General features: G+C 44.5%; 1 protein-coding gene across 1 annotated transcript; it reads left to right on the forward strand.

Moving 5' to 3' along the window:
- The first annotated feature begins 77,953 nt into the window (after positions 1–77,953).
- On the forward strand, positions 77,954–350,434 carry LOC144781362 (cholesterol 24-hydroxylase-like). Its single transcript, XM_078660153.1, has 15 exons — positions 77,954–78,154; positions 119,724–119,801; positions 131,928–132,009; positions 134,856–134,926; positions 167,978–168,064; positions 170,644–170,782; positions 181,798–181,908; positions 205,584–205,740; positions 210,756–210,818; positions 258,083–258,155; positions 260,564–260,648; positions 267,555–267,665; positions 279,988–280,076; positions 310,132–310,198; positions 349,488–350,434. Exons 1-15 carry the CDS (start codon positions 78,018–78,020, stop codon positions 349,644–349,646), a joined length of 1,509 nt encoding a protein of 502 aa, XP_078516279.1. The 5' UTR covers positions 77,954–78,017; the 3' UTR covers positions 349,647–350,434.
- Positions 350,435–421,296: the final 70,862 nt, after the last annotated feature.

Consider the following 421,296-nt stretch of genomic DNA (forward strand, 5'->3'; position numbering starts at 1 on the left):
ACACAAATCAAGCGGGAGTCCCCAGGATAGGTATCTCACCAGCGGTCCCCAAGCATATTCAAACTTTTTAAAATCATCCCTAAAGCTATCCCTCATCCTTTCAAGTATGATTACCTGCCATAGAGCTGCATGCCACTGTGTCAAAGCTGGTGCCTCCTTTCTCCTCTATGCTGCTGCTATTGCCTTTTTTACAGTACCCAGGCAGAGCCATAATATGTCTTTGTCACTCATTGTTTGTTACTTCAGGCTATAGGCCCGTAGACCCAGGAGAGCAAAATCCAGGGTGTCTTTGATTTGCGCCAAAATCTCTGCCCAGAATGCCGGATTGTTGGGCAATCCCACCAAATGTGGCGAAAGTCACATAGAAACACGCAGCCTCTCTAAGAAAGGTCTGAAGTGGTGGGAAAGATTTTCTTTCATTTTGGGGGGTATAAATATCAGTTGTATAGCATTTTATAGTGGGCCTTGCGAAGGCTAAGAGAATGACTGTGCTTCAGGATGTTTTTTCAGATAGTCTTCACTGTCTGTCAGTAATTTCTCGGCCCAGGTTGCGTTCCCAGAAGGCAGCGTGGCATGGCGGTTGAGTAGGTAGTGTATGGAACAGTAAAGAGTAAAGGAAAGAGATGGTCCCTTTGGCTGACCCTGCCCCTCTCACAAAGCGCTCTATTGGTGTGGGGTCCCTAGTTGCCTTTTCCTTTACCTCCGGCTGTAATGCGCAATGTCTCAGCTGTAGGTAGTGGAAGAGTTCAGTGCTTGGAAGATTGAATATTGGAGAGGGCGTGACAGCCCCCCTCATCAGAGGGACCAGACTGTAGTGTATTGGGGTGTATGGAGAAGAGTATGTAGTCCAGTTGTGTGGCTTGCTTACCTCATCCCAGGTCTTATGAGTTGCACTTGTAGACGTACTTAAGTAAGCAATATGGTGGCGGTCCGATCTCGGTTTCCCCAGGACTTCCCAAATATCCCTGCCTACGATTACCCTATCTCTGTGAAGCTAGTGCTTATCCGATTCCCGCAGGGACTAGTCTACAATGACTCTCAATTGTGCAGCCTTTTAGTAAAGTTGAAAATGGTAGTGCAAGCACCCTCTTGTCTTTTGGTTGCCATAACAATTTAAAGTGTAATCAGGCTCTCTTATTTTGCCAAAGTAATTGGGTTATCATGGTTCTGTGGGTCAGCAAATAGGTCCCATCAAGCTCTATGGTTAGGCTGTGGAAGAGGTGGAGAACGTTCTGCGGCACCGTCATCTTTATAGCATGTATTCTGCTGAGCCAGGATAGGTATAGTGGAGCCCATCTTTGAAGTCAAACCTCAGCTAACGCAAGATTGGGGGAAAGTTAGCCTGGTACATTTAACAGAAGGTAAAAATCTCCTTAATTTTCTGTTGGATGCCAGAAAATAATTTGTCGAATGTTCACTAGATGAATTACCAGGGGAGTTCCATCTCATTTCTCTTAATGAGCACTTTCCTAATGCTATCCATGCCTCATGCAAATTTGTTCACAGCTGTGCTCTGAATCCCATAGACTGATTTTAATATAGTACAAAGAAAGGAAAATAATAATAGTGCCATACAAACATATATTTTAACTTACAGTAAGAGGGAGCTGAATTTTGAACTTGATCCTTCTGTTTAATACCCTTAGCGATTATGCACTAAATTTTCAAGCATTCAAAAATTCCTAAGATACACTCCTAACAGTGCGATGTCAATACCTTACAGTTATTTGTTATGGAAAATTTCAGCTCATGGTATTCATATACTAGCTGATAAATACACAACTGCTGTCAGGCATTTAGAAACCAGGATATGAAATATTTGGAACTCAAGATAAATGAAAAATAACAATGAAAGGCTTGGTTCAAACTGCAATTGTGCTACATTACTGAAAATGTTGTGGAGAAATCTAAAGACATATGTTTTGTCTTAAATGCCTAGTCTCTATTCTCTTGCGGTTGCATTTCTATTTCCGTATTGAGGCACAAGGACAGATTATTATTTGTTTGAAATAATTCAAGTCATTGATAAGTTCATTTGCATTTAGGTTTTTATAATAATGTAGCGATGTGTATTAATTATAATATATTTGTATATGGTAATTCATATAGTCATATATTTATTTGACATTTTTATGCTTAGAAAGTGGCATAATAGATTTAACATTAGCATGCACATGAATTCTCACGTTCTTTCTATCACATGTCATGAACAAGTTGGTTTATTTTTCAAAATAAATGGATCTAATGATATAAATTGATTGTACAGAGTTATCATGGGGAGAAATCAGATCTTTAATTCTAGGGTAAGCAAAAAAGCACCGTATTTCTCCGTGAAACTCTACCAAGGCCATTGTTTTATTTCAATCTATCTACAGAGACAAAATGTAGCCTTGTGCTGGAGACAAGTGGCGGACCAGAAAATAAAGGAAGCTCAGTTGCACATGTCTAATAACAATATCAGAATATTGCACTTTCACAGATCCACAAACTTTTAATGATAGTGCTTCTGGTACAATTTTGAGTAGTGAGTAGTGAGTGGTGAGTAGTGAGTGCAGAGTAGTGAGTAGTGAGTGCAGAGTAGTGAGTAGTGAGTGCAGAGTAGTGAGTGCAGAGTAGTGAGTAGTGAGTGCAGAGTAGTGAGTGCAGAGTGCAGAGTAGTGAGTAGTGAGTGCAGAGTAGTGAGTAGTGAGTGCAGAGTAGTGAGTGCAGAGTGCAGAGTAGTGAGTGCAGAGTAGTGAGTGCAGAGTGCAGAGTAGTGAGTAGTGAGTGCAGAGTAGTGAGTAGTGAGTGCAGAGTAGTGAGTGCAGAGTAGTGAGTAGTGAGTGCAGAGTAGTGAGTGCAGAGTAGTGAGTAGTGAGTGCAGAGTAGTGAGTAGTGAGTGCAGAGTAGTGAGTGCAGAGTGCAGAGTAGTGAGTAGTGAGTGCAGAGTAGTGAGTGCAGAGTGTAGAGTAGTGAGTGCAGAGTAGTGAGTGCAGAGTAGTGAGTGCAGAGTAGTGAGTAGTGAGTGCAGAGTAGTGAGTAGTGAGTGCAGAGTAGTGAGTGCAGAGTAGCGAGTGCAGAGTGCAGAGTAGTGAGTAGTGAGTAGTGAGTGGAGAGTGCGGGGTAGTGAGTAGTGAGTAGTGAGTGGAGAGTGCAGAGTAGTGAGTGCAGAGTAGTGAGTGCAGAGTAGTGAGTGCAGAGTAGTGATTTCAGAGTAGTGAGTAGTGAGTGCGGAGTAGTGAGTAGTGAGTGCAGAGTAGTGAGTAGTGAGTGCAGAGTAGTGAGTGCAGAGTGCAGAGTAGTGAGTGCAGAGTAGTGAGTGCAGAGTAGTGAGTAGTGAGTGCAGAGTAGTGAGTAGTGAGTGTAGAGTAGTGAGTAGGGAGTGCAGAGTAGTGAGTGCAGAGTAGTGAGTGCAGAGTAGTGAGTGCAGAGTAGTGAGTAGTGAGTAGTAAGTAGTGAGTGCAGAGTAGTGAGTAGTGAGTGCAGAGTAGTGAGTAGTGCGTGCAGAGTAGTGAGTAGTGAGTGCAGAGTAGTGAGTAGTGAGTGCAGAGTATTGAGTGCAGAGTAGTGAGTGCAGAGTAGTGAGTGCAGAGTAGTGAGTAGTGAGTAGTGAGTAGTGAGTGGTGAGTGGAGAGTGCAGAGTAGTGAGTGCAGAGTGCAGAGTAGTGAGTGCAGAGTAGTGAGTAGTGAGTGCAGAGTAGTGAGTAGTGAGTGCAGAGTAGTGAGTAGTGAGTGCAGAGTAGTGAGTAGTGAGTGCAGAGTAGTGAGTGCAGAGTAGTGAGTAGTGAGTGCAGAGTAGTGAGTAGTGAGTGCAGAGTAGTGAGTAGTGAGTGCAGAGTAGTGAGTAGTGAGTAGTGAGTGCAGAGTAGTGAGTAGTGAGTAGTGAGTAGTGAGTGCAGAGTAATGAGTAGTGAGTAGTGAGTGCAGAGTCGTGAGTAGTGAGTGCAGAGTAGTGAGTAGTGAGTGCAGAGTAGTGAGTGCAGAGTAGTGAGTGCAGAGTAGTGAGTAGTGAGTGCAGAGTAGTGAGTAGTGAGTGCAGAGTAGTGAGTAGTGAGTGCAGAGTAGTGAGTGCAGAGTAGTGAGTAGTGAGTGCAGAGTAGTGAGTAGTGAGTGCAGAGTAGTGAGTAGTGAGTGCAGAGTAGTGAGTGCAGGTGCAGAGCAGTGAGTGCAGGTGCAGAGTGAGTGTGCAGAGCAGTGAGTGCAGGTGCAGAGCAGTGAGTGCAGGTGCAGAGCGGTGTGTGCTGTTGAGTGCAGAGTGCTGTGTATTGGCAATGTAAATGACAATGCCATTTATTTATGATTTAAAAAAAAAAAAGAAATGTCATGAGCAATGCCAATAGCTCTACCTTTAATGATGCCGAGACCATTGCATTGTAAATGCTTGTTATCTGTGCATGTGGCAACTCGCTTCCACTTTAAGGAGGGATTAGCTAGCCCTTTGCAGGTGGGTGCAGTGAGTGACTGCACTGGCCTGCAAGGTGATGTTTGGGGTGCCCAGAGGACCCCTTTCCTCCCTCCAGAGGGCTGCCATCTGGGGCGCACTGACAGTATGCCACCTTTTTGTGTCACACTGTCAGTGTGCCTCCTGACAGCTTCTTTGCCTTTGGGGGCGCATCCATAATACAGCGCAGGTGAAGAGGTAAAGAGAGTCCCTCATTTGCATGGGACCATGCCCCCCTGCAAATGAGGAAACGCCCTCTTGAGATACGGCTACATGTGCACCAGCGCTATGTGTATCACAGAAGGGGCGGTACAGCTGTCTGCGGCCCCTTCTGTAATGCGAAAGTGCCCTAGGGGCGCATAAAGAGGGCAAAAAGGCTCATTGCAGCCCGGGGCATTTTCTACAATACGGCTGGGGTATGAAACTTCCTTTCAGTAGGTCAAATGTAAACTCCACAATTGAGCAGATTTCTCTGTGTGCATTATTATATCTTGCTTTCATCAGACCCCTGGGCGCTTTCTGTAATACAGCCCCAGCTTGGCTCTTGTCTGCAATACTACTGTTATGCTGTGATAATTGGGCACAAGTGGAAGCATCAGATATTGGGAGATTTTCTAAGAAGAGTCCAGCTCTGAATAGCGTTAAACCGGACTGCCTACTGGCCACTAGTTTATTTCGCTTCTTTATAGCACATTTAACTTACTATGTTGCTTTGGCTAAGTCTTATTGCCCAAAGGTAGGATGTGAGCATGTGGGTTGCCTCCTTTTTGCAGACGATTTTGGGCTGAATGAACTCAAACCTATCGCACTGCAAAGGAAAATAGACTGATGACAAAAATGTTACCTGTCCAATAAATTACTATTATTAAAAACAATCATGTGACTATGGGAGGAAGAAGCGGAGCTCCCATTGGTAGTTAAATAATAAAAAGGTGGGATTTTTTGATAATTACATATGGGTATGTCAGTCACAACCACTTTGTCTCGGTCTCTGCAGTTTAAACAATTAAAATCAAAGACCTTTGTTGAGCTCACAGGCTTATTTAACTATCGATTTGGTGGGCTATCCAAAAACCACAACGTTTGAGGGAAAACTCACTGCAATGGCTTACATGGGAGTGAAATCCTACTTTTGAATAGTAAAATATACTACTCTGCTATTCAAGAGGTGATTGAACATTGGATGCTGGGCTTACTATTATGTGAAATGGTACATGCAATAAGATTAGAGCTAGAGATGTTTTATTTGTCAGCTTACAAGTGAACACATTTCTTATAAAAATGAATGAGTGCTAATACCACAAGACGATCAGTACTTTGTTTAGATGTAATTATATAATGTGAAAATAAATGATCTAAGTCTCTTATTTTAAGGATAGATAAATTAGCTCAAGATGGAAATATTGTTAGAGGCTTAGGCCATAATATAACATAATTGGTGCTAAATCAATTGTTCGTGTCTATAACGGAGGAAGATCAACTTTCAATATTTAGAGAGTAAAAAGTCAATACCCTCACTAGCAAATATTGGGGGTTTAACAAGAATACAGGTTACAGTAATGAATGACTGTCTCTTCGGATTAGAAAGAAACTGTTATGGAGGAGAATGGCGATTCTCCAATTAGCGTACAGAAAGAATCGTGATTGCATTAAATACAACGGAGGCTAACATCATGCATAAACCTTTTATTGCATCAACCTTGTATTGCTGTTCCAAAATGCAGCCCTTTAAAGAACATCAACTTATCAAAAACAAACATTCCAAGTTGGAATTTTCAAAAGAATATATAAGACCATGTCACATAAGCACATTCTTTCTTAGGCTGCAACGAAACATAAGATGCTCCTTAGGTTTGACAGAAAAATATTCTTACTCCAAAGAATTATCTGAAAAAAAGAAAACAAAGTGAACTGAAAGTCTCAATAAAGTAAACAACCATTTCAATCTGTAAAGTAATCAAATTAACATATAATAACATAAACCAAGTCAACAAAATCAAGTTAATACAATTTCAAAATCAACAAATTGGGTGAGGTGGGTGAGATAATGTTAACCTCCATTGTCTGCTATTTGACGAATCGCCATTTCATTACAAGGCTGGTTATTATGCTTAAAGCTCTCTAGCACCAGACTGCTCACATGCTCCAATGGTTTTAAATACATTTTTGCAAAAGTGCTAGCACTTAACAAGGCTGACACCTTTAGAATCTCATCAAGTGTACAACCTGCCCAAAAGACTTTACTAGCCATCGCACCCCAGGAGGACTGAGTGTCGAGTTTGGATGAGTGAATTCCAGACGCTGACATCACTGCTCTTGCCCACAGTGAAACTGTAGCTGTTAATACAGCCTCATACGGTTTCACATAGGAAATGAGTAATGGATCATCTCCATCTGCTCTGAATTCCAACATTCTTTGCTCATAAACTCTCTTGCAACTCACAACGTACAGTGTCTTATAGTCATTGAAAAATGGTAGAAATGTTTTTCGGACATGGTTTTGGTCCTCTTCCAAATATCAAAATGGACTCCATCTGGAGAATAAAATGTATTGCGAAACTCTAGAGCCCAAAAAAGTCAAAAACATGATTAACATTCCATAAAGGGTCAGAGTGAGCCCTAGATGACCATTTAAGCCTTATTCCCTTCATCACTTTGCGGACCAAAGGATCACTGCCAATAGCAAAATTGTTCACAGAGGAATGTCCTGCTGAGACACCTGATCTGTTACAAAATAAGTGTTCTAAAGGACAAATCTGAATTGAGCAGCAGTTGTACTGCAGGAGCCTCCACTGGATCCAAATTCCACTCCAAGCAACAACCACACTACTTTCTCCAAACTCCTCTGCACCGTGCCCATGACTCGTCCAATAGGTTCTTAGCCTTTGGAAAATCCCCAAACAAGAAGGGTCATTTTGCCCTCTAGCACTAAAGGGTGCTTCTCTCCTTAATGTCCTACTAAAAGGACTGGACTCACTGATATCAAACAGGGAATTTCTACTGCTAGGTCCATTACCCCAAGGAACCATACTTGCGAGGTCAAAAACACAGTGACTAGAACAATGCTGCATCTTTCTCGTCGAACCTTTAACAACACTCAGTGATTCAGAGCAAACAGAGTGAACACATAATATCCCCCCCCCCCAAAGTTTGCACAACCTTTCTTGGGTCTGGTCTCCAGCTGTAATACCTCTGTACCTTAAATGTCAATCTGCTGGCAGACAGATCTACATGACAGGGACCCCACAAGTCCTGAATCTTCTTGAAAACCACTGGAATTAGCTTCCAGTTGCTGAAATCCTTCAAGTTCCTCAAGTTTCAATCTGCCCTCTGGTTCTGCTTACCTGATATCAATTCTGTTTTTAAAACTATTTTTTATTCCCTGGCTACATCTGCTAGTTGTTTTGATCTTGCTCCCCTTAGACGATTGATGCATGATGCAGATGTGAAACATTGTTCCTTCCTGGACCATCTCCCTCCAGTTTCTATATCCCTCAAATGTGCCCCACAAACAAGGTTGCTGGCATCTAATTCTACAACAAATTCTGGATGGCTTCTGAATATTACTTTGTCGTTATAGCTCTCTAGATTGTTCATCCACCACTCTAGATCCTCTCGAGCTTCCTGGGACAGGGAAATTACATCAGCATACCACAGACTCATCCTCAAACCCAGGGATGTTAGTCTATGGAGAGTGTGTAATGAGATGAACTCAGAGAAATGGTTTGAATGGAGGAAGATAATAGTCCAACCACACTTGCTAGATCCCGCAAAGTCACTACTTCCTTTGATAAGACATGACCTACCTCCTTCTTTGTCAATTTGTTCTGAGGGAGACAAAACTGGGCCATATTTGTATCTACCTGAAAACCCAGAAATTCCACATTTTGTGTTGAAGTCATGATAGATTTTTCGATGTTGATGATGGACCCTAAGTCCTTTAGGAGATCCCTTGTCCACCTCATGTGTTACAACAACTCATTTTGATCCTGAAACATCGCAAATATATCATCTAGGTAGATTATAAAATGCACTCCTCTCAAGAAAACAACCTCAGCGCACAGTACCTTGGTGAAACACCAAGGAGCTGATGACAGACTAAAGTGAGGACAGGAAAACTGATACAAAATACCGTTCCATCTGAACAGTAAGTATTTCTGCGAACTTACATCCACAGGGACAGTGAAGTAAGTGTCTTTCAGGTCTAACTTCACCAACCAGTCTTTCTGCTGTAAAACATCTCATAAAAGATGGATTCCCTCCACCTTGAAGTGCCTGTACACTAAAAACATGTTTAATTGCTTCCAATTTTTTTACAGGTCACCAACCTCAGTCTTTTTTCTTGACCAGGAAAACAGCGCTTACAAAACCCTTCTCAGAATAACTTCGGAGATTGCCCTTTTGTGTATCATTTGGGTAACTTCTGCATCTACCAATACCCGCTAATCTTTGTCTAAAGAGAACTCCCATGGCTGAATGCTTTGGTAAGGAATTTCCCAAAACTCTATCTTGAAACGACCTGCAGTTTCTAAAACACATGAATTGTTTGTTATGATTGACCAATTTCTGAGGAAAAAACGTAACATCCCCCAACTTTCTTTGGGAAGAACAAATCAAATGGTTGAATCTTACCTTGCTCTCCTGAGCCTTAAGATATATCCTTGATTTCACAGGAACGAGGGGATCGTCCTCTGTACAGGAAGAAACCCGTGTTGGAATGAAAGTTCCTTCCATAGCCCAGTGGCTATTTATAGTAGAACTGAGACCTTTGCGACCCTCAGCGTTTGATTGGCTGCTCCACTGCTGTTAGTCTGTGCACGGCAGGGAACTAATGTTACGGTTCTCGCTTTGGTTTCTAACTTTGCTTTTTTAATATTCTTTACTCACCTGTGGGATTCTGAGGGGGTGACTCTGCTCATCTCCTCCAGCCAAGATTCCTGCCGCTCTCCTTGATTTGCGGGGTCCGTCTGTGCGAGCGGACCCGCTATCTTGGAGTTAGCGGTCTAGCTTTTTTTATGCTTCTCATGCCAGGGCTCTATATAATTTGACGCTGGCGTGAGCGCGCAACAGATGCGAGCTGCGGGTGTTGCCGAAGGCCCGCCAAAGGCAAGCCCTTCTGCGCCACGCTGCCCGTTTTGGCGCTGATTTGGGGTCTTGCACTATAAGTTATTTTAGTGATGAGCTTTATCATATTGGTGGGCTGGGTAGAGATAAGGGGGTTCTCTGGTTTGCTGAGTCTGCCACTCCTATAGTAGACTTTTAAGACAAAGGTCTTTTGACTTGTGGGCTTTTAAATGTTAGGTCTCTGCCTAAGCATAGTGTGGAAATTCAGCTGATGTTGGAACTACACGAGCTTGATGTTCTGTTTATGACAGAGACTTGGACCTACTCAGGTTGTGAGGTTGACCCCGGTTGGGCTTGTCCGCCCGGCTACAAAATCTATCATTAACCAAGACTGAGTGGGAGGGGGGTGGGGTTGGGGTGATCTATAAAGACACTATGAAGCTGATGAGTATTGACATTGATGTGGTTGCAGGATTTGAATTACTTGGCGTTGCCATTAAAAACGACCATGGTCTTATTTTAACGGGGATTATTTGTTACAGACCTCCTGGGGCTTTTAGTGTGCATCAGCAGCAATCACTGTTGGATACTTTCACTAATATGGCAGCCACGCACCGTAAACTAGTGATTCTGGGTGATTTCAATCTGTGGTTAAATGGTTCCCTTGACTCTGGCTTTTATAATGTGCTTCACTCATGTGAAAGCCTTGGCCTCTTTCAGCAGGTGTCCAAGGCCGCTCATAAAGGTGGGCACCTTCTTGATTTAATTTTTTCAGAAGCCCATCTTCTTTATATTGGGGAAACTATGCCCATGGAGTGGACTGACAATTTCCTGATCAAATTATTTGTAAATTCCATCACCCACAACACTCAGGCAGCCCGCTCTACTACTGAATACATTAGTAGAGACTGGAAGGCTCTTCTACGGAAGAGGGGCCTTGTTCCTATGTTCCAGGTTGAGGATTGCTTCTCTTTAGATAAGCAAGTTAAGGGGAATTATGCCTCTCTTTGCCTGAAAATTACCTCAGTCTTGGACTCTTTGGTCCCTTTGAAAAATCATAGATGTAGGGGTAGACCCTCGGCCCCTTGGTTTAACGATAATCTGAAAAATGTGAAATTAGCGTGCAAGCAGGCTGAGAGGAGGTGGAGACGAGGTTATAAGGATAAGGACAAGCACACGTGGAAATCTAAAATTGAGGGCTATAAGAAGGAGATTATAAGGACCAAGGCAGAGTATTTTTCTTCCATGATTCTTAATGCCTCCAATAGCTCCAGAGGTATCTTTAACATTTTGAACAGTCTCACTAGCCCAGACTGCTCTAAGAATGTAATACCCCCCTCTCAAGAACTCTGTGAGAACCTGGCTAGGTTCTTCCGTGATAAAATTAAATCTATTATTGATGACTTGGTGGTGGGGGGACCATCTGCAACCAGTGGCTGTAGCTTCTGAGACGATGGACATTGACGATCCCGTGGAGAGTGGCTCAGAGGATGGTGGTGTCACCCCTGAATGTCTGGCCATTAACTATTTATCTGAGTTCATGCCTCTGGCAGCAGAAGACTTCAGTAGGATGGCACGGGGTATTCCCTCTGGCTCTCCTCTTGACCCTCTACCACATAAAATCTGGAAGGAGTTTGAGGTAGAGTTGTTTCCAACACTCCGTTTGGTTTGTAACCAGTCTCTTGCCAATGGAGTGGTTCCGTCTCAATGGAAGCAAGCACAGAAGACACCTCTGCTTAAGAAGCCCTCCCTTGATCCAGAGTGCTCTAAGAATTATAGGCCTATCTCCGTATTGCCTTTTCCGGCTAAAATTGTGGAACGAGTGGTTAGTAGCACTCTTCCTAGGCACTTGGAGCAACATAACTTACTGGAGGAGGTTCAGTCTGGCTTCCGGCCATCCCATGGTACCGAGACGGCCTTGGTCACCGTCATGGACGAATATCGGAGTCTGGCAGACAGGGGTCAGGCAGCTGTGCTGATTCTGCTCGACCTGTTTTCCGCCTTCGATACGGTCAACCATGGGATCCTGCTGAGAAGACTGAGAGAGGTGAGGGTGATTGGCTGTGCTTTGCGTGGTTCCAGTCTGTTTTACTGGGCAGACAGCAAGCGGTGTCCTTCCCTCCCTTTCAATCTGCCTTTACCAATATTTTGCATGGTGTGCCACAGGGCTCGGCAATCAGCCCTATCTTATTTAATATCTATCTGAAACCACTGATTGCTGTCATCAAAGCACATAATATTAACATCGTAAATTATGCTGATGACACGTAGCTGATTCTCTCCTTTGAGGGAGATCAGTCGACATCAGTGGAAGTGTTTCACAATTACCTGCACGACGCGGCGTGTTGGTTGAAGGAAAACTCGCTACAATTTAATGCGGGTAAGACTGAGGTGATTTTCTGCTCAGCGGACAGCATTCCTCATGCCCTGCCCAGTAACTTCTGGCCTATTGACACCTCGACCGCTGTTCGGCCAGTTAAAACGGTCCGTAACCTGGGCATTATGTTTGATAATAAACTTACTATGGAAGCCCAGGTCACAAAAATGGCGGCCTGCTGTTTTGCCATTATTAGATTATTGCGGAAAATCTTTCCTCTGCTGCCCCCTCAGGCGCGTGCGCTAGTGGCGAGCAGTACGATTCTCAGCAGACTAGATTATTGTAATGCCATGTTGCTTGACTTTCCGAAGTTTCTTCTGGACAGACTGCCGATAATTCAATCAGCGGCGGCCAAGTTAGCTCTGGGGTTGCCCAGAAGGTCTTCTTCCTCCCCGGCCCTGGCAGAGTTGCACTTGCTCCCGTTGAGACAGAGAGTTCAGTTTAATCTCTCTATCTTGCTTTTAAAATCCTTCACGGCCTGGGACCTGAGCTCATGCGGAGAAAGTTTGAATGGTATGTTCCTACGAAAAGTCTCTGCTCCTCCTCGGCGAGATTGGCGAAGGTACCAAGGTTTAGGAAAGTCAGGTCAGGTGGTAGATCCTTTGATGTGGCAGCTGCCAAACTTTGGAATGAACTCCCGTGGGAGATTAGACAAATCAGGGCCCTCCTTCCGTTTAGAAGGAGTTTGAAAACCTGGCTGTTCCCCAAGACATAGTTGGTTTTCAGAGTCGGGCACATTCTTATTCTGTACTTTGAGTTGCTTAGCTCCAGGATGCCTGTAAGGTGATAGTGCGCTCCATAAATTAAATAAATAAATAAGCTGGCAGCCAGTCCCCTCCTCTCAGCCCTTCCAAAAATTATTGCATTAAACATGTCCTGCACACTGAATTGGGCTCTGCTAAAAACAGTAAACGTGCCCACGTACTTATTTTTATTTAAACAGTTTTTATTGAGTTTCATCAACAGTGCAGTAACATTTTTGCCACTTTAAGTTACTTCATATATTACAAGCTCTTCAATAAAATATACTATTTCTGCTATGTTGTCAATGCAATCTGTTAAGAGTCTTCGAAGATTGTAACTATAACTATAACCTACCCTCCCCCTCTCCCTTCCCCCTTGAGTCGATGTTGTGAAGGCTTATGTGTGGTGTACTTGAATAGTATGGAAATCATCCATGTTAAGTGTGTTCTGAGGGCAGCGCAATGTTAAACTATTATGGTAGTCTGCTAGTTCGAGTTCGTATGGGGTCTGCATGGGTAGCTTGACTAGTGGCGGTGTGCCCATGGTGGAGAGCGCTCATTCCAGTTCCGCAGGGGCTCCAGGTCTTGAAATTTACTGGTGACTTTGGTCTTTGACGTTTCGGGGGACCATCCTAACAAGCATTGGGCTGGGGAGTAAGGGAGCTGCTTGACAATAAGCTCATCTACTGCATGCAGAACTCCCTCCCAATATTCGCAGGCCCAGAACATGTGTAGGATATGTGCTCTTTCTTTGCCGCATGTGGGAAAGCCTCTCCTTCTATTTGGAAGTCGCTGCCTATGCATTCGGGGGTCAGGTAGGACTTGTGCAGGACATAGTAATTTATCAATTCAAAGTACACATTTCTGGATATCCTAGGCACCTTGACAGGTATGTTGTCCAAATCCTTCATTAGGATCGGGGTAGCCAGATCCGTTTCCCACTGGAGGCATAGTTTCTACAGTGGGCGTTGCCCATCTGTCTGGAGCGCTCTTTACAGGCAGAAACCGCCTTAACGAGGCCTGTCGATAGGGCCATATAATAACAGATCTGTTGCGGTGGGGGTTACATAGTTCCCACACGCCATTGCTTGCGGATTGCTGCTGTGAGAGCTCTATTTAATAAGAAACGCCCATAAGGCAATCCAAATTCCTCAAATGGCAGCAGCTCTGTGTCTCCCATCCTTGTCGCCTCAGCTTCCATTCACGGCTCTAAGTCCGCCAGATGCCCCCATGTGGGAGTCCCTTCAACATGTCTAGTGGGATATTCGTGGAGTATGGAACTCTGATCCTCATTCTTTGCAACCCCCAATGCCAGCATTTGACCTGCACTTTAAATTAAAACGTGGACATGACTTGCCCTGGGATTTTACAAAGCTTTTGCCAAAGAGCAACCCATTCGGGTCACAAGGGGCTTCTTTGTTGGCTAGGTCACGCACTTTAGGATTCATTCTCATGAGGATGGCCTTTCTCATCTTTGCTATTAGGCCGGCTTTGGCATTTCCAAGCAGGCATAACGCCAGCTGGCTCCAAACTCCCAGCAGTTCAACGTCTACTGGCATATCTCTGTATTTTTCCTCTTCTGTCATGTCTAAAATCCTGGCTAACGGACTCAAAACATCCAATAACTTGTCCTGGCACTGCTTAAGGCAGCGCTCCAGCACTTTTCTTGGGTCCTTTCCCAATTTGAAAAGAAATGTTTTTAATTCAGGATCCAGGTTGGAGGTAGTTCCTGATTCATTATTCAGGAATGGTCTCAGACATTCAGCCATCATAAGATTGCAAGTCTTATGCCAAATGGGGTTGCACAGCTCAAAAAGTGCAATAGGCCAGTGCAGATGGAAAAGTAACTTCTTTATTTGAAAATATTTCCTTTAAAAGACATTACCTTGGGACAATCCAGCCAACGTGTTTCATTCCCATATAGGGAACTTCCTCAGGGTAAACAAAGTATCATGTGTAACGGTATAAATCGAAGAATGTATCTGCCAAAGTTGATGCAGATCGTAGTCTAAAAATGGTAGCCAGTCACAAAGAGCGATATACTCCTATTTAGTCCTGTTTGGGATAGAAAGGAATTCCAATCCGTAGCTCAGGCAGAAGAACAGGATCCAACCATAATCAGTTGATCCCACCAGTAGAAGTCAATGACCTGGAGGTAGCTGTAGTGATCACCCAGGCCACTCCAGGGTGGGAAGACGTATTAAGTCGATATGGTGAAGATGCAACACAAGTCAAAGAACAGAAGGTAAATATGATGATCACCCAGGCCACTCCAGGGTTGGAAAACGTATCGGGTCAATATGGTGACGATGAGGCACAGATCAAAATGGAAAATATCTCTTACGGGTTCATCTAGTCATCATTGAGTTATCACAAGAAGGTGAATTTCCTTAAGATCAAGTGTATTGCATCATGGCCCATAAATATAATAACTAAGTACGCAGAATTCCTATCAAGCTCCACATCCGGAAAGATACTGTCTGTCTTCCTCCTAACCGAAGATTGCAAGTCTCCTTACCTATAGATTTCTGCATCCAAACTTTCATAAAAGTAGTCACGTGGTCCATTAGCCAGCAGTCTGAGCCTCGAGAGTGTGTAATGAGGTCGGGTTTAAACATATCCGCACCCAGTGGGCCTTTAATAGCCTTCAAGGTTGAAGGTTGTTCTTGGTCTTCATCGAGAAAATCAGTCTCCAAGGTCTCTTGTGGGTCAAATACATATTCGTTCATCTGATCTAATACTTTGTCAGATATATTGTCATTATTATTAACCTTGGGCAAAGCACTACGCTACGCTCGCGTAGTTTGGGAAGTTTGTGCTACTTCGCACCACGCGATCTGCACGTAGCATAGTGCAAACACGCATAGTGCAGCGGTCATTGTTTGCTTGTTCGTGGTCCTTAACGTCAAGTTGGTGACCGCGAGCAAGCAAAATGACATTCCGGCGAGACTTTTTCCTCGTTCGCGATCAGCAACATCTGGTTGCTGATCGCGAGCGTGGAAAATAAACCTCCCGGCGAGAGTCTCAACGCGGGGAGTTCAGGTTTCTCATTGCGAGTGGTAGCGTATGCTCGCGACCGCTCGCGATGAGAAACTACCAGTCCGCGTTGAGAAAGCTGCCGCTCGAATAAAAATCTACTCTAGCGGCAGAAAACTACAGCTCATAATGTGCAAGATGCCGTTTTCAATGATTGCACTGTGCCGCACTGTGCAATCATTCAAAATGGCATCTTGCACAGTGCAAACAGAGTACTACGCAATTTGCGTAGTGCAACGCGGGGCTCGCGTAGTGCACTTTGCGTAGCTTTGCGTAGCGCTACTTCACAAACTACGCCCACCCCTAATTATTATTAGTATTGGTAATGGCGGAGAATTTACCATATTTTGTGCTATTAACCCTTTAAGTGCTGCCGTCGGCCAACGGTCGTCACGGGCACTACCTCCCCAGTGCTGCGTGCGACCATTGGACGTCCATTCAGCACTGGATAATGGACAGCGCAGCACTTGGAGGTATATTTACGAAGCTCCTAAGGTGTTAAGGGCACACATTCTATTTGTAAGAAACAATAAGTGTGGTGCACAGCAGGTTTGTAATGTTGCTAATTATGTGGTTAATTTGGGTTCCTTCATGTAAGGGTGCTCCTGCTGGTGGCGTAGCCGTCCGTTTGCGCCGATAAGGTTAAGTATTAACAAAGTGGGCACACAACTTGTGTGCTCATCCCAGCGGTGGGCACTCCCTGCGGTTCGTCATACAAGACAGACTCCTCTCAGTTTACAATTGGTTTATTTGTAATTCATTTGAAGTTAACAAATGTAGATTTAGTTCATCGCATTCACTTCAAAATTCAATCCATATGGTTCAAATGCTTTCACCATTTAGATGATGTTAACAGTGGTGCTCCAATGCATTTCGGGCAGGGGTCGCCCTTTCTCAAGGAGCCCTGGAAATAAGAACGGCAATCATTTGCTTCATAGCTCATCATAGTGACGGTTTACACAATGGAATCAATGTTTACACAAAAACGGTACAGTCTAAATTAACCTAATTAAACATGCTTAAATGTAGTGTGACAATGTACACTGGTGGAACCAGAAATATCAAGCGAACGAATTTAATGTGCCTAGTGTGCTCGAGTGACGTCTCACAAGGCGAATCAATCAACGTGATTTACAACGGGTGTTTACAGGAATGTGAAGGGTTGGGGAATTCGTGATCGTGCAAAAAGCAAAAACTCAACGAAAAAAGGGGCTCACGTGATCTTGAATTGAACTTCAATGTTCACGGAAGCTGCAATAAAGGATAATACCAGGGTAAGTCAAAGTGATGTGGGTTATCGAGTAAAATGGCGCGGGTTAGCATACGAGCAGGGTATTGACTTACTGAAGCTTGTTTAGCGGGTACGTGAAGTCTCCATCGGTGATCATGGTCAGCTTAACGCGACTAACGCGAAGCGTGGGGATGTTGTTATAATGCGGCTGCGTTTTCATAAACAGAGACGAAGGACTAATGCATGTTAGTCAGGCTTCTGCAAGCGCCATTAACATAAACGGTGGCACACATTCTATTTGTGCCACATCGGACACCCATCTCTCTTGCGCCAAATTGGTCGCTCCTGCTTGTTGCGCTGCCATGGACACCACAGTCTGTTGTAGCGCTAAGACTAACCTGTATCAAGTCGACTATGGACTCCTCCCTTACCGGGTGTTTTGATGGTTTTTTTTAGACCTTGCCTCCCTTTTTGGTAAATACAGCAGGATCCTCCTCAGATCGTGAGAAAAAAATCCTCTTCAGAGGGAGAATCTCTTTTCCTTTTTGCTAAAAACAGCTTCTACTGCCTCTTTGATGGAAAATTCAAGTTCCCTGTCAAAATATCTCTCGAATATATCCTCACTATAGGTACAGGAAGGGGGGGCCCTGTGATGGTGAACCATTTGCCATACTATCAAAAATAAGTCCCCCTACTTGGAAAAAAAAAGCTCCTTGAGTGAGAAAAAACAAAAAACCTTCTTCGCCCTTTTTACATTTTTTTAAATGATTTTCTATATGATAAATAAAGCACTTCAGGAGATACAATATTTAGTTAGTGTCCCTTCGCGTCCAACAGGCAACATTTTCACATTTGCATTGACATAGCAACACTATGCGCAAGCTAACATATTGTATAAATCAGTATTAGCCCAAGAGAAAATGGCAGCCAATTGCAGAGTCCTCTTTCTATTGGTAGTGAGAACTCTGCAGTGTTGTGTGGCCAGGCAGCTGAAGAGCAAGCGGGACGGCGTTTGAAGGTAGACTCGTTCCCCTCTCTCTTCAGTTATTGGGAGGGGTGTATTCCTTCAGTCCCTCCGGCTCCAAATACCCCCAGATTGGATTGAGAGTGCGATACCCACAAGTCTTTCAAATAGATGCCACAGGCTACTGGAAGTGTGTCAGCAGCCCACGAGCTGTGTTCCAGGGCCTGGACATATCCTCAGAGGCTGCTACATGCCGAAAACCGCTACATTCATCTGCAGAGACATTTAGAGGTCCAGGCTTGGAAAAATAAATTAGGAAAAAAAGGTGGGAAATGAATAAGCAGGACAGAAATAAATAAACTCAATCATAAATTGAAGTGGTCAGATTTAGAACACCTACCTACCAAATAAGTAAAAGACTATATAAATGCTTGATAAATAGATGCAAAAGTAAAACCTTAGTGCTTATCTTTGTCAGGAGAAACTGATAAAAGAGGAATGTGTTTATGTGACATGGACTTATATATTCTTTTAAAAATTCCAACTTTGAATGTTTATGATATGTTAATTTTCTTTAAAGGGCTGCATTTTGGGGAGGCAATCAAAGGTTTATGCAATAAAAGGTTTATGCATAATGGAAGCCTCTGGTCCTACAAGGGAATTGGGGTTCAGTCAGGTTGTTCCTTATTAGGCTTTGATGTACTGTTACAAAGGTAAGTATTCATATGCCTGAAGAGGGAACTATACAAGGATACATCATCTACTGGACTGTTCATGGCTAATTCCTTCACAACATTTTGATTTGCATCTAATGTTTTCAAAATACGGGGGTTGAAATCATAAAGATTTTGTTGCCCTTTGAGACAGTCAGGAATTTTAGATAGCACCCTTGCACTTGGTAAACATCTTTGTAATATGGGGATTTAAAACAAAAAGTGTATCAGACTTGTCACATCTTACCCATGTGTGAGTCAGAAAATGTAATGTATTACGGATTTGTATTCTTTGTTCAGACTTTTTTATAATGCCTAATATGTTAGCCTTCTTCGATTTTTATGTTGGAAAAGAGATCTGCGGCAAAGGATAGCACATGATTTGTCCATGACCGCAAATTATTGGAATTCGGCAAGCTGGGATTATAGCACTGATTTACTCTTATTAGTATTCTTTCCCAAAGACAGATACAGATATTGCCTCTGGGTTGTTCTTTTTCAATCAATCAATCATTTTCCTGTTTATATTCTGAAATTAAGTAGATAAAAGTTAAAATCAATGAATGTAAACAGTGATATGACATAGAATGTACATTTCTATTGAAGTACTACTTGGATTGTATATTCTTCTTTTCAGCAGTACTCATTTTATGAACTAAAAAATGATAAAAGGCTAGTTTGTACTTGCTAGGATTCCATTCTTCCATCCTTCCATTCCAATCCCTAAAGAAATATTTTGAGGAGTGGTTCTACCCACTGAGCTATTAGACCTCCTAGTATGTACCACTGGATTATGTTTGTTTATAGTGCACATAGGAAAGGGGGAAGGGTGGATTGTCATAATGTATGTGTCCGATTTATTTCTATACCTATTTTCTGGATTAACATGTGAATCACTAAAATGATCAAAGTATGTGAAGTCTGGGAAGAGGGGCTGTCACCCAAAAATCTCGCCCAGCTGGTACACCAAAGGGTGTGGACAAATTGTTTACTAGGAGCCATAAAGAAGGGCAGCCAAACAGCAATACCTTCCGCTAGGAAGTGTTATAAGACTACTCTGGCTAATGGTTAAAAGAGATGGGAATCAAAACAGTGGCCAGAACTGACAAACACTCTTGACAACAAGGACATAAAGGCCTTTTGGAAGTTAGTGGTAGCAATTGATACTCATCTAGAAGCAGTAGTCCAGCCAGATAAATGGGTTTCCCACTTTGGGGCCTTTTACAGTGAGTGGTACCAAGATAAGATCCAGGCCGAGAAGAAGGAGATGGATTCTGCAGTAGAGTGCGCTTCCCCAATTCCTAGTGAAAGGGATGAGGCTAACAAGTGATGGAGCAGAGGTTTTCCTCCTACAAATATTCCACAATTTAGAAAGAAAATGATCTGTGACCCTACTCTAAATGTGTGTCAAGTTCCACATTTCTGGAACATTACAAAATGTAATTCTGATTTAGATACTGCATTGTAAAAGCATTCAGAGTGCTAGAAAAAGCTCATGCTATATTCTATGATTACCTTCAAAATAGATGTGAAATGTAATACATTTAATGCCATTTATTTAAGGGTTAAATTATATGATAATAATAACAACAGAGAGATTCAATATGCAAAAAGTTGTGTTTCACATGTTAGAGATAAATAGTATTTCATGTGTAACGTGTGCACTGGAAATGACAAAAGAAAAGTAGGTGCTACATAGGTATTAGTTAAAGCTGTTTTCTGTGAATCTTTCTTCAAATGCACCTTTGAATGTGTGCCTTAATGATATATATGCATAGAAAACGTATATATTCTATCTGTGTGAAAAAGTGACATTTTCTAAATTTAATGAGTATCCCATCTTGCATGAATTAATTACGAATTGATTGAAATGTTCAATTATACATTTATGTGCAAGATTAATACTTTGTGCTATGCAATGCAAGATTCATATTTTAGTATTGTTAAGTGAATTGTATTTCATGTTGGCCTCAATTGTTGCTTCTTTTCCTCTTTCCTTTTCGTAAAGTTGCCACTTGTGCTCTAACTTTTAAGTGCTTCCTTTGATATTTGTAGCACAGTTTGACCAAACTTGTAACAAAAACTGTTACATGCTGGAACAGATTCTTGGAAATTGTCGGAAATATTGAAGCATGATCTCGCTTACTTTCTGAGTATCTTATTGTTCATATGACTAAGCTTACAATGGGTTTCTTAAATCTTTCCGGATTGTATACTTTTACCAGATACATTATCCTCATTCTATTGAAGCCGACCAATGGGACAGTGTGGTCTGATATTCCTGATCATGTTAAGGGGTGTCTCCCTGGAACCCATGGAGCATAATTGCTCAAACTTTGGAACTGAACTTGGTTTGCTTGCTCACCCATTTTTCAGCATTGAGACTGATGGCTTGAACAGCTAAAGAAAACACAAACTGTGACGTAATACAGCGATCTGCTGCCAACTGGTATGCTAGCATAGTGGGACCGTTACGGCTGAAAGGGTTTGCGTCCTGCTGCTGTGACTTTGGCGTTACAGTGATGGACTAAGACAGATTTTCTGTCTTTAACGAACTGGAATTGGTCACCTGGAACTATCTGAACTTTCCCAAGGGTTTGTATGAGGCTCAACTGATTTCCTTTTGATCCATATACTATGGTTATTCTAAATCTCTTTTTTTTAAAACTTTATTTATGTCTTTTATCAATCATGATACAAAACAGAAAGAAAAATGATAAATGTACAAGTCATCGATGTCCATCATAGAAAGCAATCAAGGTGTTACAGGTCAACAGGCATACTACAGTGTCGCATTACATACAATAATTGGGTACATCAGAGAGATATTATGAATCTCATTCCGCGGGAGTAACAGAAAACCCCAGCAGGGTGTTATCACAGAATGCATTTATAACATATCAAGTCACCAGGGCAGCAAAACAAAAACAGTACACATCCACTGAACATAGTGTCCATGACTTACATTGGACTTGCCTCCCGCTAGGAAAGTGAGGAGCGCATTATTTAACTGTACATAGCAAGCCTCTAGGCGCCAGTGCCAGTACCCACGTTCCAAGTCCTTGGCAGCTACCTCGGAACGCTATCTGTCTCATCCTGCAAAACCCTCTCAACCAACGACCCCCTCGAGGTCAAGTCTGCAGTACTCAGGAGGTAGCTCTGCAAGGGCCCCCATATGTCTCTGGGTCTACACGCCAGGGGCTGCATGTCAGCACACACCACATGTTGTTCCTAACAGTACATGACATCACTCAACCAGACCTTAAACTTCGGGGCTCTTCCCCTACCCCAACGGCATGCCAATCGTCTTTTCGCTAACAATATTGCAATGTCTAGAAATTTCCTGCACTATTTGGGCATCGGCAGTGTATACCCCATTAACATAGTTAACGGATCTCTGTTCAAAGTCGTGTCCAGCATAGTCTGAAGTGCTGCATGCACCTGAGTCCAATATTCCCATACCCCAGGACATTCCCATGCCAGATGTAGAAACCCAGCACCACTTGCCCAACATCTGTCGCATCTATCATTATCAGACAACTGGAATCTAAATTTCCTAGCAGGTGTGTAATATAGTCTCTGCAATATCTTATAGTGAATGATCTTAAGCCTACAGCTAGCTGATATAGTAGCTGTCATACCACAGCAATAGCCCAATTGTTCATTAGTAACCGCCACACCAATATCCTCTCCCCAATGCACTCGGCCCGTCCCCTCAACTGCCTGTCGCTGCACCCTGATGCTTCTATAGATACTAGAGACCAAGTGTCTTCCGTCCATGGAGCCCAGCATAGCATGTAACGGTGACAGATTCTCCGGTTCTAGGGCATACTCTGGCAGCACCTCCTTCAGTCCCTGCCTCAGTCTTATATAGTAGAAGACCTCCAGAGGTGTAGGTCGGAAAGTACCAAAGAGGAGGTCTTGGGAACGAAATTGCCCTGCCTGAAACAGTTCCCCCCAGGTTTTCATCCCAAGATGACGACACAGATCCTGGAACCCCTTTTCCTGGAATAATACAATGCTGGGGTGATATGACAGGGGCATTCTCTGCGAGTACAACAGGGTAACCCCCAGTACCTTCGCCACTCGCCTCCAAGCGTCCACAGTGCATGTGACTGTTGTGGGCGGCATGTCCAATGCAGTAACAGGGCCATGTATAAGACCTTTCAGGGGGAGGGGGTAAGCTATCCAATCCTCAGCCGCTATCTGAGTCATATAAGGCGTGGGTGCAATCCAATGGTACGCATAATGCGCCTGCGCACTCATGTAGTATATCTCAAAGTCCGGGATGTCAAAACCTCCTTTTTCATATGGCTGCGCCATTATGGACCATTTGAGCCTCGACTGCCTTCCACCCCACATCAGTCAAATTAGTTCGGACTTCAATGTTTTAAAGAAGAACACGCCTGGATAATAGGGTATGTTCATGAATAGATATAAAAAATGCGGCAATATCATCATCTTTATAAGCGATGCTCTGCCCGCCGTGGACAGGGGCATAGAAATCCAGCGTGTAACACTGGAAGTCAAATTGGTAATTGCTGTGCCATAATTGTACAGAGCGTCTACTCCCTATCCCTAGTCACCCGGATTCCGAGGTATCGAAGATCCGAGTGACACCATTCAAGGGGATAGTCTAGTGAGAACTCCTGGACTGCAGTCGTGAGCGGGAAAAGTTGTGATTTACCCCAGTTGATTTGCACTCCTGACAGTCTGCCGAAGACTATAAATTCTCATAAAAGAGGGTTCAAATTGTGTTGCGGTCAGTGGCATAGAGCGTTATATCGTCCGTGTATAATGAGATCCCTATCTGGCGTTGGAAACATTTGAAAGCACTATCTTTATGCAGCTGCCTGGTTCGGCACTCCAGTGGCTCTATTGCTATGGCAAAAACGAAGGGGGAGAGTGGACACCCCTGTCTGGTGCCCCGTGTTATGGGGAGCGGATTGGATAAACAACTATTGATAAGAACCCAGGCAGTGGGTTGGGTATAGATCAATTGAATCCAGGAGATAAATAATTGAGGAAACCCAATGTGCTGCAGAATTGCAATTAAATAAGGCCATTCGACCGAATCAAAGGCCTTGGAGGCGTCAAGAAATATCGCAGCTACCGGAAAATCCGGGGCAATAGTCTGCATGAGAGAGAACAGTGTTCGTAGATTGTGGCTGGTAGACCTGCCAGGGACGAATCCGGCCTGATCCGGGAGTATAATCTTCGTCATTAGCAATGATAGTCTGGTAGCCAGTATTTTGGCCAATATTTTTGCGTCGCAGTTAATGAGCGATAGGGGCCGATAAGAATCACAGGTAGGAGGGTCTTTCCCGGGTTTCAGTAATGATGTTATTACAACTTCGCGCATCGATCGGGGCAGCACTCCCACCTCAAGCGATTCTTCAAATACTTCACGCAACACCGGGACCATTATGTCTATGTAGCATTTGTAGAATTCTGCAGGCAGCCCGTCTAGCCCCAGCGCTTTCACATTTTTGAGTGACATTATTGCCTCCCTGATTTCATCCAACTCCAGTGGAGCACTGAGGAATGTTCTATGTACATCGCTCAGCCAGCACAGCGCAATATCTTTTAAGAAGTCATCCAGCCCTTCCACCCCTCTGTTCTGCGTGGTGTATAAATGGGTATAGTGTTCCACAAATAGTTCTAGTATGCCCTTGTTGTCCTGGCACAGCCCCTCGTTTATGGGGCCTATTTCTAAGATGTTTGTACCAAACCGTGGATTCCAGGCCGCTCTCCCTCGCAATATCGCCGCGCAATCCAGTGCCGCCCACGAAATGTAGCCTCTCTCTCAGCCTCTGCTTCGTAATCCGATAATTTAGTTCTGAAATCGGCACTAACCGTACTGCCCTCCCCTCTTACCATACGCGCCTCCAAACCCTGCAAGTCTCGCTCCAAGGCAGGAATCGTACGTTGGATATCACGTAATACCCCAAAGCTTTTAGAGATGCAGTATCCTCGTACCGTGACTTTGAATGCCTCCCACACTACCTCAACACTATCTACTGATCCTTTATTACATGGAAAAAAAGCTGCAATCTCATCACCTAGCTCTGTTTTGAACACTGCATCTAATAATGCATTAGGTTGGAACCGCCACGGCGGTCTGGGCATATCGCATCCGGGGACGCGCATCTGTAGCAGAACAGGGCAGTGATCGGAATACGTCCTGGCTAGGTGCACAGTGTTTAGGATATTCGGGCTAAGCCCTCGAGAAACAAGACAATAGTTAAGGCGGGCCCATGTACCAGTTTAAGAAGTAAATTGTGTGCCCTCCTTCTGCATAGGGTGGATGAAGCGCCACGCATCTATCAGACCTCCTTCTTGTGTAATACCCTGTAGGGCAGTGATTCCCAAACTTTTTTGTCCTGTGACTCCCTTGACCTAATCGGCAGTTGGCCATGGCTCCCCACCATTTTTTTGCCGGTGGGCGGGTGGGGGGGGGGAATGTAAGCCCGACTTCGGGAGTACTTCCTGATGTCTTCCTTAAAGTAATTGGGACGCAACGATGGTTGGAATGCTTGAATTATTAATCTCATCCACTGTCAATCACTTTGGCGGCATCCCAATCCATCATTTTTTTCCCCAACAGAGTGCCTGGTCCCAAACCCTTATTTATGCCAGCTGCTGCTTTCAGTAGCTTTTGGTACTGAGACCCGCTCTGAGAAAATGTAACATTGAGTTTTGTCTGTCGTAATCAGTATCACCATTATTATTTTTGCACTAAAAAGGAGGGCTCCTTATGAGTGGCTTCACCGACCCAGAGTTACGCATGCTGGTGCAGGACTATGCGTCCCAGTACCTGAGTAAAGGCTTCGCGCAGACCTATGCAGAGAAAGCTATGTGCCTGGCTTTAGAACTCATTCACTGCTAGCAAGGGAGGAGCTGGAGTGAACCAGGGCAGGCAGCTACATGGAGTGCAAAAATAATCTGTCAAACGTTGTGTGCATGCATATGTGTGTTTGAAAGTGAGCGAGAGACAGGAGTGAGTGACTGCTATTGTGACTTAGAACGAGTGAGACTGAGAATGAGGGCAAGTGAGTGAAAGTGATAGTGCATTCCACTGAATGAGTGTGAGAATGGAGGTGAGAAAGAGTGTGAGTAAGTGAGTTTAAAATGAGCATGAGTGAGAGCGTGTTTGTAAGTGTGCTGTAGAGCTTGCGAGTATGGTGCTGACCCCGGCATATGTGGCGTCAACTTTCGTTGTGTTTCAAGCCGCTGCTACTTTAATGGTGATGTGCACTTTGCTGTGGGTGGTCAGGTGGCACACCTTTCAGTGGGTGGTCAGATGGTGTACTTTGCAGTGGGTGGTCAGGTGGTGCACCTTGCAGTGGGTGGTTAGGTGGCACACCTTGCTGTGGGTGGTCAGGTGCTGCACCTTGCAGTGGGTAGTCAGGTGGCACACCTTAGTGTGGGTGGTCCGGTGGCACACCTTGCAGTGGGTGGTCAGGGGAGGTGGGTGCTCAGTCCTCCAGCCTGCACCCTGTGCTTCTCTGGAAAGGATCCCCATTTACCAGAGGATCACAGAGCTCGTTGAGGTAGAGCCATGACCTCAGTGATGGAAGCCCCCGCCTACAGGGCCTTGAAATCTAACAAATCAGCTTTGGGTGATGATGCAGAATGATGTGGCGAGTGCGCCCTCTATGTGCCACAAAGGCTGTTACACTAGAGCTGCAGGAAATGCTTGGCTGCCAGCAGCGGCACAAATGCAATGTAAAAGTCTTATATTAACCCACAGTGCCCCAGTAGGCAGCCACCGGGTTATCTGAAGCACCGCATCATTGTACACCATGTCCTGGAATGCTGAAGTCACCTGAGAGGTGATGTCTGATCCCACCTCAGATCAGAAGGAAAGACGTCAGGGAGAGCCAGCCCCTTCCCCACCCCCAGACATTACCTACACGATGGCCCTCCCTTCCTACAGATTTACGACCCCCCAATCAGTGTCCCCCTTTCAGGAGGGAGCTAAAGGCGGTGCTCTTCTAACAAACAGGCTCATGTCCTCCACAGCGCCTGGGCGTCCGTGTTGGTCTTTAGTGCTCTATATTCTTTTCGAAGACTTTCTCTCTCACACTTCCTGTTTTTGTCCTGATCTCTCTGTTTTTCTGTGTCGTTGTCTCTCTCTCTGTCACTCTTACCTATCTCTTGGTGCCTTTTTCTTTCTATTTTCTATCTCTCTCCTTATTTACTCTCTCTCTCACAATCTCACTTTATGTGTGTGTCTCACTCCCACACACTTCCTTTTTTTTTGTCTTTTCTCTTCCCTCCCTCTTCTCGACTGGGTTCCATTCAGTCTGAGGCTGGTGCGCGCTCTATTGGCATTTCCTATTATCACACGGATTGCCAAAGTGTTCTAAGTGTTATGGATTCCTCTCTGCCTCTCCTCTATTTTAGTCTTCTCTCTCCCTCCGGTGCCCCCTCCTCTTTCTGCCCCTTCCTGGCTCTTAACTCTTCATTACTTTTATCTGAAAATGTAAAGTTTTGGAAGTTTCTCCCAAGCAGTGGCAGACCCCTCCTACCTCCCGACCCCTCCTGCCTGAGCCTTCCAGCCATACCTCCAACAGGCGCTCCCTCCATGTACTCACTCATGCTCGCCCGCACAACACCCATTGGACTGAAAGGGCTTCAGGGCCATAGTTGCCATGGTTTCAGATTGCTTATGTGTGACATTTTCATAACTTCTGTGTAATTATGAGTGACATTTAACGTCTATGAGTGACACTTTCTCACGAGCAAAGTCAAGCAATGAAGACGAGGAAAACATAAATATTAGCAATTAAACCCATTTGAGCAAAAGGAAGCCCCAAAATATCTTGATACTGCTTCAAAACCCTTGAAATGGAAGGATAAGATACTGATATAAACCTATTATATGGCCAGAAAATATAAAAGTAAATCAATCACCATAAAACGTCTCACATCCCCATTTATAGCACCCCAGCAAGTAAGCATTTGCTACAGGTATGAAAAGAACAGAGGGTAGATATTTTGTTCTTCCCGCGGGTACAAAAAAATCACCTAAAGCTGGTAAATATTTGTTTTATCTGTACATACTTCAAAGAACAAATATAAATAAAAAGCACTTTTAAAGCGCTGATCCATGGCTAATACTTAAAAGTAAACAAGTACAAAAATGGCAAATTACAAATTAATAAATCCGATTTTGTTTTTAGTTCTATTTGGTATCACATTTAAGCATTTGCAGACTCTTAAAATCATCAAGTACACTTATCCTGGAAAGGTGTCAACACTAGGCATGGTGCTTAACTCACCTGACTGCTGCCATTCTAGCGCTTGGGAGTGTGTCTCAAAGCTGAGCGCTTCGCCAGCTAGCTTTATGTAAACACAGCTGCGGTGTGTAAATAAAGGTACGTGGGACGAGGTCTCTGTTGGTCTATGCTGGAGTAGAGTGTTATAATAAAGGATTTTGTTGTCCTTTACCAGATGCACATTTTTACTAATTACTAGCAGCCCGCCCCGACGTTGTCCGGGGGCAATGAGGCTTCATGGCCAACCGCCCGCCCAGGCCCCCGGCCCCCGCCCGCCCCGACATTGTCCGTGCATGCCCATGCACGGACACGGACCAGATGGACCTGTACGCGAATATGCGCATCTACGTCAATGCATTGTTTGTTATTGCTTTTTTTCTGCTGCTGCACAGCATCGGGAAAAAGCATTTCTGTTTGCCTACGCTGCACAGAATACAAATTCATATGGCATCTCACACTAACGTAGCACGCAATACAGGCGGTTAGTCTCCTATTAACTGTACACCATTTATAATCACATATATATTTCATTTGTGTGTCTCAATAATTGTGCTCACATGCTGGTTTGTTGTATTCAGGGATGGACACGGACCAGATGGAAGCAGGGCCAACCGCCCGCCCCCCTCCAGCCCGACTCCCTCCCGCCCCGACTCCCTCCCGCCTCGACATTTATATTTCATTTGTGTGTCTCAATAATTGTGCTCACATGCTGGTTTGTTGTTGTATTCAGGGACGGACACGGACCAGATGGAAGCAGGGCCAACCGCCCGCCCCTCTCCCACCCTGACTCCCTCCCGCCCCCCTCCCGCCCCGACTCCCTCCCGCCCCGACTCCCTCCCGCCTCGACATTTTCCGTGTCCCTTTGCCTTACCTGAGCCGCTGTTCCTCCCCGCGCTCCTCACTTCACCGCCGCTCCATGTCCGCCGCTCGTCATCACGCACGTTGCGGCCAGCGCTACGTCGCAGCCATCGCTACGTCGCGGCCGGCGCTACTTTCAGGGGACTACTTTTTTTTAAGTTAAATTTTTTAATTTACGTTTCATTTTTATTTTTTATAGCCTATGTCCATCTGCACACCCTGCCAATTTCAACGATGTATCGGGTGTATGGATTGGCGCTGTGGTTCCCGAGTTTACCTGGCTCAAAGGTTTGTGTTCTCTCTTTATAATAGTAGTATAGATATAGATAAATAAAACGTGTTTAACTTGAGCAGTAATTCGCTCTGTTCCGTTGTATTTATTCCTGGATTGCTTTCTGGGGCCTTCTGAAATTGTAGACACGTACATCCTCACGTGCAGCCATTTTCAATGTATTTGAAGATGATGTATAAAGTATTAATTTGCAGTTAAGAGCACAACAAGACTGAAGCTAAGTGCAGATTGAATGTGGCACAATTTTTCCACAGCTGTCCTGGTATTTATAGAAATTCGAGCCCCCATGTAAGTGCAGTCATTTTTTTTGGCACTGTTTTCTTCTTCTGCTCACTTTCGTATAATTTTTATGACCTTAAGCACATAGGCAAATTTCTGAACTGATTTATGAAGATAATGTGTGTAGCATATTTGATATGAGGAATGAGCAGGTTGGCTTTGAGATTTTTCCCCCCATTTATTATCTGCAGCAGCGCTGGTCTAAGCAGAGCTCACACATGAGGGGAAACGAGCACTATATGGGGAGACGAGCTGCGGGAAGCAGCTTTGAAAATGAAAGAATCCCAGAAAGTGCTGATAGCCTCCAGCCCCTTTATTGCCCTTGAGCACAGGATGCATACCGTCCCTCACCAGTACCGCGATGTATGTCTGCACCGGCGGGGCGCGCCTTGAAAACCATCCTTCTTGCAGTCCTGGGAACAAAGCTGCCCGGCCGGAACGTCCTGTAGAAAACCAACTTCTGGCATCCCCTCGGCCGCCCCTCCACCCGTGAGTGGACTGTGGTGTAACATGAAAGCCTGCAGTACACCTTAGCATGGGGCTTTAGACAGGCTCAGGCCTGAGCCACCGCGGGCCGTGGCAATAATCAAGTTGGCCCCCAAGCACGCCTCCAGTGAAAGCAGTCCAGGTCCCCCTCCTCTCCGTGTGCTGTGTGCCAGCCCGGGCTCAGACGGCTCCCGGGCACACACACAGCCGCACCCGAGCACTTCACAGGTCTTTAAAAGACCTTGTGCATGTTAATGAGGCTTTGATGTTGTTTCACCCCAAGAGGCCCTGCAGCTCCACTCTCCATTTTGCTTAAATCTCACCCCCCCCCCGAAATTTGGCTTTATTTGCGCCTTTGCCTCCAACCACAAGTTACACAGCATTAAACTGTGTCCAAGCCATGCCCGCCGAATGACGGACGGCTGAGGGCCGTTGGTAGCAATTTCCCACAGCGTGCGCGCGGCGCCCCTGGCACCTCATTACGGCGCACCGGGGTGCCGCGGCGCACAGTTTGGGAATCGCTGCTGTAGGGTATCCCTGGAACTTGTATTAGATTGTGCATTACCATCAGCTCGATCCAGGCTGGGCACCATAGCCACATTAAAATCCCCCCCCCCATACAGTATGCATGGATCCAATATTCACAACATGACCCCACAAGGACATAAAAAACTCTGGTGTATCTATGTTGCGGGCATAACAGTTCACAATAGTAATAGTTTCAGTACCTAGCCTACCCCATACAATGGCGTATCTTCCTGCATTATCCGTCATGTCACCCAGAACCTGGAATTGTACAGTATAGCCGCGCCCCTGGCATAAGTAGAATACGACGAAAACAGCTGTATAGTTCCCCATCTATTAGCAAAGGTGGTTTGAGCATGTGGAGGCAAATGCGTCTCTTGTAGTAAGGCAATATGTACTTGGTGACGCTCCAGATATGCTAATATCTTCCGGCCCTTTCTAGCATCTGTCAAACCTCTGATGTTCCAGGACAGTATCGTAACAGAGGAATTATTCCCATTCACCGCCATCTTGCATCGTGCACAGCATCTACCCAACCTGTAGCATCATTTGCCTCCCATCAGTAACATAGACATTTGGATCTCAATGTACCATATTTATCAGCCAATAACAACCATCCCCAATCTTACCACCCCCCTCCCACTGAAGCATCCCAATCATGCCAGTCATTCTCTGCCCCTCCCCCACCCACCCATCAAAATGCCCAAACCATAAAGTAGCAGGGGGACGCCCATGGGGGTCTACTCTCTAAATGGTGCACCTGAACCTTGCTATAAGTCAAGGGTCCGTCTACTCTCAACAGTCCCCAGGACCAGCAAGGGTGTCCGGTATGAGGTATCCATTACTTTACATTCTACTTACTCTAAACTTTGCAATTATTATAGCAATAAAATACTGAACAAACCCAATGCAACAATCAGTGGTATACATTACAGTGGTCTGCATGTCTAATCCACACAAGTCCATTGCGTGTCCTTACTCCATCAGCGACGCCACTGTCTATTTGGCTCTGCGGCACCAGGTCATTCCACGTCCGATAGTGGCATCTGTTCAGTTTCATTCTGGTCTGCAGGGGCAGTTTTCTGTTTTTTCAGCTCTTTAAGGAACGTTTCCGCCGATTGTGGGGCGTCATGTGAAAACTTTGTTTACCCTGATGGGTAATCCTTAGCCGCGCTGGGTATAGGAGGGCATAATCCATTTGTTCCTGGCGTAGTTTCTGCTTTACTCCGTTGATTTTTTTGCGTTCCTCCTGCACCCGAGCTGTAAAATCCGGAAAGATTGGTGAACGACACTCCGAAGTAGTTAAGTTGTCTCTTGTCCCTCGCCACCTTCAAGACAACGTCACAGTCCTGATAATTTAACAGACGGGCTATGATGGGGCGAGGATTCGCCCCAGGGGGTGGACGTGGTCCCAGCGATCTATGCGCCCTCTCCACTATGAATTGGGCAGATATAGCCCCCTCATCAGTGACCGCCATGAGCAGTTTTTCCACATACTGCTCAAGTCGCCCCGTGTTTGCACTATCGGGTATCTCTAAAATGCGGATGTTGTTGCGGTGACTTCTGGCTTCAATGTCCTCATTCTTGGCATCTATTATTCGCAATAGTTTGTCCATTTGGGTCAGCGCCACTTTGAGTTGCTCCGTGGTGTCTTCAGAGTCTGATATCCTTTGCTCTGCCTCTTTGATCCTAGTCTCGTGACTGTCCAGCTTATGGGTGATGCCTTCTATACGGGTCGTCAGCGTGTCCACCTTTGATGCTATGGTCACAAATCCCTGCCTCATTTCTGTAAGAATGGCCTTCAAGTCATTGCTGGCGCTCGGGCTTTTACCAGGCATTGTCTCCTCCTCAGCAGGCCCCTCTTCTGCTGGTGTTTTCTTGGGAGTTCTTTTGGCCTCAAATGTAAGGCGTGGTTGGCGGGAATCTAGGCGGCCCATGTTGCTCCTGTAACGTCAATCCACAGCAATATATCCCTATGCCACAGACCAAACGCGTACAAACAGAGACGGCACCTCAGGTATCTCTGCCGCCCGTCAGTACAGAGCTCTCAAGTACCTTTCCCGTGGTACTTGCGAAGGGTGTGGCGCGCTTAAAGGGGACTCAAATGAGGAATATCACTACCTGGAGTATAAGAACTCTCAACCAATCATTGGGACATCCGCAGTGTTCCGCTGATTTGTCTCCTCACCTGACCCAGCTCTATCCTGCCGTCTTCGGGACCTCAATCAGGGCACAGCGCAAGCAGCGACCAGGCCTCCCAAACACACCCAGCTATAGAGTCCACACCTATGCGGCCATATGCGGCTGTCGTACCTCTTGCAGGGCCCTTTTGGCTGCCGTATGATGTATCATATGCCCCCCAGCCGGACCATGGTCTCCAAATATGTGGTCCCAAGTGCGCAAGCCATTCAATTCCAGAGCCTCTCAGAAGTCCATTGCGCTGCGTCTCGTGCCACAGGTATATGCACTGCTAGGTAGTAGGCACGGGAGTAAGGTCCCCCGGGCCGTGCCCTTCAGGGATCCTTAGCCCTCACTCAATATCCGCCTGTATTCACAATGCGCCATGCCAGGTGCAGGGGCAGCAGTCAATCACCCGACCCAGGCTCCACACACGTTCCAGGGCAGTTTGCCATATGTACGCCGGTGCACAGCACACCCAAGGCAACAGAGGACCCTCTCTCCCAGTCCCAGCGCTCCGCCGGTATTTCAATGGCAGGGAATATGCACCATGGCCGCCGCCAGATGACCGCACTGCTTCACACGTGGCAGCTTCCCATAGCTTTACCGCATTGTCAGCCTCCAGGCAATCCGCCGAGCAAACAAGGCGCCAGTACCGCTGTCCAGTCACCGCCACCACCTGCTGCCGACAAGATCTCTCCCACAGTAGCGGCAGCGCTCAGATTTCCGTGCGGCCTGCACGCCACTTGGGGACCACAGTGCTCCCGTAGCGGCCGCCTCCCGCCTCAAGCACCAGGCCAGCTCCGGGCTGCCACTGCCGCACCAACTTCTAGCTGCACAGAGAGCTTCAGCAGGATCCGCCGCCAGCAAACCTCCTCCGCCAGCAGCTCCAGCCGTTCCGCCGTCGTTACCCACTTATCTCTGCTTATAACAGGAATGTATTCTCAGGATAATTGAATTATAGGCGACCGGACTGCGTGAGCCCCACGAAGCTTCGGTCATTCCGCTAGTGCGCCACCTATCGCCCCCATGGTTATTCTAAATCTCTGTCAGCTGAGGAAGATTTATACCCAGGGCACGAGTCGGGGTACCACGCGGGTGGACGGCATCCCCCCACTTATTTTCCAGGGTGGACGCCGTCCACCCTGCTCAATCAAAACGTCGTCCCGATCCAGACTTTCCTTCGTCCCCGGCCTCGCCTGCCCGCCTCAGCCGGATATGTACGAAAACAGACTCTCCCAATATTGCACCTCACTGCCAGCTTTATTAGCCCATCATCCCCTAATGCTGTGGTTCCCAAAGTGTGCGCCGCGGTACCCCGGTGCGCCGTGATGAGAAGCCAGGGGTGCCGCAGCGCCGAGCAGGATGTGGGGGAGCTTGAAAGAAATGCCACCTTCTGTTGCATCGCACATGCTTCAAAACATTGGCACAGAGCGCCCTCTCTCCACCTGCCCGCCCCCATTCCTGCAATCACAGGCTGCTAGAAGCGCAAGAGCAGCCCCACCCCGCCCATTGTCACTTTGTATGGGGCTGATTGCCACATACAGAATGTCAATGGGCCAGTTTGGGATGTTACAGCATGTGGTGAGCCGCTTCCTGCGGGTAGCGCCGCCGGCAACATTAACAGCTGGTCAAGGGCATTCCCAAAAATCTCACCAGAAGTATGCTGCTTGCCACAGGGTCAGGAGTCTCTCTCTCTCTCCTTTTGGCATATGTTGAAAGCTAACACGATGTGCAACATTTGAAAATGAACGGAGGGTGTAATGTGTTTCAAATAAAAGTTCGATTATTTTAAGACTGTTTTTTCACACATTTTTGTCTAAAATAAAAAAAAATGAGCAGTGAAGGCTCTTGCAGGGCTGTTAATCGGTGAGTCGAGTTCCCAAGAGGTATGTTAGTCCCTTCTCTCCAGCCTGCTTGCTCAAATCAGAGGCGGACACCCCGCAACTGGCTGTGCATAAAAGGCAAGAACCACCCGCTTAATTACTGGAAAGGTGAGGAAGCATGCACCACTCCACTGTAACTTTTGGGATTCATAGCCCTTGCACAAGAATCCACAGACACCCCCCCGGAAATGTTTCTTTTGTGACTGCTTTTTTAAACATGTTTGTGCACTTCGGTATATTCAACACAATATTCACCATAATATGATGCAATCGTTTTTCAGTGAACAAGTGTAAAAGTGTTGGGTACCCTAATCTCATGCTGCTGTATCAGCCTTCCATCTTCACTAGATCGATAACATTATGATAATTAATTTGTCTAACAATACATATCAGGTATGACACCTGACAAATGTACATTTCTTATTGTCTTACAGGCTGGATGGGTGAAAGGGTAAATGGTTGGATGGATGAGTGAATGGATGGGTGGGTGGAAGAGTGGATGGATGAGTGAAAGGATGCTTGGGTGAAATGGTACACGGTTGGATGGATGAGTGAGTGAATGGATGGATGAAGGGATGGATGACTGAAAGGATGGATGGAAAGATAGACGATGGATAGGTTTTCAAATAGTTGAAAAGGTTTGGATATGGAGGGGCACACAGTTGGAAGGACAGAATGAATGGTGAAAGACTGCATGATGGATAAAAGAATTAATAGATGACAATGTACATTTGGAATGGTGGATATCAGGGGTTTGATGGAAGGATGAATGGTTAGATCATTGGACAAGAGAGCTCTTCTGGGGATGGTTGTGATCAGTGGCGTCACAAGGGGGGTGCGGGAGGTGCGGGCCGCACCGGGTGTCACCAGCAGAGGGATGACACCAAAATGAACTCCTCGCTATTTATTTACTGTTCATGTAACACCGTCCGTATTGTCCCATGCTGTTTATAGTGCAGGGAAATGGACGGATGCCAGAATCTTCCTTTTCCCAGTTATGCGAGCGCACCGGCTTTGTCAGGAGGGGCTTGAGTATAAAATGAGCTCCGCCCTTGACCTTCTGCTCGCTATTCTTTTTGCTCGGAGATGCGATCTTGGTCGTGTTCATGTTCCGAGTGCATGTGGGTGTTTGGGGAACACCACATTCAGTGAACACAAAGTCAAGATTGGCCCAATCTCTAATGGTAAGAACTTTCAGAGTTTCGTAAAAAGTCACATTTGCAGTTAATTTTTGGAACCTTTTGAATCATCCGTGTATATATGTTGCGAGACTTGTCCTGCATTACTGCAGATGTTAATATGAGAAGCACTGAAAAGACCATTTGATTTCTTTGGACAGCGCTATGATGGGCCAAACGCAGGTAGGTCACAGAGTGTGCAGGATGGCAGGAGGAACGAAAAAAGGCCTCACCCTGTTTGCCACGCCTGACCTAGACAATGGATGTTCAGTTGAATCATACAAAAGTATTAAAAAAAGGCTCCGATACTCAGCACATCGAAGCGGGGTAGGAGCGGGGTAGGCGCAAATTTGTGTGCACAAATTCAAAGCGCATTTCATGAGTTTATTTCAGTCACTTTGAGAAGAGCCACAAACTGTGGGAGAAACCATGGGGGGGGAGAAGGCGACGAGGAAAGGGTTAAAAGAGCAGCAGGCAGGGGAGGGAGGTGCAGGCGGAGGGGGTGGATGGTGCAAGCAGAGAAGGAGATGATGCAGGCTGAGAGGGAGACGGTGCAGCCAGAGGGAGAGATGGTGCAAGGGGATGAGATGGTGCAGGCAGGGGATGAGATGGTGCAGGCAGGGGATGAGATGGTGCAGGCAGGGGGTGAGATGGTGCAGGCAGGGGGTGAGATGGTGCAGGCAGAGGGGAGACGGAGTAGGCAGAGGGCAGATGTTGCAGGCAGAGGGGAGATGGTGCAGGCAGAGGGGAGATGGTGCAGGCAGAGGGGAGATGGTGCAGGCAGAGGGGAGATGGTGCAGGCAGAGGGAGAGATGGTGCAGACAGAGGGAGAGATGGTGCAGGCAGAGTGGAAATGGTGCAGGCAGAGTGCAAATGGTGCAGGCAGAGGGAGAGATGGTGCAGGCAGAGGGAGAGATGGTGCAGGCATGGGATGAGATGGTGCAGGCAGGGGGTGAGACGGAACAGGCAGAGGGGAGACGGAACAGGCAGAGGGCAGATGTTGCAGGCAGAGGGCAGATGTTGCAGGCAGAGGGCAGATGTTGCAGGCAGAGGGGAGATGGTGCAGGCAGAGGGGAGATGGTGCAGGCAGAGGGGAGATGGTGTGGACAGAGGGAGAGATGGTGCAGACAGAGGGAGAGATGGTGCAGGCAGGGGATGAGATGGTGCAGGCGGAGGGGAGACGGAGCAGGCAGAGGGCAGATGTTGCAGGCAGAGGGGAGATGGTGCAGGCAGAGGGAGAGATGGTGCAGACAGAGGGAGAGATGGTGCAGCCAGAGGGAGAGAGGGTGCAGGCAGAGTGGAAATGGTGCAGGTAGAGTGGAAATGGTGCAGGCAGAGGGAGAGCTGGTGCAGGCAGAGGGAGAGCTGGTGCAGGCAGAGGGAGAGCTGGTGCATGCAGAGGGAGAGCTGGTGCAGGCGGAGTGGGAGGGGGAGATGGTGCAGGCTGAGGGAGAGATTGTGCAGGCAGAGGGAGAGATGGTGCAGGCAGAGGGAGAGATGGTGCAGGCGGAGGGAGAGATGGTGCAGGCGGAGGGAGAGATGGGAGCCATCCTATTCAACAGATCTCCCTGCCTTGCATTTGTCCTGCTCACACCTGTCATGATGTCACTTCCTGTCGTGATGTCACTTCCTGTTGTGATGTCACTTCCTGTCGTGATGTCACTTCCTGTTGTGATGTCACTTCCTGTTGTGATGTCACTTTCTGTCGTGATGTCACTTCCTGTGACCACGCCTAACTTGGAGAGTCCCCCCACTTCTTTTTTTAGGACTTGTGCCCTGTTTATACCGTCATTACTGGATCTTGCACAGTTATTGCTTTATTAAACCAAATATAGTCTAATTTAAGATTGTATGCTACTTAAATGTTTCTTTACCCTTGAATGGAAACTAAAGCTTTGAGATTCAAACTAAACTCTGCTGATTCTGACTCGTTATTTACTTGTGGGTAAAATCTTTGATTGATATCGTTTTAGTCTATGTATTGACTTACTTAAACATTGAATGATATAAATTTGAGTGCAGCAATTATCAGATCTGGTCCTCATTTGGTAATTGCACATACTCCGAGTATCCAGTCCCTTTCAGCACAAAACAAGAACCATCGGAGGACCAACTCACTATGTTGCTAGCCAAAGGTTAAATGAATAAAATCAAATCCAGTATTTTAATAAAATGTTCTGGGCTCAGTGCGCAAATGCTACGACACAAGCTTCACCCTAATTGAAACGGCGCATGCCCAAAAGCAGATGAAGAAAGAAAAGGCTCCTGGGCTGGATGGCATCCCCAGAGACCTGTTTCTACCACAACCTGCAGTTTGGGTCCCATACCTCAATGCCTTGAGTATTGCCATCATGAGGGGCAAGAATATTCTTCCATCCTCGCTTGGTGCTGCCATTATTCCGATCTACAGAAAGGGGAGTAGAGACATGCCAGCCAACTATAGACCTATACGCTAAGTAGATAATTGCCCAAAAATCTTTTGTAGGCAGGTCTTGCCAGGAATACAAACATGGCTATCTTATAATAATATCCTAGAGGATACTCAGGCAGACGTTAGGAAAAATGTTAGCACCCTCAACCAGGTCTTTTGCTTCAAGGTGGTATGCTGGAAGTATGTTACTTTGAAGAGGGATCATCTGTATTTTGCTCTTATAGATCTGAGGTCAGCATTTGATCTCGTCCCAAGGGACAACCTATGTGGGGTGCTGGATGCCTATGGGGCCCCAGAGATCTTCTTTGGATATTGATAGTCCTTCACACTAAAGATTTACCAAAGGTGAGGTGAAACATAGGAGGAAACTTCACGGACAGGATTCCTATCAGACAGAGAGTAAAGCAGAGATGTGTACTTGCACCTTAACTTTTTAGTTTTTATTAATGGGGCATTACATTGATATCTGAATGTAAGCATGAAGCACCCAAGAGTGCAGGAGCACCCGTTACGCTCTTAATGTTCTAGAGCCCCTATTGGCTTACAGACAGAACTGGACTCCTTTACTGCTTTTTGCAAAAATAGGGGCATAGAACTAAACTCATCAAAATCTAAATACATGAAAATAAACCCAAATCTGTCCTTCAAAGGCAGGATGACTATTAAGGGTGCCCCGATAAAACAGGTTAACATTTTGACTATTGAGGAGTAAATTTGACAGAATGGGGTCCACAAATGAGGAAGAGAAAAACTGCTCTCAAACAGAGAGCACTGCTTATTGGTAGAAGGCACAAGACCACCTTATTAGGTGCGGTGTCATCTGCCCATAAAATATATAGAGCCTTGGCAGTGGCAACCACCATTTATGGGGCAGAGATATGGGGATATCTCGAAGCAACTGCCCAAACACTAGAAGAGAATACATTTAGCAGATGTCTCCTTAATTTACTTCTGAATACTCCCTCATTCCCCTGAAGTTGGATCAAGCACTAAATTGCATACATATGAGTCCTCTTTAAAAGCACTGATGTACTCGGTACAGCTTTGGTCAACCCCGGAGCTGACTCCCTTTAGGTAATCTTTAGTAGTACTAATCACCTGTGATGGTCAAATTTGTACCCCATGGTTAAAACATGCTAAGAAGCAGTGTGAAATTGTGAAACTGGGGAAACAATGGAACTCCCAAACAGAAATTGCTAAAGGTGCTGCTCAGAGATTGAAAAAAGCCCATTGGAAAAATGTTATGCTATGGATCTGGCATGGTTATAAAGAAGGGAGCTTAACCTGGCAGTTTCTGAGCCATAACTGTTTTCCTAACTTTGAATCAGATATGGACAGAATGTATCCCCTCTAAGCAAAGCGCTAGTATGTACAGTTTAAATATAATGCTCTACCTTTAAGATCATTTTCATCTAAATGGGACAAATCAGGCTGTTCGTCATTCCATTGTCCTATGGCCCCCAGGCAAAGGAAACGGAAGACCATTTTTTTCTTCTTCTGCTCCACATACACATTGCCTCATAAGAAATGGCTTACTGCAGTGTGTAAGCTGGAGGGTGTGAGGCACTACTGGGAGGCATTAAGAATTTTGAAAAGTGACCTGAAACAATTATGTTTGCTGTTGCATGTATGTTTTTACAGTGTGCATGAAAAATGAGATCCAAAGGGCTGCACCCAGGGAACCTCTAACTACATATGATATGAGCAGGTACACATTGTACAACTGTACAGTATATAACCGTTGTGTACTAGAGGAATTACCCAGACAATTGTAGAGAACTTGATTTTTTAATTCAGAATAACTGTAAATAGGAGGAAAATGCTAATAAGCGTGCTTTTACTGCCATATATTTGCTTTTAAATTAGGGATATTGGTGTTTTAATTCGACAATTATCATTTTATTTCGAATTATTACCTTTTTAATTTTAGATGGAAACCCTTAGAATAATCATGAGGGTTTTTATGCCATAGGGTTTTAAATTGCATAATTTTTTTTAATCGCCTATAGATGGTCTTACTCGATGATGTATATTTTTTAAAAATTGTCTTTTTATGTGACTGATGTTATACTTTTAGGGCTTTCAAGCTGAAATAAAGTACATGATGATGATGATCACAGCATACAGCCATGATACTGTGGACAATATACACACACCATGCAAACACCATTCCATGGTAGAGACTTGACATTCACAGACGTAGTACAGGCCGCACTAAAACACAACAGGGTGACAAAGGCAGATTGCTCTAAAACATTAAGGCAGTATTCAGTGCCATAACGAGGAGGCGCAATGGAGGCTTCAGCAGCCCCGGTGGCCCAATTCAGATGGAAATTCAGCACAGAAGGTCTGTGAGATATGGGAGACTCAGGGATCCTGATTACATATTACAGGGGAGGCCCATTATATTGTGTTACACCACTATGTCCCATGAATATACATAGGCCTTGGACTGAATGGTAGGGCCCTGAATAGTGGATCTTCCCTGTGCCATGGGGGCCTGTTTACGCCGCTGGCAGTATTGAAGAGTGCTTCAGCTTTTAAATTGCTCTGTAGGTTGGACGCCTGGTAGAAAGAAAAGTGTGCAGACTGCAACTATAACAGATCTGGTCTGGAGGGCAGATTGAACAAGAGGAATGAACAAGCACTGGCAAAGTCAATAGATTTTGCTAATGTGGAATCTATTGGCTTTGTCATTTTTTTTATACATGTTGCACATGTTCCATGGATTGGGCTGACTAGAAATGCCAACATAAACCATCCCGTAATAGTTTTACTACTTCTTCCAAATGTATTATGAGCTGAAAATAGTAGAGTTTTTATATCTTAGCATTGTAACGAATTACCATTTGACGAGCGTCTGGTTGAGGTATGAATATGGCACTTCAATTTTACTTTGCATGTGTTACATTCTCACGACTTTTGATTTTAATGAATCAAACTCATTTTAGAAAAGTGTCCAAATAAAACAACGATTGAAATGTTAGTGCGCACACCTTACAGATGATAAAGCAAATAAATTACAATAAAATGTATTTGTTTAGTAGTTGTATGTGTAATAATGGTAAAACTCATTGCTGAAGACACGCATTCAAAAAGTGGTAATTTGCAATAGGCAGTCATAGGTATTCTTGTAGGTTAAAGAAAAACTATGAAACAAGTTTTGTTTAAACAGAAGCAAACCTAACATTGCTTAAATGTGTAGGCGAATTAGAAGATTGACCTTAAATTTACAAGCTTGGAAATGTTGTCATAACTGCAGAATATTCTGGTTTAACAAATGTATTACTTTATAGGCAACATTTTTATTCTTGAATGCGCTGAACTTCCTCTTTTCTTATGTTTCTTATGTTTTGTATAATGTCTGAATCAACAACTTGTGAGTTTTTATAAAATGATTCATAATTAAAGGAATGCTTTACCTAACAGTGATTTTGCCTTTTTTGGTTAGTAGTTCATTGTTCTCGTAGTGATACAAATTGAGATGTAGAAGGCCGATATGTGTTTAAAGGCCTATAGGAACCAAGGGGCACATGCATCATGGGATTTTGTGATCGCAAACAAAGCGATACGCAAAAATCGGCCGTTTGGAATCACAAAATGGCCTTTTGCGATGCATGAACATTTTTGGGGATGCGCAATTTCGGTAATCGTGATTGCATTTAGGTAATCACAATTTGCAATTCCTTAAATCCAATTCTAGAAGCACTTTGAAATAGCGATTTTGCTATGTGGGGCCGCAAATTACCCAAAAAGTAAACTGGTCGGTAATTTGTTCATGTTACACACACACATGCCCTTGGGGCATGAGTGTGCGCAACATGGGTGCACAGTACAATTTCAGGGGTGCAACAGGGTGTCCTTTTGGCACCGTTGCCCCCTTGAAATTGCATGCGCAATTTGCGAGTACCTATTTACGCATGCAATTCCCATTCATTCCTATGGGGCTGTAGGCCCATAGGAATGAATGGGAAGCCATTCCTTAATTGCGACATGCAATTTGCGACTCGCATTTAAGGAATTTTTAGGAATCGTAATTTGTGTAGCGATTCCTAAATGCATAGGCTTTTGCGATTCCTTAATTGCGATTCCTTAATAATCACAATTGAGGAATCGCAAAAGCCTACCTTGATGCATGTGCCCCAAGTCTAATATTTCCAGAATCTAACTCCGCAAGACTGTCTATACAGGGATTTGACATGTATTTGACTTGTATTTTCTTACTTTTATATTAGTGCGTTTTCATAGGTAGATGCAATGCTTTTTCCCTTTTCCCTTGCCAGAGTCTTGATGGTGTAGCTGCACCTGTGACCGTCTCCTTTTTGCCTCACCTAAGCATGGGCGTAAAATCCGTTACGCTCGCGGATTTTTCGTATTTTCGGAGAATCCGCAATCCGCGAACTCTCGCGGATGCGGCGAGAATATGCAAAATCCGCACGAAGCGGATTTTTTGTTTGTGTTCGCACTGCTCGCGCTGCTCGCGGTCCGCGGCGCGGGCAGGAACAATCTCGCACTAGCGAAAGTACAAAAATTAGTAAAGGAAGTGGCCCAGTCTCCAACTTCCTGTTCCTGTCCAGCAAGCTCCTCCCATAGGGGTGGGGTGAAGGAAGTGCCCCAGTCTCCAACTTCCTGTTCCTGTCCAGTAAGCTCCTCCATTTCCTGGCCACTTTGATTTCGATCTTGACTGGGAAGGATTACTTTTTGTGGTTGCTGCTGGATATTTGGATTTGAGGCCTTTTGGATTACTTTTGGATTCGAAATTTGATTTCACAAAGAAGTAAGTTGATGTTGTTTGTTTGTGGTGATTTTTGTGTGTGTTGCTTTTTTTTCGACTTTTTGGGGGGAAAATCTGCAAGTTCGCGAGCTGAGGATGTTTTTGCTTGTGTTCGCACTGCTCGTGTCCCGCGCAGCAACAATCTCGCACTCGCGAAATTGTAAAAATTACAATTCTGCTGCACATGAATAGAAAACCACCAGGCTTATTTATGGGTGCATGCATGATACAACTGTTTTGTTGATTTTTTTTTTTAACATGATTCTGGCCAGGGCATGGATGGCATTGGATTGTGCTGATTTTTGAGTGTTTTAGGACTTTTTGGGGTGGTGTTGGGGGCTTGCTATGTGGGTGGGGGCCATTTTATTGTCTGGTCCCGTGTGGGTGGGGGTCTAGGGGCCATTTGTAAGCCAGTTTGTGTGCTTTGTGCCATAGGCCTGCACCCACTGTGCTCTGATGTCATCCATTATGCCCAGGGGGGCCCAGAATCGGTCTGTTCGCAGTTTTTGCGGGTTTTTGCCACGTTCGCACCGTGAAGCAACAATCTCGCACTCGCGAAATTGTAAAAATTGCAATTTTGCACCGGAAAACCACCAGCAGGCAGCATAAGCCTTCTGAAAATGGATGGATGGCATTGGATTGTGGTGATTTGATTTGTGTTGTGTTTTTTGACTTTTTGGAGTAGGGGTTGGGTGCTGGCTATGTTGGTGGTGGCCATTTTGAGGCATGGTCCTGGCCATGTGGATGGGGGGGTCAAGCGGCCATTTTGAAGGCAGGCAGTGAGCTTTGAGACATAGGCCTGCACCCATTGTGCCTTGCTTTCACCCATTGTGCCCAGGCGGAGTCAGGGGTACATGAAAGTACAACCCTCTGTGTGTTTGCTCTCTTGGATCAATGTTAAATTCCTGTTTCCCAAAAATTTAGCAAATCCTAATTTTGAAATTTCCATATTGTGTGGTGGTGTGCAGTGTGCACGTGTGTATTCATAAATGCCTACTTGCAAACTGTTTATTCAAGCGCTACATATGCAACATTTATATTTACTGATGTTCCTCTGTCTTCGTTTGCGTTTAGGTGCACAAAACTCCGCATCATCGTTGAGCATCAGTGCCAGGAAGAAGTGCTGCTGCGGCCTGTTGTTCCGACATCTGAAGAAAATGGCTCCAAAAAGAGGTGCCCGTAGGTCCTCTTGCAATAAAGATGTCTCTACTAAGGAGAAGAAGAAGCAAGTGGCACCACTTACCAAGGAGACTGGTGGCTCAACCAATACATTTTTTGGGCAACAACAACAAAAAAAACAAAGGCCCACCATGAGTGCTGCACAGGTAGCCTGTTTAGTTGTTGAATCACCAACGACCAGTGATGTTGGTTCCTCGCAAGAAAGTAGCAGCACACCATCAACACAGGTTGTAACTCATCTCACAAGTACTATTCAACAACCAAAGCCGCAACAACAACTGCATGGGCTACTAGTACAAGCAGAAGTACATGCGCAAGGAGCTGTCCAAGAAGGAGCTGTCCGAGAAGGAGCTGTCCGAGAAGGAGCTGTCCGAGAAGGAGCTGTCCGAGAAGGAGCTGTCCGAGAAGGAGAAGGCCGAGAAGGAGAAGGCCGAGAAGGAGCTGGCCGAGAAGGAGAAGGCCGAGAAGGAGAAGGCCGAGAAGGAGAAGGCCGAGAAGGAGAAGGCCGAGAAGGAGAAGGCCGAGAAGGAGAGGTCCATGGAGACTTGCAAGTAGAGGTCAGAGAAGATGCCCATGTAGCGGCGCATGGAGCGGTGCAAGTGCCCACAATGGTTGTTCTTCCAGAAGTAGGGGCACAGGAGGAAATTGACTTTGGAGCCGGGGTATCATGTCAGGAAGACGAAGCCACTCCTCCTGATGATTCATTTTCTCCCAGCTCCCCAGCAAGGAAAAGATCAAGGAGGGTGTGTAGAAGTTCCTCTTCAAGCCCCGCTCCATCAGATGATGATCTGGATCTAGATTGGCAACCATCTCTGACGTCTGAGAGGGAGGCACACCATGAGCTGCGAAAGGTATCACATGTTAAAAGGAAGGGCCCCGGAAAGCTCATACTTATGGATCCGAACGTCCGACTTGATGAAGTGGTGCATTCTGATGTTGTTGAAGAGGATGACAGCAATGATCTATTCATCACACATGTCAGTCCAGCCACACCGGCCATGCAGCAGACAGACATTTACACCCTATCCCGACGTCATGCTGAGCGTGACCCTGGCGACGTGCCACTGGTAGCACCACCAACGCAGTCAAGTAGTACCACAAGTTCAACAAAACCTACAGCTCCCATATTTTCTCTCCAGAGGGGGACTCCATCCAGCTCGACTCCCTCAAGTAAGGTTGCTGCAATAATTGCACAACCCAGTAGATGTCTGCAAGGCTCATCCACCACTGCTTCATCTGGCATTGGCAGCAGTATCACCTCGTGCGGCAAAACCAGAAGTTTCCAGTCCCCAGTTTGGAACTTTTTTAGTGTCCATGAAAAATATGATAACATAGCCGTTTGTTGCATTTGTAAGACTAGCGTTAGCCGTGGTAAGACTGGTACCAACTATGGAACCGGAGGCCAGATAGGTCATCTTGAAAGAAAGCACGCTGTCGAATGGTTTCCGCACCTAGCAAACGTCAAGGGAAAGCGATCCCAAAGGGCAAGTGGCCAAAATATACCCATAGTAGGTGTTTCATCTGAAGATGATGGGGAGGTAGAAGAAGCGTCAGACATGTGTCCGGTTGCACCCAGTACCCCTGGCAGCACCACACCCTCCGTAACACATAGCAGGCACACTGAGAGTCTGGGAGACACACCAATGCGGAAAATGTCAACACTGATCAGAAGTGGGTCGAAGAAGGCATCAGCATCATCCCGTAAATTTGTCCAGCGCACCATTTCAGCCATGTTCTCCTCAGATGCGCAATTTCAACGCAACCACCCAACTGTATGCCTCTATAACACTAAGCTGGCAAAAATGCTAGCGGTGGACCTTCTCCCTTTTTCGTTTGTCGAAGGTGTGGGTTTCCTTGAACTCGTGGCAACATTGGCCCCTAAATGGAAGGTTCCTAGCCGGTACTATTTTGCCAGGGTTGCTGTTCCAGCACTACACAAAGAGGTGCTTGAGTTGGTGGGGGCAGCTTTGCAGAAGAGTGCTGTTCACACTATACACCTGACAACAGACATGTGGACCAGTTGCCAAGCCCTTGATTACATGTGCATCACTGCACACTGGGTCTCTTTTTCAGGGGTTATAAAACAGATAAATGCAGGTGGTGACTTGATCGAGACTTTTAAGGGTGCTCGTAAACATGCAACATTAGCCATGTTTGGCATGGAGAAAAGTCATACTGCAGTCAACATTTTGGCTGACTTTAACAAAAAGGTCTTGCAATGGCTGCGCCCAAGACATTGCAAGGTTGGTTATGTTTCTACAGATAATGGCAGTAATGTAGTTAAGGCCATGGCGGACGGTTTCTATTTCAGAGTGCCGTGTTTGGCGCACTGTATCAACCTTGTTGTGCAAAATTTTTTGAAAAAAGAACTTGCAGTCGACAAAACACTGACCATCTGCAGAAGAATATGCACACATTTCAACCATTCTTTTAAGGCCCGGAAGGAGCTGAGGCGCAAGCAAAATGAACGTAGAATGCCAGTGAAAGCACTTATCCAGGAGGTGGCAACACGTTGAAACTCAACCTTCTACATGCTTGAGCGTCTGCATGAGCTGTTTCCAGTAGTCAATGAGTATTTCTACAACCTGGGTGGTGATACGACAGAAATGATGCTAGCGGTGGAGCAATGGCAGCTAGTTAAAAGCCTGACAGACATGCTTCGGCCTTTTGAGGTCTTCACGCGTGACGTCAGCAGGGAGGACTGTTCTTTGAGCAAAGCTATCCCACTGTTGCTGAAGCTCGAGCACCAAGTCAAGGTGGTGTCTTCACAATTAGAGGACGTTGGAAAGAACGAAGCACATGAGTTGGCGCAGAGATTATTACAACGCCTAGTTAGCAATGAACGGCTTGTAAATATCAAGAAACAACAGCACTACATTTGTGCTACTATTCTGGATCCACGTTACAAAAAGCCATTGTTTGGCAAAGTAATAATTCCTTTTGAAACATCGGATGTTACAGAGTACAAAGGTTGGCTAGCTCAGTCAGCCATTCGTTTTGAAAGAGAGCGGAAGGAAACTGTAGGAGAAGACAGTACTACTAGTGAATCAGCAGGCCATCAGGCGTCCCAAAAAAGCCCTTCTGCATCTGTGCCTGTGGCAGAAGTGAGTGACTTTCCCTCTGAGCCGTTAACCACACCAGCAACCGTATCATCTGCACCAGGCGCATGCGATATGTCAGAAGCGAGTTGGCTAACTCAGCTAGGGTTTCCTGGTCCTAGAAAAGACACAGAAGTGCAAAGTACAGGAATCCGGGAGGACATTCTTTCAATGGTGCAGGCCTATCTGGATGACTCAACAGAGGTCAATATTACTGAGGACCCATTGGCGTATTGGCATGGGAAAAGAAAAATATGGCGAGAGCTCACCAACCTGGCTATCAATTACTTGTCTTGCCCACTCGCAAGCGTGTCCTCAGAACGTGTTTTTAGTTCTGCTGGTGGCATTGTGACTTCCAAAAGGTCCCGCCTCTTGCCCGCAAATGTGGAGCGGCTCACCTTGATAAAGATGAACCAGCACTTCATACCACCAGATTACAGAGTACGAGAATGCACGCAGGAAGAAGAGGACACCGCCCTACCTGAGGAAAGTTCTCCTCAGTTACCAGAAGTAACCCCGACTGATGATTTAGCAGAGTATGAGGACGAGTTCTGCTTCCCTGACAGCGAGTTCTGAAAATGACTCAATCATTCATTAATTGTAAATAGTCCTCCTTATTCACTTTTATTCCTGTGTGTCTGTCTTTCTTTAGCAAGTGCTTCATCACATTCCCAACAAAACTGTAATCAACCAATAAAACAACAAGCCCAGCAACAGAACTGTCTTGATTTTGATGCCGCAGCATTCCTCAGGTTCACAACAGTTAGTTGACAAGAACTCAGTCCTGGTCGTCTATCCTGAGTCCTCCTCCTCCTCCAGACTCACCCTATCCATTACCCATAATGCTGATGCCTGGATTCTGCACAATGAAGAAACTTACTTAACGTTGATGAGTCCCCCACTGTGAATTCCAGGTGGAGCCAGCCCTCAAACACAAATTACAGGTAAGATAAGCGTTTGGATGGGAGGTAGTATAATGGAGTATTCGGAGAGGCGAGAGAGTGACAGTGGTACTAGCAGCAAAGTCCTAGGGCTCAAGAATTATCAAACTCTGTGACAGGCATTTACTTAGGAAAACATTTGGCCTATTGCACGTGAACGTGTAGGCGTTATTATTGCTCGCTTGCCTGTCTCAGGGGTGCTGTCTGTGGCGCTTCTAGGTTTTAGGGTTGTGTGAGCACCGCTGCCACATTTCTAATGTTGATTGCTTTTGATTTGCAGAAAATCCACGCCGGGAAACTCCAGTTGTGGCCCTGCTGCAGAACGCTTTAGGACTCTGTGAATTCCAGGTGGAGCCAGCCCTCAAACACAAATTACAGGTAAGATAAGCGTTTGGATGGGAGGTAGTATAATGGAGTATTCGGAGAGGCGAGAGAGTGACAGTGGTACTAGCAGCAAAGTCCTAGGGCTCAAGAATTATCAAACTCTGTGACAGGCATTTACTTAGGAAAACATTTGGCCTATTGCACGTGAACGTGTAGGCGTTTTTATTGCTTGCTTGCCTGTCTCAGGGGTGCTGTCTGTGGGGCTTCTAGGTTTCAGGGTTGTGTGAGCACCGCTGCCACATTTCTAATGTTGATTGCTTTTGATTTGCAGAAAATCCACGCCGGGAAACTCCAGTTGTGGCCCTGCTGCAGAACGCTTTAGGACTCTGTGAATTCCAGGTGGAGCCAGCCCTCAAACACAAATTACAGGTAAGATAAGCGTTTGGATGGGAGGTAGTATAATGGAGTATTCGGAGAGGCGAGAGAGTGACAGTGGTACTAGCAGCAAAGTCCTAGGGCTCAAGAATTATCAAACTCTGTGACAGGCATTTACTTAGGAAAACATTTGGCCTATTGCACGTGAACGTGTAGGCGTTATTATTGCTCGCTTGCCTGTCTCAGGGGTGCTGTCTGTGGGGCTTCTAGGTTTTAGGGTTGTGTGAGCACCGCTGCCACATTTCTAATGTTGATTGCTTTTGATTTGCAGAAAATCCACGCCGGGAAACTCCAGTTGTGGCCCTGCTGCAGAACGCTTTAGGAGTGGGACTCTGTGAATTCCAGGTGGAGCCAGCCCTCAAACACAAATTACAGGTAAGATAAGCGTTTGGATGGGAGGTAGTATAATGGAGTATTCGGAGAGGCGAGAGAGTGACAGTGGTACTAGCAGCAAAGTCCTAGGGCTCAAGAATTATCAAACTCTGTGACAGGCATTTACTTTGGAAAACATTTGGCCTATTGCACGTGAACCAACACGATGACAGTGTTCAGTTAAATGAAATTACTGCAAAACCACCACCCACCCAGCTCAAAAGTAGTAAAAAAAACAGGTATGCTCAGATAAAGTTTGAAAAAGTATATTTATATCCCTAACAAAATAATCTCCCGCAAGACCCTCCCTAACCCCAACAAATAAATAGTCCTCAAAAGTCCCCAAAAAACCCAACTCCCAATTCCCACCCCCCAAAAGTCTCAAAAAAAGGGGCAAGGGACACTCTAGGGATGCAAGCTGTTAAGTTTGGCCTCCAGGGCATCATGCTTTAGGGCCAGGGCATCATACTTTTCTTGGAGGATGGCTTGATCTAGGCGGAGGCCCTCCACCACATTCTGATATTTGTGCCATTTCTGGACCTCCGCCTCTAGGTCGGACACTCTGCGGAGTGCACGGCGCAAGCGACCTTTAACAGTGCTGCGAGGTGCAGCTTTTGCTGCTCGGCGGTGGCGTCTTCCGGCACGGCTCCGGTTCGCTTGAGCACTGTGCTTACCGGCAGAACGTGGGGTAACAGAGGAGGATGTAGATGATGTTAGGTTTGATGCACTGGAGTGCGTGTCGTCCCCCTCCAGTTCCACCAGTCGCCGATATTCGGCAACAGTTGCTTCCAGCCTCCGTTGCCGGGCCAGTACAGCCAGCATACTCCTCGTTGGTTTGGAGGTTTTAGTATTGCCAACTATATGAAGAAAGAAAGACATAATCTGTAACCAATGCTCTTTAAGAATATGATTAACACAAAATGATTCAGCAGGAAGTTGTGTCACAGTACAACTAGCAACTAGCCAGGGCAGTACAAAACTATTCAGGCCAGTATCATGGGCGTCCGCAGGGAGGGGCGCTTGAATCACCATTTCCCTTCCCACAACTCACTTGTATCCTTGGTTTGGTGCTCTTTCATATGAAAGAGATCTGGCAGAAGTGAGTGATTTTTCCTCTGAGCCGTTAACCACACCAGCAACCGTATCATCTGCACCAGGCCCAGGCGATATGTCTGTTTCCCTCCCTCTCTCTCTCTCTCTCTCTCTGTCTCCCTCTTTCTGTCTCCCTTTGTCTCCCTCTACCTCGCTGTCTCTCTCTCTCTGTCTCCCTCCCTCACCCTCCCTCTGGCTCCCTCCCTCTCTCTCTCTCCTTCTGTCTTCCTCTCTCTCTGTCTCTGCCTCTATCTGTCTGTCGGTCCCAGCCTGCTGTAATTACCATATTGTAATTTGTCACTGGGCCACCACTGAATACACATCATATCCTATCTAAGAGTCAGATAGTACCTCCATGATCCAGCTTACCTGTACTCGCCACCGCCACCGTCTCCTTCCTCACAGTCTGTACTTCTTGCTCTTGGTCCGACTCCTCTAGCGCCGCCTCCTCCCCAGATTGACCCTCGGACTCCGAGTCAATGATGACCACCACATCCGAGCTGGCCCCGCCACCAGATGTTCCACCTACAAAGTAGATTTAAGAATGTTAGATTACACCACTCCACTAGTATTTGGTCTATGAATGAAAAAATGTGAAAACAACAGAAAAATTAATTGACTGTCTACTCTAGTCTAAAGTAAAAATGTCCCTCCTTCCAGGGAAAGCTGTTGTCTTGCTTCATTTTTTTGTCACAATTGTTGAATGCTTGCTTAATTTTAACACACACTATTTTTCTCTGAACAGACAGAAACTGGACTTCTAAGGACAAGAGGAACATCAACTTGAAACCAGGTGAAAGCTCGGCTCGACCACAAGAAATGTGTACCAATCCAGTACTCATCAACTCAGCACCAAGCACTTTTCCATTTCCAACTAACTTTATTTTAATATATGTGTTTACTTAAACTTTTAATAAAGCTTTTAAACTTGAATTGACTCTGTGGTTTTTAGTCCTCCAGAGAGTCCAGACTAGAGTGACTGAGCGAAAAGTTTTGCAATTTTTGCAAGGAGGAATCTGTGCTGCTGACACTACCAGGTTTATTTATACAGTGTGCCAAACACGCCACTCTGAAATATTATTACTCTGGTCTTTGGTGTCCATAGTTCGGTTTGTGGAGAATTGTCCCTGCAACAGTAGGATTATTGATTTTGCTCCTATCTAAACACTATTTCGAAACAATTAAATTAGGAATGCTTGGACAACAATAGGTCCTCTATATTTAAATGAAAACTTACTGGGGCCAGCAAAGGAGCACTCCCCGCCCTGGCCTGCATCCTCCTCCTTTGGAGCCACTGCTGCATCAGATTTTTCGGTCCGCTTGCCCCTGGGCGGACCTGACGTACAACATGAAAGAAATAACAGAAAACATTGATGATTGCTGCTTGCCGATGTCCTTGTCAACCAAATCAAACATTTAGAAAGAACAAGAACCTACTATTTCATCCAAAAAGAGGGCTACAAAGGAAGGACTGCACCTGAGCCTCTACTCTAGGGGCAGATTTACAAGCCCCTTGCAGCTCTTTTGCTCCATTCTTGCGTCAATTTTGTGACGCAGCGCCACAACAAGAGAGGCGCCATGGTGTGGCGTATATTAACAACGTGACGCATATGGGAGATGCATCCCATTCTAAAACCCTGCGCCATTAGGGAGCATTCCATCGCAAGGGAGGGCGTTCCTGCGCAGGAACGCATGCTAAAAGTGGTTATGGGGAATATATAAAATTTCAATCAGTCATTTAGGACAATGATGCGTCACTGAAACCCTGCGCCTGCATGAAGCAGACTTACGGCTTGACGCAGCATTGCTGGAGCTGCGCCATCGTTGCAACGCAACTCCATCAATGAGCCGCCTTTACGGCACCGATGCGTAATGCTTCGGTGACGTTTTGGGACCATGGTGTGCCGCATTGTAAATACGGCGCACCATGGGTGGTGCTGGCGTGCCGCACACTTTGCAGGGATGCGCAGGTAATTGCTAATCTGACACTTAGGGGCATACTTACGAGTTCTGAGCTGGACACCTCCAGATGTGCACCAGAACAAATGCGTAACGCAAAACTAACCTTGCGTCACGGCAGATGCGCCGCTATTACAATGCGGCAAACCCTGGCGCAAGGGTAGGCAGATGCGTGACGCATCTCGTGACGAAATAGGGGCGCATCTCTAGAGTCGCGTCGCGGGCGCGATGCAACTATAGCAGTGCTCAGGGCTGCCCAATAATACTCAACATACCGCATCAGTCCTTACGCCTGCTTCAAGCAAGCAGGCATAAAGAATTGACGTAGCAGCGTCGCGGAAGTGCCTGCGTTAAATCTTGTAGATTTCACGCAGGCACTTTTGCGAGGCACACATCTGCCTGACCGGCACCCCCCACCCCCCACCCCCCCTGCGTGGGAACGCACCCATTGTGGCGCAGGCCCAGGCCTTCACGTGGCGCATCTCCTTAGATGCATCACGTTGTACATGACTCGCAGGGATGCGCCACGTTTACGTCGCTGTGCGTCAGGTAAGGCAGTGTAAACGTGGAACAAGGGGCTTGTAAATCTGCCCCTTTGTGTCTAGCATTACGCAGTTCTGTAAAATACACTCATACATTACTCAGCCCAATTAAATGAACACAAAATAGAAAACAAATAAGCAGTGGCACCGGCACAGAGAAGGAGAACAGTGCACCTGAAATGCACAGAAGATTTTGAAATAGTAATTTACCTCTCCTATCAATGTAATCACCAGCAGCATTATTGCTCTTTGTAAAAAAGTTAAAGCAAACATTTGCAATATAACACAGCCACATAGAGCAGGAGAAAAAACAGAGTAGTGAGTAATGAAAAAATTGCTACTACTACTCACCAAGCCCGGGGACCTCCACTCCCAGCACGTCTAGCAGGTCACGCTCTCGGTCCAGGATGTCGGTCCAGCGGTGGGTGACTTGATTGTAGGTGCGCTGGACCCCCGTGATCTTAAAAAGGGCCCGGCACACCTGCCCCCACCGCTTCCGTCGCTCCTGGCTGTTGGTGTAACCAGCAGCGATCCTGCCGCCTGCCGCGATGGTCCTGGGGAGACGGCGCTGCACATAAAAAACAAGTGCGCCCACCTCCTCAGGGCTGAAGATCTCCATCGGGCACCACCATTTCCGCCCTCAAGCGACCACACGGGAGCCGGGCACGGGCTGCGGTGCCCGTCTTGGGCAGCTTGACAGCTGTCTTGACCATGTTCTGGGCAGGTGTTAGCAGTAAAGAAGAGAAAAAATGAAAAAGAATAAGAGTAGGGAAGAAGGAAATAAAAGTTTAAAAAAGTAGTTCAAAAGTAAACAAAAGTAGCCTAAAACACAAAAATATAGATCTAGAAAAATAGAGGGATAGAAAATAAGTTAAATAGATCAACAAAATATTAAAACAAGCAAAGGATGGCAGAGATATACAGAGGATAGAAACACCATACCCAGACACATAGGAATGAATGAAAAACAAGATGGCGGCCCGATCACGTGCGCGAACTCGTGCGAACTTGTATTCGCAAGGCGCGAGTCGCGCGAGATTACACATAGCGGGCGGAAACGGAAATACGTCACGCAAACAAAATGGCGGCGCCCATACTCAACCTTGAGGTAACTCGCACGAGTTCGCGGCCTCCACGGGCCAGTTCGCACTACGACGCGCCCCGCGAATAGGGCGAAATTACCGAAAAACGAGTTTTGCAAAAGCAAAACGAACGAGCAGGTGCAAAAGTTCGAGCTCATCATTTGTAACCATTTACCTGTAGTGCTTCCTGAAGGGGCCCTCCAGAATCCGGTTGCCTACTTGCAACTATTGTGTGACCCTGCTCTGACAGTCACAGAATAGTTACAAGTATGCCATTGCATCCTGTTAAAAAAAATTATTTACATTGCATTTGCAACAAAAAGGAAAGGGAGCAGACAAGCAGGTGCCAGCCTTCATTAATGTCAGTTGGGGCAGGGCAGGTGTTGTTGTTTGCAAAACTTAAAGCACTTAGCAGGTGTTTGTTCACTCAGTGGTCAATCAGAGGGTGTTGTGATGACACTGAGGGTGGCATGGGTGTGCCAGCCAGAGGGTGGCATGGGTGAACCAGAGTGCCAGTGTTGACAGAGGATGGCAGTGCTTTGCTTTGCCCCAATAATGTACACTGGTGAACTAGAGGGTGATGTGATGACACAGAGGGTGACATGGGTGAGCCAGAGGGTGGCATGGGTGACCAAAGAGAGTGCCAGTGGTGACAGAGGGTGGCAGTGATGAAGAAATCTTAGCAAACAGGCTGGGCACGTAGAAACAACAAGTTCGCAAAACTGGCGACCCGACAAGTAAGTTCGCAATTTGCGAAATTGTACAAAACCCTCGCGAACTTGCAGAAACCCGTGCGAACACACACCCCCCCAAAAAATACGCAAATCCGCGAGAATTCGCGGATTTCGCGTATTTTCACAATCCGCGAATACGCAAATCCGCAAATTCGCGGATTGCGAATCCGCAAAATCCGCCCATGCTTAGTCTCACCTTGCTATTTGATGTGACACATTGCTATTGCAACTGTATGCCGATTTACTTGGATTTATTGAGACTCGGCTGAGAATTATTAACTGCTCTTTATGGGAAGTTCACCTGCTGTAATGTTGCGTTGAAGCTTTATGCTCCTCCGATCTCACTCTTTTCTGTTAGAATCTGAACTCTTCGTGGGTTCTACAAGTCTAAATTTCTGATCCTGATCTTTAGAATAAGTAAAAACTCCTTTATTAAAAAAGCTTAAGCAATATTTGGTGCTTTATCCTAACCATTCGTTTTGATGAGATTTCAGTATTTTTATACGATTTATGGATAAATGCAAATAAAGACAAAATAAAGAAAATAACTTTACTAATCTCTTAAATTGAAAAAAAGGTTTTAAAAACATATCCAAACTCTTATTATTGTATGAACTTAAAACTATTAATGTAATTTTAGTTTGAGATGTCTGATTTGCTCCTTGACTCCTAATACTACATTCAAAGATCCATCATGAAAGAGAATAAGAACCTAGCGTGGAAAACAGGGCTTAAACATGTGGATGCTGGAAAAATGTGTGATAGTCCTTTTATATTTTACTTAAATAATAATGTTGAGGGCCCAGTCTGCACTATCACCAACGTGGATACATTGTAAGCGAGGCTGCACAGAACGACGCACTGACCCCTGAGCTCCTTTTCTGCAACATGCTATCTAGAAATGATTAACTATGGCTGGCAACTGAACTAACAAATAATCTAGATTGTCAAAATCTAATCTTGGACGCTTGACTGCTTGTTCAGGGGATAATTTGGAAACCAACCCAGACCTCTGCCTCAGTCGGTGGAGGGGTGATGAGCCTTCGTGGAGGGCATTGATGGGAGATCGTAGCATAGGACCTGGACTAGCAAGGTGTGAAAGCAACCTGTAGCACTGCACACAGACCGCTCTAACATTTTATGGCGAGAGCAGTGTTCTGCTCGATTTTCCCGGCCCTCTTTTGAGGGAAGGTGATTGAAGGTGACTTCAGTCTCTTATCATTCCAGTGCGAGGGTTAGAGTCGTGAATAGAGCCTATTTACAAGGCACTTTGATATAATTCTGTATTCTCCTCCTTAGATTAGGGTTTATACACATATGCTAGGGGATAGATTCGTTAGTACTAGGGATAATACGTCCTTTTGTTAGGGTATTATTATACTTTCCATGGAGTTATGCTGAATTCGGGCCTGGTAGGCCTCAAACGGGAGAAACTCCATCTTTCTTTCTGCTCCGGCAGCTTGGGATGCTTCTAGGTCAAATGTAATGTTTTAGTTATGAGGTGTTGTTCGCCTGGAGAGAACCGGTTCAGGCCGGCCCTTGTCGAAGGATTGTATTTTTCTTCATGCCGAAGACACAACACCAGGCTGGCCGGCTGGGAACGTGTCCTTGGTACGGGGAGGTACAAGAATTTGGTGGGCGGCAGGTTACTGGCCGGAATTTTCCATGAAGAAACACGCTTCTATATTAGAGAAAGCCCGAGGCAGTTAGTGAGTTAGTCCGTAGGCGGCATCTAGCCGCTAGCAGCAAAGCTATTAATTATTCCAGGGAAGACAGGCGCTGTTCCAAAGACGGAGAAGAATCGAGAAGCAGATACTCTCTTAGCAGAACAGCCAGGGAGAGAGAGAGTAGCCGATGAGAGGAAGGTTCCAGTGACTTGGAGAAGGGTGAAGGGAACAGCGCATAGCGGTGCAGACGTGTATCCGTGATTGCGGAGGTGTGACTTCAAGACGAGCCAAGGCACAGACGAGAAGGGAACCTAGATGACTGCTAAATGCAGACTTCATATTAATAAGGTGATGTCGACCCTTTCTTATTAGAGTGCACAATCTAATCTTTCACTTTTCTTTGCAGGTTATGTGTTGTAGTGTGGTGTTATATGATTGTTTATTGTATTGAGAAATAAAGTACCCCAGTTCTTAGTGAACCGACATGTGCTTCGTATTCTTGTATGAAAAGGTAACCTGTTCTTCTAGTCAGATGCTACTATGTGAACAGATGCTAACCCTGATCAGGTAAGTGGTAACTGAATAAGGGAGAGAGGAGCCCTTGAATTAGAGAATAAGGTGTACATTATCCAAATTGGCAACCATTGTGTGATCTATAATATTGTAGTTCTATACCTCTGATGAATAGTGAGACTGATCCCTTTATGTAATGGTAATCATAGGATAAACTGCCGCTGGGTAGAGAGGTCTGAGTTCGTCTGGGACCGCGAGGCCGCCGATTGCTGATGCTGCCGTCTGGGTAGGAAGTCTGGGTTCGTATGGGACCGCGAGATCGCCGATAAACTGCCGCTGGGTAGAGAGGTCTGGGTTCGTCTGGGACCGCGAGGCCGCCGATTGCTGATGCTGCCGTCTGGGTAGGAAGTCTGGGTTCGTATGGGACCGCGAGATCGCCGATAAACTGCCGCTGGGTAGAGAGGTCTGGGTTCGTCTGGGACCGCGAGGCCGCCGATTGCTGATGCTGCCGTCTGGGTAGGAAGTCTGGGTTCGTATGGGACCGCGAGATCGCCGATAAACTGCCGCTGGGTAGAGAGGTCTGGGTTCGTCTGGGACCGCGAGGCCGCCGATTGCTGATGCTGCCGTCTGGGTAGGAAGTCTGGGTTCGTATGGGACCGGGAGATTGCCGATAAACTGCCGCTGGGTAGAGAGGTCTGGGTTCGTATGGGACCGCGAGATCGCCGATTGCTGATGCTGCCGTCTGGGTAGGGGAGTCTGGGTTCATCTGGGACCGCGAGGCCGCCGATTGATTGACATTATAGGAAGTCTGGGTATGTATTTTAGGAATTCCCTGTCCTTAGGTGGTAGATGTATGTTGTTACCTGTTGTAAATAGGCCCTAGGGAAGGGGAGGTGGTAACGTTCTGGCTGAGTTGGTAATGCTCTGATGAGCTGGTCCTATCTAATCTGAGAATTCAGACAGAACATTTGGCGTCACGAACCGTTTACGAAACCTGTGTGCGCTGTGGTTGTTTTTATCTTGTTAGGTTTGTACTCGGCGCGTACGTGGTTTCTTTTGTATATTATTTGTATATGATTGTGTGTATTATTTTTGTCTTTTCAAGATGTTTTTGAGAAAGTCGAAATCTGTTTTTAAGTTGCCTGTTGATATTCCCGGCTGGGATTCAACGCCTTATGAGGCCTTGGCCCGTGAGTGGGCTGATTCTACTGGTTTGAGTGAGAATTGGAATTCTTGTCTGGAGCTGGCGGAGCCGGCTGATGTGATTTCCTGTTTGCAAAAGGCGCCGGTAGTGAAGGGTGAGGAGCTTCCTATTTTAGGGCGCAGGGGTTGGATTGTTTTATCTGCGTACAGGCTTGTACATGAGAGGTTGTTAAAATTGCAGAAGCAGAATGTGGAAATGGAAGTGAAGTTTGTTGAGATTCAAAATGCTCATATTTTGTTGCGGTGTCAAAATAAATTGCTTGCCGACAAACTTGAAACGTATCAGACTATCGCCGAAAGGGCGGCTGTTCGGATTGCACGATATAAATACAAGAATCGTCGTGGTCGAGTTTCTAAACGGAAAGTGCGTCTGATCGTGGCGAAAGCCGGACTGGATTGGAATCCTGATGAATGGGATGGTAATATCTGAAACTTGAGTGATTCTCGTTCCTCGGATGAGGAGTCTGCCAACCGCGAGTCTTCTCGCTCCGGACGTGCTTTTAAATCTGCTTCTTGTGCCACAGATGTTGCGTCCCGCGACTGCGATCGCTCTTTGCATTGTGTTGATGCTTCTCATACGGATTGTTCCTCTAAATCTACTGATCGGGCTCCTTGTGATGCTCTTCCTGCGGTCTCTGTGCATCCTGTTTTTCGTAGGAAGTTGCAGCAGGCTCCCGGTAATCCGAACGGTATTGCTTTAGACTGTTTGGAGGATTTTACTCAACAAGAAATTAGTGACATTTTGCAACGATTTCGACAGCGGGCAGGTGAGGCCTTGCTTACATGGATGGTGCGCCTTTATGAACTGGGCGCTGCTGGCATTATGTTGGATGCTGGAGATGCTTTGAAGTTTTGTTCCTTGAGTACGGATTTTACTGTACAAGATCATTTCCGTAATTATAATGGTGGTGGTCAACTCAGTTTGCTTCAGTTGGCGACTGAGGGTTGTAATCATAAGTACCCTACTGAATCTGACTGGCCTGTGAATGACAAGCCGTGGTATACATTGCGCGATGCTGCACAACGTCTCAAAGAGGAGGTGATGAAAACTGCGATTTTTCTGAGTACTGCTGACAGATTGCTTGATGGTTTGTTGACGTCTTCTGTGCGGAATCGTATTATTCGTTCTTCCCCGGTTGCTTATAAACAAGTCATGATGACTTTATTGATTAATCAGACTGGTAACGCATTGTCTATGGTACTGGAATCTGTACGCCAGCTCGGTGAGTTGGGTGATTGGTTTAAACCTGAACGACAGTCCCGGCCTGATACTCGTACTCCTGGAGACAATAAGCTTACTAGACGTGACATGTTTTTTGCACTTTTGGCTGATGGTATGAAGAAGGAGGATATTGATGGTGAACCTACTAATCGTTTGTGGGACTTGTTTCGCAAGCGCGGTTTAGACCGAAAGGAGGGTGCCCGACGTGTGCGGATGAATGAGTGCGATCGTGAATATTCTGATGACAGCGGTGATGACAACCGTCGTGTGCATTCTGATCGTCGTGATGATCGACGATATGTACGTGATGCGTCCCCTCGACGTGGAAGAGAGAGAGAGCGAGAGGGGGAGAGAGAAAGGGGGAGAGATGATCATGTTAACAGCAGACGTAGAGATGAAAGGGATCAGTCCCCTGAGTTGAGGAGGAGGGAGGATCGACACAGATTTTCCGATCGAAATTCGCAGTACAATACAGAGGACAGGAATCCATTTCGTAATAGAGATGGATATGAACATGATATATTGATACCTGAGAAACGTGAGAACATTTATTCTGATTTGTCTTGGCTGACAGAACGCAGTAAAAATGACTAGGAAGTAGGTCAAGCTCCTGTACACAGATGGGCTCACCGAGACAATAGACCCTATGTAGATATTGAAATTTTTTGGAGACATCGCAATATCCAAAGGGCCCGAGCATTGGTAGATGCAGGAGCGGAGGCCACTCTTATTCATGGAAAATCAAAGAAATTTAAAGGCCAATTTTTTACAATTACTGGTTTAGGTGGAAAGGAAACTCCCGCAGTACAAACTACACTTGAAATGAGAATAGGCAGAATTCCTAGAAAAGAATATTCTGTATTAGTCGTGCCACTCTTAGAATACATAATTGGAATTGACATTTTGAAAGGAATGACTTTGCATTTGGATGATGGATGTTATCAATTTGGAACTAAACATTATACATCATCCAGACCTGTACGGGTTGGTCGTTTAAGAATGCCCCCCATAAAGATTCCCCAGACGACAAAAGTGGTTTGTCAGAAGCAGTATCGTATTCCAGGTGGTCATGAAGAGATTAGTACCACTATTCAGGATTTGGTGGATGCAGGAGTTATAACTCCGGTTACTTCTGCTTGGAATAATCCCGTTTGGCCCATGCGTAAGAGTGATAATTCTTGGCGCATGACTGTTGATTATCGAGAATTGAATAGGTACACACCCTCTTTGACTGTTGCAGTACCGGATATTATTACTTTAATTGAAAGAATCCAAAAGCATCCAGGTACATGGTATGCGTCCATTGATATTGCTAATGCTTTCTTTTCAATCCCGATTGCCCCTGAATGTCAGGAACAATTCAGTTTTACATGGAACGGACGTCAAATGACGTTTAGAAGTCTTCCCCAGGGCTATGTGCATAGTCCTACGATATGTCACCGGCTGGTGGCAGAGCACTTGGCTGAGGTACCTGTACATCCGCAAATTCAGATATGTCATTATATTGATGATGTTTTGATTCAAGGTGAAACACAAGATGAAGTTCAGACCCAATTAGATAAAATCCTTGAGTGTCTGCGTGAAAAAGGTTGGGAAATCAACCCGGATAAGTTACAAGGTCCATCCCAGACTGTAAAATTTTTGGGCATTAATTGGCATGCAGGTCACAGAGAAGTGATCCCACAGGTAAAACAGAAGATTCTTGATTTTGCAGTTCCGAGGAGTAGGAAAGAAGCCCAAAGCTTCATCGGCTTGTTTGGTTTTTGGCGCCAGCATATTCCACATTTGAGTCAAATATTGGCCCCTTTGTATCGAGTCACTCGTAAAAAGAATGCGTTTGAATGGGGTAAACCACAGCAAGATGCGTTTAGTTTGGCAAAAGAAGCGATTCAGTATGCCTTGGATTTATGGCCTGTGTGCGATGGTGATGTGGATTTGAATGTGTCTGTACAAGGCCTTTATGCAAATTGGAGTTTGTGGCAGAAACAAGGCAGAAGTAAAGTACCGTTAGGTTTTGGGACCAAAAAGTTACCTGATGCTGGTGAGCGTTATACACCTTTTGAGAAACAGTTGCTTGCATGTTACTGGGCTCTGGTGGATACCGAGCAATTAACTTTGGGACATGATGTGGTTCTGCGACCTGAAATTCCTATCATGCAGTGGGTTTTGAGTTCGCCGAAAACTCACCGAATTGGACACGCTCAGGAGGCGAGTGTGATTAAGTGGAAATGGTACATACAAGACAGGGCACGTGTGGGACCAAAAGGAGTTGCATCCTTGCATGAGCAGGTGGCGCGGGCGCCATCGGTTGAGACTGAGAGTGAATGTTCCGTACCTTTAGTACTGGAATCCTGTTAAGTGGGGTAAACCATTTGATGATTTGTCCGCGGAGGACAGAAACCATGTTTGGTTTACGGATGGTTCGGCAAAGTTCATAGGAACAAAACGGCATTGGAAGGCAGTGTCCTATAATCCGATCATACAAAAATTGCTGAGTACAACTGGTGAGGGAAAGAGCAGCCAATTCGCTGAACTTTATGCTGTTTATCAAGTTCTGAAACAAGAGTTACCTGGCACATGTCATATTTTTACTGATTCTTGGTCTACTGCCAATGGATTGGCAGTTTGGTTACCGACTTGGCATTCTCATAATTGGGAATTGCATTCAAAAGAACTGTGGGGAAAAGAATTATGGCAAGAGATTTGGGAAATGCTCCCACAGAGTACTGTTACAATCTTTCATGTGGATGCTCATACCCCGATAGACTCCCTTGACAAATTCTTTCATAATATTGCAGATGAAAAATCTAAAATTGCTGAGGCACTGGTGGACATGCAAGATTCTGATATGGCAGGATTGGCGAAATGGGCCCACCAGAAAGCAGGACATTATGGAGAGAAAGCCACTAGCAGGTGGGCCGCTGATCGAGGAATTTATATTCCTTTAGATTTAATCAAAGACATTATTTTGCATTGCCCCATTTGTCAGCATGCTAGACAGCGGAAAGTGCCTCAAATTGTTAAAGGTCATTTACATCGCGGAAAATTGCCCGCTCAAATTTGGCAAATTGATTATATTGGTCCACTTCCTATGAGTAAGAATTGTCAATACATTTGCACCATTGTTGATACATACAGTGGCCTGTTAGTGGCCTTTCCCTGTAAACAAGCTACCCAAGTGAATACCATTAAAACATTGGAATTGATTATGCTTTATTATGGTGTCCCATTCCAAATTCAATCTGATAATGCATCCCATTTTCGTGGAAGATTGGTGCAGGAATTTTGTGTGGAAAATAATATTGAATGGGTGTTTCATATACCATATTATCCGCAGGCCTCGGGCCTGATTGAAAGATTGAACGGTTTGCTGAAAAATCAATTGCGAAAATTGACTGATGACAAGTATAAGAATTGGAGAGATTATTTGTTTCAAGCACTGTTAATTCTGAATAATCGCCCCTTTCTAAATGCTGAATCTCCATTAATGCGTTTGTTTCCTCCGAATGTTGATGCAAAGCCCAATTCTATTGGTGACACTGTGATGTACTGGGAAATTACCCCCGGAGCACTGGCTCCATGCAGAGCGACTCCAGGGTCGGCAGGTTTAGACCAGCATGCCATGAATGATACTATTATAAAAAGTAAAGATCGAGTCATCATTGAAACTGGTGTTGGTGTCTGTATACCAACTGGAAATTTTGGATTAATCGCCCCTAGATCGGGACTGGCTGTAAAAGGCATTCAAGTACTCAGAGGAGTCATTGACAGTGACTATCAGGGAGAGATTAAGGTGCTCCTGCTGAATAGCAGTGAGGTTGATTTATCAATACACCAAACTGACCGAATTGCTCAATTGTTGATAATGCCTGTTTTCAGTGGTGAGATTACAAAAGGCACTGCCCCAACGTTGCTAACTGTACGAGGACAAAAAGGATTTGGTTCCATGGATAATCCTGGAGCTAGAGTATGGGTGCAATCGCCTAAGAATCCCCCTGAACAAGCTGAGATTATTGCAACCGGTCATGATAATACTGTTCTAGTCATGAGACCAGGGAAAGATAGCTGGGAAGCTGTCCCGGCTGACAAATGTTATCTACGAGAATGAATAATGCCTGTATTTGATTTTCTTTCAGATCATTCTCTGGACTGTTGCTGCAGGATGTGTCGGCGTTGGACTCCTTTTGGACTGCTACGACGAGGGAGGAGGGAACCCGTCGACCCGGGCTGATCTGAGAACCCGAGTACCGCGTTCCTTTGCTGCATGGGATTCATCCTCGAACTTTTAGACTACTTTAGCCAAACGGGTGACTAAAACCCCGCACTTTTGCTTGACACCGATGCGTTCGGTAACTGACATTCTAGCGACTTGTTTAGTTGCTGTCCCTGCTTCATTAGAGACTTTGGCCCATGTCTTCAATATATCGAATGCCCGTCTTAATGTTATTCTGGGAGATTTTGCTACGCATGAATATTGCCCTTTATGTACTGTGTTGTCAGATCCGACACCCCCGATCCAGTCCCAGATAATCACTTATAATATCACGCAGGGTGATTTATGTTTTTTCCTTACTTGCGATCCCAGTGCTATTTCTGAATGTGTGCGTTTAAAATTGAAAGGTACTACTTCATTTACAGCTCACGAACGAACTTTGTGCTTCCGAAGATCACCGAAATTATGTACTTCTGTTCAAAATAATATGACTTGTAAGAGTTTGGTAGTTACCCCCAGTCATTATCGTACAATGTTGCTACCTTCTGGATGGCTTTTCTCTTGTGGTAATACATCCTGGCCATATATTCCTGCGAACATTTCCGGAGGCCCTTGTGCCATTAACAGACTGAGCTTGTTGATGTTTTCATCGCATCCTAATGCCAATTCTTGTGTGATTCGTGATACTATGATGTTACATGAAGACTGTGATTCGTCTTTGCATTTATATTCCAAATCTGAATACCTTAGTTTAGCTATCTCGATTGTTGGTGTTCCTGCCTTGGCGGTCTATAATGCCAAGTCCATTGGGAAAATGGCCTGCTGGATGGTGAAATCCATTAATCATACTTCTACAATCCTGTCTGATATGCTATTAGACGCCCAGGGTGAACGTAGAGCTATCTTGCAAAACCGGGCTGCTATTGATTATCTTTTGCTTAAACATGGACATGATTGTTCTGATTTTGAGGGTCTTTGTTGTTTTAACCTGTCTGACCATGCGAAATCCATTCAGGCTCATATTGACAAACTTCATGACTTGACGGAAGAGGTTAGAAAACACATTGACCAGGGCTGGTTTGACTGGCTCTTTAATTGGTTACCTGATTTACATATGTTACGTCAAATATTAGGGGGTATTATGATTACTATTAGCATTTTGATAGCTATCTGTTGCTTTATTCAGTGTGTTCCTTCTCTACTTCAATACTGCAAACTTGGTACGAGACATAGATCAGTTAGTTTTGTTTCATATTACTCTTCCACAGATGTTAGTTCTGTTTAATGAATAAATAATAGACTGAAGTCAAGGGTGAAATGTTCTGCTCGATTTTCCCGGCCCTCTTTTGAGGGAAGGTGATTGAAGGTGACTTCAGTCTCTTATCATTCCAGTGCGAGGGTTAGAGTCGTGAATAGAGCCTATTTACAAGGCACTTTGATATAATTCTGTATTCTCCTCCTTAGATTAGGGCTTATACACATATGCTAGGGGATAGATTCGTTAGTACTAGGGATAATCCGTCCTTTTGTTAGGGTATTATTATACTTTCCATGGAGTTATGCTGAATTCGGGCCTGGTAGGCCTCAAACGGGAGAAACTCCATCTTTCTTTCTGCTCCGGCAGCTTGGGATGCTTCTAGGTCAAATGTAATGTTTTAGTTATGAGGTGTTGTTCGCCTGGAGAGAACCGGTTCAGGCCGGCCCTTGTCGAAGGATTGTATTTTTCTTCATGCCGAAGACACAACACCAGGCTGGCCGGCTGGGAACGTGTCCTTAGTACGGGGAGGTACAAGAATTTGGTGGGCGGCAGGTTACTGGCCGGAATTTTCCATGAAGAAACACGCTTCTATATTAGAGAAAGCCCGAGGCAGTTAGTGAGTTAGTCCGTAGGCGGCATCTAGCCGCTATCTAGCCGCTAGCAGCAAAGCTATTAATTATTCCAGGGAAGACAGGCGCCGTTCCAAAGACGGAGAAGAATCGAGAAGCAGATACTCTCTTAGCAGAACAGCCAGGGAGAGAGAGAGTAGCCGATGAGAGGAAGGTTCCAGTGACTTGGAGAAGGGTGAAGGGAACAGCGCATAGCGGTGCAGACGTGTATCCGTGATTGCGGAGGTGTGACTTCAAGACGAGCCAAGGCACAGACGAGAAGGGAACCTAGATGACTGCTGAGTGCAGACTTCATATTAATAAGGTGATGTCGACCCTTTCTTATTAGAGTGCACAATCTAATCTTTCACTTTTCTTTGCAGGTTATGTGTTGTAGTGTGGTGTTATATGATTGTTTATTGTATTGAGAAATAAAGTACCCCAGTTCTTAGTGAACCGACATGTGCTTCGTATTCTTGTATGAAAAGGTAACCTGTTCTTCTAGTCAGATGCTACTATGTGAACAGATGCTAACCCTGATCAGGTAAGTGGTAACTGAATAAGGGAGAGAGGAGCCCTTGAATTAGAGAATAAGGTGTACATTATCCAAATTGGCAACCATTGTGTGATCTATAATATTGTAGTTCTATACCTCTGATGAATAGTGAGACTGATCCCTTTATGTAATGGTAATCATAGGATAAACTGCCGCTGGGTAGAGAGGTCTGGGTTCGTCTGGGACCGCGAGGCCGCCGATTGCTGATGCTGCCGTCTGGGTAGGAAGTCTGGGTTCGTATGGGACCGCGAGATTGCCGATAAACTGCCGCTGGGTAGAGAGGTCTGGGTTCGTCTGGGACCGCGAGGCCGCCGATTGCTGATGCTGCCGTCTGGGTAGGAAGTCTGGGTTCGTATGGGACCGCGAGATCGCCGATAAACTGCCGCTGGGTAGAGAGGTCTGGGTTCGTCTGGGACCGCGAGGCCGCCGATTGCTGATGCTGCCGTCTGGGTAGGAAGTCTGGGTTCGTATGGGACCGCGAGATCGCCGATAAACTGCCGCTGGGTAGAGAGGTCTGGGTTCGTCTGGGACCGCGAGGCCGCCGATTGCTGATGCTGTCGTCTGGGTAGGAAGTCTGGGTTCGTATGGGACCGCGAGATCGCAGATAAACTGCCGCTGGGTAGAGAGGTCTGGGTTCGTATGGGACCGCGAGATCGCCGATTGCTGATGCTGCCGTCTGGGTAGGGGAGTCTGGGTTCGTCTGGGACCGCGAGGCCGCCGATTGATTGACATTATAGGAAGTCTGGGTATGTATTTTAGGAATTCCCTGTCCTTAGGTGGTAGATGTATGTTGTTACCTGTTGTAAATAGGCCCTAGGGAAGGGTAGGTGGTAACGTTCTGGCTGAGTTGGTAATGCTCTGATGAGCTGGTCCTATCTAATCTGAGAAACCAGACAGAACAAGCAGGCACTGGAGAGATGAGCCAAGGGGTCCTTACACAAGTAAGTGACCAACACATAATTAGAGGACATATGTCCGCATATCCGTATGGTCTGGGACTACCGACCACCCCCTCCCTGTCATGTAAAACACCACATCAACCCCTAAAGTAATTAGCCATGCAAGGATTTTTCTTTGGAAGGCAGGGGGTCTCACGACCCCCCGGCCGTATTTATTAAAATATGAAAACAAATTAAAAGTGTTAAAATAAACATTATTTACACAATCATTAGCATGCAAAATTCTGACATTAGATTTACAGCAATGTAGACAGGTATGAAGGGCTAACCTTAACAAATGTCTAATACAGCGTGTTCCTAACCAAATCTAACATCCTGCGTATGAATTTTGCATCCTAACATTTTTGGGCCTATGGCAAGGTCGTTAACCGGTGTCAGATCCTTATTGTCCAGCTACGCCCTCACGTATGAGTGCGCATGCGCAACAGGGCCCGGTTACCGGGAGAGTACGTCCCTCTCCTGGTTACCCCGTATGCTCCGTGAATTCCATTAAACCAAAAAGGAGGGCCCTTTCACTCACGCCATTTGACAATGTCATAGTGTATGTGCGGGGTGGCTAACAGCCCAAGGAAAGCGTGACTCCCTCCCCCGCACCCTTCCAACCAAGCGGATATCCTGCCCCTGAAGTTCTAGGAGAGACCATTGGCCCCTCCCCCTGGGCGACCCCATTCGAGAAGGGTGCCGCCCCCTAACGACCTTAAATTGCTGCTCACCGATCATGGCCTTACCGCCTGCCTGGGATTACAATAAATACGACAAATAAGATACCTGTGAAAGGGGAAAAAGGCCTAAGGACAAAACCAAGTATACACACTTAAAGCACACGAGATTGTTCACATTTCAATAATACCGCCTGTAAAAGGGGGGAAAAAGGCCTAAGGAAGAAAATCACACCAACATATTTACAGTGTCATAGTACCATCAACAGTAACACCAACTATCGTTCAAACAGAACTTCTGCTTTAAGGACTGGTGGGTGGGAAAATTATTCAGCCCCTCGCTGAAGGGGCACGGAGCGAGCCTGGAGAGCGCGGGTGCAAGAGGGCGCCTTCCGCGCTCCCCAGGTCTTTTAAACACCTTGGCCACCCCCCCTCAACCCAGAAGCAATCTTACTGCTTCCGGGTCAACGGTGGGGGCCTTCACCAATCGGTGGTGGGGCGCCCCCCAGCCGCATCATAAGGACGCGGCGAGAAAGGGGGGGCACGCCCCACCACCGAGGATACAGGGGAGGGGGGAAGCCAGGCCTCGCCATACGTGCGTGGGGGCCGAGCAGCCCTCCCTTTCCTTATGGTCTGGGACTACCGACCACCCCCTCCCTGTCATGTAAAACACCACATCAACCCCTAAAGTAATTAGCCATGCGAGGATTTTTCTTTGGAAGGCAGAGGGTCTCACGACACCCCGGCCGTATTTATTAAAATTTAAAAACAAATTAAAAGTGTTAAAATAAACATTATTTACACAATCATTAGCATGCAAAATTCTGACATTAGATTTACAGCAATGTAGACAGGTATGAAGGGCTAACCTTAACAAATGTCTAATACAGCGTGTGCCTAACCGAATCTAACATCCTACGTAAAAATTTTGCATCCTAACATTTTTGGGCCTACGGCAAGGTCGTTAACCGGTGTCAGATCCTTATTGTCCAGCTACGCCCTCACGTATGAGTGCGCATGCGCAACAGGGCAGGGTTACCGGGAGAGTACGTCCCTCTCCTGGTTACCCCGTACGCTCCGTGAACTCCATTAAACCAAAAAGGAGGGCCCTTTCACTCACGCCATTTGAAGACGTCATAGTGTATGTGCGGGGTGGCTAACAGCCCAAGGAAAGCGTGACTCCCTCCCCCGCACCCTTCCAACCAAGCGGATATCCTGCCCCTGAAGTTCTAGGAGAGACCATTGGCCCCTCCCCCTGGGCGACCCCATTCGAGAATGGTGCCGCCCTCTAAGGACCTTAAATTGCTTCTCACCGATCATGACCTTACCGCCACAGGCCAGCATAGTTGACGACTATCTGGCCCCCACCCAAATTACTACACTGAAAGGTCATACCTATCTCGCAAAACCCTCTAACCATGCCAATATGTTCTTCGTTAGTGACTCATTGCCTGCCTCAGTCAGGTGGACCCCATCCTGTAAGTAGAAATTATCCCCCCAGATGCACCCTTGTGGAATACTCTGCGAATGAGGTGTTCGGAACAGTTTCTCTATCTTGTTGTTGATCCTCTTTACCGAGTGATTCAAAGCCCTAACTGAATCTCCCCCCTCCACTGCAGTCTAGATATCAACTGAGACCATACAATGGTGCAACCCGGGAGCAACTTCGCCATTCAACCCGCTGCAGAGATAATATCTTCTAACAGGACCCTTCTGCCCAGCGTTACTAAATCGTTTCTCCCCAGGTGTAAGATAACAACTGAGGGCGGTGGGGCGTGCTTGTTGAGTAATTCTGAAAAGAAACCCCTAAGCTGACTAAGGCAGAGCCCCCCTTCACCATGAAAGGAAACCTTGAAACCCCCATGCTCCGCCCTCAGTCTACATTCGCCTGAAAGGAAAACTGGTTTAGCACGTTTAACATAGGAATGACCAACAACCCATACTACATGAGTCCTCGTTCTCTCTTCTTGCGTTCGCCTTGTTGATGATGTATGCTGTTGATGACCCGGTACCAGTTTCCGCTCTGTGTCACAGGCTCGAGAAACTGAAAGATAAACAGACAACAAGGCAGGAGTCAGACCTTACAACATGTGCAGCCGCACATAACGCTTATAGGCGTTGGAAGACCATCTCCCAATCCTCTTTACACTGTTGGCATGCAACCCTCTCGCTGTTGCTTCAGTGGCCGCCCCTATTCAGAATGAATGTGTCACAAAATGTTTGTGGTTCAAACCCGCCTTGCTGATTGCCATTGCCAACACTCGTTTGAACTGAAACCTGGTCAATGGGGTACCATCTGCATGTATTAACAATGTTCCCATTGAAACGCCCACCTGTTGCCTGATGAATGCCTCTACATGTGCCACTGGGCAACACGGATTGGTCGGCGCCCGGTATAATACCAAGCTATCCCCCCGGGCCTCCTGGTCAGATTTTGATTTCCATATGTTTACCCATATTGACTCACCCCTTATCTTAGTGTCGTCCAGCTGGAGACCACCTAACGTGTCCAGTTTGTTGTTAGCCACCAGTTCACTTACCCGCAATGCCCCATAAAAAGCCAGGGAAAATGCGGCTTTAAATAGGAGTACCTCCCCTGGGGAGCTACACGTGTCAGACAAGGAATACAATACCACTGCCAAACATTCCAAACCTATTGGTTGTCTGGAATCGGCGCTGCTTGTTTGTAGGCGCCGCCACCCCCTCAATGCCTTCCGCACTATAAAACTGTTTGTGGGATCCTTGGCACCTTTTAGCTGTGCAAAGAAAGAGACGGCCGCTTTGTGTCTGCTAGCTGTGGCCGCTGAGCGCCCCTCTCTGTGCAATGTGTCCATGTACGAGGCCTCCCCTCCAGCTCCCACTTAGCCTCCCAGTCCTATCCCAAAAAACAACAATAAGACATAAACGCCCCTTTGTAGGCTGTCCTGGTCCTGGGTGCTTGGCTGGCTGCCACGAGGTTCTATAGTTGGGGGCACCAATTTGCCAAAGTGTTGTTGGGAAGTGTGCTGGTGTAGCCTCTGCAGATGGAAGGTGTTTTCTGAATACCTGCATCTTAAAGCGAGAGAGTGCGTCAGCTGCGTTGTTCAAGACCCCTGGGACATGTCTGGCCCTAAACTGTACATTCAACTTCAAGCATCTTAGCACAATCTCCTTCATGAGGCGAAGTATAAACTTACACCGCGACGCCTGCTAATTGATACATTCCACTACAGTCATGTTGTCTGACCAGAAGATCACAGATTGGTTGGACAATTGTTCAGGCCAGACCGTTAGTGCAACCCATATTGGAAAGAGCTCCAAGAACCCGATGTTCGCTGTCAAGCCGCCTTCCTCCCACCACTCCGGCCACCGTTGTGCCACCCACTTGTTGCCAAGTATGGCACCAAAACCCACACTGCCAGCCGCGTCAGTCCATAGACCTAACTCGGCCGACGTTGTGGCGGGGCCGCACCACACCACTCTACCGTTAAAATCCTCCAGGAATGCCATCCATATTCGCATGTCCTGGCGAACCTCAACTGACAGTCTAATTTGATGGTGTTTGTCCTGCAGGCCCTTCATGGCCTGCGCAATTGAGCGGGAAAAGGGGTGTGCCATAGGTATAACTCTTAGTGCGAATTCAGCTGTCCCACAGTCTGCTGCAGCTGCTGTAGCGTGACTTTCTCTTTGACCAAACATTGCTGTAGGGCAGCTCTGAACTTCATGATCTTTTCTTTGGGTAACCTGAAACAACCTTCTACTGAGTCCAATTCAATGCCTAGGAATTCCAAACATGTTGATGGTCCCACCATTTTTCCTGGTGCCGGCGGGACTCCAAAAGCCCGCATGAGCACGCAAAATTCCTGCAATGCCCAGGCACACTCCTGTGAACCCGCTGCCCCCAGCAAAAGAAAGTCATCCAGGTAGTGCATTACATGCTGATGCCCTGTTGCTTGCCTCTTAACCCATGTCCTAACTATCACCTTGACGCCATTAATATCTGTCTATAAGTTGTGTGTACTGTTTTTTTTATCACTTTTTGTAATAATGAAATAATTCTTTTTTGATATGACTGTTTATATACCAAGAAAAATATATAAAAAATATATACTTTATTCTAAACATGACCAAACTATAAAATAAAATAATACTCAACTTGAAATGATGTGTTGTTACATATGTCATGTTTATGTCACATTTGATTGAAATGAACTAGTGGGCGTTTCCCTACAAATGTATTTATTTATTTGTTTGTATAGTTTACTTGACTTAGCTATAGACCTTTATCTACAAAATCGCCTCATAACCCATTCCAGGAAAGAACTGAAAGTCTCAAAGTAGGCACATGACAGAGCAACCCAAAGGCATATACATATCTAGGCTCTAATCCAATTAATCAGTGTCTCCTCCACCCTGAACTTAGCCAATTGAGACCGCCATTCGCTAGGAAACATCCAATCTTTTTGTGACTTAACATACTCCATCTCTCTGTTATCAATTAGCAATGAAAATATGTTCACATATTTGCCCGCCCAAATCAGCTCCTTCACCCCTTGTGACATATGTTGTGCCAGGCTCTCCCTCCTGGAGGGTATTGTACCTTCACCTAACACCGGCAAAGCAACCTCCTTACCATTTTCAGGGACTCGCGTTGGTTCTAAGCTCTTGTCTTTCCCCGCATCGCTTGCTGAACCTGTTGTTTGGGGAGAAATAGGTGCGCTTGGCACTCCACCACTACCCCTAGCCACCATGGTCTTCGCTACCATTCTTTGGGCCTCCGCCGAGGGATCAGCCGCGGAGGGTAAAATCCCCCCAATCCCCAACCAGGGGAGTACTGCCGCTATCTGTGCCGCCAGTTCAGGGGGCACTTGACCAACCCCAAAGGGCTCACTGACCGGGGAGGGTGATGCTATTAAGTGCCCTGTGGATGGCGTCTGGTGTACCCCTGGGACTCCTGGAAATACTGCTGGTATCACAGGTGGCACTAAGTTTGGGGGCGCCGGCGGCGTGGCTGGAGCCAGTGCCATTGGTATACTTATCGGGGTTGGCGGAGTTGGTGGGGGCCCTTCGGTAATGCGGGCACTCTGTCGGGGACCGTCCCGGGTGACCCCCCTACTACCTGTGACTTGGGGGCCCGAGCATAGCTCTTCTTGGCTCTGCCCCGCTTAGGCAACGCATCTAGTTCCCCCCTGGGTTGCGGGGGCACTATCACCCGCTTGGGTCTGCCTGATGGCCCTGCTTGAGCCTCAAACTTCTGACTCATCTCCGCCACGGTCCTCCCCAACTGATCCACTTTCCCTAATCTCCTGTCCATCACTGACATTCTGCTCATCATGGTCTGAAACATGAGCTCCATGCGGTTAATTTTTGCACTCCGCCTACTAGACATTCTTTCTCTGTGATTCACAAACCTACATTGCACAAAAAGACACACTTATGGGCACGATGTGCCTTGTACCTGTACCAACGTTGGAGGCTCACAGGCTGGCCGTAAGCACCACGCGACTGTGACCGCAACACACCAGCTAGCCTGGGTGCTTGGGCGAGCGCACTCTAGCTCGGCGGCCCGACAGAAGCAGTGAAATGCAGGCCTGCCCGTGTCCTCGGATCGCAACATCCACCGTACACTCTCCGGCAGCTCCGTCCGCAGCGCCCTCTGAATGTATGCCTACGATGAGAGAAAAGTTAAAAAACAATCCTGGCTCGAAGAGACATTGACCCTTGCAGTTGTAAGACCTCCAAACTTAGTTCTTATCAAGATTCAAAATCAATGTAATCTTAATCACCCCTATCACTGCCCATTCCAATAGGCCCTGGGCATTAAAGTTTTAACAAAACAGCCTTTTAAATACCTACTGCAATTTAATAAAAAAAAAACTGTTGTAAACCTAGTTGACTTAAAAATTCAAAAGGCAACTGGGAGTCGTTCAGCTATGGTCTCCCATCCAAGTACTAACCAGATCCGACCCTGCTTCGCTCAGCAATGTCACACAAGCTCACAACACTTCCAAGTGCAGCCCTAAAACAGTTGCTGCGTGAAAAATTACCTCCTATAGCTTTAAATGTGGGCTAACCGGGAGCAATCAACACTGGTCTCCCATCCAAGTACTAACCAGGGTCGACCCTGCTTCGCATGCTGTGTGCCTTGTTAAACGATCTCAAAATCTTGTCTGCGAGACTCGGAAATCGTTTTGCCAGCGCTCCGAAGTGCTAATAAACCCCCAGCGTGCCTAAAATACCTGCGGATTTTTGTAGCCCTTTACAAATATGCCCGCTCCTTCCACGCCGCGAATGCCATGTGCAGACTCACACGGCCCAGGTTGCAACTGCCGAACACGGTGACTCTCCCCCATATGCCGCGCTCGTGAAATGCCCAGCTTCCTGGTGAGGAGCTCAGAAATGCCGCCTCCGTCCAGAGTCAATGCTAGAATACAAAAGAGAGAAAAATTATTCAGCCCTCGTTGAAGGGGCACTGCGGGTGCAAGAGCGCGCCTCCCACGCTCCCCAGGCCTTTTAAACACCTCAGTCCACCCCCCCCCCCTTAACCCGGAAGCACTCTTACTGCTTCCCGGTCAATGGGGGGGCCTGCACCAATCGGTGGTGGGGCGCCCCCCAGCCGCGTCGTAGGGACGCGGCGAGAAAGGGGGGGGCACGCCCCACCACCGAGGATATGGGGGAGGGGGGAAGCCGGGCCCCGCCATACTTGCGTGGGGGCCAAGCAGTGCGTGAGGGCAGTGTGGAGGGTTTCACTTCCAGAGGTGGTATCTTATGAGAAGACACATTTCTCAGAGTGGTTGCCATCGAAGCTGGGGAACCGGGTTCGAGTCTCGCCTACAGCGCTCAACATCCTGTGATTCTGGGCAAATCACTTAATCTCCCCGTGCCTAACAAAAATGAATGTGTCCTGTAACGAAACTGGTGCTATGTAAAGCGATCTGATACCCGATGTTTCGGGTCTAGTGCGTGCTATATAAAAGTCAAAAAAAAAAAAAAAACAAGAGCCACCCCTTTTTGACAGAGGCCTTTCATGCATGATGTGTCGAGGAGAACTTCAGTACATGGCCCTGCCTTTAAACTATGCTGCAGGTTCAAGCGGTAAATGATGCACACATTTTCTACCAGATTTTGAGTAGATTTAGCTAGCAACAATTGTTCATTTTTCACAAGTTTTGACCTTGCATTGATTTAATCATGAACAGAGGAAAATGAATGGAGTATAGCATATGGTAGAATCCGTCTACCTTGATTAGTTAAGTAATTACAATATTAATTGATGATGCAAGGAAGGTAGCCCGAGAATCTAATCATTTTTACTCACTTCAGCTGAAATTAGTTATATATTTATTCATCATTACAATAATATTTATAAAATAGCATACCAATATATATTTACAATACAAGAGCTGTAATTAGTACGTATGTTAAGAAGGAAAAAACTGTGACGTTTGTGACCCCAGGGAAGTGACCATAACCAACGCTCATTCGAACAGTGACTTAAAAAATTCAAACAACAGGTTATTGGAGTAAATGGATGTCTTTAATGGATCTGATTCACTATTCCAGACCAAGGACCAGATTTTTTCTCGCACTTTAAGACTATCCTTAGCAGTTGCCAACGATGTTATAACCCCACTGAGGATATGAGGGTCTCTTCATGCACAGATTTCCTGGGGGTGCAAAAGCATTTATTAAAATTAGTAGGGTATAGAGGGTGGTGTGTGAGGGCTACTTGAAAGAAATTTAACTGGGCTTACTTTGGAGCACATATGCTCCAGAGGCAAGCATAGAGTCTAGTGTAGCAATATTTATTCTTTAATTCAATTGATACCTGAGGAACAGGAGTGGAGGAATGATAAACCAACCACTGTTGTATTTATAATCTACGGTGATTTAGTGTATCAAAAAAACTCACCCTGTCTTTCAATAATACAAGGGTTTCAGGGTTGAAGTATTTTCTTCTTTAGTTCAATACCTGGGGAGGAGGTCGAGTGAAGGGGTTTAACCCCTTCCGTGCTCCCGTCGGCCGTTTGCCGACAGGAGCACGCCCTCCCCAGTGCTGCGCACGACCAACGGCCAACGCAGCCCCGCCCAACTAATAGAACGCCCATACCGCGGCGGAAAAAACACTGCGGTTAAGGCGTTAATAGAGCAGTGCAGTCTGATTAGATATTCATGGTGACTGAGGGGGTTGGTAACTCACCATGTGGAACAATGGAACATCCATATCAATGACCACCAGTGGGTATAGATAATGTCTTCCTAATAAATTAATCTCAAATCGATCATAGAGACAGAATTGGATTACATCATGTCAGATGTGACTCAATTTAAACAGCCCGAAGGTGCAGAGTGGCGCAACAAGGGACTCACTGTTTTCATGGTAGTGCTGCGGCTCGTGAAAGGGTAATTTCGAGGAGGCATAAATGTGGCAGTTAACCGGATCTTACCCTTCCTGCACATAAACAATCATTTAAAAATTACAAGTTGCAACTTCTATGTGTGTTGCACAAAGTAGCACACATAGAAGTTACAAATTGCCATTATGGATTGTTTATTTACATGAACAGACACCTTTCTGCACATAAACAATCATTCCCTGCAACGCAGGCACCCTTGCGCCATGGTGCAAGAGTGCCTGATGGTAGGCAGCTAGATTTATACGCCAGCACTTGGGGAAACGCAAGGGTGCGCCGCATTCTTGTTAATTCTGCGCATCTTTGCGTTTTTAAACTGACAGTGTGGGGATTTAGCCATTTTGGAGTTACACCGCTAGTTTATTTAAAGTTTGACCCACAAAACCTCAAATGGCGCCCAGATACTGAGAGAGGTTTGGGCCCTTAAAACAGAGCAAATGTGCTGCACACATGGAACTAAAGAAACATTTAGGAAAATATCCTGTACCTTCTTTCTCGCTGTTCTACTCTCTGCCCAGCGGCATCACTAGCAGGGTGCGGGGGGTGCAGACCACACCCCGTGACACCTTCACATGGGGTGACACCAATCTGGTTACGCTGTGTAACACAGCTCTGCAGACTCGCCTCTGCTCTGCTGTGCAACCGACCGGCCCTGATGCTCGGCGTGCCTTTTTCATTGGCCCTGAGCTGTCTGCCGGGTTGCCTGGGGGGAGTGAGCACTTGGTTAGAGGAGAGAGCTGGGAGAAAGAGGGGTGTCCACAGCTGGGAAGGGTGTTGGAGCACAGTTATGGAGCGTAGCTAGGGAGGTGCTTGTCTTGTCTGTACTGAAGAATAGGCGATAATCACAAACGCCAATAGTTTATGTAATTAATAATGAGGAGTAAAGAAGCATTGTTCATTTTAGGAGAGTTGGTATGTCCGAGAAGCTTGGTTGCCTCTTACAGGGAGAGTTTTACTAGCAGGTATCACTTTGCAGTAGGGGCATTAACCGACGGAGCTATCCCACAGCGGTAGAATGTTCTCGCATTGGGAGCACCTGGGAGCCCAGCCTCCCAGATAGACAGTTAGCAGCATTCTCAAAGAGGTGCTTTAACCCACTGAACTATCCTACTGCAGTATAGTTTACTCGCCTCTCCTGCACCAGGATCTCTAGAGCAGGTGCACTAACCCCTGAGCTATCATTCATCATTAGAATGTCTTAGTCATTGGGTAACCATTGGTGCGGAATTTCCATGTCCCCAGAACCACTGCAGTCTACTTGCACTCGGCAGCAGGTGCATTTACCAACTGAACTGTGCTCGTCAGTGGCCAGTATACAGACCCGGTACCCCAGGCATCAATACTTTTCACAGGCATTTCCTGCATGTTCATTAACCCACTAATCTATCAACGCCATGGATAGGTCTAGGAGCTTTCACCCCAAGCATTATGTTTCGCAAGCCCCCATGTTGTTCAGCAGCTCTCTGAGCATCATGCCCCTGCCATATACTGTATGGAAAGAGGTGTGGCGCCGCGGCCAGGGCGACTGACTCCGGAATCTGGGGATCACGGTTCGATCCCCAGCACCGGCGGCAGATTAGCCCAGCACCATGTGACTCTGGGCAATAGCTTGCTTAATCTTCCTGACGGCCCCCAGCGCCTAGAGACCCTTACGGGTGATTGTGCGCTTTACAAATGTGGATTTACTTTACTGTGCAGCAGGTGCACGAACCCCATGAGCTGCCATGTTCCCTGCCATGAGTTACCCGCACCGGGTGACACCAACCCTAGTGACGCCACTGTCTCTGCCCCAACATGAGACACACACAGTCGTCCAGTCCACATAAATCTTTCCACGCATACACATCCATGGACATCCATCTCTGTCTATGCACTCTCATTCATCCAAGCAGAGTCAATCTCATATTCATTTACTCAATCATCCAAACATACAATTAATAAAGCATTGCCTCAATTTATAAGCCAAACCTATTGTATTTGTCGTTTCTTGATTTTTTAATAAAGAACTTTAGAGATTAATGCTCGGTCTTCCCCTGTAGTAATGATGGAATCTGAATCAGTTTGGTAATTTGTTCATAATCAATCACACCTATACTGATTTCATTGTAAAGTGCGACTTTTTTTCATCACGTTTTAATTGGACGGCATCCCGACCTTCCCCCTGCCTCCACCCAATCGTTTAGCTGGTTTACCCAGGTTCCATTTCTCGTTTCAGAATTTAAAGCGATAGCCCTTCCTGAGTCTGTTTTCCCTCGCCATAGTTAAAGAACCACCAGCCGGGTTGAGAACATGGATGCATGGAGCGTTATTTCGTGGCTGTTGCTCACTGTCCTGGCCGTGGCAGTCCTCGCCTTCCTGGTTTTCTGCTGTTTTGTGAAATACTCGCACATGAGGTTTGATCACATCCCAGGACCCCCGAGGGAGAGGTGAGCCCAGCAGCAAGCTTTCTAATCTTTTCTTTCTAGCAAACTGCCCGGGTGTTCGAAAGACAAACCGGCCGTGACTGGGTGACAGCAATGATTGTACTTTCTGTGACAAACTACTGTTTTTGGATTTCTCTTTTTTCCCTTTAGTAAATACTGTCAGAGAGTACTAAAACAAGCAAAAGTGCATTGTTTTGTTGAAGTAAAAGCCGCCCATTACTTAAATTCACTGCCCAGACGTAACACTAGTCATAACAGTGACCTGCTCATTTAGAAAACAAGTAATTTGAAGCTTTGAGTGTGCTGCCCTCTAGCGTCACTTCAATGTCATAAGTTATGGAAGTGGATATTCTCCAATTTTATGTGCAGCCCAACCTTTTATTGTATAGTGTTAACTTTTTTACATCTGGGTTTTGACAGTGCAGCTGTAAAACTTGCCTATTGCTAGCAATTTCATTAAGTTGTCGCACAATGGCAGATTTCCTGCTCTGTGTTGCCTTAAGGGGAAACACAGTCCAGACTGTAGCAGGGGCAACAACACAGAAAGGCCAGGTAGGTTTCCACTGTATGTTTATTACAGCAACACGTAGTAATATCGACGGAGCGCACTCATACCGGACATACTTAGCAAGAACATGCACAGCTCCATCTCTACTAGATTGAACGCACCTCTCTGCACGTTTGATAGGAGGCAGCACGATCATTTTCTAACAGTGATGGGGGCCCCACAACTCTGCATATTAGCCAAGAAGGGATCACGCTCGCATTCCTGTAGTGAAGTGGTCTGTGCTTCCCAAGCTAGTTAATTTTAAGTATGACGTGAATTAGTTGGACTTGTGAAACAGCTACTGCCTGTCTCCATGTTGGGCACATGTTATGTTATGTTACTTTGGTTTATATAGCGCCAACTCACCAACAGGTCTCGAGGCGCTCTAGACCAAAGGAACCACACCATATTCTTACCAGCAGAAAAGATGAAGTAGTGTACAGATTAACATTTAGATCCAAAGACCTCCCTAAACAGGATAGTTTTCAACTGCTTTCTAAAGCAAAGAAGATTGGACTCTTTGCGCAAGAAAACTGGCAACTTATTCCACAACAGTGGAGTAAGTATAGAGAAGGACCTTCCACCTTTTGTAGCCATTTTAAAGCGAGGACAGGTCAGCAGCTGAGCATCAGACGATCTTAAAGATAGTTTCGGATTGTAAGGCATCAAACGATCCTTTATATAGACAGGTGCCTGCCCATATATTGCCTTATGTGCAATGCACAGGCTTTTGAATTCCACCCTCTGTTTCACAGGGAGCCAGTGAAGCTTAAACAATAGAGGGGACGCATGAGATCTTCTAGGAAGCTTGAAGATTAAACGTGCAGCGTCGTTCAAAACAACCTGCAATCTATTTATCAAATTCTTTGGTAGGCCTAAATAAAAGACATTGCCATAGTCCAATCTTGATAATATTGTGGCGGAAACCACAGTCCGAAGCATAGATTCGGATAGAAGAGGGACTAATCTACGTAATTGCCTGATTAGGCCAATGCAGGTTCCTACGACGGCTGAAATCTGGGCAGTCATTGACAATTCTTTGTCAATTTTTATACCCAGACTTTTAACATTTGGCACTGGTGTTGGAGTGGGCCCAAGTTCTTTTGGCCAAAACAGATCACCCCACGGTGATATGCCAGTTGACACCACCAGAACCTCCGTCTTCTCGGGGTTGATTTTCAGCAGGTTATTGGTCATCCAGCTGACTGTATACCTAAGAACCTCCTGCACATGTAACTGTGCTCCTTTAGAGTTCTCAATACTAAATAGCAATTGGGTGTCGTCAGCGTAATTAAACACCCGACAACCCATGTGTACTAAGGACTCAACAAGGGGTTGCAGGTAGAGGTTAAAGAGCAGCGGTGATAACGCAGAGCCCTGCGCGACCCCACAATCCACATTGCCCACCTCAGAGATCTCCTCTCCCAGTTGGATCCTCTGCCGCCTCCCTGTCAAAAAGGACTCTAGCCATTTATAAGCTGTGTCCTTTATTCCAAACCCAGCCAGTCTGTCCAGGAGCAGATCATGGCTGACAGTATCGAATGCCGCTGATAGATCTAAGATATCAGGGCACTTGGTTTCCTACTGTCAGCCATGTCCCTGAGCTCATCCAACACCGAGAGCATCACCAACTCGGTGCTGTGATGTGCCCGAAAGCCTGCTTGACGCCCCTGGAGAAGATTGTGTGACTCCAGGAAAGCAGACATCGACTGTAGCACATGCTGTTCCAAAACTTTGGACAGAAATGGCAGCTGAGAAATCGGTCGATAGTTTTTTAAATTTGCTGGTTCAGCTCCTGTTTTTTTTTTTTTTTTTTTTTTAAAGAACCTTTATTGTTTCAGCAAGGAAATACAAACATGGGCCTACAACCAATCCGGCCGGCCGCTATTCAAGTCGGAAATAGAGCAATACATTATAGAAAAAGACAGCGGCACAGAAATCAAGGTCTGATGATCGTCCAGGATATAACATATGTGTAAATTTACAATGTGAGACTAAGGATACAAGAAGGTTCATTTTACAATAAAGAAAAATAAAATTAGACTCAATGCCGTACAATCATACACGCTCCTACGATAGCGAACAAAAAGCAGAAAACCCGCCAGCAGTGCACATGCATTCGAAGTAATGGGGGTAGGGCCTTTGGGGCAGGATAGTTATAAAAAACACATACAGTTCGTTGCGAGCTATGCCCCGTCCCTCAAAGCGAAACACACTGTAGGAAACATAGAAGACGATGACATCGAAAAGAGAGGACAAAGGGCCATAAAGACAAAGAAAGGACAAATAAACAATCCCATCCCCCTACCCTCCACCCTGCACCCCTGCAGAAGGTTACGGCCTACCCCCCCCCCCCCCCCCCCACCCCCCCCCCAGCAGCCTGCCTGTCGCCCTAATTAAGAAACCCGAAATATAGAGAAGAACAGAGAAAAAAGAAGAAAAAAATGTTGGAGAAGGACCATCGACCCGGCCACCAGGCCCCTCCCCACCACCGCGTGCAATAGTCGTCTAACAGCAATGGTAGAAGGACTATGAAAATTAGTAACCATTTATAGCACAATCAATTATATCCCCGCTGAGTGTTCCTGAAATCACCGTCAAACAACAATAAGTCCCACCATGTCCCAAACTGATCACCCCTGGCCTTTTCTATCCATAGTACCAACGTATGTCTCGCTCTCAATCGGCATACAAAATAGCATGAAGGGTCCAAATGTTCCAGGAGGATTGGGAAGTGTCGTTGCTCCATGGGACGTTAGCCACCAGAACCCCGCCGAAGACGCATGGCGGGAATCTGTCTGTATCAATATCAACAGCGAGAACAACCTCCAGTCCGAACACAGTTTCGCCAGCCATGGAAAAAGAATCACACAGTGCGGCGAGCACTGAAACACCTCCGGGGCAGCCCAAAACACGGATCGAGGTCGTTCTATCACTCGCCAAGCAGACAAGGGCCCCAAGGGCCGGGAAACCTACGGGTAGCTGTGCGCTCTATAAAATCAGATATAATAATAATAATAAGGAGTCAATCACACGTGCAACAGGCGTATCCACAGCAATATCATGAACCAAGTCCATCAGCGACTCTACGGACTTAAACGTAGCGGAGGCATTCGTCAGTAACACAGAGGCGGGCAGATCGGCGCCTACACGAGATTGAACCAAGCCTACGTGGAACGGCGGAGCAACAATGGCGGCCATCCTTCTTCCCAGTTCCCGGGCCTCCCGGATCAGGGTAATTTGCAGGGTTGTTAATGCAGCCAGTACATCTCTGGACGTTGGCCCTTTCTCATGTTGCCAACCCCCGGGACTCTCTTGTACAGCGGTTTCTCTGCCCGGATGAGGGGTGCGGAAAATGGTGCCATCCGCCATCTTAGCCGTTACGGCCTCCTCCTTCTCCATCTCACCGCAGGACCGGGCCCCACACCAGGATGCAACAGGATTCACAGGAGGACCCCAAAAATCAAAGCAGGTATCTCAACGGAGGGTCACCAAAGGGCTAAACAAAATCTCTGCCGCTCCCCGGGAGTCACCCGTCGGTCCCGGGAGAAGTTGTTAATGCCCTGGCATCACACCGAGGGGGGGTCGGGCATCATGGTTTCCCTCCGGTCCTGCTGTATCGCACTTCCCGCAGAGCAATCTGCTATTCGGAGGAGGTCGGCACTGTCGCCTTTGGCCAGCAGATCTCAGGTTCCCTCCGACCGACTCCCCAGAGGCCGCTGTTGTTGCAGTCGCGGCCGGATACTCTCCTCACTCGAGATCCCGGTCCCGGCACAGTGAAGGCCGCCAAACAGTCGGGGACATATCTTCGGGTCTACCGCATGGAGAAGCCTACGGAGCAGACGGTAAGTGAACGGTGTCCTTCGCCTACTTAGATATGCAGTTATTGCGCAGGATAATTGCCAGGATATATGTGCGGGGTGAGAGGGCTCACGGAGCCGAGCGTTTATGCAGCCATCCCGGTCGCCCTCTTGGCTCCTCCTCGCTCCTGGTTTTTTTAACAGGGGTCGGACCCGGGCTTCTTTAAGCCTCATTGGGAGATAGCCCATCTGCAGTGAGCTATTTAAGAAGGAGACAATATGGTCTGCCAAGATAGATAGTGCTACCTGGAAAATACTTGGGGGACACGGATCCGCCGGTGATCCTGATTTTATAGAGGACATAAGATGTTCAAGCTTAGTAGAATCCAGCTCTGGAAAGGTCGAAATAATGCAGTCCTGAGGCATTTCGGCGTTCTGCCGTGGGATAAACCCACTTACAGTATTGCTCTTAATTTCAGAGAGGATACTCTCTACTTTCTCTAAGAAGTAATGTTGGAAAGTATTACACTCAATCTTTGTATCCGCATTTACCGGTTTCTTTGTCAATTCTGACAAGATATTAAAAGTTTCCTTCTGCACATTATGTGCACGCTTAATGCGGATATCAAAATATTCAGGTTTAGCTACCAACATACATTTCTTATATGCTTTTAATGAGGTTTTATATTGCTCCCTGTCAATTTCATCCTTTGATTTCCTCCATCTCCTTTCCACGCCACCAAGCTTTTTTTTATATACTCTCAGACAAGGAGTGTACCAGGGTGCACCCTTCCCCAGCGCTTTTACTCTTTGTAACTTCTCTGGGGCTATCTGGTCGATTGCCTGAGATATAGTCTGAGTTAAACGCAAATAATCCGTCTTTTCTCACACACTGTATCAGGTGAGTCCTATAATGCCACCTATCTGAGGCTAATGCCACTGTTTTCAACACCTAATTCCATAAAACACTCACACCGCACATTTGTCTATCAATTCATTTACCTCTACATGCCTCTTCAATGCTTCTTTTAGAAATACCTTGAGTTTTTCCTCTCCTCCCCTTTCCCGTTTTCTGAAAAATCGTTTCTATTTTGTTGTTTTCCTCCCTATGGTTGTCATACAGAACTAAGAGAACTCTGAGCCCCATGCCAGGGTGAGGGCGACACTAGCAGTTAAGCCTCATTCTGAGGTATTATTGTTGTTTTCAGTGATTTGCTCCTCCACTGCAGTTGAATTGAGAGGCACTAAGCATATAATGGATTGGGGGTGTACGGTGGGGATTTGCCATTCTGTGTGACGCCCCTGAACTGCAACCTAAGATTATCTGTTGACCTAGCTTTCTTCTAAATGTTGTGTTTCCGTAACTTTGTGGTGCTTTAAATTGTCCTATAACGTTTATTTGTATAGCGCAAGCTACTACCAAGAGGTCGTCTAGGTGCTTGGTAACCGAAGCCTAAGGTAGCAGTCAAGTGATACTTGGAGCTTATGTAATAGAGTAGAGCTTTGGGGTGAATAACCAGGTCTTAAGGCCTTTCCTAAAAGAGAGAAGATCAGAAGAGTTCTTTAGCTTGATGGGAAAACAGTTCCATAATCTGGCAGTGACGTTAAAGAAGCTTTTGCCTCCCCAGTTCAAGAGTCGAAATGTGGTCACCTCTACAAGCTTGTAAGAAGAGGACCGAAGATTTTTAGGGGGGACATACCAGCAAAATTGGTTTGTTAAATAATCCGGGCAATGATTATGAAGGGCTTTAAATGCAATACAAAGAGCCTTGAAGTCATTGTGTTTCTCCACGGGTAGCTAGTAAAAAGGATTTGAGGGCTTGTTTGGCTGAAGCGGGTCTAGTAATCCCGAAGAGCAGAAGATTCTCAGAATTCTGAAGAACCTGCAGCTTATTAAGGAGTTGAAGAAAAAATGGGGCAGCACCAGGGATGAAGTCACACTTTAGCCAGTACGATCTTTTCAAATTCCTTTATTCTTCTTTGAATAAAAAAAGACAGGAAACCGCCAACGCGTTTTGTTCCTTTTATAGGAACTTCATCAGGGCACAAAGTTTCTGTATGCACCACGTTCCATTTAGTAGATCCAAGCGATAATAAGCCCAGCAAGACGGACAAAGTGGAGTCCGCTTCTAGCCTAGACAGAGCTTAATAAGGAGTCCCTTCTGAATGCCAGCAAAAGGGGCATTGCAATAGTCCAGCCTGGATAGAATGAGTGCAGAGACCACTGTTTTTTGCAAGTCGAGTGGTATAAAAGGGAAATAATATCTCAGAATTTTCTATGTGAGAACCTTTACATGAGGGGAGAAGGACAGAGTTGTATCATAAATAACTACCAAGTTTTTTTGCCTTTGTGACTGGAGTGGGGAGAGGGCCAAATTCCTGAGGCCACCAGATGGGGAACCAAATAGGAGTATTACTGCTGAAAAGCAATACATAGTTTTTATTTGAATTCATTTTAGAGCATTTCTCTGATATCCACCTACTTACTTGGATGCAGGTTTGGAAGTTATGGGCTGTCTCCTGAGTGTTATTTGAAATGGAGACAATAATCTGCGTGTCATCTGCATATGATAACATAACAAAGCCATATGATTTAATTAACGTGGCCAGTGGGGTGACATATCAATTGAAGAGGGTGGGACTAAGTGACTAGCCCTGTGGAACTGCACATGGGAGCTAAAAGATGTGCGATGCAAAGCCATCCAGTTCCACAGTTTGCTCTCGGTCTGCAAAAATGATTTGCCAAATGAGAGGGCTGCACCCCTATATCGATTTTCGTGGAGGCGACTTATCACGAGGCCATGGTCTACTGTATCGAATGCTGCCAAAAGATCCAACAGGATCAAGGTTGCATTCCCTCCTTTATCTCCTCGGGGACTCATTTCTTCGATCGCAGTGATCAAGGCAAGCTCTGTGCTGGCTCCTGAATCCGTACTGAATGGAGTCCAGGATATGATTAGGGTTAATGAAAGTAGTTTGTTCATGGTTCATATACTTTGCAAGCAGTTTAACTTGTAAGGGCAATCGGGAAATCAGGCAATAGTTTCTTGGGTTCGATTTGTCTAGATTGTTTTTCTTTTTTTACAAGGGCAGAATGGAAGTCTTTGTCCAGATTTTAGGAAATGTTCCGGTTTTAAGGATAAGATTATAGATATCTGTAGGTTGCTGTGCAGTAGGATCCATTGCTGTATGAGTTAATGGGAGAGGGGGTGCACGGATCCATCAGTGACCCAGTTTAAGTGGCACATAGAAGTTTGCCAACCTGGTTGTGAGAATTAGGCAGGTAGTCTAAGAATCGAGCCAGATCAGAAGTTGAAAGGGATATTAGGAGCTATTGGACCAGCCATATCTCTGTTAGTTTGAGTAGTGGAACTACTCGTATCCTTTACGGGCCACAGGGCGAATGCATCGTAGATGCGAGATACCTTTGCACAGAAGAAAGAAGCTAAGGTGTTGCAGAAGGTTTTAACCTTAGTGAAGGTTTTTCTACCTAAACATGTGACATATTCTTCAAAGAAACCCACCATGTCAAAATTATGTTCATCATGGGTGAACATCTGACATTCTCACACTTGCCCCCCCCATGTAAGTTGGGTGCACCAGAGTCCACTATCTCATCAAGAGTGAGGGCACTACCCAAAGTTACCTGACAAATACATGCCTTAACTTTACCAGCCACCACTAAATCCACTTCCTGGTTTGACACAGGCTTTGAGAAATCCAACACACTGTCAATATCAGACACATCACTGCTGTGCCCCTTCATTGAATTCTTATCCATCTCACACACACACACTTTGAAAGTGCCCACATTTCTAGCATATGGTGCAACAGGAGGACATATGGCAAAATTACTTAAATGTGACCTGGACTTATACCTGAAACAAAAATGGTCAGGATTGCGAGACATAGATTTATAACTCTTGTACTTCAAGTGAATTACATCAACGTGTTCTGGAGTTCCCACAGCATTCATAAAAGTGGAGAAGGTATGGCACTCTTCTGAGTCATCCTGGGAGTAGACACAATCGAGTGTTCAATACTCTTCTCTAAATCCAGGAAATCACTTGATGAATGATCCCTGCAGCTAAGGCGTCTCTCCCGTATCGTCATAGAAAAACAGTTGCCACCAAACTGGTTCTGTAGATAAGTGTTAAGGGATGCTCCAAATTGAAGATTGCAACGAACAGCCGTAACACTTCGACAAATTCTTCTGTAGATTCATCAGATGATTGTTTCTTTTTAAAGGAATTAAACCTTTCAAGTAATGGACTAGGTTCTTCCGCAAATTTTTTCTTGAGTCTGGTAACAGCTTCAGAGAATTGATTCCAATCAGCAGACTTACCAGAAGGTCCCACAACTTTGGGTAAATTATCAGAAATCTGTTGGCCCTTAGGACCAAAGTGACTAAAAAGAAGAGCAGCTTTGTGCTTCAGATCAAACTCATCAGCCCCGACAGCATTCAATTCGTTTTCAAAAGATCTTAGCTGAATGCTCTTTTTGATTGCTGGTTTCCCAAGGTTCTGCAGGAATGGAGCAATATACGCAAAATGTGTTGCAGACACTGTAGCCAATTCAAATGAAACATCCACAAACCTTGCAATTCAATATCAGTAAGCTACTTAAAGCAGTGTTGCCATGATCTGTGCAAATATGAATCCAAGTGATGATGCAAGTAAGAATCCAGGTGATAAGTCTAAAAATAGACTGCTGCACTTGTAACAAAGCCTTAACAGTCACATGCAGATAATTTCCACAGATCTCGCCATCCACAAGTAGTCTCAAAATTGAAGAAGGTGTAACGACTGCCCAATCCAAGATGGCAGCATAGTTACTAACCCCAACCAATAGAATATGGCAGCCAGGGTAATAATGTGTGTAATTGCGCAGCCATAATTGATCTAAATCCAAATGAATATGGCCGCCGTGAGTGTAAAGACATGAGGAGCCTTCTAGAAACCAATTAATGTGTACGTATCAATGCACATAGCCTTAATCAAATGTCAAGTGCTGCGCGTGTAAGAGCAAGCCTAGGCTGCAAATAAAAAAACTTGCAGGGCAAATACAGTATACAGCGTTGGCAGAGATAACACCTCCCGACACCAAGTTCGGGATGAAGGTGTCAAAAAATCTATTAAGTGCCTGCGCTGCAGCGACCAAAATGTGGAAACTTTTGATTATCAGCAATACAGCAGTGAGGAATTCCACACAAAATCCAGGCAGGTTTTCCAATATGTTTATTGTAGCAACAACAAGTAGTAATATCCAAGGAGCCCACAGTCAGCGCACCCTCTGAATTGGCCGCTCAGTAGTAACTGCGCTAACCAACACCAAGGGCTGTATGGGCTGTAACATCCACATTCAAACAGAAGCAAAATGCATATAACACACTGAGCACGTGAGGAGGCTCACACCATCACAAAAGATGTACAACACATTCAAGGAATAACATTCCATGAAAGAGCACAGAGCTCCATGAAAGAACACATCGCTTAGAGAACTCTCTGAGCAGAATGCTAAGCCTGAGGGACAGCTCACCCTGCACAGCGATACATACCTACAACACAAACCCATGTCTGCTAAGACTGGCATGGTGCTGATGCCATCCCTCACACCAACGAAAAAATCGCTACTTTGTGCCATGCACAACTTCACACATGGCGCAGAATGGAATTTTTACTAAAATTGTAAATGTATTTCTGTGGCGCCGAAGACTGCTGACAAGGCATTGTGCCCGCTCGTTGAATGTTCCTTATCAAAGACAACGGCAGAAGGGTCAGATGCTTTAGATGTACACTGTACAGCACTACATCACACAAGTAACTATGGGAAATTGATGCATTCACCCTTGCTTGCACCAAGTTGGTGTTCGGTCTCATGCAAAGTCCGGTCAGGTTACCTTGGTTGATTGGTCTTTATGTCAGACCCCCCAAAACACCCCCTTGAAGCATAGTGTATTTGCCACTCTGAAAAAGGCCACCTTCCCAGCTCAGAACACATTTTATGCTGGGAAGTAAATACTTGCTGCCATTTTGCGTTGTACTAGCACAAAGCATTAGTAAATCTGGCACAGAGTGGGCATTGGGTCTGCCCCTTCCAATCTTTGACTTTTGTCAGTCAGCCTCTTTTAGCCGTTGCTTATCACATGGCAATCACATCTTGGTTCAGCCCAGTGGAGTCTTCCTACCTCACATAATGCTATTGGCTGGTTGGGTGTATTATTCTGTTTCCAGCTGAGTGCTTGCAATGATCTGCATGTGGGGCTACCTTACAACTGCCTGCTCATACTGACTTGCCTCCTTTGACTCTCTCTTTAATGTGCTGATGTTGCAGTTGTTAGCACATTAATCCCATACCTGTTTGCTTAGCCAATGTTTCTTTCCTATATGTACGTGGCAATATCCTTGGATTTTTACTTTGATGGATGCTTCACCGTAAAAAATATTTTTATTAAGCATTAGCAAAGCCAACCTGTCTGATCTGAGCATACTGGCTAATTTTTATTTTATATATTGTATTCCAAGCATATGTCCCAAAAATAAAAAAGAAGAAAATAATGCGCACGCCTAAACATGGAAGTTGTGTGCTCCACTCATGCTGCCTGTCAGGCAAGTGTAATTAGAGTAAGCATAGCCTTTTTGGTATTATTGCACATCCCAGTACAATGTGCTCTGTGACCTAAATAAAATGTACTATTGGCTTTAAATTACTGTTGACCTAGTTTAAACAAGCAATCATGACTTAAAAAGTATAAACAAATCTAAAGAAAAAAGCATTGGCCAACTAATCTATTTGTCTATCAGCCCTGGAACTAAAGCGCATTTTATTTTAGGTGGATTTGCGCATGTGGTTAGGCAAAAGGCTTGCACTCTTAGTTGCCCATGCTGTATGCTGTGATGGGCTGAAACAAAATGCGAATGAGAGTAGAACAGATTCATGAATGAAGAGTTGAACAGAATAATAGATAAAGTGGTCAGACAAAATGCTCCTCATGGTATGTGTATGAGCATATATTTTTTATTCATGACTTTTTGTTGATTACACAAGACTTGCGAGAAAGCTGAAGAGGTCTGTGGGCGGACCTAAAAAAACATTATGGTGTTAGATCCCTCTGCTTTGCGAGATGTAATCCTTTTTAGGTCTCGCGCATAGCTTTGCAGTGCGCAGCAGTGCTCGTGCAGCGAGAGACCTCTTGGAGGGGGTTTCAAAATCGCCCTAGGAATCGCTTGTGCGTGTGCTTTTCCTTTTAGGCACGCAATTGGCCAGAGGCGGGCGCATTGCCCCGCCCCTGGCCTATTGGTGTCTATTACGTGCATCATGGCATGTAGTTTCAATTATCGTGCCCAGACACGGTCGCGATTATTGAAACCACATGTCTCGCTGTGGCGCGTCACACCACTCCCGAGTTTGTTTTACAATAGCGATCGCTTTCAGTTTTGCGATCGCTTTTCACTGCCGCTTGGTGCCTTCTGTGTTTTTTTTTTTTTTTCTGTAAAGCATCTGTGAATCAATGCTTATGTGCAAGTTACAAGGTTTTTCAGGAGTAAGTCATGTTCACTTTTAGAAAATGCTTGTTACTCCATTTCAATCGGGAGTGCTGGGAGAAGGGGGGGAGACTTGTGTTAAAGATGTCTTCTGTAAACCCTTCTCCTGCTGAACGAGTCTCCTACGGGTGCTCATGATAAACGCTAACCGATGTGAACTTCGTGCAGTTCGCCCTGCACTGCACTTGTGTATATGGGTGAATATGCAACTGTTTTACAATTGTCATGACAGAGGCGTAGAGCCTCTACACTTATTGGTATTTGCTCATAGTCAAGCCAGTGACCTCAGTAATAAAATACCATATTCAGTCTTCCATTAATAGGAGTTGCATTTATTATATCATTGCATGATGTTTGTTGCTTTCATCGTGCCTAGCCTGTTAATGGCTCGTGGCCTGCCTCCTAGAACCAAGCCAGACACCCTGCTTATTCATTTACTAGCCTGCACGCGTTTGTATATAAGGAGAACATTTGTAAATCGCGTTATTACTGAAATAAAGCCACTTTAGCAACTCTATATGTCGTAACTGCTGGCATGCCTCCAGCGAACGGGAAGAGCAAGAAAAATGTCTATTTTATTAAAATAAATCCTCCCTGCATGTCAACAATTAGTTAAGCAACAAACCCTGATGAAATCCAAGCAACAAACATTTGAATTCTTTCCTCTAGACCCATGCATCTGGGCGGTATAGAGGTGTTGCCCACAAACCCAGAAACGCTATTACTAGCCCAGCTGTTGAATCTATCAATTGCTACAGAGATACATGTGTGTCCGCCCCCAACACCATGGCAGTCTGTTCCATTAAACTTACCTTTTAAACGTTAAATGCTGGGAACATTGCCGGTCCTCGGACTCTTCCAAAGTGGGGCGCCGGGCCTCTAATAGCTATACCCCTGAGAAGGGCACTTTTCGCTGACTTTTCGCGCCCCGCCCTGTCCTCACCCGCCACGTGCAGCGCGTTTCAGAACTTACACTTTTCAACGGAGCGCCACTGGTCGCATTTCCTGCACGCACCCGTTCACGCCGAGCCAACCACAAACAACGTGCACTAAAGATTCGTGCCGTGATTGGCCAGTTTTGCTAGGCCGTTGGCATGATCGGCGGAGTAGTACCTGTATGCTAAATGAAGTAAAGTGCGGCACAGTTTCCTCCCAACCTCAAAATGTTACCCAATGTGTAACCCCCACTTACCTGGTCAGTATAAGGCCCCCTTAGTCAATGAAGGTAGATGGTATTTAACTGAAGAGTGAGGGGCCAGTGGATATGTCGGGCGCAAGCAGGAGTCAGCCGTCCGTCACCTTCACACGCTGCTCTGACCAGGACTCAGAGCTTTTCCAGCTTGTAGTTACGAGTAGCGGCGGTGATACTTTTCCGCCCGACTCGTTTTTTAGGTCTCGGACCTAAAGGCTGCGCTTTAATGTTCTTTAGTAGCGCTTTGGAACCCGCCTCCCTGCCCTGTCTCTCCTCCATTGGCTGGCTTCCTATAACGGAGGCCAGCCATTGGAGGAGAGATGCGTCACTCCGATTTAGCCCCGTCTTTTTCGGATTCGGGGGCGTAAGTTTTGCTGTTCTTTAGACAGTGACGTTGTCTGTCACTCAAAACAGCAAAACCACGCCCCCGAATCCGAAAAATTCGGAAGCTGGCGGGCGCAATTTTTTCTAGTCTGCGGTGAGGTGAGGATCGATCGTCTTATGCCGCAGGACCCTGCCGCCGCCTCTTCTACCCAGTCCCCCACCCTCCTGTCCCCTGGGCGCCCGGAGATCACTGCTGCCGCCGGCTCCGTTTGAAGGTAAAGACTTCGAGATCTGCTGTCTCCATACTTGCTCGCATTTTTGAGATCTGCCTTCTCCATACTTGCTCGCATTTTTGGCGAAGCCTCACTGTAAGTAGCTATGCTCTAGGCAGTCACGCCGCACCTCTTTGAAAAGGTTTTGAACGTACACCAAGCTCTGTGTACACTCCTCGCATGTGCTCTAAAAAATGGACACTGTCCTATCTCTCCCTCGGTTATCTTCAGTCTTCTTTCGCTGTTTCTCTTTACATTTGATTCTCTTATTCACTCTCTTTAATTCAGCTTCTCACTCTTCATTTTTATATGCATCTCTCACTCACTCTGATTTCATCGCGCTCCCTTACTCACTCATGCATGCTCCCGCTCACTGTCTCGACCACTCCGTTTCCTTTTCGCTTCCGCCCACTTTCTCCATCTTCCATTCTTTCCGTCTGTCTATTTTGACCCCCCCTCTTGTTCCCCCCTCCCTCTTGTTCCCCCCTTACTCCTTCCCTCCTCTCTCTTTCCCTCGTCTCCCCATTTTCTAGTTCTATCCTTTCCCCTCCCCCGCATTGCAGAGGCACCGACAGGCCAGCGGAAGCCGTAGCCTTCCTTCCATTTCTCTGTAGCCGTCACTTCGTCCAGCCATTGGCCCACCTCCCCGCCCCCTCGCGCCCCTCCCGCGCGCTGCGTGGGCCGCTGCAGGCCGGTGGAAGCCCGGCTATCCTTGCCTGTCGATGCCAGTGACACCCACACAGAGCCATCCTGGCTGCTGCCGCAGAGCAGCGAGGAAGCCCTGCTCCTGGCAGATTCCTCTTCAAAGGAGACGGACTCCCTTCCCCACAAACAAATGATTCAGAGCCCAAGGTGTGGGCGGCGGTAGAGGGGAAATCTCAGTGGATTCCCTGCCTGTCTGGCACTGTCGAAAAAAATGGCTTTCCTGCTGGCAGTGTGCAGAGGGTCTGACAGAGGGGCCTCATTTTAACCTCTGTAAACATCAGGTGTATGTGGCACGGTGTGTTTGCCACACACCAGAGTCCGAGATCACTGCTGCCGCCGGCTCCGTTTGAAGGTAAAGACTTCGAGATCTGCTGTCTCCATACTTGCTCGCATTTTTGGCAAAGCCTAGCCTCTCTACCTCACACCCTCACAACTTCACTCTCTCTCTCTAACTCACTACATCACTCACTCTCTATCTCACTACCTCACTCTTTCTCTCACTAACTCACTTTCACTCTCTTTCACAACCTCTCTCTCTACCTCACTACATCACAACATCACTCTATGATTATATCTCACTACCTCACAACATCCCTCTACCTCACTCTTTCACTACCTCACTCTCTCTATCTCACTACTTCACTCTCTATCTACCTCACTCTCTCTCTCACTACCTCACTCTCTCTCTATTTCAATACCTCACCCTCTCTCTGCCAATGCAATAGGAATCACATATGCAAAAAAAAAAAAAATAATGCCAGTAGAAATAACCATGCCATTTATTCAGGGATACAAAAAATAAAAAAAATAACGAGCAATACCAATAGCTCTACCAATAATATTGCCGAGACCATTGCATTGTAAATGCTTGTCTTTTTAGTGCTGCACACTACAACTTTATTTATTCACGCCGATTAGGCATTGCGGTGGTTGGTTCTTTCTAGTTTTGCGGCCTCAGTGGCGGCGGTTGCTTCTTTCTGAATCTGCCGCCTTGCATGCATCTCACACAGTTTTTTATATGTCGTGCTTGGATAACCAGCGCTCTTATCATCCTACTCATTTGTACTAGTTTTATCCATTTCGGGAGCATGAAAAGCCGAGTTGGCCTCACTGGCGTTTTTTAAGGTTATTCATTGAAGGCTGCATACGGGCTTGTTTCCGCCGCAAACTCATTAACTTACTGAAGTATTATTCAAGTCAAGTGTTTTACCTCTTTCTTTCTAATCTGTGGTCACTGAATTCCATTTGTCCACTGAAGAAGACAGAAGTTTACATAAAAATGCTCGGTAGATTCCTGCGCTTTCAGTTTGCCCTTTCTTGGACCGGTTGGTGTTTTGTTGACCCGGTTGGTGTAATTCGATCAATAGGTCTCGCATTACTGAATGTTTGAGCTATTGGTGTTGCATTATTACTAGCAATGCCAATAGTTCGATCTTTAATAATGCGAGACCTATTGCATTGCAAATGCTTGTTTAGTGAAGGCCTTTATTCTTTTGTGTACTGAATGGGGCATTTGTGTACTAACTGTTCTACCTGACACCTAACTTACCTCAAGAATTACAGCTTTCAGTATTGCTGCAACTGACCACCACAAATGTATCACCCCTTCTCTATTCAACAGGAACTCTCCTTATGCCCTCTCCATGTTTAATGGTCTTTGCCTTTTTTACAAAAGACCTTCACATCCCAGAACTTGAACGCATTGCCAGAAGACCTCATCTTCTGAATAGCAACCACTTCTTTGGCAGCGTAAAAGATCAGAGTCAGGAGATGGGCCCAAAAATGAGAAAACAAGAAGACAACCCTTCCCCCTCCTTCAAGGCCTCTTTGGGGAAGAAACTCACCACCAACATCAGACATGTAATAGGTCAGAAAGGCCCCTGAAGATGCCTAAATACTCAGGAGAACATGAGGGCACACAATGCTTCAACAGCAGTGATTCATCTGATAATCAGGTCTTGACCTTTGTATATGCTGCTGCATTTCCTTCATTGAGTACTGTATTACCCAATGAAGGTAATGGAAAAATCAGTGTCTAGGTTGACCATATGTTGGACATATTCAGATACCTAGATCAGATTTTTGTTATTTATTTCTAAGAATTCACTTTATAGAAATGTTAACTATTACATAAACACTTGTAACAGAAATTACAATTCTGTAAATCGATTTAAAATAGCAGAGGTACATATAATATTTCCACAGCTTAATGTCAAATACTAAATCGTATGCTTTTCGGCTTCGTATCGATCATAATCCTTGCAAGAAAAAAGTTACACGGTGCTTCATTACTGGACAGTCAGTCAATCAATCAGTACTTTATTCGATTTCGTAATAAAATCATAAAAGTACAATAAATTACTATTTAAAAACTTAATAATAAAAAGACATTAATTAATTAGTTTCCTTTTCACTGTATCAAAATGTTTAGCACGGACTGTGTGACATTTTCTTTCTGTTGTAAAAAAAACAGCCAGGAGAAAACTTGATATACTACAAGAAATCTGCATGGTAGGCAGTGATTGTAAATAAAAGTAAGCATGGTGACATTGTATCAATCAAACATTCTTAATATAATTGAAATCCGGCTCTCCTCTAGATCCATGTCCGGCTAAATGTTTGGGGAAAGTGGCATCCACCATTAACATCTTGGTGAACCCCCTGCTGAACACATCTTTGTCGACAAGGGAAGGTGCCTCAGGCCTGGAAGCGGGCCATGATTCTACCACTGCTCAAAAAACCCACCTTGGACCCCCTCATACATGCCAACTACAGGCCAATCTCCCTTCTCCCTGCTCTGGCAAAAGTGGCCGAGCGTTATGTGCACAGGACAATTTCCAGTTTCATCGAAGGAAACGACCTGTTGCACACCTCGCAGTCCGGCTTCCGTGCTAATTTTAGCACGGAGTCGGCTCTGCTGGAGGTCACTGATGCCATCAGGGAAGTACTCGATTTGGGGGGAAAGGCCGTGTTAGTCATGCTTGACTTGTCGGCGGCTTTCGACACCGTTCCTCATGATGTCCTCCTTGTAAGACTCTGGGAGTGTGGCCTTCGAGGAACGGTGTGGAACTGGCTAAAATCATTTCTGGCCGACCGCCGACAAACGATCTGGGCGCCTCCTTTTTCCGCTGATATGGCTCCGCTAGAGGTGGGAGTCCCGCAGGGCTCCATTCTTAGCCCTATGCTGTTTAACATCTTTATGGCCCCTCTGGCGGAAGTCGCGGAATCTTTCGGCGCCCAGATCGTGTCTTATGCCGATGACACCCAACTCCTGTTCACATGTGACAGGGGTGGGTCATTTGATGGCACAAAGATCAGGGATTGCCTTGGTGCGGTGTTTGAGTGGTTCAGAGGTCATGGCTTAAAATGCAACTCTGATAAGTCAGAGTTGCTCTTTTTCGGTTGCGCACCGGAACATGACTGGAAATCTTGGTGGCCGCAGGATATGTTTCCCCCTGACAAGGTCGCTGTTAAGGCCAAGAATTTGGGAGTGATAGTAGATTGTGATTTATCTTTTGGACCTCACATCCTGTCCATTGTTGGGAAATGCTTCGGCATCTTACGGATGTTGAGGAAATTTCTTCCTCTACTATCACTCAACCACAGGAAAACAGTCGTTCAGGCACTAATCGGGTCGCGACTGGATTACGCAAACGCTCTTTTCTTGGGTCTACCGAAATATCTTATGACCCGTTTGCAAGTTGTCCAGAATTCGGCAGCCCGTTCCATCTTTGGACTCCCGAGGAGAGCTGGTGCCACTGCCTTATTGAACACCCTTCATTGGCTACCTATCTCCAAGCGAATCCTTTTTAAATGCCTGACTGTGGCCTTTAAGGCCTTACATGGTATTGGCCCCAAATATATTGGGAAACGTCTTTCCTGGTATGTGCCAAGCAGGACTCTCAGATCATCTGGTCTGTCTTTGCTTACTGTTCCTGCAATTCGCCGTGCACGATTGGGAGGTCGATCTTTTCGCTACCTGACACCCAAGGCATGGAACGAATTGCCATTGTCCCTGAGATCGGCCCCCTGTCTTCTTACTTTCAGAAAGGATTTGAAGACATGGCTTTTTGGGAAATAGTCTTTTTATTTCTGCTCTTTTCTGTTGTGTGGTTGCTTTCTATGCTGTTTTTCTTTGCCAAAGCGCCGGGATGCTCCTCCGGAGTCGCCGTGCGCTATAAAAGAAATAAAGTAACATAACATAACATAACATATAGGTAAGATGTAACGTTTTCTCTCGTTACTATAAAATGTACAGAAAAAGACTATGTGCATGGTACTCCTGTGCCATTGGCAATCACAGGGACAATTTGTTAATATTGTAGACCAAATGTTCATTTCATGAAAGCTAATCAGGCGATGAAAAATGTCCAGTCTTAAGCTGGTCAGAATAAAGCAACACCTGAGATTTAAAATACATTTGAGATCATTTTGAATTTCATACGTAGTTAAAATAAGTTGATTTTTTAAAACACTAGACTTTTAGTGGTCAACCTAAGCTTCTCAAAATGTGCCTTACATTTGTTTTTCAGATCTTTTCTACTGATGATTACAGAGATTCAGGCTTCTTAAAGTAATTGGGGTGCCCCAGGTCGCAAAAAAGTGTTGGATATATGTCAACGAAAGTATATGCAGAGACAAACTCCACTTGAGGCAATCCCCAATGACAGCACAATTTAAGCCAGTAAATTCTGATGTCCAGACCTAATGCTATAATAATACGGGCTGCAGCATTATTAAATCTGTTTATAATAATTCCACGGGGCAAACATGTACATGTACTGAGTCACTGTTGGGGGTGGCAAGAATGTACCTTAAGAACTTGTATTCCACCATCTGCAATGCAATACATTTGGTGTGTCCTCAAACTCCTTCCCCTTATAGTGCCACACTCAGACATTTGGCTTTATAAATCTTTATCATCTCATGAGGGGGTTTGTGCCCACTCGTCTGGCAAAGTTTCGTAAGGCCATACATGCTTTGTTTAAATGTAGCTTTCTAGTTGAGATAGCATGAATCCACGAGACTTCCTTATCAAATAATATACCTAAATATGAAAAACTATTTGTAAAACCAATACTGGTGCTCTTGGTTTTTGTGTCTTTACAAACCGCTGTTCTCCTCCCACGTGCCATAATGAATGTTTTAGATTGATTGACTAACAGACCTAGGTCCTGCATATACTCAACAAAATTAGTAAGTAATCTCTGAAGGCTGATGAGGGTATGGGCCATGATAACGGCATTGTCGGCATAGAGGAGGGTTGGGCCACGGCGATGTCCCACCTGTGGAAGATCTTTGGATTGTGTAGCTAGCACAGCACCAACACTATTTATATATAGTGAGAAGAGAAAAGGTGCTAGGACACAGCCCTGTCTTACCCCTCTCTCTATGCTGGACAGTTGAGTACATTCTCCCCTGATTGCATATCTAAACCTGGCTCTACATCCCAAATATACATCTCTTAGAAAGTTGATAATAGATTCCTTCACCCCCAAGTCCCTCATAATTATCCACAACTTATCATGAATGACACAATTGAAGGCTGTTGACAAATCAACTATTGCAAGATAGATGTTCCCCTTTTTGATCTTAGTCTACTTTACGATTAGCATACTCGTATTCAAGCCCTACTCCATTGTCCCAAACCCAGGGCAGAACCTGTATTCCAGGTCATACAAAATATCATAAGATTCCACCCAGTCTTGTAATCTAATCCGAATAATACGGCCCGCTATCTTTGCTAGAGAATCAAGAATGGAGATTGCCATAACACTGCGTGTTATAGACCAATCTAATTTCTTATCGATCGTGACAATAGTTGATTCTTCCTACGTAGATAGAAAACTTGAATTACAGCATGCCCTCAGTACAAACGTCAGGAGAGGCCCCCACAGGGCAGTATTGGCTTTATACAAATCCACTGGAATAGCATCAGGGCCAGGAGCTATGCTGCCCTAACTTACATTTATCGCTCTATTAACTTCTGCCAAACTAAAGGAGGTAATGGTGGAGACTTGGGAGGGGGCATTAACAGCATTGTGAATATTTTGATGATCTTGTGCGGACATACCAGTAGAAAGGGAGTAGATGCCAGTAAAATGTTTATCCACTCTTCTTCCAGGATCGCAACCTCTTTCCTAGGATGTTCATCTGCTCTCAATGATGAGGAATTAATTAGCCACCAGAAAGCATAGCGCTTGCCTCATTTAAGGCTTCCCAGGCTTTCTCCCTCAACCAAAATGTATTTTGTTTCCACCACCCTTTTATAATTTATTCTCTGTGCCTGTATCTCAGATTTACATCTAGGAGATTTATGCAGTGCCTTCTTTAATCGCTTGTGGGCCTTAGAACATTCAGAATTGAACCGTCCTTTTCTCACTTGTCTATGATTTTCTCTGGGGAAAAAATCGCTCTCTTTTACCCCTTGTGTAATCATTTAAAACGCATTAATATTATCACTTGGGTTAGTTGTGTCAACTAGGCAAATCTGGAAGGCTTGCCTTTTGCTGCAGATTAGTTGTTTTTAAAACCCCTCAGGCAACACCTGTGACCCTCTCAGCGTATATCCATTAAGAGTGGTCAGCTCGATATCTTCAACCTGTATGATAGTTTGATTATAATGCTGATAAAAAAAAAGAAACATGAGAGAGTTGGATACTCTGAGAAAAAGTATCACTTATTGAAATGGAGTGTGTGCCAAAATTAAATATTTGAGCTGCACGGTTGTTAGACAGTAAAACATAATCAATAGTGTTATGTGCATTTCACCGGTTAAAGGTACACTTAAAGGAGCATATTGAGAGGAGATTTCATTAGAAAAGGACAGGTCAAAAGTAAATATTAATTCATTCATCACATATCCCCATATTGATTAGGATTAGAATGGGATTGGCGGACATTTTCTAAATTAGTCAGTCCGCATATTTTTTCGAAGGACATATCTCACAGTCGTGTATTAAAATCACCCCCTATAAGATTATCAAATTATTAGTGCTGGTTGTGTCAAGGCTAAGTCTGAGCGGGGAAATTCTCTCTGCTTGCGGAGTTTGCTGAGATTTCCGCACTCCACGTTACGCGTTACCCAGAGCTTGCGGAGTTCCGAAAAACTCTGCTATGCTGAGTTTTTTTCCTTGCTCACGTTCATCAACATCAAGTTGGCAAGCGCGTGTGAGAAAAATCCACCTACTGGTGAGATTTTTCTTTGTTTGTGATCATCAACATCAAGTTGGTGAGCGTGGAAAAACAACTTCCCGGCGAGATTTCTCAATGCAGGCAGTCGGATTTCTCATTGCGAGTGGGCGCGTAATGCTCGCGACCGCTCATGTTGAGAAACTGTCCGTTGACATTGAGAAAGCTGCTGCTTGAGTAAAAATGTACTCGAGCAGCAGAAAGGAAGCAGCGCCCACTTACTCTGTTCGTGGTGCTGTTCGCGATGATTGCACAGTGCAGACCAGCACCTGGCACTGAAAATCACAGCGCATTGCATTTATCCAATGCACTCCGCCGCTTGTTTTGCATTTAGTGGAGTTCCGCGTATCAGAACTCCGCAAACTCCACATAGGCTTAGTCAAGGCGCTCCAGATCATTATCCAATTTTTTAAAAATACCTGTTATTTCTCGCATGGAAGCATTATTGTAAAAAATTATTACTGCTAACCATGCTGGTACCTGGTGCTTGAAATATAATTATTTGATGGTAAGAATTCAATGTAGCCATGTCTATTTTAGTGAATTGCAAACTATTAGACATGCAAGTGCACAGCCCACCCTTTGATCTACCATAGTTTGTAGGGGTAGCTGGGATGTGGTATATTCTGAGCCCATTTATATGTGTAGGTTCCGAGAGCCAGGTCTCATGTAAGCAAATAAAATGGAAATCTGCAACAAATTCTAACCATTCTGAGTTATTTATTTTGTTCCGAAGGCCTGCCACATTCCAAAACATAAATACAATAAGTTCAGGACGAACCACACCAAGGCTGCCAAATTGGTTATTTCCCGGGGCGGCTGTATTAAATTAAAAATACTTTAATATACGATAAATAAAATCATCATGTCTTAAATTCAACTTAAAAAAGCCAAGATAAATCTGTATTAATAATGCTTAACATCTGGTAATAACTTATGGATATAAGCATCAAACTTGTACTGATCATTGCAAACAGAAGTGAACCATACTACTTATCAGTCAGTGCAAAGATAAATATTTTTTTATTTTTTTACAACAAACTCCACAGTGAGTTCTTTACTCATAAAGTTGACTTTTCCTGGAAAGCATTGATAAATATTGCCATCGCAATTGTAATGTAAAAATTTGGCATTGTAAATAAAGTGCTCAGTGCTTCCATTCTTAATAAGACTCCATGTCTTATAAAAATAAGAAGCAGAATTTGTTTTCTTTCCTGCATCTCCCAAATGTTCAATTGAGTGCATTACAGATTTTGTGGCCAGCAAGTAATTCCTATCTTACGCAAGTTGACTACTCAAGCTGTTTCACTAAGTAAAGTTTCTACTTTTCCCATTTTGGTTTGCTTACCAAATTTTAAAGCATCGAAATTGAGCTGGAAATTATAAGTGAAATTAGAGATTTGACAAGAAAGGTGGTGTGAGTGGGAGAGAGCATCTCTCACAACTTGAGCAGAGAAGTTAGAATTATCCAAATCTTTAATATAGGAAAAAACGACCTGTTTTTACATGTATATAGACAAGCAAATGGCAGTAAGGCTATAGGACAGTTGCTCTAGTATTTATCAGTATTGTTCATTCGCGAGACCAGACACTCAATTGTTTGCGATCCTACCGCCAAAGAATCACCAAACAAAACTTCTTAGCACATGTTGGACAGGAGCATCTATTATCTAAACATATGTTCTCATTGATAGTAAAGAGCTATATCATAGTATCATTAATCAATTTTGAACTTCACATTTCCATCATTCATAATACCCAAATATCATGATTGATACTGACCAAGTATGAAAATGATCCAACCCGAGATTACGGGAATGTACATTAGTGATACACAGGAGTCGCTTAATCTTGATGCAAAAAATGTTTGTTTGATTAATTTCTATTCTTTTGGAGATGCAATCAGCCCAGCCTAAACGTTTTGTCCTTGCAGACTTCATCAGGGTTATACATAAATGCTCAAAACTGGGTATATCATCTCTAGTTTTGCCTTGTGTTGTTAAATAATAGAGATTCCCAGACGATAGTGGCATACATAAAAAATGACAGCTACCAGGAACCCGGTAGATGGTAGCTTTCTTTTTTGATACATGCTAGAACAATACAATTGAACATAATTCATTAGTTTGCAATTTGTAGGAAGGAGTGTTAGAACAAATACATTGGAGATGAACATATGATAAGTGTTGACTTTTTTAATACTATTGTCTGGGATCTATTATTTAACAACGCAAGGCAAAACTAGACACGATGTACCCGGTTTTGAGCATTTACTTAAAACCCTGATGAAGTCCCCAAGGACAAAATGGGTTGGCTCGGCTGATTGTTTGCATCTACAACAGAATAGAAATAAATCAAGATTATACAACTCCTGTGTATCAATAATATATATTCCTGTAATTTCAAGTTGGATAATTTGTGTACTTGGCCAATATCAATCATGATATTTGGGTATTATTAATGATGGAAATGTGAAGTAGAAAATTGATTAATGATACTATGATATAGCTCTTTACTATCAATGAGAACATATGTTTAGATAATAGACACTCCTGTCCAACACGCGCTAAGCTGTTTTTACCTGTGTTTTGCCTAGCATGTCCCAGGAGGTCAATCTAAATTCAAGATGTAAGGCTTTGTTAGACCTGGAGTTACCAGTCCACATAGGGTAGCCTGGCACAGAGTAGGAATAGCTAATCTCCAAAGGCAATTGTGTTGTGCTTACATCACTCACTCACAGTAACCCTGCGCTCCACCACTGAAAATAATGACACTACACCAGTTTAGAAAAATACGGGCTGTTTTATAAAATTCTCTTTGTGGTTTCTCTTGGTTTCTTAGCAGTGTTTAGATTTCGTTCATAAAATAACTCTGCATTTGTTTGGTAGCACATTCACAGTTACAATTAGCATTAATGACACATTCCTCCCTAGATGGAAGGAGCTCAGTGGTAATTCTTGGCCCTTATATACGCATTGAATATTCCACAGTTTTAATTGAAGCAAATAAAAATAGACAGGTTCTTAGCTTGGTAAAAATTCCCAGCATAAACTTCAAATAAGGAAAGACAATTCTGTTTCACTTGACTTAACACCTCATCAAGCAATATTCAGTAACCTGGTCAATGTGCCCTGGGTAGAACTCTATAACCAAGTGAGACAAATGGTACGGGTTAAACATTAGGTGGTTAACTACATCTTTCATCACATTAGCAAGTAAATTCATGAATAGTCCCAAGGTAATAATTTACATAAGATTGCCAGCACGTCTTTATGGGCAATTAATCACTTAGCAAGCATGCATGTTCTGGAAAACGACATAACTCCTTACCCTCCTACTCAACATAAGATCATACAGTTTCATAAGTTGATGGAACTCTAGTGAACAGTTCCTGGTACCACGCTGTGACAACAATTCAGGTGAGAAAATAAGGTAACTCCACCTCGTGCAGGAGATCGGGCTCAATTCACAATGATAACAAGGGCCGATAAGTATAGGCGCTATGGGCCAATTCCTTTGCTGCAGTCGTTCAACAAGGTAGCTGATCCACACAGGATGACTCGCGAGTCTATGCCCCTGCCGAGTCACCACTGACCTGAGGAACTCAAGGTAACAACCACCCCTTAGATGGCAGGTTCACTCACTTCGTTCTCCCACACAACCGGTGAGATCCCACCGCCTTGGACAGGCAGGATTTGCTCACGCCTTGATAGATGGGAGAACAGCTCCCTCGATTTCCTAACAGCTGTGGCTAATGCGCTAACTCCGCACCTCAGCTCCAGCGCGTTATTCCAAGCACCTCACCTGTGGGTTTCTTTTCTCACTAACATGCAGTTGGCGCTCATACGGGAAAGGCTCACAGCCGCTCTGACACTTCACCCGCTGACCCCTCTCAGTTCCCCGGGATATTTTGAGCCGGCAGTATAGACGTGGGAGAGTGACGCGCCAGGGCGGGAGCCTCGGTCTCCAGGCGACTCCGCCCCACGTCTCTCCCAACGCTGCCTCCGTTTCCTGTCAGCGTGGCCCGGCTTCCCTTCTCAGGCCGGACCGCTGCGCCAGCTGACTCGCCCCAGCAGCAAGCCCACCAGCCGCCGTACTCCGGAACCCTCCCCCGGAATCCCGCTCACCAGGAAGCCGCTGCGGTGAGTGGAAAAGGCTTGTTACGAGAGGGGGGGGGGGGTAATATTTTCCCGGACTGATTGCGGTGGCTACACAGAGGGGCTCCGGAATCCTGAGCAGAACCCTGAATTCTTAGAGGCCATGCATGGGGAAGCTCAGTCTCTCCGTCGCTCCAGGCAACAGTAGGGCGTCAAGGGACAACTTCACCCAGGCTACCTTCCCAGCTGGGGCAACAGCACTCACCACCTCGATATTTGTCCTGGCTTCCCTCGCACGTCCTGGTCAGGGATATCTTCCTCCTGTGGAATAGAAGAGGGGCCCGGTTGGTTTAATAATAACCGGGTCAGGTCAACAGATGGGGGGGGGGCAGCATCAACTGCGGAAGCAGCAGCCTCTGGAGGCAGTCAACCCCTTCAGTGCGACAACATCCTCAATCAGCAGCCTGGACTCCAGTCAACCCCTTCAGTGTCCACTGTCTTCACAAAATGGCCGCCCCACAGTCCCCCTATATATAGCTTGTGCCCAAGGTTCCAGAGTGGACCAGAAGGTTTCAGAACCTCTCACTAGTCTATGGGCCAGTCCCTGAGGTAAAATTCCTTGTCAGTTGGCAGCCACCATTTGTGTCTCTGTATACACCATTTTAAGAAAGCGCCTATACCTAAAAAAAATGGTATAGGGAAAAGGAAGCACCTAACCCCAAGGACAACACCAAAAATGCTAGTGGACATAAAAAAGAATAAAAGGAGTTAGGAGGCAGAAAAGGGGACAAAAATAAATAAATAAATAGGAGGGACCACCCAAAGGGCTGACGGGTCTAACAGGCTTGAATCATTGAATTCTGAAGCACAGAAATAACCTTATTCAGACACCCTTTCCAAACTATCCCAACCTATTCAATTATCGAGACATAGTAGCTCTGCCCCATGTAAAGCTTTGGAAATTAGTTTTCCTTGAATCGCTGTTTTAAGGTGTGTGCTGATAACTAGCCGTCACTGAGATTTTTAGGATGCACACATGTATGCCCTATCGTAGGTTATCAGCAAAGTGAAGATCTGTATACTTGTACAACTTGACCTATTCCAAGAGGATAGTGTTTAGAAACCATACAAACTTCTTAGATCTCGCTGGAAAAACTAAGGTTTTAGTTTTTATTTGTCTTGATCACAAGTTTAGTACTCTAACATGAGCAGAAAGATTTTGCTGCAGGCCGACTAGTGTATAGTCCATGAGGCCAAGGTCATCAGCATACCTAAAGAATGGAACGTGATAACCTCCCCCCAAATTAATTTTAGCAATTTACTTTGGAGATCAGAAATTAAGAAATTAAAAATGAGGGGAAGTAGAACACTTCCCTGATGTAGCCCATTTTTTTTTTTACTGGGATTTTATCTGAAAGAAAACCAATCCCATTTAAATTGCCTGCACTCAACGTTTGTGAATGCAGTTTTTGGATTATAAGCAAAAGGCCGGAGGGGAATAATATATTATTTTAATTGATTTCATAGTGTTGAGTGGTCAACCAGATCAACAGCAACTTGAAAGGTGACAAATCAGCAACATATTTTTTTCCCTGGAATTTGCCTACTGCCCCGCCATTGCCCAAGTGCCCAGACAGTGACAAATGGGGGTGGGGTCGCACACTACTCACACACCGGCGGTTTCGCCCCTAAGGACTCTGGTCAATGTAGTAAAGTAGTTAGCAGTGTGCGACCCCATTTTGGTGAATGCCCAGACAGTGATTCACCGTGGAACAGTTTTCCCTGAATCCTCCCTGCTCTCTAGGAATGTTACCCATTTCAAAGGCCCAATTTCCCAGATGACATAAGAGAATTTTAACATAAATATTTGAAGCCGTGTACAGCAAGGAAATGAGACGATAATTGGCAGGTTCATATCTATTGCCGTTTTTATGGCTTGGTTTTTTGACTGCACCTTGCAAAGAGTCCAGCATTAGTCCCATGATTGTAATCCATTAAAACATTGATTGAATAGGTTTGCCCACTATAAAGTATTGACCTTGAATTTTCTGGCAGAGATACAGTCGGGGCTACCAGCATAAGAGGATTTCATTGTGCCAATTATTTCACCAAAACCTCCAATTTTTGGGTGGTAGGTAGTGGAAAAGGTGCTGTCAGTTCAGGGCCAAAATTATAGTTTCTACTAAGTCGGACGGACATTTTGTATACATCTGTATTAAAACCTACCCGTTAGGGTTCACAAACCTTGGCCTCTACACTACAGGGAGAGACTGTTAGTTCTGAATTACTAGACATCAAAAGAATTTTGCTCTGTCCCACCTGATAGCTTGGCTCAATAAATTCCAATGATGATCATAAAACCGGTGCTGCTTCTCTGTTATTAGGATTCGGTATTTATTTCTGAATTACATTTAATCCAGCCAATTGATGGCCGAGCCTCAAAGTTCAGACCTGCGACCAGCACAAGCAGCGGCCACCATGAGCTCTATCACCAACTAATCCCGCCAAATGACAGCTATGCCACAAATCTAAGAACTATAATTGAGACATCTGGGAGGCCTGACTCCAAAATGGCGGCCACACGGGGCCAGGTACACTCGCAATAAAGTCATTCACAGTCCTGATGGACCCAGCGCCAACAACGGTCACCAGGCAATATAGCATAGTTCTTAAGCAATTTGTAGCATTGCGGTCCTGCAAGCAGGTAAATTCTCAATACCTTACACTAAGCTGGCGACCAACAAGGATACAAATGGAGCGGCTCAACTAACCTCATGACAACCCTGACGAATTGAGCACAAGTAACAACCAGGTACGGTCAAAACGCTGCCGAGAGAGTCTGTCACCTAATACAGCACACTTTTTAGTCCAACCCAGATGGAAGAACTCACGGCAGGTGTCCACTAATATCTCCCGAAAATTAACATCCATCTCAGATCGCACCTTCCATCCCCTGACTCCTAGCCCTCAATAGAACAACAATGCACCCACATAACAGAACAAATAGATCACAGGACAGTCTAACCCCCCTCCGAGCCAACTCAGCATATGGCTTAAAAGCCCATGGCCGGAACTCATTTTCCGTCATCTACCCTCCCAACCTTTCACCTAAAGTGAAAAGAAATTTTAAACACAGGCTGATAAGACAGCACCCTAGAAACACTAATTGCAGACATATATCACTGCTCCTCAAAAGGCATGCAGAAAATAGATCTTATTTTCCACACCCAGAATCCGGCGGGATGGAACTCCATTCCCAGATCCCACCTCCACATCTCTAAAACTCTTATCACCCCTCTCAGCTGCAAACTAACGTTCATAATACCCAACCTCTACACACGCAACGGCAACACCTTTGTGGCCATTTACAGCAATGGCACAGTCCTGATCCAAGCCAACAATGACAACCTGGACGCATTCGACTCAGTCTTCCCCACGCTATGCATCGCCTTCACTCACCTATCCCAGTCTCACTCGAAAGTAACCCTATCCTCGAGCCAACCGTCCCTGGAAAGCTATCAAAAGAATCCCTCGATTCAAACCCAACCCTCCAACCTATCTCCCCCCAGCCTTCCTTCCCATCTCCTCCAACTCCCCCCCCCCCCCCAATTCACACAACTCATCCCTATTAGACACGTCAAACACAAGGCTCGTTCAAGATTATACATTACAGCCCTTCTCCAGTCTCCCCCTCTCCCAGTACCCCCAACTAGCAACCAACAAAACCGGCCTGCAGACAACAGCCCCGAACTCCCTTCCTGCACTAAAACCAGTGAAATCGTCACACAGTTCCCGAAACAACATTTCACAATACACCCCCACGATTTCCCCTAAAAAACACAGATACTATAAGCACTGGGAGCCTCACCCACACAGATATGCTCCCCCCATCCCTGAACACAACCAAACACCCCCCATCCATAGAAGGCCAGACTCTGGACACACCGAGACCAAACTCCCCCTCTCCTTCCTCCATGAGTACAGCCCAAAGATTGGTATGACTGGAATACCAGCTAGAAATAGTTATACAGGGTATTAGTAAAATATTATCGAACCGCACCACTTCCACCCTCACACACACAGACACTCCCAACAAACACACATACCACCACAAGGCGCAACGACTCAGATGGATGACAACCTCCCTTAGAATCCAACCACATAGACCCAAAAGGACTAGCGCTGTAATGTCCATGCAAGAGGCGAGGAATCTCGCAGAATCCTATAAAGCAGCTCCAACTGTCGCCCCCAGCTCTGTGATACAATTAATCACTGGATTTGGTAGAGAACATACCGTACCGAGAAGAGTGAGACCTCCAGATCACCTCACCAATATTCCTAGGGCTGTGATCCAAGTAATCACTGGATTTGGTAGAGAACATACAGCACTGAGAACAGTGAGACCTCCAGCTCACCTTACCAATATTCCTTTGGCTCCACCAAATGAGAGGCTCAACAACAAGAGGGCGACTAACTTCATGCTCATAAACTGCAGTTCGGCGAACAAACACGCCACTGAACTGGCAGAAACCATCCTAACACACAACATAGACATCACGTTCATCACAAAAACCTGGTTGAACAAATCCTCACCCCCCCATCTTCGATATGCTCGTACCGCCGGGGTTCTTAATCATCAACAAGGACAGAAAAAACTGTGAGGTGGGGGGACTGCAATCATACATAAAAGGAACAGCTCTATAACAGAAACGGACTCCTTCAAATACAACACATTGGAATACCTAACCGCCACCATTAAGACGTCAGACAACAAAATGCTTCACTGTCACCTCCTCTACCATCCACCAGGCAACACTCCCACATTTGGAGAACATCTGGCAGACCTGATCACACACTTCTCACTATCAGACGCAAACTACATAATTCTAGGAGACCTAAACATTCAGTGGAATGAGGTAAACAACCCTTTGATACAAACTTTAAATGAGCTCCTTCACAATAACAATTTGACCCAACACTGCACCGAACAAACGCACAACAAAGGCTCAATCCTGGATGCCATCATAGCTCACGAAGATGCAATCACCATTGACTGTACCCTCCCTGTTGACTGGTCAGACCACCGTCTTATTCTTTTTCATATCAATCAAAAGACACATCGACCGCCTAGCACAAATGATCACTTTCACTGGACGAGAAACCTGAGACAGATCCCCCTCGAAGAACTAGAAGAAAGGCTAAGTACACCCCCTTCCCCTCCACTGCAGGCAACAGGTCCACAACAGAAGTTACCTCACAGTACAATGTGGCTCTGACCACCATGCTGAACCAAATAGCCCCCCTGAAATGAAAAAAAAACAAGACCCTTCCATTGAGATCGTGGTTCAACACTGACCTAAACCTGGAAAGAAGACAACTAAGTGCTGCAGAAAGACTTTGGCGCAACAACCCTTTGACAACCCACCTTGAGCAACTAAAAAAGGAACGTAGGAACTATAAAAAGCTCAACATAAATGACTCCACCTTCTTCTGCGGTGCACTTAATAATGCTAAAAATCGCCCCAAAGAACTCTTCAATATAATCAGACAACAAACATCCAAACCATCACCTTCTGCAATTCCGGCCTCCAAAGACCTATGTAACAAATTTGCCAATTTCTTCAATGAAAAAATATCAACGATTGAGCTCTCACTTAAGGATCACCTCCGTCCTCCCAATGAAGGCCCGCTACTCTATAAAGAAGACATGAACCAACTCAGGCAATCAACAAACTGGATAACATTCGAACACATCACTGAAACTGAAATTATTGAACTGACTACCAGATCCAAGCCTTCATCACACATTGAGGACCCTCTCGCCACCTAACTGGCTAAAAATCTCAAACTCTCCCTAGCCCCACACTGGCCGGAGATTATAAATGTCTCCCTGAAAACAGGAATCATGCATATCTATATGGCATATACTGTAGCTGCAATAGATCTGGTGTTAATTTACAGTCCGGCTTTAATTTATAAATGCATCTAAACCTATACATGCGTAATAGCAGTTTTTATGCTGTAGCACAATAAATGCTAATACATTGTCATTGCCAGTGCTTTTTTTCACCTCCATCTCTGGATTATTGCCAATGGTTATTATGGAAACCTAAGACTCCTTCACATAATCTTGTTTGTCTCTGGAATTTCCTGACATTCAAAAATATACTACCCCATCCCCATAGCTCACACTGTACACAAACATCACTCACACATGCGCTCGCAACGTTTATGCAATAAAAGCTCTCGAGTATAGTTTTAGAATAGTAAACTATTTCATATCCATTGTTTATGTCAATATACAGCCTTATTACCAATTAGTGGTGTCACTAACCTATCGAGGTAAACAGGGCACGAAAACAAGTAATCAAGTGTAGCGCCCTCTTCAAACACATTTGCTTCTTGGCACTTGGGCCCTAGTAGCGGCCTAATATGATGGTGTTTGCGGTCTGTAGGCTAAAAGCTAGAACAACATTGCGGGCTCCTAAACACTATGATAAACTTCAGCAATATTTAACTTCAGGGTCACCTAACTTGCTTGTTTTGATCTACTGGCGGGAGGGAAAGTCCTGGTTATCACCAGGCTTCGTGGTACTCTTGTGACAAGGAAAAGATGAGCGGCTGAGCCGAAACGGAGGGAAGGGGCAGCGCTGGTTAGCGAAACTAAACAAGTAAAACCTGAAAAGATGAGCGGCTGAGCCGAAACGGAAGGAAGGGGCAGCGCTGGTTAGCGAAACTAAACAAGTAAAACCTGAAAAGATGAGCGGCTGAGCCGAAACGGAAGGAAGGGGCAGCGCTGGTTAGCGAAACTAAACAAGTAAAACCTGAAAAGATGAGCGGCTGAGCCGAAACGGAAGGAAGGGGCAGCGCTGGTTAGCGGAACTAAACAAGTAAAACCTGAAGTCAATAATTGTGAATGCCGTTAACGTTAGACATTCATGTCTTCAGTGAAACTGCTTGTGGCCCATACAAGCCTGGCAGAGCCGCTCCCACCTGCGTGCCCCGGGGTGCTGGGTGTTGGTGCAACTGGTTTCACTCCGGTGGCGGCTGCAGGTCACAAGGGAGCGGTAAATCTTGGAGTGCGGATTCAAAGGGCCCGAGTCATATCATCTGGCAAATGACCTAGGAGCGAGTAGTTTGCACTGGGTGGTTGCAATTAACTTCTGATATAACCAGCTGGAGTCTGGCCGGTGAAAAGCATCTTTTGTCACATTTTATTCCCCAGCAGTAGCTAGGGAAGGCAGCAAATATCTTTCCGCCCCGGGCGCTACTGGACCAAGGGCCTGCTCATAACACTGCAGCGAGTTTGTTTATATCACAGCACGACTGCCTCGAGCTTTATGGAACTGTTTACTGTCACGACTAGAGGGCATTCCTCAAACAGCACCTTCATTGGCGAGAAAACGCAATGTACTTTGACGTTTTCTATAGGGCCCCAGGCCTTTACCTTTGCTAGCATCCACCGAGATCATTTTGTTCACCATCCTAGGTGTAGGGGGATTGTGGTAAAACATAACTCTAGTTTTAGGGAGTTTCTAACGAATTTGGACTAAATGGAGTTTCCATGTGGTAAATCAGTAGTCGTGTTTTCCTGTATGCCAACATTTTACAACCGCGAAGTTTAAAAAAATCAAGGGAATGCCTTTTCCCCGTTGCCATATGTTGAACAAGGGGCAATTTTAGACAGGAAGCTGGTAAAATAAAAACATTGTTGGCTTAAATAAACGGGAGTCTCCCTCGTGAATTGGCCTGGTTGGCAGGTATATAGTTTATAGTAATCTCTCCTTCTGTGCCAGAATACCCTCGTTTGAACGTTGGCACGTAGACAGACTAGTGATTTATAATTTCAATTGTTTCATAATTGTAATTCTTGCGTTTTAGTTTAGAATTAATAGACAAAAACAATTTTCGGGAAGAAAAGAAAACGATTCTAGGTTGATTTTGAGAACCGCTTTTAAAAGTTATATAAAAAGCTTAGAGTTGCATGTTTAAGAAATCAAAAGGGTAAATAATCTAAATGTAACTGGAGCAGAAAGGTTAGAGGCACTAAGTGCATAAGAGTTCATTTATGATTTAATATGAGAAATTATGGAAGTTATCATTTGGTGAGCTAGTGAAAACTTGGTAAAACAAGATAGTGAATGTAAAGTTTATCACTCACCAAGTGGAGCCTGTTTCTGGAGAAGGAAGACCAAAAGCTAATTGAACAATTGTGATTTCATTTCTTTCGTGAATTAACTCTCCTTCTCACATCCAGCCCCATCTTATAGCCCAATTTGTCCACTTTAACCCCTCTCCTGTTTTCTCTCCACACCAGCTCCCCTCTATTGGACACAGTAGAGCACTGGGCATTATCACCTGCAGCATAAGTGGGGCCTCCACCTTAGAGATCAGCGCATGCTACAATGTGGTGTCAGACTCCGTATCTACAGCGCAAATGTGTCACTTTAGAAAGAATTTAAATTTTGGAAATCAACATAACTTTTATAGTTTTGAAACGCTTAACTAGCGTCTGTTTTGATTAATTTATGCTGCAAACACGCAGGCTACCAGTACCTGTGCAAGGGGCTGCTTCGGACGTAGGGCGCTCCCCCATTACACCCTGCACCGTGATTTTAGCTTTCTTTTTTTATTTTATCTCTGTAACTATAGGTTTTCTAGCCAAATTCCGACCAGTCCCGAGGGTCAGAAACAATGGTACCTCACTTGTCTGGGTAGGCCTAGTGCCCGCGACAGGAAACGGCACAAAACGCAACGTGGACCGACTTTATTTTTACAGTGAAAACTGACCCCGTTTTTGCAAAGCGCCTAGCTGTAGATTTTGAACCCTAGCTCTGGCGGCACCTTGGGAAACCTAGCAAACCTATACATTTTTAGAAACTAGACACCCAGGGGAATCCAGGATGGGGTGACTTGTCTGGCTCCCACCAGGTTCTGTTACCCAGAATCCCTTGCAAGCCTCAAACTATGTCTAAAACCTCCTAATTTTTCCCACATTTCTGTGGTGGAAAGTTCTGGAATCTGCGGGGATCCCCAAAATTCCACCTACCCCACATTCCCCAAAGTCTTCAGAGAAAAATGGTACTTCACTCATGTGGGTGTCCCAAGAATCCTAGATAGGCAAGGGCCCAAAACGTATTGAGGAGACATCAAAATGACCTATCACAAAACAACCTGGTTTGGCATGGGGAGTCTCCTGGGTTTTTGGCCCCAGGCTCGGCGACCATCTAGGCAAACCTACCAAACCCACACATTTCTGAAAACTAGACACACAGGGGAGTCCAGGATGGGGTGACTTGTCCGGCTCTCACCAGGTTCTGTTACCCAGAATCCCTTGCAAACCTCAAACTTTGTAAAAAAAAAAAAAAACATTTTCCCCACATTTCTGTGGTGGAAAGTTCTTGAATTTGCGTGGATCCACAAAATCCCACGCACCCCACATTTTTTAAAGTCTTCTGAGAAAAATGATACCTCACTTGTGTGGGTAGGCCTAGTGGCCGTGACAGGAAACTGCCTAAAACGTGGGCACACCACATTTTCACAGTGAAAACTGACCCTTTTTCTTGCAAAGTGCCTAGTTGTAGATTTTGAACCCTACCTCTGTCGGCACCTAGGAAAACCTAGCAAACCTATACATTTTTGAAAACTAGACACCCAGGGGTATCCAGGATGGGGTGACTTGTCTGGCTCCCCCCTCCCCCAGGGTGGGGGGGGCAGAAAGACTGTTGTTTTGCAGTGGGGGCATTGGCATGCCCATATTGGGCAGCCCCACCCCTAATTTGCCTTTGATAAAAAAAAATCCCTTGTTTCTAGTGGGCTTTTTGCCCCATGGGGGGGCAGAAAGATTTTAATTTTGTGGGGAGGAGAGGGGTAGGGGCATTCATTCAATCAATCAATCAGAGAACTTGTAAAGCGCGCTACTTACCCGTGAGAGTCCCAAGGCGATGAGGGGAGGGGGGGGGGTGCTGCTACTGCTCGAAGAGCCAGGTCTTGAGGAGTATTCTGAAGGCGAGTAGGTCTTGGGTCTGCCGTATGTGGGCAGGGAGGGTGTTCCATGTCTTGGCGGCGAGGTAGGAGAAGGATCTGCCGCCAGAGGTCGTTCGTTGGATGCGGGGGACAGCGGTGAGGGTGAGGCTGGCGGAGGGGAGCTAGCGGGTGGGGGTGTGGAAGCTGAGTCTGCTGTTCAGGTAGCCTGGTCCGTCGTTGTGGAGTGCTTTGTGTGTGTGGGTGAGGAGCTTGAAGGTGATCCTCTTGTCAACGGGGAGCCAGTATAGGTCTCTCAGGTGGGGGGTGATGTGGCTGCGGCGGGGGACGTTGAAGATCAGTCGGGCGGAGGCGTTTTGGATGCGTTGTAGTTGTCGTAGGTGTTTGGCTGGGATTTCTGCGTAGAGTGCGTTGCCGTAGACCAGTCTGCTGCTGACGAGGGCCTGTGTCACCGTTCTTCTTGTTTCGGTCGGGATCCACTTGTAGATCCTGCGGAGCATGCAGAGGGTGTTGTAGCGGGAGGACGAGATGGCGTTGACCTGCTTAGACATGGAGAGGGAGGAGTCGAGGATGAATCCTAGATTGGGTGCATGGTCGGTGGGTGTTGATGCTGTTCCCAGTGTGGTCAGCCACCAGGAGTCGTCCCAGGTCGAGGGGGTGGGTCCGAGGATGAGGACCTCCGTCATGCCCGAGTTCAGCTTCAGACAGCTGCTCCTCATCCAATCGGCGACTGCCTTCATTCCCTCGTGGAGGTTGGTTTTGGCTGTGTGCGGGTCCTGGGTGAGGGAGAGGATGAGCTGGGTGTCGTCAGCGTAGGAGATGATGTTGAGATTGTGATGGTGGGCCACTTGTGCGAGGGGGGCCATGTAGACGTTGAACAGCGTTGGGCTGAGGGATGAGCCCTGGGGGACGCCGCAGATGATGTCGGTTGGTTCGGATCGGAATGGTGGGAGGCGGACGCTCTGGGTTCTGCCGGAGAGGAAGGAGCTGGTCCAGTCAAGAGCCTTCTCTTGGATTCTGGCTTATAGGAGGCGTGTCTTTAGAGAGCGATGGCAGACTGTGTCGAAGGCGGCTGACAGGTCCAGGAGGATGAGGGCTGATGTTTCGCCGATGTCTAGTTGGCACCTGATGTCATCTGTGGGGGCGATGAGGGCTGTCTCGGTGCTGTGGTTTCGTCTGAATCCGGACTGGGACGGGTCCAAGATGTTGTCTTCGATGTGGCGGGCCAGTTGCATGTTGAGGATTTTCTTGATGACCTTTGCCAGGAACGGGAGCAGGGAGATGGGCCGGAAGTTCTTGAGGTCCTTGGGGTCCGCTTTGGGCTTCTTGAGGAGGGCGTTGATTTCGGCGTGCTTCCAGCTTTCCGGGAATGTCGCTGTTTCGAAGGAGATGTTGACGACCTTCCGTAGTTGGGGTGCGATGGCTGCGTCTGCTTTGTTGAATACGTGGTGTGGGCACGGGTCGGACGGAGATCCTGAGTGAATGGAGTTCATGACCTTGCGTGTCTCGTCGTCGTTGACGTTGGACCAGGAGGTCAGGCAGTTGGCGCTGGTGGTGTTCACAGGGGAGCTGGAGTCTGGCGTAGTCGGGGCGGTCGTGGTGTTGAAGCAGTCGTGGATTTCAGCGATCTTGCGGTGGAAGAAGATGACTAGTGAGTCGCACAGTTCGTGTGAGGGCGGGATGTCATTGGAGTTGGCGCTGGGGTTGGAGAGTTCCTTTACGATGCTGAAGAGCTCTTTGCTGTTGTGTGCGTCGTTATCCAAGCGATCTTTGAAGGAGGATCTCTTGGCTAATCTGATGAGGTGGTGGTGTCTGCAGGTGGCATCCTTGTGGGCTGCATGGTTGTCCAGTGTGCGTTCGTTCGTGGAGCCATGTCTTCTCCAGTTTCTGGCATGCGCGTTTACAGGTCTGGAGCTCGTAGGTGAACCAGGTGGCTCTCTTGATGGCGTGGCTGTTGCAGGAGTTCTTGAGCGGGGTGAGGGTGTTGGCGCAGTCGTTGATCCACTGTCTGAGGTTTCGGGCTGCGGCGTCTGGGTTGGTGGGGTCGGTGGGTGGGTTCTTGGTGAGGGAGGTGATCAGCTGGTCTTCGGTGACTTTGCTCCAGCAGCGGCGAGGCAGCTGTTGGGTGAAGTGGTGCATGGTTGGTTTTTGGAAGGTGAAATGGATGCAGCGGTGGTCAGTCTAGTGGAGTTCGGTGGTGTGGTCGAAGGAGACGGGGGAGCCTGTGGAGAAGACGGGATCCAGCATGTGGCCGGCGGCGTGGGTGGGTGCGGTGACGAGTTGTCTGAGGCCCAGGTTGGCGAGGTTGTCGATCAGGGTGGCGGACTTGGCGGCGTCGTTGTTCTCAAGGTGAAAGTTCAGGTCCCTGAGGAGGATGTAGTCCGTGGAGGCGTGGGTGCTGGTGAGGTCGACGATGGAGTCCCTGAACTGAGCCCGGGGTCCGAAGATGAGTGTTCCTCTGAGGGTGGTGTTGGGGTCGGTGTGGATCCGGAAGTGCAGGTGTTTGGCGGTGTTGAGGGTGTCGTCTGTGTGGGTGGCGACCTTGAGGGTGGACTTGTGGACGATGGCTATTCCTCCTCCGATTCCGTTGGCGCGATCCCTGCGGGTGATCTTGTATCCGTCCGGGATGGCTATGGCAATGTCGGGCGCCGAGGAGTCGTTCCACCAGGTCTCGGTCAGGAAGGCCACGTCTGAGGCGGAGGTGTCAAGCAGATCCCAGAGCTCGACGGCATGTTTGCGTGCGGAGCTGGTGTTGAGGAGTATGCAGCGGAGGGGGTTGGGTCCAGTCCTTGGAGGTTTGGTGGTTCTGTCGCAGGGGAAGCTGCAGGTGTGGCAGGAGAAGGGTCCGTGGGTCAGTTTCGTGGCGGCCTGGAAGCAAGTGTGGTTTCGGCCGGTGTTAAGTGCGAGGAGGGTGCTGGTGTCGTAGTGGATTCTGGTGTCGTTGCATTCACGGGGTCCAGGGGTTCTGGCGCTGGGCATGGTCCAGGTGCGGATGGGCACCCGCTGCGCCCGTCCGCTGCGCAGCTGCTTCTCGGCCTGCATATGAGGTGGCTTGGGAGGGAGAAGCAGCTGGGAGGTGGGAGCGGGGAGGCGAATAGTTGTGCAGGGGGGGGCAGGGCCGCAGGGATGCAGCGGTGGAAAAGGGCCGGATCGGGCGCGGCGGGGGTAACTGGTGCACAGGGCAGAGGGGAGGGAAAAACCCAGGAAACAAGGAGGCAGCAAGGAGGCAGTAAACAGGCAGTCAGGTGACGAGCAGCGGCGTGGGGGTTACCTGCCTGCAAGCAGGGTCAAAGGTCACAAAAAGCACAGAAAGGTCACAAAAAACGGGGGGAAACGAGTGGCACTGAGGCACAAAGGTCACAAGGGCAGAAAAGGTCACAAAAAATGGGGGAAACAAGTGGCACAGAGACAAAAAGGTCACAAGAAAGGGCAGAAAAGGTCACAGAAAACGGGGGGAAACTAGTGGTACAGAGGCAGAAAGGTCACCAGAAAGGGCAGAAAGGTCACAAAAAAACGGGGGAGAAAAGAGTGGCACAGAGGCAGAAAGGTCACAAGAAGGGGCAGAAAGGTCCCAAAAAAAGGGGGGAAACGAGTGGCCTAGAGGCACAAAGGGGAGTAGAGGCAAGAAAACGAGCACAATCGGGGGGAACAGAAGGCAAGAAAACGAGCACAATCAGGGGAGCAGAAGGCAAAAAAAACGAGTGCAATCAGGGGAGCAGAAGGCAAGAAAACGAGCACAATCAGAGGAGCAGAAGGCAAGAAAACAAGCACCATCAGGGGAGCAGAAGGCAAGAAAGATGAGCACAATCAGGGAATAGAGGGCACGAGAATGGGCACAGATAAGAATGCAGGCACAGGAGGTAGACGGGCAACAGCGATCACAGACACGAGAAGACAGTATAGGCAGTACAGGGAAGACAGACAGACAGCGACAGTGATACAAACCTAAGGCCTACCACTGACCACCAGGGATGAGGCGCAGGTGGTAGCTTGCGGGTGGAGGAGGGCCTCCACTTCTACAGCAGCGGCAGCTGTGGCAGGGCCAGAACACACTGGCGTAGCTGTGTGGTGGGGGAGCGACCTACCAGCAAGGTCAAGGGTCACTTGACCTTGGGAAATCTCCACCCCTAAATTCATCAGGAAAAAAACCCTGGTGTCTTGTGGGCTTTCTGCCCCCTGCCCCTCAGGGGGGCAGAAAGACCGTAGTTTTGCAGGGGGGGGCAGTGGGGGCATTATGCCAATTTTGGGCAGTCCCCACCCCTAATTTACCTATGATAAAAAAATCCCTGGTTTCTAGTGGGCTTTGTCTCCTTGGGGGGCAGAAAGCCTGTACTTTTGCGGCGGGTAGGGGCATTGGCATGCCCATATTGGGCAGCCCTCACCCCTGATTATAATTAGAAAAACATCCCTGGTATCAAGTGGGCTTTCTGCCCCGCCCGGGGGGCAGATTGGGGGCTACTGACCCCATCTGCCCCCCGGGGGGGCAGAAAGACTAAATTCACCCAAAAGTTTATGGGGGAGCAAAGGCCCTTGCCCAAGGGGCTGCCCCCCCTCCCTGGTTTCTAGCGAGTGGGTCGCTGCTTGGGGATCACACTGGGTTTACCATTGGAAAGTGGAGATTCTCCCTTTTCCAATGATACCTTTCCCGTTTTTGTACGTGCTGGGGGGTGGGGTGCTGAGATAGCCCCCAGAGAACGTAGAAAGTGAAACTGAAATGAGCCTCAAGGCTCTGAAATGTCACTGAAATGACGTCAGTGCGATGTGCTCGCTGATTGTCATTTCAGGGAATATGCACTGCCTCAGGAGCTGGGGAAGCTCTTTCCCAGCCTCCGAGGCTGTCCGCACCAGAGGGATTTCTAGTGCTATGTGACACATGAGGGGGGGCGTCCGACGCACCGAAGGGGGCAGGAACCTCGCGATCACAAACTAATACATTTAATGAATGATCCAGTGTAAGCAAGAATATAAAGCTCACTTAATTTAGAATATTTAATCAAGTAATGGAAGTCAGATTTGTGTTTTTGGGTGTTCAATTAGGGAGGGAGAAAACAGGTTAGTGTTAGACATTGTGCCTAGCACGATTTAAACTGTGTGGTTTGAAAACTCACCTTCACTAAATAAAATCCATTATTATACACAAGAAGCACATTACATTTGCAGCTCATTATTATTAATTTATAACACAGAATTATTGATTGTGAAATCTGCTTCAACAGTCTCAAAACGTACATGCTGTCATAGTAGTTCCTAGTATGGAAGGGAAATACTGTGTGTGTAAATGTGCTTCTAATGAACCAGCAGAATGCTGTCACTCATTGTGAAGTTAGCCCATGGCTAAAGTGGGCTGACCAATTGTCATATGCTCTATGCTGGAGTGAGCATAATAAAAATGTGAATGACACTACAGACAACTGGATGAAAGCCCCAATGAGTAGTATATTACAAATATATTGTTAGTAAAATGAGAAGGTCTTGGCTAACACTAGACCTACAGATGGGTTAAATTTGCTGGCTGCTGAGCAAAACCATAATCAGAATCCGCTAGCAGAAAATGTAATTTGCACAGAAGGTGCAATTGGCTGCACACACGCCAGGTCTGGCGCCACGGCACCTACTGCACCCACAATAACTGTGTCTCTGTCTCCACATGACGTTAGGGACCTATAAGGAAAGAGACTGTTGTATATAGAAGTCAATTAATCTTGCGTAATGCAGACTTTCTGCTGTTATACATAACGTGTATTTTTAAATTGTATAATCGTGGGGATTATGAACTGTATTTTTAACGAATGAACTGTTTTATGTACTTTTATGGTATTTTTTTAAAATACCGAATAAAGACTCATTGAGACATAATGTGTCAATGCACTCCGGTATTTAGTTCTTTTTAACTGATTTGTATTTTTTTTTTTACAGCTTTTTATTTGGGCATTTGCTCTTAATCATGCGTATTATGAAGAAAAACGGACTCTTTTATGATCAGGCACTGGAATGGTAAGTTGTGTTTCAGATGTTTTTACATTACTTTTTTAAAGGTTGGTCGTCTGTTTACATCTCAAAGGCAAGACAGGAGCAATTACACACAATTCCCATTTAATAGCAAATTGAAAATTAGTGCTGAAGTGTTGCTGAGCAGGTTAATCTAAATGTAGCTTACCATGGAAAAATGCACGCATCGACAATTACAGGTGGTTGAATTCCTTTTTAGGTCTCGCCTAGCAATGCTGCACGCCTTGGCGAGACCTATAGTCGTCGGGTTCTCTGCCGAAGGGGGAGAGGTCTCACCTAGGGGGACAGGTCTCACCTAGCGGTGCAGCGCACGCGCTGTCGCCTTAGCGAGACCTATAGTCGTCAGTTTCTCTGCCCAAGGGGGACAGGAGGTGTGCGCGGGTACGGACAGGAGATGTGCACTCCGTACACGTGCACATCTCCTGTTCCTGCGTGAACACAGCACACGCATGGCACGCTTTCACTTTCCCTCCCTCCCCCGTCCTCCTAGTTAGTTTCAGTGTTGCGCTGAAGCCATGCCCCGTGCAGCCCAGCGCAGTCCCTCGCAGTCCAGCTCGGAGAAAAATAACCCGCTCACGAGCCCGGCGCTTCACGCTGCCATAAAGCTGTCCCTTACGATCACACTTGCAGAATCAAACCAGACCTGTTTGGTTTGCCAATGTTTGTCCCGATGCGTCATTCTTGTCAGTTCAGCATCAGTTACGCTTGTTAAAATGAGCATCTGATAGCGAGTGACCCTATTGCTTTTACTTTATACTCATATCAAATTATGTTTTTCGGCATGCCGCCAATTATCCACTGGATTCAAAATTGATACATTAAAATATGTAAAACTACGCCTTTTTGCAAAATAAGCATTTAATGGCCGGCCCATTGAGTGCATGCTCTCTAGTGTGGTAACAATCAATTTTCTAGTGCATATGTTTACATAAGTTTTGATGTGTAAGTATTGAGTTTCGCTTTCTTCTTTTCAAGCACTGTTCATTCAATTGGTGATGCGTTTGTAACTTAGGTTTATTGCATTTGTGAACGTTAATGTGAAATCCGTTCTGTTACATTTCTTGTGTAATTCATTTGCTTTGTTTCAAGTTACGCCTCTGTTTAGTACACATGGCCGGGCGTCCAATTTATTTGATGGATTGCAAAGGGAAGAAAGTGGTTCAATTGCCGATGATTTAATTGTCTTGCTTCTGACTCTTGTTTTTATTGCAATGACGCCTTGTGATTTGCTTTACTTGTCCGCCTGCTTGATGCAGGTCATACACTGCCTGATGAGCTGTAAGAGGCCAAACGTACATTCTAGCACCTTCATCTCCTCTTGTGAATACAAAATGGATCGTTCCTTTTTTGTGATCGTTCTTTCCACAACAACTTTGCAGACTTTAATGTCCAACGCAGAGGCTAAGTTCAAAAGCAGTTGTCTTCATATTGCACTGTTCAACCTCATTTTCCACAAGACTCGTCACCTTGTTAAACGTCGAAAGGACAAGAGCATTTTGATGAGTTTTGTGGCCTGCAAGTACACACAAAACCCACTTAATGTATGTGTTTTTGTGTAGCCCAGAGTTTAAACTGTAGTTTGCTCTCCTAAAGAAGTCCAACATAAAGCTTCTAATCTGCATTAATTGACAGTCCCAGCATTTTTAGTATACTGATCTCATTTGATGACCTACACATATTAACAGTATTGTTTATTTCCACCAAATTCATATTGAGACATTCCCACTCTTGGGTTCACCCCATATTCCTCTCATCATCTCATCGATGTGAATGTTCATATCCTTTATACCACCCTGTCGCTGTTATTCCTGAGTAGATGATTGTTTTTGCCCACCTATGTTCGATTGTAAGAAGTGTCTACTAAAACCTTTAGAGCAGATTGTAAGTACCTCAGCATTTTTGCGCGATTTCAAGTTTCACTTCTTTCAACTAGCTACTTTGTGATTAAGTTGATATGGTTTCTTTTTGTAGCAATTTCAATATGCTTGTGCATGGAAATAAAAACTGAAAGTGCGCTGCTGCTGTTTAGCATCACAAAAGGCCAAATTTTATCCTAAACATATTTATTTTTTGTATTAATTAACTGCTAAAATAACCTTGCCATTTTTCACATTGTAAAACAAAACCCCCATTATTTCTAAATTACAATATGTAAAATTATAAATAGCCTCCGTGACCTAAAGCATTTCCATATACCAAAGCTTTGGAAAGTCGTTCAAAGAAACCAAATCCTTTTGAATAGTTAGTAGCTCTAGTATAACAGGCCGACGATCCCGATCAGACGGCCACAGATCACCCTCGATTGGAGATATATTATGATATCTAGAATTTGAATGAATGAATGAAGGAAGGAAGATTTATAAAGCACGAACTAAGCCCAAGGGCATCAAGGCGCTATAGTACAGACGGGCCAACGGGCACAAACAGCATAAATAATAAGATTTACTTCACAGAGAACATCCAGATCTTCAGGGACAGTGCCCTCCATGACATCATTGGACTGCTCTGACGCATATAATGGATTTCCTCTAGCGTAATGCAAGTCCAAGATACTGTATGCTGTAGGAAGGGTGGGGCACCTAGTCGGAACAGCATCTTAGCTATTTCTGACACTGTGGCCCAAACCCATTCTAAAGTATGGTTGAACCTGTCTATATAAAACGGTGGGTCAGCATATTTCCCCAGGGTTTGGGTACATTGCAGTTGAGTGAGGTCAGCATTTCACAGGAGCTCTTTAATTCATCAGTGTTTGGGGCTAGCATTGTACCTTTTGTAATAGATTGACCCACAAACTCCTTCAGCATACCAAGCCATGACCAAAATAAAATCGAGACATTCATTTTTTCCCATCTCAACTAGAACTCCCCTTGTCCCATCTCAACTAGAACTCCCCTTTAGTTGTTTCATCCTCCCTAGGGTGGTTAAGTTATTGTCAATTAAACATGCAGACAAAGCACTGCCTAGGGTAAACTGAGTGATAATTGAAGTGTGATTGCTTCAACAGCAAGTGCTCATTCACTGCACCCTCCTCCAGATTGGGGCTTTTTAATGAGCACAAATTAGCTTTTCCTGCTGAAACCCACATCTCTGCTCTACATGTCACATTTGGCACCACCATGGCCTTGTTAGCCTTCTTTTGCTAACTTTCATTTATTTGATTTTATTTCTGTCATACCAACATCATGCCTGCCCATTTTTATGGCCCCACTGTTTGGCATTACAAAATGGAGCCATCGAATTAATAGCAAGAACTGTACTACAAAGCATGGACCAGTACTCTGCAATCATCCAGGGAGCTGGGATGAAAGGGAGGGGCTGGAAAGTAAGTGAGTCACTTGTGTGCCAATTTAAAGCTCGCCTGTAGAAGGGTTTTATAAAATAGAGACCTGGAGGGGTAGGTAAATGATCTGCGGTTCACTCTTCATTCTAGCTTCTGGATTGGCTAGTGCATTTGTCCCCCCCCCTGTATATCACCACTGTAAATCCAAGGCCGCGTAGATCAGCACTTATGCCTGCATGTCGACCTATATGTGCAGGAGGTGTGAAGTCCAGTGAGTGATGGCTAGAGAGTGAGTGATGGTTAGAGACTGAGGTAGGTTTTGGGCTTCTCTATATACAAAGAACAAGAAGTTGTGTGAGAGCCTTCGGTTACCAAGCTGGAATTCCTACCAGCAATTACAATAGGTCTCGCCTTTGATTAAGTTCAAACCATTTGCTTTGCTATTCAATACCATTAGCAAAGCAAATAGCTTTAACTTAATCAAAGGCGAGACCTATTGCATTTCCAATGCTTGTTTAGGTCTCGCCTATCGACGCAAGGCATGCGCTGCTCGCCATGGCGAGACCTATAGTCGTCGGTTTTGCTAGCGAAGGGGGAAAGGAGTTGTGCACGTACCCGGACAGGCGATGTGCGCGCACGCGCCCGGACAGGCGATGTGCGCGCACGCGCCCGGACAGGCGATGTGCACGCACGCGCCCGGACAGACAATGTGCACGCGTGTGGCTCGCGCGACAATGCGGGCTTACGCTTTCACTTTCCCACTTTCATTCAATGCCGCTACTATTTGCTGGAAAGGATAATTGTTTGCTAATTCACCCCCAGCTCCGTCTTTGCTCTCCCATGAGAAGACTATTCCCTTGTCCGTTCCAGCACTTCCGTTTTCCTCTATAAGCAAAGCCAAAAGGCGACAACATACATTTATTATTAGGTTTTATTTGAAGAACTTGTTGTGATGGTATTGGCCCAGGACCAGGAGGTTGGACTCAATCCCCTCTGGCCTTTCCATTTGTGCCAGGATTCGGCTAATAAAGCTTATTTTTCAAATATACGACTACGAATCTTTACAGAACTGTCATAGCTTGAGTCACACTGTGTCAGCACACAAAGAGTGAGAAGAGAAATGACGAATGGTGGAAAATGTGGCAGTCCAGCCTCGAAGAAAGAAGCCTCAGTGGGCAGAAGGCAGAAAGTAATATGTGAGACCGATCATAGGCCCAACCTGACTCCATCTTTCATCCTTCTGAGGTTCACAAAATGAGTACTTTAAGTTTGGCAGGAAAAGGACTCTCAAACACCATTAAAGAATTGTGTTTGTGATGTACAATATGAAATAAATAAATGGCTTATGACACCAAGTATGCCGCAACCAGTTGTGCATCAATTCCAGCTCTCGTGTACTAGGCAGAATGGCAGTTTTGATGATTAAAAAAACAAAACATTACTTGGAAGCTTAGCGATATTGGTACCGCAAATCACAACGCAAGGTGACTTGCTTAATAAAAATACATTCATTACACCTCCTACCGCTTGAAACGTCGAGCCAGCGGCATTCCAGGAAGCCCATCTTCGTGTAAAGTGTGTTGGTTTAGCGCCCCGTTTCACAGTGATGAGAGGAGCGTGGCTGTGCACTGCGTTTGTTTGGAGCAATAGAAAACCACCATCGGTAGAGCGTGGGCTACAAGGGCTTTCAGACCAATAGCCAGACTACCAAAGAGCTGCAAGTTACTACAGGCAATAAAAACAAACAGTGGAAATAGGTGTCCTAACCGTTGGCTGGCTATGTTACTGTAGCAAGATGTGCAATTCTACAGCGCCTAATTCAGCTTTGAGGCACTTCACAGGTTTTGTGACAGGACTCCATTTGTAAAGAGCAAGGCTGCCTATTTTATTGAGCTCAGAAAGATAAATTCTGATCCGGGTGAGAGAGGATTCAAGCCACAGAGCTGCACGTTGCACTCATCTTTGCAGCACAGGCATGAGCCCGGAGAACCTGGTTCTCAGCCGTACCCCCTGTTCCAATCCATTTCTCCATCAGGTGGTCGGCCAGAGGCCTAAACTGTAGCTTGTTCCACTCCAACACCCATGTTGCCTCCATCCACTATTCTTCTAGATCTGGTAATCTTCCATTGACCCCGCCCCTCTTCTTACCTTCACTCCAGCTTCTTTCGCAAGCTTTCTCACTGCAAATCACTTCTCTTTCTGCCTCCCTCCTCTTTCAGCCACCCACTCGGCTCTCAGCCTCTCCTCTTCTCCCTCCTCCCTCTCTTTCCCTGTGCACTCTATCCCCTTTCCTATGCATGTTACTTCAACCTTATGTATGCCAGTTCCTCCGCAACTGCCCTGTGAATGCCGCCAATTAAAACGTTTCAAACTGGCCTGTGCTGGTCTCCAGGCCCCACACAGCAGCTTCCCTCCTCCCAGGGCTTTAAGTGGGATGAAAAAACTAGGGGCCGCAAAGGGGGGTAGTCAATGTAATTAAGGGCGTGGCTTAAGAACACGTAAGCTAAAAATCTGTTTAGCACAGTGTACCGCCTGACTTGTATCATTGCGTCCAGATATACGATACAGCAAGTCACATCATACCTAGAAGTCAGGACTATTGGCTTTGTCAATGGTTGCTAGTTGCATAAGATAAATAAGCAGCAACTTCCACTTAAAGCCCTGGTGGTGACACAACAACAATGTTGCTGCTCCTGAGATTTAAAAAGAGAAGGGAAATCCAGAGAGAAAATGGCTCTCTTTTAGGATTTCTCTTCCCCTACAACGCTCACAACACGCACATCGATGTGCCTGCTGTCACTGCAGTCTAGAAAAACAAGCATTTGCAATACAATAGGTCTCGCAGTTACGCAAGTTTAAGCTATTTGCATTGTAAACAACAATGCCTTTTATTTAAGTTTTTAAACAGAAAAAAAATGGCAATTTCAATAGCTTAAACTCGCATAACTGCGAGACCTATTGCATTGCCAATGTGAAAATCTAAGCAATTCTGCCCGTTTCTGCTAGTTGACATATGCTTGTCCCATATGAAAAGAAAGAATACAGGCAGAATTTACTGCTGCACAAGTGTTCCTGGTCACGCACAGTGAGGAATGGATGGTTTGATAAATTCTTGCACCTTTCTGCACTGTCAGAGACTGGACAATGTACTTGCCGTAAGTTAACTATATTGTTTTTCCCCTGCATATACTTTTCTTCTTCTGCGTAGCAAGCGCAAGGAGACAAAACATTACACTCTAACCTATCTAAAAGTGTTAAAAGAAAAAAATGCTAACTATGCTGTGAGACAGGCTCCTGTAGAACATCCAACTGAGTAGTTACAGAACACACCTCCGAGGCAACCATGTTTAAACGTTTACTTGCTTCACCAGGGGGGAAGCATGGGGAGTTCCACTGGGCGATGAGGTACATATAGTATCCATGTATGAAGATGACGTGCTGCTCTATATTCAAGGTATCATATATGCAGGTATCAGCAGAGATATTAGTGAATTTCCAAAGGGCGCATGGTTTCGCAGTTAACTGGGCCAAATCCTGTGTTTTTCTCCTCTGTGCGGACTGTCCTCCACAAGTGGTCATGGCGGGAGACCAACCATAGGGTGAGGTGGGAGCCTCGGGCATTTCGGTACTTGGGGATCCGTATCTATCATAATGAGAACGACCCAATTGAGGTAAAGCTGACCAGGGCCATAATATCTTTGCGCCCACAGATGGCCTTCTGGAGCTTTCTCCCACTTACAGTCCAAGGACAGGTATCACTTTCCAAAATGGTAATGCTCCCCGCCGCTTGTATTTTTTTCATAATCTGCCTCGTGCCACCTTCACGAAGTTACATGCCATGCTGGGATGGTTCATCTGGAATAAGGGCAGGAGAAGGGTGGCTCAGCGTCTCTTGTAGCTGCTGGTGGAAAATGGTGGCCTGGGTGCACCGAATTTCGAACATTATTAAGGGGCAGCACAGCTGCAATGGCCGGTGTGATGGTTGGCAGAGAGGCAGTTGAATGAAGTGGTCGAGCTGCTGACATCCAGGGCACAGGAAACACTGGGATCGATGTTGCTCCTTGGAGCGCTGTTCCCCCAAGGAGCTAACTGCCTAGTGAATGTGGCATATCAGAGCAATAAGAGGGGCCTGAGGCTCATATTGTGCATGATCCCATACCCTGCGGCCATTAGTCTTAGCTTCATCCTGCAGTTCAGCACAAGCATTGGTAGAGAAGAAGTCGCTGACCTGGAGGGACGCGGGTTGACCTCGGTGGGGGATCTGTTCAGAGATCGGAAGTCAATACCCTTTGGCCAGTTGCAGGAAGATAATATCGTACCAGTGGGCCATTTCTTGAAGCATGGTCGGAAGCTGGTGACCTGGTTTGTTAAAGCCTTGGCGTATACGGTGACAGACCCTCTGTCTCCTGTTCGCCAGCTCTGGGAAACAGATATAGGACAAGCCCCAACACCCAAGGAGTGGAAAAACATTATACATTACCCATGCAAAGTATCTCATAATGCCAAATTCCAATACATTAAATTCAACATACTTCACAGGGCATATCTCACCCCAGCTGTCCTACATAGAATGTTTGAGTTCTCCCCTCTTGGTCCAAGTTGTCGTGCACCCAATTTGGATCTAATACACATGTTCCCGGATTCTGCAACCCTGTGGTCCAGAGTCACAGATGTACTTACCCCAGTGATGGGTCATGCCGACTTCCTTACCTTGGAGGTGGTGCTGTTGGGGATATTCAGGCGGAAGAGGGCTTTAAAAGGTGTCCAATCGATTCATAGATTTGGCGATGTTCATTCTCGCCGGGCCATTGCAATGCATTGGAAGGTGACCGCACTCCCAGCCCTACAACATTGGCGCACAGCGACTCCCAAATGGGGTAGGGCCGAGGTGAGTGCACTACGCAGGGAGGAAGTCGGGGACGCCGCAGGGTTCCTATTTCTGATCTGTAGGGCAACTTGTTACATGACTTACAGAATACACAGGAAGCCCCATTGGACAGGTGATGGGCTTTCATGGTCTGGGCTCACTGGCACATTGTCAGAGACCACTGGTAAAGTGGTTCTGATATGGCTTGCGATGCTGCCCTATTGTGTAGGGCATACAGTACTTTCCTGTTTCAGTTTCTATTTTTGGTAAATTCTGGTTTTATTTTTTTTAGTGTTTTCAATACCTTAAAAAACAGTTGTTATCAGTGGTTACACATTTTCGCACCACTAAAAACAACAGAAAAAGTGTTTTTCCGGTGTTTTTGGAACGTTTTGCTTTTATTATTGCTTGCTTTCTGCACTTATAGTACATGATATATAGATAGGCTGTCCTGTTTTCAGTTTCTATTTTTGGTAAATTCTGGTGGGGTTTTTTCAGTGTTTTCAATATATTAAAAAACAGTTGTTTTCAGTGGTTACACATTTTCACGCCACTAAAAACAACAGAAAAGTGTTTATCCGGTGTTTATGGAACATTTTGATTTTCATTGCTTGCTTTCTGCACTGAAAGAATATGGTATATAGACAGTGTACGTATAGTGTATGTGAGGTCCAAAGAGATTTTTGCAAATTAATCTTATTGTAGTACACCATACAATACTTCTTCAATGAGTCTTTGGTCATGTGCGCTCGCGCTTTCCTTCCCATGTAAACTTCTGTGAAAAGGCCCTATCAGCATTCATAGCCCCTGGGCTGAGAACCGTCAGCTAAGGGACACAGTTGGGATGACTCTTTCTTTGATGCCACATAAAGCACAAAATGATAAATATTTGCGTTTTGGTTCCTGGGCATAAGAAAACAGTGCACCAGAATGGACTAAAAAGTCAATAGCATCCCTCATTAACTCTAAAGATTGTAAAGATGCTTTCAGCATACCCTCTAACAAGTGGCAAGGATCTCCTACAGGGAATCACTTCAGCTCGGGTATCAATTTTGACAGGTCATCACACAAATTTTTTATATACATAGCAGAATCACTGCAAATACAAACAATATCACTCCAATCTTTGTTGAACTTGGAAAGAACCTTTTTTGCAGAGCATAACAAGTGACACTGCGTTCCATGTTTTCCAAAAGTCTGGTGTCACTTTTTCACCACTATCCCAGATGCTTGGTGATAATGTTTAAAGCCTGAGGTGTTGGCAATTCACATCCTATCAATACTGACCCACTAGAAACTATGGTCTCATGTATTAAGGGTTTTTACCCATTCTCTGTGGGTACATGTGATGACACATATTAGGAAAGATTTTTATGAAACTAGCCATTTTACCTATCAGTGAAAGAATCAAATGCAGCCAAAATATCAAATATGAGTTTGATATGTCCTGATTCTCTACAGTTTATAAAATAATTAAACTTGACCTAAAACATGAAACTAAACCCTGCATCTTTAGACCACAGGCCATAAAACTGAAAAAAGTAAAAGGAAGAAGAAACAATATTTTAGTGGCATCCCTAAAGAACAAAACTCAAGCAGAATAATGTTAGCCAGTCTTTCTTACTGCTAGCTTGCATAACAAAGTTACATTTTATTGACCCCTTCAGTAAGAACAAAATGACTCTTTCACTTTCTTTTTCCTTTCTTTGAATGGCATTTAGTTTGTGGTTGTGCAGGTGTTTTTTCAGTGTTTATATGTTTTCACGGGTGAGGGCTATTTTTCTTTCAGTGGGGTTTTATCAGTTATTATAGGTTTAAACCTAAAACCCCACAGCCTATATATAGACAATGTGTGTATATTGTATATGAGGTCCAAATAGAGTTTTGCAAATTAAACTTATTGTAATACACCATGCAATACTTCTTCAGTGAGTCTTTGGCCATGTGCGCTCGCCCTTTCCTTCCCATGTAAACTTCTGTGAAAAGACCCTCTCAACATTGGCACTTGAGATGGGCAACTCCAAAACAGCCAGTACACAATTTGTTAACTCTGGCCACTGACATAGCTTTCCCTGCTAATACTGGTTGCTGTGCCAAAGTCACTAAAGGTGTCGCCCAGCCTACTCTCAAGGAGAGGTTTCACATCTACACCAATTATGCTGAACACTTGGCAGACAAGGCTTTTTTCAAGCTCTAGTTGTTTTTATTAAGTCCACTACAGAAGTTATGTTTTCCTTTAAAAATCTAATGCAGTAGAATGCACTTTATTCACATCACTATGTTTATGCGACCAAAGATCCTCACATTTCTTGCCTTTGGCACCATCACTCAGCAAACATTATGTAAATGGTTGCCACATGGATAATATAGCATTCATAGCCCCTTGGAGTGAGAACCATGAGCTAAGGGACACAGTTTGGATGGCCTTTCTTTGATGCCACACAAAGCACAACATTATAAATATATTTGCGTTTTAGTTCTTGTGCATAAGGAAACAGTGCACCAGAATGGACTAAAAAGTCAATAGCATCCCTCATTAACTCTGAAGATTGCAAAGATGCTTTCAGCAGACCATCTAACAAGTGGCAAGGATCTCCGACAGGGAATCACTTAAGCTCAGGTATCAATTTTGACAGGTCATCACACAACATTTTCATATATGTAGTTAAATCACTGCAAATACAAACAATATCACTCCAATATTTGTTGAACTTGGAAAGAACATTTTTTTGCAGAGCACTCCAAGTGACACTACGTTCCATGTTTTCCAAAAGTCTGTTGTCACGTTTTCATCAATATCCTTGATTCTTGGTGAAATCACTCTTTAATACATATACCTGTCACTGTACCTTGCATCAAATGTTTAAATCCTGAGGTGTTGGCAATTCACCTACTGTCAATACTGACCAACTAGAAACTGTGGGCTGATGTATTAAGGGTTTTTACCCATTCTCAGTGGGTAAATGTGATTACACATATCAGGAAAGCTTCTTATGAAACAAGCCATTTTACCTAACAGTGAAAGAATCAAAAGCAGCCAAAATATCAAATATGATATTGATATTTCCTGATTCTCTACAGTTTATAAAATAATTAAACGAGACCTAAAATATGCTTCTGAAACCTGCATCTTTAGGCCAAAGACCACAACACTGAAAAAAGCAAAAGGAAGAAGAAACAATATTTTAGGGCATCCCTAAACAACAAAACTCAAGCAGAATAATGTTAGCCCAGGCTTTTTTACTGCTAGCTTGTACAGCAACATTACATTGTATTGACCCCGTCAGGAAGAAAATAAATGACTTTCACTCTCTTTTTCCTTTCTTTGAATGGCATTTAGTGTGTGGTTGTGCAGGTGTTTTTTCAGTGTTTATATGTTTTCACTGGTGAGGGCTATTTCTCTTTCGGTGGGGTTTTATCGGTTATTATAGGTTTAAACCTAAAACCCCACAGCCATCCAGTATCATACTGGATGGCTGTCGTCTCCTCCTTCCATCATGGGTGGACGACTTTGAATCCACATACGGTAGTGTGAAAACCGTTAATAATGGCAATTGTACTCGCGGCTACAGTATTACCCCCATGTCTGGACTGTATGGCATCTAAAATGCTGGCTTTGTTAATGCCCAGTATATCTCTGTGATTTGCTATCTTGTTATGTTTGTAGAGAATTCGAGTTCATTTACACCGAGCTATGTGCTCCTTTCTCGGTATACATGACAATGTAACAAGTGTTTGTATGAACAGCCAACTAGATTGGTACTGTCTACTGAAAGTAATATGATCAAAATGTAATAAAAATTGGTTTAAATAAACCGCATTTAAACGTTTACTCTTTGACATGCCAGATCAATATTTTATTCCCAGAGTCACAAAATAAAGTAGTACTTCCTTCTTATTCTTTCAAATACTATAATGTACTTGTCTTAATTTACATCGTTTTTTCCTATTGCTCCCTTTGTAGGGTAGAGAAATATGGCCCCGTTATACGTCTAAATTTTATTCAGAGACCTGTCATCATCGTTTCAAGTCCAGAAGGAGTCAAAGTAAGTACAACAAAGCCAGATGTCTCAGTCATATATCACTGTAGGTCGCCATCTGAAAAATATGTATTCTGATATTAATACCTCATTTTACTCATTGGACACCAGTTATGAACCACCCAACCATAACTTTGATTGTGACCCCATTTGTCATGTTATGTTACTCACCTTTGCATTGCACACTTATACCAATTGTAGGGCATTTCAGGGCTTTTGCGGTCTGGGTGTCAAACAATCTGCTGTATAGCTCTTGACTCCTGGAACATATTCCATCTCAAAACTAAATTCCTGCAATCTTACCACCCACCTCTTGATTAGCTGGAGATCTCTATTATACCTTTGTTTGTGAAAACCTTCTTAAGAGGTTTATGATCAGAGCGTCCTCTAAAAACTGTTCCCCATATTAAATCCCTAAAATTGTTCAGCTCCCATACAGCTAGTGCTTCACACTCAATTACAGAGTAGTTAAACTCTTCCAGTCTTAATGCTCTAGAAGGAAAAGCAATGGTATGCTCCCCAGTACTATTTTCTTGTAATAGTACTGCTTGCAGTCATTTAGAGCTAGCGTCTGTTTCTGTGATGGTGTTTTTCCCTGGGACTAAGGGCTGGAGATTAGGTGTGTTAGTGCTTTCTTGATATCTAAAAATTCACTTTCACACCCCACATCACATGAATAAAGGGTATTCTTTTTTAGCAATTTGCGCATCTGGAATGTGCGGCCAGCAAAGTTGTTTACAAATTTGCTACCGAACTCGACCACACCCAAGAATGACTTGAGTTCATCCTTATTCATGGGGGCCGTCCAATTCAAAATTGTGTTTAAAAGATCCTCCTTAAGATGTATGCCTTGAGCCCTTATTAATGCCCTAAATAATTAATTTCGGCACACTTAATCTTACATTTCTCCCTTTTTTACTGTGATCCCATTTTCCATAAACTTTTTAAGCACTAAACGTAACCTTTCAACGTTAATGGTATCAATCTCCCCAAAGATTAAAACATTGTCTTGATTAAAGGAAACCGCTGGTGCATGAGCCAGTATAGTTGTCATGGCCGGGACCTCTGGAAAACTGATGCCTCAGTCACCAGCCAGAAAGGCATTTGTTTGAATTCGTATGCTCCTAAAGGTTTTTATAAATGCTGTGAAGTCTACAGATTCTGCATGATGATGAAACTGGTTGTATGCCGATGTGAGATCGCTCGTGGAGAAGTACTTGCCACCATTTTTCCTTGTAAGGTGCGCGCACATGCGTATCTTCGACACTCCCAGCGTGCACTGACTTCTTTAAAGCTCGCGCACACAGCAATTTCCCGAGAGACAAATATTCACGTTAATCGCAGCGCCCTGTAGAAGCATGACAGGCGCTGCGATCAACATGAATACTTTTTAAAAAAGCAGACAATCTGCACTGCAGCCGCGTTCTACTAAGAAAAGGCAGCGCCCGTCGTGCTTTTAGGCTTGCTGCATGCCTTTTCAGTTTGTGTGCCTTTTGGAACTTTTCATGTTAAATGCAGCCCCGTGCATTAGCATGTCGGGCGCTGGAATTAACATGAATACTCTCAAAAAGGCACAAAATCTGCTGCGCTCTATTAGCAAAAGGAATGTAGAAGCCTAAAAGCACAAAGTGTCCTTTCAGAATCACTAATATGTATTAGTGATTGTGAAAGCACGCATCATGCTTCCTGACTTGCTGCATGCCTTTTGTTGATAGAGCGCTGCAGATTGTTTGCCTTTTTGAAAATGTTCATGTTAATTGCAGCACCTTGTATAGGCATGACGGGCCATGCAATTAACATGAATACTTTTGAAAATGCACAGAATCTGCTGCGCTCTCTTAACAAAAGCATAGCTGCCAAGGTTTCAGATTGCTATGTGTGACATTTTCTTAATTTCATTGTAATTATGAGTGGCATTTCAATGACTATGAGTGACACTTTCTTGTGAGCAAAATCAAGGTATGAGGTAGTCGGACAACTGCATAGTTGTGGAAGATCTTTTTCCACTTGCTCCACCTCAATGGAGGTTCTCCTGGGCATGATAAAAAGAAAGTAGGGAGTGTGACACTGCCTGTTAGCTCTTTACACCTTTAGACTAGGTGATGTCACTATTCCTTGACTCCTCCAGGAAACCTCGCAGATGGCGATTTGCGGAAAAGCTATTCTACACTTGGCAAACAGTGTGCCAATCACACAATCACAGATGAGGTATGCAGTTGATGAGCCAGAGAATGAAGGCTGAAGATATGAGCTTAAAAAATGCCAAATTTACAGTGTGCGGTTCACTGAGGAGGCACGAAACAGAGACTGCTTTGAAACTGCCCTTATTTCTTTTTCCTTTTTAGCTTGTGTAAAAGCTTTTTTTTTTTTTTTTCCAAAATTGCAGTGTGCGGATCATTGCAAGGTTACCACTAGAGACCACAGAAAAATGTGGGCTTAAGGGCCAAGTTCACTATGTGCATATCACTGAAGAGGCACCAGCAGAGACGGTATTGTAATTGGATGATTCAGCGTTATTAATATAGTATACATGCTGGTATGCAGAGCATAATACTTTATTCCCACTGTTGTTTGTGGAGATGGGTCACGACTCATGAGAGGAGAATCCCTAAGTGGATCATGATCCATGTTCCCTCCCTTAACAATGGTGATTGATAAATGGCTTGTTCCTCTCAAAAGTGTGTGCGTGTTTGTTTGTATGTGTTTGTGTGTTTGTTGCCTTTGTGAATTTGTTTGTCTGTGTTCGTATGTGTCTAAGACTATTCCCTTCACCACAATAAAAAAAAAAACAGATATAAAAGATGAAAATCGCCTTACTATAATAAGGTTTTAAATGTGTTTTGTCATTCCAGGAGTTTCTGATGTCAACCAAGTACAAAAAAGATAAATTCTATGAGAAAATATTTTCGATTTTTGGTGTAAGGTAGGTATCGTGATACTAATGAGTTCCCAAAAATGTATGAGATTAAACTGAATTGCATTGTTAGGTTTTAAACCATGCAACCTAACTTTAGCTCAAACAGTGTATTTCCCTAACGTATTTGCAACTGAATAGCAAGAATCTGTTTATTTCATGGTCTTTTTTGCAGCCTATATGCTAAGTATCACACTAAAAACTTGAAATCATACTTTTTATCTTAATGTGTTCTCAAGATAATTAAAGCAGCTTTTTTGGGGCAAAAGCTAAAATAATTCCTCAGCAGAAGTTCAAAAGAAAATGGGACCGATGTCTAGGTATACCCATCGCACTTAGGGTGTCTGCTGCAACAAACAACAAGGTGATGGAAAGGATGCTTGCATTAACCTCGGCCACTGCTGATTGCGCATGCCACATTCCTGTCCATTGTTTTTCACCCACTAAGCCACTCCAGACAGAGAGAGATTTGCATATAGCAGGTATACCTAGATGTAGGCCCCATCGTCGCTGTGTCATAGGGCTCTGGCTGCACCCTACTGACAAGACCCAAATTAGTCAAGACCAGACTGGGGTTATTTGTGTTTACATTCGGAGGAGACCTGCCCTGAGAGTTTGGGATGGACTGGTAACAAAATGTGCTTATTTGTCGCACTGCTTGACAATCACTTGTGAAGGTGTCTCAACAAGCACTGGCCTTCCTTTATCACTGTGGGGGTATATATGTCACCTCTTAAGTTCTTGTAGAAAGATTGTGTAAACTACATTCCATTCCTTAGGACCAGAATTTGAAAATGTTTTCTTACATACCATTGCATGCATACATTCTCAACCTGCTGTTGATCTTCAATGAAACTTTTACTTACTTCTATCCTTTATTTTTTTACTGAACCTCTGCTTCCCTTCTACCTTCTTCCTGCCTCTTCTGTATATAAATTACTTTAAATCTCATGTACGTCTGTTTTAAGCACTTTTGGAAACCATAATGATATCTATTAAGTCCTGCAAAGCAATTGCTTCTCACATTGCCACCTCTAAGGATCACACCTTTGTCAAGAATGTACCACAAAGAACTGGAGTGAAGGTATTGGATGAGCATGCAAAACTCCAATACTAATAATACCTATAAAAGCACAGAAAAAAGCAGATAAGGCTACTAGCCCACTGCCCTTCAGCCCACCCCCACCAACTGTGGCACCACGGGCACATTCCCCATCACCTTCAGCGGACAAACATATTCTTCACAAGGTTCCATCCACTCTTTTGAGGAACACACAACTCTCCATTCCACCTCAAGATGACCTATAGGACACATAGGATACAGACACACCTGCAAACATAGACCCAGATCAGTATCCAGCAAAGTGATCCCCTTCAGACGATATCACTACTTACCATGACATTCTGGGTAGGGCGGCCCATTATCACAAGGTTCAGATCCATATCAAACCACTGGAGAATGACTTTATTTGAGAGCAATTTCTCCAACCAATGCTCGGCACAATACCTTTCGATGCTTAAAGACATGCTGTGACATACACCAGATTGTTTACAAAGACCTGGTCAAGGCACGAGTCATCACACCAATGTTTGATAATAAATACAAAATTGTCTCCTACCGATCCAATATGCATAAAGTGTTACCTACTACCTGACTCTTTAGTGGTCACAAGCATCTGGTTAAGTGCCTCAGCCAGATGAAGGAAGTAGAAAACTAGAAGCTGCGGGTAAGAGAGTGGCTGCCCAATCTGCCAACCACTGGAGAATTGACACCTCCTTTGGTCTCCTTTCCTGTTGTGACTGGGCTCTCTGGGATGAAATGGTGGGGCTACTCCAGCATCTCCCAGAAGAATACAAAAAGCTGACATATGAGTTTGCCTCAGAGGGCAAACTAATTGGGAATACCTCTATTCACTGCATTCTCAATGCTACCGACAACCCTGAAATAGACATTAACTCAAGTGCTCTCATTAGATGCTGACTAGGTGTCTCATGTTTGAAACCTGAAGTACAACAAAACATCCTTCCACTGCCTTTAGATGGAGAACACCTCTTTGGCCCTCAAGTAAATACTCTACTCGAAAACGTGAAAAAAGATAAAACGGCCAAAGCTCTCTGGGTGCTGCAGACACCTGCGCAGCAAGGTTCCTTTCATTACTCCCCCTATTGTGGAGGAGCAAAACTACATCTACACACCTCCACCGCCTATCTGCATCCCCAGTCACAAACGCATTGCCTAGGGGATACTGTAAAGGCTTCTACAAAGGCAACAAATCTAGAGGCAGAGGTAAAGGCTGTTTCTCTAAACTATCCGCTATCACTACAAAACCTTGACTCGCCAACCATCCCCCCCAAATACACAACACCAGTAGTGGTCGATTATGAGGGTTTCTTCCCACCTGCAGGAACACCACCTCTGACCAGTGGTTATTGCATATTATCTAACATGGTTATTGTCTAAGGCTCACTTCCACTCCTCCCCACATTTCACCTTGCAACCACAAACCTTCACCACACATGTACAGCTATTCAAGGAAGAAGTGTAGGCATTTGTTACTAAAGGGGCTATAGAACAAGTACAGTTACACCTTGATGCTATGGTCCCCACTAAATGGAAGTTGGCCAAAGTTATCCCTTTACTAAAAAAGGCCCACGCCAATCCCTCTAATCCGGCTAACAACAGGCCGATCTCCCTGCTTACAGCCTTTTCGAAGCTACTGGAAAAACATGTGAACCAGCAGCTATCATTCTTTTTGGAAAAGAATGGCCTGCTCCACCCCAGCCAGCCGGGGTTTCACCCTAACCACAGTAAGGTAAGAGCTCTTTTAGAAGTGGTGGACTCTATCCGGCTGAGTCAGGAGGCAGGCGAGAATGCACTGCTGATATTGTTAGATCTCTCAGCCGCATTCGATATGGTGTCACATTAGATGCTGCTGACCCAGCTTCATGCGATTGGCATCAGGGGTTTGGCTTTGAAATGGCTGGTATCTTTTCTAGAGGGCAGGGGGCAGGAGGTCTGGTGCAACCCTTTTTCAGCTTCCTCGCGCTCATTGAAGGTGGGGGTCCCACAGGGTTCGGCTATGAGTCTGACCCTGTTCTACATCTACCTCACTCAATTCAATTCAATTGATCTTTATTTCGGCACTACTTGGCCATAAAAGATTTACACAACATATACATTTCATTAATAAAATACATATTAAATCCCCTAATTAGAACAATTGATTGTTATTGCCAATAAAATCAATATGAATTTAAAAAGAAGACAGATGTGAAAAATGGTTACATGCCTAGCTTTTAAGCAGCAGGACGCGGAGCTGAGAAATTTACAATATAAATACACACATTTAAACCACTAAACAGATAAAACCGAGTGAACAAGTGGTTAGTGATTTTGACCTTATAGCTTTAGGCCTTTTTTCCTGCGCACAATATAGATGGAATGCAAAAAACGACTGACACTAAATACAATTACTTGGGTTGTATCAGATTTGATCGTTCTCAGTGCCATCATGCATGACCTCATTCCCAACAGGTTACATAGAGGTTTAATCCACTTCCTTCTGGCCAACACATAGGCTGGACAGAAGAATAGGATGTGCTGGTCATCCTCCTTGTGATTACCCTCACACATGGTACATATTTCGCTAGTCGTGTCTTCCTCAACAACATTACCCCTTCTAGACCAGCGAGCCAAGGTTGTATTGGTCAATAGGTTCCCATATCTAAATTTAAAAAAAAGGGTTTTAGCTAGCGGGGGCTCAACTTCATCTAAAAAATTCTCAAAGAATGGTTCATCCTTGAACCTTAAGAAGTTATTTACTAGTGTCCCACCACTATTTCCATTGGTCATTTGGTTATTAGTAAAATCCCAAAAGGCCACTTTCACCATTTTTTTAAAAATTATATGGCAACCTTTCTGGATTCTCCCAAAATTGTGATAAGCCTATTTTAGTTAACCACAACCTGACATGTTTTAGCGAAACATTGGAATTCGATCCGTCCATGCCCATTACCTCTTTTATCCCATTTTTGTAATCAAGCAGTTCTGGTGTTTGCCAAAGTCTTACCCAGAACATTAACGGTCGAATGATGGTATAGTGGTCAGTTCTTTTGACATTTAAGTCCAACTGAAGTGGTACTAGGGGGTGCCTTTTGGAACCCTTACAAGACTTCTCATAAAATTTGTTATCGGAAGTCATAAACAAGTCCTTTGACATTGGCCCCCAGATCTCAGCACCATAAAGAGCAGCGGATTGCACTTTAAATTTGAACAGTTCAAGTGCTGGTGACACAGCTTTACTAATACTTGCACCCTGCTTCTTCAGAATGGGTATGGTATTCTGGGTGAATATTAACTTACTTTTCTCAATTTGGGGTCTCCATGTAAAATTGGAGTCGAGTGTGACCCCCAAATAGGAAAAGTGTTGGACAGATTCTACTCTTTGGCCATTTAATGATAGGTGACCTTTATCCGGTTTGACGGGGGTTAGGGCCATGCATTTGGTTTTTTTTGCATTAATATCCAAACCTTTCTTGTTGCAATACTCGCTAAATGAATTTAGTAGTGCCTGTAAACCTTTCTTAGTTTGGGAAATTAGAATGGTGTCATCCGCGAATAATAGCGCGGGTACCCTTTCCCCATTTAGTTCTGGCGAGTCGTTTTTGCAACCCTCCAAGTGAGCAGGAATATCATTCACAAAGATGGAAAATAAAGTGGGGGCCAAAACGCAGCCTTGGCGGACCCCACGCTCAATGGGTATGTTCTGGGTCAGTTCCCCATTTGGGCCCCATCTTACTTTGGCGAAGTTCTTCGCGTGTAACCCAATTATCTGAACCAACAGACAGTTGGGTAGCCCTGCCTTATGAAGTGACCTCCATAAAAGATCTCGTGGCACTAGATCGAAAGCTGCCCTGAGGTCGACAAAGGCGACATATAAATGTTCCTTTTTAATCTGAACATATTTCCAATAAAGGCAGCAAAATCTGAAAACTTGGTCAATGGTGCTTACTTTGTTCCTAAACCCAGCTTGGAACTTTGTGAGGACAGAGTTATCTTCCAACCACAGGTTAACACGAATTAAAATATGCCTAGAATAGATTTTCTGGAGAATATCCATTAGGCTTATTGGTCGGTAATTAGAGGGTTCCGACCGATCACCCTTTTTAAAAATTAATCTCAGCTCCCCTCCAGCTTTCAGGGAAATCTACACTACAAGACAGCGTGTTACACAAATGATTAATACAAGGTGCCCAGACCTTTAAATCATGCTTGTAGAGGTCCCGAGGGATTTTGTCTAAGCCAGGTGCTTTGCCATTTTTCACAGAATTGATAGCTGCCTTAGTTTCCTCTAAAGTAAAGTCCATACTAACGCCGGAAGGTATAGACCATAAAACCTCCTCACTGGTTACATTAGTAGTATCATCATATTTTTTGTAGATAGTAGTAAAATGGTTAACCCACGTCACTTCATCAAGGTAAACATCTTTGACAATTCTGCCTTCATGGTTCCCATTAGCAACTAGCCTCCAGTAGCCTATATTGTCCTTGGCCTTTACGGCTACCAGCAAGTCCGCCCAATTTTTCTCCTCCCAAGCTTTCCTTGAAGCGACCTGCACCTCTTTGTATACTTTCCTTGCCAACCTGACGTGGTCCGAGGATTTGGTATTAATCGCCAATAGGAGACTTGCTTTGTGCTGTCTACATGTTTTATCATACCAAGTTTTACCATGGGACAGATTTTGCGATTTCTGGTGGCTCTTTTTTGGTAATTTTGTGACTAGGAGTTTTAAGGTATTAAAGAGCTCATTGTGAAGAGCAATAAAGCGACCAGGGTTAGCTGCCTTAGATGGTGAACTTATAAAGGTCGACAATGAGCTTGCAAGTTGTAGATACATTTCTGCAAGAATATCACCATGTTCCAATATGTGGGACCACTTTAAAGCCCGTCTATTGTTACTAACGAGAATCTCATCACATTGGCCGCTATATGAATCCGTTATCTTTACACTCCCAGACCCTATTACCAAACATGCTTCTAGCTGTAATTCCAAGGGACAATGGTCACTCTCTATCCTGTCCTTCACCTCTAGGTCAATCATATGTTGCCAGATGGCCAATGAAACAATTACAAAGTCTAAATTGCTTTTGCAACTGTTTCTATGAAATGTTGGACCTCTCTCCTTTAGCTGAGGTGGCTGAATCATGGATGGCCAAATTTGTGTTCTAAGCAGACGACCAACAGTTGTTGTTTACATGGAAGGCTAACAAGCCTTGCCCGGGTTTGCTAATCAGTTCCTGCCTTGCAGCTGTTTTCGGTTGGCTGGCATCTAACCAGCTGAAATGTAATGCTGCTAAAACAGAATTACTCTTCTTTAGTAAAGCGGCGGAGACCCCTCTACATGTTATCTGGACAGCGGACACTCCTGCCCCCTCAGCGAACTGCCTGGTGGTTTAAAAATCTGTGGTTTAAATTGTACAACCAGCTGCTTTTTCAAGCTCATGTGTGATGCAGTTGTTGACACCGGTTTTTCTGTGTTGCGTCTTCTACGGAAATTTCTGTTCTTTCTATCCAAAGCTGCCAGACAACAGGTGATCGAAGCACTGATTATATCAAAGCTGGATTATGGGAACGGACTCTATCTTGCTATGCCTGGCTTCTTACTGGACTGGACAGGCTTCAACTTGTCCAGAATGCAGCAGCTCAGACCATTTTTGAGCTCCCTCAAACCTCGCATGTGTCACACCTTCTTAGGAGCCTGCACTGGCTCACTGTAAGGAAAAGAATACTGTTTAAAACTCTGCTTGTCATACAGAAAACACTTTACGGGGAAGGACCAAGTTACCTTAAATGTAGGATTTCCTTCTACTCTCCCCGGAGAAATCTTCGCTCCACTGGTCTGTTGTTGGCCAATGTTAATGTTATGTTAATTGAATTTATAAGAAGCACGCGATTACCCTTGGGTGTCCTGGCGCTGAGCTCTGCCTAAACGTTGGTTGAAGCGATTTATGAGAAAACAGCCAGGTCTTCAAACACCTTCTAAAGGAGAGGAGATTAGGGGCATTCCTAGGTGGAACGGCAACTCGTTCCACGTCTTGGATGTGCAGGTAATAAGTCTCCTTCCTCACCAGCTAGTTTTTTTGAAGGTGGGTATTTGGACTTATTTTGCTCCCAAGGATCGTAGGGTCCTAATGGGGGTGTACCATTTGAACCTTTGCCTCAGATGGTCGGGTCCAGTACCATTAAAGGCCCTAAATGCTATACAAAGGGCCATTAAAGCGAACCCTTTCTTTCATCGGGAGCCCGTGTAACCGAATTAATTCTCTTCTGACCGAAACAAATTTGGGTATGCCAGCCAATAGTCTGTCAGCTGTGGTTTGGACTGTTTGAAACCTATTAAGAAGTTGTTTTGGGGCATTCAGCTAGATGCTATTGCAGTAGTCCAGGAGTGCCATGACAAGGACTGTGACTACCGTCCTAAAGTTAACGTCCGAGAGATAGGGTTTTATTTTCCTTAAATTCGCAAAATCAGGAGGATACAACTGAGCTAATGTGGTCACAGAAAGTCAGTCTATCGTCCACTATTACTCCTAATTTTTTCACTTTAAGAGCAGGGGTAGGATGGTTTCCCATATCTGTTGCCCACCAGTCTGGGGTCCACACATAAGGGTTGTTTCCAAATACAATCTCCTCGGTTTTGTTAGAATTCAGTTTTAGGCAATTCGTCAACATCCAACTTGCAATGGCCTTTACGCAGTCATGAAAGCGAACGCCTGTTTCTTTTACCTGACCGTCAATGAAGGATAGCCCAATTTGAGTGCTGTCAGCGTAAGAAGTCAGCTTAAAACCAAACGATCTAATCAGGGCTGCCCCTGAGGCACCCCGCAAGGAAGGCTGAAAGGCTGAGATTTGTTGTTATCCAAGTCGACCGTTTGTGTTCTATCCGATAAGGAGTGAAGGAGTTTCCAAGCAACCCCTCGTACCCCCACCCCAACAACCAGTCCATCAAAACTTTGTGATGGACCGTGTTGAAGGCTGCTGAAAGATCTAACATTATAAGTACAGCCTTCCCACCACAGTCCAGAGCCTCCCTTACCTCATCACAGGATTTGATTAATGCGGATTCCGTACTATGATCAGCTCTGAAACCATATTGGGTGGGATTGAGTACATTATTGCAATGAAGATAGCTACTGAGATGAGCATTCATGGCCTTTTCAATGATTTTTGTGGGCAAGGGAAGTCACGAAATTGGCCGATAGTTACCAGGGTCTGTAGGATGTAAGGTAGTTTTTTTTTAGAAGCGGCAGAATTGGAGCCTTCTTCCAATCTTTTGGGAAAATCCCAGAGGTGAAAATGTTGTTAATCAAAGTGTTCAACACCGAACAGATGACTTCCGTAATGGATTTAAGTATCGGGACTGGGCAGGAGTCTGTAGGGGAGCCTGAGCAAGCAGAGGACAGAAGTTTGGCAGTTTCTTCTAGCCCGAAAGGGATAAAATGATCAAAAACTGATCCAGAATTCAGATCGGCCTGGATAAGCTCACAGGGTGAAGATCAGACCCTTTCAACTCTGGAGTAAATGTGGAGAATATAGCCTCCACCTTTTTTTTGGGAAAAAGGTGGCCAAAGTTTCACATAGTTCAGGACTACTGACATTTTTAATGATGTGTGGAGAGGTTAACCTTTTCACAGTTTTAAAATCTTCTTTAGGGTTGGACTTTGCTTGGAGGATTTCATTTGAAAAGAAATTATTTTTTGTTTCCAACAGTAGGTCTTCATATTGATTAAGACTAAAATTATAATTCACTTTATCGTCACTACCATACCCTCTCCTCCATGCCCACTCAAGTTTTTTACAGGCCAGGTTCTGAAGTTTAAGTTGGTCTGAGTACCAAGGGGCCGAGGGATTGGCTCTCTTAGGAGTCCACTTTTTTATTGGAACCAATTTTTTGCACTCTTTGTCTAGCCAGTCTGTATAAGCGTTGGTAGCTTTAACGATATCGCGAAGAGGAGGAAGTATAGTGTTCTTAAGTTCCTCCTCAAGTTGTAGCCTATCTAAGTCTTTCCATACCCTTTTTTCCACCAACTTAGGTGGAGCATCCTTGGTTTCGGGTCTAATGGTTCTTTCAGCCCGAATATGATGGCACTGACCAAGCCAGGGGAAAAACCTCTACACCGGATACATCAGAGTTGTTAGAGTACATCCCATCTAAAGTGAGTCCTTTTAATGTGCGTGGGACCAACTACCAGCTGTTTTGTTCCCCCGCTTCCATTATTTTGTTCAGACTGATGGTGTCAAGGTCATTGGGGTCCTCGAGATAAAAACTGAAATCACCAAGTACCGTAAGGGAATCTAAGCACAAACCTTCCTCAAGTAGAGTACCTATCGTTTCCAGAAACCCAGTTCACGGGCCCGGAGGACGATAGAGGAGTATCCCTTTGAAGATACTGTGATGCACAGAGTTGAGATTAATGGAAAGAGCTTCACAGAAAGAGTTTGATGCCGGACGGAAAACTTGTTTTAATGAATTGTGATAAATAACCATTACGCCCCCCCCCCTTTCATCAAAGGTCTATCCAAGGAGAAACAGGAAAGACCTGGGGAGTGGCCTTTGCTAGGTCTGGCCTGGAAGCTTGATCTGTCCAAGATTCCATGATAAAAGCTATTTTGATGTTATGTTCTTCTAAAAGGAGTGCACATTCTAAACTATGTTTAACTAAGGACCTTGTATTAAAAAGCACGCACTTGATAATAGGTCTGGCATCATTACCTGGGCCGACGTGGAGTTTATCATGCGAACCGTGTGCAGGTTGATCAAGGAAGATAGGCAGTTGCAAGCCACATTTCCTGCATACTCCAGGTGTACCTTTGACTCCCACCTTGCAGGCGAGCCTAGGGCAGTTGACTGTGCCCCCTTCCAGCCAGGGCTCTAAAAGCTCCTTTTTTGAATATTTCTTGGTATCTAGAGTCACACGGAGAGGGGGACTGGCCCTGAGCCCGGTCCGAGCGCGGACAGGCTTGTCTTAGGCGCGCCAGCAGTGCGCCCGCTCCGCGTCTGCGTCAGCATGCCTCTTAAATAGGCTACCCTGAGAGAACATAATATGGCCGCCCCTAAAGGAAATGCTGAGTGCAAATGAGCAAAAATTCCCCCCGTTTCAACAATACACCTATACACAATAAAACAAATGTTTAAAAGTATCCTTAGTGCAAAGTTAGCGGGAAATATTAAAAGCATCTACTAAGTCTGAAAACTGGTCGGGCATTAAACGCAGCTCCGACACCGGTTAGGCAGCACAGCACAGCGCGTCCGCGTCAGCATGCCTCTTAAATAGGCAGTGTGGAACGACTGGACCGCTACCCTGAGAGAACCTAATATGGCCGCCCCTAAAGGAAATTCCGAGTGCAAATGAGCAAAAATTCCCCTGTGTCAACAATACACAATAAAACAACAGTATAAAAGTATCCTTAGTGCAAAGTTAGCGGGAAATATTAGAACGTCTACTAAGAATGTCCCCCATTTTAAAATGTCCAGGTTAGGAGGTAAATCTCTCTCCTTCCTGGGACCTTCCACTGGAACAAAATGCCTCTTCATCTGAGATGCATTGAATCCACTCCCCTGTTTCGGAAAAAAACTGAAAAACATGGCTGTTTTCCTGCTCCTAAGTTTCCTTCTCCCATGTTGCTTCCATTCAGCTAGCGCCAGAACACTCTTTGGAGTAACAGTGCGCTCTACAAATATCCATAGACATCAGCACGGCACAAGAGTCTATTCCATCTACTTCCTCATTCCCAAGAAGGATAGGTCTCTCTGACCCATCTTGGATCTCAGACCCTTGAAACTATACATCCTCTCAGAGAATTTTCATCTGGGCACTCTTCAAGATGTCATCCAATTATTAGAGCAAGGTGACCTCATGACCACACAAGACTTGAAGGATGCCTACTTTCACATTCCAATTCATCCGGCACATCACCATTATCTCATGTTTGTAGTCCAAGCTCAGCATAACCGATTCAAAGTGCTTCCATTTGGGGGGCACAACTGCCCCCAGAGGTTTCACCAAATGTCTTTCAGTAGTGGCTGCTCACCTACGCAGACAAAACATACATGTCTTTCCATATCTAGATGACTGGCACCCTGTGTATTCTTTACTTAGAGCCACTTACCGAAGTTTTTCGCACCGCCAACATCTCTTACCATATGTACGCGGACGATACCAAAATATACATCAATATCTCTTCGCTCGAGGAGATCCTCTCTCTGAATGAGACCCTGAAACTGACTGTCCAGTGGCTAGCCGCTAACCAACTCAAACTCAATGCAAAGAAAACTGAATTTCTCCTAATCTCCCCTTCAAAAGCCGACCCGGAGATTCAGAAGTGGATCAAGGCCTTCACCGCCCTAAACTGCCCGCCAACCATTGTGGACTCTGCCAAATTCCTGGGCATAATCCTTGACTGTAACCTGAATATGCAAGACCACATCAACTCGATGGCCAAAGCAGCCAGATTCCACCTGAGTTACCTATGGAAGCTGAAACCTTTAGTCGATGCTCCTGACCTAAAAATGGCAGTTCAAGCTCTAATCGTCTCTAGATTGGAATATGGGTGTTCCACCCTTACCGGTCTACCCAAGAGCTCCTTAGCACCTCTAAAAGCCTGCCTCAACGCAGCCGCCAGACTACTCACTGGCACCAGAAAATTCGACCACATCTCTCCACACATGAAAGCGTTGTATTGGCTCCCACTAGAAGCCAGAATCCAGTTGAAACTGGCATGCATAACACACAAGGCCTTATACTCAAACTCCCCTACCTATCTGGCACAGAAACTAGTGGTATCTGGAGGAAGCAGAAACTCCCGGTCCGCCAGAAACCTCTTACTCCAACCTGCCTTTTTTCAGAAATAAAGAACCTACAATAGGGCGTTCACTGGGGCCGCACCAAGAATTTGGAACTCTTTCCAACCCGACATCAGAAAAATCCCTCTCTCGCACGCTTCAAGAAGGAGGCCAAAACCTTCCTCATGGGTAAATTCCTCGTTTAATCCCTGCCATCACCCACCACATTTTGGCTGTCGCATCTAAGCCGATCAATCCCAAAAGAAGCTAAGAATATTGCCTCCTCCCCTGATTATCAATTATCCCGCAAAGAATTTAAGGGCCGCTGTTTTTACTGTTTCTAACTATGATAGTAACGATCTACATGTGGGAGTAAGGGTAAGATGTGTTATTATTTCTCTGCATTATGTTGGTTTGTAGACTTTGTATACCATGTAAAGCGCTCTGATACCCTCACGGGTCAAGTTTGTGCTCTATAAAACACTAAAATAAAAAATAAAATAATAAATAAATGAAAGTGGGACTCGTCAAAAGTCCTTACAACACACCCAAGCCACCATAAATCTACTTCATCAACTAGGTGTCACTATCAACCCACTCAAGTCTCACCTCCAACTCCTTCAAATACAAACATACCTGGGAGCCTTCCTCCGCTCACAAAAGGGGCTAGCTTACCCCAGTACAGCCAGGATTCAATCAATCCAGGTGCTCATTCCTCAGTTCCAGCCTCATCAGCAACTAACAAAAACACAATTGTGTGCCTTCTAGGGATTAAGTCTTCTTGCATCGCCATTGTACCTCATGCCAGACGAAACATGCAACCATTGCAAGAGTGCCTAGTACAACAATGGTCTCAAGTGGACGGTCAATCGGAAGATCTAGTGTTGGTTGGTTGCCAAGCTCGCCACTCTCTGCAGTGGTGCAATACCAACAATTTCCTCAAAGGACTGCCTTTTCTAGACCCAGTTCCACAGAAAACCATAACAATGGACACTATTCTCACAGATTGAGGATCTCATTCTTGGGATCTCACTATCCAATAATGTTGAACACTCACACAGACATATCCATATCAGTCAACCAGAGCTGCTAGCTGTTCATCTAGTACCCATTGCATTCCTTCCTGACTTCATTAGCAAGGTAGTCCTGATTACCACAGAAATCGTGACTTCCATGTTTTATCTCCCAAAACAGGGGGCACCAAATCCACTCCACTCTCAGAAAATGCCAAATGCCCAAACTTTGCCTCCAGGTTCCCACACCCACACCCACACCCACAATCTAAGGTCAACGCACTATGGATGAGTTGGTCTGGGATATTTACTTACACTTTTCCACCTTTCCCGCTGCTTCTATTCGTGGTTCGCAAACCTCCAGAGACATCTCTCACCCTCACCCTCATCCTAGTGTGTCCCACATGGTCACGGCAGCCATGGTTCACCACTCTACTAGAATTTTTAGTAGTTCCCCACCAGATGCTGCTGAACAGACAGGACCTTATGGCACAGAGCCATGGAGAAATCCGAGACCCAGACCCCAGGTCCCTCAACCTTGCAATGTGGTTCCTGAGGTCCTAGCGTTTGGCTATTTAAATCTGCCACACCCATCCATGGACATTCTTAAGAAAGTACACAGGCCCACTACTCAGCCCTGTTACGCTTCAAAATGGAACAGATTTGTTCACTATTGTAATTCCAAACACATTGATCCTTTGGGGCCAAGATTCAAGACCTTAATCAATCTATTGATTTACCAGTTGTTTCCCCTGACCTAATTTTGTTGTGGAAAGGGCTCTATGTTCTCTAGTTGTTGAAGGAGCCCTTATGTGTTACATCGACAGAGCAAAACATTTGAATAACACAACTTTTTGTTGCCTTATCAAATCCGCACAAAGGCAGGGCCATTTTAAAGCAGGTATTGTACCTTGGATAGTTAAATTGTATACAAACCTGCCATACTAAAGCACATATAATTCTGCCTATCTCTGCTAGTACTCAATCCACTCAAATAGAAGCATCAATGGTGTTTTTTAGGCAATATATCTACTGACGTATGTAAGGCAGAGACATGATCTACATCACATACCTTACAAAGCATTACTGTGCAGATGTGTTGACTCCTCAACAAGCTAATGTGTGTCAAGCCATTCTACGTACATTATTTCAGACTAGTGTAATAACCCTAGGTTGTACACTGCTTCTGGAGTAGGACAACTTTACAGTTTTTACAGTATATGCTAAGCATGTGTATCTACAGCCACACATGCCTTCAATGGCTGTTACTTACCCAGTCAGCATCTGTCCTGGCATGAAGTGCTGTGGATTCGGCATGCACCCACCCTCCTCCTTTGCTGGTTACATATAATTACAAACTTTTACAGCATGGACTTCTCAGTATATGACACTCTGTTCCACATTCCATCCTCACCTGCCTTACGGGAAACCAATACAACAATGGAGCTGGTGACCATGCACTTTACCAGCAAGAGAAGGAGCCATCATACCTTGTGACTTGAAAGACTTACATAAAAACAACTTGCACACATCCGAGCCCAACATTAGATGGTGGTATTATGCTAAGCATGTGAATCTACAGTACTGCATGCCAAGAAAAGATGCTTAACAGGTAAGTAACAGTATCCTTTCTTTACTTGAACAATGTATTTTGGGTGATGTACTTTGTGGGGGAAAACAGAGAGGAAGGATCTTGTCTTGAAGCAGGCATAATCGACTTGGGAAAAACACATACTGTTTAAAAGGACATTTATATTCCAATACAAGTTTGTCACAAGTTGTTTGTGTCTGCTCCGAAGGAACTATGATTAAGCTGTAAAGCTGGCAATACATTACTTTATCAAAGTAAGCTGGGTTGGTATGCACTTTCTTTGCTCCAACCTGAGGTGGTGCAGGCTGGCCTGGCTGTGCAGCTGCTGTTCCAGGAATAGATGCTTGCTCGACACTTCTGTTTCAGCACGAGCTAAGCATGCTGGGTGCAAAACCTTCAGATTGCGCCACATTCCAATAATGCCAAAGTTTTTTGTGCCACCGGAAAATTCTTTATGGCACAGCTTGCGCGTTACTTGCTCCACTGAGACTTTTTTTTGCTCCTGGAGCAATATCAATTTTATTTTTATATACCTCCTGGAGCTAAGAAGGTGTCAACCAAGGTTGTCACATATAAGCTGTTCAACAAGCACTTTTCCTGTCACACCAAACAACAAAATCGCTTTGCCACCACTGTAATGTGGCGCCGTATGAAGGCATGCATCCGGCACACTTAGCTCATGCCAAAATACACATAAGTGCAGAGGCGGCATCTACACATAAGTGCAGAGTCGGCATCTACATCATGTTCAGAAAAGGGAGTATGATTGTAACCAGTCCTACATAAACAAGGTGTTGTACTGTCGACTCTGTAGCACTGTTATTTTTGCCACAGAGCTGAGCAGAACAGCATGAGACAAGCTTGTGGAGGGACACAAATGCCCTTCTAGACAGTATTTGTTTCCTTTATTTTTGTGTCCAAATTCAGAGTTCCTGCTTTTCCAGAAGATCTGACTTTTAGTTGTCTCCCCGTAAATACAATAACAACAATAATTATTTAAAACAAATGCAAAAAAAACTATTCTGGTGAAAAGAAAGAGATAATGTTAAGTTGCTTGAGTTGTACACGTCTACATATTGCCATTCTCTATTAGTCTGCACCCTCAGCTTATGTATTCTAATAAAACTTAACTCTAACGGTACTTGTGAATCATTTTTCTACTCACTTGTAATCTTACATTTGAATTCCCATACCTATTTATCTTTTAAATGATGCTTCCATTATTACTTAACGGCATCATGAATTGAAACTTCACCCCCTATTCACTATGAGGGTGAAGTTTACAAAAGTTTCTGTCAACACTGGGCAGCAATTAATCATGCTGTACCATGTTGTGTGAAAGTGAGACAGCTGAAATGAACCATAACCACTAATATATTGCTAAATTAGTCTGTCAGCACTTGTGCACTGTGTGATGCCTAGTAGCAACATAGGAACCTTTGCACCATGGTGCAAGGTAGCCTTTGTTATCAACAGCGTTGTTTTATGTAGAAAAGTAGTCCTTTCTGCACAAAACTATCTTGCATGTAACTGACATCCTTGTGCAGTGGTGCAGATGTTTGGACATTGCTACCACGCAGCACACCGTGCACATCTGCCCTAAATCGCTTCTAAGCAGCACACATTGCATCAATGGTAAAATACAACAAAAATACAATGTATCTACTAAGATATGTCTCATTTCTGCTATGTCCTTGCACATGACACTGTGTGTGCTTCATGGTAAATCGGGAAAACTTCTTCCACAGTGCCAGTGTGCCCACATTACAGCCAACATTTTTTTTTATACAGAAACATCTCTCTTTGTGTAGAAAAAACAGTTGTAACCATATCACCGTCGGTATTGCAGCATGGCACAAAGTTACCTCCGTTGCTGCTAGGCAGCACGCAGTGTGTCAGTGCTCATAAGCCAATGGACTGGGAAAAGGATACCAAACACCTACTAAACAAACTCTCTAAAATTGATTTTGATCCTAACAAAAACGTACTCATGACATTAGATGTGGAAGCTGTGTTTTCGATATACCCTTTAGGAGGAAAGCCTCTGAGTCATTGGGAAGTTACTGACAGAAATGGAATGGACATACAAAACCCTGGTCCATAGGATTATGAACTTAGCTAGACTGGCATTAACAAAAAATGTTTTGATTTTGAGGGAACTATATATTTACATGGGTAGTACCTTTGCGCCAAGCCTGGCATGTTTATACGTCCACCAGTCTGCGTAAGAGAATATATGGGGAAACAACCTTTTTTCCAACGCAAGTGGTGCTATAGCATGGCTATATTGATGAGATCTTTGTGATTTGCCTCTGTAACATGGAAAGTGCCCGCGCGTTCCTCAACTGGTGGTCTCATGTAATCCCTTCTTGAAATTCCATGTGAATATTGATGCCTTTTCTAGACCTAAATATCACAGCTGCAGGTGAAAATTAAGAATGAGTATGTACACAAAACCATGGATGAGAACAACTTGTTGGGGTATGAGAGTGCACATCCCCGTTCTCTTAGAGAAAATTTACTGATGGGCCAGTTCTTTCTTATCAGAAGAAATTGCACAGATTTGAGCGATTTATAAAACAGAAGCCAAACTTTTGACTTCAAGACTTCCAGAACGTAATTATCCAATGAAGATCATTGAAAAGGCTAATATCAGAGCTCAGAATAACAACAGAGAGAGCCTTTTGGAACACACAAGTAAACCTACTGGTTCAACACTTACATGAGTGAGGCAGTGAGCACATACAGCAATGTTCCCAATGAGGTGAAAAATATTGTTACAGAACGCTGGTGTGTGTGGCATCATTCAACTTGAAAAACCTTTGCTCTCTTTCAAGAGAAACACAGGTCTCGGGGACATATTGGTTTATATCAGACCAAGGGTGAATAATCCGGAAGAACTGATCCTTTAGAATCTTTCAAGAGTGACAGAACATTTCCTGTGTGGAAACTGTTCGGTATTCAGATACGCAACTCCAAAAATCATGATTGACCTTGTTTGAGATCTCCCTGGGAACAGAAAAGCCTCACCAACTGTAACTCAAATAATGTGCTGTACCTCATAAGGTGTCTGTGTGACAAAATGTATGTAGGTATGATGTCTCGAAAATTAAGAATCCGGATAGGCGAACACCGCAGTAATGTCTTCTGTCAGTGCATAACCACATATCTGACCACACATTTCATTGATATATACCATTCTGAAAATGAGCTCAAATGGACAGTCGTTGAGAAGGGGCAGATTCTCAGAATCTGCCCTTCTGCGACCGGTATTTATGCATTTGGGATGCATCATCCCAAATGCATACATCGCTATTTGCGATTGCATTTAAGGAATCCCAAATTGAGATTCGTTAAATGCAATGCATGAATGTAAAATAGCTAGCGATTTCGCTGATAGGGGTCGCTATTTACCGTGAAATCAAACTTCATGGTAAATAGCGAAAACTGTTAAAAATGCACTAAAGTGCATCTTTCAAAGTTGTATGTTACACACACACACACACACACGTCCTTGGGACATGTGTGTGTGGAATACCAGTGTCCAGGTCAATTTAAGGGGTGCAACAGGGTGTCCTTTGGACACCCGTCACCCTTGAAATCGCATTCTCAAATTGCGATAGCTAATTGCTAATCGCAAATTGAGAATTCCTCCCCATTCATTCCTATGGGCCTCTTGGTACATAGGAATCAATGAGATGTCATTCCTTATTTGCGAATCACACTCTGCGAGTCGCAGATAAGGAATATTTAGGAATTGCTAATATTTTAGCAAATCCTACATACATCTGATTTTGCGAGTCCCTAAATGCGAATCCTTAAACTTCGCAATTAAGGACTCGCAAAATCGAACGTTGATGCATCTAGCAGCAAATCTGGCGAGTAGCGCTATAACTGCGATATTTATCTTTTCGGCCTCAAACTGCCATATATATATAGCTGTGCAGGACACCATGTTCACAGCTTGCATTCTCTGGCGTGTGGATCCATAGCTTCATGTGCCTCACAGAGCGAAGGGGAAAGCAATGCTGTTGAAAGAAACATGAGAAAACGAAAGGAGCACTTCACTGGCAAACTGCAAAGAGTTGCTAATGTGTTTGACTGTGAATAAAACCAATCTGGCCACTTTATCTTGTTTTATTTATTTTGACGGTTCTTGGAGGGGAAAAAATCTTGCTTTTTTTCTCCCCTTCCCGAGGCTGCACTTTGGAAGGAAAAAATATCTAAAAGGAACAATATTTTCAGCACTGTGTTTTTTTCTGTTTTGGATCCATTTCACAGGGGAACGAATGAAGGAAAGGAGAGGAAAATAGTGTCATCTTCATTTCTTAAAGTCATGGTTTTCAACATCTGAGGAGAAGTGAGATAGAGACAGAATGAGGAGGACAGGGAAAGAGGGAGATAGGGATATTAGACTAAATGATATTCGACTAAATGAAAATAACACATTCACTTAGAGACAGAGCCAAGTCACCACAATATTTGGACAGTGTCTCATTAGAAATAGGCAAACCCTCATTGAATGCCACGACAGAAAAAATAATTGTTGCATTCATTCAGAAATGTTTAGTTATTAATTTATTGCATTTTATTCCAACCTTTCTTAACTACTTCTAGCATTTTCACGGGGAAATATGTAAGCCTAGATAAGGAATATAATACCAAAATATGGATCTGTTAACTAGGACCAGTTTTTAAATGTCACAGATTGAGGTTAAATACCAAACCACAATTGTTGACAGCAATGACCTTCAAAAACCCAAGGAAAAAAAACACTGATTGGAAGAAAAGAGCTACTGGCTACATCGCAAAGAAATTAAATTAATAAACCCCTTCAGTTACTGTGCATTTGTGCACTGTGTGCAAAGAACTTTATTTCTCAACATGAACTGATCTATTTTATGCTTCACCGACCACCTGCACTGGCAGTTTTGTTTGCATAATTTTTATCATTCTTTGGTACTGTTAATGAAGTGTTCCAAAATAATAATAGTATTTATACTGAAGGAGAATTGTGTTATTTTGTCTGCATCGGAATAACCAATAACCAAAAAGGTTTAAAATAGAAACTCCTGCTGTCTTGTGCAGGTATACACTCCACTCATTGGCTTTGTAGTATTTATGCAAGTAACAGCATGTCATTCTTCTATCAAATGGTATGTTGACTCATGTAAGACCACCTGTGATCCTGTCTTTATCTGTAGTGTCAAAATAAATGTTATTAGTCTCTTCATTAAAATTGCCTAGGCAAGAAAGTTAATCTTGCTCAGCACGCAATGGCATGAACTGAGCCCTTTTACTCTCTCACTTTGAGAGAAATGGTGAGGAGGTGATCAATACATCCAATTCTATAGGAAGGTTGTGTGTGATACCGGGACATAGCTAAGGAACAAAGATTAGTTCTATCTCCACCTTTCTGAGCCATGGACAGGGTGTCCAATGGGGACACTTTGGCATTGACCTTCAGCTGTGCTCTTTTCTCTCATCTTTTTTGTATTGCTCATTTAGGGTTCTTTTTGTGTCCCATTCTCCTAGCACAGGCTTAGAGCCTAGATGTTGATAGATGTCTCTTCACATATGCCCCCAAAATACTTTTCACTCACCATAGGGGCCTGGAAGGGAGTGGGCAACTTGCACCAGAAAGCAGAGGAATACCTACAGCATCCTTTACGATTTGCACATTTATTCTAAGAGACAACTCTTGAACTGTTCTCTTCATTGAATGCTGCATTACCAACTATAAGGATAATCCACAGTGATTCTTGTTGTATACTTCTGGGGTTGTAAATATTAAAACAAAACAGAAGAAAACAGATGTTGCGTTATCACTATATCTATTGATATTCAATTGATCTTTCTCATGAAGATGAAAGTTTGTTTGGCCCTGCCAAATTCAAGCTCCTAATTTGCAGATCATAGCAAGCATCAGCAAGAGCGTTTAAGATACTCAGGCCTCTTACCATCAGAGCACCGCTGTGTTTGATGCTACATGTATTGCTTTTATACATTTAAACCGTTTTCATCTTCTGGCTGATTTATTTAATGGTTATTTAATGGTGTGCGTCACACCCAAATAGGCACAGAGGGACAAGCAACAATATTCACAAGACTGAAATAATTCCTGATGGTCCTTCGACCGGACGATTTTATTAGAAGATAAGGAAATTGTTTTTCTGGTTGCAGAGTCTAGTTCATTTCTGCAAATCAACCTGGAATCCGCTGCCATAGCTACGGTGTGGGAGCCCTGAAAGCCTATTTGAGAGGATGTATAACCAATAGAGCCTCCCATAGAGGGAAGGTATACAGAAAGGCAATTAAAAATCTTGAGCAGAAACTGCGCCTCTTGGACGAAAAGCTTGGATCCTCCATAGGCTCTGTAGAAGAACGAGAGAAGCAGGCCGAGCTGAAAACACAGCTTGAAAATATATTACAAGCAAGGGTTGCCAAGAGATGGGAGGCGAGTAAGATCTCCCATTTTGAATTTGGGGAAGCCGCAGGCAAGGTTTTGGCTTGGAAAACAAAATCGGATCAAGCAAAAACATATATTAGGGAAATAAAATTAGAAGGCAAAGTTACAGCTAGAACCTCTAATGCGGAAATTGGGAGTGCATTCCAGGACTTTTTTCAGGCGATATACAAGGATGGGATTACGAACGACCCGGTGGCAAGGAGGTCGTGGTTAGATAAGGTCATCCTACCAACTCTCTCAACATCACAGAGTAGCCATTTGGAGATGGAAATATCAGAGGCAGAAGTGAGCAAAGCCATTGGACAATTAAAGCGAGGGAAGGCGGCCGGCCCAGACGGCCTACCAGGAGAGATTTAACTTATTTTAAGTGCAGTCATAGTTCCAACACTGACCGCCCTTTTTAACGGTATTCTCCTGAAGGGGGAGGCACCCCCAGAATCATGGAGCGAAGCAACGATTGCCCTGATCCCCAAACCAGGCAAGGCCCGACTGATTGCGGATCCTACCGGCCAATTTCGCTCCTGAACAATGATTATAAAATCTTTGCAACCATTTTCTCACCTAGACTAGGGAGCGTAATTGGCTCAATCATCTATCAAGACCAGAAGGGGTTCATAAAAGGGCGTCAGCTGGCAGATCTTACCCACGATTTGGTGGGAGCAATTGACATCGCCTCCACCTTCTCTCTTCCTCTGGCTACCCTCACCTTAGATGCAACTAAAGCATTTGATAGGGTCAATTGGCCCTATCTGGCCACGGTAATGAAAAAGTTCAATTTTGGGGACGACTTTTGTCGAGTTATTGATCTCCTGTACAGGGCCCCACGGGCTAGATTGTTGGTCAATGGTGTCCTGACAGAGCCCATTAAAATTACGAGGGGTACTAGGCAGGGCTGTCCGCTCTCTCCGCTCCTATTCAATTTATACATCGAGCCGTTTGCGCAGGTTTTGAGAGAAAAGGATAACATCCCCTCTTTTGAATTTGGAGGGTGGGAGAAGCGGTTAGCACTTTATGCTGACGATATCCTGATATATACGTCGGACCCAGATCGATCTTTTCCTATGGTTATTAAGAGGGCGGAGAAGTTTGGGCGGATTTCGGGGTACGAAATCAACTCAAGCAAAACGGAAGTAATGACCTGGAATATCGCTAATACACAGCTTGTAGTGACCCCCTTCCATGCGTTATCTGGGAATACGGATCACTCAAGAGGTTGGAAATATTGTGCAGACCAACCTAGATCGGGTTTTTAATGAATGCCGGAAATTATAAAAATCTTGGACTTTTCTTCCACTTCCTATACTAGGGAGAGTAAGTTTAGTAAAGATGTCCATCCTTCCTAAATTTACATTCATTTTTAACACCATCCCCCTGGCCTTTGATCCTAAACAGCTGGACAAATGTCAGCGTGAGATTAACTCCTTTGTATGGAACTACAAGGCGAATAGGCTGGCCTGGAAGAAGTTGAGAAGGATGAGAGAAAAGGGAGGGCTAGCACTACCAGATTTACAATACTAGCTTGGGCGTTTCAGATGTCCCATTCTAGAATGCTCCTGAAAACTCCCAACAAGTTCCTCTACAGGGTCAATGTATAGGGCCATGTTAGTAGGGGCGGACCTCCCAATTGATGGATTCTTATTTAAATTTGGGGATCAGAAGTTTATTTAAGAAGGTGAGGCTAAAGATTTTACAATCTTTGGCAAGAACCTGGGCGCAGATTAAAAAGAGAATAGGGCTTTCTTACTTCTCAAATTTCGCTCCCCTGTGGGACTCCCCAGGGCTTCCACCATGCTTGAAGGATAGTCTCGCAATCCCCTTGAAAGATGCAGGGATTGTAAGATGGGGTGAGTTATTACCAGGGGGGTCAATGGTAGAATGGGAAGAACTACGTGATAGGGTAGGTCCGGCCCTGTCCAGATTTAAACATATGCAGCTCGACAGCTGGGCAAGGGCTATGGGTAGGAAGGGTTTTCAATTAGGGAAAATTAGCAAACTAGAACAACAGCTGGTAGAAAGGCAAGAGGGAGGCAAAGAGGTGGCCATTTGGTATTGGAATATTTTGGAGGAGGAGGATGGGGAGTTTACCCTTCCTGACAAGCTTTGGGGAGGTGATTTAGGTTTTCAATGCGAGGAGTTATGCATAAGATCTTTTACTCTTCTGTATAAAGCCGTTAAACCAGCTTGGATGAGGCGTAACCACCTCTTTACACTACATCGTGCCTACCTCTCCCCTCTAAGGTTATCAAAGTTCCAGCCAGGAAAGTGTTGCAACAAGTGCAATCTCCCTGAAGCATCTGATCTACATATGTTTAAAGATTGCCCTTTTATTAGTTTATTTTGGGAAGAAGTAAAGTCCTCACAAGAGTCTATCCTTAATACTACAGTGTTTATTACTCTGCCATTGATAATTTTTGGGATAGACGAAAGTATCACCGGCCAAGCGAAGACTCTCCTTTTTATGCAATCCTCCTGGCAAGACGGCAAATTTGTACGTTTTGGGTTGATACCACGCCACCATCGCATGCAAGCTGGTTGACATCACTGTATGAAACATCCAAGTTGGACTTGGCCAGATCCTGCAGCAAATGAAATCTGTCTTTCTGGGATTTTCTGGTTCAATGGAGATAGGATTTCCGTTTTTTTCTTCTTTTTTCCTCGGGTCCTATGATTATGCCTACTATACTCCATGGACCTAGGGTTGTTGGTTCCCCCGGATAGAGTAACTGGTCCAACAGGTTAAAAAATACCTAGATGGAGTAATTGCTGGTCCATACCCCCCCTTCCTCCCTCCTTGTGTCTTCTGGTTTCGACTCCCGCCAATATGTTAATCGTGTCCGGGATGGGAGAGGACTAAGATCTTGTTTGTCTCTCAAAGTAGGACACGTAAGGTGGTTTACGTTTCTTGGTAAGAGGGTAAGGCAAATGAGGACAAAAAAAAGACTGAAATAATTCCAGAGCCATTGTCTGATGGGTTCACCCTGAAGCACGAAAACATAACTTCCTATTGATTAACATAAGAGTGCAGGTGTAAAGCATCACAAGATAGCACATTCACTTTACCTTGCTATGAGTCTTTGAAATTGCTATGAGCTGATTACAGCTATGTGAAACAGGAAAACAGTATTGTACTTTGAAAAGAAGTGCCAATAAGTTATTGGGGGAAACATTCTATATGGCAGATACTAAAGCAGGTCTGCTGTCTTGAACACACAGCGGTTTGAAGTTTGTAAATGGGAGCAAGCACACTCACTTGCGCGCACACACCCTTAATGACCCTAAATATGTGAACTATCTGTCTTCCACTAGTGGGAGATAATGCAGACACTTCAAATCGCCTTGAATGCGGAGTTTCAAAGACACATTAACAATCTCCATATTCTAATTCTGACTGCACACCTCAATGTAACATAGTAGATTCTTACCAGGCCCTATTAGTCCCCCCATCAACCAGCGTTGTCATTATGTTTTTTCCTCCCTCATTTTACTTTGAGACTCTCTTCTTAAAAAACCAATAACATAAAAGTGCAGTCTTCTTTGTACTTGGACTCCAATTACAACGGGTCTCATGGGGGAGATGGGGAAGTCGATGCTCATGTCTGTTATGTTAGGCCTAGATGGTACCTGTACATCACTACAGTTCTCACTACATAGTATGGGAGACAGACTGCCTGGTACACAAAAATGTTTACACAATCACGCAGAAATGCACGCCATCATCAGTGTAGGAAAAATAAATCACTTTCTTTATTATTTCACCCAGAAACGCCTCCACTTTTTCTCCACGGGGACGTAAAGGAAGGAACCCAGCTCTGCACCCTGCTAATAGGCAGCCGGAATAGAACCGCAGAGGCGGGACCGAGATAAGAAGGGCCATTCTAAGTCCTCTCCCAGCTTCTAGTCCTATCAGAAATCCCGCCCCTGATGTTGTGTCTGTCTTCCAATTGGATTCCGGGATGCACTGATTTGCGTCCTAACGCCCCTCGTTTTAACAGGTACTGTGCTGATTAAGACTTCGCAGTACAGCTGTTAAGTTCAATAGAAAGTGCCTGTGTGAAGGGACGTAGCTGAGTTCCGCCCTCACCATCACACATGCGCAACCCAGGCATGCATCTCCAGAATGCCATAAACATACACGGCAATCTGAAGATGACTGCTTCAGCCCCACCCACTCCCTCCTCCAGCAATGAGCTAGAGAGGCTTCTACACACACTGGCAGTGCAGAATGCTTATAACACAATCCTGTTCAAACGAACATGTTTTCATGTCTGGAGTGTGTGGCTCCTCGCAGGTGGCAGGGCACCGCCCGTTTGCCCAGGAGGACGAACCGCCCCTTGCCTCGCTGTTGAGAGACTGCCCATGGGTGACGAGTGTGAGGAGGGACTACCTGCTTTGCTTACACCTTTTTCCAGGGTGACAAACATGTAGTAGTGTGTGAGGTACTGACCTTTCAACTGACCCCTCTCTCCTTGGTGACAGGTGTACGTAGTAAGGTGTGGGAATAGACTGGCCTCTCCACTGAGACCCCTCCCCAGGGTGACAGTTGTGTGTAGTAGTGTGTGGGAGGGACTGACCTCTCCACTGACGCCTCTCCCCTAGACAACGGGTGTGCGTATTACGGCGTGAAGAGGAACTGGGCTCTCCCCTGAGACACCTCTGCCGGTTGCCAGATGTAGGGAGGAGGTTCCCTCCCCACTGAGTACAGAGGGACTTGCTTCTCCACTGAGACTCCTACCCTTTGGTGGCAGGTGTGCATAGTAGGGTATGAGGAGGTGCTGGCCTCTCTGCTGACACCCCTCCCCGGGATTACGTGCATGCACAGTAGGGTGTGAGGAGGGACTGGCCTCTCTGCTGACACCTTTCTCCTAGGCAGCATGTGTGTATATTGGGGTGTGCGAAGTGACTGACAACCCCTATTTTCACAATCCTGTGAGACTCGCATGGATTGCTAAAAAAATGTTTAAATAATTTAGTTTGCTTCTTCTTACTATGTATGCCTGCTTGACCTCCTCACAATTAGTAGGGGATGGGCAAAACACCTTTAACCTGCCCCTTTATATATCTTTTTATGATAACACCAGGATTTTTCCTCGAATTCAGTAATGGTGGTATTTAATTTCTGTTACACCAACAGTCAGCTAATCAGAATGACTCCCTGTAGCCGCTCGTTTCCAGTGAGAAAGCCGAGGTGAAAAAAGCCTTCTTTACAAAAGCAGATGGCTCAATTTTTGAATTTCGGCAAGATATGTAGATATGCCGTTTACTGGTGAGCATTTGTTGCATGTAGATTATTCACCGGAGCAAATGAAGAAAAAATGACATTGCAAACACAGGGGGAGAGTGGTGTACAAATGGAAGTTTCTTTTAAAAGAGGGAGCTATCAGATTGAAGAAGCCAAGATGGTAGCCTTGACCAGACAAACTACAAATCATACAACAAAATGTATAAGAGCTACTCCTGGAGGATACCATAGAAAGGCTGCCATTAAAGGAACAAGATACAGGAGTGTGCTTGGCATCCTTCTTAAGTGATTACACAATCTTTACGCCAAGAACTATGCTAGCCCTGTGCTTTGAAAACCGGTGGTTTATCAAGGCACAGAGGTTCCAACTAATGACCCTTCAGGAGATGACTCCCTTACTGAGAGAGAATGACTGGCAACAGCAGACCTCTACGATATATATGTTCACACTCCAGTGCATCCAGCACATCCCAAGTACCTAAGGTTTGCAATGAAAGAGGGGCCCGTCGCCAATTAGAAGTTCTATATTTTGACAATAATTCGACTCCAAGAGTCTTCTCAAGAACACCTTTGATAGCAGTAGCACACCTGAAATGTCAAACAATTCACTTGTACCCCTACCATGACAACTAGTAAACACAAGTTCATTTTAGCAATGCCAAACAAACAGGTGGACAGACATTTGAAGATACTCTTTTTAATCTTGAATTTGCAGGCAACATAAAGAAATCCTCACCAACTCCAGATAAAATAAATCCTTTTTGGGAACATGATGGCCAACAATGTCTTGAGTTAGCCCTCTAAGGAGAAGTGTGAATGAACTGGAGGGTTAATTCTCCTCTACCAGATGTCTCATTATCTGACAGTGAGGAATGCATTGAAACTGTTGGTTCAAATACTTGATTACATGTGGGAGCAAATCAGGAATGGTTAAGCAGCCAAAGTCTGAAAATACAGGTCCCCTGGGAACATCTAGTGTTTGTTACAAACCAAGCTTTTAAACACGTTTTTATTTCAATACTGCACAGATATCACATTACATGTTAGCCCATCAGGCGCAGTGCATCAGAGAGGGGTAAGGTAAAAACCACCAGTTAACATACACTCCAGAGTAGCAGTACAAGGTGTCACAGCGGTCTGCATGTATGCCCATATGATCCGCTCGTCGGCTTCATTGCTGGGCGCTTGGTATCTGTGTGGCATATAGCCCATTTCCCATAGATAAGGATTATGTGCAGTATTAACTAATATAACTTGTATTGATGGAAACAGGAAAAAAAAAAGAAAAAGAGAACCCTGGCAGCGACTAGTGGTGATCGCTCGCCCCAGATAGGAGACCCAAAAGAGGATTATCAAGTGGCGGGCAGAGTAACCGTAATGCACAGGGCCAGTGCCGCTCAGCTTCTCGGACAGGTCCACATTGGTGCATCGGAGCGGGGGTTTTTTAAGAGATGTGACCGAGGCAGCAGTCCAAAACAGTACAGCTTGCAGAGATAATGGCACAATGGCTGCTTTGTCGTGTCCGCCATTAGAAGCATGTATGGGAAACGGGCTCTCTTGCACACTGCTGGAACTACAGCCTGAGTCGTTAGTCCGCCCCGTCACTAGCCCAGTCACCGGCACTTCGGTTCACTCATCCCACATAGATACAGCCTGTACAATAGCCCAGTGGCAAAGAAAGTTACGAAAGTAATACCGTGGTGGAACACAGACAATATGACAAAGAGGAATCACTTTCACATGCACGCCCTTCAAGCCATCATAAGAATGGGATGAGGTGCATCATTTGAATCTTTATGAACATCAACTTTAAAATATCCTATGTTAAAAACAGCCTTCTTAGTGGCAATTACATCTATATGACAGGTTAGCGAACCGCAAGCACTACCAGTTTAAAATACCTACTTGAATGTTCACAAGCACAAGGTAATCATGGTAACAAATTCAACGTGTTTATGTCAATAAATCAATACAATTGCCCTCGTTCTTTCAGAATTCACCTAATGTATCAGAAAGGTTGTTACTTACTGTAGACATTAGACAGACCCTCCAGCTTTTCGCGATTTCGCGATTCGCAAAATTATCGCGAAATCAGCTGAGGACCGCAATGACCGCGATATTTACCTTTTGGGCCGCGAAAAATGTCTCCGGCATTCCAAAAAATAAAATGGTGACATCTTATTGGCTGTAAGCGCACACGTCACTACGTGGCGCCGTACAGCCGTAATTGCCGAGGCCGGCCCCTGAAGGGGGCCTCGAGAACTCCTTTGCAGCGCGACTGTGGTATACCCCAATCCGAGTTGCGGCTTAGAGCAAAATGAATATATGCACCCCTTGATTGAACGTGTGCGTGCCCCTGTAGAACACCCAGGGGAAAACGTTCAATTATAAACAATTTTCAAAGTATGCGCTGTTAATAAAATGCTTCCATGCAGGGCCGCCGAGTAACTGGTTGCTACTATGCTGCAGTGCGCAGGGAATAAACATGAGTGGATGAGCTCATGATAATAAATTAAATGTTTTTCACGGCCACACGTCAGCCAGTCTTCTTGTTCTCAGTTAAATTCGATGAGTATATTTACCATAGAGCTGGAACCCAGTCTCGAGGTGAGAGGTAGCTTTGACGTACGGGAAAAACTGCTCTGAACGTGGAAGCAGGTATTTTGTTCCTACACAAGAAAGAGAAGGCCAGCTTCTTGGTGCCTGCCACTGGGTACTTATGAGTGATTTTGATCGACCCCTTTTTTACGATGGTGGCGATTCTGCCGTGCCGCTGTATAACCGCAGGAAGTAGAATTACGTGACAAGGGAGGACCAAACCGTGGATCCGGTAGATTAAATTATGTGGCTAGAAGGCATAAATTAAGGTACAGCATTTGGCACATTCTGTATCCCCAGTTCACTGTTTGGTTGTAAACACACGGCATTCAGCGTGGGCACAAGGCTGGTTAGATCTCATTTGCAATCGGCAAATGTAAGGTGACCAAATAAACTCTGCAAGTCGTCTGCCATTTCCAGGCGCCTTATGTACAGTTGTGTTAGTAACTTTTAATCTGTTCGAGTCAGAGCCAATGTTTTGGTCGGGTTAGATATTTATAGAGCACAACTTTCTCCCAAAAAGTAGTCTTAACGCTGTAAAAGAAAAATCAAATGTCTAATGAGAAATAGAAGCCACAAAACCAAATAAAGATGCAAAAAAAAAAAACCCATGTATTTAAAGCCATTATAAATTTGGGAAGGTTCGACTTTTGACACAGAGGGCAAGGAGTTCCACTGGACTGCTACAACCACAGAAAAAAGCGTGATCTCCCGAAGTTTTCCTTTTTTTTTAACACTCTGGGATCTCCAGAAATTAGCAGCCAAAAGAGCTCAGTGTGTGAGTTAGTCTGTAACACTTGTAACAATGGGGAAAAAGAAGAAAGTTAATGGTATCAATCGCTTTGGTGGCCGAATCCTGCAAGGTCCCGGGCACTGTGTTTGGGGAGGCCTTGCAGGTTTCCTGCTAGTGAAATGGTTCTAAATTGGATGAATGGTGCCTGCTTTTTTATAAGCGTCCTTTCAAAAGCAAACGCAAATATATTGCGTGCACCTGTGTGTGTATGCGTATAATTAACATTTAGGTGTAGGTTTACTTGTGTTGGTTAACAATCATTGAGCTTCATAGTCAAAGACCTCTTCCAAACTAAATATTGATCAACCGTTCACGAACATACGGAGAAAAATATCACGCTCAGAACCAAATGAAATGGCGCCGGGGCGAATAAAGTTCTACAATAACAAAGAATGCCATTTGTATAGTAAGCTAGATGGTAAACTTGCTGAACTGTCAGGATAATTTGCGTAGAGAAGTCCACAGATGCTCGAAAGGCCATACAAAAATGCAACCGCATAAGTAAGAATGCTGAATAGACGTGGTTGCATCTTTTGAGAGAGAGGTGTCACCCTGCTCCTGTACATCCCTCCAAATGAGAGACTGACAACTTGAAGCTGCATGTGTCTTCAGAATTCCATACTCTTAAGAAGGACCTCAGTATCTATGTGGTCATGGGACTCCTTGGTGCCTGGCTATATCCTTATAATGTACGGTAGTGGGTGCTTTCACCACAGAAAATGGGCATGACTGGCAACTCTCTGCTGTTGTGCTTGGCTTAACCTATGATCCAGTATATTACCACAAAGGGGAATATAGCAAATAACATTTTAGACACTTTAAACATGCCTATTTCAGAGTGGAATACATTGCTGAAACATTTTCACATTGACTTAAGGCCGAAAAGGAATGATTACGAGTAAAATAAAGTGCCGCTAAATGCCGCTAAATTTCCGTTTTTGTGCCGCTAAATTTTCATTTTTGTGCCGCTAAATTTGCCAATCCATGCCGCTATATCCTGGGGGGTCTGATTAGATGACATATTATGTATAATATATTCAAGAGGCCCAAAACATTTGAAAAGTTACACTTTTTCTGTGAAACATGCTCTATTAATATTAGGAGCCCCTGTACCGAAGGTACCATTCCAAGATGGATTGGACAAACAATTCAGGTATGATACTTTAAAAAAAGCAACATATTAAACAAAAGGCACAAGCAATAAGAAAGAAAAAGGCTACCTTAGCCAATCTTGGCAGTGTATCATTGACAGACATTTGTAATCCTGCAACATGGTTTACGAAAATGAGTAGACTTCCACGCTCAAAATAAAATTATTTTAGTCCATCAATCTTAAAAGTGTTAACTGCCACTACACCCTCTTCACATCCTCCTCCATAGGGGGAAAATACAACAACATAATATTTACACAGCATGTGAATCTAGAAGAGATTTCACACAATGAAAGATACCAGTTACCTGCACATATGGTTCTGCAGGTTGAAACTTGTCTAGATTTACATGCAATTCCCCCACCACGCTGGTAAAGAAGAAGAGTAGATGCAGAAAATGTGAAGTGTAATTCTCATTCCGAGGCATTTTAAGCATATGGTCTTCATTGCAATGAGCTGTAGTAACTCCACTCAAGTCAATGCCCAAAGGTAAACAAAAAAAGACTACTAGTAACACTTCCAGACCTAGCCCTTGGATTTTGGAAATATGCACGGTACGTGAATCTAGTTGAATTTGAAGCAGCAACACTATAATTACAAATATCTTAGCAGAAGTAGTCCCTATTATATCTTAAACTTGTTTTGAGGCATAACCAAACAAAAAATTACTCATGCCACAAAACTCTATGAGCAGTGCAAGGCTGCGGGAGACACCGAGATTCACTTTGGAAATTTACAGAAGTTGTGTTTCATTACTGGCACAACTTCCATTAGATTCCATAAGTGCAGAGGGTTAAATTACTGTAAACCCAATTCCAAGACATGTTATCTTCCGTAACTTTACTGTCAACCTCTACAAGAAACTGCTTGCCATATAAGATGTGTCAAAAAATCTAAGATTTTCCACTCCAGGGATATCGTTGATGATGATGTCACTGGAGATATGGTGACGTGTGAGAGATCATGGCAAGTGCTATAGTGAAATAAGGGCCTTACTACATAGCTCACCATCATTTTGCATACTGAATTTTTTCCATTTTCATGGTAAACTAAAGTAGGTGAAACTGAATCATATTTGTTTATAAAACAGATTATTTTGCGATGTAATGTAAAGAACTATAACTTGAAGTTTCTCCAGTTAAGTTTTTTTGCAATACTTTGTTATTAGGCTGATGGCCTGGCGTTGCACCCTGCCGCCAATGACCATGCCCCAATTTTCTAATTTATTTTAACAGAGTTTTATATAGCGCAAACTTGACCCGAAGGTATCTGGTATCAGAGCACTTTACGTAGCACCAGTTGTGTTACATGAGTACACATTCATTTTTGTTAGGCACGGGGAGATTAAGTGATTTGCTCAGAATTACAGGATGTTCAGCGTCATTGCCGAGACTCGAACCCAGTTCCCCAGATTCGAGGTTGACCGCCATAGCCGTTAGGCCAACTCCTCTCCCCAAATTCCATTTTGCATAACTGTCTTCCATGTCCGATGGGCGTTTGTCACATGGAATGACTTTTAACATTTGACCACCCTAAATGTATATGGGTGGGTTTGAATTGCCATTACTGTCTTCATTTTGGCTGCAGAATTGTGTAGGTGTATTGATATCCTGGCCAAATTTGTTTTGTAATGGAAAACGGCATTTTCACCCAGGGTGACAACTGCTGCCTAGTTTGTAGCCCCCATGACACTAGTGCACTGTCCCCATGATGGAATCTGCATGCCTCTGTCCAGATCTGCAGAACTTCGACATTGCACATGGTGGTGGTGGTGGGCAAAATGAGTAGCGCTTTGTGACCACACAAATCCTGACCTCACTTCTGAAACGTGCGGTGTGTTAACACACCCCTCACTGTATCTCACTCAACATTTTTTTCTTTGTTTTATACAATTCTTTCAGAATTCACAGAACAGATTTGCACAGAAAACATGGTGTATTTTGACGGCCACTACTTTCATGCCAAGTTAGTTATTGGAATGCACAGAGCTTTACTCTATGCTTGCTGAAATGTTATCATTTAATTTGGGTAGGAAAAGTAACTTTTGGCATCCTTCATATCTTCAGGCTTTTGATATATCTACGTGAGAGCTGACAGGATAAGTGTAATTAATTGTTTTGACCCCTCAAAATCGGGCAATATTATTCGTGAAACAAAAGCCACTCTGTTTATGAGAAATGTGTCTAAAACAACACTACAGAGTGTTGGTAGCTGAACCTACAATTTTATAATTAATCTATAGAGTTTGGTGACCATGTTGGACCTCACACTTTAAATACGTTATAATAATATATGATTTCAGTAGGCTGGGTTTTGAAAGATTGGACATTTTCTTTACTTCTACACCCTCTTTTTGTAACAGATTTTTGGGAAATGGATTGGTGACAGCTCGAGATTATGATCATTGGCACATGCAGAGAAGAATTATGGACCCTGCATTCAATCGAACGTAAGTTACACTTACACTTACAGTTCATGAGCTGTTTCTGGAATATTCAAAACAAAGTATGTGCAGATTTGTTTGAAAAATGTGATGTTTCTAAAAACTTTACAAACAATAATTGTACTGGGTAACAATATCTCTTTCCAATCTTAAATCACTGTTTGCATTATGAGCAAGGGTATGTTTGTGCACAAATTCTCTGTCATCTGTTATTGTGAAATTGTTGTGGTTGTTAGGGGATTTAATTTTATCTGGGCGCACCATGCACTAATCAAAGCTTTCCTTTACAAATCATCCTAATCTTGGATTTAATTAATTTGATTCAAGTGAAGTGAACCAGTACTACAAACTCCACTATGCATTGGGATGTAAAACAAAAGTGTAGGACAGGCACATTATACATCTGGTGACATCCTTTCGCCCTCCAGTGCACGACACAGCTATCACCACTGTGTAGGGCACCAGCAAAATCAGTTATTTAACACCAGTATATTTGCAAGTTATCATGCACTTTAATACATTAAATAGGATATTTAAGTTAAAACATTAAATGCAAATCCTGAAGTATCTTAAAGGGTGAATTGTAGAAGAGGAACATCTTTCCGCGATGGCCACCAAATTTCTGAGCAGGAAGAATAGAGTAATTCGGGAGAGCAAGCTAGCTGAAAGCTGTGAAATAGTAAAAATGCTGCATATTACCTAGCAGTGTATAATGACACAAGTTGTCAAACTCTATGAAAGAAAAGCTTGAACCTACCTAGACCGCAAACGCTTTTACACTGTGGTGAGGTACACAGCAAGGAATCGGTGATCCCTCCTTGTTTCTCCCTTTTAAAATAACATAATGAAATGGTAACACCATTTTAAAGATCTGAAGATGATAGCCATGGATTTGTCTGCTGAAGAACATTGCAATTTGTTTGTTTGACTGGGATATACAGTTGTCCATTGTTCAGGTTCGAATGGTTGTTTCGTTTTGAGCTAACTTTCTAATTATTTTGCTTCGATCCCATTTTAAGTGGTTGTGGAACTGATAGATTTAATCTAACCTTTTCACAATGGATATGTAGTTTGATGATATAATATAATTTGTCAGTATAACTTGAAAAGATGTGCCACAAATAAAGGAAACAGGTAGACAACTTATGTCTTTGATATTTATATTGTGCATATGATGGTGAAAGGGAATATATCTAATGTGTACTTGTGTTTTAGGATGATGTGGAAGTATGGCCTGAGCTAAATGCTCTACTGATCTAGCAAACATTGAACCATCTGGATGGCTTTTAGGTGGTTAATTGCCGCAGGAGTTGTCACCTCAACCACTGACATGTGACATGACACCCCAATGCAGCGACTTGATGGTAGAACATGGTAGGGTAGATGGACCCAGGCCGAGGCATGGAGCGAACCACCCTATGCATAGCAGATGATGAGAGGACTTTGGGTAGATGCAAAAAGAAAGAAGCAAGTAGGGGCAAGGTTCCACAAGGATGTCTGTAAGAAACGTTTTAACCCCTAAGCTATCTCAATTAAACCTCAATGTGAGATCTATTGTTAATGTAATGCTCTGTTGTATACACATTAACTATCCAAGCAACGTTAAGATGATTGAAACTGTGACCATTTGGTCTGGCCAGCATTATCTTACCAAAGTTGAGTAAAAGAAAATACGAAAATCATCTCAATGCAGCATTTTCCCATTTAAAATATAGACATAAACCAGCAACAACTAGAGCTGAGCGAAATATGAATATTGGGGACATTTTTTAATACAAGATATACCCTTCAGATATTTTTTCATTGCAAGGGCATTTCAGATCGATATTTTACCCAAGTAGACCGTTCTAATAATTTTTGGGGCACCAAACTATAAATTCAACCTTGAAGTACAGCGTTTTGAAACCAAGCTGCTGTTCTTTTAACGTGGGCGGTCCACAAACATTTCAGGTAGATTTTTTACCTGAGCGTATCCTGGGTACTTTTTTGCCCCAAAACTAGAAATCTGAATAAGAGTAACAGTGTTTTAAACATGATAACCCATAAATCAACTCAAAGTTAGATTTCTCAGCTGAATTTTTATCTCAACAGACTGGGTAATGTTTTGAGTGCGAGATGCATTTTGCAAAATTATCCATAAATTCATGTAATTTTGCTGAAAATATCTTATAATTACGCTATAATGAATTGCGAAAGTTATGGCCACCTCTTGTGCCTAACTATTTCTACCCTTGATGCCAAAATTACTACTACTTTGACAAAAATAAATTAAATGTGAATCTACACGTTAATCGAGCTATTTGCACTTCTAATTTCAATTCGCTCCTTAATATGGATATGCCAACCAGATACTAATGAAAGTATAGCTAACCCTGAAGAGAAGTTTTCAGAAAAGAGTTCATAACAGTGCATAGTTCTTGTATCACCTACTTTTAAAATTAAGACCTTTCAATCCTTATGACTGCTTTCAACATATAATCATCAGCATATTTTCCTTAATTTATACATATTAAAAATGCACACTATATATTAATGATGTTACCACCGTTGTAATAACCAATATATATTCCTTATTTTGCATACAGCTACCTTATGAATTTAATGGGACCATTTAATGAAAAAGCTGAGGAACTAATGGAGATACTCGCCGAAAAAGCAGATGGACATAAAGAAGTCAAAATGCATGATATGATGGGCAGGCTGACCCTTGATGTTATTGCAAAGGTAACAATCCTTTTTAATTCTGGGCTGTGAACATATGAAGAATTGTATTTCTTGGAATGTAAAGCAGTACTAAATGATAGAAAACTAATGAGTGTTCATTTTCGATGGAAAAAGACAATGTGAATATCAGTTTTACCAGATCCAAGAAAGATACAAATATCAATCCTTTACCTTCTTTTTGCAAAATGTATATTGGACACCTTTTGACTTGCATTACTTTTTAGCCACCCAGTGGAGAGGACTATCAGCTGGGCCCTCAACCTGTTGGTCATTTTAATAACAAATCACTATGACTGCTTTTTTGTGGTGGCCATCAGGTTCGTGCCTGCTCAGGATCGTTATGTACTACTAATCAAGTTCCTTCACCATTTATAATCTGAATGTTAATTAAATTATAACAATCCCATTAGGAATAAATGTGGAAACGGACGGGAATAGTAAGCGAGGAGTGCTAGCACCCCTATAGAATGAATCTAACCTTGCGCACTGGAAAAGCGGCAATCTAGGATTGAGCAATAATATTGCGGTTTAACAGAGGGGTACACAATCAAAGTCCACTATAATTTGGACAGAGGTGCAGTTTAGAGAGCCAAAGTAATCAGAAAGGAAATTGAGTATGCAACTCTAGGCAATTGCATAAGTCAGAATACACCAGAGAATCAGAGGCGGGTTTAGTATAGTTTTGGAGATGTGGCAGAAAAGCCAGGATACTTTTGTCAGTTTGGGACGCCTTCATTTTATGAAGGAACCCAAAAGTGATATTGTGAAAACAGGTTTCTTTAGTAATACTTGCCCTGCTTTGGGCATTTCTATCTATCCCCCAATATATTTATTTATTTATTTAAAAAACAATAACAAACCAAAGCAATCGGGGACACAAGGACCTGTCAGCATAGTAGTGCAATAATAAATAAAGATGTGTTGTGTGTATTTGTAAAGTGCATTTACATCCACGAGGGATATTGGTGCTGAGCAAATGTATGTGCCTAGCCCTACCTCTGGTGTGCCTAGTCCAGCCTATGGTTGATTGGTTATTTATTTGAAAAGCCAGGTCTTCAGCTTCTTGCAGAATTCAAGAGTTAAGGAGGAGGCTCTGATATGAAGTAAGATGCTGTTGCACACATTAGGAGCAATGTAAGAGAATGCCTGTCCTTATAATCTAGTTCTGTTTATGCATGGAATGTGTAACAGTAGTACTCCTGAGGAGCAAAGGTTTCTTGATTGTTAGTGAAGGAGATGCAACTTATTGAAGTAGGTTTTGTGGTGCCTTGAATGTGTGTGTGAGGAATTTGAATTAAGTCTGTTTGTGTATCGGGAGCCATTGTAGTTCCCTGAGGTGTGGGATGATGTGAGTTCTGCGTAGGAGATTGAGTACCAGGCTGGATGTCGAGTTCTAGATAGTTTGTTGTCTTCTAGTGCGTTGCGTGGGGATCCCAGTGTCGAGGATGTTCCCATAGTCCAACTTGTTGCTGACTAGGATATGAAATGCAGTTTTTCTAGGTAGGCATTTGAAGATCTTCCTCAGCATCTTCAAGGTGTAAAAGCAGGATGCAGTGATAACGTTAACTTATGCGGTTATGTCCAGTTTGTTTTCAATGATTAATCTGAGGTTCCTGGCGTGGATTCTGAGTGTGGGTCCAAGTTCAGCCGGCCACCAGTTAGAGTCCCTTGGTGTGGGTGGTGTTCATACGGAAGATCTGGTCGATGTTGAGTTTGAGACAGTTGGCTTTCATCGAGTTAGTGAATTCAGCCATGCAGACAGTAAACTTTTTTTTGTAAGTGGTCTTGTCTGAGAGTGAGAGAATGAATTGCATTTTTTCTGCATAGGAGAAGATGTTGTGTGCGGCTGTCGTTGGCCAGATGGATCATGTATGCTTTAAAGAGGGTGGGACTGAGCAGTCCGCTTTGGGGCACTCCATAGATCATTTTAGGGCTTCAAGGAGTAAGGTGCCAGGCTGGCAGATCCAGTGGAAGGCGGATCCTTTGATGCCGATCTCGTGCAGGTGCCTGATGATGATGGAGTGTCAGACCTTGTCAACTGCTACAGAGAGGTCCAATGGTATGCCCTTCTTTCACCATACCAATTGCCTTCCCTATTTTATAATTACATGATATGAACCAGCCTCATTATATTCTTTCTACTAATATATTTAACAAGGCTAGACAACTACTGGGATTCTCTTAATTAAAAGCACATTCACAATATAAGTTTTAATAAAAATTTCAAGGAAAATCCCAAACCCTGTCTAAGCTCCCAACTATATTATTCACATTCAAGGAAAAAGGCAGAAAAGAACCTGGTTCCACGTAATTCCACAGAAAAAGGGTGAAAGTGGGCATAAGAGGGCTTTTTTCAACAAAAACATTATATGTATTATTTCCTCACTTAAAAGTTCATAAACCGTAGTTAAGACAAACACAATCACTTTAAAGTATTTTGTTCTTTTAATCTATTTGCCAGAAGAAAAGGGCACCATAGGAAAGGGAGAAGTAAAGTTCACAGTGTATATCAATACAGAATCATTAAAAAATTTAACCTTACTACTGTTCATGTACAAACATCTTGGTATTCACAAATGGTGAACAACCATTCTTTACTGCTGGGTCTAACACAGCATATGTGGTACAGCCATCACAGCAAAGAGTGGCAATAAGTTGTGTGTCTCTTTTCTACTACCACTAATGTTGCTTGTGAATTTGACTAGAGACCAAACGTTGAACCCTCTAGTTCTCATCCATCAGATGAGTAAACTGCTTCACTATGCTCATGATCAGTGATGGCTCGCTCATGGGTGGGGGAGCATGGCACAGAACCACCAGCACATCGCCCAGGCGTGTGTACATCTCAAACAGCTTGCCAACATGTTACATTTTTACATGAAAAATAGTTTTTTGTTTACAAATTGAAGAGCAACATCATGCCAGCAGCAAAAGGGGTTCCACTGTCCCTTTGGAATTGTGCTTGTGTCAGGCAGTGGCTTTACAGCCACACCTCACACATTCACATTAGATAGCCGATTTGCTCCTGTAACCTCTGACAGTGCAGCATATCTGCTAATGAAGCTTTGGTGGGGTTTGTCACTCATCATCCCTATATCCTAGCAGAAGGCAGGATAGACAAGGGGTACCTACCACCAGCACTGTAATGGCATCTGATGGGGCAGTAGCTCCTGTCTTAGGGCAGGACAAGCAAAAGCTTAATTCATGACAGTTTGTGGGATACAGGACCCTGGAGCAAAAATCATGCAGAAGTCGACTGTGGTGCCCCAAGATACATTTTATTAACAGCTTGTATGTTTGTGTGCATGTCAGTGAGAGTATGTGTGTATACATTTGCATGTGCCTGAGTATCTACGTGTGTGTCCGACTTCTGTTATAACAAAATCCATTCTCTTCATGTTAAAAATGTTAGCCTTTATTATACTATTGCTTATGGTTATGAACATATAGGATGAGAAATACTTCATAATTTCAGTAAGCTGTGAGTATAATTCCAGCCCTATGAATTACATAAAACCTAAATCATCTAAATGAAATGGAATGGAGATATTAGAGTGAAGTCCATAGAAATCAGAATCTTTGTCCACAAATTGAAACATTGGAAGTTAAGGGTGTATAAATGTAGACATATTTAGTATAAAATGTGAATAATATCACACCAAATAACTTTACATTTTAATGCCTCATTTCTCTAAACCTTCTACCAGTTTCAACGTTTTCAGATACACCTAATCAGCTGTAGTATGAAGATCTGGACTTCATCGCCACTGTTGTTTCAGGGGCCCATTCAAACATTGTGAAGTCAACAGAAAGGGACCCTGTGCAAATATTAAACCTTCAACAATATAGAGTTTAAGAAACAGAAGTGGGCTGCATAGCAATTGCTTTTTTTTGTTTAAAGAAAGGATTTTATTTATAATAGTAAAATACAATATGAAAAAACACAAGATAAAATCCATGCATACAAAATTGTTAAATCACTAGAGAGAGAGAGGGAAATAAAGGGAATAGAGAAAAACAAAAACGACAATCGTATATATCCAAGTTAAACATAACCACTTTATAATAATGATTGTAAAGCAGAGAGTAATACGAAACAATAAATCAAATAGTTAGTACAATAAATCCAATACTGAAAGTATTCATAGGGGTTTAGGTACTTCTTCAATTTGTTTTATTTGCAGACAAATCTAAAAAGCTATTATGGGTAGCCATAGGAAATCTATTGCTATCAATCTATGATTGTAACAAATACCATTCCACCTGGCTTGGTAAGAATCCTCAGTACAATCCAGGCCTGCCCTGGTATTCTGTTGAAAAGCAACTGCAAGAAGTACATCTATTATGTGAAAGTTACTAGAATGAGAAGCCCAATCTTCAGAAACACTACCTAGAAAAACATTAATAAAATAAAATGGGACTTGTGTGTGAAAAATGTTATTGATCTATTGCCAGACTTATAACCAAAAATTATAAATATGGGAACATTCAAATAGGATATATTTTCAATTTGCTGAATTAGTATTACATGACCAACAGGAAGAAGAAAGAGTAGAGTTTATTATATGTAATGAAATAGGAGTATAAAAAAGCCTATTATAAATGTTTGAATAGTATTAGCTGCTCTAGAAGATTTCCTTATTTTAGTCCAAATTTTGAAAAAGGAAGTTTAGAAATCAGATTCCTGAAAGAGTTCCACCTCTGTGTTACTCTGAGAAACTGGAAAAGAAGTTAAATGTTTCTTTAATTGGGATGCAGAGAAATAGTTAAAAGCTAAATTATAGTAGGATGGGAAGACCTAGAAATAGGAAAATGTAAAAGTTGATCATAAATTGATTGATTCACTGAAATTAAAGATATGTATTGAGATTCATAGGAGAAAGGTAAGGAGAAACGTGCTTCATCAGCAGTTATAAAAGGGATATGTGTATCCTCATGGGAAAAGTAGATAAATCCGACGAATTCCTTTAGCATGCCATTCCTTCCAGAATATAATTTTTTTAAATTAATTTTAGATATTTATTGCACCATATTGAGGTCTGCAAAAATTGATCTTTAGCATCTTGATAAGAAATAAAAATAGGTTGGAGAATTTTGCATGTATTATTAAAAATAGGAAGGGATAATGATAGAGGCCTATGTGTAAGAGAAAGAAATTATTTAAAAGAAAATGGTTGAATAAAGGATTTTTCAATATTAGTCCATAAGGGTAAGTTTAATGTAGCACCCTCTTATAGAAACAAAAAAGATTGTTTGAGGGAAAATGCTGTAATATGGGAATGAAAATCGCTACCTAGGTGTATAGGTCTTTTAAGTGTCTGAAGAGACATACAAGCTTTTTTGTTATTACAATAGAATGAAGATAAAATAGAATAAAGTATTTTAAATTGGAAGTTTGGAAGATAGGAACCAGGTTAAAAATAAAAGATTCAATCGGGACGTAAGAGATTTCAATGCTGTTTGTAATTCATTGAAATTAAGAGAGACAGTTTTCTTGATAGAGGACCATAAACCAAGATATTTGATTTTATCCGAATTCCAACTAAAGTTAGTAGAAATAAAATCTTCTTGAAAGCATAACTTATTTAACAGAATAATTTCACACTTGGGAGCACAGATCCAAAATGATTTACCTCTGATAGAAAAGACTGGTATCAAGGCTTGTGGATGTGAAATAAAAAGTAAAATATCACTAGTATAAACTGAAAGTTGTAATTGATTATCACAATATTGAAAGCCTTTAATTTGAGAGTTTAGTAAAAATGTTATCAAGAAATATTGAAAGGGAAAAAGAAATAGAAGAGGAGAAAGAGAGGAACCTTGTTGAACACCTCGATATAGTGAAAAAGATGGAGAGAGGAGACCGTTAACTAAAATAGCAGATGTAGGAGAGAAATAAAACAGAGAGACATAATTAATAAAAGTAGTACCAAAACAAAACCATGATAGAGGAGTAGAGATAAAATGTCAGCTAACATGATCAAACGCCTTTTAAGCATCAAAAGAAATAGCTGCTAAACAATGTGTATAAGATTTGGACTGGCTAAGGACAGTAAAAAATAACCTGGAGTTATCAGAAATATGTATACCCTTAATAAAACCACATCGTTTTTTGACCAATAAATTGAGTCAAGCGCGTTATTAAATGAAGAGCCAACGTGTTTGCGAATATTTTATAATCTACATTAATCAAAGAAATGGGCCTATAGTTTTTACATAATGTATGATCCTTATTGCCCTTGAAACAAAGGCCTACTAAATCATCCTGAAAAGAACCACTAGATGATTTTTGAGAAGAAATAAAAAAGAGAAAATGTTGATGTCATTTGGGAAGAAGCCGTTTAGAGAAATGAGAATAAAATGCTATGCTAAAACCATCAGGACCTAGCATTTTACCTTGTTTAGTAGTATGTATGGCATAGGAAATGTCTTGAATTAGAATATCATCATTTAATGTTGAAAATTCTATATTAAAATGAGAAGGAGAAGTTATAGAAGATAAATATTGAAGAATGTCTTCTTGAAGTGTGGGAGGGTCCCGAGTATAAAGATCCTGTAAGAAATGTGTAAATTCTGATAATAATTTTTCATTTTTATAAACCCTACGATTAGTGGAGGTGAGAATAGATTCAATCTTGGTGCTTTTCTTTTTAACTTTGAGGTAATTTGCTTGAAGTTTTCAACTTCATTCTGACCACCATAGTATTTGGCAGAAGCTTTAAGTGAGAATGAATTGGCATTTTCTGTAGATAATTTATTAAAGGCGAATTTGAATTTAATGAGTTCCTTTAAGCAAGTTTTAGAATTGTGCTGGAAGTAAGAATTTTCTAATTGTTTAATATGTGCTGCAAGTGATTTCAATTTATTAAATCAGGCCTTCTATTTATGAGATGCAAAGGAAATACTGAAATCTCTGGAGGCAGCTTTAAAGGTGTCCCATATAATCTGGGAAGAGGTGTTTGGGTTCTCATTTTCAAGAAAAAATGTATTAGCAAAAGATTCAAAACTTTCAGTAAAATTGGGATCCAACAGAAGAGAATTATTTAATCTCCATCTTCTAGTACCTTGAGTAGGTTGAAAAAGATCCTAATCTAAAATGACAAGAGCACGATCCAAAATTAGTAGGGAATCTATGTTAGAATTAGTAATATGTTGTGCAAGTGATTTAGAAAAAAGAATCTAGTCGAGATTGGGAGAAATGTACAGGAGAGTAGAACGTATATAAAAGTGTGGGATTGCGTGTTCTTTAAACCTCCACTAGAGACATTTCTTGGCTAGTAGATGTAAACTGAGAGTGCATGTGGTAAGGAATGAAATTCGATTTAGAATTACGGTCAATAATAGGATCAAAGACCATGTTACAATCACCACCTACTAATAAGTAATCATCCTTGTAAGTCATTAATGAGGAAAGGATTTCGGGCCAAAAGGAGTTGTCCGGGAAAGTGGGTGCACACATAGAGGTGACCACTACACAACTATGGCATTCAAAAAGAAATACTCCTAGAGTAAGTGTGACAATAGATGTGGTTTACAAATTAAGCACTGTCTTCAGTTCAATCCAGTCCCCAGGCTCTAGGTAGTGGCATGGTTCTTCACTTGCTAAAAATGTAGCCAAAGTCACCTAGGGAGTGATAGTGCATACCAGATCAGCCGAACTCTTGCATTAAACCAGAATGAGAACATTAGTAATATTCATAAGGGCAGCTGGTGGGATTCCAGAAAATCTCATGGCTCTGCCCATTTGTATCTCATGAAATAACAAGACCCTATTGTTGTTGGGCCTGCTTCTTATACTTAACAATTCCAAAGGAAGGGCATCTGCCCATTTCAATGTTGTCGATGTGCACTCCTTTACTACTCTTACTTTTAAGGTACCATTTGCTCTCTCCACAACTTCTGATTCTTTTTGTGATGTCTACAAGGGAATTTTTGCTCAGCCGTCAGTACCAGGCAAATAAATCTCAGAATCTAATTGTTAAAATATGTTCCACTATCTGTTTCTAAAGAACCATACCATTTGGTTAAGCAAATGTAGGGATCAACCCCGTTAACAAAAGTTTGGCTATAGTGATCTTGAATATCCAGAAATGCACTTACCTTATACATGAATCCTCGAAAGAATCACATTAAATCCTAAACATTTTCATTAACAGCACACTTTAGAACAACTTCAGCAATTCACGTAAAACAATACAGTGCATATGTCCAATACCTGTGTAACTACAAAATAAAATTAGCCAAACTCCACGATTGCACACGCATTAACACCTCCAAACCACATGCCATACACCATGCAAAATAAATCACTTCACAAAGTGCCCAATTTATACTCCTGTAATGCAGCAGGACATTTACACAAGGGATAATCCACATGATTCCAGAACGTTAATTCTAACAATTTTGGAGATACACATTTTATTAAGATTTCAGATCAAAAACGTCCCAATTTGCCTATAACAATCCTCGCTACCAAATCTGTCAGTGCATTGCATCAATAAATTACCGAAGGGCTCGATTTGAAGGACCCGGGCCATGTGAGCCACAAAGAACAAGTGGCCCATGACAATGAAAGGAAAGCTACACAAAAAAATTCAAAGTACTAGTCATAAAGGTTTTTTTTAAATGAATACTAATTATAAAAGTAAAGGTGTGGTAGTAATTTTAAATCCGCATCAATGAAGATCATAAGTCTAGAGAAAAAGTCTAAGTATAGAGTCAATTACCTGACTGCACTAGTCTACTTTCAGATAAATGATCATAAGGTCTTGAAATTAAAGATATTTAAATACAGAACTGAGTAGCATAATGACATGGAGAATGCTCGATAGGAAATATTGAGCATATCCCAGAAAAGCCCCTCTCATGACATGGTGTGACATGAAGTAATAATAACAACCAGTAGATTTTAAAAAACACATTAGACATTCATTTCAACATTGCTAGAGATGCCATCAGAAGGCATAATTAATGCTAACCCTTGACCTAAAAACGAGAAAACAACATTACATCTTTGACATGTTAAATACAATGGACTCTTCATAGTCTATATAGGAAGAGTAAAAGTCCTTTGCTTGTTAGAATAGTAGGAACAGTTCTAACACAGCTTCATCGGTAGTCACTAAATACATTATTATTTTTGTATCAGCACAGCACCACAGAACACCTTCCATTTCAACTATTTTATGAGAAGAAAGGCACAGTAGAAGGAAATTGTGTACCTAGAAAACTCTTTGTTACAATTTTAAAAGTCATGTTGTCTTCAGCTGTAATGTAAAATACAAAATACCTAATAGATGTTTTTTTGCTGCCTAGTTATGCTAACTTAAATTCACAAAGTGAACATTGAAAGTTTAATTAATGAATCTGCTCTCACAGTGGTAGAGCTGTTGTCTTTAGTCTGTAAACATGCTTTCTGCCCATTGGCCAAAGAGTGCATTAATAACATTTACACAGAAAGGCTGCAGGGACAACAGCCTCCCCTAAAGTCCCATGTTAACTTTCCCATTCTCACTGTCTTGTGCATTTTCTCTCTCACGTTCTCTTTGTCTGTCTTTTATTTCCTCTTTCTCTGTTTCTTTCCCACACACTCCTTCACATTACTGGCTTCTCTCAATCTCTCCAATATTTTGTCAGTCTCCTTCCCTCTATTTTCCCCTCTTCTCCCCTCTTTTCTTCTCCCCACTTTCACCCTTTTCTCTTCTTTCTCTCTGTATGTGATAAGTTATATATTTAGTTTTTTCTCTTAATTCTGATTCTTATATTTCTGTTTCCTCATAAAATATGATGTGTTCCACAATACACTGATGAATACAAGACATAATTGGCTACTCAATCATTCCTGACTGAGTACAACTGGAGACACCTGTGCTAGCCACAGTGGATGGCTTAATCAGTTGTTGACCCCTCCCCAATTAGGATTAGAACCTGTGGTCTACACGGCATCTACAACTGCCACATTAACTTAATGAGCTGATTCAAAAGAAGGGGTGGAAGAGGAGGAGGGTTACGAGTGACAGAAAACAATCTGTGGAGTAGCTAAAGAGGAGAAGAATAACAGAACAATAAAGAGAAAGGAAAAACATGATGCTTGGAAGAGCAGAAAAGGGAAAACGTCAAAGAAATAAAAAATGGAATAACAGGTAGAGAAGATAAGGCAACATGACATTAGGAGAGAACATGGTCATGTGATAAATGAAAATAGTATAGATGTCAGCGTAATTAGATGACTGAACTCTCTTTTGAAATAACCTCTGAATTGAGGCAGTCAAGGTTAAGTGCTGCCTGGAAAAAAGTCAGCAGTGTGGTCACCTACACATATATGTACACATGAAGGCTATATACAAATGGGTACCAGTGGGACTGAGCACTGACAGCTTGACAGACCAGCACAACATGGTCTCACTGTGATGTCAGTGAATATCCGTAGCTTTGAATCAGCTAGATAGTTTTAAGTCCACCAGCCACCGCTGGCCATCGTGCTGTTGTCCCTGACATTAAGCTGACTTATTATATATATATATATATTTCTTAAGGACTGCTGTTGTAATGGAATATTCTCAGATGCATTATAATTTGTTTTATGCGTCAGTGAAGTCAAATGAACTTTACCACGTTTGACACCACCACATTTCCTAAATCTGGATTTTGGGAGGACAAGATAAAAAGGGTCAGATGGTTTATTAAGTGGTTTATAAAAGAAGTACCACTGACCGGAAAAAGAGCAAAGAAAAAGGCCAAGGTTTCATAGATGCAAAGGACTCTATATGTCCTCTACCTAGCCTTCTCCCCTTCTATTTAATTCTCAAAGAAATTTACTGCATGAGCCACAAAGTCAAAATGATTAGCTGGGCTACATTAGCATTGGAATTTAGTACAATCTGCTGCAATTTGTTCTCCAGTCACCATGCACCTCCATAGATTAGTAACGTGTTTGCATGAATGTCTGCCTGTTCTTCTGTTATGAAATAATGAGCAAAATCAGTGGCTAATAATTGTCTCTCCCCATGTCACAGGTGGCGTTTGGCCTGGAACTAGATGCACTGCATGATGACAGTACCCCATTTCCAAGAGCCATTACCATGGTCATGAAAGGAATGATGGAGAACCGCAATCCTATTTTGAAGGTTTGTAGATTTTTTACTGTCTCTTACTATTATTTTATGTTGTGGGAGTCTGCAGTTTGGTCAATGAATCACAGTGAAAGATTAAAAACAAACAGCTGCACTATCTCAGAGTTACTGAATCAGAAATGAGTAGATATTGCCAATAGAAATAAGAGTCAGCAGCAGTCTCCATGTTTGCCAGGCTTTGTACATGCTTCATGTACATGCTTTCACAAACATGAATGCTTGAATGTTCCCATTACACAGAACTGCATGTATTGCAATTGTATTTATATGGCCGTAATACCCCAAATGAGGTGTTGAAGTTCTTTTTAGCCAGTAGCACACTACTCTGGAACTCAAACCCTATCTTCCCCAAGATGACTTCAAATTGGCGATGCAAGCACTTGTCATATCTAGACTAGAATACGGCAGTGCTACTCTATGCGGACTGCCGAAACTCAGTTTAGCCCCCAACAGAGCATCTCTAAATGCTGCTACTAGTCTCATCATGAGCTCTAAAAAGACCAAAGGGAACCAATTGGCTTCCCTTTGAGGCAAGGACCCAACTAAAGATCGTTTGCATGAACCATCGAGCACTGCACTCCAACACCCCGATCTACCTGACAAACAAGCTGGAACTATCCGGGGGCTCCAGGCCCACAAGAAGTACCGACACTCTACTGCTCAAGTCAAAGAAATGTAATAAGCTTAAAACCTACAAACGCTCATTCTCGGGCGTCGCCCCGAGAATCTGGAACTCTGTTCCAGTGGAAACAATTCCCTCTACACTTCCCTTCAAAAGGGAAGTTAAAGCTCTACTAATGAACAATGCCTTGAACTAGATGCTTTGCTCCTCATGCCTCTGCCTTACTGTACGCATATCACGTGTTGCGACCCTTTTTCGCTGGACATATTATCTGGTTTGCACTTGTTGTATATTGCCCTATTTTTCGTTCTCACCTAACCTGCCTCCCATGTCTGTGTTGATTTTATTCTGCTCCTTTTGTGTTTTGTCCCTCTGTTTCCTTGATCTCTCTCCACTAGTTGTTTTCCTTTTTATGCCTCAACTGTATGTAAAGCGCTCTGATACCCAACTGGGTCATGTTCGCGCTATACAAAACTCTAAATAAATAAATAGAAAAGGACTAGTGGGGATTTAGTATAGGGAAATACAAGTTGTTATTTTGAGCGGTGACAATGTGAGTCTTTTAATTTGATTGAATAGGAGAAAAGAGGGATAGAGGACAAAAGAGGCTAGATATTGCTATTTGGGAGATCATATTAGTTAAATGAGGTTTGGAATGAGTCAAAGGAGGGATAAAGGAGGAAAGAGTCTAGCATAGGGATTATTTATGAAGATCATAGTAGTAAAATGAGGTATGGGGTGAGTCAAAGGAGGGATACTAGAGGGAAGAGTCTACAAAGTGTAATTTTGGAGATCATAGTAGTGAAATGAGGTTTGGGGTGGGTCAAGGAGGGAATAGTCTAGAAAGGTTTGTGTGGGAGATCATAGTGATAGATTGAGGTTTGTGCTAAGCCAAGGATGGAGAGAGTAGGCAAGAGTCAAGAAAGGATCTTAGGAAGATCATAGTAGTAGATGAGGTTTGGGATGATCCAGGGAGTGGAGGTAGAGGATATATTGAGAGCATTGTAGGATGAGACATAAACTAGTGCAATGGAGGAAGGTGAAGTTTTTTTTCTTTTTATAGTAGGAGTATAGTAATAAAATGTATAGATTCATAACCACGTACAATGTGTATACATGTATAAAGGAAAATAAAAAAGAGATATATAATTGTATTGCAAAAAGTCCTGTATGTTCAAGTATGGACAGATAGTTCGAATTTCTGACTTTCAGGTATTACTTTACATAAAAGCTAATTTTTTTGTGTATTTTTATATATTCCTTTTTTTATTTTATTTTTTCTTCAATATCTCAGTAGTGAAACACTTAGAAATACATTTGTTAAGATCATATTTACATTTTGAGATAGATATTTAAAACAGAGACCCATAACTATCAAATAATGTATATGAAAACTATGCAGTGACCTATGTACCTGTTAAGCATAAAATGTAAATGTGTGTGTGTGTGTGTATATATATATATATATATATATATATATATATATATATATATATATATATATATATAAAATAGAAATAAAATTACATCAATTTTTCCTGCCTTGTGCATCTGCAGATATTCTAAAATGAGCCAATCCAGCCAGCCATTTTTAAACTTTTTTATTCGGCAAAGGAAAAGAATAATGCGTATTGACCTCTTGGTCACATGACCTGTAATCCATTACTCACATCTGTATATCAGCGTCATTAAATGACAGGCAGTGTAAACAGACTACAAAGAAAAATTCTGTGTCGTTTAACTCCTAGTTGAAACAAACAAAACTTGTTGTTACATTGCATTTCCATTGTATCTTGTTTTTATGTTCAGCCATTATTATTGTTTATACTTTGTAACCAACATGTGAGGAAATCATAACATTTCACAGTCTTTATTTAGCTTATTTTTAACATTATATGCATCTGTTGGCGGTATAGTGGACAGGCTTCTTATCATTTTTACCTGTAAACTCAAAAGAGCCTTACATTGCGATTTTGTAGGCTAAAGTAGCCTAATTAAAACATTGCAAAGCATGTATCTCCTACATCATGATTCTGACCATATGCAAACTTTAAGCAAAGTCCTCAGTTAATTTTGGTATAGTAGCCTAGTCTCATTCCTAAGGGAATACTTAGACTCATTTCAACCGTCATAGTCTGACATAATTAAGGCTCCCTGTTTTCCGTTTTTACTGATTTTTACAGATAAATACAGACAGAAAGCCATTTATTTTCTTATCTGTATTTATTTTTAAATGTGGATAAAAAACAACATTTGGGTACTTTTTCAGTGATTCTAAATACACTTTGCCATGATAGCCAGGCCAATAACTGTGCGGATTGATAGGTAAGGGGGTTAAAAAAGGAATTTTAGTAGAGGGGCTTAAACAGCAGTAGATATGCACAAGGCTGATACTGAAATGTGCATATTTTCACATAAGTCCATTGATTTATCATCTGCATGTGTTCATATCACTGAAACCTGGCAGGCATTCAAGCGTGACTGCATATTTATTGGTTAAATAAATTCGGAAATATACCAGTTTCAGCTTTGTTTTATTCACAAAACTCATAATGAATATGGATAAATACAGATAAAGTTGACAAAAAATAAATATGGATAGATACGGACGGAAATGTCAAAAAAATAAATACCATAAAACCGGGAGCCCTAGATATTATGGGGCCCATTAGGATGTCGGGCGGATTGCCTCCGCCAGACTGGCGGTAGCCACCGCCTGCCTGGCGGGGGCAATACGCCCGACATCCACTCCCAAATGCACCCTGCCATATTAGTATGGCAGGGGGGACCGCGGCGGATGGAAAGACTGTCCGCCGCTTTTCCGCCCCGGTCTCCTTGCGGCTGAGGCGGAAAAGGATTAGTATGGTGGCGGTGTCTATTAGACACCGCCAGCCATATTATGATGGGCCAAATCGGATGCGCCGCCACGGAAAGGCATGCGGTCTACACTCTGGGGGCCCCCTGCGGGCCCCCAGAGTGAAGGAGGGGTGGGGGGGGCACACACAGGGTGTGGTACCCTCCAGCTTTTGTATAAACAAAGCGGCAGGCACCGCGCGGTGCCTGCCGCTTTGTTTATGCAAATGCACACATATATTTTTTACATTGTGGCGGGCGGTGCAGTGGGCACCGCCCACCACAATGTTAAAAATTGGGGATGCGCCCGCCACTGTGGTGGGCGCATTCTAATGCACACATCGGGACCCCCGCCCTTAAGGCGGGCGGTCCCGATTTCTGCAAGGGCCCACCCGCCATCCTAATGGGGGCCTATGTATCTTGCTGTACTCTTTCTAGATGTCCCATTCTCAATCCATAAAATAATGTATAAAGCCAAAAATAAATCCAACAATTCAGCGGACCGAACAGTCCTTAATTAAAAATAATTCATGCCTCAAACACTAATAAAAAAAGAATATTCAATCTATTATTCACACATAAAAATCAGGAAGCCACAATCTCTCCTCAATTATTATACGTGTAAGTAAACATGCAGCTCTTCATCGATATTCATCCCAAAAGATGATAAACATCATGCTTCCGAAATTAATCTTGATTCTAATTTTCTTAGGGATGCTATCCGATCACCTCCCCTCGGGTGCTTGAGTACTGTATCAATGCCGAAGAACTTTGCCTTCTTCCAATCTCCTTCATGAATCCTATTAAAGTGCTTGGCAGTGCTATAACTTTGATCATTGTTAGAAATGGCTCACTAGCGCTCCAAAATGCGTTTCGTTAGTGGAAAAGGGTTGAGCCATTATACCATTTTCCACTATGACATGTAATACCATATATCACAAACTCTGTCTTGCATGTAATCAGTTCAGTGATGTGCCATTTTTCTGTGTTTGTGCTAGTGTAATTTCCTGCACATTATCACTGAATTTACAGGCTTTGCATTGACTACACGATTTAACCCCCTCACCCTATTAGAAATGGGGTCTCTAGTTGGCAGTGGTTTGCACACTGTCAGAGTAGGGAGCCTCACTCTAGTCAGGGTAAGGGATCCACACAGCGAAGATAACCCCTGCTCACCCAAGCCTTGGTAGCTTTGCACGAGCAGTTATCTCGGAGGCAATGTGTAAAGCATTTGTACATAAACACACAATAACACAGTGAAAACATTACAAAAGGAGTCCACACCAGTTTAGATACATAGTGAATATTTATCTGAATAAAACAAGACCAAAATGACAAAAATCCAACATACAGAAGTCAAGATATCACTTTTTTAAAGGTTAAATAAGTTCCGTCAATTGAATGCATCAGAATTTAAAGATAAAACAGTCACAGGGGAGGTGAGGCGCAGGAAAATCAAAATGATGTATCTGTTACTTACTCCCAGGGTAGGTGATGCATCGGTTCCTTACTGCCAGGGGAGGTGATGCATTGGTTCCTTACTGCTAGTCAGTGGAGGTGATGAATCGGTTCCTAACTGTCAGGGGCGGTGATGTGTCCGTTCCTTACTGGAAGGGGAAGTGATGCATAATTTTCCGGACCCTCTGCCTCTGTTCACTTCTTCAGGCTGTCATCAATGAAGAGACGGCGTTGAGGGATGATACGTCGAAAACCCAGGCACGGTGCGTCGATGTGACAGTGGCGATGCAGGCAGTGTGGCGATTTTACAGCTGCAAAGTAAGGGATACGCTGATTCTTCAGCAGCAAAGCAGGGGCTGCGTCGGAGTCTAAGCAGGTGCCACGGACATCAGTGACGCAAGTACTTGGGCTGCGTTGAATTTTAAGCTGCAAAGCAGGTGCTGCGTCGGGGAAAGGGACGCTGATAGTCGATGCATGAATTTTCTCACCAGCTTCCACTTCCAAGGGCTCAGAACTGGATTTGGCATCACTTGGCAAGCCAGGGCTCTCAGCAAAAGAGCCCAGGCACTGGTAGGTAAAGTCTTTGATGGCTCCAAGACTTCTTAACAGGAGGCAAGCATGCATAAGTGCTTGTAGAACCTTGGAAGTAGGAATCCGAAAGCAAAGCCCAGTCCATTCACTTCCAGGACTGAAGCAGCAAGCAGCAGGCTAGGAACAAACAGAGCGGTAGTCCATCCAACAGCATCCAGATGTCCTTAGTCCAGATGTGTTCTGATTGCTGATTTTGGGTTATCAGGGGTTCAATACTTATACATCTTTCTGCGTTTGAAGTAGGCAAAGTGCACAAGACCCTGCCTTTCCCTGGTCTGGCTCAATACACACTACAGTGGGATGGAGACAGCAGTGTGTGAGGGCAGGCCTATCCCTATTCATGTGTCACTGACAACTCCTCCCACCACTCTAGCTCAGGAAGACCCATCCGCATGGTGATGGGTGTAGGAAGGTGGATACCTGACTATGGTTCCCCCAACTTTTTGCCTGGTGTTTTGCTGGTTTCTGACTTCGTTGGCCTGGGATCCTGCTATTCAGGACCCCAGGCTTCCTGCTCTCTCTGTTAAAATGCACTCCATGTACCCTAGGTACATATCTGATTGGATACTGAGCCACCTTATCAGTCCCTGTACAGTATACCTTAGGTATCCAGGGCATAGGTGTACCCAGGGCCTACCAGGGGCTGCAGCATGTATTATGCCACCCCTGGCTGGCCACCCAAATCTGACACAACTGGCTGCACGAAAGCTGGGGCAAGGTGGTGTAAACACCCTTTGCTTTAGATATAGTATTCCTATATCTAACCCTAAAATGGACACATATATTCCTATCAGTCACTCCTATGGCAGGCCTTATCAATCCTGAAGGCAGAGTGCTTGGAATTATGTGAGATGGTGCTCTGGCATGAGCTGAGCCCGTTTGCAGCTTGCGGAACCAAGTCCAAATAGCTGTTCCATGATAATGCTATACCATATACTCGTAAGTGCATTATAATCCTCGCGGTTAAATGCTAACTTTGGCATAGCATTATCAAAACATGTCGAGTAAGGTGTCATACGAATTGGAATACTAACCCCTCGCCAATTCTGGCGACGGGGTTAGCATTCCACCCTTCTAGAGGGACACGACATGTATGTAACTGTGAACCCCGGTTAAAGTCAGACACAGCCTCAGCTCCACAAAATGGATGCTGCCACCGAGACACAAGTCTGCCCTCCTGCTGCTGGGAGTCCTTCCAGCAACGGAGGCCTGGACAAAGGGTTTCCTGTCAGGGGCGGTGCTAGCACCATCCCAGAGAGGATTTTGTGTATCCCAGGTAGGCTGGGCTGAAAGGAAGGTGACTGCAAGTGGCACCCCGGTGCTCAGTGTGCATATGCCGGCTCAAACCAGTTCCTGGGGCACCCCAGCCCCTGAGCTGGGGAGAGACCGGACAAAGGAGAGGGGTGTAACCACCCCCCTCCTGGTCCCACCCATAGGGCAGGACCTAGTCGCGTGCCAGCCCCTTTTCTTAGGATAAAGGTAGGAGCAGGCCCCCTTCCCAAATTAGATCATTCTGAATCTTGAACTACTTTCCACGAAAGGAACTCTTGACTTTTCTGAAGACTCTCCCTTGTGGCTAAGGAGTAGCCACCCTGCACCAGCAGGCACCATCGAAGCTCTTGCGGTTTGCTGCATGTCCATCCTCCGGATCAAGACTGCCCAGCGCGACGAGACCCAGATTCCCTGCCATCTCTGACCTCTACCTACATCATCCAGCCCAGCTGAGATTCGTGGGTGTGACGAGACCCGTGGGACCGGCCATCTTCAAGACCTGCACGACGCTTCACCAGCACGACCCCCGAGAGACCCTCGAGTAAGTGCACTGGGGTTTGAGAAGCCCTAACCCTAAGCAGCTCCAGCACCGAAGTCCAGCCTCCCAGCATCCACGAGATCTGCGTGGGGCCCTTCTGCTTCTTTGCTGCTTGCCACGTTGTCCGGTCACTTGCCCGTTGGCTAGTGACCCTCTTGACGACGTACCACAACGTTTGCACCGCTGGTCTAGGTCCCCTAGACTGGCCCTTGCTTCTTGTCCAACAAGAAGTGCCCTGGACCCTCCTGGTCCACTCCAGACGCCATCTTGACTCCACCGCGTGGGCTTGCCTTTGCCAAGGTTTGTTGCTCAAATCCTGAGTCCAGCATCGCCGACAGCCGACAGCTTCGTGGGACAGCTCGCACCTCCAGCCTGGACACCGACAACGCCTCCTAGCCCGTGTGACTGCAGAGTCCAGCGTCGCCCACTCACCTGGTCGAGGTGACTTAATCCGGTGCCATCCTGGTGCCCACATAATCACTGGCTAGTGATTAAGAACTGAGTCCCCTCTGCTTTCAGGTCGTCTTCAACTCCGATCCAGGCTTGGATCACTCCGAACATCTTCACTGGTCGCCTGCCAGCAACTTCTTCTTTCAGGCTCCATAGACTTCAACGAGGATTCCCGACGTCTTTTGAACCCTATGCAGCCGCGGCCCCTGGGCTAGGTAACTTGAGTATTTCGGTACTCCAGCACAGGTTCACTATCCAAGTGTCCAGATCCTTTGTCGTTTTTAGTCTACCTAGTCGGATTCGTCCGGAAACAGTAACTTTAGAAACGCTAGCATCCATAGACTTCTTCCCGCATCCCGCGTGAGAGTGCACACTCTGCACCCGATCTCCCTAGGCCTCCTGCTCCTAACCTTAGGGTTCAGTAGTGTAGTCCTAGCGATCCTGAAGCCTCTGGATCTTGTTACTTACCTGCTAGTATTTCACATTCCACTTTTTGTGTATATGGTTTTTTGTGCCCCTCGGGCATTTGTGTAAATTGTGCAACTTAAAGTATTTTCGTAAGAGTTTTGTATTGTGCTTAGCTCCCTGACTCATAAAGAGTTCAGGGTAGTCTTGTTATAAATAAATATCCTTTATTTTCATAACAACTTGTGTGGTGTCCTTTCACTTGGTGTTCAAGGGGTATATGTGATGGTAAAACAGCTGGCTTAACACGCCCTCTAGAGTTTAGCCTAAAGACTGCTTGTGTCCATGCTACTAGGATAGCTGGTCTAATAAGGTTGACTTACAACCAATCATCAATAAGGGTTGTTTGGTATGATACAAAGTGATCACTAGAATAGTGAGCACTATATATCAGGCCAACTTCTCACATTGGTGTGCAGCGGTTGGGATTTGAGCTTGCTGTTGTTTTACCTCGCACGTATCCTAAGAATATCAATTGAAAGATCACATAAGTACCCAGGTACATATAACTTAACTTAGAATACTCTGAGTTCTACTGAACCAGCTGTTGTAGTGTAACAGGGCTTAGCACACCCTGACTACAACTCTTAGCAAGGGATCAGTAGGTAAACCCATAGTGTAGGTAGGTGCATCACTTACACCACACTAGAAGCATGTCTACCCATGGAGAGTCTTCAGAGACTCCCCTTGTGGTTGTTGACCCTCCACAGGTCACTTCCAGATATGCAGGCCTTAGCTTCCAGGAGATGAGACAATTGTGTACCTCCAGGAAACTAAAACAGGGTTCTAACCCTACCACTCCTTTTCTGTTAGGTCTCTTAGAGACTTATGATGCTAGAACAGCTACTCATACAGAAGGGAGCATGCCAGCCTTAGAAGGTACCCTTGGTGATCCTGACCTCACTGAAACTGAGGAAGTAGAGGATGAAGAGGTTATTTCTGGGGATGAGGCAGACAATGGTCCTGAGCTAGTCAGCAGACTTACTAGGGCCAACTTAGACCTGCATAGGGAAGGATCTGGGGGACCCCCAGTACTGACCCTAATCAGGCCTAACATTGGAGGTAGAAGAGATAGGTCTCATTCTAGGGACTCCAATAGATCTGTGCACTCTCATGGCTCTGCTCAGAGGAGAATGACTTCTCCCCAGAGGAGAATAACTTCCCCTCAGAGGAGAGAACATGAAGCAAGGATGAAACAGGCTAATCTGAGGATTCAGAGGGATGAACTTGCCCTTGCCAAAGAAAAGCTTGCCTTTGCTAGAGAGCAACAGTTAAGGGGGGTAGTCCCCACTGGTGGCAGCAATATCCCTAAGGATAAAGACAGGAGTTTTGATACTAGACACCTGAGTAAAATAGTGCCCCCCTTTAAACAAGGGGATGACATCCACAAATGGATGAATGCTTTGGAGAGGGCCTGCACTGTCCAGTGCATCCCCCAGAGTCAGTGGGCAGCTATATTGTGGCTCTCCTTTGAAGGCAAAGGTAGAGATAAGCTCCTCACTACTAGAGCTGAGGATGCTAACAATTACCAAGTCCTAAAAAATACACTGATTGATGGGTTTGGCTTAACAACTGAACAGTACAGGTTGCTGTTCAGAGACACCCAGAAAACTCAGTCTCAGGATTGGACTGACTTTGTTGATTGTGCCACTAAGGCTCTGGAAGGCTGACCACAGGGTAGTAAAGTTACTGACTTCACAGGATTGTATAATCTTATTATGAGAGAGCAAGTCTTAAATAATTGTCAGAACCAGTTATTACACCAGCACCTGGTAGACTCTGATCTGACCTCTCCACAAGAATTGGGTAAGAGGGCAGACAAATGGGTCAGAACCAGGATTAGGCCTAAGAACCAAGGTGGTGACCAGAAGAAGGAATCAACCAAGCCTCAAGAGAAGGGTGGGAATAAATCTACAGATCAAACCACATCAGGGCCCCAAAAATCCTCTGAGGGGGGTGGGTCCCAGAATCCTTCCAATACCCAGAAGAAACCTTATTGCCAAACCTGCAAGCAGGTGGGTCATTGGAAAACTGACAGCAGTTGCCCAAAGAACCCCAATAAGGAGAACATACCCCCAAGTAACATTCCCAAGCCCCCTGTTACTACTAGTAGTAATCCCCCAGGTGCTGGGAGTGCCCCCAAGAATTTGGGCGCTTTTACTTTGGGAGTTCCTGGGGACTCTGGCCTAACCAGGTCCCCTAACTTAGATACTCTTGTCTGTGAGGATGGCATGGGGTTTGCCAATTTCACTGATTGTCCCAACACTTTGGGCAAATACAGACAGGAGCCCCTCATCAATGGTTCAAAAGTTGAGGCCTATAGAGACACAGGGGCTAGCATCACTATGGTGACTGAGAGCCTAGTCCCCTCAAGGCAACTTATACCTGGTGCCACATACCAGGTGACAAACATTGATGGAGTGCAGAAGAGTCATCCCATAGCAGTGGTAAATCTCAGCTGGGGAGGTGTCACTGGCCCCAAGAGAGTGGCAGTGTCATCAAACTTGCCTGTAGATTGCCTACTGGGGAATGATTTAGAGATCTCAGCCTGGGCTGAGGTAGAACAAGAAACCCATTCTAAAATGGTAAATCTTCCTGAACAGGTTAGGAGGGCTGTGCCAGTCTCAGTCCAATCTCAAGTAGATTCCCTCCCTGAAAAGGTTAATAGGGCTGTGATGGTAACAGCCCATACCCAAACTGAGTCCCTTCCTGAAAAGGTTGGTGGGGTTGTGATGGCCACAGCCCGAACTCAGACTGATAATAGTGTTGTGAAGCCTGAAACTATGGATCACTCCACTCAAACAGAGAGCATTGAGGAGGAAGAGAAATCTCCCTCCCACCAGACTTTAGAAAAGGATCAGCCTCCCCAGGGAACTGATCTTGCCCCTTGTGAAGGAGCTGCCCCAGAGGTAGTCAGGCCTAGCCTGGCAAAGCCCCTGATGTCAGTGGACCCTTCCAAGGTGGGACCCAGTCTGGAGCAGGTAACCTGCCCCTCTCTACCCTGCCTCAGTCAGCCCAGGGCTGTGGAGGTCAGGGAGGCCAGTGGTGGACCCCAAAGGGCCCCCTGTCCAAAAGAACTCCCCAATCAGCAGATTCAGGGCACTGAAGCTAGTAGTAGTCCTAGCCAAGTGAAAATAAAACAAACTCCTGAGGGATCCCCCTTAAAATTAGTTAGGGACCTCCCACAGATGGACACTGTTGGGCACAGCCAAACCTGGGACCTAAGGGCCCCTAACCTGACCTGTCCCTCCAGTAAGCCAACCAGAGGGACCCAGCCTCCAGCTTTAGGTAGCCAGAGGTTGACCCTGAGAGCATACAGCAACTCAGTCCTGGAAAGAAAGGCATGTATGGTGGATAGTGATTGGAGGAAGCTGAGCCCAAAATTAGTGGAGCCTCACTTCAGTACTCCATATCAGCACCATCCTTTTTCTTTACCAAAACACACCACAGGTAGAGATTCCCTATGGTGGAGACCCTCAGATACCCTTAGGGTGAGGGATTGCTTAGTGGACCATGAGATAGGGGGTAACCATGCCAGTGCATGCACCTCCTCATATGGCCACTCAGGCAATATAGGCTTACCTGGTCAAGGATAGCCTTATCTCCTTTCGTTTGGGGGGGTTATGTAGGAAGGTGGATACCTGACTATGGTTCCCCCAACTTTTTGCCTAGTGTTTTGCTGGTTTCTGACTTAGTTGGCCTGGGATCCTGCTATTCAGGACCCCAGGCTTCCTGCTCTCTCTGTTAAAATTGACTCCATGTACCCTAGGTACATATCTGATTGGATACTGAGCCACCGTATCAGTCCCTGTACAGTATACCTTAGGTATCCAGGGCATTGGTGTACCCAGGGCCTACCAGGGGCTGCAGCATGTATTATGCCACCCCTGGCTGGCCACCCAAATCTGACACAACTGGCTGCACGACAGCTGGGGCAAGGTGGTGCAAACACCCTTTGCTTTAGATATAGTATTCCTATATCTAACCCTAAAATGGACACATATATTCCTATCAGTCACTCCTATGGCAGGCCTTATCAATCCTGAAGGCAGAGTGCTTGGAATTATGTGAGATGGTGCTCTGGCATGAGCTGAGCCCGTTTGCAGCTTGCAGAACCAAGTCCAAATAGCTGTTCCATGATAACGCTATACCATATACTCTTAAATGCATTATAATCCTCGCGGTTAAATGCTAACTTTGGCATAGCATTATCAAAACATGTCGAGTAAGGTGTCATACGAATTGGAATACTAACCCCTCGCCAATTCTGGCGACGGGGTTAGCATTCCACCCTTCTAGAGGGACACGACATGTATGTAACTGTGAACCCCGGTTAAAGTCAGACACAGCCTCAGCTCCACAAAATGGATGCTGCCACCGAGACACAAGTCTGCCCTCCTGCTGCTGGGAGTCCTTCCAGCAACGGAGGCCTGGACAAAGGGTTTCCTGTCAGGGGCGGTGCTAGCACCATCCCAGAGAGGATTTTGTGTATCCCAGGTAGGCTGGGATGAAAGGAAGGTGACTGCAAGTGGCACCCCGGTGCTCAGTGTGCATATGCCGGCTCAAACCAGTTCCTGGGGCACCCCAGCCCCTGAGCTGGGGAGAGACCGGACAAAGGAGAGGGGTGTAACCACCCCCCTCCTGGTCCCACCCATAGGGCAGGACCTAGTCGCGTGCCAGCCCCTTTTCTTAGGATAAAGGTAGGAGCAGGCCCCCTTCCCAAATTAGATCATTCTGAATCTTGAACTACTTTCCACGAAAGGAACTCTTGACTTTTCTGAAGACTCTCCCTTGTGGCTAAGGAGTAGCCACCCTGCACCAGCAGGCACCATCGAAGCTCTTGCGGTTTGCTGCACGTCCATCCTCCGGATCAAGACTGCCCAGCTCGACGAGACCCGGATTCCCAGCCATCTCTGACCTCTACCTACATCATCCAGCCCAGCTGAGATTCGTGGGTGTGACGAGACCCGTGGAACCGGCCATCTTCAAGACCTGCACGACGCTTCACCAGCACGACCCCCGAGAGACCCTAGAGTAAGTGCACTGGGGTTTGAGAAGCCCTAACCCTAAGCAGCTCCAGCACCGAAGTCCAGCATCCACGAGATCTGCGTGGGGCCCTTCTGCTTCTTTGCTGCTTGCCACGTTGTCCGGTCACTTGCCCGTTGGCTAGTGACCCTCTTGACGACGTACCACGACGTTTGCACCGCTGGTCTAGGTCCCCTAGACTGGCCCTTGCTTCTTGTCCAACAAGAAGTGCCCTGGACCCTCCTGGTCCACTCCAGACGCCATCTTGACTCCACCGCGTGGGCTTGCCTTTGCCAAGGTTTGTTGCTCAAATCCTGAGTCCAACATCGCCGACAGCCGACAGCCTCGTGGGACAGCTCGCACCTCCAGCCTGGACGCCGACAACGCCTCCTAGCCCGTGTGACTGCAGAGTCCAGCGTCGCCCACTCACCTGGTCGAGGTGACTTCATCCGGTGCCATCCTGGTGCCCACATAATCACTGGCTAGTGATTAAGAACTGAGTCCCCTCTGCTTTCAGGTCGTCTTCAACTCCGATCCAGGCTTGGATCACTCCGAACATCTTCACTGGTCGCCTACCAGCAACTTCTTCTTTCAGGCTCCATAGACTTCAACGAGGATTCCCGACGTCTTTTGAACCCTATGCAGCCGCGGCCCCTGGGCTAGGTAACTTGAGTATTTCGGTACTCCAGCACAGGTTCACTATCCAAGTGTCCAGATCCTTTGTCGTTTTTAGTCTACCTAGTCGGATTCGTCCAGAAACAGTAACTTTAGAAACGCTAGCATCCATAGACTTCTTCCCGCATCCCGTGTGAGAGTGCACACTCTGCACCCGATCTCCCTAGGCCTCCTGCTCCTAACCTTAGGGTTCAGTAGTGTAGTCCTAGCGATCCTGAAGCCTCTGGATCTTGTTATTTACCTGCTAGTATTTCGCATTCCACTTTTTGTGTATATGGTTTTTCGTGCCCCTCGGGCATTTGTGTAAATTGTGCAACTTAAAGTATTTTCGTAAGAGTTTTGTATTGTGCTTAGCTCCCTGGCTCATAAAGAGTTCAGGGTAGTCTTGTTATAAATAAATATCCTTTATTTTCATAACAACTTGTGTGGTGTCCTTTCACTTGGTGTTCAAGGGGTATATGTGATGGTAAAACAGCTGGCTTAACACGCCCTCTAGAGTTTAGCCTAAAGACTGCTCGTGTCCATGCTACTAGGATAGCTGGTCTAATAAGGTTGACTTACAACCAATCATCAATAAGGGTTGTTTGGTATGATACAAAGTGATCACTAGAATAGTGAGCACTATATATCAGGCCAACTTCTCACAATGGGAAATCAGAATATGCAGGTCACACCTCAACTCCCTTTGTGGGACTGTCTAGATAATTGCACAAGAGCCTAACTTTCAGCCAGCCCTCATGTGGATTCTACAGATCAGCAGAAGCCCAGAATCGTTAAGCAAGAAAATGCCCACTTTCTAAACAGGCCTTTTCAAACACAGAATTTACAAACCAACTTCATCAAAAGATATATTTTTAAATTGTGAGTTCAGAGACTCCAAATCTCCATCTGTTCCCAGTGGGAAAATACACTTGAAAGATCTTTCAAGGCAATCCACAGGTTACCCTATGGGAGAGATTGACCTTGCAATACTGAACAGCAAAATTAGCAGTATTTCACTATTAGGCCATGTCAAACACAACAGCACATGTCCACTGCACCCTGCCCATGGGGCTGACTTTGACCTACCAAACAGATGACTTTCATGTGGTAAAAGGGATGGTTCGGGTGTGGCAAGTGGGTGCAGTCGCCAGGTCAAAATGGCAGTTCAAAACAGCACACACAGACACTGCAGTGGCAGGTCTGAGACATGTTTGCAGGGCTACTCATGTGGGTGGCATAATCAGTGCTGCAGGTCCACTAGTAGCATTTGATTTACAGGTCCTGAGCACACCTGGTGCACATTCTAGGGATTTACTAGTAAATCAAAAAAGCCAATTATGGATAAGCCAATCACCAATACATTTTACACAGGGAGCACTTGCACGTTAGCACTGGTCAGCAGTGGTAAAGTGCCCAGAGTCGTAAAACCAGGAAAATAGAGTCAGAAAAATACAGGAGGAAGATAAAACACCTAGGAATAACCTTGCAAATAGGGCCTGGTCCAACATTACCCCCTTCCAGCCTAAAGCCAGGATAGTCTAATCAGTATCTTGATGGACTTCCCTACTTAGGGCAATAGAACATGGATGCTGGCCCGCAAATGCAGGGGCCTATTCCAGTTCTATGCCTCTCTCAACCCAGTGGGATTTCTCCGTCTATGCTCTAAGGGCCTATTAAGCTAACCCAGGGTGAACCCTTCTCCTCGTCTATGGACCCCATCTGTAAAGCAACTTTACCTTGCTCACAGATGCATCCCAATAGGAAGACAGTATCACTATTATCAACAAAGTGATGTGGCCCATTCCACCCCTTGGGTCTGACTTCTGTCCCAACCCAGGAAAAACTCTGTCCATAAAGACAGCAACCAACTAAGGCCACTGACAGCTGTCAGTGTCAAGTGCCTGGCCATCCAGGGGTCTTTGACCTCTGCGGTTTCTCAAAGTGGGGGGGCACTAGCCCCAGGTGCCTGGCACACTTTTTCCACTTTATCGCCCACCAGCTCAGTGGTGGTATCCTGAGGCTGGTACCTCGGCCTAGGGTCTGTACCTTGAGGCTGAACAGCAGACTTTGGTGAGCTCTCTCTCCTATATTCCTCCTTCTGTAATCCTGTACCTTCTGTTTGGGGAAGGTACCCCCAGACAACCAAACTGTTAGGGTGGCATGGCGGCCGCAGCTCCCAATTCCCCTGACACCGGAGGCACTCATTTCCCAGAACACAGTCTATGGGCATCTGGGGACTAACTATGACCCTCCGCTGGATCCCCTTCCCATCCTATTAATGGGACACCAGGGCCATAGGACGGAAGAAGTCCTCCCCATGGTCTGGCATTGCCCTACACACCTGGTCAGTGTACTGTTCTGGAAACATCATGGTGTGGCTAGCCCCGGTGTCTCTCAGAGTACTGACTGTGATTCCATTCACTCCCAGCTGGTGGAAGTTACAACTCTCACCCTCATGGATCACTAACTTACCCCTGAGTCCATCTTCCAACTAAGGGAGATCATGGAATGGTCTATGGCCTGCCCCTAGAGACTACCCACACTTAAAGCCACATTGGCCACTCCTGTAGTGGTACCACTAGTGGATTGTTTCTTTGGACAGACTGGGCCCCCTTGCTTGGGTCCTAACTGGGAACACTCAAAGCAGTGAGGTTGGAAATGGGGTGCCCAGAGCCACTGCCCACCAGAATCTCCCCTTATTTCTCTGATGGTGCTTGGAATCCCTTTCCTTCCCCTTACACTAGGACCTGTCTGTCTCCCTCGACCTCTCCCTGACTCTACTGGGGGAGCCTGAAACACCCTTCTTGGCTGGTTCTCCCACATATACCATCTTATTGACCCCAGTACTCACCCATCAGTCTGGCTCCCGAGCAAGCTCACTGTGCTCAGTAACCTTGCTGTCCATCAAGTGCTTGTGCAGCTCTGGAAAACTCAGACTAGACAAGTGCTCCCACACAGTCAAGTTATACAGCCTCTTGTAATCTGCTACCTCACTTCCCTCCACTCAACCATCCAATGCTCTGCCAAGTGTGTCCCTCCTCTCTACTGTAAAGTAGTTCCACAAACCTTCCCAGTGACCCCGTGCGTGTAGAGAGCTGACCTGTACCCCTGAAACCACCTGTGTATGTCATGCTCCTTGGAATACTCTTTCCCTAGACCCTGGGCATGTGCACTTTAAAATCAGACTGTACTTTAAAAATGCTGCTACCATCTGTTTTGGACTTAGCCTTCAAGTCTAGCTCCTTTAAGCTCCACTCCTGAGCTAATATAATTTTTCTCTCCTCTGATGTCAACTTATCCTTCTGGAGCTCCCTGTCATGCTCCATCTTGAGCCTTTCCAGCTCCAAGTGATGTCTCCTAGCCTCCCGCCTGTCCTCCAGCTCCTCTGGGTACAGACCTCTAGCAAAAACAGTGCTTATTGCCTTTAATGGTGACTTCCTCCCAGGTAGATCCTGATTCACAAAATCCTCATGCAGGCTCTGTTCCTCAACATCTTCCTCAGATTATTCAGGATTTGATACGAAAGGGAGTAGTTGAAGAAACGTCTGACAGCATTTGTAATAGTCCTATTCTTACGGTCCTTAAGAGGACACCCTGGGGTTCCTCTGAAACACTTAATGATGTTTACTGTTTTGTGATTGACCTGCGCGAGGTTAATAAAATTGTAGTTCCGCAGTTTCCGTTGGTTCCTGATCTCATTAAGCTTTTAACAATGATTCCCTCTACTGCCAAGTTCTTTTCTGTTATTGAGCTGAAAAAATGCATTTTTTAGTATACCTATCCATCCAGACAGTAGGTATTTGTTTGGGTTTACACTGCTGGTAGAAGCTTTCGGTTCTGTCGTGCTCCTCAAGGCCATACAGAGAATCCTAGTATTTATAGTCCAGCATTAAAGAGTCCGTTGGATTCACTATCGCTTCCTCCAGGTAATGTATTAGGGCAGTATGCCAATCTACTAATTGCTTCTTATACAGAACAAGGTTGTAAAGACAGTACAGTCAAATTGTTGTTGAATTTGGCTCATCATGGACATACGGTTTCCCTTTCTAATTTTCAATATTGTCGACAGGAGGTCACCTATTTAGGTCACCTACTGTCAAAGGAGGGTAGGAGGTTGACCCCTGAGCGTATTAGTACTATTATTAAAATGCCCATTCCACAAACTCAAAAAGATATACGTGCTTTTATAGGTATTACTTCCTACTGTCGCCGGAGGATGCCAAACTACTCGTTACTGATCAAATCTTTGCTTGCATTAACAACTAAAGCCTTGCATGAGCCTTTGCCTTGGATGCCGGAACTTCAGCAGTCTTTTGAGCTATTAAACACTGCGCTTTGTTCGGCTCTGGTGCTTGGCACACCGAACCATAACAAACCGTTTGTGCTCTGTTCATGAAACGGCTGGTTGCGCACTCTGTCTTAACACAGAAATTTGGTGATAAACAGAGGCCTTGTGCTTATTTTTCCACTGTGCTTGACCCTGTCGCAAGAGCCCTCCCGACTTGTCTGAGAGCGGTCGTTGCTGTGGTCGCTTCAAGAAGACATTCGGCTGGACTCATACTTGATACAGACCTCACAGTTATGGTACCCCATGCTGTGGATACACTTTTGAATATGAGAAAGACACAGCACCTCATCAGTGCACATTGTACTGGTTATGAATTGACATTGTTTGCTAGACACATTACGATCAAGAGATGTGGCACTCTGAATCCTGTCATGTTACTACCCCTCCCTTCTGAGAATGATGCAGTTGACAAACATGATTGAATCTTCCGGACGGAAGAAGAGACAAAAGGACAGGTAGACCTGACTGATGTTCCCTTATCTGATCCTCAAGGGGAACTATATGTCGATGGCTCTTGTTTCAAATTACCAGATGGCACCACCACTGCAGCTTATGCTATCACAACATGGTATACGGTGGCAGAGATATCACAGGTCCCTCATCAGCCGGCTCTAGCTGGTGAGCTTGCTGCCCTTATTCGGGCTTGTGAGTTGAGTGAAGGGTTGGTTGTCAATATTTATACTGACAGCCAGTACGCACTTGGGGTCGTGTATAATTTTGGGTGACTCTGGGCTGAGAGAGGGTTTTTTTACCTCCCATGGTACCAAGATTCAGCATGGCCACCTTATATTGCGGCTTTTGTCTGCTTTAATGCTTCCCAAGAAAATGGGAATATTTAAGTGCAGTGCCCATAAAAAGGTTACTGATGATGTGGGTAGAGGAAATGCCTTTGAGATCAGACAGCTAAGGAAACTGCCCGAAGTAAGATGAAAAGCATGTTTGTTGTAGGTCCAGCTAGGTGGGTTCCTGAGGTTATGTTTGAAAATACCCTTGAGAGTGTAAAGGAAATACAAAACCGAGCCACAATAGAGGAATTGGCAAAATGGCAGGAGAATACAGTACAGTTGGATGAGGAAGGGTGTTGAATTGATAAATCTGGAGAGCAGAAATTGATCTTGCCGGATGCATATGTTCTTCCAGTGGTTACTATAGCACATGGTCCAGCTCATATCAGTTTGAAAGGCATTTGTAAATTATTAGCCCATGTATGGCATAATGTTAACATTTCCGAGACAGCTGCACATTTGGTGAAATTTTGTACTGTCTGTATAATGCATAATCCAGGGAAGGGTACCTGACAACTCCTAGTAATTTTGCACCACCTACATTTTATTTTGAAGTCCTCCAAATGGACTACATCGAATTAGAGAGATGCAATAATCTTAAGTACGTTTTGGTGGTTGTATGTGCGTTCAGTAAATGGCTGATGCTTACCCCACTAAAGATAATACGGCCATTACGACTGCGAGGTACTCCTCAAAGAGTTTTCCCTCATTTTGGCTTGCCCCGAATTATCTGGAGTGACAATGGAAGTCATTTTAATGGGAAAGTGATTACATTGATTTGTGAAGGTTTAGGTTTACATGCAAAACAGAAATTCCAATCCTCCACAGTCAGCGGATTTGGTTGAGAAGTACAATGGTACTCTCACTCTGAAATTGGCAAAAATCCAGTAGACAACAGGGTTGAAATGGTCAGAGGCTCTACCGGTAGCTCTTTTATCAACAAGAACCACAGTTCATTCTAGAACAGGACTGTCACCTTATGAGGTAGTGTTCGGATGACCGGCGAATGTCCGTGTCCCACATCCTCGTAGGTACTCAGATATTGAATATCCTGTGTTGCTTGATTACCTTGGTCAGTTAACAGAACATTGACTTTCTGTTCACCAGCAGTAGCCCCTACCCTCCACACAAGAGGGACCCGGCCACAACATTCAGCCTGGAGATTCTGTACTTATCTGGAACTTCCAGCAGATAATAGTATTGTCTGGGGTGTCATGGGTTTTGGAAAACTATCAAAGTGTACCCTAATGCAGCAAGGGAAATGTTATCTCCCCGGAAAAAACAAAAGAACAGCCAGAGCAATGTATTTTTGGAGACACACAAGAGGTTCTTTGGAGAGGGGACTGCTTGTTACCCCACTGAATCTGTCACTAGTTTGTGGACTGCATATCCATTGTCACTTGTAAACTATACTTGCACTCGGCCACCTCAGTTCACAGAAGTGAAAGGAGAATTTGGTTTTGGTTAACCGGGCGATGTCTATATTATAGAAATCCACTGGGTATGGGCTATCCAGGATGTGATAACAATACATATTGCGATAATTTCTATATGGAGAAGAGAATGTCATGTTGGTGGGTTGGCATTGCAAGGAATTGAAAGTTACCCGAGAGGCTGGTTATTATCCTGCTTGTTGTCCTATTATGAACAGTACTGACACTTTGCTGTATATAAATTGCTCAGGAATAATGATAAACAAAAATACGATTTCCTTGGTAAATGCTGAGGACCCAAGTGCTTTCGGAATGAACTCCAGGTATGCAGCAGTGGATTATGAGGGACCGATTTATGCACACACAGGGTTTTTATTTTTGTCTAATGGGACGTATTCTAATGTTCACAATGGTACAGATAATGTAGGTCTTGGAATGGTATTGCCCTTGGGTGTACCTTGTAAATACGCTAAGCCTAACATAAGAGGGTTAAAAGGACCCCAACGAAAGAATTCTGTGAGGGTCTTCCCACACCTGCAAGGCAGTATCCCCAATGGTTTCTCCCCTATTGTGGAATTCCCACAGTTTTTGCTTACATGCAATGCCAAGTCCCACGACTACAACAACAGGCACCCCAGAGCTTCAAGGGACACAGTAGGGGATCTATCAGACAGCATCAAGGCCTGCAGGAACATTGAACCTCACAGTCTCCCAGATGTAAATTTGCGAGTTCCACCCCAGAGCTGCAGGGGTTGGTTTCCTAACCAACTGGTGCAAGGACCTAGGGGCATATGTATCAACCGAATTTTGATTAGCAAAAGCTGCGAATCGCAAAAAAGCAGCGTTTGCGACTCAAAATTCAGAAAACGGTATGTATGAGGATAATCGCATCGCAAATTTAAGGAAACCCATAATTTGCGATTCCTTAACTTTGCGTAAGCATTTAAGGAATCGCAACATGCGATTCCTTAAATTCTATGCAAGAAGTACTAAAGATTTGCGATTTCCCCTTAAGAAATCGCAAATTACCACCAACTTCAAGTTGGTGTTAATTTGCGATTTCTTTCACAAAAGCTCTTTTTGGCATTTGTGAAGGTGCTATGTGGCGCACATACAAGCCCTTAGGGCATGTATGTGCGCACACATGTTCGTTTCAGGGATGCATCAGGGTGTCCTTATGACACCCATGCACCCTTGAAATTATTCCCAATTTGCGAATCACAAATTGAGAATGACTTCCCATTCATTCCCATGGGCCTCCTGGCCCATAGAAATGAATGGGTAAGTATTCCTTAATTGCGATTTCGCAATTTGCTAATCGCAATTAAGGAATACTAAGAATTCGCAAAAAAATTGTGATTTCTTTAATACATCCCGTTTTGCAATTCTCAAATAGCGAATTCTAAAAAATCGCTATTTGAGAATAGCAAATGAGGATGTTGATACATATGACCCTTAATTCAGTGCTCCATCATAGAATGAGGAAAACCAGTTGGGCCACAGACCTTACACAAACCCACTGAGCAATCTTGGGCAGGCAGATTTTTCAGTTTACTGTCAGTCCTGTTCAAGTTTCAGGGACACAGTGGCAATCGAAAAAGTATGTCATTTGTAAACAACACATTCAAAGATAACAGTATGAAGCAGGGACATGCAGGTCAATTGTTTTAATTTTTTTATTCCTAAGTCTAGACCATAAAATATTAATAGTAACCACACAGAATTTCAATGCAAGACATGATCAGTCCAAACAAGACCATTCCTAGAATTTCAATTACCTGTTCCTAATATGCTACCACCCTAACATAATTTCTAACACAATGCTAAATTGTAGCTACAGCATTAAAGAGCAAATTTACCTTTTGGGTTTCTCAAGCAGTATTGCGCATCATACACCTTTGAACAGTTAGATCATCTGTTCCCTCTCAAAGTTCAGGCGAGAGAGTGAGAATGGGTGCTTTCCACCAAAGATACCTTCAACATGGCTCCCGAAGTCAGATATCAACTCTCTTCCTTAGAGTGTCTGTATCCTCAGTCGGGTGTGACCTCTGGTGAGGAGTCTAATGCAAAGACTTGTAATCTACAGTCAAATCCCGGGATTTAAATAGGGTTTGATCCTTGATTCTTTCTCGTGTTTTCAAAATACAACAGAGCTTGGAAATAGTGTCTTTTACTAGATTTAAATTAGCCTAGCAAAAATAACATCAGTTCTATTCACATGTATAAGTCAGGTGCCATATTCATAATGACAAAAGTGACAAAACATGTCAGCATAGAGTGCAAGCAGCAAGTGCTGTTAGTAACTTTACATTTTCTATTACACATAACAGACTGAAGGCAGACTAGGAAACAGAAATAGGCTATCGAAACTGGTGAAAAACATCCCTGTATTTTACTGTTACACATATATGTCTACGCGATATCCCTCGCAACCTGTTTTATGATGTTTCTAAATCCTTGCCTTATAGAGATAAGTATGGTTGGTCAAATGTACCAAACATCTGCCTCCCTACATCCTGAGTAAATGGAAGATTTTTGGTAAATTAACCATATGTTTTCGGATTACTTCTGAAAGGCTGTGGCTGTCAGTTTTCCAGAAGTGCTCTTTAACATTTACACTTGTGAAAATAAACTAGGTGCAGAGTGCAGAAGAATGCTTCTTTTTTTCACTTACTTTCGATTGTATATGCATTACCAATCTCAAACATCCTCTCCCCCATACTGGGAGATTTCTACACTTATGTGCGAGTAAATTCACATTTTGCAAATACAAATTTTATACACTTCTTTGAGCATGGGCATCCCTGGATTGATGGAGTGAAGAATGCATAAATTATTAAACTGTTGTTACAAGTATGTTTTTCCTTTAATGTGGGTTGTGTATTCCTGCATTTTTCAAATGAGTGAAAAAGCCTAACGAAGGCAGTAGGTAGAAAGATCTAATAATCAATATTTCATCCATTGTAATACCACTTCAGTATTATCAGCTAAAGATTTAGTTTAGTATCCTTTTAACATTTGCAGTATAAATAATCATACTTGCTTTTATGTTTGAATATCTCTGGCACATGTTCGCTGTTTACCTTCTGTGTAATTTTACTTCTTAATAATGCTGGTCCAAAAAAACTAAATTAAAACAACTTTATACAGTGTTTCCTAATTTATCGTTTAGTACATGCCAGGAAAGCGTGCCTTTGTAAAAGAGGTGCGGGAGAGCGCTCTGTTACTTCGTCGCACAGGAAGGGAATGCATCGAGCGAAGGCAGAAGGCCATTGAGAACGGAGAGGACATCCCAAAGGACATTCTTACACAGATCCTAAAAGGAGCTGGTAACTCAGACATTATTTGATTTCATTTCAGCCCATTTAGCCAAGTCATTCTAAATACTGTTGCTAGCATATATATGAAAAATTAATGAATTGTTGTTTTTATTTTTGCAAATTTCTCACTTAATTAGCCCAACTAAATGCCTGATAGTTACCATTGCAATCAAATTAGATTTTATATCACATGAATGGAAATATAAAAGGCACTCTACGTCATTAGAAAAGACTCTAAAGCATACAAAAGTGATGGATGAAATACTTGAATTAATCTTAGCCACTTGTAATTACTCTGGACCGCATCCCCAGTCCATCGTTATTTTGCACACCATGCCACCTACGTTTGGACCCAACCATAGACAAATCTACTTTAATATTCCTTTTAGCTGGTATTATTGAAAGTGGGGAAACTGGGTTGGGGGTATATTGCCTCAATGAGCAGTCCCTCCTATATCTGACAACATGTTTCGAAGCCCTCCCCTGGCTTCTTCTTCAGGACCAAGAGGATCCCTTCTACACTCACCATATAATAAGGAGCGATGTCTATAAGGTATCTAAAAATAGGGGTGTCTAAATAAGTAGTGTATATACATGTAGCAATTACTACATGATGAGCATGCCAAATAACCATGCACAGTTTACAATACCTAAAAAGGTATACTACTTTGTAATCTGTAAGGAAAACAACATAGTGTTAAAAAGCAAGACCTCTTCATCTTCCATCATAATTGGTGGTGACCTGTAAGGAAGGTGATATGTGATAATATATTCCTTATCCGTAATAGTGATGCCAAAGTTGGTAGAAAAAGTGACAGTACAAAGACAATCACACATTGAACAAAAAACACACACTCTTTGTCAAAGGACCGGTATTAGTGAGTCCAAAAGATGTTTAGCGCCTCGTCAGAAACAAACGGTATTATTTAAATAAGTATTGTTTCAAGAGAGACAAGTACAATTGGTATTGAGGTTGTCTACGCACTTGATCCCTAAGGAGATAATGCCCCATGAGCCTTAAAACGGTTGGGAAGGGTGCCTATAGCCACACACTGAGAATACAAAAAAGGAAAAGCTGGTTATTATGAAATTCCATCGATCGTTGTCTGATCCTCATTTAACCTGCTGGTGCTACGCTGCTATGCCGTACTTACTACTCCAAGGACACTGCCTCTCCTATGTCAAGCCTCTCCGCAGCTCCGTTGAACAATTGGACTGCGTGGGGTGTGCCCTTAAGTAGTAAGGTTAATTGGTATTCCTGCTGCCAAATTAGTATTCAATCGTGTGCACTTGTTAAAAGTTCCCCGGAAGTAGTTCAGACGAACTACTTCCTGTTACGGGGCTTCAAAGAGTGTTCTGAAGACTAGACTGCCAATGTCGCCGGTTCCAAAGAGGAGAGACTGCTCTCTGTCACAGTCATTGCTCACTCATCACGTAGGTGCATGTGAAAAAAGAAAAGAATGCCCTCCATGATTTATGAAGAACGATGCTACATGGACTCAATCTTTTTCCGAAATTGGGAAAATAACCGAAAACGTTCTCCAATACTGATGTGTGCAAAAGGACACATAGGAAAAAACAGGGGAATATGTATGGAGAACCAGCGTAATTTTTAAGACTGATCAATTTATAAAATATAAAGAGTAATCAGCCAGATTGTGCTCTATGGGGTCCTAATAGAAGCGGTTCCTGAGTTGTTTGAGGAACCATGTGAAGTGAGACCACTGTCCCTATAAAGTCGGCCTCATCATGCGCAATCAGAAAAATGTGTTTCACCACTGTTGAAACGGTCAGACAAAGGAGGGAGAGAAGAAGAAAATATTAAATTAATTTATTTCTCCTACCTAATAGGAGCTACATGATAGGTGTACATGTAGGCAAAGCCGGTGTACATCACGACCTCAGAGGGTCTCCGTTTCTTAGCCTCTCCATTATGATCGAAGGGCAGACAAATGAAACCCATGGGGCCACCATATTGCCTGTATAGGTACTCATCAGGCAGTTGTTTGGGCACCGTTACTCAGATAATTTGATGTTAATTCTTTCAGACAAGTGTTTTTTTTTCATTTCAGAGGGTTCAGGTAAATTGACCGCAGGGTATGTCGTCATTGAGCCATAGATGTGTGTCCCCAAACGGAACACCCATCGCTGTTCTTTCTAAAAAAAACGTTTTCTCCATTCAGTTGTTCAGTTGCGGTCCATGCAAATCATCCACAGGGTGTTGAGTGGTCAGGTAGTGTGTTGCCATCTTGGTTGTGCTTTTATTTTGCAGTGAATGTTGCTTCTGTGTTCCCCAATGCAAACCTTGACTGGTCTTGTCGTCATGCTTTTGTATTTCAGGCCGCATGGGCAGGTCACCATATACACTACATTCTTGCTGTTGCAATTAGTGAATCTTCTTTGTTCCCATTTGGTACCATTCCTGAATTCTATGTACCTGCTCTTCCTTGTGAGAAGTGGTACAAAAGGGGGTGGTGATGGATCTCTTGACTGGGTGTGAGTGTTTGATTGGTTCAGATGCTCTGCCCATCACCACCCCCTTTTGTACCACTTTGTTCGCCATAAGTTGTCAGGGTATGCTCAGACGTGAGTCCCTTGCTCACTTTTCCACTGGATTCAAGCAAGTCGGGCTGAAGACGGCTGAAATGCCAGAAACCAGTCCTCGGAAGCTTGTTTCCGGTCCAGGGAAGGCATGGCTTGGCAGTTCGGGCTGGACTGTTCCCATGAGGCACAGGGTCAGACTGATTTGCATATGGCCATGTCTGAACTGGGGTGGCAGAGTGGGCTAAAGAACGGTGATGGATTAAACCCAGATCTCTTGACTGGGTGTGAGTGTTTGATTGGTTCAGATGCTCCGTCCATCACCACACCCTTTTGTACCACTTCCTTGTGAGAAGGCACGTACTGCAGTTACCACAGGGGTGGTGGCCCTGCAAACGTGGTCTCTTATGGACAAGAAGAAAGACCAGGTTATCCCGTGAGGTTGTATTTGTGAATTTAATAAAGGCATTCTGTTGGTTGACCTAGATCATAAAGGCTTCTGTGGATGGAATGTCCCCTTCCCATATCACCAAAACCTCTTCAATGTACCGTTTCCAAATTTTTATATGGTAAAAGAAAGGGTTACTGGGGTCTAGGATTTTTTTCGTCTCCAGATGGTGCACATAGAGACCAGCTATGCTGGGAGCAAAGGTGCTCCCCATGCTAGTCCCATGCTTCAGTAAGTAGAATGTGTCCTCCTACATGAAGAAATTCTTTGCGAGTGCCAAAGACACACATTCCATCACTACATTACGTGGTATTTGATACTCCCATGCAGTGAAAAATAGGATCTCTTCAATTATGGTCAATGTCTCATCATGAGGAAGACTCATATATAGACTCTCCACGTTGAGTCACATGAGGAGGTATTTGTCAAGGTCAAATTTCATGTCTCGGAGTAGTTGTATAACTTCTTTAGTGTCTTTTAGTAAGTCCCAGTTCTTTGAACCAGTGGGTGGAGGAACGCGACAGCGAACTTCGATAGAGGTTCCAATATGGAATCTCTCCCCGAGACGATGGGGCGGCCCAGTGGTTGTCCTAGATTCTTTTGAATTATGGGTATAGTGTAGAAGTATGGGGTTCTCTGTGATTTTTTTAATGAGCAACTCGGCCTCCTTCTTAGAGATCCAATCATGAGCCACAGCCTCCTCTACCATAGAGGCTATCCGAATTTGGATGGTTTCTGTAGGGTTGTCACGTATGATCTCATAATTCCTGCAGTCTTTGAGGAGTTTCCTACACTTGTTACCGTAGGCTGTGGTGGTCTGGATAACTATAGCTCCCCCTTTGTCGGCTGGCTTGATTGCGATATTGTCATTGAGTGACAGTTGACGTATTGCCTCCTTCTCTTCCCTGGATGTATTCTGAAAGATCGTGTTCCCCTACTTCGAGATGTTCCCCATTTCTTCCATCACTGCTTTCTCAAATGCCAATAGTTCTACCGGCAGTGTGGAGTCCGGGGGGATGAAGGTGGACTTGACTCATAGGCCAGTGTCCTCGCCGTCTCCTTCTGGTGTTTCCTAGTCTTTGAAGAAAGCTTTTAGTTTCAGTTTGCGGATGAACTCCTCCATCTCTGTACACAGTTTTAATTTGCCATTCTGTTAGTCAGTACAAATCCTAGTCCTCGTTCCAAGACACGTTCTTGTGCCTGTGTCAATTTGTAATCTGTCAGGTTCACTACGAAGTTACTCTCCTGCTGGTCGACGGTAGATTGTTCGATGCACCCCTCATACTCCACGTGGAGACTTGTGGTGTCTTGTCCGCTGGGGTGGACCAGTTGCCCCTCTGGGTACTGCCTCTCTTTTGTCCATGGCGTGCCCCTAAAAAAGGTGATGGGCCATAGTAGTTGTAGTTGTATTCCTGTGATGGAGGTATCCAGTGTTGCTATGGTCCTCCCATTGGTGGGTGAACCCTCTGAAATAAAAAAAAACCCCATGTCTGAAAGAATTAACATCAAATTATCTGAGTAACGGTGCCCAAAAAACTGCCTGATGACTACCTATACGGGCAATATGGTGGCCCCATGGGGTTTCATTTATCTGACCTTCGATCATAATGGAGAGGCAAAGAAAGTGAGACCCTCTGAGGTCAAGCCCTACACCGTCTTTGCCTACATGTACACCTATCATGTAGCGCCTAATAGGTAGGAGAAAGAAATTAATGTATTATTTTCTTCTTCTCTCCCTCAATTGTCTGACCGTTTCAATAGTGGTGAAACAAATTTTTCATAAAGGAGACAAAAAATCAGGCTATTACGTTTTATGAAAAAGCAATAAGACGAGAAGCATTGTAAATTTAGGACTGACTTTGTAAATTGGTTTAGAAATTCAAGATAAAGGAATTTGTATTATCTCAACTGATCACATTGTACTGTACATAGCCAGATTTTCTCTCTGGCCCTTATTACATTTTAAATACTAATGCATTAAATTGTGAAATTTTTAAGAAAGAAATGTTAATCAGACTGCTTTTTCTATTTTCAGAATTGGAAGAAGACTATGATTCTGAAAGTATGCTGGACAACTTTGTCACTTTCTTCATTGCTGGTTGGTACTCATAAACTACACTCATTTTGCTGTTTTGTATGAGCTCTTTACCTAATAATGGCTGTTCCAATTACACAACGTTTTTAATTTGTCAACCCGGGATGGATTCAAGGCAAATTTAGTCTGCCTGAATTAGGACCTGGAACCATTATGTAGTTTCAAGTTTATTAATATAGTGCTTAGTTAATTAAAACCATTACAAATAGAGGGTACACTTTAAGACAGTAAATGTATTCACTTAAAAACGTTTTTTACGTCACTAGGTCGACAAAGTGTTCTAGTGTCTCAAGTCTGTTTGTCTTAAAAGGTTGCTAAGTACCAATAATAAGACTAATTCATTTTCAGAGTCTTTGCTCATCTCAGCACTTGCATTATTATTTGACTTGCTCTCACCATTATAAGCCTATACTTTTTCCTCAAATAGGTGTGCAAGTTTGACAGCCTGTGTGTTCATTGGGGTTTGGGCTGAGCTGAGGCCTTGATGAGCACATGTCAGTGTTTTTTTTCCTTTGGACAGAAGCGCCGGACAAGTGCAGAGAATTTGCATCATTGTCTCCTTTCCCATTCCACATAACCTATAATCTACTCCAGTCGCGGCTGGTCCCGTGAATTAGTAGTGGGGCGGAGGGGGGTGAGGGGGGAGAAATAAAATCACTTGCCTGTCGGCCGGCCAGCTGCCGCCTCTCTTCAGTCCTCTTCCTGGCTTCTGCTGAAACAGGAAGCAGGATATGCTCCCCTGAGCCAATCAGAATGCTGCAATGAAGTGTTGTGGTTGGTCTGAGCGCAGTGCTTCAGCATTCAGATAGAGAATGGAAGCCTAGGCATGTTCTCCACCCAGGCTATAATGCAGCCTGGGTGCAGAACATGCTAAGTGCGCATGAATGTTGGCCAGGCCCAAGAGAGACAGACAAACATTCTGCGCACTTAGGAGGGTGTTACAACTCCTTCCCCCTGCGCAGCTCTGCCCCACCTCACAAAATTGCCCGAGCACAGAAAAATAAAATTATGATTACATCAATGTATCATTTTATTTTTCCTTTTTTGCCATGCTGAAAGGCAATGGGGCAACGCTCATCCACCTTAGTGGAGGGGTCGACCCTGCTTTTCTCCTTCAGTTGTTCTGGACCAACGCACAGTCACATGAATTCTAGCTTCAAATGGAATGACATTGGCTTTCTGCGCCAGGATTGTTTTGTTGTGCTGTAGAGGAAGCCATCTGGTCATTTGTTTGAGATGATTTTTAAATAATTTTGGTGATACTTGGAAGGTTCCATAAGCTGTCTGCATGAAGAGATTGAATTGCGTCTTTTAAAAAATAGTTCAGTCTGGCCTTCAAGTTCAGAGTCTTTATTTCATGCCTGACGTGAGCTGATACAGTGTTGTATTCAGCTAGATGAAAATCATGGCACATCTAAAGATAGGCCTTTTTTATACCCCATGTGTGTTTCATAAGGCTAAACTCTAGACGCAGCCGGGCCTGTGAGGTATAGTTTGGAAGTGTGAATACCAGCCGGTATGTCTTAGCCGTCAATGAGTCTAAAAGTCTTGCCATCTTGCTTGGTACAATTTCTGTGCCATATTCTATTGTGGGTAGAAATGTTGCAGCCACAACTTTTAGTAGGGCCCTTAATATAGGAGCAAGCAGCGTTTTTGAAAGCTGCCGGAATCTTAACATTAGGGCGGTAGCCTCCGGCTTCATGATATTCATGTGTGAGATAAAGGATCCTCTGTAATCAAAAAACACTCAGAAGAACTTGTACTGTGAGGGACATGCAACCCGAGACCACTGATTGTCCAAGCGACAAGTGCTCTAAGTCTGTTTGTGAATTTGACCACTTTTGTTTTAGTGAAGCTTACTTCTATTTTGTTCAAGCTGTGAGTAGTTGAAGAGACTATTTACAGGTGCCAAGCTCGTTGAAGCAGGCCGTCCGCATTTAAGATATGTGTCATCAGAAGATCAGAGTTTTGGAGAGTGTATATTTAAACAGTTTACATCATGTGAAAGGTCTGAGATATAGATATTGAATAGCAGCATGGCAATATCGCATCCCTGTTTCAGTCCTTTTGTGGTGTAAATCTTTAGAGGGATATGTGAGCCATCTTTGAATTTTACACGGAGTCATGTTCCAATATACAGGAGTTGGATTCAATCAATCTATCAGGGGATTGTAAGCGTGCTACTTACCCATGAGAGTCTCAAGGCACTAAGGGGGGGGGGGGGGGGGGGGGCGAATATCTGTTAGCTGAAGAGCCAGATCTTGAGGGTCTACCTGAAGGTGTTCAGGGAGGGGGCAGGTCTGATGTCTGCCGGGAGCTCATTCCAGGTTTTGGACATGATGTGCAAGAAGGATCTTCTGCATGCCCTGGCTCAGTGGATGCGTGGGGTTTTGGCTAGTGCAAGGTTGGAGGATCGGAGGTTTCTTTTGGGTATGTGGAAGTTGATTCTGTTGTTGAGGTATTTGTAGGCATGGGTGAGGATTTTGAAGGTGAATCTCTTGTCCACTGGGTGGCAGTGGAGCCTTAGTAGGTGTTGGCTGATGTGTTTGTGCGGGGGGATGCCGAGGACGAATCTGGCGGAGTGTTCTGTATCATCTGGAGTTTGCAGAGTAGTGACTTGTTTATGCCAGCGTAGAGTGCATTTCCATAGTCCAGTCTGCTGGTGATGAGTGCGTGGGTGACCATCTTCTGTGACTTAGGGGGTGGAGGGATTCATTTGAAAGTCTTGCAGAGGATGCGGAGGGTGTTGAAGCAGCTGGAGGTGAATGCGTTGACCTGTCTGTTCATGGTGAGAGATGACTCGAGTACGATCCCGAGGTTTCTGGCATGGTCCCAAGCAGTCGGTGGGCTTCTGGGGGCGGTTGGCCACCAGGTGTTGTCCCATGCTAAAGGGGTGGTTCCGAGGACGAGGACTTCTGTCTTCTCTGCCTTGAACTTTAGGCAGCTGTTGGTCATCCAGACTGCGATGTCCTGCATTTCTGTCTGGAAGTTGAGTCTGGCAGTGGTGGGGTCTTTGGTGAGGGAGAGGATGAGCTGGGTGTCGTCAGCATAGGATACAATGTTGAGGCCGTGTTGTCGGATGTTGGCGGTGAGGGGGGCCATGTAGGGGCTGGTCTGGATCTGGAAGAGCAGGTGTTCAGTGGAGGGGAAGGTCTAGCTGGGGGTGGTGAGGCAGAGGGTATTCTTGTGGGTGATGGCGAGGCCCCCTCCCGGGTGCTTGGGGCAGTCCTTCCTCTGGATGTTATATCTGTCCTGGATGGCGGTGTTGATGTCAGGGGCGAAGTAGGTGTTGGTCCAGGTCTCCATGAAGAAGGTGATGTCGGGCGAGAGGGAGTCTTAGGTTCCAGATCTCCATGGCATGTTTGTGCATGGAGCGCACGTTGAGGAGGATGCATCTTAGGGTGTTGCTGGTGTTGGCGTTGCCGGTGTTGGAGGCCGGGGTGGTGGTGAAAGTCTGGCGCCAATGGAGGCACCAGAACTGGCCATCAGTTGTGTTTGGCGCGGCCTGTTGGCAGTCTCTTTGTCTTCTGGAGTTGAATGTGTGGAGAGTGGCTGTGCTGTAGTGGTGGGTGGATGGAGGTGCAGGGTTCCTGGCGCTGGTCGTGGTTGTGTCACGGACGGGCACAGATGGCTTGCCTTAGGCTCGCCTACTGCGCGCGTCTATTGTGCGACCGCGCAGCTGCCACCGTTAAGTAGGGAAGAGGGGAGGGATGAGCAGCTGGGAGGCGGGTAACGGGCATAGACAGAGGGGCGGGGCCTCAGGGGCAGCAGCGACAAGAAAGGGATGCGGGCAGAGACAGAGCGGGCACCAAACCAGAAATGGTGTAACCGATACTACAACTCTGAACTATAACAAATAAAACAAACTAGACAAAAGACAAAAAATAAAACAAAACAAGACAGTACCAGGAATTTACAAGCGCACCAAGGAAATGGAATCAGGCAGGATTGCTCTCAGTATGGTGCTTGGGATTCCAACATATGTTCATTTCCGCCATAATAGTTTGCCTGGGAGCCTATCAAAGGCTGCTGTGAAGGTGACAAAACAGGTGAAAGCCTGATTGATTGTATGGAATAGAGTTCATAGAGTTTGCCCTTGCTTCAAGGTCTTGCAAGACAAGGATTGCTACGTTTTTGAAGTCCATGTATAATAATGCTATCCATTAATAACTGCCTGGAATACTCCTATTATCGCCTTTGTAAATTGGGTGTTTTATGAATCCATGTCATGAGTCAAGTATTATCTGTTTCTGAAGCACTGATGTATATAATATGTACAGCTTTCTTGCCCAATATTCAATGTTAGACCTAAAGAGGGTGGCAGGCTCGCCATTTGGGCCAATGATGCTGTCTTCTTTGCTTTTTCTTATAATGTCTTCCAGGGTGCTTAGATTTAGATTAGGATTCCTTCTGAACAGATGATTAGCAGTACGGGAGAGAGGACACTATGTTGTAGTCAAACAAGGAGAATTTTGTAATAAATTAGGAAAATGAGTAATCAAATTTTATAAAGGAAACATTGTTATTTAATCACAAGGTATCCGAAATGTATTTATACACAAAAATGCATTTAAAGGTCATCAACATATAGTGCCCCAGAGGGAAGGATGGGAAGGGTGTCAGTGTAGAGAGTAGTGTAAGGTAAGTGGTGACATAGTGAAGGCCAAACAACCCTAATAAACAAATATATACACCGGGCATAATCCGCCCAACACATAAAACATGAATGTTTGTAAAATTCAAATCAGGTACACCATGCTTCTAGGAATATATTAATTGGCACATTTGGGATGGAAGCTGGTAGTAGGGCAGGTTGTTGACGTTTCAACCCCACGATACGGTAAGCAGTAGTAGAGCCTTACAGGGGGTCTTACTCAGGGCAGGGGTGGGGCGGGGTTCCTAAAAAAATATATATGAAAAGGGAAAGGAGTTAAAGCTGGTCCCTAAGGATCCCAAATGGAAAGCAATGGAATTAAAAGAAAAAAAAATGGGTGGAAAAGGAGAGTGAATTACCGTGAATCATGTTTTAGACACGGAACATGTAGTAATGAAGACTTCAATGTAGATACGATTACGAGGTAAAGGCGTCAATTGTAGATGTCTAATGAAAATAGAACTGGCGTTAAAAAACAGAACGGACTGCTTCAGAGAAATGCCCCGTATGGTACACACAGAGGAATGGGAATACTAAACTTACATGGATGTGCTGAGGAGTCAACATCTTTGGTACACTTATTTCAGACAAACCGCCATCGGACGATCGGGAGGTTATAATTCTGTGAAGGAGGGGGGAGAGAGAAATGAGTAAGGTAAACTCTTACGGGAATAAAAACAACTACAATGTGGCGGTATGTGCGTCGTGGAGGGGACGCACAAAACCAGTAAATACCTTTTGGGCTGTAGACAATCCAGCGTCCCACTCGGGGGTTGGGTTCTGAGTGGCAAGAAAGGGGAAGGTTTCTGCAATGCCGTTAAGTGCTGATCGCAATGTGACGGGTGTGCGTGCACGTTGTCTCAAGCCTAATGCGTTGGCAAAAAAGCAAGGAAAGACTACGTGTGCCGAACGAAAGTTCAGTGACAGACGTAAAAAAGGGGCCGTGGTTGTTCCATGATTAAAGTAAAAAAGGGTTAAGAGGGCACTTACCTGTCTCACAGGACGGTATAAGCGCTCGTTCACAGTAGATGATGACATGAAAATAAACACAATTAATAGACAGGTGGTTATTACACTCAAAATGACAGTTCTAAAAAATGACAGCGGTTGTCCCACGATTTGATAAAGCCGCCTTTACCTGTCTCACAGGACGGTATAAGGGAAATCCCCATTGAACATGTGATCTGTACATACCATTGTAAAGATAAAAGCTAACAAGAACAGGTTCAGAAAATAGGAGGTTAAAATCAAGCAGTTTGGGGGTGACCCAGCAGGGAGTGCATAGTCCAACAGTAATAATGATCTTTACAAATACATATTAAATAACATAATATTACATATACACAGCCATATATTAACATATTGTATTTACATTTCAATTCTTCTCTCTGTTGACACTTGCTCTAACCACCAGCCCATCAAAAGATTGGCATAGATGGGGACGAAGCAGGCTCCCATTGTGGCATTTTGGATTTGTTTGTACAGACATTGCTCAAACAAAACACATTTCATGAAAACAGAACATTAAAAACATTATTTTTCATTGGAAATAAATACAACAGTACAAAGTATGTGAAGTATGACATAACTCAGTCCGCAGGTGGGTAACGTCCCAAAACAGTTCTAGGTTTTACTGACAGTACTCGATTGAATAACAGAAAAATTTACATGCAACAATGATTTCAAAATGTTATTGTGGCTTTGTTAGGTCCAAAGGAGGTATACCCATGCAGTTAAGCTCATATGAGCTCCCTATATTTTTTCTAATGGGCCCCACACTCTCAAATTTATGAGGGCAGCCTCTCCCCTGATAAACACACCGCTTGGCACCTTTGCACCAATACACACTCCATTGCTCCAGCTGAGGCATTGCCTGTGAGCCCCACAGTTATGCAATATTCTGTTGGGCTACTATTTTACCTGAATTGCAAAATAAATATTTGGTGCCTGCTTGCTCCCCTTCAGCCCACAATAAAAAGTTTCTTACTTGTTAGCTACAAAAGTCCTGCATCTTCCATTAGGACCCCCATTGTTCTCATCCACTACAGCTGTAGGACTGGGCACTGCCACAGGCAATGCAGAAACGTGCCCCTCTTGCCACATCCTCATAGAAAAACATCAATGTCAACTCTACCAATATTTATCAGCAACCCTCTAGTGTAATACATTCTATGTAGGATATGTAATTGAATAAGACAGAACCCTGCTCCAATCGTTTCCTTCCTGGCCCCTGGAGTGTCTCGTCATCTGATTGCTCCCTACGGTCCTGCTCCTCCAACCCCTTCAAGGCCTCCAAGGCATCAGATAGATTATTCATAAGTTTCCTGTATATAAGCGAGATTTCCTTGTGCCTTAAGGGTTCATCTAGCACACTATCTTTTAATGGGTTAGTGTCCACTATTTAAGTTCCCTTCGGCACGTCTTTATAAAAAAACATGCCTAAGTCATAGGTACCAGAAAACCTCTTTCTCTGGCATCAAGTAATCATCCTTGAGTGCCTGAAACTTCATCATGTCCACACCCACCCATATATCTCCCACTTTACTGATCTCTTTAAAATTCCAGTGCTTGAATCCAGACAGGTGTTGCAGTTTGTCCTGTTATTAGGAGTCCCACAATGGTATGGTCTCTGTTAGTGTTGAGAACCCCCCCCATCTGTTTAACCAGCAGCCTCACCTTAATATATGTCAACCAATTAGTTCGTCCTTTTTTTCCATAATGCTCTGTCATGCTGCAAAGAGGACTCATCTTATTCAGCAAAGTCCCAGTTGTTAACTAAAACGAATTGTATAGCCCGGTAGTATCTCATAAGATCAAGAAGCCTAAACCACCATGCTACACTCCCCGAACTAATTTAGATAGCGCTGTTCTTGGGGCGCTGTTATTCCAGAGTAATGTCCTCAGTTCCCTGTGTGTGCTCTGAAAAACTCTCCGTTATGACATAAGGTGTATTTTGTGAGGTATAAAGAAATTTGGGCAGCCCATTTATTTTATACTTAACTGCCCTGCCAAGCAACAAGAGCGGGAGTGTTCTCAAGCGTGGGGCAGCATCAATCTTAAATTTCTCCAGTCACTATAGAGGTTCCTCTGAGCACATCCTCAGGAGATCTGTTAACTTGGATTCCCAACTATTGCTGACAGATCTGTAGATTTCTCTTTATCTAGGCTGTCGGCTCCCAAGTCCAAAGTGGGTAATCTGCAATCCCCCAATATCTCCCAAAGATTTGATTTTCCTACATTTCTTTGTCAAAGAAGAGCACTGGGTCAAAAAAACATACAGTATACAGCTTCCTGTTGTGCTCGCGTAGGTTAATTTGTCTTCCTCTTCAGAAATGTTTGCATGCTTTGTATTTTGTATTTGCACAGATATCCAGACAGGCAATCAATGCTGTATAAGTTTGTGGGCCCTTCAATTCCTACATCTTTTTCTGAAATGACTTAACCATTAATAAAGTAAATTGATGAGAAGTAAGTTGGAGGATAGCCTCCCGCGCCGCACGGCCACCAGCTGCTGCGTGCGCTCCCCCTCCACTGTGCCTTGCTGCCCGACTGCCGCCTCGTGACCACGCCCCCTCCTCCGAGCGGCGTGGTCCGTGTTCGGCGCTCCCCTCCTTGTGCCCCTGGTGTATCTACTGTATTGCCTAAATAGAATTGGTATTGTCTTAAACTGCTGTTTCCCCCGCTGTATTTGCTATTATTGTGCTTTCTCCCGCTGTATTTGCCAGTATTGCTGTTTCCCCCGCTGTATTGTTATTATTGTGCTTCTCCCGCTGTATTTCCTGTTTTGCCGCCCTCCGGCGTCCCTCCCCGCTCCCCGCTTCCCGCCACCACCGCTGACCCCGCCCCTGTTTTTCCTTCTGTTCCCTCCCCGCTCCCGCCTCCCAGCTGCTCCGCCCACCCGCGCACTTCGCCATATATGGCGACCGTGCGAACGTGCAGCGGGCGCGCCGAAGGCGCGCCAAAGGTGCGCCCGTCTGCGCCTGGACCGCGCCCAGTGCCAGGACCCCTGGCCCCCACAGACGGAAGCCGACCCGCCGAGCCTACAGCGCCGCCGACCTCATCGCACTCAACACCGGCGCCATCCCGAGATGTCACCGCGCCTCCCCGAGGCACACCCACGGACCCTTCAGCTGCCACGCCTGCAAGTTCACCTGCATCCGGAACCACCCTGCACCAGCACTCGCCAAGCCGAACACCAGCAGCAACCACCTCAAGTGCATCCTGCTCAACACCCGCTCCGTCCACAGACACGCCGTAGAACTCTGGAACCTCCTCGACACCACCGCCCCCGACGTCGCCTTCCTCACAGAGACCTGGATGAACGCCTCCTCAGCGCCCGACATTGCCATCGCCATCCCAGAGGGCTACAAGATCACACGGAGGGACCGCCCCGCCAACCAGACGGGAGGAGGCATCGCCATCATCCACAGAGACACCATCCGCATCACGACCACCACCGACGACACCCTAACCACCGCCGAACACCTGCACTTCCAGATCCACACCGACCCGAAGACCACCCTCAGAGGCACCCTGATCTACCGACCCCCGGGCCCACGCACACGATTCAGCGAGGACATTGCCGACTTCATCAGCCCGCATGCCCTCCGCTGACTACATCCTCCTGGGGGACCTCAACTTCCACCTGGAGAACAACAGCGACCGCAACACCAGCACCCTGCTCGACAACCTCGCCAACCTCGGACTCAAGCAACTGGTGACCACCCCCACCCACCTCGCCGGACACACACTCGACGCCGTCTTCTCATCCAGCAAAGACGTCACCTTCAGCCACGCAACAGGACTCCACTGGACGGACCACAGCTGCGTCCACTTCACCTTCAAAAGAACGACGATCCACCAACACCAGCAACAGGTTGCCCGAAGAAGCTGGAACAAGATCACAGCCGACCAGCTCACCGCTTCCCTGAGCCAGCACCCTCCCGCCAGCTCAGCGAACCCCAGCCAGGCCGCCGACAACCTCACGAAGTGGATCAACAACTGCGCGGAGGAACTCGCCCCTCTGAGGACCCCGCCCAGCAGACCCGGCAGGAGAAAAACCCCATGGTTCACCGACGAACTCAAGAGCTCCAAGAAGAACTGCCGAGCCCTCGAGAAAGTATGGAGAAGGGAACCAACTACGGACAACATGACCACCCTCAAGCTCGCCACCCGGAAACACCACCAACTGATCCGCGCCACCAAGAAAAATACATACAAGGACCGGCTGGACAACAATGCACACAACTGCAAGGAACTCTTCAACATCGTGAAAGAGCTCTCCAACCCCAACGCCGGAAACAATGACATCACCCCGTCGCAAGACCTCTGCAACTCCCTCGCGTCCTACTTCCACAACAAGATCACGGACATACACAACAGCTTCAGCATCCAACCAACGCACGCCACAACCGCAACAACGCCACCCACCACCACCCTCCGCACCTGGACTCCGATCAGCACCGAAGACACCATCCGCACAATGAACTCCGTCCACTCCGGATCTCCGACTGACCCCTGCCCTCACCACATCTTCAACAAGGCCGACGCTGTCATCGCACCCCACCTGCGGGACATTATCAACACCTCCTTCGACACCGCCACCTTCCCGGAGAGCTGGAAGCACGCAGAACTCAGCGCTCTTCTCAAGAAACCTACAGCAGACCCCACCGAACTCAAGAATTACCGTCCTATCTAGCTCCTCCCGTTCCCGGCCAAAGTCATCGAGAAGACCGTCAACAAACAGCTGGCCGCCTTCCTCGAGACGAACGGATCCCTCGACCCCTCACAGTCTGGCTTCCGAGCCAACCACAGCACCGAGACCGCCCTCATCGCTGCCACCGATGACATCCGAACCCTGATGGACAACGGAGAAACAGCGGCCCTCATCCTCTTGGACCTCTCCGCGGCCTTCGACACTGTCTGCCACCGCACCCTAATACAGCGCCTCGGCAACATCGGAATCCAGGAGAAGGCACTGGAATGGATCACCTCCTTCCTCAACGGAAGAACACAGAGAGTCCGCCTACCACCGTACAAGTCAGAGGCCACCGAAGTCATCTGCGGCGTCCCTCAAGGATCCTCGCTGAGCCCCACCCTCTTCAACATCTACATGAGCCCCCTCGCGGCCATCGCACGCCAACACAACCTCAACATAATCTCCTACGCCGACGACACCCAGCTGATCCTCTCCCTGACCAACGACCCCGCCGCCGCCAGAGCCAACCTGCACGAAGGGATGAGAGATGTAGCCGAATGGATGACGACCAGCCGCCTGAAACTGAACTCAGACAAGACGGAGGTCCTCATCCTGGGCTCCTCGCCCTCCGCCTGGGACGACTCCTGGTGGCCCCCCGCCCTGGGCACCGCACCCAAACCGACGGACCACGCACGCAACCTGGGCTTCATCCTGGACTCCTCCCTCTCCATGACCAGACAAGTCAACGCTGTCTCCTCGTCATGCTTCAACATCCTACGCATGCTACGGAAGATCTTCTGGTGGATCCCCACCGAGACCAGGAAGACTGTCACCCAGGCCCTCGTCACCAGCCGACTGGACTACGGCAACGCCCTCTACGCCGGAACCACCGCCAAGCTCCAGAAAAGACTCCAGCGGATCCAGAACGCCTCAGCCAGACTCATCCTCGACATCCCACGAAACAGCCACATCTCCGGACATCTGAGAGACCTGCACTGGCTCCCCGTCAACAAAAGAATCACCTTCCGTCTCCTCACCCACGCTCACAAAGCCCTACACGACCAAGGCCCGAGCTACCTCAACAACCGAATCAACTTCTACACTCCCAAGCGCCACCTCAGATCAACCAGCCACGCCCTCGCCGCCGTCCCCCGCATCCGAAGAGCGACAACAGGAGGAAGGTCCTTCTCCTACCTGGCCGCCAAGACCTGGAACTCACTCCCGACCGACCTGCGCCTGACCCAAGACCACCTCTCCTTCAGGAAGAAGCTCAAGACCTGGCTGTTCGAGCAGTAACGGCACCCCCCCCCCCACCTAGCGCCTTGAGACCCTACGGGTGAGTAGTGCGCTCTATAAATGACTTGATTGATTGATTGATGGTATCAATGATTTTAGTTGAGATGTCACCAGTGAATTCATCAATGATGGCATTTAATGTCATGTGTGATGCTAGAAGTGAGATCCAAGCTACTGCTTCTCAAATGTCTCTATAAGCAACTAGATAATTTACTGCTCCTTACATTTCCCCAAAAATTGCTAGAACATTATCAGAAAGAAAATGGGTATTAAGGGCCCACAATCATACAGCATAGATTAAATGGTTGTATGTGTATACATGTATGAAATAGAAATAGTGTAGTGGGTGGTAAAAGTTAAGTGGTATAGTGCACTTCTTGTAACGTTTTAAGTGCTAACAGTACTTCATTAAACAAGATAGAGACTGAATGCAACTAGTGTGAGTTGCTGATTTATGTTACAAATAAGTTGCAGCTTAATTAAAGGTACTGTTGCCATTAGCATAACTTGTATTTTTGTTTTTTTCCCCAGATAACTTGTTGGGTTTTATAACGTAAGCTAATGTCTTATTACCATACCTCACTGTAATGTAACTGTTTTTTGTTGCGAATATATAATATATATACTCTAAAAAAAGCAAAGGTTAAAGTAATGTTAAAAAACGCTGAAATTAATCACTGATCGTTCATTGAACTATCTAGAACTTGTTCCCCCAACTAGAACTTGCTCCCTCGCAAAGCACTTCTTGCGGCTAGTATTCTTGGCCCCAGTGCCTTGGCATGGCCTGCAGATGTATTACTGCCCATAATACCCTCTGGGCAAAGCTCACAGTAAAGTCTACCAGACATTTCACAGAGGATGGAGCCTTTGACCATGGGTTCTTCACTTCTGGAAACAACCTGTTGCACCGGGCATCAGGTGTGTGTCCTCTGATAATGCGCTAAGCCAGTACCCAGACGGCTGTGGCCAGTGGATACTGGATAGAAGGCATGACTTTCTGTTACTTCCTTGACCAACAGCTCTTTCCACCGTACCAGCTGGACATGACCTTTATTTGAGGATAAAGCCTGCTTGAAAATGCACTGTGGTTGTCTCCAGCATTGAGGAAATGTGCCTGGCATGCCAGGTGGGCACTGGACACAGGGTTATACATTTGTTTATGCCTTGCACCTGGTTACTTTATCAAGCGTCTCTGTGGCTAAGGCCCGAAGTAGTCTACTGTAAATACAGCACCGTTACTAGCCCCACTAACAAAGAGACCATTTTTGTTTTTGTTTATTCACCGGTCTGAAATTCTGCCTTGACAAACACAGATGCTTGTTTGCTCATCTTGTATATAAATGAGTGACCAAAAATGTTTATACTGACTCACGAGTTAGACTCCCCAATTCATGAGTTGCATGAACTAAGTGTTCATTGTTCACGGACTACAAATTCGGATGTAAAAATATTTTAAAATAGTACACAAGCGACTGTGTTATACAAGTAGATAGCTGTCAGTTGCCCAATGTCATGAGCCAACCCTAGGTTATCGCGTAATTTGTATTCTGGGGATTCTTGACTTTTGCATATATTGAAAAAACAGAGTAGGCTCTCCCGTAGTTCTGTTGGCGGAAACAGCAGGGCTGGCTGAAAGGCACCCTCATGACTTAGGGCCGGTCGACAGCTGTGCAGACATTTAGGATTTGTTCATTAGGTGTTGGGCTGGGCGAGGTTTTCGGCCCAGACTGGGCTGACTATTTTAACAAAGGAAACATGCCACTTAGGGCGTATAACCTGAAATTGCTATGAGTATTGCGTTGCTCTGAGCTTTTTTCGGCAGCGTACTGAGTCAGCCTGTAAAGCCTGCTTTTTAGGTCGAGGTACTATCCGGTTCGTCAGAATCGGGAGTAGCGAGATCTTATGTTTCTTAGAGGGGCTCTTAATCCCGCCTCTAATTTTGGCTCTCTCCCATTGGCTGGCTTCCTAAATGGAGGCCAGCCATTGCAGGAGAGAGCCGTCACTCCAAATAGGCTCTGTCCTTTTCGGATTTGGAGGTGTGTTCGGCGTTCTTCTTTCCACTTTTTAGCCACGCCCACCGAACACGCCCCCAAATCCGAAAAAAAGACGGAGCTTGCCTCCGTGTTATTAGGCTGCTCTTTCCTCGACCCCCCTCTCCTGCGCGTGCGCATTGTCCCTGCCACCTCACTGGCTGGCTCAGCGGTGCGCTTGATTTGTGCCCTAGCGCAGGGAGCGGTTTATTTTTCACGAGGGCTTTGGGAGCGCTTAATTTATCTTTACCGCCGGTGCCCACCCGGCATTGCCAGGTGAAATTGTCCCCGTTGCCGCCCGGCCGCGACCAGGAAGTCAGGCAGGCTGGGGGCGGGACTGCGGGACATCCCATGACATCATCCCCCGGGCCGCGCTCTGATTGGCTGCCGGCCCGGGACAGGAAAGAGGAAGTCGGGAGCTGCCTGCCGGGGCTCCCATGCCTCTCGTCTAAAATTATCTCCGTTTCAATGTTAGTCTCTATACGATTTTAAACGTTCGTTTTGTTCTTACCTCGTTCCTGTTTCTAAATGTTGACATGTACCGTCGCCCCAGCGCTGCGAATGCTAGTGCCTCGAGGAATAGATCAGCTAACAGTCGGTACTGAGGAGCTACCTAGGTCATAGTGGACTAGGTCTGGGATGTTGGTGCTAATGCTCCGGGTACGAATGAGATTATTATACTGGGAAACCGTTTTCTTGGTCTTTGTGAATATCAATGATGGGGGTAGACGTGGTTGCAGTCAAATATAGCGCGAATCTGGTCCAGTGCATTTACAAGAGCATCGGATTGCATTCCACGATTATTTTGTATGCACTGGGAGAATTAGACTATTACCGCACGATGAGCCGGTGTACGACTCTCACCTGGTTCCCCAGTTCCAAAGTCGGCAGCTCTGACCATTAGGCCACATAACGAGTCCTAGTGTCACTGAGTGTGAAATGCTAAACTAATACTGGAAGTGGTGTCTGCGCTTAATGCGATTACTACTGGTACAGATGCCTTTGATTCAATCAATGCTGGGTTCGGTTTACAGACTACAGTGCTCTATACCGGCACTGGCATGTTAGGACAGATGCCGCGATAATGCGAGTACCAGTACTATCCTAGGGCACTGGGCTGCAGTTCTGAGGTATTAATGTGGCTTTTGGAGTATCGCCTATTGCACGAGAGCGTTGATAGTGGGGTTAAGATGAAGCAGTCAGCACAGGTGTTGAGTACTAGTAAAAAGACAGTGGTAGTGTGTATATAGAACTGCACTTAGCTTAAACACAGGAGTTCGGGCAGATTAACGCTTGCGCTGTAACGTCTCTAGGTACTGGTCATTACTACACTTTTCTAGCAGCGTGTAGTGTACGGCTGTTTTCTGTTAATAGTCTCCTTGGTTCCGGTCCACCTCTCACTCATTTTCGACATCTGAAGTAGGCACTCCAACTTCAGTGGCATTTAAGTGTATCGGACCTTTTGTCTCCTCTTGCAACCAAGTCACTGCTGTTAGTGACGTACGTGAAAACAGATGTCCCACTTTAGGCTGTTGTACGTAACGTTGTATTAAAAACTGTCCACAGCCTCACCCTGATGACCTCAGAGCGTGGGCGTTCACATTTGCATCAGGTGATGCGCAATCGTGTTGGCTCGTGAGGGCGCAGCAGTTCAAAACATTAAGAAGGAGGACTTGTGAGAAGCGAGGGGAAGTTCTGGCCGCTGGGGAGGGTTGTAACAGCTCTGGCGATGAAAGGAGAAACTTGACGACAAGGTGAGAAGGGCTAGGGAAGGAGTGAGGGGTGTGTACGGGGCGGGAGAGGGGATCCAGAGTCCGCTAAAGGGCCAACGTCGTGCAGAGAGGGAGACGAGGCGCAGGCACTCGTTCACTGCACTCTGCATTTTCTGGTCAGCAGGAGTGAAAGAGGGTTACTATAACAAGAGGTATGTAAGAAGGGGGGTCCCAGACAGAACACAACAAATTCACACCAATTTGAATAAATTAATTCAAAAAAAGGATCGAATCAAGGTGCAGGGTGTTTTTATTTTCACCGCACCAATCCTAAACATTCATTAGGTCATTAGTCAGAACATAAGTATTTACACAATACACAGAAATTCAATAAGCCCACAGGGGAGAGGGCAAGGTGCAAGGAAGGAAAAAACATTTCTTGAATGTTCAAACATCACATATCAAACTTCAAATATATCAGTCCGCATTTTATGATCACTGAACAAATTGAATAGATCCCCAAAGGTGGGGTCAAATACAGTGTAAACACATCAGAATGAATTTCAAAAAACAAATCTCCTATACAGCTATATACATAAAAATGTTCTGTAGGAGTTTAAATAGGTAGAGGAAGTCTACGTTTCGACCCATAGGATGTAGGACGGTGGATCCTTACTACGCGGGTCTTCGTCAGGACATGAGGGAAGAGGGGGAGGGGCGGGGTGGTTGTTGTGGGGCTGTTCCTTCTTCTCCTATCACTCGCTGACTTTATAGTTTCACCCTGTCCCGACATCCCTTGCCTTTTTGCTAGGTTTGAGCTAAAGAAATCCCATATTCATACATCACACTGGCTTTTGCATTTCTTTCAATGTGACGACATCCTCAGTCGAGGCATCTATGAGGTAGAACATCCGAAGTAGCTGCACCTCGACGTAGTTATCCGACTTAGTGGGGTGCACCTGTAGTAGTTCCTATGTCAACCCTATTGCTTTGTACAGCATTCCGATGATCCCCAACTAAACGTGTGCAGCATGGAGCGAACGTGCCTCACCTCGGGCACATAATTCACCGGCTGTAAGTCCCGCCTTCCATGCACTGACCCAGCTCCCCACTGGATGGTTTCCCCTCTCCCTCTCCCGAGCAATTACCCAGGTCCCACTGACTATATGGGTCAAACCCCTTAAACTTATAATAAATATAACTATAACAAGAGGGGCAGGGACGGAGTGTGGCTCGCAGGGAGCGGACACAAGCGCGCTCTAACCAGAGACATCTGTGTGTCCCCAGCAGGGTCCGTGCGCTCCCGCATCTGACCGCTCTCCCGACCTCCGGACACCAGTGTGCATCGCGCCACCGTACTCTACAGGGGCAGCATTTCCGCACAGGCCGGCCCTGGGAAATTACACTCAGTGAGTAGGCGCATTATCTGGGGTGATCAGCTCCAATAGTAAACCCAGCCTCCACTTCAATGCGCTAGGAACTGGGCAGTGCTGTAGTAGCCTTCACAACCACAAGCTCCGGCGCACCACAGCTAGACGTGCACTCATTACAGTCTGGTCCCTCCTCGTCACTCTGTCACCCTGTTGTCACTGTCCCATCTTTCCTGCCCGCTTTGTCCATTCACCACAGGCAGTTCCCTTAAGTGCCAGGGTCTCTTGTGGCAATGTGTGCTTTTCGGAACCAAATCATATTTTGTTTTTAGCCAATGTGTTTTAGATGGGCGAGGTCCAGCATCTTCCCCCGACAAAAACGTTTTGCAAAAACAAAAGCAAACAAAACCAGCACCAACAAAGCTAATAGTCTGACAGCTAATTTCAGCCCCATTGACTTTGCCAATGCTTGTTTCCATCATGGACTCTTAAGCCTTTCCTTTGATCCTGGTTCTCTCCATACCTTGTTCTCTTTCTCATACTTGTCTTTCCATCACAGAAACTATGCCTGTCCACTTTCTGTGACCCTCAGAGCTCCGCCCAAAGGAGGGCCGTTTAAAGTCAGTCAGGAATTTTTTTTTAAAAATCAACAATCCACATGCAACAGTTTTCCTAAAATACATTTCGGAAACCGAGTTTCAATCCGGTGTTGGACAACTTCTCATTTAAAAACACACTAATTTAAATGTACTTCACACTGTGGGCTAGATAACTGTACAGGAAGAATTCTTGAGAAGTGCTACTTAATCTATCTTGCATATTTGCGTACATCAGCGAATATATGTATTTGTGCACGTTGCTGTAATAGCGCATCATCCAGGATGTGCACGAATTCAATAGTTTTTCACACAAGTGCAGGAACAAATTATGCCAAAGCTTGTTGCTCGTGGCCATTGTAATCGTTCAACGTTGAATATATATATTTTAGCAGCACTTGGGAAAATGAATTGATATGTTAGAAACCTTTGTTCTTTATTTTTTATTTATTTAATGTGATTTTATATAGCCCGAACATTACCCGAAGGTGTCAGCGCTTTACATAAGAACCAGTTGCAACACATAAGGATTTAGGATTACATGCATTACATAAAAGATACAAACAGAAAAAAATGCAAATGTACAAGATGTAAAGTCACTCAAGGAAGAGATAAGAATGGATATACTCTAAGAGTCAAATAAGAATGGTAGAGAGTACAAAGGTCTGCTGCATACACTAGTGATTAGAGTTATCTCTATATACATAGATATACACATAGTAGATTTTCTCAGGTCAAGACCCAAAACAAGCATTTACAATGCAATGGTCTCTGCATTATTAAAGGTAGAGCTATTGCCATTGCTCATGACAATTTTTTTCATCTTTTTTTTAAACATAAATACATGGTATTGTCATTTACAATGGCAATAGGTGAGCATTAGAGAGTAGTAGAGCGCACACACCCACAGACAGAGCCGCGCACACACCCACACAGAGCCGCGCACACACCCACACACAGACAGAGCCACGCACACACCCACACAGACAGAGCCACGCACACACACATGGAGCCGTTTGTGTGTGTGTGCGTGGCTCTGTGTCCGGGAATACTCTACTACTGTCTAATGCTCACCTATTGCCATTGTAAATGACAATACCATTTATTTATGTTTTAAATAAAAAGAAATTGAAAAAAAATGTCATGAGCAATGCCAATAGCTCTACCTTTAATAATGCCGAGACCATTGCATTGTAAATGCTTGTTAGGTTTTGCCTAGCGAGCTGCGCAGGCACTGCGCAGCCGCAGGGAAAACTTAATGAGAACAGATAGAGTGGCTTTGGTCCCCGCCTCTGTTTCCATTGGCTAGCTCTATAAATGGAGGCTAACCATTGGAACAGAGAGGCGTCTGTCATAGCCGGACCAGATTCGTGGGCGTTCCCACGATTTCTTCCCTTTTGCCACGTCATGCGGCGGTGGGCGGAGTTGGTTTTTTTTTTTTCGGCGCCACTCCGGAAGAAGTCCAGGTGAGTGCTCCCGCCCTCCCTCCCGCTGTCCGTGTGCCCGTTCTCGCCCCCCCACTCCCGCTGTCCGTGTGCCCGTCCCCTCCACCTCCTCCCGCTGTCCGTGTCTCCGGCCCCACTTGTGCACTTTCACTCTCCGTTGCTGGTTTTTCTTCCTTCAGCAGAGTTGTTTTAAAGTCTGTTATCTGTAGTGATACGATCCCTGTTTGTCTACTGTTGCACTTGGTTCTGTGATTTTTTGTGAGCTGGTTTGTCGATCTGGCATGTTCGTGAGAGGGGCTCCATAGCAATTTGCCAATGACGAGGTGTAAAATAAATATAAGTAACTTCTTGAAATATCCACACTGCATAACTGCATACTTGTAAGACCCTCTGGTTTGTACCATATGACAAGCTTTCGTACATAGTGTTCTATTTTTTTTTCTTGGAGGGGAGGGGTGAAATACAAATTGTCCGATTCAAGCAGTTGAGGCATTTCGCTTTTGTATTCGGCCACATTCGCGTAAAATGTTGTTTTCCTACAGTTCTGCTCTGTCTCTGGTGCCAGCTGGTCTCTGTGTCGACTCTGTAAGCCGAGCCAAACTCTGTTTGCCGGGAGGAGGGGCGAAAGGGGTTTTGCTGAGCTGTCGCTTTTTATGTATCTGGCTCATCCAGTGCTCCCTCTTAAATTATATTGACGGTGCAATGTCGGTGGGTAACAAAACGCACACATCTATACCGCTGTGTAGAGCGATCAGGAGAGAGATGTACAAGTTGTTGGCTGTGAAGGAGAACTCATTAAAAGCGTTAGTACGGCTCCCCTAACCATTAAGAGGGCTCAGGTGTTGGGGCAGATAACTCTGCTTCAGTCACTGAGTTTAAAGATCTCTTAATCGAAAATATATTCGCAGGTAATGCTTCACGGCACACACCTATACCGCTGTGTAGAGCGATCAGGAGAGAGATGTACAAGTTGTTGGCTGTGAAGGAGAACTCATTAAAAGCGTTAGTACGGCTCCCCTAACCATTAAGAGGGCTCAGGTGTTGGGGCAGATAACTCTGCTTCAGTCACTGAGTTTAAAGATCTCTTAATCGAAAATATATTCGCAGGTAATGCTTCACGACTCGCCAGATTATTTGATTAGAATTGGTAAATTAATTTACGCTAGGTTGCTAACTGTTTGATGGCATTGTGGTTAATTTAGCCCTGCAGTCTGATTTGGCTCACAATTTATAATTCCGTAGATTGCCCCAGACACCTGCTTTTAAAAAACATAAACAAGACTCTCCCTGATCTGTTTTTGTTAGAGATACAGAGAGGACTTTGGGTCATTTTTTTTTTTTAAGCACTAACGTGTTCGGTCGTGTATATCAAGAAATTACTTATTTAATCAAAGTTTGCCTAGAGGCAGTCAGTCTTCGGTAGGCATTGCAGTTCATACGTTTGGTGGCTGTAGGCATAGGGGAGGAGGGGAACTAGACTAGTCTCGCATGTCAGAATTGAAGTCTCTTCATGTGAAGGACTTTTGTATGAGGTAGTTACTGTAGCAAGCAAGGCGGCAGCTCTGGCGCAGTAGTTGTGAAAGCCTCCAGCAGTTTATTTTTTTTATTTAAGCAATGTAACTTTTCTCGTTACGATGTAATTCCAACTGTTTGAAGTTGGATTCTTAGGGGGTTTTGAAAACGAATTGGAACTCAGCCGTGTTACATTTCATGCCGCTCCCCACAGCACTTATTGCTTCTGTGGGTGCTGCCCTGGTGGAACTGGTTAAATTGGGGCTGTGGCCCCTCTCCGCCCTTCTCAGTCACCTGTATCTGATTCTTTTAGGGCTTCAACCTCCTATGGAAGGGATATGAATAGATGTACTGCAAGAGTCACATAGGAATGTTAGAGTAGAAAGGTCTACTGCATATACTAGTGAATACAGTCATCTCTATATACAGAAAAAATGAGTTCTATTTAGAGGGGTCGGAGTGGGACGCAGTGGGTGGATGGATGCATGATGGATGGATGTATGCATGATGCATGGATGTATGGATGGGTTGTTGGTTGGATGGGTTGGTGGATTGCATAAATTGTTGAGGGATTGGCTGTATATATGCATCTATCCATACACCCATCCATGCATCTATCCATACACCCATCCATACACCCATCCATGCATCCACCAACTCATCCATGCAAGCATTACAACAAGAGCCCGCAGCTCTCCTTCGTCTCTCCTCGCCCCCCCTTCCCTGAGCCCGCAGCTCTCCTTCGTCTCTCCTCGCCCCCCCTTCCCTGAGCCCGCAGCTCTCCTTCGTCTCTCCTCGCCCCCCCTTCCCTGTGCCCTGCCCTGCTATTGTAAATGACAAATGCCATTTATTTATGTTAAAAAAAACATAAATCAAAATAATGTCAAGAGCAATGCCAATAGCTCTAACTTTAACAAAGGCAAAACCATTGCATTGTAAATGCTTGTTTTTTTTTGGTTTTTCGGCAGTTTACTGGGTCAGCCTGTAAAGCCTGCTTTTTGTTGTTTTTTCGGCAGTGTACTGGGTCAGCCTGTAAAGCCTGCTTTTTTTGTTTTTTTGTGCCTCTTTGGGAGTAGCAAACTGTTTTTTTGTTACACCTTTTTGGATGACATTTGATGAGACACGACCGCCTGGTGTTGTCTGAAGCGCAGAGTATACTGCATAGCATGTTGGAATCAGAACAGACCGCGGCCAACGCATGTGCTGTCTCTGCTCCGAACTTTGGCATGCCTCCTTCACAGCAGACTGCAGCCCTGCTAGGAATGTGCGGTGATTCACAGTACATTCATTTCCAGCATTTCGTTCGAGCTTATGCTGAGAACACGAGCCAGGGCAACACTAAACAGAAAGGAAATACATACACATTGGGAGTGAACTTTCTGTTCCATTCTGAAAGTCCGCGAAAGTACGATTTGACAAAACTTTGAACGTGTTCTGTCATTTCATCTTACACTTAATTCTCTATTCACGTTTTTTAAGTTGTTTGACATCCCAGGCTTTCCAATAAGCTGTGATAGAGTTTTTACATATCGCAAAGTTCGCCGTTTCCACCTGCAGCTATTAGATGTTTGATGCCTTGTCATCACCCGGGACAGTCCACATTTGCGCCAATTATTTGCTGCAAATATAGATTACTTGGTTTCTCTCCATTTTACTTATTTCAATTTCTCACGGATTGTGGAATACATGGAAACTTCCCACTGATTTTTCTGTCTCTGCCTCATTGTCCAGGCAAAAAGAAAGTTTGCAGAAGCATTAGACAAGAAAGGGGGTTTACTAGGAGTCTGAAGTGGGGCAGTGGGAGCAACTACCAACACACTGATGTCACTGACTCAAGTACTGATTTATTAGGTCTCGTTTTCAGGCAGTTTTTAGCTGTTTTTTTTGTCGAAGACCTTTTGTGCACTCCACATCAATACATATGGGCTTTGGGTCAGCACATTGACTTTCTTGCCAATCTATGAGATAAGCAATCTCATTTGCTTGCTTTTTATTTGATGAATTTCCTTTTCCTGCTTCTGTATTTCCCTCCCCTGGAGCAGACCTTCTTTACCATAATTTTGATTTGATGAATTGCATCCTTCCATGGCTAGCACTAAGAAGTTACTTTTTACTTTGTAGCACTACTATGGGAGTACATGTGTTTTCTTTCTCTCCGCCCTCCCTCAGTCCCCCGCACATGTGCTGGGCCCCTCACATATACAGCGCCCCCCAGCATTCTTAATGTTGCCCCGCCGCCCTGCTCCATCTTGCTCAGCTTCGTTTTGGGCTTTTGCCTCTTCTCTGCAGCATTAACTGGCTGTCACCCATCACACTGTTGCACCTCGACCCCTCTCCATTATGTTCTCTCTTTTTTTTCCTCTCTCTTTTTTGGAGGGTCAACATCTACAATCTGCTCTTTTCTCAAAAAGCTCTTTCAAGCCCTTCCTTAAATGTAGTGCTCCAAGATGGGCATATTCCCTCTTGGATTGGTAGATTTAAAAAAAAAAGGCAATGCTGCATCTTCATGCATGCGTATTTTTTGCCAACTTTCTGTTCCTCTTTGGAAAATCCAAAAGTTTGGATAATGCCTTTCAAAGCTGAAACCTATTGGCTTTGCTAATACTTATTCTAATAGTAGTTCTACTGGGTTGATGGCTGGCTGAGTAATGGGCACACCTGCCCTGTGACTCTTTGTAGGAAATCTTCCCAGTCTGATTCCTTTAGAAATACATTGCAGGCTCTCTCACTCAATGTGGCAAGCAAGTTTGGGCTCTCAGGGGAACATTCATGCAGAGCGGACTGACAAGATGAGTGAGGGAGCAGGGAACCTGGCATGGCTTGGGCGTTAGCTTGGACAGCGCAACACATGGTAGGCTAATTGGGCAGCTCTGCCGCCGCGGACCTTTGCAGCGTGCTATCCCATTACAATAACTGGATCCGATAACATGCCTACCAGTGCCAGTTTCTGGAACATCTACAGAACTGAACTATGAGTGAGATCAAACTTTTTCCAGCTTATTAGTGTCTTTTTCTTCAATCGAGGTCTATGGAGATCAGCCGTCCTCTTCCTTTCACCAACAAAATGTCCGCCGTCTCGACACAGCAACGGATCCAATGACCGGAGCACTTACCAAGTAAAGACCCCCATGGAGCACTGGGCTATATCTGATGTCCATTTGGCATTGTTTTCCTCCCCGACTAAGAAAGGTATCCCAAGGGGCAGTGTTATCTGGAAAATCCCTGCGGAACTCTTCTGTTTCATTTACCTGTTCTGCCTGACCTGATAATGGTGCCCACAAACGAGGCGTTTTGATCGGACCCAATCGGACACAGGCTGGTTACCAAATTGCAGTCTGAGGTACAATTGGAATTGTTCATCTCCCTGGCTGAGGGGGGTATGATGTGGGGACTTTGTGATCCACCAAAAAGCTCAGCTGTACAAACACTGAGCTCTGCCTGACTTTAAAATGGCATCCACATACATGGGGATTTGATCGGTGCATTTGACTTGAGAAAACGTAGACGGTTTGTTTGTTCTGGCCTGATTGATCTCTGCCTGATCTCTGCAAAAGTATAAAGTGCTGCGCAGTGACTATCTGCCCTAGGGCCTCGACCTTGGTGCTGGACCTTCCCTGCGCACCCTGAAGTGATGCTACAAGTCAGACAAAAGGGCTTTTACAACAATGAGTTACAGCTCTCGCATTGGTGAGATGACCCACAGGCTCACTCTGAATGCAACACCAGGGGCACCATTTGTTTGCTGACTGTTGCACTGTACCCGACATTCATGGCGTTCGGTCCAAAGATGCTGCCTGTACCTGCCTGACTCTAAAATGGTGGCCGCAATTTCCCCATCCGTACCTCACCTGCTCTCACCCCGAGATGGAGGACGAGGCGGACGATTCCTCCCAGTCACACCGGTGACTGATGCCTTCTATGGAACAATGACAGTGCCCCACGGGCTGAAACTTTAACTGTTTGTACTTACCACGGAGCCCGAGTACCCTTGGCCACTGCCCGGTGGAGCTGTTCTATGCAGCTATAGCGGAGTCTCGCTCTGGGTCACCTATCCAGACATCGGACATTGTTTGTCACGGTTCTTCACGGTTTTATCTCTCTCTCTCCTCGACTGCTTTGACTGCTTTGTTCCCCCTAGAGTACTTCCCCCTTCAGATCTACCTGACTCTGTCTGGTTTCCTCTCCCCTGTTTACCTTTTCCCCACTACCTTCCATACCCTATATGATGTGTGTCTTGGATATGCTACCTACTAATTATCTTATATTATTGTGTAAGCTAATTTTTTTCCCTCCTAAGTATATACTGGTACCTTTAACTGTAAGCGATGTAACTATGTAACAATGCTCTGAAACAATGTCCTTTCTCATGTAAAGCACTTTGATACCTCCGGGTCTAGCCAGGGCTATATAAAACTTTTCAAATAAATGAAATTAATAATAATCCACATTTGTAAAGCGCACAATCACCCGTAAGGGTCTCTAGGCGCTGGGGGCCGTCGGGAAGATTAGGCAAGCTATTGCCCAGAGTCACATGGTGCTGGGCTAATCTGCCGCCGGTTCCGGGGATCGAACCGTGATCCCCAGATTCCGGAGTTAGTCACCCTAGCCGCGGCGCCACACCTAACTGCTCCCTTTTTATATCAAGCGGCGGCGCGAATGTGCGGACTGCAAGACCTGTTGTAGTTACTATACAGCGTTTAATCCCGCCTGTTGCTTACCATAGGCTGACTCTTGCGTCATTCTTCTTTGCTGGCTCTTAATTGGTTGGTGCTCCTGATACATCAGTTCCATTTTTCGCTCGGGGGCACTGGCCAACTACAGTTTCTTTACGCTGCAGGTTTTGATATGTTCCTTTGGGGACTATGTTTGATCTTTCCTGTTCGAGACATCTAGGGCCAGAATCAGTAAAGAGTGCTGTACTCTTATACACTGTAATGGTACTGAATGTCCCTATCTCAGAAAGATGGAAGTATGAGTCAGCTGTGCTAGGATTTGAGCCTGTACCTTACAGATCACTGCATTCTTCAGCTGGGAACCTTCAACTGGCCTATCCCGTCTGCCTGAAGAAACCAGCTGCTTTCACTGCCCTCACTGAAACTCGAGTTAATGTGTCTTTAGGAACAGTTGTTTTGACTTTGAGCACACATGCCTCAGAAAAATATGTAAGCCCCACCAAGGAGTGTACTAAACGTCCTTTAACAAGGACCATTAACTTTTTATATATGCGAATCTTGGCACCTCACAATTTAATTGTACAACACACTGTGAAATGGAGAGGCTGCGTCACGGAAAGCCAAGAGTTTGTTCAGTGAGAAGCAAGACTTGGCTTGTGTCAAATAATGCCTTCCAGAGATTAATGTTAAATATCTTAAACGCCTGCTACAACTGGTTTGCCTGTGCCTCAGAATGCCAACAGTACATATGCTGCAAATAGCTTTTATTGTTCGGAATCTTACACTTAACAGGCAACTCACTAAAGGGAAAACATTTTTCATTCCACCTTTCTTCTAACACACACATCCAGTCTGTCCTGCACAGTGTATGATGCATTTCACTTTTTTCTATTTTTTTTTATAAATCTTTTTATTAAACAGACTCGGTAACAAGGTACAGCACCACAAAAGTCAATACAAAGGGCACAGTGAAAACAAGCATACATATAGATACAGTAGGAAAGCACATTGGAAATCACCGGGAGGGAGGGTCATCAATGTCCAGGTCACGAGGAGGGGTACAGATGTTCCCAAGGTATGAGTTCCAAGGGGCCCATATCTTGGCCCATTTTCAGGGGCAGCCCCGGGCCTTATATACAGTCTTTTCTCTTAGCATGCACCAATCAAGGTCGTTTTCCCAATCTGCAATTAAGGGTGCATGCGAGGCTCCCCAAAGCTGCGGGATGTTCCTTTTGGCAATCATACATCCGAATGTGACCCATTGTGTGGTGTACTCATTGAGGTCGGTCGGTCGGTTCCCAGATGTTGAGAAGGCATCTGGGCGCTTCTGGCGTAAGCTCGACCTCCGATGTGTCGCTCATGACCGCATGTATCTTGCGCCAGTATTCCTGAATTGGTTCACAGTGCCATATAATGTGCATGAATGTGCCAAGTTGAGTGCATCCCCGTCTACACTATCCATCCGTCTGCCCACCCATGTGTACCAATTGGGGACCTGTTACATAGATTCTATGCAGGATCTTTAGCTGCACAAGCTGAATTCGTGCCGGAATAGCAATCGTTTTGGGGGAGGAGACTGCCGTCTGCCAACTTTCATCGTCCAATTCGATGCCGTCTCCTGTCCATTTCTCCCTCAGCGATATTAGGGGTTCGCCCATATTGTTAATGAGTTTTCGGTAGGTTAGGGAGATTGCCCTTTCGGGTAGGTGAACAATGAATGAGGTGGTCTGCACACCTTATTTCTTAGTGTATTCAATGAATCCAAAGTTATTTCAACTGCTTTATTCTTTGCGTGCAAACTGGATTGTGCCTCGCCATCATGCACTTTACATGAAATATAGACTGTGCGGAGCGCGAAAATCACGCTCCACTCCAAAATGCACTGCATCTATAGGATACTGAGATCCAACTTATTTTTAATCCATTTGTCCATGTTAAATGTTTATCCATATTTTAACCAAAAAGTTTTATCTTCTTTTCATCTTTACTTTCACTCTTATCCACATATGCGACAAATTGCGTTTTAGGAAACTTTACGTATCAACTTGTGCCAATCCAGGCTTCTTTGTGAATACGAATCCAACACAACAAGTAGTTCTGAGCAGCGTCTTTATTCATAACCCAATGCATTTCGGGTAGGTGGCCATCTAGCAATCTGTCCTCAAGTGGGGAGCTCTTTGGTGGAGAGGAGGCACTGGGCAACACCGTCCGTAGCGCATGGCGTACTTGCAGATATCGGAAAAGTTCTGAGTCTGCCAATGAGTGTTGGCTTTGGAGAGCGTCAAAAGGCTTCACGCTCCCCGTATCCCATAGGTCCCTCATATGGGAGATGCCAATTAGGTCCCATTTATCGAAACCTTTGCCGTTACCCAGATCTTCCAGCTTTTGGGAATCCCACAAGGGTGTGGCGAGGGTCAACCCACCGCTCCAGCCCAGTGATTTGGTTGCGGCATGCCAGATCCTAACTGTGTGGTTAGGATGCATTTCACTTTTGATATGAAAAGCTTCAGGTGGATTTGCAAAATGTTAAAACTATAAACTAGCCAGGTTTGACTCCGTATGACTCAGTAACTGCATAAAAGCATACATCTGTATAGTTATGAATCAAGAAGGAAGAAAACCATTTACTACATTTGTAGTCTTTCCATTGATTTGATGAAGATTATTTAGCTAGTTCAAGAGTTTTTTGGTAATTATGATTATAATACTGAAAAAGAGGCATCTGACGACAATTTATTTTACTTCCTTATATTATATTTTAGTAAATAACAAAAAAATGACCATAGTCATATACTTAAATTACACCAAATACTTATTACGCTAACATCCTTATTTTGCAATAATTCCTGGATTTTTGTCAAGCGCCATATTGGTACCTCTTCATTGACAATCATGAGTGCACCCTGCACTTTATCACCCTCACAAATTTAAACGCTATCACCATATTTATCCCCCAAGCTCACTATAATTTAATCTGAGATAAAGCGTCAAGTACATTATCTTAAATATTATGAATTACTCCATGAAATAGTCATGCCAAAGGAGGCCTTAGACATATGTAGACCATTTCCTTTGCCTACCTATTATATAATTCAATTGTCATACTCTTAAATGTTCATTAACTAAGCTATTTGTTTTGCCATGGTAATGTGCTTTTAAGTAGTGGTCGACCATGGAATATTCCATTTCAAATGTTTTTTTTATCAAACTTATTCTATAAATATAAAAACAATCTACTGCCTTGATATGCTGCCCATAAACTTGGAGTGAGGTTTATAATTTGAAAAATAAAATAAGTAATCACATGTAATTTTGATAAAAGAGTATTGGTTCTGTGTTCTCCGGTGGCAGCAGTATTTTAGAACAGGTATAGAAACGTGTATTGGTATTAATACAGGATAATATGCTTTTGACTGCAGAAAATAACATTTACAGTTGCCTTGAAGTCATGTACCTCTAGGGCACAACTAAACACTAAGGTGACTAAAAACAAAAACCAGATAAATAGTATATATAACAAGCATTGAAAATGCAATAGGTCTCGCCTGTGATTAAATTAAAGCCATTTGCTTTGCTAATGGTATTGTATAGCAAAGCAAATGGCTTTAACTTAATGAAAGGCAAGACCTTTTTTATTTTTAAAGCTTGTTTAAGTGTCTAGTCACTGCAGGAGGGTGATTTTTTTACATGAGTGCATTGCTATCATGTATTGTAGGAAAACATGAGAAAGTATGTGTAGTATCCCCAGTGCCACGTGCTTTGTAAACTTTACTCCAAGCATTCTGTAGGTGGAAATAGCAAGTCGTTTTGTGTGTTTTAATGCATCACTAGTAATCGGGTAACCACACTTTTCTTTGTTAAAATAGGTTATTGTCACAACCTGAATAATCCATTTATTTATCACATCCAAGGCAACATTTTTAACCATGACCACCAACCACTGTCCCTATCTTTCTTTCCTTCCTCTGTCCCTCTCCCCATCTCCCCTTCCACTGACCATGTTTGCACAGCCCACTTAATTGACCACTCATTTCTAATCAAACAGGCCTGCGAACATAGGAGCGATCATCTCCCACGCATTTCTGGTCACCGGACGATTGTAACACAGTCCACTCTGCTGGGCCCGAATAGTCTCATATTCTGAGTGTTGGTCAGAAAGTGAACCCATATTATTATTATCCAAGAGCATTGGGATCGTGGACAATAGTTAATAAAAAAAATTCAAACGCTACCGAGTGAAAAAAAGCGATGACATCGCTCACCTACGAAACCGAAAGAGCCCGGGCTGAGAGTGAGGGCGGGGGCTGCCCGCGCATGCGAGATCCGAGCCCCGAGCCCCGGCGCCGAAGCAGAGTGCGGCATCTTAAGTCCCGGGTCCCAGGAGGGGGCCCGGGTGAAGACCAGCGCTGCGAAGGGAGATCGTTGATCGAGACTTACCCCTGGCTGACAGACACGGAACACGCTAAAAGAGCCCGGTGAGTTTGGGGGAGGGGGGGAATGTGTGTGCGTGCGTCTGTCTGTGTGTGTGTGTGTTGTGTGTGCCTGCGTGTGTGCCTGCCTGTGCCTGCGTGTGTGCCTGCCTGTGTGCCTGCCTGTGTGCCTGCCTGTGCCTGCGTGTGTGCCTGCGTGTGCATGTGTTGTGAACAGCCGGCCGGGATCGGAGCGCAGGGGGAGGGGGGGAATGTGTGTGCGTGCGTCTGTCTGTGTGTGTGTGTGTTGTGTGTGCCTGCGTGTGTGCCTGCCTGTGCCTGCGTGTGTGCCTGCCTGTGTGCCTGCCTGTGTGCCTGCCTGTGCCTGCGTGTGTGCCTGCGTGTGCATGTGTTGTGAACAGCCGGCCGGGATCGGAGCGCGTGACCTGATCCGATTCCGGCCGGCTGCGTGCGCGTGACAGTCTGTTGTCTCTGCCTAGTCCTTGAACGGGAAAAGGACTAAAATGATTACAATAGATCGCTTTGCGACAGCAGGGGCTTTCGCCCCTGCATCGCAGGCGCGACCTAAAAAGGAAGTGCACTTCTTTTTAGATGGATGTGCACACGTCGTGAGGGTAAAAGGCTGTTCTTTATAGGGCAACAGAACCAATGATGGGGAAGGCAGACCCATTGCTGCATGCTGGATGCTGTAGAAGGCGGAAGGGGAATGCGACGTAGATAATTTCCACGGAGATCCTTTATGAATATATAGTTGTCCTTTTTTTTGTCATTTATTTTTGCTGTAGCAAGGGCAATCTCAAAGTAGTTTTCTTAATGCTGCCGTGGCTTTTGTCTGAATTTTGGTTAGAGTCAATAATATTATACTGGTGTTTCCAGGGAAAAAATATCTAAATGTGTGTTTGGTTTTTAAGTCCATTGTGGGGACCCTGGGGTTTATGGATTGGCTCTGTGGACTCACAAAAGTCTGTGCTGGAAAAAAAAACCAGACAATTCATACTGAAAGGTATATTGCTATAAAGATGTCTTTTTCACATGCAAATCTAATTTTTATTTTCAAATGGAATCTTTTAAATATAGGTAAAACAATCGAGCCATGATCCCTAACAAAAATCATAAACTAGTACAATTTGCATTAATTGCCGCTTTAGCTGCGACTGGCCCTCTTTAAAATGTCACAACTTGAACAAATAGCAAATGTTTTCTCTTGCAAAGTTGGCACGTCCACATGCAGCGCACACACTGGGTGACTTTGTCCAAAACTCAGCACATCGTTCCTTGATGTGCTGTCTTGCAACACTTGAACTCTTGTCTTGCGTGCAGCCGCCATTCTTTTCTATTTGTTTGCTTTTATTACAATCGTGTTACTCGCGTTTTAGCTTTAAACATCTTAAGCTAAAGCGTGGGTGCTGGGATTTCTTTATAATGCAATAGCACTTGAAATACTAAAACTTTGAGCTATTGGCTTTGAATTATTATTAGCAACATAAGCAAGATTAGCAAATTTCAGTAATGTGAGGCTTATTGCATTGCAAATGCTTGTTTTTTGCATATTTGTTACAAATAGCTTTAGCTCATAATTAATGTCTTTCTTGTCAATCCCGGTTCCTTGCTCTTTGGTTGGTTGTCGTTCCTTTTTTGTGTGTTTGTCAATCCACTGGAGCATAGCTTGTTTACCCTTGCTTTTTATTGGCTGGGTTGTTGCCTCCCATTGCTGATGCCATGGAACTTCCTTTTCTGTGTTTTTTAATGTTGTTCCTTGTGTAACACTCCAAGGGAGTGCATGCCTTGGATTTCGGAGTGTGAGTGCGCTCTTTACTGTGACCCACCACCAACTCACTCCAGCTCTCTTCTCCAGCCCTTTCCTTCAATGCAGCTTTGTGTTGCACCATATGCTAGACAATGGGCTTGGTGTTCTGTGCGTATTGTCCACTTGCACTTCCAGTGTTGCCCATCTCCATGGTGGTAGCCTATATTGGCTTAGCCAATTCTGGAGGGTTTTAAACTCCATTTCCACCAGAAAAAGGAACGGGCCCTTCTGTTATCAGCCACTCCTATTGGGGCTTTTTCTCACCTTACAGTGTACGTGTACTTTCACAGAGGAATTATTCTGGCTACTCAAACATTCCAAAATATTGGACCAGCACAATTGTGTGCAAAAATTTGAACAGGATGGCCTCACACACCTCCCGGTTGTCGTGCTTCATCATTGGCCAATCCACGTTTGCCTTTGGGAGGACAGGGATACACAATAGGTATCCAGTGAGGGAGTACCTTGACCAAGGTGTGACTACAGGACTCCCTCCCCTGCCCCTCCATTAGGTACAACAAACATTTAGGATAAGGTTCATACTGATACTGGAGGACCCGGTTTTTGATCATAAATAGAAATGTTCAAAGTTGCAATGGTTTTCTTTGTATACTGCCCATAGTGCTTGCAAAATGCATGCATCGTATGCTAGGTCCCCAGTGTTGAGTTTTATGCAAGGACAAAGATAAGAGACTTCCTTACTCGCATGCACAATGTTCATGAGTTCACAAAATTAACTCACACTGAGAGGAGAAGATATGGCACACAGCCGAGTTCTGAATTCTCCTCCCAACATTTTTGCTCTCACTGCAGCCTTAAGAAAATCCTATGTACCACTGGTAGCCCTGTAGTCTGAAGACCCTGGTGCTGGAGGCATGTCCTATCTTGCTCTGCATTTTCTCTTCTTGGCCAATATAGTATGGTTTCTTGTGCAGGAGACTTGTGCCACAAGTCAACTGACATGGCTTCTATGTTTTTGAAGACTTGAGCCGCAAATCCGGCATTCAACATGTTTTTGATATTTCTGAGCTCTAGAGTGCTAGACTGTGTTGGTTGACCGTTAGACAAAATATTTATTTTTATTAAGGATGACTTCTTTTACCATGACCAGGTCATTACAAGACTAATGCGTGCTAGCTGCTGACTATTAGTCATGGGGTTCAGGCCCTTTGACCTGCACCCGTCATGGTGTACAAGCCTTTTGGCCTGCACTCAATTTGGAATTCTTCCTCCTGGCATTCTCGCTGAAAATCCGTGTAACAAATGACATCAATAGTATTGATTTATTATGAGTTTTGTAGAGCATGTACTGTACCAGACAGATGCCAGAAAACTTTGTATATAAACAATTACAATACAAAAGCACTTAGATTTGTTATACAACATTTTGCAGAGAAGAAGATTTGTGGTTACACGTTATCATCATGAAACGTCTTCTTCAGTCGGGTGCAATGACCACACAGTCCAGGATGGGAAAGTGGTAAGAGCCCTCCAGAAACTAGGATGCATGCATTATGAGGTATAGTCTCCCCCATTTAGACCTTCTATGCAGTAATGTCTGTCACTAGAAAGCTGCTGCCAGACTTGCCCAGACACACCTCTTGTCAGTGCTTCCGGGAGCAAGGTGAAATAGGCAGGGACCCAGAAATGTTGTATACATCTTCATAGTTTCGGTCATACTCTACAATGCAAGATGTGCAATTTGTTCACTGTTATTAGCTATGACTATCAAGTTACGTTGGTAGGAACTTGAGGTAGAATGGTGGCCATGTTTACAACCAGCATGGTCAACATTCTCTGGTAGTTCTGTGCCTGAAGTGAATTTGCAGTCTATTTTTTTTTTAAGTTTTCTGTAGTACACAGCGTTCTCCAGAGGCTTGGGCATATCAGAAAGCAAGATGGAGGTTCCCTTTGAGAATAATTCATCTGCCCACTCATGAACCAACATGATGATCAACTCCAACTAGAAGAGGCCACCTCAGCCTGCCACCCCATAAGTCAGTCTGCAACAACCAGCCGCTCCACCAGTATCCACAAATGTCAGTCTTTCCACAGCAGCCTAATCATTGGCAGACCCAGAGTTGCAGGGGGGTTGGAGTGAGGGGTTTGGAGTGTCCCGTGCTGTCCAGTTTGATGGTGTTATAATGGGACCAGCCATTATGTGGATCGATGGCTCTGTCTCCGTACTTCCAGGTCCGTCACACCTTCCACCACCAGCCCTGGGGCTATTTTGAGTGGTGGGCAGTCAGTGCGAACCACCTATACCTGCAGGTGGACTGATTGTGATTGCCAGCAAATGTGTATACAAAGCAAAACTAAAGAGGATGATGGATAGAGTGTTGAACATTGCAAGCACTCACCCCCGGTCAACTGATCTGGGTTTAATCCATCATCATTCTTTCGCTCACTCCGCCACACCAGTACAGACATGGCCATATGCAAATCAGTCTGACCCTGTGCCTCATGGGAACAGTCCAGCCCGAACTGCCAAGCCATGCCTTCCCTGGACTGGAAACAAGCATCCTGGGACCGGTTTCTGGCTAATCAGCCGTCATCAGCCAGGCTAGCTTGAATAATCAACCCCTTTGGTTTTGCTTTGTTAATCATCCCCTTTGGTTTTGCTATGTCAGCAAATGGGTATCCCAGGCACCTCATGAAGTTGGGCTGTTCAGAATGGGACGTCCTGGGTGCAAAGAGGGTTACCGGAGATTGGATGCAAAAGCAAAAGTTAGCCATCTTATGTGAGGACAACATTGTGCATGTAAAACACATTTGGACAGTAAAACACTGTTTTAGGACTGATCATGTAATTTTTATAAATAACTTGCCTTTCATGCCCTATTACATTCTATAAGGATACCTGTCAGTGACCCATGGTCCTGCTGCATTGCTTCTCAATCTAACAAAACTCCTTTGTCTTCTAGTAATGGTCAGTGGTGCTACTGCTTTCCTATTCTCTCTAAATCAGCTGCATCTAGTAATCTCCATAGATACTACTGCCTTGCTTCTCTTCTTAAAACAAATTACTTATGAAACATTCTAATGGTTGTAATGGTGAAACCTTTTGTCTAGGTAGACGATTGTCGATTGTTATTTCATGACTACTGTACGTGTAAGAGCTCACCTACTAATGGTAAGCATTTTATCTATGTTATCTTTTAAAACATCTGTTCTGGACTTTAAGAAGTTAAGTGTGTGTGTAATAGCCACAGTTGATAATAATATTTTGGTTGCCTCATGTGTGATGTCAGCGATGATATCACTGTTGTTATTTAGTTGCACCTGTAGTGTTATGTGTATGGTCATGTGCAGTGCATTTGAGGGTGGTGGCATGGTAGCCTAGCTCATCAGTGCTCGTTATATTTTAGATTTGCTATTAACTTCTTTTCAACTGAAGGTTTTTTGTAGAGGCTTTTTATATATTATTGCGAAATTACTGATCTTGGGCATAATTTAAATGTTGTTGAGAGGATACAGCAACAACTTCCTCCACCAGCAAACTGAAGGTGTGCCTGCCTGGTTTACAGGCAGGTGGACTTTAAGTATGTTGACAACGAAGCATTCTCCGACAAACTGCTCTGATGAAATATGGGCCGTCAGAGGTTTCTATATCGTGAGATCGTAAGATTTTTGCAGACTTTCCTGAACATAATGACAGTCCTACTGCTCCCAGGATGACAGAATCTAAGAATAGGTCTAATACTTCATGTAGGGAATAGGTTACTCGAGGATAGCCTACTCGTAGCTGTCTAGCCAGATTCTCCCTGTTTCTGGTGGCTAAAATTAAAACTATTTTAGGACAAAACACCTCAGGCTCACTGGACAATCTTTGCCAGCTCAGAGTATTTCAATTGGTTCCAGATTTAATTGTAGATGCCTTGGAGAAGGTTTATTCACAGGTTTTGGAGTCTTGTGTGTACCTGCAGTGTTGGAAGGAGGTGATCGTCATTCCTCTTAAGGAATAGCCAGATGGAGATTTCAAAAATATGCGTCCAAATTCTCTGTTGTCTGCTCCAGCTAAAATCCTGGAGAGGCACATCAACAAGGCATTGGCCCAGTAACTCATCGACCAAGAACTCCTTGACCCCTGTCAAAACGGGTGTAGGAGGAATCTCAGCACTGAATTTGCTCTTCTAGCAACCGTGGACTCTATTTGCAGGCAGGTCAATCAGTGAGGTGTGGCTATTCTGGTGGTGTTAGACCTGTCGTCCGCTTTGCACACCTTATCACCATCTCTATTGGTGCAAAGGCGGTGCCAGACCGGTCTGAAAGATGTTGCTCTCAACTTGCTGGAGTCCTTCCTACAGGAAAGGACCCTTACAATTAGCTGTGGGGATTTTAGAGCCAAACCTTTTCATGTTCCCTGCAGTGACTCACAGGGGTCCTCCTTCAGCCCTACTTTATTTAACCTATATGTTGCCCTATTGGCGAAGCTAATACGATCATCATTACCATCTCTGATGGCTGGGAAGGGGTGGCGGACACGTTTAGGGCTTGCATGACTGAAATCTCCATGTGGATGAGGGATAACTGTCTAAAAATGAATGGGGAGCAGAGAAAAATTGTGATTTTTGGTACTGAAATTTTGATCTGGACTAACTGTCGGAGGCTGGAAACATGCGGCATTTTACTGGTTCCGGTAGCCGCGGCAAAAAATCTGGGTGTGGTCTTTCATAACACCATGTCTTTTGACACGGAGGTCAATAGAACGGTGAGCTCCTGCTCTTTGATTATTATGACTCTGAAGAAAATTCTTCCCTTTCTTCTCAGAGTGCTTAAGGTGTCTGTAGTCATCATTCTATTTACGTCCCTCCTGGACTACTGTAATGCCCTGTATTTTAATGGTAATCAGTACTCCATGAATAGGCTGCAAAGGATCCAAAATGCTTCTGCTCCTTTGGTCCTGGACCTGGCAAAACACCACTCAGGCTTGGGAGGGTTTGAGAACTCGCCACTGGCTACCAATGCAGAAGCGGTGTCTTTTAACACCCTTTGCCCGGCTCACAAGGCACTCCATTGGCAGGGATCAAGTTATCTGATGGCCGTCTTCAGTTGGTATATCCCTAGCAGACCTCTGCGATCGGCAGGATGGAGCAGAGTCATTGTTCCTAAGTGTTGGAAAGTTAGATGGGGGAATGTGCCTTTAAAGTGGTGGGGGCCAGGTTGTGGGATTCCCTTCTGGTACACATTAGGAGTTCAAACTTGCACCTGTCTTTTCAGAAGCTGGTAAAACGTGGTTGTTCTCCTACAGGACTTCCCATTAGATTTGAGGGCACTGTTTGTCTGTCTAGCTGGTTACATAGGTTACAGTTCTGCTCAGGGTTCCTCCCCCTTCCCAAGGAGTCTTCCCTAGTTTAGTGCTTTGAAGCCTGGTTTAATGGGATCTATCAAATCCTAATTACAATAATTACCTAAGCTCCATGTGGCCCATTTAGATTTGTGAGTTATTTTTGTTTTTTCTGCAGTTTTGCACCACCAGGTAAAACCTGGTGGTGAGTAATAGTATAATAAAAATTAATGGCCCCTCACTCCCACCCTGAAGTGAAAGTCAAAACCTCAGCTGACACCTAAGTCACAGACTTTGGAAGGGTCAATACTTGAAAGAATTGCAGATGTTCTTGATGAAAGACAAAGAGAACATCCTATTCTTCTGGACAAAGGGAAACTTGTTGTCAAGCCTTCTGCTCCAAGCCAACTCACAATACTGAGGAAAAGACCTCTGGCTGTTGAGGTAGAGCCCCACTCACCTCCTCATGCACCACCACCTACCCCCAAAAGGGTTATGCACATAGCTACTAGCCCCCTTGATTTTCCCCCTCCCAAACACACATCACTATTCCCTCCCCTACCACCACACACTCCTCCACCTGATAATCACGGCACTGACTCTGAACACAGGATCTCTTTTTATCCTAGGATACAGGGGAAGAGCCATTTATGCCACTGAGGGTGTGGTGGGGAGAGATCCTTGGGAAGACTACATAGTGGACCGAGAGGATGACCCGGCCATTGAGCCATACCCTGTTAAGCCACCGCTGCCAGATATTACAACCATCAGATCATTCTCTCACACAGCTGCATCTCCCCGATTAGGAGGGGTATAGCCAGTCGTGTGTCCCGTGCTCCCCATGCCACTGTAGTCAAGCTATCCTGGCTGATGAGGGGTGCAACCCGAAACTGGCGCTAGGATGCTTGTTTCTAGTCCAGGGAGAATCTGGCCTGGCAGTTCAGGCTGGACTGTTTCCATTGGGCACAGGGTCAAGACTGATTTGCATATGGCTGGGTTCAAACTGGAATGGCATGGCAAGCAAAAAAACTATGGATTTAGGCCCAGATCTCTGTACCGGGGTGAATTTATGACATTGTTCTGCATTCTGTCCATCGATTGTTTTTGTGCAACTCAAACAGCTGGCAGCCTCTCACCACCAGGTATAAATGCACTCTGTTGAGGAAGAAGATAATTTCCTACTGGAAACCCTCTCCAAAACAGAAAAGCTTGTCACTTACCTTCCTATTCTGAAGGATATGCTTAAGACCACACCAGACACATTTAAAGAGGCAGTTAAGTCAAGTGTTATGACATCCCGCATAGAGAACACAGAAAACCAGCCCCTCAGGATCCACCCTACATCAGAGGAATCATTGTATCTAACTCACTGCATAAAGCACTTAAGTAGGCTTCCGCCCAAACTGGTGAAGATCCTGCTCCTCCACATACAGAGTGAAAGAGAATATACACCGAAGGCAAAAGAGTGTTTTTCAGGGTAATTATTGGCACATTTCCAATTCATTCCCCCTCATGTCAAGATATGATGGGTGTCACTGGGTGGCTATGAGGGACCTTCATAAGCTCATCCTGGACTAGCACAGGAAAAGAGAGAGAGACATTGATGCTGATTTGAAAACAGTCAGCAAAGCATCCAATAGGTGTGCCTTAGACGCAGTCAACACTTCAGTCAGGAAAATTAATACTATTAAACTGCTCTGGCAGCATGCTTGGCTTAAAGTGTCAGGGTTTTGTTCAGAGGTACAACAATAACTTTTAAATGAGTCTGGCTCAGATGAGGACGAAGATATTCCACAAGGTCTGCGTATCATGAGTATCGATCCTCCCTTACCCCAAAGTCCAACTCGGCCGAGATAAAGGCTTAGGTCCACCTCTGCCTTTGGGTCTTGGTCGGCACCGAGAACATGTTTCCAACGCCCTGCCTTAGGGCTCGGCCCCAAAACATACATCAAAGCCTTCCGGCTCAGGGTCAAGTCATCCACACTCGGGTACCAAGCCGAAACCTTCGGGATCCAGCCAAAACTAATCTCAGGCCCACCTCCTTCGACGCAGAAATAGTCTTCGGAACCAAAATCCTCGGCCCCCATGACACCGGCACCGAAAACTTCAGCACCAAAACATAAAGATGCTCCAATACTGTCAAAGGTGCCCCGTTTCGTTGTCCCGCCTCCAAATTGCCACTCAAATGCCAATCTGACTCAGAAGAAGCATATTACATTTCTTTAAAGAAGAAACATGTGGGTACTAACCCTTCTCCTCCTCCTCCATCATCTCCTTTCCCAGAAACACAACACTTGTTAATTACCCCTACTAATATACCACCACCATACACACCTGATGTTCAGGATGACGGGGATGGGGATGGAGATGGGGACAATGATACTGCACTTGCAGATCCCTGGAAGGATTACAACAACACAGATTCTCCCACAGGTAACGATCCTGATCTTTACCCCATTAAACCGCCTCTACCTAATGACAATGTAGGCTATATAGAACTATTAAGCAGGGCTGCTGACTATCATGGGGTTCAAATACACAAAGAATCTTTAGAGGAGAATTTCCTTTTTGAAACACTTTGCAGTTCCCAAAGAGCCACTCACACACTCCCTATGCTCAAAGGTATACTAAGACATATGGATGTAATATTTAAGGATCCTGTTCAGGCACCTATTCCCACCCCCAGGATAGACAAAAAATATAAATCTGCACCTTCAGACCCAGTTTACATCAAGGGCCAGTTACCCTTAGATTTGTTAGTAGTTTCTAATGCCCATAAACTGGCCAATTCTCAAACGTCACTAGATGCTCCACCTCTGGACCAAAGGTCTAAGTTGATAGATGCCTCTGGGATAAGAATAGCCTCCCAAGTTGCAAATTTCTGGTGCGTTTCCAACACCCAAGCCCTTTTAGCAAGGTACAATAGGACACCTTATGACAAAATGGACTGAGCAATTGCCCCAATGCCTGCCTGATGAGCACAAGTCCAAAGCTCAAGACCTAGTGCTAGAGGGAAAGCTCATCTCTAACAATTCCATTAGGCGCACATTAGATGGGGCTGACACTGCAGCTAGAGCCGTCAACACCAGCGTGCTACTAAGAAGGCATGCATGATTAAGAATTTCTGGCTTTAAACCAGAAGCTCAAGCTTCAATTCTTAACATGCCATTTGACAAGCAACACCTCTTTGGTCCTGTTGTTACGTCCTTAGAAAAGATGAAAAAGAACACACACGTGGCAAAATCTATGGGAGCCCTACAGTCCCCTTCTTGCCTGGGTTCCTTTCGGCACGTCTTCTATGGTGGGGGTCCAGGAGTACCTCCTCAGACACTGCCTCCACGCCGTACAAGGGCAACAATCAGCCATCTGCTTCCAAGGGTTTTTTCAGAGGGGGCTACAGAGGCAACAATGGCAAATGTAGCGTTAGAGGTTCCAACACACGCACCTCCCCCTCCAATACCAAACAGTGACTTGCCTACACTCCCCCAATCATTTAAAATCTGTTGGGGCGTCTTTCACAATTCCTAACCGTCTGGCAATCAATAACTACAGACAAATGGGTGCTAGGAATTGTTTGTTCTGGTTATTGCCTGAAGCCTACCAACAATCCTCCAAACATTCCTCCACGTTGACACAAAATGTCACCAAACCATTTACACTTCTTCAAGCAAGAGGTTCAATCTCTCCTTTTGAAGGGAGTCTTGGGGCCCATACCATTACAATACCAGGGGTCGGGCGTATACTCCCTGTATTTTCTCTTACCCAAAAAGGATGGTTCTCTCAGACCTATTTTAGACATCAGAGAATTAAACCTTTACATACAATCAGACCACTTTCACATAGTGACACTTCAACAAGTGCTCCCACTGTTACAAAAGGGTGACTTTGTCTGGTCTAGACTTAAAAGACGCGTATTTCGACATTCCAGTACATCCCGCTCATCGCAAATTTCTCAGATTTGTGGTAGTGGGGCAGCATTACCAGTTCAAGGTACTCCCATTTCAGAGTCTTTACAAAATGTCTGGCAGTAGTCGCTGCTCACCTACGAAGACAACACATTCATGTCTTCCGGTACTTGGACAGCTGGCTCATCAAAGCCAATACGTACCCAAAGTGTCTCCAGCACACTCACATAATAGTGCAGTTACTGCACCAACTGAGATTCACAGTCAATGCTTTGAAATCGCGTCCTCAACCTTCCAACACTCAAAACTATCTAGGAGCAACTTTAAATGCTCTAAAAGCTCTGGCTTTCCTCAATGCAGCCAGAATACACATTATCGAGGCTCTGATTCTTAAGTTTCAGCCCACTTACTCACTACCAGCTCGAGTGTATATGCGTCTGCTGGGAATGATGGCCTCGTGCATCATGATAATTCCCCATGCCAGGCTTCACATGCGTCCCCTTCAGGAATGCTTAGCAAGTCAGTGGAACAAGTCGGAGGGTCTCTTAACCGATCTAGTGTTGGTAAATGGCCATACTCATTGCTCTCTGCCGTGGTGGAACCCACATAATTTGAGAAAAAGGATGGCCCTTCATAGACCTTGTTCCACAGACAATACTAATAGCAGACGCGTTGCTCACTGGTTGGGGGGCTCATCTCCAAAATCACACAGTTTAAGGCTTGTGGAGTCAAATGCAAAGACCTCTCCACATTAATCATCTGCTAGCAGTGTTTCTTGCTCTCACAGCCTTTCACGTTCACCTTGTAGGTGAAGTTGTCCTAGTTTGCACCAACAACATAACAGCTATGCATTGTATACAAAAATAGGGTGGGAGACACTCTCCCCAACTGTCACACCTAGCTCAAGACATTTGGAAGTGGGCCATTCACCACAAAATCTATCTCTTAGCAGAACACCTCCCAGGGGTAAGCAATCAGATTGCCGACCTTCTGAGCAAACCACGAAAGGGAACTTCACCCTCAAGTTTTGCGTATCTGCAAAACGGGCAACACTTTTCTCTCTTTAGAGTATCAGTTATCAAAGCTTTTATGGAAGGAATAAAAAGAGTTATACCACCAAGACTTCCACCTGCCTCAGTATGGAATCTTAACATAGGCCTCACACGATTAATGTGCCCACCTTTTGAACCCATGCATAAATGTGAACTGCAGTTACTCTCGTGGAAAATAGCTTTCCTCATTGCAATTACTACATTGAGGAGAGTGGGTGAGTTACTGGCATTAGCAAAAATATGGTGCTACAACGCAATCAATTACAACGCATGCTTTTGCAATGCGGTTTTTACATTGCAACTACCATTACATCGCATGATTTTACAACGCCTGCCATTACAACGCATTTTTTAAAACTACCATTACAACGCATTCCATTACAATGCATACCATTACAATGCAGAATACTTTTAGGAGAACAGTAGGGTAAGTATTGGCTAGTGTAGGGGTACAAATTACTACTACCATTCCAGTGAGCGCAACAGTAGGGTAAGTGTTGAATAGGGTAGGGGAAAACATTACTATTCCCATCTCCCCCAAAACCCATACCCAACTTAAAACTAAAAAATCTCCATTACTCACCTTATAATGAGTTGTAATGGCATGCGTTGTAGTGACATGCGTCATAATGGCATGCATTCTAATGGCATGCGATGTAAAGGCAGTTGCGTTGTAACAGTTGTGTTGTAAAAGCAGTGCAATGTATTGACTGCGTTGTAATGAATGTGTCCCGGCACTAACCATACAAGAACCTTTTATTTTCATCTTCACAAAGACAAAGTGGTTCTTCGTACCAACCCTACATTTCTATCTAAAGTAGTTTCTGCCTTTCATATCAACCAATCCGTTGAGCTATCCGTGTTCTTCCCTTAACTGGATTTAGAGGCAGAACGAGCTCTACACACTTTAGATGTCAGCAGAGCCCTCTTATAGTACATAGAAAGAACAGTCATTCCGTAAGACTAAATGACTTTGTGTTGCTTTTACTCCACCTCACAAGGGCAAACCTATTTCCAAAACAGGCATTGCCAGTTGGATTATTAAATATATTCACGCCTGTTATGCAAAGCAAAGAGAACTTTAACAATACCCCCTAGATTGCATTGAACTCCCAAAATAGGAGATCTCCATGCTCACCCTCTGCGGGAAAACAATCTAAGAATGGAGTCGATGTCCATGGGCATTATCACAGAAAGGAGGAGTAACCTACCTCTTGACTGGAAAGACTTCTTCGAAGAAAAACAACTTGCAAACATCTGGACCCAACGCTAGATGGCAAGAGTATGCAAAGCATGTGAATCTACAGCTCTACATGCCAAGAACAGATTTTTTTTTATAAGTATCAATATCCTTTCGTAGAATATAAACCAGAGGTGGTTAAAAAGAGGGGGCCTTACCCAAAGACCACCGTTCCAGCAATATCAGCTGTAATGTCATGCGTTTCAACAGGGTAAAAGCTTCAGTGGGGTTGCCTACTGAGGCAGAGGCAAAGGTACAGTTTACTTCCGCAAGGTTGTCTCTGCTAACTAGCAGTGGCTCAATTTCTCTTCGCCCCAAACACCCTACACCTATCGGTGAAAGAATTACCACTTCCTTCCAATTGGGAAAATATTACATCAGATGGGTCCTCTCCGTTGTTCAGGAAGGTTACTGCTTGGAATTCCACACAGCTCCCCCCAAAAACCCTCCTCGTCATCATGTACTGAGTTTAAACAGTCTACAAATTGTGGAGGAAGATGTTCAAGTCCTTCTATTAAAGGGCACCATAGAATTTGTACCCGCACACCAACAAGGCCCTCTGCTTCCTCATTCCCAAGAAGGATGACACCCCAAGGCCCATCCTTAATTCATGGTCATTGAACAAATTCATTCAATCAGAAAATGTTTACATGGTCACCTTACAGGATGTCATTCTATTTCTACAGAAAGCCAACTTCATGGCTACGCTGGATCTCAAGGATGCTTATGCTTATGCTCATATATGTACCACTCTATTGTTATCTGTGTTTCATGATAAGTGGAAAACATTACCAATTCAAAGTTCTCCCCCAGTCGAAAGTGTATTTGCCAAATGTTTGGCAGTTATCACAGATCACCTACGTAGACACACCATGCACATGTTTCCAAATCTAGATGATTGAATGCTAAAGAACAGTACTAAAACGCAATATCAAGCCCACACTAAGCCAGCAGTGTTGCTACTACACAAGCTCAGTTTTACAATCAATATGAAAATGTCACATCTTAAACCACTGAAAATTAAACCCTTCTTAGGCTAAATGCACAAACATGCAAAGCATACTCATATCCACAGTGGGTGATGGCAGTCCAGCAGCTGCTGCCTCTCTTTCAGACACAACGTCCCATTAGTGTAAGAACTGTAATAAAACTTTAGGCCATGATGGCTTCCCGCATAACAATAGGACCCAATGCCAAGCTACATATGGGATCTTTACAGGATTTTTTAGCAAAACAATGGGCACAAAGAGAAGGCCATTGTGAAGATCTAGTGTTGGTAAAGGGCCCAGCATTCTCTCCACTGGTGGAACATCAACACCCTTTTAATCAGCAGGCACTTTCTAGACCTCGTTCTATTGGTGATCATCACCAAAGATGCCTCTCTAAATGAGTGGGGAGCTTACCTTCATCACATGATAGTCCAGGTGCTTGGTCTTTACAGTACCAGGGTTACCACATCAACTATTTCTCAAGCCATCAAGCTAGCCCTAATCATTTCTCCTAATGCTTCAGAACAACACTGTACTAATAAAAACTGACAACATGATGGCCATGTTCTACATTCAGAAGCCTTGAGGGACACACTCTCTCCCCCTCACAGTTGGCACAGGAGATTTGGCATTGGGCCGTCTATCACAACATTCACCTGTTGGTGGAGTACTTTCCACGAGTGGACAAAACTTTGCATACCTGCTCAACAGAACACATCAACAGGTTAATGAGTGGGAACTCCATCTACAAGTCCTCCTCAAGTTCCTTGAACAATGGGGACTTCTACAATAGATTTGTTTCTCAATCCTCAAAAGGCAATCTGTAAAATCCAAGCCGCCATTTACCCACACGCTCAATCCAAAGGCAGCACTTGGTGGATCAGTTGGTCAGGGATAATTGCATATGCTTTTCTACATCTTCCCACAATACTCTATGTAGGATGATTCAGTATGCCTCAATGACACTAATGCTGGTTGCACCACCTGGGCCAGGCAACCATGGTTATCAATCATTTTAGAAATGTTCCTCAACTCTTACAAGAAGCTGTCCGTATGCCTGGACCTTCTCACACTACCCAAAATCAATAGGGAATGAATCACTCGACCTGAGTAACCAGGGCTAGCAACTTTGTAATTAAAAACCCTCAATCACGTTTAGCTAGGTCGTAAGGCGGTATATCTTGGTTCTCTGCCAAGTTTAAAAATGTGTAAGTGTCATCATTGGGCTCCCTTTTGTAGTTTGCTTACCTCCACCAGGAGGAATACCACTGGTTATTGCAGTAGTGATTAGAGATAAGGTGAAAATGCTCTGGAATATGCCGTGTACGAAGTGTAGTTCCTAATAAGTCCTTATGCAATACGCAGGATACTTCCACACTTCTTTTTGAGGTCCTGACGAAAGCCCCATCGACCACCCAGGGATATACACAGGGCTGAAACACGTTGACCTATTCATTGGACACTAGTGTTGCGTAGGACACTTTTCTCTGATGTATTCTTGATCTTCAAGCTCTTAAAATTCAAGAACCTTTTCTTGGCTGCATAATGATAGGGTGGTCCTTCTCACTAACTCTAAATTCTTACTTAAGGCTTTCTCATCTTTTCACATCAACTAAACAGTTTAGCTGCCAGTATTTTCCGAGATTCAGTAGGTGAACCGACACTCCATACTCTGTGTTTAAAGGGCACTTATGTACTACATTGCAGAACTAAAGCATATAGAAAGTCCAATCAACTTTTTGTTCCTTTTGCAAAGCATGATAGGAGCTCTCCTATTTCCAAAGCGGGTATTGCAGAAGGGTGACTAAATGTATCCAAACCTGCTATAATTAAGCAAAACACACATTACCAGTGCCCGGAAGGGCTCAATCTACAAGTAATTGGGGGGCCATACTGGCTTTCTTAGGAAATATCCCTATCATGGACATTTGTATGGCTGATACTTGGTCTCCACCTCACACACTCACTAGACATTACTATAGAGACGTGCTTGCACCTGAGCAAGCCTTAGTAGGTCATGCAGTTTTAAGGTCATTGTTTCAAACATCTGCATCATCTGCTACCTAGCCACCACTTTCCTGAGGGACTGCTTTACAACCTAAGCAAAGCATGTCTATTTACAGTCACACATAAAATAAAAAATGCTACCATGTAACCATCTGTTCTTAGCATGTAGAGCTGTAGATTTACAAGTGCTCTCCCCGGAAGATAGCATTGATTACAGATGTTTACACAGCAATAATGGGGCGGGCAGTTGCTCCATTTTAAGTAGGCATTTATTGTTTGCTGCTACCGCGACCTCCGAATTGGACATTCTCTGCTTTAGCTGGGACTGTTGATCATCATGTTTGTCAAGTGGGTAAAGGGACTCATGTAAAGGGACTCATCTGCTGCCCCTAACACTGGATCTGGTAATACATTCAATTGCCAAACTTGCAGGACTGAGGCCGTTGTTGTATTGGGTCCATGTATAGACCACAAGAGAACTCCAACACTACAGGTCTGGCCTTAGCAACATTATGTCATGTAAAAAAGCAAGCCAGAGGCTTCAGTGGCTAAAGAATTTGAGAGAGGCCTTGATTAAGCAAGGATTGACAGGATTTTGGGACAATCCAGGGTCCATCCCCTCCAATGCTGTTGCATGGGTAAAGCAAAAATGTTGGAAAATGGCCAGTCTATGACCAGTTTTAGACAGTAGTAGAGGTCCACTGACAAATCATTTTTATTGTATAAATAGGTCCCCAAAGCGGAAGAGTTCTTGGACTACATAAGACCTACACAAGCTAGTAACCTGTTCTTACAGTTCGGGTATGGTACCCTTCTTACAGCTGCTTTTACCACACGCTGGGCATCTAATGCGAACTGTACTAAATGTAAATTCTGTACGGTTATTGATTAAAAGGATGAACATAATCGGTTTTCTCCCAAATACGCAGTGTCTAGAAGAAGTTGGATCACTCCCCTTTGCAAAAACCTGACAATCCTGAATATAGCTAATGCCCTCAGGATTTGTAAGACAGCGTCCATCTGTGGTAGTGGTTGCAGGCTCCACATTTGTATATGCAGCATGGGCTATCAGAGGGAAAGAACTGGTGAAATGTTAATAATTTTTGGCTAAGATTGTTGCTTCTGTATTCTTGTATTTCTTTACTGGTTTTAACATTTTAATTATTGTATTTTTTTTCTTCTTTGTATAACCCACATGCTATCTTCAATTACGTAAATGTATTCAAACTTTTACAATGAGCAATTTTATTCTTTTTTTAAGTGTTTGGTGTACGACGATGAAATATTTTTTATTTCGATCTGTCGATAAACTTTGAAAGTTTGTCTCAGTTTGCAGTGGTAGTGCATCATGATTTTCACTGTGAAATGTTGATCGTCAGACCAGCTAAGTGTTTGATTTTGGACTAGTAAATTTACCATGAATTGGGCATATTTGGGAAATTGGATTGTAGATTTATCGCATGATCCAGCCTGCCATTTTACCCTAATTATTACCTGTTATAAATGCACGTTATTGAGCCCAGGTGGGAACAATCTCTTTTTTATTGTGTGTTGTATATTCTAGGTCATGAGACAACAGCCAACCAATTATCATTCCTAATACTTGAATTGACCCGTCATCCAGACATTTTGAAAAAGTAAGTATAGAACATCCTTTATTCCTTCTGTATATGCCTTACTGCTTAACAGAGTGGTGGATGGATATGTGAAAGTCAAAGAACTGTCTCCATTTTCCAGAGGCAATCTGTCACTTGCACTATCTGAAAGATGACAAGTGTCTATAATTCTTCATTGTTGTTCATTATAAATCTGGGTTAGAGTCTGGATACGAACATTCTTGCATAATCCTCACTTTACTTTATAGACGGCTTTATAAAGTGTGGATTTACACAGGAAAGAGGAGCATTGTATATTGCTCCTAATTACGTAGGTTAGCGGAAGAAATTAAAATGTGTGATGTGGTTTTGTCACATTGGACCAACAGTGAAACCGAATAACAGTATGGTAAAACTCTGATCCCATACAACCATCAAAACATTGCTGCTAACTGTGTTCTAATACAGAAGGCTAGGTGAGTAATAATACCACCAACATGTCTTATTATTTTTTGCACATTTCTACAATGTTACAACAGATACAGGTGTCTGCTTAACAATTCAGGGTTGTGTTATAAATGAGCACCTTAGCATTTGACTTTGTTTTCCGGCCAGTTACGGTATTTAGTGTGTGATTGATTGCAGGATGTGATTAGGCTTGCATTCAAGGATTCTTAGTGCTGTAGTATCAGAAGAGTCAGCACCTCAGGAGCTACTACCTGTTCATCTGTGTTGCACACCCCTACCTCAGCTACTACTGTCTCATCAAGCTAGACTACTAGAACAGTCTCCTCCGACGAGGCTTTCAGCTCACCTCTTTCTAACCTCTTGAAAAAGTCATTCATCTTTTATACTTGAACTCAGTTCCACCTCTGTTTCGTCCTATCAGCAGTCAGGCTTGTTAGGTACCACAGGTCCCTATACAAGGACTTCCAGTTGCCCTCCCCACGAACCTTCTCCACATCCTCAAGATCTTTCCTTCTTGGCACACCACCACTCAAATGCTTTTCCACTGGACCTAAGATCACCCACCTCCTTTAAGATCTTAAAAATAATTGGGTGAAAGAACCACTTCCTTCAACCTAACTTGTCTGCTCTTCCTCACCAACGCCACTGTCAGTGTTATTCACACACAAAAGATCATGAGCATCCCTTCGTTCTGAAGTATAATGATTAATTTAAATGCTCTAATTGCACCTCCTAAACTATTTCCTCCATGTAATATCCACAGCGAACTTCAGTACATTAGGCATAACTTATCAACAGTTATTTTCTACGAATTACTCAACTCATACATAATTGCAAATTCATTGTACAGAGCCAAAATGTGTTCTCATAGTACGTGCATTTCTGTACTTGCTTAATTTTTAGCTGCTGCGGTTTCTAGGAATGTGTTGCCTCAGCTTCTAACATGGCTGGCATGTTTTACGGTGCATGCTGCCTTTTGTGGTTTATTTTAGCCTTGATCATGGCACAGCCAATGTTCTATAGAGGTTTTCATTGGATTTCTTCACAGACAAAAATATTGTATTCCTTGACTACAGTACCTCTAAAGTTTGGGTTGGAAAGACAGGTCTATGTCAGGCTGGCAACTAAAGATTTTAACTTGTTTATTTATTTATTTAGTTATGCATTTTTTTTAGTCCTCATATATGACATAGGCAGGAGACATAATCTAAGAGCGATCAGGGAAAGAGCTCAACACGACCATCATTGATTTTAGACTCCTTTGACCAGCTTTCTTCAATCACTACTATCTTCATCAAACTGTTAAAGTTGGAAGCCAATGTGGGTGGCCGCGTGCCTGTCCCAGCGGTGCAGGTGTGCTGCAAGCGACCACAGAGAGCCTGGGTCCGCCACCCCAACATATGCCCGGATGCGACAAAACCAGCTAAAAGAGAGCCCGGGTTGAATTTCCCGAGGTCTGCTGTTGCTAATTCTTGTTGCTAGCAGTCAGAGAGGAAAGAGTTTGCGGCCGGCACTCTAGCTGGCTGCCATGTTACCCTGAAGCTAGAAAGCTTTGTCAAGATCTTACATAAGGTGTTGTATACAGTTTGGGCCTTATTTAGAATTTGGCGGATGGAATAGTCCCTCAAAATATGGCAGATATCCCATTGGCTGCATTACAAGTGGCATAGGCTATAATGTACTTGTAATATGGTGGACAAGACATCCTTCATATTTGTAATGTAATATACCGCCAAAAAAATTCTAAACAAGGCTCTTTCATGTAAAAACATGTAGACACCTCACAATGGTGGTGGTATTCATTGCTTACCTTCCAGGATCCTTGCAGGTGGTCTGTAACATTTTTGTAATGCACTATCTGCAACTAGAAGTAGGAAAATATGAAAACTATGCAAAATGAGTTACAATGTTGTTGAATGAAATGAGTAGAATATGGTTCTGTAAAATTCAGTAAATTAAATTTCTATTTTCCTTTATATCAGACTTCAAGCAGAAGTTGATGAAGTAATTGGATCAAAGATCAACGTTGATTACAGTGATCTTGGAAAGCTACAATACTTATCACAGGTACAGCAGGCACTGTAATCGATAGTATATGCAGAAAATTGTAAATATAGTCATGTCCAAATTTTTAAAGAAATAATATGTTCAGTTAAGGGGTAAAAGAGAATCTAAAATCACAGCACAGGACCCACTCTCTGATCTTGGTTGTGAGGGGCTGTGCAGTGCTCTCGGGATGAGTAGAACGCAAATACCTTTGTCTATTGTGCCATGCATAGATGTAGCAACTACGTGCACAAGGGCAGAAGGAATAGCCGAACACTATTAAATCAGTCACTCCAACTACGGTATTAACTAAGAATCTCTTTTGCTATATTGCGTAAATCACTACGGTGTGTTTGTCATGGAATGGGAGGATTAATGACTTAAAAAATAGACAATCAAAACGTTCAGTGGCTCCATGCTAGACCTCTCCTCATGCACAATCACTGTATTTACTCTGAATTGTTCGTATGCCATCAAAATATGGTTAGTAAATACATCTTGTTCACATATGAATGAGTGACTTGTATCAAGGAGGATGGAGCATCAAATGGAAGGTAAGCTAAAACAAAAACAATTACGATAGCTGAGAAAATTTAAATTTATGGATCCTGTGTAATTAGTAAAGCCGAGTGATCAATAAAGTAAAAGCTTCATAATGTGTTCCTTAAAATCTGGAGTTGTATCTCATTATTTTCTCTTTCAGTGTGTTTCATGACTATTGAGTGTGTCCTGGGCACTTATCTGACAAGATGAAAGTTGTGTTGCATTCTTGAGTCATACTATAACAAAATACAACATTTCTCCTGCTAGTTACAAAGCATTCCTCTTATTTTAAATGCAACTCTACCAGTGTCCCATAGTTACATTTAATAATTTTAATTGTTTTATTAATTGATTACAATGTAAACATTGCAATCGAAATAGTATTCCAGCCTCACCTCTTTAAATCTGGATTGAAAGTGCAGCTATGGTCAGATCTTATGTGAACAACAAAAACGAGCTTTTAGAAGCAATACTGAGAGAGTGGCTTTCGTTGCACCCACGTATTGATTGCATTTAGTGCAGCATTTGGTTTGGCAGGTGTTTATGCGTTTCTGTTGAATGTGTGCACGTATTGCACTCATATTGGTTTGTGGAGTTGTCCCTCTCAACTAATATGGCTTCCCCTTTCAAACGGGGATGCTAGTGCAAAGCCACCAAGATGCTATAATACTGTTTGCTAATACAGTTTTAGTTTAGCAATGCTGCAGGAACCAACAACAATAATGCTGGCAGAATGCATAATTATTTACACTAGTTCTTTTTACAGGGTCATGTAGTCCAAATACAGTGACCGTTACCTGCCAAAACATGTGCTCGTTTTCATTTCAGCACAAAAAGATGATGGATGGACTGTTGAACATTGTCAACCATTCACCCCCAGTCACAGATCTGGGTTTAATCCATCGGTATTTTGCTGGCCGCGCCATTCCAGTTTGGACCCATCCATATGCAAATCAGCCTTGACCCTGTTCTCCATGGGAACAGTACAGCTCGAACTGCCAGGCCAGGTCCTCCCATGACCGGGCCTGACACAAGGAGGTGCTGGACGAGCGCTGAAACTTTGGAGACACTCGGGCCCCAGTCACTATTAGATCTGGATTGAATCCATTATCGTTCTTTAGCTCACTTCACCACCCCAGTTCAGACCCAGCCATATGCAAATTAGTCTTGACCCTGTTCCTCATGGGAACAGTCCAGCCCAAACTGCCAAGCCAGGTCTTCTCTAGGCCGGAAACAAGCATCCTGTGACTGGTTTCGGGGGTAACACTCCTCATCAGCCAGGCTAGCTTGAATCAAGTGGCAAAGTGAGCAAGGGACCCACGTCAGGCCATTCCCTGCCAACTTAGGGCGAACAAAGCAAACAGAAGGAGATGATTGATGGAGCACTGAAACTTTTCAGACACTCACCCCCAGCCACTATTAGATCTGGGTTGAATCCATCATCATTATTTAGCTCACTTCGCCACCCCAGTTCAGACCCAGCCATATGCAAATCAGTAATAAGTTTGCAGTCTTATGTGAAGTTTTTACTGACTTTGTACATGTACATCTCCACTTTTCAGTAATACACTAGTAAATGGTGATTGGCCAAAAGTAGTAAAGTTATTCAAAAGTGTAAGAGTAAACTTGCAAATGTAGCTTTACTTATGTGTATGTTTACCTTTGTGAATAAGGGCGTAATTGTCTACAACCTAATACATAGAGTGGTCTTTGAGTTAGCCGATTGGTAATGATTCAATAGCTTTCTTGTTCATCTCAGTTCCCTTCTCCTATTTAGTGGATTTTCTCCCTATTATTGTGTTTGTCCTGCCTTTATAGCATGGCTGATTTGCCAAGTGGATCACTTATATCAGCCCACTGCTGACATCAGACAAGAATTTGTAACATTTTTGTTTTGGAACTCCATGGAAGTGCATGTCTTTCCTGGCTTGCTCTCCTTTGTCTGTTCTTTCCCCCTCACATCCAAGCATACACACCCTCTGTTCTTGCTTTTCCCCTCTTCCCCATTCATATGTTGCCCCTCTCCCGTTCTTACTTTTTTAAAATTCTTAGATTTAAGAAATTGCAGCTGCACTTTCCTGAAGAACGTTTGTTTCTTTTTTTATATGCTCTCCTGCACAAAGATTTTTTTAAATACATTTACTGTTTAAAAATGTTTGGCACACACCTTAAAATGGTGCCTTTTAGTTTAAAAAAAAATTGATAATGTTTTATCAGCCTGGATGAAGAAATAATTTCCCAATTTCTCATGTGCAAGTGTATGTAATATGTATAACATAGTAACACCAAGTAGCACTGTACTTGCTTGTTATGAGCGAAGCCTAGAATGGAGCATGACTGACTGGTACCCCATCATCCTTGGCAGCTTCTTTCCCTGTTGTAGTCTTTAGCCCTTTGTCTTTCTGAGCTCCCTTAAGTGTTCATACTTCTGTTGCTGAGATTGTTGTGGTGAATTGCTGGAGTGATTGTGGGCAACACTTGTGATTCTGCATGCCTGTTTGGCCAACAGAAAGCAAACCAGCAGGCATGTTGAGCTGCTGCAAAACAAATGGTCTGACTGTGTGTTTTGTCTTGTCGATTTTGATTTCAACAGCCCTCTAGAAGATGACAGCCCAATCATTACAGTGGCACTTAGACCTATTTTGTTGTTCATGTAACTGAATCTCTAGAGATGCCTGGTTTCTCTAATAAAGTTGGTGACATGATGGCATTTTGTAGTCTGTGTCCTGACAGTAAGTTATAGCCTGATCTGGCTGTTGATGCTTTGTACCAGCCTCAACTATAGAATTGCACCTCCAGATTCTACCGCCCTGGTGTCATACTACACTATGACTACTACACACGAGAAGAGATGTGAGGTCTGCGTTGTTTCTAAAGACCCATGCTTATTTGCTGTGTAACGGGGAGTCAGTAATGGGCTGGGAACGTGGTTTGGGCAAAGCGGGTTTTATTTTCATATACAACTTCTTTTGCCGAAAAGTAAGTCTTTCTTTTGCAAACTCGGCTGGATCCGTGGTGCCTCTTAGGTTACTTGCTGCTTTAGGAGACCGTCTCGCCCCTGGCTTGGGCTCGTCAGGTGGTGTGGCTCTCGTGGCACCCAGAAAGGAAATAAAGAAAAGAAAAGGAGCGTTTACCGTCTGACCTCGCTCTGCTTTAACCCCAAGGGTACCGGGGAAGTGAGGGGACACCTCTGGTGTGACGCTTTACCGCCGCGGTGTCTCGTGGTGAGGGAGGGGTATTTACAGGGTCCAGGAAGGTGAGGGAGAATAGGAAGTGGGTGTGCTTTCTAACGCGGGACTACACCCCGACGTCCCACCCAGCTTGCGAACTTGTCCCGTACCTGTCTGAGCCACACTCCTCCCTCGGGAGTGTGGCACGGCGCAGCGCGGTCCCGTTGGCCTCCTGGCTCGTCTGCTTCGCCTTTCGGCCCGTCTGCTTTGCCTTTCGGCCCGTCTGCTTCTCTTCCTCGCTCAGCGTTCTCTCCTCTGCCTCGCTCCGCGTCCTCGGCTCTTCGCTCGTCCTCTTCCGCCCTCCGCTCTCCGGTGATGTCACACGCTATCCCTGGTATCTCCGGATATTTGGCCAATGCCCCGAAGCAGACGTCACGAGGGAAGGGGCCATCGTCCGGATCCGTCAACAAGTTAAAGGAGCCGTGCACCTCTCTCCCTGTTGTCGAGCACCATGGAAACTGATCGTCCTGTGGGGAATTAGGAAGGGAATCCTCATCAGTATGAGTCCACCAGTCCGTGCTATGGTCCATCCCTTGGGTGTTGGGTACCCGGTTACATGCTGCCAGCTTGCCTTTCACTGGTACGAGCTCCTGGTCAAACTTAAGGAAGTCAGACCTCCGGAGCTTTCCAGTGGGACGAACGAGGGAACCAGGCCAGCTTGTGGTTGAAGGTTTTGGCTTACATACAAGAAAGTCTTATAATTTCTTGTCACTACATTTTAGGATAATTTCACAAATAGCATAATGTTGGATTTATAAATACCATTCTAGGAAGTCCTTGAATGATATTTTATGATTCTCCTAGCAGGAATTATTAGTTAATAACTTCTTGCCATGTTAACCTATGTGGCTGGGGATTTGGAATAGGAAAAATGACTTGGGCAATTTTTCCAACATCAGGGCTTATAAAGCATATTTTATAAGGAACCTGCTTATATCTACATGACCCCACACCCCTAGGATACCTGGGGGAGAGATTAGGGGTTCGGAATATGTTAAAATTCTTCAACCTTGGTTCCCTCTGCAGAAAATCGCAAGTCATAAAATGCTTTATCAAACACTAACCCACCACCCACCTCCTAAATTAGGCCTGTATTTTGAATTCATGTGTTATGGATTCAGGGCAAGTCCCCAACCCTGATATGGGTATTCTTTCATTGTTCCTTACCAAAAGTATTAATCCCAGTGTGTTCTTGGAACCTGGTCCTCTGCAACGTCTTGTCATCTACGTTATCCTAGCCATGCTATTCTCCCAGGAGGTGTGCAAACTGATTAGTGTTTACAAGTTTATTATTGTTTACAAACATACAACACAGTAGTTATGGCCAGATTATAGAGCCACACAATGATGAGATTGGAATGGCGGATAACAATCCTGCGCCCACTTCTATGATCCTATGTAAATCCAGCTCACAAGGTCAGCTCCCCCTTCAAATAATAGTCCCTGGTTTCTAGTGGGTTGATCCCTACTTGGGGATCGCCCTCCTGCTGCGATCCCAAAGCAAGGATCCACTAGAGAATGGTACTAATAGAAAGGGGAGATTCTCCCCCTTTCAATGACACCTCTCCCTTCTGAATTGGTGCTCGGGCTGAGATATTCCCCCTGGCTCCGACCAAGTTAATTTTCTCAGAAATTATGTCAGCTCGCCATGATCATCATTTCAACCAAAGAAAAGAATCCTTCTGGTGCTCACACCAGAGAAGAAATTTCCTGCCACAAGTGCTGGACATACTCGGAGTCTTCCATAGCACCAGTGCTCAGGTGCTTTGGATGTCTCCAGTACGCTCATAGCACATAAGCGGCTAAAGAAGACTGTCCATGAATTGGGCGCAGCCTGCAGCCCTTAGTGAAGTGGTCAAAGTTATGCAAGAATGGACAGTGCCAAAGGAGCTCCACATGTTAAAGTTTGCTTATGTGCCACAAGATGCACTGCCACCAAACTATATGCATGTCTCTCTTCATGATAATACAGTGCTTAACGATAATGTTAATGACTATTGAAAATGGTTAGTGTTGATTGCTATTCCTGTAGCATGCTCGTCTCTTCCTGGAGCACCAACTCTTTTTATATCAATTGTCTTTTGATTTTTCTTATGGCTTTAGAAGCAGAAGAGGTGTTTATGATTGAGATGTATCGAGTAAGATGAGAGTTGAGGAGGAGCTAGATTGAGAAGACAAGTGAGGCTAGAGGGAGAGAAGAGTTTGGGCTAGAGAGAGATTGGTAGAATAGGAAACAAAAGGAAATGTGTTGCATGATTCAAACTATGGAACCAAACAACTTCAGTGACCTCAAATTTCACATCTAATTTAATCTTGTGATCTGGGGAAATGATTTTCCTCCTATGAAAGTTTCCTAATATCTCAGCATTCACAGACTGTAGCAGGTTTTATACATTGAATATATAAATAATCAATTCAAGCAATCCATTTATCACTTTTTGGTTTTCCTCCGTGAGATACCTTAAGGGCGTCGGTTATGCCCAGATGTGGGTCCCATACTCACTATGGTATCGGACTCATGCTACACTGTACTGATAAGGTCGAAATAGGCTGGAACCAATCTGCTGTTGCCTGCGTTCCCGTTTATAGGGGACCGGTCTTACAGATTGGGGTGTACTTTTCCTATTGGATGAGGATCAATGCTTATTTGCATATAGCTGGTTCCTGTCTGAGGAGAGACACTGGGCAAAACAATTATGCACTGCAGTGCTTCCAAGAGAATTTACATGGGGCTGAGATTCATTTTACAAATCCACTCTCACATTTTTTGTTTATTTCATTAGGGAAAGAAAGCTAATTTCACTCCTCAAAGTGGTTTCCTATTTTTAATTTATACCTATGTGCCTTGAGTACTTTTATTGCCAGAGTACTGGAAGAGGAATCTTTTTTTCCTGTTGCATAGAGCGTCAGAGAAGTCTGTAATTGGTCATTCTTTGCAATATGAAATGTGCTGAGAAAATGGGATTTACAAGGAAAAAGTGTTAATTATATGTTTGAAACAGCCTGGGAAACACTTAAAGGGAATGCCGATCTTTTGTATGCATGTGCAGATAGCGGTAACAAAGAGACAATTTCCTAAAGATGTATATTTAATGCATTTTGTTGCATTAAATGCTTTATAGTATTATACTATATCTTTGTTCTACCATTCCAGACTCTCAAAGAAGTGCTGAGGTTGTACCCAACAGCTCCTGGCACTTCACGCCGGTTAGAAGATGAACTAATCATTGAAGGAATCAGAATTCCTGCTGATGTTCCAATCATTGTAAGTGCCATCACTCTGTCTTTACAACAAGAGCACTAAACTGTGACATCTTTATGAATTTCAACATTTTTAAATGTTTAACCTTTAAAGATTTTCAGGCCCTCTCCTTACACAATCTTAAGGTCCTAATTTAAAAAATGTATAGTAAGTAAATGTTTTGTGGTGCTCCTTTTAAACATTATGGTCATTAGTTATAATCAGACATGGATCCCAGCAACACATCTTAGCTTTCTTAATTTTTTAGATCAGTTTCTACTTAATGGAATGTCCCTGATCTTGACACAGTTCGCATATTTGTCAGAAACTGGTCTGACTTGGAAAACGGTAGTTGTTTCCTGATGGATTTTTGGTATGCAAAGTTGTATCCTTGAATGGATAAATGTGTATGTTAGTTAATAGCCCTCTAACATAGGCTCACTTTAACTACCGACCCCTTAGACATCTGGTGTAACTGCAAGACTTATGGGTTTACAATAGCACCTTAATTCGCCCTTTGTTTAAAAAGGTGTATTTCACAGTTGCCCTGATCAATACATTTCGAGACTTTCTGAATTGTATTTTGTGGAGAGGTAATTTTCTTCCTTACCCTGACCAAGTACTTTAACGTTCTGCTTGTTCAAAGTTGTGACCTCCTCATTTGAATGATGAATTATCCAATGTTCCTCTAACCGGGCAGTTGCTTACATTGTTAGACTGCAAATTCATACATTTACAGAATCTATGTCTTTCACCCATTCCCAAAGAATATCTCTCACTGTTCCCTCTTTCAACAACCCTCTCCAAAATACTTAGGGGCCGGTTATGATGTCGAGCGGACTTGAGTCTGCCTGATATCCTCTCGTAAATGGGACCGACCAACCGCTAGTCAGCAGTCCTGCCCTCCTCATTAGGATGCGATCGAACACTGTTCTGTCGCATTCCAACATTTCCCTATGGGAGCATGCTTTGCGGCTGTAAACCGGCTGTAATATATGCTACATAGGAAAATGGGAGGTGTCATTCATCCCTGCACCCCGAGTCTGTTAATTCATCTTTATGATGGGAACTTTGCCCATGTTTGCTGGGGAACTCGGGTCCAGGTGGCCAAACGCTTTTTGATCAATAAAGGTGTTCGCCAAGGATGTGGACTCCCACCTTATTTTCATTATATATTAGTGATGTTGTCTAGCATCTTTCCTTCTATTCAACTCACGGGTTGGGGAAAAACCCTATATTACTTTTTGCGAATCATACTCTGCTGATATTAAAAACTCCTAGTCATCTCCAAACAAGTGTTAAATCACTTTTAGGATTTTTTCTCTGTCTGCGGTATCAAATAAACACTGCAAAGATAAAGCTCATGGCCTTCAACAAACATAGATCGTTTAAAGGCAGGTTATCACTGGGTGGTACACAGCTCCAAATTGTTGGGTTTTTAGTCAAGTGGGTATTACCATTGCTTTGAATGAGGCATGTAAACCCCAGATAGAACTAATGGCTCACAGGCAGTTAACAGAAGTCACTGCAAATTAGCATAGCAGATCCTTCACTAACACAATTGCTCCGGTATTACAAATAGATGACAGCAAGGATGTCAGTTCTGTTCTTTATGGCACCTAGTTGTGGGAGCTCTCTAAACTGGACTCGTTGTCTATCTCAGAGAACTGATTTCTAAGGAATGTAATCAGTTACCCCAAAGCAACACAATTTAACACTTATTGATGGATACGGGCAAGCTAACCTGGCAGACTGAGCATGGCATCGTCTTCTACTGTTCTGTAGGATATCGTGTCTACAAAGAGAGCGATCTCAGTATGCCCTGGCTCTCAGGGACATGATGGAGGCAGTCAGATTCCACAAAATACCCTGGCTAAAGCAAGTCCAAATGCTATTGCAGGCCAAAACCTTGAAAATGTTGGAGATAATATTAACTCCACACCATTGCTGACTGCCAATTTGATAAAGAAACAATACTGGCATTGGGTTGTCCACAATGCTTTAAGTGCAAGCCTTCATTACTACTTAGTTAGATAATTTGTTTTTACTTTAAGTGCAACTCTAAAACAAAAACTGTATCTCCAATTTAGGGTTGTTATGCTACCCCTTAAAACGTTTAGTACACGCTCTGCTCTGGGTGATGATTCTTCATGCCCCGTTTGATACACCTCCCATGAAACAATGGGTCATGTCTTATTTGCAAGACATGGATTAAAGCAGTTTGTAGGCTACTGTGCACAACAAGTAACCTAGTCGCTTAAAGAATCCTAAGATCAGATCCAAATATGGTTTATGCCTGTACAGTTGCTAAGTTTCGGGGGAAAATGTGGGTTATGAGAGCCAAAGTTATGACATCTGCTGTTCGCTCCTGATATCTGTTTGTGTCAAAATATTATTAGATATGGACAACATTCTGTAGTATCTAGCATGAGAAGTATTGATACCTAATATCAACTCTCTTTTATAACTACCTATCGGTCACCATCCAGACTAGCACTGAATATGGGCCGGATTCAGGTCTTTCACCTGTTGGTTCCTTTTATCTTTCTTGTATTTGTGACCACTTTAACGTATGCATTTTATGATGTGTATATGAAATGACTTGTATGATGTATTTTTATCTTATGTTTTTATTGTTTTATCTGTAAATTTTTTTCACTGTGTACTATTGGAAGTATTTTCACACTTTTTCTGACAAATTGTGAAATAAAGTGATATTGATGATGAGTTCAACCTCGCAATAAAGGTCTGCGGATTGCTGGCTATTCCTTTATTGGTACCATCTTTGCTGCACTTGTATGAGTGCATTTTACATGTAGGGAGTGTATTATTGATGTGGCAGACAGTTGTAGGTTATGTATGAATGCAAATTAACTTTTTGCGACAACCATTGTCTGAAGCAGTGCACTTCTTTAACTAAGCAGATTTTCACCTGCATATGCAATACTTGAAAGACATGATACATGCACAAGGATCATCCAGCACATAAAAACGAGCAATTGCTTGAGTGTACAGTTGTCTAACCCCCAACTCTAGGGGTCCCTGAAGGCCAGCCTAAAAAAACATCCACCATTGTCTTCCCCCTCAGACAGAGTTAGACTGCAAGCTAAATGCAGACCTATAGAATCTAGTAATACACGCTCTAAACTGCATCATGCAAGCCTGATTAATAGTCATGCTCGCCCCTCTCGAGAAGTAATTGAGGTGCGCCATCAGGGGTGGCAGCTCGCATGTACTTTGCACTGCACACCAAGTGCACATAAGAGCCAGAGTGGCCTGCATTGACAGATTGGATAGGTGTAGAGGACTCTGCAGGGGAAAATGTTTCCAACATTTCTTCTGACCTAGTATTAAGCCTGGAGGTAAGCTCGACAGTTTCCACCCAAGGTATCAAGAATTTTGACGGGTGGTGGGTGTGGAACAGGAGTCCAAGGAGCAGCAACACTGTCACCTGTTTTTTCATCAGCGATGAAATTCCAGCTGACTGAAGAACTGAGGGATGGATGTTGAAGGCTGAATCTTGATGCATTCTGGAGGCTTGGAGGATGACTTGGGAGATCATTGAATCCTGGTTGGCTGAGTTATACGGCCAGGCAGGAACCACCATTCTAGTCAGGGTAAGCTAAGTACACACTAATAGATAGCCTTTGCTCACCCTCTGATAGCTTGGCACAAAAACTTCAGGCTTATCTAAAGAGGGAATATGCAAAGTATTTGTGCAACACACACAGTAAATGCACCACAGAAAGACTCCATACAGGTTTATAAAAATAGATTAATATATTATAAGCAAAACAAGACCAACGTGACAAAAATCTAATAAGTATAAGTTAAGAAATGAATTTTTAAATGATAAACAGAGTTCTAGTGCAGAGAAACAATAAGCGCTTATGTCGTCGTGCTGGACAGGGACAGTCACAAGTTCGGGTCCACCATGATGGAGCATGGGCCGGCTACAGGGGCACACTTGGGCATGCTGAAACCAGTACCTTGGATCCTGGGGTGCAATATGCCCGGTGAGGCTTTGCGGGGCTTCCAGGCATTGATTCCCTGGAGCTCTTAGCTGTGCAATGAGGCTTTGTGTGGCATCGTATCATCCGACGTCAGTTCTGGGAGGTTGTGCAGTGAGGCTTTGCATTGTTCATGTCTGTTCTATTGATGCAAGTATCTGGGTCTACTTCCAGTGAACCAGGTACAAGAGCAGGGTTAGAGACTTTGATATCCCAGAGTCTTAAGCAACAGTAGGCAAGCTAGCAAGTACTTGGAGCACACTTAGAGAAAAGAAGGCAGAGTCCAGCTCTCCTTCAGCAAAGTCAGAGAGCAACAGGCAGTAGGACAAGAAAAAGAAAACAGACTTTTCAGAGCAGCAGGCCAGTTGAGTCCTTTAAGCAGCACAGCAATTCTTCAGGCAGAGCTTCAGTTACAATTCCACTAGTGTCTGATTTTAAGGGGTCAGAGACCCAGTACTTATATACAAAAGAGCCTTTGATGTGGGGCTGACTTCAAAAGCAGCTCTCTGAAGTGCACATGTATCCCTTTTAACCCAGTCCTGTCTGTGAGTCTATCTGTGGGGGGTGATCAGTCCTTTCTGTTCGGACTGGACTCTGTTTATTCAAGTAAATTGTTAGCCCCCCCCCCTTCCATTATCCAGAGGCAAGGCCATCAGAATCTAAAGGGTATAGATGGGTACTTAGACACACATATCCTTCCTGTGGGTCAGTAACTGTGGCATAAAATTTCCAAATCTATTGTGTTATCCCAGACTTAATAACGTGGGCTTAGGAATCTGTGGACTTACCAGCATGGTAGGTACATGGTAAGGGTTGTAAGGAACCGGACGCAAAAGTTAAACGTCAACACTGCCGTTGTTGATAGCAATCTGGCCAATATGCACTTCTTAGATGATCATTTTTAGACTTCTATGCTAGTTTGGTCATGGCTCTTAAAGCCAATTTCATTGAACCTTTTATCTGTCTAGCAATTTTTAGGAGAATGGACTTTAAAATTGATATCTTGCACTTTTCCATGGCTCCTATTGCACCTTACTGTTCGCACTGTGCGCCAGATTTCATATTACTGCTTATAGTATCATGGAAACATTGTAATTTTTAAATGAGTTTTAATCAACTCTATCATTACAAAATGGGTTGTTTTACATCTTTTGTACAGGTGCTTTATTATGTAGCTGATTGCAAAGGTTTTTATTAATCAAGCAATAAAGATATTACTTACTTAATATCCTTCCCGTGTTGTGGCTGTCTAGAGGGAATGCCAAAAGTGTAGCTGTCTCTCAGCCCAGATGTGTATTAGAATAGGCTACAAGGCACACGGTTATAAGCGCAGAAAAAATGTCTACTTTCTAAAAGTGTCATTTCTAAAATAGTAATACCAAATTCAACTTTACCAGTAAGGAGGATTTGTAATTACCATTCCAAACAAATGAAACATGAAAAAACTAATCTCTACTTTGATCAGGAATTACAGCTTAAATTATTAAGGAATTCCCAAAGCTAACATACAAGTGGAGTAGGCCTCGCAGTAGTGAAAAACAAAATAGGCTTTTTGTCACTACCAGGACATGCGAAACATACCAGTGCATGTCCTACCTTTCATTTACACAGCACCGTGTGTAGAATTCCAAAAGAAGAACAAAGTACAGAAAGTGAAAGGTTGAAGTTTAATGTTCAGTGGCATAGTACCTTACAGCATCAAGCAGACAAGTCATCTGGCAGAGTTCCAGTTCTGTTTAGATCCCCCTTCCAGCTGGCATGTGCCAGAAAAAATAATATACACAATATTTACAGGGAAAGGGACCAGGGATAATTATATACAGATACAACACTTTGCCCTTAGGGCTGACTAGGGCCGACCTTAGGGGTGACTCATGTGTAATACAAGGGGACTTTTAAACTTGGCAAGTAGTTTTAAATGCCAAGTCAAAATGGAATTAAACTGCACATACAGGCCCTGCAGTGGCAGGCCTGTGACAGGTTTGAAAGGCTACTTCTGTGGGTTGCACAATCAGTGCTGCAGGTCCACTGCATTTAATGTACCAGCCATGGGTATATGATATACCACTTTACAAGGGGCTTACAAGTAGATCAAATATGCCAAACAGGTGTGAACAAATTAAACCATATTTGGAGGAGAGAGAACAAGCACTTTAGCACTGGTTAGCAGTGGACAAGTTCCCAAAGACCTAAGGCCGAACAAAATAAAGTTAAAAAAGAGGGGGAGGAAGGCAAAACGTTTGGGGTGACCCTTCAGAAAGGGCCATTTCCCAACATGCCCCTATAACCTCCAGAATTTAAGGACACTCTGTGGCTCTGTGAGGTTTGTCTGAGGGCTTTTACAGTTTGTTTAATGTTCCTCTTCACACAGAATACCGTCCTTGTCTCATTTAAATCATGTAATGGATGAAAGAGCTGGTAAAATGTATTCTTTGTGACTCCAAGGAAGTTGTGGCAGGGAGTTTATTTGTTCCCACCTATCTATTCCTTTTTCTTTTTTTATAAGGTTCCACGATGTCCACAGCAAATTGTGCACAAGTGACATGGAAGTAATCAGTTTTCCCTTTAGTGTCTCAGGTTTAAAGCTAAAAGGGCCTTTTCCTCCAAAAGGACCTCTTACCCCACTCAGAGGCAAAATAGTATCCCAGAATAATTTAAATAATTTATGCAGGGCATAGGTGAGACCAGAGAGGGAAAACGGAACACAAAATGGTGTAGCACATAGTGCTTTATATCAGCAATGTCATATAACGCAACACTTACCAAACCTCGATAATATAGAGAATGAAATCCAGGGCTAATCTCCTCGATCAACACAGTATCACAGGAAAGCCAAAGCTCCTGCAAGATTACTGTCCCCATTGGCCCCTAAGAAACTCAGACTTGTAGATGGTGTTGACTTCTCAAATGTATAAACTTCTCAAGCAAGGGCCAGCCTCAAGAAGACTGCTCTATCTATCCATGAGGGAACTCAAAGACTGAAAAGAATATTTGCAATCGAGAGAAAGGTGCAGAGGGCAAGGACAGTTTAACCCAATCATAGGCACACTGACCAGAAATGAAGACACACCTAGCCTCTGCAGGGAAGGATCTCCAAGGGCAGACCATGCAGATGGCCATGCCATTCTAGGAAAAGGAAGACAGGTTCTGACTAACTTTTTCTCAGAGGACTTCTCCCACAAGGGCTGTTCTTACTGGGTTGTTTTAATACTGATCTTTGTCCACAAGCATACAACAGCTGGCCTCAATAAGGGTCCAGATCAGTGAGAGTTCAGTAACACTACATCTTCTGTTAACGTTCAAACCTCAGCTATAGGTACACCACTGGAGACAAAGGTTAACCTTCTAATGCAGACTGTGCTGAGCCAGACTTCAAACACAAGAAGAGGGGAATGTCCTATTGTAGGAAACCGGCTATTTCGGGTAGGCTAAGGCTGACGCCAAAGCCAGGCCGAAACCACCATTCCAGTCAGGGCAAGGAAGTCACACGCCAAGATAACCCCTGCTCACCCTCTAGGTAGCTTGGCACGAGCAGTCTAGGCTAAACTCGGAGGCGATGTGTAAAGCATTTGCGTCAGCGCACAACAGCAACAACATACTAAGTACACCACAAAAGAGACTCCACACACGGTTATATTAAAATAACTTTTGTATTGTCAAAACATATCAGATAGAAATTACACGTGTACATTGTGCCAACTGGCACGGCAATATTCACAAGGGATTATTTACAAGACAGGGCCACATGGGCCACTGTCTGAATCAACACTTTGCAGATATAGAAATACTTGTCAGTAATTAGAATAAAAGTATATAAACTTCACTGTAACACAAAGTAACAGTTATAGGTCACATCCAGTAACTACTGGGAACAGGTAAGTACCACCTACGCAACCCTAACCCCTTAGGAGACTGTCACGCAGGGGACCAGGACCTCACTAGGACCACCTGTACTAAAAAGAACAACCCCCTAAGTATCACACAGCATTTAGGGGTCTAAGAAAGAACACATTACCCATGATGCATAAATATACATTCTGAGGAGTAGTAAAGGAAAACACATAATGCATAAACCTACACATTCAGCGGTGTTAAGAATAAAGCACATGATGCAATAAAATTACATTCAGAGGTACCAGAATAATACAGTAGCGCAATAGTCACATGATGTCTAAAAACATTCAGAGGTGCAGGAATAAGACATGATGCAAGAAATCACATTCAGAGGTGCAAGAACCATACAATTGCGCAAAACCTACATAAGCCACCACCTGTGGCAGTCCCTAGGCCAACTGGCCTTGTTGGGGCTAGCACGCCCTGAGTCTCAATGTCAGGGGCCTAAACGATGCAGGGGCGCACTACTTGCTGGGCCCCTGGGAACACTCACAAGGGCCTAAACGTTGCAGCTGGCACTAAGTGCTACGCAGCTGGGAAGGCCGGGCACCTCTGTGCCATCTCTATCCCTCTCAGGGACTCACTCTCCATCTTGCGCCTAAACGGTGCAGCTGCCCACTAATTGCTGGGCAGCTGGAGATTCAAAACTGCGCCGGGGCCCTCATGGCCCTAGAAAAACACTGCGCAAAAGGTTGGAGCCACACAGGCTCTGAACAAATATGCCCCCTGAGCCTAGCAGGCTCTTAGGACAACTGTGGGGGTCGTTGGAGCCAAACAGGCTCTTAAACAGAACATGGCCCCTCTGAGCTTCTCAGGGCTCACGCACGTTGGGGCGACCCACTGCCAACTGGGGCCGCCCTAGATGCACCAAAGTCCATTGTGCCCCTACGAGCCTCAGGGCTCGCCAACAAGATGAGGCCCCTTGAGCCTCTCTGGGCTTCAGACTACGTTGGGGCGACCCGCTGCCAACCGGGGCCGCCCTGACTCTGTACCTCGACCGGCACCGCACGGAGCTTCCTCCCCCACAGCCCTTCACTCACCGACTCTGCTGCGGGGGGAGGGCTCCATCGTCGCGCCCCTCTCTGCGGCGTCCTCCCGGCGGCCGGCACCTCTCTCGGCGCCTAGCAGGTCCGGTCTCCCTCTCCACACGGGAGACCGGCGACGAGGCAGCCAGGCTTTTCCCTTCTCTCGGGGCTCCCTCTCGACCATGGGAGCCCCGCAACGGCCGCCATCTTCCCCTCTCTCCACACACGCGCCGCCCCAGCCTTTCTCAGCTTCCCGGGGCCGCCTCGACCAGCCAATCCCGTCGCGGCCCCGATGACGAGTCTCCTCTCCTCCTCCAATCACGGCCCGACAGGGGCCATGACGCTGCGCCGCACGGGCCTATCCCGTCGCGGCGTTGGTGAGGGGGCTCGGCTCTCTCAGCCAATGAGAGCGCGGCACCTTCGGTTCCTCAGGCGCTTCCAAGCCCGGGCGGCGGCGGTGAAAGGGAGGCAAATGCCGGGTGGGCACCGGCTTCTTTAAACAAAGAATAAATCGAGGTAGGCACTCGATCGGCCCACTCCATCAAATAAACAGGACACAATAAAGCGCTCCTAATCGCTATGGCCAAGGATAAAGCGCTCCTACGCGCTGGGGGGAAATCAAGCGCTCCATAGCGCTAGCAAACAGGCAGAGCACTCAGGGGGAAGCTCAGCGCCTCCAGGCGCTAGAAATCCAGTTCCAGCGCTATCCACAGGACAATGCAGCTCCTCCATGCTGCCAGAGCCCCAGAGCTTCCCAGGGGGGCAAAGCCAAGTCCCTTCATCCGCCCAGGCAGGGCAGAGGGGTCCCCCAGGAATCCAGGCAAGTCCATCAGGAGTCCAGGGGCTGGGCAGGACTCAGGGAGTCCCCTGAGCTCAAGCAGCAGCACGCCCCTGGCAGATTCAAGTCAGAAAACAAGAACAAATTGGAAGGGAACACAGCCCCTTCTTATACACAGAAAAGGCTTTGAAGTCTTTTGAAGTCTTTGTGTAAGCGAGCCCTAAGCCCTGGGTGTATCTGGTTTCCCTCTCCTGTCAGCCTCAGGTCAGAGGTGACAGTGGGCCATCCGGAGGGAGAGGCAGCAGGGTGGGCTGACAGGCACTGCCTGGTACCACCAGAGCTCTTCCCTCCCATCCGTGACAGCAGATGGGGGCCTTTCATCTATGGCTGACTCAGACCCCCCTCCTCCAGGGCCCTGCAGACCCCGTCCTACTCACCAGACAGTCCATCTACCAGCAGGCCCAGGCACATCAGCCAATCACGTGCCAGCAGACTCACTACACAATTATGCCAACTTCTAAAAGTGGCGCTTCTAGACTAGACACAGCCATGCCGCATATACCATTCTGCAGCATTCCTTACCACGAGTTCACACATATCAAACTCGACCCTGCACTCCCCATGCATCAGGAATCTACCATGGCCAGACATATTCCCCATTCATTCCTATGGGAGGGCAGGTCACTCACCATCCATACACAGAGAGCACACGCACTTTACACTGTACCACAGTGAAAAAGTGCGCAGAGGCCTAAAATCACCAATCCAGGTTCCAAAAACAGGCTAGGAAAGAGCAAAAAGTCACGGGGTGAACCTGCCCAAAGGACCAGGTCCAACACCTATGAATCCATGCAGCCTCCTCCCGTAGGAGTGCATAGTCAGCCGTTGGTTTTCTGCGGCAATGCCCACTCCTAAACAGATGGGTAATCATGACCAAAGGGGATATTTTCATGTGGGGGTTCTGAGACTGAGAAATATTCATCTTAATCACAGTTATGCCTCTTTACTTTTATATTTAAAATTGATGACCCATTGTGTTGGATCAAGAGCAGCAAGTTGTAATATTTATTCATATTCAAATTTTTGTATCTATGCACAAAGGATCTGCAATAAGATCCCTGAGTCCCAACGCTGCTTCAATGCTGAAAAGAGTTGAACTTTCACCTCTTTAATGAACAATACATCATGGTGCATTAACCATCCTCAACTCAGCTTTCTCTCCTGGTACTCAACAACTGTAAACTTTCCTTGACCATGTACAGAGCTCTGCTGCCTATAGAAATACCATATACATACAAATACATTTATTTTCTTCACTGAACAAGTAGGCCCAAGCCCTTGCAGCACAAACTCTTTGGCTATCATTTTAGACCAGAGCATAGATCTGTGAAAGAGGATTGTCTGCCTTTAATGCAAAATTTGTATCCTTATTTATAGGTTGTTTGAATAGTAATGCGGGATCTATTATTGTAAAGTCTTTACTATTAGGGTAAACGCTCTAAGGAAAAGCAGTGAGCTCAGCTTGCATTACTGACTACTGATTTGATTATAAAAATGTGTATAATTATTCCAAAATGTAACAGTCTAGGGCTGTTTGTAATCCTTCCATATACCCCATGATTATGTGCAAATACATGCAGAAACCCAAATGTGAGGCTGATGATTATTGGCTTTCAAAATGAAATGTTCCCTAAAAAATGTGAAACTTGAAAGAAGATGTTGAGCTTAACTGTTGTGTAAATTTAGACACCATTTCTCTGAAGCATCCTTTAGTAAAACAGGTTTGATGCATGGCAGTATGGCGAATAAGCTTAAAGACATTCTGGGCAATATGACAAGTCAGGAGACCGATTCAAAAAGAAATTCACAAAAGTGCAACCCACAGGTATATGCTTGTATTGTTGGAGATTTACGCTTTTGAGGAATTCACAAGAATTTACAAAAGTAGCCCTGGAAACCGTACTCCTAGCAAACGTTTGTGAATTCCATTATCTTATGAGCAACTACACGCGTATATTTGTTCAAAGCAAAATCTGCCAAGTGATTGCAAGTTCAATTTCTCTACACCCTCTTTTTTCCTCAAGCTGAAAAATGATTTACACTTCCCATGTCAGGGGTAAGTTTCCAAACTTTGCCAGTGAGGTAAGAGATTGGAGAAGAGTTGGTGAACACCCTTAAACATGTAGGTTTGTGGTTGTGCACCAAGTCCTAGGGCATTCCAACTACTGCTTCCGGCCTATTTACAGCCCATATATGTAGAGTTGCGGAATGGTGGCAAAATCAGTTTTTGTATACAAACCTACTAAATGAACCCTGGCATAATTGATGAAGCTATTATCAGACATCTGATATAATAAGAACACTGCCATAGATTGTCACTTCATAGCAAAGAACGAACTGGGACAAGTGTATTTATTTTACAAGAGTAGAAGGTTTCTTAAACAAAGAGTCTCTTGGACAAGTAACTATTTTAGAAAATTCCACATCCCTGCTATTTTATGTTATGTTAATTATTGTTGTGTTTCATTATGTTATGTTGGTTGCTTTTAAAGTGTATAAGGTATGTCAAGAAAAGGTCTATTGAAAAGGCTTACCAATAATGATTAAATTGGAAATGATATGCATGCATTTATTTACAGCTCAATGCATATATCATGGGCCGGATGGACAAGCATTTCAAGGACCCACTCACCTTCGACCCAGATAGATTTCATCCAGACGCCCCAAAGTAAGTATTTTGCCAAACATTGAGAACTGACTCCAATGTTCTAGACATTTGTATAGATCCTATTGCATATGTTTATGTTTATGTTTAAAGATTTCTAAAGCGCATGGCTGCCCGTGAGCGTCCCAGCGCTAATGATAGTAACAAGCGAGAGCAGATGGGAGAAAGTTACGGGTACAGCCAGGTCTTTAGAAGTTTACGGAAAGGAAGGAGATTGGGTTGAGCACGTATGTCCAGTGGAAGTGAGTTCCACAATTTGGGAGCATTATACGAGAAGCGACGGCCTCCGGATCGAGCCCTCTTGATCCTGGGCGTCAAGGTCAGATGGAGGTTCGTAGATCGGAGGGTTCTGTTGGTAGTATAGGGGACGATGGGATCTTTGAGGATAGGTGGGGCCTTGCCATACAGTATTTTGTGGGTTGGACAGAGGGCCTTGAAATGCACTCTTTCAAGTACTGGCAGCCAGTGAAGTGCTCTAAGGGCCGGTTTGGCCGAACAACGATTGTTGGTGTCTGTGAGGATCCGGGCAGCCGTATTTTGCACTACCTGGAGTTTGGCTGTCACTTTCTTAGGTGCTCCGAGGTAGAGGGCATTTCCGTAGTCCAATCTGGACAATATTAGACTCTGGACTAGGAGCTTCCTAGACTGAAAGGGAAGCAGCGGTAAGATTTTACGGGCGGTGCGGAGGAGACCATAGCAGGCTCCGGCCGTTTTCCTTGCTTGGGTGTTCAGAGTGAGCTCCTGGTCCAACCAGATCCCAAGGCTTTTGAATTCAGATTTAGGAGTTGGGGATGGACCCATACAGGGAGACCACAGGGTCTCTGGACGGAAATGGGACTGGTTGCCCATCACCAGTATCTCCGTCTTATCTATCATATTTATTGTTGATGTTGTAGGACATGCTGTTCTGCCTGTTTAGATATTATGAAAAAATATATACAATTCAATGAGGCAATATTAATCATGAAAGCCCCAAGATAATTTTATTGATATATTTTTATGTATTTGTATTTTTTATCTAATTATTTTTATACATTAGTTATTGCTTCTTAGGCATGAGCAGCATAGTTGACACCCACTTCATTTTTAGTTTGAAATTTTTTTTTGAATATTGCGCTGTTCTTCCAAGTTTGGGTGGTTATCTTTCAGTCAATATAAAAATTGTGAGTTTAATATTGAAATGGTGATTAAAGGCTTTCTGTTTAATTCACCTTTTACAATGGTACTTTTAGATGTGGAAAAAGCTTTTCACTGTCTATAATGGAAACGTATGCTGCTAGCTTTAAAATGTGTTTGGATATTTTTTTGGACAGCTATATTTTCAGTGATATGGTGAACCTAAAGTTAACTGTATGGTAACGCAAGTCTTTCAGCTCATTTTCATCTTCACTGAGTTAGTTACCTGTTAGGACTGCTCCCCTTTTCGTTATGAAGCCATAAGAATTTTCATTTGGATTTGTTAATGAAGCTAGAAACTTTCAAATAGAATCTTATTGGGGACAAATCAGAAATTTTACATTTGAATATGTATTTGTTAAAGTTATGTGAGATGAATTTAATGTTGTTTGGAACAGTTTCAAGATTAATTATCATGGTTTATGGTTTTGCACTTCAGTTAAGAATAAACTCCAAACTAATTTGATAATATTAAGAAAAAGATTTGCGATCATTTTGAGAGATGATTGCCTTTATTTCCTTCTTGGTAGGCACATTAGACAATATCAAAACGAAATTTGTAACTACATTTTAACTACTATTTTATACCATATCTCAGTATTACCTATAGACATAACCAGATCCTTTTTTAAGTATTAGTTTCACAATTTCCTTTACAAATATGCTTATTTTATAGTATATAATCTATAAACAATGAGCAATGGCAAAGATCCCTTACACACCGAACTTGGCCACTATGTATCAGTTGTCAGCGTAATGCTGTTAAAAAATCCTCAAATATCAAATTGGGTAAAGGAAAAAAGGAGGAGGAATTACATCCCATTAAAAAGCACTCAACATGAAATATTTTAATAGGGGAATATTGCCAATAAAAAAGAGATTTAATATTGCCAGAATATATTTCTCTGATATATACTCTATTCTACACTTGAGAAATATACATTTCCAGGCATTCTAATCGCAAATAGTCTTTGACCTCATTTTTATGTCAATTGCTTCTGCTAACTCCATATTTATATTGTTTCCACAATCATCCTCAGTAGATCGGCCTCAATAAACAACAAAACTCCAGCTACTCCAATAGCACCAATGTGTTTCGTCCCTATTAAGGACCTTCTCCAAGGCAATTATATCATTGTTTTTCATGTATGCCCCTTGCATCACCTGAACTACAACTGGATATAACTTGGAAGTGAAATTAGTTTTACAGGTATTCATTGACATATGTATATGTAACCTTTTGGTACAAGAATGGACAGAGCCAAGGCAAGTATATGGGCAAGGGGTTTATTCAAGTTACAAGAGTTCAACAGGTCTCTCCAGGAAACACAAAAAGAAAGGGTAGATAGCAGCTCCTCTGGTATAATCCTGGGGCTTCGGTTTCTCTTTAGCTCCTCCCTGGATTCTGACGTTCGTTGTCCAGCTCACCCACCGAAAAGCACAAAAGAAACAAACGTGGCTGTTAGTGCACAGCACTTATAAACAGATGAATTGGGGTTTGGGAAGTGAGGGAGTACGTTTCGTGTATTTATAGGTACCACCACCAAGGCTCAAGAGACCCGAGCGTGCAGTGAATCAGATACCTCCTACGGACCACCCGACTCCTTCCTACCCGGTCCCTCCCCGCTTGAAACTGAGCAGGTTACGCAAGCGGTTACGCACCTGTGGTAGCCACGCGTCCTCCTGCGCGTGGCTGGGCGGTAGGCGGTGTTGTTGGCCTCCTGGCTTCCCCAGCTCCTGTCCTCGCGGTGGTCCTTGCTCGGGGTTGACCTCCGGTTCCTCTTGAGTACTCGGGACCTCCGAGCTTCTTCTTGACGCAGCCTCTGGAATTCCGACTTCCTCTCGCTCTGCAGTGTCCGCGTTCTCCTCCGCATCGCTTCCGTCCGTGGCTGTAGCCGTCCTCCACACCAGCGCGCCGGCGTCTTCCTGATCCGCCCTTCTATGTTGCGAAGTCGCCTCTGATTGGAGCACCGGGGCCCCCGTCACAGAGGCGGGGCAGGCCGCCTCATAGGCGAGGCATGAATTAAAGGGGCCAGCCCAGTCCTGCATTGAAGAGGAAAAGTCCGTTACAGGACTGCAGCCTCTGACCCTCTGACAAACCTCCCCCCCTAGCTTTTCCCGGTCGGGGGAAAGAGGGTAGCGTGAGAAGTAATCTGCATTGGAGTGCTCAGTGCCCTTTCTATGGCTCACATCGAAATGGTAGGGTTGCAGGGAGAGGAACCATCGCATTATACGATCGTTCCTTCCTTTGTTCTGGTATAGCCAAGTCAAGGGGGCATGGTCAGTGATCAACGTGAAGCGGCGGCCCTCCAGATAATAGCGGAGTTTCTCGATGCTCCACTTCACGGCCAGACACTCCTTCTCTATCGTGGGATACACTGTTTCTCGGGGGAACAGTTTCCTACTCAGATACAGGAGGGGTCTCTCCCGGCCCTCCTCATCAGGCTGAGACAATACTGCGCCTAAACCAACCCCTGAGGCGTCTGTTTGTAAATAGAAAGGCTTGGTAAAGTCTGGGGTTGCCAATACTGGGGCTGAAGAGAGGACGTCCTTTAAGAGTTGGAGAGCAGTTGTGGCTTGAGGAGAAGGATTTTTGAACTGCACTGAAGTGGCTGTTTTCTTTAACATATCCGTTAGGGGGGCTGATAGTGAGGCAAAACGAGGAATGAAGCGGCGGTAGTACCCGACCAATCCAAGAAACGCCCGTAGATCCCTCCGGGTCGTAGGAAAGGTTTGTGCCTGTATTGCTCTGACCTTTTCCTCCTGGGGGTATAGTTGACCACTTCCCAGGACATACCCCAAATACTTGACACGGGTGAACGCGATCCTGGATTTTTTCGAATTTATGTGTAACCCTGCTTTCTCCAAGGCACCCAGTATGAGTTCGACGTGTTGTAAATGGGTATCCCAGTCTGGGCTGTGTATGACTATATCATCTAGATATGCCGCAGCGAACTGGGTATAGGGAGCCAATACTGTGTCCATAAGTCTTTGAAAAGTCGCTGGGGCTCCGTGTAACCCGAAGGGTAACACAGTGAAGTGGAACAACCCGTCTGGTGTTATGAAGGCTGTTTTTTCCTGGTCTTGAGGAGACAAAGGCACTTGCCAGTAGCCCTTGGTGAGGTCAATAGTTGTTATGTACTGGGCCTCACCAAGGCGCTCGATCATCTCATCAACCCTGGGCAGTGGGTAACCATCTTGTTTTGACACCCTGTTGACCCCGCGGAAGTCAATACAAAAGCGAGTGCTTCCATCGGGTTTTGGCACCAACACCACTGGGGACGACCAATTGCTTTTGGAAGGCACTATTATCCCTGCTTCGAGCATTTTCTTCACTTCCGATTGTAACAAGAGCCTTCTGGCCTCCGGTACCCGATAAGGTCTTTGTTTGACAACGACCCCAGCCTGGGTGGGTATATGATGTACAGCCATTGTTGTTCTGCCGGGGTGATCGGAGAATATGGAAGAATGTTTGAACATCTCATCCACGATCTCCTTCTTTTGTGTCTCTGATAGGTCCGGGTTTATCACGGCTTGATCTATGGTATGTGGAGCGGACACGGCTAGAGACACAGCTGCAGAGGGTCCGGGTGGTGGACCTAACCATTTCTTCAATATGTTAATATGATAGATTTGAGTCCGAGAAGGGGTTATCTGCAGTGCGTATGTGGTTCTCCCTATCTTTCTTACTATAGGGTAAGGTCCTTGCCACTCTTTGCGTAGCTTATGGGTGGACGTGGGAAGAAGAACGAGAGCCCAATCCCCAATGTCTAGTTCTCTCCATTTCTTCCCTTTATCGTAAAAGAATTTTTGTTTCGCCTGTGCCTTTTCTAAGGTGTCGTAGGACAAGGTCCTTAATTTGTGCAGCCTGTTCTTCAGTTGTTGGGCATAGTCCATCAACTCTTGTGCATCCTGTGCCCCCTCTTTTTCCCAACTATCTTTTGTTATCTCTAGCAGGGTACGGGGTTTCCTCCCGAACAACAGTTCAAAAGGGGAGGCCCCCAGGCTACTCTGGTGTTGGCTCCTTAATACGAAGAGGGCAAGGGGGAGCAGTTGATCCCACTGTTTTCCGTCCCCGGATAGAAGTTTCTTTAAGGTGGTTTTAATCAGGCCGTTGTAGCGTTCAACCAACCCGTCGGTTTGTGGGTGGTAAACGGACGTGCGCAGGTGTTTCAACTGTAACATAGCGCAGACCTGTTTCATAAGTCGGGAGACGAAAGGAGTTCCCTGGTCGGTGATAAGGTCTTTAGGGAACCCCATTCTGGAAAACAGTTCTATCAGTTTTTGGGAAATGGCGCTTGTGGTGGCAGCGCGTAAGGGAAACGCATCAGGATAACGAGTGGCATAGTCTACCACTACCATCACGTACTGGTATCCCCTATGTGACTTGGGCAGGGGTCCTATAATGTCAACACCTATCCTTTCAAAGGGCTTCCCGACAATTGGAAGGGGAACAAGGGGCACCCTGGGAGGAATGTAAGGGTTGCGTTTCTGGCATATTTGACACTCCTGACAGTATTTCTTAACTTGAGCGTACACCCCAGGCCAATAGAAGTGTTGCACAATGGACTCAGTTGTTTTTTCGGTCCCGGAGTGACCTGCTAATAGGTGAGCATGAGCGTAGAACATTGTAGTGTAGTTCCTATTATCCCAATAGGCTCTGCGCATTGGAATAATACCTTCAATAGTAAAGGCCTAGACCAGACGTTAACTAGGTCTACTACTGTCGATATTAGACTTAAAGTTTTGGGTTTGCCAGCTAGCTCAGAGTTCACTAGAAACTTTCTCGAATGTTCAGGAAGGAATTAACTTCCCTGATTAGACAAGAAGGGATTTAGTTTCTGACAACCATAGAACATGACAACTTTGCTCTCCCCTAATCAAGAGTGTATCTCGAGAGTCGTGTGAACAAAAGGCAATTTATTTTACTCAGTCAGTACGTGCATTCTTAGTCTCATCAGAGTGTAGAGAAAAGGAAGAGACGGGCGTGTTCAATAAAAAGGTGTTATTTATTGATCAGTCTCCTTTCTCATACAAGAGAAATGGATCGATATTATTGCAATACTTATAGCTAAGTAAAGTGCATACATTAAAAGCAATAGTATGAAATAATACTGTAAAAACATTGATATGGTTTCTAAGCCATAAGATGTTTTAAAATGAATAAAATATATTACATACACATATACATTTGACTAAACATACTCAACTGGTGTTTCTAAATACGCCTACCCCGTGTACCTGACCTAAGCCTAATACGTGGGCGGGAATAGAAAGTTACAGTTTAAGTTAAGTTTGTTTTTGCCAAGTGAATAACTAAAGAATTCTCTGCGAGGGGTTATTCAGTTCTGTACCTGGAATCTAGGTTGAATGAGGGATGGTATCTCTCTCTCTGGTCTCGATATTCCAGGCTGCCTGCGAGGGCTACCCGGAAGCGCCGGTGCTGGATTTCTCGGCAGGAGAAAGCAGCGCGTCTCGTTCTCAGCGCGTCAGGAAGGCGGGGCTGTGCCAGCGGGGTCTGCTCTGCTCTTCGCTTCGGCAAGTATGGCTGCTCCGTCTCGTCACCACCGCGTGTGTTTGCATAGGGCAATATCGGTAATATTTATACCTTTAAGGTGTCGAGATTGACGTAAGGATGGACATAGATACGTCAATAAGGATGTCATACGACTTGCTCGTTAGCACATTCTTTTGCTGAAGTTCTCGGTGAAATCAAAACAATGGCCGCAGGGTTTTGCCCAGGTTGTCATAGGTTTGATTTGTTATGAGAACTCCGTATGCCTTATCAGGGGCTGGAGGAATATCGCTTGTCTAATTAGATCGCAAGCGTTATGACCTAATCAGATAACACGTTCCTGTGCCGTAGTGTGACTGCGTCAGATAACGGTATCTGCATCATGGGGGTTTTCTGCCTCATGGGCTGACTGCTAGTTAACTTGTTGGTTTGTTTAACCAGAATAGGGTCAGGAATAGGGGGATCGATTCAGAACCTATAGGAATACATCACACCCACTCCACGCTAACTATGGACATATTTACTAATCTATGCATAGTAAAACATACTATAGAGTATAGTGTATACCTTACCACCCCAAAATACATAAATGCATTTTGAAATTGTCAAATATACGGAAAAAATGCAGTCATATGTATAGTATGCACTCAAGCTGTAGAATAATGCTAAAGTAATCACGCATTTGTATACATTATTGCTATTTTGTATATGAAAATTTACACATGAAATGGCTCTTAATACAGAAAAAAAAGTTCGAGACCATTTCATCACAGAATAAAATATTTATGAACATACCAGCGGGCAGCTAATGTCTATAAGCTATCTAAAATTAGAAATTTTAGTTCTCTAAGAATAGTTCTTACTTTAAGCAGAAGATAGTGTCCCGAAAAATATGCAAAATATTTTGGGGCTGCTGAAAAATTGCTGTCCGTGAACTGGAGGTAAAATTGTTCATGTGACTTTATTTTTAAAGTTGAAGGCCGAATTCAGGGAACGCCGTGTGCGAGCTTGCTCAAAAGTCTCCATTTCTGCTCTGGTGAGAACATCATATCATTTAGGCTTTCGAAAAAGCCGTCAACAGCTTCCTGGGAAAGTTCCACTAACTCGGAAAAAGGTGTAACCATGCATTCGTGCGCATGATTGTCTCCATTGACATTCTGATTCGCATTGCTGACAGAAGGTCGTACCTGATCGATGCTGCTTTCATCTTGAACTTCACTACCCCTTAATCGTAGTGGTGAAGCTTCCACGAATGCCGTCATCAGGATTGGTAGCCTTTGAGGGCAGCACAAAGCGTGAACCTTGATCGGGCTCAACAATGTTTCTGCATCCATTGGCGCATCCGATTGTAGCGTCAGACAGGTGTCTAACACGCATTCTTCTCCGCATAGCAGACACCTTAATACCGGTAAAACACATCTTTGCCACATTGGTCGAAATGATAGAAACCAAGTCATGTTCAGGTCTCTAAGCCGGGAGAGTCCCAGGATTTTTGATATCCGGTCCCGGTATCCAATGGCTAGGATTGTTTCTTCCCTTGTCGCAAGAGTTTTGTCTGTGACATGGGTTGCCATAACGAAAAATAAGGACTAAGAATAGGATTCCTGCAATTAGTCCCAAGATCAGGGGAAGTCCGCCAAAAATCGAATGGACGAAATCTGGAAAAATACCCAGTATGGCTTTGAATGGTGTTAATGCCATCGAAAATGCTGTCTTAAATACCTTTGAGACCCCATTGGTATCAGAAATATTTAAGATTTCATTCAGGATTTCTGCGAAATGTATGGGGGAATTAGTTGATAACAATGAATGTATCTCTGCAGTCGTCCTTGCGACTTGTAGATCATACGTTTCTTTTGATGACGTGAGCTTTGTAGGCGTCTGAAGAAGCACTGTTTTCATTCTGCTTAAAGTATCTATTCGAATAGAAGTAATTTTCAAATTGGGCCATGCCCTTGCCTCCCTGTCTGGAAAGGAGCTGGGGAACAATGAGCGTCCACAGCACTTGACCTTCGCAGTCGTAGTTACGAGATAAGGAGTCCCGGGCATAAGACTACAACATCTGCGATCTACAATAAGAATGTAACTCCCATTATAGAGTCTTTGAAAGAATGGTTCTATCTCTGTTGCAGGTGCGCCTTGCTGGTGACATGAAAGGTTGTATGAATTCCCTTCACAGGCTCCATGCAAACTAATTCCGTTACACAGAAGCGTGCCGCTTAGTGACATCGCACAATTATTGCCACTAAGAAACACTTTCTGTCCTTTATTACTGACACATGCATGTGAATAGGGCAGGTTCCATGTTGTTTTAGTGTACCCCTTTCCCAATTTCTCGTACATGCCAGCCTGTATATATTTTTGGCAGTATTGAAACCTGAAGGTTGAGATTGGAATATTTATTATCCCATGTATTATCCATTCACTGACAGGTCGTTCTGACATTGTCACTGGTAATCTTTCGAGTTTTTCAATGCTCAAGATTGTATAATCAGCACCCTTTTGTGCCATACTGACTTGTCTATCAGTAAGGTTAAAGATTTGGAATAGTGACGTTGTGTTGATTAAACGCCAAGGCACATAGCCTGAACGTAGATTTTGTAACGTCCAGCCAAGTTGTACAATAGAACGCAATTGAGACTGACCGTGTTGTAGCAACAGTAAGTCTTGCGATAATATGTCGATTGCTGAAGACACAATGCTGTCCAAAGAAAAAATTCTGGAGGACAGAGTCATTAACCCATTGTCCACTACAGAAAGTGATTTTTCCAAATTAATACGGTCAATTTCCCGTATTCTCTCTGCTGTTTCAATTTGAGTAACCTTCCAGGCCTCATTGTATGCTGCATATACAGAGGCTGCTATGAAACGTTTTTGACGCTGTTTGCGCGGTCCCATAATGAAATCACGCAAGTCAGCACCATCAGTAAGTAAAGTTAGGTGTTGCTTAATTTCTGCCAGTGTGGAAGTTTGTAGCCATTGAAGGCATAATTTGCCCACACTGTAGGTGGTTATTATCCCTGGGTGATGTCTTTGAGGATATCTAGGGTCTGGCCTGGTCATTTTGAACCCCTGTGTTTTGTTCAGGAATCTGTCTTGACAGTTATTAGTATCTGTGGGCCAGATCAACCACTGTTTCCAATCTGGATGTGTTCTGTTTTGGTTTAATACATAATTTACGTCTATCTCTTCATCTATAGAGCTATTGCTGCTCATTGTTGGCTTTGGAATAGACGGTTTATTTAAGTCTTTGATTTTGGCTAGGCCAAGACAGGTAGTTTGTTGAACAGTGTCATTTAAAAATATCATTTGTTCTGGGATCATGCAGGCTCTAAACAAAGATTCTATACCCTGTACTTGCCATTCTTTTGTACCCCAAACACTTTTCAATTCAACATTTTTGTCCCAATAATCAAAACCAAAGGTATTCATTTTTTCAAAGAATGGGTCTGAATATATCAATTTTGTGTTTGTTATCATGGTCTTAGTTCCTGTCTTGTTTGACAATTTGAAATAAAATGCTTCAGCATTACTTGTGTTAAAACCTGAAAAGTATGAATATTTGTCATAGAAGGTTCTTGAGCTTCCTTTTGGAGGGGTTGCACAATGTTCCCATTGATTATAATTTAAAACATTTCTAGGTTGTGCAGATCTATGTAAAAAATGGTTACCATAGTGGTTATAACAGTACATACTATCATAATTTGTAGAACCCTGCAAATAATCATGTTTGGGAAATTTAGCAGACATTACTAAGTCAGACATCATATTATTAATGCTTTCGAAGTCCCAATCATCAGCAAATGAGCTTGGTTTTGCAAAGTCACTCAATGAGATCTTAATTTGGTGTGGATATTTCAGGATTTCGACCGGACCATAAATTTCATAGTCAGTGTTGTCCCAGGCTACCCCACCCGGTATCGGATTGGCTGTGAAGTTGACTGAAGAAAGTTCTCTTTTCTCGACGTAAGAAGATGTGTGTGGTTTGAGGATCAAGTTGATTTTCTGACTTGCTGTGTCCATTTTAGCATATTTTCCCTCAATGAAGCGTCCCAAAGTAAGTACCATGATGAGCCAAAGTATGAGGATAAATGCACCAAAACCCACCCAAAATTCGATCCATGGAGAAATCAGATATGTTTCTTTTAGTTGATTCAAAAGTTCTTTTGCTTTATCTTTAAAGGTTTTTGATGATGGCTGTGTCTTTGATTCACTGAAGCCTTCAGAGGAATCATCGAAGTTTATGAAGTAGCCGGATGCAGTTCTGTCAATTGTTCCAATTGTTTCTGGATTACTGTTTCTTGCATTTTCGCTTGGTACTTCATTATAGATTGGTGTGTCTCTGCTAAATGTTTTTATTTGCGTTTTCAGAGGTCTGAGTTCTATTGCATTGTTGCATAGTCCTTGTTGTTCTTCTGTAGGCGTTTCGAATGTGATGAGCCTCTTCGTTAGGACCTCTGTACTGGTAGCAAACCTTGGTGTTCGGCTACTTATTGGGAGTCCACTTGGCCTACTGTTTGTTATCGGCCACATGATTGTGGTTTTACCAGGTCGATGGATACAACTCGGTTCTCCTTTTTACCAGCAAGTGGCGGTAGTACAACTGATCTTGTCCCGTTGATAGACAAGACAGGAACTGCTTTTCTGTAAGAAGGCCCAAATTCCTTCTTTACCGCGATCTTTTCCCTGACTAGATCCCCGACTTTTAGAATCCAGACAGGTCTTGCTGGGACAGGTGGTGGTTCTTCAGTGGTTGTTGGCTGTTGTTTCAACTTTATGTTGCTCAGGTCTTTTCTTGTTTTGTTTAAGTCCTGCAAAATAGCCAAACGGTCTTTGATATCAAAGCTTTTTTCTTTCACCACTGAAGTCTGACTATCAATGTCAGAGATCAACATCCTAGTTCCAAATAATAATTCGTACGCACTGAATCCCTTCAGAGAATTTCTTGGCAAGTTATTTAGACTACGTTGGACACTTATTAGATGTTTGACCCACCCAGCTCCCGAACCTAATATCCTTTCCGTTATAGATTGCTTTATGCCTTGGTTTTTTCTTTACACCATCCCGTATCCCTCAGGAAGGAAGTGAGAAGATTCCCGCTGTGCTATGCTCATTTGGCCATGTTTCCCCTCAGGCTGGAGGGCTAGAGTGAAAACAATGGTCAAACGTAGCATGCTCTTAGCGTATATGCCATTTAGACTTGCAAATCTTTGTATAACAGTCCAGACGTCAGCCGAGTGCTGGTGATCTACATTATAAGTGGAAACTAGCCTGTATATGTTAATCGCAAGCCTTCCTTTTTACTCTTGATTTTTTCTGGAGTAAAACGACGAGGTATTAAACTGTTTCTCTCCCCACTGCGATCTCTGTTGCAGTTTGGGCAGTTTTTTACAAACATGGTGTGACGCAGGCTCATGCCTGGCCACCAGTACCGTGATTGTAATTCTTCCAGAGAATCTTTTAGTTTGAGGTGTCTGAGACCCTCGCCCATATGTGCGTCTGCGATTAACAAGTTTCTCCTGTCCATGTTTGGAATCACTCTATCCCCCACTCCAGGGATTCGAGCAAAAGGGACGGAGTTTGCATCGATTATGTATGTATAATTGAGTGGATAGTTGATCGGTAGCGCTGAGCAGTCGCCTTTTGATGACGTTTTCACCTCCAGCACTGTTTCACCGTCAATGTATTTTAATGTACGCTTTTTTCGAACTACGGGAGCCGATTTAGTGGCTGCCGCTGTGGCTGTCTCAGCCAATGAATTCCCTGCAACGTGAACGCCATCACGCTGATGACTCAGTGAGTGTGTCACGTGAGTCTTTGGTAGCTCTTTTTGAAAAAGAGCTATTTGTCCCAGAGCAGTTTCTGCTTTATTGGTGCATCTGTGTCATCTTTGTAACCGTTTTGAATCCATGTCTGCAAATCCTTGTTATATGATTTGACGCAGTAATATGAATCTGACACTATAAGTGTCGGGAATTCGCGATCCGCATTATCTAGCGCCATTTTCAATGCTAGTATTTCAGTTTGTTGTTCTGAATTAGTTTCTACTGAGTGTGTTTTTGTTAATAGAGGTTTTAGTTTACCTCCGCGCCACACTTCTTTTGTAATCCCACATGTGGGGTTGTATGCCTGTTCTCCCCAAACGGGGGGTTGAGCATGTCCGTCTGTATAAATTACACAGGCGTAATGTCGTAAAGGCAGAATGTCGATTGGCAGAGGATATGTTTCTTCATATTCTAGATTTTTTAATTCTTCTAGTTCTGGATCAAAGTAGTAGTATACTTTGTCCGTTGTAATTGAATTCACCCATTGTATCCATTCCGGATTCAGTGTTGTTGTTGGTAAATTACACGGTGTTGTTAGTGCCTCAAAGGCTGATTCTGCTGTTCTGACTGTGACATGTCTACCGTCAGCTTGATCTTTTTCTCTAGCTATTGCGGTTTGAACAGCATGAACAATTTTTTCTTTAATGCTGAACTTCTTTTCAGCTTCTGTGTACAAGTGTGATTTGAATGCAATTGGTACCTTTTCTCCCTCATTAGAGGTCAGGTATGTGAATCCGCATCTCCCTGGGATGACTCGAATCACAAGATTGCGTGTGTTATCACGTGTTTCTAACTTTGTTTTAATTAGCATGTCTGTTTGTAAGGATCTCCAAATCTCTGTGTGTTTTTGAGTCCAATTGGATCTTTTAAAATCTGGTTTTATCAGATCATAAAGGGGTTTGACCCTTTCTGCGTAATTTGCAATGTATGTTCTTCCGAAATTTAGGAAGCCTAGAATCGACTGTAGGTTTTTTAGTGTTCTAGGTGCTTGGATTACGGCACATTTCTCTAGGAAATTGTCAGCCAGGCTTTTGCCTTCACTTGATAATTCATATCCTAAGAACAGGACTGTCAGATGGGCAATTCTGGATTTTTTAAAGTTGAATTTGTAACCCTCTGCTGCGAACCCAAGTATTATGGTGTTCACTCTCTTCAAGTGAGTCTCCAAGTCATCATCTGTTAAGTAAATGTCGTCGACATAAGATAATGCTTCATCATCATATATCTGTAGTAATTCTGTTACTCTCGCTGAGAATACTCCCGGGCTGTTCTTGTACCCCTGGGCTAACCGACAGAATTGTTTTTGAGTGCCATTTATTGAGAACGCAGACAAATATCTGCTCTCTGGTGCTATGTTTTGACAAAAGAATCCATTAGAGATGTCTAAGGTTGTTTTGTATTTTTTGCGCACTATGTTATTCATTAGTGCAGCACTATGCGAATTTTGCACTGCAAAAGTTTTGCAACATGTGTTAAGGTGTCGGTAATCCAAAACTAGACGATATGAACTGTCTGGTTTGGAGACCGGAAACAAAGGGTTGTTCATTTGTGAGGTGCAAGTTTCAATCACCCCCTGGTATTCTAGCTGATCTAGTATTTCTTTTACCTGTTTTTTAGCTTCTTGCTTAATTGGGTACTGCCTTTGTGCAGTAGGTTGAGATTTTAACTGGATTTTGTGAGGAGGAGAGTCCTCATCCCATCCTACGTGATTTTTATATAAAGCAGGAGCTAGAGCTACTGCCCACTTTCTAGCAAGTGTATATTTTTTATGAATTGGGATATGATTTGAGAAGGCAGGCATAATTATTTCTTCGCCATGAGGGCACTCCCTGACAAACTCTGGTGGCCAGTCCTTTTCAGCTAGAAGGATGTCATAGCCCTTGGAGAGATTATCCCAAAATAGTCCCCTTATTTTTCTAGTCTTATCCCCTTCTATACGTAATGTTATTTCATATATTTTGTGAGGTTTGCTAACTCTGGTGTCTGCAGTTTCCACTTGAAGATATTCATTCGTGTCCACTGTCTCCAGATGATTCATAAGGACTTTGCGAGCTATGCTCACTTCTGCTGCGCTGTCTAGCATTGTCTGAGCCCATTTTCCGTTTTTCAGTTGTGTCCTCAGTATTCTCGGCATTTTTAACTACCTTGATACTGGCTACCTTCTTTTTTGGAAATTGTAATTTCTTTTTTAGCTGAGCAGGTTCCTTGTCTTTGGACTTGGCGTGCTCTTCTCTTTGTTCTGATCGTCCTCTTCTTTCTGATTTCTGCGAGGAAGTCTGAAAAGATTGAGAGGGACGTGTATCAATGTCTTGATATCTATCAGGCTTCTTTATATTATCCCTATTTCTAAGGTTATATCTTTTCCCAGAGGGGTCACTCTGGGGTGACCTGTGTCTTTGGTTCGGAGATTTTTCTCTTCGCCTAGGAGACCTTCCTCTGGACTGGAATTTCTTTTCTTTAGGATTGGATTGTTTGTTTCCATCCCAGCTCTTTTTCTGTGATGTTGAATTATTATTAAAAAATATTTTTTCAGGACTTTCAATCAGTTGTGGTTTTACTGGTATTCCACCTAAACTATCTCTACCTAGTTCCTCATAGGATTTTTCTATGACTCTGGCAATTTCAGCTGGTTGGTCTGCTATATCTGTCTCTTTTAACCTCTGGCGGATCGCCACGTTTGCTGCTTCTCCCTTTATGTTGGCTAATAATATAGCCGAGACCTGCTTCAAGTCTTTTAGTAATTTCATACCAAGAGTTAAAGCGGGTTCTGGACCATATTCATCTTGAATTTGTTTTAGCACATCTGGTATTACCGAAATGGATGGAACACCGTGCGTTTTTGTGTAGATGGAAGCAAAGACTGTACCCCAAGTGTCACAGTCCTCAATGTGTGGTACGATTCCCATTGGAAGACAGATAGTCAGAATCCTGTGTTTTTCTAACGGGGTGGTGTCTGGAAACACAGCCTCTATTTGGGTGATTTTTTGTGCTAACCAGAATGGTATCTGTTCCCGTTTAGCTGGTACTTTACCTAGGCAGGATTGTATGTTCTGTGGTGTAATTTTATTTGTGTTCCCCTGGTGAGGGGTCAGCTGTGGAATTTTAATTGCTGGCTGAATTGTTGAAGTCCGCATCACATATTGGACTAATTGTCTATGTATTTTTATTAATTGTTTTAGTTGTACTAAAAGATCTGCTGCAGACATCTCATTGATGTCTGGATGTGGTGTGTATCCGGCTAGGACCGGCCACGTTGCTCCTGGTCTACCTAATGGACCGAGCCTGGTGATGTGATTATTGTGTTTTAGGGCGCCATTAAATAAGAGCAAATGCTCTTGAAATTTAGTGGTACTTCCACCTCCTCGAAAGGAGTGTACATTTCAGGAGGTTCCTCTATTTTGTAATAGTGGAAGTACTTTGTTACAGCATTTGCTGCTCTAAAATGTATCCATGAATAGTATACCTCTGTCTGCCGATATTCGTGTGCCTCAATTACGAATATGACTGTGCCACCTCTCGGTGTCAGTCCATTTTCTATAAGTTTTAAGGTTATAGATTTCCTTTTGATGACCGGGATGAGTATTATATCCTGGTCTGCTTCTTGCAGTGCAGTATCAGCTGCTGCTATTTCAGCTGCTAATCTGACTGCCTCTCTTTCTCCTTCACTGTCTGACATTGTACTGTCCAGAAGGTTATTTTGTTTGTTTGCAGATAAGGTTTCTTATGGAAACAAAGATTAGATGCACAATATTTTGGAACGGTGTATCCTTCAACGTTGACTAAACCAAGTACCATACATAGGAGTTTCCTCCTGCGAGGTTTTGGAGGATATTACCTTTCACCCACTCCAGACGTCTTTGGAGTATTATGGGAAAAGGGGTCTGAGTGAGAAAGCACGACTGAGTTACTCTAAATGTCTTACGTTAGTTTTATCGCCCTTCCAAACGAGTTGGGCGCCATGTAGTGTAGTTCCTATTATCCCAATAGGCTCTGCGCATTGGAATAATACCTTCAATAGTAAAGGCCTAGACCAGACGTTGACTAGGTCTACTACTGTCGATATTAGACTTAAAGTTTTGGGTTTGCCAGCTAGCTCAGAGTTCACTAGAAACTTTCTCGAATGTTCAGGAAGGAATTAACTTCCCTGATTAGACAAGAAGGAATTTAGTTTCTGACAACCATAGAACATGACAACTTTGCTCTCCCCTAATCAAGAGTGTATCTCGAGAGTCGTGTGAACAAAAGGCAATTTATTTTACTCAGTCAGTACGTGCATTCTTAGTCTCATCAGAGTGTAGAGAAAAGGAAGAGACGGGCGTGTTCAATAAAAAGGTGTTATTTATTGATCAGTCTCCTTTCTCATACAAGAGAAATGGATCGATATTATTGCAATACTTATAGCTAAGTAAAGTGCATACATTAAAAGCAATAGTATGAAATAATACTGTAAAAACATTGATATGGTTTCTAAGCCATAAGATGTTTTAAAATGAATAAAATATATTACATACACATATACATTTGACTAAACGTACTCAACTGGTGTTTCTAAATACGCCTACCCCGTGTACCTGACCTAAGCCTAATACGTGGGCGTGAATAGAAAGTTACAGTTTAAGTTAAGTTTGTTTTTGCCAAGTGAATAACTAAAGAATTCTCTGCGAGGGGTTATTCAGTTCTGTACCTGGAATCTAGGTTGAATGAGGGATGGTATCTCTCGTCTCTGGTCTCGATATTCCAGGCTGCCTGCGAGGGCTACCCGGAAGCGCCGGTGCTGGATTTCTCGGCAGGAGAAAGCAGCGCGTCTCGTTCTCAGCGCGTCAGGAAGGCGGGGCTGTGCCAGCAGGGTCTGCTCTGCTCTTCGCTTCGGCAAGTATGGCTGCTCCGTCTCGTCACCACCCCGTGTGTTTGCATAGGGCAATATCGGTAATATTTATACCTTTAAGGTGTCGAGATTGACGTAAGGATGGACATAGATACGTCAATAAGGATGTCATACGACTTGCTCGTTAGCACATTCTTTTGCTGAAGTTCTCGGTGAAATCAAAACAATGGCCGCAGGGTTTTGCCCAGGTTGTCATAGGTTTGATTTGTTATGAGAACTCCGTATGCCTTATCAGGGGCTGGAGGAATATCGCTTGTCTAATTAGATCGCAAGCGTTATGACCTAATCAGATAACACGTTCCTGTGCCGTAGTGTGACTGCGTCAGATAACGGTATCTGCATCATGGGGGTTTTCTGCCTCATGGGCTGACTGCTAGTTAACTTGTTGGTTTGTTTAACCAGAATAGGGTCAGGAATAGGGGGATCGATTCAGAACCTATAGGAATACATCACAACATAACTTGCTCACGAAACTCTGCTGGTACAAGCAACTGAGGAGTAGCTGTATTGCTGCCTACCCTGTACAAAAGTCCGTTCTGTTTAAAAAAACAGGGGTACGTGGTACCTTGCCCCAGCGCTTCTTGGGCGCTTTGCCAGGCCGAGGATAAGGAGGCATCATTTAATTGGGCTGCCCGGAAATTGGAGTCATTTGCCCAGGGTTCTGTGGTCAGTAGTCCGGGAACGGCCTTGGTGGACTTATTCTTCGCCAATGCCTCTTCCATCAAGGTGGGGAAGCATTTATTGTCGGTCCCTATTATCAAAGCTTCGGGTAATTCAGGAAGAACCCCTACCTCCTGTGAGCTTGGTGATGTGGTCCGCTTGTTGTTGCATAGCGGCTGTAAACGCGGCCCTGTCATTGTCTGCTCATTCACTTGACTGTCCTACAGCCCATTCAAGCTTGGCCTGCCCCTCCGACATTTTGGTGATTATGGCCTCCATCTGTGCAGATGAATAACTCCTATCTGGCTCGCCACTTGTAACCTTTTGGTACAAGAATGGACAGAGCCAAGGCAAGTATATGGGCAAGGGGTTTATTCAAGTTACAAGAGTTCAACAGGTCTCTCCAGGAAACACAAAAAGAAAGGGTAGATAGCAGCTACTCTAGGATAATCCTGGGGCTTCGGTTTCTCTTTAGCTCCTCCCTGGATTCTGACGTTCGTTGTCCAGCTCACCCACCGAAAAGCACAAAAGAAACAAACGTGGCTGTTAGTGCACAGCACTTATAAACAGATGAATTGGGGTTTGGGAAGTGAGGGAGTATGTTTCGTGTATTTATAGATACCACCACCAAGGCTCAAGAGACCCGAGCGTGCAGTGAATCAGATACCTCCTACGGACCACCCGACTCCTTCCTACCCGGTCCCTCCCCGCTTGAAACTGAGCAGGTTACGCAAGCGGTTACGCACCTGTGGTAGCCACGCGTCCTCCTGCGCGTGGCTGGGCGGTAGGCGGTGTCGTTGGCCTCCTGGCTTCCCCAGCTCCTGTCCTCGCGGTGGTCCTTGCTCGGGGTTGACCTCCGGTTCCTCTTGAGTACTCGGGACCTCCGAGCTTCTTCTTGACGCAGCCTCTGGAATTCCGACTTCCTCTCGCTCTGCAGTGTCCGCGTTCTCCTCCGCATCGCTTCCGTCCGTGGCTGTAGCCGTCCTCCACACCAGCGCGCCGGCGTCTTCCTGATCCGCCCTTCTATGTTGCGAAGTCGCCTCTGATTGGAGCACCGGGGCCCCCGTCACAGAGGCGGGGCAGGCCGCCTCATAGGCGAGGCATGAATTAAAGGGGCCAGCCCAGTCCTGCATTGAAGAGGAAAAGTCCGTTACAGGACTGCAGCCTCTGACCCTCTGACAGTATAGTAGGCAGTGCTTGGGGTGAATTCAAAACAACTCTGATACGCCTGGATAGAAAAGGTGAAAGGGTAGTAGTGATGTTAAAAAGAACAGGAAACTTATTATAATCAGAAATAGATGTAGTCATCCTCATAGTCAAGAAAAAGAACAAGTTAAGTAGTACGAAGCAGTTGGCCTCCTGTGGCGAAGGAGCATCATCATATTTATATTATTTATATATAACAAGCACAACATGAGCAAAAAGGGTCTTGTTGGTGGATGTAACCAATATTTTGTACGTTAGAGTGATTAAAATTGTATAACAACCACGGGTAGCATTGAACTGTACAAACATATTTATATAGGGTTTTAGGTGACAGTGACATTAGTTGCTTGCCATATTATTCATGATGATGTGCTTAAGCTTCAGGTTCAGAGCCATAGTGAATGAGTAACACCATGTGTTACCCATAAAGAATATGAGACTGTTGTCCATTTTGAGGTAGACGGGAGGTACATTTGTGGTGGAATGATTAAAATTGTTGGTGCACTTTCTTCAATACCATTGATATAGATTCAGTAATGTTCAGTTAAATGCAGTATTCAAATAATTGTCATGAAGATCTCGGATGTATTATAACGAAGGCTCCTGGTTTTCTGTTTAAACTCATTTTTACATATCAATACAGACCGAAAACATTTTGTTTTTCGTCTGTATTTATATATAGAAACTGGAAAATACTGACAAAACAAATGCTCCTGCTGCCCCTGTGTAGCACTATAAAATCTGTGGGCTGCGATAGAAATCTGAAACTACTGCCTTCAAACGGCTGCTCTTGAGAGGGAGTGAATAAGAAAAGCTGGGAGTGCAGTGTCTGCAGAGACCCTCCAGCACTCCTCACTGTGGTGCTCATGCAAGGTAAATTGTTGGATCAGTGCAAGAAGCCAATGTCCATTAGGAGGTGTGAAAACACCCCAGGAGATTGGCTGCAGCCCCAGCCCCAGTAACCTTTTGTTGTATGAGGGAGGAAATAGTGTGGCGACATCAGTAGAACAGAATGGGTAGCGCTACTTTACGGACCTTGGCCAGAAGCAGGCTGTGTAGCCATGGGTTGTAGGCTGGGGTGGCTCCATGTGCTGTTGAGATGCCAGTAAAATGTGACACTGTCTCACTTCCAGCTCTGTTTTTTTGATGAGCCTGCATTCTTTTATCTTTTTAACAAGTAAATAAGGAAAGAGTACCATGGTAAAATGTGCCTGATGCCTTGAGCTATTCTGTTGCCCTTGTAGACAAAGTAAGCTTTCACACAGTGCTAAATTACCCCATTGTAGAAAAAGAATAATATACCATGCATAAAAGTAAACAAATTATGATCTCTGTACACACAATAAAAGCCCAGTATGACCAGGTGTCTTAAATTCCATACATTTGTTATTGAAGAAATGTTTCCTAATTACAATGCACATTATTCTTGCTTTGTCAATATTAGCCAGCAGTAGTTCTGTGAAGGTCCCAAGCTGTGGTAGTTGCCATTTCAAACCAGCGTCTCCTGTATCTTATCCTTTAACCCAGTTTCTGATGGAGATATTACTATCAAGTGTCTTGACTGGGAAGGGAAGACACCTGTGATTGTCCACTATATTCCAGTGGTCGGACTTATCCTTCATAAAAATGACAGTTTGCCAGGCTGCTTATTCTTTCCCACTATGGATTCAGCTGACAAAGTATGCATCTCAATTTAAATAAATGTGGACAATTACTAGCTGCAGTGTCTTTTTTTGTTTATGACAAAAATAAATGTGGAAAGGTACAGATAAAAGTACCAAAAAATAAATATGGATGAATACAGACGGAAAAGGTAAAACAATAACTACCATAAACCCGGGAGCCCTAATTATAACTTCTTGTTTTCATCCCTCACTAAGAAGATGTTATAAAATCACATACTTATTTGATAGTTACCTCTCTTTGTAATACTAAGGGATTTATCAGAGTTTTAATTAGCTGAGTCCTAAATAGTAATGCAGTATGTATCATGATAATGCCAATATTGACCAATCCTAATTTGGCAATACATTTGGCTTCTTTTTGTTAGAATATGGGTACTCTATCTCTTCTTCTAGAGTTGTGTAGCTTTCTTTCAGTGTCATCTGAATGGACTTGAATCTTAGGTTTTTTTAAGACTGTCCTGGCGTCTCAGGACTTATCACTAAAATAAATCAATCTACTGGTTTTGAGAGACGGTCGGGTGAGCAAGCACATTATCACTGCATTGTGAAGGCTCATGTTCACACTGTCCTTCTCATTACACCAGAGACAGAGTTTTGTTAAAAAGAGTCTCCTACTGTGCTGCCTGACCTAATTCTTATTATCAAAAAGGTGGTCCCTACAGGAAAAGTGTAGCCTTGCACTTCCATGGCAATTATTTCAATTAATTAATTCTTTTCATAAATGACACAGCATTCATATTTTTTTTAAAGACAAGACTCCGATTCAGGTGGATTTGGATCCAAATATCCAGACCCAATAAAAAAAGAATATGCTCACTCACAGACCCACACGCCAACTCACACACTCGCTAACACACCCACTTACACACACACACACACAACCACTCATACATCCACGCACACACTTGCATACACACCCACTCACACACCCACTCACAAACCATCAAAACCACTCACACCCACTCCCAGACCCACACACCCACTCACACCCTCTCACAGAGCCACACACCCACTTACACATCTACTCCCACACCCAGTTACACTCCACACAACAACGTACAGTCCACACAACCACTCACATAGCCATACAGCCACTCACACACCAACTCCTACACCCACACAGCCACTCACACACCCACTCATAGACCCACACAGCCAGTCACACATGCACTCACACACCCACCACACACACACACCAATGTACACACACTCACTCACACACCCAGGTTACAGGGATGTTCGAGTTAGGAAAAGCATTGAAAAAACCATAGAAAATCACTGAAAAAAAATAAAGGTTATGGGGACATTATAGTTAGGAAATAAAAGTGAAAAAACCTTAGTCCATGAGGCCCCCATTACAATACACAGCCCTGAGGAGGTGATGGTCCCCCATGCCGGGTGTGGGGGGTCTGGGGGGTTGTGCTAGAGCCCCCCGTTTACCAGAGCATAAGCCCCAAGGAGGTGAACCCTTGCAACCCCCCTTCCTTTATTTTCTGCATGCCCCCCGGACCTGGCCCACCTGGGGGCCTATTAATAAGTGCAGTAATGTTGTTTGCAGCAGGAGCCACAGATCCAACGTGCCTCCTGCCAAAAATTAAACAAAGAAAATGCACTTTTGACCTTGTATTCTCCCAGTGGGACCTGCCTCCCCACCCTTAACCCCTCAACAAGAGGCCTGGGGGGGGTCAGGGTATTCCTACCCTTTCTCTTGAGCGGAGTTTGTGGGACTCCGCTCAAGTCGAGTCCCAAGATGGTTGCAAACACTACCTGTTTGAAGCGTTGACAGCCAATAAGATCTCAGCACTAGATCGGGAGGAGACATGGATCTTCCGCGTCCCTTTATATACAATTGAAGATGTATTGTAATAACGCCACAACTACTGAACGGATTCACTCGAAATAACAAAAATTCCCTTCCCTGGACCAATATCTACCTTTCTCCAAATTTGGTGTAAATACGTTCAGCAGTTCAGGCTGTTGCCGTGTCTAAAGTTCCTATTGACATTAACATGGGGAAAACAAGTATTTGGAACCCCCCCCTTTTCTCAACCCTCGCTTGATGCATCACCGCAAAACTTTCAAGACCGCAACTGAAGTGACAGTCATACTAGTTTTTAAAAAATAGCTCTTCCTATTGAAACTAGGTCCTCACTATAACTGGTGACCATGAGTTGAGTGAGAGAGAGAGCTAGAGAGAGAGACAATAAGCAGAGAACTCTGGGTAGTTTCCTAGTTTAGGTGGAGAGCAGCTATTGCATATAGCATCCTACAACACCAGAGACACTCTGAATCTGCTCACCTCAAATGTCTGTTTTTCCTAGCAAAGTCTTTTGGCATAGGATTAGCGCAGTGCCATCCATGCTGAACTGTACAATGACAAAACCCTTTTTAACACTCTAGGCACAGAATTACAGCTTTGGCTTGGTATATTAACATACAAGCGACACTGGAATGAATAAAAGCAACTCCTGTGTCGCTATCATTATAGCTCTTCAGAGAGGTTTAACCTTGTCCAGACACAGCCATTGGCATAGAAATAGGACTAAATCTTGACATTGCACGGACCAGCACCAACATTTAGTCTTATTTCTATTTCAGTGGCTGTCCCAATTTTTTGTTCTGAAAATCTGGTCAACATATGGGAACTAGTCTTCAAAATATATTTAAATTCTGTAATTTTATTCGTGATATAAATACACGTTTTACAGTTAGCACATTTGTTGAACCCTTTGGAGAATTCCTCCAGCCTTTTAGTGTTAATATCTGCTGTTTTGAGTTTGGCTTAGAATGGTGTACTCTCTTTGATGTGTAGTAAGATGTTTGATTGTGATAATTACCATCAAAGTATTATATAAAGACAGAGTATTACACTGTTTTAGTAATATTTTATAACTATTGCAACTGTAGCTTTCATATGGCGTGACATACGCCAACCTGCTTTTATTTTATTTGTTTGTTTGTTTGTAATTAAAAGAGACTTCTTAGTGATTTTGGTAATTTTGTATTTATCTTTTTTAATAGTAGTGGGAGGCTATCCTCTGTCTAGAAAGTATTTATATTTTGCAAAACGAATCCTGACTACAGTTTCATACCAAACGTGTCATTTCTCCTAAAGGGATGGAGATATTCGGAGTGCTGTGCTGTGTACTCGTTGCATTTAGCAGTCAACTACTAGATGTGGGCTTATGGTGAATCTGCTTGCTATACCTCCATCCACAACATATAATCACATTAAGGATTTCTATACTAGGTTACTCTAGTGCTTTGTAACTGTCACATTGAAAGTTTTATTATGTACGCATCAAAATACCTCCTGTCACAGACTTGACATGTTCATCATTAGCATAACCACATCATCTAAATATGTGCCCTAATATGGAATGAGCTCTGTGAATTTTGTTGCACCTGGCTATCTAGACATGATATCCCTCAAACCATCCCATGAAGAGATTTACATATTAAGTAGCAAATCCGGAAATACCTTCCATGCCACCCTTAATCAACACCCACCACCTTCCCTGTCTTCCTCCCTTTTCCTACAGCACAGTTTCCTGCTTTTAGTCAAAGCATCCAAGCAGTGCTATGCTAACAGGATCTCAGAGAGCTCTATGAGCCTGGCCTGGAAGGCCTTGAAGAACGAGTTTGTTTTATCAACTGTTACGCCATAGCAGTGAATTACCACATTTAGATTCTGGTAAAAATGATAAGAGACTTCACATATAAGCCATGCATAACAGTATATTAATAAACCTACTCAGTCTCCCAAATACAGTCTTTCCTACTTTGTTGATGGTTGACTGATTATATACTATAATCCTTTTTAGGTCGAGCATTCGAGACCTCTTGTATATACTTTAGTATATACTTATTATATACTTATATGTGTATGTACTTTGTGAGCTCTGGAGATCAGCCCCAGGACTTGTCTGCTTCCACTTAGGAACTTTTTTTCTGTTCTACTGCCTCTATTTAACTGTCTTGATAGAAAACGACCAGCAGAGGTCAGTAAAATACCAGAATCACTTTAGCATTCTCTAGATACCAGTCCATAGAAATTGTCTTCCAGGAGCATCTGTAGACCATAATATTTTTTCATATCTTGTATTTTCAGTGATATGACCACCGAAGACCCTGATTTTATTTTAAATACAGAGCTTTGGACTATACAATTTCCAGCGGAAAGGCAATATTTCTCTTCATGTGTTCCCATGCCTGGTGTGTCACACAGTATGGTGCTTACTTTCCCTCCATGTTAAGAACAGTAGATGTTTCAGCACCCGGGCTAATGTGCTGCACAACATATAAGGTCCCAAAGGCGAGACCAATTGCATTGCAAATGCTTGTTTAAAGTGTTTTTCAACATTATGACAATAAACGTGCTATGATTCTTCTTTAGTTTACACAAACTACTAATACGAACTTAAGAACGTTCATTTAGCTCAGGCAGTTCTTAGGTAAAAGCAACCTACGTTTAAATGTGATTTTATCACATTATTTTTGACTGCACCACCATGAAGACGTGTTGGCTCCCTGTCTGCCTTTTGCCTTTTGCCATTCATACAAACCATTGTATTTTATGTATGAGATGTACTTGAACTTGATTCTGTTGTACTAAACTGTCTAGTTTATTATTACAAAAAAAAAATCCATGCACAAATTATATTGTTTTTGAAAGCTCTACTTAATACTTTAACTGTGTGCATAGAAAAGTCTGAAAGCGTGCACACTTCCATTACTAATTCAGTTCTTAATTGAAGTAGGATTATCAAAAATAATAATGAGATGGAGTGGAGAGAGGCAGAGAGATCAGAGTGAAGGAAGTGGGTACAGTGAGAACTTTGTTTTCAAGGAACAACAGAAATGGGAGCAGGGATGCATATTTTATGACTTTAATCATTGTTTGATTTATGTGGAGAAATAACGTGTCCGAAAATCTTCAGTTATTTGTAGAGTTAGTTTCTTATGCCTGTCGCTGCCATGCAATAATATCTCGAAAATGTGACAACTTAGAATGGAGACTGAATGCCGAGAACTGCTGGTGGATGTCCAGCTACCTACACTGTCCAGTAAAGCTAGGGAAAGCATGGACAAAGATTTTATGATCGAGGAAATTGAACGGGCAATCCAAGATTTACAGTCCGGGAAGACCCCAGGGCCGAATATCTACCAGTGGAACTATTCAAGAACATGACGAGCGTTTTGGCGTCATATGTCCTATCTATGCTTGTAGAGGCCAGGAAGGCGGGCTGTTTACCAATGCGCATAAATGTAACAAAAGGAGGGAGGGAGAGAGGCAAGTGGATTCGGTCTCACTTGGTAATACGTTTAAACAAAATAGAATCCACTCAGAAAGTGGTAGTGATCCCTAAAGTGATGGGGAGCACACAGTGTTGTTTAAATGCCCCTCACACACCAACAGGCCCCTTGGTGTCATGCTTCATCATCGGGGCCTTCGCACCCCTCTACGGGATGCGGCGTGCTACGACTCACGGATACGTAGGAGCACTTGATAGTGAACTATGTGTAGGTGTGTGTTTTGGGGAAGAACTGTGAGTAGTGAGGTGAGGTGAAAAAGTGAAGGTTTAAAAAAAATACCTGGCTCATAGGAAAAAATTATTTATTATGTCCTCGGCTGGTATTGTTAAAAAGTGCAAGGTGAGGTTGACAGATATACGTATTAGGGTATATCAACCTTTAAAAACGTCGACATGTTTCGGAGTACAACGACTCCTTCAGGACGAGGATATGCACGTTATCCTCACCTTACTCACATGGATGTAGAATGTTAAAGTGTATTGTACCAAAAGTACAAACTAGGTGAAATGTACCTATCAATGTTAATAGTGGATAAGCTCTGTTGCGCCCAATTGGCGTTTAGAAGAACCTGTGGAGTAAAAAACATAATAAACATCACAGTTGGACGTCCAGGAACAAGGAAAAGCATTGGTTTCCTAATTATATGAGGGTAAAAAGAACCCAAAATGAGGTTCATGGACCCTGTGGAAAGAAACACTAAAAAAGACACACAATAGACATAGACATACATATATAGTGCGCAGCCACCATTGTGGTTATACCTTAGGCTGGTAAGCCCACAAACCACTGCAGCTTCTACCGGCCCATATCTTTACTGAATATGGAAGTCAATGTCCTTGCTAAGGTTTTGGTGAATCGCCTTACAGGAGTGATCGCATCATTAATACACCATGATAAGTCCTGCTTTATGCCACACCGGAGCACCAGATTAAACTTACATTGTTTGTATGACGTGATGCACCTGACTGCGTCCCGACCAGCTGAAGACGCATCGCTTTTGTCCTCCGACGCGCTCATGGCATTCAACAGCATCGAGTGGCACTACCATTTAGCTGTCTTAGACAGATTTATGTTTGGCCCCCGATTTCAATCCTGGATCAGGCTACTTTATAGCTGCCCGTCAGCCAGAGTACTTGTGAATGGTTTTGTCTCCCGCTCCTTCACCTTGCACAGGGGGATGAGGCAGGGATGCCCACTGTCCCCAGTGCTATTCGCGTTGGCTCTGGAGCCTCTTGAGGTGTGGGTGCGGGCAGACCCGGTGGCCTCTGGCATTAATGGAGGTGGGCAATGGCAGGAGTTAATCTACGTGTATGCCGATGATGTCCTCCTGTACATGACCAGGCCCCACTCCTGGAAATATTTCATATATTCTGGTTATGGAATCAAGTGGCATAAGTTTCTTCTATTTATGCTCTTCGACGGCCCACCACCCATTCCCCCCGAGGGGATCCAGCTTCAAGTACATGACCACTTTAAATATTTGGGCATTGGAGTAAGCAAAGCTGAGGCAGAATTCATGGCCCGAAATTTGTTACCACAACTTGAACGCCTGAGAAGAGACATGGTGCACTGGAGGACGTTGCCAGTATCCCTGATGGGGAGCGCCGTCCTTTTCAAAATGATTTTGTTACCGCATATGGTATACATACTACAAAACACTAAATATTGTATACCCGATGGATTCTTTAAAGAGGTCGAGAGCGAACTGAGGAAGCTGCTGTCGGAGGGATGGCGCGGGAATAGTACTAGTTAAATTACAGCAAGGCGTATATGAGGGGAGCGTGGCAGTGCCCGACTTCAAGAAATATTATTGGGCGTTGCAATTGTTGGTGATAAATAACTGGGGTTTCGGTGACAGAAACGACCCAGCATATCGGGTGCAACATTTAGTGATGGGCTCTGGGGGTTATCCTGCCGCTCTGTACCACAAACGTGTCGAGAAGTATTTACCCCCATACTAAAGCAGTGCTGGATACGTGTTAAGGGGCTAATAGATTCCTGGGGTGGGATAATAAATTTAAGAAATGAATTCCACTATGAGACAGTGATCTGCTAGAGGAGGTCCAGAAATTGCAGGGCTTTGGCAAATGGAAATTGCTGGACATTGCCCATTTGGGGGATGTATTGCGGGGTCTGGCGATCATTTTGTTCGAAAACTTAGTCTGAACTTCAGCTCGTGAAAACAGAAAGATATAAACATATGCAGCTGGGGCACGCACTCCGTTCACATATCCGTGAGGTGGAACATATCCTGGAATACAGTCCCTTGGAAGACCAGCTTCTATTGGATCCTATGCCTGAAAATGCATTATCCCTAACATACAAAAAGATAGTTAATAATTCACCGATTCCTTGGGGGTGCTCAGAGAGGCGGATATCGGGTTGCTGGAGAATGATAATTGGGTGGAAGCTATGCAAAGCCCGAGAGAGGTGGCAATCAGGGCAAGATTCAGGCTCGTACAGTTGCGGATCCTCCATAGGTCCCACTCCACGAGCATGCTCATGCACAAACTTGAACGCATACGAACAGACACCTGTAGTTGGGGATGTGACAGCAAAGGTACCTTTTTATATATCCTATGTGAGTGCCCTGTATTACACCACTACTGGGAGAAGGTATCTCGGGTGGTGTAGACCCCAGGTGGCATATACTGTGTGTAATTGGGTAGCAGACATTGCCGAAATACCTAACTGTGGCTCATGGTGGCGGCAATGGTGGCCAAAAGAAATATTTCCTGGGCGTGGGGGGCTGGCCTGCCACCCAGGGTTGGCCAATGGAAGACCAACTTAGACTGGTGTTGTACGGCAGAAAAAGTAGTATCTGAAGGTTGGGGTTGCCCTAAGAAATGGGAGAAAGTGTGGCACCAGTGGGTTGCCTATAAGGGTTTGTAAAATAGGGTGAGGGGGTGGGGGGCGGGGCGGCCATTACGTTTTGCAGTAAGTTGTGTGAGAGCTATTAATGACGTAAATTCGGCGATCTAATAACCTCATTGTTTGTGAAGCGGAATTGTATAACATGATGTCTTCGTTGACCACTACCTTTGATTACTGTACTGTATACTGCATAACTTTATATTCAATAAGATTTGTTAAAAAAGAAAATGTGAAAAATTGCCGAAAATAGGAGAGAAATTCCATAGAGAGAAATGCATCCTGACACTTACCTTAGTCACCTGCAAGCCAGCTCACCTGTTGGAAGCGGCGACAAGCGTTGCCCCACTGGTTCAGAGCCATCAGCTGGAAAATAAAACAATATTTTATTATTGTTTTATTTTTCAGCTGCTGGCTAAGCCAGCTTGTGTGTGTGCGAGGGGCTGGGCCTTTAGAGGTGGGCATAGGAGTGGTTGGTGCACTTTTAAATGTGCATGTCAGTTTGGCCGGCCAAACTGACATGCCCACTTAGGTTTCTTCAACCCAGCTGTATTGCTAGTTGAAGAGGCAGCACAGCCTCCCTGTGCCTGAGCAAGCAGTAATCCATCCCTCTCAGGAAATCCCCACGCTGCTCTCATGCTTGAGAGCAGTGTTGGGAGTGGCTAGGGAGTCTGTGAAGCTGTCGCAGGGACTGCTGGAAACAGATACTGGTAAAACATTTTTTTTAATTATTATTTGCGTCAACCACGCCCTCCCCCATGCATCCCCCTCCCCCCCCTTTGCGCTTGTCGTCCGCTATTGCCTGTTGGCAGGTGGCTATCACTAGGAATGTTGAGTATGGCCGTGTTGACTAGTATTTACCACTGTCTTACTGGTATTCGTCCTACTTAATGTAAATATTGCTTGTTTTTCTCAATAGGCCCTACTTCACTTATTTCCCTTTTTCTTTGGGACCTCGTTCGTGCATTGGACAAGTTTTTTCACAGGTGAGAAAATACATATGTGATTCAATCTTCTATATTCAATGTGTATTCCACATGTGTATGATTATCTCAGCATTAGACTGGGGCACTGTTTAGAGGAGATATCCCTCCAATATGCATAGTTTGTTGATTTTGTTTTTAAAGGAGTATTGGGTAACTAATAAAAGCAGCAGGTAATTAATGCTACTCATCATTTCATGTAGTGGGGACCATTGCAGTTCTGTAAGTCTGTGGCTGTCGATTTTCCACATAATTGTGGGTTTACCATACTTGCACGTACTAAAAAATATTTGCCGCTCAAACTGATCAAGAGGTACTGAAAATGGACCACTCATGGTGCTGCACGTTAGCGGACTCTTGGCAATTGTTAGCTTGTCACCTTTCAGTTGTTGATTGCTGTATTCACGTGTGTAACTTGCACTAATTAAATGAATAAGTGAAACCGTTACCCAGATGATATTAATGTAATACTCATATGAATAGAAACACAATACTGACACAGAATGTGCCACTTATATTTGCCATTTCTTGACGCATAATGTTGTCAATGTTACCACATAACTTGGTCCTCCATTGTCATAGACTTCCATTTGCCCGTATTATAGTGTAGTAGTGAGGTGCACCATTATAGCTACTGCTTGTTCTTGATTTTCTTTTGTGTGTAGCGTATTAGGAGAAATATGGCTATGAAATATTTGACTGGCGAACATAGAGTATGAGTATCTTGTAAGACCAGTCCTCTCCAAGAGGGTTTGATGGTGAGCGGTGGGTCAACAACTTCTGAAATAAATAAGGGAAAATTTTATAGCACGGTTACTAAGGCATAATGGCAAGTAGGCCCCATGTCTTACAAGCAGGTTTGAAAGTGAGGTAATAACATAGTCCAATACTTCTGCTATAGTAAAACATGTTTGTGGTGCAGCACACATTTGCATATAAAAAATGTATGTTTCATAAAATAAATTAGAAACATAGATTTAAAATATTGTTAGAAGACAATTTCTATGCTCCTTTACCAGTTAAGAGCTTCTACAATAAAATATTAATGATATCATTACATATCAGGCTGCTGCCATCATATTCCATAATACTTCCAAAACATATCAACGGGGGTTTCAGACATTCAAGGGTACTTATTTCATTAAGGTGCTTCTCAAGTATTTTCTGGTCCTTTTAGTAAAGTAACCCTCAGTATACCTGCCTGCCTGGCAGAATTTATATAATTTTGTCGCAGGGTGCTACCTTAATTTTCCATTGTACCTGGCAAAGCTGAGTGATTATCACATCTGTAATGATATATATATATATATATTGTATTAAGGTGCTGCTCAAGTATTTCAGTGTTCTGTTAATAATGTAATCATCAATTCACTTACCTTCCAGGGTAGTGTTCAGTTATGCTTAATATGTAAGACTGCCAGGGGTGATCACGTGTGCTCATATTGGCCAGAGCTCATTATGTCATGAATTTCTTATGACCCTAGGACTAATTCTCAAACTGCTAGGACACTAGCGCAGGTTATCTATATCCCACAGATTACTGGTTTGTCAGACTTAGGCCTCAGATGCTGGTCCATTATACAATAGTCCTGTGTATAATACTTTGTGCTGACGCATTGCAAAACTTTTCTCTTTGTCACTTGTCATTTTGATTTGGCATGTGTGCCGTTTGGCTTCTTTGCTGCACTGCATTACTGCTGATGGATTGAGCACTGAGGCATCATCTAGGACTGAAATACCCTGGGGACCAATCTGTGGTATGGCTGTAATGTACTTTGAGATGTTGAGTCAGCCCTGTGCATCTGACGCCATAGAGGGGAGCAGGTAGCATCCAATGCCTATTGCAGCGTGTTTATGCTACAATTATGCGAATCTGAGGCATTTTCCGCATAGATATGGATTTGCCACATAATCCACCGCCTGCGGCATTAACTGCAGATTTTAAGAACAACAAGAATTATAGCTCAAACAGATCAAAAATGTACTTAAAGGCCCATCGCCAAGATTGACAGATCGTCTTTCAATTGATGTTTTTAGTGCTAAACTCATACTAATACGGTGAAATCTTTGCACAGACTGTCTTACCATCTTAAAAATGACAAAATAATTAAGTAGTACTATGACAAAATGTGCTGCATTATACTACATAATTTGCCTTATCTTGTCACATAAGTTAGCCAACTGTGGTGCATAAATTGGTTGTCCCCTGCTGCATGTTTCACAAAAGCAGATAGCATACTGGACCATGAACGTACGCGATAATGTTCCTTCCTCTTGGGACATACCTGCACAGTTAAACGGGGGCAAATTGAGGAACCCCATAGACAATTGACATACTGGGTTCCTCCAGACACTACTCACTGCCTCCCTTTTTTATTGTGTATGTAAAGCACTGATACGATTGATTAAGCAACAGGACATACATTTTGGTCATTCAGTCATTCACAGATAGCACCCTGCTTCCCTGCTTCGTATGGCAGTAATAGGGTAAGTATTCCATATGATGATTTCTTAGAATACCTTGAGCAGATCAGTATATAGTTGTCCAAATGTTGGCTTTAAGTTAACCATGTTAACACCAAAGTCATTATGTTTGTACCAAAGGATGGGTTGAACAACACAATTAAAGCTGGTGCACTTCCAACATTCCTTGACCAACATTAGGTCAGTTGACAAAGTTTTCATGTTTTGCTGGGTGGTGAATTATCATGAACTCAACACATCTACCTGGTAGTAAAAATAAATAATTTACTTTTTTCAACTATCTTGTCTAAGAAAGGCCAATCAGTATGTCCAAGGACAGTTCTGGTCCTGCCTCAACCACACTGATAGTTTGTACCCAGGAATTCCTGTATGTTTACTGAATAAACAGAATGTTGAAGATGTCTGCAATGTTATATATAGATACACCATGATGGCACTCTTAGAATCACATAATTTGTGTTGTGTATTGTACCATTCCAAGATGACACCAATGCAGCAGCCATTTTGAAATGTTCTAACTATATTAAACAGTACAAAAAACAGAATTCCAAGTTGGTTACTCGATGGTAATGGCTCTTTATAGCCACATAGCTTGAGTAGTCCAATACTGACAGATGCGGGTGGCAGTGACAGTAGGAAAGCTGTGATTGTTGTATTCAGACCACAGGAAGAGAGCAGGTGACAGAAAGCAAGCCAACCGATGGCAACAGGAAAAACGAGAAGGGCAATACATTGAGTGAAAAAAATGTGATCCAGTGCTGGGCCACCCTCTTAGCATTGTTTATCCTATGGGTCATACTCTGTGACTGAGAGGTAAATGGAATTAGCACTTGGTCCAACACATATAATTAACAGTGTAACCCATTTGGCTATACAGGAAGGACCATGAATCAATAAAGTCAAGTGGGTTTTATCATATAAGTTAGAAGCCACGTTAATGTAAATTCATCTAAATACCATACTGTAAAGGTACAGAATAACAACTGGATAGCCAAACCTCATACTCAAGTCGATTTAGGCATCTTATTCATTGGTGCACATTATTAGTGTTTGGGCCCATACAACTAAAATGAGTGACACATGCAAGGACATAAATTCATCATTCGATTAATGTGGTACTTTTGATAAATGTATTGTAACTTTGAATGCATGATTGTAAGTTGACTAAGAACTACACTATGAAGGCTAATGCGAAAACATTAGTACACACGATAATATAAATCTCTCTCGTTTCTAGTGTAAATACATGTTTGAGGCATTAGAGCTGTAGATCATATGCTTTAGTATAGATTGCCATCTAGTGTTGGGTCCGGATGTTTGCACTTTGTTTTTCTTCGAAGAAGTCTTTCCAGTCACGAGGTAAATGACTCCACCTTTCGGTGATTGTGTGCATGGGCATCGACTCCATCCTTAGATTGTTTTTTTCGGCCATCGGGTTCGGATGTGTATTGCTGTGCTCTTGTTCGCACAATCCTCTACCCTCGACGGTATTGTCATCGAGCGCGGTTCCCCATTAGACACGTATTGTTTCAACTGAGAAAACCTTCGATCGAGAAACTCGAGGCGGGCCTTTGGGCCTAACCATGCCGACCGCGGTAGCAGTCAATGGAATGGACTCTATTCAAACGATGTCTTGGGTGTCGTGCTAAGTTTCCATGCACTGATTTGCACGAGGTCTGCAACCTCTGCTTATCCCCGGAACTCAACGAAAAGGACTGTGACACGCATCGATCGTTCCCATCGAAAAAGACAATTCGTGATCGTCGGGCTCGATGCCATGAGATGCAACATCACAGCGGCTCTGTACCGAATATCTTCAGCAAATATCCCGTAATCCAACATCCAGCTGAAGGCGTGAGGCAGAACAGGTCTCCGTGTCTGAAGCAGACTCCGACATGGAAGAAGAACAGCACATCACTCCGGATCAGCGTACCGTGAGTACGGATACCCCTGTGCCCAGTCAACATAAAACAAAGGATCTGGTACCCCCTTCACCTCCGGCTCAGGTCTGCACCAACCGAAAGTTTCTGATGCTCCCCCTCCGGCCCAACTAAGAAACATAAAGACAAGGCTTCCGGCTCAGGCTCGAGCCGGCCCCATTCCGGGGCTGAACTAACACCTTAGGCGCCAAAACAGAAGTCAAAGAATCTACCGGTTACCACACCACTTGGACCGAAGACTGCACCTTTGACACCAAAGACTTTGGATGCGAAAGTCTCCACACCTAAAGGTTCAGAGCCTAAATCCTCCACGCCTATAGGTTCAGAGCCGAAATCCTCCACACCTAGAGGTTCAGAGCTGAAATCCTCTGCACCGAAAGGCTCGGACATGAAACGTCCCACACCAAAACAATCAGAGTTGAAATCTTTACCACCAAAAGGCTCGGAGCCAAATCCTACCAAGCACAAAAGCTCGCAGCCTAAACCTTCAACATCAAGAGCGCCGGAGCGAAAACTTTTGGCACCGAAATCGGCACATCAAGAAAAGGACACTCCATCCAAAGAGTTTCGGTCTGATGAACCACCTTTGCATCCAAAGCAGAAAAGACTTGTCATTAACCCTCAGACAGGTCACATTCATGCCACGCTTCCCAAAAAACGGAAGATTGATCTTTCAGAGGACTCTCCTATACCTCTTAAGAAAAGGACATGGGTACTAACCCTTCCCCCCTTACTTTCCACCTCCCTCTCCTCCTCCTAATCCTAATTTGATTATCTCACCATCAAATTCACCACCACCTCCACTTTCACCTACCACACAGGATGAGGTTTATGGGGATATAGATGAAGAGCAGGATATACCACAAGATCAGGATAAACCACAAGACACTGACCCTTGGGACAATTATGATAAGGTTACGGATACAGACAACGACCCTGATCTGTATCCTTCTAGACCCTCCCAACCTGATGACAACATTGGATACGCTCAGCTCATTAACAGAGCTGCCCAGTATTACGAGTGGAGCTCCATAAAAAGCCTTTGGAAGAGTATTTCCTCTTTGAGAAACTCACCTACTCCCAAAGATCTACTCACACTTTACCAATGCTAAAAGGCATGTTAAAGAACACAGATGAGGCATTTAAAGCCCCGGTTAGGGCAAGATTACTCACACGCAGAGTAGATAAGAAATAGTAACCCACTCCTAAAGATCCTGCTTACTTCAAAGGTCAATTGCCTTTGGACTCTCTTGTAGTCCCTAACACTCGCAAGAAAGCGAACTCTCAAACCACAGGTGAGGCTCCCCCTCCTGACAAGGAGTCCAAGCTCATTGATGCCTCAGGTAAGAGAGTGGCTACACAGGCTGCAAATTATTGGCATATTGCAAAGGCTCAGGCTCTGCTAGCAGGCTATGGTAGGGCTCATTACATTGAGTCAGAAAAACTCATACAACACTAACCCGATCAGTACAAAGCAAAGTCTAATGACCTTGTCCAGGAAGGCAAACTCATCACCAATTCTTCCATTGAATGTGTACTAGATGCAGCAGACACATCAGCACATGCAGTAAATAGTAGTGTGCTATTATGCAGACATGCTTGGTCTAGAATTTTGGAATTTAAACAGGAGGTACAATCCTCCATACTAAACCAGCCTTTTGATAAAGAACGTCTTTTAGGGCCAGCTGTCGATAGCTCACTTTAGAAAATGAAGAAGGACACCCAGGTCGCAAAGTCTATGGGGGCTTTACAATTACCAACTAATAGAGGTTCCGTTTGCTGCTCCTTTTATAGGGGTGGTTCAAAGACGGTGTCTACCGAAAATCCCTACTCCTCTTACAAGGGTAACAACCAATCCCCCTCTTCCAGAGGTTATTTTAGAGGAGGTTATAGGGGAAACAATAATAGGGGAAGAGGTAGCAGTAACTTCACGTACACTTCACCTGCCAACAAACAGTGACTTCCTTCCGCTACCCCCAATCATTCCACTCCTGTCGGGGGACGTCTCTCACAATTCCTACCTGTCTGGAACTCCATTACCTCAAACAAGTGGGTACGACAAATTATCCAGTATGGTTACTGCCTGGAGCTTACCAGCACTCCCCCAACTATTCTCTCAAGAACACATACAATGTCACCTGAACATTTTACCCGTTTAAAACAAGAAGTTCTCTCTCCCTTAGAAAAACAGGCTATAGAACCAGTTCCATTTCTTCATCAAGGGACCGGAGTATACAATCTGTATTTCTTAATTCCCATAAAGGATGGCTCTCTCAGGCCCATATTAGATCTCAGACAGCTAAACCTCTACATTCAGTCAGACCACTTCCACATGGTCACACTCCAACAAATGCTTCCACTACTTCAGCAAGGCAACTTTCTATCCACTCTGGACTTAAAGGACGCCTATTTCCATATCCCCATTCACCCGGCTCACATAAAATAACATATCAATTCAAAGTTCTCCCATTTGGTGTAATTACAACACCCAGAGGCTTCACCAAGTGTCTGGCAGTAGGCGCAGCTCATTTAAGAAGACCGAACATTCACGTTTTCTCTATATCTAAATGACTCGCCGCACCCTGAAAACAGTTCAGCTACTTCACGATTTGGGATTCACTGTAAACCATACCAAGTCTCACCTCCAACTATCCCACACACAAGCGTATCCAGGAGCCATAATAGATACTTGAAAAGCTCTAGCATACCCCAACCCAGTCAAGATACGCAACATGAAAAATATAATATCACAATTTTAACCTCAACATCCATTACCAGCCAGAGTGTTTATGCAATTGATTAGAATGATGGCTTCTTGCATTCTAATAGTCCCTAATGCAAGACTTCAAATGCGTCCCCTACAGGAATGTTTAGCAGGTCAGTGGAACCAGGCTCAAGGTCAGCTGACTGATCTAGTGTTGGTGGACCGCCATGCCCATTGCTCTCTGCGGTGGTGGAACATACAAAACCTTTCCAAGGGCGGCCATTCGTCGACCTGGTTCCACAGATAGTGCTAACAGCAGACGTATCGCTCACTGGTTGGGGAGCACATCTTCAAAAACTTAACATTCAGGGCATGTGGACTGCACAACAAAAACAACTCCACATAAATCACCTAGAACTACTAGCAATTTTTCTAGCATTGAAAACCTTTCAACTGCATCTAGTAGGCAAATCTGTCTTCGTTCGTACATACAACATGACCACAATGTACTACATACAAAAACAGGGGGCGACGCACTCTTTACAGCTTTCACAACTAGCTCAAAGCATTTGGAGATGGGCCATACCTCAAAAGATATATCTCCTTGCAGAACACCTCCCAGGAGTAAACAACCAGATTGCAGCTCTGCTCTGTTGTCAGCGACAGCAGATCCACAAATGGGAACTACATCCTCAAGTCCTTCTCCCATTCTTCCAAATGTGGGGCTACCCAGAAATAGATCTTTTTGCCACACACCTAAATGTAAAATCGCGTCCAGGTACCCACACCCATTGTCCAAAGGCAATGCGCTATGGAAGAGTTGGTCAGGAAGATTTGCTTACGCTTTTCCACCTCTCCCGCTAATTCGATTAGTGGTTCAGACATTCAAACAGCACTCCTTGTCACTGATCCTAGTTGCTCCCACATGGCCCGACAAACGTGGTTCACAACCCTGTTGGAACTATCAGTAGTTCCTCACCAAAAACTATACCTTTCCCCCAGGTTTCACACTCAGAACCATGGAGAGATAAGAGATCAGATCCCAGTCATCTCAACCATGCGATCTGGCACCTGAACTCATAGAGTTTGGCTACCTTAAGCTTTGCCAGACAGCATGAATGTCATCAAAGAGGCTAGACGCCCTACCACAGGAGCATGCTAAGCAGCAAAGTGGAAGCGTTTTGTAGTTTACTGTAACAACAATCAATCAATCCACTAGAAGCTTCTATACAAAACATCATTTGTTATCTTTTATACCTGCAGCGTTCTAATTAAGCGTATACATCTATACAACTACATCTTGCTGCAGTAGTGGCATACATGCAAAATAGACAGCACTTGTCTCTGTTTAGAGTGCCAGCTATTAAAGCTTTTATGGAAGGACTTAAAAGAATCATTCCTCCTAGACTTCCACATTCTCCGGTGTGGAACCTAAACTTAGTTCTTACAAGACTCATGGGTCCACCTTTTGAGCCATTGAACAAATGTGAACTACAATTTCTCACATGGAAAGTAGCCTTCCTTATCGCCATCACATTTCTCAGACGAGTGGGTGAGCTTCAGGCACTAAATATACAAGAACAACTACTCAAGAACAAGGGGACCCCTGGAGTCAGTTCCAGGTAGAGGAACAGGGGATATAAATTCAGACTACAGAAAAAGAAACCTCTACCCATATAATTACACTATGCTATACATCAATTAATATTTAAACCCACTCTACACATGCCAAAATAATCATGCTCTTTGAGTCACAAAAATTGATATAAGCATTGCTTTATTCTTTAGTTTTTTATATATACTTGGTAGAAAATGAATATATCATATTAAGCTGTCATACATTGGTGATTACAAAAACAAGGAAGAAAAACTGAAGAAAAACAGGTCCCATTTATTCATTCATTACTCACAACATACATCCAATGTCATACTCCGGCACACACACTCATGCATTAACACACAAAAATGAGAAACCTTGTTTCTTTCCCTCTTGCCCTTTTTGGTATTGGTCTCCAGGCACTACTTGTGTTACTGCAGCACTAGGCCCTTCACCATGGTATGATTCTGGTGCAGTCAGTACTACCAGATATGACCTGCTTGTTCTGACTTTAACTGTTGACCCATTCAGACCCCTCACAGGCCAAACATGTGCTGTCCCAGAATCTTGCTGGTCCCCAACAGCTTGACTAACCTGCTCCCTTTGTCTCACTGCAACTACCTGCACTTCAGGGAGAGGTACTGTTACATCATCAAGGAGAAATGGGACTCTGCAAATATGGACAGCGTGCACCCAGTTGGGGAGACCTCTGCACTTCACAGCTGTTGTAGTGACCAAGATTACTTTGTAAGGTCCTCATCACCAAGGCTCCAAACACATCTTGGGCATGTGCTTCTTCACCGTAACCAAGTCGCAGGGACTGATGTCATGGCACTGCTCCTGATGAGGCAGGGCAATAGTCTCTCCAACCTGATGAGACACAGAAAGTACCACATCAGCAGTCCTTTGCAGTAATCAAGAACCATGTTATCTGGAATGTTTACAAGTGCATTTACAGGCATAGCTGACAATCTCATGGCTTTGCCCATGATTATCTCATGGGGTGATAATCCTGCCCTTGTATCAGTAATACTGCAAAGACTCGTCAACACAAGGGGCAACGCATCAGACCACTCCCTAGATGTCAAAACACACACCTTAGCATTCTATTCACTTGTTTCACCATACCTCTGTTGCAGGGATTCTGCTCCTACACAGAACTGTGCCCAGAGACTTGGGACCTCAGTGAATTAGGGTGTGTCAAAACTCACCTTAGTACCCAACCTCCCCTGCCAGACTAGCATCAGTGTCTCATTGGCTCTTCCAAAATGTCAATGATTAGACAACCCAGAACATGGAACTTGGGTAGCCTCAGGCAATGTGGACCACATGAACACTCTTTCGTTATAGTCTCATACCAGTCCAAAACAGGGAGTAAAAGAAGACATGTGCAAGTTTGAAATATTTATTTCTAACGCTGTAGTGTAGTTCCTATATTCCCAATAGGCTCTGCGCATTGGAATAGTGTAGCCTGTAGTTTAGACTTAGGACTGAAGTCGACAAGTTCTCTACCGAATATACTAGACTTAATTGTGAGTGCCAGCTAGCTCAGAGGTCACTAGAAACTTTTTCAAATGCACAAAAATGGATTAGTTTCTGACAACAGCATAAACATGACAACTTTGTTTCCCAAGAATAAGAAATGTATCTCCAGAGTCGCGGAAACAATAGATAGTTATTTCACTCAGTCAATCGTGCATGCTTCGTTTCACCAGGGGTGCAGCGAAATAGAGAGACTGGCGTTTTCAATAAAAAGTATTTATTGAACAGTCTTCTTTCTCATGCAGAGGAAATGAACTGTTACAATCGTAATACTGGTTGCAAAGTACAATGCGTACAGTACGAAGAGTATTATAAAATAATACTGTAAAAGCATGATATGGTTTCTAAGCCATGAAATACATAGAATACGTACATTAATAAATAAAGACTAAAAGTACTCAACTGGTACTTCTAAAATACGCCTACCCCGGTGTACCTAACCTAGGTCTAGTACAAGGGAAGAATTAAGTGAGGTGTAGCTTAGTTTCAGTATTATTTGCCAAAAATCTAATCCAAGAATTCTCTAAGGGTCAAATCCGCTCCGTACCTTGGTTTTAGAATGTAGGAGGTCTGGTATCTCTCTCTCAGGACTCAATTTCCCAACAACCCGCAAGGGTAGGTTGGAAACACTGGAGCTGGATTTCTCGGCTGGAGAAAGGGCAGCGTCTCTCAGTGCGTCAGCTGGAGGGTCGGCTTCCTTCGTCACTTGCTGCAGCAGGGCGCATCGGGCAAGTAGATAGTTGAACTGCTCCAAACCACCGTGTGTTTGTTTGGGCAAGTGTGGGCATATTTATACCTTGAAGGTGCGGAGTTTGAAGTAAGGTTGGGCATAATAATGTAATCAAAGACTTAGTTCTTTGAAAACTCCATGAGTTCTTAGATAAATCAATATTCATGCAGGGGGAAGTCCCTGACTGCTGAAGGTGGGTTTTTCCAAGAAATCGTTGCAGATTTTCGGAACTAGTGTAAGTAGCCAAGCCGTATTAGGACTACTTGAGCTATGTCTTAATATGGTTATGATTTCTATGCCTATATAAGGATACGGTACTTTATACCTATATAAGGGCATGAAACGGGAAAATTACACTAGGGTCCTAAAACGCTATACAACAACGCCGTGTTCTCATGCGCAGTATCTTAGATAATACAAGCAGACATATCAGAAACAAGATCATCAGCATAGTTACTATTCCATAAAATACAAAGGGAGAAAGCATGTTATAATGCTAAATGGAAACATGTTTCAAATATACCTATATTTCACCCTCCCTTGCTAGTAGGTTATTTTATATCTACAGAAGGTCTCTTGGGATTACATAGGCAGCCCCATACCTCTAGTACTAGCAGAAATGGATCACATCAGATTCTGCACCAGCTCTCAGCACACAAATGTTCTCCAAGTGTGTCTGATCATGCCTATGCAGTGCATTATTAAACGCGCCAATATCAGAGGTGGCCACAGCTGCATATATGTTATGTCTAGAACGTGCGCTGATCAGTCCGAACAACAACCACTGTGTTGAAATAACCTTGAAGGCCTCGGCACTCACTGTTCAGACAAAGCTTACCAAGCAAGGCTGCTAATATAGAATAACATGTTCTTCTCATGGGAAGCAAAACACTCTGCTAAACTCTAAACATTTATTATAGTGTGTGCCGTGTGCAAAAGGCAGCAGAAAGGAAAGATGGCGTTTAAACTTCTAATAAGCTCATATCAACTTAACACAGTATGAATGCAAGGCTCAGCCCCAAGACACCTCAAGCCTCCGGTCAAAAACTGTAGTGTAGCCACTGCTCCACTTGGAGTGCTGCACACAGCATCTTCAGGATCTCATTATAAAAAAGAGTTCCTTGGTCTGATTCCAGAGGAGTTGGGAACCTGAATCTCTAAATTGGCTTCCTCAACAACTTTGCTACTCTGAGACTGTCATTTCTGCTCCTTGAGGAAGCCTCAACCCAGTGTGAGAAGATGCGCACAGTCACTAAGACATATCTCAGCCCATTGGAAGGATTGTATATATAGGATTGAAACCACTGTGAATTTAATATTTTTAAGAAGAAATCGGATCGGCACTTAAAGTAGCCGGGTTACATTTTGTGCAAAGATTAGGAGCTGCTTCAGTTTTTAACAATATATTATGATATGTGTTTTGATAAATATTTATAATATGTAAAGTGTATACTTTTATGGTTGTAACAAACCAAATACAGTTTTATTGACTGACTGACACTAAGACATATCTCAGCCCATTGCACACAGGCATCCCGATGAAGTCCAGTCGCATCCTGCTGAAGGGACCTCCTGATTTCTCTGTGTGACTCAGTGTTACTGCAGTTCTTCTTCCTGCATTTATTTGCTGACACACAATACATCTGTTACACATTTCTTCAGTCATCAGTCTGACCCTTGGATTAAAAACGTCTGCGGAAACAGGCACAGCATGGCATCTCTACCTTAATGAGCAGGTCCATGATAGTGTTTCGCCATAGGGGGTAACAGGCTGTCTGGGAACACAGGTCTTCCATCTCCTGAAACCCACATTTTATATTCATCTATCTTGGCACAGCCTGCTCTAACCCAGCCCTGCTCTTCCGTTTCAGACACTGTCTCCTGAAATTTCTTAACTTCCTCCCATATATCGGATGTGGTTAGCAATAGGTAGTAGATGGTATCATCTGTTCCCTCATTTTGATATTCACCATTGAAAGTACAAGCATTTAAGGCACAATATCTGGCACTCATCAGTGTATCTGTTACCCACAGTTACATAACATCCCCTTTACAGTGAGCAGAACATTTCACAACCGCGATCTGGGTAGGTACCTGTAATGCCTTCAACAAGTTATGCACACTTTCTCCATTTCTATTCGGGGACCCTGTAGAGGTCATAAATCCCTGTTGTGACCATAACTGATGGAAGTCATGGACACCATCTAAGCCATACTGACTATTTGTGAAAATGGCCACTTTCAGTACAAACAGCGTAGACAGGTCTCAGGCCTCCTTCTTGGTTTCATAACTGAAACTGAAATCATCAACATTACATAATCTGATTACCGTTTGGCGCATCTTATATGTCAGGTCTTGGCTTGGTGCACAGTTCAGTCACATTGAGATAGTCATGCTCAACTTCACCTTCAATAACATCATTTAAAGGAATGGGCAGTAGATTTGCAGGATTTAAAGTGGTACATATCTTGAGGGTTCTGTTATCCGCTCCAAGTATGACCTTCTCATATTTGGACAAATATGTGGTAGTAAGGTATTGGGTTGTGGTGTGGGTAAACAATATTTCCACAGAGTTGGGGACAAAAACTGTTAGATGATGACCCATAACAATGCTCTCACACTGTTAATTGCTGACACCTGTAGAGGCCATGTATTGAGACAGCCGGGCAAAACCTCAGCTACTGGGTCAAGTGTACCTGAAAAATAAGCAATGGGTCTGTGAGTATTCCTGTGCATCTGAGTAAACACTGAGAGAGTGTAGCCCTCCCTCTCATTGCAAAACAAAGTGAAACATTTATTGTAATCAGGCATTCCAAGTGCTGGGGCACGGTAGAGACTTTCTCTCAGCTCTGAGAAGGCACTATTGCGAATGTCATCCTATGGTACCAGCTCTGATATATCCCTGTGTTTCAGCCTCTGCAAAGGATTGGCCAATTGGGAATAGTTGGGAATCCACTGTCGACAGTAGCCCACCATTCCCAAGAACATCCTGACTTTTATCTGAGTGGTTGTCAGATTAATTTTCTGAATCACTGAGATTCTGTCTTATGACACTTTCCTCTCTCCTTTCTCACTGTGATGTCCAAGGTACAGGACTTTTTTCTTACAGTATTGCAACTTGTTTGGAGATACGTTATGGCTATTCTCAGCTAAGTGGTTCAGCAAGGCAATAGTATCTCGACTACAAGCTTCTTGTGTATTTGACGCCACCAACACATTGTCAATATACTGGATTAAGACTGAGTAATAGGGCATTATCAGGGACTCCAGATTCTTTTCAAGGATCTGGTTGAAGATGGATAGGCTCTCCATATACCTTTGTGGGGGCTTCGCACCCTGCCAATACACAGCTGCAGAACCGAGATGTGAAGACCAACTGACTGTCCTCTTGCAATGGTATGTAACAGAAGGCTTGACACAAATCATGGACAGTGAAACACATGGCCTCACGTGGAATCTGAAATAAAATTACCACTGGATTTGGTACCACATGACAAGGGGCGACAATGGTGTTGATTTTTCTCAGGACCTGCACTATGTAATACTTGCTATTTGGTTTCTGCAAGCCCATAATGGGTGAGTTACATGGACTCCCCATAATTTCTCTACAAATGCGGTGATAAATCATTGAGTCAATGGCAGAATTAATCCCAGCAGTGGTTTCAGGGTCCGATTATATTGCAGGATTCTCGGATACTCCGCATTAGGTTTAACTTTTATGCATATAGGTTCAACACCTTTAATTAGACCTATGTCTTTCCCTATGTGTTTCCTTTGTTCGCCCTACGTTGGCAGGGTATGTCCAGACCTGGGTCCCTTGCTCACTTTTCCACTGGATTCAAGCTAGCCTGGCTGATGAGGAGTGTTACCCTGAAACCGGCCCTAGGATGGTTGTCTTCGGTCCAGGGAAGACCCGCCTTGGCAGTTCGGGCTGGACTGTTCCCATAAGGAACAGGGTCAAGACTGATTTGCATATGGCTGGGTCAGAACTGGGGGTGGCGAAGTGAGCTAAAGATCGATGATGGATTCAACCCAGATCTGCCACTGAGGGTGAGTGTCTAAAAAGTTTCAGCGCTCCGTCCATCATCTCCTTGTGTTTGCTTTGTTTTCCCTGAAAGGTCCCAGACTTCAGGTAGCACTGTGTCTTTCAGCTCTGGTGGCAGATCATTGCATGTGAACATAGGGTACAGTTTGACATCTGAATTCTGGTTTACAAGTTTGGAAGCAGCTTCGTCATCATGAGTTTTGAACTCAATGGTTTTCGGTGTTCAGTAAATGGAACAATTTAGCTTGCACATAAGAACACATCCAAGCATATTTATGGGATCTGAACCGTACAACACAAATCAGTGATTCCATTCAAAGGACCCTATTTTAACAGGTACTGCTTCAGTGATTGGGCTAGTCATTGGTTTGTTTACTACTCCTACAACTTGGATTCTTTTTTGTGAAAGGGATAGGTTGCTAACCTCTGCTGTTCTCACAGCGGGTAGCACCAGTATCAATCAAGAATGGTAATACTTGACCATTCACATCACCATTCATGAATGGACCACTTTGGTCTACCTCTTAGGTTGCGCCAAGCATGCAATCCTCCTCCCCTCTCAGACACTGTCATTGCGACAGGTCTAAACTGTAATCCTCATCTGCTTTTATCAGAGAGTGATGAGAGACATACCCTGATTCACAAAAGACCCGAAGAATGCATTGGAGACCTTATTTGTATTAAATCTGGAAGCATTTGCATTCAGATATAGCATCGGGGCTTGTGGAAGCCGCATTACCTGAAAGTTCTGTCCCCTTTGCCTCTGTATATGCTGTATCTGACATGGATTCTTATTTTCAGGTTGCATGAATCCATTGTTCTGAACCTGATTCCTAACATAAAGATGACATTCCTGCTTCTAATGCCCAATGTGCCACAAATGTTACAAGGATTTGATGTCTTCAAAGTCGCCACATCAATCCCTGGACTCTGATCAATTGGAGCACCAAAACCTCTACCTTGTTGTTGAAACCCATTACTACCCTGCATCATAGGAACGCCATACTGTTGCACTCCCTGCATAGGACCAACATTCTTAACAAATGGCTGATTTTGACCTCGCTATGGGGCTTTTATCTCTGCCACCATCAACCTCTTTAGTTTCTTGAGCTTCATCTCCAATTCATCACTCCTATACTTGGCATATGTCAAGATCTCATGAACTCAATTTCATTCAATCATGCTAATTTCAACTCTCGCACAAATCTGATCACAAAATATCCCATGTATTTGCTATAATAATCTCTGTACCACTGTACTGTTTAATCCCTTGCATGCGTCTGACGCGCGGGAGCCGTCCGCCTAAGTGCTCATGTCCGTCGGACGGCTCTCGCGAGTCCGATGCCATGGCACATGAAATCCCTCTGGTGCAGGCACCAGAGGGATTTATTTTTCTCCCCTAAAGCCTCGGTAGCTGGGAAGAGCTTTCCCAGCTCCCGAGGCCCCCGTGGTTTCTAGGAAATGACGATGAGCGTGCACGTCGCGCTGACGTCATTTTATGACCGAAACTGAATTGAGCCTCATTTCAGTTTCACTTTCTATGTACTCAGGGGGCTATTTCAGCCCCCTAAGTATGTAGAAAGATAGGAGAGGTATGATTGGAAAGGGGAGGTACCCCGCCCCAGTGGATCCCTACTTGGGAGTAGCACCCAATCTGCTCCCGGGGGGGCAGAAGGCCCACTAGACGGCAAGGATTTTTTATTGCCATTTTTAATTAGGGTGGGGGCTGCCCAAAAAGGAAACGCCAAAGCCCCCACCCCCTGCCAAAATGACAGCCTTTCTGTGGGGTGAAGATTGTGGCAGTAGACCCCAACCTGCCCCCCCGGGGGGAAAAATGCCCACTAGACACCAGGGATTTTTTTGGGTATAATTAGTTTTAGGGTGGGGGCAGCCCAAAACGGGCATGCCGCTGCCCCACCCCCTGCAACAATTAAAGTATTTCTGCCCCCCCTGGGGGGCAGATGGCGGCAGTAGCCCCCAATCTGCCTCCCTGGGGGGGCAGAAAGGGACACCAGGGATTTTTTGTTGCCATTTTTAATTAGGGTGCGGCTGCCCAAAACGGGAATGCCAATGCCCCCACCCCCTGCCAAAATTACAGAGACACGTTAGTGATAGATTCTTTACCTTAGAATATCCCCAGGCCTCAGACTGGATACGGAAAGTTTTCATCAGCAGTACCCCTGCGTGTCGGAAGGTGGCGTTGTGCGGCTCCTCATCCGTCGCTGGTGTCGTAGATGGCGAGATAACATCATGGAGACAACTTAGGCGCCACCCATGCGTGCTGACGTCAGTTATTTCTTTTTCTGCGCCAGCAAGCACAGATCCAGTTAGAGCACGTACCCTAGTCACTTTTTGACTATACTTTTAAGACTTTTTGTCTCCTACTTTTTTGAGTCTTTGACTCCTGGTGCCACGTAGGGATGCCTGGGTTTAAATGCTGCGGGGCCTGTCGCTGTACGATGTCGGTGGCCGACCCCCATGGCATCTGTCTCTACTGTCTGGAGTGCAACCGTGACTACATGGCCATGGCTCCAAAAGGCCTTACGGGAGCTGTCCCTTAAGCTGCTGGATGCCTGACAGTCATCTCCGCGCCGTTCGAGGTCCAGGGGTCAATCTTGGGCCCAATTGCGTAGCCATCATCATCGCTCCTCCAGGTCGAAGTCTTCACGCTCGGAATCGGGTAAGAGACATCTTAAGAAGTCGAAGATTTTCCGCTATCCGACGTCCCCCCTCCGGCGACGGGGCTCGGCCCCGGCACCACAGGGCCCTCCGCCAGCGGCTCCGGCCCGGCACCGCAGTGGGTTCCGTTCGTACCGCCACCACTTTTGCCCGTTGCCCCTGGGTTGGACCCTAATTGGGACTCTGAGCCGGACCAGCGCCGTTTGACAATTTGTATTCCCCTGACCCTCCCCTCCTCCGCAGCCTGTTCCATGGGCAGTGGAGGAAGGGGACGACTGGGAGGGGTCTGAGGACCCTCTCGCATGGTAGTGCAGGTCGGAACAGGAATGGACAGAAGAACTAGAGAATGCTGGTGGCCTTAACCTCTCCTCTGACCCTGGTTTTCTTTCTCCTCCTGCTGTGGCCATGGAGGAGAGCGCTACATACACTGTGGTGCTCTATAGAGCAGTTGAGGCCATTGACCTGCCTACAGTGACCCTCAAGATCAATCTCCTCACCGAAATGCTTCAGCCGGCAGCAAGCTCTTTGGAGCCCCTGCTGCCATTTAATGAGGCCCTAACTGAAGTCTTTATGGGCACCTGGTCTAGACCAGCCATGGGGGGTCCCTGTGGATAAGAATGTGGCCAGGTGCTATCGCCCGGCCCTGGGTGACCCTGCTTTTCTCTCAGCCCATCCAACCCCGGAAAGCCTGGTCATCCAGGCCTCCACTTCCAAAAGCGCATTCCCTACCGCTCTGCCAACTGGAACAGTTAGACAAGAAACTGTTTTCATCTGCCAGCTTAGGGCTGTGGCCAGTGAACACTGCATGCCTCTTGGGCTGCTATTCCCACGCTGTGTGAGACATGGTTGCGCAGGAGCTGCCTCAGTGTCCGGAGGAGGTTTGGACCGTCCTTTCCCAAGCTGTTGCAGAGGGGAAAGATGCAGTAAAGTTCGCCATCCGGTGTGGACTAGACACCGCGGACTCACTGGGTAAGGCGAGTTCCACAACAGTGGCCCTACGTCGCCACGCCTGGTTGCGGTCCACTGGCTTTTCAGGGGATGTACAAAGTTCTCTTATGGACATGCCCTTTGATGGTACTCGCGTGTTTGGTGATAAGGCAGAGAGGGTGCTGGACCTTTTTAAGGACTCCCGGGCTACGGCCAAGTGCTTAGGTCTCTCCACCACGCGCCCAGCCACATCTGCTTTTCGTTCATTTCGTGGCCACGGAAGAGGCGCCCGACATGTTATTTCAGCCAGAAGCCTGCGCAGAATCAACCTCTGCTGCCGCGTATGTGGTTCCCGCCACGGCGGGACAAAGGGCCAGCATGCAGGTCAGTCCACCTCTGCTCCCGCAGCATCCTCCTCAAAGCCATCCTAGTCCGAGCTTTAGGGCACACCCCATGCCGGTGGGCAGCAGGATTCGCCATCACCTTCTTCGCGCTAGTTACCTCGGAAGGTGGGTGCTGCAAATCGTCCGAAGGACCTACTCCCTCCCCTTCAAGTCTGCCTCTCCAGCCATGCTACCTCAGTTCCACCGCATGTCGGGGGACCATTTTGCACTTCTCCAGCAGGAAGTCACAGCCCTCTTGGCCAAGGGGGCTATTGGGCGCGTTCCTGGGCCAGAACTAGGACGTGGTTGTTATTCCCACTACGTTCCGGTCCCCAAGAAGGACAATGGGGGCCTGGGTCCCATCTTGGACCTCAGGAACGTTAACCGCTTCCTCCGGAAGGAGAAGTTCAAAATGTTGACTCTAGCTCGGGTCTTGGCTGCCCTCGACCCTGGAGACTGAATGGTAAAATTTGACTTGAAGGGTGCATATTTTCATATCCCTGCCGGCCCACCGGCGTTACCTGTTCATGGTAGGCCAAGAGCACTTTCAGTTTGCCGTGCTCCCCTTCGGCCTTACCAGTGCCCCTCGGCTGTTCAGGAAAGTGATGGCAGTGGTCGCAGCTCATCTGCGCCAATCAGGGGTGCCAGTCTTCCCCTATCTCAATGACTGATTCTTGAAGGTGGGCTCACACCAGGCAGTCATCTCCCACCTCCAGACTATGGCCGACCTCCTGCATTTGCTGGGGTTCTCCGTCAACGTACCAAAGTCGTACCTGAGTCCCTCTCAGAAGCTCCCCTACATCGGAGTGGTTCTGGATTCGATGCAGTTTCGGGTTTGTCCTCCCGAGCAGCCAGTCCGGGATATTCAGGCTATGATTCCGATCTTTCAGCCTCTATCCCGGGTTTCAGTCAGGATGACCCTCCGGTTCCTGGGCCTAATGGCCTCATGCATCCTTCTAGTGCAGTATGCCTGATGGCATATGCGTGCTCTGCAGTGGGACCTGAAGTTCCAATGGGCACAGCATCAGGGCAACCTGTCTGATCACGTCTAGATCTCGGAGGGCACTGCACGGCAGTTGCAGTGGTGGCTCACAAATCGTGATTGGGTCAATGGCAGATCCCTCTCCCTTCCGCAACCGGAGCACACAGTGGTGACGGATGCAGCCCTCCTGGGATGGGGCGACCACATGGGAGAGGCAGAGATCAGAGGCCTCAGGTCTCCAGCGGAGACCCGGCTTCATATCAACCTCTTGGAGCTTCGGGTGATCAGACTTGAACTGAAGGCATTCTTTCCCTCTGTCCGGGGAAGTGTAGTGCAGGTGGTCACGGACAACACCACCGCCATGTGGTACTGCAACAAACAGGGCGGGTGGGGTTGTGGACCCTATGTCAGGAGGCTCTCCGCCTCTGGACATGGCTGGAACATCAAGGCATTACCTTGGAGGTTCAACACTTGGCAGGTACTCTGAACGCCAGGGCGGACGAACTAAGCCGCTGGTGCATGATGGATCACGAATGGCGTCTAAACTCGGACGTGTCACAAGGTGTCTTTCTGCAGTGGGAGAGCCTTGGTTAGATCTATTCACCACCGAAGAGAATGCGCAATGTCTTCAGTTCTGCACGTTGGAATTTCCAAGGCGGGACTCGCTTGGCGATGCTTTTCGTCACGAGTGGAGCTGCAGTCTGTTGTATGCCTTTCCGCTTATACCACTTCTGCCCAGAGTGCTGAAGACGATTTGGCATGACCGGGCCCAAGTCATCTTTCTGGCTCCGGATTGGGTGTGAAGATACTGGTATCCCGAGCTACTCAGCATGGCGATCGATCCCCGATCCGACTGCCTCTTCGGGAGGATCTTCTGTTGCAGCAGCAGGGGACGATCCTCCACCCCAACCTGTCCAGCCTCCACCTCCATGTGTGGAGATAGAGCGGCGACAGTTGACAGCTTTCGACCTTCCTCCCGAAGTCTGTGATGTCATTCTGGCAGCCAGGCGTCCCTCCACCAAGACAGTATATACGCTCGCAGGTGGAACAAATTTGTGGCATGGTGCAAAACCTCTTTCCGAGGTTCTTCTGTTCCTTCTCTCTTTGGCCCAGCAGGGATCTGCTCTGGGCACTATCAAAGGTTATCTCTCGACCATTTGCGCTTTTGTAAGGCTTCCTGATCAGCCTTCTCTTTTTAAGTCCCCAGTTGTTAATCGCTTCCTGAAGGGCCTTACACACATGTTTCCTCCCGTGCCTTTCATAATGCCTCAATGGGACTTGAATCTTGTCTTGACCTATCTGATGTGCGCTCCCTTTGAGCCGCTTCATAACTGCCCCTTACGTCTTCTCACTCTAAAGACGGCTTTCCTGGTAGCTATCACCTCTGCCAGAAGAGTGAGTGAGTGAGCTCCAGGCTCTTTCTTCTAACCCTCCTTTTCTCTCTGTTCATCCGGGCAAGGTGGTTTTAAGGACTCGTCCTTCTTTCTTGCCAAAGGCTGTCACGCCCTTCCACATCGGGCAGACCATCACTTTGCCCACCTTCTTTCCACCTCCGCATCCTTCAAAAGAGAGGCTCCACCGTCTGGAACCAAAACGAACGCTCTAGTTTTATCTGAAGCGCACACAACAGTTCCGGGTGGATGACCAACATTTTGTTGGGTACGTGGGTGCCAAAAAAGGTCGGGCCGTGCACAAACGGACCATCTCTCGGTGGGTCGTTCTGTGCTTCAAAGTATGTTACTCATTGGCTAAGAATAAGAAAGAGCCTCCTGTGGGGCTGCGTGCCCATTCTACCCGGGCAACGGCAGCTACTACTGCCTTGGGACACGGCGTCCCCTTTCAGGACATCTGTCGGGCAGCTACGAGGGCCTCGCAGCACACATTTACCAAGCATTATTGCCTTGACAGTCGGGTCCAGAGAGACGGCTTCTTTGGCTGTTCTGTTCTCCATGACTTTCTGGTGTGATCTTTGTTCGCAGACCCACCACCGGGGTTGTTATTGCTGGGGTATCTATTATAAGGTAAGGAATCTATCACTAACGTGTCTCTTTCAGATGCACAAGTTACTACTTGTGTAACGATATATCTGTAAGAGACATTAGTTAGTGATAGATTCCTTACGGCCCTTCCCATCCTCCCTGTTGTGCGAACTGATTTCTAGGTTTAAGGTCAACCCTTTCAGGGCCCTAGTTTCATGGCACCAGTGGTCAGTTTCTTGCATGGCTCTGCGTTCCTGGCACGGAAAGTCGTGTACAGAACTGATGTCAGCGCAGTTGGCATCTAAGTAATCTCCGTGACGTCATCCCGGCACCTACGACACCAGCAACGGATGCGGAAACGCACAACGCCACCTTCCGACGTGCAGGGGTACTGCTGACAAAAACGTTCCCGATCCAGTCTGATGCATGGGGATATTTGAAGGTAAGGAATCTATCACAACTAATGTCTCTTAGAGATATATCGTTACACAAGTAGTAACTTGTGCTTCTGCCCCGGTGGGGGACAAAAAGCCCACTAGAAACCAGGGATTTTTTTGGGCAAGTACAATTAGGGGTGGGGATTGTCCAAAATGGGCATGCTAATGCCCCCACCCCCCTCCCCCCAAAAAATAGTCTTTCTGTCCCCCCCTGGGGGGCAGAAATCCCACTAGAAACCAGGGATTTTTTTGTATTCATGTAGGGGCTGCACAAAATGGGCATGACAATACAGCTCCATAGAAATTCCAGTCTTTCTGCCCCCCCTCCCGGGGGGGCAGAAAGCCCACTAGGTGCCAGCGCTTTTTTATGCGTGGGGGCTGCCCAGAATGGGCATACCAATGCCCCCACCCTCCTCAAAAATAGCCACAGTCTTTTTGCCCATCTTGGGGGCATATTGGGGCAAACCCCCCTCCACCCCCAAATCCCCCCCAGGGCGGCAGAAAGCAAACTAGGCACAGACTTGTTTTTAGCAATGTGCCTACCTGTGGATTTTTGGCCCTAGCGCAGCTGGCACACCTAGCAAACCTGTTCATTTTTTAAAACTAGACGCCAAGGGGAATCCAGGATGAGGTGACTTGTGTGCCTCTAACCATGTTCTGCTACCCAGAATGCTTTGCAAACCACAAACTTAGTTTAAAAAAAATAATCCTCACATTTCTGTGATGGAAAGTTCTGGAATCTGCGTGGATCCACAAAATTCCACCCACCCACATTCTTCAAAGTCTTCAGTGAAAAATGGTACCTCACTTGTGTGGGTAGGCCTTCTGCCTGCTACTGGAGACGGCTCAAAACCCAATATGGACACACCGCATTTTCTCAGTGAAAACTGACCCTTTCTTTGCAAAGTGCCTAGCTGTAGATTTTGAACCCTCGCTCTGCCGGCACCTAGGGAAACCCAGCAACCCTATACATTTTTTAAAACTAGACACCCAGGGGAATACAGGATTGGGTGACTTGTCTGGCTCTCACTAGGTTCTGTTACCCAGAACCCCTGGCAAACTTAAAAATTTGTAAAAATAAAAACATTTTCCTCAAATTTTTGTGGTGGAAAATTCTGAAATCTGCGTAGAACCACAAAATTCCACCCACCCAGCCTTCCCCAAAGTCTTCCAAGAAAAATGGTACCTCACCTGTGTGGGTAGATCTAGTGCCCTTGACAGGAAACAGCCCAAAACGCAACGTGGACACACCACATTTTCACAGTGAAAACTGACTTTATTTGTAAAGTACCTAGCTGTAGATTTTGAATCCTCGCTCTGCTGGCACCTAGGGAAACCCAGCAAACCTATACATTTTTTAAAACTAGACACCCAAGGGAATCCAGGATGGGGTGACTTGTCTGGCTCTCACCAGGGTCTGTTACCCAGAATCCCTTGAAAACCTCAAGATTTGTCAAAGAAAACACATTTTCCTCACATTTCTGTGATGGAAAGTTCTGGAATCTGTGTGAATCCACAAAATTCCGCCCAGCCCGCATTCTCCAAAGTCTTCCAAGAAACATGGTACCTCACTTGTGCGGGTGGGTCAACAGTTATTACCTATTGGCTTAGTTGCATTTCTGCCTTCCAAATAAAAGGCAATGTGTAAAAAAAGAAGTCATTGTGAAAAATGACCTATGATTCTCATGCTAGTATGGGTACTCACAATTTTGGAAGTGTGCAAATATCTACTGTTTCTAAACTCTATATTTTGTTCCAATTTCAGAAATACATAGGTGTCTTTCATACCACTTTTTCCATGTTTATATTTTCCCAAATTAATTGCATAATAAAAACAATTGCAAGATTCTGCTCAGTTATTGTCTCTGGGTTCTTCGGGTTCTTGGTGAACCTACAAGTCCTGTATATCCCTACAACCAGAAAGGTCCAGCGGATTTAACAGTATATTGCTTTCAAACAGCTGTCGTGATTAGAAGAAGTTACAGGTGAAAACATTGACACAAATGGCTGTTTTGGTCAACCAATTTTCAATTTTCCTATATTCAACTGTTAGTTTCTATAAAGAAACCCTGAAGGATCTACACAAATTACCCCTGGCTGAATTTAGAATTTTCGTCTACTTTTCTGAAATGTATAACTTTCCAGGATTCATTATTGCTTTCATACCCATTTCTACCATTAACTGGAAAGAGGTTGAAAGCATAAAAAATAGCAAAAATAGGCTATGTCCAGAAAAATGCCAAAACTATGTAAAAATGTTTGGTTTTCCTGAAAAAAAGTCTGCTTGTCCCTGAAAGCTCGGAAAATGGTAGTTTCAGCACCACAACCCCTTTGTTGATACCATTTGCAGGGAAAACACCAGACGCTTTCATCTGTAGCCCTTTTGCCCATGTTTTCCCCCAAAAATCTAAATGTAGCTATATTTTGGCAAATTTCTGGGTCTCCTCCAGGGGAATCCACAAACCCTGGGTACCTTTAGAATCCCAATGCTGTTGGAAGAAAAGGACGCAAATTTGGCGTGGATACCTTATGTGGTCAAAAAGTTACAGGGGCCTAAGCACAAACTACCACAAATAGTCAAAAAAGGCTTAGCACTGGGGGAGGCCTAGCAGCGAAGTGGTTAAACACTTGCAGCAGTCTCTGATAATAAGAGTATATTGTTTATTTGGGCTCTTGGCTCATTCTGTTTATCTTGAGCCAATCAATATCTTCAGGAAATACCTTCGATTTAAAAATTTAATCACCTGCTGATACTTTTTCATCACTAACCGCGATGGAGCCTTTGTCACAGGATGTCTCATGGGCTCCCTAACAGGCCTTTCTATAGACACCGTACATTCAGCCCACAAATTGCTCAGAACTACATTGTCAAACAACATATTCAAGTCTGTCCCTCAAACCTTTTATATTTTCACAAACTGATCAACCTGATTGGACAACTCCAATGGATTCTCTCTCAATTTCAGGGAATCATTAGTGAATGACACAAGATCACTCCTAGTCCAAGGCACAAAGACTTAACCTCCACTAGGCACTTCTGTCAATGGAAAATTTGACGCACCCTCTTCGTCTCCTAAAGACGAAGACAGCTCTACCCTTGGTTTCATTTGTTCTTTCTGTTTTTGCCTATCTTACTTTCCACCTGCCCAGTTCACTCCACTTTTGTATGGCTAATTTATTCCATAATTTGTCATTTCAGTCCCAGTATCCTCATGCTAGTGATGTCCTCATCATTAAAACAAGCACAGTAACTTTTATGCAATGTCTTCATCCTATTTAAATCAATTTAATATTTCTGAGCCATTTGGACAACCTTTCATAAACCTATGCAGCAGACCTGGTAATATCTTTACACATTAAACAGAATTAATTCTTCAGGTATGTCTGTAATCTGCACAAATCCAGAATTCAGTTCTCCCAATTCCACATTTAATTTGGCAACATCCAATGTATTCTCTATCACTGAAGCTTGGTCCTGCACTTTCACCTTCAGCTGGGAGTTCTATTTGCCTGAACCTGTTATCGAGTTCTTGGGCACTAAGACCTGGTTTTACGGCTGGTATATTAAGTATTATCCCTCCTAAAGAGGTGAAGGAGTTTATATTTGGTGGGAAATTCCACAAAATCATGTCAGAATTTGGTGACCCTAGGGTTATCGCAGCTCTGGGAGTACTCTGGCTATTCCTTGGAGGTAAATTCAAAGGGGGCATAAAGAGAGGAGGCAACCATCGAACAAGTCCTGTGGTTGGGGAATATCCGGTTTGATTCAAATTTGGATCTGCACTCGCAGTACAAGGGAACTGTGCTTGTGTCAGAACAAAAGGAAGTTGAGTAACCCTTCTCACTCTCAGACCAACAAGAGTGTTACCTGAGGCACCTGTTTTGATAGGAACAGTCAAAGTATGTGTTTTGTTCCCAGTTGATCCAGGGTTATACAAATGGATAACAGGACCTGTAGTGACCAGAACAGTACTGCATCTAGGACGTTCAAAGCAATTGGGTTAATGGGGTTACTGATCCCTGTATTCACTTTTATTTACTGATGCTGTAGCTATTCCTGAATTTCCATTGATACCAGCACCACTCATTCCTTTTTGTTGAGTTCAGTATATGAGGGTTGACGGGTCAACAATAATGCGTTCAAAAGATCCTCACTAGAATCGCTATCAACTCAAGTCAAGTCAGGAGAACTTATTAAGCGCACATATCACCAAAAGGTCTCATGGCGCTGCTGAAGACTCCGTGAGGACTGACGATCAGAGATAAAGGCATTATGAATGGTCGAATAGCCACGTTTTTAGATCCTTATGGAAGAACGTATGATCGGAGGTTGAAAGAAGATGAGGCGGGGGCTTGTTCCAAAGAGCTGGTGCTAGAAAGGAGAAGGATCGACCGCCGTTCCTTGCGGTACGAATTCTTCCATGGGTGAGGAGACTTTTAGTACTAGATCTAAGTGAGTTTCTTGGAAAAATAGCTTGGCCCGGTTCCCATACATGCTCTTTGGAGCGAGGCAGAGGACTTTGAAGCGGCCTCGCTTAACAGGAAGTCAGGGAAGAGTCCTCAAACTGGGTGCTGATGGAGCTCTTGATAGAAGGTTTAAAATCAGTCCAGCAGCAGTGTTCTGCAAAACTTGAAGCTTGGAGTAAAGTTCCTCATTTATGTTGTCCAGTAGGGCATTGCCATAAACCATGCGACTTATGATTAGCCCCTGGACCAGGGGTTTCCTGTATTCGATGGGAACCCATTAAAAAAAGTTTTGCGTAGTTTACACATTGCCATAACAGATGCCAATTACATGATATATATGGCTTTTCGTTGACAACTGATTGTCAATCATTATTCCGAGGTCCCGCACCACAGGTTCGGGAGATGGACTAGGGCCTAGGTTTAGGGCCTAGGTTCCGAGGCTTTAATTACTGGACCAGTATTCATCTGCTTTGCCAAAAAGAATGACCTCTGTCTTACTTCCATTAAGTTGTAAGTGATTTGTACACATCCAGTTGTCAATATGGATCATGCCGTTTTTGAAATGGATCAGTGTGTTGGTGGGGTCAGGGCCAAAAGTAATTAACAGCTGAGTGTCATCTGCTTATGACACTACATCAAGCTGTATTACCCTAGTGCCCTGGCTAAGGGTGTTACATACAGGTTGAATAGCATAGGACTTAAGTTGGAGCCATGAGTTATTCTAATGCCTACTGACCGACTACATGAGGCCAGGGTGCCTATTTGTACTGTGGTGGCTCGATTCATTAGACAGTTCCTGTACCAGTCCAAGGCTGCACCCCTGACACCCACCTCCCTGATCTGCTGTTCTAAAATGTTATGGGTAATGGTGTCAAAAGCGGCTGACGAATCCACCAGGACTAGGATGGCTGACTGCCCGTTGTCCAAGGCGAGCCTAATGTTGTCTACAACCTCCACTAATGATGTTTCGGTACTTTGTACCGCCCTAAACCCCGACTGTGATGGATCCAAGAGTCCATGACTCTCTAGTTGGGTGGTAAGCTGTTTATTAACCAATGACTCAAATATCTTTCCAAAATATGGAAGCAGCGAGATTTGACGGTATTTGCCAGGTACCTTAGAATAAGCAGAGGGCTTTTTAAGGATTGGCTCGACTTGTGCTGCTTTCCATCTAGAGGGGCCTGTGTTAGTGACATGTTGAATAAGTCCGTGAGTTTTGCCCTGACCAAAGAAGCTATAGTTACAAAGAAACAGGTTGCGAGCTTATCTGCTGGGGAGTCTGATTTAATCTTAGCTAGAGCTGTGGAAACTTCCTCTTATGTAAGCACAGTGAATTCGATGAGAGAGGCAGAGTGGGGTCACAGTTTATAACCAGATGATTATCAGGATTTTTGATATCATGGTAGGGAAAAGACCTATGTATAGATTTTATATTTTCATCAAAAAAGGTAGACAGCGTGTCAACCCATTCTTGTGAAGATATAGTACCAGGCTAGTCAGAGAGAGGGGTAGTGAACTCCTCTAATATTTTGTAAAGCTCCTTGTTGGAATTGGCAGCTTTATTAATCCTGTTAGTAAGATACAACTTTTTGGCCAGTCTTACATTGTTTAAGTAACCTCTGTGGGTCTGTTTATATTTTAACGATCTTTATTGGCCTTGGTTTTTCTCCATTTACACTTGGCATTCCTACTGGACAGTTTTTCGTCTTTCAGTGCTGATGTGAACCAGGGTGATGCTCTAGGCTTGATCTTGACCCTAGACAGAGCTGCCACTATGTTCAGGGCTTATGTAATTGCATCTTCAAAAGCTGTTGCTGCATGATCAATATTCTCAGTGTGGGATAGGGATGGAGGGTTAAAATGAGCAGAGAAAGTTGCTAAGGTGACTTTACGCTAAGGCCTTATCCAGGTGGATTCGCTACAGGGACACTTTTTTGAGGTGCCCATTGGTACAAAAGATTTGGGTAAATTGAGATCGGACCAGAGCAGAGGGAGGGATTGCTCAACTCTGACTTTGGTTGAGTTGGTGAACAAGAGATCCAAGGTATGGCCAGCCAGGTGAGTGGGTCTCACCACCATCTGGATGAGTCCCAGTGTGTTCAAATTTGTTACTAGTTGGCCTGTATCGGGGTCTGATAACAGTTCCGTATGGTAATTAAAATCTCCAATGAGGAGAAAGTTATCAGCAGGTAATACATGTGGGGCAATTAATTCAAGTAGATGGTTTATAAAATTAGTTTTCTGGCATGGAGGCCTGTAAACTAGAGCACCTCTCCAGGTTCCTTTTGATTGAGTTAACATTTTTAAAAAAGCCTTTTCAGATGTTTCTATGGTTCAGGAGTCTAGTGTGGTGTTTTCTAGTCCCTTCGTGGTGGTTATTGCTATCCCTCTACCTCTTCTAGCAACTCTCTCTAGTCTAGTTAGATGATATTCTAGAGGAAACACAATTGCCACATCAGGGGAGACCTGTTCATGGAGCCAGGTTTCAGTAATGAAACAGATATCTGGCTTTTCTAGGTCGAGAAAGCTCCTTGTTTCCAATGCGTGCTTTGGAATTGCCCGGGCATTGAAATAAATCCCTTTTAGTTGTTTAGGGGTCTCAATGAAGTCCCTGGTATTTTTATTTGAGGTGCAGGGAAAGTAATCGACTTATTAAGAGTAATTTGAGTGTGTACGCTGGGAGTGGCAGTATACCCCACGGTATCTAACAGACATTTGGGGACAGAGGTAGCAGAAGGTTTATTTAATGCTTTAAGCTCTTGGCTTGAGTAGTAAAGTTTAACCATGTCTGAGCTAAGCACAAATGAGTTTCCTGTCCTTTTAATAAAGAAAGTGCAGGGGTGCTGGCGACGGTATGGCGCGAACAGGCGCAGATGGGCTTGCCATTGGCGTCCCTTCGGCTATGGAAGAGTTCTTCCTCGATCACTGCGTTTTTAATCTTTTTCCCTTTTTTTTGTTCTTCTCTTCCTGTCCCCGTGTCATCGCTTGTTAATGCGATGTACAATCTAGCTCCCTCTATCATATTGGTTCTCCACCTCTTTTGCTCTGCATCCCATCTAGCATAAACAAGCATCAGTACGCACTGCCTTTCTGGCTCTCCCCTGAAGTTTCTTCTTCTGCCTATCGTGGGCTGCTGCGAAGCATTAAGTGCTTCATACTGTGCGGGTCTAGGAGGTGGTTTCATTTCATATAGTATGTTCCTCAAATTTTCATTGATTCTCAAATTAAAAGTGCCATAATGTGGAAACCTCATTGCAGCTCATTTCTCAGTGATCTTATGCCATAGGTTAAGCCAAATATATGTATAGAGTCCAAAATTTAACAAGCATTTCAATGCAATAGGTCTTGCATTTACGAGAGTTTGAGCTATTGCCATTGTAAATTACTTTGCCTTTTTTTATGTTTTAGGTTTTAAAACATAAGTAAAGGCATTAACATTTACAATGCCAATAGCTTAAACTTGCGTAAGTGCGAGACCTATTGCATTGCAAATGCTTGTTTAACTGTGTTTTCTCTTCCTTCAGCTCAGAAGTAGGGACAATTATTGCATTAGGAATTAAAAATGTTCATTCTTATAGAGGCTAATTCATTCAGGAAAGTGGAGACTGTCTTACTGAAGTTATTCATTTTGTTTCTCTGACTCCTACACTCTTACCAGCAAGATGTATGGCTTCCTGGAATATTTCACCAAGGGACTGTGCTATTACCGCCCTCAGCTTTCACCGCTTAATTTATTATTATTTTTTTATTTGTTTATTGGCATTTCAGAAATAAACAAGCACAAGAAACAATGGCAGTGGATGATGACATTGAGAATACAGACTTCGTTCAAGAATCAATATAGGGATGCAAATGACGAAAAGCATTATATGTACACAATAATAGTTCAGGCCCACATTGCATGATATCGAAAGGCCCACCAAGTTCAGGCTATCTTCCATATTTGTCCCTGACCAGGGTTAATACAGACCCTCCCTCCGTGAGCCAACAATCCATCAATCTGACGATGCATTAGGGGTGGCTGCTCTGCTATATATCGTGAATGTCCCCAGTCGTATCCTCCACCCGAATATGTGTATCTACTACCTCCTACTCTGGAGTGTCCAGTGAGTACCTCTTGTCTATGAACATTGACCAGAAGTTCTTTGGCCTATTACGAGGGGGCAATAAGACTTTATATAAGCTTTCACTGCTTAATTATTTGCTCTTTATACATAAATAAAATCAAGTCTTGATATAACCCCACAATTAAATATGTATATATCACTTGGGCTTACAATACTTGATGCACTCGAACTGTCAGTCACGGTACGCTCAGACTAAAGTCATTTGACGTACTGAGTGACCTGACATTTACCGGTTCTAAAGCGGCACACCCTGACGCGATGACGTTTAGGCGTGTAAATAACATGATATGCTCACACAATATAGTGACACTTTAGATGCCCAATCAAAATTGGATCGCATCTATGGATACAATATTAATGCAACATATACAATATCTGTACAAATTTAAATTACATTTAGAAGTACACAGGCTGTGACTAATTGAATAGATTGACCCTCATTCCAGAGGCGCAACTAGAGACAAATTTCAGGGGGGTAAGAAAAAATTTCCGGGGGGGGGGGGGGGGGGTAATTCTTCCAGGCAATAGGCAGGGTGGAGATGCAGGGGCTCTAGGAAGGGGTGAACAAACAACAAAGCCCCATTAACAAGCAAATGGTCTTACTTCAGGTGCTGCTGTGTGTGTGCCCAGGAAGCTGTCTCCGCCTGGGCAGACACACGACAGGGGGTGGGGGCTGAAACCCTTTGAGCCCTATGGGCGTTGTGCACCTGATTCAATCCCTTTACCTTCTCCTGTAATACGGTAGGGGTACCCTCCTCTGCCAGCCCTGTCACCACATGCCCGCCACAGGTTTATAGGTCAGTAAATAAGAGATGTGTACCTTTGAGTCCCGCTCTGTTCTAGCACCTGCACTGCCAGATCCTGTCGCCTGTCTAGGAAGCCGGCGGGCACACCCATAGTCCCACCTGCAAGTGGCAGCAACAAGTAATTCCGGTATATTTCGGGTAATGGGATCAGCGCAAAATGTAAAGCCCTAAATGTTGTGTTGGCAGGGAAGGGTAGGAGGTTTAAACTCGACACCGCAGTTTGAGTGGCTGACGCTGTAAATTTAAAGTGTGTACAGCGTAGCCATATGCCAGTCATTGCATTTCATTCAGAGACACAATGCATTCTGGGGGTTGTAGTCTTAGTTTATTCCAACTGAAATGACGCCTCATAGAGCATCGAAGCACCAGTGGTGTACCTCAAAAACTTCCTCTGCAAGTTCCGTACTCTTTCTTAGCAGCAGAGTGAGAAATAGGCAGGTATATAAATAAATAAAGCTTACAGTGCCCCATGGGTGTTGTTTCAATGGATACAGCAGGTGAAGTGGCACCGCGGGCAAATGGACTGAGAGCCCACTGAAACCTGATTATTTCTCTATTTAACATCTCCAACATAGTGACTACGGGCCCCTTGTCTTCGCACTAGGTTTCATGACACACTGGCTACGACACTGCCACGCCCGACCGCCATTGTAAAACTGCGACAATCAAATTGCACTTTTTTGTCTCTACTGGGAGCAAACTCATAGCGATACAGCCATTCGCTGAACTGTTTTGCGTCGGTTGAAACTCGTCACCATTCTGTTACGGAGCCCCTGCAGCGATGCGTTTACCTGCTAAACTAGAGCTAAAGTTCAATTGATACTGCCAAACCAGATATTTCCGGGATAATTTGAATTTGCTGCCCAAATATGATAAGGATGTCTGAGCTGTTGCCAGATAGCCCCACATTTGTTTATGTAAGTGAAATGAAACGCAGACGTGAAAGTGAAAGCGACCTTGCTCGGTTATAATTAGTAACCTGATCCACGACCAGCTGCCAGCCTGTGCGTGCAGCTTCTCGCTCGCGAGACCCAAAGGCCATGGGAGTGAACCTTTAGAAGAAAGGAGGGACATGCACCCTCCTTTGGCCAATTGCGTGCCTAAGCCACTCACAAAAGCCAATAAAATGTGAGGAAAATGTAAAGGCACACGCACAAGTTTACTGAGAATTCTGGATGGATTCCAAGAGGCCCTCCTAGAGCAGCGCATGCGCGTTGCGCTAGGCTCGACCTAAAAATATATAGTCATATAATGACCTGGTGTATCCTCATGTTACACTTGATTTGATTAGTTTGATATAGTGCCTCTTATCCCTCTCGAATAGGCATCTTTACATCCTCCCTAAACATGTCTTGTATATCCTTAAAGAATTAAATGTTTTCATCAGTGAATCAACAATTACAATAAATCTTTTTGTTTCAAAGCAGTAAATAATTTCTTTACCCACAGTTTTCTTTCGGCGTCAAGAGCCAATACCAGTGTGGCATTTCATGATGCCGAGCTCCAATCTTAGCGTGGCTTTACACCGACCTACCAATCCCAGCGCTGCACACTCTGACGTCAGTCTCACTCCTTACTGCTGCTGACCCTCCTTTACAAAATGTTCTCGAACTCGCTCTCTTGGCAATATACGTGCAAAACAAATGCAAAGCAATATCCACAACAAACTTTGCCTGCTCCTCTAAAGAAATTAAAGTATTCATATACACAACAAACGGTCCTGACTAACACTTTTAGACCCACCCTGACACACACTTGAAATAAACGTTCAGCGGGGTCTCACTCGGATTGATGCAGTTCCTCTCTGTGCACTGAGATTCACATTACCAACTGTGGTATCCTGCTGTTCTTCATATGTATTTCTTCATTTGTATTCTGTGCCCTGCTGCTCAGCCATAGTGTGAGTGATGTCATAGAATGTTCATGTGTGCCTGGTTGAGTGAAAGTTAGATGGAATGTGTGGGCTGAGCAGCTGGGATGCTGCTCCCGTTGATGTTTTTAACCTGCTTCTGCTACCTTATTACTTACAATTCCTATAACAAATTACCCCTACTTGAACTGAAGAATAAACTTCCACCTTGATTCATCAACTCTGCCTACCCTCATTCTTATGATTTTACACTGGCAATGAGTGGAAAACAGACTTACTGTGGAGAAAAGGTCACTGCTGAAACAGGGGAGGAGAGTAGATTAAAATTGGAGTGTAATTACATCCAAGAGACTAAGAAGAAATCAAGTTGATTACTAAAATAATCATAGTGAGGCCTCTGAGGGGCCTGTGTGCCTGTTAGCCCACCCAGTGTCTATTTTCAGCAGACAGCCTCAGCCCAGGGCATTTTGACAGGCGCTGCTGAATTAACTTAACTTCGAACCCAACAAGGACTTGTACTGGCAGTACTTCTACTAATTGAACCTGCAGTTCCTTAAATCAATATTTACTGTGAGGTTGCTGAGAACAAACAGTGGGAGTTCATCTGTCAAGCAAACCAGTGGATGGTCTTGAGCACATTGAAATTACTTTATCAGCTATACAGGTGAAATTAAACTGACTTTCCTGTAGATGATAAGAATGCTGGAAATTGTAGAGTGTTTCAGGAGAACAGTGGAGAGTATTTGGTGTCGCTTTATTGGAATCTAAAACTTTTTACATGTAATGGATGGGGCAACTTGAAAGTGATTTGAGGACTTATTGATCCTTGTCCCCTTGAACTGAGCCTTCGGTAAATACGCTATGGGTAAGCTGCTGCATTACCCATGGGGCCGCGTGGCATGCTATAATGCTGCATTTAAAACTAACCTGTGTGGACTCGTGATCGCTGCTTCCGTGGCACATGCAGTGTGTTTCTGGTGTAGTTCATAGTGTGTTTCTGTTCCCTGCATTTACTTTTGAAATTAAAAACTCACCGCATTCCTGCACATGCAGAATCATCCTCTTCTTCTGGAGCTGGAATGTCTGGGAGGTTGTAGAAGCATCAATGGAATACAGCTAGGTGGTATCTGTGGTAAACGCTCAACTAGCAATGCAGCCAGTGAACTTTCCCGACCTGTTGTGATGTGGGCAAAGGGTTTCCTGGTGAAGGCATCGCAAGGGAAGCTATGGTGCCTGCCTCTGCTCATAATTCTTGAGTTTTTTGCTCTAGGCTTTTAAGTAAAAATAAGGTTCCTTTCTGGGTACTCTTCATGTATCATCTGTGTGCATGTTTGGTAGCAGTGCCTGCTTTATCCTTGACGATCAAATTGCAACCATTTGACTGGATAATCCACTTTTCTCTGAGTAATACTATGAATTGTGTCCAGTCCTGGCATGTGTGAGGAACATTGGGTGATATCTCGCTCACAAGTGAGTGGACTGGGGTTACCTGCTGCCTGTTACTTAAGCCTTTGATGCTTGTATATTTTGAGATACTCTAATTCACATTTGTACTTGATACCATACTGGGTTTGTTGGTGAAGGGTTTTGTAAATGCTGCCATACTGGATTTTAAACATGTGATTAAGTATGTTCCATGCTAGTTATAATTGCCTGCGTTTAGGTATTTGTGCCATTCTGAATGTGTGCTTTTTATGGAGATTTCTGAATTTTGAATTATTTGTGAATTTTGAATGATTTGTGCTGTTTTTGTGCTTTCTTCTTAACGTTGTATGCTAAGGATTAAATTCCTGTGTGCTGCATGTGGGGTAGGCCGTTGAGCGTGTAAGGGGTCCAGCCGCCCGCCATCCTATTGGGACTAGGGACCGCCCGCCATAAAGGCAGGGGTCCCGTGTGTGTCATTAGGATGCGGCCGCCACAGTGGCGGCCGCATCCTGCATTCATAACATTGAGAGTGCACCGCCCGCCACAATGTCATGAATGCATGCATGCATTTGCATACACAATGCGGCAGGCACCGCGCGATGCCTACCCCTACCCCTACCGCATTGCAAATGCAGGGGGGTACCACAGGGGGCCCCCAAAGTGAAGACCGCATGCCTTTGCAAGGCATCACTTACACCCCATCATAATATGGCGGCGGTGTCTGTTAGACACCGCCACCATATTATTCCTTTTCCGCCCCGGCCGCAAGGCGACCGGGGCAGCAAAGCGGCAGACGGTCTTTCCGTCTGCCGCGGTCCCCCCCACCATACTAATATGGCGGGGGGGAATTCTGAACACGGTGTCGGGCTGATTGCCTCTGCCAGGCCGGCGGTGGCTACTGCCAGCCTGGCAGAGGCAATCCGCCCGACATCGTAATGGACCCCTCAGTGTTACTTCTTTTGCAGTCCTTTCCTACGGTTACTTTTTACTGTATTTTACATTACATGCATTTACGAGTGTTGGGGCATGTAATTTGCATCCCAAACTATTCTTACTGTTGCTGGTGATAAGGCAGAGTTCCTGTAACCAAAACTATAATTACTTCTACTAGCATTGGGTTACACCCAGACAGTACTTACTTACAAACTATTTTGAGGGGGGCACATTTCGTTCTCAAACTTTACTTGAATTTTCTCCTGGTGGCTATGTTGCTGAGCTCAAACCATTATCGATGGGGCATATTGAGCCCGAATTTAATTTACATTTTATGTTGGTGGGACATGTTTTGCTCCAACCATTTTGAGGGGGCATATTACGACCCCAAACTTTAAGTGTGTTTTATGGTGGTGGGACATGTTGTTTTGCTCAAACCATTTTAAAAGGACATATTGCTATCCCAAACTGTACCTGCATTTTCTATTGATGGGCACTTTGTTTGTGCTCAATCCTTACTTCCATTTTCTGCTGGTAGGTCACGTAGTTGGCTCAAACCATTTTGTGAGGTTATGTTTCTACCTCAAACCTTTATTGCATTTAATGATGATGGCCATTTGCGCCCAAACTGTGATACAGTTACTTTAACTGGGTGCATCCCTGGCTCTCTGGTTCTCCCCATACTATTTTTGGTAATCAAGCATTTACTTTGCACCACCCATTCCTTTGGGCACATGTATTTCGTCCTTTGCTGAAGGGAAGAGAGTATTAGTGGGTGCAAGTGTGATTTCTCTCTGTATTTCCACTTTATTTTCATGTTTGTTTTTTGATGAGGAGTGTTTCCATCTTATTTATGTTGTTGTTTGTTATTGTCTTTTTAAATGAGGAAGGTGTGTGGTATCCTGCTCTTCTTGATATGTATTTATTCATGTGTATTCTGTGCTCTGCTGCTCAGCCATAATGTGAGTGATGTCATAGAATGTTCATGTGTGCCTGGTTGAGTGAAAGTCAGTGGGTTGAGCACCTGGGATGCTGCTCCTGGTAGGCCTGTTAACCTGCTTCTGCTACCATATGACTTACAATTCCTGTTGCCAATTACCCCTACTTGAACCAAAAAGTTAACTTCCATCTTCCTCATCAACTCTGCCTACAGTCACTCTTACGATTTTACACCACCCACACCTCACAATCTAGCAAACATAAAGTCCCTATCCCAATTGTGCTGTCAACGGTGTCTCACGAAAAGCACCACAACACAGCAGGCAACTATAATATATTGTATTCTACACTTTGTAATACCATCTATGGATCTTAGGCCACATTGGACCTGATAACCACTTTAACTTCTCTGGATTAAGCACCATATTTACACAACAACTTATAGCATATCCCTAGAACATCACACAATCACTGCAATGCACTGCAAGCAAAGCATAAGCAATTGCTAAGCGCAACCCTATTAATACTCACACCTCTGTTGTAACAACCCGTTCCTGAACCACTGGAACTCTATCAATTCACCAAACGAACCAATGGATTTAGGGGTTTGGACTGGGTTTAGGCAATTTCTAAATAGGAGACCCTAGCTCCCTCACTTCAGTGCAAAACCGTCCAATAATGCTACCAGTTGATTGAGCACTGGGCCAACCTCTTAAGATTGGTTTTCTGATGGATCTTTCTTTGCAACTGAAAGGTGAAGGGCGTTATCGCTTCGTCAAGCATATATAGTTAATAGTGCAACCAATAAGGACCAGGAAACAGTAAATAAAGTCAAGAAGTTTTATTGCAAGTTAGCAGTACTGTTAATGTAAATAAATCTCAGTACCATACTGTGAAGGTACAGAATAACAACTGGTTATCTGTTGTTGTCCAGCATTGGTAAATCCGAGGCGCAAATACTTAAGGGCAATGTTCAACCTAAATAAAGTAAGAACATGCAAGGAGACCTTAACGTACATATATACCACAACAGTACCAATGGAGCTGGCACGCGCCGGGAAGTTCTTTGCCACTGCTGGAAAGTACTTATGTCAAACACAAAGTATGGAAAAATAACCGCATAATAACAATCTACATGCCGACTGTCGATGAGCATCTACAGCATCAAAAGTGACCCTTTGCCAATTCTAACGGTCAAGAACAGTGCTAATGTCGTTGAGCAAACAATAAATAAAGCATCTTATGGCCATCGGTGATCTAGTATCAAACACGATAAGTTAAGATGAACTGACACTAGGGCACTGACTGACTGTCTAACCCGATGTATATGCATATTCCTTTTTTTTTTTCTCTTTTACATCTCATTATCAATGCTTTTTAAATGCTTCTCTTTTATCAACCTACTGTTTTAACTATGATAGTATTATGCATTGTTTTGTAAAGGATTTTAGGTAATCATACAATAAAGTATTCATTCATTCATTTAACTGGCTAGCCAAGCCTCCTACAGAAGTTCAGGCGCATCAGTATGAGACAAAGGAGAAGTACACAAACACACACACACCCTTGCAGGCTTCATCACCAAAGCACACAGCCAGTCCATTATAGGCAGTGCAAGCCCCAGTCAACACACTGTGTTACAGGGGCACTCGATGCCCAATCGCTCCACCCCGGCCAGATGAGGCTAAGGCAGGGCTAAATGGGAATGTTTAGAGGAGATTTAGCAGAGGTGGGTCAACAGCAAGGGGCCATGGGACAGCGGAGCACTCTGGTATGGAAGCAGCAGTAGGTGTAGATGACGACAAACTTCTACCAACAGGCAAATTATCTGCAGCTTCCTGCATTCCCGCAGTGGTAGTGCAGTGGTTCCGTGGCATGTCCTCTGCACTTGAAATCACATGTGAAAATAAGCACATGCCCTGAACCTCTATGAGCCTCTGTCAGCTGAAAGATAACACTGCTCTTATGGTGGGGAGGACAGCTTATTCAGTCTAGAGAACAGCCAACAGAGACTGGCATCCTAGACGGTAGTCTCCTAGCGTCCTTGAGGGCCAGTCACCAGAAGGCACTACATAGTGAGGATTTTAAGACCCACATCTCTGCCTGAACGGTTGTTTCTTCTCTTTATGGAAAGCTGCAATTGGCCTATGCTGGTTTGCATATTTGTTCATGGAAATTTATATTTTTGATTATGTGGGGATGCTAATTTTACCCTAAAACTAACTATCAACTGCAAATTCCCCAACACTTCGTCACAGCTCATGTGCTTCTGAATATTGTCCATGTTTCTTCACAGATGGAGGCCAAAGTGGTGATGGTGAAACTTTTACAAAGGTTTGAGTTTCAGCTGGTGCCAGGACAGAGCTTTAAGATTGTGGACACGGCAACACTGAGGACGCTGGATGGTGTAATCTGCACATTGAGACCCCGCCAAAGCAGAAAAGGATCCGAATAATTTGATTTCTTTGTCCTTTTTAAGTTGTTTTTTTAAAAAGTGAATTATAAATCCTAATGATTGTGATAGCTCCTTCTTTAATTGTTAACTATTAAAAAGTGTATACGAAATAAATTACCTCCTACCATGCGTTATAAAGATATTGGAAGTCACAGAGGATTTCTGGAATCGTATAGAGGAACGAGGCCAAAGTTGAGTTCCTTTAGAAGTTACCATTACACCTGAGGTGACATGTGATATCTTGTACATTTAGTTAGGTGTATTTTATTCCTTACAATCAGGGCAACTGGAATCATGTGAATATGATGCCATTGCGTTTTTTCAATAACTCCAGCACTTGGCACATAATCCAAAAACGTTGCATTATTTGCAGTTACATAGAAAATAGTTTATAGCTAAAAAAAATGTAACTCCACGCATAATGCAGCACTATGCCAGAGGTTTACCAGTCACCTTTCATTTGCTCATTGCTGTATTCACCTATTAATCGAATGAGACAAATCTTTTGCCCACATAGTATTGACGTGTGTTAAAATGACAAAATTGTCAAATAAATACATACATATATATATATGTTTATAGTTCCTGCCTTGTGCTTTGGTCCTCTACTGCTCCATCCCTTCAGTGGCCCTGCTTATGATATATGGTCACGCCATCCATCACCCTTTTCCACCAGCCCCACAAAATCTTTGGTTTAGGCTTTTATATGCACAGCACTCTATTGGTGGTTGACAATGTAAATAAAACACATTTGGGTGTTGTACTGTGCAAATAAATGCATCATGAAGAAGCTCATAGTGTTTTACCAACTATATTCTTCGGCCAATTAACTTGAGTTGGTATCAAAGCTATTTTTATGCTTTGGCATATGAAGGTGACATGGTGATGGTTTCCAGATGTTCTGTGTTAACCCACAGGAGTGCAATAAATATTTTACCATAAAAAGGTAAAAACTGTGTTTTCAATAACTATACCTTTTTGAAGGAAATTGTCTAAAAAGTGAGGCCTTTCTTTAATTTTGTAATTGTAAGTTAAGTGTTCTGTTCGGGAACTTGCTTTTCATGGTGTCTGCTTACAAGTTTAAAGAGTTTTATTGAAATTATGAGGATGAATTCATTGAAATAAATATGAATACAGCATTAGCAAAAGGAAAAGAAAACAGTGAAATTAATAAATATAGACCTAAGTAGGGAGGAAGAAAGGAGGATGACTTGAGGATTTACAATGCATAAACGTCTGACTGTAATTATCTAAAAAGCCACATATATGTAATGGTATGTAACTTAAGAAGCGCAATCTCCTGCCCTGGGGCGTCTTGGCGCTATAGATATCTGATGGGGCTGAGATAGTGACAGTTGGAATAAGGCAAAAGTCCAGTACCAAAAACTTCTACTCCTGAGTGAAAAGCCAGGTTTTTACGGCTTTTCTAAAGGAAAGTAAGGATGGAGCGGTTTTTAATGTTAATTGGAAATTGTTCTAAAGGATGGCAGTGGCCCTAAAAAGCTCCTTCCACCCCAGGTAGCTCTTCTAAAAGGGGGGACAAACCGGCTCCTTGCGAGGCCCGATCGGAGTGTCCTTGCTGGAATGTACCATTTCAGTTTATTTTTTAAATGGTCTGGCGCAAGTCCATGCAAAGTTTTATAGGCCATACAGAGAGCTTTGAAACCGCATTGTTGTTTGACTGGCAACCAATGTAATTTCCTAATTGCTCCTCTTGCTGACTCATACTTTGGAATTTTACAGAGGAAAAGAGCTGTAGTATTTTGCAATACCTGAAGCCTCTGAACGAGTCCCAATGCAACTGTGAGATACATACTGTTGCAGTAATCAATCCTTCTAAGAATGAGTGCCATTGTTACGTTTTGAGTAGTTCGGGGGAAGAAATGTTTCTATTTTTTTATTAACCTTAGGGAACAGAAGGCCGCCAAGGTTATTTTGTTTACATGGTCCCTAAATTTTAGTCCCTTGTCTACCCTGAATCCTAAGTTTCTAACTTTGTTTGAAGGTTCAGGTAAAGAGTCCATCTCATGAGGCCAACAGTCTGGTGTCCAAAAGGAGGGATTTTTACCGAAAATACTGACCTCCGTTTTATTAGAATTCAATTTGAGACGGTTACAATCCATCCAGTTGCTCACCTCCCTCATGCATAAGCTGAAATCTGCACCCAAATTGGTTTCCGCGTTAGCCAATGATACCACAATTTGGGTATCATCGGCGTATGAGACCAGGGAGAAGCATGTTTATTTGATAATGGAAGCTAGTGGGGTAACATAAAGATTAAATAGAGTTGGGCTCCGCGCTGAGCCCTGGGGAACACCACAGGGCTAGGAAAAAGATTTGTAGGAGAACTGTCCCATCTTGATATTATTTTATCTATTTGCCAGGAAAGATAGCAAAAGATCAAAGGCCGTGCCTTTTATCCCAAGCCTAAGCATATGGTCATCCAAGATCTCATGGCTGACTGTATCATAAGCGGCAGAAAGATCTAGGAGGATCAGTGCAGTTGTCCCACCCCTATCCAGTACTTCTTGTATTTCCTCTGTTGCTATCACCAGAGCGGATGTTGTACTGCGATGCTTTCTAAGACAATGTTGAGTGTCATCAAGCCAAAAATGTTCCTCCAAATATTCCAAAAGTAGTTGGTTCATTATTTTTTCTACCAACTTGGTAGAGAAAGGTAGTCTAGATATTGGCCGATAGTTATTTGGGTCTTGGGCGTTCAAATTGTTCTTTTTTTTAATTGAGGGAGAATTGAGGCTTGTTTCCTGACAGAGGGAAAGTACCCTTTTGCAAACATATGCTCAAAAATGTGCACAAGATTTTGTGCTACTTGAGCAGGGATCATATGCATGATGTTAGGGGGACACTGGGCTTGTAGCATGCCCTATTTGATTAGTCCGATAGAATTTATAAGTTGTTCTTCTAATGGAACATTAAAACAGGAGAGGCTGACCTTATCCGGCAGTCCCGTTGGAACATACTCCTCCTGATAATTTTCTGTTCTATGTGTAGTAAATTTATCACAGATATTTGCGACTTTCTCCTGAAAAAATCCTGCAAGAGGATCGCAAATTCTTGATTTGTTCCTGCATTATTTGAACTAGCCGGTGTTATTAGTTTTTTATCACTGAGAATAGAGTTGTTTTAGTGTCAGATGCAGCTTTTATGAGCCTCGAATAATATTGCGTTTTTGCTTCAGTGATATTTATTTTGTGTTTGGCTAGTTTCATTTATATTTGATTTTCTCACATCATATTTCTTTCTCCATTTTTGTTCTGGTCTCCGACAGTCTTGCCTTGATTGTCTGACTTTCTCGTTATACCAGGGTTGGGATCTTTTATTAAAAGTGTTTTTTTTTTTATTTCTGGGGCAACCAAATCGAGAATAGAGTTCAGCCAAAATGCAAAATGTTCTACACTATGATCCAGGTTTCCCCCTGATTGGCGGGGAGGGACGGCCGCGATGGCCTCTCCCAAAGTATCTGGCCAAATTTTGTGCCAGGCTCTACTTAGGGTATGTTAGGTGGTGTTTCTGGTCATAGTTGATTTTGTTGTCATCATTTGCCAGTTAACGGCCCAGTGGTCCGACCAAGCCAAGGGAAAAGATGGGAGTAACCTAATATCAGAGTAATTGGAAAAAATTCCATCCAGCATTTGCCCAGCCTTATGCGTTTGACCTTTTGTAACTAAAGACAGGCCAACCATATTCATAGTAACAATCAGTTTTTTTGAGTCTGGATCAGATTCTATTTCCAGGTGAAAATTAAAATCTCCCAATACCAGAAAGCTCTCATTAATAATAGCTGATTCTATTAGCGTACTAAGCTTATCTGCAAACCCGCATCTGGATCCTGAGGGGCGATAGACTAACATTCCCTTGATAACCCGTAAGTCTATAGACTGTACAGAAAAAAGTACGGCCTCAAAAGCGAGATGAGTGGCCCGAAACTAGTTTTATAGCGCTTGCAGTAAAAAAACGCCAAACCTCCTCCCCTTTTTTGTGACGATCACTAACTGTATGTTGGAGGAATGAATAAATAGAGGAGGATTTTGGATTTGTGTATATAAGGTTGGTTACATTAATGGAGGATGAGGGATAAGTGAGGCAAGCCGACTGAAAAAAGTGTATGATTAAGATATGATATTTTGGAGGAGCATACATTTATGACAAGAAGTAGATGATAAACCAAACTTTGCTGAAGCTTCTGAGAAAGAAAATAATAATTATTTTACAATTGTTTGACCCAAAGTTGCTCTTCAGTTCTTCAAGAGGGCCAGTAGATATGTATATTATTTAGTTGTATAAAATGATTATGCCAGCTTGAAGACTCCAAAAAAGATCCACAATTTGTAGGGTGACTCGGAATTACAGAGAACAATAGTTTACATGTATGTTGAGAAAACGGGGTACATATCTTCCGAGACTTGCACACAAATTTGAGGATTTCAAGAAATGAAAGTAGAGAGAGAAACTCTCCTTCTAAGTCCACCTCTAGTGGCGTAAATAGTGACGGAGAATAAAGCTAAAGATCAGATAGCTTTAAAATAAAAACCTCTCAGTAGTTAGCAAAAATCCAGAAAATGTACACCCCCCTCTGCTTAAGAACACTTCAGTTTAGAGAAGGACATAAGATTTTTGTATTATTTCAAAGAAAAGAGGATACATTGGAATAACATTTTTGTATAGGATTTAAGCGGCATATATATAGGGTTTTAGAAATAGTAAATAAAATAATAGGGACTAAGATCATTTTAATTGTATCTAACCTACCCCACTAAGATAAGTGTAAAGGTTGCCATCTAGAAGTTAAGGAAGCAATGTTATGAATGCACACACCTAAATTAATGGTAATAGAAATAAGAGATTGAGTGAATTGAAGACCCAGAAATTTAATTTGAGTTAGTCTCCATTTAAAGTTGGAAGAAATGTTTGTGTGTCAGTGTTCAATTTATAACCAGAAACTATAGTATAAGACGCAACCTCTGATGAAAAAGCATGGAGGGAGGAATGAGGTTTTGACATATGGCACAGGACAGTGGCGACATTTGTTTTACCATTGATTGACTAGCAAAACACTCCCCCACCCAACTATTTTGTATTTTTACACAATCCTGTACTTTAAGTGCAATTCTTGTAAAAGTGCAATGCGAGCCTTAAGGTTTAACAAGTGCAATAAAACTTGCTGACTCTTGAGAAGGGAATGTAACCCCCCTGACATTCCAAGAAACTATTGTAACTAACATTGAAATTAAACAATGCAATGAAGACAATCAGACGTATCCTTGAAAAAAGTAGGAGGCATCACATATTTAAATGCAAATGAGAAAGACAATAACGGCAAGAAAATGGAGAATCGTGCGCAGAGACAAAATGGAAAGTATGAAAAAAATGAAATGAAAAACAAGTGAATTAAAGAAGGTAGGAAAAAGAAAAAAGAGTATAGTAAGAAGAAAGAATGAAAAAAGAATAGCATAAGAACAAAAACAAACATGCCTACAGACACCGTTGATGAGGACGGGGGGTGGAGACCACGGGAAAAACGGGACATCAAGATCTCAGAGAAAGGAGAGGCACATGAAGGGCAATAGAACACATGACGGGAGACAGGGACAAGAAACAAGACAAGATCACTCCTGTAAGGAAAAGAAGGTTAGAATTAATGGGAAGCAATTAATAGTAACCCAAAACACTGCCAAGCCTATGACAAAAATCAAAACCAAAAGTTAACATTGGAAACACATTTATCTGACATATAAACACCAACTGTCAATGCATAAGAAGCATGAAGAAGCAAAAAGGTAAAAACGTATCATTTAAGTGAATAAGGTGATGCAGTAAAATCCATAGTCTCCGCTTTTTGACTAGTGAGAAATTATTTTAAGCGAGATGGATCTTCACAGGTATTGACCTTTGAGAGACATGGGTGAAAAAGTCCAAACCGGACTCCAAGGGAGCGAAGCATCGGTTGCATACTTAGGAACTCTTTCCGGCGATCTGCAGTAACCTTAGCCTGGTCCTGAGAAAGCAATAGATCTTGTCTAGACCAGGATAGATGTTTAAGTTGTATGACTGCGGAAATGAACTGCATTAGTTCTGTGTACTCTAGGGAATACAAGATGACTCTTTGAGGTTTCCTAGTTGCAGTCGAAACCTTAGGAGAATGCCCAAGTCTATGACCTTGCTGGATGTTAAAAGATAAACCTTCATTAAGCTTCAAAAGCTGTGGTAGGAACATCTTCTAAAAAAGATATAGGGTTAGTACCCTCTGTGCCTTCAGGCAATCCATACATTTGAGGTTTGTTCCTTCTGTTACGATCTTCCAAATCCTCAACCTGTCTGCGCAAGCTAGTTAGCTGCTCCTGAAGAAGAGTTACCTAAGGTATCCCTGAAATCAAAAATTTGACACTCTCAAGTAGAAATGCACTCCTCCATAAGATTCCATCTTTACGAAAGATTTTGTAATCTAACATTTGTTTCTTCCATGAATGGGCAAAAATCTCTTATCTCCTCTAAAAGCAAATCTAGAGCAGCATTAGCAGGGATTTAGAGGGTGACTGCGGATCTTTTTTGAGTCTTTTAAGTGGCGCTTTGCTGGCAGTAGGTTGAACAATCCCAGCAGGCATGACTGGGGGAAGGGATGTGCCTGCACTCATGGAGGTCAAGAAACCCTCTATTTTAGAATAACTGCGAAGCACAGAAGCAAGTTTATGGGACTTGTCTAAAGAAAGCTTGGTCAAACACCACTTATGTTGTGACCTGCCCACACACAAAAGCCTACTAGGAAAGGCTGTGAGGAAGTGTCTTCATAAAAAATGTTTTACAAAAGGGTAGGAATCACACACCTGACCAATACTTGAAAAGTCTCCTTTAGAAAGGGCTTAAAGTGAAACCAAAACACATTAAAACATGTAGTTGCAAGCCCTGACAGAAACGAGCAAGTGAAAAAAAAGCCAAATACTTGCTAAGGAAAAGGCATGACCGAATGACTCAAATTCTCCATGAAAAGGCAGTGAGAAGAGAAGAGAATTCACAAATAGAAACGGCAGCTCACAAAATATCACAGAGGAGAAAATACCAGCTGCAGACGTGTTCCTGCTACAAGGTTGACATTCCCAGTCATGCCCCAGCTGCGTTGTTAATCTTCATAAATAGCGGAGGAGACGGCTGCCATCATGCTTCAGCACGTCTCCTCAGTGTGCCATAAATCAACAGCAGCCCATGAAAGGGAGGCGCGTTCCCAGCAGAAGAGGAATTATGCACTCCCAGGCCATAAAGAAGAGATAAACTGCATCCTCAGAGCTTCCTGGAGAAATTCCAGGTAGAAAAGCTCAATAAAGAAAGAAAAAGCAGCCCTAATGAGGGCTCTTCGTGCGCACTCACATGGGGCCTCAGCGGCACACTGCCATCTTTGACCACCACCAAGCCACGCCCCCCTCAAGGTGTCTGTTTAATCTGAAAGTTACATTGTAACATCACATCTCACCTGTAAAAATGTATTACAGTAGATTCACAAGTCATTTTCTTAATGCAGATTAATAGTGATGGCACAACTAAGCTGCAGTAGTAAATTAGAGACATATTTTGATATATGGGTGGAATTTATGCAATAATACGTAATTGTTAGCATTGACAAGAGCTTAAAACAAAGTTATGTAAGAGCACTTTGAGTATGTATGTACATATGTCTCCCTCTCTCTCTTTGTATATAGACACATATATGTATGTGGCGCGGGTTACATAATATGAGGTAGAAGGCAGAAAAGTTTGCAAATGTAACTGAATGCCAAGATTCAGGTGATATTCAATTGAGTGAAGGTTTGAATTGGTTGCTCCTGAGTTGTGAGGGCTTGTTGCCCTTCATCTCCCACTATCTTTGCCATATGAGAGAGACTACAATTCACTTGGACGAGTAGATGTCGTTTTGGCCTACACCCCCACCATGCCAAAGGGTGGCAGGGATAAATTGAAGTGACTAGGTTGGATTGCTTGTTAAGCCCCATCCTACTGTCTGCATTACCAAGTGCAAGCTGATGCACCCTTCCTCACCCAAGGACAGAGAGGCGTGTTCTACCCTCTCATATTACCAAGGTGGTTTGGGAATTGTCCCAACACCCCCACTAGGTGCTTGTGTGTGTAACCTCCAACAACCCCAGTCTTGCCTAAAGGTTGTGTATGCCTGTGGACCCCAACTGCTCAAATACTTGGTTCACCCTCTAAAACCATAATGTGAGGGTGGGCTGGGACAGCTTTGTGTTTTTTTAACTTCCAACGTCCATGAACCTTGGGAAGATGAGGGATTGTATTATACACTAGCTTACCCGTCGCGCGTTGCTGCGATCTCAGAAGAAAGGAAATTAAGGAAACTCGTTATGATAATATTCAATTTACATTGTGTCATTCGTTCTCGATCGGTTCCCAGTCTTGCTCTCCGTTGGTCAATTGTTTCATTCGAACAGGCTTGAGCAGTGCGTACTCGATCAGCTTCCAATCTTGATTCTAGTTGCCCTCCTGTTTCATTCGAGCGGGCTTGAGCAGTGCGTAATCGGTCGGTTTGCAATCTTGATTCTCGTTGCTCTCCTGTTTCATTCGAGCGGGCTTGAGCAGTGCGTAATCGATCGGTTTCCAATCTTGATTCTCGTTGCTCGTTCGTTGGAGAAGAACGGGCCTGTGCAGTGCGTACTCGATCGGCTTCCAATCTTGATTCTCGTTGCTCGTTCGTTTGAGAAGAACAGGCTTGAGCAGTTTGTTTTCTAACAGCATCTAATCCTGCTTCCCGTTGCTCGTCTGTTTCTGAAGCTCGTAATGCCTTTTTCTTTCGTGCTTCAGATGTAGATCGACCAATTGATTTCCGTTTGGGGGCATAACTGTCGACGATGCTCGCAAATCCGCTTAAAATACATAAATGGCCCGGGGGGGCAGATATTTAAAAAAACTTTCTGACAGAAACCTTCGTGGGAGTGTACTCAACAACTTCCCAAAGTTTCATGGCGATCGGATGAATGGTGTAGTAATGCATAAAGGACAAACAGACAGACAGACATACATTTGTTATATATATATATATATATATATATATATATATTACCTACTGGCGGTCGCCAGTAGGTATATATAGTTAGGATTTTTTCTCTATGGGTTTTTTGAAAATTCTATGTCTAATAACTTTGGCGTTTGTGGACGGAATTGGCTGAAATTTTCAGGAAAATGGCACATTTTGTTTTTGAGCAGCCCCTGAAAATTTTGGGGGGGTTCGTCAAGGGGGGGCCGAGAAAAAAGGGGGGTCCCAAAACGCGTTTTTCCCATGTTAATTTCCATAGGGCGGTTGGCCTCACTTTTAGCCCGAACGGCTGAATGGATTTGCACGAAACTTGGCAAAATTGTAGGGACTGGTAGCCCGATGTGCCTTTTGTAGGTCTCAATATATGTGCTTCAGTGGATTTTGAGAAATTAATGTTCAAAAAAAGATATATATCTGTAACAGCGGACTGGGCAGCGCTCCGCTACGCGTACTTTTCGCGCAACGGAGCTTTGTGAAGCGAAGCTGATTGGTTCTCCGGCGTCTGTCAACATTCCAAACAGTCCGTAGCGGCCGCCATCTTGTCTCTCGGTAGGATCGAGAGACAAGAGGAGGCCAAAGCGAAGGGGCAAATGACCATAAGGGGGCATAGTACATTGTCGCTCACCCCCTAGGTTTGATGTGGAGGTTTTAAAAGGGCCCCGCGGGGCAAAAAGAAATAAAAATAATAATAATCGAACAGCTGAATGGATTTGCACGAAACTTGGCAAAATTGTAGGGACTGGTAGCCCGATGTGCCTTTGCTAGATCTCAATATATGTGCTCCAGTGGATTTTGAGAAATTAACGTTCAAAAAAAGGTATATATCTGTAACAGCGCACCGCTTTGCGTACTTTTCGCGTTACGGAGCTTTGCGAAGCGAAGCTGATTGGCTCTCCGGTGTCTGTAAACATTCCAAACAGTCCGTAGCGGCCGCCATCTTGTCTCTCGGTAGGATCGAACAGCTGAATGGATTTGCACGAAACTTGGCAAAATTGTAGGGACTGGTAGCCCGATGTGCCTTTGCTAGGTCTCAATATATGTGCTTCAGTGCATTTTGAGAAATTAACGTTCAGAAACAAGATATATATCTGTAACAGCGCTCCGCTTTGCGGAGATAAAATTATATGTGTATTACCTAGCTGTTGCTAACACCAGTTAGCGACGGCTAGTAGAAGATAGCGACCATCTTGGGCCCCACTTTGCATGTGAGTGATATTTATCACTAATGACATGCAAAGTGGGCATGCCAAGATGTTAGCGACTGGAAACAGTCGCTAACATCGCTATCTCCTATTATCAACTTTTGGAAATATTCGAGATAAGGGCGAATATCTCCAAAAGCTACCACCTGCCCTGAGCAGTTCTTAGCCATGTTATCCAATGGGAGGTGGATAACATGGCTAAGAGCATTAGCTCGGTAATGCATGAATATCGCTGAGTTTTCAGCGATATTAATGCATTGCGGTCGTTTTTTATCGTATTTCCGATAAACCTTGATAATAGCAAGGTTTATCTGCGATAATTTCTGACGGTAAAAAAATCGTTGCTAAGCATCGTTAGGGATAAATATCGCTTAACTTTGGTAATATGCCCCAACGTCTGTTAACGTTCGATTCGAAGGAAATCAGGAAGTGTTGAAAAACATTGTCTGCGCCATCTTGTCTTTTTTCAAATGCCACACTTTTGTCGTGCACGGCAGCCATTTTAGATGCCTTGACCAGACCCACTCTGTGCACGCTGTCGATCCTTAGCATGGCTCCCCACCCTCGCAAGCATCTCCCCCAGGCAGTGGTCACCCCCGCTCTCTGTCTTATGCATGGGTAATAAACCTCCCCCATCTGCGCTGCTGTTCCCTGAGAATCACACCCTGTGCCCGCCCGACACCTCCCTTTCGCCCTATTCACTACCGCACCCTCTGACACTCCTTTTCCTCTGTGTCCGATTGTCCAGGCTGGTCCTAGGGTATCAGCTAGCCCTGCAGATGTAGTTTATGGCCACAGCTGTAAAGAATCACCCCTCTTCAAAGGAGTTATAGTAGATCAAGGCCCACACTCGATGAGATCCGTCACAGCAGAAGCGTTGCTATTATCTGAAAACCATCCTGTATTGTGATTGGGGAGGGGACCGAGCCTGAAGCGGAAGATTCCAGGGATGACTGTTTGTACATCAAAGTTTTTACAATTATGTGTCACATTAAAAATATATAGCACTCCGACAAAGTAGTAAGATTATAAAACTTTAATAATTTATAAATATATACAAGAAAACAAAAATAGTAATAACATATAAACATTTTTAGGGAAAAACAACGAAGTAGCGGTCGGCTGTGCGAATAGTCCCAACGCAGCACAACGTCCAGATTTCCGGTGTGGGGCGTCGCGGGGGGTGGGTCATCAGTAGCAAACTGTTGTGCAAATAGTTCCAAGGCAGCAGAACGCGCCGAAATCTAGATGACACGAAAGTGATGTCTAGTAAGTTGCCACCCAGCAAATAACGGCATGGGGCGTCGCGGGGGGTGGGTCATCAGTAGCAAACTGTTGCGCGAATAGTTCCAAGGCAGCAGAACGATGGCACCAAGGTGATGTCCAGTAAGTTGCCGCACTGGTTTTGGTATCCTACAATGCTGCTCCGAATAACGGCGTGGAGCGCCCCGGGGGAGGCGGCGTGAACGGGCCTCTCCAGGTGGAGTGTCATCTGTTGTAGTGGGGCGCCCCTTTACCGTTTCAGTTGCCATTCCGTCCGTTTTTGGTCCACTGTGTCAAAAGCCGCAATTCAGCTGAGTTGCGCCCACTCTTGCGGTGCAGCGATAGGCGGCTGTCACAGGACTCTCAAAATGGCGGCAGGCTGTTTCCTTTTTGGGCCTGGTCCACTGAAATGGCCCTGGGACACCTTGGAAATCGGACGCTTGTCTGCTAGGTCTTGGACCCCATTCTCGAAAGCGTCCCCTCCGCCTTGAGAATTCATCAAAAGTTTTGGGGGCTCCGACTCCTGCAGGCTTCTGGTGGGGAGCGGCTGCCATGATTGCTCGCGGAATGACCACGACTGAGCTACGAGATGGTGGTGCTTTCATGCTGACGCCAGCTTCAGTCTGAAACATCCCGAAACAAGGTGGGGCTTTCATCGTTTGGGAAAAAAAAAAAGTTTTCATCCTATGAAAAGTGTTGTTTTTAGGTCACATGATCATGCCTTCCATCATTAGGAAACCAAAAGTAAAATGAACCAATGAAAAGTTTTATAAACAAGTCACATGACCTGTTATGCGGCATAGGGTGTAAAATGCGGAGAAAATACGTTGGCACGTGAGGCGGCGTCAGTAGCGGACCGATGTGCGAATAGGCCGAAGGCAACACAACGCGCCAAGATCCGGATGGCACCGAGGTGGTGTCCAGCAAGTTGCAGCACTGGTGTGGCCATCCTACAATGCTGAAAGTCGGCGTGGGGCGCCCCGTTGGCCTGTGAGTTTGCGTCAGTAGCGGACCGATGTGCGAATAGGCCGAAGGCAGCACAACGCGCCAAGATCCGGATGGCACCGAGGTGGTGTCTAGTAAGTTGCCGCACTGGTGTGGCTATCCAACAATGCTGAAAGTTGGCGTGGGGCGCCCCGTTGGCCTGTGAGTTTGCGTCAGTAGCGGACCGATGTGCGAATAGGCCGAAGGCAGCACAACGCGCCAAGATCCGGATGGCACCGAGGTGGTGTCTAGTAAGTTGCCGCACTGGTGTGGCCATCCAACAATGCTGAAAGTCGGCGTGGGGCGCCCCGTTGGCCTGTGAGTTTGCGTCAGTAGCGGACCGATGTGCGAATAGGCCGAAGGCAGCACAACGCGCCAAGATCCGGATGGCACCGAGGTGGTGTCTAGTAAGTTGCCGCACTGGTGTGGCCATCCTACAATGCTGAAAGTCGGCGTGGGGCGCCCCGTTGGCCTGTGAGTTTGCGTCAGTAGCGGACCGATGTGCGAATAGGCCGAAGGCAGCACAACGCGCCAAGATCCGGATGGCACCGAGGTGGTGTCTAGTAAGTTGCCGCACTGGTGTGGCCATCCTACAATGCTGAAAGTCGGCGTGGGGCGCCCCGTTGGCCTGTGAGATGGCGTCAGTAGCGGACCGATGTGCGAATGGGGCCAAAGGCAGCGCAACAATATTTTCTGATTTGAAGACACCACAAGGCGCTGAGATGCCAAGATCCGGATGGCACCGAGGTGGTGTCTAGCAAGTTGTGGCACTGGTGTGGCCATCGTACAATGGTAAAAGTCGGCGTGGGGCGCCCTGTTGGCCTGTGAGATGGTGTCAGTAGCGGACTGATGTGTGAATGGGGCCAAAGGCAGCGCAACAATATTTTCTACTATATTTTCGGAGTAGAAGACACCACAAGGCGCTGAGATGCCAAGATCCGGATGGCACCGAGGTGATGTGTAAGTTGCGGACCGATGTGCGAATGGGGCCAAAGGCAGCTCAACAATATTTTCTGAAGAGAATACACCACAAGGCGCTGAGATGCCAAGATCCGGATGGCACCGAGGTGATGTCTAAGTTGCGGACCGATGTGCGAATGGGGCCAAAGGTAGCGTAACAAGATTTTCTGTATGGAAGATACCACTAGGCGTTGAGATGCCAAGATTCGGATGGCACCGAGGTGATGTCTAGCAAGTTGTGCCACTGGTGTGGCCATCGTACAATGGTAAAAGTCGGCGTGGGGCGCCCTATTGGCCTGTGAGATGGTGTCAGTAGCGGACTGATGTGCGAATGTGGCCAAAGGCAGCGCAACAATATTTTCTGACTGACACCACAAGGCGCTGAGATGCCAAGATCCGGATGGCATCGAGGTGATGTCTAAGTTGCGGACTGATGTGCGAATGGGGCCAAAGGCAGCGTAACAATATTTTCTGTATGGAAGATACCACTAGGCGTTGAGATGCCAAGATTCGGATGGCACCGAGGTGATGTCTAGCAAGTTGGTGTGGTCATCCTACAATGCTGAAACTCGGCGTGGGTCACCCCATTAGCCTGTGAGATGGCGTCAGTAGCGGACCGATGTGCGAATAGGCCGAAGGCAGCACAACGCGCCAAGATCCGGATGTCACCGTGGTGGTTTCATAGTTGAGAGGCACTTCATCTGCAGTGGGGCGCCGAGATCCGGATGGCACCGAGGTGATGTCTAGCAAGTTGCTGTACTTGTGTGGTCATCCTACAATGCTGAAACTCGGCGTGGGTCGCCCCATTAGCCTGTGAGATGGCTGTTCTTTGGATTTGGGCCTGGTCCACTAAAATGGCCCTGGGACACCTTAGAACTCGGACGCTCGATTTTTTTTTCCTTTCCTGTACATGCAAAAAAAGGTAAATGCCCGGTATGTTACACGCTTCATCTGCCACGATGAACTCTCCAGAGGAACCGAAAAAAAATATAGTTGTGGTAACTATACCATGCATAGTCATATGGAGAGGTGGCACCAATTAATTATAGTGCTGCATAAAAGAGAGATTTGGAGGAGAACCCCTGACCTGCTAGTACATTCATCAAAGAAGTGGCACTGAGAGCTTCAGAGGCAAGGGAAACGGTCCCAAATATTTAGAAGAACTTTGGAAAGATTAAAATGACATGTTTAGATTGTGGCAAATTAATTTCATGTGGACAGATGAGTGTTACTCTAATAAATACAGCATATGAACATCATCATAGTCGATGGTTGGTAGAGACATTTTGACTATATCCTGGACCTGCCCGTCCTCGCCCAAAATGGCGCCGGAATAAATGGGACTCGTAACTCCTTGTTGTGTACTGGTTGCAGAACCTTGAAATCACGAGATACGTATGCAGTTTTGAAGCAGGGGCTATCGGGAGTTGGACCACTTTGAGCACGTTTCTGAGGATTCAAGGTACCGACAGTCCCAGGCAGTCATGTGCAGATTGTTTCACCAGCATTACAGGTAAACTCATTGCATGACTGTTATTTTCTTCAGAGCAATGGCACTGGCCATGGACATTGGCTAAAGCAGCATGGTCTCAACACAAACTCGATCCATTTGTGTAGAAAATGTGTTCCCACAGTACAATGTGCCTCATTACTGTCACCGCAGATCTCTTTACTTGTCGTGCTTCTAATGATCCATTAGTTGCATCCCCATTGGGCACTCACATTCTGGTTCCTCTAAAGAAACGCGAGGACTCCATGCAGTTCAATAGTATATACACTCTTTCTTTATTCGATATGAATTCATGAATCCTTATTTCATAAAATTCATTTGTCATTTCATTAGAATTTTTATGTATCATTACACTTTTCCAAGCATTGTCGTCTCATTAGCTCCCATGCATTTCGAGCTTAAAACACAGCCCTTCCTCAGGGAGCATCAATGTTGTGTAATGTTTGCCGATTCCCAGAGTCTCATTCAAAAAGCTTCGTCCCGGCATGGTAATCCAAGGTAAGAATGGACGCTCTCGGCGTTTCCGCAGATCTCTTGCCAGTTTGCATGCGTAATCTATGGCATAATTTACAATGATTGTGCATATTGAAGTATGTGTATTGTGGCAACATGCATGCAGTTTATCATGGCTAATGATCCATATTGTGCATGTAGTACATGGTTGTGTATGTATTGTTGCAGCTTGCTACCCACAACGGACAGGCAACACCTGCTGACGCTGTGTGTCCTGTGCGCAGCTTGGCCTTTTGGTGCCTGATCCTGTGCCCGTCATATTTGGTGATTTTTCATCCATTTTCTTTCAGTGACCCATGGGGAAACAACCTTTACAACGCAACTTTTTCAATGAAAATTTTACAACGCAAGATCCATTACAATGCATGTCATTACAATGCATGTCATTACAACATACCATTACAACGCATACCATCACAACACATGTCATTACAACGCAGTCATTGCAACACATACCATTACAACGCATACCATTACAACGCATAGTACCCTTACACTATCCAACACTTACCCTACTGTTGTACCCCCTGGAGTTAGAATAGTAATTTTTACCCCTACACTATCCAACACTTACCCTACTGTTGCACCCCCTGGAGTTAGAATAGTAATTTTTACCCTTACACTATCCAACACTTACCCTACTGTTGCACCTCCTGGAGTTAGAATAGTAATGTTTATCCCTATACAATCCAATACTTACCAAACATGCAATCTAATGGTATGCGTTGTAATGGTATGCGTTGTAAAGGTAGTATGCCTTGTAATGGAATGCGTTGTAATGGTAGTTTTAGGAAATTCGTTGTAATGGCATGCATTGTAATGGAATGCATTGTAAAGGATTTTGCGTTGTAAAAAATGCGTTGTAAAGGCTTGCGTTGTAACGTCATACATCGACCCATGAGTAACCAGACACTCCTTCCTTTCCATACACCTGTTACATTGTGCCTTTCAAACCTCCTTGTCTTTGTGTGCTAGTTTTTGCATGGTGTCTCACCCCTTCCGCCGTCATGTGTTCACTCATTCCTGCTGCTGCCTCCCCTGCGGCACCGCACCACCGAGTGCCCTGATTCTGCAACACACACGTCTCCCAGATGCTCCTCCATTCCTCCACCCATTCTTAATGCAGGCAGCAGCTTGACAGTGCCACTGTTGCGCCACGTCCGTGCCAAAGGCAGGACCGTCAGCACCTGCAACGTGCACAGTGCAATACCCTCTGGTCCTTCCATGACGCAGGTAACACAACAGACTCATGCTCCAGCCACCCTCCAAACAGTGAACACCAGACAATCATCCACCTGCTGTCAGGCAACCCCTAAGCGCAACCATGACAGCTTTGCAGGCTGTGTGTGCAACTCCTACTGCCAACACCGTGCTGCCCCACATAACAGACCATGTCCATACAACCAGGTCATGTGCCTCCTACTGCACACCCGCTACATCCAGCAGCACGCCATTGGACTCTGTTACCTCATCAACACAATAGCCTCACACATCGCCTTCATTACAGTAACCTGGTTGAACGCATCCTCAGCACCCTACTTCAACATTGCCATCACAGACGTATACTAGATCACCCACAGGGACCTCACCAACAATCCAGGAGGATGAATTGCAATTCTTTCTGAAGTACACCCTCAGAGTCACATACAACACCGACACACTCAGCATTGTCAAACATCTGCACTTCAGGTTTCACACCAACCCCCTGACCACCCTCAGTCTAACTATCATCTACAGATCTCCAGGCCTACACCAACAATTCTGTTAAGCCATCTACAATTATATTAATAGTAATTTATTGAGCGCACATCTAACCCAACGGGGTGTCCCAGCGCTGTAGTGTGCCGAAAATGAGGCAGCATACGGAGGAGCAACTAATCAAGCAGGCTAAATAGCCAGGTGTTAAGGGCTTTGCGAGACTCACATTCAGACAGAATCATAAGCAGCGGAAGAGGTGGCTTAGTCCAACATTCGGTGGTTCCTACCTGAAAGGTTTCGCCTCCTGATCTAAGTTTTGCAAACCAAGGACCAATGAGCAAGAGAGAGGTGATCAGTGCGTGAACTACCGTTTTCCGGATTACATTGTGCAGATAGTTAATACATTTCTAGATAATTTTAATCTTGCCAAAACAAGCGGCACACGCATCTTGTACCTGTGGCCACCACAGATTGGAAGAGAGGGGAGAAGGTTGGATAAAAAAATAGGAGCTAGGTGTTATCTGGATTAAGTTTCAAGAAATTGTGGTCCGTCCAGGCCGCAAAAATCTTGAGACAATGTTTGAGTGGATCAAAATTTGCGGCACACACAGCATTTAAGGTGAATAGAAGCTGAAGATCATCAGCATATGATATGATTTTGACTTCAGACATGGCAATCGATTCAGCCAGCCGGCTTAAGTAAATATTAAAAGTCAGAGGGCTCAGAGCAGAGCCCTGCGGCATGCCCCACTTCAGTGGTTTGACTGAGGAGATGAATGGATAGGTCCGGGCCTGCTGTGTGCGGTCGGATAGTAAGGACGATATCCAGTTCAGCACCGAGCCCCCCATGCCTATGGTCTTAAGGCGGTTCAGAAGAATGGGATGGTCGACGATGTCAAATGCTGTAGACAAGTCTAACAGCACCAACACCGCCTTGGAACCTCCATCGACCGCCCAGCGTATAGAGTCTGCCATTTCAATGAGGGCCGACTTCGTTCTATAGCCGGGATGGAAGCTGGATTGAGAGTCGAGAAGGAGGCTATTATGTTCAACAAAGGCCATCAGTTGCTGCCAGAAAAATGTCACTGAAATCTTGGCCGGAGCTGGTAACAGAGAGTTAGGTCTATGATTGCAAGGAGATTCAGGATCTGCGTTGGCTTTCCTTAAGATGGGAAGGAGGAACGTGTGTTTCCACACATCCGGATTAGAGCCCAATCTGAGGGAAAGGTTCCAGATGATGTTTAAATGGTGATTGTGAATCTTAGCAAGGATGTTGTATTGCTTGGCAGGGCAAGGGGTCAGTAGGGAAACCAGATTTACACATCTGCAATTCAAGCAGAGAGGCTTCCTATGAAATTGTGGCATAATCTGAGACCACAGAGCTGGGAAACGGCTTTACTGATTGGTCCTCAGACATTGGACAACTACATCAGCATGCAGGCCCTCACCTACACAGACTACATGGGTCAGGGGGACAGCAACTCCTGGCTGGAGGACAACAACACCATCATCCTGCATTGGTACATCAACATTTGCATCCAGTTGTCCAAAAAACAACACACTGCACCACATTCCGCTATAGATCCACCAAAAAAGCTTGACCTGAGTCAACACAAATGAACGGTGTGGCACCCTCACACAGGACACTCCAACCAACGACACCGCCATACCCTGCAACCGCACACACTGGATCAGCGACTGATCCAACACTCTTTCCACATTGGTGGACTTTCCTGTGAAGCACAACTACAGTTAAGCTACCAGGGACACGGCAGACCTACTAGACTCATACAGGTCTAGCCGGACTCATGTGCAAACCTTGTAAAACAAACAACCATCAGTTACCTTTCAGCCCTGAAATCCACAACACACACATCACCATATCATCAGCACGGACAAGAAGACAACCTTCAGGTATGGCTTAGGCACCAACACACACAACATGAATGACCTCATCGGTATTGTGAGTGAACTATCTAACCCCAGCTCTCCATCCAAAAGACATTCCACCCTTGCAAGACCAAGGGGATCCCTTGCAACTTACTACCACTCCAAGCTCGTGGACATACACAACAGCCTGCCACACAGAGGCAGACAGCGCTAGTTTCCACAGCACATACCCCCCCATCAGGTCCTGGACTCCCATCAGCAGCAAAGACACCACCCGGCTCATGTACACCATCCACTCCGGCTCTCCATCAGGACCGTTCCCAAACAACATCTCGATCACAGCATACACCATCCTTGAAGCCCACCTCCGGCACGTCATGAATGCCTCCTTTGAGTATGCCACTTTCCATGGGAGCTGGAGGCATGCAGAAACCCAGGTCCTTCTTTGACAGCGGAAAACAGTACCAGAGGATCTCCTGGAACATCACCCTGCTTGCCTACCCGGCAAATGTCATCAAGAAGACAGTCAACAAGCAACTGACCATCTTCCTACAAGCAAACATCTCCAGGCAACCCGCCCCAGACCATCTTCCCCAGTAATCACCCCACTGAAACATCCCTCATTGCCACCGCCAATGACATCTTGGACCCTGCTCAACAATGGTAAGACCACCACCCTCACCCCATCGACCTCTCAACGGCATTCTACACCATGTGCTACCACACTGTCAGATCACACATCTCCAACACTGGGATCCAGAGGAAGGCCCAGGATGAAATCACCAAGTACCTCACCAGCAAGGCCCAGGGAGTCCGCCTTCGGCACGTAGTACACTAGGGTCATCGGGCCCATGCCCCAGGGCTCATCTCTCAGTGTGACGATCTACAATGTCTCCATGACCCCCCTCTCCAACATCACATGCGCACACAAACTCATCATCATGTCCTCTGCCATTGACACCCAGCTGCTCCTCACCCTCACCAAAGGCCCAGCCACTCCCAGATCCAACCTGCAAGAAGGCATGAGGTGCATTGACAAATGGATGTACATCAGCCACATGAGGCTGGACTTGGACAAGACTGAGCTCATCATCTGAGGAAAGTCCCCTTACGGCTGGGACAACTTCTTGTGTCACAACGGCCTGGGCAGCGCACAAGCACACATTGGCCACACACACAAGCAGGTGCTCATCGTACACTCCTCGCTCACAATAACCATGCAACTCAACACCATGTCTACCTCATGCTGCAAGTCCCTCCACATGCTGCAAATGATCTTCAGATAGATCCACTCCTAGTAAAGACAGACAGTCACCCAGGTCCACGACACCAGCCGGCTCAACTACAGCAACACCCTCTATGCATGAATAACAGCCAGACTGCAGGAGGACTTGTGCACATCCAGGGTGCATTTGCACACCTCATCCTCAACATCCCCTGCCACAGCCAGATAACAGTCCAACTGAGATACCTACAATAGTATTACTGTCAACTGCAGGATCACCTTCATACTCCTCAGCCACACTCAGGAGGCACTCCACAACCCCAGCCCCAAAGTCAAACATGGACATCTCCCATCCAACACCCCATTGCCCCAACTCCGTCCAGCCAACCTTGCCCTGGGCACCATTCATCACATCCACAGTACAACTGCATGTGGGAGATGGTTCTCCCACATCACCAAACAGACCCGGTACTCCCTCCCTGGGCACCTCCACATGGCCCATGACCCATGACCTCTACATCTTCATAAAACTCTTTCAAAACTGTCTGTCCGAGCAGTATGGCAAGCCCCCCCCCCCCCTCAGAAGATTGAAACCATCACAGGTGAGTATTGTGCTCCATGTATGTATTTGATGATACATTGTGACCTATGTGTGTCCTCTACCGGACTCAGATCCCAGTGTATGGATGGCTTGAGCTTGTTCAACACCCTGGCATACTTTGACATATCCCCACATGTATGTTGTTGACTCAGGGAAAAAGACTGCAACATCAATTTCACTTGTGTTTGTTTTGTTTATTTATCTATCTTGTGCGGGAAACGTGAGTAAGTTCTAGGTGCTGTACAAAAAGGCTGGGAATCCAAAGTTCACAGAGGGAGATGTGATGCCTTGCAGTTTCAGTCAACAGAGTCCAGACCACAGTGCTTGGCATCATTGTTCAGACTGCAACCAGCACGTCCATATGGGAGAGTAGGACAGTCAATAAGGTGATTCTGTTGCACAAAAAGGCAAGATGCCAGACCAGGTGACCTGGGAGATGGGCATGGCCCACTGCCTCTCACTGCCTTTTCCGTGGACGACCCACCTTCCTTGGGGCACTCTCATATCCAGGCCTTGACGATGCATGGGACGCTCCGTCGGACGATTCCTCCTCTTCCCTCCCTGTGCCTGTTGGTGGTCTTCGCCTAGATGTTTCTGGCCTGGTGACACAGGGAGGGTGCTCCATGTTGTCAGCAATCCGACGGAGTGAATGGCTTATGTCCGTTTGCACCGCCAGGAGCTCAGCCAGTCTTGCCTCCATCCGTCCTTGGTGTTGTGGTTGACTGGCGTGTTGCTTGGCCTGCAGGTTTTTGATTTCGGTGAGGGCCCCCACTACCTGGCTGAACTCCCTGGTGTCCCACCGGTATGCCTCCATGATGTAGCACAGTTCAGATATACCGGGCCCTGCAGCTGGCTGGTCAGGTTCTTGCCCCCGCCTTGTGCCACTCCCACCACCACTGCCCACATGAGCCTGGCCTGCCATTGTGGGCACATCAGGCACGACGGGACCCCTGAGGGATGGCAGTGGTGGTGTTGTCTGCCACCTCCTGGGTGCCCGGCGAACCTTGTCCCTCATTGTCAGACTGGCTCAGTTGTTGAGTGTGGGCAGGGCTCTGAGCTGTCTGCTGGGATGTGGCAGGAATGGGTGTGGTGGTTGGCGCAGATGATCCTGATCCAGCTGCTGCACGGGTTTGGGCACCAGAGGTGCCAGGTTGGTCGGGTCATCCATGGAGTGGTGAGAGACGTCGCTGTTGGTGGGATCAGGGTCCTGCGGAGCCAGGGACTGTGATTCATCTCCCCATTGTTGGGGGTAGATGCCGCACATTTCCCTGTGGGTGTGAGAGACAGACAATGTTAATGCCATTTAATGCAACATCCATTTTTCATATACCTTGTCGTTGGCACTGTTCACCTGGTAGTTGTCTATGCTTTGAATTGTTCTCAATGTTCACTTGTCGATGGGTATGTTGTGGGGTCAGATTGATCTGTGCTCAGGAGTCATTGACATGTAAGGAACTATTTACAATAACTTGCACAGCCATTCATATCAGCAGGGATTTGCCAGTCATTGTGCCCCATAGCTATGCCAGGATGGATGCAACACATTTACAATGCGGATCACCATGGTGGAAAAACGGCACATCTGCGTCATGCATCTGTGCTGTAGGAGTGGCACATTGCTGGAGTTGAGACGCCGGCGCAACGCAACACCACAAATGCTCTCTGGGGCCATATCTGCACAATGCTGCGTCAATCCTCATGCCTGCTTCAAGCATGCACAGGGTTTTGAGGCAGCATGTGCATAAAAGTGACTGAGTGAAATCTTTAAGATTTCACTCAGCCACTTTTGGGTGGTGTTGCTGCTCCGTGACGGCCACCCACAGCCCCCCCCCCCCGCCGGACCAGAACACCTACTTCTGGCGCAGGGCTTTAGAACGTGGCACATCTCCCAGATTCATCACCTTGTAAATACCCAGCACCATGGCCCAACTTTTGTGCGTCCGCTGCGCCACAAAGGTGAAGCAACGGCGTCATGAAAGAAGCGCAAGGGACTTGTGAATCAGCACCGTGCCATTTTTTGATTGGATTCTTCATCAGAGCTTTATTTGTTTTGTTGTGTTACATGACGATTGTGACAGTGCGGCACTCCATTGCCTGTCCCAGGAGGCTATGTTTATGTAAGGGGTGTGTGTGACAGGCCGTGCTGGTAGTTGGAGTCTGATTTGGAACTGGGCCTCCCTTGTGGTGTGGCTGTCCCCCCATGGAGCATGCTGCCATGACAGTGGTTGTTAGTTCCTGTCCAAGATATTTGACCTTGTTGTCCTGGTGTGTGTTTGCACTGGTCACAGGAGGGCCTTGTGCTGACTACACCGGGGCCCAGTGTCCGCTATCTTGTCAGTACATTCCCACCTAACGTGCATTGAGCATGGTGCATGCATGTGTACCTGGGCCATATGGGATGAGTGCAATTGGGCATGGGCGTCCACAGAAATGTTTCTAGGGGTGGCCACATTTTTTGCTTCATCACCATCCTCCTTGCACCCTCCTCTCCTCTGCCTTGCATACTTCTCACACTCTGCCTTGCACCCTTCTCACCCTCTGCCTTGCACCCTTCTTGACCTCCCCCTTGCACCCTTCTCGGCCTCCCCCTTGCACCCTCCTCTCCTCTTCCTTGCACTCTATCCCCTCTGCCTTGTACCCTTCTGGCACTCTGCCTTGCACCCTTCTCACCTTCTGCCTTGCACCCTTCTCAACCTCCCCCTTGCACCCTCCTCCCCTCTGCCTTGCACACTTCTCACACTCTGCCTTGCACCCTTCTTACCCTCTACCTTGCACCTTTCTCACCCTCTACCTTACACCTTTCTCACCCTCTGCCTTGCACCCTTCTTACCTTCCCCCTTGCACCCTTCTCGCCCTCCCCCTTGCACCCTCCTCCCCTCTGTCTTCCACACTTCCCGCACTCTGCCTTACACCCTTCTCAACCTCTGCGTTTGCACCCTTCTCACCCTCTGCCTTGCACCCTTCTCAACCTCCCCCTTGCACCCTTCTAGCCCTCCCTCTTGCACCCTCCTCCCCCTCCCTCTTGCACCCTCCTCCCCTCTGCCTTGCACACTTCTCGCACTCTGCCTTGCACCCTTCTCAAGCTCGCGTTGCACCGTTCTCGACCTCCCCATTGCACTCTTCTCGCCCCCCCTTGCACCCTCCTCCCCTCTGCCTTGCACCCTTCTCGCACTCTGCCTTGCACCCTTCTCACCCTCTGCCTTGCACCCTTCTCACCCTCCACCTTGCACCCTTCTCACCCTCCCCCTTGCACCCTTCTCGCCCTCCCCCTTGCACCCTCCTCCCCTCTGCCTTGCACATTTCTCACACTCTGCCTTACACCCTTCTCACCTTCTGCCTTTCACCCTTCTCACCCTCCCCCTTGCACCCTTCTCGCCCTTCCCATCGCACCCTCCTCCCCTCTGCCTTGCACACTTCTCGCACTCTGCCTTGCACCCTTCTCACCCTCTGCCTTGCACCCTTCTCACCCTCTGCCTTGCACCCTTCTCACCCTCTGCCTTGCACCCTTCTCACCCTCCCCCTTGCACCCTTCTTGCCCTCCCCCTTGCTCCCTCCTCCCCTCTGCCTTGCACAATTCTCGCACTCTGCTTTGCACCCTTCTCAACCTCTGCCTTACACCCTTCTCACCATCTGCCTTGCACCGTTCTCACCCTCCCCTTGCACCCTTCTTGCCCTCCCTCTTGCACCCTCCTCCCCTCTGCCTTGCACACTTCTCGCACTCTGCCTTGCACTCTTCTCACCCTCTGCCTTGCACCGTTCTTGACCTCCCCATTACACTCTTCTTGCCCTCCCCCTTGCACCCTCCTACCCTCTGCCTTGCATACTTCTCGCACTCTGCCTTGCACCCTTCTCACCCTCTGCCTTGCACCCTTCTCACCCTCCACCTTGCACCCTTCTCGACCTCCCCATTGCACCCTTCTTGCCCTCCCCCTTACACCCTTCTCACCCTCTGCCTTGCACCCTTCTCACCCTCTGCCTTGCACCCTTCTCGCCCTCCCCTTTGCACCCTCATCCCCTCTGCTTTGCACCCTCATCCCCTTTGCCTTGCACACTTCTCGCACTCTGCCTTGCACCCCTCTCACCCTCTGCCTTGCACCCTTCTCACCCTCTGCCTTGCACCCTTCTCACCCTCTGCCTTGCACCCTTCTCACCCTCCCCCTTGCACCCTCCTCCCCTCTGCCTTGCACAATTCTCGCACTCTGCTTTGCACTCTTCTCACCCTCTGCCTTGCACCCTTCTCGCCCTCCCCTTTGCACCCTCATCCCCTCTGCATTGCGCCCTCATCCCCTCTGCCTTGCACACTTCTTGCACTCTGCCTTGCACCCTTCTCACCCTCTGCCTTTCACCCTTCTCAACCTCTGCCTTACACCCCTCTCACTATCTGCCTTGCACCCTTCTCACCCTCCCCTTGCACCCTTCTTGCCCTCCCTCTTGCACCCTCCTCCCCTCTGCCTTGCACACTTCTCGCACTCTGCCTTGCACTCTTCTCACCCTCTGCCTTGCACCGTTCTCGACCTCCCCATTACACTCTTCTTGCCCACCCCCTTGCACCCTCCTCCCCTCTGCCTTGCACACTTCTCGCACTCTGCCTTGCACCCTTCTCACCCTCTGCCTTGCACCCTTCTCACCCTCCACCTTGCACCCTTCTCGACCTCCCCATTGCACCCTTCTCGCCCCCCCTTACACCCTCCTCCCCTCTGCCTTGCACATTTCTCGCACTCTGCTTTGCACCCTTCTCACCCTCTGCTTTGCACCCTTCTCACCCTCGGCCTTCCACCCTTCTCACCCTCCCCCTTGCATTCTTCTCGCCCTCTCCCTTGCACCCTCCTCCCCTTTGCCTTGCACACTTCGCACACTCTGCCTTGCACCCTTCTCACCCTCTGCCTTGCATCCTTCTCAACCTCCCCATTGCACCCTTCTTGCCCTCCCCCTTGCACCCTCCTCCCCTCTGCCTTGCACACTTATCGCACTCTGCCTTGCACCTTTCTCACCCTCTGCCTTGCACCCTTCTCACCCTCTGCCTTGCACCCTTCTCACCCTCCCCCTTGCACCCTTCTCGCCCTCTCCCTTGCACCCTTCCTCCCCCCTGCCTTGCACACTTCTCGCACTCTGCCTTGCACCCTTCTCGCACTCTGCCTTGCACCCTTCTCACACTCTGCCTTGTACCCTTCTCCCCCTCCCCCTTGCACCCTTCTCGCCCTCCCCTTAGCATCCTCATCCCCTCTGCATTGAACCCTCATTCCCTCTGCCTTGCACCCTTCTGGCACTCTGCCTTTCATCCTTCTCACCTTTGCCTTTCACCCTTCTTGACCTCCCCATTGCACCCTTCTCGCACTCCCCCTTGCACCCTCCTCCCCTCTGCCTTGCACACTTCTTGCACTCTGCCTTGCACCCTTCTCACCCTCCGCCTTTTACCCTCCTCCCCTCTGCCTTGCACAATTCTAAGCAACACCCTTGCACCCTTCCCACCCAATGGAGGGTGCTGCCACCTGGGACAATGGCACCATTGCAAAAGCATGATGGACTAGGACTGGCCCTGACTTGGCCCACACCAGACACACCGGCGATCCAGGGGGGGCCAAGAGCCACCCTTGCCCCCCTGCAGATGCGGTCTTATTTGGAGTTCCACAATGCATTTTGTGACAGCCACCCTCCCAGAATACCGGACGTCCATTCTTGGGTCTGTGCTTCCTGTAGCATGGGACATAGCATGGCCTTGGTTTGTCAATGGGGCATACACATGTTAGTGGCATTGGCATTGTTTTTGCCTGTAGTTATGGGCAGCGGGCGCTTGACGCTAGTTGCAGGCATTTTTTGTACTTGGAGTGTAGATGCCATTACCCCCATGTTACTTGGTTTGTTTGTATACTTACCAGGCTCTACGACTCCTTCAATGCCATGTACTCCCACCGGTGGTAGCATGGCCATGACCTTCTCCTCCCAGGGATGGTACTGCACCTCCAGTGACCTGGCTCTGGGCGTAGTCCTTGTCCATCTTCCGCTTGACCATCCTCCGCAGATCATACCACCTGGCCTGGAAACCCCTCCTGGTGCATCTGATGGGTGCAACAGCATTCACCCTATTGACGATCCTCTCCCACAGGCGTGTTTTGTCAGCTATGCTGGTCCGTCTGACCAATGCGCCAAATAGCTGTGGCTGGACTCGGATGACTTCATCTACAAGGATCTCCATCTCCTCCTTTGTGAACTTTGGATTCTTTTGTGCGGACATGGTGTGGGTCTGAATGTGAATGGGGGTGTGCGGGTCTGAATGTGATTGGGGGGTATGTGTGAAGGTGGATGTGTGCAGTTGTTGGTGTGTTGTCAGTCTCTATAGCTAAACAGGTATGTTGCAAAGGATCATGGTTTGTGTGTGTGGCACTTTTATTTGGTCCATTTGTGGGTGGGGCTTAGTTTGAAATTTTGGTGGGTGTGTTATAAGGGGTGGGTCTGAGTTAGGCCCTCTGTTTGCCTGTTTGGATCTGGCCAGGACATTCATTTCCAATGGTTTGTACACAGGAGACATGTTTTGTGGTGTTGTGTGAGTCGTTTGCACCCTCCTTGTGCTGTTTTTAGGGATTCGCGTGCGCTTCGTTTGGGGTGGGTTTGTGTCGTATTTTCTTTTGTGGCTCGCTCATACGTGACGTTTTTACGGGGTTCGCGTGCGCTTCGTTAATGGGGGTTCGTTTCGTATTTGATTTTGTGGCTCGCTCATACGCGACGTTTTTACAGGGTTCATGTGCTCTTCACTAAGGGGGGTTTGTTTCGTATTTGATTTTGTGGCTCGCTCATACGCGATGTTTTTACGGGGTTCGCGTGCGCTTCGTTCGGGGGGTTCGTTTCGTGTTTGATTTTGTGGCTCACTCATACGCGATGTTTTCCGTACAAATCGCTGTTCATACGCGTCGACGTTTTCCCGTATGAATCTCGTTCTCGGTCCCCGGTCTGGATCATACTTGTCGGGTCGTACAGCATGTTTACGAATCATACGGTTCACTTTCCGAGTCAGTATCGTACGTGTTTTCGCCTGTTTTTCGTATAGTAGGGGTACGTGCGTAGGTGTACGGTGCATAGGTGTACGGTGCATAGGTGTACTGTGTATAGGTGTACAGAGCATAGGGGTACGGTGCGTACCCCCATGATTGCAGGGGAACCGTGCGTATGTGAATGTGTGGCTCTCTGTACGAATTGCTTATACGACGTTTACGTCCGAATTGCGTTCTCGGTCCCCGGTCCGGATCATACTTGTCAGGTCGTACACCATGTTTACGATTCGTGTGGTTCACCGTGAGGGTCCTGTGTAGTATGGAATTTCCCTTGGTTGTCGTACGGTTTGCAAAGATTCAGACGTATTTTTTACCAACGGATCGTACTACGCGATTCGGACGGATTGGTACGATTCGGACGGAAACGGCTATGAATACAAATCGTCGTACAGATTGCTGTCCTGAATCGGAATCAACCCCTGTATGTACAAAATATATACAAATGTGAAATATATTTACATTCACTATATTGTTTTTCATTTTCCTATAATGTACTTTTCTCAACATCTATACAAATGAAAAATAAGTTGTATAAAATAAACACATACAAATACTTATATATTGTTAGGACATCTCTACTGTTTTTTTATAACTATTTTAATTTACTTCTGTGCTCTATAAATTATATAATAAAAAATTTGCAAATAAACGGTGTTATTTCTTTCGACAACATTAAAATTACTATTACTCCCAATGTATTTAAAAATATCTATTTTAATAATTAATATATATAGTAGAAAATGTAAAAAAATACATAATACATTATTTTTTAGAACATATATAAAATATACTTTCAATAAAAATTCTCATAACACATATTATAACATTATATTTATAAATTAATACATTATATATTACTTACAATATATTTAAAATTAAACATAAAAAACTTTATATACTAAACTATAAAAAATATTAAATACTGAACATAACTAAAAGACTACTCGCACTCCAATCTAAATGTAATTGAGGTTAAGTATTGGACAATAAACTAAACTAATTTACTATTCCCACTCCAATATAAATTAAATTGGGATAGGTGCTGGACACTAAACCTAATTAATTTACTATTCCCACTCCAATCTAAAATAAATTTGGGTAGGTGCTGGACACTGAACCTAATTAATTTACTATTCCCACTTCAATCTACATTAAATTGGGGTAGGTGCTGGACACTGAACCTAATTAATTTACTATTACCAATCCAAACTACATTAAATTGGGGTAGGTGCTGGACAATGAACCTAATACATTTACTATTCCCACTCCAATATACATTAAATGGGGGAAGGTGCTGAACAATAAAAATAATTAATTTACAATTCCAACTCAAATTAAAAATGTATAAAATACCTTCTAAAATATAAAAATAAATATTTTAAATGTTCTTACATTTCTAAACACTACAAAATTGCATCGTAAGAACATTTTATAAAATTTACATTTTATATGCAAATATATTAACTAAACTTACCACTAAAATAACTTATGTAAAGCTTTGAAAAATAATATTTAAATTTCCTATTTTAATGTTACATTTTTAATAAATAAATATTAATTTTTGAAAACAATCACCACCTTTATCCTCTATTACCCAACATGCCACTCCTAGAATTTAGAAATGATAAAAAAAATCCTAATTTAATATTAAAATTGTAATTCTTAAATATAAATTTTAATAAACAATTCCCACTCTTATCCCCTATAACTCAACATCCCACTCCAAAAATTTGAATTTTAATTTCCAATTTTAAATAAAAAATGTTAATAATTAAATATAACATTTTTAAAAATAATTGTGAAAAAGAAAATTCTAATTTCCTTTATTAATTTAAAATTTTTAATAATTAAATTTCAAAATTTTAAAACACTCCCCACCCTTATCCCCTATAAACCCAACATCTCACTCCTAAAATTTAGAAACAATTTTGAAAATTGGATTTTTAATTTCCTATTTAAAATTACATTTTTTAATAATTAAATATAAAAAATGTACAACACTCCCCACCCTTATCCCCTATAAACCCAACATCCCGCTCCTAAAATATAAAAATAATCTCGAAAATTAGAATTTTAATTTCCTATTTTAAATAAAAATGTTAATAATTAAATATTACCTTTTTAAAACACTCACCACCCTTATCCCCTATAAACCCAACATCCCGCTCCTAAAACAATTATAAAAATAAAACTTTATTAAATACATCTTAAAACAATACTATACTTAAAAATTACTAAAATATAACATAATACATACTACGATATTTTTACATATCAATATTTTTAATATCGACATTACTTACCTCGATATTTTACACACTAACCAAAAACGATATTATTTACATCGATATCACATACATCGATATTTAGTACATTCGATATTTAGAAGTCGATATTAATGTATATCGACATAAGAGACTCGATATTTTGACTGTGCACCCCTCTATATTAGGCTAGGGGCTCGAGTTTGGGTGAGAGATGTAGTATCTGATCCTATTGTTATCTCCAGAGGCACCAAGCAGGGATGTCCCCTATCCCCGCTACTGTATGCGCTAGCAGCTGAACCCCTGTTGAGAACCTTGAGAGAATATCAGTCTCAGAGGCCTCCGCTTCCCTAATTACAATTTCATAGTATCGGCCTATGCAGACGATACTTTTCTGTACATTAGAAATCCGGAAGTACATCTCCCTCCGATTATACGTGAGGTGTTACGCTACGGGGGTTTATCGGGTCTGAACATCAATTGGGATAAGTCCTTCATCTTCCCGCTGACTCCCTGCACCACCCCTGTGGAGCTTTAGTACCCTTTGCATTGGACTTCTGATCCAGTCCACTATCTCAGAATCCAGGTTCATTTGGATGCTGAACTGGTAATCCAGGAGAACTGCGTCAGAGCGATAACAAAGTTGAGTGAGGATATGGACCATTGGATTCACCTCCCATTGTCCCTAGTGGGGAGAGTCTCCTTGATGAAGATGGTGGTATTGCCTCGCCTTCTTTTTTATTTGTGAATATCCCCATTGTTGTCCCACGGCAACTATTTGGGAATTACAGGTGCTGATGGTCAGATTGGCTTGGGCGGGCACGGCACCGCGAGTCTCTATGGACACTCTTGTTGTCATGTACTGTTGGAGGCTTGGGTGCTCCGGATTTCGAGCTTTACTATAGAGTCGCTCAGGCATCCCACGCACATTCTTGGGTTCATGGTCCCCACACTCTACCACATCTTCAAATAGAAAGAGTTGCAGTGGCTTCCGAGCCATTGCCTAGGCTCTTGACCAAAGCTCCTGATCGGCATTGTGGTATTCTTGACTCGGTGAACTCCGTCGCCCATGCGTGGCACATTCAGCTTGGTATGTTTGCCGGAGCTCAACTGTATTTGTCGCAAATGTGTATACAATGGTGCCAATGGTTTGTTTTTACTTCAGACAGGGGAGTGCTTTCTGCCCTGGATAGTCTTGGATTGTCTGACATCGGTGATCTTTTTAAGGATGGCAAGATGGTTATTTGGGATGATACCATTGCAAACCAGGAACGACCTTCTGCACTCACACAGTTTCAATTTTACTGCACGAAACATGCATTGCATGAGGTATTGGGAGAAGAGCTGGCTGAGCCTATGGAGTCCCCTCCTCTATCCCTCATACTCCGATCTCAATCCCCAGTCAAGTTGGTCACTAAACTGTATGTTTCGGCCTTCCAGACTAAGATATCTCCATACACAAAGGCTCGGCTGGCTTGGCAAGCTGACATCGGGGAGCAACACTCGGACGCCATATGGTTTTATTGCAGCAAGGTCACTAGGAAAATCTCTTTAAATAGCAGGCACAGACTGGCACACTTTAAATTCCTTAATCGGGTTCACTATACGCCGGAGCGACTGCACAGGTATGAGTTGCGTGAGTCTGACTGCTGTGAACGTTGTGACTGTCCGGGTGCGGGTTTTTATCATCTGGCATAGTCATGTCCCCCTGTAGCGGAGTCACGTTTTTGCTACTCTGACTGCTATTGTGGGCTCCCCTATTACTCCTGATACACTATTAGCCCTACTGGGTTATTCAAAACCCCTGCAAAAAGAAATGTGTAAGTTAGTAGCCATGGGTCTTCTCTTCACCAAACGTAGGCTGGCAAAGAGGTGGATGTGGGGGACTTTACCAACACTGGCCGAGTGGGAAAGGGCCATGGTGTACTGCAACACCCACCCAGATGTGTGAAAAGAGCTGCTCCCACCTTCTTCCCGTCCCTTAAGTTTTTGGGGCCTTTTTGCTCAATATCAGGAAGCCATTCGTTCAGCTGACAGAGCACAGACAGACTAAAGTTGTGTGTATATATAATTTACAATTTATCTGCTGTATCATTATAGTGGTGATGCCGCTGACCCCTGAGATGCAACTGTGGGGTGATTGCTTATTTAACTAGTATTTGTCACCTTGGGGGATGCCATTGTCGTATTGATAATGCTCGGTAACAGGAAAGTTAAATTCCCCTCTTCCTCCCTCTATATTATTCAGTGGTATTTTGTGCACTTACGTGACCTGTGTATCTTTAGTTTACTTTATTTTCTTCTTTTCTTTTCATTTTAAGAAGTGAATGTATATTTCAATGTAATGTAATGTAAAGGTCAATACATTAATTAAAAAAACAAAACAGATGACGTATAGCATATTCTAAAATGGTATAGGTAGAGTATTTCCTTTGTGTGTTTTGGCTGTCTTCCCCCAGCTTCTCCACCTACATATTATTCCAGGAGTCCCCTTGTTATGAGTGGTTTAGCTTCTCCCACAAGGCCAGAATATCTGTCAGAAGCCTTGAAATTTTCCAAACAAGAAGGTTCATCTTCCCTTCTAAGACCAAAGGATGTTCCTCTCCACCCAGACCTTGAAGGAGACTTAAAGATGATTAAATCAGGCGTGGAAAATCCACCACCAGTTCTATTACCCCGGGAAACAAAACTTGGGATCTCCAGAAAGGGGTTACTAGAATGATAGAGCATGACTCTAGGCTCACTTTCCACAAGAGTCTCTGAATCATTGAGAAGGAGGGAAATGCATAACCGTTGATTTTCCCCAGGATTGGAGAAAGGCATCTACCTCTGTTACGTTGGAACCTGGTCTCCAACTGAAATACGCTTGAACTTGGTAAGTTAGTCTGCTTGCAAAAAGGTGTATCTGAGCTGGACCCCATAACTTCTGAATTAGTGTAAATGCCTCTGGATTCAACTTCCAACCGGTGGAATCATAAAGAAAATGAGAATTCCAGTCTGCCCTGAGTGTTATCTTTTGATCTTCACAAAAATACCATATCTGTTTTGCTATATCTGGAGTTGTCTTGGATTTTGCACCCCCCAGACGGTTACATATGAGACAGCAGAGAAACTTTCCAAGCACATCAAGGTGTTGGAGTTCTTTAGTAACCTTTTGAAACTCATTAGGGCATTTAGACCCATCTCTAGGCAGTTTATGTGTAGGGACTGTTCCTTCAATGACCACCTTCCTCCGGTTTCTAGATTGTTTAGCTGGGCTCCCCAACCGCGGTTGCTCAAATCTGACTCAAGGGTAAAGTCTGGAATGTTTCCGAAAATAGCTTTCCCGTTCCATGCTCGGAGGTTCTTTAGCCACCAGAGTAGATCCTCTTGTGCATCCTCCAAAATAGGGAACTGAGTCCTCATACAATAAACCCTTTCTTAAGCCTAGAGCTTTTAGTCTTCGGAGACCTCTGTAATGAAGGGGACCAGGAGAAATTGCTTGGATAAAAGATGACAGTAGGTCTTTCAAAAGTATTGTTTCTTTTCACAGGACAGAGAATACCTGTTTCTTTATCTTGGTTACTTTTTTGTGAGGAAGAATCAGATCCGAGGAATTCTATCTCTTGAGTCGGTATCATGAGACTTCCCTATATTTATGATGAACCCTAGATTCCGAAGAAGGTCTACTGCTAATTTTAAGTTTTTTTGAGCCTCTGTTTCGTCTTGAAACATAATGAGAATGTCGTCTAGGTAAATAATTAGTCGAACTCCTCTCTCCCTGAGGTAGTTCACTACTGGATGAAGGTCTTTGTTAAAACACCAAGGGGCGGAGGACAGACCGAAGGGTAGATAAAGGAACTGATATAGAGTTTGTTTCCAAGTAAAACGAAGGTACTTCGACTGTTCTTGTCCATGGGTATTGTAAAATAGGCATCTTTGAGATCTAATTTTACCAGCCAGTCCCTGGCTTGTGAAATGTTTCTCAGAAGATGGATCCCTTCCATCTTGAAATGTCTGTGAGTTAAGAAAGAGTTTAGACATTTTAGGTTTATGACAGGACACCAACCATTGTCCTTCTTTTTGACTTGCAAAATTGTACTTATAAAAATCTATTGAAATCTCTGTCACAGGCACCTTTACGAGGGTTCCCTTGTCTAACATCTGGGAAATCTCTAGATAAATTAGTTTTGAATTCTCTGTGTCTAAAATCATTGGATGTTTCCAAAATTCTATTTTGACACCAACTACAGTTTCTAGAACTCAAGGGTCTTGTTTATTCTTTTACCAATTGTGTGCGAAGTGCCTCAACCTCCCTCCCACCTTTGTCTGGGAACAGGAAGTCAGGCTTACCTTGATAGCTTTGATTCGAAAATCTACGTCTCATGCCACGGAATCTTGAGCTCCTCCCTCTCTGGGGGTGGAAACTGGAATTCGGGCTAAAGTCTCTTTGGAAATGAGTGTGGCCTCTCGGGTCTTGGGGGAAGAACTGGGACCTATAGGCATTGCAGCTGACGGCCAGTGACCTCCTGTCAGCCCTTCCAAAAACTGGGCGTCCACCAAAAACTCTGCGCATGAAAGACTGTGCTTTGCTAAAATCAGTACAGGTGGAGATGTACTTCCCATTGATTTCCCAAAGTTGTCTCCGAATAGGAGTCCTTTGGTAGAGCCCATGTCCTCCTTCGAGGACAAATCGACTAGTTTAGGGTTCATCCTTAAAAAAAACGCTTTTTGATGCTCTGTAATTAGATTTACATTGGCATTACCTAAAAAACAAATTACCCGTTGGGACCAGCCCCTCAGAAGATCAATATTGACTGGAAGTTTATTGGCCCTTGCCTCTTCAGTCATGTCCAGAATCCTAGTTAACGGCCCGAGGATATCAAGGAGTTTGTCCTGACACTGTTTCAGGCATTTCTCTATCACTATCCTAGGATCCTTCCCGAATGTAAACAGGAATGTTATCAATTCTGGATCGAGGTTGGGGGTGTTGCCAGGGCCAGACTGGTAATTCCGGCAACCGGGCAATCCCCCGGTAGGCTGGATGCGGTGGGGGCCGGTTTTATGACAGGGGGCCGGTTTTCTTGCTGGGGCTGCGGGGCGGGGCTTTAATTAACTTTTAGTACCAGTGTGTTACCGACTTAGCAAGCTAGTGGAAGCGTGCTATCTGCTGCTTGGGGTTGGGGGTCTGACTCAGCCCCAGAGCGTGGTTTGTCTTCAATGTAATGTTACACCACGGCATTCAGCACTGACGTCACAAGCCAGTCTGATTTTGCACAATTACTTCTGCCCCGACGAGGGATAGTCACGTGACCTGAGGCGCGTGAGCAATACACAATTTAAAGTTTCAAACACTCAGGCAGCTGCTCCTGCTGGCGCCGTGCTGTTACATTATGGGTTCCTACCTTGATAGAAACCGGAAATAAAGCTGTCCTCTCCACATTCAACTACATTGCGCTGTTAGCCTCCCCTTCCTTCCTTGTCAGCCTGGACAGCTGTCTGAGATGCACCTAAGGCCCACTGCCCGGTTCCGCATTCACAATGCCTGGATCAGGAGGCCTATTTCCTATGCAATGCATCCCGGAGTAGCAGTCCATCACGGCAGCCATCGCACTCCTCACTCAAAGGTGGGGGCCAGTGCTGAGCCCAGCCATTGCAAGGCGTTAACTATGGCCAAGTGTCTTAAATTAGAAACCCAAATGAGGCAGAGAAGCCACCCAAATGACACCCAAGGAGACGCACGGAGGGACTGGGTGCAGTGCTGCACCGTGACAGGTAGTGCAGATCAGGCCTCAGAGTAATGAACAAAGTTGGGCCCGAGGAGGGGTTGAGACAGGGCAGAGGTGATATAAGAGAGCAGGGCTGCTAATTACACGCTCCACTGCCTGCCCTAAACAGTTCCCGGTAGCTACAGACAGTTTGAGCTCCGCTTTCCAGTCAGGTAATCAATTAATTTGACGGCTTTAAGATGTGTGCCTCTCTAACGTTGTGATGTGTTCGATTTTGTCTGTAGTAAACTATTTCTTTTTTTATGACTTTTTGTAGCATAGTTAACTGGAGACTTTGGGTAAACATTAGCCTCGGGAGTGCTGCGTGATGATTAAAAAAACGTGTTATGGGGCCTATGCAATAAATAGTCATGTAGTTGATTTTGGCATCATGTCATCACTTTTCACAACCCCCACAAGGTTACACATTTTTTTTAAGCCTTTTATCCATTTTCGGTCTCTCTAAATTTATCAAAGCTTCAGTTTCTATCTTTGCATTGTGTTTGTAATTAATTGTCAGTGCCAATTCACTCATTCCTTTATGCCCCATTAATGTCTCCCTACGTTTTGGAGTAAGTGTCCTGTGCCTTTCTACCCTGTGTCTGCATTAGGTTGTAGTTGAAGTCTACCCATTTCTTTATGCCCCTGCGTCCATCTCTATAAATCCCAGTGTCTGTAAATGCGCGTGTTACTGTGTCTGTGTCCCAGTGTCACTCAATCCATGTCTTTCCACCTCTTTGTCTCTCTCAGTTGAAGTGTGCACAGTAGCACTGCCAACAGGCATTTTTACTGCCTTCAGAAGCTCCCATGCAAACGTTACCAATGTTCACCTCACACAGTGCAGTAAATGCTTGCCAGACATTTCACCGCTTCCAACACAGGGATGCACCAAGAAGCTAGTATAGTGTTTCATTGTGCAAATAGTTGTAATTTGTGATATTTATATGTCTCCCTCATCTCCATTGCTTCATTTTGCTCACAAAAAGTGTCACTCATTCTCGTTCAAATGTCACTCTTAAACACATTGAAATTACGAAAACGTCACACATGGCAATCCGAAACCTTGGCAGCTATGATTTGGACCCTGACTGGGACGAGACTCTGACTGTCAGTGTTGACAGTCAGTCAGACAGACTACTAGTACTCCGTATCTCTCTCGTAGTTGAGGAGGCAGGCATCTCAGATGCCAGAGACGACTGAGTAAGTGAGGCACGGGGCACCCCATAATCAAATTATTTTTAGCCTGCCCCCGTGTCTGCCGCCTGCAGGTGAGTCTCCTGAGTGTTTGATTGCATACAGTCCCACCCATTGAAATTATGAAAACGTCACGCTTGGTAATCTGAATTCTTGGCAGCTATGCCGATTTGGACCCTGACTGTGACAAGACTCTGACTGTCAGTGTTGACAGTCAGACAGAGTACTAGCACTCTGTGTCTCTCTCGCTCCGCTCAAACAAGCGCAAATATCTACATAAAATGCAGCTGCTCGTGCTGCACGCACCGTCCGTGAGTGACCTGATTTCAATTTCATTTAGGCTATTATTTATTAAAAATCCACCTGGCTGCCAGGCTTGCTGCACCATCCATGCCGTGCGCAGTGCACAGTATTGTCTCCGCCGCTGCGTTTGTGCGCCGCGGTTCAGTTCACACTTAGGGTGGGGTCTGAAGTGGACCTGGTGATCATGCACATTGGGGGTCGCGCAATAAAAAGTGAGCGTGACTGCGGGTTGAATCGAGGAGGAAAGGCATCTCAGAGGCCAGAGACGACTGAGAAAGAGAGGCATGGGGCACCCCATCATTTAATTATTTCTAACCTGCCCCCGTGTCTGCCGCCCGCAGTTGAGTCTCCAGAGTGTTCGATTGCATGCAGTCCCAACCTGATCGTGGCACTGTCTGGGGGCATCATGACTGGGCCGGAATTAAAAGCAAAATGTGAGGCCCAGCCCGGTTTCACAGTGGATTTGTGAGCAGGCCAGGGCGGAGTGAGCGAGATGGTGGCTGGCCTGGCTCTAGACTATGAGGTTGGATCAGCACGGCAGCGATGATGTACACTAGTATCTGGGTGACCCAGATGCTAGTGTACACATCGATCCATGGAAAATCAGTCGTGAAGTCCCATGCAGGTGTCCGAAATCCTTGCAACATATCCCCGATCTATGGGGTAAATCATTTGTGGCCTGAGGCGTCCCATTTATCTGGAAGCATGCAAGTACTATCCCTCCAAGCGCACCTGCACCATTGAGTGACAACAGCATTAAACTCTGCCACTGCGTCTCAGAAGAACACTTGTAATAAAGCCGCACATGGCACATGTGGGAATTCATTGCTGCCAGGCCTGCCTGATTGCTGCTAGTGATGGAGTGCAGTGCAGGGTGTGAATGACGTGCCAGCAGAAGCAGACTGATGTATATGCAGTGTGACGAATCACAGATCCACCAAGTCAAATTGCATGTACATCACCAGTCTGCTTCTGTTAACTCTGGTGTTGCCTCGATGCCTTTTGCTTCTTCTGCTTCGCCCTGAAACACCAACTCCCGGCCTTCAATCAGCAATGCGTCACATAGAGGAGCCGTCCTCCCCTCCCTCCCTGCTCCATTTGTGTGACCTGACCTGGACCTTTTACAGTAGGAGCACGAGACAGTAGGCTTCTCCAGTCTCGCCGGATAATGGAAACGGATTCAAGAGACGTGTTAAGCTTTGTGCTAGTTTCGTTTTGTAATAAATTAAATTTATGTTTGGGATGCTCACTCGCCTGTGTTGGTTTCCCCTCAAGACCACACTTCCTCATTAGATACCGGTGCGCAGGAAGCGTTACCCGCAGCGGCATGAAGGAACATAGGGATTAGGGAAGACTTTCATATTTTGTTTTATTTTAAATTCGAAGTAGAACTGGTGTGGTCACAATCACAGACCCTGCATCAAGTTAACTTAAAGCAGGGACAGGCTCGTTCAAAGCATCTGTATTTAACAGTGTTCAGATATAAGGAGGTAGTCATAAATTCACCAATCAAGGTATGAAAAAGGACTCCCAAAATTGTGCTGAATTAAGAGATAAGGTGAAGTTAATAGCTTCTGTTAAACTGGATGGTGCAGGAATTCGCCCAAAGAGATATCTAGTGTCATTTCCAGTTTGTTTTGCTTGCAAATTGCCTCTTTCATTTCTCTTTGTAGAATTATCTTTGGGAATTTAAATACCTCACTGAAAGAGAGAGAGACAACTGCTTGGGAAAGTCCCCTACTGTAAAGGCTTTGTAGGCACTTTATTATTGCTAAATCGAAAAGAAAGGATTGCTTTATGTTTGTGATACTTGGCAAATGACGTCTGTTGACATATTTACAGCTTGGTGCATTTAATAAGGCTTGTGTTATTACAATTGTGTAGATCATTTGTTTCGGTGAAGGGTCATCCAAAGAAGACAGGATTTTGCTAACTGCAGATAATATTTTAATTAGCATAGAAGACCCTGAACGATCTTTGCCCAGATATGCTTATATGGGATATATGTGGGGACACGTCTGAATTCTTAGCTAAATGGGAGATAATGATGTATATGCTGATACCAGGTGACCATAAAGACGTAGAGGAAGTGTCTACCCTTCTAAGGCCAAATGATCATATTAAATACCTTGGCCAGTGACTATCATCATAATTAAAATGTATGATTTGGTGTGTGCAGGCATTGTGTCCGCCCTAACAAGAAGTGGAGATGGATACTACGCTTTTATTCAGCTATTTACGGGTGGGAGGCAGAACAGATCTCCGGATTGTAAACCCATATTTTTTAATTGAATGCATTAACGCAATGAGTGCATAGGCTGTGCGATTATAATATATAATGGTGCACTGTTTATATTTTGAACCTGTGAGGGCTTTATCTTACATATACTGTGATAAAGCTGTTGGGCCTAACTCTTATAATGTCCTTCGCAGACATCTTTGTCCTCTCATCAAAGCTCATCCAGCCATCCATCCATCCATATATCCATCCATTTAAATGGGATTACTCTCCCGTAGTCCCCTCCATGTTCTTTTGAGATTCAAAAGGCTGCACACATGTAAAGCACATGCCTATCATAAAGTGTCCTACAAGTTGTCACACAAGTGAATTGTCACAAAAGTGCCCTTGAGGACAACCTATGCTTCGTGTTCACGGCTGGGCTAAATGGTTGGTGGTATGGTCTGTAACTATTTGCTGCTGATACAATGGCAGTGGGATATGCCAATTATTAACTCCGCAAAGTAAATGGACATACGTATCTGCTAATCTGCTCCACATAACACTCAGAATACTTTAAAAGAACTTTAAAGAATAAGCATCCGTAAACTCTCTCCTGTGTTAAACATTCAAAATGATACTGGGACTTCATGGGGAGATGCTCTTTAAGGATGGTGAGCTGTAGCACTAGTCTTCCACAGGCCTCCCTTATGAAGTGTTTTAGATACATATTGTTCATACTGACTGTTGAGACATGGTTAGATAAGTCCATGGTGGTCAATATTCCTCCAAATTAAATTCAAGTTTGATCTGCTGTATTACATCAAAAAAGACAATTTTTGTTGGCTCTTAAGGCTCAATGTACTTTACTACCACTAACCAGTGCTAAAGTGCTTGCGCTCTTTCCTTTAAACATGGTAAAATTGGCTTACACCAAATTAGCAAATTTAATTTACTTGTAAGTTCCTGGAAATGTGGTTCTAAATGTACCCAGGGACTGTAAATTAAATGCTGCTAATGGGCCTGCAACACTTAGGGGTCGTTTCCGATTCGGTAAAATCCCCTACGAATAGCCGTACGGAGCATTTTTCCTGTACGAATCGTACACCTTCAACCTCCCCGTACGTACGATGAAGTACGATCCGAACCCAAAGCAGATCTCCGTACAAATCGTACGAAAGACCATACGACTTAAAAAATCTGTACAAATTGCATTCAGAACAAGCAGTACGCGGCGTCCGTACGGATCGAAGCAGCTTTTTCTGACCCAGCAAGTACGATTCGTTACGACAACACTCCGTACGACTCTTTTTCTATGGGAGCTGAAAACGTCGATAAAAGCATATTTCGACTTGAACCGCGTACAAAACAGACCCCTCCGGGTACGCGAGTACACCCCATGATTGCAGGGGTACGGTGCATAGGGGTACGGTGCATCGGGGTACGGTGCGTAGGGGTACGTGCGTAGGTGTACGGTGCATAGGTGTACGGTGCATAGGTGTACGGTGCATAGGTGTACTGTGTATAGGTGTACAGAGCACAGGGGTACGGTGCGTACCCCCATGATTGCAGGGGAACGGTGCGTCTGTGAATGTGTGGCTCTCTGTACGAATTGCTTATACGACGTTTACCGTACGAATTGCGTTCTCGGTCCCCGGTCCGGATCATACTTGTCAGGTCGTACACCATGTTTACGATTCGTGTGGTTCACCGTGAGGGTCCTGTGTAGTATGGAATTTCCCTTGGTTGTCGTACGGTTTGCAAAGATTCAGAAGTATTTTTTTCCTACGGATCGTACTACGCGATTCCGACGGATTTGTACGATTCGTACTGAAATGGCTATGAATTCGATCGTCGTACGGATTCGTTTCCCAAATAGGAATCGACCCCTTAATGTGCCATCCACGTAAGTAGCCTATTTAAACATGTGTCAAGGCCAGGGCCTGGCATTGTATTCTGCCTGTGCAGTTGTAAAACTGCCATTTTGACCTGACAAAAGGAACCTTTTGCCAGGCCTAAAAATATTCCTTCTCACTACACATGTCGCCTCTAGCGCAAGCCCTTTCCATAAGACAGGGTGCAGTATGCAGAGTGCAGTGTATTTAAATGGTTTGGCATATACTTTTAAGTGTTATATGTCCCGGACTAGGCAAGGCTGAATTGCTACCCTTGTTCTTTGTGTGATTCTTACATTTTTCACAATTCCATGACTTCAATGATTTACAGGCAACATTGATGGTAGCACCCACACTCTGAAAAGTGTTCCAGTGCCACTGGCCTGGGTGCCTACCATGTGGGTGCAGGTCTCACTTTTAATTTGTTCTCTCTGATTCACTACTTGTGTCTATTTTTGGTGCTCTCTGAAAGAATGTCAATGGGTACATATGACTGGGTGGGTAACCTGGTGCTCTTTAAGGTCATCATCTACTATTTACTGTGCTTTAAAAGTTGATACAATTGAATATGTAATGATAAATGTTCTGTAAAATTCATCATTGTGGTCTGTCTTTATCCAAAATTTTCTTACGGGGGAGTACCCCACAAAACCTCCTAGTAGTGGTCGGGCTCGCTCGCTGCGCGCCGGGCATGGGCTGGTCTCACAAAATTTGCTGGGGCTGCTTTTGTAGACACCATCTTTCTTGTATGATACCAAATGCTGTAAGCTTTTAGGCCCTGCTAAATTGACCTAAAAACCAGTGCACAAATGCTTGTACTTTTCTAGGTTTGATCAAGAATACTACGTGGCAGGAAAGATGCTCACGTAGACCCAGACATTTCAGCATAGCACATTTTGCAATATGTCTGGTCCTTTCTATTGTGTTGCATTTATTGACTGGAAAAGCGCCAGACTTATATATTGCACTATAGTGGAAAGTCCCAGAAGCTGCCCACTTGGGTCACATGGTCAGCAACAGTATGGTTCAGACCTTACATGGTATATGACTGTGTAAGGATTGCAGGCTGGTTCCACAGGAGCGTCAGGAATCCGAAGAGTAATCCGCAGCCTTCCCCTACGGTCTTCCGACTCTATCAAGCACTAGAGTACGAGAGACACGCCAGGGGAAAACAGGGAAACAAAACAAGGAAAGATGGGGGAAGACAATGATGATTGATGGTACTCTCCAGTAGTGAATACGATGGTGTCTCTACGGAAGGAACCGGAACAAACAGGTAGGCTGTAATAACAAAAGGAAGTCAACAACTCTAGCTCTAATCCAATAACTAGAATATACCAATGTACAAATACAACCATATCACATACCCCAGGTTCTTATTATGTAGCAGAGGTAACATGTGAAGGTGAAGACAATGGCACAGCGTCTGGAGCTATAACAGGGATGACACAATAGGCTGTTGAGCACCTGCATGTGAGATGGTGTTAGGTACAATAATGGCCCATATAACTCCCTTCTTACATCAACTATAATGGACCAGCCTTCGAAGACACCTTCCCTACTGTGTGGCATATAATGACCTTTCCGCCCAACACTTCTGGAGATATTTTACACAGTGTATCACCATCTAGAAGAACCAAAGCAGGACATATAATTCATACATATGTATATATTGTACTAGTAAAAGATTGGTAGCGCATGTGCGCTCTTACCGCGATTCTTGGTAGTGTGGAATATGCACCCACCCTGATCCACGCAAGAGTGCCACCAAATATCAAGGAAAGAGGGTTCCAGTATTATCTCAGCGATAATGGCTGATGTTCAGGAAATAGGGGATAACAGGGACTAGGTGGAAACAGGATAGGGACAGGTAAATCGTGAGGGAGAAACTAACTAACTAGCTAAGAGAAAAAACAATAACCGGGGAATTTACTGACACCGGACAGCGGAGCAAAGCCCGGCCGCCGGGTGCAGTACACAAGTAGTTGAAAACCAAAAGGGAAAAAACAATCCCCACCGGATGGCGGAGCGAAGCCCGGCCGCCGGGTGGAGAATGCAGCCTGAGGACAATTAGAGAAGAACCCTCTGAAATGGATCCCACCGGACGGCGGAGCCAGGCCCGGCCGCCGGGTGGAGAACACAACCAGTGGATGTCAAGGAAGTACACTCCGGCGCTGAGTACAGGCTCTCTATCAACACCGGAGAATGCTGTGCCCGGCCGGATGGCGGAGCTAAGCCCGGCCGCCGGGCGGGGCACACGGAAAGGGGAAGAGGGGGATAGGCGTTCACGAGGTACGCCGAAGGCAGCGGAACACTGCCAACCAATGCTGCGTAAGCGTCTCCCGAGTTAGGAGAAGGCAGGGGACGCATACGCTCAACCAGCAACGGAACAGGAAAGCGAATCAGGAACTGCAAGGTCAGGCAACAAGGAATAGACGGAACCGGAAACAAGGGAAGCTTGACGCTAGAACGTGAAGCGTCGTTCTCTGTTTCCTGGTTCTTTAAATATCCTGTATCTTAAAGGGACAGCGTAGGGAAGACCCGAGGCATGACAGACTGTTTCAGACCCTTGATAATTGGTCAAATGACTAGGGCTCAATTTGTGCTACGTATGTGATGATGCCGCATCCTTTGTGGTTTTGGTCTATAAAAGCTGTCACCAATGTCCCATCTTTGGACATTCAGTGGCTTTGCTGATGTCTCCGTGCTGCACGTTAATTTGCTGTTTGCTGGTCTCCAATAAACTTTGCTATCGTATGTGCTGACAGAGAGTTTTATGTGTGGAATAATTTATTATTTCTATTTCAGCTTCTACACTTTCAGTTCCCAGTCTGGCCCTGGGTGTTGCACACCTTATCCTCCGTGGAGGGTCTTGGACACTCATTGTGCAGAAGATTTTGAGTTTCTCTGTCCAGAGACTTCCTTACCCATCGAGTTAAATATTTGTTAATGTTGTCCATAGGCAACCATTCTGAGCTACAAGGATGCCTGATAGGTGTAGGGTTGAACATTTCCCCGCCAAGGTGGTCCTTAATAGACAAAGAAATGAAGGTTGTTCCAGATCTTGGTCAAGATTCTCTAGGGTATCTCCTCAAACTCTAGGGATTCAGATTGTGAATTAAAGGTGTCTTAAAATATAATGTGTATCATGAAGGTTACTTCTTTCTCTCATGCTGCTACGGGCAACATTTCTCAATGTTCCAATATGTTGGGCTTTATCTTTTGTGCTGCTATGAGCACCATTACCCATTGTAGCACAGGGGCCTCCAAAATCATTAGCACGGGTGGATGCTTCCTTCAAGTATTTCCTCTTGTGGGAAATCTTCCCCCCTTCAGGGGTCCAGGGGTAGTAGGGGACTCTCCATCAGAGAGAGAAAAGTAACTCTCCTCAACGGGGAACACCCTCTTTCTCTTGGCTAATGCGGCGTCTACCGCCTCCTTACCGGAAGACCTAAGTTCTTCCTCTAGGAACCTCTTAAGGCTCCCTCCCATAAGTGCCTCCTTAACTTCCATTTTAATATAAGGATGGAATTAACAAAATTGCCCTCAAGGCTCACTCACAGTTAGAAGATTGAAGAGGGGTTAATGTATACCCCAAACTCTTTAAAAGGGACTTATTTCCCTTAAACCTTAAGTCAATGGATAGTGTTTTCCCTTTAAACCTTTTTTTTTTTTTAAATAAACAAGGCTATCTGGGAAATGACTGGAGTCGGGAGCACTAACTGAGTTTTGGGTATACCTAATAATATTCAATCAGCAGCATTTTGGATGACTTACAGATGGCTACTTGCTGATGCCCCCTGACCTGGATACCCCGTGGTTGCACTTCCTATGGCAACCTGCTACCTTGCTGGACCCGCGATTGCTGTTGTGGAAGCTCGTTGCTTTTTCCAATTACTCAAAGGACTCTCTGCGATATTACATCGGTCTCCCTGAGAGAGGTACCTTTCTGTTCCACTTTGTTTTCCTTCAGTGCTTTGAACCGCTGACACGCCAAATTTTCATTTGCGCCAGTCAGCATCTCATAGCGTGGCACCCAGCTTCTCACCACCTCCCTGATTATCTGTCACACACTCCCATAAGCTGGGGTACTAAGAGTCTCTCGCTGCTTGGAAAGGCATCTCCTGCCTGCGCCAAACCACGTATCGGACATTGGCCTCTCAGGATACACGCAGCCTCCAAGGGAATCACAGCGGTCTGCCTTTGGGAGTCCAAGTCTGCCATTAGCCATCTGGTTTACTGCTGGGACTGGTTGTGGTAAACCTGGGTAGGACCAGTGACAGTAACATTCTATCTGCAGTGTTAGAGTATGCGTTATAGTACGCTGAATCTTGCAAACTCATCTTCCTAGTGATGCTTGCATCTACGTATTTCAAAACTTTATTGAGTTCAACTTGAAGCCTGACAAACAACCTAGGAGACTCTTGTTGAGACTGTGCTACCTTTTTATTTTTATCCTCGGATATAATCCTCATAGAATTCACCACAAGACAGATGTATGTCCCTGGCTGTATAATGGAGGAGCATCCAGCACTCTGCTAGCTGGAACAAAACAGCTCATTTGGATTACCTGTTGTTCATTTTGTTTTTCCTGTTGAAGAGACTTCTTTTTGGGCTGGATTCACCTTTATCTTCTGAGGGAGCCCATTTTTTCCGTTCTTGCTTGCCTTGCCCACTGCACATGGGAGCTACATTACAGGGGAGCCTGCTGAGCCCGTGAGCTCACCCCCTGCAACGAGGATGACTCTCCCCGCATACACCATCCACGCTGCTGCTGGGAGGTAGATGACTACACCTCCCAGCAAGCTTAGCGCCAGTGACGCCGCGTGACTCCAGGACAGCGCCAGGTGGCACATTATGCCTGCCCAGGGCTCCCGCGGTGTGTGACATATGCGGGGCGTGCCCGGGCGGGCCCGTCCACACCATTCAGAGGCCGAAGGAGGCCGGGCTGGCCAATTCATTGATCAAGGTAGCTGGATACCTACCGCTGGAACAAGAGGACAAGGTACTGTTGAAAAGTTGCCCAGACTCACCTGGGGGGTCACAGTATTTCACTGTATTACACTGCGGGACCGTACCATGAGTAAGAAACTGGTCAGGGGGTTGTGGGGACTTTGGATGCTTTCCTTTTAAGGGCAGGATCTGTCCTAATACATGAGATTGAACTAACTGAAAGGAGGCTATCCTTAGATCCCCAGTGCCCACCTACAGGAAACCCACTTCCATCCACTCTGCCATCTCCTAGTATGGTGGAGACTGAGGAAGTCTCATTTCTTTCAAATGGACTAGATGCCACGGGCTCGGGGGCAGCAGTAGTGTTGGTACCGGCAATTAGTGAAACTATGTTTAGGTTTCCAATTACAACTAGAGGCCAGAAGGCCAAGACTACGCAGGGTCATACCCTCACACCTACATCCAATAAAAGGAAAGGGCAAGGTAGCCACAAACCAGCCCAGTCCATACCTAAACATACAGGTAGGAAACCCACCCAATCTCGCCCTGAGCAGACGCAAGGCATAATAATGGCTTTGAATGAGGGGGTCACCATGGAATCCTCAAATAATTCAATAAAAGAGGATTTTCCACGTATGTTGAAATTAACGTTATCTGCTCTTCTCGATCCCGTAATCCAAAAACTCACCCATATCGAAGCCAGATTAGCTAACCTAGAAAACATTATATAGATCCCCTTGCAACTATCTCTGGTGAACTCTGGGAGGGGGAATGAGGTTGCTTCACTTACTAACCAGCCAGGGCGTAGTGGCTGTGATAAGGGTCAACCATTTTGCAATCCAGGATCCTGCCTTAGACCTAATATAGGTCCTGGTAACATGGAGAGCGGAACCATAATGCTATCTAGTTCTAGAGGTGGTGCATCACAGGGTTATGTCCTACCCAAACAGGGACTATCCAGCAATAATGCAAGCAGGGATAACTGCGCACAACTTGGGAGTGGCCCACACCCAAACCCAATGAGAAGAAAGTCGCCTGTCCGCGAGGTCACTCGGGACTCCACTACAAATTCACATCTACCCCAAGAAGTAACGCCGTACACCGTGGTGCTGGCAAATGTTCCCACGTTGGCAGCCAGTAACAATGAGCATTGGTCAGCCCTGCGGAATAAATGCCTTAATTTCCTTAGTGCCAGGACAGGGATTAACATCAATTACTTATATTCAGAATATAAGATATAAGATATAAGAGCCTATTTAGCACGCTCGATGCTGCGTGCGCGCAGTTGGCGCGTCCCCGGCGCGCCAAAGGCAAGCCCGTCTGCGCCCGTCAGCGCACTGGACGGGTGCAGGGCCCGTCACCTGGTTGTGGCATGGTAGGTGGACTACAGTACTCTAGTAGGGTCTTACACAAACTTAACCCTGACAGTAGGATATCACGATGCACCAGGCTGTCTTTTGACTGGGGAAGTAATCTAACAGAGGACTCCCAGTGGAGTTGTTGTCAGCTGCCCCTTCCGACCATCCTCAATCTACCAATTCATAATGGTAAGATCTCTCAGGATTATCTAAGTATAAGGACACAGGGCCTTAGGGATCCGTTGAACTGTATTTGCTGAATGCCAGATCTTTAGTGAAACATAGTTTGGAATGTTTCCTCCTCTTGGAGGAGCATACGATTAAAATTGCTTTTGTCACTGAGACCTGGACGGACAGCAGCTCAGGGCCTGATCTGGTGAATGCAACACCCTCAGGATTCCTTTGCCATACTTTGAATCAGCCCAACAAGAGGGGGGGTGGGATTGCTATTATCTATCATGAAACACTGTCCCTTAAGGCGACTGCAGCCTTCAACCGGGCACGTGAGGCCTTAGCTTTTAAAATTTATGCTCGCCTGCACAGACCCTTTAAAGGGCTGCTTATATACCGTCCCCCAGGGCCCAAAGGTGGCTTTTTGGATTCACTAGGCACGCTTCTGGAAGAAGGACTGTGTTCAGAATCCTTCTCGGTAATAGGAGATTTTAACTTCCACCTTGAAAACACCAATGATGTTGATACCTTTAGGTTCAATCAAATCATGGGTGTGGGTGGTCTGACACAAAGGGTGAATGTGCCGACCCATGATAAGGGGCACACTTTAGATGGGATCTTCTCTAATAGTGAGGATATAGATGAGATCTGTGTTCTGCCGATCGCTTGGTCGGACCATTGCATGGTAACGTTTGTACTTACATGCCCTTTGGCCCACTCGTCTGGTCCGCTAAAACCCAAAGAGATTAGAACCAGATCATGGTGGAAACTGAATGTGGAGAATTTATAAAATATTCTAGAAAACTCCATTTATCAGGTCCCACATGATGTAGAGGAGGCGACTATCACTTATAACAACTGGCTTTTGAAAGCCTGTGATCAACTTGTCCCCATCAAGAAATGGAGTCCCAAACGGATGTCCCCGTCTGCCCCCTGGTACACGGTGGAGCTTAGGGCCAAGAAACTGGTCTGCAAATATGCAGAGAGGACCTGACAGAAATCATATGATAACATCGAAAGGGAGAACTACAGACTGTGTATCTCCAGGTACAAGCAAACACTTTTGGAAGCCAAAAGAGAGTTTTTTTGTTACAAATTAATAAGGCTGAGTCCAATTCCAAAGAATTATTCAGAACAATTTCCAAATTAGCTAATCCCTCCACTCCGAAGAATCAGGGAGATGAAGAACTCGGTACAGATTAGCCAGATTCTTCAAATCCAAAGTAGAAATTATCTTCATCTCATTCACAGGTAGGATTGATGACACCTTGACGGTAATCAATCAACCAGACCAAGGAAGCCGCGGCTCTTCGGCTGAAGTACTGAAATACTTCTCACCTATTAACAAATTAGATCTGGTGAAATCTTTGCTCAAAATAAAATCGGGGGGCCCCCAACGATCCGTGCCCGGTTGGTATTGCCAAAAAAGTACCGCAAATTATTGGAAGGGTTCTTACACCTGTGATTAATGCAGTCCAGCAGTCAGGTAGCTTTCCCATAAACTGGAAGAAGGCCTCAGTGCTCCCTCTTCTAAAGAAGCAATCCCTTGATCCTAAGGACGTGAATAGCAATCGCCCCATTTCCAGGCTCCCCTTACCAGCCAAAATTCTGGAGAAAGAGATGAACACTCAATTAAGTAATTTCATCTCTGTTAATAACTCCATGGACCCATCACAATATGGGTTTAGAGCCTTTCACAGCACTGAACTGGCGTTAATTAAATCAACCGAGGAATCCTCCTTGACCCATCCGCGGCCTTTGATACGGTTCTCCACAAGGTTCTGATGAATAGGCTCTCGGATATTGGAGTTAGGGGGGTAGTCTGGAAATTGCTACAGTCTTTTCTATCTGATAGAGTTCAGACGGTGGATCTGGACGGAATCATCTCGGAACCTGTTACCCTTCCCTGTCGGGTGCCACAAGGCTCTGCTTTAATCCCTATGCTTTTTAATATGGAGAAGTGTGGCTCAATGGTTAGAGCTGCAGACCCTGATGCAGAGGTCTAGCCCGGGACCAGGGTTCAATTCCCCTCCTCGGCGGGTCTTGGGCTCAAATTTCCACGGACCTGATAATTCTCGCCTCTGTGCCTATTCCAATCATGGAGTCCCACTATGCAACTCTGGGCAATAGCTTGCTTAATCTCCACAACGGCCCCCACAACGCTAAGGATGCCTGGCCTCCACCTTGGGGGTGCCCAGGAGTGGACACCTCACAGGGAAAGCCAGGATGGGTGCCACAGCGGTATTCGTACAAGCGCCTTGAGACCCTTACGGGTGAGTAGTGCGCTATACAAGTATCAATTTACATTTACATTTTAATATTTATGTGGCACCCCTGGCTAAAGTCATCCAGTCTTTTGGTTTCCAGCTCACCTCCTACGCAGATGACACACAAATTGTGTTGTCACTGATGGAGGGAGCAGAAAGGGAGGTAGGGGCAAGGTTCCATGACTGTATGAGTACGATCTCTACCTGGATGTCATCCAATTGCTTAAAGCTTAACTCAGCCAAAACTGAGGTGCTGTAATTTGGAAACAATCCTCGAATTTGGACTCCTGACTGGTGGCCTGAGGACTTGGGATCATGCCCAACTCTATCACAGAAAGCTAAGAATTTGAGAGTTCTGGTTGATAATAAACTCTCTATGGGGACCAAGTTAATAAGGTAACCTCAGCATGGTCCTTAGAATTATATAAAAAAAAAATTCTCTCAGCAGACAACCTAAGGACGGTCATTACTGCTCTCATTATGTCCCGTCTCGACTATTGCAACGGTTTCTACCTCAATGTTCAAAGGTCCAGAATGCGGCAGCAAGAATGCTGACAGGAATCTCTAGGTTTGTTTCAATCAAAGGAGAACTCAAGAAACTGCATTGGCTTCCTGTCCCTCTTAGATCACGCTTCAAGGCACTATGGGCCAGATGTAGGTAAATAGTATTTACTGATTCTAAAATACCGATTTTTACCGATTCTGTATTTTAGAATTCGTAAATGCTATGTAGCAAAAAAATTCGGTAAAAATTACCGAATTGGTAAGATTCTGTATTTACCGAATCAGTATTTACCGATTCGGTAATTGCCATTCATTCCTATGGGCCTAGAGGCCCATAGGAATGAATGGCAATTACCGAATCGGTAAATACTGATTCGGTAAAATAGAGGACACATTCAAGGGTGCCAGGGTGTCACTTTGACACAATGTTGCACCCCTGAATCGTGGTTGTGTGCAGATGTGGCACACATATGTCTGCCACATGGCACAGTTGAAAATGCACTGATTTGCATTTTCAAATGTATTCCTTATTTACCACCAACTTATTGTTGGTGGTAAATAACGAATCCTAAAATGGGAAAAGCACTCATTTGAGTGCTCCCTACATTGCAAATTCGGTAATTTACCGATTCGGTATTTTACTGATTTCTAAAATACTGAATCGGTAAATTACCGAATTTGCAATTTAGGCCACCTACATCCCAAATGCCCAATACCGGTCGGTAACGGCCGGAATTCAGTAATTTTGGCCGTTACCAACCGATATTGGGCCACCTACATCTGTCCCAATGTGTTGTCTTCAAGGCTGCTAATGGGGTTGGCCCGACGTTTCTTCAATTTAGGCTCACATGGTACGCTCCAAGTAGAACTCTGCGCTCCTCTGGATCTAAACTTGTCCAAACCTCAACCTTCAAGAAAACAAACTGGGGAGGTAGAAGTTTTCTTTACTGTGCCTCCAAAGCATGGAATGAACTACCCTTCCATCTTAGAAATGCCCCAAACCTTGCCTCCTTTCACAAGGATTTGAAAACATGGCTGTTCTCGCTTTAATCCGCTAGCGCCCCCCAGGTAGTCAGTACTTAGCGCCAGGACACCCCAGGTTAGCAGTGCGCTTTATAAATACAATTAACATAACATAACATAAGATGGCACAAAGAATTTGTTGGGTGGGACAATCGAGGAAGCTACTCAAGGGGGACTGTATTGTTCTATCATTTTTGGTCCCCTGATTTTGTCCATTGAATCCTGGATAGGGCGGGTAAAGGGCCAGTTAGAGCAGATGAGCCAGCCATATTACCCCTGGGGCATTTCTATCCGCCATCTTTTCACCCTTCACCCATGTACCCAGGGCATGTCTCTAGGGAGAAGGAGTGTATCTATGGCAGCCATCCAAGATATACTGTCACAATTAGTAATTGTTTTGAAATCTTTAACACGCTGGACGATATTCATTGACAACCACATGTAAGGAATTATCGAAGCTCTACTGGCAGGCCAGTAATGCAGTTGGGAGACAGGGCAACAATGCATGCAATTAGTCCTCATACCTTAGCAGAGAAGTTAAATCCTACACCCCCTGGGGAGGGCAAAGTGTTCGAAGCTGAGGATAACAAGTTTTTAGTTGGGGCAGATACCACACTTATGGACTCTTTAAGTATCCATACTGCCAGGAATGAGGTAAAACTAAATGGCTCCATCTCTCGGGTTCAGACACCATCACAACCACCATCTAATTTACAATCCAGACCGCGGCAGTTGGAAAGTTATGAAGATGACAACCCTCTTGACGTGAGGGTAGCCAGGCACTCCCCTATTAAAAGGAATACTGGGTGCAGCCTCCTATCTTGGAATATATCCGGGCTACGCTCCAAGATTAGCAATCCCCTATGGTCTGAATTTATATCAAAATATGAAATCATCTGCCTACAAGAAACATGGTTGAAGGACCCTATCCATATAAATGGCTATAGAACATTTAATACTCAAGCGACTGGGGTACTTCTTGGCAGAGCCAAAGGTGGGCTTTGTATATATGTATCCAACATGCTAAACTTTGTTAAAACTTAGCCCCAGCTCGTGTCCACTTATTATCAATTACTAACTCTCTATTCATCTGTTTCTCATTCAATAACACTGGTTAACCTTTATAATAACTTCCACCTGATAGTGTCCTTAAAGTGGTGAATACACTTTATAAAGAGCTAAGAAGTAGGTGTAATGAAAAGGGCTCTGAGAACATGTTCATTGTGTGCGGATATTTTAATTGTGCTTTGTGTCCCTTCGAGGATGACAGGATATGTGGTATTAATGTGGATGAAGGCATAGACAACACTCATTTCTGTCACTCAAGCACAGGGGAACTTTGTAACTTAGACCTAGGTATTGCCAATGACCAATGTACCAGACCTGTTCCAATGCCGCAGACTTTTAATGGCAGAGGCATTTGATCCACTATAGATTATATTCTGTCATCAAATATGTTTGCTTCTAGTTTACTCACATTTTCAGTTGACACAAACTCTTTAAGTGATAATTTTCCTTTATGCATTACGATGACTCTCCCTGAGAGTAGCCAGGAAAGAGACAAGCAGGTGGTAGATGAGGCCTTGGCTAATTTTAAACTTGCCAAAGTCTATGGATACATGCTCTGCTGGAATATGATGGATCCTGAAGTAGTAAATAAATCCCTGATTACAAGGTGTAGATCGGTTTTTGGCACTTGCTTGAACAAGCTAGCATCTCCCAAGAGTATTCTATCCTCATTCCAAGATGTAGCAGCCCTAGTACGGGATGTAATGTTCAAACATGGTGCCAAAAAGACTGCCGCTAAGCGGTAGTTTGATGTAAACTGCACTCGCGCACACTCAAACCTGAAACAGGAGCTGCATACCATCCCAAAGAATAACATAAAAATTAAACAGTCTGGAAAGAACTAAAAATCAGCCCTTCTAGAGAGGAAGAACGCTCTTAGAAAAGAAGCCTGGGAGATACTTACCTCGGCGGCACAATCAAAAGACAGTGCCGCCTTTTGGAAAGTGGTTAAAACACCATTCCTGACAAGGGCTGGGGGCCCATCTGTAGAAATAGCTATCACAGAGGGTCATTGGGACGAACATTTTTCTTCGATTTACAGTGGTCAATGTACCATTATTGGCCAAGATAGTGACAATTCAGGAGTTACCAACCAGTCACTGGATTTACACTTCAGTATCGATGAAGTAAGCAGGACACTCTCCCTAAGTGCAGGTGGGCAAGCCTCAGGTTCCAACGGGATTCCCGTGGACTTGTATAAGTCCAATATTAACTTGTGGGTACCTATGATCACACAAATAATAAATGCAAGCTGTGAGGTTGGTTTTTCACCCACCTGGGTGGAATCTACCATCGTCCCCATATTTAAAAAGGGGGATCGCCAGGACCCCACCTGCTACAGGCCAATTTCTTTACTAGACTCCATGGCCAAGGTTGTGGGACGTATTATCTTGGACTATCTACAGCTTTGGGCAGAGGAAAATCAAATGTTATCCAATATCCAATATGGTTTTCGAGAAGGATTGGGTACCGTGAGCATAGTTTAAACTTAGCGATCCTCATGGGGAAGTACACCAGGGCCAAAAAGGGAAATTTGTACCTAGTCTTGGTTGACCTCATGGCTGCTTTCGATTATGTGAGGCACCCCAAGCTTTGGGAAACTTGTGCAATGCTGGGGATGGATGGAAATATCATAAATTTTATTTGCCGCCTTTATAATAGAGCAAAATCCCGTATGCGATTTGGTTTAGGAGGTGAGCGTACTGCTTCTTTCCCTATCGGAAGGGGGGTTAGGCAAGGTTGTGTCCCAGCCCCCTTCCTCTTTAACCTGTATATTACTGGGTTAGGACAGGCTCTGCTGAAAGATTCCCAAGATTTCCCGCAAATAGGTAAGCGTCCCATTCCAGCATTGCTATATGCGGACGAAGCTGTGATTATGTCCTGCACTGAGAATGGCCTACAAAGGCCTCTAAACAGCTTTTCTAATTTTATGCAGGAGCTGGATCTCAGAATTAATATTTCCAAAACCTTCACAATGAGATGTGGTCGAGGGATCCGAAAATTGTAGGGATATTCTTTGGAGGGAAAGCTGATAGCCGCTACTAACAGATTTTCTTATTTAGGTATTTTGTTCAGCCCTAATAATACTTGGGCCCAAGCAGTTGTAGCCAAAAATCTGGCATTAATTAGAACTACGACCGCTTTAGCCAGCTTTGCAAAAAATTTGGGATGGAAACCACCTTTGGAACTCCTGAAAATGTATAAAGCAAAATGTGTTACAACTGTTACTTATGGTGCTGGGATCTGGGGCTTTGCGGACACTAACTAAATTCAATTAGTTGAGATTTTTTTCTTAAAATATATCTTGTCAGCATCCCCCAGTACCTTCACCTATGTTAGTCATGCCGAATTGGGCCTTCCCTACATATCCGACCTCATAAAATTAGAGCCTATTCTTTTGTGGCACAGAATAAGGTCAAGAGACGAAACCACATTTAACAGGGACTTACTGCAGGATAGTCTCATTCTCGATGGTGCGCTAAGGATACCATGGGTTACGTTCATTCATAACTTCACAAAAGATATGGGCAAATCGGAGTATTAAGTATTATACCTAGCAGATATCATATATCAGATATGCAGTATCTAAGGAAAATTAATGAGATAGTGTTCTCATGTTGTCCTTTGGTACCGAATCCAGTCACAATATTATTATATATTCCTTGTACTGCAGAATGGTTTACAGTGATTGTGCTCTGCCAGGCTTTCTTCTCAGTGCCATTGCATGAGGATAGCCAGTTCCTTTTTTTATCATCACACGCTATATATTGAAATAAAAGTCATAAAAGCAACATAGGGCAAAGATGACATAGCCAATAGAATAAATATAGGTAAAAAAGGTGCAATAATAAATATACACTTAAACATCCTAAAATCTAGTTAAAAACAAACAGTATTTCATCATTTTAGGTGAGCGCAGTGCAATGCGTAGAGAGACTTTCAATTTGCTTGGGCTGGTTACCAGAATTAAAAAATAAAGTGCTTGTGCATTGTAATTTTAGCGGCGATGCTGTTGTAGCTTTGCAGTCCTGGCTATCGTCTGTACAATGGAAGCTATGTCTCGCAAGTGCTTTCCACCGTATCAGCCAAGCTTGACCCAAGTACTTTGCTACACAGCAGGATAAAAAAGGTCTAGAGTCCGACTTAAGAATGCGGAGTGCGACATGGAATTCCTGTGTGCCAAGCTGCCAAGAAAGCGGGCTCACCCATTTTCTCTGTGATGTTCTAAACGCCGAGCAAACAAACAGTAAGTGGGCAATGCTTTCCTTAGGAGCTTTGCAGCTAGGGCAATCTTTTCCATTGTTTGCGGACCATTTTGCTATCACTTCACCCACTGGAAGGTAGCCATACCTAAAGTGCATATAGAGTGTTCTATCTCTAGGTTTTTTGATTAGGACAAGGTAAGGCTTGTGGGAGTAGAATCCAGTTGTCAGTTTGCCCACATTGGATCTGCAGATCTCTCGTTGGTCCACCCATTCCCAATACAGGCATTTAGGATCCTCTCTCCTTGGGGGTTCCTGATTGGCCCAACAGCCACAAAGCCCAATTGCAGATAACATATTCTTAATGTCACCTATCCAGCCTATTTCCTCCCCCCCAGTGTCGAGGCTGATAACCTCAGTAAGGGCCTCTGCGTAGGGAGAAAGCTCAGGGGTCCTCCTAATGTGGGACCAGAAGAGCAGTGGGCACAGCCTAGTAACTTCACTTATTGAAGGCCTGCCCATATCCATTAATAGCGGCGTGAGGGGGTGATATTTTGGTGCTGTTACTAGATCTATAAGGAATTTATATTCTGCTCTGCGGAGCTCATCTAGTTTATCAAATACCCAAACTTCAGCTCCATAGAGGGCAGCACTAACCGCCTTGGTGTCATATATCTGGAGGGCTGGGGCTACAGGCCTAGTATGAGAAAGGTGATGTTCTTTTACTATTGCTCCAGGCGTACGCTTGTGAGCCATCAACATCCTACCTAGTTGGAGTCTCCATGACATTGTATCGGAGAATCTTACACCTAGGTTGTCAAAGGTGTCAACCTTTTCAAGGCGAGTCCCACCTTGGAGAGGGCCATTCCTGCATGTCCCATGGGGATTTTTTCATTTGTGTTTCAGCAGAGAGTGTTCGCATGGTGCTGAGTTCCACAAGGTTATTCAGACAGCCCATCAATTTTAAACCAGATCTTGAAAAAGAGTCTGGAGTCATTATTACTGATGCCCTGTAGATTAGTATTAGTGCAGTATATTGATGACCTACTTGTGGCATCGGAGACACGAGAAGCTTGTAAACAAGATACTGTTGCTTTGTTAAATGAGCAATAAAGTGTCTCCAAGTAAACTGCAGGACTGTCAGAAATATGTACAATATCTGGGACACATAATTTAGAAGAAAACTAGAAAAGTGTCACCAGATAAAGTTAAAGCAATTCTTCATATTAATCCACCTCAAACACAGAAGAAAGTCAGAAGGTTTTTGGGAATGGTTGGCTACTGTAGACAGTGGATACCAAACTTTTCCTTGGTGCCAAAGCATTTACTGAGGTTGACACACAGGGATATAACTGAACCACTTCCATGGGACAACAAATGTTTGAAATCCTTCCTAGAGCTAAAATAAACTCTTTGTCATGCCCTGGCCTTAGGAATTCCATATTACAGTAAACATTTCTTTCTATTTTGCAGTGAGAGGGAGGGGTGCACTCTCTCAGTGCTAACATAGATGGCGATGCTCGGAAACCTGAGGCTTATTTTTCAACCACCTTTGATAGTGTTGCCTGAGGTCTGCAATGCTGTCTTATAGGTGTTGCTGCAGTGATCACTGGTCTGGAAAACATTGAGAACATAGTGATGCGATATTCAGCAACTGTAATGGTCCCTCACTCTGTGGAACGTCTATTGACAAGAAGAAAAGTACATGCAAAAGAAACAGTTGATGGACGTAATGTTAGACTATGCAAACATTCCCCCCCAGTCACAAGGATCTGGGTTTAATCCATCATTATTGTGCTCACCACATCAACCCAGTTTGGACACAGCCATATGAAAATCAGTCTTTACCCTGTTTCTTGTGGGAACTGTCCAGCCCGAAAAGCATCCTGGGACAGGTTTCAGGGCATCACCCTTCATGAGCCAGGCTAGCTTGAATCCAGTGGTGTAGTAGGCACGGGACCCACGTCTGGGCATACCCTTCCCGCTTAGGGCAACATATGCAAAAGAAACAGTTGATGGACGGAATGTTGGACAATGCAAACATTCACCCCCAGTCACAAGGATCTGGGTTTAATCCATCATTCTTTTTGTCACCACACCACCCTAGTTTGGACCCAGCCATATGCAAATCAGTCTTGACCCTGTTCCTTGAGGGAACAGTCCAGCCCGAACTGCCAAGCCAGGTCTTCCCTGGATCAGAAACAAACATCCTGGGACCGGTTTCAGGGCATCGCCATTCATCAGCCAGGCTAGCTTGAATCCAGTGGTGTAGTGAGCACGGGACTCACGTCTGGGCATACCCTTCCCACTTAGGGTGACATATACAAAAGAAACAACTGATGGACGGAATGTTTAACAGTGCAAACATTCACCCCCAGTCACAAGGATCTGGGTTTAATCCATCATTCTTTTGCTCACCACTCCACCCCAGTTTGGACCCAGCCATATGCAAATCAGTCTTGACCGTGTTCCTTGTGGGAACAGTCCAGCCCGAACTGCCAAGTCAAGTCCTCCCTGGATCGGAAACAAGCAGCCTGGGACCGGTTTCAGGATATCACCCTTCATCAGCCAGGCTAGCTTGAATCCACTGGTGTAGTGAGCACCGGACCAATGTCTGTGCATACCCTTCCCACTTAGGGCGACATATACAAAAGAAACCATTGATGGACGGAATGTTAGACAATGCAAACATTCAGAGAACAAAAGCACAGCACATTACCCATAATAATCTGACAAATCAAATCAAATCAAAAAAAGCTTTATTTGATATTTACATTGAATATCATAAAAGCATTCATAATATTGGTTAAAAGAAAATCATTTTGCAGTTATAACACGTAATTATCATAAAGAACAATATATAAAGTTAAAAAGAGACATTTTCATAAGAAATAATTTTAAGAAGAACACAATATTAGGAACAGGCTAATATACAATAGGATCTTTAGCTAATTACCCAATCAAGTTGTACCTGCTAACGAATTTCTAAATTTAAGTAGTAATTTTAAAAAGTATTCCATTTTGCATATGACATCCTTGTCCACTAGCTCTTGTAAGCGTTCCAGAGCATCTCTGCAAGACCTTAGTCCCCATCTTTTCAGCAAGGGTCTCAATAAGGATTTCCTAGGGGTGGTGTAATAGGTACAAAATAATATAGAGTGAATGTTTGATTGAACAGAAGTGTGATCACAGGGGCATAGGCTCAAATTTCGCGACCAATCGTTACATATCGGAAAAGTTATTAAGCGAAAAAAAGAGCCCAACCTAAATCTTGTAAGCAACATTCTTGTAAAGCAGGAATAGTCAGTGGAAAGATATCGTTGTAACCCCTTATTCACGGTGATCCTTTGATAGGCCTGGATTGATTTATTTAATTTCTGAGTCGCCCACCTTTTGTCTTCTAGGTAGTCCAATAGGGTCTTTCTCAGATCTTTCCTTGAGATGTTCTCCAATGTCGTTGGGTCGGTATAATACTCAGGCCGTTCTATGTCTTGAAACATCTTTTTAACATATATCAGCCATTTCATATGTTTTGCCCCCTCCAATTTAAGAATATCCATTATTATATCTCGGTTTAGAGCAGTCTCGGTGGTGGTCCAGATTTTATGCCATAGAAGCGGTGGCTCAACTTTAATGAGATCGGTGATAAACGGTAAGCCTAACTCTATATGAATCATATAGACTGATGTTGCTTTTGGTGTCGCTAACAGGTAACTAAGGAAATTATTTTCTGCCACTTGAATTGATGAGATGTCATTTTCAATACCCCAGAGGCCAGCCCCATAGATCACTGTAGAAACACACTTGGCTTTGTATATCCTAATGAGTTGTTTTACTGGCCTCCCTCCTATTTTACTTGCAAAGTCACGTATACCTCCAATTGCTCTAACAAAGGCAAGTTTACTAGCTTTGACAGCGGGCTGCCATAGTACCTTCCTATTTATACTTATACCAAGGTACGTGAAATTGTCAACTGTCTCCAGTTTCTGATCCTTGATAAAAATAGGACATGGAATTTTCTTTCTACCCTTACTGCAAGCCATAGAAAAGGTCTTCCCAATGTTGACTTTCAAGCCCCTTTCATGCATATAGTTCGTAAATGCAGCAACAGCTCTTTGTAGCCCCAATCTTGTTTGTGAGATGATAGCCGCATCGTCGGCATACAACAGGATTGGGATGGCTTGGCCTCCCACCTTCGGGTAGTCACATTCGATGTTTTTTAAATGCTCACCAATGGCGTTTATGTAGAGGGAGAAAAGCAGGGGGGCTAGGATGCACCCCTGCCTAACCCCTCTATTGATGGTGAACCTTGGTAAGCATTCTCCCTTCAAGCCAAACCGCACCCTGGCACCAGCATCTTTGTACAGTTTCATTATGAAGTCAAGAATTGATGGGTCCATCCCTAGACGATCAAGAGTTTCCCATAGTTGGTCATGGACCACACAGTCAAATGCAGAGCTCAAGTCTACATATGTTATGTAGAGACTTCCCCTCTTAATCACCACATATTTTGACATAATAAGATATAGATTCGAGCTCTGCTCGACTGTGCCCCTTCCCGTTCGGGGTCTTGAGAGTCTTGAGAGTATGTTCTCCTCTTCTGTCCACTTTTGCAAACGTTTCAGGATGATCCGCCCCGCAATCTTCATCGTGGAATCGAGCAAGGAGATAGGCCGATAACATGATGGCAGGTGCCTGTCTCCTTTTTTATATATGGGTATCACTATTGCTTCAGCCCAAGTTGGAATTTGGCCAGAGACATTCGCTGAATTCAAAACAGCGGTTAATATTGGTGCCCACATATATATCTCGGCCTTAAAGACATCTGCAGGGATGGCATCCGGACCAGGTGCTTTTCCCGTCGGACTCTCCCTTAATGCTTCCATCACCTCTTCATATAATCTGACAAAATATGAGCAGAGGATATTGTCCTAAGAGAATGTTGTAATTAAAAGGTGTCAGATGTTGAGTCTTGCTACATTGCTTCCTATAAATTATGGTATTTTTAATGAAATTGAACAAGATTGCCTAGATGTCATGGACTTATGCACAAATCCTAGATCCGACATTAAGGCTGAACCTCTGCTTGAGCCTGAGCATGTTATTTTTGTAGATGGCTCATACTTCAGAAACAATGGTGGTTCCCTGAGAGCAGCTCATGCTGTATGTACAATAAATGATGTGGTTGACACTTCATGGTTTCAAGGGGTTAACTCAGCACAAGTTGCAGAATTAATTGACCTTACCGGGGCTTGTAGATTAACTGAGAGGGGCTACATTTACAGATGGTCTGTATGGCTTTGGTGGTGTTCATGATTTTGGGAAATTATGGTCACAGAGATGTTTCATGACCGCCTTAAGAACCCTAATTAGAAATGGAGTGCAGGTGAGAGATTTGTTAGATCCTGTTCAGTTGCAATTTCAGTTGTTGAATGTGCAGCTCATCAGAGTGGGAATGGCTTCATAGCCATGGGAAATAGGCATGCTGAATCAGTAACACAGTATTGTGCTTTGTTGACCTGCACATTTAATGGAGCGCTCACATGTGAGTCTGAAGCAAACACTTCGTTTGCTATGCTAATGAAGGTGACAGACACATGGGATGAGTTCAAAAGGATACAAGAATATGTTTCAGAAGCCGAACAATGGAGTTGGATTAAAGCCGGTCGTCTAAAAAATGCCAATGACATTTGGATGCCAGTTGATGAGTTTTGTCAGTGTTACCTGATAGTTTGTTATTCCCAATGACTCGATATTTCCATGGGTATAAACATTTAGGGAGGGACTCAATGACTAGACTCTTCCAACAGAACTTGTTTATTCACAGATTTAGGATGCTCACAGAAGAAGTGTGTCACAGATGTGTGACATGTCAACAAATGTGTAACGTCCACCTTGCTCCTCAGGATCAGGGCGATGCTTGATAAGGGTCCACCTCCTGACTTCCCCACACTCTGACTTCTAACAGTACACAGAGTATAGAGGCGAACAAGTGAGGGATAGGGATAGGGTAGGAGCAGCAGTGGAAAAAGGATTACATGTAACAAAAAAGCATAACATTAATACTGTACATATATTCTATCTACATTAATTATTATCTCAATAGAGCCAATGCAATACCTTGTTAGATTCCTCCCTGATATGTCTTCCTGAATGCTCTTGTAAGATAGCTCTCTTACTGATTGGAGAACAAGGCCACCTAGAAACCAATGTCCATGCATTAATACCAAACCATAATGCCATACATTTGGATATAAGTATTTGGATTACACATTCATACTCACTCCACACCCCCTAATATCCAAGAAGAGAGCAATAATGCAAAGCAGCTAAAAAATCATAGATTCCAAAAGTTTGTAGATAATATTTGTTAGCCATCAGGCCTCTGTCACCCTTTCCTTGTCCCTAAAACTATAAAGACTGCAAGTCCCAGAATGCCTTATTAAGGTATAGCCGGTATGCCTACCTAGAATACCTTGCTGGCAATCAGCTGACTTGCTTCAGCATATAGGCGGTCAGCTCTAGAACACCAGATGCTTGGCTTCCTCTTCCTGTTAGGACCACGCCCCTTTTTTTGCTTCACTCGAGATACTGGAAAACTTTGATTCTGGAGACTTCTGTGCCTGTCCTAGTGTAAGTCTTTTCCCTGGATTGGATCCCGGTTCCCCAACTCCTCTCCCTGGCAGTGTTTTTGTTTGCTGCTTGTCTTTCTTTACCGAGCGCATCCTGTGATTTGCTCGTGTTTGGCAGGACGCAGGCGCCTCATTCTTGAACGCGAGGTTGTTTGCTCTGACTCCGCTTTCTGCCGCTGCGGATCCTAGGCGTGGCAGTCTTTTTTTATTTCTTTTATTTTCAGCGCGAGTTCTACAGCTCGGTTTTGGGATACTCCTGTGTTTATTCCTCGCGCATTTTCTTCATAGCCGAGGTCAGTCTGAAAATGCTCCTGAGTGTCAGGTAATTTCAATTTATGCATGCATGTATTTTTCTATGAACATTTGAATGGGAAATAGAGACAAATGATTCTCTGAGCTTATTTTTGTTTTTGCATATGGATTTGAACTTCTTAATCTGAAATTGTCCCTAAGATTATTTTGAAGGACTGAACCTAATTGGAATTTTTTTTTTTTGTGAAAAGACATTTTGTCATCGCATCGGATTGCAAACTATAACCCCCTGGTGGAACTGCTTCATTTATGGGAGAGACAGTGGCTTATTTTAGCGTTATCAAGAAACCTGATAACTGGAATAATGCGCTCTATCTGAAGTACCTCGAAATCGAGTTCTATATGCTTGATTATCAAGGAGTGGTTTTCAGCTCATTCAAGGCCATTATTAGGAAGGTCTGGGGTGGCATGCACGGTGAACTACATATTTATGTTATATAAACAATAATATCTAATTAATCTCCTCTTTGCTATTTTCTTGTCCTCCTGCAGGATTGCTCTTTCTCGACTTATTTCATCTGACAGAAAACCCTGGTGGTCCTTCCGTGTCTCTCCACTCCTTACGGGAAGTAGCACCCCCAGTTTAGTCTCTGTGTGCTGGGGTGTGAAGAGACGAAATCTTCGCTCCTGTGGATTTTTTGGGTTCGCTGTGTCCTGATACACGGGACAGAACTCGAGATCGCGACAATATTCATCAGGAATATGGGAGAACTCCAATCCAGGTTTTCACAGTGAGCCAGCATCCACTTAACACCCAGAAAAACCACAAGTTCCTCCTTGCACAAGAACAAAGTTAGGGATCCCAAAAAATACGGTTCTTTGAATAAGGATTCACACAACAAAGTACTGTCAAGAGACTGCACCAGATCAGGGGTTCCACCGAGGGAAAACAGCTTTCAGTTCCATTACCGTCTATGAAGATCTCCGTAATTCCCCTGTTCAGAGTCTCCAAAGGTATGGTGGTGTTTTTGCCTGCACCACCATCACCGGACAACAACAGAGGGTGGAGCCAGCTGCAGCCACAAGCGGGCAAACGTAGAGAAACATCGTTGCTCAGCCGAGCGGAACAAAATGAAAGCCCACCGCAGCTTAAATCTTGGTGATTGAAATGTGAGCAAGTAGCACGTTCTGAAGAATTGTTTAGAGCCAAGGTGGAAAGGCTCTTTCCACAGCATTCTAGTGACCAATACTGTGGTGAAGAATGGCAGAATTCCAACTTGAGTTGGTGCTTTGCACACCAAGAAAATGTGAAATCCTGAAGAGGAAATTGTGCTTGTTCATCCTGAACCAACAGCATTGGTGATTACATTACCACAAGCTGTGAGACTGTTTGGAGCAGTGGTACCAGAATCATAACAGTAGCAGGGAAACAAAGGGTTGGAGAACTGCAACAAATCAAGCATCCATAGTTGCACCAAGTGGCACTGAAGTCTCCAAGGGAGTAGAAGCAGAGGTTGGTCCTCAGTTTGGAGACATAACTGGAACAGCATCAGAACTATAAAGAGATCTCGGTGAAGGAACAAGCACTGAAATGAGAAGAGTCACCCGTGAAGTTGAGTAGCCTCAGACTTATAATCAAGGAAGAGTGAACCAAAGCTTGTTAATTGATCAAATTCCATCGACAATGCCAGAAGAAACAGAGACAAATGATAAAAGTGATACAGGAGAAAATCAACAAAAGCTGAGAATATCAAAAGAGCAAGAGAACCTTGTCAGGGGTATTCAGCACCTTAGTGGTCTTACTAGTTGGGACAGACACTGAATGTCACAATCAATGATCTATGTGATGTGAGATCTGAGCTGTATGAACCTCCATGGCATCATCACAATAAGTATTGCTGGAGTAAAGATATTTGACAAAAACAAACTGTGCATTTACAAAAAGACAGTGTAAAGTATAAAAGAAAGGTATACAAAAACAAGAGACTGACATTGATCAGTTCCTATTTTTTTTATTTTACATAATATCTACCTAGACCCAAGTTTGCTGTAGAAGAGTAGGGATAACATTATTAGAAGAACACCGAGTTGGGTAATATTGTCTAAAAAGAAGATTGCTTTGATGAAAACTAATCATTTAAAAAAGGTATCTGCAAAGTCTGCATATTGAATTCTAACTGACTTGTAATAAAAGAGGCAGTGTTGTGATTTGGCACCCTATGATGACCCTCAACTACCACCATTTTACCTGACTTTAGTGTGGTATTTTACCTTCGCCTGGATATATGAGACGGTCCTGCATTTGCCTGCTTCTCTTCTGTCATGTTGTATTTTAGTGAGACCTGTCACGGAGTAAAGCAGTACATTTATATTATAAGTCCTTACTATTGGTTTTGACCTGACTTTGCCTTACTTGCTAATTATGAGTGCTGACTATTGGCTTCGACATGACCTCATGTCATCTGGTTTTCTGACTTTGACTATTGGCTATGACTGTGACATGGTCTCATGTCATCTGATTTTCTGACTTTGACTATTGGCTTTGACATGGCCTCATGTCATCTGGTTTTCTGACTTTGACTATTGGCTTTGACATGGTCTCATGTCATCTTGCTTTCTGACTTTGTCTACTTCTGCGTGCACAGAATTATGAGTTCTTACTATTGGCTTTGCCATGGCCTCATGTCATCTTGCTTTCTGACTTTGCCTTACTTCTGCGTGCACAGCAGTGCTTGCGATTCATATTCAAGGTATTTCTGCTCCTCACTTGTTTTTCGCTCCTCACTGACCAGAGTGAACTGGATATTATCTATTGAATGTACAACTCTGTCTCGGAGTCAAAATACAGAGGCTTGGCCAGCCACTGTCTTGGCCTTGACGCAGACTGGTACCAGCCAGCTCAGTTTTTTCCAATGAGAAAGGGGCAGGGTTTTCTAGAAGCTTCTTCCCACATTGAATAATGGTATTAAAGCTGAAAGCTTCTGTCGGCCAGGTGTAAATTCACCACAGAATAGACGTATTGCTGTGGATTGGTAATGGAACTTGGGTACCCACCGAACTCCTTCCTGGGCTATTGAAAAGGACTTCCCACCTCTAGAGCTGGCAAGGATGTTGCAGAATCAGTCGATGAGGTGTTCCTAACCATTCTCTCTCTTTCTTTCTCTTGTATATATTTTCTAGTCTTTGCTACTTGTGTATACATATTGCATTTTATTTCAATTGTTCATTTAATCATTCATTTGACATTTGGGAATCTACATTTACTGATATATTTGGCTTACCTTTCTGAACATTGCATTAATCAACAGTTTTTGAGTTTGCCATGATTGATATATTCGGCCTGCCTTTTTAAAATGTTGCAATAATAAACTTGTATGTGTTACTTTACCTACATTTGGGTTTGTTTTCTTACCCCGCATTAAGGAAGTGCTGGATTTTGCCTTGCCTTTTGGGGGTGTTGGGTTATGGTGTGTTCTTTTAGCGAAAAGCACATTCATTACACTGACTACACTTAATCTGCTTACAGAGAAAACATATGTTGCCTTACAAATAAATGTACATATACTATGTGTATATTTTACTGGGAGAGGAATCTGCAATTCCAGGTGTTCATTTTGTTTGTGGACCGAATGCTTATTTTCATTTACCTGCTGACTTGGAGAGGATTTGTTATTTGGTGGGTGCTATTTCCTAAAATGTACCATGTGAATAGTATAGATGCATTAACCATAACACCAGCGCAAAGACACACATGTAGTGCAGAGAAGGGAACTCAGTTACTGGGAGATATATATGGAGCAATCATTCCACCTGTCGGAGTCATACTAAATGATGAAAAGATTAGAAAACTGCCAACTGTTGTCGACATGCTGGCACTAGTATTTCTGGAACTTTGCTAATAGTAAACACCGAGCTGTTTGACATACGTTCAATGGTTTTACAAGATAGTTTAGCATTAGACATTTTACATGCAGAAAAATGATGAGGCTGCAAGATATTTAAATTAACCCATTGTTGTTTATACAAAACTGATGAGCATTAAGAAAATCGAGGAATTTGCAAAGAACATTTCAGATCTAAAGCCTGAATTAGAAGAGTTGGACACGCGTAGCATTTTAGAGAATCTTGGCTAAGGAATTCACACAATTGGAAATTGGACTGCAACAGGTATTTTTTTAAAGCTATACTTATGGAGTACTAAAAATAGGGCTTTGTTTGTTATGCCTGTTTGTTTTATTTAGGACCAGTAGATATTACTCACACAAGAAAAGGGAAATATTAATGAATAAAAGATTAAAAAAAGACTTAACTTTAAATCACATCATAAACGATGACCATAGAAAGTTATTAAAGTTTCAAATTTTAAAAAGGAAGAGAAGTGATTCAACAGAAGATGAAAGTGCCTTTTAAACAGAAACCACATGTGAAACAGTGATAGTGTGATGGTTACAATAACCATCAGATGGGGGAATTATTAAAGCTAAAAAATGTACATAAAAATGTATTAGTTTAGTAGTTAAATCTGTAATGATAAAGATAAAAATCATTTGCTGAAGAGATACACATTTGAAATGTACTAATTTAAATAAGCAGTCATAGTTCTTCGTGCAGGTCATAGAAAAGCTATGAAATACATTTTCTTTAACCAGAGCAACCCTAATATTGCTGAAATGTGCACAGTGTGAATTAGAAGATTGATCTTAAATCGATGTGCTTACAATTTTTTTTCATAACTGCAACATTTTCAGGTTTTACCAAATGTATTACTTTATATGCAAAAATGTTATTCTTAAATGTCATGAACTTCCTATTTTTTGCATGTGTCATATGAATAGAATAACTTGTGAATTTGTATACAATAATCCTTGATTTGTAATGCATTACCTAACCGTGATTTTGCCTTTTTTGGACAGCAGCTCATTGTTTTGCTAGTGAAACAAATTAAGATGTAGACGGGCGATCTGTGTTTTAAAGCCTATATGAACCAAGTCTAATGTTTCCAGAATCTAACTACACATGTCTGGAGCTGTCTTGTGATAAATAGTACAAGCTGCATGTATTTTCATGGGAACGGAAGAGCTAAACCTGCTTACTGAAGAATGCTAAGTAAGTTGCGAACCCAGCTTGGGGGACGCATCCTCCTTAGTGCAGTACATTTATGCCAAATGAGGAATGTGATCCTGTTACTCAGAAAATATATTAAAACGTTAAGACATACATAGTCTTGCGTAGGCTCCTTAAGTTTTATTCCATATGAATGGCAGTAGAATATGAAGCATTCCAAATGTTTTCACAGATATTCATCAATGGGTATTAATTTCAAATATGTTTCAAAATCCGTTTTCTCAAAACATCCCTATGCATTTCGGGCTGGGCCCTTCACCAGGGGATATGTAAGCCTTTAGGGTAAATAATAATGACAAAAATAAAAATCAAGGCTTCAAGTATGGGTCCTAGATTCATGTGAAACTCATGATCCATACTCAAAATTCCACCTAGTGAACCCGATGTGAGTGTCAACCACTGATATCTAATTGCAAATGTGCGTGCACGCGACACGTAATGACCTCATGAAGGATTTCTTGGGTTTTTCGGACGTGATCGTTTCAATGAAAAAAATTAAATCAAAACAACCTCATGGAAAACCAAAGGAAAGAGTGCATGTACCCAGATTGTAAATATGTACGTTGATCCAACATGTGTCAAAGTGCAGCTCGAAAAGATAGTGGGTGAACAGAGTACAATACGAGAAAAGTGTGCATCAAAACCCATTCACCCTCAAAGTGCAGATAAAAAGCTAATCGGAATACAGATAAAAACAAGTGCCATCAGCAAGAAACAAATAATTAACAAGTGCGTCTACTACCAAAACGAATCGTGTAACCTGATGCAAAAACACTGTGTTAGACCAGCCGGCTGGCAAACTCCTGGCATTCACTCTCCATATGGATTTGTCATGACCGCCTCTGATCCTTCCCAATCAGCTTCTAAAATGGTTGCCATATTCCTATTCAGTTAAAGCTTCTCTATTCAGGCCATAGGCATGAAAAGAGGGCGATTACATGCTGTGGTTTTCTGCACAATTTTGTAATATTTAGTAAGGTGAAAAGAGTACTATAAAGGGTATTGAAAAAGCGCCTCAATTGGAAACATGTAACAGGGGTATGAGATATGGAAAGTATCTTAATAATGGGTGAGTGAAAGTTTAAATCAGTCGCTTTGCTACGTGTCTATGGGGTGCAAAAATAGGACTGCCCAAATGTGGGTCCCGTCCTTTCTATGCCACTGGAGTCAAGCTATCCTAGCTGATGAGAGGTGAAACCCCGAAACCGGTCCTAGGATGCTTGTTCTCAGTCTAGGGAGGACCTGGTATGGCAGTTCAGGCTGGACTGTTCCCATTGGGCGCAGGGTCAAGACTGATTTACTTATGGCTGAGTTCAAACTGGATTTGCATGGGGAGCAAAAAAACAATGGATTTAGGTCCAGATCTCTGTACTGGGGTGAATGTATGTCAATGTTCTGCATTCTGTCCATCAATTGTTCTTTTTGCAAAAAAAGGAGCCTCAGACATGAAAATAAATGAAAGAAAATGATTTGTTTTTAATAAATAGTGCACGCCTCTGAGGTGGGGAGCGGAACTTATTTATTAATTTATCCATGCCTTGAATAAGAAGGCGATACCCAGGTGCACACAATTAAAACAGAACAATAGACATTTCCTCACAATAAAATACTCTGAGTGCATTCCCTATCAAATCGGCTGAAGAATGCTGTCATCTTATTGGTCCATGGAGAAAGAACCCTGAGCCAATGTTTTCAACATGTATTTCCTGACTTTTATATAAGGCGTGTTCCTAGATAGATGCAATGGTTTTTCCCTTTTCTCTTGCCAGAGTCTTGATGGTTGTGTCCACAGCTGTGGCTGTCTCCCTTTGGTCTCACTTTGCAATTGAATTTGACAGATTGCTCCTGAAACTGTATTCTGATTTATTTGGATTTATTGAGACCTGGCTGAGTCTTATGAGCTACTCTTTATGGGAAGTTCAGATGCTCTAATTTGGCTTTGAAGCTTTATGCTTCTCTAATCTCATTCTTTTCCATTAGACTCTTCATGGATTCTACAAATCTAAAATTCTGATCTTGATCTTTAGAATTGGGACTTATTCCTTTATGGAATACGCTTAATGTGGGGAAGCAAGATGGCAGCCGCTTAGAAGGCTGACGACAGCACAAACGACCGAAGGGCTGTGGTAGCGATTAGGAATGACCTGCGGTGAATTTTGATCCATTTCAAAGTGGAAAACTGGGATTTGATCCCCCTGGGAGTTGTGCCCGCTCCTGCCACTGCTGCGTGTTGGCAGACTGGATAAGACTTGGGCTACAGTATTGAGGCATATTTTTGAACACTTACCTTGTGTAGATTGCCGCGGGTCGACGCGATCCCCTGAAGCAATCGGGCCAAAGAAGGCAGGCCCTGGCAGTGCCTCCAAGGCTGGACAAGCCCGACAGACACAGGATGGCCCAAAATGGAGTGGGATTTGGTGAGCCCAGTGGAGCCGACGCCCGGGCATGGGCAGCGCATGCAGACCCTGCATGGCGTAATGCTCACAGAGAAGAGGGGGAGAGGCAGGGCTAATGGGAAGCTTTTCCCTGCCGGCCCTTCGGTTTCTGATCTGTTCCAGAGGACCCGAGAGACTCTGACGGGTGCCGCGGCAGACAGCAGTCTCGCAGCAAGCAAACTGAGTCAGGGTGAGTCTACTGGAATGGAATGCTCCCAACCTCCTGCAAGACTAGAGGCGACATCAGAGGCTCCAGCACAATCGATGGGTGAAGGTAGGATCACAAAGGCAGACGTGTCACTCACCCAAACTGTGACCCCAAAGGATTGTATACAGCTGGAGGGGAAACAGGTGAGTCCTCAGTTAAAAACAGGAGAATGACTTGTGGGGAGTTTAATGAAACTAGTGACAGTAAAAGCCCAGGACCAGAGGGAAAATGCCCCCACAACTATATGTATCGAACTTAAACAACAAGAAAATATTATAGCCAGACAGGATAGTAGAAATGGCATGGAGTCCCATCAGGAGGTATTAATATTGCTCTCTCAACATTATCAAGGATAGATTGCCAAAGTGAATAAAGGGGATCTAGAGAGAGAGCCCAGTGACTGTTTTTTTTCCAGTCTCGGAGGGGGTCTAAAGGTCAGAGGATGGCCTGGGTTCCTCTTCAGAATTAAGTAACATAGAAACTGATCAAGAAGAAAGTGATAGAGCTTAAGCCCTAAATGTCCCAACTGTTTGAAAATTAAGGCATAAATCTAATACGCAATGACCAGGAGGCAAAGAACTTAAGTGGGATTATACATCAACAACCCAACTGGCAGGCTCTCCAGCAGGGGAGATTAGGGTCTCTGCCAATCCTGACCCTCCCTCGCTAGAAGTTATGTACCAGGCTATACTGATGCATAGAGTGTAGACCTGTCAGGATAGTCGGAAAGCGCAGTCTGCTATGCGAAGGTGCAGGGGGTGTTCAGGAAATTGACCAAATCATGTAACTTCATTGGGGAACGTATGACTGAACTTGAGACCAGAATTGTTACAGTTGAGACAGACCTTACAGATGCACGAGTTCAGACTGAAGCACTTGAG

The sequence above is a fragment of the Lissotriton helveticus genome, chromosome 9, assembly GCF_964261635.1.
Source record: "Lissotriton helveticus chromosome 9, aLisHel1.1, whole genome shotgun sequence".
Lineage (NCBI taxonomy): Eukaryota > Metazoa > Chordata > Amphibia > Caudata > Salamandridae > Lissotriton > Lissotriton helveticus.

What these genes read in the sequence shown, in the direction of transcription:
- LOC144781362 (XM_078660153.1), top strand. Translation starts at nt 78,018, where the DNA reads ATGGATGCATGGAGCGTTATTTCGTGGCTGTTGCTCACTGTCCTGGCC. An exon ending in TATGATCAGGCACTGGAATG is followed by an intron (nt 119,802 to 131,927) that starts GTAAGTTGTGTT and finishes CTCCCTTTGTAG; the next exon opens with GGTAGAGAAATATGGCCCCG. An exon ending in CAAGTCCAGAAGGAGTCAAA is followed by an intron (nt 132,010 to 134,855) that starts GTAAGTACAACA and finishes TTGTCATTCCAG; the next exon opens with GAGTTTCTGATGTCAACCAA.